The 460,332-nt window shown below is 39.4% G+C and overlaps 6 protein-coding genes, 1 long non-coding RNA gene and 1 pseudogene across 42 annotated transcripts; 2 read left to right on the plus strand and 6 right to left on the minus strand.

Annotated features, from left to right (window-relative positions):
• Positions 1-1,442: 1,442 nt before the first annotated feature.
• L2HGDH (L-2-hydroxyglutarate dehydrogenase) lies at positions 1,443-69,512 on the minus strand. 3 transcript variants are annotated; one of them, XM_054447631.2, is made up of 11 exons: positions 68,901-69,512; positions 59,764-59,879; positions 58,843-58,994; positions 50,916-51,047; positions 41,014-41,176; positions 35,666-35,700; positions 26,345-26,512; positions 24,949-25,106; positions 22,579-22,710; positions 4,353-4,565; positions 1,443-3,450 (listed from the first exon to the last, which is right to left on the minus strand). In XM_054447631.2, the coding sequence occupies exons 1-10, from the start codon at positions 69,038-69,040 to the stop codon at positions 4,370-4,372; spliced, it is 1,392 nt and encodes a 463-aa protein (XP_054303606.1). In that variant the 5' UTR covers positions 69,041-69,512; the 3' UTR covers positions 1,443-3,450; positions 4,353-4,369. The 3 variants fall into 3 exon arrangements, with proteins under 3 accessions (XP_054303606.1, XP_054303607.1, XP_054303608.1); XM_054447632.2 differs by lacking the exon at positions 68,901-69,512 and adding an exon at positions 68,187-68,331; XM_054447633.2 differs by lacking the exon at positions 22,579-22,710 and having other exon boundaries at positions 68,901-69,459.
• On the plus strand, positions 69,159-93,799 carry DMAC2L (distal membrane arm assembly component 2 like). 16 transcript variants are annotated; one of them, XM_054447642.2, is made up of 7 exons: positions 71,152-71,291; positions 71,492-71,527; positions 77,873-78,132; positions 78,239-78,350; positions 79,273-79,481; positions 80,706-80,877; positions 82,374-87,196. In XM_054447642.2, the coding sequence occupies exons 4-7, from the start codon at positions 78,244-78,246 to the stop codon at positions 82,486-82,488; spliced, it is 603 nt and encodes a 200-aa protein (XP_054303617.1). In that variant the 5' UTR covers positions 71,152-71,291; positions 71,492-71,527; positions 77,873-78,132; positions 78,239-78,243; the 3' UTR covers positions 82,489-87,196. The 16 variants fall into 16 exon arrangements, 15 of the variants coding, with proteins under 15 accessions (XP_054303618.1, XP_054303625.1, XP_063507287.1 ...); XM_054447646.2 differs by having other exon boundaries at positions 78,067-78,132; XM_054447639.2 differs by lacking the exons at positions 71,492-71,527; positions 77,873-78,132 and adding an exon at positions 69,206-69,274 and having other exon boundaries at positions 71,139-71,291.
• On the minus strand, positions 86,394-154,064 carry CDKL1 (cyclin dependent kinase like 1). Of its 10 annotated transcripts, none has more exons than XM_063651210.1 (10): positions 153,777-154,064; positions 152,079-152,670; positions 115,829-115,950; positions 101,807-101,879; positions 98,959-99,049; positions 97,861-98,115; positions 95,747-95,829; positions 91,390-91,446; positions 89,071-89,241; positions 86,394-86,986 (listed from the first exon to the last, which is right to left on the minus strand). In XM_063651210.1, exons 2-10 carry the CDS (start codon positions 152,247-152,249, stop codon positions 86,879-86,881), a joined length of 1,131 nt encoding a protein of 376 aa, XP_063507280.1. In that variant the 5' UTR covers positions 152,250-152,670; positions 153,777-154,064; the 3' UTR covers positions 86,394-86,878. The 10 variants fall into 10 exon arrangements, with proteins under 10 accessions (XP_063507280.1, XP_063507284.1, XP_054303613.1 ...); XM_063651214.1 differs by having other exon boundaries at positions 97,861-98,061; positions 153,777-154,059; XM_054447638.2 differs by having other exon boundaries at positions 97,861-98,061; positions 153,557-153,851.
• A 22,358-nt stretch (positions 154,065-176,422) lies between these two features.
• On the minus strand, positions 176,423-289,171 carry MAP4K5 (mitogen-activated protein kinase kinase kinase kinase 5). Of its 6 annotated transcripts, XM_063651201.1 has the most exons (34): positions 288,702-289,171; positions 288,244-288,460; positions 261,094-261,151; positions 260,920-260,979; positions 242,360-242,450; positions 241,831-241,895; positions 238,685-238,740; positions 232,689-232,736; positions 232,558-232,600; positions 231,518-231,590; positions 225,124-225,255; positions 223,053-223,115; positions 220,482-220,563; positions 219,108-219,224; positions 212,951-213,029; positions 205,192-205,250; positions 203,838-203,905; positions 202,500-202,542; positions 201,461-201,614; positions 200,353-200,450; positions 200,146-200,187; positions 199,143-199,227; positions 196,233-196,312; positions 195,884-195,944; positions 193,972-193,974; positions 193,774-193,888; positions 193,355-193,413; positions 190,980-191,083; positions 190,416-190,593; positions 187,145-187,213; positions 186,616-186,708; positions 183,850-183,920; positions 181,074-181,129; positions 176,423-178,054 (listed from the first exon to the last, which is right to left on the minus strand). In XM_063651201.1, exons 2-34 carry the CDS (start codon positions 288,349-288,351, stop codon positions 177,967-177,969), a joined length of 2,601 nt encoding a protein of 866 aa, XP_063507271.1. In that variant the 5' UTR covers positions 288,352-288,460; positions 288,702-289,171; the 3' UTR covers positions 176,423-177,966. The 6 variants fall into 6 exon arrangements, with proteins under 6 accessions (XP_063507271.1, XP_063507273.1, XP_063507272.1 ...); XM_063651203.1 differs by lacking the exon at positions 260,920-260,979 and having other exon boundaries at positions 288,702-289,030; XM_063651202.1 differs by lacking the exon at positions 260,920-260,979 and having other exon boundaries at positions 288,750-288,996.
• Positions 288,796-390,855, plus strand: ATL1 (atlastin GTPase 1). 5 transcript variants are annotated; one of them, XM_054447627.2, is made up of 15 exons: positions 288,867-289,171; positions 316,357-316,529; positions 344,013-344,260; positions 347,116-347,250; positions 347,708-347,812; positions 349,945-349,995; positions 351,622-351,678; positions 369,302-369,394; positions 370,418-370,556; positions 376,472-376,599; positions 377,702-377,758; positions 380,027-380,098; positions 384,861-385,292; positions 386,832-386,846; positions 389,053-390,855. In XM_054447627.2, exons 2-15 carry the CDS (start codon positions 316,496-316,498, stop codon positions 389,161-389,163), a joined length of 1,677 nt encoding a protein of 558 aa, XP_054303602.1. In that variant the 5' UTR covers positions 288,867-289,171; positions 316,357-316,495; the 3' UTR covers positions 389,164-390,855. The 5 variants fall into 5 exon arrangements, with proteins under 5 accessions (XP_054303604.1, XP_054303602.1, XP_054303603.1 ...); XM_054447629.2 differs by lacking the exon at positions 386,832-386,846 and having other exon boundaries at positions 288,796-289,171; XM_054447628.2 differs by lacking the exon at positions 386,832-386,846 and having other exon boundaries at positions 289,139-289,244.
• LOC129012202 (uncharacterized) lies at positions 314,297-317,362 on the minus strand. Its single transcript, XR_008493581.2, has 3 exons — positions 317,268-317,362; positions 315,426-315,533; positions 314,297-314,588 (listed from the first exon to the last, which is right to left on the minus strand). It is a non-coding gene; the product is annotated as an uncharacterized LOC129012202 (long non-coding RNA).
• On the minus strand, positions 328,115-328,339 carry LOC129012201 (small nuclear ribonucleoprotein G-like; annotated as a pseudogene).
• Positions 390,461-428,783, minus strand: SAV1 (salvador family WW domain containing protein 1). The gene is made up of 5 exons (XM_054447635.2): positions 424,682-428,783; positions 421,990-422,433; positions 401,560-401,830; positions 397,530-397,673; positions 390,461-392,208 (listed from the first exon to the last, which is right to left on the minus strand). Exons 1-5 carry the CDS (start codon positions 424,773-424,775, stop codon positions 392,007-392,009), a joined length of 1,155 nt encoding a protein of 384 aa, XP_054303610.2. The 5' UTR covers positions 424,776-428,783; the 3' UTR covers positions 390,461-392,006.
• Positions 428,784-460,332: the final 31,549 nt, after the last annotated feature.

Here is a 460,332-nt window from a genome sequence, read left to right on the forward strand (position 1 = left end):
GGGAGGCTGAGGCAGGAGAATCGCTTGAACCCAGGAGGCGGAGGTTGCAGTGAGCCAAGATGGTCCTACTGCACTCCAGCCTGGGCAACAGAGCAAGACCCCATCTCAAAAAAAGAAAAGAGAAAAATAAATAAAAGTTAAAAAATAAACCGATATCCCTAAAAAAAATCTCTTATATTCCCCGTGGACAAATTTACAGAAAATTAAACCTGAAAGGCGTAAAAGAAACAACCACTGCTGTAGCCATTTCATTCTGCTTCAGAGCAACAAAGTTAAAAGAGGTTTTTCTAAAGATACAGTTTTAAGCAGAAGTTGGCTGAAATTCAAGGTTCTCTAGTGAGAGAGGTCCCTCTGTTATCACTGTCCCTCAGGTCTTTCCTAATATTCAAAATTGGGCTTCTTGAGCAACCCAAGACCTGCCATCTCTTGCCATATCTAAAAGGTAAATTTTCTCATTTTATCCCAGGGACAAAAGAAACTTAAAATAAGATAACTTTAATGTGAGACCCTTCCCATAAGCAGAAAATAAAAGCAATTAACAACAACAACAACAAACTCACAATACTTTCTAGGATTTGAGGCCAGAAAAGTAGAGTTGGTTGGTATCAACACTGTTCTTCCCTTCAGGGCTTCAGGGTTTATTTCCATTCTTAAGCTCTTTAACGAGTACAAACTATTTGAAAACATCTCGAGGCAGCTTTTGCTTTCCCAACCATTTCACCCTGTCCTTCTACCTTAAGCCCTGATGAAGAGATTTCAAAAACTCCCTTTGAGTGTGTTAGAAAAGCTTAGTAACTGACTTTATGATTACAACTTAAAAATGTTTACAAGATCTTTAGATAATAGTGTATGCGCAGAAAGATGAGGAAACCTCTGACCAAGAAGTCTAGACACAGATCAAGGGCCCAGGAGGGCAGAGCCAGTCCTTAAGCAATATAGACACCATGTCTCCTGTGTTTACAGGGATAGCTCATAGGTACAGCCATCAGGGTTGGATTGCCTCCAAAAGTAGGCCCTACAAACTCCCATAGGCCAGGGCCTGGCAGTATACCCCACTCTTACCAACATCCTTTGAAGAAAGTTCTAAGAGTTAAGGTTATCCCACAGGCTACTAGGTAGATTTCCAAACGGCCTCATGGAAAGTGGAATTCTGCCAACAGAAAAGGCAACTCCCCAAACAGTGCTAACGCTGAGAGGATCAAGGGAAGGACTTTGATATACACATATATGTATGGATAAAAAGAGTTAAGCTACGTAACACGAAACACCAAAAATATACTTGCTGATACATCAAGAGTTCCTCACAAACGCTCTGAAGTTAAAATCTAAAATGCTCCACTTTTTACCCAAAATATAAACTACTCAACCTCATTTTGTATTATATACTAACAAAGAAATGAGTTTTTTAAAAAGGTTGGCTGCTATCTATCTAAAGCAAGCAGTTTATGTTTTACACATAAAAAAATTTATTTGCATAAAAGTTTTTATGGGACTAAAAAATTTGTTCTCTACAACACCAAGGCTCATTAAAATATTTTAAATATTAATATACATTTCTTCTGTCAGAAATACATAAAACTTTATTATGTCAGTATTAACAAAACCCTATTGACATACATATAAAATGTTTTACAAACAGAATAACCTACATATTCAAAACACTTTCAACAAATTTTTCATTTTTATTTTTCAGGGTATTGTACAGACTCGAATGGATTGAGGATTGCTTCAACTAGGACAATCTTTTTTGTAATTCAATGTTTACAACTTAGTATGTATGCAATCGTACTATTGACAAAATAGAGAATGATAATATTTTCCATCTCTTAGTAATCTTGTAATGGAACAGAAAAACATCCTGTGTTTGCATTTCTTGCAGGAATCAGCTGTTATAAAGAAACATTAGTGCTTGTTTCTTCTGTCACTGATATCTGAATGCTTTTAATATACTCATCCTAAGTGTTGAATAGTGGCCTATCTGTTTACCTGGGATGTGCTACTTCTTCAACATGAGCTGATGATGTGTAGCCTTTCAAATTAATGGATGAGGTAGCTCAATCAATGTAATCATCAATGCTTGAAGTGAGGGGAAAAGGAAGAAAACAGAAACATTTTTCCTATCAACCAAAATGCACATCCTTCTCACCCATCCATCATACAGCTTTGGAGAGCTAAGAGGAAAGACGACATACACAGTAGAAGATGAATCCTGAGAGAGCAAATCAGAGAGAATGGATGAAAATCCCTCACCTAAATGTGGTTCAGTACTCAAAGTTCTGCAGTCAGATCGCCACATTTTCATTTACATTTCTATTTTCTAACTTTCTAAATTATAAGAATAATTTCAACAGATACCACAAAACACATATATACAGGATATACCACAGCACTGGGCATCAACTTAAAATACTCATGAGGTACACATGAACGTAAGGCACTTTCGCGGTTTACAAAAGTGAATGCCTCAAAGTTAGATATTTATCAAAAATGGAAAAATATCCCTATACAAGTTGATAGGAGCCCTGAAAAATCAAGTACGTATGAATCATTACCAATCTTGGCCAACATTTTGAGAGCCTTAGTGTGACTAAAGATCAGAGATATAATAGATAAATAACTTTTTAAAATTAGAGTTCTATACATCAGTGTCAGGATTCTAAAACTGCTCTCATAAAAATCTGTCTCTTCTAAGTTATTTCAGTTCTCAGCCACAGAGATTGAAGAGCAGGACAACCACTCAGTGTACCACTGTTTAGATTTCATGATGATACCATACCACATCAGTTACAAAGAGACTGGAAATAATAAAGGTTTTGAGCTTGTTTTGTTATTTCCTACAAATATTATAATTAACATAGAAACTTATTCAAACTACTCAAAAATGTAAATTTTATGTATTTTCTTGAAATCATGAATTTTTAATTTCCAAATACAAATACTGTTGCTCTAAATAATGTGAGTTTTGTGACTCTTCAAAATTAAAAGAATGTAACCTACAATATAATGTATTTTCTTGTCTATGAGAGACCAAACAAGCTTAGGTAGCACAATGCTAAAAAATTGATTTAAGGAAATAATCCATTTTTATGCCATCTTTCTCCAAAATTCTTAAAAAGCCAAATCTTCTCTAGGTCATGGTTGGTAAGGACATGTCATTAACAAAGTCAGGGACTCAGGGCTGAGGCTCACACCTGTAATCCCAGCATTTTGGGACGCTGAGGCAGGTGGATCACCTGAGGTCAGGAATTCGAGACCAGCCTGGCCAACATGGCAAAACCCCGTCTCTACTAAAAATACAAAAAATTAGCCAGGCATGGTGATGGGCGCCTGTAATCCCAGCTACTCGGGAGGTTGAGGCAGGAGAATCGCTGGAACCCAGGAGGCAGAGGTTGCAGTGAGCCAAGGTCGCACCATTGCACTCAAGCCTGGGCAACAAGAGTGAAACTCCGTCTGAAAAAAAAAAAAAAAAAAGTCAGGGATTCGGACAGATAAAACTGTATCTTGCCTATTTATTCACAAAGTAAATAAGCATGGAATTTATTTTTTGTTGTTGTTTTTATTTTTTGAGTCAGGGACTCACTTTGTTGCCCAGGCTGGGGTATAGTGGCACGAACACAGCTCACTGTAGCCTTGACCTCCCAGGCTCAAGCGATCCTCCTGCCTCAGCCCCCCAAGTAGCTGGGACTACAGGCACACACCATCATGCCCAGCTAATTTTTGTATTTTTTGTAGAGATGGGGTTTCATTCACCACGTTGCCCAGGCTGGATTTTTTTTTTTTTTTTTTTGAGACAAGATCTTGCCCTATCATCCAGCCTGGAATGCAGTGTCATGAACATAAGCTCACTGCAGCCTGGACCTCCTGGGCTCAAGTGATCCTCTCACCTCAGCCTACTGAGGAGCTGGAACTACAGAGGCACCAGACCCAGCTAATTTTGTGTAGAAACAGGGTTTTGCCATGTTGCCCAGGCTGTTCTCAAACTCCTGGGCTACAATCTACCTGCCTTGGCTTCCCAAAGTGCTGGCCACGGCCCCCAGCCTAACATTTTGAAAATTATTATTATTTTTTTTCTTGCTCTGTCACCCAGGCTGGAGTGCAGTGGTGCAATCTCAGCTCTCAGCTCACCTCTGCCTCCTCGGTTCAATTGAGTCTCCTGCCTCAGCCTCCTGAGTAGCTGAGATTACAGGCATGAGCCACCATACCTGGCTAATTTTTGTAGAAAATTATTATTTCTATGTTACATCATTTTAACAATGCACTGGTTATCTTTGACCTAAAAATGAAAGTTTAAAAACCATTTTTTAAATTAATTAGTACATTCTTGTTGCTGACATGAAGATTACAGTGCATACCTAGCTCCTTTCATTATTTACAATTCAAATCTTTGTTGTACTTCATCTGCAATCATTCCAGAAATTGCAATGGAAGAAGTAGCAGCAGGAGAAGGTGCATTTCTCACATGAAGAATGCGATTTCCAATATCCCCAACTCCTGCATCAAATACAAAATCGTCTACCAGATTTCCATCTCTATCCAGGGCCTGGGCTCTTACTCCAGCTGGGCCCCTGCAAAAGTAAAAGATGGGAGTCAGCTGACTCAAAGACATAGGATACTTTACAAGTCAGTGTTTCCAAAGAGTCTTAAAGCAATAAAGTATTCTTCTAAATGCACAATTATATGGAAACCCAATGAGTTTATAGGCTGTCAGTTGTAGTCTGTCAAACCTATATTGTTAGCTTAGAGCCTAAAACCTATTACATAACAATAGTGTAATAAATGCTTATCAAAGAAATACATAAAAACAAGTAAGTTATTTATCAATGTCTGCTCTTTCCAAAGGTAGTAGGTAAATCCACACTTAATTAGAACAGGTATATTTTTATTTATAGAATGAATTTATTATAAAAATCAATCAATGGCAACAATAAGCCTCATCTGAGTAATACAAATCAATGAAAGCAGAGGTTATGTGTCAGTTGCATTCCTGTATCCTATTCTACTTATTTTTGTATTTTTAAAATTCACACAAAATTTATGGAGAGAAATATTTGCAAATGGCAACAAGTTCTTGTTTTTCAGTTTGTTTTTAAGAGTTTACCCTTCAATATCAGGATCATCTTCAATTTCAAAAGATGATAGGAAAAGCATAAAAATAAATTAATTTAGCAGCATGTTAATAAACTGAGAGTCTTTTTTTTTTTTTAATTGAGATAGAGTCTTGATCTGTTGCTCAGGTTGTGTACACAACCTCGCCTGGCTAATTAAAGAAAATTTTTTTTTGTAGAGACAAGGTCTCACTATGTTGCCCAGGCTGGTCTCAAACTCCTGGCCTCAAGTGATCCTCCCACCTTAGCCTCCCAAAATGCTGCGATTATAGGTGTGAACAACTGTAAAGACACTGATAATCTTTATTACTTAAAATTCTATTTTATAACATTTGAGCTCACAGATTTTTGTTGTTTTTTAAAACAGTTAAAATTTACAGATGAAATTTGAATCCAATGTTTTTGAACTACAAAAAAGCACCTCTTATGAAACTTGTCCAAGGAAGCCCAGTGTGAAAAATTCTATCTTATACACACCAGCAAGGCTCAAGAAATCAGAAAACAATATTAAACATTTTTTACTAATTCTGGGACAAATCAGATAAGTACTTGCAGAAGATACAAAGAACACTATGAGGGCACCGCCCTCTAAGACTTCACCTGGCTGAAGAGAGATAATAGTAATAGCTATTATTTAGTAAGTGCTTACTCTGTGCTAGGAATTACCTCACTTAATCCTCAAAACAACTCTTAAGAGGCTGACATAGTTTATATTTAACAGCAAAGAAACACAGAGAGATTAAGTAACTTGCCTGAAATCACAGAGCTATACTATTCATTCTTAGAGAGGTAAATAAGAATTATAACAGTAAGAGTGAAAGGTTGTATGATAAAGATAAGTGATCTTCCCTATAGAATCCTGCAGGGAATCTGGACAAGAGATTTTTTAGCTGTAAGAATTTCCAAGTAAGAATCCGATATGGGAGCGAGTGGAGCAAGACGGTGGAAAAGAAGCCTACAAACATTGGTTCCCCTGCTAGAACACCAAATTTTAACTATCTGCACACAGAAAAACACCGTCACAAGAACCAAAAATCAGGTGAGCAATCACAGTGGCTGGTTTTGACTTCATATCATTGAAAGAGGCATTGAGGAGGGCAGAAAAGATGGTCTTGCATCGCCAATGCCACCCCTCCCTCACCCCCTAGCAGCAGCCATGTGGTGTGGAGAGAGAACCTATGCACTTGGGAAAGGGAGGGTACAGTGGCTGGAGGCCTTTACATTGAACTCAGTGCTGCCCTGTCACACTGGAGAATAAAGCTGTGCTGGGCTCAGCCAGCGCCAGCACATGGAGGGAGCATTTGGACCTGCCCCAGCTAGACAGGAAGCATCCATCCCAGTGGTCAGAACTTGAGTTTCCCTACAAGGCCTCACCACCGTGGGCTGAAATGCTCTGGGGACCTAGATAAACTTGAAATACAGTCTAGCGCACAAGGACTCCAACTCCTAGGCTACTAGCACTAGGCTGGGCTTATAGTAAGTGGACTAGGGTGGCATGTGATCTAGGGAGATACCAGCTGGCATAGCTAAAGGAGTGCTTGCATCATCCATCCCCCAAACCAAGGCAGCTGCAATAGAAGTGACTCCTTTCTTCTGCTTAAGGAGCAAAGAGCAAAGAGTAAAGAGGACCGTCTTACATCTTGGATTCCAGCTCAGCCACAGTAGGATATGGCACTGGGCAGAGTTGTGAGGCCCGCATTATAGGCCCTAGCTCCTGAGCAACATTTCTAGACCCACCCCGGGCCAAAAGGGAACCTAATGCCTTGGAGGGAAAAACCCAGTCCTAGCAGGATACGTTACCTGCTGACTAAAGAGCCCTTGGGCCCTGAATAACCAGCAGCGATACCCAAGGAGTGCGTCATGGGCCTTGGATGAGACTCTGAGATGTGCTGCCTTCAGGTGTGACCCAGCACATTCCCAGCTGTGGTGGCTACAGTGAAAGACTCCTTCTGTTTGAGAAAAGCAGAGATAAAAGTAAAGGGGACTTTGTCTTACACCTTAGGTACCAGCTCAGCCACAGTGAGGTAGAGCAACAAGCAGTTCTTGGGGTCCCCAAGTCAAGGCTTACACTCCTTTTTTTTTTTGGTGAGACAGAGTCTCGCTCTGTTGCCCAGGCTGGAGTGAAGTGGCGTGACCTCGGCTCACTGCAACCTCCACCTCCTGGGCTCAAGCAATTCTCCTGCCTCAGCCTTCCAAGTAGCTGGGATTACAGGCGCACTCCACCACGCCCAGCTGATTTTTGTATTTTTAGTAGAGATAGGGTTTCACCATGTTGGCCAGGCTGGTCTCGAACTCCTGACCTCAGGTGATCCACCCGTCTTGGCCTTCCAAAGTGTTGGGATTACAGGCATGAGCCACCGCATCCAGCCCAGGCCAATACTCTTGAACAGCATTTCTAGAACTACCCTGGGCCAGAGGGGAGCCCACTGCCCTGAAGGGTAAGTCCCAGGCCAGGCAGCTTTCACCACAAGCTGATAGAAGAGCCCTTGGGCTTTAAGTGAATATTGGTGGTGGCCTGGCAGAAACCCTGTGGACCAAAGGTGGTGGTAGCCACAGGGAGTGGCCCCTCTGCCCGTGGAAAGGGGCGGGAAGAGTGAGAAGAACTTTGTTTTGTGGTGTGAGTGCTAGTTATCCGCAGTAGAACAGAACATCAGGTAAACTACTAGGGTATTTGACCCCAATCTGTGGCTTCCAGACAGCATCTCTGGACATGCCTGGGGCCTGAGGAAGCTTACTGCCCTGAAGGGAAGGGCCCTGGGCAAGACCCAGTGCTGGGCTGTCTTCAGGTCTGACCCAGTGCAGTCCCAGTGGTGGTGGCCACAGGAGTGCTTGCATCACCACACCCCCCCAGTTCCAGGGGGTTTAGCACAGAGAGAAAGAGACTCCATTTATTTGGGAGGAAGTAAGGGAAAAGAACAAGAGTCTCTGCCTGGTGATCCAGAGAATTCTTCTGGATCTTATCCAAGACCACTTAGGTGGTACCTCTACAAGTCTACAAAAAACACAATGTTATTGGGCTTGTGACCCAAGTCCCTTTGAATACCTGGAAAGTCTTCCCAAGAAGGACAGGCACAGACAAGCTCAGACTGTGAAGACTACAATAAATACCCAACTCTTCAATGCCCAGACACCAAAGAACATCTACTAGCATCAACGCCATCCAGGCATACATAACCTCCTCAAATAAACTAAATAAAGCACCAGAGACCAATCCTGGAGAAACAGAGATATATGACCTTTCTGACAGAGAATTCAAAATAGCTGTTTTGAAGAAACTCAAAGAAATTCAAGACAACACAGAAGGAATTCATAATTCTTTCAGATAAATTTAACAAAGGGATTGAAATAATTAAAAAGAATTAAACAGAAATTCTAGAAATGAAAAATGCAACTCACATGCTGAAGAATATATCAGAGTCTCAATAGCAAAACTGATCAGGCAGAAGAATTTGTGAGCTGAAAGACAGGCTATTTGAAAATACATAGTCAGATGAGATAAAAGAAAAAAGAATAAAAAACAATGAAGCATGCCCACAAGATCTAGAAAACATTCTCAAAAGGGTAAATCTAAGAGTTATTGGCCTAAAAGATGAGGTACAGAAACATATAGGGGTAAACAGTTTATTCAAAGGGATTATAACAGAGAACTTCCCAAACCTAGAGAAAGATATCAACATTTGAGTACAAGAAGATTATAGAACCCCAACAGCATTTAATCCAGAGACTAACTCAAGCCATTTAATAATCGAACTCCCAAAGGTCAAGGATAAAGAAAGAATTCTAAAAGCAGCAAGAAAAAAGAAACGAATAATATACAATGGCGCTCCAATATGTCTGGCAGCAGACTTTTCAGTGGAAACCTTACAGGCCAGGAGAGAGTGGCATGACATTTTTAAAGTGCTGAAGGAAAAAACCCTTTTACTCTAAAATAGTATATACAGTGAAAATATCCTTCAAGCATGAAGGAGAAATACTTTCCCAGACAAACAAAAGCTGAGGGATTTCATCAACACTAGATATGTCCTACAAGAAATACTAAAGAGAGTTCTTCAATCTGAAAGAAAAGGATGTTAATGAGCAAGAAGAAATCTTAAAGGTACAAAACTTCCTGATAACAGCAAGCACACACAAAAAACACAGAATAGTATAACATTATAATTGTGGTGTATATAAACTTCTCATCTTACACAGAAAGACTAAATGATGAACCAAACAAAAATAGTAACTACAACAACTTTTCAAGACACAGACAGTACAATAAGATATAAAGAGAAAAAAACAAAAAATTTAAAAGCCAAGGAACAAAGTTAAAGTGTAGAGTTTTTATTAGTTTTCTTTCTGTGTGTTTGTTTGCATATGCAATCAGTATTAAGTTGTCATCAGTTTAAAACAGTGGGTTATAAGATAGTATTTGCAAGCCTCATGGTAACCTCAAATAGAAAAACATACAATGGATACCAAAAAGTTAAATAAAAAGAAAGAAATTAAAACATACCATCAGAGAAAAATCACCTTCATTAAAAGGAAGACAGGAAGAAAGCAAAGAAGGAATTGCAAGACTGTAAAGCCACCAGAAAACAAATAACAAAATGGCAGGAGTAAGTCCTTACTTATCAATAATAACACTGAATGTAAATAGACTAAACTCTGCAGTCAAAAGACATAGAGTAGCTGAATGAATGAGAAAACAAGACCCAATGATCTGTTCCCTAAAAGAAACATACTTCACCTATAAAGATACAAAGAGACTAAAAATAAAGGGATGGAAAAAAAGATATTCCATGACAATGGAAATGAAAAAAGAGCAGGAATAGCTAGAATAGCTATATTGATATCAGACAAAATAGACTGCAAGACAAAAACTGTAAGAAGAGACAAAGAAGATTATTATATAATGATAAAGGAGTCAATTCAGCAAGAGGACATAATGATTGTAAATATATATGTACCCAACACTGGAGTACCCAGCTATACAAAGCAAATATTATTAGAGCTAAAGAGATAGACCCCAATACAATAATAGCTGGAGACTTAAACATCCCACTTTCAGTATTGACTAGATCTCCCAGGCAGAACCTCGACAAAGAAATGTCAGACTTAATCTGCACTACAGAACAAATAGACCTAATAGTTATTTACAGAACATTTCATCCAATGGCTGCAGAATACACATTTTTCTCCTCAGCACATGGATCATTCTCAGGGATAGACCATATGTTAGATCACAAAACAAGTCTTAAAACATTCAAAAAAGCTGGAATAATATCAAGCATCTTCTCTGACCACAATGGAATAAAACTACAAATCAATCACAAGAGGAATTTTGGAAACTATATAAACACATAGAAATTAAACAATATGATCCAGAATGGGATCACATCAAGTTAAAAAGCTTTTGCACAGCAAAAGAAACAATCAACAAAGTGAAGAGACGACCCACAGAATGGGAGAAAATATATGCAAACTACTCATCTGACAAGGGATTAATAACTAGAATATATAAGAAGCTCAAACAACTCTATAGGAAAAAAATTGAATAATCCAATTTTAAAAGGGGCAAAATATCTGAATAGACATTTCTCAAAAGAAGACATACCAGTGGCAAACAGGCATATGAAAAGGTGCTCAACATCACTGATCATCAGAGAAATGCAAATCAAAACTACAAAGAGATATCATCTCACCTCAGTTAAAATGGCTTTTATTCAAAAGACAGGCAATAACTAATGCTGGTGAAGATATGGAGAAATGGGAACCCTCATACACTGTTGATAGGAATGTAAATTAGCACAACCACTATGGCCAATAGTGTGGAGGCTCCTCAAAAAGCTAAAGATAGAGTTACATGATCCAGCAATCCCACTGCTGGATATATACCCAAAAGAAAAGAAATCAGTATATCAAAGAGATATCTGAATTTCCATGTTTACTGCAGCAGTATTCACAATAGCCAAGGTTTGGAAGCAACCTAGGTGTCCATCAACAGATGAATGAATAAATAAAATGTGGTATCTATACACAATGGAGTACTATTCAGCCATTAAAAAGAATGAGATGCTGTCATTTGCATCAACATGGAGGTCATTATGTTAAGTAAAATAATCCAGGCACAGAAAGACAAATATCATCCGTTCATACTTATTAGTGGGATCTAAAAATCAAAACAATTGAATGCATAGAGGTAAGAGAGCAGGATTGTTACCAGAGGCTGCAAAAGGTAGTGTGGAGTGGGGGTTTACAGGGGAGGTGGGGATGGTTAATGGATACCTCCTCCCAAAAATAGAAAGAAATGAATAAGACCTAGTATTTGATAGCACAACAGGGAGACCATAGTCAATAATAATTTAATTGTACATTTAAAAATAACTAAGAGTATAATTGAATTGTTTATAAGACAAAGGATAAATGCTTGAGGGTACGAATAACCAATTTTCCATGATGTGATTATTATGCATTACATGCCTGTAGCAAAATATCTCATGTACCCCAAAAATATATACACCTACTAGGCACCCATAAAAATTTAAAAAAAAAAAAAAACACCTTAAAGAATCAGATATACCACATAGAACACAAAAAGAAGGGACGGGACTGAAAGCTGAAACTTCTTGGGGTAGAGATGCATATGTTTATCAGCTGGTATGTGGCCTATTTTTGTATACTATTTATAGTTTATCTGAACTCATCAAAGTAGCATTTCTCCCCTCAACATCAGGACCACCCACTGATGTTGAGTGTCCAATGTAAAACTCTGCTGTATAGAGAGTCAGTCAGTACATTCCCTTTGCTCCTTCTAGGCACATAAAGGTTAAAATTGATTAACCACAGTTAAAAATGTCTACACTTGTTTATTTTTCTTACAAACAAAAATTATGTTCTCAATGTCCCCTATACTCTTGTCCACATATTGAAAACCCTACAATCGAAATTTTAAAATAATAATAATGTTTTTCTGGCCAGGCACAGAGGCTAATGCTTGTAATCCTAGAACTTTGGGAGGCCAAAGCAGGTAGATCACTTGAACTCAGGAGTTTGAGACCAGCCTGGGCAACATGGTGAAACCCCATATATACGAGAAAAAAAAAAATCAGTCAGGCGTGGTGGTGAGTGTCTGAGTGTCTGTAGTCCCAGCTACTTGGAAGGCAGAGGAGGGAGGATCCCTTGAGCTAACGGCGGTAGAGGCTGCAGTTGAGCTATGATCACACCATTGCACTCCAGCCTGGATGACAGAACCCTGTCTCAAATAAATAAATAATAATGATGTTTTTCTTAGGATTTCATTTTAGTTCAAACAAGTTTTTAACATGAAATATTTAAACTACCAAATTTTTCATTCCCTTTTCAAGCACTTAAGGCAACTTCAGGGTTTTTCTTTGTAGGATTACATATGCTTTCCCCTCAGAACACTTCAAATTGAAATAAGTATTATTATTTGAAATCTCAGCCAGGAGAGGTGGCTCCCGCCTGTAATCCCAGAACTTCGAGAGGCCAAAGTGGGTAAATCACCTGAGGTCAGGAGTTCGAGACCAGCCTGGCCAATATGACAAAACCTCGTCTCTACTAAAAATACAAAAATTAGCTGAGCGTGGCGGCAGGCACCTGTAATCCCAGCTACTCGGGAGGCTGAGGCAGGAAAATCGCTTGAACCCAGGAGGTGGAGGTTGCAGTGAGCCAAGATTGCGCCATTGCACTCCAGCCCGGGCAACAAGAGCGAAACTCCATCTCCAAAAAAAAAAAGAAAAAGAAAAAGAAAATCTCAGGTAACATAAACCATAAATGTCTTGAAGGCAAGTATGGTGTCAACACCCCTAAATCACCCACATGTGTGGATCTGTGTCTTCACATAGTAGGTATTCAATAAGGCTATAAACTTTAAGCTTTAAGTTAAATTTAAAATTTCTATTTTTTAATTTTTATTTTAAAATATATCCTGGGCAGGGTGGCTCAGACCCAATCCCACTTTGGGAGGCTCGAGGGGTGGATCGCTTGAGGTCAGGAGTTCGAGACCAGCCTGGCCAACATGGTGAAGCCTCATCTCTAACTAAAAACATAAAATTAGCCAGCCATCATGGCACATGCTTGTAATCCCAGCTACTTGGGAGGCTGAGGCAGGAGAATCACTTGAACCCAGGAGGCAGAAGTTACAGTGAGCTGAGATCGCGCCACTGCACTCCAGCCTGGGTGATAGACTGAGACTCCGTCTCAAAAAAAGAAAAAAAAATATGTCCAGAAACAAGAACAGGTGAATGTGTAACTAAATACATACATTCATGAGAAGTCTTATATTACATTATTGTCATATGTCAAGCATTACACTACAGGTTGGGAAAACAGCTATGAAAAGCTGTAACAGGCATCTTCAGCCAGTTCCAAATACGATGGGACAATCTAGTATTTTATAAAACTCCACTGCTAATCTAAATATATAAGTCCAGACCAGGCATAGTGGCTCATGCCTATAATCCCAATGCTTTTGGAGGATGAGGCAGGAGAATCACTCGAGCCCAGGAGTTCCAAACCAGCCTGGACAATATAGGGAGACTCTGTCTCTAGGAAAATAATAATAACTAGGCAGGTGTGGTGGCACACACCTGTTGTCCTAGCTATTTGGGAGGTTGAGGCAGGAGGATGGCTTGAACCCAGGAGTTCAAGGCTGCAGTGAGCTATGATCACATCACTGCACTCCACTCCAGCCTGGGTGACAGGGCAAGATCCTGTCCTACAAAAAAAAAAAAAAAATTAAAAGCATTTTTCTAGCATATAGACTTTTTAAAATCCAACCTGATAATCTGTCTTAACTATTAAATATATTTACATTTACTGTAATTACTGATATGCTTGATTTCTACCATATTATTTTATGCTATCTAACCTGATTTTCTAAGGTTTCTATCTCCTCTTTCTTCACTTATTGAGTTTTCTATATTCTTTTTTTCCTTCTCTACTAAATTGGAAATCTATTTCCATCTTGTATTTAGTTTTATTTACTCAGATGGGATGCACTGTACATCTTGAATTTGAGGTCTGTCAATTCTAGAAAATTTTTAACTATTCTCTCCTCAAAGGATTGCCTCTTCTCAATTTCTCTGTAACACCTATGAGAGATAGGCTGGAATCTTCTCAGTTTTCTTTTCCATGTCTTATTTTATTTTATTTTTGAGACGGAGTCTCACTCTGTCACTCAGGCTGGGGTACAATGGTGTCATCTCAGCTCACTGCAACCTCTGCCTCCCGGGTTCAAGTGATTCTCCTGCCTCAGCCTCCCAAGTAGCTGGGATTACAGGTGCCCACCAAAGCTAGTTTTTGTATTTTTAGTAAAGACGGGGTTTTGCCATGTTAGCTAGGCTGACCTTGAACTCCTAACCTCAGGTAATCCACCCTCCATGGCCTGGCAAAGTGCTGGGATTACAGGCATGAGCCACTGTGCCCAACCCCATGTCTTTTAACTTCTATGGATACATCTTTATCTTGCAGTATTGCTTTCTAAATTCTTCTGAGTTACCTTCCAATTTGATAATTTCCTCTTAAGGTAGGTCTAACCAGCTGTCTAACCTAGTCATCTGAGGTTTTTCCTTCAATTTTTTTTTTTTTGAGACAGGGTCTTGCTCTGTTGCCCAGGCTGGAGGGCAGTGGTGTGATTACAGCTCACTGCAGCCTTGACCTCTTAGGCTCAAGCCATCCTCCCTCCTCGGCCTCCAGAGTAGCTGGGACTACAGGTGTGTACCACCATACCTGGTTAATTTTTAAAACTTTTTGTAGAGACAGGATCTTACTATGTTGCCTAGGCTGGTCTTGAACTCCTGGACCCAAACAATCCTCCCACCTTGGCCTCCCAAAGTTCTGGGATTACAGAAGTGGGCCACCAAGCCTAGCCTGAGTTTTAAAATTTAAAAACTATATTGTTAGTTCCAGAAATTCTCATTAGGTAGTTTCCAACTAATTTGCCTAATTATTTCTTTGTTTTTTTTTTTCATGTTTTCATTACTTTGTTTTTGATTAACTGAAGCATATTTACTTTACAGTTTCTATTATTACTATTACCCATAGTTGTTGGAAGTCTAATTCTGCCACCTATTTTATCTGCTGACTCTCACTTATGGTGGTTTGTAACTTCTGATTGTGAGTTTCTGTTCAGTAGGACTTTATCTGTGGGAATCATCTGGGAGGGGTTGGATTCAGGGTGTGTCCCTCTGCAGTGGTTTTACATTTGCTTCTATTACTATCCTGAAAGCACTTTTTTTGTAATGGAAAATTTCAAACACGTCAAAAAGTTAAAAAAAAAAAAAAAGAAAGAAAAAGAAACAAAACCAACAGTATAATGAACTCCCATGTATGTATTACCCAGCTGCAACAATTATACACACACAGCCAATCTTGTTTCATCTATGTACCAATCCAACACCAATGTCTCTCCACTGGGTTATTTTATTTTTTTAGAGACAGGCCTCACTCTGTCACCCAGGCTAGAGTGCAGTGGCACAATCACAACTTACTGCAGCCCTGACCTCGCAGGCTCAAGCAATCCTCCCCTCTCAGCCTCCTGAATAGCTGGGACCACAGGTGGACACCACCACACCCAGCTAATTGTTTTTTAAAAATATTTTTTTAGAGACAAGGTCTCACTATATTGCCCAGGCTGGCCTCAAACTCTTGGGCCCAAGCAATTCTCCCATCTCAGTCTCCCAAAGTGCTGGGATTATAGGTGTCAGCCACCATGCCCAGTCTTATTTTTTGAGACAGGGTCTTGCTCTGTCACCCAGGCTGGAGTGCACTGGCATGATCATAGCTCACTACAGCCTTTAACTCCTGGGCTCAAGAAATCCTCCTGCCTCAGCATCCAGAGTAGGTGGGACTACAGGAACATGCCACCACACCCAGCTAGTTTTTAAATTTTTGGTATGGATGGGGTCTTGCTATGTTGTCCAGGCTGGTTTGGAACTCCTAGCCTCAAGAATCCTCCTGACTCAGCCTCCCAAAGTGTTAGGATTGCAGGCATGAGCCCACGGTGCCTGACCTATTTTAGTATTTTATAATTTTTTATTTTATTTTATTTATTTTTGAGACAGGGTCTCACTCTGTTGTCCAGACTGGAGTGCAGTGGTGTTATCATGGCTTACTGCTGCCTTGACCACTAGGCTCAAGCAATTCTCTTGCCTCAGCCTCCTGAGTAGTTGGGACTACAGGCATGCACCACCACGCCAGGCTCTTTTTTTTTTTTTTTTTTTTTTTAATTTTTACTAGAGACAAGGTCTCGTATTGCCCAGAATGGTCTTGAACTCCTCAGGTCAAACAATCCTGCCTCAGCCACCCAAAGTGCTAGGATTAAAGGCAGGAGCCACTGAGCCCAACCATATTTTATTATTTTTTAGACATGTTGTCTTGTTAGGCTGGATTAAAACTCCTGGGCTCAAGCAATCCTCCTACCTCAGCCTCCCAAGTAGCTAGGACTATATGCGTGAGCCACAACACCCCCACTGAATTATTTTAAAGCAAATCCCAGATGGCATACCACTTCACTTCAATGTGTATTTGTTTTCTTTTCTTTCTGTTTTTTTTTAGAAATGGGGTCTCACTATGTCACCCAGGCTGATCTCACTATGTTGCCAAGGCTGCCCAAGCAATCCACCCACCTTGGCCTCAATGTGTATTTCTTTTAGAAAGATTCTTAAAAATCATCCAGGCGCAGTGGCTCACACCTGTAATCTCAGCACTTTGGGAGGCCAAGGCAGGTAGATCACTTGAGGTCAGGAGTCCAGACCAGCATGGCCAACATAGTAAAATCCCATCTCTACTAAAAATAGGGAAAAAAAAATCAGCCAGCCATGGTGGCACATGCCTGTAATCCCAGCTACTCAGGAGGCTGAAGCAGGAGAGTCACCTGAACCTGGGAAGCAGAGGTTGCAGTGAGCTGAGATTGCGCCACTGCACTCCAGCCTGGGAGACACAGTGAGACTCTTAAAAAAAATTTTTAAATAATTATAAACCAGTAATTGCTTAGTGTCAGTAGTCACTTTGTGGTCAAATTATCTGATTTTTAGTCTCTCTAATTTACTTGAATTAGAGGGGGTGGGGAGGGGAGGCAGAGAGAAAGAAGGAGAGAGAAGAAGATAGAGAGACAGAGAGAGAGAGAGAGAGAGACTGATTGATTGAAGCAGGATCCAGAAATGTCTGGCTCCACTTTTTCAGTTAATTTGTTAGCTTACAGCTCCTAAACCAAGCTGGTGGTATACATTCAAAATCTAAGCGCTTTGAGGGATTCTCGATTTTTGGGAAGATTCCTCCCATTCCCCATCCCCAAGACCAAGATAGACAAAGTTCCTTAATACTTCCCAGTGCCAAGGGAAATTTTTTTTTTTCCAGACTTCCTTTCTTCTGAGTGTATAGCCTTTCAAAAGTCCCTAGGGGGCCTTACATTAGAGTCTCAGTTCCAACTTTCCACCTTGTATAGACCCAAGATTTCTTTTTCAGTACTTGAGTGGCAATTAAAATACAAGTTCCTAATGTCCTATATCTTGTTTTGTGTGGTGGATATGGTTTGTACAATTATCAAAATTTACTAAGCACTTAAGATCTACATATTTTATATGTGAGTCACATATAAATTAAAAATCTAACTCAAGCCCCTCAGTTATTAAAATTAGCAAACCATCCCCACCTCTCCAAGTCAGCATCAGCACCAACTGCTCTGAGTATGAATTTTAATTTTCTTTTTGTTTTTTGCTCTGGGATGCCCCTTACTTTCCCTTACTCTCAGCTATATGTATTTCAAGGATGTTTATCATATTTCCTCCAGACTCTGATTAGTATTTTTGTAGTGTGAAGGTTACCAAATTCTCTACACTAGTGGTTCTCAACCAAGGGAGATTGTGCCCCTACAGGACATCCGGCAATGTCGACATATTTTTGGTTGTCACAATTAGGAGAATGAACAGAGGCTAGGGATGCTGTTAAACATTCTACAATGGCTGGGCACGGTGGCTCACACCTGTAATCCTAGCACTTAGGGAGGCCAAGGCGGGTGGATCACCTGAGGTCAGGAGTTTGAGACCAGCCAGGCCAACATGGTGAAACCCTATCTCTACTAAAAATACAAAAAATTAGCCAGGCATGGTGGCAGGCACCTGTAATCCCAGCTGCTCAGAAGGCTAAGTCAGGAGAATCGCTTGAATCCAGGAGGCAGAGGTTGCAGTGAGCCGAGATGGCACCACTGCACTACAGCCCAAGTAACACTTTGAGACTCCGTCTAAAAAAAAAAAAATTATACAATGAACTGGACACTCCTCCACAATAAATAATTATTTGGCTCAATATGTCAATAGCATCAAGACTGAGAAACCCTAATCCTAGATCACCATAAGCCATTACAACTTTATTGTAGAAATGTTTGAGTTTTGCACCTTTGTGTTTCACACACTCTAGTTATCACTTGCTATGAAAACATCTTGCCTGAAAGTTTACTCTAGAATTCCCCACAGAAGACATTTTCCAAATTGAAAATGGGGAAATTGTGACATATATGTCTTCGTCTTTTACATCTTTACAGTGCTAACAGATACAAACTGCTGTTAGATTAACATGTCAAAATTAATCACAGAACAAATTTTTAAAGTTTATATATATATTTGAGACAGGGTCTTGTTCTCTCCCCCAGGCTGGAGGACAGTAGTGCAATAATGGCTAACTGTAGCTTCAGCATCTTGGGCTCAAGGGATCTTCCCACTTAAGCCTCTCTAGTAGCTACAACTACAGGCATGCACCACCTGCCCAGCTAATTAAAAAAAAAAATTGTAGAGATGGCATTTCACTATATTGCCCAGGCTGGTCTCAAACTCCTGGGCTCAAGCGATCCTCCCACCTCAGCCTCCCAAAGCACTAGGATTACACGCATGAGCCACTGTGCCTGTCCTAGAGCTAACATTAAGTGTCTTAGAGACCATCATTTAACAATGAGAAGTTTATCTAATGCAAATATTTAACAGATTGTAACTTTATATTCCAATCTCATGTTCACCAGTAAATTATTGCCCAAAATGCTCTGGCTAAGCAATGAGAAGTCAACCTGGGTGCCCTTCAGTGGTTACTGAAATTTAAGGACACCATCCTGGGAAACACACCCCACTGAAAGCATTGCTTCAACTATCTTTTACTATCTACTACTGCCTGATGTGCTTTCACTGCAATACTAAGGGCATTTATGGTTTAGTATACTGGTTGCAAGACAAAGGAGACAAGGCAGGACTTAGGCTTCAAGCTGTGGAAAAGTCTATTGATCTTGGCCAGGCGCATTGGCTCACCCCTGTAATCCCAGCACTTTGAGAGGCCGAGGCAGGAGGATCACGAAGTCAGGAGATCGAGACCATCCTGACTCTCGATAAAACCCTGTCTCTACTAAAAATACAAAAATTAGCTGGGCATGGTGGCACGTGCCTGTAATCCCAGCTACTCGGGAGGCTGAGGCAGGAGAATCGCCTGAACCAGGGAGTCAGAGGTTGCAGTAAGCCGAGATCGTACCACTGCACTCCAGCCTAGCAACAGAGTGAGACTCTGTCTCAAAAAAAAAAAAAAAAAAAAAGTCTGTTGATCTTATTTTTATTATTTAATATTTCAGGCTATAATAAGGAAAAGAGAATAACACAATGAATACCCATTTTCTTATCTAACAGCTTAAGAAATAAAGCATTACCAATATGATAGAAGCCTCTGTAAAACTCTCAAGATCCCATTCTCTTCCCTCCCCAGAGGTAACCACTCTCCTGAATTAGGTGTTTATCACTCCCCTGCTCGTTTTTATTTTCATACTACCTGTGTAATCCGTAAGCAATATATGGTTTTGCTATACTTGTTTTAAAACTTATACAAATGGTATCAAACATATCTTCCCTGAGAAACCCAAAAACATATCTTCTACAACTTCCTTTTTGTTATTAATAATTTCCTGCACTTAATAACTATAGGAATCAAGAGACGAAGCAAATGGAATAGCTTTTCTCTCTTTAAAGAGGAACTCATCTGTGATTGGGTTGAATTTGTCCCCAAATGCACCTGCCTGCAGTGCTGTGCCCTTTTCTACTACATGCCAATGAAACTGGTAAGTGAAATTCACACCCTTACACCCAGAGACAGGAGAGTTCACTAATAACCACAAGCCCGAAGTCCAGTTCTACCATATGAAATCCAGTGGTCTAAAAAGTTTTCCTCAGGCTTCTATGAAAGGGTGGTAACTGAATACAGGCAGTGAATTCACTGCAACTATTTTTATACAGAATTCACTATGCTCACCTCGTTTGTTTTCCAAGGAATATTAATAGCAGTAATAGAAACCAGATTTGACCAGTCTATTTTCAGATATAAAACATCACAAGTTTGCTAAAGCAGATCACTGAAAACATAAAAGCCCTTACTTATAAGTGAGTGAAAGAAAATAATGGCTAGATATTTTTATCCCTTCTATTTCAGAAAGTGAGTAGAGGAGTGAAAGAGATAACAGTAAAAACGTTAGCTGAGTTTTAATCTTCTAAGGATTCAAACATGCTGGTCTCAGAATGATACATTAGAGTCAGATTTAAATGAGGACGCTCCCCTAAGACAGACAGCTGACATGATTATTGCTCTCTTCACAGATACAGAGTCAAGCCTGCTGACATTTTTTACCAGGCTAGTTCAGCAGCTGTTACAGAGAAAGCAGATATCTAGTGCTCAGAAGATTCATGGAGGGATGGATTGTAAATGCAGGGTGAGAGTACCTCAAAGTACACTGCTGATTAGGCTTAATGAATGGCTTGCTCAGGAAAAAAGGTGAACACTAAAAACATTACCAAAGAGGGGAAAAAAATAGGTTTGGGTGGTATTAAGAATAATCTACAGATCAAGTCTAGAAAGCCTTTTATCTTTTTTTTTTTTTTTTTTTTTTTTTGTGAGACGGAGTTTTGCTCCTGTTGCCCAGGCTGGAGTGCAATGGCGTGATCTTGCCTCACTGCAACCTCCGCCTCCCAGGTTCAAGCCATTCTCCTGCTTCAGCCTCCCAAATAGCTGGGATTACAGGCATGTGCCACCATGCCCGGCTAATTTTGTATTTTTAATAGAGACAAGGTTTCTCCATTTTGGTCAGGCTGGTCTCGAACTCCTGACCTCAGGTGATCCACCCGCCTCAGCCTCCCAAGTGCTGGGATTACAGGTGTGAGCCGCCATGCGAAAGTCTTTTATCTTTAAGAATAAAAGATGTGGCCGGGTGCAGTGGCTCACACCTGTAATCCCAGCACTTTGGGAGGCTGAGGCATGTGGATCACCTGAGGTCGGGAGTTTGAGACCAGCCTGGCTAACAGGAGAAACCCTGTCTCTACTAAAAATACAAAATTGGCCAGGCGTGGTGGCACATGCCTGTAATCCCAGCTACTCAAGAGGCTGAGGCAGGGGAATTGCTTGAACCCAGGAGGCGGAGGTTGCAGTGAGCTGAGATGGTGCGATTGCACTCCAGCCTGGACAACAAGAGCGAAACTCCATTTCAAAAAATATATAAAAATAAAAGATGTAAGTTGTCCTTACTTTGCCCCACACCCCTGTAGCAAGGACTCTGATTGTTACCACACTGCTTTCCACTTCTATCCTGAAAGTAGAGTCCCTGAGTGCAATAAGGTCCAAGAAAGAACAAAAGAAGTAGAGAAGCAGCAAGGTGAGATGCCAGGTCTAGGAGTGTGTTTCTAACAGGTTTTAATGGAGCTGGAGGCTATCATCCTTAGCAAACTAACACAGGAACAGAAAACCAAATACCACATGTTCTCACTTGTAAGTGGGAACTAAATGATGAGAACACATGAACACAAAGAAGGAAACAACAGACACTGCAGTCTACTTAAGTTGGGAGGGAGGGAGGAGAGAGAGAAGCAGAAAAGATAACTATTGGGTACTGGGCTTAATATGTGGGTGATAAAATAATATGTACAATAAACCCCATGACATGTGTTTACCTATGTAGAAACCTTCACATGTACCCCCAAACCTAAAAGTTTTTAAGTTTTAAAAATCAATCAAAATGTTTTAATGTGCTTATTCCCTAATTAGTTAACATAGTGATCAATAATCTTATACAAAATTAAGGCCAAAAGGCTTTGGAATCACAAGAGTAACTGGCCAGAGAGATTTTTAAAAATTCAGGCAAGTTATTTTTATCAGGAGTGATAGTTAGACAAAAAGGCTAAGGTAGCATCACAATAAAGCTGTCATGGAGATTTCTGATTAGAGCTGTAAGGGAGTCTAGATAATTATAAATGGACAAGCACTAAGGGCCATGATGTAGCAATGCGCAATAAATGCACTGCAAAGGGAATTCAACAAATGTTGGGAAAGAGAGCAAACAAAAATTCAGTGCATATGAAGACTGACTCTGAAATGGTGCTTACTAATCACCAAGTCAGACACACCTCTCAAGTTCACATGGGTCAGGACTGTATTTACACTCCTTATCCCTTTTCCTTACCTAAATATATCATTGATAGTAATTTCAGGGATGAATTTTTGAAGATACTTCACTGTTGCACCAAGAAAACACGCTTTATACATTTCAGTAACTCCATAGGAAAAATTCTGGGATGCCAGTTTAATCAAGCCACTGAAAACAGAGAAAAAAAATCTTCATGAGAGAAAGGAATTCTTTATTACTGTAAAATACCTTATAATTATTAGATTCTTTTTTTATGTCATCACAAAAATCTAGGCAAAGTCAGAAAAACTACAGATTAAAAGAAAATCAAGGCCAGGAGTGGTGGCACACGCCTGTAATCCCAACACTTTGGGAGGTCAAGGCGGGCGGATCACTTGAGGTCATGAGTTTGAAACCAGCCTGGCCAACATGGCAAAACCCTGTCTCTACCAAAAATACAAAAATTAGACAGGTGTGGTGGTGCACGCCTGTAATCCCAGCTAATCAAGAGGCTGAGGCAGGAGAATTGCTTGAACCCAGGAGGCAGAGGTTGCAGTGAGCTGAGATCGTGCCACTGCACTCCAGCCTGGGCGACAGAGAGAGACCCTCTTTCAATCAACCAATCAATCAATGAATCAATGAAAATCAACTTTTGGCCAATATCAGAAGGAAACCTCATCAGCTCAGGAGGTAAACAGAGCTGGGCATGGTGGTGTGTGCCTGTAGTTCCAGCTACTAGGGAGGCTGAAGTGGGAGGCTCACTTCAGGAGTTTGAGGCTGCAGTAACCAATGATTGTGCCACTACACTTCAGCCTGGGCAACAGTGAAACTTTGACTCAAAAAAAAGATACAGAGGTAAACACCCTCTAAACTCAAATTCCCAAGGAGTGCTGGTTTCAAACTGGAACTCTAGAAAGCCTGCCAACATCAAGGCTTTCTAATGGAAATATTAGATGCCTTCAACACACCTAAAAGGCAGGGTATGAAAGAAATGGGACATCTACCCTAGTTTTCTTTAGTCAGCCAGAGGTAAAATACTTTAGTTGTTTAGGCAGGGTGTGGTGGCTCATGCCTGTAATCCCAGCACTTTGGGAGGCCAAGGCAGGTGGATTGCTTGAGCCCAGGAGTTCGAGACCAGCCTGTGTAACATGGCGAAACCCTGTCTCTACAGAAAACACAAAAATTATCTGGGCATGGTAGCATCTGCCTGTAGTTCCAGCTACTTGGAGGCTGAAGTGGGAGAACTGATTGATCCCAGGAGGTTGAGGCTGCAGTGAGTGACAAAGTGAGACCCTGTCTCAAAATTACAAAACAAAAAACCAAAAAAAACTTTAGTTGTGATTTTCAAGTAAGACTCTGCAAAGCCTAGATGTATATATTTTTATAAGTACACGTGCCAGGAAGCTCCATCCTAAACTTTCTGTTTCAGAATCCATAGAAGGTGAAACTCAAGTATAGCTTTAAATCTAGTGATTTAAACAGGAAAATCTAGTGATTTTCATGTGAAACCCTTTAGAGAGAAACATTGCTAAAAGGACCAAACAAAACACCTAATTCAGTTACTTCTTACAATAGTAAAGAATCTGCATCTTAGGTCAACACAATCGTATTGTTAGTTTCCTACACAAGGAAATTACTTTGGTCATCAGTAATTTCTCCAGTGGCTTACAAAATGATGGAGACTGGCTCGAAATGATTTTATTAAAATAGCCATCTACTGATTTTGAGAGAATCTATTCCCCACCCCCCAAATAAAACTGGAAAGTTAGCAATACAAGATTTGGATTGCCAGATATATGAATGACTCTTGGCCTTATCTTCTTTTTATTTATTTATTTATTATTTATTTATTTATTTATATTTTTTTTCATTTTTTGAGATGGAGTCTTGCTCTGTTGCCCAGGCTGGAGTGCAGTGGCGCTATCTTGGCTCACTGCAAGCTCTGCCTCCTGGGTTCATGCCATTCTCCTGCCTCAGCCTCCCAAGTAGCTGGGACTACAGGCGCCAGCCACCACGCCTAGCTAATTTTTTGTATTTTTAGTAGAGATGGGGTTTCATCGTGTTAGCCAGGATGGTCTTGATCTCCTGACCTCATGATCCACCTGCCTCGGCCTCCCAGAGTGCTGGGATTACAGGCATGAGGCACCGTGCCCAGCCGGCCTTTTCTTTTTAACCCTGGCTCATCAGAATTTTCTTGAAGTGGTTAAAATGTTATGCTTATTCCAAAAAGCGTTTTTTTGTTTTTGTTTTTGTTTTTTTTTTGCTACCCCATCCACTCCAAAGCTTTTAATTTGGATTAATACAAAATTCAATATACCAATCACAAATATGGGGATTTACCCAATAAGTAGAATATCAAGAAAGACAAAACTTCCCACATTGAAAATATAAGCACATAAAATCATTTTTAAAAATAAATAATGTTACCTATTGATAATTATATCCATAACATCTGTGGCACTGAAGTCAAAGGGTCTGTAACCCTCTCGTTTAAAGGCAAGAACTGCATTAGGACCTAGCCAAATACTGCCATCCATCCTTGGTGTGAAGTGAACTCCTAGGAAAGGAAATCGGCTATCTGGGACCTATAAATTTAAAATAGTAAATAACAGCCTCATTTCATATTCCATGTTATCAGAGACGCAAACATTCAATTGGTAACATAAAACACTTTCTTCCCATGCATTTAATTTGTATTGTGAGCTGTACTCAGATATACTTTTCCATTAACATGCTTCTGCTTAGAAATGCACACAAGAAACCCTGATGCTAGCCAGGCGCGGTGGCTCACACCTGTAATCCCAACACTTTGGGAGGCTGAGGCATGAGGATCACTTGAGATCTGGAGTTCAAAACCAGCCTGGCCAACATGGTGAAACCCCATCTCTACTAAAAATACAAAAATTTGCCTGGTGTGGTGGTGTGCAGCTGTGATCCCAGCTACTTGGGAGGCTGAGGCATGAGAATCGCTTAAACCCAGGAGATGGAGGTTGCAATGAGCCAAGATCATGTCACTGCACTCTAGCCTGGGCAACAGAGTGAGACTCTGTCTCAAAAAAAAAAAAAAAAAAGAAACTCTGATGCTATTAACACTAATACATTGTTCCATCTATGCATCTTTCTGGGTAAAGGAAAAAAAAAAGATGTACTGTCTTACTTCAGGCTATTCTTGGTCTTTCACAAGGGATGTCTATGACTGGCAAGTAAAATCACAGCTGCCAGAAAAAAATACACATTCATAGCACAGGCTTCTGCAAAATACAAATACATGAGGTTGAAGCAGATGAAATTCATGTTTTGGCAAGCTCAAAAATATCAAACAGCCGAATACTGACTATTTCATCTGGTTCGACCTAATATATTTCATTCATTTCCAGGGTAGTTCCAGACAGAAGAATGAACTCTTCATTTAAATACCTCTGTCTTCTACTCCCTGAAACTACAGAGTGGCCACATCCCTTTTCTGTACCTACAGATAGTGAACTGAGGAAAAGGGTTGGGTATCAGGGACTTCCATAAGGGAAAGTTTTCCCTTTCCCTCCACCAGAGAGAAGGTAGAATTCAGTTCCTCCTTGATAGCACTTCCCACAGTGCACTCATGCCTTCTGGAGACATGTACCTGCAGGCGATTAATTAAAATTTAATAACCATGATACCGGGATAAAGATTTAGGGATTTAACCACAAGAGAAACTGATTAAATGCTTACACAAACGGTCCTTCAAAATCTCTCTTATTTCTCACCCAAGTGAAAGTTGTTTTCGTCTCCTTTATGACCACTACCTGCTTGAAAAAAACGAGAAGTAGGAAGCATCATTACCTACCGGATAAATATTTCCTTTTACAAGATAACATTTTTCCGGCTTCAAGAGCAGGTAATCCCCCCGGAATGGTACAATTCGAGGATCAGGACTGCAGCCACTCAACTCTGAAATACGGTCTGAGTAAAGTCCTGCACATGTCACAACATACTGACATCGAATTTCCTCTCCCTAGTGCAAAATAAAAGAACAGTTATTTGTATAAAGTGGAGTAGAATAGGTCAAGAGGGAAAAAACAGGTGATAGAAAAGAAAAAAAGGTACAGAAATAGAATTTTTTCTAAAAGAGGATATTCAATACAGGTATCAGCAAAATATGTTCTTTAGCATTTAGGTGGCAGCTAGAAACTTAGGATAGTGGCATGTAAGAGGATGTCACCTTAAATTTTGTACTTTAAAGATAATAATGGTCAACCTAGCAAGGATACTTAGTAAAGTATACATGCATGCACACAAATACATACATACAAATACATACAAATCTGTTTATTAGGACCTAGCAGGGAGCTTCTTACCTATTTGTTGCATGAGGAAGCAAATGTCATTTAGATAGCCTCCACCAATTTTTTTTTGCTCCCCCACCCACCCCACAGCTTTTAATTTGGATTAATTAAAAATTCAATATACCAATCACAAATATGAGGATTTACCCAATCAGCAGAATATCAAGACAAAACTTCCTACATTAAAAATATAAGCACATAAAATCATTTTAAAAAATAAAGTTATTACCTATTGATAATTACATCCATAACATCTGTGGCACTGAAGTCAAAGGACCTGTAACCCTCTCATTTAAAGGCAACTTCTGTATTGCAACCAGCTTCTCCCGTATCTGAGCAATTACTGTGTTACTCTTCGGTTGCTTCACACTCAATAATCCTGCCCAGTTGCAACTGTAACCTACCCACCAAACAATTTCTCCTTCCTAATCCATATCTACTTTGCAAACTGAGGACACTTTAGAAATTTCATTCATTCAATGCACATTTACTGAGAGCACACACTACATTCAAGGTTTGCTTTAGTGACTAGCTTTAGACTGCTAATGTTAGGCTGTTATGATTTCCTATAAATTTTATTTTGTAATTATCATCTGCTTATTTTTAACTTTACTCACTAAGTTCAGCCAATTTGCCACCCTATTTCCTAAATGACTTCATTTATCTCGCATTCACCACCACACTTGAATTCCCATCTCTTTACTTCTTACAGAGTAAACACCTAGCAATTCTGTTCTTATTCTTAGATCTTCTTCCCAGATGACCTATTTTTGAAGCCTCAGAGTTCTCACCTGTCTCAACATTTTCTTTCTTTCCAGGCCTTACTGTTTTTTTCTTGTTGTTGTTGTTTTGAGACGGAGTCTCAGTCTGTCGCCCAGGCTGGAGTGCAGTGGCAGTGATCTCGGCTCACTGCAAGCTCCTGGGATCACGCCATTCTCCTGCCTCAGCCTTCCGAGTAGCTGGAACTACAGGCGCCCGCCACCACGCCCCGCTAATTTTTTGTATTTTTAGTAGAGACGGGGTTTCACCGTGTTAGCCAGGATGGTCTCGATCTCCTGACCTCGTGATCCACCCACCTTGGCCTCCCAAAGTGCTGGGATTACAGGCGTGAGCCACCACGCCCAGCCAGGCCTTACTGTTTAGCCTTACTCTATTGAGCTTAACTTTCACCTCTATATGTATCCTATTTTTGCCCTTGCTAGAAAGTTAAGCCTCTTTTCAGGAGTTATACATGTCACAGTTTTTATAAAAATTAGATGAAACTTCTCCATAATGAATTCAAATTAGCTAGACTAAGCCATGACTGTTTTAAGACCTTTGAAGTCAAAACGGCTGTCAAGGTCTTGCTCCATCACCCAGGCTGGAGTGTGATGGCGCGCAGTCCTGGCTCACTACAGCCTCAACCTCGTGGGTTCAAGTAATTCTCCTGCCTAAGCGAACAGCTGGGACTATAGGCGTGAGCCACCGCACCCAGCCAAAAATAACTTCTTCTAAATAGGTTAATATCTTTCCCGTTCATCTAGAGTTATATTCTAGAAATACAAGAAGTATTTTTGTGATATAAATCATCAGCTCCTACACAAAAGACTGGCAGTTCTTTCGTTCTTGGAACAAAAAAAATGCAGATAAGTCCTATGATAGATGTAAAGATAATAATAGAATTTATAAAATGGTACCAGCATGCAATAACCTAATAGTTCTCTTTCAAAACTCAAGCAACAGTTCCCAAGAAAGAAATTATCAAAAACTATCACAGGTCTCTGAAATCATTTTATGTTATATGTGAAACAATAATTAAATTCAGTAACATATTAATTTTACTTCCAAATTAAAATTTAGGTAATCATCAAATGATACATTAGTTCAACAAAAATTTCTTTTAGGCTTGGCACAGTGGCTCATGCCTGTAGTCCCAACACTTTGGGAGGCCAAAGTGGGAGGATCACTTGAGCCCAGGAGTTCAAGACCAGCCTGGGCGACACAGGGAGACCTTGTCTCCCCATGTTTTATTAGAGATAAAGTATCTAATTAAATAAATAAATAAATAAAAAGAAGACGAAGAAATAACCCATGCATGTCTGTTGCTTTTTCATAAGTGAAGCAGATTCCCCCCTCCCCATATCCAATGTACAAATCTTTAATTAGCAAATCCTACTTGCAAAAATTTATTTTAAAAATCCCTGGCCAGGTGCAGTGGCTCACACCTGTAATCCCAGCACTCTGGGAGGCTGAGGTGGGTGAATCACTTGAGGCCAGGAGTTCAAGACCAGCCTGGCCAACATGGTGAAACCCTGTCTCTACTAAAAATACAAAAATAAACCAGGCGTGGTGAGACACACCTGTAATCCCAGCTACTCATGTGGCTGAGGCACAACAATCACTTGAATCTGGGAGGCAGAGGTTACAGTGAGCCAAGATCGTGCCTCTGCACTTCAGCCTGGGTGACAGAGTGAAACTGTTTCAAAAAGAAAAAATTTCTTTAAACTTTTCATAAAACTATTTCAACCTGGTAAGTGGACCCCCCAATTTGAATTTGAACCCCAAAATTATACTTACTGAAAATGCCAAAATAAAGAGCGGCAACTCTGGGTAAAGTATATATCCACTGGTATGCCATAGGCCCCTGTATATATATTCTATCATATGATGCTATACTCTAGTGAAAATGTCCCTTAGATGAGGGCAGGCACAGAAACAGATTTTCAATTCTTCTTTGAATGGAAAGCCTGCCACTTGGGTCACATGACCCAGCAAATCTGATGGTAATCGAAGTGTCTGCAGCAGATAGTCATGCTTTATAGAGCCTTTGGAAGGCACCTGTAGGCAAATCACAGCACAGAACTTTAGGGTTTTTGGAGGAAAGTTATACCATCCTCTGCAGATAACTAACATCCTTTTGAGAAAGTGCTTCTGGCTTTGACCGAACACTTGACCACAGGTCACTAAGTTTACCATATGAGCTACCCATTATTAACTGGGTGGTGTTGTCTGACTCATCAAGCCACAAAATTGGGTGTATAAAGCAGCATTCCATCATTAAGAAAAATGATAAGCTAAGGGTTGTACAGGTCCTGCCGGCACGCATAAGTTGCAGAGGCAAGTGGTTCAAATTCCCATGGCCCCTACTCCTGCTGAATTGCCGCCTTCCTATCAGCCTGCCTCTATAGCCCCATGGGGAGTTCTCTATGACCAGGTGACCAAAGAAGAAAAAATATAGGCCAGGTTTAGAAATGGTTCTGCACAATATTCTGGTACCACACACAACTGAACAGCCACAGCACCAGAGCCCCACTCATGAGTGGCCCTGAAGGACTGTGGTGCAGAAAATATTCTCAGTGGGCAGATCTCTGAACACCACACCTAGCTGTTCATCTTACTTTAGAAGGACTGATGGCCAAAGGTATGGATCTACACTGTTGCATGTGCAACAACTAATGGTTTGGCTACATGGACGGGGAAAGGACCTCTGGAGAAAGGTATATGAATGGACCACTCCAAAACAGTTTCAGAGAGTAAAGATATTCAAGTTCCATATGAATGCTCACTGAAGAGAAATCTTGGCCAAGGACAATTTTAATAATCATTAGAAAAAGATGACCCGCCCTCTGGATGTTAGTTAGCCTCTTTCTCCAGGCACCCCTGTCTTTACCTGATGGCATCATGAACTACATGATTAGGTGTAAAGATAGTCTCCATAAATGGTGCTGGGAAAACTGGATAGCCCCATGCAAAAGAATGAAATTGGACTCCTATTTTACACCATTCACATAAATTAACTTGAACTGGATTAAATATTTAGAAAAGATTAAAGATTTTAGATTGAAAACTAAGACTCCTGGAAGAAAACATAGGGAAGACATTGGTCTTAGCAATGATTTTTTTTTAATATATAAGGCACCAAAAGCACAGTCAACAAAAGCAAAAATAAACAAGTGGGACTATATCAAACTAAAAAGCTTCTGCACAGCAAAAGAAATGACAATAAAGAGACAACCTACAGAATTGGAGAAAATATTTGCAAACTATACATCTGATAACAGGTTAATATCCAAAAAAATGTAAGAAACTCATATAATTCAATAGCAAAAGAACAAATGAGCCGATTAAAAAATGAGCAAAGAAAGGCCGGGCACGGGGGCTCACGCCTGTAACCCCAGCACTTTGGGAGGCCAAGGCGGATAGACCACCTGAGGTCGGGAGTTCAAAACCAGCCTGACCAACATGGAGAAACCCCATCTCTACTAAAAATACAAAATTAGCTGGGCATGGTGGCACATGCCTGTAATCCCAGCTACTCAGGAGGGTGAGACAGGAGAATCGCTTGAACCCAGGAGGCAGAGGTTGAGGTGAGCCAAGATCGCGCTATTGCACTCCAGCCTGGGCAACAAGAGTGAAACCCCATCTCAAAAAATAAATACATAAATAAAATAAAATAAATAAATAAAAATGGGCAAAGAAGCCAGGCATGGCAGCATGTGCCTATAATACCAGCTACTTGGGAGGCTGAGGCAAGAGGACAGCTTGAGCCCAGGAGTTTGAGGCTGCAGTGAGCCATGGTCGTGCCACTGGACTTCAGCCTGGGTGACAGAGACCTTGTCTCAAAAAAGAAGAGGGGGGGCCAAGGACCTGAATATGTATTTTTATGTATTTTTTCAAAGATATACACATAGCCAACAGATATATGTAAAGGCATTCAAATCACTAATCATCAGGAAAATCAAAACCACAATAAGATATCATCTCACATCTATTAGGATGGCTATTATCAAAAAGACAAAAGAAAACAAGCATTGGTGAAGATGTAGGATGCCCTATTGATGGGAATGTAAATTGGACAGCCATCACAGGAAATAGTATGGAAGTTTCTCAAAAAATTAAAAATAGAACTACCATATGATCCAAATTAAAAATAGAACTACCATATGATTTCCTCTGGGTATATACCCAAAGAAAACAAAATCAGTACCTCAAGGAGATATCTGCATTTTCATGTTCATTGCAGCATTATTCACAACAGCCAAGACATGAGAACAACGTTAAGTGTCCATTGACAGATGAATGGATAAAGAAAATGTGATATATATACACAATGCAATACTACTCAGCCATAAAAAGGAGGAAATTCTGCCATTTGTGACAACATGGGTGGGCATGGAAGATACTGTGCTAAGTGAAATAAGCCAGACAGTGAAAGACAAATACTGTATGATCTCACTTACATGTGGGATCTAAAAAAGTTGAACTCATAGAAAAAGAGAGTACAATGATGGTTGCTACAGACTGGGAGGGGGGTGGGCAGGAATGGGATGATATCAGTCAAAGGGTACAAACTTTCAATTATAGGATGAATAAGTTCTAGAAATCTAATATACAGCATGGTGACTACAGGTAATAATACTCTATGGTATACTTGAAATTTGCTAAGATAACAAATCTAAGTGTTCTCATCACATACACATAAATGGTAACTATGTGAGGGGGTAGATGTGATATCAAATAACTTGATTGTGATAATCATTTCACAATGTAAACATAAAACTGGAAAACATAGTTATGGTAGCAAGGATGGAGGTGATCAGCAACATGGACTTACTCACCAAGGCTGATCTGTCTACAGCTAACGCTGAGTGCTCAATCTGCCAATAGTAGATACCAACAGAGCCACTGATGTGGTCCCTGGACCACTTCCATCATAGAAAAGGCAGCACTTACTTCTCACTGGCATAGACACTTGCTCTGAATATAAATTTGTCTTCCCTGCCTATAATGCTTCTGCCAAAGCCACCATGTGTGAACTTATGAGATGTCTTATTCACCATCATGGTATTTTACAGAGAAGCATTACTTCTGATCAGTGAACTTATTCTGCAGCAAATGAAATGCAGCTATAGGCTCAGGCTCATGGAATTCACTGATTTTACCACTTTCCCCATCACCCTGAAGCCCCTGGGTGACAGAAACTGGAATGGGCTTTAGAAGTAATAGCACTAGCTGGCTGGCAACTCCTTGCAGGGCTGGGGCAATGTCCTCCAGGATGCTCCATGTGCTCTAAATCAGTGACTAATATATGGTATTGTTTCTCCCACAGCCAGAATTCACAGGTCTGGAAATTGAGGTAGACATGAGAGTGGTTCCTTACTATTACCCCAATCATCCACTACCTGAAATTTTTGCATTCTATCCCTACAACTTTGGTCTTATGATCTAGAGGTCTTAGTTCCCAAGGAAGAAGTACTTCCATTAGATAATAACAGTGGTTCCATTAAACTGGAGGTTGATACTGCAACACCTGGCCACTTTGGGTTCCCCTGCCAGTAAATCAAAGAGGGGATTGCTGTACTGAATTGGATAACTAATCCTGACTCTCAAGAAAATGAGTTGCTACCACAACTAGGCTTGGGGATGATAAAGAGGAATATGCCTGGAATACATATCTCCTGAAGCTTCTCTCAGTATTCCCATATACTGTTATAAAAGTTACTGGAAACTACCTCGACCCAAAACAGCCAGGGCTGCTAATGGCACAGACTTCAGGAATGAAAGTTTGAGCTACACCACCAAACTAGAAACCATGACCAGCTGAAATGCTTGCCAAAGGCAAAGAGAATATGAAATGCATAGTAGGGGAAGGAAATTATAAATATTGGCTATAGCCACATGACTAGTTACAGAAATGAGGGATGTTATAATCTGAGTACATCTTCTTTACTTTAAAATAATAAATACATTTCTCCATACATTACCTAATTCTTTTTTTATTCCCATTGCTATAGACTGAATTGTGACCCCCCCCCCCAATTCATATGTTGAAGCCCCAACCCTTAATGTGAACTGTATGTGGAGACAGGGCCTCTAGGGAGGTAACTAAGGTTAAATGAGGTCATAAGGGTAGGGGCTAATCCAATAGGACTGGTGTCCTTATAAGAGGAAGAGACACCCAAGATCATGCTCTTTCTTTCCGGGCACACACACACAAGAGGCCATGTGAGGACATAGTAAGAAGGCAGCCATTAACAAGCCAAAAATCAACCCTACCAGCACCTTAATCTTGGACTTTTAGCCTCTAGAACTGTGGGCTTTTTAGGCCACCCAGTTTGTGCTATTTTGTTATGGAAGTCTGAGAAGACTAATACACTCATCTCTACCATTCTCACATTATCTAACACAGGGTTTCTCAACCTCAGTACTACTGACTTTGGGGGCTAGACATTTCTTTGTTTTGAGGGCCTATTCCCCACACTGAAGGATGTTTAGCAACATTCCTGGTATCTACCCACCAAATCCCAGTAGCTGTGCCCCTCCCCCATCCCAGTTGTGACAATCAAAAATGTCTCCAAACATTGCCAAATGTTCCCCACGGAGTAAAATTGCCTCTAGTTGAGAACTACTAATCTAATATAAAATGCTTAAATAGTGGTTAACCTTATATCTTGGTATTTAAGTGACAGGATCTCAAAGGGGGAGTGTAACTCAGCTAGTAAAAATTAAACATAACCCAGGATGGATAAAGTAGACTGTTTTTTTTGTGTTTTTTTTTTTTTGAGAGTTAGTTAGCATGTCTTCAGTCCTATGAAGGACAGTTACACCTTGTTAGGTGGAAGCATACTTTTACTTCTGTCTTTATTTGGAAGCTAAATATCGTTATAAGGTTATAAGGGGCGTGGACAGATGTCAGGTCGACAAAGGGTGGACTGTAGGGGTTTGTACTGAGTTCATTTGGTTAAGATAGGAACTATGCTTGACAGAATCCCCTTCTCTTCATGGTTCCAACTTAAACTTGGTCAAAACAGGAGATGCATATAATCTGGTGGCAGAGGGCCAGGCGTGGTGGCTCACACCTGTAATCCCAGCAATTTGGGAGGCCGAGGCGGGTGGATCACGAGGTCAGCAGATCGAGACCATCCTGGTTAACATGGTGAAACCCCGTCTCTACTAAAAATACAAAAAAATTAGCCAGGCGTGGTGGCAGGTGCCTCTCCCAGCTATTCGGGAGGCTGAGGCAGGAGAATGGTGTGAACCCGGGAGGCGGAGCTTGCAGTGAGCCAAGATCGCACCACTGGACTCCAGCCTGGGCGACACAGCGACACTCCGTCTCAAAAAAAAAAAAAAACAAATTAATAATAATCTGGTGGCAGAAGTAAATCAGCAGGTATTATTCTCTGAAGGTCATCCTAGTCCAATGAGGTGACAGACAGATACCCACTGTCCAGTGAATTCCAGCTCCACATTCAGCTCTGTTTCCCAATTACTGATCCATTAACTCTCTTCTGAATCTATGCTTTCCCAGAAACTTCCACAATTGTGTAAGGTCTTATTCCTATAATAAATCCTATAGCACTCATTAATGACTCTGCTCCCTTGAGTACAACCTGATGCAGTGAACCTACAGGGAATCCACTGCTTCTATACCATTCAGTGGTTCTTGCTTTAGGTCTATGTGAAGATGAATAAAAGCAGTCCATCTCCCTCTGGACAACCTGCATACTCCCTCTTCTGAAGTCTTCTAATTTATAGAGAATTAATAAGTTAGTGGAGATCAGTAGAGTAATAAAATATCTATCAGTTTTGCCTTAAAATTAAACACTCCATATGCTTATAATCCTGTTCTTTGCCAGCACAGCCACTTAATTAGGACATTCCCAAGTTGAAACCCTCCTTAGAATAACAGCTGTTAAACTTCCCTAAAAGAAATTCTCTCAGAATTACTTCTACATTAGACAAATGTCATTCAATAACTTAAAATACAGCCCTGTGGGTTAATTTAATTTTTAATAAAGGGGAGGGAAAGAAAGTAGCCAGCAGTTTTGCTTAAGAATCTTTACCTTTATATTCTTTATAACAATCGGATATTGCATTCCTGAAAAAAAAGAATAAGTGAAAAATTTATTTTTAGCAAAAGGCCAACATTATTTGAAATATCATACTAGAAACAAACTTAAATAACCTTTTTCTGTCATTACTATGATTGCACCTTACAGTTCATTCTGAAACTTCTTACCAAATAACAAACTAGTTCATACTTAACAACATATAAAACTCCAGCATGTTTTTAGCTTGATTTTAACTCATCTAATCTATGCTTATAAACCATATGTCACCTGACCTCCAACATAGACATAGCTATTCTCTGAAGTATAATCCTGGAAACCACAATGTAAAATGGATAATCGTAAATCAGTATGTATTTTCCCACAGAACTAAAGCTATGATATGAGAAACCTTGTCATCCAAGTGTTGGTTACTGGATTCCTTGCAGGTTCTACGTTGTTTAGAGAAGCAAGAGTTCTCGCAACACAAAAACTTCTAATAAAAAATTGACCATTTTTAAAATTAGTTCCCACTCAGATACATGGGATCTCAAAGTTTTATAAAGCATATGTAGAGCAGATAAATACAATCTACTTGTATCATAAATTTGGTTTATTATGCCACCTACCTAAAACAACCTTAATTATTTAACAATTTTGCTCATCATCTTATAATTCAGAAAGACAGAATGATTCAGATGGCTTAGATCTCCTCAAAAACCTGTCAAGGAAGAAAGAACAGAACACTACTTTTTTTCTCCTTCAAATTTCTCAACAGCAAATAGAAGGTTCACAAATCTATCATTTGGACAAAAAAAATTAATGCCCTCAAAGCAAAACAAAACAAACTCTAAGTGCACTCTTAAACGGTGGGGGGCTGGGCATGAGGTCGGGGGAGTTCCAAATAGCCAGGTCATTTTATGACCTTAGGCTGTCATTCTGACATTCTGAAACTTGGATGTGTCTAAGAATCACTAAAGGCTTATTACTAGGTGCTATTCCCAGACAGTCTGATTCAGTAAGTCTGGGTGATGCTAACATTTGCATTTTGGGCCAGGCACAGTGGCTCATGCCTGTAATCCCAGCATTTTGGGAGGCCAAGGTGGCAGGTTGTTTGAGCTTAGGGGTTCAAGACAAGCATGGACAACATAGTGAGACCTCGTCTCTTTTTATAATTTAAATAAAAAAAAGAAGAAGAAGGAAGAAAGAAAAGAGGAAAAAGCATATTTAAAAAGATTGCTTGGATCCCTTTCATGGTTCTTGAAACATACAAGCAGGCTGAGCATGGTGGCTCACGCCTGTAACCCCAGAACTTTGGGAGGCTGAGGTGGGTGGATCACCTGAGGTCAGGAGTTTGAGATCAGGCTGACCAACATGATGAAACCCCATCTCTACTAAAAATATAAAATTAGCTGGGCATGGTGGTGCATGCCTGTAATCCCAGCTACTCAGGAGGCTGAGGCAGGAGAATTGCTTGAACCTGAGAGGCGGAGATTGGAGTGAGCCAAGATTGCACCATTGCACTCCAGCCTGGGCAATAGGGTGAGACTCCGTCTCAAAAGAAAAAAAGAAAAAGAAATATACAAGCAAAAGAGTTCTTTTGAAATTACTCCTTCGTGATCCTGACACCTCTCTAAGACTGAGCCACATGGGTCACTGCTTTTTTTTGAGACAGAGTCTTACTCTGTTGCCCAGGCTGGAGTGCAGTGCACTGGTGCAATCTCAGCTCACTGCAGCCTCTGCCCACCGGATTCCAGCGATTCTCCTGCTTCAGCCTCCTGAGTAGCTGGGATTATAGGCACGCATCACCACACCCAGCTAATTTTTGTATTTTTAGTAGAGACGGGGTTTTACCATGTTGGCCAAGCTGGTCTGGAACTCCTGACCTCAGGTGATCTGCCTGCCTTGGCCTCCCAAAGTGCGGGATTACAGGTGTGAGCCACCGTGCCTCCCAGGTCACTGCTTTATATAGACATATTTACAGCTATCAATAAAAAGGATCAGTTCAGTCCTGTACTCTTCACATAGACACCAGGTTTGCCAATTTTCCTACTGACTGCGTTTGCCATTTAGAGATACAGAACCTGAATAGTTACACCGGTAAGCTGGACATCTGAGTCCCATAGGATTTTGCAAATTAAAAAAAATTATTTTATTTAATTAAAAAAAATTTTTTATGTTTAGTAAAGATGGGGTCTCGCGATGTTTCCCAGGCTGGTCTTGAACTCCTGAGCTCAAGCGATCCACCCACCTTGGCCTCCCAAAGTGCTTAGATTACAGGTGCGAGCCACTGCGCCCAGCCCTAAAAAAAAATTTTTTTGAGACAAGGTCTCACTGTGTCAGCCTGGCTGCAGTGCAGTGATGCGATTATAATAGCTCACTGCAGCCTCAAACTCCTGTGCTCAAGCAATCCTCCTGCCTCAGCCTCCTAAGTAGCTGGAAGTACAGGTGTGTGCTACCATGCCCAGCAAATTTTTAAAAATTTTTTGTAGAGACAGGGTCTCGCTATGTTGCCCAGGCTGGTCTTAAACTCCTGGCCTCAAGTGATCCTCCTTCCTTGGCCTATCAAAGTACTTGTGCAAATTTTAACTTCACAATTAGATTTGCTGTCCAGACTTCTAAGGGAGAGAAAAAGGAAAAAAAAAATTCTCCAGAATGGTATGTGTTCCTTAGGAGTGGTAAAGTCTAGCACACTGGAAGACTAATTTACATGTTGATATATATAGACAAGCCGAAAAGGAGATGTCATGTCATGAAAATTTTTTTCTCTCCTTTCCAGGAGTATAATAAATTATCATTCAAGCTGGGTGCAGTAGCTCGCGCCTGTAATCCCAGCACTTTGGGAGGCTGAGGCAGGAAGATCACCTGAGGTCAAGCGTTTAAGACCAGCCTGGCCAACATGGTGAAACCACGTCTCTACTAAAAATACAAAATTAGCCAGATGGGGTGGCACATGTTTGTAATGCCAGTTACTTGGGAGGCTGAGGCAGGAGAATTGCCTAAACCCAGGAGGCAGAGTTTGCAGTGAGCCAAGATTATGCCATTGCACCCCAGCCTGGGCAACAAGAGTGAAACTCCATCTCAAAAAAAATAAAATAAGTAAAATAAAAATAAATTATCATTCATAGTTATAAAATTCTGGTTTTATAGGAACTTTCAAAATTCTTCAGTTCATGGTTCTTTGTCCTTTTTTCAGTCTACTGGTTTATCTCTATTCCTGGTTGTTCAAACTAGATTAGTTGTAAGTCTGGAGCAATGGTTCTCAACCAGGAGTGATTCCTTCACCCCCAACTCTAAGAGAACATTTGCCAACGTTTAGAGACACTTTTTATTATTTTGTGTGTGTGTGTGACAGAGTCTCGCTCTGTCGCCCAGGCTGGAGTGCAGTGGCGTGATCTCAGCTCACCGTAACCTCCACCTCCCGGGTTCAAGCTATTCTCCTGCCTCAGCCTCCTGAGTAGCTGGGATTACAGGCGTGAGCCACCATGCCCAGCTAATTTTTTGTATTTTTATTAGAGATGGGGTTTCACCATGTTGGCTAGGATGGTCTCGATCTCTTGACCTCATGATCCGCCCGCCTCAGCCTCCCAAAGTGCTGGGATTACAGGCGTGAGCCACTGCACCCAGCCTACAGACATTTTTAACTGTCATCACTTGGGGGCGTGATGGTACCGGCATCTAGTGGACAGAAGCCAGGGATACTGCAAAACATCCTACAGTGCACTGGATAGCCCCCTACAACAAAGAACGATCTGGCCTCAATATCAATAGTGTCAGGATTAAGAAACCCTTTCCTAGACATCCCCTCTGCAATTACCTTGGTGTCCTACTTTCCTAGTCCAGCCTCTTAGCTTCCACCTTCCTGTTGCGCTTCATAGCCAATCTTTTTCCTTCATTCTAATCACCAATTTCTCGAACTCTTCTGTCTTCATTAAACCAATGAAGCTTTCCACCTGACATCTTTGTTAATCTGAAACTCTTGCTCATTATTCAGCTTGTGGGGAACATGGTGTGGGTCCAGTATAGTTCAGTAATTAACTATGTGGGCTTTAGGTACAGACCATCTGAGTTGAAATCCAAACTCCACCACTTACTACTTGTACAACCATGGCCAAGTTTCTTACTCTCTCTGTGCCTCGGTTTTCTCACCCTAAAAAAATGTGAGTAATAATGGTACCCTGCCATGGAGAATTGTAAAAGTCAAATGAGTTAATACTTGGAAAGCACCAAGTGCTTAATAAATGTTAGCTATTGGCCAGGCACAGTGGCTCACGCCTGTAATTCTAGCACTTTGGGAGGTCAAGTGGGCAGATCACTTGAGTCCAGGAGTTCGAGAGCAGCATAGGGAACATGGTGGAACGCCATCTCTACAAAAAATACAAAAATTGGGACAGGCACGGTGGCTCACACCTGTAACCCTAGCACTTTGGGAGGCCAAGGAGGGAAAATCACTTGAGCTCAGAAGTTCGATACCAACCTGGCAACACAGTGAGCCCTTGTCTCTATAAAAATTAAAATTAAAAAAAAAGAAAAATACAAAAATTAGCCGGGTGTGGTGGCAAGCACCTGTAGTTTCAGCTACTTGGGCGGCTCAGGTGGGAGGATCACTTGAGCCTGGGAGGTGAAGGTTACAGTGAGCCGGGATCGTGCCACTGCACTCTAGCCTAGGCAACAGAGCAAGACCCTGCCCCAAGGGAAAAAAAATGCATTTTTAACAAGCAGTGTCAAGAGATTCTGACTCTAACCTACAGGGTAGGGAAGTGTTTGGAGACAAATTTTCCATAAACAGCCTTGGCAGTTCAGATTTTAGTGCCAGTCAGAATTGTCGGACCACGGTCTGGTTCTACCAGCATAAGACCCTCCAAGAGTCCCAGTTCTCTCACATTCAGTCTCATCCTTGTCCCTTCTGCATCTACCTCTGGTTCTGCACCATACTCTAGCCTAACTCCTTGTAGCCCTCCCACCAGCAATACCCCCTAAAATATCCCAATTAAAAAAAAAATCAATATAAGTACAGCTGTTCCTTAGTATCCAAGGAGGATTGGCTCCAGGAACCCCACAAATACCAAAATTCAAGGATACTTAAGTCCCTTATATAAAATGCATATAACATTTGCATATAACCTGTGCACATACTCTGGATATTTTAGATAATTTCTAGATTACTTACACCTAATGCAATGTAAATGCTATTTTTTGTTATACTATCTTTTTTATTTGTATTATGTATTGTTCTACTGTTATTTTTTATTGTTTTTTTTTTCCCAAATATTTTTCATCCTCGGTTGGTTAAAACCACAGATGCAGAACCCATGGATATGGAGGGCTGACTATATTCAATAGAAAAGACAAGGATGGCTTACCATCTATACTTCTTGAAAGACTTTCTTTAGCCATTTCAATATCTTTTACTTCAAAATTGGTCAAGACAGAGCCACCTGCGTCTTGGAAATCCTGGGCAAATGACAAAGCCACCTGCCGATAGTCCACAATGCCAGTATGTGGACAATCAATAGCCATTAGACCCTGAAACAGAATTACGAAAAGATAACAGATAAGAGAAATAATACTTGCTAAATAACAAAATCTCTATAATCAAGAAACAATTTTGTCCTTTAGAGGAGTTGATTTTGCCAAGCTTTTCTTGCTGCTACAATGAGTTTTTCCATTTATTATCCCTCACCATACCTGATTCTGATTTGATTCATATCTGATTCTGAGTGGAATTCCGTATCATCAAACAATTATGTTTTAAATAAGCTCTACTGAGATTTTTCCCAGTAGTATACACTATGTTGTCCATACTTAGTAAGAACTCAAGAGTTGTTCTAGCTACTCACAATGTTTTCAGAGCATTGCTTTGACTTGCTGCCCAGACCCTATCTTTGAGACTACAAATATGGAATGGAGATTTTTATGTGGTTAACTCAAACTTTTTCTTCAGGTAATACAAGAAATTAATAGCCTGGATTTTTTTGTTTGTTTGTTTCTGTTTTTGCCCCTAAAGACATGTCCAAACCGACGTTCATCAATCTGTACATGAATGACCTATATAACGCATGCTTATTTTATTTTATTAGAATAAATGTTGAACGTGTCACTGGCCTTTTCTAATTCTAAAGAAAAGGATAAGAGGAGAATTTCACACACTAAGTACTGACTACATTTTGGTGATCATTGTTAATAGCACCATTTTCTGTTGCCTTTTTTTGTATACGAGTATATCAGTTCTCTCAATCAATTTCCCCAAGAGGGTAGCCTGGTATCCAGGATAACATCCAGACGGCGAGTGCTATTAATAAATTCTGCCATCCTCTCATTTGGCCAGCAGAGCGCTATTCTTGTGGTTTTAAAATAATATCTGATATAATACTATTGTAAAGATCTTACTCTTGTATTCACCACCTGACCATCACCCCAACATATTCACCTGCTTGGCCCTTAGAAGATTTTCACTTTGCGGCCAGGCGCAGTGGCTCACGCCTATAATCCTAGCACTTTGGGAGGCTGAGGCAGGCGGATCACAAGGTCAGGAGTTCGAGACCAGCCTGGCCAATTATGGTGAAACCTCATCTCTACTAAAAATACAAAAATTAGCTGAACGTGGTGGCAGGCACCTGTAGACCCATCTACTCAGAAGGCTGAGGCAGGAGAATCGCTTGAACCCCAGAGGCGGAGGTTGCAGTGAGCCGAGATGATGCCACTGCGCTCCAGCCTGGGCAACAGAGTGAGACTTCGTCTTTAAAAAAAGATTTTCTCTTTGCTATCCCACTGGGACCAATGTTTCCTAATGACCAGGTCACACTGAGGGTAAAGACTCCCAAAACATCAACAGTCTCTTTTTTAACAAATTGAAAGCAATGTTTGGCAAATTTCATCATTTTCCTGACTGTCTCATTTCTAGAATATGAGAGTATTTGCCAAGCATAGGAAATCATTCCTTCTGTTTTGATACAGTCAGTAAACATAAGACCTAGTCATTGACTAAATTCACATGTCAGTAACTCAACTTCAATCTATAAACAATATTTTGGGTACAATAATCTTAGAAGCTCACTTAGGATAATACCAAGAGATTAGTCCATGAAAACTTCCTTACCTAGGATAAAATTATTTGACAAGTATAACAGAGGGATAAAAACATTCTGTAAAAGTGCTTAATTCTCAATCAATAGTTTTTGCAATTCCAAATAGCTTCCTTATTCATCTTATGCTATTACCCAGCACAACGTCTGACACACTGAAGACACTCAAACATTTACTGAAGGATTGAATTTGAGGGCTGTGTTTAAACATAGAAGATCCCCTTTACTCCATTCCAGACCTTCCCTAGAAGGTGTCCATTCTTTTCTTTCTCTTTCTAGTCTTGGCTTTTCCTCTCCTCCTAAGATGTTGGTGTGCCCCACCTATACATGTGTGTTGCAGAAAGGTGAAAAGAGTCATCATCACCAAGCAATCCAATGCTCTGGCCTGGGACTAGCTGCGAGGTAGAGGCTGCCAAGTTGGGGTGGTGTTGGTGGACAGGCTGGCTATGTCTGTCACCCAGGAGGCTGGGCATGAACTGTCCAGGTCAGCAGGTCAGAGATTGAAATCTGAGGCCTTGGCAGCTCAGAACCAGGCAAGAACCAGACAAGCAGGACACGGAAAGTTGAGAGTAGATCTCAGTCAGGATACAGAGGAACAGATGAACATATGATTGACCAATAGTGTTAACAAAATGGCAAAAGCAGACCAGAGGGCAGAGTAGCAGTGAGGATTTGCCCAGAGAGGGAGCAGTCAAGAGTTACCTTCGGCTACTCTGGGCATACCGCTTATGGGGTAGCCCTGCTCTGCAAGAAGTACTTTAAAAAAAAATAAAAAGAGTTATCCTCCCAAGTCAAAGTTTACAGAGGCAGTTTAAAATTTTCCAAGGGCCTCTCCCCGATGATACTTGGTTTTCTTAAAGGGACTTGGTCTAAGAAGCTCTTTAGAGCTGCCTTGGTAAACTTCTTTCTAGGTGACCTGGAAAAAAAAGAAGTGACCCTGTACCATGAGCATTTTACCCACTATTCCTATAGCAGTGGTAAGGCTGGCAGGGAAGGAAGGACTTTATTCAAAACATCTTTAGAAAATAATCAAACTACATGTTCTACTACATATTGCCATCCCTAAATACATGAAACACTAATGATTACAACTTGGAATCATATAAAGTATGTCACTCCTGTGGAGGCCTCAGAGAGAAGCAGAATATGCCTCTTTTGTAAGTTATTTTACTCATTCATCTTTCAAGTGCGGGTTTGTCTCTGAGGCTTTCTTAAACAATTGTACTAAGCTAAAAGCGTTCCCTTAACATTGGTATAAGAGAGAATACCAGCTCCATCAGAATACTTATCACTATATCTTCTTTTACACTATAACCTCCTTCAGGTTGACAGCCATGCCTTATTCATCTTCTTATCTATCTACAGTGCCTAACATAGTGTTTGGCACATAGTAATCAAAAAACCTTTGGATGAACCAAACAGAAAAAATACCAGTTCTGAGTCAGATCTTGGGGTGGGGAACTCTTTGGGAGCTGTGTGACCCTAGGAAAGTAACAGTTTCTTCATTTATAAGACACAAAAATATGTGTAATACATATAATTTCATTACCTATGCACACATATCTCACTGACCTCATTCCAAGGACCTGTGATGGTCACATCATCAGGTACAGAGAACAACATCCAGACTCATCCATAACTTTTACAACATCTGAAAAGTTTTGTTTTTTTCGGTAATGCATAATATAAAAAATCATGGGTTCCCGTTCCGATTTTTTCTATCTTTAAAGCCTTAACAAGGATACACAACAGGCAACAATCAGATAGACCAATTCTCCAAATTTCAGTACCATTAGGATACCAGTAATCCTGTTTTTCAAACTCTACAATTAAATTATTTTCATGACCAAATCTATAATGGGGCCAGCAGCTCAGATGTACTTTTTTTTTTCTTTTTGATACCCATCTTACATTTGAAAGACTTTTCATGAGCAAATAAAAATTAAAAGGTGTTAAAAATTGGCATGTCCTTTTGAAGGAGGTTATCAATTCTTTCATCAAGGTAATACTTGATAGGAGCAGATCAATGAAAGTTTTTTAAAAATTTTTGAAACTTTTATTTTTAGTTGACACATAATAATTATATATATATTTTTTTCCTTTTTTTTTTTTTGAGACAGAGTCTCACTCTGTTGCCCATGCTGGAGTGCAGTGGTGCGATCTCGGCTCACTGCAACCTCTGCCTCCCAGGTTCAAGTGATTCTCCTGCCTCAGCCTCCCAAGGAGCTGGGACTACAGGCACCCAAAAACACGCCTGGCTATTTTTTGTATTTTTAGTAGAGACGGGGTTTAACCATGTTTGCCAGGCTGATCTCGAACTTCTGACCTCAAATGATCCACCCACCTCAGCCTCCCAAAGTACTGGGATTACATGCATGAGCCACCACGCCCAGCCAATAGTCGCATATATTTATGGAACACAATGATATTTCAGTATGTGTCTACAATGTGTAATGATCAAATCAGTGTAATTAGTATATCAATCACTTCAAACATTTATAATTTCTTTGTGTTGTAAAAATTCAAAATCCTTTTTTCTATGTTTTTGAAAAAATGTGAGATTCTGATATATTAGTTTCACAATCGTATTCCATCAAAATCATATAAAGCTATGAAACAGCAATAGATTTAGTCTATTTTCGGGAAGGACATGTTTAATAACATGTAGAGGAAGCTGTTGTTTTGCATTGAGCTTCTGTATTAGACCTCTACAGACCAAACCAAAATGGAGTCACTCATGCTAAAATTCCTCCTCACCAGATGGAAACCAAGTTGTTTACATGACCTTCTAAGAAATCAGAAGAGATAACTAACAGCCAAGTTCACAAACAGGCTGGTTTTAGCCAGCTTGATAAGGAAGTCTCTGGTTTTTTTGGAGTCCAACGGCGTGATCTCAGCTCACGAAAACCTCCGCCTCCCTGGTTCAAGCGATTCTCCTGCCTCAGCCTCCTGAGTAGCTGGGATTACAGGCATGCGCCACCACACCTGGCTAATTCTTGTATTTTTAGTAGAGACGGGGTTTCACCATATTGGTCAGGCTGATCTCGAACTCCTGACCTCAGATGATCCGCCCACCTCGGCCTCCCAAAGTGCTGGGATTACAGGCGTGAGCCACTGTGCCTGGCCTCTGTTTTAACCTTATAGGAAAGTAACTTTGAAACAACCAATCTGCTTTTTGTTCTCTGTTTCTGCTTTCTTCAGCCCTTTTCTGTCTATAAAGCCAACCTCCTCTGGTCAGCTCATCAGAGTGCCTTTTCTAAATCTTTGAATGAGGTGCTCCTTGATTCATGAATCACTAAAAGAGCTAATTTGGTCTTTAAATCTGTTGTAATTTTGTCTTTTAACACACTCAATAGTTTTGTAATGCACTGTATAGATAAGAAACAGGAAGTGGGTTTAATCTAAATTTTTTAAGTAGACTTTTTTAAGAGCAGTTTTAAATTCATAGAAAAATTGAGCAAAAAGTTCAGAGATTTCCCATATACTCTCTGCTCCCACATATATAACAGCCTCCTAATTTCTTAATTTTAATACTAGCATTTTTTTTCCTTGAAGCATAACATCAGTCTAAACAACCAGCCCTTACACCAGTTATTCACAACCCTAGTTTTATAATATGCTAGGATCTCTCTCTATTGTTTTAAAATAGGCTATCTCACTCTAAAAAAGATTGATATGACTTAAAGAAAATAAACAGAATAAAATAATAAATTAAATGTAACACATCAGGAAAAGGGGAAATATAAACAGGCGGAAGAATACACATAATTAAATATTCTTAATTATCTTAACAGGATAATCTATTATCCTGTTTCTTATCTACACAGTGCGTTACAAAACCATTGAGTGTGTTAAAAGACAAAATTACAACAAATTTAGTTTAAAGATCTAATTAGCTTTATTAGCAATTCATGACTCAGGGAGCGCCTCATTCAAAGATTTAGAAAGAGCACTCTAATGAGCTTACCAGAGGAGGCTGGCTTTATAGGCAGAAAAAACCTGAAGAAAGCAGAAATGAAAAGTCCCCAAATATTTCAAACAAAACCAATCTGAATTTACTAGGATTGTTTAAATAAGCATATAATAATACCTACCATTTCTTAAGGGATTAACATAAGCTGAATGCCTTATACATAGTATTTCATTTAATTCTCAAAACAATCTCCATTTTACAAATGAGGAGTCTGAGGATTAGAAAGATTATAACCCACTCAATGTTAATAGCCATTAAAGAGGCAGATGTGAGAGTGGAGCTTATGTCTGTCTGACTTATCAACAGCTACATTATACTGCTCACCTCATGCTAGATGCAAGTTAATTTCAAAAAGTTGAAGGATACAGCAAGATAAACTAAAGGATAATATGTCAAAACTCCCTTAAGTTGGCTGGGCACGGTGGCTCACGACTGTAATCCTAGCACTTTGGGAGGCTGAGGTGGGCTGATCACGAGGTCAGGAGATCAAGACCATCCTGGCTAACATGGTGAAACCCCATCTCTACTAAAAATACAAAAAAATTAGCCAGACGTGGTGGCGGGCGCCTGTAGTCCCAGCTACTCTGGAGGCTGAGGCAGGAGAATGGGCATGAACCCAGGAGTCGGAGCTTGCAGTGAGTCGAGATCGCGCCACTGCACTCCAGCCTGGGCGACAGAGAGAGACTCCGTCTCAAAAAAAAAAACAAAACAAAAACAAAAACAAAAAAAAACTCCCTTAAGTCTGAGAATTACTGGAATCAGATAATTCAAAAATAACAATAAGTGGCTTTGGTTCTCCTCTCCCCATGTCCAGTTCCATCTTACGTATTCAAATTTGATTAACTTTCCTAAAGTAGTATCTTTTGCCTGTCAGTGTTCTGCTCAAGTCCTTCAGTAGCTACTTGCCATTTAGATCAAGGGTAGGCAACCTTTTTTATAAGAGACAGATAGTAAATATTTTTGACTATCTAGGCTTATGATCTCTGTTGCAACTACTCAATGAGGCTGTTTGGCATAAAAACAGCTACAGACAACACATAACTGAATATTTGAGGTTGTATTTCAATAAAACTTTATGGACACTGAAATTCAAATTTCATATATATATATTTTTTTGAGATGGAGTCTCGCTCTGTTGCCCAGGCTTGAGTGCAGTGGCACAATCTCCACTCACTGCAACCTCCGCTTCCGGGTTCAAGCAATTCTCCTGCCTCAGCCTTCCAAGCGGCTGGGACTACAGGCACACACCACCACGCCTGGCTGAATTTCATATAATTTTAATTCATCACAAAATAATGTTCTTCTTTTAATTTTTTTAACACACTTAAAATGTAAAAAACATTTTTAGCATGGCCGGGCACGGTGGCTCACGCCTATAATCCCAGCACTTTGAGAGGCCGAGGCGGGCGGATCAAAAGGTCAGGAGTTTGAGACCAGCCTGGCCAATATGGTGAAACACCGTTTCTACTAAAAATACAAAAATTAGCCAGGCATGGTGACATGTGCCTGTAATCCCAGCCACTTGGGAGCCTGAGGCAGGAGAATTGCTGAACCCAGGGAGGCGGAGGTTGCAGTGAGCCAAAATTATGCCACTGCACTCCAGCTTGGGTGACAGAGAGAGACTCCGTCTCAAAAAAAAAAACAAAACAAAAAACAAACAAAAAACATTTTTAGTTTTCAGGCCATACAAAAACAGGTGGCAGGATGAATTTGGCCCACAGGACAGAATTTGCCAACCTTGACTTTGACCATTTAGAATTTGCTCAGAGTATGAAATAAGCAGGTGGCCAAAATAAGATGGTCAATGAAAATATTCTACTTAAAAAAATCAGTCACTAATTCACTATCTCAGAGAGATAAGAAATATTTGAGGAGAGAAAAGGGAAGTAACAAGACCTAGTGTATCCCACAAGCAAAATAGTTTGATTATCCTGACTGGGTGCCAGGAAAGAATACGTGGCTTGCTGGAGATGAAGATGCTATAACCTCTGCAGGAAGAACTCATTCAACACTATTTAGACTCCTGGATACTATCAGCATCTTAGGAGCTTCACATGAATTCAGAAAATCTTGCATATTTTGACTCAACTTTAAGTTTACAACTAGAGATAAAGGGAAAAAATACATTTTTTGATGATATCTGAGAGTATCAGAAAACATCAAATACAAATTCTTTGTAGATATAAATATAAGAGACATGCCATGTAAGACTTCCATACTGAAAATTATAATACATTATATAATAAATTAAAACAGATCCAGACAAAGGGAGGGATATATGAAGTTCAAGGACTGGAAGACTCCATACTACAAAGATGTAAATTGTCTCCACATAGACATACAGATTCAGTGCAATCTCAGTCAAAATCACAACAGGTTATCTTGTGGAGTTTAGCAAATTAACTCCAGAATTTACGTAGAAATGTAAAGATCCAAGAATAGCCAAGACAATGTTGAAGAAAAAAACTGAAGGCCTTACTCTACCAGATATTCAGGCCTATTAAAAAGCTACTATAGGGCCAGGCGCTCACGCCTGTAATCCCAGAACTTTGGAAGGCCGAGACTGGAGGATCACCGGAGGTCGGGAGCTCAAGACCAGCCTGACCAACATGGAGAAACCCTGTCTATACTAAAAATACAAAATTAGCCAGGCATGGTGGTGCATGTCTGTAATCCCAGCTACTCGGGAGGCTGAGGCAGAAGAATCACTTGAACCCAGGAGGCAGAGGTTGCGGTGAGCTGAGATTGCGCCACTGCACTCCATTCTGGCAACAAGAGTGAAACTCCATCTCAAAAATAAATAAATAAATAAAAATACAAAAGTTAGCCAGGCATGGTGGCGGGTGCCTGTAATCCCAGCTACTGGAGAGGCCAAGGCAGGAGAATTGCTTGAACCCAGGAGATGGAGGTTGCAGTAAGCCGAGATGGTGGCACTGCACTCCAGCCTGGGTGACAAAGAGAGGCTGCGTCTCAAAAAAAAAAAAAAAGCTACTATAGTCCAAGCTACTATAGCTCATGCTTGTATTCCTTGCACTTTGGGAGGCCAAGGCAGGTGGATCACTTGAGCCCAGGAGTTCGAGATCAGCCTAGGCAATATGGTGAGACTCTGTCTCTTCAAACATTTTAAAATTAGCTGGTCATGGGGAGCTGTGATCACATCACTGCACTTTAGCCTGGGTGACAGAGTGAGAACCCATTTAAAAAAAAAATGGCTATTATAATTAAACATTATGGTAGTAGCACAGAAGAGGCAATGGAACAGAATGGAGTCCAGACATAGACCCGCCACATACCTGATATCATAAAGGCAATACTGCAGCACAGTGGGAAAATAATGGTTTTTTGATAAGTGATGCTGACTCAACTGGATATGTTTGGGGAAAAAATACACCTTGACCCCTAACTTATACCATATATAAAAATCAATTCCAAATGGACTGCAGATCTAAATGTGAAACATAAAACAATAAAACTTTTAGAAAAACACATAGAATATCTTCTAGACCTTGGGCTAGGCAAAGATTTCTTTTTTTTTCTATTTTATTTTATTTTTCTTACCAAGTCTTTGAATGCATCCAGAAAATTTAACTAGAGCGCAAAAAACACTAACCATAAAAAAACAAACATATGCATAAATTGGTAACATCAAGAATTTCTGTTAATCTGAAGACAATATTAAGAAAGTGAAATGCTGCAATCCCAGCACTTTGGGAGGTCGAGGCAGGAGGATCAAACTCATGTCAGCCTTATCTGCCTATCATATAGATCAGACACTACAGCTGCCCTCCTCCAAAAATGTTCAATGGCTCCCCATGCCTACTGGATAAACTTCAATGTTATTAGCATGAATGCCAAGCCCTTTATGTGGGCCTAACCCTACTTTTCAGTCTCATATCTTATATTTCCCTATATACCCAGTGCTCCCAACCACACCTCACTGCTCAGTGTTTTCCAAACATGCCATGTGGTCTCAGGCCTCCTCCTGTCTTCATGTTGGTCAGACTTGGTATTTTCTCACAGAGAAAGAAATCAGGTGTCCAGAGTTTGTGGCAATGCCCTCTTGTGTCTGTCACTTCACTACTTCTGTGACAGGATTATCTAACTGATTTTATATTATTCCTGCCTCCTATACACTCACCCTCAGCCTCCATGTCACAGGACTAAGCCCTAAATAAAAACATCCCTTTGAAGCTGGTTAATCACTTACCCTACAATATGGCTCCTTCTTTTTTATATCGTCCTGCTGGATCAGCCTCAGGCCCTGGACACCATTCTGGAGGCCTCTCTCATATAGGGCCTGAAGTCTGGGAATTTCTTCTTGTTCAACAGCTACTATAAGCTTCAAAAAAAAAAAAAAGGTAAGGAGCATGGATAGAGGTGAATGTATCATCAGCGATGAAAGATAAAGTCAATGGAAAATCATCAACTATTGTATGACCCAAAGGAGCTTAATTTTTTAAAATTATTTTTTCTTCACATATCTAATTCTTCCTTTCTTCATGACTGTTTTCTTCTTCCACCAAGAAAAGTTGTCTTAAGAAAATGTCATTAAAACAAAATTTCCCTAAAAATGAAATGTAGCCTCAATTTCCACTTCTGTTATCATAGTCTCTATGTGCATCTTGGCCATAAGCAACTCATCACTACCACATTCTCAATCCCAGAAGGGAGAGAAGCATAAGTTGCTTGGACTTTACTTTTTTTTTCCCCCCCCAAAACAGAATGGCCTTCTTATTTCTTCAGGAAAATGTAAAATATCAGCACATCAGAAAGACAACTGGTATTGAATGTGATGGAATATAACTGACAAAACAATCCCTTTTATTTTTGGAATATATTATAAAGTATTTACAAAACATTCTGTTGCAGGGGGAAAAACAGTAAATTCATCAACTTATTTATTTCTTTTCTATTTATTTATGGGATAAATATCTGTTTGAGGTACAGTTTCTTCCTTACTTAAGGAAAGGAGCAAAGGAAAACACAGGTGCATATTCGAAGGTATATTAGAATTCACAAGTCATTATTTCATACCAAAGAGGCAACAGAATTTCATGAGGTGACACTTTTAATCAAGGTATAAAGGCTATTTAAATCATTAAATAATTAACCTTAAAAACAGAAGTGGAATCAAAGGACTCTATCAAGTAAGTGAAAAGACAACCCACACAATGAGAAAAAATATTTGCAAGTCACATAGCTGATAAAGGTCTAGTATTTAGAATATGTAAAGAATTCTTACAACTCATAATAAAAACTGTAACTAGACTTTTATATCTTGCCTTTTTCACTATGTCAGGCCCATTTTACCGAATTGTTTTTTAAAATGTGGCCATGCACAGGGGCTCATGTCTATAATCCAAGCTACTTCAAAGGCTGAGGCAAGAAGACCACTTGAGACCAGGACAAGGCTGCAGTGAGCTGTGATTGTGCCACTGCACTCCAGCCTGGGCAACAGGACAAGACTCTGTCTCTTAAAAAAATTTCTATTTATTTTTAAAATTTCTATTTATTTATTTATTTGAGAAAAGGTCTCACTCCCATTGTCCAGGCTATAGTGCAGTGGCCCAGTCATGACTCCCTGCAGCCTCAATTTCCCGAGCTCAGTTGATTCTCCCACCTCAGCCTCCCTAGAAGCTGGGACTACAGGCATGTGCCACCACACTTGGCTAATTTTTTTGGGTTTTTTTTTTTAGTAGAGACAGCATTTTACCACATTGCCCCGACTGGTCTCAAACTCCTGGGCTCAAGCAATCTTCCCACCTCAGCCTCCCAAAGTGCTAGGATTACAGGCATAAGCCACTGAGTCCAGCCCTACAATTTTTTTTCATAGCATCTTTTTTTTTTTTTTTTAAGTTTCGCTCTTGTCACCCAGGCTGGAGTGCAATGGCAGGATCTCAGCTCACTGCAACCTCTGCGTCCCGGGTTCAAACGATTCTTCTGCCTCAGCCTCCCAAGTAGCTGAGATTACAGACGCCTGCCACCACGCCCAGCTAATTTTTGTATTTTCAGTAGAAACGGGGTTTCACCATGTTGGCCAGGCTGGTCTCAAACTCCTGACCTCAGGTGGTCCGCCCACTTTGGCCTCCCAAAGTGCTGGGATTACAGGCGTGAGCCACCACACCCAGCCTCATAGCATCTTTAATGGTGACAATGAGCTTTTATTCTTAAAAATTATAAGGGCCAGGCACGGTGGCTCATGCCTGTAATCCTAGCACTCTGGGAAGCTGAGGCTGGTGGATCACTTGAGCTCAGGAGTTTGAGAACAGCCTGGGCAACATAGCAAAACCTGTCTCTACAAAAAAATTAGCTGAGTGTGGTGCTGTGCACCTGTAGTCCCAGCTACTAGTGGGCTGAGGTGGGAGGATCACTTGAGCTCAGGAGGTCAAGGCTACAGAGAGCCGAGATTGCACCACTGCACTCCAAGCTGGGTGACAAAGTGAGACCCGGTCTCCAAAAAAAACAAAACAAAACAAAACACTTACATGAAGAAAGGACATGACTACCAACACGGCAGAAATAAAAGGACTTATAAAAGAATACTATGAACAACTGTATGACAATGAATTAGAAAATCTAGATGAAGTGAACAAATTATTAGAAAGACACAAACTTCTGAAACTGATTTAAGAAGAAAAACTTAATAAACTTATAACACATGAAGTGACTGAAAACTTCCCACATTAAAAAAAAAAAAAAAAAGCCCAGGCCCAGAGGCTTTATTCACGAATGCTACCAGATGTTAAACAAAAAAATTAATACTAATTCTTCATAAACTCTTCCAAAAAACAGAAGAGTAAGAATCACTTCCCAACTAATTCTGTGAGGCCAATATTAGTTTGATACTAAAACCAGTGCTCTGGTTTCTCTTCAGAAAGAAAAAAAATTTTGCCTTTTACCAAAACCAGATATCGTAAGAAATTGCAAACCAATATCCCTTAAAAATATTAATGCAAAACCCTGAACAAAATACTAATAAACTGAATGCAGCAACATATAGAGAGGATTTTACACCATGACCAAGAGGGATTTATCACAGGAATGTAAAATCAATTTAACATCCAAAAATGTATTAATACACTACATTAATAGAATAAAGGATAAAAACCACATGATCACCTTGATAGAAGCAGAAAAGGCATTTGAGAAAATTCAACACCTTTTCATGATAGAAAACACTCAACAAACTAGGAATAGAAAGGAACTTCCTTAATCTGATAAAGGGAATCCACAGCTAACATCATACTTAAGGGTAAAAGATTGAATGCTTTCTCTATTAGATCAAGAACAATTCAAGAAGGTCCACTTTTACTACTTCTGTTCAACACAGTATTGGAGCTTCCACTCAGGGAAATCGGGCAAGCAGAATAAGTAGTTAAAAGACATCTAAATTGGAAAAGAAGTAAAACTAACTTATTTGCAGATGACATGATCCTGCATATAGTAAAGCCTAAGGAATTCATAGACAGACACACACACACACACACACACACACACACACACACACACACAATTAGAACAAAATGAGTTCAGAAAGGTCACTGGATTAAAAAAAAATCAACATACAGAAATCAATCATATTCTATGCATTAGCAATGAATTATAAAAAATGTAATTAGGAAAACAATTCTCCTCACAAAAGCACCACAAAGAATAAACTACTGAGCACTACAGACCAAATGGACCTAATAGATATATATTTACAGAGTTTCATCCAACAGCTACAGAATATATATTCTTCTCCCCATCACATGGATCACTCTCAAGGATAGACCAATATGTTGGGCCACAAAACAGGTCTTTAAAATTTTTTTTAATTAAATTATATCAAGTATATTATCTGACCACAATGAAATGAAACTAGAAATCAATAACAAGAGGAATTTTGGAAACTATACAAACACACGGAAATTAAACAATATGCTGCTGGCCAGGCACGGTGGTTCACACCTGTAATCTCAACCCTTTGGGTGGCCAAGGTGAGAGGATCACTTGAGCACTTGAGCCCAGGAGTTTGAGACCAACTTGAGCAATGGAGGGAGATCCTAACTCAAAAAAAAAACCAAAAAGAACAACAACAACAAAAAAAACGATTGGGCATGGTGGCTCACGCCTGTAATCTCAGCAATTTGGGCGGGTGGATCACTTGAAGTCAGGAGTTTAAGACCAGCCTAGTTAACATGGTGAAACCACATCTCTACTAAAAATACAAAAATTAGCCAGGCATGGTGGCGTGCACCTGTAGTCCCAGCAACTTGGGAGGCTGAGGCTGGAGAATTGCTTGAACCCAGGAGGTGGAGGTTGCAGTGAGCTGAGATGGCACCACTGCACTCCAGGCTGGGTGACAGCAAGACTCCGTCTCAAAAAAAAAAAAAAAATTAGGCAGGTATGGTGGTGCACCTGTGATCCCCATTACTCCAGAGGTTGAGGTGGGAGGACTTTTTTTTTTGAGACAGAACTTCACTCTTGTTGCCCAGGCTGGAGTGCAATGGCGTGATCTCAGCTCACTACAACCTCTGCCTCCCAGGTTCTAGCAATTATCCTGCCCCTGCCTCCCAAGTAGCTGGAATTACAGGCATGCGCCACCACACCCAGCTAATTTTGTATTTTTAGTAGAGACGGGGTTTCTCCATGTTGGTCAGGCTGGTCTCGAATTCCTGACCTCAGGTGATCCCCCACCTCAGCCTCCCAAAGTGCTGGGGTTACGGGTGCGAGCCACCACGCCCGGCGGGTGGGATAAGTGTTTGAGCCTGGTAGGTCAAGGCTGCAGTGATCTGTGATAGTGCCACTATATTCCAGCCTGGGTGAGAGAGAGACTCTATCTCAAAAAAATAAACAAACAAGCAAACAAAACCAATACGCTCCTAAATGACCAGTGGGCCAATGAAGAAATTAAGAAGGAAATTTAAAAATCTGTTGAAACAAATGAAAATAGAAACATAACATACCAAAACCTACGGGAAACAGCGAAAGCCGTACTAAGAGGAAAGTTTATAGCTATAAGCACCTACATCAAAAAAGTAGAACTTCATATAATCTAACAATCCATCTTAAAAAACTAGATAAGCAAAAGCACACCAAATTCAGAATTAGTAGAAGAAAAGAAATAATAAAGATCAGAGCAGAAATAAATGAAATTGAAACAAAGAAAACAATACAAAAGATTAATGAAAGGTTGGTTTTTTGAAAAGATAAATAGAATTGACAAACCTTTAGCCAGAGTAAGAAAAAGAGAAGACTTGGATAAATAAAATCAGAGATGAAAAAACAGACATTACAACAAATACCACAGTAATTCAAAAAATTGTTAAAGGCTACTATGACCAACTATATATGTCAATAAATTAGAAAACTTGGAATAAATGAATAAATTCCTGGACACATACAACCTACCAAAATTGAACCATGAAGAAATCCAAAACCTGAACAAACCAATAACAAGCAATAAGATCGAAGCCATAATAAAAAGTCTCCCAGTAAAGAAAAGCCCAGAACCTGATGGCTTCACTGCTAAATTTTACCAAACATTTAAAGAAGAACTAATACCAAACCCTACTCAAATTATTCCATAAAATAGAGGAGGAAATATTTCCAAACACATTCCATGAGGCTGGTATTACCCTGATACCAAAACCAGACAAAGACACATCAAAAAAATGAAAACTATAGGCCAATATCCCTGATGAACACGATACAAAAATCCTTAACAAAATACTAGCAAACCAAATTCAACAACACATTAAAAAGATCATTCATCATGACCAAGTGGGATTTAACCCAGGGATGCAAAGGGTGGTTCAACATATGTAAATCAATCAATGTGACACATCGTATCAACAAGATGAAGGACAAAAACCATATGATCAGGCCAGGTGTGGTGGCTCACACCTGCAATCCCAACACTGTGGGAGGCCAGTTCAGGTGGATACATAACAAAACACCAGTCAGCCTTAAAAAAGGAGAAAATCTTTAAGATAATGAGAAATACTTACGATAATATCCTCCATGTTCATCTCTACTGTCACAAATGGTCCATGCCACAAATGACAACAGAGATGAACCTGGAGGACATTATCTTAGGTGAAATAAACCAAGCACAGAAAGATAAATACTGCATGATCTCATTTATATGTAGAATCTCAAAAAGTTGAACTCACAGAGGTAGAGAGTGGAATGGTGGTTACCAGGGGCTGGGGGTGGCAGGGAGGCAGGGGTGGTGTGGAAAGATATTTGTTAAAGGACACAAAATTTCAGTTAAGTAAGAGGAATAAGTTCAGGATGTCTATTACATAAAATGTTGACTATAGTTAATAATGTATTATATTCTTGACTGCTCAGAGAGTAGATTTAAGTGTTTGCGTCATAAAAAAAAATAAGTATGAAAGGTAATGCATATGTTGGTGAGTTTGATTTAGCCATTCCACAATGTACACATACTTCTTGAGACAGAGTCTCACTCTGTTGCCCAGGCTGGAATTCAGTGGTGTGGTCTTGGTTCACTGCAACCTCCGCCTCCCAGGGTCAAGCAATTCTCGTGCCTCAGCCTCCCGAGTAGCTGGCATTACAGGCGTGTGCCACCACACCCGGCTAATTTTTATATTTTTAGTAGAGATGGGGTTTCACCATGTTGGCTAGGCTGGTCTCGAACTCCTGACCTCAAGTGATCTGCCTGCCTCAGCCTCCCAAAGTGCTGGGATTACTGGCAGGCGTGAGCCACCCTGCCCAGCCCACAACGTATACGTACTTCAAAACATGTTGTACATGATAAATATATACAATTTTTGTCAATTAAAAAATAATTTTAGGCCAGGCACAGTGGCTCACATCTGTAATCCCAGCACTTTAGGAGGCCAAGGCAGGAGGAGTGCTTGAAGCCAGGAGTTTGAGACCAGCCTGGGCAACAAAGCAAGATCCTTTCTCAACTTTTAAATAAGAAATAAAGTTAAAAAATAATAATTTTAATTTTTTTGAGACAAGGTCTCACTCTGTCGCCCAGGCTGAAGTGCAGTGGCATAATCATGGATCATTGCAGCCTCGATCTCCCAGGCTCAAGCAGTCCTCCCACCTCAGCCTCCCAAGTAGCTGGGACTATAGTTGTGTACCACTGCACCCGGCTTTTTAAATTTTTTTGTAGAGATGGTGTCTCACTATGTTGCCCGAGCTGGTCTCAAACCCTTGAGCTCAAGAACTATTTTCTAAAAAGGAAAAAATAAAAGACACTCAACATCATTATCACTAGGGAACTGCAAATCAAAACTTCCACTAGGATGGCTAAAATAAAAAAGACAAACCAAAACAGATGTTGGCAAGGACATGGAAAATTGGAATCCTTATTAATTACTGGTGGGAACGTAAAATAGTACAGAGCTTTGGAAAACAATTTGGCAGTTCTTCAAAATGTTAAACATGGAGTTACCCTGACAACCCAGCAATTCCACTCCCAGGTATATACCCAATATAAATGAAAACATATGTTCACAAATAAACTTATACATGAATGTTCATAGCAGCATTATCCATAATAGCCAAAAGGTGGAAACAATCCATATGTCTATCAACTGATGAACAAATAAAATGTGGTATATCCATATAATGGAATATTGTTCAGTCATAAAAGGAATGAAGTACTGATTCATGCTACAACATGGATGAACTTTGACATTATGCTAAGTGAAAGAAACCAGTCACAAAAGACCACATAGTATATGAATCTATTTATATGAAAAGTGCAGAACATGCAAATCCACAAAGACAGAAAGTATACTAGTGGTTGCTAGGGCATCGGGGGAGGTAGAAATGGGGAGTGACTGCTAATGGGTATGGGGTTTCTTTTTGGGGTGATGAAAAAGCCTAAAATTAGATAGTGGTTATGATTGCTCAGCTCTGTAAACATACTAAAAATTGATCTGTGCACTTTAAAAGGGCGAATTGTATGGTGCATAAATTATATGTCAATAAAACTTTTATTTAGAAAATTACATAAAGTCACACCATCTTTTTTTAGTTATTCCCTAAGATTAGATTTGAAAAATTACATAGATACAAAGAAAAAAATACATTTTTTAAAAATGTATTAAACATCACTAAGAAAATGCTAGTTGGAAATTAGTCAAGGCTCTAGTAAAATGCCATACCTTGCCACACTGCTTGTAGGAAATTCCCTTTTGCTGACAGTACTCATAGAGGAGGGCTGCACCTTGTACACATAATTTGGCTTTCAGAGACTCAGGTTTATAATAAATTCCACTATGTATGACACCACTGTTATGTCCAGTCTGGTGAACAGCTACAGAACAAGAGAAACAGGGTAAGAGTAAGTACATGATTCACACAAAACATAAGAGGTAAGAGAACAAACTTATAGTTGAAGCTATTAGAGACCACATCATGTAAAATTTTGCCTGAATTTGTTCAGATCACTGGTAACTTCTTCTAACAGCCATCCCTGGTATCCATGTCACATCCCTCCAGCCCATCTCTGATTTCAACTACAACTTTGGTGCATAAACTCACCTCTCATTACCTGCAAACCACTTCAGGGGCCCCCTAGGGCTCTTTGCACTCTGCCTTGGGGCCTCTGGTAACTTTTTTAGAGAAGGGCACAGGGTGCTCAACATCACTAGCGGCAATCCTCAACCAATAGGGAGAGGAGCTGATGGATAAAGTGAGCACAATCCTGGGAAATATTTACATTGCTCCTCAGAGGTTCCGATGGAATCAAGCTCACAGCCGCAATCTTGATGTGGAAGCAAGCTCACGGCCACAATCTTGATGTGTTCTCATGTCTTTTCCTCCTTCCCTGTCTTACTTTCCTCACCCACTCACTCCTGTTTCCTGAGATAAGCTCTATAATAACCTATAGACACATCTTCTTTGTCCCACACTCTGCTTTAACCTCTCAAATAAATAACCTATAGCCATGTCCTTGTCCCACACTCTGCTTTTAGAACACAAACTAAGATACTAACACTGACATTCAGCATGAAAGATTCAGAACAGACAAAATGAGCAGATGCCCAAGTAAGCCCAAAGAACAACACTGATTATATACATACCTAAATCTCTCTCCTTTTCCAGAACACCAATAGAAAGTGATGGATGTCGCAGGATGAGTGCTCTGGCAGAGGCAAGCCCCACAATTCCGCCACCAACAATGACTATATCAAACGAGCTTCAAAAGAAAGTCATCTTTAAAGTAATGCATATTTACAGTAGACCTCGCCAAACTTCACATGCATAATTTTCATCATCAATGGACAATTAAATCATTAATTTGTAATCATTAAAATGTACTGGGCGGCCAGTTGCAGTGGCTCATGCCTGTAATCCCAGCATTTTGGGAGGCCGAGGTGGGCAGATCACGAGGTCAAGAGATCGAGACCATCCTGGCCAACATGGTGAAACGCCATCTCTACTAAAAATACAAAAATTAGCTGGGCATGGTGGCGCGCGCCTGTAGTCCCAGCTACTTGGGAGGCTGAGGCAGAAGAATCACTTGAACCTGGGAAGCAGAGGTTGCAGTGAGTGGAGATCACGCCACTGCACTCCAGCGTGGCGACAGAGCAAGTCTCCATCTCAAAAAAAAAAAAAAAAAAAAGTATTGGGCCCTGTGCTATTTGGTTTCACATGTATTAAAAAAAAAACACCCTTAAAAGTTATACTAATCAAGGCTGGGTGTGATGGCTCATGCCTGTAATCCCAGCACTTTGGGAGGCCAAGGCAGGTGGATCACTTGAGGTTAGGAGTTCAACACCAGCCTGGCCAACATGGTAAAACCCCATCTTTACTAAAAATACAAAAATTAGCTGGGTGTGGTGGCAGGCACCTGTAATCCCCACTACTCGGGAGGCTAAGGCTGGAGAATCGCTTGAACCTGGGAGGCAGAGGTTGCAATGAGCCGAGGTCATGCCACTGCACTCCAGCCTGAGAGACAGAGCCAGACTCTGTCTCAAAAAAAAAAAAAAAAAAAAAAAAAAGTTATACGCATTAAAAAAAAAAAAAAAAACCTCAAAAGTTATACGCATCGCTGGTCAGTGGTATAATCAACTACAGCTTACTGGCAGGCAGGATAGCTGGTTGCCTAATCTGCTCTTTATCCCCATAGCATGGCAGCCGGGCTGGTTACATAAGTGACTGCAGTCATGCGTTGCTTAACCATAGGGATAGGCTCTAAGAAATGCATTGCTAGGCGATTTCCTTGTGCAAACAGCATAGAATGTAGTTACATAAACCTAGATGACATAGCTTACTGTACACCTAGGCTATATGGGATAGCCTATTGCTACTAGACTACAAGCCTGGACAGCAGGTTACTATATTGAATACTGCAGGCAACTGTAACACAATGGTAAGTATCTGTGCAACTAAAAATGTGTAAATATAAAAAAGGTACAGAAAAAATATGGTATTATAATCTTTGGTATCACCACTGTACATGCAGTCTGCGGTTGACCAAAATGTTGTTACGCAGTGCATGACTATACTTTGTGTTAAGCATAGTCATGATTCTACTACCCACCCTTTTAAAATTCCAATGTAGTATTCTTGACAATGTGTTAACACATTAAAGCTTTAACACTTTGGTGTGCAAGAATTTTTACAAGTTTTTCTTTGAGAAGTAAACAACTTTGAGAAAATAAACCTTGGGGCAATAATTGGTCCAGAAATGGGCTTAGGAACCACAATCTTTGCCATGGCGAATCCTGATTATACAACCATTTACAAAATTAGGGCCGGGCATGGTGGCTCACGCCTGTAATCCCAACACTTTGGGAGGCCAAGGCTGGCAGATCACGAGGCCAGGAGATTGAGACCATCCTGACTAACACGGTGAAGCCCCATCTCTACTAAAAATACAAAAAATTAGCCAGGCGTGGTGGCGGGCACCTGTAGTCCCAGCTACTCGGGAGGCTGAGGCAGGAGAATGGCGTGAACCCAGGAGGCAGAGCTTGCAGTGAGCCAAGATTGCACCACTGCACTCCAGCCTGGGTGACAGAGCGAGACTCCGCCTCAAAAAAAAAAAAAAAATTTAGAACAAACATGTATAATTTATATAAATCTGCAATTCAAAGCTTAAAAGATTACCTTTAACACTGACCTGATAGCCAACAAATATGGATCTTATAGGAACAGTAGACAGAGGGAAATTTCAGAGATTAGGCCCTTTCTTTGAAAAGTGATCTAAGTTTCAATTTCAAAATCCTTAGCAAAGCACATCAATTTGATTAGAATTGTTACCACCTCTTTGGCTGTATCTGGAACCAGAAACAGATCCTAGACAACTAGGAACTAACACGTAAGCTTGATAAATCAAATCCTGCATCTTAAATTAATTTGGGGTTCATAAGTGGATAAAGTTCCCTCTGTCAGAGCATAAGCCTCATATTTGAACAGGGAGAACCTCCAGGTGATGCTCAGCAGGTGGTTCTCCTGCAGCAGCTTTAGATTAGATAAAATGGTTGTCAAGGATGGTGAATGATGCCCACTTCTAAAAAGAGAGGGTATAAAAAGAGCAGCACAAGTAAAATGGGATTCGGGGTCCACTACATTAATACTAGTTATTGGCAAATGCTTACAGTGGTCAACTAAAAAATTACTAATATGATCAGGGTGTATTTGGAAGTCCAAGCCTTTAAGCAGGTTTTTAAAAAACATAAGTTCAGTAGATAAAAGGTAAAGCATTCACATTCCACTAGTTACTTACACTGATTTACAGCCATTGACCCTTTACACAACTTTCACAATAAACAGATGTTTTATGGATTCTAAAATATCTTGGCTTTTAAGAATTCCAGAAGAATAACTATTGTTAAGATAGGCTTTTTATTTTTCAAAACCTCTATAATCTTCCACTAAGGTAGGTGTTCAAAACATTTACAAATACTTAAGATATTTGTATGTGTATTACTTAATCATATTTTATATACAGTCATCCCTCAATACCCACAGGGGATTGGTTTCAGGACTCCCATGGATACCAAAATCCACATATGTTCAAGTCCTGTATATGAAATGGCACAGTATTTGCATATAATCTACACACATTTTCCAATATACTTTAAGTCATCTCTGGATCACTTATAGTACACAGTACCATGTAAATGCTACGTGAATAGTTGTTATACTGTATTTTAAATTCTGTGTTATATTTACTGTTTTTTTCCAAATATTTTGATCCATAGTTGGTTGACTCTGCAGATGCAGAACCCACAAAAACGAGGACTGACTGTTTTGACCAACCGTTTTTTTTTTTTTTTTTTTGGTAAGACAGAGTCTGGCTCTGTCGCCAGGCTGGAGTGCAGTGGCATAATCTCGGCTCACTGCAACCTCCAGCTCCCGGGTTCAAGGGATTCTCCTGCCTCAGCCTCCCAAGTAGCTGGGACTACAGGTGTGCGCCACCACACCCAGCTAATTTTTGTATTTTTAGTAAAGACGGGGTTTCACCACGTTAGCCAGGATGGTCTCAATCTCTTGACCTCGTGATCCGCCCGCCTCAGCCTCCCAAAGTGCTGGGATTACAGGTGTGAACCACCGCACCCAGCTGTATTTTTTTAATTTATCAAGTTGATATCTATATCAATTACACGGCAGTGTGTGTATAAGAGAGATATCTTTCATACTGTTTTTCTTTCTTACTTTCAAGTTCAACTGTGATGCTATGTTTTGCCTTCAAGCCTCACTTTTCTGTAAAAGGTAGCATAACCTTGGCCCTTACAGGGGTGGTCTTGACTTCCATAATAATGTTTCTCATCCTTGCTGCCTTTTGTGTTTTTTTGTTTTTGTTTTTTGGGTTTTTTTTTTTTAGATGGAGACTAGTGATTAAATGTTGATGTTCTAAAAGCTGACTCTGGCTGCTGCATATTGGTGGATGCGGGGAGTAGAGTGGGATACCAGTAACAGTGATTGTGATTTGTTGTGGGGCATGTAGACAGTTCTTTTGGGAAGCTTTTCTTAAGGAAAGAAAAGCAGGGCTGGTGAAAGTTTTGTTTATACTGAAAATGTTTTTTTAAAAAAATTTTGGAGTCAGGGTCTCACTCTATTGCCCAGGCTGGAGTGTAGCAGCATGATCTCGGCTCACTGCAACTTCCCACTCCCAGGTTCAAGCGATTCTCCTGCCTCAGCCTCCCTAGTAGCTGATATTATAGGCGAACACCACCATGCTGGGCTAGTTTTTGTATTTTTACTAGAGACGAGGTTTCACCATGTTGGCCAGGCTGGTCTCAAACTCCTGACCTCAGGTGATCCACCCGCCTCGGCCTCCCAAAATGCTGGGAATACAGGCGTGAGCCACTGCGCCTGGCCCCTTGCTGCCTTTTGATAATTATAACACAAAAGCTTTTGGGGAGGTAGACCTTCCACTTAGAATTATTACCTTGGTACAGATTCCCAGCCAAGATATTGTCTTTGCAGATTATATTACAACCATCAATAAACCCTTCTTATTTTCAAACATAAAACTATCATACTGAATATGCTTTTTCTAACTACACGTGCCACCCTTCACTCCCCCTTCTCAAATCTGAAGAATCACTGTTTTATCCAGTGACACAAAATCATTGAAATGTGTTTCACAAACTAAAGCACAAATCTCCAAGCATCCACTATGGAGAAAGATGAACAGAACAATAGTCACAGATGAATACTGGAGGACAGTTGCAGGCCAAGCTAACCACGGAGGCTGAAAGGGACATCTTTCACTTAATCTCAAGTTAACACCAATGAATGGTTTAACAGATAATTTTCTTAAGCTTTTTATGGAAAAGTTCATACCTACACAAAGTTAGACAAAATAGTTCAATGAAGCCCCACTTATACATCACCCAGCTTCACTAATTATCAACTCACAGCAAATCTTGCTTCTTCTATACTCTATTTCATCCCCTCCTGTATTATATTATTTTGATGCAAATCTTAAACACCACATTATTTCATCTGTAAATATTTCAATGTTATTTCTAAAAGGGATCTCTAAAAACACACACTACCATTATAGTTAAAAAAACTAACACGAAATTTTTTACATCACCAAATATTCACTTTAAAACTTTTAGGAAAAAATAGGACAAAATCTTGGGACTTAGAGTTGACATCAAAAACATGATCCATAAAAGAAAAAAACTGATAAAATGGACTTCATCAAAATGTAAAACTTTTGCTCTGCAAAAAGACTCTGTTAAGAGGATAAAAAAACTAAGAAATTGGAAAAAAAAATACTAGCAACTGCATATCTCCCAAAGGACTCATACATAAAAGAACTCTCAAAACAAGCCATTTAGAACATAGGCAGGCCGGGCGCAATGGCTCACGCCTTTAATCCCAGCACTTTGGGAGGCCAAGGCAGGCGGATCACCTGAGGTCGGGAGTTTGAGACCAGCCATGCCAACATGGAGAAACCCCATCTCTACTAAAAAGACAAAATTGGCTGGGCATGGTGGGGCATGCCTGTAATCCCAGCTACTCAGGAGGCTGAGGCAGGAGAATTGCTTGAATCCAGGAGGCCTCCGCTGTGAGCCAAGACCGCGCCACTGCGCTCCAGCCTGGGTGACAAGGCGAAACTCCATCTCAAAAAAAAAAAAAAAAAAAAGTGGACAAAAGATATGAACAAACATTTCACCAAAGAGGACAGATACACAGATGGCAAAGAAGCACATGAAAAGATGTTCAACACCATTAGTCAATGCATTGTTCAAACACCATTGCATCAGAGAAATGTAAATAAAAACCACAATGAGATATCACTACATCTCTATCAGAATGGCTAAAATTTAAAAAGTGATAACCCCAAATGCTGGTGAGAATGAAGGGAAACTGGATTACTCACACATAGCTGGTGGGAATGTAAAATAGTACAGCCACTCTGGAAAAGAGTATGGCAGTTTCCTAAAAAGAAACTAAACATGGACTTACTACATGACTCAGCAACTGCATTCTTGGGCATTTATTCCAGAGAAATGAAAACTTATGTTCATACAAAAACCTGAACATGAATGTTCATAGTAGCTTTATTCATAATAGCCAAAAACTGGAAGCAGCTCGGATGTTCTTCAACCGATGACAAATGGTTAACAAATTGTGATGTATCCATACCATGGAATTCTATTCAACAATTTTGAAAAACCCACTATCAATACAGGCGATGCCTTGCATGGATCTTAAGGATATTATGCTGTGTGAAAAAAAGCCACTCTCCAAAGGCTTGTTTTGAGAGTTCTTTACGTATTTTATGTATTAGTCCTTTAGGAGATACGCAGTTACTGGTATTTTTTCCCATGTCTTGGTAGTTTTTTCACCCTCTTAACAGAGTCTTTTGCAAAGCAAAAGTTTTTCATTTTGATGACGTCCATTGTGTCAATTTTTTTCTTTTAGAGATCATGCTTTTGATGTCATCTCTAGGTCCAAAGATTTTGTCCTTTTTCTAAAAGTTTTATACTGAATATTTGGTGATATAAAAAATTTCAGGCCAGTTGCAGTGACTCACGCCTGTAATCCCAATACTTTGGGAGGCTGAGGCAGGTGGATCACCTGAGGTCAAGAGTTTGAGACCAGCCTAGCCAACACAGTGAAATCCTATCTCTACTCAAAACACAAAATCAGCTGGGCAAGGTGGCACATGCCTGTAATCCCAGCTACTCAGGAGGCTGAGGCAGGAGAATCACCTCAACCCAGGAGACAGAGGTTGCAGTGAGCCGAGATCATGCCATTGCACTCCAGCCTGGGTGACAAAGTGAGACTTCGCGTTAAAAAAAAAAAAAAAAAAAAATTTAGATTCACAGTTGCCAAGAGTTAGGAAGAATGGAGAAGAAGTTGTGAATATAAAGAGATAGGTAACACAACAGATAACCTTGTGGCAATAGAATATTTTTATACCACCTTTTTTTTTTTTTTTTTTTTTTTTAAGAGAGTCTTGCTCTGTTGTCCAGGCTTCAGTGCAGCGGTGTAATCACAGGTCACCACACCTTCAACCTCCTGGGCTCAGGAGATCCTCCTGCCTCAGCCCCACAAGTGGCTGGGACTACAGGAGCAAGCCACCACACCTGGCTAATTATTTTTTAATTTTTTTGTAGAGCAGGGGTTTTGCTGTCTCCCTTTGTTGCCCAGGCTGGTCTCCAACTCTTAGGCTCAACCTATCCTCCCACCTCGGCCTCCCAAAGTGCTGAGATTATAGGCATGAGCCAGCATGCCTGGCCACATTTTCATATCTTAATTGAGGTGGTAGTTACACAAATTAATACATATGATTAAACTGCATAGAACACACACACACACACACACACACACACACGAATATATGTAAAACTGATGAAAGCTGAACAATGTCCATGGATTTTGCCAATATCAATTTCCTAGTTTTGATATTGTACTATAGTTATGTGAGATGTTTTCATTGGGGTAAATGGGGTGAAGGGTACATGGGATCTCTTTGTACTGTTTATTTATTTTTATTTTTTATTTTGTAGAGAAGGGATCTTATATTTTGCCCAGGCTGGTCTCAAACTCCTGGGCTCAAGTGATCCTCCTGCCTCAGCCTCCCAAAGCACTGGGATTACAGGCCTGAGTCACCACGCTTGGCCCGTACTATTTTTGCAGTTTCAATGAATCTATAATTACTTCAAAATAAAACTATAGGCCAGGCACAGTGGCTCACACCTGTAATCTCAGCTCTTTGTGGGGCTGAAGAGGGAGGTTCACCTGAGGCCAGGGGTTCGAGACCACCCTGGGCAACGTCTCTACAAAAAAATAGGAAAATAATTAGCTGCCTGTGGTCCCAGCTCCCGGAGGGCAGGAAGCATTGGGGAGGGGGGCTGAGGAGGGAGGATCGCTTGAGTCCAAGAGGGTGGAGGCTGCAGTGAGCTATGATTGTGCAACTGCACTCCAGCCTTGGCAACACAGTGAGACCGTGACTCCAAAAATTAAAAAAAAAAAACATTTTAAGTATAAACTAAACTTTCACTAGCTCTACTTTTCTTTCCTTAAGAAAAGCTTCCCAAAAGAACTGTCTACGTGCCCCACAACAAATCACAATCGCTATTACTGGTATCCCACTCTACTCCCCCTATCCACCAACACGCAGCAGCCAGAGTCAACTTTTAGAACATCGACATTTAATCATTAGCCTCTTCTTTTTTTTTTTTTTTTTTTTTTTTGCGAGACAGAGTCTCGCTCTGTCGCCCAGGCTGGAGTACAATGGCGCGATCTCGGCTCACTGCAACCTCCGCCTCCCAGGTTCAAGCGACTCTCCTGTCTAAGGCTCCGGAGTAGTTGGGATTACAGGCGCCCACCACCACGCCAGGCTAATTTTTTTGTATTTTTAGTAGAGACGGGGTTTCGCCATGTTGGTTAGGCTGGTCTCGAACTTCTGACCTCAGGTGATCCGCCCGCCTCGGCCTCCTAAAGCGTAGCCTCTTCTTAAAACCCTTTTAAATAGCTTCCCGTGGCTCTTAGAATAAAAGTCAACGTGTGGTTAAAATAAAATAAAAACCTTGCTGTGATGTAGTCCTTCTCCCGGATCATTCCACACCATATGTCTTCCACTAAACTTCAGTCACACTCATGTGGCCCACCTTCTAGTCGTCAAAATAGCCAAAACCTCTCCAAGCCTTACAGCCTTCACACAAACTGTTTCTTCTACAGAGGGCAGAGAAAGACAGTGGTTTCGAATGTGACGTCCAAACTATAAATCACAGGACACTGAATTCTGCGGGCTTTGATTAGCATAAGAGCTGATTCCGACCGGGGCAACACTATGCGGGGTGTGCCAGGAACTGATTTAAGACTGTATTCATATCTTCCAAGCAACGCCAAAGACTCCAGCTTATAAACAGCATATTTGATTGCTTATACTGTGTGCTAGGTCCTTTTATCCTTCAAATGTCCACCTACAGGAGAGACTAAGGTCCCATTCACAACTAAGCCTTTAAGGAGGTTAACCCAGAGTTCAACAGAAAGTGGACGGGTTGTTCAAAGCCAGAGCTACTCCTGACCTCTACTCTATACACTGCCTTTCCTCCGGCCCTAAATACAACGAATGAACCTGCAGGTTGGTAGCTCCTGGGATCCGAGGTTGGAGTGCCACAAGACCCCAACCTGCTCTCACCCCGGGACAGGGAAATAGGAACAGGGGCGCAGGTCCACCACCAGGTGCCTCTGCGAGGGGCAGCAGCGCAGGAGGCGGGGAGGACCAGCGGCCACTCACCTGGTGCTGGCGCTGCGGCTACCTCCACACAGCGGTCTTGGCCTCCCAGACGCCAACCCGGACGCCCCAGGGAAGTCCCCGGCGAAACCCCCGCGGGCCCGTCCGCAGGCACCAACCAAATAACGCAGCGCTGGCACCATCACCTACACACGCTCCCCTCCCTCAGCGCTCAAAAGCCGCCACTCGACCCTCCACGGCCGAGGACCCGCGTTCTTTAGCCCCGCCCCTCACGCAGGGGCCAATGAAGTGCGCGCCTTCGCTCCATGTGGGAGGGGCTGCGGTGGCCAATAGGCGCGCGCGTCGGAGGGCGAAGGGCGGGCCAGGGTGCCGCAGATGCGGGGACGCTGGCTCGCTCCCTCCCTCCCTCCGACGCTGTGAGTAGAAAAGCTAGGCCCCGAGCCTGGCGGGACTAGGGTGGTGGTTGTGTTCCGCCCTAACCCGTCGCCAACGCTGGGCTGACTGAAAACCTGGCCCTTTAGGTCGCGCGTCTTCGACTTTCACCGCCATGCGGACCTGGGGCCGTGGGAGAAACTCTGGGCGGAATTACGGTGGAAATTCTTGTTTGGGCGGGCCCAGCGGCTTCTTTCTTCCGGCTCGGCTTCCGGCTTGGCTTCGGCCCCGCCCTCTCCCCGCCCCCTCCCCATCCCGCCCCGCTCCCGCCCCGTCCTCGCTCGGCCCAGCACGCGGCCCACGGTAGACGGAGGGCCTGGGCACGCACCGTCTCCATCCCGGCTCCAGCCGAGTCGAGCGTCCACTAGAAGGGCGCTCCCTGTCCGGCCCTAGTCCTCGCTCCTCACGGAGGCTCTGTGTCACAGCGAAGACTGACAGCCCGCAGTCTTCTGGACTTCTTTTATGGGGCTACTGGCGGTGCTATTCATTCAGTCATTGATTCGTCTTGTAACTATCGAGCGCCTGCTCTGTACTGGACCCGGCACTGGGTACCGGAAGAACCAGACAGCTCGGTTTTTGCCACCATTTATCAGTCTGTGTCCTTTTCTTGAGTACCGAACCGAGATACAGTTTTAAATGTGCTGTGCGGTCTCTGAGCAGCGACTCACCTGTGCAGGTCACTTCACCTGATTCCCTTTCTGTAAAAATGAGGGCGATGGGCTGTGTAATCTCTAAAGGACCTTCTAACTCTTTAAAATTATTACCGTGCCAGTGTTGCTAACACTCATTCTGTATGCTTGATGGCAGTTTTTAATTTTTAGGGTTAAGACAGCTGAACATAACAAATAGAATTATACAAATTTATTACCAGAAGGACTTCGTGTGCCTCTTAGAATCTTGGTTCCAGTCTTTGGTCAGGTAGCTCCAGGAAATCACCTCTTTGCCTCAGACCCTTCTCTGTGAACTGGGAATGATAGCAATGTCTCCCTAGTCTTAGGGCCGTTGAGCGGATTACACGAGATAAGGTCATCAGGTGTTTAGCACAGGGAAGCATTTGCTACGTGATGGCATTTATTATGGTTAAAGGGTTTTACCACCAGAACAGTGGTACATAGTTTGTTTTATTTGTTAAAACAATGTAGAATATTGCCTGCTTGTTCCATCACAGATGAAAAAAAGAGATGGTTATTCAACTTTGTGAGGTAATTGTGGATTCCCATGCAATTGTAAGAATAGGGATTCTATGTACCCTTTACCCAGTCTTCCCAGTGGTAGCATCTTGCAAAACTAGTACCATATCACAACCAGGTAATTGACATTCACACAATCCATTGATCTCATTCAGATTCCTCATTTTGTGTTAGTGTTCTCTGTGTATATTTAGTTCTATATGGTTATCAGGTGTGTAGATTCTTGTATCCACCACCACAGTCAAGGTACAGCCTAGGTCCATCACCACAAGGGTCCCTCCAGTTGCCCTTTTATAACCGCAACTTACCTTTGCAGCCCCACCCAATCTATAATCTGTTTCTAAAATTTTGTTATATCAAGAATGTTACATAAATGTAATTATTGTAATTATACAGTATGTAACTTTTATTGACTCTTTTTCATTCAGCATACTCCCTTGAGATACATCCAAACTGTTACATGTATCAGTAGTTCCTTCCTTTGTATTACTGAGTGGCATTCCATAATGTAGATGTACTATAGTATTGATATGGTTTGGCTGTGTCCCCACCCAAATCTCATCTTGAATTGTAACTCACAATTCCCATGTGTTGTGGGAGGAGCCGGGTGGGAGGTGATTGAATTATGGAGGCAGGTCCTTCCTGTGCTGTTTTCCAGATAGTGAATGAGCTTCACAAGATGTGATGGTTTTAAAAACGGGAGGTTTCCCTGCACAAGTTCTTTCTTTGCATGCTGCCATCCATGTAAGATGTGACTTGCTCCTCCTTGCCTTCCACCATGATTGTGAGGCCTCCCCAGCCATGTGGAACTGTAAGTCCATTAAACCTCTTTTTCTTCTCGGTCTCTGGTATGTCTTTATCAGCAGTGTGAAAATGGACTAATACAAGTATATTCAACTGTTCACTCACTGAAGGACATTTGAGTTGTTTCTAGTTTTTAGCTATTGTAAATCAAGCAGCTGTGAACATGAGTGTACAGCCTTTTGTGCAAACCTGTTTTTGTTTCTCTAGGATAAGTGCCCAAGAGTACAATTGCTGGGTCATATGGTAAGTACATGTTTATTTTTTATTTTTTATTTTTATTTTTGAGACAGGGTTATGCTCTGTTGCCCAGGCTGGAGTGCAGTGGTGCAATCTCAACTCACTGCGGCCTCTGCCTCCTGGTCTCAAGCAATTCTCCTGCCTCAGCCTCCTGAGTAGCTGGGACTATAGGCACATGCCACCACGCCCGGCAAACTCTCATATTTTTAGTAGAGATGCGGTTTTGCCATGTTGGCCGGGCTGGTCTTGAACTCCGACCTCAAGTGATCCGCCTGCCTCAGCCTCCCAGAGTGTTGGGATTACAGGCGTGAGCCACTGCACCCAGCCTATTGTGTCATTCTTTTTTATTTATTTGCTTATTTGTTTTTTTGAGACAGAGTCTCGCTCTGTCGCCCAGGCTGGAGTGCAGTGGCACGATCTTAGCTCACTGCAAGCTCTGCCTCCTGGGTTCACGCCATTCTCCTGCTTCAGCCTCCTGTGTAGCTGGGACTATAGGCGCCCGCCACTATGCCCGGCTAATTTTTTATATTTTTAGTAGAGACAGGGTTTCACTGTTGTTAGCCAGGATGGTCTCGATCTCCTGGCCTCGTGATCCACCTGCCTCGGCCTCCCAAAGTGCTGGGATTACAGGCATGAGCCACTGTGCCCAGCCTGTTATGTCATTCTTATGCCTTTGCATCCTCATAGCTTAGCTCCCACTTTTGAGTAAGAACATACGATGTTTGGTTTTCCATTCCTGAGTTACTTCACTCAGAATAATAAACTCCAGGCCAGGCACGGTGGTTCACACCTATAATCCCAGCAGTTTGGGAGGCCAAGGCAGGTGGATCACGAGGTCAGGACATTGAGACCATCTTTGTCAACATGGTGAAACCCCATCTCTACTAAAATGCAAAAAATTAGCCAGGCATGGTGGCACATGCCTGTAATCCCAGCTACTTGGGAGGCTGAGGCAGGGGAATCACTTGAACCTGGGAGGCGGAGGTTGCAGTGAGCTGACTAGTATTCCATCATATATATATACCACGGCTTCTTTAGCCACTCATTGATTGATGGGCATTTGGGTTGGTTCCACATTTTTGCAGTTGCAAATTGTGCTGCTATAAACATGCATGTGCAAGTATCTTTTTGTATAATGACTTCCTTTCCTCTGGGTAGCTACCCAGTAGTGGAATTGCTGGATCAAATGGTAGTTCTAATTTTAGTTATTTAAGGAATCTCCACACTGTTTTCCATAGTGGTTGTACTAGTTTACATTCCCACTAGCAGTGTAGAAGTGTTCCCTTTTCACCATATCCACGCCAATATCTATTTTTTTTTTTATTTTTTGATTATGGCCATTCTTGCGGGAGTAAGGTGGTATCACATTGTGGTTTTGATTTGCATTTTCCTGATCATTAGTGATGTTGAGCATTTTTTCGTATGTTTCTTGGCCATTCATATATCTTCTTTTGAGAATTGTTTTCATGTCCTTAGCCCACTTTTTGATGGAATTTTTTCTGCTAATTTGTTTGAGTTCATGTAGATTCTAGATATTAGTCTTCTGTCACATGTATAGATTGTGAAGATTTTCTCCCACTATGTGGGTTGTCTGTTTACTTTGCTGACTGTTCCTTTTGCCACGCAAAAGCTCTTTAGTTTAATTAAGTCCCAACTATTTATCTTTGTTTTTATTGCATTTGCTTTTGGGTTCTTGGTCATGAAACCCTTGCCTAAGCCAATGTCTAGAAGGGTTTTTCTGATGTTATCTTCTAGAATTTTTATAGTTTCAGGTCTTAGATTTAAGTCCCTGATCCATCTTGAGTTGATTTTTGTATAAGATGAGAGATGAGTATCCAGTTTCATTCTCCTACATGTGGCTTGCCAATTATCCCAGTACCATGTGTTGAATAGGGTGTCCTTTCCCCACTTTATATGTATGTTTGTTTTGTTGAAGATCAGTTGGCTATAAGTATTTGGGTTTCTTTCTAGGTTCTCTGTTCTGTTCCGTTGGTGTATGTGCCTATTTTTATACCAGTACCATGCTGTTTTGGTGACTATGGCCTTATAGTATAGCTTGAAATCAGGTAATGTCGTGCCTCCAGATTTATCTTTTTGCTTAGTCTTGCTTTGGCTATGTGGGCTCTTTTTTGGTTCTATACGAATTTTAGGATTGTTTTTTCTAGTTCTCTGAAGAATGATGGTATTTTTATGGGAATTATATTGATGGGAAGACTAATATCCAGAATCTGCAGTGAACTCGAAGCAATTTGTAGATTGCTTTTGGCAGTATGATCATTTTCACAATGTTGACTCTACCCATCCATGAGCATGGGATGTGTTTCCATTTGTTTGTGTCGTCTATTATTTCTTTCAGCAGTGTTTTGTAGTTTTCCTTTTAGAGGTCTTTCACCTCCTTGGTTAGGCATATTCCTAAGTATTTTTTTTTGCAGCTATTATAAAAGGGGTTGAGTTCTTGATTTGATTCTCAGCTTGGTCACTGTTGGTGTATAGGAAAGGTACTAATTTTTTCATTAATTTTGTATCCTAAAACTTTGCTGAATTCATTTATTGGTTCTAGGAGCTTTTTGGAGGAGTCTTCAGGGTTTTCTAGGTATACAATCATATCATTAGCAAATAGCAACAGTTTGACTTCCTCTTTACCGATTTGGATGCCTTTTATTTCTTTCTCTTGTCTGATTGCTCTGGCTAGGACTTCCAGTACTATGTTGAATAGAAGTGATGAGAGTGGGGCTGGGTGCTGCGGCTCACACCTGTAATCCCAGCACTTTGGGAGGCCAAGGCGGGTGGATCACCTGAGATCAGGAGTTCAAGACCAGCCTGGCCAACATGGTGAAACTCCATCTTAACTAAAAATACAAAAAATTAGCCGGACGTGGTGGTGGGCACCTGTAATCCCAGCTACTCGGAAGGCTGAGGCAGGACAATCGCTTGAACCCAGGAGGCAGAGGTTGCAGTGAGCTGAGGTCGTGCCATTGTACTCCAGTCTGGGCAACAAGAGTGAAACACTATCTCCAAAAAAAAAAAAAAGGGAGGGGGGTGGTGAGAGTTGGCATCCTTATCTTCTTCCAGTTCTTGGAGGGAATGCTTTAAACTTTCCCCATTCATATTATGTTGGCTGTGGGTTTGTCATAGATGGCATTTATTACTTTGAGGTATGTCCCTTTAATGCCAATTTTGCGGAGAGTTTTAATCACAAAGGGATGCTGGATTTTGTCAAATGCTTTTTCTGCATCTGTTGAGATGATCATGTGATTTTTGTTTTTAATTGTGTTTATGTGGTATATAACATTTATTGACTTGTGTATGTTAAGCCATTTGTGCATCCCTGGTATGAAACTCAATCATGGTGGATTATCTATGGCAGCAGTAATTTAGTAGTGATTATTTCCTAATTTGCGTTTAACTGGGTTCTTTTAATTTATTAGAGCTAGATTCACTAACTTACCAGTAGAGGTCTCCTCTTTCCCTATAGAAAGCGTTCCCAAAGGCAACTGTTTGGACTCAAGTAGGAATAATTTGCAAAATCATTAGCAAAGTTGCAGTTGAAATGTAAAAACCTACCAATTTTTGTTACCTCTATTGCCAAATATAAATTTAATTTTTATGTTTAAAACATTTTAAATCTAATATCTTGTGTTTTTAGAGATTACAGCCAAAGTAAATTTGGCCTTTCGTTTAAGCTAAATTATAAGATGGGCCAAAATGAATCAAGCAAAAATATTCAGTTTTCAAAGACCACTCTAATTCACCTGCTTAATAACAGTTTAACTGGTTTTACCTTTCTCCATGGAAACATGTCAACCATTGAAGACTATTAATAAACAAATATTTATTAAACTTTTGCATTATGCTGAGAAAAATGGAAATGAATAAGATGCCATCCTTGTTCTTTCTTTTACTTTGCATACTCTTTTTTCGTTCTAACGGGAATTTTTTTTTTCATATTCTGCTTCTGCTTCTAGACTAACTGAAAACTCTTAATCATTAAGACCCATTTCAAAAGACACCTCTAGTCTGAAGGCCTTCTTCTCACTCCCTTCTCTAGATTCTCATGGCATTTGTTCACACCTCTATTATCCAACCACGTTGGGTGTTATTTATCTCTTTATATGTTATCTGTCTTTATTAAATTATATGTTCTATGAGGTCAGGAACCTTGTCTTTCTGTGTGTCTCTTTCTCCTTTGTTCTTGTTTTTGTTTGTTTTGTCTTACCATTGTTGCCTTTGCACTAAGTATAGCAGACATTCAATAAACATTTTTTGAGTGAATGAATGAATGGACATGGCATTTGAGTAAAGTCTTGAGGTTGGGTGGGATTTCCACAGGTTGATGGTGATGGGGGAGGGAGGCTAAGAGAAAACAGCCTGAGTAGAAGCTGGGAAAGCCCATATTTGTAAATAAGATTGACAACTAACAGAGTTATTCGAGGTGGGCACAGGCAGAGAGAGCTTTAACAAAAAGCTGGAAGGGGTTGAGAACATGATAAGAGGTAGTGGAGCAGAGGCTTGCAGTAATGAAGACGGCTATGGTGGAAAAGGGATGAAAAGGGTAGTTGGTTCTGTCTTCAGTTCACATCTCTCACTGTTCCACGGCCTCAGCATCCTCAATCACTTCCTCAGCTCTAAGGTGTTTCCCTCTCAGGCATCTTTCTAGTCCTCTTCTTTCTCTTGAATTCCAGACCATGTAATGATTGAGGAAAGGACCCCGGGCTGGTAGAGAACTGGGTTCAGGTTTCAACACTACCACCAATTAGTCATGAAACATTGAGCAAGTCCCTTTAAACACATGCATTTATTAATACCCCACCTTGTTTCAGAAAGGATTTAGGGTGTCAGGAAGTTACTTAATATCAGGGCTTCAGTTTCCTCACCTCTAAATGAGAGATTTCATCCAGGTGATCTAAATTCCTTACAGCTTTAACATTTTGTGACCTCTGATTCCAGTGATTTGTTGGTCACTTGCACTTAGAAATCCTGCTAACACTTAGTATGTAGATTATGAAAAACTAAAAGAAAAAAATCTGAACCTATAACCCTGTTCTCCTGATGTGATTTCTTTTAGTGGCATCACCATCCTACTACCAGTGACCCAGGGCCAAAACTTGGTGTCATTTTCAACTCCTCTAGTCCTTGCCCCTACATCTCACTTAACTGAGTCATATGGAACTAACTGTAATGTCATTCCCATCCTTCCCCAACTAGGCCCTTTCGTATGGCCTCCTGTGATTGAAGCCCTTGCTGACTGGCTGTCCCATTCTGTTGACCCTGAATCTTGATGCTGCTGTGTAAATTTCTTGAAGCACAACTGTAATAGTGCTAATGCTTTGTTCTATTTTATTTATTTATTTATTTATTTTTGAGATGGAGTATCGCTCTGTTGCCCAGGCTGGAGTGCAGTGTGGTGCAATCTCAGCTCACTGCAATCTCTGCCTCCCGGGTTCAAGCGATTCTCCTGCCTCAGCCTCCCGAGTAGCTGGGACTACAGGCGCATGCCACCATGCCTGGCTAATTTTTTTTTGTATTTTTAGTAGAGACAGGATTTCACCGTGTTAGCCAGGATGGTCTCGATATCCTGACCTCGTGATCTGCCTGCCTCGGCCTCCCAGAGGCCAGTGGTTTGTTCAGAAACCTCGGTGACTCCCTGCCACCTACAGAATACAGCCCAAATTCCCTGGCTGAGCATGCAAAACACTTCATGACCTGACTGTGCAAGTTGCCTGCCTCTTCTCATGACTCACATGTGCTAGTGAAACTGAAAATAACATGCCTTAAATGTTTCTGCTTCAGCTAATAATCTGGCATAATTTTTCCTGGCACCTTTGTTTGTTGAAATCCTTTCTGTCCTTATTTTAACTCTTTTGAGGCATTTATCAAGTTCTGTCACTTATTTTAACTACTTGGTAACGTGTCTTAGCCCACTTCATCCTGCATTAAATTGTCAGATGCTCAAAGCAAACACCATGTTTCATTTATCTTTGTCTCCCCATCCCCACCTCCCTGCCACACCCAGTCCCCTGCACACACCTAGCACACTACTAGGGAAACTTGAATTGAGGTAAATCAAATCGAAACCTACTCCAGGAATCACTTTCTCAAATTATGGTTATACATTTTGACAGCTGGAAATTAAGCAAATCATCTCATTTTACAAATGAGAAAACCAGAGGTCAGAGAGGTGAAGTTACTTGCCCAGTCTTTCCCAGCTGCCCTTAAAACAGTTTTTTTGTTTACACTGCTCTGGTAACACCACTTGCAGCCTTGTCATAGGTAGATCTATTTTCATGTCTCCTCTTCTTTCCTGGATGCAAGCATCTTAACCTTGACACGTTGCTCTTTCGGTGATTTTAGTGTGTCATTTTGATGCTGGAAATATAGATGGGGAATAGAGCCAGCTTCAGCAAATTCATAGCTACAGCGCCTGAATGGACACTAGATGGCAGTACAACAGACAGACTCCAATTGAGGTTTCAACAGTGGAACTTAACGTTCAAGCCGGAAGGAACCTTAGACACCATCCAGTCCAACCCCTCATTTTTTTGCAGCAAACAAATAAAAAACCCCAAGAACAAGAAACAGGAGTGACTTGCTCAGTAATTGTTGAGTGACAAGTGAGTCATCAGCTTTATCAGTACAAGAGCATTGACTTTGAAGTAAGTTGCTATATGTATGGGACTCTGATGATGATCTAATGTAAGTACTGTTTTGTGTGTCTAGATCAAATGATGCTGTTTGGAAAAATTTCCCAGCAGTTGTGTGGCGTAAAGAAACTCCCATGGTCATGTGACTCCAGATACTTCTGGGGCTGGTTGAATGCAGTGTTTAATAAGTAAGTTACTCTAAATAAAGTGAAGAAATGTGGAGATGGTTACAGCTAAATAAGTTCCCAATAGCTCATTTGGCTATTTCTCATATTTCAAATGTTATTTTAACAATTTGTGCAGTGTGATCCTAATTTTGTTTACAAACAAAACCCACACAAACATGGAAAAAACACCAGAAAAATATATTACAAAATATTAATTGTGGCTGTTTCAGAATTTCAGTGATTTTTCTTACTTGTCCTTTTGATACATTTCAAGTTTTCTAAAATAAACATTTTATAATCAGAAAAACTTACTAAATATAATTTTAAAGTATTTTATTTTTATGGCTTTTTAAAGGAATGTAGTTAACCTTTTGAATTCTATCAAAGTAACTCGGGTTTTCAAAAAATTAGTGGGTGGAACACTTAGAAATGTCATTTTGAAACTGTTGAAACTAACCTTTTAATTACTTAATACAGCATTATGATCACTAGCTAGAGAAAAAAGCATATATAGAAATTAGTAAATATCACTTAATTAGATTAATTTGAACACAGATTCAGAATTATTTTCTCTTTAATCTTTTGTTATTAATACAAATTCTAACCAAGTATAGTCATTCATAGAATAGTTACTAAGTATCTCTGGTGTCAAGCACTCTACTATATGTGAATCAATGAAAAGTTGTGTCTGATAAATTCATATAAAAATAATACGCCTTGACAATGTTCACCTGGAAACAAAAACAAAACTAAAAACGTTAGTAGACTACAGTTTTTTTTTTTGTTTTGTTTTTTTTGCATGGATCTCACTAATACATTTATCTTCCTCCTCAGTCACTTGAAATGAAAATTTGTTGCATTCTGTATTGTTTATGTCAGTTAATATAGTTAACAAGCTAGTGATTATTGTAAAAGCAAACTGCTTTTTTTCTCTTGCCAACAGGGTGGATTATGATCGCATCAGGGATGTTGGCCCTGACAGGGCGGCATCCGAGTGGTTGCTGCGCTGTGGGGCCATGGTGCGCTACCATGGCCAGGAGAGGTGGCAGAAGGACTACAACCACCTTCCAACAGGCCCTCTGGACAAATACAAGATTCAGGCGATCGATGCCACCGACTCTTGTATCATGAGCATTGGATTTGATCACATGGGTAACTACCCTATCATTTTGCTAATAGAAAATGCAGATGATTCACAGTGACCATTTTGTTGCAGTTGACTCACAATTATAGTCATAGGTTTGTCCTTTTTGCCCATTTCAGTATAGTCAAGTTTGTTTCTTCCTGTGTTTGATATTTATTTTCAAAGTAAACTGAGGTTACAGACACCTTCCTCTCTTTCCTCCTCTCACTAAGCTTGTTTCTATATGTCTCTAGTCTTTGGTTTATTGACTTAAAATCCAGGGCCTTGTTTGTCAAACTATCTTTGTCAAACTTCTGTCATTGAGAAGCCCTCAATAATGCAGGAATAATTATATCCACACAGCTGCTGCTTACGTGGGCTTTTTTTTTTTTCTTTCTTTTTTTTTTTTTTTTGAGACAGAGTCTCGCTCTGTCGCCCAGGCTGGAGTGCAGTGGCGTAATCTCGGCTCACTGCCAGCTCTGCCTCCCGGGTTCACGCCATTCTCTTGCCTCAGCCTCCTGAGTAGCTGGGACTATAGGCGCCCGCCACCATGCCCGGTTAATTTTGTTTTTGTATTTTTAGTAGAGATGGGGTTTCACCGTGTTAGCCAGGATGGTCTCGATCTCCTGACCTCGTGATCTGCCTGCCAAAGTGCTGGGATTACAGGCGTGAGCCACTGTGCCTGGCATCTTTTTTTTTTTGGTTTTTTTTTTTTTTTTTGAGACAGAGTCTCACTCTGTCGCCAAGGCTAGAGTGCAGTGGCGCGATCTTGGCTCACTGCAACCTCTACCTCCTGGGTTCAACTGATTCTCCTGCCTCAGCCTCACAAGTAGCTGGGACTACAGGCGTGCACTACCACGTCAGGCTAATTTTTCTATTTTTAGTAGAGACAAGGTTTTGCCGTTTTGGCCAGGCTAGTCTTGAATTCCTGACCTCAGGTGATCCACCCGCCTCAGCCTCCCAAAGTGCTGGGATTACAGGTGTGAGCCACTGGGCCTGGCCCTATGTGGGCATTTCTTTCCTCCACTGTGTGGGCATCTGACTGTGGAATGGTCCTGTCCATCAGCACAAGCTCTATAGTGAATTCCTTATATGGTAAATAGGGTGAGCAGTCATTCCAGTTTTCATGGGACTAAGAGGTTTCCCAGGACATAGGACTTTCAGTCCTAAAACCAAGTCAGTCCTGGGCAAACCAGGACAGTTTGTCATCTTAGTGGTAAAGCAGATGCTTAATCTGTACTTTTTCTCCCCAGAGGGCCTAGAGCATGTTGAAAAAATAAGGCTGTGCAAGTGTCATTATATCGAGGATGACTGTTTGCTGAGACTTAGTCAACTTGAAAATTTACAAAAAACCATATTGGAAATGGAAATAATATCCTGTGGGAATATCACAGACAAAGGCATCATTGCTTTGCTTCATTTAAGGTAGATGATCAAAGCCAAAGTGGAAACTTGATAATGCTGTTAAGGTGAATAGTTAGAATTTAATTGACTGTGAGGGGTGGTGTCTTTTTTTCGTTCTGAAAAGTATAATTTTAAAAAATGACCTCACTTTCATCTGTAATACTTTAAAACAGCTAAAATGATCAACCTTAATACATTAATGTTTTATTGAATTTTTTATAGAGTATATTTTTAAAAATTAAATCTACATTAAGCACCTAGCATGGTGCCTGTCACAGTAAGCCCTCAGTAAGCATCAACGATTATGCTTTCTCTCCTTTTTTTTAAAAGCAATTTCTCCTATGGTTTTGATATTTTCAAGACATTTGGTGTATACCTATTAGCATTTTACCATGTAATTATTTTGCTTGAGGGGGAAAAAAACCTTGAAATAATTAACTTTCTGTCTCTAGAGCCTAGAACACTGCCTGACACTGTAATAATCATCAAAAGCATGCATCCACTGGTTAGGAAAGCTGTTCTACATCCTCTTGTGCCACCAACCAGACCCATGCCATGGCCTGGAGCAAGTCACCTAATCCCAAATGCAAAAACAGATAATACTAGCAAGGAATGTGTAATTCTAAAATTTGTAAGATTCTGAGTCTCATCAGCGTGATGAAAAAAGAATAGAAGTTTTTTTGTTTGTTTGTTTTTTTGAGATGGAGTCTTGCTTTTGTTGCCCAGGTTGGAGTGCAATGGCACAATCTTGGGTCACTACAACTTCCACTTCCTGGGTTCAAGCGATTCTCCTGCCTCAGCTTCCTGAGTAGCTGGGATTACAGGCGCCCACCACCACGCCCGGCTAATTTTTATATTTTCAGTAGAGACGGGGGTTTCACCATGTTGGCCAAGCTGGTCTCAAACTCCTGAACTCATGATCTGCCCGCCTCGGCCTCCCAAAGTGCTGGGATTACAGGCGTGAGCCACCGTGCCTGGCCTAGAAGTTTGTTTAATCAAATCCCTATGTTAGAGATCTCAACATTCAAATTATGAATCTAATTAATGTAGTTCTGCTTTAATATATAATGGATCTGCCAGTAACCTCAGTATCACAGGAAGTTTAAGAAATTTTAAACATTAGGACCAAAAGTACTAGACTGTTCATCTCTTACATTACTTGAAGCTTCAAAGCTTCATCTTTTAGTAGAAACTCTAATATCTTTAAGAATTTTCGCAGTTTTTCCCCTTTTGGGGTTGAGATTCACATTTCATGTTTCACATGCAAAGGATATCTACATCATTATAAATATACATTTTATTTAGAATGATTCAGCTAGAAATATTGACGTAACCCAAAGTCTGTGTTACTTCCTGGCATGAATTTCATCTCTAAGGCTACCGCTCTAAAAGTAATTTTGAAGGCATAGGGTGATATAGATTCATTTTCTACATAATTTTCTTTCTTTAAGTCAGTAAATTGAGTTTATTTTTAATGCTCTTGGCCAAATTGAAGTGACTTTTTTCTTTATTTGCAGAAACCTCAAATATTTGTTGTTAAGTGATCTTCCTGGAGTAAGAGAAAAAGAAAATCTTGTCCAAGCCTTTAAGACAGCACTGCCTTCTCTGGAACTAAAATTACAATTGAAGTAAAATAATGTGTCTTATTTCAGTATAAAGGATCATTTGAAACTGTTGATTCTGAACATCAACTAATATTATATAGTCATCAGTAGAATTATAAGGATGCCATAATATGACATTTTAGAAGTGGAGAGTGCATCATATGTAGAAAATAAATATCCAGACGTGACTCACTAATGTTACTAAGTTGAAAGTGAGAATTTATATACATTAATTCATTTTAAGAAAAGTGCAGCTGGGCACGGTGGCTCATGCCTGTAATCCTAGCACTTTGGGAGGCCAAAGCGGGCAGATCACCTGAGGTCAGGAGTTCGAGACCAACCATGGCCATCATGGTGAAACCCTATCTCTACTAAAAAAACAAAATTAGCTGGATGTGATGGTGCATGCCTTTAATCCCAGCTACTCTGGAGGCTGAGGCAGGAGAATCACTTGACTTGGGAGGTGGAGGTTGCAGGGACCCGAGATTGCGCCACTGCACTCCAGCCTGGGTGACAGAGCGAGACTGTCTCAAAAAAAAAAAAAGAAAAAAGAAAAAAATGTAAACTAGATAACATTTTAATTCTAATATATTTATTTAATATGTAAATCTATAGGTATCTCTTGATATAGATATTTATTTAGAATCCTTTAAAGTTATTTGTACAACAGATGTTTTTATTATAATAGTAATTTACATTTAACTTTAAAGTTAGTGAAGCATACTACCATAAATGCACAATTATGAAAAATTAGAAGCTAAATTACAGATTCATTGATGGAGTCAATTATGCAAAGTGGTCAGTGGTTGTTGAAGCATGCATTGCTTCAACAGGATTTGCATGCATTTCCCATGATCCTGCATCCTTGTGTTCTTGATAGCATACAGACTTTCTCAGAATCAACCGTTGCTGCTTAATTTGTCTATTTTGTAAGCTTAGGCTACTATTTTATTAAAACTGGACATAGATACTTGGCTGAATACAAATAGTTTTGCAGATTGCAATATAATAAAGGAAACAATAAAAACCAGTGGGCTATGCTTAGGTTTTTCTTAAAACCTAACATTGCTTTAGGCCTAACATTGCACAGGCCGTGGCTCATGCCTGTAATCCCAGTGCTTTGGGAGGCTGAGGTGGGAGGATCACTTGAGACCAGGAGTTTGAGACCAATTTGGGCAATACAGCGAGACCCCATCTCTATAAAAAATTTTAAAAATTAGGCAGGCATGGTGGCGCATACCTGTAATCTCAGATACTTGGGAGGTTGAGGTGGTAGGATTGCTTGAGCTCAGGAGTTTAAGGCTGCAGTAAGCTATGATCACGGCCACTGCACACCAGCCTGGTATAGCCTGGGTGAAAGAGGGAGATCCTGTCTCTTTAAAAAAAAAAAAAAAAAAAAAGGCTAGCCTGTAATCCCAGCACTTTTGAAGGCCAAGGCAGGCAGATCATTTGAGCCCAGGAGTTCAGGATGAGCCTGGGCAACATGGCAAAACCCTGTCTCTACCAAAAAATTAAAAAATAAAAAATAAATAGCTGGGTGTAGTGGCACATGCCTGTAGTCCCAACTACTCAGGAGTCTGAGGTAGGAGGATCAGTTGAGCCCGGGAAGTCGAGGCCGCAGTGAGCCATGTTGGCACCACTGCACTCCAGCCTGGGCAACAGATTAAGACCCTGTCTCAAAAAAAAGTCAAAAATAGATAAAACAGGTCTTCATTGTTACCTATGAGAAATGACCCTGATTCTATTACTCTTGTATGCCAGCTTGTTTATAGATTTCTGTGTGTTTGAACTTTTTTTTTTTTTGAGACAGACTCTCACTCTGTTGCCCAGGTTGGAGTGCAGTGGTGTGATCTCAGTTCATTGCAACCTCTGCCTCCCGGGTTCAAGCAGTTCTCTGCCTCAGCCTCCCAGGTAGCTGGGATTACAGGCGTCCACCACCACGCCCAGCTAATTTTTGTACTTCTAGTAGAGACAGGGTTTCACCCTCTTGGCCAGACTGGTCTTGAACTCCTAACCTCAGGATCCACCCGCCTCGGCCTCCCAAAGTGCTGGCAGCCACCGCGTCCAGCCTGGTGTGAACATTATTAAGCTGTTGAATATAAACTTGAAAATAATTTTCAAATAAACACCTTCTATGATACAGCTTTCAGGTAGAAAAATGAATTTTCGTTGTGTTTAACAACGTGTGTTTAACAGCTTATACAAATAACACATAGTATAAATGGTAATTGCCACTGTCATTTTAAAAATCAGAAAATAGTAAATAAAAGGATGTGGAAGAGTCTCATGTGATACAGTGGAGATTTCATACCGAATAAAAGCATTATAAATATGGTTAAATTGAACATAAGCATAAATTTAACGGAACTCATTAGAAAAAAATAAGCCTTTTTTCTCAGGTTTGTTTCATTACTGTATGGTGAGACAACTGATTCACCACGATTTAGTCTAGAGCTACTTTTCTATTCTGAATAGTTTTTGATAAAACTATTGGCTGAATTATTAGGCAGTTATAGTAATCTGCCTCCGTCAAGTGCATTTTCTTGGGTTAAGGAAAAAAAAATTTTTTTTAACTATTCACGGAAGCTGGATGTTCTTCCTTGTCATTTGAATCAAGGGCTGTCTAACAGGAATTGAATAATTCAGGGACTGGCATTTAACCCATATCAGGTCTAGGCAAGAAATGATATACATTAGGAAGCCTTAGGATATCATTAGATATCCTAGGGTAGTCAAAATTATTGAATAGACACCAGACCTCAGTGGATTACTTAAGTAAATGGGGTCAGATGTCATCATGAAGAAAATTAACAGGAAGAAAATGAGAGTACAGAAGAAATGTTTTGAAAATAGAGTGAAATACAACTTTGAAGACCATGGCTGAGAAGTGCTAGGAATAGTGGCAGCACATCAACCAGAAATGGTGTTGAGCTATAAGAAACAGACGTCAGGCTTCATATTGCCCTTGTGTCCAGGGGACAAGGATGAAAAAGCTTTTTGATTAAGAGCAGTAGACCAAATCAAAGCTAATTATGTCATTTTGGCCGGGCGCAGTGGCTCATGCCTGTAATGCCAGCACTTTGGAAGGCCAAGGCGCTCAGATCACGTGAACCCAGGAGTTCAAGACCAGCCTGGGGAACATGGCAAAACCCTGCCTCTACCAAAAAATACAAAAAAATTAGCCAGTATAGTGGCACATGCCTGTAGTTCCAGCTACTTGGGAGGCTGAGGTGGGAGTTTCAAGATAGATAGATAGATAGATAGATAGATAGATAGATAGATAGATAGATCGATCATCATTTTCAGTCTCACTGTGCAAAGCTGTGAGTCCTCAATACTTTGGACTATTTAGTGTAATATATTAGTTGTTAGAATAGCATATATATATATATACACACACACACACACACACATACATACACATACAAACATGGTGCAAAAAGATGTTTCAGGGAAAACATCAGTTTACAACATAATGTCTTTCATGACTCAAGTAAAAGCTCACAAGTAATTTCTTCTGAAACCCAGATCACTGAATTACAGGTTTGCGTATAGATGTACCAGGTCAAAGGCTGTGCCAGAGAGAATGAAATACTAATTATTTTCAGGCTGACAGGTTCAGTTCCTACAAAGCCTGTAGGTCTTGCTCTACCCTTTGACTGCGTTAATCAGCTGCCGAGCTTCATGCCATTGTTTACAAGGGGAATTGGGTGAATAAATGTAGACAGATTACAGTAAATCCACCTTGCCTGCAAAAGTGACTAAGGTGTATCCTTTACTGATAAAGTAACGATGAAATGTATAAACATATAATTAAATATATAAATTACCAAGTTTTTGTGATAATTTGTATGCTTTTAAATATTTTGAACCTAAGTGTTACCCTCAAAATGTTTTAAAATATAAAAATCAAGAAATAGAGCAAGCAGGAAATGGGATTTTAAACATTTGATTTCAAGAAATAGAACTATCTTAAATATGATGCTGAAACAATCTGAGAGGCAGGAGATAGGACTCAGGCAATAGAGATCCGAGGAAGTATATGTGGGCATTTTGTAGTCCATTTTTCTTGTGTGGCATGTGGTACAACTGAAGCATAAATCTTTTTGATACATCTGGTTTTGCCAGAGGTATGGGACAGTTCATATTCTGTCCATAAGTTCGGCTACTTACATAAACTGAAATGCAAGTGCAACTCCAAACAGGTTTTTTCTTTCTTTTCTGGACACCATCATCAAGCATGGAAGACGGGATCTGGCATTTCCCTTCATATCTTGCCAATTGGCCTCCCAGTTTCTTGCTTATGTTTTCTCCTGGTGTGTTTTCAACATTGTAATTGTTTTCAATCAACTGTATAAGTTTTATTTTCTTCAAAGCATCTATTGATTCCTTTTTTAAAATCATGTCTCCTAGCTCCTTTAAATGTTTGGAAAACGGTAGTTAAGTTTCTTGGTATTACAGTAGTACTTCTTATTATCCAAAGCTGGAAGGATGCTGCTGCCAGTTAGCTGGGGTAGGTACTGCAACTAAAAATGCAAAACACAGAATTAGGTTCAAAACTGTGCCATGCATTTTTTTTCATTATTTAGAATATATCACAAAAGAGGTAATTAAGCTTTTTAGTATAGAAATACTTTTTTTGCACACAATCCAGGACTTGAAAGAGGATTAAATGTTTCAATTTGGTCTTGGCTTTTCCTTTTAAATGTTTATATTAAAAAGGAAAAACATTCACATTAAAGAAGATTTAGAGAATATGAAAAGGGGAAAATCTACATGTTAACATTATTGGGAAGAAAACATAGATTTATAGGAGTTGAGAGCTTGCTGAGATCTTAGGGATCATTTAAGCCAATGCCTTGTCTTATAGCAGAGAAAACTGATAAACAGAGCACCTAGGCAATTTGCCTACTTACTCTCTTCCCTTAGTTAAAAATGCAAATCAAGCATGGCACAGTGTACACTTGTAGTTCCAGCTACAAGGGAGGCTGAGTGGGAGCATCCCTTGAGCCCAGGAGAGAGCCTGCGCAACATAGCAAGACCCCCATCTCTAAAGAAAAAGACAAAACTGCTTCCTTCAAGCTTTCTGAAAATGTTTAAATTTATTGTCAATGTCAAACGAAAGAACACACCTGTATTTTTTGTATTGCACTGTATGTCCTTCGGTATCCCTAAAAAGGGAACTTTTTAGTACTTTTACTTTCTAGAAAAAAGTTTTTCAGCCATTGGCCTCAGAAAAGTACTTTTTAGTACTTTTAAATCAGTTGATTCTTTCAGGATTTAAAAGCAGTACACCAGGCCGGGTGCGGTGGCTCACGCCTGTAATCCCAGCACTTTGGGAGGCCAAGGCGGATGGATCACCTGAGGTCAGGAGTCGAGACCAGCCTGCCAACATGGCGAAACCCTGTCTCTACTAAAAATATAGACATTAGTTGGGCATACTGGCGCGTGCCTGTAATCCCAGCTACTGGGGAGGCTGAGGCAGGAGACTCACTTGAACCCGGGAGGCAGAGGTTGCAGTGAGCCAAGATCACACCACTGCACTCTAGCCTGAGCGACAGAGTGAGACTCGGTCTCAAAAAAATGCAATACACCAAATAGTGGAGTTTCCCTATTTTTTCAAGTAGAAATATTTCCATCAAAACCTTTTGCTCTTGAATACAAACTAATACTGAGATAAGAAATAATTCTGGTGTGGGGGTGGAGGAGTCTGTTTCTGGCCTGTTTTGCTACCTGGGTCACATATGATGGAGAATAAAATTAAAACATTATTAATTTTCTAACTGTGATCTACATTAGGGCCCTGGAGTTCATGCTGTACTTGTTCCTCATGGAACTTTTTCACACTTTTCCCTCCTCCCAGCCTCACACACAACACCCTGGTACCATTCAGCATGCTGGGCAGTGGAAGCTGCAAAGGGAAAGACTAAGGCAAGATAATGTATAGCTTAAGGAGTACCTAGGTAGATCCCGAAGTTACCCAGGATCAGTTGTGGTTCCAACTACAGTTCATTCTAAATTATTACAGCTTTTGGCTTATCACAAGATGCTTAATGTAAGGCCATTTTATACCAATCGGGATTCTTCACAGGCTCCCAGTGTGCAGTTTGGATGCTGTTCTCTGGTTAAATGTATTCAGCTGATACCACCAAAAGCACCATCACTGTATTTGCCCTAGCCAACTCTGACAAAGGATCAGGGAGGAAAACAGCTCCTTTTTTGGACAAACCTAGAGTGTTAGTTTTAATACTGAAGGTGTACATGATGACACAGAACTGCCTGGGGAAAATCTGATTTCATTTCCCAAAGCCCAAGAAGTCTGCTCAGCTGGACTCATACTCATGTACCTTGTTGAGACCTGTGCTCATGCAGGCCGGAAACCCTGGCCCCTTTGTGGCATCAGGAAGCAGCAGGACAAGGGCACCTTTAGGATTCAGGGAGAGGGGGCTTCAGGAGACAGATGTCCCTGGGGCCCTGGTTGATAGACCCTATGACCAGTCTCCTAGTGCTGGAATGAGGATGCTGGAGCTGAAAGCCACAACTGCCATCCTCAAGTCTAGATTCCAACTCTGTACCAGGTAGCAGGTAGGAGATCATTTGAAATTATAACCTTGGATGTTTCTGTAAAGCAGTGGTGCTTTCGGCTCTTTCTTAGGGTCTTCCTTGTTGGTTTGTCATGTTCTTTTGCCAAATCCTCTATTTCTCTGATGTTTTCAAAATATGGGTGATGCAACAGCTGTTCACATGTCAGCCTCTCAGTAGGGTCCATGTGGAGACAGCCCTAAAAGAACAGAAAATTCCTTCTTACTTCTTTAAAATTGTATTAACTTACTAATGTCATTTTTTTTCTTCTTTGAAAGATGAAACTCTTCAGTTGCAATAAGAAGGGGGAAAAGGCAGGAAAACACACCAGTCATGATTTTAGTTCCTTCCAGTCATTCCTAAATGGCACTCACATATTAAATAAACAGTTTCTAGAAGTAGTAATGAAAAATCATTTTCTCTACCTTATTCTGTTCTTGAAGCAATTGGTACTCTGCCCTGGGAGAGTAAGATATACTTTTAGAGTTTACCTTAGTGGCTAAATGGGGTAATCCATTTAGCCAGTTTGGTCCCTTGCATGTACTTTGTAAAAACTAGTGTTTTTATTTTAAAAATGATATTTACACATGATAACAAATACAATTCATACAGCATACAGCAAAGTCTCCACCACTCGGTGTTCCATTCACCCTTCTAGAATCAGCTACTCTTTTTTTTGGGTGGGGGGTATCCCTCCAGGAATAGTTTATGCATTATAAGTATATGTGATCATGTATATAAGGAGAGGCATAATGTACATGCCTTTATATTACATCATTCTTAACTATTTTTGTTGCAACTAAGTAGGCCATGGAGCTCATTCTTGGATAGATTAAATTTCACAACTACATACTCCAAGGAATTGACTTAATTTTTGTTGGTTATGTCAGAGGTGTTGAAACCAGAGCAACTCCATCTTGAATAGGGGCTGGGTAAAATAAGGCTGAGACCTACTGGGCTGCATTCCCAGGAGGTTTGGCATTGTTACTCACAGGATGAGATAGCAGGTCGGCACAAAATACAGGTCACAATGACCCTGATGATAAAACAGGATGCAGTAAAGAAGCTGGCCAAAACCAAGATGTTGATGAAAGTGACGTCTGGTTGTCCTCACTGCTCATTATACACTAATTATAATGTGTTAGCATGCTAAAAGACACTTTCACCAGCACCATGACAGTCTACAAATACCATAGCAATGCCCAGAAGTTACCCTAAGTAGTCTAAAAAGGGGAGGAACCTTCAGTTCCAGAAAATCCCTGCTCCTCTCCTGGAAAACTCATGAATAATCCACCGCTTGTTTAGCATATAATCAAGAAATAACTATAAGTATACTCAGTTGAGCAGCCCACAGCGCTGCTGCCTATAGGGTAGCCATTCTCTTATTCCTTTACTTTGTTAATAAATTTGCTTCCACTTTACTCTGGACACGCCCTGAATTCTTTCTTGCACCCAAGAGAGGTCCAAGAACCCTCTCTTGGGTCTGGATTGGGACCCCTTTCAGGTAACAGTTACATTATCATTTATATTAACTCATTATTTAATACATCAGTAAATAAATAATTTTTAAACCATGTGGGACATTGACTGTAACTTGCAAACATTTTAGTTGATACCATACCTCATTTTACATAAGAGCTATATTTCTAAAATATATATATCTATATATATATATAGATATATATATATCAAGTTTTTTAATGTACTTCAAATGTACCAGGGAGTTAGCTATTTAAAAGGATCCTGCAGCTAAGGATTTTCTGAAGAAAAGGTTCTCTTTGTAAAACAATCACCACCCCCCTGAAATTTCTGTTTTGTGTAAATTTAGACTTCAAATATAATGTTAGGTTTATTTAAAGTGGAAAATACTTGCAAATGTTTTCACTTAATAGAATGTGATCCATTTTAAAATATTGAAAATATACTTTTCCAAGGAGAATTTTTTCTTTTTTTTTTTGAGATGGAGTCTTGCTCTGTCACCCAAGCTTGAGTGCAGTGGCACAATCTCAACTCACTGCAACCTCTGCCTCCCAGGCTCAAGCAATTCTTCTGCCTCACCCTCCCGAGTAGCTGGGATTACAGGCGAGTGCCACCACACCTGACTAATTTTTTTTTTAGTAGAGATGGTTTCACCATGTTGACCAGGCTGGTTTTGAACTCCTGACCTCAAGTGATCCGCCTGCCTCGGCCTCCCAAAGTGCTAGGATTACAGGTGTGAGCCACTGCCCAGCCAGGAGAATTCTAAAAGGAACACTTTTCATTGCATGGATAGACATAAGTAGTTCAGATTCCCCAATGATGACAACTGCTGTGTGCTTCCTGGTCTGTTGGAAGCCATGATTTTTACCTTTAGGAGCCCCAGGGCAGGATAAGAGATGTTTGGGAATTTTAATTCAAGTGGTTCCTGTTGAAAAGAAAAGAGGTTTTTAATTTACAGCATGTATTCAAATTAAGGTTTCCTCAAATTAAATCTTTTGATAGAAACATTTTCCTGGCACCTTCCTCATCTCCTCCACCCTTTGCCCACCCAACCTCCTGCCTAAAACAATCTCCCTTTGCCTTTTTCACAAGCTTTCTCTCCCCACCTCCCAATTGCTTTTCCAAATTTGCTTCCTAACCACTCCCTTAACTTCCTGCACTGATACAAACGAAGATAGCAAATTATAAATAAAAATACTAATGAAAAAAAACTTTCTGAGCAGGTTTTTTTTGGGGGGGGTGCTCAATTTATATAACTTGCCTTTCCTGAGAATCATTTTTGGCATTTATAGTGTCATTTATAAAAAGGTAGCTGACTGGGTGTGGTGGCTCATGCCTATAAATCCACTCAGGGAGGCCAAGTCTGATGGCTTGAGCCCAGGAATTTGAGACCAGCCTGGGCAACATGATGAAACCCTGTCTCTATAAAAAAAAAATACCAAAAAACTAGCCGGGGGTGGTGGTGTGCGCCTCTAGTACCAGCTACTTGGGAGGCTAAGGTGGGAGGATGGCGTGGGTTTGGGAGATTGAGGCTGCAGTAAGCCATAAATGTGCCACTGCACTCCAGCATGGGGGACAGAGCAAGACCCTGTCTCAAAAAAAAAAAAAAAAAAGGCAGCTCTAATTCTAATTATATAAAGGGAGCTGCAAAATAGATGTTTTCCCCCTACCCAGGTGAACAGATGCTTCTTGATTTTCTGGAATAAACACTGTTTTCTCCTCCCACTAGGGCCTGCTGCTTCCCTTCTCAGCCTGCTGTTTAAAAGAGTCTCCTGTGGGGCATTCATCAATCTCCTTTTGGCCATATAAGGCGATTTTGCTCCAGTCACGTGCTGGAGACAATCAGGAATAACACTATAAATGGGAGGAATGCCGAATGTCAGGCAGACAAACAGGCCAGTTAAAGAGACATACCACTGACAAAGGCTAATTGAGCAGAGAGGCTGAGAAAATAAGAGCCAGCCAAGCTGAGCAAAATAAATGACTGCAGTGCATTGTGTGTATAAAAGTGGCAGTGTGTGAGCTGCCGGCTGGAGTGACTGGCCAGGCTCATCTAATCAAACAGTCCTGGTGCTGTGGCCAGCTTTCACAGTACAGTATTATTTTGGACAGGCAACCAGCTCCCAGGAACCAATTCTGGATTGTACACATACTAATCATTGATAAGAGTAGGAGAGAAGAGCCTCTGTTTTAGAGTTCCCTCTGTTCAACAGGAGAAAAAAAATCCTAAAGTAGATTTGTATTAGCCTTTGACAGTAGCCCCTGTTGCACCCTCATACTTCCACTCATGCTCCATAGCTTCAAATATTTCTCATTCTTTCTGTCGGTTGAATCTGAGCATCACTGGGGTTTGACGTGCCATTGCTATATCATCGAGCTCTGCTGTCTCAGCAACAATGTCTGGATGAGGCCGACTGGTTGCTTGTGATACGCTGGAGCCCATCCTGTGAGCCAGTTTCACAGCCCCAGAAGCAAGCAGGCCTCCCTCTGTCAGGTTACTGACAGGCAGAGGGACTGGGGCACAGATGTTCAACCAGTGCAGCCCCCGCACTGCCTCTTCCTGTGTTTCTGTCAACAGGAAATCTGCAGGACAATCTCTGGGAAACCATGGGAAGCTTTTATGAAACCTGGGTTATTTCTGAGGCTTTACCAACAGACAAGTGAACAGGAAATCACCAGGGATATTTAGTGCAGAACTGGGAATGTCCAGATCACAAGGAAGCCAGATGGGTCACCTCCCATATGTCAGGTGTCATTCCTGCCCCTCCATCCCAGCAAGACCCACTTTGAATGCTAGTGCTGCAGGAGGAAGAGGCAGTGGAGAAGCAGAAACCTTCATTGTGGGACAAGCCAAGAGGTTAGGGAACAAACAAAACACAAGTGGTAGAGAGAGAACTTCCATCTGGAAACTGAAGGGTTTAGTGAGCAACTGGAGCGTTAGTTTCATTTTTAAGATACCTTCCTCAGACAGTAGAAACTCAAGATTTCACAAACCTTAATTATGCTCTGAAATGTTTGTGATTACAATACAGGCTCATTAGAAGATATTCAAAAATATAAAAAATCATAAAGTTACCCCAAAATCCCACCCAAAAGAGATATCCACTATTAGTATTTTGATATATATCTATGCAGCCATTTATTTCACAAATGTAAAAAAAAAGCTTTGTGATTTCCCAGATGTTGTCATATTATTTTGTATTTATATATGTAAATATATGTATATATGCATTATGTGCATATTACATTTTTATTAAAACTTCGTCAAATTATACATACTGGTTTTTTTGTTTGTTTTGTTTTTGTTTTTGTATTGAGACAGAATCTGGCCCTGTTGCCCAGGCTGGAGTGTAGTGACGTGATCTCAGCTCACTGCAACCTCCACCTCCCAAGGTCAAGTCGTCTTCCCACCTCAGCCTCCCAAGTAACTGGGACTACAGGTGTGTGCCACACCGTGCCTGGCTAATTTTTGTATTTTTAGTAGAGACGGGGTTTCATCATGTTGCCTAGGCTGGTCTCGAACTCCTGGGCTCAAGCGATCCACCTGCCTCGGCCTCCCAAAGTGCTGGGATTACAGGCGCGAGCCACCATGCCCAGCCTACACTGTTTTATAACCGTCTTTTTTTTTTTTTTTTTTTTTAACTACATGGTATTTCTTATTTTTAGAGACAGAGTTTTGCTCTGTCACCCAGGTTGGAGTGCAGTGGCATGATCATAGTTTACTATAACCTCAAACTCCTGGGCTCAAGTGATTCTCCTGCCTCAGCCTCCCAAGTAGCTGGAGCTATAGGCATGTGTCACCAACACCAGTTAGTTTTAAAAATATTTTGTAGAGACAGGGTCTTGCTATGTTGCCCAGGCTGGTCTTGACCTCCTGTGCTCAAGCAATATTTCACCTCAGTTGTCTCCTGAGTTGCTAGAATGATAGGTGTGGGCCACCGCACCTGGCTCTATATGGTATTTCTTTTTTCTTTTTTTTCTTTTTTTTTTGTTCAGAGACAGGGTCTTACTCCTGTCACCCAGGCTAGAGTGCAGAGATCTCAGGTCACTGCAGCCTCAACTTCCTGAGCTCAGGTGATCCTCTCACCTCAGTCTCCTGAGTAGCTGTGACTACAGGTGCGTGCCACCATGCTAGGCCAACTTTTTGTATTTTTAGTAGAGACAGAGTTTTGTCTTGTTGCCCATGCTGGTCTCGAGCCCCTGATCCACCTGCCTCAGCCTCCCAAAATGCTGGGATTACAGGCATGAGCACACCTGGCCCGATGAGGTATTTCTATTGTAAGGATGTACCATACTTAATCCCCTACTGATGGAATACTAAAGGAAATAATTTCTGTTAAATAATGCCACATCTTTATGCTCTTGGATAATGGTTTCACAGGAATAAATTGTTGGAAGTGGATTAGGGGTATAAACATTTCAAATTTTTCTGTTCTTAAAAAATGGGCTTCCCCTATTTGGGTTGGCCATAATAGAGGGCAAGCACCAGAGTAAGGCTGGCTAAGGAAGTTTTTTTTTTTGGAAAGAGTCTTGCTCTGTTGCCCACCCAGGCTGGAGTACAGTGGTGCAATATCGGCTCACTGCAACCTCCACCTCCTGGGCTCAAGCAATTCTCCTGCCTCAGCCTCCTGAGTAGCTGGGATTACAGGCATGTGCCACGATACCTGGCTAATTTTTGTAATTTTAGTAGAGACAGTGTTTCCCCATGTTGGCCAGGCTGGTCTGGAACTCCTGACCTCAGGTGAGGTCTCCTGCCCATCTCGGCCTCCCCAAAGTGCCAGGATTACAGCGTGAACCATTGCACCCAGCCCAAGGAAGTTCATTATGATTTTTCCCATGGTCTGGAGACCATGGGCATAGTAGAGTAGGGAATTTGGACAATGCTGGGGAAAAACTAGTTAACTTTACCTTGATAGGTCTAGGTCTAAAAGTTGGTTGGCTCTAAGCTACCTAGGTTCAACTGCTAAAAAATGATAAAGGACAGGTGTGGCTCCGGCAGGCAGGCAGCGCTGCATTCCTATGCAACAGGCTGGCTAGACTCTGTTATCAACAGCCTCTAAATTAGCATTAAGGCTAAAGTCTCACTAGCCAATTTGCTCCAATTTTCTTTTTCTCTATTAGACTGACCTCCAATGCAGCGTGAGCCATGGGGCTCAGGGAGGTGAATAACAACCAAAGCCTAGCTAGCCTGGCCTACACAACTCTCTCCAAAATGGGTCACTCACCATATCTTCAGGGTCTGGAATTTTCACTCCACTGAAGTACTGATTCGTGCTAAACACTTGCTGGTGCCTAGGAATGAGATCCCCTTTGGACAAGAAAAAAAAACGTAAGTGAAATTGGTTAGCAAACACTGATCTATGGTTTTCTTCCATCAATGCTGTGTTTGTCTGTGCCCGTATCTATGGACACTGCAGTGTTCTTGGGCAATCAGAAGGAGAGGCATTCAGGCAACCCACAGCAACTTGTATTGATCCCTACGGTGGACAGCACACTGTGTTAGGCACAGAGGAGATAAGCAACAGAAACTGAGGGCTACAAGCTTCTTGCTCTCAGGTTCTTGTTCTCAGAGCCTACAGTGTACTGAAGGAACCCAAACCAAACAACTCAGAAGCACATGCACACAAATAAAATAATGCATTTTAAAAAACAGCAAAAGGGCAACAACCACAAATCAAAATCATATTAACTGAATCCTGACAGGTGAAGATAAAATTTTATTGCCCTAGCACTTATAACAGTGTCTAACATAGAGCAAGCACTCAATAAATATCTGAAGAAGGAAGAGAGGGAAGGAAGGAAGATAGAAAGGAAGGGAGGGAGGGAGAGAGAGAGGGAGGGAGGGGAGGGGAGGGGAAGGGAAGGAAGGAAGAAATCACAGATTTTCTAGCTAGAAGGAATACATTTCCACATTGGGACCATCTTTTCTTATTTCACCAGTTAGCAATCACTTGGAAATCCCATTTAATCTACTGTTTAGAAGCACTTACAATATGACATAATGAAACAGAGTATTTCTATATTTCAGGGGACTCTAGGAAGCTCCTCCTGCTCACATTTCCATCACATCAGCTAAAATCGCCTTTATGTAAAATTCTGTATTACACTTGAAGAGGGATTTTGTTCAGAGAATATAGGGAGATACTCAAAGGTGTTCTCCTGGGGCACAACCAGGCCCATTTCCCAGAGCACTGTGGGAGTTCCTACTCCAGGGTATCAAATTATTACTGATGCATCCTAGAAATTTACCTCTCACTCAAATGCAAAAACTGCTGCCTCGCCTCATTTTGGGTGAGCAACCAAAATATACCCTCTAATGCCTTGCCCCAGATCTCAGTGAGCAGCATCATGAGCACAATTCCTTGTACCTTAATAACCTTCTTCCTCCAGTGCCAGAGGGGTGACATGGGGAAGCTGTTCTAAAATCACTAGAGGAAACACAGCCAAGAAAGGCTGAGTGCCCCTGGAAGGCCTACAAAGTGCCTTCCATGTCACTCGACAAAGTCAAGCTAGCAGCAAACATTTATTGCCTACAATGTGCAGACACTGGTGGAGGGTAAGTAGAAATATAAGACATGATCTCACCATCAGGAAGTTTACAGTATCTTTGGGAAGATAAGATTACAAGGGAAGACATGGCGATGGCAGTTGCTACAAAAGTTTAGAGGAGGAAAAGTTTACTTTAAACTGTGATACTCAGGCGAGTAGTGTCTAAACTCCCTGACTTTGGAAGAGGGCAATCACTACTGATGGTTTTTTTTTTTTCTCATCTTCCCTCCCTTCTCCCCTGCCCTTCCCCTCCGCCTCTGAGGGTAGAGAGAAAGGAAAGGGCACTGGGGTGGGAAAGCAAGACGGGCTGAGTGACATTACAACTAGCTTTCCTCCTGACACTTAGAAGGTTGGGAATCATTCTCCTTCTCCATAGAGTCTGAATAATCCAAACTAGTCAGGCAGGCTGGGATTAAGGACATCCAAATGAATTACCCCATTGTCATAAATGAGGTAAACCATGAAAGCATTCCGTAAACTGCTAAGCCCTTACAGAAATGTGAGTTTTTATTGTTGTTATTGTCATTATTAATGTTTTAACTTGATCCAAACTGCTCAAGAATCTTGGGTTGTTTTTGGACAATGAGTAAGTACTCAATAATTGTTAACTATTTTAATTAAAACAAATATGGCCACCTTTAATGGAGTCATTTAAATGAGGCTTTGAGTTTTCCTCTTTCCTAACTAATGCCTTAAAGAGCATTAGGTGAGACTGAGAACTTGGCTCTGCCCTTCCCCAACCTGGGGAAATATCCAGTTTTCCTAAAGGTGGGACAAAAACACCACTTACCCAAGGTCTTCCTAATCAGATACAGCTGATCCACATCCGATTTTCCTGGCCACAGAGGCACTCCTGACAGCAGCTCAGCAAAGACACAGCCAATTGCCCAAACATCCACCGGGGGGCCGTACTGCGTGTCCCCCACCAACAGCTCAGGGGAGCGGTACCACCTGGTAGCCACGTAGTCTGTATAGTAGTCACTCGGTCCAGCTGGCCAGTGATGGAACATGGAAAACAAAGAGCAGCGGAAGGCTGGAATCAAAACTGAGAGGGGGAGATCTCAGAAGTCAAGCCTGTGCCCAATTTTGTGGCCTTTCTATATCACTGGTTCTCAATTCTAGTTGCGCATTCAAATCACTTAAATAAATATTTTGTAAATTACTGATGCTCAAGCCACACTCCAGTCCTATTAAAACAGAATCCCTGGGGAGGGCCTGGGGGGGTTATTGGGCTTAGAATTTAAAGTTCCCTGGGCACGGCGGCTCACACTCGTAATCCCAGCACTTTGGGAGGCCGAGGTAGGTAGTTTGCTTGGGCCCAGGAGTTCGAGACCAGCCTGGGCAACGTGGTGAAACCCCGTCTCTACAAAAAAATACAAAACTTAGCCAGGTGTGGTGGCTCATGCCTGTAGTCCCAGCAATTCAGGAGGCTGAGGTGGGAGGATCACCTGAACTGGGGAGGTCGAGACTGTGGTGGCCTGTGACTGTGCCACTGCACTCCAGCCTGGGCAACAGAGTGAGACCCTGCCTCAAAAAAAAAAAAAAAAAAAAAAGTTCCCCAGGTGATTCTAATCTGCCTCCAAGGTTGAAAGCCACTATTCTAAAGTCACACTTCTGAAAAGTATTTTAGCAACAAATGGTAGAAATCAGGGAGGTAAGATACTTTTTAATAACCATTTTACTGTGGTATAATTTATGGATAGCATACATAGGTAAACCATTGTATGTATCTACACATTTTCAGTAATTACAAAATTATAATTTATAGCACACTTATGCCCTAAATATACAAGTACTAGCTTGTATACTTCTAGAGCATTTAGATCCTTTATTGTATCAAGAACTTTTCCGTTTTTCCTACTTAACAAAAGAAAATGTCAATACTCACTCAAAAGCCGAGCAAATCCAAAGTCACAAAGCTTAATCACGGAATGTTTTGTGATGAGGATATTTTCTGGCTTCACATCTCTATGTATGCACTAGTGTAACAAATCAAAACAAAAACAATATTAAGGCTGAACTATATATGGGATAAATGAAACACATGACTATTTAGCAAATATTGAATAAATCATTTAAATCTCTCCTTGGCCTGTTGGACAACAGCAAAAGAGCAGCCTAAAATAAATCTAGTACCATGCCTGTCAGAGCCTGAATCATCCCAAATTCCTAAAAGGCCCAAAAGAACCAAGAAGAGTGAAAGGAAAATGAAAGTAGGGTAGCCGGTCTTAGCGGAGAAAAATACAGGACACCCAGTTAAATTTGAATTTCAGATAAACAATTTTTTTAGGATAATACGTCCCATGAGGCACTTGGGATGTACTTATACTAAAAAGTTATGCTTGTTTATCTGAAATTCAAATTTAACTGGGTGTCCTGTATTTAATCTGACAGTTCTAGGTGAAAGGGAAGATGTTGAAAGGTCCGGGTGAGGCTGCAACATGGTTGCAGGAGCTGCGAATTGGTGCATAAGCAGAATTCACAATTCAGTTGTTTAACTGCGAACAGAATACAGTTGGCCTCGTAAACAGGACAAGCCGTGGGCCTGCTGAGATAAGCTGGGAAGAGAAGGGCGGCAACCACAGCTTGCCAAGAGATCTCCCTTCCAGCTCTGACATTCATCCCGACAAGATAAACAAGAGTAGGCAGCAGCCCTCATCCTCTGGGGAGAGTCGCTAGAGGTCAGCTCTGTCCCACACACAAGTGCTCTGAGAGCTGCAGCCACCCCTTGGGGGATGCGGCCCCCCCTCCAGAATTTAGACTCAAATCACCTGTGGTTTCCAGCCCACAGCCAACATTCTTTAACAGGGTGATCTTAGAGAAAAGAACGTTTGAGAATCTTCACATGATTTTCTCATTAAATGACAATTTCTTTGGCAAAGAACAAATCAACAACCTAATTAAGAGTTACTTTATTTTTTTTTGAGTTGGGTCAAAATACTGCTCAGGGTCCCTAATAATCTTCCTCTTTCCCAAGTGTTTTCCTCTTAGGAGGAGAATGCTACATCATTCTGCAACCTGAGAGACCCTCTTTGGCCTGCAGCCTGAAACCCTGGGGTTATTCTTAAGAATCTGGAGAGGACTTGGGTTCTTCTTGGGCATGACCAGTTCTCACTCCAAAGGACCTTCAGGTTGAGAGATCAATGTCAATGTTTCCCCATGGGTATTTATTATTCTGGAAAATTTGGGGGTGAAATAAAACAACTTTGGGATTTTATTACAATCTATCTGGTTCTTAGCAATTAACATCCCTGAGATCTCTATTCTTTTACCACTGGCTTCACATATTGCTATAAATGGGTACACCATGAATATCATGATGACATATGGTCAGAAGTACTTGTAAGCAAGTATGTGCTCCTATTCTGTTCTGGGAATTCTTTACAAGTTTCTGCACCCACCCCCATCAGCACATGGAGCCAAACAGGGTGTCTGGGGCTCTCCAGGGAACTGTGGTATGCATTATATTTGTTTTTAGCATCCCAGATCTGCCCTACCAGGGTCTTGGTGCAGTCTCTCTTGCTCCCCCATCCTAAAACCTGTTCTTGAGAGAGTGCGAAGTCATAGTAACTAACAATATGGGTGTCCACTCTCCCCTGTGTATTACAAGGATTATAGCCTTTAGCTAGTTGGAGGCTCCTCAGGGAGAAGTGCCGTCTACTCTCATACTTCCTCCTTCCGGGAATGCAGCATCAGGAAAAATCATTTGGAACAATATAAAGAAGGAGATTTAGCCCTACCACCTAAATTGACCCTGGCAGTTGAGTAGGATAAAACATTGCAGTGAAATTGCACTCATGGCCAAAACAAAGCTCTAACTTTGGAATCTGGTTTCTATGCACAGTAGGGAGTGTTGTATTGGATGGGGCAGCAGGCTTCCCAGCATCTGTGAAGTCACATCACCTGGGCAATAGTCAACTATGCCTCTACCAGCCGCCTGTGGCCAGGAGTGTCACAGGCTTTCAATGGGTTGCTTGGTTCGAGACTCGACACTCATATCTCACCAAAGCAGACACTGGCACTTTGCACTGGGTTTGGGTTCCACCTACTGCAACTGACATACTGCAGCTAAGCAGGCATGAATCACCTGGGGTTTTCCCCAATTTCATAGCCTTTTGGGAGTACAAGACCACATAGACTCCAAGTGAATGGGGTTCTACCTTAAATCTGAGTAGTTTCTAAGCAGTATAAATGTATGACTAATTTTTTGTTCTTTGTGGGTTTTTTTTTTTTTTTTTTGAGACAGGGTCTCATTCTGTCATCCAGGTGGGCGTACAGTGGCATGATCTTGACTCACTGCAGCCTCGACCTCCCCAGCACAAGTGATCCTTCTACCTCAGCCTCCTGAGTAGCCAGGACCACAGGCACACACCACCGCACCCAGTTAACTTTTTTTATTTTTTGTAGAGACAGGGTTTTGCCATGTTGTCCAGGCTGGTCTCGAACTCCTGGGCTCAAGTGATCTGCTTACCTTGGCCTCCCAAAGTGCTGGGATTACATGCAGGAGCCACTATGCCTGGCACTAGTTTCTTAAAATCATAAAAATGCATGTTTTATATAACCTGAGCAAGAAGGAATAGCTAGGTTGGCATTTTTAGCCTATACTTACCCAACCAGGCTTATGAAGATTTGGGTAAAAAATTTTACCCACAAAAGTGTGATATAAACTTTGTACAAGGCTCCACCTCAGCTTAAGGGGAGCCTTCTTGCTTTTCAAAAGAGATCATGAGACTTACATTGTGTTTATGGCAAAAATTTACAGCTTGCAGTGTCTGCCAAGTTATGCTCTTCACGAGATGTTCTGGTACCCTAATAAAAATAAAGCATCACAAACACATTCTTTAGTGTAGCCATGGAATTCAGCTCAAGAAAAGAAAAAATAAACCAAGATAGGCTTTAGTAGTGAAAAATTGTAGGTGACACATAGTCATCTTACTCATCAGTCATTCCATGAATCCAAAATGTAAAAATATGTGACCAGCACACCACTGAAGTCTAGAGACAACAGGTTAACAAAAATGCAAACATCTACTTCTTTGGTAAGGACATGAAAACCTACAGGGATTTCAACAGGTATTTATAACCACCTATCTCAAACATCTGTGACACCACTGGGAAACTGCCTGGTAACTTAAGCTCCATTTTCACAAGGAATTTTTTATTGATGTAAAGTTAGTTACTATTCAGCACAAAAGATGCTGTTTATTTTCTCAAGTTGCCCCAGACCGACAGCCTTGAAGCAGGACTCATCTTCGATGTGTGGGCATGTGGTCTCTCAGAGCAGCATTGCTGTTGTTTGTTTGGTTGGTTTTTTAGATAATGAAGACTTTACTGATTATAGCAAAGAGCTTTACATTGCAAACCATTCTATTTGTTTTTAGCGTCCCAGATCTGCCCTACCAGGGTCTTGATGCAGTCTCTCTTGCTCCCCCATTGTAAATTGTTATTAAATGTTAATAATAATTTAAAAACCTGAGACATCCTGGTTCTTTCCCTATGCTGCCATGGCAGCCAGCTGCACCCCAGTTACATCTTTCTACTCTCTCCTCCATCACCACAGCTAAACTTCAAGCCACTGCTCCCAGTACTTCTTCCCTGACTCACATCTTATATTACCAGGGCAACCAGTAGTTCCAGCAGGTACTTCATGTGAATTAGAAAGAGGCACCTCGCCTGGAAACATTTAAAACAACAACAAACCAAGGCAGGGAGTGTAAGAAATGAACCACAGAGAGTGCATTTATTTTCTGAGACCCCAACCCACCGGCTGGACTTACTGTTTTGATAAATCAAACATTCCACAATGCTGCTGTGGTCCTCAGCCAAAATGAATAAGTAAATCAGGGAGGAAACTCTTGAGTAGCTGTGTTAAGGGGACTACAAAAAGTCACTTCTAGCCTCTGAGAGAGGCTACAGGGCCGCTGTTGTCACAGGCCAGACGTTCAGGAAATCCTTTCAAGCATATCAGGGGGTGTTTGAACAGAGAGTGGGATCACATGAAGGAAAGGAAGAGGCCACTTCCAGGAAGGCTAGTTGGGACATTGCTGGACCAGGGCTATGTCCCTGTGTTTGAAGTTGCTTCTCTCCAAATTCTTTTTTCCTTGTTTGAGCAGCATATAGGCATAGACACTAGAAAAAGTCACTGTCGAGAAAAAAGGCTTAGAAAAATGCAACTAAGATGAGACATTAGGGGGAATGCTTTTCCCCAGCCTCCACTTTTAATTTTTTTTTAGGGTCAGGGTCTTGCTGTGCTGCCCAGGCTGGAGGCAGTGGTGCTATCATAGCTCATTGAACTTTGGACTCCCGGATTTAAGGGATCCTCTTGCCTCAGCCTTCCAAGTAGCCTCTACATTTTGTCCAGAAAAATGGAATATATTTTGATTATTCAACAAATTAAATTTTTGGGTTTTTTTGAGATGGAGTCTTGCTCTGTCACCCAGGCTGAAGTGCAGTGGTACAATCTCAGCTCACTGCAAACTCTGCCTCCCAGGTTCAAGCAATTCTCCTGCCTCAGCCTCCGAGTAGCTGGGATTACAGGTGTGTACCACCACACTCGGCTAATTTTTGTATTTTTAGTAGAGACAGAGTTTCACCATGTTGGCCAGGCTGGTCTCAAACCCCAGACCTCAAGTGATACGCCTGCCTTAGCCTCCCAAAGTGCTGGTATTACAGGTGTGAACCACCATGCCCGGCCTGCAAATTAAGTATTAATATAGGGTTACCAGTACCTGGCAACTTTAGTTCCTACAAACATTTCCCCAAATAAATTATATAAAAGGAGCATGTAAAAGTAAATTATAGTTGCATATCATTATTGCTCCTTTAATCCCCAGCACAGCTAATCCCCAGAATTACAAAATTCTCAAATGTAAATACTCTGTACAAACTACTTAGTGCCATCTTGAATTGGCTACTCACTTCACTTCTTTACTCAGTTTCTTTTCTGTAATGCAGAGGCCTCAGACTCTGAGATCCCTTTTAGCTGAAACACTCATAATAAGAGGGGCCACGTTTTCACTGTTGGAGAAGAGAGTTACAACTATAAAAAGGGGAAAAAATAGATAGAATATATTCTGTGGTGTTGGATTTAGAGAGAAAGAGAAAGAGAGAGAGAGAGACAGCGTGAGAGTGCTGTGCTAGAAGGGGTTGATCACCTTATATAGGATGGCCCAGGAAGCTTCTCTGGTTAAGGGAACATCTAAAATAGTGGTTAAGGTGGTGAGAAGTGGCCAGATTTGGGCTATATTTTTAAAATAGAGCTTCCAGGATTTTCTGAGGGATTGGATGTGGGAGAAAGAGAAGAATCAAGGAATGACATCAGGTTTTTAGCTTGAGTAACTGGTACACGGTGGTGCCTTTTACTCAGGAAAACACTGGAGGAGAAACTGGTTTGGGGGAAGGGAAAGGAAGACTCTGCGTCAGCGATACTACATTAGAAGGAAGGTCAGGCTGGAAATGTGAGTTTGAGAAGCATAGCATATGGGTGGTATTTGGGGCCTAGGACTGAATGAAGCCAATTAAGGAGTGAATCCAGCTAAAGAAGAGGAGCTCGGAAGGAAGCTGTGAGACCCTTCCCCACAGAGGGGCAGAAAGAGGAAGGGGACCCCACAAGGGCACCTGAGTTGAGAGCATCAAGTGAATAAGACAACACTCAGGAGAATACGGTGTCACAGAACCAACTGCAGAAAGTGTGTCAAAGGACTTCTGAATTAAGATGATGGATTAAGCAAGCCCAGCTAATTTCGTTCCCTCCCAAAACCTAACTAGAACTACGCTGAAGACTTCTAAAGACAAAACTTCACAAGTTCAGAGAGGACAGGAGAAGACATAACAGCAACACAATGTGGAATCCAGAAAGCAACTGAATGAAAGATAGTTAACTTAACAATCCTAGAAAGCGAAAATCTAAGCCAGGAGAGGGAAGGTGGAGAACCAACCAATTCATCCCGAAAGAATCCTCAAAAGGCTCGGGAGGTAGCAGCCAAGGTCTCTATGAACTAGGAGCTAAGGAGTGTGGAAAAAACTGTTTAGAAAATAATTAAATCCCTAGATCTCCTCCTCTATCATTTGCCCATAGGGAAACACTCTCCACTACCGGGCAGAAGGCTGGAGCTTCGTTTCTGGAGAGGATAAAGCAGAGGACATTTGGCATACGTGAGATTGTGGATACCGTTCTGAAAATGTGGGTACTGTTCTGAAAACAGGGGATTAAAGGACTGTACACATACAAAATGCTGAATGCTGGGATTCCCCACCCCTCTTCCCTCACTAGACTCTGAGAAACCCGTCAGGCAGACTTCACTCTCCAGGCACAATATTCAAAGACTTTTTTGGGAGAAGCTCAGAGAGAAAGCTCTGAAGATTCTGACACTGGGGTTCCACCAGCAAATGGCCCAGCTAGAAAACCATAGTGAAGCTCAGAGCTTCCAGTAGTTCCTTATTCTTAACTATAAGCATACAACCAGAGATGATATGATGCCCAAGAAAAGCCTCTAGTAAGAAAGTGGAAGACCAGAACAAACAGAAAAAAGCAACTTAAAAGAAACAGAAATTATGGAGGACGAAAAAAACATTTTTAAATACCATTAATATCCTCAGAGAGAAAAGGAAAGCTGTTGTATCCATGAAATAAGAACAGGATACTATAAGAAAATGAGAGGACCAGTTCAAGAGTTCACACCCCAATAATAGAGGGTAGAGAAAAAGAAAATAGGTAAAACAATGAACAGGAAGTCAATAACAAAACAATTCAAAACTTTTTTTCTGAGGCAGAAAAGGCCCAGCAAGTGCCAGGATAATGGATGAAAATCAAGACCCACTCATGAGTTTCATAATCAAAAACATTGAGCACAAAGAGAAGCTCCTACAAGTTTCTGGAAGAAGAAACAGGACTTCACAAGAGAGCAGAAAATAGAATGGCATCAGGCTTCTTGGCACTAGAAGATAGAAGACACTAAAATAATGACTTCAAACATTTGAAGGAATATTATCTTCAACCAAAAACCAACAAACAAGCCTATACCCAAACAAAATACCAATCCAGTGTGAGGATGGAATAAAGCCTGCGAGGGCAAGGTCTCAACCTCTTATTTGTTCCTGTACCTCTCATCTACTCTTTCTCAGGAAGCCCCTCGTGGATGCAGTCCACCAAAAAGGAGCAGCCCATTATCAAAGAAGATTATGTGGGCTGGAGACCCAACGCAGGAGGGAAGCAGCAGGAGTCTCTGGGAGGATGGCAGAGGGAGATGACGGGATAACTGCGCTCCAGGTGGCAAAAGCAACCCATCCAGACAGTACAGTGTGACACAAGAGCCAGGCACAGTAAGGGGTGTCATCGCAATGCCCTCTGCCTCATGCCATCTTAAATAAATATGAATATATTCAACAAACTTAACAGCTCCAGAAGAGTCTGGGTGACTGGCTGGACCCTTCAGGCTAAGGCAGATGTTTTGATGTTCTTTGTTCTTTTCTCTTGTCTTTTTGTTGTTGTTGTTGTTTGTTTTTTGTTTTGTTTTTTTGAGACGTTGTCTCCCTCTGTCACCCAGGCTGGAGTGCAGTGGTGCTATCTTGGCTCACTGCAACTTTCGCTTTCTGGGTTCAAGCAATTCTCCTGCCTCAGCCGTCCGAGTAGCTGGGATTACAGGCACATGCCACCACACCCAGCTAATTTTTGTATTTTTAGTAGAGATGGGGTTTCGCCATGTTGACCATGGTTGGCCAGGCTGGTCTCGAACTCCTGACCTCAGGTGATCTTCCTGCCTCGGCCTCCCAAAGTGCTGGGATTACAGGTGTGAGCCACTGCGATTGGCCAATACTATTTTTGCAGAGATAGGAGTCTTGCTGTGTTGCCCAGGCTGGTCTCGAACTCCTGGGTTCAAGTGATTCTCCTGCCTTGGCCTCCCAAAACACTGGGATTATAGACATGAGCCACTATGCCTGGCCTAAGGAAGATGTTCTTAAAATTGTAGCCTGTGCTAGCAAGGCTAGGGAACTCATTCTACCTTAAGGTATTTGTTTCCACATTGGTGGTAAATAGTGGTTGTGGCTGAGCTCTAGGGCAGAGTGGGGAAGGGCTAGAAGAGGTATGAAGAGAAGGGGCTCAATTCCTTCTCATTCTTTACTCCTTTTAATAGCTCTTCTAGCTCAAAAGCAAGCTCTCCTTTCAGAGCAATCATACATAAGCTCAACCTTAACCTATGAGAGAAGAAGGGGCTTGAGCTTTTCTCCTGGGCCTGGTTCTTCTCTGCCATGGGATTAGGTGATGGAACTTTAGACGAGCCATATATATCCCCAGCTTTTCTTCCTAGTAAATAGTGCTCCAAGGGAGCTGGACAGCATCCAACTCGGACCTTTTGGACTCCCAGCCAGCTGGGCCTGGTCTGGTGGGCTTTAAACTCCTGAAGATGTCAGCTCCCCTGACCTAGAAATCAGAGTCTGGGCAAGGTATGAGAAAATCAAGCAAGGATCCTCCCTTTCCTTTCTGTCCCACACCAAGATGGAAGGGGCTCAAGAAGGCACTTCCATAGGTAGTCAGGTGGTCTTCCTTGAGGCCTTCAGTTCAGTTGACTTGCTGAGAGCTCCAGTTGTTCCTCCAGAGCCCACTGGGCTGTTGCTCAGCTCCCCAGAGGCACTCCTTCTGGGGAGGGTGGAATGGAATCCATCTTTCGCTAGTGGGAAGATGTGGAGAACGGGCACACTGCTGAGCTCTCCACTGGTGTGACCTCATGGCATTCTTCCTGCCTGCTTTGGGAATTTTGTTTCACCCCCCAGGAACATAAAGGGCTCCCAACTGCTTGATTCTAAGGAAGGGTGTGGGCGGGAGAGGGGGGGGTGTCATTTGAAATCCCTGGAGTCTAGATTTCTGTGTGATTATATCATCTTTTTAACCAGTTAGAGATGGATGTACTTGGTCAAAATAAGCAAGTAAACCCAGAAAGAGGAAGACGAGAAATCCAGGAAGTAATGAATCTGACCACAGAGAAATGCAGTCTGAATTACAAGGATGATGGCAAAGGGAAATCCAAGGGACACAGCTGGACAGCAGGTCTTGAGTACAACAAGCCAGACAGAAGGAAAAGGAGGCTTAAAGGCCAGACATTACCAAGAAAAAAAATGGAACTGATGGATTACCTGATGTAACTATCCTGTGAAAATGTACGTTGAGAGGCTATTAAAATGAGTTGGGGTGGGGCGCAGTGAGTGGCTCATGCCTGCAATCCCGCACTTTGGGCAGCTGAGGTGGGCAGATTGCTTGAGCCCAAAAGTTTGAGACCAGCCTGGGCAACATGGTGATATCCCATCTCTACAAAAAAATACAAAAAATTAGCCAAGCATGGTGGCAGGCACCTGTAGTCCCAGCTACTTAGAAGGCTGAGGTGGGAGGACTGCTTGAGCCTGGGAGGCGGAGGTTGCAGTGAGCTATGATTGGGCCACTGCACTCCAGCCTGGGTGACAGAGTGAGGCCTTGTCTCAAAAAAAAAAAAAAAAAAAAGTGGAGGGAGGGAATTAGCAACAGGATTAAAGAATGTCAAGCAAATTTTAAAACAAGGCAAGTGTTAATTTGAGGAAAAAGTACAAAAGGAAGCCATAGTATGGTACAATGCTCAGCTATAAGTAATATTTACATAGGCACAATAATGGGAACAGTGAACATTAACGTAACTATTTTAGAGGATTAGAACAGGAAGCAGAGGAGATAGTGATTTCAGGGAGCCAAATTTTCATCTCTCACAATAGAAAGCCTTTGATGTCTAAAAATTGATATTTTGAGATATATTAATCACTCTTTTACATTACATTATACTGCTGGATTTGATTTGCTAGTAATTTTGCTAAGGATTTTTTACCTAAATTCTTGAGGAATATTCATCTGTCATTTTCTTTTCTAGAAATGTCTGTCTGGTTTTGGCATCAGCATATAGTGGCCTCATAAAATGATTTGGGAAATGTTCCTTTTCATATTTTCTGAAAGAGTTTGGGTAGGGTTACTATTATTTCTTCCTTATATGTTTGATAGAATTCATACACCAAATATTTTAATAATAGAACCTAAGGTAGCACGATTATAAGGAAATATATATATATATATATATATATATATCCATATCTTTGGTGAGAAAGTAAATTGGTTCCATTTGGCAAAATTTACAACTCAAGAGTACCAATTTGAGAACTTCTAAAGGAAAATTACAAAAGAAGAAAAATCTATTTGTAGGAAAATTTTATACCAGAATCATTATCAAACCAAACACTGAAAATGACCTCACTATTCAACCAGAGAGGAATGGTGAGACATAATAAACTTAACGTAATATTTTACAGTCATTGACAATAGATCTAAAAATTATAATGCAACATATACAGAAAATACATAGAAAAGAATATTAAGCGAAGAATAGAATTGAGGGGAAAAACAGCCATCTCATCACAGAACACAGAGAATGTGGTGCTTCATTTGGAAAAGCTTGGCTGCCTTTACCGTCTTCAGGCTTGCAGACACAGACACTCAATTTTGTCAGCACACCAAGACAGTATCCATTTCAAAGGGGCAAGTGAACATTAAACAAATTAACTAGCCTGTCATATAAAACCAGAGTGCCAACGTATTCACCCATACCCAAATTCTGAGTACTAGCTCATGCTTTCTTTGTAGACAATTTCATAAAGAAAGTCAAGTTATAATCAGAATGATGCGCAAAGAATTTGGATGAGGGAAAGTAGGCAATTTGACTCGTTATTGCTGTTAAACTGAGATCACTTAACTGCATCCATCTTGACATTAGGAATAATTTATCATTAGATAAAACATAGAGTCAGTCAAATCTAACAAGCCTAGCAGCCATTCTCTCTGTTTAAGGTTGCTTTGCATATCTCTGCCCTGATGCATTATGTGTTCGTTTCATAAAATATCTTTCAGAAAGCAATCTCTGTCTCTCCAAGTTTTTAGGGGAGGCTGTATTGTGACCCTGATGTCCTGATAACAAAATCGGACAGACAGAAATGTAAACAACTACCATATGAAAGTGAAGACATCAAACCAATTTTTAAAAATTCTTCAGAAATGTGAAATTCTTCAGAGATGATGAAGAAATAACATGTATCTCTTTCCAGCATTCTCAATTACAGAAGTCATCCTTTCCACTGCTGCTTGTCTAACATTTGTGACACAGATCATCAAACAGTTGGCATTCATTAAGACTTCATTTCTACACAAGGCTATCACAAAGATGGGAAGGGCTGGGGGTCTGGTCAAACTCTTGTTAAAAAAGAATATATTACAAAGAATTTATCCTAAAGAAATGTTTACGAAAATGGTTGTTCACTGTAGCATGGTCAGTAATAGAAAATAACTGGAAACAATCTAAATATTTATCAATAGGAGATTGAACTAAGAAATCATGGTATATTCATACAATGGAATTCTATACAGCCATTTTTAAAATATAAAGGTAGATATGTATAGATAAGGAGAAAGCTCCAGAGTACATTTAAAAAAAAATGCAGACTGGTGTGGTGGGGCACACCTGTAGTCCCAGCTACTCAGGAGGCTGGAACAGGAGGATCGCTTGAGCCCAGGAGTTCAAGTTTAGCCTGAGCAGCGTAGCAACAAGACCCTGTTTCTAAGATTAACTAATTTATTTAACTAAATAAAAACAAAATAAATGCAGAACAGTATGTAAAGCTATTGATTTTATTTATTTCAATTTTTTCTTTTTTTTTTTGAGATGGAGTTTTGCTCTTGTCACCCAGGCTGGACTACAGTGGCACTATCTCAGCTTACTGCCACCTCCGCCTCCCGGGTGCAAGTGATTCTCCTGCCTCAGCCTCCCGAGTAGCTGGGATTACAGGCGCCCACCACAATGCCCAGCTAATTTTTGTATTTTTAGTAGAGACGGGGTTTCACCATGTTGGCCAGGCTGGTCTTGAACTCCTGACCTTAAGTGATCCGCCTACCTCGGCCTCCGAAAGTGCTGGGATTGCAGGTGTGAGCAACCACCCCCAGCCCTTCATTTCAATGTCTGTGTTGCTTTAAAAATTTGCAACAAACAACACATCATTTTTAATCTAAAAAAGAGAGAGAAAATTTCTGGAATTTCATTGTCAGAAACTGAAAACTTGCAGTAATGTACATTACCCAGGAGATGTTCTTTGAACAAACTGTGTTATTCAGAGAAGGAAATGGTGGTAATTAAATCTGTTCAGGAAAGAATCAATGAAGTCTTATGTCTGGCTGAACATATAGGTAGGCAGAAAAATGAGGAGAAAACTTCCAAACCAGTTATTTGTAAAACTTTGACACAGGGAGACCAGTCATTTATAGAATAATAGATACAAAGCTTTTTAAGTTCTGTATAAGACAAGGAATGGTTGTGAATGGGGACAATTAGAAAAACATAAACCTAAGCACTGGGAATTATAATTGACATGTATTCATATTACTGTAACAGGATACATATCTTGTGGTATAAACTTGCTTGTGTTAGTAGCAACATGAAGTTGGATCTTCTCCAAAAGCTTTCCAAGGGAGTACCAGAAGTTACAAGCATGTTAATAAGAAGATGAATTAGTGTCCATTTCAGGTTCAAATGAGAAGTCTTTGAGTCTGATTTGGCAAGAATTATTTTTAATAATTAAACATTAAAACATTACTATAGTAATAAATTAAACATGAAAAATATAAAAGCACAAATAAAATGAAAAAATCAATAACAATCATAACTAATCACTAGTAATGTTCAGATTACTTGTCTTTTTTCCCATCTACATATAAATTCTATGAAAATGAAATAATATGTATTTTTATTATGGTATAATTTTTTTTCATTTGACAACCACTCATGAACTTTTTCCTATGTCAATATATATTTTATCTATTAACATAAGCATTATTCTTAATGGGTCCACTGTATTCAATCATAAAACTTTATTATAATTTACTTAACTAATTATCTATTGTTGGATATTTCAGTTGACTGCAATTTTTTCTTTCTAAACAATACTTAAAAATATCCCATAACAATAAATACTTTTGTAACTAAGTTTTTGCACTTATATTCAAATATTTTCTTATGGTAAATTATTCAAAGTAGACTTGCTGGGTTTAAGATAATGCCTCTAAGACTTTTAATACCATACATTGATTGCCAAATTGCCTTCTGGACAGGTTGCTCCAGCAGAGTACTTCATAATCTCTTTTGACAATATTAGGCTTTAGAAATTTTAAATCAAAGTAACTTTTAAATTGAAAATCCAAACCTTGTTATGATTATTCTTCTTTAAAATCATTTTGTAACTATCAATTTATTGGTTTGCTAATTCAGTCATTCTACAAGTACTGAGTATGTACCAAGTGCCAAACATGCAGCTAGAAGACACTGAGAATCCACAGGTGAGGAAGGCCCAGCTCTTGCCCTTGAGGGTTGTATATTTTACTGGGCAAATGGGATATGTAAATAAACAATCCCAGAAGATGTTATAGAGGCCAGGGTGCTGGCAGGCATCATAAAGGAGTCATATGTGAGATGTAGGAAGGACAGCAGGAGTCTTCCAGGTAGAATAGAGAAAGTAGGGAAACCCATGCTTGCTGAGCAAACAGCATGTCCTGAACCTAGAATGCAAGGAATTTGGTAGGATGGGTCATGTATTGTGGGCAAACTGGTGGGGAGTGGGGCAGTAGAGTGAGTAAGATCTTGCATCTCATGCTGGGGGGATTTCCCCATACCCGTAAGCTTTGGGGAGCTATTAAAGGATTCTATGTAGAGGGTGGCATGCTCAACTTTGTATTTTAGAAATCTGTACTTAGAAATATAAGAAGTGATCACAGGACATTCTGAGGGTAAGTATACTAACCTAAGAGGACCCTACCTGGTACCAAGCAGGCTGGTAACCCAACCTGGCAACACCAGCATCAGTAGCTTATGCTTTGTTGATATTGTCTAATAGATAAAATATGAAACTGAAAGATAACCCAAGTCTTCTGACCCCTAGGGTATTGATCATCAATTCATAGCATTATACAGCTAGAAGTCCCCTTAAACTTTACCTAGTCCTAAACTCTCATTTTTACAGGTGAAGACACCTGTAAGCAATTTGCCCAAGGTCACACAGATAATGCTAACTCACCTTTACTGTGAATGTGCTTACAAAATTTTATTTTATAGTATGATGTCTCTAAATTAAAAAGTTTTCATATGATAATAGACTGGATAAAGAAAATGTGGTACATACACGCCATGGAATACTATGCAGCCATAAAAAGGAATGAGATCATTTCCTTTGCAGGGACAGGATGGAGCTGGAAGCTGTTATCCTCAGCAATCTAATGCAGGAACAGAAAACCAAACACCACATGTTCTCACTGATAAGTGGGAGCTGAACAATGAGAACACATGGACACAGGGAGGGGAACACCACACACTGAGGCCTGTCGGGGGTTGATTTCCTTAAGTAAATCTTATATTTGATTTCCTTAAGATTTCCTTAAGTAAATCTTATATTTGGCAAACCATAGCATTTTACCATTTGGAAATGAGGTTGCTTGTAATTAATCACACATTTATCTACAGGTCTTTCTGTTTTCTCTGACTCCCATATTAAAGCATTTTCTGTTTCCTGGAACGTATATAACATATTTTAGCCAGTGGGGTTTTTAAAAATCTGCTTTCAAACTGTAATCACCCTTTTTATTCTGTTCAAACTATATGCCAAAAAAAGAGCTTTTATTGCTTTTGACTCCACAAATCAGTGTTCCCAAGCCACTCAACATGATTAATCAAATTCCCTGTAACATCCCTCTGGTACCACATATCCATGAGTAACTTATATTCATAAGTTTAATTGAAGTGTCACTTGCAAGCCATCAAAAGATCAAATATCAACATATAAAATGTTTTCTCCTTTGAAAACATAATTTCTCTGTATTGATGACTTTCTGAAGGGAGGTGTCTGTCCTCTTGGCTCTCTCTGGCTATGTAAATTAACATTCTGAAACATGAAAAGTCTGTGCTGTGGTCACTAACAAACCACAAGCCACTTCCATTCCATTTGCCTGGAGGTCACGGCAGATCATATATAACCATCACCACGTGGCAGAGCAAGCCCCTGGCAAAGACTTGAAAGAGTTGTTGGAGGAGCCTCAGCCTCCAGCCACTGAAGTGTGAATGGGAGCCATTCACAGTCCATGGGATGGGACACCATTCTGTGGCTCTAATCTATAATCCACTCTTCATATTGTCCCCAGACAAAGTTGGGCTCCCGGGAACACAGCCAAAAAAGGAAAGGATGGGATATTTTTCATCCCTGGTCAACTTATCTAAAGTCTCCTCCCCTTTCAACTCCAAGGCCACCTTCACCATGAAGCTCTCTTTGAATAATATCTCCCAGGACCTGCTAATCATTTCATCCTTTTCCTCTAGCCACAGTAATAGGCCCCAGGGATAGTTGCATCCCCTGAGCTGAGCCAATCAGAGTTCCACTAGACTTAATGTGCAGATGCTACCTTCTTCTAGAACTTCCTTTCTTCTAGAACAGCTATATAGATTGATATAAGCCTGTGGCCATGCTTTCTATTTTGTACTTTCCCCTTCCAAACTTCCAGCCCATGCCACCCACATGCCCTCCCAAATCCACCATATAAGGGAAGCTTATTTGCAAGGCACAATGAAGAAGAATTAGGGCTGGGAGAGAGTGAGAAAGAACAGCCACTACCTACGTTGCCCTGCCTGAAAACACCCAGCTGAGGAGTGGGTGGGAGCTGGAATCCAGTCCTCTCACCTTGCAAGAGTCTGCCCTCAACTGCAGGAAGGGACCCCTCCTCCTTTTTTCTTTTTCTTGGACAAGGCCTCTGTGTGCTCACCAAGTCTTCTTCCAATGCACGCAAAGATGTTGCATATGCTAGAGAGAGCTGTGTGGTAAGATCAGCGGAGCCCCCGGAGTCACTCCCACCCTTCCCAGTTACAGCTGCAACACAATTGTTTTTCACCTATGCTTGCTTCAGTTGGGTTTTTGTCACTTGAAACCAAAGAAATCCTGAGTAATACAGCGGAGTAGACACCCGGATTGCTTCCAATGAAATACCATGTTTGGTTTAGTCTCAAACTTCCTAGTAGCCATTGCCTTTGGAATCTTCCTTTCAATCTCCAAGCCCTTCTACCTCCCTGGTCAGGCACGGACTAATATCCTTCCTTTTCTTAGAGACTGAGATCACTTCTATGCAGAGATAAAGTACCAAAGAAATCAAGTTCAATCTAATGATGCTTCTGCTAGTTTCTTCACTAAAATGACTATTTTTTTAATCTTTTTGTAACATTTTTTGTAATCTTTCTGCTGTCCACCTCGGCAGCAGAGTATGTTGTACAAACACTGGCTGTTTTTAACTAGTCTTTTTTTTGAGACAGAGTCTCACCCTGTTGCCCAGGCTGGAGTGCAATGGTGCAATCTCGGCTCACTGCAACCTCCGCCTCCCAGGTTCAAGCGATTCTCCTGCCTCAGCCTCCCGACTGGCTGAGATTACAGGCACCCGCCACCACACCCAGCTAATTTTTGTATTTTTAGTAGAGATAGGGTTTCACTATGTTGGCCAGGCTGGTCTTGAACTCCTGACCTCAGATGATCCACCTGTCTCGGCCTCCCAAGGTGCTGGGATTACAGGCATGAGCCACTGCACCCAACCTTACCTGGTCTTAAAAAGAGTCATTGCCACTTTTTGCTCACAAATCCCAGTGTGTCTTTGTTTTGCTTGTAAGGGATGGATCACTCACCCTCTTTGGTATCTGTCCAACTCATGGAGAACTGTGTGGTCACAATATTCGAACACCAGATGAAGCCTCCGTTTCCTCCTGAAGACTTCCAGGAGGTTGACAAGGTTGGGATGCTTGAGTTGCTGAAAACACACAAAAAAACAAAGTACTAAACTTGACTTGTGAAAGACAGCTTTCTCTAATCTTGATCCAGTAAAAAGTAAGTTGTTTGTCCTTTAAGAATTTCATTCTTGGATTGAAGGAGGCTGTAAACAGTATCATCTTACTACTCTTTACAAGCTATTTGTCAGTAGCTTGTAAGTGAAAGATGATTATAATACAGGTGGTTAGTGAGGGCAAAGAGAGGTATAAGAAGGCAGGAAAATAAAAAAGAATGAAGAGAGAAGGGAGATGGTAATACAAACTCAGCTTTCAAGGTTCAGATCAAATGTCCCTTCCTAGGGTCTCCATTAATCTCCTCACACTGCTTCAGTGCCTTGTATGTCTAAAAGCCCCCCTGAAGTATGACTCTTTCAGAATTACTAAGTAATTAATAAATAATTAATATGTAATTCTTACTTAGTAATTATTGTTCAGTTAATTGTTTAATGTTCTCTGGTATCAATAGCTACAACAGATAAATTCAATAGAATATACGAACAACGGCATCAGGGTCTGTTCTTTTGTTCATCAAAATTGTGTTGTTGTACTTCCAGCACCAGGCCCTGTACATAACAGGCATTCCATCATTATTTACTCTCCAATCTGATGTGCCTGAAAATGTGTGTCTAGGGAAAAAAAAAAAAAAAAAGCCCAGAACTGAATGTTAGCTTTGGCAGAGATAAATCTTGTACTTAGCTTCTTGGCCCTTTCTGAACATAATGCCATCAGAAATACTACAATTAGGCATTGGTCTCTTTTTTTCTGCATAAGAAAATAAGAGACTTACACTAAGAAAGACAAAAAAAGTCACAGGAAAACATATCAATCATGGAGTCCCTTCTGCAGTGCCCATTCACTATCAGATCACAATTACAGTCCATTTTACCTACTGTTGTACAATTTAACACTTGGCAGATTGCTCCTCTTTTTCCAAATATTCTTTGATAGTGCCACCAGATAATTTTCCATAAGAATTTTACAATCAAATGTTGCTTTATCGCATTAACTTTCCCCCCTGATTTTTAGAACTGTGGTAAAATACATATAACACAAAATATATCATCTTAATCATTTTAAGTGTACAGCTCAGTGGTATTAAGTAAATTCACATTGTGCAACCATCACCACCACCTATCACAAGAACTCTTTTCACTTGCAAAACTGAAAGTCTATGCTCATTTACACATTAATTCCCCATTCCTTCCTCCCCCCAGTCCCTGCCAAACACCATTCCACTTTCTTTTTATTTATTTATTTATTTTATTTTTTGAGACAGAGTCTCACTCTGTTGCCCAGGCTGGAGTGCAGTGGTGAGATCTCAGCTCACTGCAACCTCCACCTCCCAGATTCAAGTGATTCTCTTGCCTCAGCTTCTTGAATAGCTGGGACTACAGGTGCACACCACCATGCCCAGCTAATTTTCATACTCTGAGTAGAGACAGGGTTTTGCCATGTTGGTCAGGCTGGTCTCGAACTCCTGACCTCAGGTGATCCACCTGCCTCTGCCTCCCAAAGTGCTGGAATTATAGGCTTGAGCCATCGAGCCCGGCCATGAGCCACCGCGCCCAGCCTCCACTTTCTGATTTTTGACTAGGTACCTCCTACAGGTGGAATGATAGAGTAGTATATGTGTGTGTGTGTGTGTGATTGGCTTATTTCACTTAACGTTATGTCCTCAAGGCTCACCCAAGTGGTAGCAAGGTTGAGCATGAATAATATCCCATTGTATGAATATACCACATTTTGTTTATCCATTCATCTTTTGATCTATGGACATGGCTTGTTTCCACCTTTTAGCTATTGTGAATAATGCTGCTGTGAGCATGAACGTACAAATACGTTTTTGAGACTCTACTTTCAATTCTTTTGGTTGTAGGAATGAGCCAGGCATATGTTTTGTTTTGTTTCACCTGCATTCCCCAGGTGATTCACTGTGTATCCAGAGGTATTAATCATAGACAAGCAGGCTACTCCATAAGTGATAAAAGGTAGAAGGAAGAAAATTGAAGTTCTTGAACTGCATGCTACAGCACATTTGACAATAAAAGCAGTGGGCAGTGACAATAAAAGCAGCCCACAAGGAGATACTAAAGAAGAAAGTTCTTTTTTCTTTTCTCATTTTCTCTATAAAATCCCTCTGTATTTTCAAGATGTGAAATTCCTGCTCAGGATATTATACTTGATGTACAAGTATAAAAAATTCAAGATATTTCTAAAGCTCATATCTTATTAGTCCATTTGTGCTGCTATAATAAAATACCTGAGACTGGGTAATTTATGAAGAACAGAATTTTTTTTGTTACAGTTCCGCATGCTGGGAAATCCAAGATCAAGGTGCTGGCATTGGTGTCTGCCAAGGGATGCTCTCTGCTTCCAAAATGGCACCTTGTTGCTGTGTCTTCACATGGCAAAAAGCAGAAAGGCAAGCGAGCACCCCCCTCAACCTTGAGCTCTTTATAGGGGTGCTAATCTCATTCATGAGGGCTCTGCCTCCCAGCGGCCACAACTCTTAATACAGTTGCACTGGGGGTGAAGTTTCAACATGAATTTTGGAGGACGCACCACCACCATTGAAACAGAGCAGCCCATTAATCACCTTTGTGAGAGGTGATAGCGTGCTGGCAGCCCTGGCAGTCCTCGCTCGCTCTCGGTGCCTCCTCTGCCTGGGCTCCCACTTTCGCGGCACTTGAGGAGCCCTAAAGCCCGCCGCTGCACTGTGGGAGCCCCTTTCTGGGCTGGCCAAGGCCGGAGCCGGCTCCCTCAGCTTGCAGGGAGGTGTGGAAGGAGAGGCGCAGGCGGGAATCGGCGAGTTCCGGGTGGGCGTGGGCTTGGCGGCCCGCACTCAGAGTGGCCCCCTGGCCCGCAAGCCCCGGGCAGTGAGGGGCTTAGCACCTGGGCCAGCCCCTGCTGTGCTCGACTTCTGGCCGGGCTTTGGCTGCCTCCCCGCAGGGCAGGGCTCGGGACCTGCAGCCCGCCATGCCTGAGCCTCCCCTCCCCTCCCCCCGCTGTGGGCTCCTGCGTGGCCGAGCCTCCGTGACCAGCACCGCCCCTGCTCCACGGCGCCCAGTCCCATCGACCACCCAAGGACTGAGGAGTGCCCGCGCACGGCATGGGACTGGCAGGCAGCTCCACCTGCGGCCTGGTGTGGGATCCACTGGGTGAGGCCAGCTGGGCTGCTGAGTCTGGTGGGGACTTGGGGAACCTCTATGTCTAGCTAAGGGATTGTAAATACACCAATCAGCACTCTGTATCTAGTTCAAGGTTTGTAAACACACCAATCAGCACCCTGTGTCTAGCTCAGGGTTTGTGAATGCACCAACTGGCACTCTGTATCTAGTTACTCTGGTGGGGACTTGGAGAACCTTTATGTCTAGCTAAGGGATTGCAAATACACCAATCAGCACCCTGTGTCTAGCTCAGGGTTTGTGAATGCACCAATCGACACTCTGTATCTAGCTACTCTGGTGAGGACTTAGAGAACCTTTGCGTCCACACTCTGTATCTAGCTAATCTGGTGGGGACCTGGAGAACTTTTGTATCTAGCTCAGGGATTGTAAAGGCACCAATCAGCACCCTGTCAAAACAGACTAATCAGCTATCTGTAAAACTGACCAATCGGCTCTCTGTAAAATGGACCAATCAGCAGGATGTGGGTGGGGCCACATAGAATAAAAGCAGGCTGCCCCAGCCAGCAGTGGCAACCCGCTGGGGGCCCCTTCCACACTGTGGAAGCTTTGTACTTTCACTCTTTGCAATAAATCTTGCTGGTGCTCCCTGTTTGGGTCCACACTGCCTTTATGGGCTGTAAGACTCACCAGGAAGGTCTGCAGCTTCACTGCTGAGCCAGCAAGACCACAAACCCACCAGAAGGAAGAAACTCCAAACACATCTGAACGTCAGAAGGAAGAAACTCTGGACACGCCTCTGTGTTACAGTTCTTAAGAACTATAACACTCACCGCGAGGGTCCGCGGCTTCATTCTTGAAGTCATTGAGACCAAGAACCCACCAATTCCGGACACATTTGGATCTTAGAACTGAGGGCACTCCAAGCTATAAAATGCCACATTTGTTATCATACCTGAAAACCCTTAGCCTGAACTAACATTCTCCAAACATAGTAGGATAGAACTGACTACTGTCTTAAACCTCTGAATTGGATTGACTAAGACATTTCAAACAGAGAGCAAACAACCAGGTTAAAAGAGGCTAAATACTAACTTTATGACAGAATTTGCAGAAAGCAGAGGTTTTCTTTCAGACTGAAAAATAATCATCCTTAGGCTTTACTTTCATTTTCACACTATTTGCTCCCTTGACAGGATGTGATATTGAGGCCAAGACTTTGAATCTTAGAATTCTCTTTCCATTTTCCACATTCCATATTTAGTCCTCATGTCTCCAGCTGGCTCTTCTAACAAAAGTAGAAATGCATCAATTCTACCCAAAGAAATCCCCTGACCTTCTCTGGATGCCAAGGCTGGTGCCTCCCACTTGCCATGTCCAAACGTGCAGTGATCACAGCAGGACACTGCTGCCCCAAGACAAGGCCCAAAGGTCCTCTCCATTTGGCCTCTGGTTACCTCTCCACCCCACCACTTATAACTTCCTTCTGGACCCACTGAATTTCTCTCACTTCCTAGAAGGCTCACACTCCCTTTCATTTCAGGACGTGTTCAGTTTCCTGTCTCTAAAGCACTCCCCACCTCCAGATGTTACTTTCTCTGTTCAGCTTCCTCCGCCCCACCCTGACACAGCTGGTATGTACCGCAAGAGCTATGACCTTGGCACCCAAGCAAGGAGTAGCACTGTTCCAGTAAAGGACACTCTCACAGCCATATTCATTTGTCTGAATGGGACCAGTAACTATTATATTGCACCCATCTTGCTATGTTACTATAAATCTTTTGAAAACCAAAGTTCTTAGCCGGGCATGGTGACTCATGCCTGTAATCCCAGCACTTTGGGAGGCCAAGGCAGGCGGATGCCTGAGTTTAGGAGTTCAAGACCAGCCTGGGCAACATTGTGAAACTCTGTCTCTACTAAAACTACAAAAATTAGCCAGGCGTGGCGGCACGCACCTGTAATCCCAGCTACTCGGGAGACTCAGGCATGAGAATCACTTGAACCCAGGAGGCAGAGGTTGCAGGGAGCCCAGATTGTGCCACTGCACTCCAGCCTGGGCAACAGAGCAAAACTCTGTCTCGAAATAAATAAATAAATAAATCTGTCTATTTAAAAAAGGAAAGAAAACTGAGGTTCTGATAACTGCATGTATTAAATATTCAAATAACATGTAGGTTCTTTCCAATTTTTCGCTATTATAAATAAGGTTTTGATAAACAACTTACTAGCTGGTTGCCTCACTTGGACCAAGTTAGTTAAGTTCTCTAGGCCTCAGTTTTCCATCTGTAAGAGTAAGAAGTGCAAGGGCTGTACTGCCAATTACACACAGGCACATACAACAGGGTCAGGTAAATGTTAACCTCTCTATAAAGGTTAATTATTGATATTGTTAATTTAGATTTGAGTTAAATCTATTTTTATTTAGAATGATTTTTCTCTATTCATTGTATTCAACAATTATTTATATATCTTAAGGTGCATATGGCACTGTGTTAGCCCTAAGGATATAGAGACAAATAAAGCAAGTACTGCCCCTACCCGCCTGGGGCTTAGAACCTAGGAAAGGAGACAGATGTTGGAGAAGTAATTATAGATATGATAAATGTTATAAAAATGAGGTAAAGAGTATCTGGTTTGAGGGTGAGGTGTGGTTCAGGGAAAATCTCTTTGAGGAAGTGGCCATTAAGTTAATGATTCATTAACTGAGAATGACCTGAAGTTAACTGGGCACCATCTAGAGCCCCAGAAATATGGCTCTAACTAGATAGAGTCAAATTGCTTTCCAAAAGGATTGTGCATATTTACCCCTTGGCCAGGAGTATCACAGTATTTTTACCATATTATGGCCAGCTTTAAGGAGCATATAGACAATTTAAGGCTTGTGATATATATTGCCAAATTGCTTCCTTTGAGGGCTTACAGTGCCTCTGGCAACCCAGGAAGGTGTAACTTGTCTCTCCCATCTTCCTCCATGAGATAATCTTCAAATTATTGCAAGTAGCTGACAACTTATCTCTCAACCTGTTTTTAGAATAATTTTAATATAGAAAGCTGATCATTAATACTAAATCCTAATTAGGGGTTATAAATATTAAATTATCAATATTTTAAAATAAATTATTAACTTTCACTGGGTTGCCAGGATTCCAGGTGACCTGAAAATACTCCAGAGCAGCAGATATGTGGTCTGGCATAGCACCCTTATGAACCCAGTCCCCGTCTGGCTGTGTTCATATATTCAACAAATATCCCTAGAGCCCTGTGATAGTTAATATTGAATGCCAACTTGATTGGATTGAAGGATGCAAAGTACTGTTTCTGGCTGTGTCTGTGAGGGTGTTGCCAAAGGAGATTAACATTTGAGTCAGAGGACTAGGAGAGACAGACCCATCCTCAATCTGGATGGGCACCATCTAATCAGCTGCCAGCACAGCTAGAATAATGCAGGCACTTATTTGCTGAGTCTTCCGGGCTTCATCTTTCTCCCATGCTGGATGCTTCCTGCCCTCGAACATTAGACTCCAAGTTCTTCAGCTTTTGGACTCTTAGACTTATACAGTGGTTTGCCACGGGCTCTCCGGTCTTCGGCCACAGACAGAAGGCTACACTGATGGCTTCCTTACTTTTGAGGTTTTGGGACTCAGCTTGCAGACGGCCTGTTGTGGGACTTCATCTTGTGATCGTGTGAGCCAATTCTCCTAATAAGCTCCCCTTCATATATACATCTATCCTATTAGTTCTGTCCCTCTAGAGAACCCTGACTAATATAAGCACCTACTCTGCATCAGGCATTGGTGAATGAGACAGAGGACTCAGGCATTAAACAAAGAAGTGCCATAAATAATCTATGAAATTAGGCTGTCTCAGAGAAACTGGCCCTGAGGAAGTGACCTTGAGCTGAGTCTAGAGGATAAAGGTCTGACCAGACCAAGGGCAGGGGTGGTGGTAAAGGCACAGATGGCAGCTTTCCAGGCAGTGACTGGCCCTGAGCCAGGAGAGAACTTGGGTCACTTCAGCAACTGAAAGACAGTGTGGCTGGTGGAATCAAGGCTCATGGAATCAAGGCCAGCCAGTCAGAAGGCAGATCCTACAGGGCCTTGCAGGCCACGCTAAGCAATTCACTCTATCCTAGTGCAATGGGAAGCCACTGGAAGGAATTTCAGCAAGACATGATATGATACCATGGGGCCCTTAAAAGCTCACTACGGCAGCAGAATATAGAATGGCTTGGAGGAGGCAAAATGGATGAAGTGGCTGTTGATAGCTGACACTGTGGTGTCTTGGAGCAGAGCAGAGGCAGGGTAGTCGGTGAGAAGCATTGTCTTGAGATGTATTTTGTTATCAGAATAGTCAGGATGTGGTGATTGGCTGCAGGTGAGGGACAGGGGAGAAGGAAGTGTCAAAAATGACACAAAGGTTTACACACTGGGGCAGATGGTGATGCCATCCCAGAGAGGGGGAGTAAGACTGGGAGAAAGAAGTCACTAGCTTTGTCTCATTGAATTGGTGGGGATCTGAGACACCAAAGTGGAGTTGTTATGTCAGCCAGCATCTGAGCTGAAGATAAAAGCCAGGGAGTCCGCATGTGTGTAAGCGAAGCCATAGACAGAGAGAGGAGGTTGCCCCGGAGGAGCGAGAGTGAGATGAGAAAGCCCTCTAAAGAACCCTCCCACCCAGATGTGTGGTTGATGAGGAGGAAACACGAAAGGGGAAAGGGAAGAAGGCCCCTTAAGATAAGAGAGAAGACAGCAGAGCAGGCGCCATGGGGACATCATGGGAGGAGGAAGTGGTCAGTGTTGACAGATGCTGCTGAAAGGTCAGATGGAAACAGAGGGCTGAGAGATGGCTGGTGGGCTTCCCTGGGTTGGGGTCGAGTGACCTTATTGGAAACGGTATTGGTGCAGTGGTGAGACCAGAAGCCAGATTATGTGGACTTAACATCTCAAACTACCTTACTCCTCTCTATTGACCCCACTGACCTTAGGGGTAGAACTCAAAGGGACACCTCCGATCCTCAAACCAGTCTGCAGCGAATAGCTGGAGGTGTCCATCATAGCCCCAACATTGTGAATGTTTGCATTCACAAGGGTTTGGATGTTTCTGCTTCAATGCTGAATGGAGTTCTTTCGGGACATACAAAGGAATTAGATGAGAAGAACTAAGCAACATGATAGACAAACTGTTACAGGCTTACCCAACATGTTCATGGTACATACAAGTGAACTTAATAGACAGAACAGATTAAATTACCATATATACCACAAAGATGTTTGGGGCTCATTTAATGACAATTCCTTCCTATACACAAGTCTGTGAAGCCAAAGCCTCAGGCCTGGGGCATCTGTGCTGGGCTAATCTTGAAGCTCTTGGTGCTCCTTACCAGGCCAGTATCACTGTCCTTCAGTTAATGCTCTATCTAGAAGCACAGGCCTGCTCGGACTCAGATTTACTTTCCCATGTACAAAAGTTTCCACTTTTGCTGCTGCTATTTTATTTTAGTCTTCCTTTTCTCTTTGTGTTTTTTAAAATTTTCATTTTTAAATTATTATTACTTTTTTGAAACAGGGTCTCACTCTGTCACCCAGGTGGGAATGCAGTGGTGCAATCACAGCTCATGGCAGCCTCAAACTCCCAGGCTCAAGTGATCCTCCTGCCTCAGCCTCCCAAGTAGCTGGGACTACAGATGTGTACAACCATGCCCAGCTAATTTTTAAAATTTTGTGTAGTGACAGGGTTTCGCTACGTTGCCCTGTCCGATCTCGAAATCCTGGGCTCAAGCCAACCGCCCACCTCCTCCTCCCAAAATGCTGGGATTACAGGCGTGAGCCACTGTGCCCAGTCTATTTTTTATTTTTTGAGACAGGGTCTTTCTCTGTTACCCAGGCTGGAGTGCAGTGGCATGATCATGGCTCACTGCAGCCTCAAACTCCAGGCTCAAGTGATCCTCTTCCCTCAGCCTCCTGAGTAGCTGGGACTGCAGGTGCACACCATCATAACAAGCTTTTTTTTTTTTTTAATTTTTTTAGAGACACTGTCTCATTATGTTGCCCAGGCTGATCTCACACTCCTGGGCTCAAGCAATCCTCTCACCCTAGCCGCCCAAAGTGCTGGGATTATGAGCGTGAGCCACTGTACCCAGCCTTCTCTCTGTGTTTCAAATACTGATGTTCCATATTATGTTGCCAAGTCAAGTATTTTCTGTGACATTAAAAGAAGGACTTCATTTTTCTGAGGTTGAATTTAGCCAGAGCCCTACCTGGTTTCGCTGCAGAGCTGAGAATGCTATGTATCCTATGTGGGCAGCTGCCTCTCTGTGTCATCAGTCCTCTGTCTTCATTGGGCACCCATCTGCTCTGATAAGCTCAGACCCTCCATCTTCTAAGATCAATTGCTTGGCCTGTTTAGCCCATAAGATTTTGAAGAATTTTGTGCTAGTTGCCAACCTTTTTTTTTTTTTTTTTTTTTTTTTAGATGGCGTCTCACTCTGTCACCCAGGCTGGAGTGCAGTGGCACAATCTCGGCTCACCACAACCTCCACCTCCCGGGCTCAAGCAATTCGCATGCCTCAGCCTCCCAAGCAGCTGGGATTACAGGTGTGCACCATCGTGCCTGGCTAATTTTTGTATTTTCAGTAGAGACGGGGTTTCACCATGTTGGCCAGGCTGATCTCAAACTCTTGACCTCAAGTTGTCCGCCCACCTCGGCCTCCCAAGGTGCTGAGACTATAGGTGTGAGCCACCACACCCGGCCGCTACTCTTAACCAGGAAATGTTACTTTAAAATCCTGGTTATCAGGAGTCTCTTGCAAATGCTGGGGATCAGCAGGTCTAGGCCTGTAGACTCTGTGGCACTAATGAGCTAGGGCTGAGAGCAGCTGTTCACTTTAGACAAGGCTTGTATGCTTTAGTTCACCACAGTCCCCACCACTCCCTATTGCTCCCTGATCATGATGCCAAGTGAGAGTTGCTCTTTATCATCACTCTTGCATTACTGAATTTCTTATACTAGAGTTAAAAGTGAAATATTTAATATGTCCGTGTTTCTATCAAAAGTAGAAAAATGTACAAGCAATAGACGTATAATTTTTTGTTGTTCTTTTAAAGTGTTATTGTAAATTGTAAACTTATTATAAATATACAATTTATAATTATATATACATATATTACATATAATACACACACACACACACACACACACACACACACACACACACACACACACACACATATAGTTGCTCTATTGCCCAGGCTGGAGTGCAGTGGCACGATCTCAGCTCACTGCAATCTCAGCCTCCTGGGTTCAAGCGATTCTCCTGCCTCAGCCTCCTGAGTAGCTGGGATTACAGGCACCAGCCACCACCCCCAACTAATTTCTGTATTTTTAGTAGAGACAGGGTTTCACCATGTTGGCCAGGCTAGTCTCAGACTCCTGACCTCAAGTGATCTGCCCACCCCAGCCTCCCAAAGTGCTGGGATTATAGGCATGAGCCACTATGCCTGGCTAATTATATATGTTTATGGGGTTCAAATTAATGTTAGAATTTATGACTATAATATGGAATAATTAAACCTAGCTAATTAACATATATCCACACTTCAAATACTTACCATTTTTTTGTGGTAAGAACATTTGAAATCTACTCTTTTAGCAATTTTTTTTTTTCTTTGAGACAGAGTCTTGCTCTGTCACCCAGGCTGGAGTGCAGTGGCACGATCTTGGCTCACTCCAACCTCTGCCTCCTGGGTTCAAGTGATTTTCCTGCCTCAGCCTCCCAAGTAGTTGGGATTACAGGTGCCTGCCACCATGCCTGGCTAGTTTTTGTATTTTTAGTAAAGACGAAGTTTCACTACGTTGGCCAGGTTGGCCTCAAGCTCCTGACCTCAGGTGAGCCACCTGCCTCAGCTTCCCACAGTGCTAGGATTATAGGTGTGAGCCCCTGCACTCAGCCTGTCTCAGCAATTTTGAAGTGTACAATACATAATTAACAACTACATTCACCATGCTGTGCAACAGATCTTGGAAATGCAACTAATTCCTCTTGTCTAAGATTTTGTACCCTTCGACCATCATCTCTCCATTCTCCTCATCCCCTAGCCTCTGTAACCACCATTCTTAGAAGCACTCTCTGCTTCTAAGAATGTATTAGGCTATTCTCACATTGCTATAAATACCTGAGACTGGGTAATTTATAGAGAAAAGAGGTTTAATTAGCTCATGGTTCTGCAGGCTTTACAGGAAACACGGGGCTGGCATCTGCTTAGCTTCTAGGGAGGCCTCAGGAAGCTTACAATCATGGCAAAAGGTGAAGGAGGGCAGGCATGTCACATGGCAAAACCAAGAACAAGGGAGAGAGAGGGAATTGGCAGTGGGGCATACCTGTTTAAATGACCAGATCTCACAAGAACTCACTATCACGAAGACAACACCAAGTAATGAGGGATCTGCCCCCAAGATCTAAACACCTTCCACGGGATCCCATCTCCAGCACTGGGGATTATAATTCAACATGAGATTTGGGTGGAGACAAATATCCAAACTATATCAATGAGTTCACTTGTTTCAGATTCCACATATAAGTGAGAACATGTGCATTTATCTTTCTGTGCCTGGCTTACTCAGCAGCAAAATGTTCCCCAATTTCACCCATGTTGTCACAAATGTCAGAATTTCCTCCTTTTTTAAGGCTAAATAGTACTGTATTGTGTATATATACTACATTTTCTTTATATATTCATCCACTGATGGCCACTCAGGTTAATTTTATTACTTTGGCTATTGTGAACAGTATTGCAATGAACATAGGAATGCAGACATTTCTAATTTCACTCTTTTGGGCAAATACTCAGAAGTGGGATTGCTGGATCATATGGTAATTCTATTTTTCATTTTGTGAGGAATCTCCATACATTTTTCCACAATTTACATTCCCATCCACAACTTTAAGGGTTTCTTTTTCTCCACATCCTCGCCAACATTTATCTTACATCTTTTTTATCACAGCCATCCTGACAGGTGTGTGATGATATATCATTGTGGTTTAAATTTGCATTTCCCTAATGATTAGAAATGTTGAGCATTTTTCCATATATCTGTTGGCCATTTGTATGTCCTCTTTTCAGAAATGTCCATTCAGATCCCAGGCTTATTTTTTTCCCCCTTTTTTAGAGACAGTGATGGCACCACTGGCCCATCTGGAGCAGCTGCTGCCATGATGCCGGCTGCAGTGGGGGAGGCACAGCCATGGCTGTGTGCTCCCTGGAGCTGGCAGGAGCTGGGAACAGATGGGAGCCTCAGGTTGGAGGGGCAGGAGCCCCACCCTCCCAGGCAGCTGCAGCCACCCAGTCATGGCTGCAGACCTGGGCATCTCTGCACACTTGGGACCTGGGAGGTCCCCCTGCCCCTGCAGGCTCAGACGTGCCGTGCCTGCTCCTACTGCCTGACCTCTCCCCACTCCTGGTGCCCGCTCCGATTTCAGAGCAAAGTTATGGCCAAGCCCAGGGACTGTCATGACCCGCCCAGGTGTGCGCATGCTCAGGGACATGCTAACACGCCAGCCCCCTGCTGCCTCGGACCCCTCTGGACTTTGGGCACCACCGAGCACAGGAGGGAGGCCAGGCGAGGCCAAGGGAGGGGAACATCTAGTTTTTGAGCTGTTTGAGTGTATTGTATGTTTTGGGTATTTTGGTTTTGTTTTGTTTTTGAGACGGAGTCTCACTCTGTTGCTCAGGCTGGAGTGCAGTGGAGAGATCTCGGCTCACTGCAACCCTTGCCTCCTGGCTGGGTTCAAACAATTCTTATGCCTCAGCCTCCTGAATATTTGGGATTACAGGCGTGCACCACCACACCTGGCTAATTTCTGTATTTTTAGTAGAGACAGAGTCTTGCCATGTTGGCCAGGCTTGTCTCAAACTCCTGACCTCAGGTGATCTGCCTGCCTCAGCCTCCCAAAGCACTGGGATTACAGGCGTGAGCCACCACACCTGGCCCGAGTTCATTATATATTTTGGATACATATAACCCCTTATCAGGAGTAGGGCTTGCAAATAGTTTCTCCTAATCCATAGGTTGTTTCTTCACAGTGTTGTTTTCTTTACTGTGCAGAAACTTTTTAGTTTCATGTAATCCCAATTGTCCATGTTTGCTTTTGTTGCCTATGCTTTTGGTGTCAAATTTAAAAAAATCACTGCCCAGACCAATGCTGTGTAATTTTCCCCCTATGTTTTCTTCTAGAAGTTTTACAGTTTAAGTCTTTAATCTATTGGGTTGATTTTTGTATATGGTGTGAGATAAGGGTCCAATTTCATTGTTCTGCATGTGAACATCCAGTTTTCCCAACATCTTTTATTGAAGAGACTATGCTTTTCCCATTGTGTATTCTTGATGCTTCTATCAAAGATCAATTGACCATTCAGGTGTGGGTTCATTTCTGGGCTCTCCATTCTGTTCCACTGGTCAATGTGTCTAATTTTTTTTTTTTTTTTTTTTTTTGCCAGTACCATACTGTTCTAATTGCTATATTTTTATAAAATAGTTTGAAATCAGGTAGTGTGATGGCTCCAGCTTTGTTCATTTTTCTCATGATAGCTTTAGCTATATGGGACATTTTGTGGTTACACATGAATATTAGCATTGTTTTTTCTATTTCAATGGAAAATAACATTGGAATTTTGATCAAGATTGCATTCAACCTGTAGATTGCTTTGGGTAGTATGGACATTTTAACAATATTAATTCACTATGTTAAAAAAAAACAGTATAAACAATGCCAAAAGACAAATAATTGTCTGGGAAATACGGGTTAAAGTTACAACAAAGGGTTATATTCCTAATATTACAAAGAAGTCTTATTTATGTATTGTTAAGAAAAAGACAACCCAGTGGGAAAATGGGCAAAATATATTAATAGGTAATACACAGAAGAGGAAATATAAATGATAAAGGGACATATGAAAAGATGCTCAGCCTCACTGGTTGTAAGAGAAAGTCAAATTAGAGAAACAACGTGATGCCACTTATTTCCTAACCAGCAGGCAAACACGCAAGATTGGCAGCATCCAGTGCTGACAAGGGCGTAGGGAAAGGGGTGTTCTCACACATGGCCAATTAGAGTGCAAACTGCTATAACTTTTTGGGAAAGTTACTGGCAATATTTATCACATTAAAACCAAATGCACCAAAAAAATGAGCAAAAGATCTGAGCAGATACCTCATTGAAGAAGATATAATACAGATGGGAAATTTTAAACACATGAAAAGATGATCAACATCTTTTGTCATTAGGAAATTCCAAATTACAACCACAATGAGATACCATTACACACCTATTAGAACGGCTAAAATCCCCCAAAAAGCTGATAATACCAAATGTTGGTGAGGATACTGAGCAACAGGACCTCTCATTCACTGCTGTTGGGTGTGCTAAATCAGACAGCCACTTTGGAAAACAGTTTGGCAGTTTCTTACAAAGCTAAACATAGCTATACCATATGAGCCAGTAATCACACTCCTAGGTATTTACCCAAATGGTTGAAAACTATGTCCATATGAAAACCTACAAGCAAATGTTTTTAACAGCTTTATTCACAATCACCAAAAACTAGAAGCAACCAAGTTGTCTTCCTATAGGAAAAAGGATGAAAAAATTGTGCTACATTCATATAATGCAATATCATCCAGCGATAAAATAAGCTAGCAAGCCAGAAAAGACATGTATAAAGTTTAAATGCATATTGTTAAGTGACAGAAGCCAGTCTGAAAAGGCTACATATTGTACTATTCCAATTCTATGACATTCTGGAAAGGCAAAGCTACAGAGACAGTAAAAAGAATAACAGGTGCCAGGGGTTCAGAGGATGTGGGGAGGGTTGAGTAGGTGAAACACACAGGATTTATTAGGGCAGTGAAACTATTCTATATGATACTGTAATAGTGAATGTATGACATTATGCATTGGGCAAAATGCATAGAACTTTACAACACAACGTGTGAACCTTAAGATACGCAGTGTTAAAAAATCATGTAGGAGGTTGGGGAATCCTAGGTTAGAATGAAGACTGTGACAAAAAGAATCTAACTATATTACAAATGTATGAAACAACCTCACCAAAGAGGGTAGAGGAAAAGCTGATACAAGTTTCCAGATAAGCAAGGAGATGAGGCCAGAATGACCCATTAGATTTGTGAGCTAATCCCATCTCATTTGTCCACAGATTATAGTTGAAGACATCAGTATGAACTCTTGTTTAGCTTAATAAAGATACAGATGATTACATATAGAAATAACTCTAGATATGTGTATGTACACAGGTTGGTATACACACATATATTACCTTGCTCGGTCAGCTGAAAGGGCCTAGAACCAACCACATCCCAGTAGCAATATGTATACCAAGTGCTTAGATCTCGTTTTTTGATACTAGTCTCTAATAGAAGGAACCAGGGATCCATGGAGAAATACTCAACTTGAACAATGGGAACATATGGACACAGGGAGGGGAACATCACACACTGGGGCCTGTTGGGGATTCGAGGACAAGAGGAGGGAGAGCATTAGGACAAATACCTAATGTGTGTGGGGCTTAAAACCTAGATGATGGGTTGATAGGTGCAGCAAACCACTGTGGCACATGTATACCTATGGAACAAACCCGCACATTCTGCGCATGTATCCCAGAACTTAAAGTAAAATTTAAAAAAATTTAAAAAAGAAATACCCAATTCTAGAACTTGGGCAGGAAATATATAAGATGAACATGGAGCATCTTGTAGTGCCAGAAAATAATAAAGTACTAAAACCCAAACCAAAGCAAACCCTACATTGATGGAAGTATATCAAAGGGATACAATATCCACAAATCCATACTGATATAAATAAATGATTGACTGGATGAATGAATAAACAAATAAATAAAAGATAAGTCAGTGGGAGAGTAGATACATCTCCTATATTGGAGAATTCCAAATAATTTATGTTGATACTCCACCTTCAAGGACTGGAGCCTAACTTCTCCCTCTGTAGGAGTGGGCTGCACGTAGTGACTTCCTTCCAAACAGCATAGAATAGAATGGCAGAAGAAAAGTCACTTTACAGTGGAGAAACCTGACGACACTACCTTAGCCAGGTGATCAAGGTCAACATCAATAGTGGTAAGTCGCTGAGGTGGGCAGATCACAAGGTCAGGCATTTGAGACCAGCCTGGCCAACATGGTGAAACCCCGTCTCTACTAAAAATACAAAAATTAGCCGGGTGTGGTGGCAGGCGCCTGTAATCCCAGCTACTTGGGAGGCTGAGGCAGGAGAATCGCTTGAATCCGGGAGGCGGAGGTTGTAGTGAGCCGAGATGGTGCCACTGCGCTCCAGCCTGGGCAACAGAGCGAGACTCCATCTCAAAAAAAAAAAAAAAAAAAAATAGCGGTAAGTCACGTTGATAGTATGTACACTTGATGGGATGGGACGTGGTCTTCTAGCCCATAACCCTGGTCTAATCATGAGAAAAACAACAGACAAATTCCAATAGAGGGACATTCTACAAAATATGTGACCAGTACTCCTGAAAACTACCAGAGTCATCAAAAACATGGAAAGTCTAAGAAACTGTCACAGCCAAGAGGAGCTGGCGGACACATGATTACTAAATGTAATGTAGTTTCCTAGAAGGGATTCTGGAACAGAAACAGGAAATTCAACAAAAAATTAAAGAAATGCGAATAAAGTATGGATAGACTTTAGTTAATGATAATGCATCAGCATTGGTTCATTAATTATAGTAACTATACCATGCTGATATAAGATGTTACTAAAAGATAAAACTGAGAGCAGGGTATATGGAAACTCTACTATCTTCTAGTTTTTCTGTAATCTAAAACTATTCTAAAAATAAAATTTATTGAAAACACACACAGACACATCCTCTTACTAGCACTCCACTTCTGAGAATATACTTTCCATAAATAAAAGCATCACTGCATAAAAATATCCATACCAGGATTCCAGCACTGCTTGTGGAGGCAAAAAATATGAAACAACATGAACATCCTGTACCAGAGGACGATGGCTGAATACATTGTGCTATATTCAGACCAGAAAATAATAAATATTATGCAGGTGAAAATAGGAAGTATATGAAAAAATATTTTAAAATCCTTCCATTTTCATATATTCACTTGTCATATATTATTGTTAAGAACAGTATATTGAGCCCTCTGCTCTGCTGGACACTACTGTAAGATCTGGGATTATATACTTAACAAAACTGACAAAAATCTCTGCTCTCGTGAGCTTATATTCAAGCACCCAGACGTTGGTAAGTCTTATGGAAAGAAACAAGGTGGACAGGGGCATAGCGTGGTGGAATGGTGAAATGAGGGAAGCCCTCACTGAGAAGATGATAAATGAAAAAAGATCTGAAGAAGGTAAAGGTCATAAAGATGTTTGGGAAAATGTTCCAAGCAGTAGGAGCAATCATTCCAATGGCTTTTATGAGGGATTCTGCCTGGAGTGTTTCTAGAACAGCAAGGAGGTCAGTGTTTTAGTCGCCTCTTTTGTCTTGTTTCCCATTCTTTCAGCCCATCTTTTAATTGAAGATTTGCTGAAACCACTGCAGCAGCTAGCTTTGTGCGCCTGTAGCCTGACAGAGCCTCACCCCAGCTGTGCTCGGTTTTTGCTTTCTGCCCAGGCCTTATGCGATGCTGAGGTGTGGGATGCTGCTGGGATTCGGTACTTGCAGGAGTTAACACTCCATAGGGGAGCCTTGGACCAATGGGGGACAGAGTGCTTCAGTGTCCTCTCTTCCGTTCCTTGGGCTCCTTAAAGAGGCCTGGCAGGATGAGTCCCCGTTCCCGGTTACATTGGGTTTCCTCCTTCCTTGTTTTCTCTCCTGTTCCCTACTCCTGCTCTCTGGTATCATTTCCCAAAATAAACTCCTAACACACAGTTCCTGTCTCAGACTTTACTTTCTGGGAGGTGCACAGGCTAAGACCATTGGTACCAGAAGTGGCCTTAGCTAGCAGACCTTCAGAATGGAATTCTGGAACTGGATCAATCATGGAGCAGATGGCAACAAGGACCCCACTGCTGATGATAAGTGGGGTGGGAGGAAGCCCGGGGAGCTGTAGCAACACAGTCACTAAGCCTTTTGTCAGGGCTGGTTTTGAATGGGGTGTAAGCTTGCTTGGGCACTGCAGTGGCATATGAGTGGTATGCGGCAATGGTCATTATGGGGAGTATTGAATAAGCTGGCTCTTGTTAACATCTATAAATCACTGAAAAAAGAAAAAAGAAAATGACAGGGTCAGGTTAGCCACAAACAGTCAACTATGGGAGTCAGAAGGCCTTGCTGGCAGTATTCAGAGACATTTATCTCCTACAGACAGGAAAGACTGTGCCAAAAAATCAATCTCAGGACTTAAAGAGCAGCAGAGCTACAAAGGGGACAATATCCAGCCTCAACAGGTCTCTCATGTCTAAGTCAGGGCTATGGTGAGAAAAGAAAATAATCCTGAGATCTAAGATAGGGACATCTACGAGAAAGAGCCTGAGAATCTGAAATTCTCAAATTTCCCTGAACCTTCAGGGCTAGGAAAAGTGACTCAGTTCCATTGCTGTAGGTTAGCTGCTTCCTTTACCTGCAGACCCTAAAAATCCCTCACATGATGCAGGTGCCTCCTTAGGAGGGGGATGCCTGTCCTCCTTAGACTCTACCCCACCTCCTTCTAGGGCCCACGGACCTATAATAGGATGAGGTTGTTGCAGTGCCTGAGTAGGGCAATAAGGTTCTTGCTCTGTGAGGAAATAACTGCACTCAAGAATGACGAGACCTGCCTCATAGGTACCAGCAGCAGTCTCCAAGAGGCTGGGCCATGACCAGTAGTAAAATGTAAGGCTGGAGAAGGGGAAATTCATTAATATGAGAGCACTACACTGTCCCATAACTTGGGACTTAATTCTTGACAAGGACACCTGCAGACAGCTCTTTTTTAAATTTTACTTTTTTTTTTTATAGAGACAGGGTCATAATCTGTCATCCAGGCTGAAGTGCAGTGGCATGATCATCGCTCCCTGCAGCCTTGAACTCCTAGGCTCAAGTGTGCCTGCTGCCTCAGCCTCCCCAGTGGCTTGGACCACAGGCACACATGACCATGGCTGGATAATTTAAAAAAAATTTTTTGTAGAGACAGGGTCTTACCATCTTGCCCAGGTTGGTCTCAAACTCCTGGCCTCAAGCGATTCTGCCATCTCGGCATCCCAAAGTGTTGGGATTACAGATGTGGGATACTGTGAGACAATGTGCCTGTCAAGACAATCTTTTTTTTTTTTTTTTTTTTGAGACAGAGTTTCACTCTGTCACCCAGGCTGGAGTGTAGTGGTGCAATCTTGGCTCACTGCAACCTCTGCCTTCTGGGCTTAAGAGATTCTGTCTCCTCAGCCAACCGAGTAGCTGGGACTACAGGTGCGCACCATCACACCCAGCTAATTTTTGCATTTTTGGTAGACACAGCGTTTCGCCATGTTGGCCAGGCTGGTAACAAACTCCTGACCTCAAGTGATCTGCCCGCCTCAGTCTCCAAAAGTGCTGGGATTACAGGTGTGAGCCACAGCACACAGCAGACAGTCTTAAATGTGCTGCTGGCATAGCCCTTTGAAGGTTGGGCTTTTAGTAGGTAAGGTAGACATGCTGGAAGTGCCTTGGCAGAGTATTGAGGAAGGCGCCTGGGGACTCAAGGAGAGGGAAATATTAGAAAGGATGCGTGATGTGGGACTGCAGGACCTACCACCTGATTATGTTTCCTTGGAAGGCCCAGAGGATACTCTCTCCACTAAAGCAGTAAGGAGCAGAAAGGAGCCCAGTGGCATCTTCAAGAGCTCATCACTGCTGTCCTCTGTGGGTGGGGTAGACAGACTTGTCCTCAGTAGGCTGGAGATGCTACCACAGAACTAGGCTTTCTGGTTCTGATGAAAGTGATAAGACTCCAGAGTGGCAGAGACCAGGTGCTTACAGTGGCAAGGTACATAAAATTACCATAATGGGAAGCAAGCCAGAACACCTTATTTCACAGAAATCTGTTCTAATAATGCACAGGAGCGCCATGGAGTTCCTATAGGTGAGATAGAAGGACAGCCTGGCTCGTGTGTCACCCGACATGCATTGCCAGAAGAAACTGAGCAAGCAGAAGGTTGGTGTCAACTGCTAGAGTGGAAAACTGCAGCTCCTCGCCCAGTTTCTAGATCTAAGTCAGTTCCAGTCCAAAGTGTTACTTACTGAGTCACCTTCAAGGAGGATCCTGCAATGCCACTGTGAATATTCCTCACTTTTCAAAGGGATCTGTGGCCATTTACCAGAGTAACTGGGAAAGGAAAATACTCAGACCTTTCAAGGGCTGTGGCTACAAGGTCTGAGCTGGCACTGATATGTGGGGACCCCAAATGTTACCATGGCCTCAGGTTAGAGCACCGTTTCATAGTGGGCTTAACAGGTCCATGAATCCATTCTTGAGATAATTTCCTCCACTTGAGAAGTGCAAAATTGGGATAGGTATGCTTAGCAGTCGGCTAAGCATACGCTCACATTGGTTCTATGACCCGTGAAGTAAGAGCCAATATGGCAGAAAGGGCCAAATACAAGCTCCTGAAACTGCTCTTCCTCCCTGCAACACCCCTGGTCAAAATAGTAAATCCGAAGAAAAACTGCATCCCAGGAGAAAATGCAGTGATGAGTACCACCATCAAAGACTTAGGAATGCAGAGGTGGTGATGCTCATGCTAACCCCCTCAACTCACCTGGTAGACTCCTATAAACTCAACCCAACTGTACTTCCAATTGCAGCAGCTGGGCCAGATACGATATCTTTCCTGGAACTGATATACACAGGCTCTGGCACTTGACATGCAACTATTGACTTGAATGTATTCTTTCCAATACCAATCAGTAAGTTAGATCAAAAGCAGTTCACCTTGTGTGGGATGGACAGCAGTTCACACTCACTGTCTTGCCTGAAGCCTAAGTTAACTCTCCAGCACTCTGTCACCATATAATCCACAAGGACCTTAATTGTCCTGACATCCCACTGAATATCATGCAGCTCCACTGTATTGATGACATCATGTTAACTGGATCTCCTGGTGAACAGAAATGGCAAGTACTCTGGATGTCCAGTTAAGATATGTGTGTACCAGAGAGCAGAAGAAAACCCTCTGGGGAATGGCATATAAGTGGTATTCTAGGAGTCCAATGGCCTGGGGCATGCTGTGACTTCTTTTTTTTTTTTTGAGACAGGGCCTTGTTCTGTCCTCAAGGCTAGAGTGCAGTGGCATGATCATAGCTCTCTGTAGCCTTCAACTCCTGAGCTCAAGTGATCCTCCCACCTCAGCCTCCCAAATAGCTGTGACTACAGGTGGGCACCACCATGCCCAGCTGCATCCTCTTTAAAGGACAAATTGTTGCACCTTGTATCCCCTACCATTTAAAAAAGGGCATTGCTCCTGGTGGGTCTCTTTGGATTTTGGAGGCAGCATATACAGCCCTTGGGCACTGCTCTGCCTAATTTACCAAGTGATTTAGAAGGCTGCTAACACTGAGTAGGACCCAGGACAAGAGGGAACTTTGCACAGCAGGTCAAAGCTGCCCTACTATTCAGGCCATATGACTTGGCATACCCAGTTGTGTAGACGTGTCCAGTTCCTGGCATGTCACTGGGACTTGGTAGAGTGAGCACATGAATGTAGGACATCAAGTGACTGAGTAACCCAAAGCTGCCCACTGTGAGCTGGATAATAGAGATCTACTGACCACTGTCCTAAGAAAACATCTGGAATCAGGCTCGATCAGGTCTGGAGGGAACAAGCAAGTGACAAAGAGGTAGCCCCTTTTCCCAAGTCATCTGTGTTGCTGCCCTGTTGCCTCTCCTTCAGCTTACATGTATGAGGAAAAAAGCCTCACACCTGGCTCACAGGTCTCTTCTGGATTCCTCTCAAGACCCAGCACAGGCCAGTGATGTGCACCGTGGATGCTTGACCTGTTTTACTGACTAACACAGTACGTGGAAAGTACTATGAGAGAAGGAATAGTACAATTGTGACAAAAATGAAAAATGGTACTGACACAGCCAAGAATTAATGCAGCAACCCTGTGATAGTTATAAAGTCAATTATTTCATTGGTTTTTATGTGTGGCTGATAACATCTGTTGGTTTAGAAATTCTGTGTGGTTGTTTGTTTGTTTGTTTAGAGAAAGAGTCTCAGTCTGTCACCCTGGCTAAAGGGCAGTGGTGTGATCATAGCTCACTGCAGCCTGGAACTCCTGGGCTCAAGCTATCCTTTTGCTTCAGCCTCCCAAAGCGCTGGAATCACAGGAGTGAGCCACTGTGCCTGGCCAGTTTAGAAATTCTTAAACTTTCATTATTCCAGCAACAACAAAAAAATAGATGGAGTTCAAAGATTTTCAACCAGGCAATTTTACTCAAGAGTATTTTTACTAGAGGGACTTTAAGGTTAATAAGCAATAAAGAAAGTTAATAATTTCCAAGAAAATATGCTTGTTGACAGGAAATTTGTGGCCTAAAACATCAATTCTGCCAAGTAAAAAGGTGGATTAAAACATTTTTCAAGGCCGGGCACGGTGGCTGACGCCTGTAATCCCAGCACTTTGGGAGGCCGAGGCGGGCGGATCACCAGGTCAGGAGATGGAGACTATCCTGGCTAACGCAGTGAAACCCCGTCTCTACTGAAAATACAAAAAAATTAGCCGGGCGTGGTAGCGGGCGCCTGTAGTCCCAGCTACTCGGGAGGCTGAGGTAGGAATTGCGTGAACCTGGGAGGCGGAGCTTGCAATGAGCTGAGATCGTGCCACTGCACTCCAGCCTGGGCAACAGAGCAAGACTCCATCTCAAAAAAAAAAAAAATTTTTTTTTCAAAAATTTAAAGTGAAAGACACAAGCCTTGCCCCTTTAAGAATGTTTCCATTCATTCCGTATAAAAATTACTCCTTCCTTCCTTCCTTCATTCCCTCCCTCCCTCCCTTCCTTCCTTCCTCTCTTTCTCTCACTCTCTCTTTTCTTTTTTATTTTTGGCCAGGGTCTCACTCTGTCACCCAGGTGGGAGTGTAGTGACTCAATCACACTCACGGCAGCCTTGACCTCCCAGGCTTAGGTGATCCTCCCATCTCAGCCTCCTGAATAACTGGGACCACTGGTGCACACCACCACACCTGGGTAATTTTCATATTTTTTGTAGAGATAGTTTCACTTGTTGCCCAGGCTGGTCTTGAACTCCTGAGCTCAAGCGATTTGCCTGCTTCGGCCTCCCAAAGCGTTAGGATTACAGGCATAAGCCACCATGCCCAGCCAATAATTACTACCTTTTAGTGTGGTTTACAGTCTTTTTTTTTTTTTTTTTTTTTTTGAGACGGAGTCTCACTCTGTTGCCCAGGCTGGAGTGCAGTGGCGCAATCTCTGCTCACTGCAAGCTCCGCCTCCCAGGTTCACGCCATTCTCCTGCCTCAGCCTCCAGAGTAGCTGGGACTACAGGGGTGTGCCACCACGCCTGGCTAATTTTTTGTATTTTTTAGTAGAGGCGGGGTTTCACCCTGTTAGCCAGGATGGTCTCGATCTCCTGACCTCGTGATCCACCCGCCTCGGCCTCCCAAAGTTCTGGAATTACAGGTGTGAGCCACCGTGTCCGGCCGGTTTGGAGTCTTATAATAACAATATGTAACACACACTGTCGGCTGGGCGTGGTGGCTCATGCCTATAATCTCAGCACTTTGGGAGGCCAAGGTGGGCGGATCACTTGAGGTCAGGAGTTCGAGACCAGCCGGGCCAATATGGTGAAACCCTACCTCCACTAAAAATACAAAAATTAGCTGGACATAGTGACGTGTGCCTGTAATCCCAGCTACTCAGGAGGCTGAGACAGGAGAATTGCTTGAACCTGGGGGGAGGAGGAGGTTGCAGTGAGCTGAGATGATGCCACTGCACTCCAGCCTGAGCAACATAGTGAGACTGTCTCAAAAAAAAAAAAACAACAACAACAACAACAACAAAAACATGCTGTCCACCTAGAAATTTTACAGGTTAGAAATAAAAATAATTTAAGTGGCAAAAAAGCAATAGCGTAAATTATGTCTTTTATCAATGTGAATTACAAAAATCACTTATCCTGCCTCCTCCTGCTCTGTGACATTTTGTTTTCTAGAGTCTACGGTGTGTTGTGTGGCAGGGTGTGTATAGCGGCAGCAGAACACTGACAGATGGTGGTATGTGCTTAATCTCCTTGCAAACTGGGAGTCTTTAAGAAGGTAACGAGCCAGCTTGTTGGTTTCTGCTTCTGTTGTTCTGAAAGTATTTGTGTGGCAGCTTTATCACTTAGGAGTTCACTACACAGCAGGAATATAATCTTTCTAGATAAACACATCAAGAGCTAAACCAAAAAATCTTCTAATAAACAAACAAAACAGCCTGTTACTATTTGCAGTTAGTATATTATCTTGTAAAAATAAAATTAAACAGGTCCCCACTTGTTGAACTAATAGGGAGAGATAATGATAAGAGGATTGTTTGGTTTCTATCATTGTGGGCAAGGGAATGCTCTGTTTTGTCTCCTATGCTACTGACAACCAGTTTACATAAACTCCCAGCATCGATCTATACATTAGTAATGAACATCAATGGGCCAGATCTCTGTGAGTCTCTTATGAGAACATCTGCAGAGAATGAAAACTGTCCAATCCTTAAGGCCCCAAACTGGCAGCTTATATGGCAAACAGTATCTGCAGATGTGTTTTACTTGGCCTGAATGATGTTTAAAATTTTAAAAAATTATTTGTCAACATTTTAAGGTCAAGAGATCTCATTCTCACTAAAAGGAACCAGGGGTCTCTGGAGAAATGGCTGATACAGGGCTGGAGCAGGATAAGCCTGGGACATTTGGCTGTGCCACACAGTAAACAAATGCTCAAAGAAGGATGGACATCTGTCAGGACACAGGAGTTAGATGGAAGGATCCGCAAATGCTAAATGTGTGCCAATTCAGAGTCAAAAAGAATACTGACAGTGATGGTGTGTAACATATTGAATTTTTAAAAATCCATGAATCCACAGTGATACGAAAAGGAGGGGTGGGGGCAGAGGGGAAGAAAATCTTTTTTTTTTTTTTACAGAAAAATGATAACTAATGAGTGTAGAAAGAATTGTAGAAAAATAACTATTTTACAATAACTGTTTTACATCACCATTGGTTGATGCCGGCTACGGTGGCTCGGTTCACACCTGTAATCCCAGCACTTTAGGAGGCCGAGATAGGTGGATCACTTGAGGCCAAGAGTTTGAAACCAGTTTGGCCACCATGATGAAATCCCGTCTCTACTAAAAATGCAAAAATTAGCCAGGCATGATGGTGGGCACCTGTAATTCCAGCCACTCAGGAGACTGACGCAGGAGAATTGCTTCAACCCAGGAGGTGGAGGTTGCAGTGAGCCAAGATCGCACCACTGCACTTGAGCCTGGGTGACAAAGCGAGACTCTGTCTCAAAAAAAAAAAAAAAAAAAAGAACCATTGGGTGAAAGTTGTTGGGGAAGGGGAACAAGGTCGTCACAGTTTCAAAATATCACCCCACAGATTATTAATTATAAAGGAGAAAATCATTTTTACAATTGAGAAATATGGCAGACCCATCTTAACTAAGGAATTAAAACTGACAGTACCAATTAGGGGATAAAAATGACATCATACACTTCCTGATGGGAGCTAGTGTGAAGAACACAGCTTCACCCATGCAGTGTTCTTACTGAAAACATTTAACCTGTATCAAATCATTTGGAAACACCCAGTTAGTCTAAGTCAAGGCACATTCCGCAAAATAGATGGTCTGGACTTTTCAAAAATGTCAGTTTCATGAAAGATGAAATAAGAGAATAAAGAAGGTGGAAAACTCTTTCAGATTAAAGGAGACTAAAGAGTCATGGCAATGGGCCAGGCATGGTGGCTCACACCTGTAATCCCAGCACTTTGGGAGGCCAAGGCGGGTAGATCAGAAGGTCAGGAGTTCAAGACCAGCCCAGCCAAGATGGTGAAACCCCATCTCTACTAAAAATACAAAAATTAGCCGGGTGCGGTGGCAGGTGCCTGTAATCCCAGCTACTTGGGAGGCTGAAACAGGAGAATCGCTTGAGCCCAAGGAGTGGAGTTTGCAGTGAGTTGAGATTGCGCCACTGCACTCCAACCTAGGCAATAGAGCAAGACTCTGCCTCAAAAAAAAAAAAAAAAAAGTCATGGCAACGTACAGTCACTGAATAGATCCTGGATTTAAAAATAACTCTACATATTTATATATATAGTTATTTCATTATATATATAGTTATATAACCATTATTAGAACAATATGAGAAATTTGAACATAGACTATATATTAGATAATAGTATTGAGTCAATGATAAATTTATTGAGTATGAAAATCATAATGTGATTATACAGAAGAACATCTTTGTTTCAGGAGATTATGCTACATATTTAGGTAGATGGCTCAGCCAAAAAAGTGTGTGTGAGACAGGGAGAAAGAAACAGAGAGAGAGGAGAAACAGAGATAAAGGAAGTGCAGGCACAGTGGCTCATACATGTAATCCCAGGGCTTTAGCAGGCTGAGGTGGGAGGATTGCTTGAGGCTGGGAGTTTGACACCAGCCTGGGCAACATAATAAAATCCTATCTCTACAAAAAATAAATAAATTAGCCAGGCACTATAAGCTCACACGCCTGTCATACCAGCAACTCAGGAGGCTGAGGCAAAAGGATCACTTGAGCCCAGGATTTCAAGAATACAGTGAGCCATGACTGTGCCACTGCACTGCAGCCTGGGCAACAGAGTGAGACTCTGTCGCTAAAAAGAATGAAAAAAAGACAGAAAGGAAATGCAGCAAAATTCTAACAGTTGATGAACTAATCTAGCTAAGGGTATGCAGGTATTTATTGCACTATTCTCTCCATTTCTGTATATTTTGATTTTTTTCTCAGAATAAAAGGTTGTAGGAAAAATCCCAGGACACTTTACATAAAATTCTGATTTCTGGCTTTTTAAAAAAGACTCTGGCTGGACATGGGGGGGATCATGCCTGTAAACCCAGCACCTTGGGAGACCAAGGCAGGAGGATTGCTTGAGCACAGGAGTTTGAGACCAGCCTGGGCAACATGGAGAAACCCCATCTCTACAAAGAATACAAAGAATTGGCTGGGCGCAGTGGCTCATGTCCGTAATCCCAGCACTTTGGGAGGCCGAGGTCAGGAGTTTGAGACCAGCCTGGCCATGTCTACTGAAAGCACAAAAACCAGCCAGGTGTGGTGGCATGCACCTATAATCCCAGCTACTCGAGAGACTGAGGCAGGAGAATCACTTGAATCTGGGAGGTGGAGGTTGCAGTAAGCCAAGATCGCGCCACTGTATTCCAGCCTGGAAGACAGAGCGAGACTCTGTCTCAAAAAAAAAAAAAAAAAAAAAAAAGAATACAAAGAATTAGCCTGGTGTGGTGATGCATGCCTGTAGTCCCAGCTATTCAGGAGGCTGAGGTGGGAGGATCACCTGAGCCCTGGAGATTGAGGCTGCGGTGAGCCATCATTGCCCCACTGCACTCCAGCCTGGGCAACAGAGTGAGACCCTATCTTAAAAAAAAAAAATGGGGGGGGCGGTGGGCCTGATGCAGTGGCTCATGTCTGTAATCCCAGCACTTTGGGAGGCCGAGGCAGGTGGATCACCTGAAGTCAAGAGTTCACAACCAGCCTGTCCAACATGGTGAAACCCCGTCTCTACTAAAAATACAAGAAATTAGTTAGGTGTGGTAGTGGGTGCCTGTAATCCCAGCTACTCAGGAGGCTGAGGCAGGAGAAGCGCTTGAGCCTGGGAGGCAGAGATTGCAGTGAGCCCGGATCACATCATTACACTCCAGCCTGGGTGACAAGACCAAGACTCCATCTCAAAAAAAAAAAAAAAAAAAAAAAAGACTGAAAACCCAGCACCTTAGGCTTGCAGTCTGTGGCACTGAGCAGTAGCTGTCCCCTTTAGATCAGACATGAGAACCCCAGTTTGCCCCAGTCTCCACCTCTCCATCTTGCCCTATATTCAGGCTGCTTCCCTCATTTATGTTAACAGTGTGATTCCACAGACATTTGGGTTTGTTAATCCATAATCCATAACAGAAAATGCTGAACTCAGCTAAAACAATTAATAGACATATGTTATTAATCCACCTCAACAAGCCAATTACATAATTTGAAGAGAGGGAGCCTAGAATGACCCCTATTAGCAACAGCAGGATGAAATTCTTAAAGATGTCACAGGATTTTCCACTGAGGTGTTTGTTTGTTTGCTTTGTTTTGTTTTGTTTTGTTTTTTTGAGACAGAGTCTTGCCCTGTCACCCAGGCTGGAGAGCAATGGCTCTATCTCGACTCACCTCCACCTCCACCTCCCGGGTTCAAGCAATTCTCCTGCCTCAGCCTCCCGAGTAGCTGTGGTTACAGGCACCCGCCACCACACCCGGCTAATTTTTTGTATCTTTAGTAGAGACGGGGATGTTGGCCAGGCTTGTCTCAAACTCCTGACCTCATGATCCACCTGCCTCAGCCTTCCAAAGTGCTGGGATCACAGGCATGAGCCACTGCAGCTGGCTGAGGTTTTTATTGAGTGAGGAAACACTCCTTCAACTAATATTTGAGGAGCAGAAGCCCTTCCAACTGTGAAAGTTCTAATTAGATTCTAATGCTAGGGAGAATTTACATGGTACTCTTAGCATTTAGTGGATGTGGCCCTGGCACAGAGCACATTCAGTTAAGCACTTAATAAATGCTTTGGATAACAGGCAACCTTGACAGTCCTACTTCTTAAAGCATGTGCCTGTCACCATGATGGTAATGTGCCCAGCAGGACTTCTGGTCTGCTCTTTGAAGACAGTGAGTCTCTTGGGGGGGGACTGTGTGAAGAGCTTTTGCCTCCAGCGCCTCCGTTGGCCGTTGGCCGCAGCACTATGTTAAAATCCCACCTTCTGCCTTTCTGTCTGTGCTTTCCTCTTCTATGCTATTACTCCCTTTGACCCTCTACTTTCCTGCTCTTGCATCCTTGAGGCTGCTTGACCGCTGTTAGATGTTTGGCCCAAGAGCCCTCTGCTCTCCTCAGCAAAAAATCAGCAAAGCAATGCCAAACAGGGACATAAATCATAGTGATAAGGTGCGCCAGGCTCCAGGAAGCACCAGAGCTTGCCCAAGGTCACTCCACAGCTTCGAGCATGATCAGAAACTGAAGTTCCATAGCTGGGTGTGGTGGCTCATGCCTGTAATCCCAGTATTTTGGGAGGCCGAGGGAGGCGGATCATGAGATCAGGACTTTGAGACCAGCCTGGCCAACACAGTGAAACCCTGTCTCTACTGAAAATACAAAAATTAGCTGGCTGTGGTGGCGCGCCCCTGTAGTCCTATCTACTGGGGGAGGCTAAGGCAGGATAATCGCCTGAACCCAGGAGGTGGAGGTTGCAGTGAGTCGAGATTGCTCTATTGCACTCCAGCCTGGGCGGCAGAGTGAGACTGTCTCCAAAAAAAAAAAAAAAAAAAAAAAGAGAGAGAGAGAAAAGGAAACTGAAGTCTCTAACTGTAGCCCCTGTCCCTTCTAGAAGGCCACTGATGAAAGGAGACAGCAGGGAAAAAAGGGATGCTCTGGACATTCTGCAGGTTATTACTATTCACGACGAATTAAAATCAAATGAGAGCCTACTGCTGGCACCTAGGATACACTCAACAGTCCCCCTCACCCACACCCCGTGCACCTTTTTTCATTTCTCTCCCTCAAAGAGTCATTTTACACATTTTTTCTAATCACTTACCAATGAAATTTTAATATCACAAATATACTATATATTTATACATGAACCATATGTATATCTGTGCTTTAAACAATAAAAAAGTTAGATTTTTTTGCCACCTGCCAAGAACCAATTTTCACCCTTTAGGAGTGGCAGTGTTCTCATTATGAATCTCTGCATTACGTTGATATTTATAATTAATTTTCAAATGGACATTTCCCCTCACACTTATTCTCATCTTTGTAGGTGGCAAATCATAACTTTTAGCCTTCTAAAATAGTCCATAGTATGGAATGAGATATGGAAAGAACTGCTGCTCCAGCTAGAATCTGCACTCAGGCCTCCACAGAAGCCACAAATCTCACAGCTAAGGCCTTGCTGGAGAACGGGCAGTAAAAATTCTGAGGACCAGTCATTGGGAGACTTCAGAGTATGGTGTTTGGTATAAAGTGATGGATGGTTCTGGTACGGGCAAACCACATGGCATGAACTTGGGGACAGAGAGAACTGTGTCTGCATTCCAGCTTACTGACCGGGAGCCCTCGGCAAATCATTAACCATACTGAATCCATTTGTAAAATGGGATAACAATATCTACCTTCTAAGGTTGTTATTAGTGTAATTTGTGCATCCTAGGTAACAACGATACTTGGCAGCTTGTCCAAATTTACTAGGTCCCTTGCCCCTACCTGCCACATAGCAGTAGATGATTCCTTCTCCTTGTCTCACTTGTTTTTCTTGTTTTCTGGAGGGAGACCTGTCACAGACAATGTCCCAGCTGCTGCTTTCAGCCCTTGACCAATGCTGGTCTAATATATTTTAACGCCCCCATACCACCTGCCATAGGTAGAACGTCTGCCCAGAGATCCCACAGTGACACTGTCCTGCCCTTGACCTCCAACTCCACTAGGAGCATCTACTTTTTCTGCCACTGCTGGCAGAAATTCTTTCCTCTTCCTAGCATTTTCATTCCACAGAGAGGAAGTTCAGCAGCATAGGGGTTTGGGGCCTTAGTAATACAATTATTCTATTGTATTACTTTGTATTTGTATGGTTTGTATTTGTTTTGGTTTGTATTATTTTGTATTTGTAAGGTTTGTCTTTGTTTTGTATTGGTTTTGGTTTGTATTACTTTGTATTTGTATGGTTTGTATTTGTTTTGAACCACATAGCCCTTTCCTTGCCCCTTGGCTGGACACACAGATATTCCCCTAAGGGGCTGCATGGAGTTCAAGTGCATCCAACTGCTTTATGCAGAACCACTGCCCGCTTTCCACCACAGGGCCTGTGATGCTCCAGCCCATCGTGCCTGACTTTTTGATTTTTTTTTTTTTTTTGAGACAGTGTCTTACTCTGTTGCCCAGGCAGGAGTGTAGCGACACAAATCACGGCTCACTGCAGCCTTGACTCCCAGAACTCAGGTGATCCTCCCACCTCAGCTTCCCGAGTAGCTGGGACTACAGGTGCATGCTACCACGCCCAGCTAATTTTTCTATTTTTTGTAGAGATGGGGTTTCACCACGTTGCCCCTGCTGGTCTTGAACTCATGGGCTCAAGAGATCAGCACGTTGGCCTCCCAAAACACTGGGATTACAGGCATGAGCCACCACACCCAGCTCCTGACTTCTTAAGGTGATTTTCTTCCTGTTACCTTGTCTTTCTCTGTAATCTCACTTCTGTTATGACCACCCTACCTCTCATCCAATAAATCTTTACTATGTTTAAACCTGAGTTATGGAAAGGAGTTGAATTCAGGTAGGGTCCATGTGTCATATGCAAATCAGAAGACGGTGAATACCCTGGTGGAAGAAGTTCCACCCCATAGCTTGGAGCCAGCTGTGGATCCTGTTACAGAAAGATTAAGGAGAGTGTATGTAAAGAATCTAGCAGTCTTGCTCTGTCGCCCAGGCAGGAGCACAGGGGCACGATCTCGGTTCACTGGAGCCTCTGCCTCCCGGGTTCAAGCAATTCTCCTGTCTCAGACTCCCGAGTAGCTGGGATTACAAGTGCCTGGCACCACGCTTGGCTAGTTTTTGTATTTTTAATACAGATGGGGTTTCACCATGTTGGCCATGTTGGCCTCAAGCTCCCGACCTCAAGTGATCCGCCCATCTCGGCCTCCCAAAGTGCTGGGATTACAGGCGTGAGCCACCGTGCCTGGCCTAAATTGTCTTTTTTTATGCAATGATATTTATGTTTGGTATGGTTCAGGGCAGTAACTCAAGGTCATGGGTCCAGCAATTCTCTCCCTCCTCCAACATCAAGTTTTTTCTCTACTGGATTTATTTACACCATTAGCAAACAAATGTACTTCTCACTCGTATATTAAAAACAACCACAAAAAAAACCTCTCTTCAGCCCACATCTTTACGAACACCTCTGCCCCATTTTTGTCTTCCTTTTATAACAAAACTCTTCAAAACAGTTGCCCATATCACTATCTCCACTTTGTTCCTCTCGTCTCTCTTAATCCCATGCTGATGAAGGTTTCATTCCTGCCTCTCCACTCACACAGCTCTTGTCAAGGTTGCCAAAGACCCTCACATGATCAAAGCCAATGGCTAATCCTAAATCTACTAATGGAGACCTCTGACACCACAGAGCATCCCCTCACTTTTGAACAATCTTCTTCACTAAGCTTTTAAGAACACTGTGGCCAGGCGCGGGGGTTCACGCCCATAATCCTAGCACTTTGGGAAGCCAAGGCGGGCAGATCATTTGAGGTCAGGAGTTTGAGACCAGCCTGACCAACACGGTGAAACCCCATCTCTACTAAAAATACAAAAAGTGGCCAGGTGTGGTGGCAGGCACCTCTCATCCCAGCTACTTGGGAGGCTGAGGCAGTAGAATCTCTTGAACCTGGGAGGCGGAGGTTGCATTGAGCTGAGATTGTGCCACTGCACTCCAGCCTGGGTAGCAGAGCGAGACTGTCTCCAAAAAAGAAATAATAATAAAGAAAGAACATTGTTCTATGGGGTTTCCTACCATGCAGATCGCCTCTTCTTGCCTCCCTTCCTGGTTCCTTTTCATCTTCCTGACCCCCAAAGGCTGGGTACACCGAGCTTCCACCTTCAGTACCTGTCCCTCCATCCCACATGTGACCTCCTCCAGTCCCACAGCTTTAAATACCATACATATGCTTATGTCCCCCACCTTTGTCTCCAACCCGGACTTCCCCTAAATGCCAGACTTGTGTAGTCAACTGCCTACTTTACAAGTCTCCTTGGGTTCACAACTCAAACTTAACCTGTCCAAAACAGAGCTCTTTATTTCCTTTCCCCCAAATCTGCACCTGGGTCTCTCTATCACAGTGAACAGTCTCCTCATTCTTCCAGTCAATTAGTCAAAAACCTTGAAATTGTTCTTGATTTCTCATCCAATCATTTGATTCCTATGTGCTCTTCTTTCAGAAGAAATCTAGAATATGACCTGATCCTACCAGACCCTGGCTTCCCCCTTCCTTCTCTCCCTGGCCTGTTAGCACCCACTGGGCATCTTGGCTAAGACACTGGGTTATTACCTGTGTTCCCTCAATATAGGGTGCTTTCTACTTATGCACCTTTTCCTAGGATAGAGTGTCTGCCTGGAATGCCTTATCTCTCATTCCACGTTTCCCTAAACATTTCAAAGTTCAGCTCAAACATGCCTCCAATCACTTTATTTTCACCATTCAACAAGCACCTAAAGAGTTCTTACCAGGCAAGGGTACACATGCCCTGCTCACTGGGAACCCAGTCTACAAAGGGTGAGAGCCAAAGGGCAATTCATCTTACCTCTCTCCCAAGAGCTGAGCTTCTGAAAGAGAGGGTGTACAACTTTGCATTAAACATCGTTTTAGGCACAACTGGGGCTCTATGAGTATTTACTGAATCCATAAATGGAGAAAATAAAATGTTCATTTACCATACCCTCAATTCACCTACTCAACAAATATTTATTAAGTATCTTTATTTTATAAGAGACAGGGTCTCACTCTGTCACCCAGGCTAGATAGAGTACAGTGGCCTAATCATAGCTCACCGTAGCCTTGAACTACTGGGCTTAAGCCATCCTCTTGCCTTGGCCTCCTTCCTTAGTAGCTAGGACCACAGGCATGCACCACCATGCCCAGGCTAGTACGTATTATGTGTTAGGAATATCACACAACTCTGAAAAGTTACAGCTTTAAAGAACAGACTCTACCTATAATCTAGTCCCACCACTTCATAGAGATCAGTGGTGTCTACATCTGTGCACTTAATCTGGAGAGTGGGGTGCTGCATGCTTTGAAATCAGGCTCATGTGTACACAACCCCATCCTTTGGAGAATATCAATATTCAGTTAAGAGAACACATTTGACTTCTCCATTTATTGGCAACATCCACCTTTTTTAAGAGTTTATTTTGTTAACTTTTTTTTCCAATCCAACAATAACATTTTTTGGAGGCCTAGATGTGCCAACTAGTATGCTTTGGGGATACAGACCTACAGAGGCAAGGTCTCCATCCCGGAAGAACTCAATTAATTTGGGGAGCTATCACTGTTAATGTAGTATTGATAAAGTGTAGTGAGAGATTTGAAAGGAGCATTCACAAAAGTAATCTTCAGAATCAGAAAAAGAGTATCTTTCTGCAAGAAACAGATTTTCTTTCAGGTAAATGAACCTTTGAAATGTAATGATCACCTCCTCCCCTGGGAAAGCCTGAGGAAGTGAAAATGCCCAACAGCCTCTCCCTGTGTACAGAGAGGGTAAGGGTAGAGTGACCCAGGCAGAGGGATGGTCAAAACACTGCAGGTCTCACCCCTGCCTATGGGAGCACTCCCCTGGGGGTCTTTGGAAACATCTCCTCTCAATAGACAATATCCTGTTGGTTAAGAACATTCCAAACCTAAATAGAGAAGTCGCCCTGTTACCCACCCATTTCAATTTATCCAAAGCTTGCTACTTTCCATTTAGGTTCCTTATCTAGAAGTGACCCCACACACTTATCCATGGGCGCAAGATTTGTAGAGTGATCTGGAGAAAATGGAGAAGCAAGAATAATAGTAAATCCCCTGGAAGTTTCATTCATCTGTCTCTCACCAAGTAGCTCTTCCCTTGTCATGTAGTTAGTTATACAGGTCAGAACAGAGAGGCCATAACTGAAACAAAGTTGACCTCCACCATATTCATTACGTCACCTTTCACATTGCGATTTGGATTTCACCTTCACAGAAGTTCTGTAGTCTCTCCATTAGAGGAAAACACACTTTCAGCTTGTAATAAATACCTTTCCCCCCTCTGATATCATGTTATTTTTAGGGTTAACTAATAAACATTTGAAAAGTGATCAGGCCAGGCTTGATGGATCACGCCTGTAATCCCACCACTTTAGGAGTCCAAGGTGGGAGGATCGCTTGAGACCAGGAGCTCGAGACCAGCCTGGCCAACATAGCGAGATCCCATCTCTAAAAAATGTTAAAAAAATTAGAAAGTGATCATTTCACTTCTTTAAGAAGAACGCTTCTTTTTAGAAATGGGACATGATAATGCTCAGCAGTAAATACATATGAGGTGTAATGAGAATCTGTGAGCTTCCTAGCAGTTTGAAAACAGGTAAATGGTTAATTCTCTTAATAGATTGAGTATACCAATAGGAAATACCTTAGAAGTTTAAAAATCAACAATGCCAGCAAAATTGAATTGTCTTACATTCCTATACTATCAAATTGTGATGGTCCTTGAAAACCCAGGTCTACAGGTAGGAGAGAAACTATTGGGAAGAAAAATAAAATATCCCACAGCATCTCTAAAAGCGAATGCCACCTTACCTAGCACTTTTGTCTCTGCTTTCTAGTTCATTATATAATTAGTGACTTGTGCAGATATCCCATTTGTGTCACTGAAGTCAAAAGGCTATGAAGTAAGATATAACCATGTCCCATGACATTCTTTTAACATAAATGACTCACTTTATTTCTTTCATCCCTAAAAATTCACTTTAAAGAAAAAGTGGATCCCAGAGCAGTGGCTAGAACCTGTAATCCCAGCTACTCAGGAGGCTGAGGCAGAAGCATGGCTTGAGTCCAGGAGTTCCAGGCTGCTGTGAGCTATGATCACATCGCTGCACTCCAACCTGGGAGACAGAGTGAGACCCTGTCTCGAAAAAGAAAAAAGGAAAAGTGAATCAATTACCTTGAGCATTCGGATTTCCCGAAGGGCGATTTTCTTTATGACAGGGTCATCTTCTGATTCCAGAAACTTCTTGATGGCCACAATCTGACCCGTGTCCCTGTTTCTGCATTTGAAAACAACTCCATAGGATCCTTCTCCAATTTTCCCAATTTTTTCATACTTCTCCATCATAGAGGAATAAATCTTCTTAAAATGGATCTTCAGCCGAGAGTGGTGGCTCACGCCTGTAATCCCAGCACTTTGGGAGGCTGAGGCAGGCAGATCACCTGAGGTCAGGAGTTCGAGACCAGTCTGGCCAACATAGTGAAACCCCGTCTCTACTAAAGATACAAAAAATTAGCCGGGTGTGGTGATGGGCGCCCGTAGTCTCAGCTACTCAGGAGACTGAGGCAGAAGAATCGCATGAACCTGGGAGGCGCGGTTGCAGTGAGCCGAGATCGCACCACTGCACTCCAGCCCGGGCGACAGAGCGAGCCTCCGTCTCAAAAGAAAAGAAAAGGATCTTCACATAGTTTGAAAACGTCGCTTATAAAATATTGGCACCAACGGACTGCACTAGAGCCCCACCCAACGATGAGTGTTTGTCACGGTCCTAGAACAGAACAGCACATGTTAAGGAATGAAGAGTATACCCGTGTCGGCAATGGCAACGCGATCAGGAGTAACAGCCTAGAGTTAGCTGCCTCCAGTAACCCGATTTTAATCGCCCGTTAAATACCCTGTAAGTTAAAATGTAACTTGCCATCCCAAAACGAGCCGAGCTGTAAGATAATCTATCTTTTTAACGTTATCGTTCATCCGATCTAAGACACCTGAGCTGGCTGGAGCACGGGGAGGGCTAAGGGCTTCCCCGGTTCTAATTTCGGGTCTCATTTCCCTGCGGCAAGAAGACACCTCCCGGCTCCCCGCGGAGGCGGCGGCGAGGCTTGGCCGCAGGAGACCAACCCGCGCCCCGCGCCCCGCGCCCCCGGGACCAGGAAAACCCTCCCGCGCCCGGACGTGCACCCCAGCCGCGCCGCGCAGCATGGAGCGGTGCCACGTGTTGGCCCGGGACGGCCCGCGCCTCCTTGCCCGCCCGGGACTCACGGCGCCGCGGCGGTCTGGGCCGGGCCTGGCTCCCGCCTCGCCTTCTTCCGCCCAGCTCGGCTCGGCGTGGCTCGGCCCGCGATCCCTATGGGAACCGGCCCCCGCCCCGGGTCTGCCTGGGCGGGGCCGCCGCGCCCCAGCTTCCCACCCCCGGCCCGGCCCAGCCGGCCGCCGTCCCGGCTGCAGGGAAGGGCCCCGAGGGCCACCCGCCGTCCACGGGAGCTGTCCTGACCGCGGGCCGAGTCCTACTGCCGGGAGAGCAGACCTGCTAGATTTGCAAACTTCCGCAGGCCGTGCAAAGCGCAGCTGTAACCGCGTCTGCGGGGGAAGACGCCTGCGCTAGGAGCCCCTCCTGAGCGGTCCACATTTCCCTGCAACAGCCGTCCCCACACCTCAGAACCGCGGTTATTCCCTTTGGTCCCTTGGAGGCATCTTCTGCGTCTGTGCAGATCAGTGCTGCGGCGTCAGTGAATGAATGAGAGGGAGAAAGGAAAGAAGAGGAAGGCGTGACCGCAGAAATTGGTTAAAGTCAGCACTTTCCTCTACAGCAGGGAAGGTTCCACTGCAGTCTTCTGCTGTGGGAGTTTTCTGGTGTGGGAGGTGGAAGCTTACAGAGCCTGCCTTAATTGTTTTCGGTTCCTGTCCCCCATCCTTCTTCCAACGGACTCCTACTGCTCAAATCTGAGCACACTGGCGGGAAGCGGATGGACCTGGGGAAATTATGAAATCATGTCAGTTGCCACTGGGCAGACTGCCTCACACTTTATCATCCGTCCCGTTCCCAGTGCCAGCATCAATGCGGGTACTTGCCCTGGAAGCAGTACCTGAGGAGAGAAAATTAACACAGTGTCTATGAAACAGGGGCCAATCCCGTGTCAAGCAGCATGCTACTAAATGTAAACCCAGGAAGCGTTCAGAAAGGAGCCTGGAGCTGAGGAGAGAGGGCTGGTGGCTGCCCTGGAAACCCAGTACAAGGATGGTCTAGAGGTGGTCTGTGAACAGAAATTGTTTGCAAATGGCAACCATTGATATGTTTTCTGTCTCTATAGTTTTGCTTTTTCCAGAATGTCGTGAAAATGGAATCAGACCGTATGTAGCCTTTTGAGGATAGAGGATCTCCTCCACCACCCCAACTCCAGTGAGCTTTCAGATGAGATTGTAGCCCCAGATGACAATATAAGTTCAATCTTGTGAGAGACCTTGAGCCAGGGGCACCCAGCTAAGCCATACCTGGGTTCCTGACCTCTAGAAACTGAAATATGTTTGCTGTTATGTTTTGGGGTAATTTGTTATGCAACCATATGTATCTAACACAGAAGCCTTTTATTAATAGGAGGCTGAGAAAGTTCACTTTCATTCCTAGTTTGCTTAGTGTTTTTGTTTGCTTTTTAAAATTATGAATGGATGTTGAATTTTATCAAATGCGTTTCTTCATCTAGAGGTGATCATTTACTTTTCCTTTCTTTTCTTTTTTTTTTTTAATTGAGAGGGAGTCTCACTCTGTCACCCAGGCTGGAGTTAAGTAGTGTTATCACTGCTCACTGTACCCTTGAACTCCTGGGCCTAAGCAATCTTCCCACTTCTGCCAGGCCTGAGTAGCTAGAATTATAGGTGTGCACCACCTAATTGGTTTTATGTAGTCTGTTGATACAGTGAATTATATTGATTTTTAGATGTTGAACCAAGCTTTTGTTCCTGGGATAAACCCAACTTATTTATGATTTTATCATTTTAATATATTGCTGGATTTGATCAGTAATGTTTTATTGGAAATTTTTACATTCATGTTTTCAGAGATATTGATGTATAGTTTTCTTGTAATATCTGCTAATTTTGGCATCAGGATAATGCTGATCTCAGAAAATGAGTTGGGAAGTGTTTCTCTTCCCTTTTATTTTCTAGAGATGTTTACATTAAATTGGTATTATTAATTCCTTAAATGTTTGGAAGAATTTTTTTTTTTTTTGAGACAGTCTTGCTCTGTCATCCAGGCTGGAGTGCAGTGGCGCGATCTTGGCTCACTGCAACCTCTGCCTCCCGGGTTCAAGCGATTCTCCTGCCTTGACCACCCAGACAGCTGGGATTACAGGCACTTGTCATCACTCCCGGATATATATATATATATATATATATTTTTTTTTTTTGTATTTTTAGTAGAGACGAGGTTTCACCACGTTGGCCAGGCTGGTCTCGAACTCCTGAACTCAGATGATCTGCCCGCCTTGGCCTCCCAAAGTTCTGGGATTGTAGGTGTGAGCCACTGTGCCTGGCATTTGGAAGAATTTGCCAGTAAAGCCACTTAGATCTAGAGTTTTCTTTGTTGAAATTGTTTTAATTACAAATTCTATTTTTAAAATAAAATATTCAAAATGTCTACTTCTTTTTGAGAAAGCTTTGGTAGTTTGTGTCTTTCAAGGTGTCTGTTCCACCTAAAGAATTAAATGTATAGGCATTAAGTTGTTCAATATAATAATATTACATTATTATTATTTTAATGTCCGTAAGATCTATAGTAGTGTTCTAGATTTTATTCTTGATACTGGTAAATTTTGTCTCCTTTTTCCTCACCAGTTTGGCTAAGGCCTATCAATCTTATTGATCTTTTAAGGAAACCCAAGCTTTTGATTTAATTGATTTCCTCTATTGTTTTTCAATTTTATTAATTTCATCTCTTTATTATTTTCTTCCTTCTGCTTGCTTGCTTTTAGCTTTACTTTTTTTTTTTTTTTCTTTTGAGACGGAGTCTCCTTCTGTTGCCCAGGCTAGAGTGCAGTGCCAAGATCAAGATCTTGGCTCACTGCAGCCTCTGCCTCCAGGATTCCAGCAATTCTCCTGCCCTAGCCGCCCGGGTAGCTGGGATTACAGGCGTGTGCCACCACACCCAGCTAATTTTTGTATTTTTTAGTAGAGAAGGGGTTTCACCATGTTGGCCAGGCTGGTCTCAAACTCCTGACCTCAGGTGATCTACCCACCTTGGCCTCCCAAAGTGCCAGGATTACAGCTGTGAGCCACCGCACCTGGCCTAGATACTTTTTCTAGGTTTTTTGTTTTGTTTGTTTGTTTTTAAGATGTAAGCTTAAATCATTGATTTTTAGGGGTGTGTGTGTGTGTGTGTGTGTGTGTGTGTGTGTGTGTGTGTGTGTGTGTGTGTGTGTGTGTGTGTGTGTGTGTGTGTGTGTGTGTGTGTGTGTGTGTGTGTGTGTGTGTGTGTGTGTGTGTGTGTGTGTGTGTGTGTGTGTGTGTGTGTGTGTAGAGGTCTCACTCTGTTGCCCAGGCTGGAGTGCAGTGGCCTAATCACAGCAACCTTAAACTCTTGGGTTCAGGCTCTCCTGTAGCTAGAACTACAGGCTCACACCACCCCACTCAGCTAATGTTTTAACATTTTTGTAGAGATGGGGGTATCTCTATGTTGCCCAGGCTGGTCTTAAACTCCTGCCTCAAGCAGTCTTCCCATCTCGGCCTCCCAGAATGCTGAGATTATTACAGGCATGAGCCACCATGACTTACCCGTTTTCTTTTCTAATGTAAGCCTTTTTTTTTTTTTAGACAGTCTTGCTCTGCCACCCAGGCTGGAGTTCAGTGGTGCAATCTCGGCTCACTGCAACCTCTGCCTCCCAGGCTCAGGCGATCCTCTTGCCTCAGCCTCCCAAGTAGGTGTGCCACCATGCCTGGCTAATTTTTGTGTTTTTTGTAGAGACAGGGTTTCACCATATTGCCTAGACTGGTCTCCAACTACTGAGCTCAGATAATCTGCCTGCCTCAGCCTCCCAAAGTGCTGGGATTACAGGCATGAGCCACTGCACCCCGCCTTCTAATATAAGCATTTAATGCCATAATTTTTCCTGTAAGCACCACTTTAAATACATCACAGAAATCTTGATATGTTGTAGCATCATTTTCATTCAGTTCAAAATATTTTCTTTTTTTTTTTTTGAGATGGAGTCTCACTCTGTCACCCAGGCTAGAGTGCAATAGCGCAATCTCGGCTCACTGCAACCTCCGCCTTCCAGGTTCAAGTGATTCTCCCACCTCAGCCTCCCAAGTAGCTGGAACTACAGGCACGCACCACCACGCCCAGCTAATTTTTGTATTTTTAGTACAGACAGGGTTTCATCATGTTGGCCAGGCTGGTCTCGAACTCCTGATCTCAAATGATCCTCCCGCCTTGGCCTCCGAAAGTGCTAGGATTATAGACGTGAGCCACCGTGCCTGGCCCAGAAATATTTTCCTTATGACTTCCTTTTTGACTCATGGGTTATTTTTGTAGTGTGTTAATTTCCAACTATTTGGTGATTTTTAAAGATATCTTTCGTTATTGATTTCTAGTTTAATTCCATTATTTTCAGAGAACTCAGTTTATATGACTTAAATTCTTTGAAATGTTTTATTTTGTTTTATGACCCAGAAAGAATATGGTCTATGTTCATGAATGGTTCTTTTTGACAATTAAAAAAAATATTTTGAAATGAAGTGAGAAAGTCAGTGTGAATTTCCCCAGAGCTGCATCGTCTGAAGTTCATATCAGGTTAAATCAAGTTTGTCTGGAAAATTAACTTTATGGACTCCACAAGGTTCAGTACCCAAAGAGCCTGGAACTGTGCCAGGCCTAGTGGTAGTTAAAGTAGGAGCCAGTGTACTGGTTATTTATGCCCAAGTAGGCAGTGAACCAGAAAGCTAGCATGACTTGCAGCTGCAAGTTGTTTTGTTTGGAGGAATTTGAAATAAAATATTAGAGAACAACTTTAAAAGGGAGATAAACAGTTGGCTGTCACCACTTAGCACAAAAGAGAGAAGGTAATGTGCCCTCTAGACTAGTCAAACTGACAGTCCTTTCCGTTGGCAGGTGCGACACTGGTTTTGGTATCAAAGAAGTATAACTCCTGGAAAGTATAGCTCTTGGGAATCTCAGAAATGGTTTGTTATGTGGGGGCTTTTTCTCAAGCCAGTGCAAAGTGAAACAGCATTATATTCTGCTAATAGTGATCTTTTCTTTGCAGTTTGTATAATTAGCGAGAATACTTCAGTGTTCTTAGAACAGCACAAACCGTACTATGGTATTTTAATCGTTTAAGGAAAAATAAACATTCAATAGAGTAACACATGGTCACAGAAAAAGCCTGGAATTTGGAGTCAGAAGACCAGGATTTCTACCTACTCACTGGTGTTTGATCTTGTGCAAGATAATTACTATTGCCTATACAACAACATTATTTAATGAGTGCTTACTTTGTGGCAGACATTATGCTAAGAATATTTGACCCATGAGCCTCACAATAACCCCAGGAGATAGGCATTAAATATCATCCTGAGCTTTCAGATGACTCTCATTGAGTAGGAGAGGATAAGTAGTAGCCTAAGGACACCCAGCTAGTGAACTGTGAAGTCAGTATTGGAATACAGGCGGTTTGACTCCAGAATCTTTTCTCCTAACCATTTTGCTAATACTACCTAATGCATTGGGGTGGTTGTCAGGATTATTGAGTTAATGTGTAGGACATTGAGAGCTGGCGCAAAGCACTTAAAATGATGCACAGTGTAGCACCTTCCTTCTTTTTTTTAGGCCACTGGGAACACTCATCTTGTCTATATGCTCCCTTCTCATGGTAGCTCAGCAACTTCATATGTGTGCAGCTCCAGCACCAGGAGAATGAACTCCCATGAGATTGGGCAGAACACTGAAGCCTCATCTGAGTGCAGAACCCAGGGCCAATGCTTGAAGCTTTTTTTTTTTTTTTTTGAGATGGAGTCTCGCTTTGTTGCCCAGGCTGGAGTGCAATGGTGCGATCTCGGCTGACTGCAAACTCTGCATCCCAGGTTCAAGCCATTCTCCTGCCTCAGCCTCCCGAGTAGCTGGGACTACAGGCCCCTGCCACCACACCTGGCTACTTTTTTGTATTTTTAGTAGAGATGGGGTTTCACTATGTCGGCCAGGCTGGTCTCGAGCTCCTGACCTCGTGATCCGCCTGCCTCGGCCTCCCAAAGTGCTGGGATTACAGGCATGAGCCACCGTGCCCAGTCAGCTTTTTTTTTTTTTTTTTTTTTTTTCCAATTATGTTGTAAGGAAAGGGGAATTGAGTCAATGTTATCTTAAAATGACACTCTACAGCAGCTTGAGGAAATACTTGAATTTACTGTCTCTGTTTTAAGTGGAATTGGGAAAGAAATTGATTCCAGAGTCCATACAGACAAAAGCTAGTAAATACCATTTAGGGACGCATTTCAGGCTCAGTATCCACATTATCTCTGATCTTTGTGACAATCTTATATGGATTTGTTAACTGACTGGGATTATTAACTGGCCTATTTTATGAAAGAAGAAGCTGAGGCTCTGAGAGATTGATCAATAGAGACAAAGCCACCCTGCTATCAAGGGCTGAACACAGGTTTCAAGCCCAACTCTGCCTATTTCCAAAGCCCATGCTCTTGCAGTGGTGAATGGAGTTAGAACAACTAAGAATGCCTTGAGAATGATCCTGTCCTCGGATGCCCTAGAGAGCTAACAGAGGGGCAGACCTGCTGGTCCAATCCGAATTCACAACATCCTGAAGAGAAGCCAGGTGTCAGCCGCATTCTTCTTGACCAGTCACTGCTAGAATGTTACAAAGCCAGGCATGCAAATAACTTTCCCCTTACCTGGAGATAGAAAAGAATGCTAAGTCAGCCGGGCATGGTGGTTCATGCCTGTAATCCCAGAACTTTGGGAGGCCGAGGCAGGCAGATCACATGAGGTCAGGAGTTCGAGACCAGCCTGGCCAACATGGTGAAACCCCGTCTGTATTAAAATACAAAATTAGCTAGGCATGGTGGTGCATGCCTGTAGTCCCAGCTACCCGGGAGGCTGAGGGAGGAGAATCACTGGAACCCAGGAGGCAGAGGTTGCAGTGAGCCGAGATTGTGCCACTGTACTCCAGCCTGGGTGACAGAGCGAGACTCCATCTCCAAAAAAAAAAAAAAAAAAAAGACTGCTGAATCAATATAAATACATGGGAAAATCAATTTTAAGAGGAGCCTATCATTTCTGATTTTATATATAGGCTCAGCCAATAGTAAAGTAAAATGTCTTCATTCTCTAATTAACCTTATTCTGTATGTATTTTTTCCTTTTAAATATTTATTGTACTTTTTAATTAATTAATTTATTTATTTTGAGATGGAGTCTCTCTCTGTCACCCAGGCTGGAGTGCAGTGGCTCAATCTTGGCTCACTGCAACCTCTGCCTCCCAGAGTAGCTGGGATTATAGGCATGCACCACCACGCCTGGCTAATTTTTATATTTTTAGTAGACATGGGGTTTCACCATGTTGGCAAAGCTGGTCTCAAACTCCTGACCTCAAGTGGTCCACCCACCTCAGCTTTCCATAGTGCTCAGATTACAGGCATGAGCCACTGTGCCCGGCCTTTATTGTACTTTATATATGATGAGCTAGTCCTTTTAAAGTACCTTTTCTTCTAAAATCTTTTGTTTCTGAGTCTTTTTTTCTTTTCTTTTCTTTTTTTTTTGAGACAGGGTCTCACTCTGTCACCCAGGGTGGAGTGCAGTGGTGTAAGTAGCTGGGACTACAGGCGTGTGCCACCATACCCAGCTAATTTTTGTGTTTTTTATGGAGACAAGGTTTCACCATGTTGGCCAGGCTGGTCTTGAACTCCTGACCTCAAGTGATCTACCCGCCTCGACCTCCCAACAGTGGTGGGATTACAGGTGTAAGCCACCACACCTGGCCTCTTTTCTGAGTCTTAACACTGTTTTTGCATTTCCAGGTTTTCAAAGAACCACCCAGTACTTTCATCAACAAACCAACATGCCAGGAGAGCTCAGCAATATCAACACTAAAACCCTGGAAGGTTTATGTGGCTAGCCCTGGGCTACCAGTGCGTGAGCCAATGAATATGATCCTCTCCAGGAAATAAGTCTCAAAACCTCAAGTTATACATCTATGTGCCACTTTGGACAGTTGGTTGCTAAACATACTTAATCATAAGGCCATCTATGAACATTTCTGCACTATCATGACTTTGGCATCATTATATTCTAGAGAAAAGCCCTGCAAAGGGTAAATTTTTGAGATAGAATAAATAGGAAAGAACATTAATTACTTTCTGAATTTAGCTTAAAGCTGTAACAGAATCAGCAGTTTGGAAAGCCAACTTTTCCTGCTGACATGTGTCAGACACTATGCTGGGCACTGGAGACTCAGAAGCCACTTTGTCAAGATGAAACACTGTGTTTCCTTGCAGAGCAAACTCTCCTGCCTCCCCCCAAGAGGGGTTCCTCCATGGACGAAACTAGATAGGAGGACTTGGAGGGCTGGTGTTTACATTGTACTTTTTGTTTTTCAGAACACTTCACAAGGGTCTGTGAAGGAGAGAAGGCACATCTGGCATTTGAGGAAACAGACACAGAAAATTTAAATGACTAATTCAGAGTCCAAAAGCAAATTTGTGACAACAAACAGGCCTAGAACCTGGGTCTCAATTTCAAGTTGTATTCTTCTCACACTACTGTACTGTTTTCAAATTAGGTAGCTCTAATTATGGTTAAAGAAATATAAATCTACCTTATGGGAACCCAATGTTAAAACAGACATAAAATAAAGTATGACAAAATGGGGAAGAAGAGAGGAAAGGGCAAGAAGTATGAACTATTTGCATTTAAAAATATTTCTCACTTTACATAAAATAGATTTATTTTCATACAGATTATCTTAGAAATGCATCCATTTCTTTTTTTTTCTTTGAAATACTTTCATTATATTTTCTTGTGGTAAAAAACACGTAACATTAAATGTACTACCTTTTTTTTTTTAAGACATGAAGCCTCACTGTGTTGCCCAGGCTGAAGTGCAGTGGCTATTCACAGGCATGATCATAGTTCACTACAGTATTTTTTTTTTTTTTTTTTTTTGAGACAGAGTCTCGCTCTGTTGCCCAGGCTAGAGGGCAGTGACGTGATCTCGGCTCACTGCAACCTTCACCCCCAGGGTTCAAGCGATTCTCCTGCCTCAGCCTCGTGAGTAACTGGGATTACAGGCACCCTCAACCACCGCCCAGCTAATTTTTTGTATTTTTAGTAGAGACGGGGTTTCACCATGTTGGCCAGGCTGGTCTCACACTCCTGACCTCAGGTGATCCACCTGCCTCAGCCTCTCAAAGTGCTGGGATTACAGGTGTGAGCCACTGTGCCTGGCTTACAGTCTTGAACTCCTAGGATCAAGTGATCCTCCCATCTCAGCCCCCTGAATAGTTGGGACTATAGGCACGTGCCACTGCACCAGCCTCAAAATGTACCGTCTTAACCATTTTTAAGTGTATAGTTTCATAGTTTAAGTACATTCACATTGTTGTACACAGATCTCTAGAACTTTTTCATCTCGCAAGAGTGGAACTCTATACCCACTAAACAGGAATTCCCTCTCCCCTTAGCTCTTGGTTACTCTAACCCTAACCTTCATACTTTCTGTTTCTATGATTTTCATGACTTTAGATACTTCATGTGAATGGAATCCTATGGTACTTGTCCTTTGGTGACCGGCTTAATTCTCTTAGCATAATGTCCTCAAGGTTCATTCATGTTGCAGCATGTGACAGGATTTCCTTCTTTTTAAGGCTGCTTAATATTCCATTGTGTGTAGACACTGCATTTTCTATTTTTTTTTTTTTTTTGAGATGGAGTCTCGCTCTGTCGCCCAGGCTGGAGTACAGTGGCGTGATCTCGGCTCGCTGCAAACTCTGCCCTCTGCCTCCCAGGTTCACACCATTCTCCTGCCTCAGCCTCCCGAGTAGCTGGGACTACAGGTGCCCGCCACCATGCCCGGCTAACTTCTTGTATTTTTAGTAGAGATGGGGTTTCACCGCGTTAGCCAGGATGGTCTTGATCTCCTGACCTCATGATCCGCCCGCCTCAGCCTCCCAAAGTGCTGGGATTACAGGTGTGAGCCACCGCACTCGGCCACATTTTCTTTATCCATTCATCTGTGGATGGACATTTGGGTTGCTTCCACCTCTGCAAGGTTTGGCTTTGAATTCTTCTGGGCATATACCCAGAAGTGGACTTGTTGTATGATATGGTGAACATATTTTAAATGTTCTAAGGAACTGCCATACTGTTTTCCACTGTGACTGCACCATTTCACTTTCCCACCAACAGTATACAAGGGTTCTAACTTTGCATCCTTGCCACCACTTGTTATTTTCGGTTCTCCTGATAGTGGCCATCCTGATGGATGTGAGGTGATAGTCTATTGAGGTTGTGATTTGCATTTTCCTAATGATTAGTAATGTTGAACATTTTTTCATGTGCTTATTGGCCATTCATATATCTTCTTTGGAGAAATGTCTATTCAAGTTTGTTGCCCATTTCTTCACTGGGTTATTTGGTTATGTTTTTGTTGTTATTGAGTTGTAGAAGTTCCTAATATACCCTGCACATTAATCTCTTATCAGATATATGGTTTACAATTACTTTCTCCTGTAGGCTGCCTTTTCATTCAGTTGACTGATTCCTTTGACTCACAGATGTTTTTAAGTTTGATGTCCCATTTGTCTATTTTTTCTTTCATTGCCTATGCCTTTGGTATCATATCCAAGAAATCATGGCCAAATCCAATGTCCTGAAGCTTTTCTCCTATGTTTTCTTCTGGAAGTTTAATAATTGAAGATCTTACATTAGGTCTTTGATAACTGAAGATCTTGCATTTAGGTCTTTAGATCTTACATGAAGGGCTTACATGTTGGCCATTTTGGCTTACTTTCTGTATATGATGTAAGATAATGTTCCAACTTTTGCATGTGGATATCCAGTTTTCTTAACACTAGTTGTTGAAGAGAATGTTCTTTCCCCATTTTGTAGTCTTGGCATTATTGTCAAAAATTATTTGTCCAGATGCAAGGGTTTATTTCTGGCTCTCTCTTCTGCTCGCTTGGTCTATTGATGTGGTTTGGCTCTGTGTCTCCACCCAAATCTCATCTTGAATTGTAATCCCCACATGTCGAGGGAGGGACCTGTAATCTCCACGTGTCAAGGGAGGGAGGTGATTGGGTTCATGGGGGTGATTCCCCCATGCTGTTCCTCTGATAGTGAGTTCTCACAAAATCTGATGGTTTTATAAGGGGCTCTTCCCCCTTCTCTCTCTTCTGTCTCCTGCCACCTTGTGAAGAAGGTCCCTGCTTCCCCTTTGCCTTCCACCATGATTGTGAGTTTCCTGAGGCCTCGCCAGCCATGTGGAACTGTAAGTCAATTAAATGTTCTTTGTTTATAAAGAAAGCCTATACCCAGTCTTGGGTGGTTTTTTGTTTGTTTGTTTTTGTTTTTTTTTTTTTTTGAGACGGAGTCTCGCTCACTCTGTTGCCAGGCTGGAGTGCAATGGTGCGATCTTGGCTCACTGCAACCTCTGCCTCCCGGGTTCAAGCGATTCTCCTGCCTCAGCCTCCCGAGTAGCTGGGATTACAGGCGCCCGCCACCACGCCCGGCTAATTTTTGTATTTTTAGTAGAGACGGAGTTTCACCATGTTGGCCAGCCTGGTCTTGAACTCCTGACTTTAGGTGATCCACCCACCTCAGCCTCCCAAAGTGCTGGGATTACAGGCGTGAGCCACTGTGCCCAGCCTTGGGTAGTTTATATTTAATCTCAGGTAGTATCTTTATAGCAGTGTGAGAATGAACTAATGCATCTATCTTTATGCCAGTACCACACCTTCTTAATTACTGTTCTTTGTAGTTATAAAATCAGGAAGTGTGGGGCTTCCAACTTTGTTCTTCTTTTTCAAGATTGTTTTGGCTACTTAGGGCCCCTGGAGACTCCCTGGGAATTTTAGGATGATTTTTTTTCTAAGAAATGCATCTGTTTTTTAAATGGAGTTAATACTGTAAGTCCTATCACCTTTCTCCTCCCTTTCAGAAACTCTGTGATGCTTATTCATTAGTGTCTATATAGCTAGTTGTACAAACAAAAACCTCTGGCACCCAAGATACATTTTCCATGACAACCATGGAATTTTTAGTCATGTATTGATCAAAAAAATTTACATAGTTCCATAAGATTATCTCTAAACTGCATGCATGCCAAGGATTGTGTGAAGAGCATAGTTAAAACCACATGTGAAAGTTCTATTATGGTAAATAGCTTTCACAGGAATGGCTCATTGTCAAATATTAGTGGTGAGATATTTATTGTGAGGCTTCTAAAGTGAATCCACATGTAGGTCCTTGTAAAAAATATGTATTTAAACAGTATTCCTCCAAAATAATAAAATAAATCCTTCACCTTAAACAACAACCTATTAATTTTTCTACAATATCATCTGACCTGATTTCCCCAATAAGAGTGTGAACTCTGGAGCCAGACTGTCTGGGATCAAATCCAGCTCTGCTAGTAACTATGAGAACTTGGGCAAGTTCCTTAACCTCCTGATGTTTCATATGTGTCGTCTGCAACATTGAAATGAGCTACCTTTTCACGTTGTGAGGATTGAGTGCTAAATCCATGCTAGCTTTTTTTTTTTTTTTTTTTTTTTTTTGAGATGGAGTCTTGCCCTGTTGCCCAGGCTGGAGTGCAGTGGTGCCATCTCGGCTCACTGCAACCTCCGCCTCCCAGGTTCAAGCGATTCTCCTGCCTCACCCTCCCGAGTAGCTGGGATTACAGGTATATGCCACCACGCCCAACTAATTTTTGTATCTTTAGTAGAGACGGGGTTTCACATATTGACCAGGCTGGTCTCGAACTCCTGAGCTCAGGTGATCCGCCCACCTCTGCCTCCCAAAGTGCTGGGATTACAGGCATGAGCCACCGCGCCCGGCCCCATGTTAGCTTTTATCATCATGACGATGATAATCCCTGTGTATTATTTTTTGTTCAGATGAGAAATTTATTTACTACTAAAATGTATTCCCTATTCCACTGAAAACAATTTAAATTTTAAGTTTAGGGATTCATTTCAGGCTTAGCAATCAAGGGAAACCATTTATTTAGTCATTCAGAGTCCTAATCTACACTCCCAGGGTTTCTAGTGGAGAAACCCAATGTTTCCCACTGCCAGACCAGCACTCTTGCCACCACATCGTGCATCTGCTCACAGGGGAATCTCTAGAAAGGAGACAGCACGTGGTGGAGGAGCAAGGGCCAGAGAGCCCGCCAGACCCGGGCTCATATCTGGGTTCTACCCTTTCTTGGCTGAGTAAAACCAGGAAAGTTACTTTGTGTGTTGGTCAAGAATATGTCTAAAATTTTGTTGTTTTTTAGAGATAGGATCTTGCTGTGGTTGCCCAGGCTGGAGTACAGTGACGCGATCACAGCTCACTGCTGCCTTGAATTCCTTGGGCTCAAACAATCCTCCCATCTCAGCCTCCCAAATAGCTAGTACTACATGTGTGTGCTGCCACACCTGGCTTTTAAGGTTTTTGTTTTTGTTTTTAATTAAACTTTTATTTTGAGATAATTGTAAACATCCAGTTGTAAGTAATCACACACAGAGGGCCAGGCATAGTCTCATGCCTGTAATTGCAGCATTTTGGGAGGCTGAGGCAGGCAGATCATCTGAGGTCAGGAATTTGAGACCAGCCTGGCCAACATGGTGAATGGTGAGACTCTGTCTCTACTAAAGACACAAAAATTAGTCAGGTGTGGTGACGTGCCTCTGTAGTCCCAGCTACTAGGGAGGCTGAGGCAGGAGATTGCTTGAACCTGGGAGGCAGAGGTTGCTGTGAGCTGAGATCACACCACTGCACTCCAGCCTGGGGTACAGTCAGAGACTTTGTTTCGAAAAACAAAAAACAACAACAAAAAAGGAAATCACACATAGAGATCTTGTATACTATTTACCCAGTTTCCCCTAGTAATAACATCTTGCAAGACTGGAGTACAGTATTATACCTGGATATTCACATTGATAAAGTCAAGATATAGAACCATTCCCTCACAAGCATACCACATGGTGCCCTGTCCCCCATCCCTGACCCCTGGCTATTGAAGAAGTCTTTCTGTAGGTATGTGTGTTTTTTCTCTTGGGTAAATACCAAGAATTGAAATGGCTAGATTGTATGGTGAATAGATACTTAACTTTCTAAGGTACTGCTATATGCTTTTTCAAAATTGCTGTGTCATTTAGCATTCCCATCAACAACATATGAGAGTTTCAGTTGCTCCACATCCTTGCAAGCACTTGGTACTGTCAACCTTTATTTTAAAAAAAAATATGGTAAATACACATAATATGAAATTTGCCATCTTTACCATTTTTAAGTGTATGGTTCAGTGGTATTAAATGCTTTCGCATTATTGTGCAACCAATGCTATCCATCTCCAGATCTCTTATCACCTTGCAAAACTAAGTCTCTGTACCCATTAAAGAAAATTCTCCATTCTCCTGACCCCTGGGAACCAGCATTCTATTTTCTGTGTCTATGAATTTGACTACTATAGGCACCTCTTGTAAGTAGCATCATACAGTATTTGTCCTTTTGTCACTGGCTTATTTCATTTAGCCTAATGTCCTCTAGGTCAACTGTGTTAGTCTAAGGTGTACACAGGTAGCATATGATTTCCTTATTTTTTAAGAGTGCAAAATATTCCATTGCATTTACATACAACATTTTCTTTATCCATTCATTTTCCATTGGACACTTGGGTTGCTTCCACCCAAGCTTCTACCCATTTTGATTAATGCTGCTATAAACACAAGTGTACAAATGTCTTTGCAACCCTGCTTTCAATTCTTTTGGGTATATACCTGAAGTAGGATTGCTGGATCATATGGTAATTCCATTTTTAATTTTTAAAGGAACTGCTGCTGTTTTATGCAGCAGCTGCACCATTTTGCATTCCCACCAAAAGTGTATACAAGGATTCTAATTCCCGCACATCTTCACCAACATTTGTTTTCTGTTTGTTTTGATAGTAGCCATCCTAGTGGGTGTGAATTGGTATCTCAATGTGGTTTTCATTTGTATTCTGGGATCTTAGTTGACAACTGCAGAAGTCTCTTCAGCTTGTTTAAGCAGAAAGGGATTTATTCAAGGATATTAAATAGCTTGAGGAATCTCCAGAAGGGTCAGAAAGCCAGATCTGGAGACTACACAGCTAGAAACAATAACAAAACTGTTCTGCAGGACTGCCTCAGCCAGACTTTAGAGCTGCCACTGCTGCTGCTGGCACTATACTTGGCTCTGCTAATGCTGGATGGTATACACACGACTCTGCATCATTCCTACCCACAAAGGCCAGACTCCTCTCCACCATCCAAGCCAGAACAATGGTTCAGGACAGCACGTGCTTCCTTGTGCTGCTCGCTTTCAGACTGAGACTTGCGTGCGTAAGTCTGGTTGGAGGAACCTGCACCCTAGCGCTGCTAGGTGCTGGGAAAGGGAGTTGGGCTTCTTCTTTGGAGATACGAGTCACAAGGTGGGAAATTACTCTAATATTGGAAGGGTCTTCAAAGACAAACATAAAGCATGAGAAAAATCTGCTGTATTTTTCTATTCTACTTATAAATGGGGATAATTATAGCTGCCTCACTGACTCATTTTGAAGATGAGATGAGAGCTGTCATGTAAAATGTTTAACACAGTGCCTGGCCCAGAGCAGGTGCCAATAATGTTGTTTTTCTCTTTTCTCTCAATAAAATGTAAGCATCACTTCCTGATGTGACATAGGCTATTAGTGTAGGCAGCTGTATAATACAATTTTAGGAACCTCAAGGAAGCTCTATGACCCCCCTAATACTCTATCTAACACAAAATTCCATGTTATTACTTTAGCTTCTGATCTTTAGAAGTTGCAAAGCCACAATTCACAATTCAAGATGAGATCTGGTTGGGGATACAGCCAAACCATATCAAGGTTGTGAAATCCTGGAGGAGATCTGGACTTTAAGGAATTTAAATGGACATTGTTATTCACTGTGGGTTTTCAGAAACCACAAACTGAGAAGTAATTATGGACTTGAAAGTTTGACCCAGAGTCAGTGCTCTATGTAGATCATTTACATGTCAAATGGCCAGGATGCCCTGGCACCCTGGCAGGTGCTCCATGATCAACAGAAATCTCTGGATTCTCTTGTGTCTTTTATTCATTGCAAGATAATCATGGTGAGGTAACTAATCCAGGAAGACTTAGCTTTAAGTAACATGACCAGGATAAAGTCAGATACCCAAAACCAAATGTCACATTTACAGTGTGCTAAATCTTACACTTAGCAAAATTACTGAGGAAAGAACATGTAGTTGAATATCATGATGATTTAATGAACCATTTCACTCAAATGCGGTGAGTGGTTTTGCTTTTTTTAAGCTTCACCAAGTGGTTGTTTATGGTATACAGGACATCTGGTGTTTTTAGCAGTCCAGCATCCATTTGAAGGGAGCATTTATCTGATAACCAGTTAAGCTGAATACATTTTCACATATTTATTGATTATTTGGATGCTATCTTTTGTGGACTGCCTGCTTGAAATCTTTTGCTCCTTTTCCTACCAGGTTGTCCACCTTTTTCTTATTGATTGTAGCTTTTAATGTCTTCTGAGAGATCTTTTGTGGCTATATGTAATACAAGTCTCTTTTTCCATTCTGTGGCTTGTCTTCATTTTTATAAAATGGAAGATTTTCTCTACTCATCTTGAGTACAGAATCTTAATTTTAATGATGATGCCTATTTTACCAACTTTTTTTTTTTTTTTTTTTTTTTTTGAGATGGAGTCTCACTCTTGTTGCCCAGGCTGGAGTGCAGTGGCGCGATCTTGGCTCACTGCAACCTCCGCCTCCCAGGTTCAAGCAATTCTCCTGCCTCAGCCTCCTGAATAGCTGGGATTACCGGTGCCCACCACCATGCCCAGCTAATTTTTGTAGTTTTAGTAGAGACGGGGTTTCACCATGTTGGCCAGGCTGGTCTTGAACTCCTGACCTCAAGTGATCTGCCCACCTCGGCCTCCCAAAGTGCTGGGATTACAGGTGTGAGCCGCCATACCAACATTTTTATAGTCAAAACTTAATGTTCTGTTCAAAAAAATCTTTGCAGACCTCAAGTTCATGAAGATATTTTCTTTTAAAAATGCTATAATTGGTATCTCAATGTGGTTTTGATTTGCATTTCTCTAATGACCAGTGATGATGAGCTTTTTTTCATGTTTGTTGGCTGCATAAATGTCTTTTTTGAGAACTGTCTGTTCCTATCCTTTGCCCACTTTTTAATGGGGTTGTTTTTTTCTTGTTAATTTAACTTCTTTGTAGATTCTGGATATTAGCCCTTTGTCAGATGGATAGATTGCAATAATTTTCTCCCATTCTGTAGATTGCGTGTTCACTCTGATGGTAGTTTCTTTTGCTGTGCAGAAGCTCTTTAGTTTAATTGGATCCCGTTTGTCAGTTTTGGCTTCTGTTGCCATTGCCCTTGGTGTTTTAGTCATGAAGTCTTTGCCCACTCCTATGTCCTGAATGGTAATGCCTAGGTTTTCTTCTAGGGTTTTTATGGTTTTAGGTCTTACATTTAAGTCTTTAATCCATCTTCAGTTAATTTTTGTATAAGGTGTAAGGAAGGGATCCACTTTCAGCTCTCTGCATATGGCTAGCCAGTTTTCCTAACACCATTTATTAAATAGGGAATGCTTTCCCCATCTCACACCAGTTAGAATGGCAATCATTAAAAAATCAGGAAACAACAGATGCTGGAGAGGATGTGGAGAAAAAGGAACACTTTTACACTGTTGGTGGGAGTGTAAATTAGTTCAACCGTTGTGGAAGTCAGTGTGGTGAATCCTCAAGGATCTAGAACCAGAAATACCATTTGACCCAGCAATCCCATTACTGAATATATACCCAAAAGAATCAGAAAAGAAATTTAAAAGCCCCATGCTACGTCCACCAATATGTGACATACTGAAAGGACAGTTAAAGAATGAAAACATACCTATGCCCTTAGTGAACTTCTTGGTGAAAAATAAATAAGTCAACTTTTTTTGTTTTTCTTGAGTTACTGCTATGAGCAGGAAACTAATCCACATTATGTCCTTTAATCCTCCTAACAACCAATGAAGGGGCCATTATTTCCAATCAACAGATAAAAAGATGGAGGCCTAGATAGGTCGAATAAGTTGTCTAAGGTAAGTGCTAAGTGGTTTGGCTAGTAAGTAACAATTGAATGTTACACTGAAATGTACAATCCATATGTACTATAGAAATTCTGAGAGACAGAAAACGATTTGGATTTGGATTAAGTGGTCAGAGCTGTCATAGAAAAGTTATGGCTTGAACTGAGTATCATTAAGGTAAAGGATTTAAGGTTTGATAAAATAAATCAGAACTGTAGGATGGAAGAGCCATTATGAGCCCAGCAGTGAAACTGGAGTGATCACGGCCTGTATGTGCCAGTATCCCAGGGTGCTTGGCAGAATAGTGGGAGAGAAGGCTGTAGAGGAGGCTTAGCCAAAGAAAAGAAGTTTGATGAAACTGCTTTTTCTCACAAGACCTTAAGGGATTTACTTCACCTAGCTTTTTGTCCCCAGCTACTTTTGCCTCCTTCCACATGATGCATACATTAGCTACACTCAATTGGTATTTATTGAATGCCTACTGTGTACAAAGTACAGTGTAAGAAACTGGCTTTGTCACACTGTTCTGGTCATGCAGGGGTTCATGCTTTTATTTAAAGTTACGTTTTTCTTTAACATGAAAAAAATCAAATGTATGCATGCACATAAAGAATCAAATAGACCTGTAAAAGTTTGTTATCACAAAGCATGCCCTTCCATCTCTCTCCCCAAAAACAACTTTTCATTATTTTGGCAGATTATATTATCCCCACGCCACGAAATAATGTTCTTGTTTAAAAAACCCTCCTGGCCACGCGCAGTGGCTCACACCTGTAATCCCAGCACTTTGGGAGGCTGAGGCGGGTGGATCACAAAGTCAGGAGATCGAGACCATCCTGGCTAACATGGTGAAACCCCATCTCTACTAAAAATACAAAAAAATTAGCTGGGCATGGTGGCGGGTGCCTGTAGTCCCAGCTACTCAGGAGGCTGAGGCAGGAGAATGGCGTGAACCTAGGAGGCGGAGCTTGCAGTGAGCCGAGATCATGCCACTACACTCCAGCCTGGGCGACAGAGCAAGACTCCCGTCTCAAAAAAAAAACAAAAAACAAACAAACAAAAAAAACCCAAACCCTCCTAAGTGAAATTTTGTATCCTTTAACCAACATCTCCCCATCCCCAAACTAAGATCCCCCAGCACAGCTCCAGGCCCTGGTAACCACACTTCTACTCTCTACTTCCATGAGTTCTGCTTTTTCGGATTCCACATGTCAGTGAAATCATGTGGTATTTGTTGGTCAGTGCCTTGCTTATTTCACTTAACATGATGTCCTCTAGGTTTATCCATGTAGTCACAAATGATAGGATTTCCTTCTCTTTTTCAAGGCTGAATGGTATTCCATTGTGTATGTATACCACATTTTTTTTTTTTATCTGTTCATCCACTGATGGACACTTAGGTTGATTTATTTGGTTACTGTGAATAATGCCGTGATGAACTTGGGTGCGCAGGTAACTCTTCAACATACTAATTTCATTTCCTTTGGACACATACCCAGTAGTGGGATTACTGGATCACAGAGTTCTATTTTTAATTTTTTTTGAGGAACCTCCATACTGTTTTCCTTAATTGCTGCACTAATTTATATTCCTACCAACAGTGTGCAAGGGTTTCCTTCTCCAGCATTTATTTTTTTTAGACAGTGCCTTGATCTGGTGTCTAAGCAGGAGTACAGTGGTGCAATCATAGCTCACTGCAGCCTCTAACTCCCAGGCTCAAAGGATCCTCCCACTTCAGCCCCCCAAGTAGCTGGGACTGCAGGCATGCCCACCACACCCAGGTAATTTTTCTTAATTTTTTTTTTTTTTTTTTAAATAGAGACAGGGTCTTGCTATGTTTGCCCAGGCTGGTCTCGAATTCCTGGCCTCAAGCGATCCTCCCGCCTCAGCCCCACAAAGTGCTGGGATTACAGGCATATGCCACCACAGATAGCCTCTTTGATCTTTTTGATAATAACAGTGTGAGGTGATATCTCATTAATTTCCCTGATTAGTGACACTGAGTATTTTTTCGTATATCTGTTGGCCATTTGTTTTTTTTTTTAGATGGAGTCTTGCTCTGTTGCAAGGCTGGAGTGCAGTGGCACAATCTTGGCTTACTGTAACCTCTGCCTCCCAGGTTGAAGCGATCCTCCTGCCTCAGCCTCCCGAGTAGCTGGGACTACAGGCGTGTGGCCATCACACCCAGCTAATTTGTTTGTATTTTTAGTAGAGACGGCGTTTCACCATGTTGGCCACGATGGTCTCAATCTCTTGATGTCGTGATCCACCCGCCTCGGCCTCCCAAAGTGCTGGGATTACAGGCGTGAGCCACAGCGCCTGGCCCTGTTGGCTATTTGTATGTCTTCTTTTGAGAAATGTCTATTCAGGTCCTTTGCTTTTTTTTTTTTTTTTTTTTTTGGAGACAGGGTCTTCATGCTCTATTGCCCAGGCTTCAGTGCAGTGGCACAGTCAGAGCTCACTGAACCTCGAACTCCTGGGCTCAAGTGATTCTCCTACCTCAGACTCCTGGGTAGCTAGGACTGCATGTGTGCACCATCTCACCCAACTAATTAAAAAATTTTCTGTAGAGATGGGGTATTGCTATGTTGCCCAGGCTGGTCTCAACAGATCCTTCTGCCTTGGCCTTCCAAAGTGTTGTGATTACATGTGTGAGCCATGCAACCTGGCCTTGCCATTTTAAAATTGGGATGTTTCCTTGCTATGAGTTATTTCACTATGTATTTTGGATGTTAACCCCTTAAGAGATGTATGGTTTGCAAATATTTTCTCCCACTCTGTTGATTGTTTCCTTTGCTGTGCAGATTGCAGATTTTTAGTTTGATGTAATCCCTTGATTTTCAATTTCTAGGTATTATCCACTGATTTCCTACTGTGGAAAATGAGAATTTGATAACTTTTCTAACTTCCACAATACCATGTCCTCTCCCAATATAGTTGCTGTAATTTTGATTAGATGAATATTTTGTTAACATTATTATGCCATTCATCCACTGGTCATAATTTTTCTTTTTTGCCCATTTTGCTTTCCTGGAGTTAACTGCCAGTTTTTTGTTTGGCTTGGTTAGTTTTTCTCCAGAATCACTGTCATCTCTGATTGAACCCTGGAGCCTTGAAAAGCATCTCCTCCACCCACCTTCTGATTCCAGCCAGTATCAGTGGACAGTCCCATGGGAACTGAAGACCCATTTCCTACTCTTTCAGCTTTCTGTCTCAGGGTCTTGACACTTAAGGAGCCTACTGTGCCCATGTGCAAACTGCCCCATGTGCAAGGAGATAATGCCCTTGGCAGCAACTTGATGAGTGAAAAATGACAGTGTAGAGTTAAATGCTCCAGCCACTTGTCTTTCAGGAGGCAATTCGGGGAGCTATATCACATAGCTTCTTTGACGACCTGGTGGAATCAAGCTCCCACTGTCTACACAGAAATGACCTCAATAATACACCATGTTTTATATTGACTTTCCCCTTTCTCCTTCGCCATATCACAAGTCCCTCACTCCTAGTTTCTGGGATCTCTAAAATAAACTAACCCACGTTCTTGACTCACGCTTTGTTTCAGGAGGAATCTCTTACTTTGCTGGTTGTCTCACTCTTAAGATACTGAGATACATTGGATATTTTATTAATCTTTCTAAAAACATGTGGCCAGGATCTTCTGATATGCTTCAATATACTCTCTATGCCTGGTGTAGTGGTCATCCTTGGATATTCCATCCTCATCATCTGGGGATTTCTTTCATTTCTCTCCTGTGCTAAATCCCATTTCCTGCATCCTATGTCATTTTGTTTGGTTTATGCCCTTTTTATGAAGCACATCCTTTAGTAGCTTCTTGAGAAAGGATATATAGGAGGCAAATTTTTTTATACTCTTCATTTGACTTTTATGTTACATTTAGTCAGATACAGAATTTTAGGTTGGAAATTTCTTTCAGAAGTTTGAAGGCATTGCTTCTGTTGAAATTTAAAGCTATTCAGGGCTGGATGCAGTGGCTCACGCCTGCAATCCGAGCACTTTGGGAGACTGAGGTGGGCAGACTGCTTCAGCTCAGGAGTTTGAGACCAGCCTGGGCAACATGGTGAAACCCTATAAAAAATACAAAAAAAATGTAGCTGGGCATGGTGGTGGGTGCCTGTAGTCCCAGCTAATCAGGAGGTTGAGGCAGGAGGATGGCTTGAGCCTGGGAGGCAGAGGTTGTAGTGAGTTGAGACTGTGCCACTGCACTCCAGCTTGGGTGACAGAGCAAGACCCTGTCTCAAAAAATAAAAATAAAGGTATCCTGAGTCTTATTCCTTGCTATCTGACCTGACCTTTTTCTCTGGAAATGTAGATCTTCTTTTTGACTCCAGTGTCCTTGAAATTTCATAATGATGTGCTTTGGTAAAGGTCTTTTTCATCCACTGTGTTCTTTCAATCTAGAATCTGATATTCTTTAATACTGGAAAAATTATTGAAACACTCTAATGGTTTCTTCTGTTTTCTTTTTGGAACTCTGGGAGATTACATATTAGACCTCCTGGGCTGTCAATTTTCTTAACTTTTTTCAACATTTCCATTTAAAAAAATTTTTTGAGAAATTTCAACTTTATATTCTAAGCCATCTAGTTGAATTATTCAGCTATGCTATCATATTATTTTCTAAGAGCTCTTTTTGTTTTTTTTGAAACCCAATTTTTTAAAAGTACGCTCCCCTTGACTCATGGTTGCAACATCCTTCTGAAAATAGTTTTTCTTTTGATGTTCTCCTTACCCTTCATAGCCTGTTTCCTCTGTTTTCCCCAGACTGTTTTTTCTTTTTCATTTATTTGTAATCCTTGGTTGTTTGCTCATTTTTAAGAGCACAGGACTAAAAGACTAACTGCAAGGTCTAGACACAATGCGTGGGATGGTGGGGTTGCCAACTATGATTTTCACTGTAGTGTTATCTAGCTGGGCAGTTTAGCCGGGACATGTCTGACATCAAGATCTTAATGAGGTCTTTTCACTTGCATTGGGCAGATTTCACAGAGAAGATCTTCAGTATTCCACTGTGGGATGGTAAAGATCTGGCTGCCAGGATTCAGTAAGAAAAGGAGGGTGCTGGCTTTCTTATCCATCATGTAAATGTCCCCTGTTTTGAGGATGGTCCCCCTGTCATCTACCGTATCCCGTATTCTTAACATAGCCAAAATAAACAGCCACACGCTTACTGAAATCATATCATATGTGCATTTTTAAAGAATAAATAACTTTATATTCCATTTGTATAACATTTTATTGTTTGCGTATTGCACAGTGAAAAGAACAGAGTCAGAAGACTCATGGTCAGGCTCAACTACTAACCTGCTGTGTAAATTGGGTAGGTCTCTTAACCTTGCTAAACCCTTATTTCCTCATCTGAAAAATAGAGATAATACTTATTTTACAGAATTGCTAAATACTGAATGAGATACTTATACTGTTTTCCTCTTAAGTAATTAGTCAAAATAATTATAGAGTTTGCTATTGCTAACCCCTTGTTCATCATCTCAATGCTGTTCTCAATAAATGCATTAAGACAACAGGTACCAATGTAACACTTTAATTTTGAATATTAACAATAGCAAAAGAAAAACAAACTCAAAAATAACCCTACCCTTTATTATTTTTAGAATACTGGCTTTTAAATACTTATTGATACTATCCCATCAGGAATTCAATTCATTTAAAGATTTTTTTTTTCTTAAACTACTCAAAATGAATACCTACATATGTGAAAAACCCAAGATTACATGTGTAATTACTTTATAGTTTCCTCTCTGGCATAGTATAAGTAAAATACATATGGGCAATTAAATACTTCCCCCTGCTACATTAGGGATGATAATATATATGAAGATTAATTCTTTATGCATTATCCCTAATGTAAAGAAAAATCACAGGTATTTTATACTGCTTGTCAAGAATACATACACATGGTAGACACACCTAGACATACACACCCCTTCTAAGAATATTTCAACTATCATCAATATCTTCTGTATGATCCCTTACAACTATCTGTAGTTGAAAACATAAGACTCCCTTTTAAGGTAATTCTGTATGAAACTGTATTATAAAATACTTTTGTTAAGCAAAATTGCATGTGTGTGTTGAACCCCCAACACTCAAAGTACTTCACTACTCTTAAAAGATAAACAAAATTCTTATACATTATAAAAAAATTTAAGCTGCTCTGCAACCCTCCTTTGCTAAAAGTTAGATACATTACACCACTCCAGCAAGAGATTAATAAATAAGGATTAAATATTCTATTTTACAAAAACATACAGAATGGCCAATATAAAAGTGAAAACCTTGCTTGAGAATTTATCAAATTATGTTCATTAAGAAGGAATAAGACATGGTATAAAATGATCACTAAATTTACCTCTCTTAAGATAATCACGAGTTATCTAAAAACACCATGGCACCCTTGTTACAAACATTATTTTTTTTTTTAAAAAAAGACTGTGTTTCCTGGAACTAGAGGACTATTTGTCTCATAGCTTTTATTAAGCAAACTTGATATAACCACCACACAGTGGCAAGAGATAGACTAGCTGTTTCCAGCTGCAGAAAATATTGAATTCTACCCTAAAGTACAGATCATTTGCAATATAACCCATAACAGTTAAAGCAAATCATAGTGCAGTTTGTATTGAATTTCCTTATTTTTCCTTTCAATGGAGTATATTCATTTTCCTGTCATTTGAGATCAGTTTCTGTTGCTTAGTAACTATTTTCATGTCCAGCCAAGATGTAGAGATTGCTGTGTGCAGTAGGATTTTCTGTTGGCCTACTTTCCAAAACGACAACCCTGTAATTAAACCAAAACAAAGGGCTTAAGAGTAACTACAGATTTCATACATCAAATACTAACATCAAACTAGGAAAGAATATCATTGTTCACATTTCAGTAAGATTACATAAGGATCACAGATGCACAATCAAATTCAGCTTTACATTTTACAGCTTTAAAACACAGTAAGAATTGATGAATATAAAATATTGAAGACATTTTGGGATAGTCTCATTATCTTATTCCAACTAAAAAATCTGGGCTAGGTGTGGTGGCTCACACCTGTAATCCCAGAACTTTGGGAGTCTGAGGCAGGGGGATCGCTTGAGCCCAGGAGTTTGAGACCAGCTTGAGCAAGATGGCAAGACCCCAACTCTACAAAAAAATAAAATAATTAGCTGGGTGTGGAAGCCTGCGCCTGTAGTCCCAGCTACTCGGGACGCTGAGGTGGGAGGGTCCCTTGAGCCAGGGAGTTTGAGGATGCAGGAAACTGTGATTGTGCTACTGCACTTCAGCCTGGGTGAGAGAGCGAGACCCCTCCTCAAACAAAAAACAACGAACAAAATTTGCTTACTCATTTATGCCAACAAAAGGTATAATATAATACTTTAGGGATTTACACTAACAGGAAGAGGATGGAGGAAGAGCCAAGAGAATAAAATAGGACTCTAAGAGACACTCGTCCAAACTGTTCTTCAAGGTATTTGAAATAGCTTTTTAAAAATAGTATGAAATGGGGCCCCTCTCCCTAGTTGCTGGAACAAAAGTGGAGAAGGAGTTCAATCCAAGGACTGATAGGGAAAAAAAAAAAAAAAAAAATCAAGTGCTATTCCAAACATTTTAGTTGTGGGGAAGAGAGTTTGAGAACAAAATAAAAAATAATATACCCACACAGAGAAAAAAGTTTCTAGAGGAGGAATGGGAGAAAAAAAACTGCACATAACACTTATTTTTCTAGTGTATGAATTTTCTATAATTAGCATGTTATTACTTTAATAATGAAAACATTTTTAAAAAATCATAGATACTTTATATTACGCATTACAGAAAAGTAGAAAGGGAAAATATAATTACTTATAATCCAACTGCCCAGAGTTAACCGCTATTAAAATTTTGACATGCTTAGTTTTTTTTTCCTAGACACAAATATCTATACTTAAGCAACAAAATATTTTTTTTATTTTTTTTATTTTTAGATGGAGTTTTGCTCTTGTCGCCCAGGCTGGAGTGCAATGGCGTGATCTCGGCACACTGCAACCTCCGCAACCTGGGTTCAAGCAATTCTCCTGCCTCAGCCTCCCGAGTAGCTGGGATTAAAGGCATGCACCATCAAGCCTGGCTTATTTTTTTGTATTTTTAGCAGAGACGGGGTTTCTGCATGTTGGTCAGGCTGGTCTCGAACTCCTGACCTCAGGTGATCCGCCTGCCTCGGCCTTCCGAAGTCCTGGGATTACAGGCATGAGTTACCGCACCCGGCAACAAAATAAATTTTTAACCACTTGTAAAGATAAAACAAAAACTCTGTTTAGATATGTATCTTAAAATCAAGGAGATGCCCATGTAAGAAGACAAGCAGAGCAAGGCAATAGTCTGAAGGAAGTAGTTTTTTAGAGTAAATAGTGATAGAGTGGACAGAGAATACAAACAGGGAAGGGAAAAGTGATGGACAAAGCTCTGGGCAGAGTAGGTAGAAAGAAACAAGGAACCGAGAGAAACGGCCTCTGATGCCAACCCTCTACCAAGCTGAATTCTCTCACACTTGGTCTCATTAAAGGATTATCTATACCAGGATCAATGGATGATCCACAATTCTTTCTTTTTTTTTTTAGACAGAGTCTTGCTCTGTCGCCCAGGCTGAAGTGCAGTGGTGCGATCTTGGCTCACTGCAACCTCTGCCTCCTGGGTTCAAGCAATTCTCCTGCTTCAACCTTCCGAGTAGCTGGGATTACAGGGACACACCACCACACCTGGCTACTTTTTGTATTTTTAGTAGAGACAGCTGATTCACCTGCCTCGGCCTCCCAAAGTGCTGGAATTACGGGCGTGAGCCACCGCGCCCGGCCCACAATTCTTTTCTCAGCCCTTCCTGGAGAAGCAAAGAGCCTCTCATTTTAGTTCTAGAGTCATTTACCAGATGATCCTCAAATTCTCATTTTGTTGGCTGGACGACTTACTAAGTTGCCATGCTTTGTGGGCTTACCTTTTCTATTCACTAAGGTAGTCATCATTTTTTGAAAATTCCTGTTCGCCTATAAAACTCTCTTCAAAATTTTTATGGAGTTATAACTCCATTTCCCCCTCCTTCCTCAAGTATCTAAAACTTAAGCAATGTGAACCCGAAGACCAGAGGTTCCCAATCCTTGTCTCAGGACTAATGCATACCACTATAGCCAATTTTGCTTTAGTAACAACTTTTGGTGGGAAAAGAGGAAGGAATGGGTATTTTATTAGTTATAGAGGTAGGCAGTTGAGCGACAGAGTGAGACCGTCTTAAAAAAAAAAAGAAAAAAAGAAGTAGGCAGTAGATTTTGGAAATCAAAAGCTACAGCTACTACATTTTTTTCATAAGAAGACAGTTTTGCAACTTGTCTTTTATTTGGGGTATAAAGAGACCACATAATTCTTTTTAACTTAGATTAACTTTAGCAACTGAATCAGGCATTTCCTAATATAAAAGCAAATATCATCAAGAGGTACATATCCCTAATAGTTAATGGAAGGCAGCACACCATGAAGAAATGAAGACAAACGGGCCTGAAATAGCTCTCATGGTACTAGGGACATCAACATCTGTATCAACACATTTTGTCTCAGTTGAATATAACTGTCTCTAGAATAACAATCATCACACTGACAAAAGATTGCTTAGTTAACTTATTAAAATATTACTAATTCTCTCAGTAAAGACACAGAGAAATTTATCTAAGTCAATGAGCTTCTAAGAGTTTTGTTTGAAACAATTACAGACTGACAGTATAATTAAGAGTACGATCTTTGAACTCCTTTGGTAATTACATTAATACAACCAAACTATTACCTGTCTGATCCTAATAAGCGGAAAACTCTTGTTTCATCTGAAATCTCCTGGGTAACCTAGGAAAGAAAAATACCTATCAGCAACATCTTACTCCCCATATTGCCTTAATATAATTTAAAATTAATTTAGAGCAATTATTAACACAATAAATATTTTTTGGTAGACTTAATTCCTCAAATAAAAGAAATTTTAGTAAGTTTTTTGATTGCATATTATTAGAAATGAACCCACATTTATGGACCATCTAGTATGGGTCAGGCACTCTACTTAGAACTCTTTGTGATATGCATTATAATTCTCTTATCACTGAAGAAGAAACTAAGACTCCAAGAGGTTAAATAAGTTGTTCAATCTCATATAATGCGTAGACTCAAGCCTTGAATACAGGTTTGTTGGACTGCAGAGCTCCTTTGGGGGCCAAGGCTTGAGGTCAGGAGTTGAGACCAGCCTGGGAAACACAGTGAGACCCTGTCTCTACAAAAATATTAAAAAATTTTAGCTGGGCACAGTGGTGGATGCCTGTAGTCCTAGCTGCTCAGAAAGCTGAAGTAGGAGGATCGCTTGAGCCCAGGAGTTCAAGGATACAGTGAACTATGATTGCACCACTGCATTCCAGCTTGGGCAACAGAGCAAGACCCTGTATACTCTGTTTTCCACAAAGCTGCAGAGGGTGCTCAGCCATGTGCAGGTACTATCCCAAAGTGCCCGCAGTTTGTATACCTGCGGGCAGGCCTTAAACAACATGGGATAGCAGTTGCTGCATAAATGCTCAAGCCTTGTCATCTACAAATGAGTCAATTCTGAGGTGTATTTTATCCCATTCCTCAGTGGTCCCTACTGGATTAAGCCCCAGTTGCTCTTAGTGGGAACTAGCTTATTAATGTGTTCTTTATTGGCTTTTTGCCCCTCTTTATTCTCCATTCCTCATTCCATCACTTGTCTTCTGGAATCTATTCCCAAATACACTATCTGTATCTGAGTCCTTGTCTTAGGGTCTACTTTTAGAGGAACCCACACTAAGATAGTGTAGATATAAAATAAGTTAAAAAAAAAAAAGTCTGGTATCAAGGAGTTTGCAGTCTACCTGGGAAAACAGAATTAATAAGCTTGAATCAGAAAATACATTAGGTGTTATACTAGTTGGAGCTGATTTTTCAGAGTATTAAGTTCAGAGATGTTCTAATCATTGTGCCTGGAATGACTATTACTTTATGAAAGAGGTCAAGACTTTAGCTAGGCCCAAGTTGAAGGAGAAGAACATAAGCTGAAAAAAAGATAATCAAGATGAGTTAAAAATAGGCCGGGTGTGGGGCTCACACCTGTAATCCCGGCACTTTGGGAGGCCAAGGCAGGTGGATCATGTGAGGTCAGAAGTTCAAGACCAGCCTGGCCAACACAGTGAAATCCCGTCTCTACTAAAAATACAAAAATTAGCTGGGTGTGTTGGTGCATGCCTGTAATCCCAGCTACTCAGGAGGCTGAGGCAGGAGAATCGCTTGAACCCAGGAGGTGGAGGTTGCACTGAGCTGAGATTGTGCCACTGCACTCCAGCCTGGGCGACAGTGTGAGACTCCATCTCAAAAAAAAAAAAAAAAAAGAGTTAAAAATAGATATTTAGGAAATGGAATCAATATTTGATACAGTAAGAAACAAGGACCTTCTGTAGATTTCTAACCATAGGAGTGACAAAATGAAAATAGCATTTAAGAATAATTAACCACATGATAATACGTAGGCCTGTAGGTTTCATCACGTGCAAGGACTTGGTGACATTTGGTGACATGTGTCAGTAACTAGATAAACTTATATATTCAAAGACAGCTGATTTATGTTATTTCCTCCTGGAAGCATTCTAATTCTGCACTCATATAAGAGGTAGGAATATTCATTTATATATAAGTAAGAGTGTGGATAAAACTAAAGGTAAATGCAAACAGAAGAAGTTTTTGAGCTTTAAGTAAGTTCACAAATTTGTTAGGCCATAGTTAGAAGAATCACACAAGTATTCACATAAATGTGAAATGTCTCTGTTAGTATTATCTTAGCTAGTAGGACTCATTCCTCAAGTTGGAGGCCCAAATCCCATCTCCTGCATGAAATGTAATTATCTCAGCTAGAAGTGATTTAAAGAGACCCTTCAAATCCAGACTCTTCCACTTCACTAGTTATATAACTCTGGGCAAGTTACTTAACCACTCTGTAGCTGTAAAAATGGCAATATGAATAGTATCTACCTCTACTGGATTATTTTGAGCCTGAAATAAGCAAATATTTGTAAAGTGCCTGGAACACAGTAGGTATTATTTAGAGTTCGATATTATTTACAATAATAGTGTCTTGAACATAGTTGGTACTCAATAGTTACTAAACGAGTCAATTTTCTTAGATTTCCCTTATTCTTATGCTCCACTATGTATTAATTTAGATTTTAAAATATATTTAAAAAGAAGCCAGATATTTATAGATTATGGAAAACACTTATCAAATTTAGAAAAGTTTTACAAGCTTAGCAACCATATTTACAAATTACAAATTAGATAAATGAAATTGTGTGAACTTATATTTCGCAATTCCTGGTGGCCACTGAGAATTTTGAACTATGATACAAAAGTGAACATAGTTGAAGGGAAAATACTGGCTTTTTTGTTCTACCAGTTCATAGCATTAAAAGCACTAAACACCGTAATGTAGGTTCAGAGAGGAAATGCATAAAATGAGTGCTTTGACATTTAAAATTGTTAGTGGGAGTCAGTGGAGGTAATCTGAGAAGGCTTACCTCATCTGACTTGAAGCTTTTACCCTGCATCCCATGTTTCCAGAAAGCCAACACACTGTCTTGAAGGCATACTAAAAATGATAAGGGAGAAGTGAAACTAATATAAACCACAGAGCATTTCACTATAAATTTTCTCTACTTTTAATAAATAATATAAGCCTATTCAAGTGTCTAGTGCAAGATTCCACTGTCTAGACCACGATTTCCCAACATTTTTGTGGCTAAGACATACCTAAGTTCAAGTAATTTACTGAGGTAGGGTTATGCAAGTCTTCAAAGATACATATATATAAAAGCCATTCATTTAAACATGAACTAACTTCTGATAAGGTGGATGTTGGCATATTCGTTTCTTTCATACAGTGTATCTCTTGTCGTAAATGAATAAAATCATAAAAACATATATAACTGGGTTTTTGCATTAAAAGCATTGTTGTTTAAATAATGTTACATATTCAGAAGTAGCTTTAAACAAGCATTTTTTATTTATGTTCACATTTTCCCTGTAACAAAAGAAATTTTAAAAAACAAACCTGGCTGGGCGCAGTGGCTCATCCCTGTAATCTCAGCACTTTGGGAGGCCGAGGTGGGTGGATCACCTGAGGTCAGGAGATGGAGACCAGCCTGACCAGTATGGTGAAACCCCGTCTCTACAAAAATGCAAAAATTAGCCAGGTGTGGTGGCCTGCGCCTGTAGCCCCAGCTACTCAGGACGCTGAAACAGGAGAATTGCTTGAACCCCAGAGGTGGAGGCTGCAGTGAGCCGAGATCACGTCACTTCACTCCAGCTTGGGTGACAGAGCGAGACTCCGTCTCAAACAAAATAAATAAATAAAAAATAAAATAAAATAAACCTGCCCCACAATCCAACATTTAACCACACATTGAATATTTAGGATCTGTGAGTCAATTCTTACATAAAATTCTTAGTATTTAACCATTATAAGTAAGTATTAGAGATAGAGTTAGAAAAGCATAATTAAAAGTGATGGAGGAAAGTAACTGAAAATTAATTGTTTTTATTAGACTATTAACTTTTTGTAAAAAGTTAATGTAAGAATGTTCTGGGAACATAATTAAGCTCAATAAAAATAAAAGTATTTGACAATGACAAATCACACGTGTTTCACTAACTGTGACAAATAAAAAACCTAGTTACTGATTTTATTTTTAAGAGGTGTTGTAAAGGCATTTTTTTTTCCCCAGGAGGATTCTTGTAATTATTCCAAGATTTACTGGCAAGAAAAGACGGTAGCCTAGGAGGAACAAACTTTTGTGTAACAATTAAAATTATGAAGATAATTTGGCACATCTGAAAAAGTTGAGGTATCAGTGTGTTTCAATGAAAGTGAAGAGGAATTAAGGATTCCTATGTCAGAATCTCTCTCAAAAATATTAAATCCAAATTGGCATGTAATATAAGGAGTAAAAGAACAAACTAGTTTCCAAAATTTCTTTTGTCCTGATATTTACAGAAAGTTTAGGTTTTCTGCTTTAATAAATTAAATTTCCCAATCATAAACAAACTATTTTCATGTAAAATGTCACACAGAGGCACAAACATATTTTGTGGGTAAAACTCCAATTGAGAAATACATATTAAAATGTTTTTTAAAAATAAAAAACTGTCTAAGTAATGAAAATCGTGTTTTTAAAAATATGTAATTATAAAGTACATGTTATTTTTTATGGCCCAAATAAAAATTGCCAACTTCATTTTAGTGCCTTTGATTTATGGTAGAATCATATCATGAAATGTTTAAAAATGTTTCCACTCATCATTTTTTTCACAAGTTCTGTCACTCCTGGGGAAAATAATGACATATGATCAATGAGCATGCAAACAATAATAAACTGTAATAATTTTCATCATAAAACCAAAGAGTATTAGAGAGTAAAACATTCATTGACAAGGAAGCAAATTAAATGGCATAAAAGTTTATAAGTCCTGTGAGAACTAGCTATTTATATAAAAATAGATCCAAAAGCAGTAATATCAACACACACCACCCAGAATCTTACATGGCAAAGAATCATGGCATATCTAACACTGTTATCACATCACACAAATACCTTCCTGACTGGGAAAGAATTGGGGGAAGTATAATTCACTTAATGCAGCAAAGGGAATAATGAACAGAAATGTTAAAAATGATTATAAGTTTTAAATATTCAGGAAACAATAAAAGATTTATGATGGTCTGAACCTGCACTGTGCAATATGAGAGCAAGAAGCCACATGTTGTTATTTACATTAAAATTTGAATTAAAATCTAAAAAAATGAAAATGTAGCACTAATCATGTTTCAGGTGCTTAATAGCCATATATGTTTAATCACTACTGTATTTAAGAGCACAGATAGAGAACATTTCTATCTTTTTTTTTTTTTCTTGCTCTTGTTGCCCAGGCTGGAGTGCAATGGCATGATCTCAGCTCACTGCAACCTCCGCCTCCCAGGTTCAAGCGATTCTCCTGCCTCAGCCTCCCAAGTAGTTGGGATTACAGGTACCCGCCAGCACGCCTGGCTAATTTTAGTATTTTTAGTAGAGACGGGGTTTCTCCATGTTGGCCAGGCTGGTCTCGAACTCCTGACCTTGTGATCCACCCACCTTGGCCTCCCAAAGTGCTGAGATTACAGGCGTAGAACATTTCTACCTTTACAGAAATTTCTGTGAGACAGTGCTGGTCTAGACAACCCTAAGTACAGAATGAATTTTAATAATCGTAAGTATCGCAAACTGATTTATGAAAAAAAGGAGACTTACCTACAGATTCAATGCGAAAATCAAAACTTAACTCAGAGGCCAGTTTCTTACTTGATTTTAATTTTCCTTGTAGATTTACAATTTTTACAAATTCTTAAAAAAAAAAAAAACAAGTCAAGACTGGACATGCAAATCTGCTAAAATAAATGTAACTTGATATATGTGGATTTTACATGGATATCAAATAATATTCTTAATAAAGTTCAACTATTTATCTTGAGTCAAGTATGCCAAATGGCAAAAAATACTGTAAGAATGCCTCCATCGGTAAATGGCAATTCTGCTATTATTTTTTATATAGTATATACTGAATATTTACACTCTCATTTTTAAAAATGCATGCTTCTTTAAAAATGGCTACCTTGGTGCTCAACTATTTAGCCATAAGAGGTGATTTTTTTTCCTTACAAATTACACATAAGTAACATTTTTAGTTAAAATAATAAAAATCTTGAATTATGGTTTAACAGAATAAAAAAATTGCTTTATCAAGTAGTATACTCAAAATAAAATTAAAAATAGTACTTACTGTCTAAACACACTAAAACGGTATCTCTCTCCAACTGTGTTACATGAATGGAATCTAACTGCTGGCTGCCTTAGGGAGTAAAAAACAAGGTTACAATTATACTTTTAAAACCTAGAGCCTAGAAAATAAACATAAATTCTGACTTTTGCTGTGACTTAAAATTGATCTTTGAAATTAACACAGAATTTATATTTTGTGATGTTATCTTTCAAAAAATGCATGTAAATCAATTTAAGAGGACAAATATGTCCTAAGCATGGCTAACTCAGCTGAAAAAAACCTCAGTATTGCCTTTAATTAATGCCTCAGCTAGATCTACAAAGGTGAGTTACAAAAATAAAATGAAGCAAAGGTAAAATATGAGGAGGAAAAGTAACATGCATGCTATATACAACGACTAGATTTTGCTCTACATTTTATATAGCCAATGGGAGATAGAAACAAGATCAGTTGGGTGAATCACAGCAAAACTAAATTAAAAATACGCCAGTGATTCAAAAGGGCACAGGATTAATGAATCTATAATAAGACAGAAATTTTCCTGGTATAGGTATGTGTTTACAGGTGGGTGGGAGTTCTTTTACAAAGAGGACACTGAGTAACATAATGAACAATATTGTCAAGAACATCTTTGCAGGATACAACTCTGATATTTAAAGGGCTGCCTCTAACATCTGCTGATAGATGTAATAACATTAAAAAATTTTTGATAAAACAACGCATTTTAAGCACTCAGATTGTTTGAATGGTCTAGCTGAATCTAAGAAAAGATTTTAGATTATTTAGAGCAGTCCTTCTTAACTATACCTCTTTGGGAAGCCTATGCATTGTCTCCCTTGAACACTGCACATTCAAACATAAACACAGAATTTTATATAATATTTTGGGGTGTTTGTGGACCTTCTAAAGCTTATACATGGTGAAGAATCCAGATCTACAGAATCGATAAACTGTCCCTCAGGTAACACTTCAAAAATAGTTTTTCTTAGCTACTCTATGTTCAGGCATTCATTCAACAGATATTTACTGAGTGCTGACCATATGCTAAGCACCATCCTTGGAGATAAGGATACAGCAATAATAAATCAGACTGAGCCTAAAAGAGTCTTGAATAGGAGTTTATTTTAATGTTATAACTTGCCAGTTCAAGGCATAGCCTGTTTGTTCAACAATGAACACAGCTGGGAGTTGGATTAACAAATCACTTGTAAAAATGGGGAAACCTAATGAGGACAAAGTGCTGGACTAGAAAGATTGCCTCACCTCTGCCTGAAGGTGACCTCAATGATTACCCTCAGGCAGTAATTTGGGTCTTTACTCCCTCAGGAAGTAATCTGGGTCTTTAAACAGCCTTGACCCCAGGCTAGACAGTAGTTGGGGGTCTGCTTTAATTTTAGCCAAGACAACGTTAAAAGTAGGTAGAATAGCATACCTCAGGCATTAAAAAACAAAGCGAACAACAAAACTCTCAAAAAACAAAACAAAACAAAACAAAAAAACGCAAACTCAAACATACCCCAAAACTCAAAAACAGGACTCACTGAACTCTTGCCTTGAACAATATAACCTTCTAATATATCATCCAGAAGAAAGCGGTCGCAAATATACATTAGATAGTTGTATTAAATGACCTGCTTTATACCATGCTAATGAGCAAAAAAAAAAAAAGTTGGGCTGTCAGCCAAAACTTGTCTTTAAATAAATTGATCCATAACCTTTCCTTTGAGCAATAAGAACAGGGAAATATTTCTTTCTTTCTTTTTTTTTTTTGAGATGGAGTTTCGTTCTTGTTGCCCAGGCTGGAGTGCAATGGTGCAATCTCGGCTCACTGCAACCTCTGCCTTCCAGGTTCATGCGATTCTCCTGCCTCAGCCTCCCGAGTAGCTGGGATTACAGACATGCACCACCACGCCCGGCTAAATTTGTATTTTTAGTAGAGATGGGGTTTTACCATGTTGGTCAGGCTGGTCTCGAACTCCTGACCTCAGGTGATCCACCCACTTTGGCCTCCCAAAGTGCTGGGATTATAGGTGTGAGCCACTGTGCCCAGCCTGGGGAAATATTTCTATTTGGGCAGTTTATATCTCACGATAAACTCATTTGTACCTTTCTGTTAGCTGTAACAGCAGGCATACACCCAACTCAACCTAAAGCATTGATCAATAGACTTAAAAGGCAGAGTGCAGGTGGAGGTAGAAGGCTACATAATGTGACCTCTTCCATAAAGAGTACGTTTTATAGACCAGTGCATGCTGGAGCTGGCTTGTACTGAGTTAAACTTTCAGGAATTTTGTGAGCCAAATGACATCAGGTTGGTAGTTTGAAATTGGCCATGGGTGGAGTATTTGTACCACAAAAATAGGCAACTCTAATAAATGGTTGCACCTCAAGAGCCTGTTGTTAGACATTTACCAGGGTATCACTGGTTCATACTGATTCTTATGTTGAAAGTGAATTTAGTGTAGGTTCTATATTATAATGAGTTCTTGTAGCTTAGCCTACAAATGATCAAACGCCAAAGGTTATTTAATAAGAAGCATTAAAGCATCAAACTTATAATATATGTAACAGACTTCTTCAAAAGGCGGTAAGAATACAACAGTGGTGAGTAATGAAATAGCCGTAACTAAAACTTGCTTGGCATATGTAAAAATGGCCTAATAAACCTGGATTATAAATGACCAAATACACCAGCACAACAAACAGGAAACTAGCAAAATGGAGGCCCCACCCCACCCACTTCACATATTACGCAGATTTAAAAAATGATTTATTGAATGATTTGTTCTAATTTTAAAGTCTAGGAATAAACTTCCCATTTTTTTCAGATCTTTCACTGAGATATGTCTGATTTAAAAGGAAAGGCTCGGAAGCAACACCTAAGAAGCTTCTATTCAGGTCTGAAAGCCACATTCACTGATTCTAAGAAGTGAGCGGGGAAGACAGGATAAAACAGGATAAGTGAAGCTCTTTGCTTGAGAAGTTGATACAATTTTAAGAACTGCTTAGAAAATGTATTTACTTAGCAAGTCCAAAGATTCACTGGTGAGAACTAAGACTTTTCACTGTCAGGAATCATTAAAAATTTCCTTTGTTTAAATAATTTGTATCAAACTACCTCTGGCAAATAGAGATCATAAATATATGTACACGATTCTATGGGCTTACTTGGGAAACTATGTTTTGAATATTTAAAAGAGCCCACACTGGTGTTTTGCTTCTTTTATAGGCAAAAATGTCAATATTCTAACGTAAGGTAAAAAATACTTACCTGCACCAATTTCTGTAAACCATGAAGATGCAGAGTTCAAATTGATTGTCTCAAACTGAACTACCTGATTCAATTCAGTGCCTTTGCTAATAGCTACACAGACCATAGGGTATTCCTGTTCTGGTATCACCAGCATTTCAAAAACATTCAAAGGACTTGGCAAAGGAAAATCAAAGTGCTGCAAAAAAATAAACAATAGAGCCATAATTCAGAAACAAACTCCCCATTCATACCACTGTTGAATAAAGTCAAAAGAAAGACTCCCATCTTCTTCATTTATCTAGTTCTAAAAAGGATTACCTCTAAGATGATAAGAAGGATGAATGTTCTATAAAAATGTGTTTTAGATAATTAGCCATATTAATCTTTATGACTTCTGGAAGTTTGTTAATATCAGTTAAAGAGTAAATCCTAAGAACACAAAAACCCCTAAATCAAATAAACAACTACAAATAACTATAAATGTTCTGACCCTAGATAGTAGTATTGGGATCTGCTCATTTTAGCTTCAGTTATACACTAGTGTTTTCTAAAGGAGAAAAATGTGAACACAATAATATATACCTTTATCAACATGAATTTCTGCATTGGCTCATACCACTGAAGTAAAACAATTCCAGACTGTAAAGCTCCACAGAGGTATTTATGTCCCGTGTAAGGGTTTCTGACTGGAAAGAAATAAACAAACAAAAAACCCAGACACACTCAAAATACTGAATACTTTCATTGTATCTGTTAACCAGGATGACAAGAGTGGGCAGAAAATAAAAAAAGACTGTGTCTTTTCTTTTGGCTTCATTGCCTTTTCCGTTTTACTTTCTTATCTCAATTTTAAATTATATATGTTTACTTCTAAACAACTTTCATATACTAGGTTCTTAAATATAAGAACTTTTTACAAGCACAATAACAACCTAATATGCAACCTAAAAAGCTGTTTTTTTCCCTTCCTCACTCCCTCCCATCCTCCTTCTTTCTTTTTAAAGAGACAGGATCTTGCTCTGTCATTCAGGCTAGAATGCAGTGGCACAGTAATAGCTAACTGCAGCCTCAACCTCCCAGGCTCAAGCAATCCTCCCACATCAGCCTCCTGAGTAGCAGAGACTATAGGTGTATGCCACCATGCCCAGCTAATTTTTCAATTTTTTTTTTAATAGATGGGGGTCTCACTATGTTGCCCAGGCTGGTCTTGAACTCCTGGACTCAACCGATCTTCCCATCTTGGCCTCCCCAAAAAGCTGTTTCTTAGTAAACTCAATTAAAGAATAAGTTCTGACAAGGTCTAGGAGGCAACTAAAATGCACCTCGTTTTGGTAGAGCAGTGTACAGATGTCTACTTAAGATGAAAATAATTCATCTTGTATGTATTAATTTACCATGATGTAATCTCCTTGACTCAAATCTATAAAAATTCATATTGCTCTTTCCTTCTCCCAAATTTGATTTCCATTAATAATTAAAATCACTGATTATAAGAATAGTTATTTGCATTACACTCTAAAGTAGTATTTATGAGTTTTTATCTTAGATTGTAAGCTTCTAGGCCTTTTGTGCATCACAGATCTTGGGAATCTGATAATAGATATTGACATGATTCTCCCTAGAAAAATAATCATACAGTATGCTTATATTTATAGCACATTTGTGGTTAAACATTTTTGTTTTACAGTATGGACTATGCTGTGAAACTATTATGTGGCATAAAGATCAATGTGTAAATTCATTGATCAAACAAAAGAATAAATAGGAAGTTAGGAACTTAAGATCTGAAGTCATTGAACCTGAATCTGATTCCTAAGTTCTGTTACTTACTAGTGACACAATCAGTATTATGGAGTTGTTTAAGGGTTAAATGAGATAATTATGTAGTAAAGAACTTAACCTCACCCAAAAAGAGGTCTGGTCTCTGTCCTGCTTCTGGGAGGTAATTGCTAAGCCTTTGGAATGTCATGCTTGACAGGACTGTCTTTGTCTGGGGGACTCTGGTCACTGGATAATATAACAATAATGATTCAGGGTGGGGACTGGCCACACTAGATAGTCTTAATGTGAGGGCTGGTCATGCCAGAAATACAAAAAATGTGATTTTGGGTGGGGGCTTTGGGTCATGTAACATCAGATGACCTCTAGCGGGGCTGCATACTGAGATCAGCAAGGTGGTCAATCAATCATGCCTTTGTGATGAAGCCCCAATAAAAACTCTGGACATTGAGGCTCGAATAAGCTTGTGGTTGGCAATGGTTGTGTGTACTGCCACATACCAATGCTGGAAAAGTAACGCCATCCATTAACCACAGGGAGAGGACAACAGAAGCTCCATGTTTGGTATTTTTCCTGGACTCTGCCCTATGTACTTCTTCCCTTGGCTGATTTTAATCTATATTCTTTCCCTGTTCTAAACGGTAATGATTTTAATCTATATTCTTTCCCTGTTCTAAATTGTAATTGTAACTATGAGTATAACTGCTTCCAGTTCCGTGATACCTTCTAGTGAATTTTTTTATTCTGGGGGTAGTTTTGGGAATCCCCTAACTTGCAACTGGTATCATAAGTGAGGGTGTCCTTGCGTGAACTGTTCCCTCTAACTGCATAGTTGGCTCAACTCCTGTAAACATGTTCATAAAACATGGGTGGTAACTGGTAGATGGCAAATATTAAATAAATGAAAGTTAGAATATTAGCAAAGATACAGCCTCAGGGACTATGGTTAAAAAACTCTAGGAACACTATGCTCTGAGAAAACGCTAAGGTTATTATCTCTAAGCATTTCTATGCCATGTCTGTCTATATTCTTGTACTTCAATGGCAGCTTAACTTCTTACTAAAAACAAATTTTAAAAACCTATCCTCCTTCCTATTTGATTCCATACGACTCTTCAGATAATTTTAAAGATGTTAAAAGTTCTAACCATTCAGTTTGAGAAATACCATTTACTCACCTATGCAACATTTGTGGCAGCCCTTTGTATCAGGAATCTTTGTTGTTAAAGCGAATTTTCTGAAAACATAAGACAATATAAATGCACTCTACAGTAGTGGTTACAACACAATGATTTGTAAATCAGTTGCATCAGAATCAGACAGAAAGGAGTTTAAAAAACTGTCTTGGATCCTAACTCCACACTATTTCATCTTATAGGACTGAGGAAGGGCCTGACAGTCTGTATTACAAAACTTCCACAGTTGATTCTCATGGTCAAGTTCAGAAAACATTCAGCTTTTCCAGATATAATACACTTTAGTGTAAACTACCTTTGAAAATTTAAGACATAGTTTTTTACTGGGCAAGAAATACGGGCTATTTTAAAAATAAACACTAATTCCCCTCATTCAGTAGAATCAAAATGATATTTTGTACCTTGGTAGTATTCGGTCTGGAAACCTGTGAGTTTGAATATGGGCAGCTAATCCTGGTTTTTTGGCATGTTCAAACAAAGCTATAAGATTGTGAGAGTAGAGCTGAAAGGTTTTTCCTATAAAAGAAAAATAAGTTACCTTTTTAAGAATCATTTACAGCAGAGAAATACAATTTTCGAGAAAAAGAAAACATAATTACCTTCTAAAACGAGGAGTCCAGTAATGTTCAAAAAGCCAAGCAAAACAGAAAAACACACACAAAAAAACCCTCAGTTAATACTATTTTGAAAAACAATAGATAAAATGTTTTTTAAATTAACAGATAATTTTAATTCAGAATATATAAATTAGGTACTAATAGGTGATCTGGGCAGACTAAACCTTAATGATGCCAGCACATAAAAAGAAATTGTTGTACAAAATCTTATGGTATGGACTGAGTTACAATGACGTCCATGTGATTATTTTAATACAAGATGGAAAATTCTATAAAGCTATATTATTATTTCTCTGGGACAGACCTATTTATCAATAACTTAGCAAATTACCTTAGATTAAAAATCATTGTGAATGAAGTCTTAAATTTAACAGATTGAAATACTTAAAAAAGTAAAACCAACCAATATTATAAGCCATGATACAAGGATAACAGGGCTACAATTCCATATAATAAAAAATATGTCTGTATTAAGTAAGAGGGATGGATATGGTAAACATCATCTGATTTCTTATTATATACGGTATAATATAACAATACAAAACAATATTTATCTTTTTATTATTAGAAAACATACATATACACACACACATATACACAGTTTTATCCTCAACAAAATTCTCTGTATTTTCTCAGAACAGAAATATTCTGCCTAAACATTAAACACCCTTCCTTTCTCCATTTCCCCAATCTACATAGTTTGCTACCCAGCTAGCCAGGCAGCTAAACACACATGTACATGCCTCCTATTGGGCGTTGCTATCTAAGATGTAACCTGTGTAATTTTTAAGCTTATTTCCAAAGACAAGTATGAGTAGGGATAAGCAGTAAGAGAGTTAGAGAAAAGTTAAGTTTATATGTATACAATTCATAATTGTCAACTCAAACAGAATTGGCTTTATTTTCATAACAGTAATATAAAATATTAACATATTAATATTTTACCAAACAAAAGTAAAAAAGATTTTGGGGAAGCATAATTAAAAGATATTAAATGTTCTTTTGAGGACTCCAGCTTTTTAGAAGCCATTTAACACACAATCAAATAATATGCTCTCCATAAACAGTGTTATTAGCTCAAATATACAGATTCTTACAAAATCTCTACTAGAGAGAAATAATAATTAACTATCTTGTACTCTACTACCAAAATGAAAGCAATCAGCAAACTTCTTGGTAGTCATTTAAATCTAAAATATAAGAAAATACTTTTTTCATAGGTAAGAATTAAAAAAAAAAAAAGCCTAAAACACCACCTACCCACCCATTCACCCCTAATAATAACCAAGAAAGAATAAAATTAGATTACCCTGGAATCTTGTTCAGAAGACCTTAAAGAATCAGTCCAAGATAGTTAATATGTGTCCAGAACAACATGAATTTCACCAGCAAACACCTGTATAAGACTCTACAGTTTACTAAGCACTCCTCATTTAACTCTCACAACCTCATAAGGCTGTACTGTTACCCCATCATCCTCATTTTATAATTAAGATAAATGAGGCTGAGAGACAGTGACTTGCTCAGGATCGCAGAGAAAGAAAATAGTGTGATCCTCTGCTTCTTTCCTGTTAATTCCCAAAGGAGGCCAGGAGTGGTGACAGTGATAGTGGAGGAGGCTGAGTGGAAGGGAACTGCCTCTAGCGATAAGCACTGTGATACCCTTCAGGTGTTTACATGCTGGGTGGGTTTGGAAAGTGCAGCCCTAACTGAAGACAGGATCCCTTCCCAAAGTTTCTTCCCATTCTAGGTGGGTAACAAATATCCACAAGTCCCAGGGTTACTATATTAGATTATAGTCATCCATAATTACAAATAACATTGAAAAATGGTGTATATTAAAATTACATTTCTCTGCTTATCTATGGTTTATTTTTCATCATCACGTACATACCTGATAATGACATTAAAGTATTATTGATAACATACAGCCAAGTACACTTCCGTGGAAATAACTAAGAAAAAGAAGATAATTTAGATTCTCTCATTGTCATTATTTTAATCTTTTAAATTCCAACATTCTGAAATCGTATAAAAATAACTATTTTCTAACTTTCAGGTAATTACCAAACCCTTAGGAAAAAAAATCTTTTGACATGAACATGTAAAGAGTACAATTTTATCCCTTTAAATATTTAAATCATAAAAATTAAAATTGGGGCCTACACAGATTGATGTAAAATTAAGACACTTCTTTATTCAATTTGTTTAAATTAATTTCTTGAGTTAAAATGCCTAATTACCTGTTCCATCGTTGCCTCATGTAGCTCATTGAGATTCAGTGTGTAAATACCATCTTCAGTTCCAAAAATAATGTACTGATCTAAAATAGTTGAGATAAATCACCAGAATTTACCATCATCTTCTGAAATCATTCACTAAAATAATGACTTTACATTGTAATGGCATTAAGAATTAGCCACCTATCCATCTAAAATAAAATTATTTTCTTAAATTTGTATCACCTTCTTTACCTCTTTCCCCAATTCCTTTCTTATTTTTTAAAAGCAGATATATTCTATGTTAGACTAACTCACTCTGACTTTATCTTACCATATAACCCTGCCTTTCAACATAATTTTTGTATTTTAAGATTTTTAAATTATAGTTACACATTTTTGCAAGACACCTCAAATATTCTTTTGACCAAGGAAACAAAAAATTAATATAAATTATAAACCATGACACACCAGAAATAATGAGCAAACCTAGTATCCAGATGTTGGTTTCTAAATATTACTTTCCACTAAAAAGAACCAGGGCTTCTTAGAGAACGACTGCTTCCAATTCTGGGGCAATAAAAGTAGATGCCGAGCCTAGAAATCTTGCTGTGCCAGAAAGTAAAGAAGTGCTAAAAAAATGATGAGAACATTTCAAACAAAAGAACACAGGCATTCCCACTGCTCAAAAATTCTGGGACAATTTAAGTGTGAAAATAAATAACAGAAATAGATCATATCTCATGGAATAAAATAAGAATTCATAAGTTTAAACTGATATAAATAAACAAATGAATAAGTGGGAAAGAAGATAAACTGTCAATGGATATCAACGGATTGTCAATGGATGCTAAACTGAGTGAGTGAAATTCTGAATGGCAATAGTATATTTATAAACATAATCTCAGTGCATCTCCATATTAATTACCTATAAATCAGAAAGGAAAAAATAGTAACCTGAGAATGGAGAAGGCTAGTGAACACTGCCTTAACCAACAGATCAATATTAACATCACTAGTATTTAGACAAGCTGATACCATGTATCTCCTGATATGATGTACTGAGAAGATGCACAGTAACATTTCTGTGTTACTCCCATCAAAAATGCATAACCTGATTCAAGCATGAGGACTCATTATACAAACCCCAATTAAGGGACATTCTACAAAATAAGTGGCCTCAAAAAAGTTGATATCAGAAGTTGAGGAATTGTTTTACACTAAAAGAGACCCCCCAAAGAGATATGGAAGCTAAATGCAACATATGATCTTGAATTGGATGCTAGACTGGAAAAATACAAATGGGATGGAGACCATAAAAAATATTATTGGGACAATTAATAAAATCCAACTATGGACTTTGGATTAGAAAGTAGTATATCAATGATAAATTTCCTGATATTTATAATTGTACTGCAGTTATATGATTCTTGTTCCTAGAAAATACACATTGAAGTATAAAGAGTAGAGGAGAGGAACATATTTCCAACTTATTCTCAAGTATTAAAAGAAAAGTATATATAGATAGAAAGTGGCAAAACAAATGGGGCAAAATTTGATGATTTTTGCCTGATGATTGCATATATAGGAGTTTCTTATGCTATTTGTATAATTTTTCTGTAAGTTTGAAATTATATCAATTAAAAGGTTATGAACAATAAGAACAACAACAAATTCCTTAATAAAAATATTTTTTTTCAGGCTAGGCACAGGCTCATGCCTGTAATCCCAGCACTTTGGGAGGCCAAGGCAGGAGGATTGTTTGAGCCCAGCCTGGGCAACATAATGAGACCTTGTCTCTATAAATAAAATAAAAAATCAGCTGGGAGAGGTGATACACACCTGTGGTCACAGCTATTTGGGAGGCTGAGGCACAAGGATTGCCCAAGACCAGGAGTTTGAGCTGCACTGAACTATGACTGCACCACTGCAGTCCAGCCTGGGCAGCAGAACAAGACTCTGTCTCTAAAAGAAAATTATTTTATACACACACACACACATATATATATATACCCCCTCTGTCACACTTTTTAATAGTGGCATTTAAAGCCAATCATTATAACCTGTCTTATTAAGTAGAAACACACATTTCCTGAAATCCTCTACTGCCTAATAGCTTCTGTTTGCTAATTGCTAGACACTGGGGTAGGCTTGTTCCTTCCTTGAAATAAAGTAAATATCGGGAGTGATTCATGTTTCAAACAATCACACTGAAAAGCAGAGGTGTTATGTTTGTTTTCAAAGTCACATGGTAATGACAGAGTGGGAATCCAAACCCAGATCTATTTGATTCCAAATTTTTGCCTCTAAAAATGTTTCCTCACTTCAGAAACATAGTCTAAATTTTAAAAAAGTTATTTTAACATCATTTCAGACGTACAGAAAAGTTGTAATAGTACAAATAATTCCTAAATACCTGTAACGCAAATTCCACAAATGTTCAACATTTACTACTTCTGCTTGATCCTTCTCTCTTCCTTATGTAAATGTTTGTTTTCTGAGCTGTTTAAGATAACTTATGAGCATGATGCCTCTCTACTTTGAAATATTTGTGTACATTAAGGAAAAAAAAGTCATATAACCACAAGTCATTAATACTTAAACAATAAAAAATGTTATCTATAATCCTTACTAATTGAGATTATAAATTGTCCCAATAATGTCCTTTTACAGTAAAAGAAAATTCTAAATTAAGGATGCAATCAGTTGTGATTTCTCTTTAGTCCTTTAATCAAGAATAGCTCCTATACACTCCTAAATTTTAATGCCTTTAAACCAAAACCCTATTGACCTGTTTAGGTTGTTGCAGGTTCCTATACCATTAGGTCTCTAAAGTCGTATTTTTAAAATAAACAACTTCAAGTCACTGATCATAAAGATCTTTCCCATAATAAATATTTTATTGGAGATGTATATAAAATTCAAACACTTTACCTTTTGTATCAGGATGTATCCAGGATGTTGCACAATTAATTTTCAAAGGACAGCCATCAAAAACTTTTGAAAAGCATGCTCCCATCTTATTTATAAAGAAAGAAATGTTAACTTATTTGACTAGAAAATTTTATATATTCTTGGAAAATAACTAACATCATTGAAATACCAAATTTACTCTTATTTGTGTATGCTTGTTGTTTCATTCCAAAACAAAATTCATATTTTCACATCATTAAACCCCTACTACCAAGAGAGTCTCATATTCTTTCCTTTTGTAATCCACTATTTTACGGCAAAAATATCAAATTTACCAAAAGATCTACATACATCAATAATATAGTCTAGGAATTTTAAGTTACTACTATTTTTTAGGACTGACAATTATTAATGTGAAACAATGGATAATTTTATTCAGTAACATTATAGTGATTACAATTGCAGTATAACTCTTTAATAGTCATAAGGGACAAAAAGGTTGATATTTATATTATACATTAGACTTTCACTGAATAAAAAAGGAAAATGTATAAAGCATCCCATTCATACGATTGGTTCCCATCCCATTCATGGGATCATGGGGTTCCCATTCACAGATAAGTTCCAACTGACTGGCCAGGAAAAATGCATTAATATAAGCTTCCCTGGCTCCTTTTAATTGTATATAGTCCAATGTGAAAATCACTTTAGAGGTAGAAAGATATTTAATCCACATCAAGAAGAGGACACAGTACTATTAATATTATCACATTAAAATTAAATAGGCCTTTGTAGGCTAATCTGATGACTCAACTGCCAGTATTTACAAAAAGTGAAACACTGTCAATTCCAATTCACACACTCAAATTAGAATACATGATATGATTTGGGATATCCAAATGCATTCAATATCTTTGTATTTTATATCTTAACTTTCAAAGGCTCAAGGATATTGATAGCCAATATATTGCTGCTTCTAAAGAGAGAAAAAACGGCAAATAGTTCACATAAAAATATTCCTTACCAGAACTTTTGGGGTGGGTGGAAGGCCATTGATGGCTGGTTTCTATGGGAAAAATAAAATTTACTAGTGTAAGACCTCCTAAGTCTTAAAAAAAACTTGAGACATTTAGAACTTGTTACTTGAATTACTGAATTAAACAGAATATGCCCCTTGCATGATAAATACAGTATTATTTACAACTAATTGCTAAATGCCTATTATACCTACAGGGAAGTCTCGTTTGTCCTTTTTTCGTGGTAACTGTGGTGCTTGTGCTGATCCTTCTGTATTTTCACTCATCAGTTTTGAAATACCATCACCATTTCCTAAAGAAAATCATGTTAAAAGTTGAATGACCACACAAATAAGCACTTTCCTTGAAAAATTATTTCCCCTTTCTCCCACTACTTGTCTCTCACTTGGATGATCCTTTATTGGGGAATATTCTCTACTCTCAGGTAAGTTAATTTATCTTTGGTGCCTTTCTCTAGATTCTATAGAGGTAGCATTGCATCTTTAACAGTGGTCTTAATCCATGTTTTTCCGTATCATGAAGAAAAAAAATCTGACCTACTGATGCTGATATGCAAGGCTTTTTATAATTGAACTTCAATCCACCTTTTCAGTTGTATCTTCCAGTATATACCCTTTAAAAGCTCACATTTCTATTATAATAGACTGCATAATTCAGATTTCCCAGCTTCAGTGCATATGATCTACCTACTGAAGGCTCACCAAGCCCTTTAACATCCTGCAGGAAGGACCAGGTGCGGTCACTCATGCCTGTAATCCCAGCACTTTCGGAGGCCGGGGCAGGCGGATCACTTGAGCCCAGGGGTTTGAGAGCAGCCTGGGCAACATGACGAAACCCCGTCTCTACAGAAAAAAAAAATCCTGCAAGAGCTTACTTTCCTTATTCCCCATCTTTATCTCCCTCAGAAATCTCTGGTCTTCTGTTACATCCAGGTAATTATTTCAGAAGACACATACATAAACTGTCTTTCCTAATGTTATGTGTATGTGGGTATACCTTCTGCTATAGACCCTGAAGTTCTGGGGGGCAGAAACATGCATTCACCCTTCTAGATCCTATAATAAATGTTTAGTAAGGATTCAAATTAGGATTGAAGTGAACTGAAATCTATTTATAGCCCATCCATGCAGAATTAAAGAGACTTTACAAAGCTTTAAGCTATAATAAGATTGACTAAATAAAAAAGATATTTTTTGAAATAGGAACAAATGACTCTCATTTCAGTTTTCACTTTGATTTAATCACCCAGATAACAATATCTAGCCATATGTACTCCATGGCTGCTGATAATGCTAGCCATACCAATAGAGGAAGTCTCTGCCACAGGCCCACAACTTGGGCTACTCTGTCTTCTGAGAATTTGGGGAGCTCTGTTCTCTGAATCAGGACAATGTTTTATGGTTGATGCTTTTTCTTCATCCGGAAAGTTGTCTTCAGGGTAACTGCTTATCCTTGGCTAGTGGTACAAAGACAAAAAAGTACTTTAACAGTTATCATTAGGCATCAGAGTCTTTAGGGAAAGGGAAATGAACCTTTTTTCTTTCTTCTATACAGTTCAATTCACTGGGCTAAGTGAACAAAGTAAGAGGTGAGTTACTGCCCAACACAACTATCAACTTGCCATGTGATTTTTAATCAGCCTTAACTCAAAACTGATAAAATTTTTATAACTAATTACATAAAAATCCACAAACTAGAAACAATCAAGAAAAATGACTCCACTAACATGTCAAATTGTAGTCATAAGAATGATAAACAATGAACTCTGTTTCCCCTCCATGTAGTCAAGTATTTTCTTCAATAAGCAATAACCTATTTTTGCCTTTTTCTTTCTTTCTTTTTTTACTGAGATGGAGTCTCGCTCTGTCACCCCGGCTGGAGTGCAGTGGCAGGATCTCAGCTCACTGCAACCTCCGCCTCCTGGGTTCAAGCGATTCTCATGCCTCAGCTTCCCAAGTAGCTGGGATTACAAGCACACGCCACCATGCCCAGCTAATTTTTGTATTTTTAGTGGAGACAGGGTTTCACCATGTTGGCCAGGCTGGTCTCAAACTCCTGATCTGAAGTGATCCACTTGCCTTGGCCTCCCGAAGTGCTGGGATTACATGCGTGAGCCACCAACCACGCCTGGCCGCCTTTTTCTAATAGCTATTAAAAATATTGTATTCCTCATGAAATCTTCTTTACTATATATTTTTCACCATCATACACTTCTTTTGAAGAAAACTCTATTCATCTAAAATACATTTAAGAAAATTTTGAAAAAACTCAAAATTATTTTAAAAATTTAACTATATTATTTAAATAAGGATTTAGTGTTCAAAATCATTAAGTAGCTCACCTTAGGTGGCAGGGGAGGTGGTATTGCACGTTTTGAGGTTGATCTAGTACAAAGAAGAAATGCAATTTAGATGATGATAAATGACCATAACCAAAAACACAGATACTATTAAATATGTATTAAAATCAGTTTCTATACAGAGGATGTAAAAGACAGATCATGATGCAGAGTATAAAATCTTTAGGAAGATCTAAGACCTCACTCCTATTGTCAAATTGTATTGTCTATAAAATAAAGATTTTAAAAGGTGGACACAAAGTCTTATTTTACTTTTATGGTTATGCTTTGCTATATTTCATATGTAATAAAAACTAAATTAACTTCTTGGTTAAAAAACTGATTCAGAATTTTAGAGCTGGGACCCATAGATTCAAGTGGGTATATCATCAAACCTTTTGTTACTCAAAGTAGGTCCTCAAACCAGCAGAATTGGCATCATCTGGGAACTTTTCTAAATGCACAGAATTTTCCTTTTAATAAGCTCTCCAGGTCAATAAGTTTGAGAAGCACTTATCTAGTCCACTGGTCCCACACACTTATCCACAGTCATTGCAATCAATTAGGCGGCTTTCAGGATTCTTAGATCCAGTCCCAAAGACTGTATTCTATACCAGAGGTTGGCAAACTTTTTCGATGAAGGGCCAGAGAGTAAATATTGCAGGTTTTGCAAGGCATACAGTGGTTGTAACTATGGAACTCTGCTGTTATAGTGTGAAAGCAGCCATGTACGATACATAAACTAATAAGCATAGTTATATTCTAACAAACTTATTTATGGACACTGAAATTTGAATTTCATGTAATTTTCATGTGTAATAAAATATAACTATTCTTTTGATTTCTTTTCAACCATTAAAAATGTACTTACTATTCTTAGTTTGTGGGCTGCCATAGTTTGTTAACGCCAAATGTATAGGCCTAATGTGGGAACCTAGGAATCTGCATTTCTAAAGAGCTCTGTAGGCAACTGCAGTACACAGACAGGTTAGGAACAACTCATGAAGGCCAGCCCCCTCACTTAATTGTAGAGGTAACTATATTGGAGAGATGAAACTGGGGCTTTTTAACTCTGTTACAGTATTTTTTCCCATGACATCATGTGACTCACCTTTCAGTATATTATCATTACATAGCATATTCTGATTAAAAACAAAAACAAATAAAAAACCTTAATGATCAATACATGATGCTTTTTGGTAAAAGTCAAAAGCTTTACCTTCATTAATGGCATAACTTTTTCAAGAATGCAAATTAAAGCTTATTAGAATAAATAACATGCCCCATACTGTTCTTATGTAATCAAATAAAATACAGTTATTAAATTAGAAAACAACTTACTTGCCAGTATTTGCACCATCAACAAAAGGATTCCACTGTAACATGAAATTTGGGTCTGATGACAATCCCTGTAAAGATAAAAATATAGTTTAAAATGTTACTTTGTAACAGGTATTAACCATTTTATTTGATTCAAGAAAACATTCCAGTGTCATGATTATTAATCATCTTGGCATTCAATCATTTAATCTCTAGCTAGATTTGCTTTGTCATTTGACAAATTTAGGTCAATGACGCATCATCAGTCGACCTGAACTTAAGAAATTCCATAAACATACTAAACGTAGCTTCAAATGTGACAAACCTTCTTTATCAGTATGTGAGTATATTCCAAAGCAAACAATAAAAGAAAACAACTGAATTATCTACATCATCACTCCATTAGCATGGAAAACTAAATATCATATTACTAAACTGTCATGAATTTATTGGTGCTACTACTTTTTCCTCTTAGCATGGAAACTGGGGTTTTATCATACAGCAACATTTACAGTAAGAAGAGCACTACTTCCAAACATAAAGGATGAACTCAATAGGCTAGGTTAGGCTAACTCTAATAATATCTTGCTTCATTACTTTTTTCTTTTTATTTATTTATTTATATTTGAGACAGAGTCTCACTCTGTCGCCCAGGCTGGATGGAGTGCAGTAGCTTGATCTTGGCTCACTGCAACCTCTACCTCCTGGGTTCAAGCAATTCTCCCTGCCTCAGCCTCCTGAGTAGCTGGGATTATAGGCACATGCCACCACGCCTGGCTGATTTTTGTATTTTTAGTAAAGACAGGGTTCTGCCATGTTGGCCAGGCTGGTCTGGAACTCCTGACCTCAGGTGATCTGTCCACCTCAGCCTCCCGTAGTACTGAGATTACAGGAGTTGGCCACTGCGCCCGGCCACTTTTTTCATTTTAGATAAGGAAAGAGGTAACTAAACAGTAAATTCAAAATAGGAGCAATGGTTAAAAAAGAAACTATATTAACAAATAAAATACACTTAAAAAATAGTAAGGCAATACAGAATGTAGAATTTACTATAAAACAAACAGAATCAGTTAAAAAAAAAAAAGGTCCTAAGAGCTTAAAGCTGAGAATCAAATTCTGTGTATTTAATAACATCACGTAAAACCTTCAAAAGACTAAGGAGGTTAAAATGAATGATTGAAATAGTGTATTACATTGTACCCTAGTAAAAATACAACTAACTATAACTTTTAAAAACTTTAATATGGGAAAAATTGTCAAAATTAATGCTTAAAAGAGTATATTACTCTGTTTTCTAATCAAAGTACAACTAACTCAAAAAAAAAGTTTTCTCAAATCTTAATGTGAAAATAATGCTTTAAAAATTAATTCTTACCATTTCATCTCGTGCTTCTGTTTCTTTTCTCAGAGGAGGTTCAAATTGTAATTTGTCAACTGCAAAATATATAACAGGTATGTACAAACTCAACATCTCAAAGGGTTGATCTCAGAAATGTAATGACAAGTTTGAATATGAGACGGGGGAGGGAGAAAGAAGAGGGGAAAGAAGACAAAAAATGTTATTTTTTGACTACAAGAGTACCCCTTTGTTATGCTTACCAAAAGTAAATAACAAACTGGGATCTTCCTAACATCTCTACTTAATTCTTGTTTGGAATCAGGAAATTAAGCAGTTCTTTTTGTATAAAAGAGATTTTAAAAAATTCATCAAAAATAATTGACTAAGTAAAACCTTTAACAATTTTCTCTACGCTGTAGACTCTGTTTTGAGACAGTTTAAGCTACAGCTTCACGGCAGAGATGAACTAAGAAAAACTACCTAAAAATTATCTAAAAAGAACAAATGACTTCTGTTCAATTAAATGTCACAATGGCGTTCAGTAATCTGATATATTTTGCTAAATATGTATTTTATTTGGCCTAGTCATACTGACTTCAGTTATTCAAAATATCCAAAGAGTAACTTCTTTTCTATAAAATATTCTCAAACATAGAAAAGGAGGGTTTATTACTTCCTCATAAAGTATTTAAAATTAAAAAATTCTAAAATCTAATGTGATTAAAAGCCCCCCAAATTTTTTTAAACACTCATACTTGCATCATAGAGATGCAAAATTCCTAAATACAATCTTAGCAAACAAAATATTTTTAAAAAGCACTTTCACATAGGATCCTGTTGTCCTTATTCCTAAAAACAAGATTTGTAAAAAGCAAATACAAAGTACTGACATAATTCATCACATTAAACAAAAACAGTATGTCATAAATTTTTCAATAAAAGTTTAGAAGACATTCCATAAAATATAGTATCTACTTTAAAAAATAATCTAAAATAAAAAGTCCTTGGTCATTAATGACTTACTTAACATAATTAAAAAACATCTGAATTCAAGAACTACTACTATAACTCATAAAGAACCTCTTTAGTCTTTTGAAACAGAGATGAGCTAAAGTTTGTTTTTGTGACAACCAGAAACACTGGCAAGCAGGTCTAGAGCTGCATTTCACATTACATAAAATGTGAAAATAATATATTATTATTATTTTTTTTTTTTGAGATGGAGTCTCACACTCTGTCACCCAGGCTGGAGTGCAGTGGCGCAATCTCAGCTCACTACAACCTCCACCTCCAGAGTCAAGCTATTCTCTTGCCTCAGCCTCCCGAGTAGCTGGGACTACAGGTGCCTGCCACCACGCCTGGCTAATTCTTCTATTTTCAGTAGAGATGGGGTTTCACCATCTCATGAGGTTTCCTGACATCAGGAGTTCCTGACCCCAGGTGATCTGCCCGCCTAAGCCTCCCAAGGTGCTAGGATTACAGATGTGAGCCACTACACCTGGCCATTTTTAAATAACAGAAATTGGACTTACCCTTCTGTATAAACAACTATCTACATGTAAACATATATATGTCTGCATGTTTGTCTGTGTACAAACTAAAGCAACTGTTTGGAGGCAATGCACCACAGACACCATAAGTCTGTGATTCTTAAAAGAAGGAAAATACATGGTGGTAAGAGCTATATTTACCCTGACTTTCTGCCTGGGGGCACTTTCCAAACTAGGACACGAGAAAATGGAGCCCACAGAGAAAGTTAACAGTCTCAACGGGTGAAGAGAACAAGGATTTGAATTTAGTGCTGCTTACGTAGAGGGCACAGTCCCAACAATAAGCTGTATGAAGGATGAACTCCAAAAATATGCAAAGAAGTTTTCTTAAGTCTTTGGCTGAATACTAAGAGCAAAGCAAGAGTATGCAAGTTATCTCAGAAAACGGCTAACAGAGCGCTGTGAGCTTCTGGAGATCCCACCGTACCAGGAAAAATTTGGCTTTCTACCAGAGGAAAGACCTTGCTGAATACTCTACTAAAACCTGACACAAGCCTTGAAAGGATTAAGTAGACATACCAGGTAATTAACTCTTTAAAGAAAGAGGATAAAATCCAGATGCTCAACATTGTATTACATTGTCCAAGATACAATAAAAAAGACAACCAAACAAGCTAGAAAATAAGAACCATAACCAGTTGAAAACAAATTAGTAAAAACAGACCCAGAGGTGACAGAGATGTTAAAATCAGCAGACAAGAATTTCGAAACAGCTATAAATATGTTCAAGGATTTAAGAGAAAAGATAGACTCAGTAAGTGAGCAGATAGAATAGCTCAGTAGAAAAACAGAAATTATATATATGGATGTGTGTGTATATACAGGTATAGTACATATATGACATATAGTACATATAGTACATATATGACAAAAAATGCTTGCCTGAAATAAAATTCACTGAACAGTAGACTCAATACTGTAAAAAAGATCAATAAGCTTCAAGTCAGGGCAACAGAAACAAAACTGAAGTACAGTGAAGAAAAAAAAAAAAACTCATGGAGAAGAGTAGAGTGGGAGTACGAAGCCTCCATGACCTGTAGACAACATTCAGTGTTCTTACATAGATAACTGGAGTCCCAGAAGCAGAGGAGAGAGACTAGGGCAGAAATTTTGAATAAATAGTGGCCAAGCACTTTCCAAATTTGATGAAAAATATTAACCTACAGATCTAAGAGGCTCAATGAGCCCAAGATAGAATACAAAGAAAAAATGCAGACACATCACAAATTGCTTAAAAACAAAACAAAACCCACAAAAGTTTCATACTGCAGTACCTCATATCTTTTTTAAAAAACTGAGTTGATGTCATGAATTTGGGTTATAATTGGCAGCTTTAAAAAATACTCATGTAGAAGAACATACAGGTATGTTACAGTTCTTTTTTTTTTCAAAAATAGTTATTCTGTCAATATAGGCTTTTATTTGGTAATGATATGTCTATTTTTAGGATGAATATAGCTTGTCAAAAAGCCTCAACTATACCAATGGTTTAAAAAAAAAAAAATGTGTCTTGAGTTTGTGCTTCCTACTTGGGAAATCTGTGATCACTTCTCTGGAGACAGAAACACTTACCTCCCTAGAACTGTTACTAAAGAGATTTGTAAGACAATATAGATGCTTCCTAACTGATGAAGGCTTGACTTACAAGTTTTCTGACTTTCTCATGGTACAAAAGTGATATGCATTCAGTAGAAACTGTACTTTGAATTTTGATCTTTTCCCAGTCTAGGGATATACGGTATGATACTCTCTTGAGATGCTGGACAGCAACAGCAAGCTGCAGCTCCCACTCAGCTACCCTAACATTAAGTATTCTGAGCATGTTTAAGCTGGCTGGGCTAAGTTATGATGTTTGGTAGGTTAGGTATATTAAATGTTTTTTTGACTTATGATATTTTCAACTTAAATGGGTTTATTAGGATGTAACCCCATCATAAATCGGGGAGCATCTGTACATCTTACTCAAAATCTCTATTGCCTTTGTCACTCTTAGCCTTCAGGTAAGATAAAAAGGACAAATAGAAATCTCAAACTGAAGTTGGTTAAACTTTCAGAAATCCTGAGACTTCCTTAGCCTAAAGGGTTTTTTGTTGTTGTTTTTCTCCTTTGCCTGAATGACAAGTGACGGCAGATCCCCTGGAGCTCATCAACTCTATGAACCAAAATCTGGGCATCCTATACATCCGGGAATACTGCCATCATCTCAAGTTACTATGTTTATTACATTTCCAGTTATTAACTGGAACTCAGAGTACACAGAGTTTTCCATTCAAACAGGTCCAGGAAGCATTTCCTCTGAAATAACCTTTACATTAAAATTCAGAGACTGTCTTCTGGAAAACTGCCCTCTAAACTCAATAAATAGAATTTTGCCAGGTACTGTTAATAACTAATGCGACGGTAAAATAGGGTGTTGATCCCTGTATTCATGTCTCTCAAACATAGAGACATACGCCAATCTTAAATTGCTGGAAGACTGTCCCAGCAGGACACCTCAAAAAGAGGTGACAAGGAATCCTTCTGAAGCAGATGACTACAAAAAGAAGAGGGCTTCCACCCAAGTCAGTTGGACCAAACTGATAACTACATGAAGTGGAAAGTCTGCCCAAGACCCATGGAAAGATAACTGGAGCCACTGGTTGTTTTACTTTAACCAGCAACAACAGTACTTTATTTTCTTAGTCACATTTCCCCCCACTTTTTGCTAGCTGGAGGTTTTGGACTGTTGACAGATGCTTGTTACTTCTTTATTATGATACCTGTAGAGTCCGTATTCTTACTATTGCCCTTTGCAGCCTTAGTCAGTCTGGAGTATGAGTCTAACACCTGGCTGAAATTTACTCGCAAGTCAGCTAAAACTATACAATTAAAGTAACTGTTAGACTTATACTCTTCGTGAATACCTCCTATCTTCCCTTGGTGCCAATTCCTTGTAATCAGCTGGTTTCCTAGGTAACGACTCAACCACCAATACACTCTTCAGATGACAAACAAAAAAAAAAAAGAAAAAAAATTAGGTAATTTAGCTAATACACTCATATCTGAATCACACTGAGAAAGGAGGAAATGTCTTGCCATTCATGAGGCTGAAAGGACAGACACAAATCCAAATGCAAAGTCAACAAGAAACAATGTTTCTCCCAAGGATATTTTGTACATGTAAAGTTTCATATAATGACCCCCTCTGAGTTATTCTGCTTTCTAACTGAGAAATCTCTCTCTCTAAAATCACTGACTGCCAGAAACATTGCTATATGAAATCACATTTAGAATGAATCATCCTATTCTTGCCTGGACTAAATCACTGACACAGAGAAACAGACTCAATTTCCAGTCCAGATGCAGAGCTTCAAATAAAGGCATTTCTGAACACAACACTTCAAAAAGTTTCCAAGGAAACATACTCCCAGGTTTACTTTAACAGCAGAGACCTGATGTTCACCCTTTCATATACATCCCTACTTTGCATTAAGTCATCATTTAAAATTCACCTGAACTCTACTCTTTCCAAAATCCTGTATTTCTTTTTCCTTGTTTGATGAAATCTTGAATGGTTTGGTTCCTCTGGTGTGTGTTCTCTCTCACTGCAAGGAGTCAGTAAACCTGACTTTGTTGGACTACACATTTGTCCCTGGTGGTCTTAGACTGATTGGGTGTGATTCATAATAATCATTTATGTCCACTAAAAATACACTGTAAAAATGCTTACAGTAGTCATAATAGCCCCAAACCAGAAATAAATCAAATGCTCATCAACAGAAGAATGGATAAATTGTGGTATGGTCATACAATGGAATACTAACAGTATAGTGAAAACTGAACTATTACTACACATGACTCTAACAGACATCAAGTTGAGTAAAAGAAGCCAGGAACAAAAGGTGCTTTTTGTATAATTCCATTTACCTGAAGGTCAAGATCAGGTAAAAGCCAGTTTATGTGACAGAGATCAGAACAGTAATTTGCCTGGGCAGAGGGAGGGCAGGCAAGTATAGAATTTAAGAAAACTGATTGTGAAGGCTCTCGTGAGGGAACCTTCTGAGATTCTGCTAATGTTCTAACTAATATTTTTAGCAGGGTGGTAGTTATATGAGTGTATATATTTAAAAATATACCCTGGAGTATTCTTAAGATTTGAGCATTTTACTGTATATAAGTTACCACTTCAATTTAAAACACTGAAACAAAAAACAGAGTAGAAATAAATAGTATAAAATCTATCGAACAAACAAAAGCAAAGTGGTAAAACATTCCTGATAAATACAAAAGAAGTTTCACAAAAATTTAAAGACAAGTCATTAATAAAGTGACCTTCTACTCCACCACTTTGTCTGGTGCTTTAAGCACACAGAACTTACTCTATGAGGATATTAGTATTTTGGGCTAATATCATGGAATATAAAAGAACTAAATCTTGATCTTATCTCTGAAAAAGACTATTTTGATTAAGAAGACTGAATATCATAAATATGTCAACTCTCCCAAAGTAATAAGATCTCTGTAAAAACAACGAGTTTTTCTTTTCTTTTTTTTTTTTAACCACATAAGCTGATTCTTAAGTTTATGTGGGGAAGAAGGCACAATAGCCAAATGTCATAATGAAAAAGAAGTATGACAAGGTACATATGTGTATGTTGTGGGGAGGGGCAGAGAGTAGGAGTAGGATTAGTTCTAACAGATATTATCAAGATATAATAATCAAAAGTATGCTACTGGCACAAAAACAGACGTGCAACAGAATAGAATTTCCAGAACAGAACAGAATTTCCAGAAACAACCCTAAAATATGCATGCCAATTCGGTATATAATAAAGATGGCATATCAAATCCATGAGTAGAAAGATTTCATTTTCAATAAATAATGAAACAAATGAGTAGTCATCTAGAAAGAAACTCAAGTTGAATCCATACTTCATACCTTCTACCAAATAATTTATATCAGATTTTTAAATATTAAAAAAAGAAACTAAAAACACAAGAAGAAACAATAGGAAAATTATTTGATAACTTTGGAATCGAGAAAGCCTTCTAAATATGACACAAAACCCCAAAACTGTATGAGAAAAGACAGATAAAATAGACTACATTAATGGAATACTACAGAACTGCATAAAATAAAGAATATGATGTTACAATGGAATATCAACTTTGCTACTTTTCTCTTTAGTATTTGAGGCCCACAGACTTCATCTCAGATTATAAAAGGAGAGAACAGCGTAAGAAGATATCATCAATCTAGGCACTAACAAAGACACTAAATCTTGAATTACTGGCTTAATTATGAAAACGCCTGATTGAAACAACTGAGAAGGGAAACATACTCTAACTCTCTAGTGACTAAGAGTTTTAAAGCTGTGTCCAGAAAGCTAGAAATGTTTGGGTTTATGAAAACTCAGGCTTAAACAAAATGCACACTGGCAATAATTCTAATTAGCTCAAATATTTAATGAATTATCTTCCTCTAGTATGGTTTACAATTTTATTTTGTTAGTCATAAACCTTATTTTAATATAAACTACTTTAAATCTCTCAGAACAAGTATTCATTTAAGGCAATAAACCAGAGAAGAACTAAAACTTCTTTACGAATCTGTAGTTCTAAATTAATTTAGCTAAGGTGACAAATATTGATAGGAAATTTTCAACTGTCAATGATTATTAAATTAAAAACCAATCTCTCTTTTGAAATATTTCCTTTAGAAAAGATTCATCTTAGTGCTAATCTGATTTTTAAAACCTGAAACCAACCCAAATGTACAGTGAGAGTAAACTGGCTAACTACAATATATCAATTAATGAAACAGAATGCAATTGCTAAACAGAATGGTTATAAAGTCTATGCTAATATATGGAAATTAATTCTATTATTAAGTGAAATTTTATGCACAGCATAAATTCATCTATGTAAAAATACACATGGAAAATGAAAGAAATGTGGCAAAATATTAACTATGGGTTGGCTCTGGGTGATGTGATTGTATGCAATGTTAATTCTCTATTTTTTTTTCTTGCAGATTTTCATCAATGGGCATGATTTTGTCCATAATTGGAAAATAAAAATTATTCAAAAATTACAAACCAGGGGAATTCCATCGAAACCAGAAAAGCAACCCCTATTTTAAAAGTATTCTGATAATGTTGAAGTATGTAGCCTTAGTCTGAAATTTTATTATTCTACAAAACATACAAGAACACGCAGCACAACCCTCCAAAACCACCAATGGAAAATGTAAACCAAACACATACAATTTATTTCTGAAGCTGTCCGTTCAGCTCTGGCATTCCTGTTTGTAGATCTAATGGTATGACGAATGATTGCATGGGGCTGTGAATATAAGCATAATATATATATTTTAACAAATTTCAATGAGAAAGTTAAAAGGTCAAATTTTCTTATCATTTATTGATAAATATGAATATCTACTAGTAAATTATAGGATAAACATAAAACAAATACAATGAACGCTAAAATACTTTGGAAGTTTTTTCACTTGTTCCATGTTTATACTGTATAAAATACTGAAGAGATTCAAAGACAGACACAAATCTTGTCCTCAAAGAGCTTACAGTCTAGGAAGATAAGACACACAAATACTCACAGATAAGAAAATGGCAAGTGCCTTTCATTAACAGGATAAATGGACTACTATTAAAGCCCAGTGAAGGGAGAAATGACTTTGACCTGAAGGGGTATAGTTCTTCATGAAAGCTGCAATCTCATCTGGGGCTCTGAAGTACCAGTATGTACTGAATATGCAGCAATGTGGGAAAAGCATTTTAGACAGCAGAAAGAATAAGAAGAAAGTGATATAAGAAATAAAAGGAAATTGTGGAGTGTTTGTAGGCAGTGGGGGTTGGTTATTATTTGTTTGCAGTGAAGATTAGGTGATGAGATGACAAAGATGGAAAGACAGACCACGAGGGTGAGCCCAATCATCAAAGGCTCTGAATGTTAGCCTGGGGCTCTTCACCTCAGTTTCTTGGCAAAAGGAATTTTTTGGAGACTTTACAGCAAGGAAGTGGCATTGCCAGTGTCAGCTTTAAGAGTTATCTATTAAGTATGTATGAGACTATGGAGGGGAGAAATATTGGATACAAGGAGATTGAGTAAGAATATTGTAGTAAGCCACGTGAGAAGCATAATACTTCTACCCACCGCGCAGAACCTCCTGCCCCTTAGGCCTTCAGCTCAACCCCTATTTACCAAATTTCTGATGACTCACTGTCATTCACTGATGACTCTGAAAGTGGCTCATTTGTTCGCCCCTTACTTCAATACCCAACACACCAAATAATAAATTCAAAGCTCCAGGAGGATCCATTGTTCTAGACTTATTTTCTGAGCCCATCTTTAAAGACACTCTCATATATTTCAATGTACTCTCAACTCCTAAAAATCACATCTTGGACCCTGTCATCAACTCTGATGCATGAATTTCCTCTATATTACAAATCTCTGATCTGTTGAGCTTACTCTTTCACTTATTCCCATAACACTTGTTCAATGTTCCCATTGGAATATCAAGTCCATTGATTCATTATTTTCTCACTCTCCATCAACATCTCTCCTTATCCAGTTTATGTCTGGTAGCACATAATTTCAAGTAATTTCTTGCAAAAATCCTAAATTCCCTTTGCCCCACTGTCTTTTAGTACACTGGGACAGCAAAATGCCAATCCTGGATACACTCAACTGGTTACCTTTGCGTTTATACATCTAGGGTATCAATCATGCTGGAGGAAAATTACACAGCAGAACACACTGAAAATTCATCTAATCTGAGCTCCGACTTTGCCCACAAACACTCCTCTAGTCATCTAACCCTCCATTCCCCTCAATTACTATTCTGTACCTTCTTCACATTCTTCAAACCTACCCATTTTCCTTCACCCGTACAGATGACCTCACCACTTACTTCACAGAGAAAATAGAAGTCACCAGCTACACTGCATTATCAACCATCCCTTTCTCTAATGGAAAAGCAGTGTTGCTTCTCCCTGCTTCCTTCTCATGGACTCTGCCTTTCCATCTTGCTTCCCTTGACTCTTCTATCTATTGGACAGTATTTATGAGCATTTAATACTGTTCAAGCAATGCCCCCCCCACACACAAAAAAATCCTTCTCTCTTCCAGCTACTGTTCTATCCTATCCCTCCCTTCACAACTCAATTTCATAAATGAATTGCAATACATATCTTTCAAATCACTCAATCTAGCTCCCCCTCCTCTATTATTAGAAAATTATAGATAATTACAGATAATTAGAAAATTATCTCTGTTAAACTCATCAAATGCTAACCACCTAAAGCCAAAAACTAGTTTAACTTAATTTCTATGTTCTCATTGAAACTCTCCTTTCTTCTTTCAATGTTCCTTATCAATCTCCTTTGCTATTGCTCTTTGCCTACTTGATCCTTAAATTTTGGGAGAAATCTCAGGTTTTGTGCTAGGCTCTCTTCTCATTCTACATGCTTCCCTTGGGTGATCGATCACATTTACTCCTAAGGCATCAACTACATGTGTATCTAATGACTCTCAAATTTATATTTTTATTATTTTATTTACTTTTATTTTTTTGAGACAGGGTCTTGCTCTGTCACCCAGGCTGGAGTGCAGTAGCACAATCATGGCTCACTGCAGCCTCGACCTCCTGCACTAAAGTGATCTTCCCACCTTGGTCTCCCAGGTAGTTGTGACTACAGGCACCCACCACCAAGCCTTGCTAATTTTAAAACATTTTTTGTAGAGGCAGGGTCTCACTGTGTTGCCCAGGTTGGTCTCCAACTCCTTGGCTCAAGTGATCCTCCCACCTTGGCCCCTCCTAAACTTCTGGGATTACAGGCATTAGCCATCCTACCTAGCCTCAAACCTGTTATGTTTAGTCCAAACTTTTCTCTCCAAGCTACAATGACATATCTAGCTCCTTACTAGACTTTTCCATTTGGAAGTTCTACGCAACATCTTCTTCAGTATAAAACTTAATTCATCTTTCTTTCCAAACCTGATTTTACCATAGTGTTCCTATCTTAGTAAATAGTAAATATATCCATCCAACTGCTCAAGTCAAAATCTGGTAGTAATTCTTCTCTTATTCCTTACCTTCATGTCTTCATCCAATCATTAACTCTCTAATTCTTAAATTAATACACTTTTCTCCATCCTTGCTCTACCATCCTAGTTTACCATTATTTTTATCTTGTATAATTTCGTCTTTTAACAGGTTTTCAGTAATGAACTCACCATTCTGAAGTCACTGAGATCTTTAAAAAATGCACATTTTGATTATATCACTCCCTTACCCTTTAATGGCTTTCTACTACCCTTAGACTAAAGCCCAACATTTTAAATACGGTTTGATAGATGGTATCTAGCTCTGTATCGTTATCTTCTACCACTTCCTTCTTCTTTGTTTTCTGCCCTAGTCAGACTGACTTTTCTATCTCTCTTTCTTTTTTTATTTTTTTCCTGAGACAGGGTCTCATTCTGTCACCCAGGTTGGAGTGCAGTGGCGTGATCTTGGCTCACTGTAACCTTCGCTTCCCAGACTCAAGCGATTTTCCAGACTCAGCCTCCTGAGTAGGTGGGACTACAGGCGTGTGCCACCATGCCCAGCTAATTTTTTGGTATTTTCTGTAGAAATGGGGTTTCGCTATGTTGCCCAGGGTGGTCTTGAACTCCTGAATTCAAAGTGATCCAGCCGCCTCAGCCTCCCACAGTGCTGAGATTACAGACGTGAGCCACCGCGTCCGACCCAGACTGACTTTTCTTTAGTTCCTTATGTACACTGCCTTTTCCCTTATCACCAGGCTTTCGAAGATGTTATTAACACCTCTGCTCAGGCCACTTACATTTATTCTCTTCCTCTAATTCTGATTTATCCTTCAGGTTTTCAGCTTAAATGTCACTTCTACAGTAGTGAGTTTTTTCCAGCCCCTATGATATCCCTCCATGGCACCTTTTATCTCCCATTCCATCACATGTGTAAATTATTCGTTGGTATTTCTGAATTTCCTTTGAGACTATACTATGAGCGCTATAAAAGCAGGGATAATGTTAGTCTCATATACCATTGTGCCCCCAACTGCCTGGCACGTGGTTTTGCATTTCAAGAACTGAAAAGTATGGTGACATCATTAAACAGAAATAGAGAATTCACAAAGTAGAGTGGATTTGGGAAGCCCAGCAAAATGAGATACAAAATAAGAGGTGTTTGGTTATTTACATAACCAGTGAAAGGCAAATTGGAGAATTGAGTAATATCTAATTCTACATTTATGCAAGAATAACTTTACTAAGTTTTGGATCTTTAAACAATTAAAATATTTACTAATCCCAAGTTGCAAACAGTGGTTCAAGTAGAAAACAATTTTGTTTGGCTGGTTTATTTATTATTTCCACTTCAAGTTCATTTAATGTTCAACTAAATATTCACTGGGTACTCACGACATGACAGAATTATGCTATATACCAGACAATGGGGAAATAAAGACTGGAGTTTAAAGATTGTTTAATGACTATTTCTATTAAATACATACATAGATATGATGGTGTATTAACTAAGAGAGTAGGCTCTGGAGTTTGCCTGGATCTAAATCCTGGTTCCATTTCCTATTGGCAATATGATGCTGGGCAAATTACTTTCATTTTTTGTCCCTCATTTCCTCATTTCTAAAACAGTATAAAGGACTGTTTTGATATTAGATGAGTTAACACAGAAATTATTTGGCCTAATACTTGGCACACATTGAGTACCCAAAGAGTGCTAGTAGTTACTATAATATTTATTTATTTAAAGACAAAGTCTTACTCTGTTGCCTGGGTTGGAGTGCAGTGGCACAATCTCAGCTCACTGCAACCTCTGCCTCCTGGGTTCAAGAGATCCTCCTGCCTCAGCCTCCCAAGTATCTGGGACTACAGGCGCCTGCCATCACATCCAGCTAATTTTTGTATTTTTTTCAAGTAGAGACAGGGTTTCACCATGTTGGCCAGCTGGTCTTGAACTCCTGACCTCAAGTGACCTGCCCATCTTGGCCTCCCAAAGTGCTGGGATTACAGGTGTGAGCCACCGTGTCTGGCCCACAGTATGATATTTATAGGAAATAATTTAAAGCTGAAAAACAGGAAATAGAAAATTCCCTTTAGTGAAGGTAGAGATATAAGGGAAATAAGGCCAAAAAGGACATGAAGAGACAGATTCAGAAAAACTTAGAAATAAAATGGAATCATAAAAGGAGAAGAAGGAACATAAGGAGAGAAAGAGACTGGTGAAAAAATATAGCTGTGCTATATATAGTCATAAATAGATACCTGTCAATGAAGAGGAAGTCTCCCATTCCTGATTTCCTGACAAATTGTGTTGTCATAGAAAATACATTACAGGCCAAGCACGGTGGCTCACACCTGTAATCCCAACACTTTGGGAGGCTGAGGCGGGTGGATCATGATGTCAAGAGATCGAGACAATCCTGGCCAACTTAGTGAAACCCTGTCTCTACTAAAAATACAAAAATTAGCCAAGCATTGTAGCAGGTGCCTGCAGTCCCAGCTACTCAGGAGGCTGAGGCAGGAGAATCACTTGAACCCAGGAAGCGGAGGTTGCAGTGAGCCGAGATTGCGCTACTGCACTCCAACCTGGCGACAGAGCGAGACTCCATCTCAAAAAAAAAAGAAAATACATTAAAAATAATTCTATAATGTTTTCAGAGAAGGTAAGCATAGTTATGAATAGCCCTACAACTAATTATATAAGAAATAATAGTTTTGAAATACTGAAAAGGATAACATTTTCCAACAGGAACTTCAGCTTCATTCTTTAAAATTATTTGTATTCTGTTAATACAAATTCAACTACAAAAATGAGCAGCTGGATTTCAAAGAAGTCCTTTTCATGAAAAATAATATGCATCGGTGTTGTGGCTACACTTTTGTTTTCTTAGTTGAAAGCAAGGCTCTTAAAACCTTTATTTCCTTGGAAACAGATGTTCTTTATATATATCCCATAGAATGATCAAACTCACTACAGAAGCTGAGGTCTAGAGAGAAGGGCAATCACTAAAAGGGAAAGCACCTCTGCATTTCTGCAGAGGGATACCTGAGTTCAATCTCAGCTACCAAAACTTCAGGCTAACCAAACTAAGAACATAAAAAGAGACAGTGTTAAGAACTAATCCTAGTTCTAAGGAGAACTAGGATAAAAAAAGTATCAACTGGTTATACCACAATAAAAAAAATCAACTGATAATTATGTGCAGGAAAAGTGCACATAATTACATTATTAATCTCTGTAGCTAAACCTGTTTTAACTAAGTTAAAAGATAGACTCAGAAAACAAAGAAAAAAAGCAAACTTTAAGGCCTTATAAAACATTTATTTTCAACTATGAGACTGCAAACACTTCCTTACCTCAAAGTCATCGTCGTCTGCTTCAGTGTAATGTGCATGGTTATCTGGATTGTTCACTTTGTCTAACAGTTCAACTGCTAGGGCTCTAGAGAGACCTGGCTGTGCAACAAAAGTGTGCTAAAAGAAAACAAAGTGAAATTTCATGAGTATGCCTTTACATCTATGGCTTAAAGAAAATGCTATCTTCATTTTTTCATTCAGTAACTAGCAGAGACAAGTATATGGGAGTCTGCTAATATGAATAAACTGTGTTAGTAAAAATATTAATCAGAGAATCCATAATTACACCTTATATAAAACTGAAGAGCCTTTGTAGGGTAAATTTAGAAAGCAATTTCTTTTTGTAAAGTTATCTAATCCATATTAAGTTCTAAAATTAATATAGATTAGATATGGCTATACCAATGACATTCATTACTCATATCACAATACTGATGCAAATGAATACTGTGGTATGGTACATAATCACAATAAGAAAAAAGCATGTATATCATATATCTGCATACATTTAATTCTGTAAAATTATGTTAATGTACAAAGACATATATAAGTAAATATTGGCATGTCAGTAAAGCTTCTTAGGTTGTTGTAATCACTGACTATTTCTAATATAAAAGTGTTTTATACACACACATGCAGAGTATTCTATAAATTTACATTAGAAGACAAGAAAAGCAATTCGTTTTAACTGACAGCAACATTTTAAAGTTTTCTCTAAGGCAGGGGTCAGCAAACTATAGCCCATGGGGAAAATCTAGTGCACTGACTGCCTCTTTTTGTAAATAAAGTTTTATTGAGTATTAAAACTATACCCACGTGTATACACAGTTTATGGCTGCTTCTGGGCTATAATGGCAGAACTCAGTAGTTGTGGCAGAGGCTGTATGGCCCACAAAGTTTAAAATATTTACTATGTGACCCGCCTATAGAAAATTTGCTGGCCAGGCATGGTGGCTCATGCCTGTAATCCCAGCACTTTGGGAGGCTGAGGCGGGTGGATCATTTGAGGTCAGGAGTTCAAGACCAGCTTGGCCAACACGGTGAAACCCTGTCTCTACTAAAAATACAAAAATTAGCCAGGTGGTAGTGGCACACGCCTGTAATACCAGCTACACGGGAGGCTAAGGCAGGAGAATGGCTTGATCCCGGGGGGTGGTGGTGGAGGTTCCACTGAGCTGAGATCACGCCACTGCACTGCACTCCAGTCTGGGTGACAGAGTGAGACCCTGTTTCCAAAAAAAAAAAAAAAAAGTTTGCTGACCCCTGCTGTAAGAGATCACTAACATTTTTATCTTAAAAACATAAATACTTTTGTTCTACTGATATGTCTAATTTATGACTATAGGAAAACCCCTTGTAATTTCAATGACTTACAGTCAGAAGTCTTTCAGCAGTTGGTCTTTTTTTTGGGTTTTTGGTTAGTGCTATTTTGACAAAATTATGGAATGTTGATGACCTTAAAATAAAAAGAGACGTACAAAAATATTTCACTACTATTACGTTTCGGTGTTAGTAAATAACATTAACTTAGGAACAGTTAGTCTAAAACACCATGATTTTTTATTGGGCCACTTAGTTAAAGTACAATATATTCCTTGGAAACATCTGTGTCAGTTTTGTCTTTTAAATAAAATACAATTAAGTAACAGAGCAGTAATATACAACCACAAAAATTACACTAACAATCAGAAATAGGCTGTGTCATTTATATATGACCTTCTTTTCTAGGTACTACTTAGGAGTCAAAATGTCCCTTTCTCATTGCATAATTTACCTAGTATGTAAACGTTGTGCTATACCAAAAGAGTTGGACGGCACGAAAGGCGTTATATAAGAGACTATTTAAATCCCAAAGAGGCTAATGAATTTCTTAGAAAAAAAGGCAAAGAGGAGGGAGCAATTTTAGCAACCAGAAGGGTTTTCTGCCACCTTCACTGATGAAGTGGGGAAAGAGAGAAAACATAAATTAAAGGTATCACATTTTGATTATTAATAAATGTGATAGTATTTGGCAAAGGTACCTTGGCAAAGGTATTTCTACCATTGCCAAGGTTCCACTGCAGGGAATGGACAAGAACTAAAGGTATGAAATAACCGTATTTATCAGCAATGACAACCACCACACAGCAGTTCTCTGCAGATAAATCACATCACTGCATCACATTTGGTGGCTTGCGATAGAGATAACATGGAGTCAGACAGTATCGGGACTGGCAAAGGTTCTCCAATGGTAATAACTGCTCTGAAATCTGACTGTGAATTTAGCATTTACAGCTAACCGTCATTCATTCCTGAATGAATATCAGTCATTCCTGCCGTAAAACCGTTCAGTTCCAGATGTCTAGGAACTTAGAGCAATAGGGAATAGGAAGGACCCAGTGTCAATACAAAGGAATATAATTAGCAGCGGAATATAAACTCCTTTCTTTCCACAGTGTGATTTGCGATTCTTTCCTGTCATCATCCCCAGAATGGCTTGAGTCCTAAATAAAACTATGCTAAGACAGACTACTGAAACATAAAGCAGTGGTTGAGAACCTGTTTGTGGGGAAGGGCCTCTTAGAATCTGAAATAAGCAATGGACTGTCTTCTCAGAAAAATGGATACACATACAGAATTTTGGGGGCTCACAGATCCTCAAAGATCCATGTAATCTAGATAAGGAATTCTAGAATTTAAGAACTCAGAAACTTATTTGCACAGCTTCTTTTATTAAATGTATGGGGAAGATATTACCAGAAAAATAATCTTTAATTTTTATTAACCAATTGATGACATCTTTTTGGACTATAAAGATAGGTAAACTGCTTTACTTTGTAAGAGAAAGAAGGGATCAAGATGAAAATAAGTAATAATCTTTTTGAGTATTACATAAGGAAGAGAGGGAAAAACCAACAGAGATTGATTTTAAGTGTCATGGTATCTGGGAACCCTTTTCATATCATCTTCCATGAAAGTCAATGTGTAATTAATGGAAGTAAAGGAAGATAGGGCAAAAATAGATGATTCTTCAAAATCTTCATGAATTCACTTCTAATTCTTTCCTCACCACACTTCTTACCCAATCTGCCAAAAACCTAAGAAAATTATTGAGTTTTATGAGAACACTGGATTATAAAGAACACTGGGCCGGGTGAGGTGGCTCATGCCTGTAATCCCAGCACTTTGGGAGGCCAAAGTGGGCAGATTACGGGGTCAAGAGATTGAGACCATCCTGGCCAACATGGTGAAACCCCATCTCTACTAAAAATACAAAAATTAGCTGGGCGTGGTGGCATGTGCCTGTAGTCCCAGCTACTCGGGAGGCCGAGACAGGAGAATCACTTGAACCTGGGAGGCGGAGGATGCATTGAGCCGAGATTGCGCCACTGTACTACAGCCTGGCAACAGAGCAAGACTCCGTCTCCAAAAAAAAGAAAGAAACACTGGGCTGGGCACAGTAGCTTACACCTGTAATCCCAGTACTTTGGAAGGCTGAAGTGGGAGGATCCCTTGAGGCCAGGAGTTTGAGACCAGCCTGGGCAACATAGTGAGACCCTGTCTCTACAACAAACAAACAAACAAACAAAACTTAGCCAGTTGTGGTGGCACATCCTATAGTCCCAGCTACTCAGGAGGCTGAGGAGGGAGGATCTCTTGAGCCCAGGAGTTTGAGGCTGCAGTGAGCTATGATCATGACACTGCACTCCAGCCTGGATAACACAGCAAAATCCTGTCTCAAAAAAAAAAAAAAAAAAAAAAAAAAAAAAAAAAAAAAAAAAAAAAAGAATACCAGAAAATAAATCTAGATCCTTGCCATAGGTCTGCAAGCAAATCAGCTGTGTAACTTTGAGAAAACTGCTTAATGTCTATGGACTACTGTTTAATCATCTGCAAAATATGGGAACTGAATCTATGCTCCTTTCGATTGTAAAATTCTATAAAACTATATATTCTTTAACTCACCATTTTGTTTTGTCCTTTAGTTTTGGAGGCTGAAAATTACTTTTTGACATTAAGAAGAGAGCCCTGAAATAAAAATTATAGTTAAAGAACAATATCAAAATTACAACATCTAACAATTAGAAAGAATATTCTGTAATGAATTTATACAAGACTACCACATAAGTGGACAATGATGAAAACTACTATGGGATATAGAAATTAAATTTTTAATATTTTAGATAGCCTACAAAAAATTTCTCTTGACAACAGAGAAGATTTTTAAATTTCCAACAAGTCCTTATTCACAAAGCAAACCTACCAAATATTGGAAAAGAGTTTTCTTACTATACTGTTACATATGTAACTAGTATTATATCTTAAGCACATGTCTATATAATTGTATATAATTCTCTAATACATAGAGATGACATGTTACTCTAACATTAGGTTGCATATTTAACCGAAGACTGGCTCCATATTTACTTTTAGTGTATAGGCAAATTACATCCATTTCCTGATTGTTTTCCTTTTTTGGACAATGATTTCCCATATTCTCTTAGTATATTAAATACATAAACCAATCTACAAGAGAACTTTGTCTATAAATTTACGTGTGACCCATTTTCTTGTGGGCTATGGGGGTAGTATGATAGAGGATTTAAGAAGGAAGTTCTAAAATGCTCTATTTCAGCATTTCCTACAAAAATCTCAGGTTTCTAAGCAAATTCCTGATTCTTTTTTAGCATAATAAATACATTTTTCCTTTTTAAAAATTAAATGATTCAAAGGAAAAATAAAAAAAACTATATTCCCACCATTCTATTATTTAAAATTTTCTAATCTTTTAAAAAATTTTTCTAATCTTTTTAGTCTTTATCTAAATGCTTACCAATTACATTATATTTACATTAGTATTTATAATTTTTTTCACTAATAATCAATTTTCCATTTTGCTTTGGTTCATACATATGTAATGGCTGCCCTTAACTGCTAAATAATTTGCTTAACAATTCACCAACTACCACATATTTAGATTTTTTCCCTTGTTATCCTGAAATGCATAATTCTTAGCATTTTCTTTTCTTAGATTATTTCTGAATTATAATCCCCTAAATGGTGGAATCACTAAAACATTTGTATTGCCCTTAACAAATAACATCAAAGTATTTTTCCAAAAGGTCTGTACTTATCAGCATTCTAGCTAAAAGTAGGTATCTTTTAATATATATTATCTTTGGCTGCTTATGAGGTCAAATAGATTCCCATATCTGGTACTTGCTCATAAACCTTAATCTATCTTTTGCTTGTAGTCTCTGAATGATTTCCTTATATAGTATATATCAATCTATTGCCAATCATGTTAGCAAAACACTTTCACCATTCTGTTAATTTTCTTTTTAGCTTCATACCATTTAAAGTGTCAATTTTAGCCTAATCTATCTTTTCCTTCAAAGTATCAAAAAACTTTTCAGATGCCCTCAAATATTTTTTTCTGAGATAATACATCCTAGAATGTAAATGACAATTATATTCAGCATAGATACCTCTTCATTATTCCTGGACAAAATAAAAAGAAAATCAAATATAACTAGAAAAGTTTCATCTGCATTCTATCATTTACTTATAATTCCACACAGGACAAAAAAAAAAAAAAGATCAATTGATAAAAGAATGAACATGAAGACTCAAAAAGTCTTAAAATAATGTTAACTGTCATATCCCAGTGTGATTATGAAGGGAAATTTGTTTTATGGAAAAGCTTCAAACAGTACAGACAATTTACTCTTATGTTGTTTTAGGAACAGCAATACAAGACAGGTTTTATTTATTTATTTTAAAGACTAGTCAAGTACAGTAGTGAGAAGGAGAAGAAGAGCAGAACAAGGAGCTTGATTTGTAATTGTGAAAAATGAATTGAGGTAACTACCTTCGGACTAGCCCACAATAGGTTTTGGATGAGACTACTCCTAAATCCCTTACAATACCTTTACTATTTTTCATTCTTAAAAATGAACTTGATGCTGAGTTATCAGCATTTCACTTTCCCCATAGACTTGATCAATAACTGGATAATTATAAATAATGAGAACACCTCATTGGGTGGAGATCAAACATAGGTGGTTGAAGTTCTCCAAGTTCAATTGCTGTTATTCCTACTGCCCAGATATCACAGAGTTGGTTGTAGCCACCATTCTTCTCTACTGCTGCAACTTCTGGGGCCATCCTAGAAGGAATCAATGAATACAACATTTTTGTTGTTAAATATTGATCTGAATCTGTTACTTCCTGTTATAATCACTAGACTTGTTGGAGGGAAGGAAGCTGAGAGGTGTTTACTAGGAAAGAAGAAACATGACTAAGTAAAGGCTTAAATCTCTATTTCACATACATACATACTTTTAAAATTAATTCAGAATCTTGAATGCCCTCCTCTAAGAAAAAATCTTGTTTTAGTTTAGTTTCTATTTTTGTGAATCTTGTTATATAATATGCAAAAAGAAAAAGAATACCTAAATCCCTGTGAAGGTCAAAGAAAAGTTCCTAAAGGAGGTGAGACTTCTAAGTAGGGTGGGGAGCCTGGACATTTCAGTGAGAGGAAATGAGTACAAATTCAGGGAGACCAGGAAAGCTGCCAGGACAGTGCTCAATGTATCACCTGCAAACTGATAAGGGGCCATACATTGCTGGCTACCAGTCTGTGATAAATACAGAAATGGAGAGTAAGCATTTATGCTTGTCCAAATGCATAAATTCATTTTTATCTTATTTTACAAATAAGTCTGTAATGGACAGGAAATAACACATGGTTTGAGAAAGTCTAGAAAGTGTTTGGGAAATCAACCTCAGAAGTAGAGGCTAGATTATAAATGATCTACTGATTATACAAAAAAAGTTAGACTTTATCATGAAAATGATGGGGACCCAATGAAAGATTTAATTATGAGGTCAAACAATCTAAAACTGCATGGCAAGATGAAGCATAGTGTGAAATCAGGTGAAATCAGTCAGGCAGATATGTTAGAAAACTTTTCAAAGGCAGTAGCAGAGGGAACAGAATGAAAGGGGTTAACTGAAGATATAGATCTGAGGAGGAAATGCTTGTGGATACTGAAATAGAGCTATTATTGAACAACTGTTGAATATACAGAAGACTGAAGTTGGAGTTACAAGTTTGGGAATCAGCACTGTAGAAAGCCTTTGAAGTTATAAAGTATAGATGATACTGTTCAGGGGAAATATTCTTTTATCTTTTCAAATGTTTACCAACTTAACTTCAATTAATTTGAATTGAATATCCACAAGGTACAAGTTGCTTTTATATGTACTTAGGCTACAAAAAGTTATATTAACACACTGTCTCTCAAGTGTGGTTAGGATATAAAGTATGTATACTAAAAATGTGAACATGTAGATGTGTACTATATGCAAGTGCTACATACATAACAATGGATATAGGAGTAAGGAGAAGTAAACAATCACCATGGAGCAAGATAATTGAAGGCAAGTTTCACAGAGGAAAAGAGGCTGAGGTGGAGCCCAGAGAAAGCAAACAGGATTCGTCTCCTCTACCCACTGGAATCAGTTAGTGGTGGCTAACTAGAATGTCAAGTTGACTATGACTGTTGCACTTCCTGGCTCAGTGGGAAACTGTATTCAATCAGTTGGCCATAGGTATAGAAAGGTAGAGAGTGTGGCCCTCTTAAGAATGGGGAGGGCTTAAGATAAACACAGAAAAAGGGTATCTTAGGGAAGTTGTAAAGAAAGCTAAAGTAGTAGTATTTCACCTGATATAGTCAGGATACAAAAAATAGACAATTTAGACTAGAAGAGTATTCACAAAAAGGACAGTCATAGAGAGTGAGGGACTCTGATGTGACGAAGGCAATCCTATAGGTTATCTAACTCACCTATACCTTCATTTAACTTTTATTTAACTGATACTTATTGAGGCTTTTTTTCTGTTAAAGTGATATGTGTTGACTGAAAACAATTTGGAATATATGAAAAAATATGGAAGAAAACAAGCTAAGCATGATCCCACTCAAAGAGAGTTCCTGTTTCACATATTTTCATCCATTTTTACACACACACACACACACACACACACACCTTTTATAAAATGGTATCATATTGCATATACTACTTGGAATCTTGCTTTTTAAAATTAACAACATATCATGAGCAGTAGCATATTATTCCACTGAATTGAATAAGTGTAATTCTCTTCCTGTTGCGTATTATTTTCCCTCAATTTTTATCATTAAAATAGTGTGATAAAGCTTATCATATATAAATCTGTATGCCTCTCTAATAAATTACTAGATGTGGAATTACTGAAAATAAAGAAGATAAATATTGCTTAAAGTTTTTGATAAACATTACCAACAAATTATGCTTCAAAATTGTTCTACCAATTTCTTTTTTTTTTTCCTTCAACTTTTATTTTAAGTTCCAGGGTATATGTGCAGGATGTACAGGTTTTTTACACAGGTAAATGTGTGCCATGGTGGTTTGCTGCACAGATCAATCCATCACCTTGGTATTAATATGAAGCCCAGCATCCATTAGCTATTCTTTCTGATGCTCTCCCTCCCTAACCCCTGTTGTACCAATTTCTACTCTCACCGGCAAATATTTAGTGATAGTAAGTATGCCCATAATTCCAAATATTTTCCAATTTGATAAAAAAAAGTCATTTAATTTGTTCATCAAGGGAAACATTATTCAGAATATTTTTTTTTTTAAGTTAGTCAAGTGAAGCAGTGAGAGTAAAGAAGGAACAAAGAAGTCTGTAGGGGTTGCATGCCCCTAGCCATGACCTGCAGGCCATTACATAATGTCAGAAACATGAGAAAACATTTAAATTTCCCTATTTACTTCAAAGACATAAAGTAATTCACATTGGAGAAAAACCCCATGAATGGAAGAAATTTGGTAAATCCTTGAGATTCTGTAGTTCTTTTCAAAAACATAACTAACAGTGGAGAAAAACCTCATAAATGTAAGAAATGTTATAAAGCCCTTGGATATTCCAGTTACCTTCATAACCACAAAAGTGCTCACGCTGGAGAGAAACGCTATGAATGTAGGGAATATGCGAAAGAATTAAGTTGTCTTAGTTACTTTCAAAGGGCTCATACTGGTGAAAAATCTTTTACATGTAAGAAATATGGTAAGGGAGTTATTCTTTCTAGTTCCCTTCAGAAACATGAAAGAAATAATACTAGACAGAAACCCTATAAATGTAAGAAATGTGGTAAAGTCTTCCGTCATTTCTGCTCCATGTGAAGACATGAAAGAACACATAGAAATCCTGTGACTATAAAAAATGTGGTAAAGCCTTCAATCAATACAGTTCCCTTAGAAGACATGAAAGCTCATACCGGAGAGAAACCCTATGAACGTCAAAAATGTGGTAAATCCTCCAGTCGTTTCAGTTACCTTCAAACACATGAGAGAACTCATACTGGTGATAAACTTTATGAATGTGAAAAATGTGGTAAAACCTTCAGACATTTCAGTTCCCTTCGAACACTGAAAAAACTCACACTGGAGAGAAACTCTATGAAGGTAAAAAAAAAAAATGTGGTAAAGCCTTTAATTGTTTCAATTACCTTGAAACACATGACAGAATTCATACTGGAGAGAAACCTTATGATTGTAAGACATGCGATAAAGCCTTCAGATATTCTAGTTCTGTATGTAAACATGAAATAACTTATACTTCATAGAAATCCTAGGAATGTAAGGAATGTGGGAAAACATTCAATTATCTGAGTTATCTTTGAAAATATGAAAAAAATTATACTGGAGAATAACCATATGTATATGAGAAATGTTGTAAAGCCTTTGTATGTTCCAGTTCCCTTTGAACACATAAAAAAAACTCATACTGAAGAAAAGCCTATGAATGTAAGGAATATGGGAAGGCATGTAATTTTGCCACTTCCCTTTTAAAATATAAAACTCATACTGGGGGGAAAATATGCATGTAAACTGTGGTAATGTCCTCAGTGTTTCCAGTTCTAGTTGAAGACATGAAAGAAGTCATTTCTGAAAATCCCTGTAAACATACGGAATGTGGGGATGCCTTTGTTTCTCTCAGGTACATTCAAAGACACATGACATGTGCACATTGGAGATGAATCTTATAAGAATGTACTCTGTATCTAAATCCCAGTACTTGGCAAAACAGGTAAGTTTCCATTTTAATAATTATTTCAAAAGTCATCTGAGAATGCCTATTGAAAAGAAATCTTATAAATTTAATTTGAAAAGCCTGATGCAAATTAAACATTGACTAATGCTCAAAACATGCACATGAATGAAATATTACACAAATTATAAATATATTGTGTTTATCAGTGGCTCATTCTTAATGAGGATCTCTGATCTATTGATTTCCACTTATTTTCCATGAAAATATTGAGGTGAGAATTCTGTAGACACCCTTTAAATGATAGTAAATGAATTCAATACATAGTGTTCTTTTGTTAGTTAATAATTTTTCTTTTTATGTCTAAAAGGTTGTTGGATCTATGAATGAATTAAAAATGTATTTCTAATATGTAGGTAAGATTTTTATGTAGTTTTTTAATTGGTCTGTGATTAACGTGTCATTGAAAACTGAGTCTTTGTTAATTTTGGGGGTTTTCTTACTGGTCTCATGTAAAAAGTTTTGGTTACCCCTCACCTATTAGATATATTCTACCTTTCTTTTTTATGGAAAAAGTATTCTCTTTTGGCACAAATAAGTCTATGCCATTGTTTTTGCTAATAGAGTTGGTATTAGAAAAAAAAAGAAATCCGTAACTTCTTGTGATCCATTATCATACGTTATGATACCTAATATGCCTTATTTTATTAATTGTTTCTAATGAGACATTCTTTTTATCAACTTATAAGAACTTACATATGAAAAATATTAAACCTAGTTTGGCATATTTTAGACAATATTTCCTGTTTTTTTACTTGTCTTTTAATTTTGTTTAAGCTGGTGGACATACATAAGTTTTAAATTTTCACGCAGTTAAATCTATCAACATTTCCTTTTAAGGTTTTATTCTTTATGTTCAGAAAGCCTTCCTCTGCTCTTAAAGCAGTTAGTTACTGATGGCTCTTTTGGTTTCACTTTTTTTTTTTTTTTTTTTGGAGATGGAGTCTCGCTCTGTCGCCCAGGCTGGAGTGCAGTGGTGCGCACTCAGCTCGCTGTAAGCTCTGACTCCTGGGTTCACGCCCTTCTCCTGCCTCAGCCTCCCGAGGAGCTGGGACTACAGGCGCCTGCCACGACGCCTGGCTAATTTTTTCTATTTTTAGTAGAGATGGGGTTTCACCGTGTTAGCCAGGATGGTCTTGATCTCCTGACCTCTTGATCCGCCCGCCTCGGCCTCTCAAAGTGCTGGGATTACAGGTGTGAACTTGACTATTTCCACATACGATTTTTTGACATCAGGTATGAGGTACGGAGCTACTTAAATTTCTTTTCAAATAATAAATTATCCAAACACTGCACATTAAAGAATCCAAATTGGCTAAGCACAGTGGCTCAAGTCTGTAATCTCAGCACTTTGGGAGGTAGATCACTTGAGTTTTAGACCAGCCCAGGAGTTTTAGATGAAACCCTGTCTCTAGAAAAAAAATTACAAAAAATTAGCTGGCTGTGATGTTTTATGCCTGTAGTCTCAGCTATTTCGGGGGCTGAAATGGGAGGATCATCTGGCTCTGGGAGGTCAATGATGCAGTGAGCTGTGATTGTGCCACCGCACTCCAGCCAGGGTGACAGAATGAAACCCTGTCTCAGACAAAAAAAAAAAAAAAGAATCCAACCTTTCACACAAACTGCAAATGTCACCTTTTATAACATTCACTATTTTAAATATTAAGGTTTTGTTATGAGGCTTTTTATTTCTATCATCTATCAATAATGAAAGCAGTGTTTTAGAAAGATTATTTTGTCAGTAATCAGTGGAATGCACTAAGAGTGGGGTGACTGGTGAGAGTAATGGTAGGTAGGATGTAGGAGTTTTAACAACCAGGAAGAAGAATCCTAGATTAAACTTAGGTGATGGGTTAATAGGTGCAGCAAACCCACCATGGCACATGTTTACCTATGTAACAAACCTGAACATCCTGCACATGTACCCCGGAACTTAAAATAAAGTGGAAAAGTCCTAGATTAAAAGAGAATGCCAGAAGAAAGGGTAAGAAAATTACATGAGGCAAATCTTTTGAAAATTTCATACCTAAGAGCCCTCTCAGTATAAAATCACAGGGATAGTAAAAATTATTAGCACTTCAACAGACGGAAGGCTGAACCATGAATATGAGCATCAAAGTTCCCTAACCCAACCAGAACTTATGATAGTATCAAGGAGCACGCAAATCTCCCTACTTTTAATTATTACTTCTATTACCAAGTATCGAGGTTGATCACAAAACCATGAAGAAATGAAAATGGATCAAATTCAATCACAGTAATGTCTTACCAGTAAGGGGTGCCAATGAAAGACTTTCGTTTTGCAATGGTAGCTGTTATTTTTGCAGCCACACCAAAGTCAGCTAGTGAGGAAAAAAACAGAAAATTTTAGTTCTTTACAATACACCAAACAACATTTTTACTTTCACCCGTAGGCATGGCAGTATTAATAATTCAAATATTAATGTTAGAAAAATGTGCATAAATTGAATACCTAAATCTCTTCTTGCTTAGTTCACAACATACTTATTAAAAAAATTTATTGGCACTTTACTAGAATGAAAATGTACTTTATTAAGAACAAAGTTAACAAAAAATATTTTTACTATATACACAATGAAGTTAATTTGGGAAAAAGAAAAAAAAAGCACAAAAAATAAAACACATGGGAAAAACACACACCTGTATTCCTTTTATCCTAATATAACAAGGATAGCATTCTGGTATTTTTTTTTTACAGTCATTTTTTTCTATGTATACACTTTTTAAGTGTTGTAGTTAAACATGATTGTATTGTAATCCCTGCTACTTGGGAGGATTAGGTGGGAGGATCTCCTGAGGCCAGGAGTCCAAGTACACAGTGAGCTATGACTGAATCACTGCACTCCAGCCTGGATGACAGAGTGAGACCATCTCCTTCTAAACAAACAAAATAACACACAGAAACACGTGGTTGTAAAATACTAAATAAATATACAGTCCATTTTTGTCATTTAACATACCAGATGTTACTCTTACACATTCATAGATATCAATGATTAAATAGATTTATCACAGTTTAACAGTTTTTCTATTGCTAGACTTAACGTTTGCATTTTTTCTACCACAAGTAATATTATGGTTAATGCTTCAGTGAATATGGATTTTCCATCTTTAGGTTTAATTTCCTTAAAATGAGTTTTGGGAGTAAAATTACTGGATCAAAAGTTAAACATTACTGCGACTCTTGATATGAAAATGAAATCTGTATAATGTTAATTCTCATTTAAAAATTTTATTAAAATGTCATTAAATTTTTGGAAAAAATTTTAGGAATTTGAAATAACATACCTAATTTTACATCGCCATGGTCTGTCAATAAAATATTAGCACCCTAGAACAAAAATACAAATACAATTAAATTAGCATCATAAAATTTCTTCCAATAGAATTGGCAATTTAAATGTATTAAATGAACTTACTTTTATATCTCTATGCATTTTGCCTTTAGTATGCAAATAGGCAAGACCCTAAAAGTTAAAAAAAAAAAAAGAATGTATCAGCAAAACTGTAAATGTGCCTCCTAAATTTTCTACTTAAATTCTTATTGAATAAGAAAAACTAGAATGTCTTTTTTTGGGGAGAAAAAAACCTAGATAAGTAAATCAATGTTTACTATATTTTAAAGATTTGTTTTTGTTTTTGAGACAGAGTCTCACTGCCCAGGCTGGAGTGCAGTGACAGTGATTTTGGCTCACTGCAGCCTCCATCTCCTGGGTTCAAGCGATTCACTTGCCTCAGCCTCCCAAGTAGCTGGGATTACAGGCATGCGCCACTGTGCCCAGCTAATTTTTGTATTTTTTAGTAGAGAAGGGGCTTCACCATGTTGGCCAGACTGGTCTTGAACTCCTGACCTCAAGTGATCCACCCGCCTTGGCCTCCCAAAGTGCTGGGATTACAAGCGTAAGCCACCACACCCAGCCTGAAGATTTCTAATTTATTTTCTGATAAAAATCAGAAATATTTCACTAAACACAATCAAGATATCGAATATATTCATTACTCCTAAAAGTTTCCTTATGTGGTGCTCCTTTATAATTTTCCCATTCTTCCCCACAACCCTCACAAACACTGATGTGCTTTCTGGCACTATAGATCAGGTTTTCAAAGTTGTCTGACTATTCTAGGTGTTTTACATTTCCACAGCAATTTTAGAATCAGCATGTCAACTTCTTTAATAAAAAGCCTCCTCAAATTGTGATTGGGGTTGCACTGAATCTACAGATCAATTTGTGAAGAATTATCATCTCAACAGTATTGAGGCTTCTGGTTTGTGAACACGGTATAGTTCTCCATTTATTTGGGTTTTTAATTTCTCTCAGCAGTTTTGTAGTTTTCTGTATGCAGGTGTTTATGCATCTTTTGTCATATTTATCCCTAAGAATGTCATATTCTTTATGTTATTATATGTTGTATTATTTTAACTTCTGATTGTCCGTTGCTAGTATATATAAATCTGATTGATTTTTGTATATTGATAGTGAATATTACAATCTTTCTAGCCTAATTTATTAGTTCTAGTAGCTACTTTGTAGATTTTGTTCCATTTTCTATACAGATGATTATGTGGTCTGTGAATAAAGAGAGTTGTACTTCCTACTTTCTAATCCAGATGCCTTTTATTTCATTATTTTCTCTTTTTGCACTGGCTGAAACCTCTAGGACAATGTTGAAAAGTAGCAGTAAAGGCAGACTTCATCACCCTGTTTGGGTGAGCTTGGAGGAAAAAACATCCCGTCTTTTACCATTAAGTATGATTTAGTCATAGGTTTTTCACAGGTACGCTTTATCAAGTTGACCAAGTTCCTTTCTATTCCTAGCATGTTCAGAACTTTATTAGGAATGAATGTTGGATTTTGCTAAATGCCCTTTCTGTGTGTATTTAGATGATAATGTGGTTTTTCTTTTTTAGTTGTTAAGTTGAAATGATTTTTGGATGTTAAACTAACACTGCATTCTAGAATAAACTCCACTTGTTTATGACGTATTAACTTTTAAAATATATTACTGGATTACCTTTGCTAAACCTTTTATTTTTAATGTTTGCACCTAGGTTTATGAAGAACATTAGTCTGTAGTTTTGTTCTCCTGTAAGATTGTTGTCTAATTTTGGTGTCAGAAAAATGCTGACTCAAAATGATTCGGGAATTATTCCTCATTCTTCAATTTTCTAGACAGGTATATATAGGATTGGCATTATTTCTTTCTTATATGTTTGGTAGAATTTACTGTATGGCATCATCTGGCCTGGAGTTTTCTTTGTGAGAATACATATAGGATTATTCAGGTTATTTATAATTGAGTGAGCTTTGGTAGTTTGTATCTCTTGTTGAAACTGCCCATTTTATTGGCATAATACTGTTCAAAATACTGTCTTGTTATCTAATATTTGTAAATTCTGTCTTGATATCTCATCATTCATTTCTGATGCTTATCACTTGTTTCTTCTCTTTTTACTTTTTTTCCTGATCAATCTGTCTAGATGTTTATCATTTTTATTGCTCATCCCAAAGAATCAGATTTTTATTTCACTGACATTCTCTATTACTATTTTTCTCCTTTCCATTTCATTTATTTCTACACTGATCTTTATTTCCTTTCTCCGCTTACTTTGCATTATATTTGCTCATCTTTTTCTAGCTTCTTAGGTGGAAGCTGAGGATACCGATTTTGAGAGCTTCTGTTTAGTGCTATAAATTTCCTTATAAGTACAGGCTGAATATCCCTATCTAAAATGCTTGGGACCAGAAATATTTCAGATTTCAGATTTTTTAGTACTTGCAGAATATATACTGGTTAAACATCCCTAATCAGAAAATAGAAAATACAAAATGCTCCAATGAGTATTTTCTTTGAGCATAATGTTAGACTTTCTTAAACATTTCTTGTAGGATAGGTCTGCTGGTGACTTGTTCTTTCAGTGTTTATAAGTTTGAAGAACTCTATTTTGCCTTTGTTTTTGAAAGAGATTTTCTCTAGGAATAGAATTTTAGGTTGACAATTTCTTTTCAGTACTTTAAAGATTTTCCACTGTCTTCTCACTTATTTCTAACAATAAATCTTCCTTGTCTTTGTTCTTTTGTGTATCATGAGTCCTGTTCTGAATGCTTCTAAGATGTTCTAATCAAATAAGCAATTTGATTCATGTGTCTTAGTGTAGTTTTTTTCGTTTTTTTTTTTTTTTTTTTGTGCTCAGGGTTTGTTGAGCACTGGATGTGTGGGTTCATATTAATAGTTATCATCAAATATGGACAATTTTCAGCCATCTCCCCTTTTCAGTTTGTCTCCCTTTTCTCTTTCGTTTCCCTTTTTTCTCTTTGTCTCTTTGTTCTCTTTTTTTTTTTTTTTTCTCATTTTTGTCCCTTTTTCTTCTGTTGTCCCTTCAAGGACACCAATTATATCCATATTAGGCCACTTGAAATTGTCCTACAGCTTAATGATACTCTTCATTTATAAAAAATTATTTTTTCTTTCCATGTTTCATTTTGAATATTTTCCATCTCTATGCCCTCAAATTCAAATATACGTTTTTTGCAATATTTAATCATCTGTTAATTTCATCCTTTGTTAATTCCATCAGACACTGTGGTTTTCATCTCTAGAAGTTTGACTTGGGCCTTTTTTATACCTTCCATATTTCAACTTGTTAAGCATCTTAAACAGTTATTATAACTGTTTTAATGTTTTTGTCTGCTAATTCTGGCATCTCTGTCAGTGTGGGTTAGTTTTACTGATTTTCATCTTATTATGCTTCTTTGCTTGTCTGGTAATCTTTGAGTAGATGCCCAACATTGTGAATTTTACTTTGTTGGGTGCTGTATATTTTTGAATTTTCAAAAATACTCCAATACTCTGAAGTACTCTCCAATATTCTACCTTAAATACTCTAACTGGCTTGGGACCCCACCTGGGTTCCTTCTCCCTGTACTGTGGCCTGAAAACTTTCCCAAGGCCATAAGCTGGGGCAATTTTATGGCTTCCTTGGTTTGTTTCCTATTTTTCAGGCCTCACTGTCCTTCATTACCTGATGTTCAGTTTCTTAAAAATCGCTGTTTCATATATTTTGCCTACTTTATTTGATTGTTTTGGGTAGCACGGTAAATCTACTTCTTGTTACTTGATTTTGACCAGATGTGGAAGTTTACCTGCATAATAGAATTTTAAAATTGGAAATAATCTTGGAGGTATTCCCTTCCTAAGCTTCATATATATTTTTTTTAATTTTAATTTTTGTCGGTACATAGTAGGTATATATTTATGGTGAATTTATTTGGTACAGGCGGCAATGTGAAATAAACACATCATGGAGAAAGCGGTATCCATCCCCTCAAACATTTATCCTTTGAGTTACAAGCAATTCAATGACACTCTGTTATCTTAAAATATAAAATTCAGTTATTACTGACTATAGTCACCCTGTTGTGTTATCAAATACTAGAACTTACTCATTCTTTCTTTTTTTTTTTTGGTACCCATTAACCATTCCCACTCCCCACCGACCATATCAAATCCCTTCTCAGCCTCTGGTAACCATCCTTCTACTTCCTATGTCTGTGAGTTAATTGTTTTGATTTTTAGATCCCACAAATAAGTAAGAACATGTGATGTTTGTCTTTCTGTCCCTGGCTTATTTCACTTAACATAAGGATCTCCAGCTCCATCCTTGTTCTTGAAAATAAGCCTCATTTTATATACTCATGCTCACATAACAATAGGAATGCATACATTCTGAGAAATGCATTGTTAGGCAATTTTGTTGTGCAAGTATCATAAAGGGTACCTGCATAAACATGGATGGTATATACACATAGCCTACTAAACACCTAGGGTATATGTATAGCCCTACTGTTCCTAAGCTACAAACCTGCACAGCATATTACTGTACTGATATTGTAGGAACTGTAACACAATGGCAATTACTGTGTATCTAAACATATCTAAGCACAGAAAAGGTACAGTAAAAATACAGTATTATAACCTTATGGGACCACTGTTGTATATGTAGCCCATTGTTGACTGAAATGTTATGCAGTACAGGATTGTATTTTGGGAACTAGAACTATATAAAAGATTACGGTCATATACCAGCGCCAGAGTGCAAATCCGACTTTGTTTTTTTTTTTTTTTAATTTTTTCACCTCTACTCAGTACTTTGTTTAATACTTAGGGAAACGATGAACTTTGGAAATTAAAATACAAAGAAAATGAATTTGTCAATAATTCTCTGCTATGAGTGTATGACTAAGTTTGTATTTTATGTAGATACAATGAAGTAGGTTTCTATGTTATGTAAACATAACAGGAATATACACACACATACATACATACATATATATTACACATCTCTCTCTCTATATATATATAAATATATATATGTTAGATAAACTAATCTGATTTATCTCTCAGTAAGATTGGCAGTGGTTATGTCTTTTAAAGCATGTGGGAACCAACTCTTCAAAACTGACTAGAACTTTTTCCTAGATCAGCCAAATCTCCCATTTTGAAAAATATTAGAGAACAACACATAGAGTATCAATTTCTTTCTAAATTGAAACTACACAATCTAGGAAATTTAGGGATAGAAGCATTAATTAACAATTATCAGTTGTAAATTACAAAAATACAAACCACAATCACTGCTACTTATTCCCTCCTCCAAATTTAAATGCCTTAAAGTATACGAACAAAATTGTTAATTCCTAATTTTCTCAGTGAGTAGTCTTTCAGGGCACTGAAAAAAATAAATAAATTGGGAGAAATACCACATACTCTATATCTTTACTGAATATTCATAACCCATTTTAGCATACTAAAAGTTCTCACAGGCCCTGAAGTAAAGAAACCTGTTTAATGCAATGTTAACCAAACTTACAAAAAGAGATTCTGCTATCAATAACACTTAATACCACATAGGACTAGGGTTTTCAGATAACGCCTTGAGTTAATGCTGTGCTAATTTATTTTATTTCAAGAGAAATAGTAAAAGCCCCTATGTCTCATGGAAGAGATTCCTTTTACTGCCATAAACTTGAAGGGAACGCTTAGACAACATGTTACAATTGAGAGGTTTGGTGATTCATTCTTGAAAACCAATTTACACAACTGAGGGCCAAGTGCTATAAAGCAGAATACCTCACATGACCACGGTGTGCACCAGCACCAAAGTGGAATTCCACATATGATCACTGTATATGTCGGCATCAGCTTAAATGAATTCATGTGATTCATTCATGAAAGAAAAATAACTAGTTTTACAGAATTATAAGAGATTAACAGAAAAATCATTTTGTTTTACCCTTTCTCTTTAAGGTAGACTATCATTTTATAGTTATCAATTGTCAGGCAATTGCCTTTCTAACTACATTAAGAAAATATTGCCTAGAATTGCCTTTCTAACTCCATTAAGAAAATATAGTACCTGTAAGGTTTCTCTGCATACATAGGCTATTTGCAATTCTGATAATGGTCCAGTAACTAGAAAGAAAAAGAGACCACATTGTTATACATTTAAACCTAACATTAGAAACGGTCTACTTAAAAAAATGACAAACTAGGCCAAGCGCAGTGGTTCACACCTGTAATCCCAGCACTTTGGGAGGCCAAGGCAGGCGGATCACGAGGTCAAGAGCTCGAGACCATCCTGGCCAACATGGTGAAACCCCGTCTCTACTAAAAATACAAAAATTGGCTGGGCATGGTGGTGTGCACCTGTAGTCCCAGCTACTCAGAAGGCTGAGGCAGGAGAATTGCTTGAACCTGGGAGGCAGGGGTTGCAGTGAGGTGAGATCACACCACTGCACTCCAGCCTGGCGGCAGAACGAGACACGGTCTCGGAAAAAAACAAAAAAAAAAACAAAACAAAACAAAAAACAGACGAACTATTATAAAACAATTTCTATTTATACAGTTGAGTGACTTCTCTTCTGATTGTGAGCATATATTATTTCTGTCATCAAGAAACAAAAACAAGAAGTAACACTGAGAATTTTTTCAAATGTACTTTAAAAGATTTAACTCCATAACAACTGTGGTCCTTGAAAATATTAAGCACTCACGTGCAAAGCACAGTGGTATGCATTATAGAAAGGTCTACACAATGCAATCCTGAACAATTTTTCAAAAATAAAGAAATACATGTAACTAGTTATACAGAGAAATAGAGAATCATAAAGAGATTGACTGTCTAATATATTAAAAGGCATCATATACTTTTTTATAGATCAAGATGCTATTTCTTTAGTATAATTCTTTACCACACCTATCAAAAGAGACGCTTGATCCAGTACCTTATCTAAGAATTTAAAAAATAACCGTGTCACTTTTGGCAACCAGATCTCTCCCTAATATGAAATATAAAATTCTTCTTATTTCAAGAACTCAACCAGAGGCTTTGGGACTATGCCTTTCAGTATCATGAGAGTAACTCTGGGGTGGTATCTGCTGACAGTGAAACCAAATCAGGTAGTCATGTGTATTCTTCACCTAGAGAAATTTCTACCGTGTATTTTAATCACTGGCTCTCTCTACCCATTCAGGAACATAAATTTTTGATTCTTAGTAACATGATAAATAGTAGTAAAAGAAAAAAAGTCACTTTATTAACAACATCTAATTATAAGTGTAGATTTTATTGATTATTATGCTATCTAGTATACTAACTACCGGGATGGGTACTACTTAGGTTCAATTTAATTCAACAAATATCAGGTTTAATAAGAGAAAGTCAGAATTTCATGAAAAAATAAAATTAATGTTTCAAAGCTATTCTTTAAACTCAAAAGTTGCAAAAAAAAAAAAAAAAAGCCAGCTATCTTGAGTGCTCTCATTTTATAAAAATGTAAATGGATATTTATTTATTTATTTATTGAGACAGTCTTGCTCTCTCACCCAGGCTGGAGTGCAGTGGCGTGATCTTGGTTCACTGCAACCACCACCTCCTGGGTGCAAGTGAGTCTCCTGCCTCAGTCTCCCAAGTAGCTGGGATTACAGGCGCCTGCCACCACACTTCGCTAATCTTTGTATTTTTAGTAGAGATGGGGTTTTACCATGTTGGCAAGGCTGGTCTCAAACTCCCGACCTCGGCCTCCCAAAGTGCTGGAATTACAGGCATGAGAAGATAGCAATTCTTTATAAAATCATAGAAAAAAATTAAATCCAGTGGCACAGAGAATTTTAAATCCACATGCCTAAGAGATAGCCTAAATCATAGTAATTTGTGTATTTGTAACATTTATGTGACGTTAAAACACTTTTGTTAATAAAGAGGTAGTGATCAGTGTTTAGACATCAGTCAGAATTTTTGCTGTTATGGATTATTTGTTGTGACAAAATTAGATAATTATGACATTTTAAAATTGATAATTAAGTACTATATTGATAAGTTTTTATTGTAATTTAAAAGTTTACTTCTGAGCTTTGCTTTCCCTCTCCTCTGGTAATGACTTAGTCAACTGGTAGGTATTCTTTCATTTTGCTATACATTTATGTTCTATATTTATACTTATAAAAATATAATTTTTAAAAGCCTAAGTATGACCAAGTATGTTATACATATTCTTTCACAATTCACTTTTTCCCTTTAAAAACAAGCCTTAGGGATATATACCCAGGTCAATAATTATGAAGTAACTTCATCGTTTTAAGTGCCACACAGTATTCCATATTACAGGTTGAAGAGTAGTTTATTTAACCACTGCTCTATTGACTGACATTTTAAAACTGAGCTCTGTAGTTACAACCTATTATTTGAAGTGAAACAGCACTTCTGTTTTTATATCTACTGTGGCTGCATTTGTAAACTGCATGACTAAAATTTGATAAGGTTTCCAACATAAAGATTTCAGCATAGAAACGTTTAAAAATATTTCACGTAATTCTTCAAAACAAATTATAAAATGAGTAGCTGCAATGGGAGTTTTACTATCCCATATCCATGTTAAACAAGGAGAAGAAAAATTATAAGGATCTATGTTTAGTCTCATAAATTCTAGAAATTCAAGAAATTGCCAGCAACAACAAAACAAATTAAAAGCTAAACAGTAGAGCCAAAACAAAACTTTCTAAACAGTATTAGAAGGTAATGTCAAATTCAACTCAGAAAACTGCCTAAATTAATAGAATACTAAATAAAATACTCGAAACTTTAAAACATACATATTAATACAAAAATATTACAGTAACAAGCAAATTGCTTTTCTGGTTAGCAGGTTAAGTTACTAAGACAGACACGTAACTTCCCTTCTGTGAGTTACCCCTTGCATTTCAATTTTTTTTTTACAAGGAAATTTAGGAAGTTTCATTTGTAGATAAAACACTTTCCTAGAGATATCTAAAGAGTAAAATTTGGATTATATAAATACTTTTGCATTTGTCAGTTCAGGCTCAGGCAAGTTTAATTGACTAACCAATAAAAAATAAATATAGATTTCCGTTATGCAGTGCTCCGGGAACAGAAGAATGCAAAATAGTAAGTCTACCTGTTAATTTCCGTGGTTAATTGGAAATATCAAACAACAATCATTAAAACCAAAGTCTGTTTAAAATGTAAAGTCAAATTAACAGTACCATGGTAAATATCTTGAAGTGATCCGCCACCACAGTATTCCATACAAATCCATAGTTTTTCCCGACTAATACAAAAAAGAAAGAAAATTATATTAGCTAGTAATTTTCAATCACTGAAATACTCTAAGGCTCTCACTCTTTAGCACACCAAAGTTCAGAATGGACTGTGAAGTGCAACAGGAAACTGCTATGTAATCTTGCTACAATACACAGAAAAGTACATTAATTTCAGCTTTGTTCCCATCTTCAGTGGTTTAGAATATGATCAGTTTTGTAAGTTAAAACACTTACTTGTAATCACTTACAATGTTTCATTAAAATTGCCAGATGAGGTATAACTATAAAAATGGGAGTACCATTATTAATATATAATAGGGGAAAACCGTAGAAATAGGAAGACCCTAAAAAATTTGGAACTTTGCAGTGTTTAAAAACATACATATATAGTAGCACTTACATAGAAGGGAGAGAGTGCAGTAGCAAAGAATATATAAAATACAGAGAGAGATGATGCTTTTTTTTCTCTTACCTAAGATAACTCCCAAAGTAGGCAACGATGTTACAATGTTTACATTCTTTAACCATAAATATTTCTTGTTGAATCAAAGAAAAATCATCTCCTGGAAAACAAAATAAGTTGTTTATTATATTACTCAAAATCTCTACATATGAAAAGAAGGAAGGAAAACTTTACAATAAATATTAGAGATGAGGAATGAGGCATTCTTAATACTTCAATGAAAATGTAAACTGGTAGAATCTTTCTATAAAGTCAGAAGTCTTTAAAATATACAGAATCTTTGAACCCACAATTTCACTTACAAATTTCTTTTTCTTAAGGAGATATGTACAGTATGTAGTACAGATATGTAGTACATAAGGAGATATGTACTACAGTATGGTTTAATAATGCAAGGATGGTTAAATAAATTACAGTACAGTGTGTTGTGACATGAAAATAGGTTTATATTATGTGAAAAAGGAGATTATACATTATTTAAGTATATAGAAAAAGTATTGCAAAAGTAATTTTGCTTTCTTCCTTTTTGGTCTGTATTTTACAATCAAACCCATATGAGTTAATTAGAAAAAGCTACATTAGGCCAGGCAGGGTGGCTCACGCCTGTAATTCCAGCACCTTGGGAGGCCGAGGCGGGCAGATCACTTGAAGTCAGGAGTTCAAGACCAGCTTGGCCAACATGGTGAAACCCCGTTTCTACTAAAAACACAAAAATTAGATGGGTGTGGTGGTGGCATCTGTAATCTTTAAACTTGAAATGGAACTTCAAGTTTAAAATCAGTGGGCAACATAGTGAGCCTCCCTCTCCCCCCGCTAAAAAAAAGTTCAGTGGTGTCCAGACAGACTCTGGCTCTAACTCAAAGTCATCTTAGAAAAACATACAAGGCCAAGAAGGAAAAACTCAGCAATTAGGTCTTAGATAAATAAACAACATCTTCACACAAGTCAGAGATATTTTTTCCCTTTATACTTTCAACTTTTTCAGTTCAAAACCAAAACTGAGCTTTAAATATTCTTGTCATGCCATTAAAAGCTTTTAAAGAACCTATCACTACTGATGTGGTTTAAACATATATTTAGTTTCATACAAAAATTAGCTGAGCATAGTGGCAGGTGCCTGTGGTCCCAGCTACTGGGGAGGCTAAGGCAGGAGAATCGCTTGAACCTGGGAGGCAGAGGTCGCAGTGAGCTGAGAGCACACCACTGCACTCCAGCCTGGCGACAGAGCGAGACTCCACCTCGAAAACAAAACAAAACAAAAACCCATAAATACATTTAGTTTAACTATTAATATGCCACATTTATTTATAATCATTGGAACTTTTTTTAACAGTCAATTCATGTTAACATTAACTGATAGTTCAGTTACAGAATTTCATGTTAGCAATTTTAAAGAGTTAGGGGAGCCAAACGATGGTACAATCTTCTAACTGATATGAACATCTGAGAGAAAACCTTTAAAGATAACCTACCTTTTATTTGTAACCTGGGAAAACATGTATTACATAAATGGTTACAAATACCTTAAACATAAGTGTGCGAATGGCTACTTGTTAAAATTGAAAATGTACTTCTTAATGGTTTTACAATAAAAGAGGATCAAAGGAGATAATCCAAAATAGAAGATGATCTCCTGTTCCTCATTATCAGTTTAGGCAGAAGCTGTGAGTAAGCCCTGAAGGTGACAGTAGAAAGTCTGCCTACCTAGGTGCAGAGGAAAGGCCCTGCTTTCTGTGTTCACTCACGGGCACCAGAATACTTTCTTCTTTTATATCACTCCTCCATCTGAGCCTTTTCCATCATAGCATTAAAACTTCTTCTTTACGCATGCTAATTTCCCTCAAACTGGCTAAATTCTAGCCCATCTTTCATGTTTGAAAAAATATGAATTATAAAGGAGAGCAAAGCAGCACATAATTTTGTTAATATATGTGTATATATATATTAACACATATATATATAGTCCATTCTCACACTGCTATACAGAACTGCCCAAGACTGGGTAATTTATAAAGAAAAGAGGTTTAATTGACTTACATTTCTGCATGGCTTGGGAGGTCTCGGGAAACTTACAATCATGGCAGAAGGGGAAGCAGGCAAGTCTTACATTGTGGCAGGTGAGAGAGTGTGTGTGTGTTAGAGGAACTGTCAGACACTTATAAAACCACCAGATCTCATGAGAACTCACTATCATGAGAACTCATTATCATGAGAATAGCATGGGGGAAACCACCTCCATGATCCAATCACCTCCCACCAGGCCTCTCCTTCGACGCCTGAGAATTACAATTCAAGATGAGATTTGGGTGGGGACACAAAGCCTAACCATATCAATATGTTATTCTTTGGATTCCCACCTACTCACTTTTAAATGTGCACAGAAGCCTTATATCTGAGCTGTGCTGAGAAATTCTTCAGTTAAGTCTGGGATTTAGAACAGATTTTCTCACAGGAGTAGCTTCACATAATATGGTGCCTAACTTCTCAATTGTGTGTAAATTCTTAAACTGACCCATAAAAGTCAATAATATGGCTGAATTAATACTACTAGTAACAAACTACCACCTCTTGGTAGTAGTTTGAGTTCTGGGTTCCACCCCGCAACTGTGTTTCCAGCAGCAGCTAAGTGAGGTTTCTATCAGGGAAGGTGAGGTCTTGGCGAGAGGGAGTGACAACTTTTTACAGCTGTAGCTGGAAGCAAGAATTCCCAAGCACAGGTTATTAATAACTCAGATGTTTGAACTCCAGCTTCAGATATATTCTTCATATATCTGCTTCACTATTATATTATTTGAAACTTTAATGCAAAGAGAGTAACATCTTCTGTGAACTGAAATTGTACCATGGAAGAGACTTACATAAAGCTAGTATTTTTGTAGTTTATCCTGAGAGGTAAGTAAGCTAAATATGGTTATCACAGATGTAGCTATTCTTTGATGGCCTATATCAGCCTCATAAAAATAATCTGAAATTCGGATAGTTGATTTTATTCTTTTAACTGGGTGATATGCCAAATTAATATTCCTTTCCACTGAGATGTGGCATAAAATCCACTAGGTTCAGAGAACTTAGGCTTGTAGGTTCCAGCCCTGTTGCTCACCAGTCTGGGCAACGTAGAGAGATCTCGTCTTTACAAAGTAATAAGCTAGGCATGGTGGCATGCATCTGTAGTCCCAGCTACTCAGGAGGCTGAGGTAGGAGGACTGCTTGAGCCCAAGAGTTTGAGGTTGCAGTGAGCTATAATCACGCCACTGCACTTCAGACTGGGGAACAGAGTGAGAGCCTGTCTCCAAAGAAAAAGGTACTTGCTTAAAGAAGAGAAATTTTATTCTTCACACCCTGACAATGTAAAGATGAGACTAGTTGAGAACCACAGAGCCCCTTATCTTATCTTCAGTTTTGACTATATACCTATTATTTCCATCTGAATGTCTTGCTAGTACCTTACATTTAATATATGCCCTGAAGTACCAATATCTTCTCTTAAAAACCAATTTTTCTTCCTGACTTTACAGTTTGTGTTAATGACACTTTATTCTAAAGGATTAATCACTACCAGTCTGTTCATAGCCCTCCTAACAAAATCTCCATCCATGGCACTGTTTGTGTCATGTGACCTTCTACTAGCCGAAGGAACCAGGGTGAACAACTGACTTGAAAAGAACTAATCCATAGCCTGGCAAGAGCTAATCACATTTGATCTCTTGAAAATGTGAACCATGGAGACTCGGTCAGTTGTCAGTTACCAGCAGAATCATAATAAAAGTGAAATATTAGAATAAGAGGCCATGAATGACTATAGCTAAGATTCCTAGAGATGTCCTACTGGAAACCTGGCTGCTGAGTACATCCTTACACAGGAAAGGGAGAAATACCAGAGACTGAAAGTACAGGTTGTTTTTTTTCTCCTCTTTTCTGTAAGGGCAGTTGCAGGTTCTACCAAACCACAGACAGAGATGGGAATCACTGAAAACAGATATTTATTTCCTTGGGCTCCTCAAGAATGCATGAGTGTGTGTGTGTGTGTGTGTGAGAGAGAGAGAGAGACAGAGAGAGAGAGAGACAGTGAGTGTGTGTGTGTGTGTGTAAGAGAACTCAGCCTGATACTCCTAGAAAAAATAAAAATTACCCCCTTCAGCCAGAAAGGGGAAATATGTAGAGCCAAAAGGGATGGTAGTTCTGTATCTGAGACAGTAGACACTGGAACTAGTCCTAATTAAAATGATAAATTATTAAAAGCTCCTAAAACTGGCCTGAGCCCTGGGAGGTAGCTATAAAAATTAACTAAGAAATGTAGATATTAGTTATAGCATGCTGGGTTCTAAATGATGTTAACATTGGGGGCTTGTGTTTCAAAGTTGTTTGAAAAACCACTGTATTACTGTTTAAATTAAGCATGTTCAGTAACCACTAGAGCAATGATCACAGCCTCCAACATAGTGTTTCAAGGCTGACATTAAGAGACAGATTTGCTAAAAAGTGTAGCAAGTACAAGATCCTGAAGGCCAAGTTTTCTGCCCCTTGTTTCTAAGCCACCTTCTGCCTAGCAGGCACACTGCAACTCTAAACTACAATTTTTAACTGGAGTGGGCAGCCAACCCCCTAAAACAAGTTACACTACGAAGATACAGCCTTAGTATCTGGGGTCACCTTGAGGGGTTGGTCTTTGCTCCCAGTTTCACAGCTTTGAATACAATTAGCCAATGCCAGTGTTAGCTACCACTTGCTTCTGCTACCATCAGTGCATCAAAATAGGATCAAGTTACACATTATTAATGCCACACTCAAAACACTTGTAAAAACATAGTAAGAAAAAAGTAGAAATCTTGGGAAGCAAAAGACTAGAAGTTCAGAGCTTCCTAATACTATCTGCAGGTCGACATAAAGCAGTTAAGCCTTCATACTCTGGGGATGAACTGGAGTAAGTCGGTTGCACCCCTCATGTATAAGGGTCCTCTGCATTACATTTGGATTCAATACCCTCTTAAAACTTTCTTGCCATCAAATGAGTCCTAACAAATAGTACCTGGGAAGTGATTAAAAGCAGGAGACCCTCAGATTTTTTTCAAAAAAAGGTACTCAGCATGAAAACCTGGTTGTGCCAAGATAAAAGGCAGTAAGATTCATCACACCCCTCCCTCCAAACATATGACAGTAGATCATAGATTTAATACTGAGGTAATTAATTCAACCAATGTCTATAATTATGTGGATAGCTATGTTTCCTGAGCACAAAGTCTATTATCTCTCTTTTTTTTTTTTTTGAGATGGAGTCTTGCTCTGTCGCCCAGGCTAAAGTGCGGTGGTGTGATCTCAGCTCATTGCAACCTCTACCTCCTGGGTTCAAGTGATTCTCCTGCCCCAGCTTCCAGAGTAGCTGGGATTACTTTTTGTATTTTTAATAGAGACGGGGTTTCACCATGTTGGCCAGGATGGTCTCAAACTCCCGACTTCAGGTGATCCACCAGCCTTGGTCTCCCAAACCACTGGTATTACAGGCAAGAGCCACAGCACCCAGCTTATTATCTCTTAAACTCCTAAAATTGTGTTCCAAGCTATAAGCTTGAACTAATACCAAAAACTATCCTCTAATATTACATACTGAACTTTTTTTTTTTTCTTTCGAGACAGGGTTTCACTCTATTGCCCAGGCTAGAGTGAGTACAGTGGCACAATCTTGGCTCACTGCAGCCTCAACCTCCTGGGCTCAAGCAATTCTCCCACCTCAGCCCCCTAACTAGCTGGGTTTACAGGCACATGTCATGACACCTAGCTAATTTTTGTATTCTTTGTAGAGCCTGGGTTTTGCCATGTTGCCCAGGCTGGTCTCGAACTTCTGAGCTCAAGCGATCTGCCTGACTCAGCCTTCCAAAGTGCTAGGATTACAGGTGTGAGCCACCATACCTGGCCTGAGCTTTCAAAAAGTTAGCACATTATAATAATTCTACAAAAAGCATATTAGTGAGCATTTTCCATTTGTTATTTCATCAAATAGCAACTGGTTTACGCTTTTTATGTCTACTGTATTTCTACTTCATTGTTCATGTTAAAATTATTAACATGATGCTTCTGAGTTGTATTTCCTATTTTAATCCTCTAATTTTTAATTAATCTCACAGAATTATTAATAAATCCATGACACTGGATTTGGTAGTGATTTCCTAGATACAACACCAAAAGCACACGTAACAAAAGCAAAAACAGAGAGATGAAACTGCATCAAATTTCAAAATTTTGGCTGGGTGCAGAGGCTCATGTATAATCCCAACACTTTAAAAGGCCAAAGTAGGAAGATCATATGAGCCCAGGAGTTCAAGACCAGCCTGGGCAACATAGCAAGACTCTGTCTCCACAAAAAAAAACACAAAAATTAGCCAGATGTGGTGGCGTGTGCCTGTAGCCCCACCTACTCGGGAGGCTGAGCTGGGAGGATCACTTGAGCCCAGGAGTTCAAGGCTGCAGTGAGCTATGACCACCACTGCACTCCAGCCTGGGTAACACAGCAAGACCCTGTCTCAAAAAAAAAAAAAAATTTTGTTCACGAAAGGACACAATCAACAAAGTGAAAAAGCAACCTATAGGAGAAAATATTTGCAAATCCTATATCTGGTAAGATATATCTGGTAGAGAAGTTAATATCCAGAATATGTAAAGAAAACTATCAGACTCATGCCTATCCTATATAGGTATCAATAATGGAAACTACCATTTCTTAAACTAAAAATAATTGTTTTATTCCATATTATTGTATCCACATTAATATACTTATCTTAGAAAAGTAAGCCAATGTAGAAAAATATAAAGAATGTAAGCCACATACAGCAGCTCATGCCTGAAATCCCCACTATTCAGGAGGCTGGGGTGGGAGGACTGCTTGAGCCCATGAGTTTGAGGCTGCACTGAGCTATGACTGCACCACTGCACTCCAGCCTGAGACTCTGTCTCAAAAAAAAGAAAAAAAAGGAAAAAAAAAAAAGAGAATGAAATAAAAATCACCCATAAATGTACCAGAGACACCCACTGTTAGCTTTCTGTTTGTTCAAGAGACAAGGTCTTGCTGTCACCCAGGCTGAAATGCAGGGACATGATCATTGCTCACTGCAGCCTCAAACTCCTGGGCTCAGGCAGTCCTTCTGCCTCAGCCTCCCAGGTAGCTGGGACTACAGGTATATGCTGCCATATCTGGCTAATATTTTCAAAAATTTTTAGTAGAGACGTGATCTCCATTATGTTGCTCAGGCTGACACCATGAGCATTTTGATTTTTTTTCCAGTCCTGTAAGTACTATACTTATGAAGTTCTGCATATCACATACACAATTTGGACCATACTCCAGAGTTTCACAGACTATTTTCACTAATCAATATTTTGCAAGCATTGCTCATGTCATTAAAAATCACATAAAAGTTACCCAAACTGGAAAGAAATAAGTTAAAAAATCTCTGTTCACAGATGACATGATCATGTATATATAGAAAATCTTAAAGTCCATTAAAAAAACTATTAGAACAAATAAATTCAGCAAAATTGTAAGATACAAAATCAAAACAGAAAAATCAGTTGTGTTTCTATACATAGTGAACAATCAGACAAGGAAATTAAGAAAACAATTTATTTACAATAGCATCAGAAAGAACAATTAGGCCGGGTGCAGTGGCTCACGCCTGTAATTCCAGCACGGGCAGATCACTTGAGGTCAGGAGTTAGAGATCAGCCTGGCCAACATGGTGAAACCCTGTCTCTACTAAAAATACAAAAATTAGCTGGGCGTGGTGGTGGGCGCCTGTACTCCCAGCTGCTTGGGAGGCTGAAGAATGAGAATCACTTGAATCTGGGAGGTGGAGGTTGCAGTGAGCTGAGATCATGCCACCGCACTCCAGCCTGGGCGACAAAGTGAGAATCCATCTCAAAAAAACAAAAAACAAAAAACAAAAGAACAATTAGAAATAAACTGAACTAAGGAACTGAAAGACTTGTGCACTAAAAACTATAAAACACTGCTGAAAGATATTAAAGATGACACAAGTAAGTGGAAAGACATCCCATGCTCATGGATTGAAAATTTTAATATTATTATTATTATTTTTGTTTGTTTGTTTTGAGACAGAGTCTTGCCTGTCACCCAGGCTGGAGTGCAGTGGCACAATCTCAACTCGCTGCAACCTCCGCCTCCTGGGGTTCAAGTGATTCTTCTGCCTCAGCCTCCCGAGTAGCTGGGACTACAGGCACATGCCACCACACCGGGCTAATTTTTGTATTTTTAGTAGAGACGGGTTTCACCATATTGGCGAGGCTGGTCTCGAACTCCTGACCTCGTGATCCGCCCACCTGAGCCTCCCAAAGTGCTGGGATTACAAGCATGAGCCACCGTGCCCAACCCAACTTAACACTACTAAGATGTCAATACTACCCAAAGTCATATAAATAGCTACACAATCCCTATGAAAAATTCTGGTAACATTTTTTTTTGCAGAAATAAAAAAGAATCATTCTAAAATTTGTATAAAATTTTAAGAGACTCTCCATAGCCAAAACAATTTTGAAAAAGAAGAACAAAGTTGGAAGACTCATGCTTCCTGATTTCAAAACTTACTAAAAGCTACCATAATCAAAACAGTAGGGTACTGGCATAAAGACAGATATATTAAAGACCAATGGAATAGAACCGACAGCCCAGAAACAAACCCTCATGTAGTATATATGGTCAAATGATCTTCAACAAGGGTATCAGCACTACTTGACGGGGAGAGGGCAGTCTCTTCAACAAATGGTGTTGGGGAAACTGGATATTCACATGCAAAAGAATGAAGTTGGACCCCTGCCTTAAACCATACACAAAACTTAAAATGATTTAAAGATACAAATGTAAGACCCCAAACTATCAAACTCCTAGAAGAAATCACAGAAGAAAAGCTTCATGATATCAGATTTGGCAGTTATTTCTGGTATATGATACCAAAAGCACAGGTAACACAAAACAGATGAGACTGCACATGAAATTAAAAAAATTTTGTTCACCAAAGGACAAAATCAACAGAGTTGAAAAGGCAACCTATAGAACAGGAGAAAATATTTTCAAATCCTGTATCTAAGAAAGGTTTAATATCCAGAATATATAAAGAACTCCTACGACTCACAAGAAAAAAATCAAATGACCTAATTTTAAAAATGGGAAAGGACTTGAATAGATATTTATCCAAAGACGACCTGCAAACAGCCAATAAGCACATGAAAACATGCTCAACATCATTAATCAGAGAAACTCAAATAAAACCACAATGAGATGTCACTTCACATCCATTAGGATGGCTACAATTTAAAAAAAAAAGCAGAAAATAAAACTGGTTAGAGGTGATGTGGAGAAGCTAGAACCCTCGTATACTGTTATTGACATTGCGAACTGGTGAGACTGCTACAGAAAACAGTATAACAGTTTCTCAACAAATTAAAGGTGCAACTATCATATGACCAATAATCATGCTTTTAGGTTTATATCCAAAAGAACTGAAAATAGGATCTCAAAGAGAGATTTGTACACCCATGTTCATAGCAGCACTATTTACAATAGCCAAGAGGTAGAGGCAACCCAGTTTGACAGAATGCCTATTGACAGATGAATGAATAAAACTGTAGTATATGAAAAACATGCAGACTTAAAAAGGAAGGAAATCCTGTCATATGCTATAACACAGATGAACCTTGAGAACATTATGCTAAGTGAAACAGCCTAGTCAGAAAAGGACAAATACTGCATGATTCCACTTATATAAAGTATCTAAAGGAGCCAAATTCATAGATACCAACAGTAGAATGGTGGTTACTAGTGGCTGTGGGGAGGCAGCAAAGAGGAGTTGTTGTTTAATGAATATAGAGTTTTAGTTTTGCAAGATGAAAAATTCTAGACAACTGTTTCACAACAATGCAAATATACTTAAAACTACTAAAAGATGCACTTAAAAATGGTAAAGACAGCTGGGCATGGTGGCTCACGTCTGTAATCCCAGCACTTTTGGAGGCCGAGGCAGGTGGATCATCGGAGGTCAGGAGTTCAAGACCAACCTGGCCAACATGGTGAAACCCCGTCTCTACCAAAAATATAAAAAATTAAGTCGGGTGTCGTGGTGGGACTAATCCCAGCTACTCGAGAGGCTGAGGCAGGAGAATGGCTTGATCCCGGGAGGTGGAGGTTGCAGTGAGCCGAGATTGTGCCATTCATTGCACTCCAGCCTGGGTGCCAAGAGCAAGACTCCAACTCAAAAAAAAAAAAAAAACGAAACAAAGAGCAAAAAACCAAAAATGGTTAAGATGATGAAGTTTATGTGTTTTTTACTGAAATTTTAAAAATATTAAAATGATGTGAGCATAGCCTAATTTAATCATTTCACTACAGCTGGATGTTTAAATGAATATATAAATATACACACACATATATATATATTATATATACATTTATTTCTTTCTTTTTTGAGACAGGATTTCATTCTGCTGCTCATGGTGCAACGCAGTGATGTGAACATGGTTCATTGAAGCCTCGACCTCCTGGGCTCAAGTGATCCTCCTGCCTCAGTGTCCTCAGTAGCTGGGACTACAGAAGCAGGCTGCCATGCTCTGCTAATTTTTAAAAATTTTTGTAGAGACGGGGTCTTACCACGTTGCCCAGGCTGGTCTTGAACTCCTGGGCTCAAAAGATCCTCCCACCTCAGCCTCCCAAAGTGCTGAGACTACAACAGGTGTGAACCACTGCTCCCAGACCAAAAAAATAAAAATAAAAATAAAAACTTTTAAAACAAGTATTTAAAATAAATATGCAGTAACCTAAAAATTTGTATATCATTTAGAGCAAAATTACAAGGTAAAAATTAGATCTCTTAATTAATATTTACAATGGCAAAAGTTTTCTGTACTAGTAAATACTAGATACATTTCTGAAGTTTATGAAATAATGTTAAAGATAGTTATCAAAATGAAAACTAATTTTAGCGGTAGTTCATTGTACAGTGAATAAATTAGCAGTACTTCTCCAGAAAATCAATTAATCCAATGCTAAATATTCAATCAGCTAATTTTTAAACAACTATGAAAAATACAGTGACACAATGGTGGCAATCTTGTGAATATGGTTGTTTTGGTTCATAATGAGTAAATACGGTTTTTTTCCATTGAGCGTAATCAATGTACAATGTTAAACAGAAGACATTAGTAAACAACACTAACCTTTATTCATTTTCTGTATCTATTATTTAAAACCAATAAAATGACATTTGGGGCATGTATTTGTGCCTTCAAATTAACATTTTCCATTAATTCAGACTTGAACTGTCCAAACAGTGAAGACAGGGTACAAATATTTTACTTTACAGAATATTTTTAAAAATCAAGATTGTTAGGTTTTTGAATAGAAAGTCTGAAAAGAACATACCACCTAACCAGAATAGATGACACTTGTCCTATTTGGCCAACAGCCTACCTTGGGATTTCTTTCAAGAACTTTGCCAAGTTCTTTCAAGAACAAGGCAAACTAATGGCTGGTTTAAACCTCCGTATACTTCCTGACTTTTTAAGATTTACACTACCTTCTCTGCTTATACTTTCAGGAAACAGGATAAAGTATTCTCTGCAAGTCCAAGGAAAGCTTTAAACATCTATTCAAAGATATTTAAAGACTCCTATTTATTTCAAAAACTGTCTAAAGGAACACATTTAACTTATTTTATTAAAAAATACTATTTTATAAGTATTTCCAATTTACCATTTTAAAAGACAAGCAAGGGAACAAACCAAAAGGGTATTGCCTTAATCATCCTGGGTAGTGATGCATTAAATTCCATCCCTGTAAGCAAGGCTGACAATATTTAAACAAACTGTAATTTTCACAAGCTTAAAATATTATTTTGTAGTTTTGCCATAAAAGAGGGGTCATGGAAGGAGGAGAGAGGGAAGGGAAAGCAGGATTCTGATGGTAAGTTTTCCCACAAACTTTGTTCCTGCTCTGGCTGTTGGCCACCACTAGCTACAGACTTGTTGAGCAAACTGAGCATCTGTAAAATGAGTTAGATGGTAGGCTGAAATTCAGACAAAAGACAGGAAAACATGGTGGCATGAACCATCACAGTATCTGCCTGGGCTTATAGGGCACTCTGGATGTCCAACCAAAGAGATGAAAAATGCAACTAAAACTCACAATGGTATCACTGGTGGTATTATTTTCAATGCTAATCACCAGTAAGTCAAACTCTATTTAATGTTACCATTTGTAAGGTGATGACTTTAGTAAGTATCTACTATAAAAATGAGATAGAAATGGTTAAATCATTCCTGAAAATAATCATTTTGCCTGTATATACAAAAAGCAACAAGAACATACAAACATAGGAAGGAATGCTGACTTCATTTTCTTTTACAAATATTTTTGTGGATAATTAATAAACGCGATTTTCTGTGCTAACCTATTTTCAACTCTAAGGCTTACTGTAGCATTTTTTTGACTATTAGGAAGACCTTCAAAAGCAATCTGTTTCAGCAAAATTTTGAATATAGCATTATAAAATTAAATTGCCAGGGGCAAGTCAGTAAATACAATTTAGGACTCTAAAATTACTATAAACTTTAATATCCTATTTTTCACCATGGAGAAAAGCATGTTAAGTTTACAGCTGGAATTTCATTTACTTAAAAAAATTTTTGTTTATGTATTACCAGACATAAGTTTTTTTCTAAGTCATACTGGCGAATAATTATCTTTTCATGTCTAAATACAATTTTAAACTAGTTCATCTGTTAAATCAATACAAGAAAGCACTTTTGTATTATGCTGGCTTTAGTGCAAGTTTTTGAAAGCTGCTAAATACAGTTGAGAATTCACTTTTGAAATACAGCAGTCTCCAAAATTATTTGAAGTATCTGAACTGAATGTTGGGAAAATTCATTAGCATACCATCATATTTTTAACCTAAAGATACCCTTAAGTCTGTTCCAAAAATGTGAAAAATACCATCTACTTTGGCTTTACTGACAATGCTAAAAGTCCACTGATTTTCCACAAAAATTCCACAGCAAAAAGAAAGACACATACAGGATGCTGAAGATACGAAGAATTTGTTTTGAAAGAAAATTTAAGACAATAGTGCTTCAAACTCTCAGGGATATGAAAGGGGGAAAAAAAAGAGTACAGGTAAATTAAGGCAACAAAATGAAACGGAAAGAATGCTGGTAGAGTTAAGGGGGGAAAGCCATGTAAAAACAATACTTGTATAGAACTAATAAAAGCATTGGAACCAACAAGGAATAGAAGCAGTATTGGGGGCCAGGTGTGGTGGTTCACATCTGTAATCCCAGCACTTTGGGAGGCCTAGACGGGCAGATCACTTGAGGCCAGGAGTCCAAGACCAACCTGGACAACATGGCGAAACTCTGTCTCTACTAAAAATACAAAAATTAGCCGGGTGTGGTGGCACGCGCCTGTAATTCCAGCTACTCAGGAGGCTGAGGCACGAGAATCACTTGAATCTGGTTGGCGGAGGTTGCAGTGAGCCCAGATCATGCCACTGCACTCCAGCCTGGGCAACAGAAAGAGACCCTGTTTAAAAAAAAAAAGTCACTGATAGGGAAGACTTTAAAAATTCATTACTTTCCAAAGTAATGAAATAAAAAAATTCAAGAATCTTAAAACAAAGTTTCTTGAAATAGAGAAAAAATCAAAACTGCAGATGAAAAAAGCAGCTCATTGTGTCTCAGGGAGAAAAATCTGTAGAAAATTATTGAGACCAAGTTATATTCTGTTGAGATTACTAATTTTGAAGACAAAGAAAGAAATGCCAGCTTTTGCTACAAACAATCAGGTAGTAACAGCAAGTTACCTACTAGGGGAAAAATATCAGTTAGGCCTTACAGTTCTTTCCAACAATATTCAAGGGAAAAAAATGTCTATAGAGTTTTTTAAGGGTAGAGGGAGAAGAACGTGTGATGCAATCATTTTATACCTAGTCAAAGGTATAGAATGAGGTATACCTCATTCAAAGGCAACAGAAAGACGTCTGTAATACTCTTTTATAGGAGGAATATTTATTGCAGTGTCCGTTACATGCTTACACTGTCCCAAGTGGTGAAATACAGCAGTGAGGATAGATAATCGCTATTCTCATGGATCTTACATTCTAGGAGAGAGACAAACACAATATACACATGTATACATATAAACAAACAAGAAAAGTAGCAGGCACTCACGTGTCCTATGCAGTGAACTAAAATAACAAGGGGATTGGCCTCTCTGAGGATATGATATTTATTTAAGCTGAGGTCTGAATGACCAGGAGCCTTCAGAGCAAAGATCTTGAAAAACAGTTACCTCAGGCAAAAGGGAAGAATTGCTTTAATCTTGGACTGTTTAAATAAAAAGAAAACAGAGGCATAGTAGAGTAGGCAGAAACATATGCGATGAGCTCAGAGAGGTGGACAGAACAGATCGTGTAGGGTTTTATAAACAAGGCTAAAAATCTGAGTATTTTTCTAAGTTGATATGAAAGCTTCAGGGAAGTGTTAAGCAGAAGTGATGATACGATTTATGTTTTAAAAAGTTCACTCCAGAGGCTTTCTGGAAAATAGATGGTGGGGAATGGGAGGTGTGGGCAAGGCAACAGGCACTAGAAGGGTGGAGATGGGTAACAAAGACAAGTAGATGGATTCAGGATGTGTTCTTGAGGTAGAGCTGAGGGAACTTGCTGACAGACTGATTCTTGAGCACAAATAAAAGAGAGAAATCGAGGTTAATGCCTACATTTGAGGATGGGTTAACTGCTTAGCAAAATGGGGGAAAAAAGCAGGTTTGAGAAGAATAATCAATTTATGGATTTAAATTATAATATTCCTAATACTGGAAAATCTTTTTGATAATATGACTTAGCCTACTGATAGTTGATACTAAGTAGGTGAGAATGGAAAGGAAATGGCATAAAAAGACCAATGGTGGGTAGTAAATCTATTAAATATAAAACTAAGTCTAAATAATGGTCATGGCATTTATAAATTATAAATGTTATATTTCTTAAAAGAAGGTACACATACTAATACATACTCATACCCCAGTGCAATCAGAAAGTTTCTGGGCTAAAATCCCCAAATAAACCAACGAACAGTTGAAAATTGGGGGGATGATGAGGCAGGAAGAGTATAAATATGCAAATTTCAAAATCTGTAAACCCAAGAATTCAATAGATGACTGTTTTATTTCTTAAACTGATAAACTAAAACACCCACAAATTTAAGTATATTATTCAAGGTCTTACAGACCATTCTCTGACAAAACTACAGAATTGTATCTTACAAATTAACAGCAGTAAAAATAAAAGAAACCCCAAGCTATAATTTTTTTAAAAATTTAAGAAAATACTAAAAACAAAAACAACAGAAGTAAAATTAAACATCTCTCTAAACAATATAATAGTGGACAGATTCACATATTAAAAAAAAGAAAGATTCAGATTGGGTTATAAAACAAAAGTCAAATATAATTTTTTACAAGAGAAACATCAACAACCCAGAAAGGATTAAAGTATAATGATAGGCCCAAGTACACCAGTTCTATCCATTTGTTGTATGCCACATAAATATAAACAAAAAGAAAGGAGGGTTGGCAATATCAATGTCAGATGAAGTTATAATCAAGGTAAAAAGGGTATCAAAGATCATTAAGGGAGTGAATGATTAAAGATGGAGGATGCAAGTCACAATAGTAAGGGAAAGACTGAAACCATTGACCAATATGAGTGACTAATGCATTATACATTTATTCCATTATTCTAACTCCCCCACTGGAATTCAAGTCCCGTGAGAACAACGTCTTTGCCTTTTTGTTCTCTTCTACATTCCTACCCTCTAGAACAGAGCTTGGCATATATTAGGTATTCAATCAATATTTATTAAGAAATGAAAATATAACATGAATTTTATGGGTCAACTGACACACATATAATACATTAAGCAGAAGGAGAAATGGACAAAATCACTCTAGTGGAAGATGATCAACACTTCTGTCAGAACCCATTTATGCCAACTGTTCCATTATTGGAACGCTAAGCACGTGGGAGTTTTTTATATCCTACTGCTCAAGGTCATCACCAAGGTCTGATTTTTCACACATGTCTGCAATTCAAAAAACTGCAAACTCCGGCATAAATGGGTTAATAACGCTGGAAGCACTATCCTACAATGTGAAAGTCTGGGCCAAAATAACATTCTATATAAGTCTGTACAGTTGCAAAAACAATGAAAAACATTTGAAAACTGCCAGGAAAATATGAATTCTGTAAGACTGCCAGAGACAAAATATAACCAATAAAATCAATGTCTGAAGTAAATATCTATAATAACTAATTAGACAGTATAAGAGGGAAAAAGGAAGCCATTCCCAATAGCGAGAAATACCATAAATATGAAGATGTGGCAAAAACTTTCCTGAAGACCTGAAAAAGAAAAAATCTTTACTATTGTCAAAATGCCAAATATCCTACATTAATCTATGTGCCTTTTTTCTCCTTGATAAAAATGATTTTAAAGTTCTCCTGAAGAAAAAAATTTTACAAACAGGAAATATCTGAAAAATAAAAAGAATGAAGATTATAATACGCAACAAAAGTTATAGTAATCAAAACCAGGATAGTGTTGAAGTAGGAATAGAAAAAAGAAAGTCACTGGAACAGAACACAAAATCTATGCTTACATGGAAATTTAGTTTATGACAACCAAGGCACTTCAAATCTGTGGATAAGAGACTGAATCTATAGTAATGGCTTTGGGAAACTAGCCATTTGAAAAAATATATAGAGAGAGTTCTCTTTCATCCCTTAGAACAAACTTGTTCCTGATTGAGCAAATATTTAAATTTTGGAAGAAAAAAAGGAAAAACTGGAAGAAATTACAGTTTAAAATTGTTATAATTATCTAGGAGAAAAGGCCTAAGTACAAGGAAATGGGGAATAGAGAAAGGAGGACTGACAAATTTGTCTGAGAGAAAAAAGCACACTCCCACCTGGAAAAAAAAAAAAGTATAAGCAGAGTGCAAAGACAGAAGACAAATTGTGGGAAGTGTAAAATACATGATGAAGAGTCACTATCCTCAAAATGCAAACAGCATCTAAAAACCAATAATAAAATACAAATAACCTGATAGGACTGGGGCAAGGCATTAAGAATAGGCAACCAACAACATTTTTAAATGGCCAAATACTAAGATCGCATCATCAATATTTACTGAACTTCCATGTTATTCTTTTTTGGGGGACAAGTTGAAATAGTACTCAATCTTAATACATGGGTCACATCTAACATAAAATAATCAGTAGCTTTTACAAAACAAGGCAGTGAGAAATTCCAGCCTTTCAAGAGTCTTAACTTATGATCCTTGCATTTAATCCTTACATTTTAAGTAATCATACACATATTTTTCTTTTTTTACTCAATTGCCTTCTTATGTTAGTTCTAATATATGGCTTACTGAGAATTCAGAATTGCAGGATTTAAAAAATATCTCATTAATTATTATAATGAACTATAATATTAGGTTGGCAAAAGCTGCAATTACTTATGCATCAACCTAATAAAAAATAAGCCATACCCTCAAGTCAAGTAAGTGAAACTGTGCTGTAACAAGCCCACTGCACTCGCTTAAGACAGAAAAGGGATACATATCTTTGTTTTCTCTGAGAGCACACGCCAGTACCTGGACACAACTTGAATAACCATCCTTGAACATAATTTGAATATTTGCTCTAGTGACTTTTCCAGGACAGGCAAAGGCTTGTATAGTTCTGTTATATTCCCTATGTGTGTTAGTGACATTTTGGAGATAATTTTAAACTTATTAGGTGGCACTTAATAAGGGGATCCTAAAAGAGTATTATTATAAAAATTTCTATTTGCCAGGAAAAAAAGATACTGGGACATATCTGAAAGCTTATTTTTAAAGTGTTCCAGCATATGCTACCTCAGTACTATTATCTCTCTAATGAATCACATGTATAATGATTCAAATACTGTGTTTGAAATGCAAAGTCATTTTAACTGCTCAAACTAGGAAACTGGCATAATTATGGTCATAAACTTACCCTACATGCCTAAGCTTATGAACCAGCAAATGAACATACCACCAAATATTCACTTACCTGGTCAAAAACTACTACTGCACTCATTAGAAACTTTTAGGATATCAAAATCATAAAACTGTTTCAGGACTATAGTTTGATTTTCAAAGCAAATTATTCAGTGTGTTTTGAAACAAGCAGTCTTCTGACACACAGAAGTGTTAATAAAATAAGCATTCAGCTAAGACCAGAATTAACAAACCTAAATCAATCAAAGGGAATAGCTGATAAACAAATATCATTATCCCAAATATTCACCCCAAAAAATCACTGAATACTTTCCTAATCAAATTCTCATAAAAGCTAAACCTGCAGTTCAAATACTTCACTATCATCTTAAAAGAAAATTACTTTAACAATGTCAACGTGTCTTCCAATTTTGAATGTGTACATGTCAAATTTTATTTGGCAACAAAACTGTCACATCAAACTCACCTTTAACACCTTCAGGGTAATTTAATTGAAGATATTCTACTGACCTGATCATAAAGACTTCTTTTGGGAAGAAAGGAAACAAGGAAAGAAATATGGAAAATACTTTTAAGACCTATATTTATGAACTGCACAAGAAAATTGTTCAAAAATTGTCTTGAGGGTTTTAACACATACCAGGCTCCAATTTAATGATTTTTACTGCAGCCAACTCTCCTGTGTGTACATTTCTGGCCTAAAAATAAAATAAAAACAAAAATCTTGTTAATTAAAAAGCTTGTTAATTACATTAAAATTACTTGGTACTATGTTAGTTGCTTATCTAAATTGCTTGGTACTATGTTAGTTGCTTACCATACTTTTATCAAAACTAAAAAACAAAATATTTCCAATAAAATAAGCAAACTCATTTTCCCATTAAAGAAAAAATATAGATAAGACACATAAGTGTTTAAAAAATTACCATTAGTCCCACCACTCAAAAACAGCTCCTGTTTAAAATTTGGTCTACTTCCTCCAAGGCTTTTCTTCAGCCTTGGGTTAGTTAATATTTTTAATTTTAAAAATCTCATGGGTTTTATTTATATCAGAAAACATAATCACAGGTCATTAAAATTTTTTTTTAATCATCTGTATCTAACTACCTAGAGAAAAACAGTGAACATTTCAGTGTACATGCATCTCTTTCCTGGTACACATATGTATATGCATGTGCATTATGGAAGATGACCCTATCATAGTCTTCTACGACATGATTACAAATGCTGTCTGATTTTCCACTGACAGGATACATAATTTAACCAACCCTCTATTGTTGGGCATTTACAATTTTAATATTATTTTCAAGTTATAAAAATAGGGATATATATATATTAGCTTTGTATCTATCCACAGCCTTATTTCCTTCAGTTAAATATCTAGAAGAGAAACTATTTACTATTTAACAAAATATCAACAAACTTACTATAATTAGCACTGCAATGAATATCATTACCAATATTTTACCATAGATCAGCTTATAAGGAAGGCAACCTAGACATACAATTGTGAGATCAAAAGGTATGTGGACTTATAATGGGTATGTTGCCATAGTGCTCTAAAACACTGTGCAAATTTATACTGTCATTGACCTTGGATGTTAAAACCATGTCTGCCAAAACTTATTGTAGGTAAAAATTAAATGATTATAACATAGTCCATATAATAATCCTCTTTATTACTGGACATAAAGGATGTTACACATAGTCTTTTCATTATTTAAGACATACTTGTTTTAAATGGATTCTAAGATACGATATTACTAGGTCAAAGGTTGTGAATATGAACACATATCATCAAATAGTCTAAAAACATTTTACCACTATATTCTCTTTGTTAATATGAGTGCTCATTTTCATCGTACCCAGTGGTATATCATATGTGGAAATGGAATTTACTAATTTATGACCTTTTTCATTTACTATATTAGATTTGAATATCAACTTTCAAATGGCAGAAAAAAAACAAGAAAAAGACATGATAAAATAGAAAAGTATAGTTATACTTATCTGCCAAATTAAATAAGTCAAATTACCTGAGGAAAGAAGAGAAAAAGGGAAACGAATAGAAGAATGATAAAGTAGGGAAGAGTGCCTTCAAAGAGATCCTTTTAAAAATGACATACAGAGGGTGAGAAAAAGAATAGAATGGGGGAGAGATATACAGAGGAAAAGACACAAACAGAAAGAAAAATAATTTGTCTTTTGTGTGTTTGTTTTTTGTTGTTTTGAGACAGGGTCTCACTTCTGTCACCCAGGATGGAGTGCAGCAGCTGGATCTCGGCTCACTGCAACCTCTGCCTCCTGGGCTCAAGTGATCCTCCCATCTCAGCCTCCCAAGTGGCTGAGACTACAGACACCTGCCACTACACTCAGCTAACTGTTGTACTTTTTGTAGAGACGGGTTTCGCCATGTTGCCCAGGCCAGTCTCAAACTCCTGGGTTCAAGTAATTCGCCCACCTTGGCCTCCTGAAGTGCTGGGATTACAGTGAACCACCAGGCCTGGCAAGAAAATAATTTTCAACAGCAGAAGTTGCAACTACTTTGTGATAAGTTCACATTTTCCTCACTAAATCTACTGAATAGGGTAAAAAAAGGTCTCAGGAAAGAAGAGCAGGCGTTTTAACTCCTCTCTTTCATAGTTATAGTTACTTCTCTCCTAACTACGAACACATTTACAAAAAGGGGAGCAATGGTCACCCAGAAGCCTCACACCATTCCTACCCTCTCCTCTTTCTGCCATTGGACATAAGAATTGTCTGTTAGCCTCAGGTCTTCTTCTAATTCCTAAAATCTCCCTTGGGTCATAAAAGGATATGTGCACATAGATTTAGCCTGTCCACCTCTCAGCCAATTCACATGCCAGTGAGACTCAGGTATAAAAAATATGGCCAGAACAAGCAGTGATAATTGACTTCCTGGGCATATTGTTCAGTAAATCATAAAATGTGTTAGAAGATGAATTCCGTAATAATGACAGCAATTATGTTTGTAATGCTTTACAGTTTGCAAGAACTTTCATATACATTACTTAATTCTATTTATTTAAACACAAAAAGACTTAGTTTAGTAAAGCAGACTTGCCCAAGGCCATCCTGCTGGCAGGGGTGAGTCAAGAGTTAGAATCCAATTTTGCTGATCTTGTCAAAAAACCAGCTCCTGGATTCATTGATTTTTTGAAGGGTTTTTTGTGTCTCTATCTCCTTCAGTTCTGCTCTGATCTTAGTTATTTCTTGCCTTCTGCTAGCTTTTGAATGTTTTTGCTCTTGCTTCTCTAGATCTTTTAATTGTGATGTTAGGGTGTCAATTTTAGATCTTTCCTGCTTTCTTTTGTGGGCATTTAGTGCTAAAATTTCCCTCTATACACTGCTTTAAATGTGTCCCAGAGATTCTGGTATGTTGTGTCTTTGCTCTCATTGGTTTCAAAGAACATCTTTATTTCTGCCTTCATTTCGTTATGTACCCAGTAGTCATTCAGGAGCAGGTTGTTCAGTTTCCATGTAGTTGAGCAGTTTTGAGTGAGTTTCTTAATCATCCTGAGTTCTAGTTTGATTGCACTGTGGTCTGAGAGACAGTGTGTTATAATTTCTGTACTTTGACATTTGCTGAGGAGTGCTTTACTTCCAACTATGTGGTCAATTTTGGAATAAGTGCAATGTGGTGCTAAGAAGAATGTATATTCTGTTGATTTGGGGTGGAGAGTTCTGTAGATGTCTATTGGGTCTGCTTGGTGCAGAGCTGAGTTCAAGTCCTGGATATCCTTGTTAACTTTCTGTCTCGTTGATCTGTCTAATGTTGACAGTGGGGTGTTAAAGTCTCCCACTATTATTGTGTGGGAGTTTAAGTCTCTTTGTAGGTTTCTAAGGACTTGCTTTATGAATCTGGGTGCTCCTGTATTGGGTGCATATATATTTAGGATAGTTAGCTCTTCTTGTTGAATTGATCCCTTTACCATTATGTAATGCCCTTCTTTGTCTCTTCTGATTTTTGTTGGTTGAAAGTCTGTTTTATCAGAGACTAGGATTGCAATCCCTGCTTTTTTTTGTTTTCCATTTCCTTGGTAGATTTTCCTCCATCCCTCCATTCCAAAGGATTATAAATCATGCTGCTATAAAGACACATGCACACGTATGTTTACTGTGGCACTATTCACAATAGCAAAGACTTGGAACCAACCCAAATGTCCATCAATGGTAGACTGGACTAAGAAAATGTGGCACATATACACCATGGAATACCATGCAGCCATAAAAAGGATGAGTTCATGTCCTTTGTAGGGACATGGATGAAGCTGGAAACCATCATTCTGAGCAAACTATCACAAGGACAGAAAACCAAACACCACACGTTCTCACTCATAGGTGGGAATTGAACAATGAGAACACTTGGACACAGCGTGAGGAACATCATACACCGGGGCCTGTCGTGGGGTGGGGGGAGAGGGGAGGGATAGCATTCGGAGATATACCTAATGTAAATGATCAGTTAATGGGTGCAGCACACCAACATGGCACATGTATACATATGTAACAAATCTGCACATACATATGTAACAAATCTGCACGTTGTGCATATGTACCCTAGAACTTAAAGTATAAAAAAAAAAAGGCAACAACAGATGCTGGAGAGGATGTGGAGAAATAGGAACACTTTTACATTGTTGGTGGGAGTGTAAACTAGTTCAACCATTGTGGAAGACAGTGTGGTGATTCCTCAAGGATTTAGAACTAGCAATACCATTTGACCCAGTGATCCCATTACTGAGTATATACCCAAAGGATTATAAGTCATGCTACTATAAAGACACAAGCACACGTATGTTTATTGTGGCACTATTCACAATAGTAAAGACTTGGAACCAACCGAAATGTCCATCAATGATAGACTGGATTAAGAAAATGCGACACATATACACCATGGAATACTATGCAGCCATAAAAAAGGAAGAGTTCATGTCCTTTGCAGGGACACGGATGAAGCTGGAAACCATCATTCTGAGCAAACTATCACAAGGACAGAAAACCAAACACCGCATATTCTCACCCATATGTGGGAATCAAACAACAAGAACACTTGGACACAGGGCAGGGAACATCACACACGGGGGCCTGTCATGGGGTGGGGGGCAGGGGGAGGGATAGCATTAGGAGAAATACCTAATGTATTCTGATGACAGTATTTCGCTGCCCCTTTTCAGAATTCGAGAATTCTTTTTCTTTTTTAAATGCAACAGATACTAGAGAAAAGTATTAATTGTGTAATATTTAACAGACCAGCAACAGTGGTAACTTTTGTTGAAATAGAGTAACAAAATAATCTACTGAAAACAGATTAACAAAGCAATATACTAATCCTCTTTCACATTAAATTTCTCCGTGATAATTTTCAATGTAACAGAAGGTGAACTATTACACATTTAATGTCTTAAAGAAATAATCTTAGAGTTGAATTTGATCCAAAGAAAACAGTAGTATTTTAAACATTCTGAAAAAAATTATTGAATAAAAGTTAGTAACCTTCTAATATGTTTAAAATCCATCTAAAGAACTGGAATTAAAAAAAAAAAAAAAACAGATTCAATGAACTCTTATTTTAACTCACTTACGTCATCATCTAGCAAACATAATAGCCACTTCTATGCCTAAATGTCAGTACCCTGGTTTTCCCTCTTTCTCTATCCACCTAAGTGATCATTTAAATTGTTTTTTCATTTTTTTCATTTAAAATTTTCACTGGAATCCTATAGAAAACAGAAAAACATCTTTGAACATACAGTATAAGTTTACAAATTGAGAAGAAAGATTTAAGTGTAAGTGCCATAAAGGCACAAGAAAGTTACAAAAGTACACTCACAAATTGTGACGGTTGAAAAATTCAAGATTATACATTTCAGGTAAGGAATACAATGTTCAACTTATATGACAATGACTGATGCTAACACATTTTCAACAACAAAATATCTTCAGGCAATTCATTATGCCAAGCAAAAACGGGCATTTGGGCAATGCATTCTGTCATTCACTGCCACTTACTTTCAGGAACCATAAGAAAATGACTCCATTCTTCTCGGTTACCAATTATTAAACAAGAGTTAACAACATGAAAAGATCTAATATGCTTCTCTGAGAGTTTGGAACAATTAATTCTGATTTTAGTCAGATTAATCAGAAGTGAATAGCTCGGTCTCTGGTCTGAAAACTGTCCTTATTCTGGTACGTTCTCCTTTCCCCGCCTCCCTCCCCGTTTGGCCTGGTTAACTCAGACTTGTCCTTCAGGATTCAGTTTAGTTATCACCTCCTCCAGGAAGTCTCCCTGGTATCCTAAGGCTGGATTAAGTGTGTTGTCATCTTAGCTCTAGGCATGATCCTTTGAAAGGCCGTGCCACATGGTAGATGCTCTACAAATTTGTTGAATAGACAATCATGGTTGTAGGAAGGTTATTGCTCTCTTAAAAAAATTAAAACCTTCCACAACTAGAAAATGCTATGAAACTGACAATATATTATTTTAAAGTCTTACTTTTTTCATTTATGTTGAGTCATATTATGATGAATTAAAGTATTTTGAAGAAAATTATTTGAAAAAAATTACTACAAAAGTAAGATTTTGTGGTAGAAAAATTAAAATAATACAAATCAGTGAAAGATGACAGTCCCCCTCCATCCCAATCTTATCTTCCAAAATAACTATTATTAATGGTTTAGAGTATATCCTTCCAAACTTTTAATTAGGTTGAGTCCTAAGAACACATATGGACAGAACACAAACCTTGATACTTTGGCAGTTTCTCACAAAGCTAAACATAGTCTTACCTTATGAGCCAGCCAGCAACCCCACTCCTTGGCATGTACCCAACTGAGCTAAAAAGTTATGTCCACATAAAAACCTATACATAACTGTTTAAAGCAGTCTTTATTCACAGTCACCCAAAATTGGAAGTAATCAAGATGTCCTCTAATAGGTGAATACATAAACAAACTGTAGTAAATCCATACAGTGGAATGTTTATTGCAGCACTATTCACGTCAGCCAAGACACAGAATGAACCTGGGTCTCCAACAATGATAAATAAAGAAAATCTGATTATATATACTCAAAATGGAATACTATTCAGCCATAAAAAAGAATGAAATGCTGTCATTTGAGGAAACATGGATGGAATGGAGGATATTCTGTTAAGTGAAATTAGCCAGGAACAGAAAGTTCTCACTCACATGTGGAAGCTAAAAAAAGTTAATCTCATAAAAGTAAAAAGTAGAACAGAGAATATTAGAGGCTGAGAAGGGTAGGGAGAAGGGAGGAATAGGGAGAAATTTGTTAAAGGATACAAAACGATAGCTAGATAGGAAGAATAAATTTTAGTGTTCTATACTACTACTACAGGATAGCTATAGTTAACAATAACATATTACATAGTTTCAAATAGCCACGAAAATACCAAATGTTCCCAACACAAAGAAAGGATAAAGTTTGAGATTATAGATTTGCTAATTTTCCTGATCACTACAAATTTTATGTATTGAAACATCACTATGAGTCCCTATGAATCTTACCCATATGTACAATTGTCAATTTTTTTAAATTAAATTTAATAATAAAAGAAATGGAAACCACAAAAAGATACGGAAGAATCCTAAATGTATACTGTTAAGTGAAAGAAGCCAGTCTAAGAAGGCTTACAAAGAGTATGATTCCAACTCTATGACATTCCGAAAAAGGCAAAACTAGAGAGACAGTAAAAAGCAATGGTTGTCAGAGGTTTAGGGGAGGAAGGAAAGAGATAAATAGGTGAAGCACAGGGGATTTTTAGGAGAGTGAAAGTATTCTGTATGAAATGGTAATGATAAACACATCTCATTACTTATTTGTCAAAACCCATAGAACTATACAACACAAAGTGTGAATCTTTATGTAAACTATGAACTATAGTTAATAATATATCAATATTGGTTCAATAATTATAACAAATTTACCACACTAACGCAAAATGTTAATAAAAGACAAAACTATGCAGGAATCCAGGGGTTGGCTAAATGTAATTCTATGTACTATGTGCTCTATTACTCTGTAAATCTGAAACTGCATTAAAAAATTAAGTCTATTAATTTAAAGATAAATTATTTTTGAAAAGAATACACATTTTCAGACACATTTATGAGCCAATTTTTATTATTAGAATCAACCATTTATGTTTCAATTTAATAGAGCCAAAAAGAAAACGCAAGGATACCTTGATTTTTCTAGAGATTCTGAGGGGCTCAGAAACAGATCATTGGAGGGTTTGAACAACAATCACAAAATGACATAAAATAAAGATGGTGTTTTACAGCTACACCACGCAGAGGCCAAGATATATTATATGTAGTTACAGAAGTAAAATGCAAAAAATACAAACTACAGCTCCCGCTGATAGGAATAAATACTTAAATGTCAGCCTCCATTTTGAAGACATATTTCTGTTTTCTCCAAATGAAGAACCGATGGGCAAATGTTTGTGCTCTGTAATTTTCCAGCTGGATTTTTAAAACAGAAAGCAGTACCAGGCTCTTTTATAATGAAAGGCAAAGAGGCTTTCAGAAAAAGAGATCTTCTAAACAGAGACCTTACAGATTCGATTTACTAAAGAGATCTTTCAGAAATTTAACTATACAAATTCGCGCTATAATCCAAAAGAGTTTTGGAGTACCAGTTTTTGAAATCCACCATTTCTTTCCAACAAGTTAAATGTGATACTCTCAATTCTTTTTGTTTTTAACTTTAATACACAAGAATTGAAAGATCCTGCATTATGTTTATAAAAGGAACTAACTGGAGTGCAACAGCAACTACACAAAAAAGATCTAACTATATTTCTGATTCCTATTCATGTTAGTAGGGTTTTGGTATACACTAATACTCAGACTTAAGATATACTAAATACCTAGAAATCTAATAAAACAGTAGAGTTACAGGTCTTATTTAACTCTTATTAATCAGGAACTGAAATTATTATGTGGAAAAGATAAACTCATAATAAATGGAATCAATATCACTATAAAATCCACAATAGAATCATTTCGATTAAATTAATTTTGTATTCGCATTGCTAATGCAATTCCTTTTCATCTCTTAATTCATATTTCCAAGTCAATTTACTACTAAGGAAGTATTTCAACTCAAGCCCTCCAGTCTTCAATCTTATTAATAGTAAAAAGTTACCTATGGATTTCCACTTAAACAAACAAAAAAAATTGAAAGATGTTAATTAAGCCATTTCTACTTCAGTAATATTATACAATTGCCAGTTTTGAAAACTATGAACTTTTCTACATGCTGTAAAATTTTTAATGAAAACTAAAAATTAACAAGGAAAAGTCTAAACATTTTCCTACAAGGTTTCAACACAGAATTGGAAGATACGACTCAATACATAGTAATATATCCTAGTATTCATGAAGTTGAAAGATAATTTTTTATAAACTGGGGCTAAAAAAAAAACTGGCAAGTAAGGACAGCCATCTAAAAGCTATGGCAACCAAGACCATCACCCATGAAGAAAAATGAAAAAGCTCCTGTATTTCCCTGTTCTTCACATTGGGTCTCTCATCCTACCCCAGACAACTTTCTCCCAGCATATTCTTAGGGTCACAAAACTTTTCCATTAAGCCAACTGTGGGCTTCAGTTTTAAATATGCCCCTTTTTTCTATAACATAACATCAGAAAATCCAGACATCTCAATATTTTTAACAAGCTATCTCCAGTGGCCAGTGACTGCTTCTCAGGGTCATAATTATGTATTCCAGATTCAAGAACATGATCTACAATACAAAAGAAGCAACGCAGCACCCATAAGGTTTGAAAAATACAAAGTAGCTGATTAATCCACAATAAAAGTGAAAAGTCAACTATGTCATAGGCTGTAAAACCTCTATACTCAATACTTTATGGAACATTGCTTTTTCTGTTATTGTTTTGTTTTGTTTTCGTTTTTTTGAGGCCGAGTCTTGCTCTGTCACCCAAGCTGGAGTGCAGTGGTGTGATCTCAGCTCACTGCTGCCTCCACCTCCGAGGCTCAAGCAATTCTCGTGCCTCAGCCTCCTGAGTAGCTGAGACTAAGGCAGGCACCACCAGGCCCGGCTAATTTTTTTTTTGTATTTTTAGTAGAGACAGGGTATCATTACATTGGCCAGGATGGTCTCAAATTCCTTACCTCAAGTAATCTACCCACCTCATCCTCCCAAAGTGCTGGGATTACAGGCGTGAGCCACTAGTCCCGGCTGAAACACTGTTTTTAACTGGTTCATTTTTTCAACAAACATTACTCAATACTTACTATGTGCCAGGTACTATGTTAATACTAGGAATGTAATGAAACAAAAACGGTTCCTGTCTTCCGAAAACTTTTATCAGTTAGAAAGACACAGAAGGGAACAGTAAATACTATATAGTGTGAAAAATGCTCTCAAAGATGACACAAGTCAACATTGGAGGATTCTGAGCCCAGTCAAACTAGATTGAAGAAAAAGCTTCCAGGAGAAAGTAAATTTAAACTGAGACCTAATAGAAGACTTTCCTGGGAGGAGTGGTGGGTGAGAGATTATGGATGGCAAAATTCCAGGCAAAGGTGTAAAGACAAGAGAAAACATGGGCAGTTTAAAGGAGCAAAACTACCTTGTATTAAGGGAATATAAAGGTATAAAGAGGGGAATGGTGAAAGTTAAGATTCCTTTGACGCTCAGGACAGAATGTATCACCACCTATCTTCCTGTAGCTATCATATACTAACTTCTCGGTCATCCTTATTCTTTTTTTTTTTTTTTTTTTGAGATGGAGTCTCGCTCTGTTGCCCAGGCTAGAGTGCAGTGGCGTAATCTTGGCTCACTGCAGCCTCTGCCTCCCAGGTCCAAGCAATTCTCTCGCTTCAGACTCCTGAGTAGCTGGGACTACAGGCACTCGCCGCCATGCCAGGCTAATTTTTGTATTTTTAGTAGAGACGAGGTTTCACCATGTTGGCCAGGATGGTCTCGATCTCCTGACCTTGTGATCTGCCCGCCTCGGCCTCCCAAAGTGCTGGGATTACAGGCGTGAGCCATTGTGCCTAGCCAGTCATCCTTATTCTTTTAAGATTTTACGACCCCTGGTTCACAGTTTCCTCTCTATCCCTTCTCTTGCCTCCACCACTCTTAGGGACTTCAATATCCGGAACTACTCTGACTTTTCATTCTCTGACCTAATTAATATTGTACTTCCTTCCTAATCACTACCTCCTATCCTTTCAGCTCACTTATTCTAGTCCTCCCCTTCCAGCCATTCTCACACCTCATCAATTTGCCAGTGCATTTCTCCATGACCACCAATGATTTCTCTCAACTCCATACATCCTCCCTTACCTATCAGGATTAAACTTCCTCTTCCCTCTATTGTACTAGCCTGGCAAAATCCTAATCTTGATTAATTCCAATTATCCACTAATCCCACACTGGCATCAAATAGCTAAGAGTTACTAGGAAAAAAATGACAAAATCATGCTAACTGGTCTTACTTTCAAATCAACACAAATCCCAAACTACAACTTCTCCTATAAGTTTTATTTTCCACTTTTCATAAGAACCATTCCACTCCTCTTGCTTCCAACTTTCAATAATCCCTCAGCCTCTTTGTTACCCCCTCTTCTCTCACCTATCCTAACTGATCATGGAACTGCATCTTTTCTTTATCTAACATTCACCTATGCAGCCAACCATCAATTTCTAGGGCACATCTCTCTCCTCACTTTGCTCCAGACTCCTACATCCATGGAAACCTGACAGGCAACTTAACATTAATGTGTCTAACACAGAACACTCGATTATCCCTCTCCCACAAACTTTTTCATTCCCACATCTTCCCAATCTAAATCAAATTTACTGCATCCACCACACTCACTTAAGCCCAAAATCCAGGTCATTCTTTATTTCTTTCCTTCACACTCTTCACATCTGATATATCAGCAAATCCTGACAGCTTAAACATATAAGCCAAATCCACACACTTCCATTTCCAGTGCCATACTGTAATCCAAGCTTGTCTCCATTAGGAACTGGTAAACTATCTGTGAAACATAAAGAAATAGCAAGTCAAGAATAATTCCTGTTCTGGCTTGCACAGTTGGGTAGACAGTGGTCCCATTTACTGAGATGGCAAACATAGGAGGAAGCACACATTCTGTGGCGGGGAGAGGGATATAGATGGGGGCTCAGTTTTGGACATACTTAAAATTTTAACTTGCTATGGAAAACCAATCTAGTGATATCCTATAAGCTGCTTAACAAGAGCTAACCTGGACTGAAAACAGAGTTGGGCATCATCAACATTACTGAATGCAGGCAGGTGGATGAGATTACTTAGAATAAGTAGTCAGAAGAAAAGAGGATCAAGAACAGAATCCTAAAAAATCAGCCACACTTAAGGAATAGTGAAAATAGACAAAGTTAAAATGAAACTATTACAGAGATACTATTCTCTGGAATCTCAGTTTGCAGGAATTTTTTTAAAGTCATCCAATCCAATCTCTCTTTTAAAGAGCAAATCTCTTCTACTTAATCTATGGTGGTCTAATACATTCATTTTTAGTATAACTGTAGTTGTATAAAGGCTTTTCTGTGATAAGCAAATATATTCTCCAATAATTTCTCTTCAGTGGTCCCAGTTTTGGTTTGTAAGATAACACTGACTTAACCTACTCCTTCTACTATGTGACAAATTCAGATCTCTAAATTCATTAATTTATTCAATAAGTATTGAGTCCCTATGAAAGTCAGGAGGCCTAAGCTCTAATTCTAACTCTGCTCAGATAAAATATAAGTTTGCTTCTACCTACAGACAAAACACAAATTTTTCAATATGCCATGCCATATAAATTCTAGACCCTTCCCACCAGTCTGGTTATTATTTACTTTGACTATGTGCTCAAAGTTTGATGTCCAACAAAAATGATAGTAGTTATAACATTAGATTCATGAAAACAAAGGCAACATTTCTTTTTTTCAGGTTTCTACAAAATTACAATACTTTTTTTTTTTTTTTTTTTTTTAAGACAGAGTCTCACTCTGTCACCCAGGCTGCAGTACGGTGGCGTGATCTCCGCCCACTGCAACTTCTGCCTCCTGGGTTGAAGCAATTCTCCTGCCTCAGCCCCCCGAAGTAGCTAGGAGTACAGGCACGTGCCACCACGCCCAGCTAATTTTTGTATTTTTAGTGGATATGGGGTTTCACCATGTTGGCCAGGCTGGTCTCGAACTCCTGACCTCAGGTGATTCGCCCACCTCGGCCTCCCAAAGTGCTGGGATTACAGGAATGAGCCACCGCCCCCAGCCTACAATATTTTTAAGTTTTAAAAATAAATGTTGAGACTGGGCATGGTGGCTTACACTTGTAATCTCAGCACTTTGGAAGGCCGAGGTGGGTGGATAACTTGAGGTCGGGAGTTCGAGACCATCCTGGCCAACATGGTGAAATCCTGTCTCTACTAAAAATACAAAAATTAGCAGGGCATGGTGGGTGGGCACCTGTAGTTCCAGTTACGCGGGAGGCTGTAGCAGGAGAATTGCTTCAACCCGGGAGGCGGAGGTTGCAGTGGTTGCAGTGAGCCAAGATACCGCCACTGCACTCCAGCCTGGGCGACAGTGAAACTCCGTCTCAAAAAATAAAACAAAAAATAAATGTTGAAAGTGTTCGATTCAAAACAGAATGCAATATTTTATCCTCTGACAAGAGTAAAGAAAGTGCTTCATTTTACTTTTATTATAAATCATTTTGGGAAAAAGAAAGGCTTTAATCACTACATATATTAGTCATCCATCAATTTAACATTTATTCACTGAGCAACTCTGAGGCATCAGGTACCTCAGGTACAAGGATAATATTAGTAGAGTGACAGCAAGGAATTACTAAGATGAATAAAAATATCTGTACCTGCCCTGAGTTTCAATGGGGCAGATTTTAGATCCATATAAGAAAGTTTTCTCTAGCAATTAAAACTGTCCAAAAAAAAGACCAACTATTTCCAAACACAGTATATCCTTATTATTTAAATAAGAAGTTATAAATGACCATTTGTAAAGGGCAAGATACGGGTTATATGCACTATGTGCCAGCCACAGGTTCCTTGCTAGCTCCCAAACTCATTAATTTTTTTTTTTTTTAATTTTTACTTTAAGTTACAGGATACCTGTGCAGAAGAATGTGAAGGTTTGTTACACAGGAATATGTGTGCCATGGTGGTTTGCTGCACTTATCGACCTGTCCTCTAAGTTCCTTCTCCTCGCCCCCCACCACCAACAAGCCCTGATGTGTATTATTCCCCTCCCTGTGTCCCTGTGTTCTCACTGTTCAGCTCCCACTTATGAGTGAGAACATGCGGTGCAAAACTCCTTAATTTTTGTGGAGCAAGTTACTTCCAGGCTGGCTTCCACACAGTTATACAGGTCTGGACAGGTGCTTCCTATCCCATAGAAGGAGGCTATACTGCACAATTTCCCCACTCCCAGGCAGACAGATTCAGAGCCTAAAGCCTTCCCTTAGAATAACTCAAAATCTGTTCACATGACTTCGATCTCAGGTCTTCCGCCCAATCTATTAGGATACTCATCTGTCTCTGAAAAGGTTTCTCCCAATTCTTTTCTAACACAGACTGATTTTATTAAAAGGAGAATTACTTACAGAGGATTACTTAAATTGAACTAGTTATCTGGAGATCTTAATGGCAAAGGAAAGGGAGGAAAGAGCTTGAGTGTCAGGGTAGGGAAGATGTGAACTCTCAATTATTGTTGATGGGTGCAAATTTTTTTGGAGAATAATTGGTCAAAATTCACCAAAACCTTTAAGACAATTTAGGAAATTTAGCTCTAGAAATGGATTTAAAGAAATAATTAAGATTGTGTGAAAAAAATCTGTTCAAGGATACTGATCCCAGCATTATTTACAATAAAGAAATATTGGAGACAATTGCTTGTATGTTTGTATATGATGAATTAAAAATTATATAACTATACAAGAAAATAATACACAAGTATTAAATATGTATATTTACTGACAAAAAGTTGTTATATATTGTTAAATTTAAAAGCACGTTATCAAATATACATCTATATAATATATATTGTATATTATTATACATATGTATTCTATGATTTATACGTATGTCCTTAATATGAATTTTTAAAAGTTGGGAATGTTTATGTCTTGGTAAAGGAGACATAAGTAATTTCTCATTCTTATATAGTTTTAAAAATGAACACATATCACCAGGTACAGTGGCTCACGCCTGTAATCCCAGCACTTTGGGAGGCCAAGAAGGGCAGATCACCTGAGGTCAGGAGTTTGAGACAAGCCTGGCCAACACGGTGAAACCCTGTCTCTATAAAAATACAAAAATTAGTCGGGTGTGGTGGCACGCACCTGTAGTCCCAGCTACTCGGGAGACTGAAGCAGGAGAATTGCTTGAACCTGGGAGGCGGAGGTTGTAATGAGTCGAGATTGTGCCACTGCACTCCAGCCTGGGAGACAAAGTGAGACTCCATCTCAAAAAATAAATTAAAAAAATAAAAATAAAAAAAAAATGAACATGTATCACTTAAAATGTATTTTGAAAATAAAAAGGTAGGTAAAAGAAGGCTATCTATGCCGAGGCAAGGAAGGGAGAGACAAACATATAGGAAGGTGAGTCCTACCTGTAGATCTTTACTACTACATTAAAAATAACAGGAAACAATTCCTGGAAAAAACTGGTAAAGGACCCAAATATCTCTAGCATGTATTACAATGAAGAACCAAAGCTGAAAATGCAAAACTAGTTCATTAAAAGATGTCTTTAAAAATATATTAAGTTACACATGATTCTTTCTGATTTGGATACATGAAGAGTTAATAAGGGGGTCAAGAAGGCATGGGGCACCAACAAAGGGATGCATGCATGTGAGAAATAACACATTGGTTCATAAGACAAAGCTGGAGCTGGGCGTAGTGGCTCACAGCTGTAATCCTAGGACTTTGGGAGGCCAAGGCGGGTGGATCACGAGGTCAGGAGTTCAAGACCAGCTTGGCCAACATAGTGAAACCCCATCTCTATTAAAAATACAAAAATTCGGCCAGGTGTGGTGGCTCACGCCTGTAATCCTAGCACTTTAGGAGGTCAAGGTGGGCAGATCACCTGAGGTCGGTAGTTCGAGACCAGCCTGGGCAACACGGTGAAACCCCGTCTCTACTAAAATAAAAAAGAAATTAGTCGGGCATGGCAGCGTTCGCCTGTAGTCCCATCTACTCAGGAGGCTGTGGCAGGAGAATTGCTCGAACCCGGGAGGCGAAGGTTGTAGTGAGCTCAGATCGTGGCACTGCACTCCAGCCTGGGCGACAGAGCAAGACTCTGTCTCAAAAAAAGACAAAGCTGGAAGTCACAATCCTTCTCAGGCAGTCCTAATTATCCTAAATCAGAGAGAAGCAAACAAAACTAGCTAATGCTACTTAAGGCAGGTTATTCTATCTGCCTGAAATAATTCACATTTTATAATTTATAACAGCATTACAGAGCCTAGTTTATAGGACTCAATTAACAATAAACATAAATATAAAGTTCCAACAAAATGAGGACAAGAGAAGGCACAGCAGGAAGAATATGCAGCAACCAAAAACGGGACCATTTCTGGTTTTAGTTAGTTGTATTGTAAGGTGGCTATCAGCAAAGTCATCTTTTTTTTTTTTTTGAGATGGAGTTTCACTCTTGTTGCCCAGGCTGGAGTGCAGTGGCGCGATCTTTGCCCACCACAACCTCCACCTCCCAGTTCAAGTGATTCTCCCACTTCCACCCTCCCAAGTAGCTGGGATTACAGGCTTCCACCACCACACCCAGCTAATTTTTGTATTTTTAGTAGACAGGGTTTCAACATGTTGGCCAGGCTGGTCTCAAACTCCTGACCTCAGGTGATCCACCCACCTTGGCCTTCCAAAGTGCTGGGATTATAGGTGTGAGCCACCACACCCGGCCAAAGTCATCTTGATAGTAAAGGTAAATCAAGCCTGGGCTCTGAATGGAAACATGAGGGTCAGAGTAATGACCAAGTGATAACCAGGAAGAAGTGCATCTGAAAACTGGTGCTGAGACCTAAAGTTTTATGTATTGAAATCAGTCCATAAATCCCTCATTTCTCAGCAGAGGGGTGAGGCTGCTAAGCCTCATCTGACCATACTATGTATAGTGCCTACAGCATGGCAGACAATGTGTTAAGGACTACGTGTAGAGTAGTGAATTTAAAGATGCAGTCCTAAGGTGGCTTGGAATAATGGAAAGAGCAGAGACTGGAATCAGAAGATCTAGATTCAAGTCCTTACAGTACCATCTACTAACAGTAAGATTGAGGGTAACAGTTAAGTTTCTTCTTGGGTAAAATAGGGATGATAGCACATCTGTTCCACCTACCTCACTAGATTATCGTGTGAAAGAAATCACACACTGATCATGAGAGTGTTATACAAACATTAGTCATTCTTAGTCATTTTAATCCGATTTCATTTTCATAAAAATGTTGGAAGGTGGGGGCCAGTATGACTCACTAGCCCAAACACCTCCAAGGACAGATCTGATTATCAGCTGGGCTTCCCACATCATCATCTCAAAATCTCCATGAGAGATTATATTTAACAGAAATAAAATTATATTAGGCCTAAATTCATCTTGTCCTTCTCAGAGAGTCATCTACCCTCTTGAACTTGACTAGTACTTCACGTCACTGGAAAGCAATAGCCTTCCAATAACACTCTCCATATACAAATACTCAAAATAGTCCAATACCACCAAGTGACTTCATTTATCTTAGTCAAAGTTCTCAAATTGACAACAAAGCCCCAAAAACACAAGTATCGCTTGTTAATAGAGTTCATGTTTCTCTTTCTGTGTTCTTGGTCTGAAACCACAATGTTAGTTTACAAGTGAAACCCTTTTAAATTTTGAAAGCAAAACTAAAACAAGAAATCTAAGTCAATCTGTACTCTATCCCATTTGTCTTCATAAAATACACTGGAAATGATGGTCAAAGTGAAAATGCTAAACCTGTGTAAACAAATAACTAGAATACTAGATGAATAAGCCCAAGGTTGCAGCTGTATCCACAAGTCAATTTTGGGACTATACTAGTGATGCATCTCTATACTTGCACTAGTGACGGCACTGTTTTATGTCTATCTTCAAGTTGAAAGTACTTTTTACTTCTGTTACAGTTTTCATAACATGTATTTTGCTCCCAGGTATGGTTCAGAGCTTCACATTCACCATTAGAACCATATTCTCTCTTTAGGCAGTCACAAAATAAGCCTACCTCTGAACAGTAAGAAAAATAAATAATATTTTACCCAGATGACTTTTAAAATAGTAAATATCCACAACAGTAGCACATCATCACAATAAAACATGTTTTATTTTTGCAGTGACCTTATACAACATTTAACATAACATTTATTTAATAAGAAATATAATTTAAAGTTTTTGAAGGACAATCCTTCATATCTTATTTTCTACTGTTAAGCTATTTTTCCAAGTTATTCACTCTCTCACTCAAATATGAAAACCAAGAGTCTCTCATAATCAGACACAGGACACAAAAAGGACAGTATGTTCATATAGTTCAGCTGTGTTACTATCAAAAAATAAGAAAGTGGGCGATATTTTGATATCAAATGTCAGAGAAATAACATCACATACATCTATTTTCTATTACCTTCAGATTTTTAGGCATCGGACTAGACTCTTTATATTTAAAGATCAAAGTATACTGGTGGAGAGAAGACGTAAGAAACAGCTACATTTTCCTTGCTTACAAATTCATGCTTAAAAAAATAACACAAGACTTGGTAACCTACAACCAACTGCTGAACTTAATTAAAAATCACAATGGGCCGGGCGCAGTGGCTCACACCTGTAATCCCAGCACTTTGGGAGGCCAAGGCGGGTGGATCACCTGAGGTCGGGAGTTCGAGACCAGCCTGACCAACATGGAGAAACCCCATCTCTACTAAAAATACAAAATTAGCTGGGCGTGGTGGCCCATGCCTGTAATCCCAGCTACTAGGGAGGCTGAGGCAGGAGAATCGCTTGAACCTGGGAGGTGGAGGTTGCGGTGAGCTGAGATCACACCATTGCACTCCAGCCTGGGCAACAAGAGTGAAACTCTGTCTCAAAAAAAAAATTATAAATAAATAAAAATCACAATGACCTGTGGTCCTGCACCAGTCAATAAGGCACGAGGATGGCAATGCTTGTGTCTTAGATAATATGCCTGCCCCTAAGCTTAGAATTCAGCTGCAGACACAGGTTCAGGTGACTCAATAAGAGAGAGATTGAAGACTTCCTCTGATCACCCAGATATCCACTTGGTTAACTCTCTAATGCCCTTCAAGTCTGTTCAAATCTAACCGTCTCAATGAGGCCTACCCTGACCATCCTTATATAATTCCCCAACCTGCCTTCTTCACTCCATTCAGGCATTCCTGATCCCCCTTAACCATTCAACCTTTTCTTCTTTCCATACCTTTAATCTCCTTGTAACATATTATACAATGTGTTTATTATGTTTGTTGTCTCTCTCCCCCCACTAAAATGTGAGTTCCATAAGGGGAGGAATCTTTGTCCACTTTGTTCACTAGATGTATCACAAGGCCCCACAACAGTGTCTGCCCCATAGGAGGCCTTCTATAAGTATTTGTTGAATGTTAAATACTCCTTTGCATCCTGTCCTCCCAGTTCTCCATCCCAGCTCCCATTCATTAATGTGCCTCACTCTAACCATGCTCGCAGTGGAACAACTAGGACTGGGAATAAACAAACAAGGCTCCAGATCATAAAGAGAGGGAGGTTTTTACATTTATCCCCTACTCTAGTCCCTAAAAATCCATCCTATGTTTTTTCCTTTTATCTCCTTTCTGAATTCTCAATTCCTCCCAAATTCTTTGTCTTGATTTCCTTCTCTGTACAATTCCATCTCTAAACTCAACAATCCTCTTGGACACTTGGGTGATACGACAAACTTAAAGAATGGTAACTGAATGCTGTAATCACTCAGTCTTGATGAAAGTAAAACCCTGAAACAAGAAGAAACATTTGTGTGCCTCATTTCTTTTTCCTGTCATAGCTAAGCTGCTTCAGAGAGCAGGCTACATTCCCTCTACTTCCTCACTTACCAATCATACCTCAACTCCTCTGCTCTTAATGAACCCTTCCAACTCCTTACTTACATGACCACTATGCTGCTTACTCCTTGAAGGCATATTTATTGACCACATACTATATACTAGGCAATATACTAGTATAGGTGTTTCAACAGTAAACATAAGATCTCTGTTCTTACGCAGTTTGAGTCTACCAGGAAGACAAGCAAAAATGAGAAGTGATAAATGATGAGTATCATGATAAAAATGTACATGGAGCTTTGAAAACATACAGCTGCTAGATGTGACCTACTCCAAGGGACAGAAAAGCCCCCCCACCGAGAAATGTAATGTTTAAAAAGAAACCCAAAGAGTAGGCAATAAGATGGAAGAGAAAGAGTGTTCTAAAGGAATACCTCCAAAAATCTGAAAGACAGAGAGTAGAGTGTATATAAAGAACTGAAAGTTCAGTATGGATATGGTATTGGGATAAGCAGGGCCTTAATAGGCATATTATTCTAAGACTTCATTCTACGGACAAGGAAATAAAGGAGAAATGACACAAAACTTCAGATTTATATTTTTTAGAGAATGAATTCATTTTCCTCATTGTAGTTAGAGCAGACAGGAACAAGAACGGAGGCAGGAGATGACAGAGATGATCTCTTGAAACTTTTGGTTCCTATGAAAAGAACTTCCTCATACCGCTCTGTTTCTTCTCAGACACCTTCAATATATTATTTTCTCTGCCACCCCTCTAAGGCTACAGCCTTTCCTCAGCTCTCCTATAAACTCTCCTGGGTGACCCCACCTATGTTTCACAGGTACCACCCCATAAAGTGATGATGACTCCCAAACCTGTATCCCCAGTCCAGAACTCTCAAGGCCAGAGTTGCATTTCCTACCACCTACCAGACACATTCACCTATGCAATGCCTTATGTTCAAAACCAAACACAAAATCCAGACTCCACATATCTGGTATTTCCTAACTCTGTTGATAGCATCAATGTAGTCACTCAAGCCAGAAATTCTAAATGCCATCAATTACCCTTCTCCTCCTTCCCCTCACCGATTACCAGGAGTTTTTGATCATCTTCTAAATATGACTCAAATCCATCCCTTCCTTTCATCTTCTATACCAGCGCCTAAATTTAGTCTTGCATAAACGCTCATCTGGATTATTCAGGAACTGGTCTCTACATTTCTAGCCACTTTGTAAAATCCTTACACTACACTGTAAGATATTTCCTCCTAAAAAGTGTTTCTCTAGTCCGGGTACAGTGTACTCACACCTAAAATCCCAGCACTTTGGGAGGCAGAGGTGGATGGATTGCTTGAGCCCCCGAGTTCAAGACCAGCCTGCGCAACATGGCAAAACCCCACCTTTACAAAAAAATAAAATAAAATACAGAAATTAGCTGGGCATGGCAGTGTGTGCCAGTCCCAGCTACTCAGGAGGCCGAAGCGGGAGGATCACTTGAGCCTGGGAGGCGGAGGGTCTAGTGAGCTGAGATCATGCCACTACACTACAGCCTAAGTGACAGAGTAAGACCCTGTCTCAAAAAAATAAAAATAATTGAAAAGGTCCAAATTCTTTGATATGACACATGGAGGCCATTAACTGGTGTTTCCTGCCAGAAAATAGCCTCTATTCTCCATCTATAAAATAACAAAAATAAATAACTGCAATGACATCTCTGCCAGATGTCACACTGAACCTGGAATGAATACAGATGCAGATCTCTCAAAACTCATCACGGTTTCTCAAGCCTCCAGGTGTTTGCACATACCATACCCAAAGCCTGGAATATCTTTTCCTATCTTCTCTACCTAGAAACCACTGGTCTCCTTTTAAAAGTCCAGTTAACACCCCTTCCTCTGTCAATCTTCCTTGGTTCACACTCCTCTCTCTCCCTTCCTTCATCCCCAATAAAGGCAGAGTTGGGCATTTCTTCCACTTCTCTTCTATGGCACATAATTTTCTACCAAATTATGACTGCTTACATGTCTGTTTTCTTTCTTTTTTTTTTTTTTGAGACAGAGTTTTGCTTTTGTTGCCCAGGCTGGAGTGAAGTGGCGCAATCTCAGCTCACTGTAACCTCTGCCCCCCGGGTTCAAGCAATTCTCTTGCCTCTCCCAAGTAGCTGGGATTACAGGCGCCTGCCACCATGCCCGGCTAATTTTTGTATTTTTAATAGAGATGGGGTTTTGCCATGTTGGCCAGGCTGGTCTCAAACTGCTGACCTCAGGTGATCCACCAGCCTTGGCCTCCCAAAGTGCTAGGATTACAAGCGTGAGCCACTGCGCCTGGCCACGTCTGTTTTCTTGACTAAACCATATGTTCCTTATTGATAGTGTACTTACTTTATCTCATGTGTGCATCCCCATATCCTAACACATTGTCAGCACTCAATAAATACTTCTTTAATGAATGAATGCTTCTAGAAGTGTGAGAATACATTAAGCTTTGTCTCTATAAAATGGGATCTTGGGATATGTTTCAAAGTGCCTAAAGCCATTCCAGAATGGTGACTCTTGGATGGAGGAAAAGAAAGTGAAGGCATACATAAAGGAGATTCCCCATAGCAGACCTAATTCATCTAGCATCCAGAGGAACCCACGATAAGACTACATGACAAAGACTTCTACGCAAATTATAACATCATTTATAATTGCAAAAAAAAAGTTTAAAAACTAGAAATAACAAATATGCAACTTAGAATGATTAACTAAATGAAGGTTCATTCAATGGATCCTTTAAAAATAGTACTTTTGACCAGGTGCGGTGGCTCACCCTGTAATTCCAGCACTTTGGGAGGCCGAGGTGGGCAGATCACGAGGTCAGGAGATCGAGACCATCCTAGCCAACATGGTGAAACCCCATCTCTACTAGAAATACAAAAATTAGCTGGGTGTGGTGGCGCATGCCTGTAATCCCAGCTACTCAGGAGGCTGAGGCAGGAGAATCGCCTGAACCAGGGAGTCAGGAGGTTGCAGTAAGCTGAGATTGCGCCACTGCACTCCAGCCTGGCGACACTGCGAGACTCCGTCTCAAAAAAAAAGAGTACTTTTGTGTGATTACACCACTGCACTCTAGCCTGGGCAACAGAGCAAGACCCTGTCACCGAAAAAAAAAAAAAAAATTGTACTTTTGTAGAATATTTAACGACTAGGGAAAATGCTGGTCATTTCAATCAAGCAGAAAAAAGAGCTATATCATATTCCCAATCATAAATTAAATATAAAAGCCATTTTGGAAATTTTGATTTAAAAACATTTAGGAAAAAAGCCTGAAATAAACTGTATTAAATTATTAGCAGTACCTATCTCTGAGTAATTTTCTACAACTAATTTGTTCAACAAATATTTATTGAGCATTTGTTTGTTACATTACAAAGATGTGCAAGAGACATCTGTTTCTGTCCTCTGGGAACTAAACATGTTATTCTTCCATAATCAATCAGATAAAGCAATAAAGGTTAGAAAAAAATTCATGGGATTGCCCAGTCTAAATTGATATTCTATGAAAGGTAAAAAAAAAAAATAATAATAATAAATAAAAATAAAAAGCCAGATTCCCAGAACTTCTCTGAAATCTAGGCTGGAAGCAATTTCGATACAAATATTTGGATAAGGACTACCCAAATGGCTTGTACTACTGATTATGAACTGTATCATGATGCTGTAGTTCTTCTAGATCCTTGTGGTCTGAAGGTAGTTGAGAATCTAAATCTCCAGATTTATCCTTCCTGTTGGCAAATCTACATTTTTACAGTAATTACAAATAAAAGCTGCTCAGTTGAAATTTAATCCTTCATCCACCATCCACCAAATTCCTTTTCTCTTCAGTGTTTCCTTCCCCTCTACCATTTCCTGCTCTTGCCCTCTATGATTCACTCCATTTATCTAAAAGAATCTTTATGTTCCTCCTCTTCTTTCAACCAAGGAACAGCCAATACAAGATTGAACTCTCCCATTTGGGGATTCTCAGGAAAGATGGAAGCTTCAGAGGGGATCTGTGGTATTGATGAACATAAAAGTAAATTATGAAGAATCTCAAAGCCAGAGTCCTTTTAAAGCTTCTGCTTCAAAAGATACCTCAGGTGTTTAAAAAAAAAAAAAAAAAGCGGGGATAAGTCCAGGCTTGGTGGCTCACACCTATTAATCCCAGCCCTTTGGGAGACTGAGGCAGAAGGATCACATGAGGTCAACAATTTGAGACTAGCTTGGGCAACATAGGAAGACCCTGTCTTTACATTAAAAAAAAAAAAAAAAAAAAAAAATTAGCCAGGCATGTTGCCACACACACTTGTAGTCCCAGCTACTGAGGAGGCTGAGGAGAGAGAATCCCTTAAGCCCAGGAGTTCAAGGCTGCAGTGAGCTGATCGTGCCACTGGACTCCAGCCTAAAGCACAAGACCCTCTCTCAAAAACACAGGGAGATATTATCTGAGTAGAACAGTGGCTAATTTACCTTCATTATTCTTTACTGCAGGTATTTCACTAGTTTATATCCTACATTGAAAATACTTCTAAAACGTCCTAGGATTTTCAGCTCATCAGAAACATAGTGATAAATAGTAAAATTACTCTAATTGCAGAGAGCTTAAAAAATCCAGCACTATAGTTTCAGGTTACATGTTTTTAGGCATACTAAGGAGTAAATTTAAACTGACAAAATTCTATAGGACTTAGATCACTGATAGTGGACACACCATAAAATAGTTTTTCAGAAATACTTCCCCAGAGAACTCAAATAGTTGAAATTTGTAATAAAAACACATGCAGGGTATAATTAGACAGCATCATAGGGCCAGATGTGGTGGCTCATGCCTGTAATTTCAATACTTAGGGAGGCCGATGCAGGCAGATCATTTAAGCTCAGGAGTTCGAGACCACTCTGGGAAACATGGCAAGACCCCCCTCTCTACTAAAAAAAATACAAAAATTAGCCAGACATGGTGGCACACACCTGTAGTGCCAGCTACTTGGGGGGCTGAGGTGGGAGGATCACTTCAGCCCGGGAGGTTGAGGCTTCAATGAACCAAGATCACGCTACTGCCCTCTAGCCTGGGGGACACAGAGACATCCTGTATCCAAACAAACAGACAAACAGAAGGCATTACAGGAATACATAGAGTATTAAATGCTAACTTAGTGCTATGATATCAAAAGCATATGCTCAGAGAACCAGGTGACAGAGTCTGATATTCATTCATTCATCAAATTTTTAGGAAGTACTAACTCTGTGGCAGGCATAATCAGAGACAGAGCAGTGAAGAGATTAAAATCCCTGCCATCATGGAGTATTTTAGTGAATCAAGATAGATAATAAACAAGAAAAAAATAAGTAAAACATTATGTTGGTGATAAGTACAAAGCAAAAAATAAAGTAGGAAAAAAAGATCGGGAGGATGTGAAAAAGAGGAGGAAGGGAGCAAGCCATATAGTGGGGGGGTGGTGGTGAAGGGGAGACATCACGAAGAGAGGAAATAGCAAGAACAAGGGCCCAAAGATGGGGAGATGCTTATTATGTTTAAGGAGCAGCAGGCAGGCCAGTGTGACTAGAGCAGAATGACTAAGGAGAGTGGTAGATGAGGCTGAGAAATAAGAGGGAAGGGCTGTCTTGCCCAGGAGCATTTGGGTAAGGCTTTCATGGACAGGTATTATAGCAACAGGTGGAAATGGAGGGGTGGAAGGTGATTCCAAGTAATTAGAACAAAGGAAAACAAAAGACAAGGAGCTATGAATGCCTTAAGGATGTTTAGAATCAGAGGCTGGCCTAGTGTGCAATGAATATACATGTAAGTGTGAGGAAGCAACATTGTGGGGGTAGAGGAAGCAACATTGTGAGGGTAGGGGACCATGTGTTAAGGGGTGAAGGTAGAGAATGATGAATATTCGGTTTTTGATTCTCTGTTTGGGAACTGCAGAAGAGAGACTAGGGCAGGAAGGCACCAGGGTAAAAGGCAGGCATTAGCTGCCCCTTAAATATAATCTTTGCTTTTTCCCGGGCATGAATAAAATCCTGCTCCAGAGAGTTGCTTTAGTTACTATTATCTATGAAGAAAAAGGGTGGAGGTCTTAAGATCTTTATGGGAAAAACACTCCTAAAACTTTATTGCAGTAGAGAGAAGAGAATATATACAAGTAGAATTTATACTACTGTAAATTAACATGAACTAAATTGAACTGGTCTAATGCACAGTGAATCATAAGACAAAGATGACTAAAAAATGAGACTGAGAAAGGAAATAGGAATTTCAATTTTCTAAAGAGCATTCCACAAAGTGGGTAATCCCTGGATAAACAACTAAGTTAACTACCTCTAATTTTACATAAAGAAGAAGAGGATTGTTACAAACATACACTTTGAGTTCAAAGGTATTCACAAGGTAAGAGCCAGAACCTTGCTCACAATTCATCACCTCAGTACCAGTGCCTGGTACAGAAGACTCAAATGCTTGCTTAAGGAATAAAAAGCCTACCCATTACAGTGTATCTCAGTAGAATCAAACAGTGCTAGGGCTATAATACCACCACCTTGAAATGCTAATATTAATTGGGAGGAAATTAAAAGTAGAAAGAGGAGAACCACCTGTGCAAAACAACAACCTAACCCCAGAGGAATCTACTGGTTAATTACCCAAATAACACAAAACCACTTCAGCGATATGCGGAAGTGTTGTTTGGCACAATGTGATATATACCATGATCAAATCCAATAAACAACGCTGTTGCAAAAAGCAAAGGAATTTGCCCTTAATATTCATAGGCTGCACTAATGCTCCCTTTTTGGAACACGCAACAAAAAGCATAAGGCAATCTCAATCTCTTTCCTCTGAACCATTCAAGAACTCAGCGGATTTGGGGAATTGGGTTTGCTTCTCTACAATGTTTTTTAAAATCCTAAATTAGGTGTAACTTACTCTCATCGTTTGTCTTAAGTAATACAAAAGAGCACAATACAAAGACAGCAGCTCATATCCACTCATGGTTGTGGGATGTTATAAATCTCTGAAAGGAACCGATAAAGTAAAACAAAACCCAGCAAGTTAATATCACATTTTTATCGCCAACCAAAAACAAACGATCAAACTTCTACCAGGAAAAGCATCGTTTTATATGGGATAATGTTTGCATACATGTCACCAATATTAGTTTGCTTACAGTTAAAGCTCAGAGACAGGGTTTCATATGGCTTTTTTAGTCAAACTCATCCATTAAAACAAATTTTTTTTAAAAAATGCAAATGTCTGAATGTCAATATTCTTTCCTGTCTATCTTCCATGAAGCATTTTTCCATGCTAACACTAGAGCATCCTTCGGTGTAATTCCACAAGCAGATTCAAATTCCCTTCAATACCATAAATAAGCCCTATTAAAAAGCCTTTAAAACACAAAAAAAGTACAACAGCGGTTTGCAACTGTGTAGTTAGTTCTGCCTGTTGGTAGCGATTAGAACAAGCTATGAGTCGAGGGTGCTCAGAACCGAGTAAAAGGGACCCCCGGCCGCTTTCTCCCCAAGAGGCAACAATAAAAGCATCCTCCTCTCGCCCCAATACTTAGCCGGAAAGTGGCCCCATTCCCGGGACCCAGTCGACCGCAGGAAAATAGCACGGCCAGCCTCACTTACCTTGTAGACGTCCCCGTAGGTGCCGCTGCCGACCCTCTGGACGAGCTCGTAGTCCTGCTGCGGGTTCCGCCTCAGGATGTCCGCGGCAGGCCGCAGCGGGGCCTCCATCTTCACTTAGGGCCCGGCCCCCGCCAGCTCACCCCGCGGATCCCGGATTCCCGCTAACGAGCACGGACGGCGCCGCTTCCCAACATGGAGCCTCCGCCCGCAGCTCCGCCTGCACGAGGGACAAGCAAAGGCTGGTCGGCGTCGCGGGCTACGACCTCTCGCGGCCCGCGCCCTCGCGGCCCGGCCCCTTCCCTTCCGTCCCGCCAGGGGCTGTGGAAGAGAAACGGGCCTGGAAGGGCCCCCGGCGCCCCGTATCCCCGTTCGGGCTGCGGCCCTTCCCCCTCCCCGGCAGCCCGCGAACTGCCCGACGAGGCCTCCCCGCCAGCCGGGGCCCAGGGCCGGCTCGGTACCTGATGGGGGCGGCCCCGTCTTTGTTGAGCGCGGAGCCCGGGACCTACTTCCTAGACCGCACCCGCGTCCTCCTCCCCGGCGCCGGCTGGCAGCGCCGAGATTGCCGTCGCCGCCGCCGCCACTCAGCCGCTGCACCGCGCGTCCTCTCGGGGACAGCGGAGGCGCGTACAGTCGCCGCCGCCGCCGCCGCACCACGTTCCCCACCCGGGGCTGCGTCACCGGGAGACACGTTCCCAGCCAGCATGGGTCGGCACCCAGCGGCCCGCCTGAGCACTCCGGCCGCGGAACCAGAGTGCCGCCCTGAGGCCTGCTGAGAACACAACACCCTCCGGACCGCGCCACCGCGCCCCCCTAGCCCGGCGCGTCCTTGCAGGGCTTGGGCTGTCTCCCTCCCACTCTCAGAAATAAGGGACATCCCTGGGCATTCGTGGGCCAACGGCCTTGGCTAAACCGTCCCCACATTTGTCAGGTAGGCCTGTAGGGTGACGGGTAGAGGAAGAAGGGCGATGGGAACGTAGCCCTCCAAGTTAAACACGGAAAAGGTACGTTAAAGGGCACCGGGCCAGAAGTAACCTGGCAGCGGGGCGCCGGGGAAGGAGGTGGGGGAGTGCCAGGTTAACTACGTCCCGGCACACCCTACTGCACCTTCCTGTTTTGCAAACCATTCCCGGTGGTACCAGTTTGAGGCTGCACTGCACACCTGCACAACCTGCCTTCTACTTAGTTCTTCTGAGACATTTCTGAAAGTCTGAATTCCTAGGACTGCTCAATGACCTTTGTCCCTGTTGGGCACACGCAGTGTCTCATCGCTGGTATTGCACCTTTAATGAGATCAGGAGTTCCGCAAAAGTAAAACAAAGTCAGGGGTCACAGGCTGGTTCTGGTTCTACCACTTCCTCAATATGTGCTCTGGGACAAAACAGCATATTTGGCAACATCTCAGTGTCCTTATCTGCAGCTTGAAGAGGGTAAGATTTTGCATCTGACACCCAGGAAAGTGTTTATAAAGCGTTTTACAGGATTGTAAAGAGGGTTATCGAATATAAGAGGTCTTAAAATACTTAACAATGCACAGCATATATGGAACAGGAGTTCGGGGAAGTAATTTGGCTGATATTTCACAAGCTGTTTTGCAGTTTCAGTTCCAGTCTTGCTCTGAAGGTAGAAATTAAGTTGCCAGTGTTACGTTATACTGGCTAAGTTATTTCTAGAGCCTCATAGAGAATTTGAACAGAAAAGTCAGATAACACTCAGCCACTGCATTTAGTGACTGAAACATCACAAAAGAGCAAGTTGGAGATGTTGGCATGTGGCTTTGAACATCCAATTTTTAATTCTGTTCTTGAGAAATATACTCTTTATTGTTGATAATTGTATAATGTAGAAATTAAATTCGTACCTTAACAGGACAGGGCATATATGTATTTTCTTGTGCTCCACACACAAAGGGCACTTATTTGGGGAACATAAGTAAGGCCAGACTTACATGCTCCATGGACAAAGCCTATGTGTTTGCTGCATTGAAAAAATTGTTGAAGAACAGTTCCTTCTTTCAAAGATTCTTGGCACTTGTTTTGGTGGGCACATACTTTTGGCTTTGATGACTCAAAATCTCTTCGAATGTTCTATTGGTATCTTAGTACTTGTTTACTGTCATAGATTCATTTGAGATTTTTTCCTCTGGCCATATAAGTATTGATCCTTTATCTAGTCTGAAATATATTTATTCTTACATATTTACACTTGCCTTACTCCAGGGAATTTCAGGCAGCCTACAGAAAACACATACTATAAAACAAGATAAAAATAAGTGGGCAAACTAGTATGAAGTTAAAGAGAAGGAAAATACGAAACCAGAACAGTGCGACAAATTGGCCAACCAGAGGATTTTATAGTGTTTTTGAGATCAAGAGTAACCAATTGATCAAGAAAGAGGCATATATTTTCCTAATGCAAAGACTTCCAAAAATTTTATTTAATGAGCCTTCTTCATAAAGTAGAAACTGAATGCCCAGTTTGAGACAAGGACAAATATCCTGACAATCCTTTAAGCATATTATTCTTGAAATACAGCATTTAAAATGAATTAGGCAATGAAATGTTTGAGGTCATAGGCTTCAACAAGACCCTGGAGTGCAGATATTTTATGTTGCCAGTAATGGCGGATCCATATGCTTTGACCATCAACCTAGAGGCAGATAGCATGGAAAAAGTCAAGACTCTATGTGCTGGTTAAAAAATGTGTCTGCTATAATCATTATTTTACTTGTACCGCAATTCATGCAAAGAGGAAAACATTTGTTTTATACTAACTCCAAAAGAATCTTAAGGATTTTTAAAATACTGGTTGAGTTAATTTTAACAAGATCAGTGAAGTGGGTTGCTTTGTAAAGAAATGCAAATTCAATTTACTTAAATATACACTGAGAAAATTTAATTTTACATCCTAGACAATTAAGCAAACAATTTCAAGGTTGAAGTTTATGTAATAATATGTTAGTTATGTCATGGTAACTGACCAGAGAGTTTCTTACAAACCACCCAATTTCATATGACAAGGTATGGAATAAGAATAAATATGGCTTGATATGTCCTTCATTCCAACCTAATTGTCATGCATTCTTTGTGTCTTCATGCTGACACGTAAATATTTTTCAGCTTTTACCTTATCAGTATAATATATGATAATGGTTTGCCACATGCTTTGTAATGTACTTCCCTTCTTTGAAAGTTCTTCAGTAAAATACTGACTGTAATCTGTGGCCTCTAATTTCAGCTCTAACTTTAGCCAAGGCTGAATAAAAAAGAATTGGGGGACATAAAATGCTTTATCTTATATAAAGCTAAGGTTCACAATTTATTATCCAAGACAAAATGGCTAATTAAACCTTCAAGTGTGATAGGACAGAGCATAAGGACAATAACTTTAGTCTATTGAACATACAGATTTAAGCAATATAGTAATCTCCTGATTAATCTGCCAACATAAACTAATTTCAACATGTAACTCTGTGATTCAGTTGACTGCTCTATAGATCTGTTAAACAGAAATCAATTAAATGTTGGAAGACATTGCCACAATTATGATTTGGATTTTTAAATAATTATTATTAAACTATTGTTTTACTAATTAGGGCCACTTGTCTTTTGAGGCATAAACCATGTTTTCCAAATATAGGACAATTTTTATGTATTTTGTTCTGGATGGCAATAGAACATGTATCTCATTCAGGATCAGTATCAGGTCATTAGGATGAGAGTTTTAAAAAGAAGAGGTGAGGAAGGCAGTCGATATCCCTTTCATCCAGTTTGAATTGATCATCAGATATGTTACTGATATTGTTTGTCTGTGTCCCCACCCAGATCGCATCTTGAACTCCCACATGTTGTGGGAGGGACCTGGTAGGAGGTAATGAATCATGAGGGCAAGTCTTTCTCATGCTGTTTTCATGATAGTGAATAACTCTCATGAGATCTGATGGTTTTAAAAAGAGGAGTTCCCCTGCACAAGCTCCCTCTCTTTGCCTGCCGCAAAGAGACATGACTTGCTCTTCCTTGCCTTCTGCCATGATTGTGAGGCTTCCCAGCCACATGAAACTGTAAGTCCAATTAAACCTCTTTCTTTTGTAAATTGCCCGGTCTCAGGTTTGTCTTTATCAGCAGCATGAAAACAGACTAATACATTAAATTGAGGTCTGGCGCAGTGGCCCATGCCTGTAATCCCAGCACTTTGGGAGACCAAGGTGGGCTGATCATCTGAGGTCGGGAATTTGAGACCAGCCTGACCAACATGGAGAAACCCTGTCTCTGCTAAAACTACAAAATTAGCCAGGCATGGTGGTGCATGCCTGTAATCCCAGCTACTCAGGAGGCTGAGGCAGGAGAATTGCTTGAACCCAGGAAGTGGAGGTTGTGGTGAGCCAAGATTGCACCATTGCACTCCAGCCTGGGCAACAAGAGCGAAACTCTGTCTCAAAAAAAAAAAAAAAAAAAAAAATTGGTACCAGTAGAGTGAGATGTTGCTGAAAAGTTACCTGAAAATATGGAAGCAACTTTGGAACTGGGTAACAGACAGAGGTTGGAACAGTTTGGAGAGCTCAGAAGAAGACAAGAAGATGTGGGAAAGTTTGGAACTTCCTAGAGACTTGTTGAATGGCTTTGACAAAAATGCTAATAGTGATATAACAATAAGGTCCAGGCTGAGGTAGTCTCAAATGGAGATGAGGAACTTGTTGGAACTGGAGCAAAGGTGACTCTTGTTACGTTTTAGCAAAGACACTGGTGGCATTTTGCCCCTGCTAGAGGTTTGTGGAACTTTGAACTTGAGAGAGAAGATTTAGGGTATCTGGCAGAAGAAATTTCTAAGCAGCAAAGCATTCAAGAGGTGGCTAGGGTGTTGTTGAAAGCATTCAGTCTTATAAGGGAAGCAGAGCATAAAAGTTTGGAAAATTTGCAGCCTGACAATACAATGGAAAAGAAAATCCCATTTTCTGAGGAAAAATTCAAGTGGGCTGCAGAAATTTGCATAAGTAATGAAGAGCTGAATATTAATTCCCAAGACAATGGGGAAAATGCCTCCAGGGCGTGTCAGAAGTCTTCATGGAAGACCTTCCCATCACAGGCCCGGAGACCTAGGAGGAAAAAGTGGTTTTGTTGGCTAGGCCCAGAGTCCCTGTGCTGTGTGCAGCCTAGAGACTTGGTGCCCTGCATTCCAGCTGCTCCAGCCACAGCTGAAAGGGGCCAACATAGAGCTAGGGCCGTGGCTTCAGAGGGTGCAAGCCTCAAGCCTTGGCAGCTTCCACCTGGTGTTGAGCCTGCTAGTACACAGAAGTCAAGAATTGAGGTTTGGGAACCTTTGCCTAGATTTCAGACGATGTATGGAAATGCCTGGATATCCAGGCAGAAGTTTTGTGCAGGGGTAGGGCCCTCATGGAGAACCTCTGCTAGGGCAGTGTGAAAGGGAAATGTGGGGTCAGAGCCCCCAGACAGAGTTCCTACTGAGGTACTGCCAAGTGGAGCTGTGAGAAGAGGGCCACTGTCCTCCAGATCACAGAATGGTAGATCCACTGACAGCTTGCACCGTGCACCTGGAAAAGCTGCAGACACTCAACACCATCCCATGAAAGCAGCCAGAGGAGGCTGTACCCTGCAAAGCCACGGGGCGGAGCTGCTCAAGACCATGGGAACCAACCTCTTGCATCAGCATGACTTAGATGTGAGACATGGGGTCAAAGGAGATCATTTTTGGAGCTTTAAGATTTGACTGCCCCGCTTGATTTCAGACTTGCAGGGGGCCTGTAGCCCCTTTGTTTTGGCCCATTTCTCCCATTTTGAATGGCTGTATTTACCCAATGCCTGTACTCCCACTGTATCTAGGAAGTAACTAACCTGCTTTTGATTTTACAGGCTCATTGGTGGAAGGGACTTGCCTTATCTCAGATGAGACGTTGGACTGTGGACTTTTGAGTTAATGCTGAAATGAGTTAATAATTTGGGGGACTGTTGGGAAGGCATGATTGGTTTTGAAATGTGAGGACATGAGATTTGGGAGGGGCGAGGGGCAGAATGATATGGTTTGGCTGTGTGCCCACCCACATCTCATCTTGAATTCCCATGTGAGAGAGGGACCTGGTGGGAGGTAATTGAATCATGGGGGCACATCTTTCCTGTCATGTTCTCGTGATAGTGAATAAGTCTCATGAGATCTGATGGTTTTAAAAAGGGGTGTTCCCCTGCATGAGCCCTCCCTTTGCCTGTTGCCATCCATGTAGGATGTGACTTGCTCCTCCTTGCCTTCTGCCACAATTGTGAGGCTTCCCCTGCCACGTGGAATTGTAAATCCAATTAAACCTCTTTCTTTTGTAAATTGCCCAGTCTTGGGTATGTCTTTATCAGCAGTGTGAAAACAGACTAATACAGTTAAAAAGCTGTTTCTATTAACCTTTATTGTCAGAGTGGTTTTAAGATTTATGTGAAAATTGGTAGAAGGATTTCTATATTCAACTCACAAATTGATTTTGTCTGCAAATTCCATAGCTAAGAAAAAGATAGCAGATTACACATAATCTTATGCTGTTCCTTATTGGTTTCCTCACACAATAACAGGTATGTTCAAAAGGGTGCCCAAAGTTTGCCCACACCTCATGTAGACTAGTGTTATGAGCAGAAAAAGCTACAATGCTTGGCTGGGATCCTATCCTACAGCTGCATAGCTCTTGCAGGATTCCAGTAAGTTCTCCTTTTCTTTGTCTCTGCAGAGCAAGGATAATAATGGCTTTCCACTGTTGCTAATCTCAGGATTCCTCGCTATCTATTGGTGATTCGCTTAACACTCTGTCCTCTAATCATTTATTTATTTATTAGAGATGGGGTTTTGCTCTGTTGCCCAGGCTAGAATGCAGTGGCTATTAACAAGTGCTATCATACTGTACCACAGCCTCAAACTCCTGGCCTCAAGCAATCCACCTACCTCAGCCTCCCAAGTAGGTGGGACTATGGGTGCATACCACTGTGCCCAGCTTTGATTTTTATAAATGGTCCTTTTATTATATTCTCTTTCTGTGCTTTTTCTTCCCAAAAACCCGATTGATAAAGTTATAGGGATTAGAATTAGTCTCAGAAAAGAGACTCTCAAAATGGCTTTCTAGGATGATATCACTCACATATCTGATGATTACTTGTATAAACTACTTGCCAAGGAAAATGAAACACTGGTATTCTATAGCATGGAGTGGCATCACAATTACTCAAACTATCAGTAGTGGCATGAAATGGAGTGTCAGTGTAGGGCACAACATTGAAAGATCAATCTCTAGCACTTAGCTGCTATAACAGTGAGGTTTACTAAAATTGTTGTGTCATTTGGCTCTTCTGACTGCTTCTGTGAGAGGACATAAAAAAAAAAAAACAAATAGCTTTGGGTTCCAAATACCAGGCATGAATAGAAAATCAGAAAACTTCCTTGACAGCTTTGAAGAAATCCATTATCTCTTATAGCTAAGGGGAAGATATGGCTGAGGATCAAGTCCAGGGCCTGACTATAAAGGCTTTGGAGTTGCAATGTTAATTAAACGTGAGACCTAGTTCTGTTATGCTAAGGTAAGGGCACTGGTGGAGATGGCCTAGGACCTATGACATGGGATGGGGGCATTTGAGCGGATATGAATGAGGCTTAGAACTTTAAACATGAGTTAGAAGAGAGAGTTTCAGTATAGCCCTAATGGGGAAGTACACGGAATGCTCTTGGAGGAGAGCTTATACAATGAAGAATTTGTAGGATCTTGCTAAATACTTACCTGGGATTCAGATTTGCTGTGTTGACTTGAGCATCTGGAAGTCCTTCTAAGTGGGTTACTAGAAGCTTGTCTCAATAATAGCTTACAATCTATATGCTGAGATGCCAGAATTTCCCTGGCATACTGTAGAAGAAAGAATATCAAGGTTTAGGGAGATGGGATGTTGGATTTGCTCTATTATAGTCATTCTGCTTAGTCAAACTCTATTCATACCATGCCCAGGAGGGCCCATACAATTTACTCTTTTCAAGGCATTGAATGAGGGAGAACAGATATCCTTGAAAAATTCTTCTGTGGCTGCCCTCAGTAGATTAGAGATGATGATTGGGAGCCCACATTGAAACTGGGATCCATGATTTTATATCCTGGTAGAGGCCAGGTGGCTCAACTGTCAAAGACATGTTTAGCACAGTTACTATAATAACCTTCAGGAAGAAGTGAAATCAGGATGTTTTGATTGCAAGGATAGGTGGTGGTATCCTATTGATCCCTGAGTCTCTAGGAATGAATAAAACCATCAGCCTACTTAAGTGCTATTTGACATACGTAGGTGGAAAAATCCTGGGACTGATTGGTAGAAACCTAACTGAAATCTCTGTAATAGAGATTCAAGACATATTACCTGAATCTTAGACATAAACCAATTCACAAACCTGGAGTCCCTTAATTAAGGGTGAGGGCAGATGTCTTTGAGGGAGAGGCCCATAGTGCAGCCAGGTATAAACAGTGACTTTTCCCTAAGGCCATTTCCAGAGGTACTTGTAGCCTTTTACCAGGGTGATTGTAAACTAAGGAATGGGTGATTCTCATACATTCTGGAGGTTAATTGATATTAGCTGTAAATACTAATCTCTGCAGTCTCAAAATACCACCAAAATTCCAGTGATTAAAGTAGAGATTTAAGAAAGTCAAGTGGGACTAAAGATCCACTCTGGAGTTATTTTTCCAGTCCCAAAATATATGTGAGTGTAGATATATTGAGTAGCAGAATTCCTACATTAGGTTTATAGGGAGCTATTATGATAGGTAGGAACAAGTGTAACCTCCCTAGCTAACTTCTTACCCATGCCAAAGTAGAATACCAAAATTAAATCTGATCTCTGGGGAAATTACAGAGATTAGTGCCACCATTAAAGATATGAAAGATACAAGTCTTCCTTTTAACTCCTCTTGGCTCATGCAATAGCCAAACTAGTTTTGGAGAATGTCTGTGGATTATTAAAAATTTAATCAAATGTTGATGCCAGTCATAGTTGTGGTTCCACATATAGGGGATCTTTACTAGAGCAAATCAGAACAGCTCTTGGCACCTAGAAGGTAGCTATTGACTTGAAAACTAGAAAGTAGCTTTCTTTTCAATTCCCATCAGCAAAAAATAATCAGAAGCAGTTTGGTTTCACATGATTGCAACAGCACTGTCATTGTATTACCTCAGGGATATTTAAAGACTTCTGTTCTATGATAGAGTATCATTCCAGAGGGACCTTTGTTTCCTTGATATCCAGTACAATGTCATGGTAGTCTTTTATCTTGATAACATTATGCAAATTGCACCTTGTGAGCAGGAAGTAGCAACCACCCTACATACTTTAAAAAATACCACTAATACCAGAGAACGAGCAATAAACCCAGTTCAGGAACCTGACACATTAGTGAAATTTCTAAAAAAGAAGTAGTGCTCTACCTTGTATCATCCACGTTAAAGATGCACAGTGTTTGTTTGGCCTGTTTGTATTTTGAGACAATGTACTGCATTTGCTACTCTTTGACCCATGTAACCTGTATGACAGCCACCTTGTTCATATCACTTGAAACTACATAATGTACTACAGAAGGTCCAGGCTATGATGCAAGCTGCCCTGACACTTAGGCTTTAGGATTCAGCAGACCCAATGGTAAACAGGAAACTGTATGGAGTCTCTTGCAAGCCCAGTAGGAGAATCCCAATGCAGACCCCTAGGATTTTGGTATAAGAATATGCTGTTGGCCGGGCGCGGTGGCTCACACCTGTAATCCCAGCACTTAGGGAGGCCGAGGCAGGCGGATCGCGAGGTCAGGAGATCAAGACCATGGTGAAACCCCGTCTCTCTAAAAATACAAAAAATTAGCTGGGTGCGGTGGCAGGTGCCTGTAGTCCCAGCTACTTGGGAGGCTGAGGCAGGAGAATGGCGTGAACCCGGGAGGCAGAGCTTGTAGTGAGCCGAGATCACACCACTGCACTCCAGCCTGGGCGACAGAGCAAGACTCCGTCCCAAAAAAAAAAAAAAAAGAAAAGAATATGCTGTTATCTGCTGACGGCTATTGTCTGTTTGAAAGGCAACTCTTGATTTACTTCTAGACCTTAGTAGAGGCTAGACTCCTGACCATAGGATACTAAGTAACTATGTGACATGAACCGCTCTTTAGAAATTGGGAGTTACCCTGCATGTTCTCACTCATAAGTGAGAGTTGAACAGTGAGAACACGTGGACACAGGGAGGGGAACATCACACACGGGGGGCCTGTGGTGTCAGTGGGAGGGGTTTGGGGGCAAGGGGAGAGAGAGCACTAGGACAAATACCTAATGCATACGGGGCTTAAAACCTAGATGACGGGTTGATAGGTGCAGCAAACTACCATGGCATATGTATACCTATGTAACAAACCTGCACATTCTGTACAGGTATCCCAGAACTTAAAGTAAAATTTAAAAAAGAAAAGAAAAGAAAAGAAATTGGGTGTTACCTAATTTACTGGATCGTAAGTTGAACATGGGCAGCAGAATTCCATTGTCAAATGGAAGAGTATACACTGAGGTGGCCTGAGATGATCTGGAAGACACAAGTAAATCACATGGAACAAATGTCCATTGGACCTGCCCTTACTTCTTTGCCACCTGTTTTTTATCTATAGGCTCATAGCCATTTAGCAGGGGAAGAAAAAGTTTAGGCTTGGTTTATTAATGGTCTGCATAATATGCTAGCATCAACTTGAAGCAGCCAGCCACAGAATTCTGTGCCCACACCATAATGGGGCAGCCCTGAAAGATAGTGAGGAGGAGAAGTTCTCCTAGTGGATATAACTTGGAACAATACATCTGGTTGTCCTCTTTTTTAGGAAGAAGAGTTGATCTGAGGTATGGATCTGTACTGATTTATGCACAGTAGCTAATAGGCTGGTCAATTACTTGGAAGGAAGAGGATTTGAGATAAGGAAGTCAGTGGGAGAAGTATTATGGATGGATTCTTAAAATTGCCCACATTGTGAAAATATCTGTGAACTACAATACTGCCCAGCAGAGGGCATCCATCTCGATAGTTACACAAGAAGATCTGTTCTACAGGTGTCAATCAGCCTCTTTACACAGTCACTCTAGTGCTTGCTCAGTGGGCCTACGTGACCATAGTAATGTAGGCTAACATTAGATTCAACAATGTGGATTTCTACTTGCCAAGGATAGTTCAGTTACTGCCACTATGGAGTGATTAATCTGCTTATAGCAGAGGCCATTGCAGAGATCCCAGTATGATACTGTTCCCTTGACAGATTAGTCAACCATCTGGTGGCCGTTTAATTTCACTAGATTCCGTTCATTATAGAGGGAAGAGTGATCTGTCATCACGGGAATAGATACATATTCTAGGTAGAGGTTTACCTTCGCTGCTTGGAAAGCTTCTATTAGTGCCACAATTCATGGGCTTATGGAATGTCTTGTTTTATCACCATGTATCACAAATATCTTTGAGCAAGAAAGTAATTTTATTATGAGGGAAGTGTGGCAGCAGAGTCATGCCCATGGAATGAACTGATCTTACCCATCACTCAGGAACAGCTAGTTTGATAGGATGGAGGAAAGTATGCAGAAGGATCAATCGTGGTGCTGGCTGAGAGAAAACCCCTGTAAGGATGTAGTATAGGACTCAACCCAGTCACCATTATATGTTGTCATCTATTCAATATTCAGAATGCATGGGCCTGTGAACCAAGAGGCAGAGGTAGGAGTGGCTCTTCTATTATTCCTAATAACTCTCTTGAAATTTTTTTTCTCTACAACTTTGTCTTTATTGTATTGTCCCTATAGCATTGGACTTGGTGGGTTTGGAGGCCCTAGTGCCCAAGGGATTGATGCTTTCCCCAGATGACATGTTCACAATTCTATTTAACGGGAAGCTGAAACTGCCATCTGGCTATTTTGGAGTCTTCAGATCACTAAATCAACAGTTAGAGAAGGGGGTCATTGTACTGGTTGGGGTGATTGATTCTAACTACCATGGGGAAATTGGTTATTGCTCCACAAAGGGAACAAGGAAGACTATGTCTGGAATCCCAGGTATTCACTAGGGTGTCTCTTAGTATTCACATCTCTAATATTACTGGACAGTGGGAAACTAAAGCAACCCAATGAAGATGAGAGCACTAAGGACTTGAATCCTCTGAGACTAAGGTTGGGTGACCCCACCAGATGAGGTATGAGTCAAGGGTTATGGGAAAGTGGAAGCCATGATGATCACTTTGGCCCTTGGGCCCAATAACTACCCTCTTTTCTCTGTGCTTACTATCAGAACCACAATTTTGTTGACCTTTTCCAAGTGGCTATGTCCATCAGGGGAGACTGAGACACTCCCCCGTCTTAGGGAATAAATCTTGATTGGTCTAGCCTTATTTTTCTTATTAAAGGAATGGTTTAGGCTTGGACAATTCTGGACAATGACACAGGAGGAAAAGTCTGCTGGAGTGCTTCTAGGAAGGTTTTCCTTGCTATTAACAGGGTACACAAGACACAGGCATGACTTATTCTGTCTTTAGGCATGGGTGTCTTCTTCTGATGTGACTAGAATGGCAACTGCCATTTTGAAAACATAAGAGGAGCCAGCATTAGAAAATAAGGTGGCTGGGCAGTGGTGGCTCACACTTGTAATCTCAGAGCTTTGGGAGGCTGAGGTGGGAGGATTGCTTGAGCTCGGGAGTTTGAGACCAGCCTGGGGAACATAGTGAGACCTCATCTCTACTAAAAGTTGGGAAAAAATTAGCCAGGCATGGTGGCGTGATGCTATAAATGCAGCTACTCGGAAGGCTGAAGCAGGAGGATTGCATGAGCCCAGGAGATGGATGCTGCAATGAGCTATGATTGTACCACTGCACTCCAGCCTGAGTGACAGAGTGAGACCCACTCTCAAAAAAAAAAAAAAAAAAAAGGAAGCCAACTATAATGTAACAGGTCCCTCACCAGATTACTGAAGGGTGTGTGTCCACTGCTTGAACTTGGAAGGCCAGGCTGTGAGCCAAGGCCATGATGCCCAGCCAAGGAACAGGTGTTTCTGAGAACCCAAACATCACAGAGAGTATCTGGGAACCTACCAAGAAAAACAGTCTCATTGCTCAAACACAGTAGGCAAAGAGCCAGAAAATTAAAGGCAGTTTAGAGATGGAAAGTAGCACAGATCTCTAGAGCTGTCCTGCTGCTGCTCAGGAGCGCCCTGTATGTAAGTCCTAATAAACTCATCTACTTGCCAAACTGAACTGTCTGAGTCACTTTTTGGTCTCAGCTCCCTCCCAGTTTGGGAGGCCATTTTTCTATAAAATCCTGGGCTTTTCTTGTAACAATTGGCATCACAAACAGGATCTAAGAGACCAAAGGAAGATTCAGGAAGGGGTGTCTGCAGTGGGAATCCCAGGGTGGTCGACGGCATCCATGTGGGGTGAAATTGTCCAACTGCTCGACCTTTGTGGGCTGCTGCTTGAGTACAAGGATGCTTAGAAAATTCCAGTGGGGAGTAAGCATGTAGTGCAAGGACCTAAGATGTTAAAGTACAATAAGGATAGCAGATGTGCTGTTGCTGTGGTAAGACTGGCTGCTGAGAAATTGTTAAAGCAGGAAAAATAGATACAAAAGTTAAGGGAGGAGCTGCAGTTAGAAAGGCACATGCGAGTATCCATGTCGGCCCTGGTTGGGGATTTGGTGGAGAAGGTAGATAAAAGGGAGGAAGGGTTGGAACTCCTGTAGCTTATGTTTCCAGAAACGGGAAAGTTCAAAGGCGTGCCAGGTTTTCTAGGACTCCAGCTGGTTACATATTATGACTCATCCTTGTGCACCTTTTTAAACTGATGGCCAAATTACAGCAAGAAAAATCCAGAGCTCAAATGTTTCACCTTCAACTATAGTTCATCAGATCTTCTGAAGCTCTCTATTTCTCTCTTTTCTTTTCTGCCTGCTTTGAATCTGTTGTTATTAAACTACTGGTGTTGAAATAAAACTCACTGTTTATGGTACTGCTAATTCAAAGCCACTTGGGGATTTTGTTTTTCTTACACAGTTCAGACAATTCTAACTAAAATGTAAATGTTAGAAACTCATTTGAAACTGAAGAAAAAAAAAGAGGGTAAAAGAAGTTTTTTAAAAAATCAACCTGCTATGAAAACTACTTTACCCAAAATTTTTGTCCACAGCTTTCACTGGATTACCTATTAGGCAAATAAAGTTTAGCCACGTGAAGGGGTCCCAATTTTGTCAAAAATAATTTGGATCCAGTTATCCTTTATACTCTGATGAGTTTATAATACTGTTTCATAGCTAGAGTTCTGAAGTAAAAGGTACTGGGGGTGTGTGTGTGTGCATGTGTGTGTGAGAGCATACATGTTTAAATATGTTTATATGTATGTACATGTGTTATATGTTATGCCTGACATGCTACCAACTTGGCTTATAAGTAAATGAGTACTCATACATTAAGGTAAAGTCAAGTACTTTTAAAGTTTATGTAAATTTAGTAATCTTTAATAAGCTGGATTTAAAATTATTGGTAAAATAAAATAGAAATGTCTTCAGAATTGTCAGCATACATTTTTGTCTGGGTTTACTGATTAGGTAAGTTTTATATTTGCCTCTGCTAGATATTTTAAGATGTCAGAGTTTGACATGAAAGTTATAAGACTGTAAACCCAGCCAAAACCAGAATGATCTTTGTTTGTGTGTTTTTTTGACAAATAAGACTAATTTAATATAGTTGGTTCAATGAAAGTAGCAAAATCTTCTGAATTATCAGCAAAATGCCCATGTGTTTAAGGTTTTTTTTATTATTATACTTTAAATTCTGGGGTACATGTGCAGAACATGCAGGTTTGTTACGTAGGCATACACGTGCCATAGTGGTTTGCGGCACCCATCAACCCGTCATCTACATTAGGTATTTCTCCTAATGCTATCCGTCCCCTAGCCCCCTACCCCCTGACCGGCCCCGGTGTTTCTCACTCATAAGTGGGAGTTGAACAAAGAGAACACATGGACACAGGGGGAGGGGGGATCTTTAAGGTTTTTACTTAGGTGAACATCTTATATTTACAGGCTATTAAAATGGTTAACAGGAAAATAAGTTAGAAAAGTGATTAGATTTGTCTAATATCTCAGTTCTCATGAGTCATCCAGATAAACTGCTAAAAATGAATGGATTGAATAGATGTGAATGAGATAAATGCTTATAGGTGAACTCTTGTGTAATTTAAAATCTTAAAATTATTTTATGTACTCAGTGACTGTCTGAGTGATTTCCAGTTGAAAAAAAAATGTTATAATAGAGGGCATTGATTGTACTTCTGTACCCGTTAATGGGAAATGAAATCTGTTATGTGGGGGAAGCATTGGTGGACCTCTGTGAGCTGAATAAAAACAAGGACAGAGTCTGAAAATAAATCAAGGAACAAAAAGGGGATGGGCCAAATGGGTGCCTGTACACTTGCCCTAGCCCAGGCAGGCAACGAAGATGAAATAATACTGCCTACCAGGGGAAGATTCTGAGATCACCCAAACAATCCAGAAGTTACATAAGGTACAGATAGGCCAGAACCCCTATAACAGCCCTGTGTGGCCTGTAAAAAAGCCAAATGGCACCTGGAGAATGATGGTAGACTACCATGAGCTAAATGAGGTGGTGCCGCTTGTATCTGCTGCTGTACCCAATATTACTCAACTGCAGTAGTCCTCAAGCTGGGACGTGTCCATGCTATGATTGACTTGGATTATGCCTTTTCCAGTATTCCTTTAGCTGAAGATTTACAAGACCAGTTTGCCTTCACTTGGGAGGGCCAATAATGGACTTTCCAGGTACTACCAAAAGGATACCTGCACAACCCCACCGTCTATCACAGTATAGTTGCATAGTACCTATCTAGACTCTCTTTGCCTGCCTCAGTCTCTGTGTTTCACTGTATTAATGATATCATGCTAACCTCAGAGTCTCTTGCAGATCTGGAGACTACCCTACAAACCACCTTGGATGGCCTAAAGAACAGGGGATGGGAAGCCAACCCCAAAAAGATACAGGGGCCCAGCATAGGGGCCCAAATTCCTGGGAGTTACCTGGTCAACTAAGACATGAAACATACCTGGAGCTATCACTGATAAGATAGTACAGCAGCTTGTTCCCCAGACAGTAAAGCAACTGTAGGTTTTCCTAGGTTTACTGGGCTACTGGAGGATATTCATTCCTCATTTGGCACAAACCCTCAGCCCATTGTACACCCTAATAAAGAAGAGTAAAAAACAAAGAAGAGTAAAAAATGGGACTGGGCACACATAGAGCAAGAGCCATTTGACAAAGCAAAAATATTGGTGAAACAAGCCCAAGCACTAGAGGTCCCACTACCACAGGATCCTTTTGTATTAGAAGTCACTAGAGATGCCACAAGGATGACTCAGGGTTTGTGGCAAAAGCAGCCAATGGGAATGGTAACTGTAGGGTTTTGGTCTCAATTATGTTTCTTTGTTTGTTTGTTTTGAGAAGGAGTCTTGCTCTGTCACCCAGGCTGGAGTGCAGTGGCGCGATCTCGGCTCACTGCAAGCTCCACCTCCCAGGTTCATGCCATTCTCCTGCCTCAGCCTCCCCAGCAGCTGGGACTACAGGTGCACGCTGCCACGCCCAGCTAATTTTTTTGTATTTTTAGTAGAGACAGGGTTTCACTGTGTTAGCCAGGATGGTCTCGATCTCCTGACCTTGTGATCTGCCTGCCTCAGCCTCCCAAAGTGCTGGGATTACAGGCGTGAGCCACCACACCTGGCCTGGTCTCAATTATGAAAGGGGGCAGAATCCCACTATACAGTCCTAGAGCAACAGCTGTTAGCTGTGTATAGGGCATTGCAACAAGCAGAGGCCATCACCACCAGAAAGCAGACCACACAATAAAAACTGCCTACCCCATAAAAGGTGGGTGGAAGGCTTTCTAACCAAGCCCGTCTCTGGGGTGGCACAATTACACACCCTGCAGAAATGGCATGCCTGTCTACAACAAAGAGGTGTCCTGTCTACTAGTCCTTTAAGTCAGCTTCTACAGGAGGTGCTTGGACTCATCCACTTTGAACAAGTGGAGGGAGCCAAGATGGCAATGGAACCACCTACCAGGCCAACCATTGTACATAAGGGGACCCCCACCAATACCCACTAGGGCCTGGTACATTGATGGGTCTAGCAAAGGCACCCAACACCAATAGTCAGTGGTCATGGTACAAATGGATACCAACACCACATAACCATATAGGTACATCATAAGAGCAGCCACAGGGTGGGCTACAGCAAAGGCAGCAGGCATCTCCATCTTCTATGCAGATATTCTAGCAGCTGTTCAGAACTGTGAGACCTACTCACAGCTGAGACCTAGAAGGGTTCCCTCTGCACCAAGTCACATACATAAAGCCATACAACCTCCACAGGACTGACAAGTCAATTGTATTGGTCCTCTGCCCTGGAATGGTGGGGAAAGGCATACCTTAACCTATGTGGACACAACAATGGGTCTACTACTACACAACAATTGGGGCCTTCCCAATAAAACATGCCACCCAGCTGGAGACCATCAAGTGTCTTCACTGCTCTTAGTGTCATATATGGCGTGCTACAAAGAATATATAATGATCAGAGCTCCCATTCATGGGCCACGATATCCAACACTGAGCATCAGAACAAAACATAGACTGGAGGTTCCACTACCATATAACCCAACAGGGGCAGGACTCAGAAAAAAAAGAATGGCCTGTTAAAAATCCAATTACACGCACTGTCCCAGAATGGCTAAGTTCCCTGGACTAAGAATCTCCCTGAAGCCATACAAATTTTAAATGAGTTACCCACTAACACACTTGGCATCATTCCGTATGAATAGGCCTGTAAAATATGCCCCGCAAACTCTCAGCATTACCTCTGAGACACTGAGCCATGCTTCTGAAGCAGAAGCCATACTGTGCCCCTAAGAACACCAGTGGATCTGCCAAGTGGCGATGGCTACATGGACCTTCAGGTTTTATGATGCTGGAGGGTGAATGAAGACTGCCGGAGGATAGGTGATCCCAGCTGTACCCTTTGAGGGAGGTCTGAGAGCCTTACGATATCAACATCAGCAGCACTGATACCTGCTGCAGTGGTCATAGTGCAGATTGCATAAGCAAGGCTGGAAGCTTACCAATTGGCTACTATGCCCACTCCTAGAGAGCGAAGCCATGTGTGGTACTGTAAGCCAGAACTGAAGCCTGTGGCAGGCAGCCTCATTAATAGGGCCAATGGGAGAAAATATAGCAGTAATAATGTTACAAGGAGTGGATATACCCATGAGGGTCTCTACTGAACATCTGTGTTTGCCTTGTTTCTGCTACCCATGGCAGCTGGTAATGTCTTCTGAACTAGGCTGTGACTACAGCAGCGGTCAGCAACCAGTCCTATTGTGGGGTATGTGGATACCTCCCCTTGTTAAGTCCTAATGGTATGCCTTGGGATATTCTGCTTTTTGCCTGACAGAACTGGAGTGACTGGTTCAACAGCACCAATAAGGCAACCCAAGCTCACTACGGATTGTTTCTGCATGGTGGCCTGATTGCCAGTGCAATGGAGACTAAAAGATATGTGCCCTTAGGCCACAAAACAAGTCTCAATAAACTTAAGAAAATCAAAATCATATCAAGTATCTTCTCAGACCACAGTGAAATAAAACTGGAAAATAACTCCAAAAGGAATCCTCAAAACTATACAAATACATAGAAATCAAATAATCTGCTCTTGAATAATCTTTGGGTTAACAATGAAATCAAGATGGAAATTTACAAAGTCTTTGAACTGAATGATAGTGACACAACTTATCAAAACCTCTGGGATACAGCAAAAATGGTGCTAAGAGGGAAGGTCATAGCATTAAATGCTTACATCAAAGAGTCTGAAAGAGCACAAATAGACAACGTAATATCATACCTCAAGGAACTACAGAAAAAAGGACCAAACCCAAACCCAGCAGAAAAAAAAAATTAACAAAGATCACAGCAGAAACTAAATGAAATTGAAACAAAAAAAATACAAAAGACAGAGGAAACAAAAAGCTGTTTCTTTGAAAAGATAAACAAAATTGATAGACCATTAGTGAGATTAACTAAGAAAAGAAGAAAGAAGATCCAAATAAGCTCAATTAGAAACAAAATGGAAGATGTTATAACTGATACTACAGAAATACAAAAGATCATTCAAGGCTACTATGAACACCTTTATGTGCACAAACTAGAAAGTCTAAAAAGGAGATGGATAAATTCCTGGAAATGTACAACCCTCCTGATTAAATCAGGAAGAAATAGAAACTCTGAACAGACCAATAACAAGCAGTGAGATTGAATCAGTGATTTAAAAATTGCCAAAAAAAAATATTTCAGGATCAGATGGAGTCACAGCCGAATTATATCAGACATTCAAAGAAGAATTGTTACCAATTCTACTGAAACTATTTCAAAAGATAAAGGAAGATGGAATCCTCCCTAAATCATTCTATGAAGGCAGTATTACCCTAATACCAAAACCAGGAAAGGCCATAACAAAAAAAGAAAACTACAGACCATTATCTCTGATGAACATAGATGCAAAAAATCATAACAAAATACTAGCTTTCCGAATCTAATAGCCTATGAAAAAGATAATATACGTGATGAAGTGGATTTCATACCAGGGATTCAGGGATGGTTTAACATAGGCAAATCAATAAATGTAATACATCACATAAACAAAAATTATATGATAATCTCAGTAGGCCCAGGAAAAGCATTTGATAAAATCTAGCATCCTTTCATGATCAAAACCCTCAAAAAATTGTCATAGAAGGGACATACCTCAAAGTAATAAAAGCCATCTATGACACACCAACAGGCAACATAATAACGAACAAGGAAAAGTTGAAAGCATTCCCCCAGAGAACTAGAACAAGACAAGAATACCCACTTTCAGCACTTCTACTCAACATAGTACTGGAAATCCTAGCCAGAGCAGTCAGACAAAAGAAAGAAATAAAGGGTATTCAAATTGGAAAAGAGGAAGTCAAACTGTTGCTGTTCGCCAATAATATGATCATGTACCTGGAAAACCCTAAAGACTCATCCAAAAATCTCCTAGACCTGATAAATGAGTTCAGTAAGGTTTCAGGATACAAAATCAATGTACACAAATCAGTAGCACTGCTATATACCAACAATGACAAAGCTGAGAATCAAATCAAGCACTCAATCCCTTTTACAACAGCTGCAAAAAAAAATTAATTAAATAAAATACTTAGGAATATGCTTAACCAAGGAGGTGAGAGATCTCTACAAGGAAAATTACAAAACACTGAAAGAAATCATAGATGACACAAACAAATGGAAACACATCCCATGCTCATGAATAGGTAGAATCAATATTGTGAACATGACCGTACTGCCAAAAGCAATCTACAGATTCAACGCAATTCCCATCCAAATACCACCATCATTCTTCACAGAACTAGAAAAATATCCTAAAATTTGTACGGAACCAAAAAAGAGCCCACATAGCCAAAGCAGTAATAAGAAAAAGAACAAATCTGGAGGCATCACATTACCTGACTTCAAATTTTACTATGAGGCTATAGTTACCAAAACAACGTGGCACTGCTATAAAAATAGGCATGTAGACCAATGGAACAGAATAGAGAACCCAGAAATAAAGCCAAATACTTACAGCTAACTGGTCTTCGACAAAGCAAACAAAAACATAAAGTGGGGAAAGGATACTCTATTCAATAAATGGTGCTGGGATAACTGGCAAGCCACATGTAGAATGAAACTGGATCCTCATCTCTCACCTTATACAAAAGTCAACTCAAGATGGATCAAAGACTTAAACCTAAGAACTGAAACCATAAAGATTCTAGAAGATAACATCAGAAAAACTCTTGTAGACATTGGCTTAGGCAAAGAATTCATGACTAAGAATCTGAAAGCAAATGCGACAAAAACAAAAATAAATAAATGGGGCCAGGCATGGTGGCTCACGCCTGTAATCTCAGCACTTTGGGAGGCTGAGGCGGGTAGATTACTTGAGGTCAGGAGTTCAAGACCAGCCTGGCCAACATGGTGAAACCCTGTCTCTACTAAAAATACAAAAAATTAGCCATGCATGGTGGCGTGTGCCTGTGGTCACAGCTACTCAGGAGGCTGAAGCAGGAGAATGCAGTGAGCCGAGATCGTGCCACTGCACTCCAGCCTGGGTGACAAAGCAAGACTCTGTCTCAAAAAAAAAAAAAAGGTGGATCAAGGACATGAATAGACAATTCTTGAAAAAATATATACAGACAGCCAATAAACATATGAAAAAATGCTCAAAATCACTATAAGGGAAATGCAAATCAAAACCACAATGAGATACAACCTCATTCCTGCAAGAATGGCCATAATTTAAAAATTAAAAAAAAATAGATGTTGGCATGGATGTGGTGAAAAGGGAGCTCTTTTATGCTGCTGGTGGGAATGTAAACTAGTACAACCACTACGGAAAACAGTATGGATACCCCTTAAAGAACTAAAAGTAGAACTACCATTTGACCCAGCAATCCCACTACTGGGTGTTTACCCAAAGGAAAATAAGTCATTATATGAAAAAGATGAATGCACATGCATGTTTATAGCAGCACAATTCACAATTACAAAGATATGGAACCAAGCTAAATGCCCGTCAACCAATGAGTGGATAAAGGAAATGTGGTATATATACACCATGGAATATTACTCAGCCGTAAAACAGAACGAAATAATGGCCTTTGCAGCAACTTGGATGGAGTTGGAGGCCATTATTCTAAGTGAAGTAACTCAGGAATGGAAAACCAAATATTGTATGTTCTCACTTAAAAGTGAGAGTTAAGCTATGAGGATGCAAAGGCATAAGAATGATATAATGGACTTTGGGGACTCCGGGCAAAGGGTCGGGAGGGTGAGCAATGAAAGACTACATATTTGGTACAGTGTACTCTGCTCCAGTGACAGGTGCAGCAGAATCTCAGAAATCACCACTAAAGAACTTATTAATGTAACAAAATACCATCTGTTCCCCAAAAACTATTGAAATTTTTAAAAAGTTTTTTTTTAATCCACAAAAACCAATATGTACCCTTATAGGCACTACCTGTTGTGCCTATATGCCTGATGAAGAGAACAGTGTCACAAAAGTTTTAAATCATTTGTCAACTCAAATCCATTATATAACCCGATTAAGCTTCTTTGACTCATTCTCAAATTGGTTACACACCTTACCTACTCATTGGAGTTACGTTTTGCTAACAGGCATCATAATTGTAGTTAGCTTCAGGTTTTTATGATGTTTTGTATACTGTAGATGTGGCTTGTACGCACAAGTCATGGCTATACATTATAGGTCTGTATAGTTCTTCCCCTCATACCCCACTCAAGGACTTTCATGAAAGATTGGTGGGAAGAATATAAGAGCTGGGGAATGGGGTGGATTGTAGTGTGATGTGTCCCCACTAGGTTATTTAAGGTGTACATCCACTGCTTGAATGGGGAAGGCTGGGCAGTGAGCCAAGACCATGATGCCCACTGGAGAAGCAGGTGTCCCTGAGAACCTAAACATCTCAGATGGTATCTGAGAACTTACCAAGGAAAACAATCTCATTGCTCAAACGCAGTAGGCAAAGAAGTTACAGAAAATTTGTTTAAAAGCAGTTTAGAGATGGGAGGTGGCATGGATCTCTAGAGCTGTCCTGCTGCTGCCCAGAAGTGTCCTGTATAAGTCCTCACAAACTCATCCACTCACCGGGCTGGACTTGTCTGAGTCATTCTTTGGTCTCTTGGTTCCCTCCCAGCTTGGGAGAACATTTTTCTGTACAATCCTGGATTTTTCTCATAACACCAACACATTGAAGATGGTAGAGTGCACCTTTGTCTTTTTGGCAAAGTCTTGTGGTTATTTTCCAAAGTCTATTTCCCTTCTTTGTTTAGTATTAGACCCCAAAATTTTTGTTGCATATACGGTATATTTATCAATGAGGTGGGACATGGTAGGTCAATGGTATTTGAGTGGAGATGATGTGTGCACCTTCTGGGTTGTACCCTAAGAGAGAATGGATATATTCACTTCTTCCCTTTTACCCTTCTGTATGGCTAGAATGAAAATGTGAATGCCCACACTAGAGCAGCCATCATGGAACGTATGATGGAAGCCCCAAGTGAAAGATGGAAGAAGGCATGAAGAACTTTAGTTCTTTCATTTTTGTTTTGTTTTGTTTGTTTGTTTGTTTTTGAAACAGTCTCGCTCTGTCACCCAGGCTGGAGTGCAGTGGTGTGATCTTGGCTCACTGCAACCTCTGCCTCCCAGGTTCAAGCAATTCTCCTGCCTCAGCCTCCTGAGTAGCTGGGACTACAGGTGCATGCCACCCAGCCCGGCTAATTTTTTGTATTTTTTAGTAGAGACGGGGTTTCACAGTGTTGCCCAGGCTGGTCTCACACTCCTGAGCTCAGGCAATCTGCCCGCCTTGGCCTCTCAAAGTGCTGAGATTACAGGCGTGAGCCACCGTGGCCAGCCAGTTCCTTCATATTTTGAAGCCACAGTATTATCCCAGGATGGCTTATGCTCAGATTATTTCATAAGACCAAAATAAATATTTGTCTTATTTCAGCCATTGTAATTTTTATAGTAGCCAAAGCTATATCCTAACTAATATAGTCCATGATACCACTGAGCTGATGAATTGACCACCATAGAACCAGTCTATCTTTAAACAAATTGTTGTATGAAAGTAAATGTCATTTTTTGGTTAAGCCATTTTGAGTTACCGCCAAAAGCATTCTAATTGACAAATACTATTCTAAGATTGCTATTTATAGAGGGAAGGAGCAAATTGAACCATCAACTATTGAGAAACTTCTGATTGAGGGAGCCCTTTACTTATGATGGAGGAAAATGAGCATGGTGAAAGAACCAATGGAAGAAAAAATAATTGAGGACACGGGGGAAGAGAATAGTTTGTGGAGTAACATCCCAGAAGAGTCAGGAAGAGAGGATTTAAAGTACTAAAGTTCAAATGGAGTAATACCTTTTCTTCTTTTATTCTGATTTAAAATGAACTTGACCTTTGACTTTTTAAAAACATTTGTATTTTAAAAACATAATTCACATACCATACAATTCACCAACTTAGATTGTACAATTCAGTGGAGTTTTTTGTTTTGTTTCATTTTTTGAGACAGGGTCTTGCTCTGTCATCCAGGCTGAAGTGCAGTGGCCTGAATCCTTGAACTCCTGGGCTCAAGGGATCCTCCCATCTCAGCCTCTTGAGTAGCTGGGACTACAGGTGCACATCACTGCACCCGGCTAGTTTTTCTATTTTTTTTATAGAGATGGGGGTCTTTCTATGTTGTACAGGCTGGTCTCGAACTCCTGGCCTCAAGTGATCCTCCCACCTCAACTTCCCAAAGTGCTGGGATTACAGGCATGAGCCACTGCACCCAGCCTAATCCAGTGGCTTTAGTTTACCTAAGAGTTGTGCAAAGTTGATTTCATGATGAATTCTAAAACATTTTCATTGCCCCCAAAAGAAACCTCATACTCATTAGCAGTCACTCTCCAATTTCTCCCCAACCCCCCACTCCTTTCCTCCATCCCTAAGCAACAATTAATCTACTTTCTGCCTCTTTAGATTTCCCTATTCTATACATTTCATATAAGTGGAATCATATAATATGTGGTCTTTGTGGCTGGCTACTTTCATTTACTATAACGTTTTCAAGGTCCCTCCATGTTGTAGCATATATCGGTACTCAATAACTTTTTGTGACCAAATAATGTTCTATTATATGGATATACTACATTTTGTTTATCCATTCACTAGTTATTTGGCACTGGGATTGTTTCCACCTTTTGGCTATTATGAATAATGCTGTTATGGATATTCCTGTACAAGTTTTTTTGTCGACATGTATTGTAATTTCTTTAGGGTATATATCTAGGACTGCTAATGTATATGGCAATTCTATGTTTAACTTTTTGAGGAACTGCTAGACTTTTTCCCAAAGTAGCTGCACCATTTTATATTTCCATCAGCAGTTTATGAGGGTGGCAATTTCTCCACATCCTCACCAACACTTTTTATTATCTTTTTGATTATAGTCATCATAGTAAGCATTTTAAAACTTATTCTGGAGAATGTGAAACATTACTGTTCTAAGACTCAGAGTTATATAAAAGCATTACACTTAGAGAAATATCAGTCCCCTTAATCCCTACTACCCTCTTCCCATTCTTCCATTATTTCTACCCTATTCCCACCCATCTCCCGTAGGTGACCAATCTCATTGGTTTCTGGTTTATTCTTGCTGTATTTATTTTTTACAGATGAATGGATACTTTTTTCATATCCTTTTCTTTTTCCAGGAATGGTATACTATTTGCACTTTTTCCTCCTCATTTAACATTGTATTCTGGAAATCACTCTGTATTAGCTTATAAAGATCTTCTGTATTCTTTTTCACACCTACATAACATTTTATTGCATATATGTATTACAATGTATTCAACCACTCATCTATATGTGGGCATTCAGATTGTTTCCAGCATTTTACAATAACAAAAAGTAATGTAATACATAACCATGTATGTTTATATTTTCATACTATTGAAGGTATTTCTTCAGAGTAGATTAAACTTATGATTAAAAAAATGGGTTCTAGCAATGTCCACTGAAAGGGTCTAGAAACAGTGATCTTCACCCAGCAATGAGCACAACTAACACCCACGTCTTGGTTTCTAAACACCTTTTCTCATTAAAAGGAGCCAGAGCATCTTGGAGAAATGGCTATTCTAGTTCTAAGACAGGGAAAATACAAAGGAACCTGAAACATTTTCTTGTACCAGAATACAGGGAACTGCTCAAAGACAAAAAGGGACAATGTTAAAAGGACACACGAGCTGACCCTCGGCCAAATTAGGGCAATTTAGGCATTAAAAAGAATGGTGATGCATAACACAATTTTTTTTAAAAGCTTCCATTAATTTATAGTGGGACTCAACATAGAAAAGTGGGAGAGGGAATGCCAGCTACTTAATTTAAAAGACATGACATCAAGAGGCTGAGGTGGGCAGATCACTTGAGCTCATGAGTTTGAGACCAGCCTGGGCAACGTGGAGACACCCCGTTTCTACATACAAAAACCGCCAGGCGTGCTGGTGACTGCCAGTAATCCCAGCTATTTGAGAGGCTGAGGCATGAGAATCGCTTGAACCTGGGAGGTGGAGGTTGTAGTGACCTGAGATCACGCCACTGCACTCCAGCCTGGGCGACAGAGGGAGACTGTGTCTGGAAAACAAACAAACAAACAAAAGACAATTATTTTAAAGTCTCCATTTAAAAATCACTAATATGAAATTGTTTCAGGCAAGGATCAATGGATGCTAAAATCAGTGGATGAAAAGTTATTGGCCAATAGTACAAAAAGTCATATACAGAGAGCTATTTATTTAAGCATTTTTTTGTGATTCACACAGTCTCAAAGTATTCACCTGCAGATTACTTACTAATTATAAACACAACAGATTTTTAAAAAATTAATTTCTTTTTCAATTAGGCATAGGTGTTGAATTATATAAATTTTTCCTTTTTTGTGTGTAATCTATTGTACTCTTAAAAATGGGATTCATATGAAAGGGATTTTCAGACTGGAATGTAAGCTGAGAATGATAGTAAAGGAATATAAGAAGAAAAGCAGGCCACACTTCTCTTTTGTTCTATGAACTTGGTTTACAGGTACAAGGATGAGATAATGTCTGTCTTCCTATGTTGTTTCATTAATGTCATTTCAACTCTGTTGAGCACAGACCTCTTTAAAACCATGTTGTCAACTTGGTTACAGTGTTCACAGCTCTGCAGTCACTAGAACCAGTAACTGAAATATAATGCATAAGATTTGGCGGTGGTGGGGGAATTTGTTTTCAGATATGTTGATGTTCAAATGTCAGTAGGAAAACAACGTGAGGATAACCTTAGGCAGTTATAAACACACCTCTGGTCTAATGTCCTCTCTTCTAGAGGGCAGAAGACTGGAAGTATAGATTTGGGAATCATCAGCATGGAGGTCCTGTCTGAAGCCATCATAGTAAATTACATTGAGAGAGTGTAGCGTGAGGAGTTGCCTACCATGAGGAATTAGCAGAGATCATGGATCTGGTAATTAAGAGGCTGGCAGTGATCTCCTAAGAACCGATCAGTAGAGAGTGTGGATAACAACCAAATGGCAGGAGGAAACTGTAAGGGACGGCATGATGGTATCTTGAGGTTGAGGTAGTATAAAGGGACAGTGTTTCCAGATTACTGAAAACAACTAAGTTTGTAGCAGAGAGAAAGAAGCAGTGAAAAGGGAAAGATTGAAAATATTTTTATTTTTTTTCTTTTCCTTTCAAAATTGTCTGCAACCTTTATGGCTTCCAGGGCCCACTCGGACTATGTAGTATGATTTCAGCTCAAATAATTGCTATTGGACTACAAGTCTGGACCTTATCTTTGCAAATCTAGTGGGAAATTTTACCCAGTGGATATTGAGTTACAGATTATAATGAATCTACAGCTTTCATTTATCTTGATCTTCTTGATATAAATTTTGCTATTCTAATTTTAAGACAAGCCACTCAGTATACATATACAAAAATGCATGATACCCTCTTTACTAACATGACCTTGCTTTTAAAATGGAAAAAAATTGGGTGTAATAAATGCACATTATTTTAGCTACTTTGGCTATATAAATGTTGCCAGCTTGTTTGTACTAATGTATAACCAACCGTGCTTGAAACAGGTATTTGAACATCCAGAATCATGCAGTATATCGGTTTGTGTATTTCTGATAACGCTGTTAAATTCTTTGAGAATGTGTGCGAGGGGGGTGCTGTTTATTTGTGTATGTTTTCCGTTGAAAATGTTGCAGTACGTGGTCTATCACTGTCTTCACGCTCTGGGGGTGGGCTGAGGTAGGGAGGGTGTGACGCTGGTATTTGTGTGAACTCGGGCTTGTGATGCTGAGCTTGGTTCATCTGCTTTCTCCTCCCTTTTCCTCCCCACTCCTTCCCACCAGCGCCACAGCAACATCCTCAGAGTCTGAGCGAACTGCGCCCAGCGCGGGCACGGAGCCTCCCACCGCCAGCAACCTGCGGCCCCGGAGAAGGCAGCGAGCGCAGTGACAGCGCCTCACCGCCACCAGCTCCTGGACCACCATGGCCAAGAACCGCAGGGACAGAAACAGTTGGGGTGAGTAGCAAATGAGAACTTCTGCAGCCTGCACGGGGTCTTTTGGCCCTCCGCTTTCTGCTTCTGGAGATAGGGAGGGCCAAGGGCTGCTCGGTGCCTGCGTCCACGGCTGGGAGACGGGCCGTAGCCGAGCTGCTCCCTGTTTGGGCGGAGGAACCATGGCCGAGCGGTACCCGCGTCACCGAATCGCGCTGTCGGGGCGAGGGCTGCAGCTTCGCGCAGGCCGGGCCTCCAGCTCCTTCTTCCCCACCCCCCTCCCGCCTCCTCCCAGCATTTGGACAGCACCCACCAGGCGCCTCCGGGGACTTGTGGGTTCCGCCTTAGCGATCGGTTGGGAGGAAGGCTATGGGGGTGGGCAGGGGGCTGTTGTTACTCGGCCCCAGAGGGGCGAGGGGTCGGGGATCTAGAGCAGGCCAAGCCCCAACCCCCCTCCCCGGGAGCCGCCAACTCGCTGGCCCTGCAGGGCGCGGGCTCCCGGCGGCGGGCGGCGGGCGGCGCGCTGGAACAATGAGGCGGAGCGCGCCGGGTCCCGGACGGACCGTAGCAGACCGAGCAACGGGGAGAAGGGCCACCCTCTTGGGAATTCCTGAGCACTGCAGTACTCCTCTTCATTTGGGGGTTGGGTGGAGGAATTGGGGAAGAAGGGGAGCAAAGTTGTGATTTCCAGCCTTCTGCCCCACCCCGACGTGGTACCCCATTCAGACCAGCCCCAAGGGTGGCTTTGTTCTTTGATTTTACCTTTTGGAGACATTGGGCTCATGATTCAGCACCAGGCCGAGGGGAGGGGAAAGGAGAGGCGAGACCCAGTATGTTCACACCGCGAGTGGGTGGGCGGTGCTCACGCAGGCGGAGAAGAACGGGCGCAGCGATGCGGGAGAAATCGCGGCCCCGCCCGCTTTGCTGCTCCAGACCTAGTTCTGGACGGTTAGTGTGGGCAGGCTGGGCGTCTTTTTGTCGTGGGTTCCTGATTTCTTGCAGTCACAGTGCTAAACTCACCAGCATCTTAGGAACGAAAGCCCTCTAAGGCATTTATTTTATTATCTGAACCAGAGAGTGTCTCAGGCTACTGTGGCTTGGTGGGTAAAGAAATATTTTGTTCATCAGCTTGTTATTTAGAAATTGTTATTTGGAAATAACAATTGTTATTATTTGAAAAGTTCAGAGCTGCTTGATTCTGTTCCACATCTCAGTGACAGCTCTTCTATAACTGTTTATTTGAGCGAGAGGCACAAATGTAAATTTTAATTGGTTATTTCAGTTTACTTTAATCAAAAGACCGTGTATCTCCTTGCCTCTGATTGTTCTAATGGTCACAGGATACGGTAGGCAAGGTTTACATTTGGGAGATTATCCAAGGTTTGTGGTAGGCATGGAGAGTTGGAGCGGGGAGATCTGTCATGACTTAGCTGAGTTTAAGAGAAAGTGGTTCCATTTTCTGAGATCATGAAACTTCAGTTTTAACAGACCTGACTATTGCAATAAGTTTTATTTCCTTCTTCTGAAATTTAAGTAAGCATTTGCAGTGTATCCCCTTTCCACCCGTTCTCTTGGCCTCTAGAATAGGAATTTATTGAACACACACAATTAGGGTGCGTATATTCAAGTCACTTTTGGTCTCAGTCTCCATGAATTGTTGTCTCCACCCTGTTAACAGAGGCATGTGAAAATGTATTCTGAGGATTAAAATTTTTCTCCTTCATGAAGCTTTGGATCATTATTGCGCAGAATTTCCTTTGATTATAAACTTTTTTTTTTTATTATTTGAGATGGAGTCTCGCTCTGTCGCCTAGGCTGGAGTGCAGTGGTGCCACCTCGGCTCACTGCAAGCTCCGCCTCCTGGGTTCACGCCATTCTCCTGCCTCGACCTCCCGAGCAGCTGGGACTACAGGCGCCTGCCACCATGCCCGGCTAATTTTTTGTATTTTTAGTAGAGACAGAGTTTCACGATGTTAGCCAGGATGGTTTCGATTTCCTGACCTCATGATCCACCCGCCTCGGCCTCCCAAAGTGCTGGGATTACAGGAGCGAGCCACTGCGCCCGGCCTTATAAACTTCTTATGTAGTGGAAGCTTTTCCTCTTGGGAACATGGTTCTCACATCGGGTTTTCATAAAAATCACACAGGGACTTATTAGAAATGCAGACTCTCCCGTCTTCTAGCCAGAGCTTTTGAATCAATAGATCTGAAAGAGGGCCTAGAAATCTACCTTTTAATTAGCATTTTAGGTGATTGGGAAGCAGATGGTCTTTAGGTGTTACTTTGAGAAATACTACCTTAGATTATTTACATTTGATAGAAATATCCCAGATAGTTTACCCAGAAGTCATCAGGAAAGTTTCAATTCAAGTGATGGATTAGGAAAAGAAATACTAGAATCACTATAGTGTTCACTAGATATTATTATAGAAAAGAAATAGTGGAATTCTGGACTCTTATCTTGATGTTCTATGGAAATGCTTTGCTACTCAGATTTTTCTTTGCTGTAAAGTATATATGACATAAATGACTTAGAAAATGTAGTAGATGGAGTAGGAGATAGAGGTTTTGGCACAGATATTAGCCCTGTCAGTCTTAATTCCATTTTATTACCAGTATCTAGTAGAATGCCTAACACACAGTAGGCATTTAGTAACAGCAATAGTAGCCAACATCATTGAGCTAATGTCATATGAAATAGGTGCTGTAATACTCATTTTACATATTAAAAGGTAAAGCTAGTAGATGATTGACTCAGGATTCCTGCTCTGGCAGTTTGAATTCAGATTCCTTTATCTTCTATTCTATCTCTTTGTTGAACGGTTAATACCTTCTGTATTATATTATAGAACTACAGGTTCAATGCATATTCATCTGCATTATTGCATTTGATCTTCAACCTCTTAAGTAATTATGTGTCTTAGGGCATATCACTATTTTGCAGATAAAAAAACTAACTCAGAGGTGAGTTAAATGATTTGGTGAAAGTCATGTATTTGGTAAGTAAAAGGACTGAAATTAGAACCTGGGTTTTTTTCCTAATTTATTTTCTATAACATGATATTGTGGAATGTTTTCATGGAGAGAATGAGGTGGGGTGTGAAGATAATAGAGAAAACAGATCCTCGTAGTAGACAGAGGTCTCTCATGAGAAAAATCTTATGAGAGCTTAAAAAAGAAGACAGTGAACTGACCTTATCTAGCTAAGTAAGTATTTTTCAGACAAGTTAGAAAGAAAAAGGCATCAAGGTAGACAATCCAGAATGGGAAAATACAGTGATTTCCAAGAAAAGGGCAAGAAAGATAGTTGCAAAATCAGCATGAGAGCTAAAATTTAGATAAGGAACCTAAGGACCATATAACAGGTATTTTTATCTTAGTAGCTAGAGACCTGTAGGTCTTACAGGGACCATGAAAGCTATACAGCAGAAAAGCATCTCTGCTGACTACTAGAATTGAGGGTGATGTTTGAAGACCATACCCAGAGATAAAACTGGGAAGCGAGTCTGAGTAGAACTGAGCATCCTACCATCTGTACCTAAATCTACCCTTAAGATGTTTGAATAAATTTTAGCATATAAAAGTCAATTCTTCCAAAATAGGCATTATTATTATTAACCATTTGAATATATAAGAGATCTGAGATTCAGAGAGCATAAGTGACTAGCCAGAGGTACCATAGTTTCTAGGTTATAGATCTAGTATTCAAATTCAGGGTTGTTTGCTTCTACAGTCCATGCGATGAGGACAAGGAATAGTATGCCAAAAGGTACCACAACAAGCTTATCTAGGATTAAGCTGATATAAGAAATCAATGCTGTATAAACCTGATCACTTGGACTAGAGAAGTAGGCAAAGAATGTGCTAGTGTGAAAAATAAAGGGGACAGATAAATATCAGAAACAGTAGCCCAGAAAGCAGTCTTGCACTGCTGGGTCAGAGCTTAAGTGCTACCAGAAACAAAACAGAAATGCATACTTTGTTTGTTTTTGTCAAAGTTGCTTAAAAACTTGGGATACCACCTGGGAATTTGAGTTTTCTACAATGTAACAGAAACAGATAGTGCAAAACTGCTTTAGAAAAATAGTATTCGCACTAGGCTGGGCGCGGTGGCTCATGCCTGTAATCCCAGCACTTTGGGAAGCTGAGGCGGGCAGATCACGAGGTCAGGAGATGGAGACCATCCTGGCTGACACGGTGAAACCCGTCTCTACTAAAAATACAAAAAATTAGCCGGGCATGGTGGCATGCACTTGTAATCCCAGCTACTCGGGAGGCTGAGGCAGGAGAATCACTTGAACCCGGGAGGCGGAGGTTGCAGTGAGCCAAGATTGTGCCGCTGCACTCCAGCCTGGGTGACAGCGAGATTCCGTCTCAAAAAAAAAAGAAAAAGAAAAGAACAATAGTATTTGCACTAAAGTATTAGCTTTGACTACCTTTAAAATAACTATCTTAGCTTCACAGTAAGTGTAGGAAATGCCTATTTGTTGAAAAGGCATTTGTGGAAAATTAATTTTTAGGTTTCTGGTTTTGAGGAAAGATTTAAAACAATCTTGAGTGTACTATAGTTACCTCATGATCTTCTTTCTTTTCCAGTTGGCTATATTCTATTTTTCTTGAAATGAGACTGTTTGTCCCTTTTTACGTACCTCATCTTCTATATACCTAATTCTCCTAAAACAATATAAAATTTCTACTTGGTCTTGGCTGGACACGGTGGCTTATGCCTATAATCCCAGAACTTTGGGAGGCCGAGGTGGGTGGATTACCTGAGGTCAGGAGTTTGAGACCAGCCTGGCTAACACGATGAAACCCCCTCTCTACTGGAAATGTAAAAAAATTAGCCGGGTGTGGTGGCGGGCACCTGTAGTCCCAGCTACTCGGGAGGCTAAGGCAGGAGAATGGTGTGAACCTGGGAGGAAGAGGTTGCAGTGAGCCGAGATTACACCACTGCACTCCAGCCTGGGCCACAGAGTGAGACTCCATCTCAAAATAAATAAATAAATAAATAAAAAACAAAAAAAAACCACCCCAAATTAGCTGGGCGTGGTGGTGCATGCTTGTAATCCCAGCTGCTAGGGAAGCTGAGGCAGGAGGATCACTTGAACCCAGGAGGCAGAGGTTGCAGTGAGCTGAGATCACACCACTGTACTCCAGCCTGGGTGACAGAATGAGACTTCATCTCAAAAAAAAAAAAAAATTCTACTGGGTCATACATGTACTGTATGATATGTACTATATATAAGACATGTACTGTAGATTTTCCTTCCCTACATTTTTTAACTTAAGTTGCCTTCCCTGCATCTTTTCAAATATACTTTTCCTATATTTTTTTTATGCTTAACATCTGCTTACCTTGTCTTGATGACTCAAGGGTTACACCTTTGCTCCATTTCAGACTCTGCAGACTTTATTATCTTTAGAATCAGTGGCTACACTGTAGGCAGAACCTGTGATCACCAGGGAAATAATCCACTGTGTGGTACTTCCAGTAATAAAAAACGATTTTAGATTTGGAGAGTCTTCCTCTTTTACATAAAAATTTCTTATGAAACATATATGTATACAAAAGAACATATAAAAACGTTTGTTCAGTTTTAAAAAAGGAATGAGCACCTGTGCCCCCCAGCCAAAGAAATAGAACATTATCAATATTTTGTCACTCCTTGTGTGCCTCTCCTTAAGGACAACCTGTTTTGTTTTGTTTTGTTTTTGAGACAGAGTCTCTCTCTGTCACCCAGGCTGGAGTGCAATGGTGCAATCTCAGCTCACTGCAACCTTCGCCTCCCAGGTACAAGCAATTCTGCCTCAGCCTCCTGAGTAGCTGGGATTACAGGCACCCACCACCACGCCCAGCTAATTTTTGTATTTTAAGTAGAGATGGGATTTCCCCAGGTTGGTCAGGCTGGTCTCAAACTCCTGACCTCAGGTGATCCACTCACCTCAGCCCCCCACAGTGCTGGGATTACAGGCGTGAGCCACCGCACCCGGCCAGGACAACCTGTTCTTACCCTCTCCAAAGGTAAACACTTTCATTAATTTGAAGTTTCTAATTCCCTTGATAATTTTTACAGTTTAGCTATAAATAAATGTATATATCCCTAAATAATATACTATTTAGTTTTACATTTGAAGAGCCTAATATAAAGGGAATCTAGAGTGTGCATTTTTCCACAAGATATTTTGTTCACTCCACATCCTTACCCATAGTTGGTAATATGATAGGTCTGAAATGGTATCTCATTGTAGTTTCAATCTGCATTTTACTGATTACCAGTGAGATGTGAGCATATATTTATTGTCCATTCATATTTCCTCCTCAGTGCCTGTTTGCCCTTTGCCCATTTTAAAATTAGGTTATCTTTTTCTTCTTGCTTTGTAGGAGTTTTATACATATTTTTTAATAAGTCCTTTGCTGATTGTCTTATAGATCTCTTTTACCACTTTGTGCATGACTTTGATCTCTATGGTGTATTTTAATAAATAGACATTATGTATTTAAATGTAGTCCATTTAAACAATATTTTTCTTTATGGCTTGTACTTTTTATATTTTAAAAAAATCTTCTCTTACCTCAAAGTTATAAAATCGCCTTCTTATTATCTGGTTTAAAAATTTTACACTTCATTTTTTTTCAGTTTTTAAAATTTGTGGTAAAATACATATAACATAAATTTTACCATCATAACCATTTTTAAGTGTACAGTTCCATGATACTAGTACACAAGTAAAATATTGTTGTGTAGCTGTCACCACTGTCTATCTCCCGAACTCTTCATCTTGCAAAACTGAAACTCTGTGCCCATTAAACAGTAACTCCTCATCCCTCCTTCTCACGGCTACTAGCAGCCACCATTCTACTTTCTTTCACTATGACTTTGACTACTCTGTGTACCTCACGTTAGTGGAATGATACAGTTTTCTTTTTGTGACTGGCTTATTTCACATAGCAAAATGTCCTCAAGATTCATCCATGTTGTGGAATATATCACAACTTCCTTCTTTTTTAAGGCTGAATAGCATTCCATTGTAAGTATACACCACATTTTTTTATCCATTCATCTGTTGACAGACACTGGGTTGCTTTCACATTTTAGCTATTGTGAATAACGCTTCTATGAACATGGTGTACAAGCATCCCTTTGAGACCCTGCTTTCAATTCTTTTGGGTATGTACCCAGAAGTGGAATTGCTGGATCTTATGGTAATTCTATTTTTAATGTTTTAAGGAACTGCTATACTGTTTTCCACAGAGGCTGTACCATTTTATGTTCTCATCAACAGTGCACACAGGTTTAAATTTTTTCATATCTTCGCCAACACTTGTTATGTTCTGTTTTTTAAAAAACAGTTGTCATTCTAATGGATGTGATGTGATGTGACATCTCATTGTAGTTTTGATTTGCAATTAATATTATGATTTCTCTTGTGATTTTTTCTTTGATCCTTTGTTGTTTAAGAGTGTGTTGTTTAATTGCCACGAATTTGTGAATTTTCCAGTTTTCATTCTGTTACTGATTCCCAACTTCATCCCATTGTGGCTGAAGAAAATATTTAGTATTATATCTATCTTTTTAAAATGTATTGAGACTTAATATGTGGACTCCCTTGTAGTCTGTCTGGAGAATGTTCCAGGTACACATGAGAAAAATGTGTATTATATTGTTGTTGGCTAGAATGTCTGTATTTGTCTGTTAGGTCTAGTTGCCACATTGTGTTGTTCAAGTTCTCTATTTCTTTGCACGTCTTTATTTCCTTTTTGTTTGTTTGTTTTATCCATTATTGAGAATAGGATATTGAAGTCTCCAGCTATTAGTATAGAACTATTTCTCTTTCAATTCTGTCAACTTTTGCTTCATATATTTTGATACGGTGTTCCTAGGTACATAGATTTTGTCATTGTTATATATTCAAATGCTGTATTAAAACTTTTATTAGTATATGATGTCCTAGCCAGGTATGGTGGTATGCGCCTGTAGTCCCAGCTATTCCAGAGGCTGAGGCAGGAGGATCGCTTGAGCCCAGGAGTTTGAGGCTGTAATGTGCTATGATTTGGCCTGTGACTAGCCACTGTACTCCAGCCTGGACAACATAACAAGATATTGTCTCTAAAAAAAACCCAGTTCTTTGGTTTCTGTTAACTTTTTTGGTTTTTTAAAGGCTATCTTTTCTGATATTAGTATTGCCACCTCTACTCTCTTTTGGTTTATATTTACATGGAATATCTTTTTCCACCCTACCACTTTCAATCTGCTTGTGTCTTTGGATCTAAAGCAAAAGCTCTTATAGACAGTGTATAGTTGGATCATGTTTTTAAATCCATTCTGCCAATCTCTGTCTTTTGATTGGAGGGTTTATATCTGTTTACATTTAAAGTAATTACTGATAAGGTGTGACTTCTTTTGTTTGTTTTGCTGTTTGTTTTCTATGTGTCTTACAGCTTTTTTGTCTCTCATTTCCTGCATTACTGTGCATTACTCTCTGTTGTGTTCAGTTGATTTTTATACTGCAATGTTTTATTCCCTCATCATTTCCCTTTGTGTACATTTTTCTACCTTTTTTTTGTGGTTACCATGGAGATTACACTTAACATTCTAAAGTTGTAACACTCTAATTTGAATTTATACTAGTTTAATTTTAATAACATACAAAAATTCTTCTCCTTTACATGTCCGTCCTCACCCCTTTCAGTTATTGGTATCATAAAATTATACATATTATGTGTCCAAAAAACATAAACTAGTAACTGTTTTTTAAAATGCACTAGCTTCTCAGCTGGGCATGGTGGCTCATGGCTATAATCCCAGCACTTTGGGAGGATGAGGTGGGAGGACTGCTCGAGCCCTGGAGTTCAAGACCAGGAATTCGGGTCAACATGGCAAAACCCTTTCTCCACAAAAAAAAAATGCAAAAATTATCCAGGTGTGGTGGTGCATGCCTGTAGCCCCAGCTGCTCAGGAGGCTGAAGTAGGAGAATCACTTTGGCCCAGGAAGTTGAGGCTGCATTGAGCCATGATCATGCCACTGCATTCTAGCTTGGGCAACAGAGAAAGACTCTGTCTCATTGAGCTGTGATCATGCTACTGCATTCTAGCTTGGGCAACAGAGAAAGACTCTGTCTTAAAAAAAAACACACATTACTTTCTTAAATTATATAGAAAACAAAATGTGGAATTACAGACCAAAATTACAATTATTATTATATTAGCTTTTAGACTTATAGTTATTTTTTTAAAAGCATTAGTCTTTTAAACCATATAGAATACCAAAGATGAAGCTACAAACTGTTGTTAAAATAATACTACCTTTAATAATTGCCCATGTATTTACCTTTACTGAGATTTTTATTTCTTCATATGGCTTTAAGTTACTGTGTAGCATCCTTTCATTTCAACATGCAGGACTGATTACTGCTAGCATTTCTTGAAAGGCAGGTCTAGTGGTAACAAACTCCAGCTTTTGTTTATCTGGGGATGTCTTAATTTCTTCCTCATTTTTGAGGGACAGGGCTGCTGGATATAGGGTTTTTAGTTGGCAGGGTTTTTTTCTTTCAGCGCTTAGACTATGTCTGCCCACTGCTTTTTTGCTTCCAAAGTTTCTGATGCAAAATTTGCTGACAATCTTGTTAATAATCCCTTATATGTGATATGTCACTTCTCTCTTGTTGTTTTCAAATTTTTCTCTTTGTCTTTGGCCTTTGACAGTTTGATTATAATGTGTCTCAATGTGGGTCTCTTTGAGTTCATCCTACTTGGAATTTGTTAAACTTCTTAGATGTTTATCTTTCATCAAACTTGGAAAGTTTTCAGCTATTATTCTACAAATAATCTCTCTGCCGCTTTCTGTTTGTTTTCTTCTTCTGTAACTATTACAATGTGTATGTTAGTTCATTTGATGGTGTCCGACAGGTTTGTTAAGCTCTATTCAGTTTTCTTCAATCTTTTTTCTTTCTATTCTTCAATGACTTGATAATTTCTATTTTCCTAATCTTCAAGTTTGCTGATTTTTTTTGTCTGCTCAAATCTGTCTTTGACTACCTCTAGTGAATTTTTTATTTCAATTATTATATTTTTAAGCTTCTTTTTTCTTCTTTTAAAGATAGGGTCTCACTCTGTTGCCCAGGCTCGAGTATAGTGGTATGATCAGAACTCACTGCAGCCTCAAAATCCTGGCCACAAGTGATCCTCTCACTTCACCTTCCCAAAGTGCTTAAGTTACAGGCATGAACCACCTTGCTCAGTGTGGAATTTCTTTTTGGTTTATTTTTAGGTTTCCTATCTTTTCACTGAAATTTGTATTTTGTTTGTATGTCATTTTCTTGACTTTTTCCATGTCTTCTGCTGGTTCTTTGAGTATTTATAAGACAGTGGTTTTAAAGTAATTGTTGAGTAGGGTTGCCATGTTGTCTTTCTCTAGGACAGTTTCTGTTTTATTTTTTTCCCTTACATGGCCAGTGCTTTCTTATTTCTTTGTATACTTTGTGATTTGTTGAAAACTGGACATTTGAAACTAATAATGTGGTAACTCTGGAAGTCAGAATTTCTCTCTTTCCCAGGGTTTGCTATTTTTTCTTTTTGTTTTAATTGTTGTAGGATGTCTCCATGTCAAGGATCAGCCTGAAATGTAAACTTAAGATCTTCACAGTCTTTTCTGAGCCTATGCCTTTCCCTGGGCAGTAACTAATTTCCTCTGTGTATGCAGTTGCTTTTGAATGTCCTAGTCTTTAGTGTCTGGTTTTCAAAAGGTGGGGGAAAGAAAAATGAAGGGGTAGTTAAAGGAACCTGCCCTTTAAGTCCCCTGGAAGTCACTTGAACTAGAGTGGGAGGGGATTCCAACAATGAGAGGTGGGGTGTGCAACAAGGACAGCTCACCTGTATCTGCACCTCCATGATCAGAAGCAGCAATTGTCAACCAGAATACAGATCTCCAAATTTTGAGGACAGGGGTTCTTATTCCCACTTTGGCTCCCACAACCTGCATTCAAGCTGCTCCAGGAACACATGCATGGCTGCCTGCCATGGGACTGGGAGATACGGGCTCTGTAGCTCCTGCTAAGCTAAGAGCTAAAATTGAATGAAATTAACTGCAATTTACTGTCCAAGCTTATCCCTGGAAGTTTCAAGTCTTTAATGGATTCCAGAGTTCTTCTCAGAACTCTTTCCAGTCTCACTTCATCAGATTAAGACTTCATCAGATTTCTCCTTTATTCATAATTATTAATTTTTAAAAATCATCACTGGATATTGAATTTTAACAAATGCCCTTCCTGCATTCATTCAAATAATTATATGGTTTTTCTTTTCTAGTTTGTTAATATGTTTAATTAGATTAATAGATTTTTTATGTTAAGCTGATCTTGCATTTCTAGAATAAATCCAGGCTAGTCATGCTGTATTTCCTTTTTTAATACATTACTGGGTTTGTTAATCTTTAGATTACAATATTTGCAAGCATGTTTACGACTAAATTTCTTTTTTTGACTATTACAAAAGTTTATTTAACAAAAAGTCTAATATGAAAATGTACATGACCTAATTTTTACATCATAGTAAAACAGGCCCTTTGTAGAGGCGACATGGATTTTTCTGCTGAACCGTCATTATTTATACTCATTCCAAGGCTTCTAACATGATGGTACTATTTCCTCATATTACCACCATTCCAATATTGTTCTGTTGCCCACTAGTTGCCATCTCCACACATTTATCTATCACGAGATTCATAAAGGGATCAAATCCCCACAATATTCCTTGGACATGTCTGTCACCATTTAATTTCAGTTATAACTTCTTGTCCATAAATTTTTTCAACTCCAGAGGGTGAGCTTTGCTCATGGTGTCTTTTCCGTGGGCTCACAGATCACTGAGTTTCCTTTCTTGCACTTTCTTTGTCTGACTTTGATATCAGGATATCAAGGTTATACTAATTTTATAAAATGAGTAGGGGACATTTCCTTTTGAAAAAAAATTCTCTGTAAGAATTCATGTAAGATTAGGATGATCTAGTTTGAGAAAACTAGTCTATTAAACCTCCTGGACCTGCCATATAAGATTTTGAACTGTTCATTCAATTTCTTTTGGTTATAGAATAATTAGTTTTCTATTTCTTCTTGAATCAGTTTTAGTAATTTACATTTTTCTTGAAATCTATCCGTTTCGTCAAGCTGGCATAAGATTGTTCTAAGTTTTGTTTTATTTTCTCTACTTAATTTTGTTTATGTGTACCTTCCTTAGTATATCTTTTATCATGTGATTTCTCCTTTTTTCTTTTCTATTTATTTAATTTCTGTGTATCTCTATTATTATACTTTCTTTTGGTTTATTCTATATTTTATTCTTTGTAATTTAAGAAGTTGGATACTGAGCTCATACATTTTCAGCTTTTCTTCTTTTTCTGATCTATGCATTTAAGGCTATAAGTTTTTTCTACATAACAATTTTGCTGTATCCTATATATGTTGATATGTAGTAGATTTATTATTGTTCAGTTTTAAGTATTTTAATGTGTCATATTAGTCCATTCTCATGCTGTTATAAGGACATACCCTAGACTAGGTAATTTATACAGGAAAGAGGTTTAATTGACTCACAGTTCTGCATGGCTGGGGAGGCCTCAGAAAACTTACAATCATGGCATAAGGGGAAGCAAACACATCCTTCTTCACATGTTTGCAGGAGAGAGAAGCGCAGAGCTAATGGGGTAAAAGCCCCTTACAAAACCATCAGATCTCATGAGAACTCACTCACTATCATGAGAACAGCAGGGGGGCACCACCCCCATGATCTAATCACCTCCCACGAGGTCCCTCCCCCACCATATGGAAATTACAATTTGGATTACAATTCAAGATGACATTTGGGTGGGGACACAGAGCAAGACCATATCAGTGTCCATAATATTTTTTTTTACCCATGAATGTAGAAAAAGTATGGATTTTTCTAAATTAATGTTTGGTATCGATTTCATGCTTAATTTTATTATAGTCAGAATATATGTTGTATAGCACCACTTTCTATGGTGATGGAAATGTTTTGTGTCTGCACTGTCCAGTATGGTAGCCACTAGTCATATGTGGCTATTGAGCACTTGAAATGTGGCTAGTGAGAATGAGGACCAAATACTTAATTTTTGATTGATTTAAATAGTCACATATGGCTACTGGCTACAATACTGAGCAGTTCATGTTCATAGAACACCCACGCTTTGAACTTGGTTGAAATTTGATGTATGTACTAATGCATTTTTAATTTTTAGAAATATCTCATGTACATTTGAAAAGCATTTCATGTTTTCTGATTTTTGATGTGGTATGCAATATATGTACATTAGTTCAAACCTACTAAATGTATTGTTCATATCTTCTATACTCTGATTTTGTACTGCTTTATCTACCAAATACTGATATCTGTTAGATACTTTAAAGTTCTCAGATATGTTTTTTAAAAAAACATGAAGTGGATTTGTCAATTTCCTCTTCTGTTCTGTTATTTTGCTCATAGACCTTTGAGCTATGTTAAGTGCACACAAATGTGGAATTGTTATATCTTCCTAATGAGTTTAACCTTTTATTTTTATGCCACAAACCTCTTTATCTCTCATGATACTTTTTGCCCTGAAGTCTATTTTATCTGATATTAATGTAGATGCTTTATGTTTCTTTTGCTGGTTTAGTTTCTGGTGCTACTGAGCTGGGGTAGCTGGGGAAGGAGACTGACAGATATCTGTAAAATGAGTCACCTTGTGTACCTAATTATATAGAGGCTCCTCAGCAGTGAATGCGCTTTGGAGGACATTCACCTGGGACTGAATATCCTTATACTCTGCCTGTTCCAAAGCTCTATCACATATTTCTTCCAAGTGCCTGATTATCTGGTGGAAGTGTTAGCTACTGTCCACAAATTGGTGTAGTTCTGTGCCTTTGCCATGTGCTGCAAGTCTCATGGGCTGCTGTCAGTTCACATATCTATTCTTTCTGTTAGAAGGCAATAATGGCTTTTCCTTCACCCTGTCTTCCAAAAGTCATGAATGCTTTTCACTGGCAAAATCTAAACAAGAGCTCTCCCAAGAAAGGATTGCAAGAATTGTAGTGCTGTAGTTTCAGTCTCTGCAATGTATTTCCAATCTCTGCAATGTAGAGAACAGCTTAGAATGATTCAGCATGACACAGATAAAAGTCAGCACAAAGAGTAATCATCCATTTTCAATATAGCTGACTCAAAGATGATTAAAGGACCAGGTAATTTTTTAGAAAACAACTGTGTCTAAAACTGACTTTTTTCAGTGACTACAAAGGCATATGTATTTGTTTTTCTTAGTGGGAATTGTGCCTTCCATCTGTTTTTCTTAAAACATGTGAACATATTTTCTTATGATTAGGTTTTTTTCTATACCATGATTTTGAATGGCTCCATATCTTGTATAATAGAGCTGTGAAATAATTTATTTACAGTATCCTACAGTTAGACATTTAGATTGTTTCCAATTTGTCACTATGTAAATAATGTTGTCATGAACCTCTATGTAAATAAATACACATGGAATTGTTTTATTAAAAGGTATGTGTATTTTTAAATGTTTTTCATTGTTTTCAATACTGAGTGTGTGTGTGTGTATATATATATATATATATATAAGCTTTTACTAATTATGATAGCCAAAAAGACTATCTCTTTTTTCCCCTCTCTCTGGTCCTTGATTTAGGAAGGCTATCTATTTTAATTAGTTTGTCTTTAATTACTAGAAAGACTTAGCTTTCCCCCCATGTCTATTAGCCATTTATATTTCTATTTTTATTAGTGACTTACTTTTCTACACACACACATACACACACACGCACACTGCCCTCATCATCATGTCATTGTTCTTCTAGAGACATCCATTGAATGGTTTATGGAATTCTTCTGTGTCCAATATAAATAAATAACTTGTTATATAAATGACTGACTTAACTTCTTCCAACGCCTTCATGTTGCAGGATCTGCATTAATCCTTTTAACCCTCTTCTTCAAGGCTATCATTAACAGCAGAGCTATCTGAGAGTCTGTACGGAAGTGTTTTGAGATCTATTACATATAATCCTATATCTCTACTGTTGCTCTAACATTCTTAAGATTCACATTTATGAGTTAGTATTTTGTTTTTGTTTCCTTATCTCTGTTTGTCTCTGTATAAACTCTTTTGCTGTTACTTTGGAAGTCATTCTCAGTTTTTCATTCACACAATGTTTTTTATGTCATTCTCTTTAAGTTCTACTGCTAGGAAGAGACATAAATAGTTTAAGAAAAAGTAACAGTTCTTTTTAATTTTAGTTGCCAAGAGATAGTTTCCTTGGTGGTATGTTTTTTTCTCTATAATGGCTGCAATATACCCAGAGTTTGTCATCTTACTTAGTTTATGCTGGAAAGATAGGTTTTTTTTTTTACAAAGTTTATAATTAAGAAAATTAGAAATACACTTCCACAGCATTTCTAGTATATGAATATGATTATTCTCCACATTTGACATTTTTGAAGATTCCCCTTCTACATGGCTAAATTCAGTAGCTGAGTGCCAGCTTCCAGTAACTCAGAACACCACATAGAATGAAAAAGTCCCCAGAGTCCCTATAGTGATTGAATATAAGACCAAGTATATAAAAAGGTGAAATGATATACAGACTATCCTCAACTTATGATGGTTTGACCTATGGGTTTTCAATTTTACAATGGTTTGAAAGCGATACCTATTTAGTAGAAATCATACTTCAAGTACCCATATAACCATTCTTTTTTCACTTTCAATACAGTATTTGATAAATTACATAAGATAGTCAACACTTTATTATAAAATAGGCTTTGTGTTAGATTATCTCACCCAATTGTAGGCTAACATAAGTGTTTTGAGGATGTTTAAGGTAGGGTAGATTAAGCTGTAATGTTCAGGAGGTTAGGTGTATCAAATGCATTTTCAACATATATTTTCAACTTACGATGGGTTTATCAGGATGTAACCCTATTGTAAGTTGAGGAGCATCTGTATAGTTGGTTCTTTCCTTCCTTGTGAGCTGTACATTTGTATTATTCATAGTAAAGTGCTAGTTTCCATCTGGTTTACTTCTGACCTGTTTCCTGCCCCTTCTCTTTTTAGGATTTGCATAGTATTCTGGGAATTGAAACTGAGTTTAATTTAGCAAAACATATTTAAGAAAAAAGAAATCTGGTGCTGAGGAAACTTGTTATGCATTCCAAAGGATTTCTGAATGCAAAAAAAATTTTAGAGACAGGGTCTCATTCTGTTGCCCAGGTTGAAGTACAGTTGCATGATCATAGATCACTGTAATCTGATATTTCTGGACCCAAGTGATCCTTCTGCCTCAGCCTCCTGAGTAACTAGGACTACAGGCATGTGCCTCCATGCTTGGCTAATATTTTAATTTTTTTGTAGAGATGGCACCTTGCTGTGTTGCCTAGGCTTGTCTCAAACTCCAGAGCTCAACCGATCTTCCTGCCTCACCTTCCCAAAGTGCTGGGATTACAGATATGAGCCACCATGCCCAGCCTATTTTAGATTAACAAGGATAATATTTATTGTGTAGATAATATATCATTATGAATAATGAGTCGAGTACATAATATTTGTTCTTAGTAATACCCTGAAGTCCAATATTTTTCAGTTATTTGTATTAAATTTATGTAAATATTTATTTAGCACCTACTGTGTGTAAACTTCTGTTGTAAGTTTTTATTTGTTTGTTTTTGTTTTTGAGACGGAGTCTTGCTCTGTCGCCCCGGCTGGAATGCAGTGGTGCAATCTCAGCTCACTGCAACCTCCACCTCCCAGGTTCAAGCAATTCTCCTGCCTTAGCCTCCCAAGTGGCTGGGACTACAAGCGTGTGCCACCATGCCCAGCTAATTTTTTGTATTTTTAGTAGAGACAGGGTTTCACCGTGTTAGCCAGGATGATCTCGATCTCCTGACTTCGTGATCTGCCCCGCCTTGGCCTCCCAAAGTGCTGGGGTTATAGGCCTGAGCCACTGTGCCCGGGCTATACGTTTTTAAGAAATACAAAGATGAATAAGGCAGTCTCTGCTCTCTAAATATTTTTAGTCTAGTTTTTCAGTTTTCTTATTTTACAGAAACTGAAGTTTTTCTAAATAGTTTAACAGCTTTATTGAAATATAATTTATATTCCACATAATTCACCCATTTAAAGTGTAGAATTCACTGGTTTTAGTATATTCAGAGTATATTTAGTATATATAATTCTGAAATTATTATACTTTTAGAACATTTTCATTAGCTCCCAAAAGAAACCTTATATCTGTTAGCCATCACCCTCCATACCCTTCCTACTCCCCAGCTCTGGGTAACCACTAATCTACTTTCTGTTTCTATAAATTTGCCTAATTCTATACATTTCTGTGTAAACAGAATTATACAATATGTGGTCCTTGGTACTGGCTTCTTAACATAGTGTTTTCAGGATTCATCCTATTATAGCATGTATTGGTACTGCATTTCTTTTTATTGCTGAATAATATTTCGTTGTATGGATATACCACATTTTATCTGTCCATTTATTAGTTGATAGACATTTAGATTGTAGCTTTTCTAAACACTTTTATATGTAAATGTTGATTACCATAATTATATGTATGGGCTGATGTTAATGATAGGTTTCTTTCTTAACTTTAAGTGACATACAAACTAATGGCTATATATTTATAAATATTCCACAAATTCATTCTATTCTATTATTTATTCTCTCATTTAATAACAAATGATTTCTGTATTTTTAAAAGTCTCTATACCAAGAAGTAATATTTAACATGGTATTTTGCTTGCATAGACAGAATGAGACTTCTTTGTATAAAGCATCTCAGTATTTGATACTGAGTGATAAACAAATATCACAACTCAGGTATTTGTTTTATTTTGTAGCCTACATAAGTCATGGTTAATAGACAATCTCCCTCCTCTTCATTAATTCCATGAGTAACTCTTCAAGAGCCTTGAACATATAAATGTAAAGTTCAGAGTTATCTACCTAACCCACACCTAGTATACAAAGGCAGAGAAGGAAAGGATAATCAGATACCAACATCCACTGAAGTGTTTTCCATTACTCTCACCCATAATATCCACTCTGTTCCAAATCCTTTCATATTTGTGCTCTGTCTTACTCTTCCTGACCTGGCCCCTCATAACCTTTTCAACCTGCTCCATGCATATTGTACTACTTGCTATTCTTAAACATGCCAAACACACTCTCCCACACACTTTTTTTTCAGAGTTATACCATGTTGTACACACTGTATTATATTGAGTTATTTCTTATGATATATGTTGGGCAATTGTTCCAAATGAACTTCCTCATTCTTTACAATTATATTTCACAAGAGGATGAACCATAATTTGTTAATCAGTCCTTCATTGATGGACATTTACATTGTTTCTGGTGTTTTGCATATGTATGAGTATATCTGCAAATGAATTCTTTGAAATAGCATTGCTGGGTCAGGAATACATATATTTGTGTTTTTCATAGTTATTTGCCAAATTGCAGCCCAAAGATGCTGTATCCATTTTAATTCCCACCTGTAGTATCTGTGAGTACAAGTTTACATCTGAACTAATGAAAAGAATTATTACACTTTTGATCTTTGTAAATCCAATATGTGAAAAAGTTATCAATATATTTTTTCATTTTTATTTGCATGACGGTGAATATCTTTTTATATGTATGGAGTTATTTAATATCGTGGGTTTTGTCAGTTGCTTATTTGTGTCTTTTGTCCACTTCTCCTCCACCAGGTGTAGGTCTGTGATTTATTTGGAACTGGTTTTTGTGTATGGTGAGAGCTAAGGGTGATGGCTCATTTTCCCCACACATGAATATTCAATTGATTTAGCATCATTTATTGAAAAGATCTCCTTTTCTCATTTATTGCAGTGGCACCTTTGTTGTAAATCAGATGATTGTATATGTGTGGGTCTGTAGTCTTTTCTGTCGGTCTGTTTGTTTATACTTGTGATAATATCACTCTGTCTTAATTACTGTAGATTTTAATTATCTATTGGTGTCTGTTAGTGTAAGTCCCCCAATTTTGTTCCTCTTCAAGGTTGTCTTTGTTATTCTTGGCTTTTTGCCTTTCCATACAAGCTTATTAATTTGCATAATAAAGATCTATGCAACAGAGAAATAAGCTTATTAATTTGTACAAGAAAGATTGCTGAGAATTTGATTTGGGTTATAATCAATCTATTGATCAATGGGAAGCATCGACACATTCACAATATAGAGTTTTCTAATCTGAGAACATGTATCTCCCTCTTTCAGTAATGTTTTATATTTTTCTGCAGAGGTCTTAAATGTCTTTCATTAGATTTCAGTGGCATGGTGGAGCCAGCTCCTACTAGTTCATGAGCGCTGATCGGACACATCTCTTCCTGGCTCCACATTCAGTAAATCACATTGTGAGACTAAAGTGGGGGTGGTAGTATTTATATCACAGAAATTGGCAAATGTCACAAATCAGGACTTTTCCCCACCTACCCACTGCTAAGAGCTGGTTATTAAACATTTGCCAACACATCACTTAGATTGATTACTAGATGATCAGGTTTTATAATGCTATGTAAATATTTTTTCTCACTAAAAATAATTAAGTTATAATCTACATACAGTAAAATTCACTTTTTTAATCTACTGCTCTGTGACTTGTGAGAAATTTATACAGTCACATTATGACTACCACAATCAATATTTAGAACTGTTCCATTACCCCAGATAATTTTCTGTATGTCTTTAGAGTCAGCTCTAAAGTTGAATGTATCATGGTTATTTATCCATTCCCTAGTTAAAGGAAATTTGAGTTGTTCACAGTTTTTAGCAAATATGAATAAAACTGCTATAAACATATTTGTGCAGGTTTGTGTCTGAACATGGGTTTTCACTGACTTCGGGAGAAACCTTTCAGTATTTTAACAGTAAATGTAACATTAGCTATATTTGTAGATACCATTTATTAGATTAAGGAATTTTTCTTCTATTCCTACTTTGGTGTGAGGTTTTTTTGGTTTTGTTTTCTTTCTTTAATCAGGAATGACTATTACATTTCCATATCTACTTTTATGCATCTACTGAAATAATCATATGTCTGTCTCTGTTATGCAATGTGGTGAATTATGTTAATTGTCTCTGAATGTTAAATTAACCTTGAATTCCTATAATAGATACCATGTGTTTGTGATATTTAAAAAATTTATGTCTGGATTTTATTTGCTGTATTTTGTTTAGAACTTTTGAGTTTATCTTGATGACAGATACTGGCTTATGATTTTCCTTTTTTATAATGTCCTTGTCAGTTATTGGTATCAGAGTTGGTCTGACATAAAATAAGTTGAGAATGGTCTCTTATTTTCTGTTTCTTAGAAGTTTGTGTAAGATTGCTGTTCGTTGTTTTCTAAATGTTTAGAAGAGTTCACCAGGGAAGCTGAGCCTGGAGTTTCCTTTGCATGAAGGTTTTAAATTATGAATTTAATTTTTTCTAGGTGTAACAGTATTCATAGTTATTTGTCTTATGTGTTTTTTTATAAGTGATACTTTTAATTTGTTCATTTCATCAGTTATCAAATTTATTGTCATAAAATTACTCATAATATCCCCATATTATTTTAAAAATATCTGTAGGATCTATAGTATCTTTTGTTATATCTAATATGAGTAATTTGTGGGTTTTTTCTCTTATTTTCTTTGATCAGTCTTATATTATTAAGTTAATCTCACTGATCTCGATTTCTAGTTCATTTATTTTTGACCATTATTTCCTATCTTTTCTTGTCTTTGAATCTCATTAGATATTCTTTTTACTGTTTCTTGACATAGATATTAGCTTATGATTTTTTTCAAACATCTTTACTACTTTATGCATTTCAAAGTGTAAGTTTCCTCTAAGCAAGTTTTTTATATGTCATATTTTAAATATTTCAGTATAAATAAGATACTACGACCTAACATATTGATTCAATATTTATATGAAAAGGGTCAAAATAGCCAAGACTGATAGTAGTTAGAAGATAAGAGGGCTTGTCCTATTGATATATAACGGCTTTTCATAAAGCTATTTTGATGAATATAGTATAGTATTGGTGCTGTCAAAGACAAATTGACAAATAGATCAGACCATTCATCAGATCATTTAGTTCACAGTATTTTCTAGTTTTCATTATACTTTCTTCTTTATTCCATAGGTTATTTAGATTTATTGCTTAATTTCCAAACATTTAGAGATTTTCTTAATATCTTCTTGTTACTGATTTCTAGTTTAATTCCTTTATGATGAGATAACATATTCTTTATTATTGTAATTCTTTGAAGTTTATTGAGATCTGATTTATAAACCAGTACATAGGCTATTTGGTAAATGTTCCATATGAACTTAAAAAGAATGTGTGGTTTTATAATTACTAGATGTCAGATAGGTAAGGCTGGCTAATGATGCTGTTCAAATCTGCATATTTACTGATTTTTGTCTGAATTTTAAGACAGTGAAAAGAAAATTCCTAGAAAGAGAGAATGAACTAGAAGTATCTCAAGAACTGTCAAGCTTTATTGGTACTAATATCACAATAGCAATCATAACTATTAAAGAAACTGAAATGGCCAGGCGCGGTGGCTCACGACGGTAATCCCAGCACTTTGGGAGGCCGAGGTGGGCAGATCACTTGAGGTCAGGAGTTTGAGACCAGCCTGGCCAACATGGTGAAACCCCATCTCTACTAAAAATACAAAAAATTAGCCGGGTGTGGTGGCATGTGCCTGTAGTTCCAGATACTTGGGAGGCTGAGGCAGGAGAATTGCTTGAACCCGGGGGGCGGAGGTTGCAGTGAGCCGAGATCGCACCACTGCACTCCAGCCTGGGTGACAGAGTGAGACTCCATCTCAACAAAAGAAATTGAAGTGACAGTTAAAAATCATCTCACAAAGAAAACACCAGGTTCACAAAGTTTTACAGGTGAGTTCTATCAAAATTTCAAAGAACTGTTGACTCCAATCTTTTATTACAAACTTTTCTCTTTTTTTTTTTTCGTAAGATGGAGTCTCACTCTGTCACCCAGGCTGGAGTGCAGTGGTGTGATCTCGGCTCACTGCAACCTCTGCCTCCTGGGTTCAAGTGATTCTCCTGCCTCAGCCTCCCAAGTAGTTGGGACTACAGGCACGCACCACCATGGCCAGATAATTTTTGTGTTTTTGTTTGTTTTTAGTAGAGACAGGGTTTCACCATCTTGGCCAGGTTGGTCTCAAACTCTTGACCTCAAATGATCCGCCCACCTCGGCCTCCCAAAGTGCTGAGATTACAAGCATGAGCCACCATGCCCAGCTGCTAATTCATTTTATAAAGCTTGCATAACTTATATAATAAAACCACCCAAGGACAAAATAGGAAAGGAAAGTCATAGGCAACTCATTTATGAATATATATGCACAATTCCTAAACAAAATCTTAGCAAACTGAATCCAACATTATACTATACCCTGAGACTATTAGGTTTATATAAAAAGTGCAAATATATATTATTTGCTACATTGGTATGTTGGACGTGAAAAGCTATATGATCACCTCAATAGATGCAGAAGAGATTATTTGATAAAATCCATTATTTGTTTGTGATTTTTAGAAACTCTTAGTAAACTACACATAGAATTTCCTTCATCTGATATGATAAAATGTATCTACCAAACCAAGCCCAACAAAACTGTAACAGAAGTAACCCCAATAGGCAAATATTGGAGACATTCCCTTTAAAATCAGGAAGTTATGCCTACTGAAATCAAAAGTTATGCCTGTTATCACCCCTTCTATTCAACATTGCATTGAATGTCTAATAAGTTAAGAAAAAGAAAAGACAGACATAAAGATTGAAAAGTTGGAAACTGTCATTATTTGAAAATTGTATTTCTGTTTCTACATTTAAAAAACCCAAAAGTATCTACATAAATTTTACAGGAAATAATAAAGTTTAGTAAATGCTTCAATATGAGACGAATGCATTAAAGCTAATTGTAGTTCTTTATCCAAACAACAACTAGAAAGTATAACTAAAACAACAACAAATAAACCAGTCATAGTTAGCAACAAAAACTACAGTGCACCTGGGACTAAATGTAATAAACCTCTTCCTACTCCCCCAAATTATAAAAACATTACCAAAGGGAATTAAAGACCAAACATAGATGGAGAGCTAGATCATGTTAATGTATTGGAAGACTTAATCGCATGAAGGTATTGATTCATTTCAAACTGATCTATAAATGTAACTTCAGTAAAGAGTTCAACTAACAGATTGATTTTAATATTTATATGGAAAGGGTTAAAATAGCCAAGACCAATAATAATTAGAAGGATAAGAGGTGCTTGCCATACTACATATGATAACTTTCTATGAAGCTATTTTGATTAGGATAGTGTAATAATATTGGTGCTGGTGTAGAGAGAAATTGATGAATGGATCAGAATTGAGAGCTCAGAAATGAGTCAGTGTGTATGTGTGTGTATGTGTGCGTGTGTGTGTATGTAAAACTCTTACTTATGACAAAGATCTCATGGCAGACCACTTGAGGAAAGAAGGGGCTTTGACAGAGCTCTGAAAAAATTTGTTTCTCATATTAAAAAAAAAATGGCTTTTATCTTCCACCCTACAAATAACAACTTCTGATGGATTAGGAACTTAAGTATCAAAAGCAAACTTTAAAACTTAGAAAAGGCTGGGCACCGTGGTTCATGCCTGTAATGCCAGCACTTTGGGAGGCCAAGGCAGGTGGATCACTTGAGTCCAGGAATTTGAGACCAGCCTGAGCAACATGGTGAGACCCCATCTCTACAAAAAATACAGAAATTAGTGGGACTTGGTGGTGGTGTGTGCCTATAGTCCCATCTACTCGGGAGGTTGAGGTGGGAGGATCGATTGAGCTCAGGAAGCAGAGGTTGCAGTGAGCTGAGATCACACCACTGCACTCTGCCTGGGTAACAGAGTGAGACCCTGTCTCAAAAAACAAAAAACAAACTTAGAAGAATATATGTGACTATTGGCCGGGCGCGGTGGCTCACGCCTGTAATCCCAGCACTTTGGGAGGCCAAGGCGGGCGGATCACGAGGTCAGGAGATCAAGACCATCCTGGCTAACACGGTGAAACCCTGTCTGTACTAAAAATACCAAAAAAAAAAAAAAAAAAAAAAAAAAATGCGTGCTGGCGGGCGCCTGTAGTCCCAGCTATTCAGGAGGCTGAAGCAAGAGAATGGCGTGAACCCGGGAGGCGGAGCTTGCAGTGAGCCGAGATCGCGCCAGTGCACTCCAGCCTGGGCGACACAGCGAGACTCTGTCTCAAATAAATAAATAAATAAATAAATAAATAAATAAATAAATAAATAAATATAAAATAAAATAAAATAGAATATATGTGACTATCTTTCAGATCTTGTATGTGGAGTCATTTCTTAAACATGGTATACAAAATGTTAACCATAAAAGAAAATATTAGTAAAATCAATTACATTAAAATTAAGAATGCCTTTTCATCAATTATAGCTTAAGGAAAATGAAAAGGCAAACTCTTAGAAACTAGAAGGCTCTTGCTATGCATGTAACTAACAAAGGGATAGCATTCAAAATACATAAAGAACTACAAATCAGTAAGAAAAAGTTAAACTACCTAATAGAAAAACGGATAAAAGGAGATGCTTATCTTATTAGCAATTAGAGAAATGTATATCAAGACCACAGTGAGATACCATTTTATACCTCTGCAACTGACAAAAACAAAGTCAGATAAAACCAAGTGTTAGAAAGGATATGGATCAATAGGATGTTAAATTGCTGGCGGAAGTGAAACATTTATATAGCCACTTAGAAAAAGACAATTTTGCTCCATGTTTTAAAGTTGAATATTTGAAAAACTTACAACCCAGAAATTCCATTTCCATGTGCATTCTCCAGTACCTTTTGCGTGTGTGTAGTTTGTTACAAACAGTTATTTCAGTCTATAGAAAGTTATGATCTAGTTTTCTGCCCCAAAGCTGTTTCTCTATCCAAAATATTATGTCTAGCTTGGGTCTGTGATTCACATTTGTGTGCTCAGATCATAATTAAATCATAGGCAAGGAGCGTCATCAAATAAAATGTGTATTTGCTATTCTCAAAAAGGGCCTTTGTACTGAGACTGAAATTAGGTGGTAGGTAGGACTGTAATCAGACATGAATAGATAATAGTATTAATAACAGTCACCATTCATTAAGCATGTACTATTTGTCAGTTTCTTCAATCTTTATTTAATGGAAATTACTTTGTTTAGTCTTCACAAAGGCTTTCTGATATGGGTACCATTATTAATCTTTTTAAAATGGAGCATAGTGAGCCATTGGGAAGCTAAATAATTTCCACAACTTTATGTTGTAAATTGTAAGGCTGGGGTTTAAACAAAGGCTCTCTGACTCCGGCACCTGTGAAATGGCAATATAGAAGCTATTATCTTTCAGATAAAAAGTCAACTTTTCTTAACTTTGCAGAGAGAACAACTCTGATTCGTGGCTATAGGCAATGGTCGGTTGTCTCTAGATGCTTTGTACAATTGTTCAGAAAGTAGTGGTGTATGTTTATCTCTACTCATGCAAAACTAAAATTATATATTTTCAGTATTTCAATAGCATTATTTTATAGATGAACAGCAATAAAGTTATCAATGTGATATATATATATCAATGTGATCTGAAGACTTATTTAAAATTATGCCAAGAGATGATTGCCTTGCTTTTATCTAGTTATAAAACTTCTTATCAAATAGACATCATGAAGAATGTCTACCTAAAGATATTTTCAAAAATTTAGATAAAAGATTATTTAAGAGTCCAGTTTGTTTCAAAATTATTATCATTGTCTTAGTCACTTTGGGCTGCTGTAACAGAAAATCATAGACTGGGGTGGCTTAAACAACAAACATTTATTTCTCTCAGTTCTGGCAGCTGGATGAGATGAGAGTGCCTGCAGGACTGGGTTTTTTTGTAAGGGTCTTCCTCCTGGTTCATAGACTGCTTTCTTCATGTAGCCTCATAATTCAGAGAAAAGAGGCTCTGGTTCCTTAATTGCCTTATAAGGGAACTAACTCTATGATGGGAGACCCTCATGACTTAATCTAAGCCTAATCTAAGGCCTCCCAAAGGCCTCATCTCTAACATTGGGGATTAAGGTTTCTACAATAGCAATTATTGAGGGTTTCTTTGAGGCTAGGTCATGTATCTGATCTGAGGAATTAATTGGTGTATGTATAGACTTTCTGTTCTTATGATACAAAGCAAACGCGCCTATGTATGTATTGTCCAAAAGTTAATTGATTGCTGCCAAAGAGGCAGAATTTTTTTTTTATTGTAGTAGAAAGATCTGGGATGAAAGTCTTGACTCTTGCAATCTAATCCCAGGTTGGCAGTTACTGTCCATGTGAACTTGGACCTGTAATCTGTCACTTTCTAATAGTTGTGCTCTTGGGAAATTTAATTAGATTCTTAATTTTCTCATGTGTCAAAAATACAGATAATAATAAATACCATACTGGAACATTACAAAGATTAAATAAATAACATGAGAAAGATATAGAAATTCTATATGAGGAAGTCTACCATTTCCTTCCTTCTAAATTCCATTTCCATCTCTTGGGCAAGGTCAGTTACATCTTTGGCTTTAATTTCCTCATCTATAATAATATCAATAGCATGCTTGAGAATCTGTGATTCTGAGCCCTTCTATGTATTTCTTCCTATATATGTTCAGCTTTAAAAAGTATTGCAAGGATCCTTTATGTAAATAAGCTATTTCTAGGGGATAAAGAAAGTGTGAACTACAACCATTTTATTCCTCTGCTCCAAAAGTAGAGTGCTTTGCTTTGATTTTCTTTCTGACTCAGCAGACAGAGACATCTGCACTGACTTAGAGTTTTCTTGAAAAATTTTTTTGATTCAGTCATATGATCAGAAAGAACAAATGTAAGTCCTTCTGGAATGTAGTGTGAATGACATTAAAATATGTCATTAAAACAAACATTTCTTTTCTTTCTTTCTTTTTTAATTTTTCTTTTTTGAGACAGGGTCTCCCTCTGTTGCCCAGGCTGGAGTGCAGTGGCACAATCATATCTCACTGTAGCCTTGACCTCCTGGGCTCAACTGATCCTCCCACCCCCACCTCCTGAGAGCTGGGACCACAGGCACGTGCTACCACACCTGGCGAATTTTAAAATTTTTTGTATAGACAGGATCTCACTATGTTGCCCAGGGTACTCTTGACTCCTGGGCTCAAGCGATCCTCCCACCTCAGCCTCCCAAGGTGCTAGGATTACAGGCATGAGCCACTGCACCCAGCATAAAATGAGCATTTCTAATTCCAGTATGTTCCTGTGTCAGATGTTTGAGAGTTAAGAGGTGCATATACATTTCTTGGCACTTTGAGATGATTAGCTGAACCAGTCACTGCTCTGTTTAACAGGTGGATTTTCGGAAAAGACATATGAATGGAGCTCAGAAGAGGAGGAGCCAGTGAAAAAGGCAGGACCAGTCCAAGTCCTCATTGTCAAAGATGACCATTCCTTTGAGTTAGATGAAACTGCATTAAATCGGATCCTTCTCTCGGAGGCTGTCAGAGACAAGGAGGTTGTTGCTGTATCTGTTGCTGGAGCATTTAGAAAAGGAAAATCATTCCTGATGGACTTCATGTTGAGATACATGTACAACCAGGTATGCAGGAAGTACTTTAAAAAGTTTTCTTTCTTCTGTGCTTCTGTCACTTCGTGTTTTTATTTCATGGTGTTCAAAATTTTCATTTCTATTATTATGTACCCTATATACGAACCAGCTAAAGAAATGCTGTGGTGTAACCATTCCAACCTCAGTGCTTTGGGGACCAAACTACACAGACCAATTTTCTCTGAAGCTGCTTTGCTGCATTTCCCTTAGAATATAACTTATATTTTTATTCTTTTAAAAATAGGCATAGAATATTCTGATTATAAACTTAAATGTTATAGTGTTTAAAATGTCACATAACTTTTGTATTGTAATCACTTTTTTCCAACATTTAGTATGAAATATTTCAAGCATATAGCAAAGTTAAAAAAATTTTATACTAAACATCTTGGTATCCACTACCCAGATTCTACCATTAACATTAGTATTCCTGCTTTATCACTTATGACTCCATCTATTCATCCCTCTTTCCAGCCATCACTCCAAGTTATTCTTTGATGCATTTGAAAATAAATTGCTGGCTGGGCACTGTGGCTCACGCCTGTAATCCCAGCACTTTGGGAGGCCGAGGCGGGTGGATCACGAAGTCAAGAGATCAATACCATCCTGGCCAACACGGTGAAACCCCGTCTCTACTAAAAAAAAACACAAAAATTAGCTGCACATGTTTTCCTTGTCCTTCAAGGTTATTTTTCAGGCTTAGGGTTTTTATGAATATCTCAATGTAGATCATTGACCCAGAGTTAATGTTATGGAAATGTTATTATGCTAATTAATAATAATCACAATTTATTCATCGAAGTATGCATCCCAAGACATTTTTCCAGGTGATACCTTATTGGAAAAATTTCAATTTCTACCTCAATAGTAATTATTTATTGACTACCCGCTAAATGTCCTAGATTGTGCTAGGCACTATGGTGGATACCAAAGAAAACATACCATAGATTTTGCACTTAGGCATCTCATGGTTTGGCCAAGGAGACAGAATAACGATAGGTAAAATATTTAGAGCATCATTACATGGTGATATGGTGATCGATATATTTTTTTCTTTTCTTTCTTTTTTTTTGAGACGGAGTTTCACTCTTGTTACCCAGGCTGGAATGCAGTGGTGCAATCTTGGTTCACTGCACCTCTGCCTCCCGGGTTCAAGGATTCTCCTGCCTCAGCCTCCCAAGTAGCTGGGATTACAAGCATGCGCCACCACACCTGGCTAATTTTTTGTATTTTTAGTAGAGACAGGGTTTCACTATGTTGACCAGGCTGGTCTCAAACTGCTAACCTTGTGATCCACCTGCCTTGGCCTCCCAAAGTGCTCAGTTTACAGACATGAGCCACCATGCCCAGCCTGATCGATTTATTTCTAAGTGTAGTTCAGGGAAGGGCATATTATAGGCAAAAGTAACTGGAGAAAGCTTCATAGAGATATTGGGAGTTAGAATAGATTTTGAAGATGTGTGGATCTGGACCAGAAAAGGAAGAATGGACATTCTGGACCATGAGGAATAAGTATGATATATGTATTAAACAGAGTGTATACCTTCTTCCCTAGAGCGGAAATTAAGTATTGGAGATGAAGAAGAAATAAGATTGAATAGGTTATTGAGCCAGATAATAGAACAAATTCACAGAAGAACCAAAGCTCTTGATAAGGGTCTAAAATGCCTTTTAGAACAACATAGGATATAATTAAATACGTTTTTCTTTAAATTAGTTTATGTAGATTTTTTATCAGTCCAAGTAGTCCTCTCCCAAATTCCTCTGCATTTGTTAATGTAAGGTTTTATATTGGAGAATTATCTAATGAGATCTTCCAAAAACTAATAACTTATTCTCTGTAACAAATATCAAAATGGGGATAACTACTATCAACCAAGGTCACCAATTACTGACTTACTAAATCTATGGGATATTTTCCATGCCTTATCCAACTTGATCTTCAGCCTTTAAACAATTGATAAATTATTTAAATTTTTCCTATTCTCTCTTCCTTTGGCTTCTCAAACCCCACTTGTATCAGTACTTGTCTATTCCTTCCTGCTGTCCTGGCCCTGGTCAGGCCTCCAATCATATTTTTGACCTTTATTATAGCACCCTCACCTTTATCTTTCCTAGCTATCATTTCCCTTCCCTGCTAACTAGCCCTACCTACTTCTAGAATAGTATCTTTTCTACCACAACTATGATGATAATTCATCTCTGCTTCTTCATAACTTTCCGTTGCCTGCAGGATAAAATCTGACTCCCTTAAGCACCTTACAAGGCCTTTCAGAATCTGGCCATCTGTCCAGCGTCTTCCTGCTACTTGCTTCCTCCTCCCCCAAAACCAAAGCATAATATGCTCCCCACTTCCTTCCTTTCTGCCTCCCTGCCTGCCTGCCTTCCTTTCTGGAATGCCTTCTCCAAATTTGCTTCCCTGGAAAATTCCTAAATATTTTTCAAGTCTTAGCGCAAACATCCTATGTGGTCTTGCCTGACCAATGGTTAGTTATTTCTTTTCTATGCTACCATTTATGCATTATATATACTTCCATTTTGGCATGCATTTATTGCATCATAATGGTTTGTTTGCACGTCTGTCTCGCTGTTAGGCTGTGAATTTCCTCTGGTCTGCAATGATATCTTTTCATTTTTATATCCCCAGGACATATCAAAAATGTGGCAGATGGTTGCTCCTCTGTAATTATGTTTTGGATGAATAAAGTGATTGTATCAATGCAATAGATGTGCATATGTTGTTTCCTTTTAACTAGAATCGGAGAGGGATAAGAATCAGAATGAATGAATGGAAAAAACTATATACACATATCAAGTTCCATATCATAGACTTTATTATTTTATAGGAATCAGTTGATTGGGTTGGAGATTACAATGAACCATTGACTGGTTTTTCATGGAGAGGTGGATCTGAACGAGAGACCACAGGAATTCAGATATGGAGTGAAATCTTCCTTATCAATAAACCTGATGGTAAAAAGGTATGATGCTAACTTCCTAAATAAAATTGAGTTTTCACTTATAACAGTTACTAGTTTTTAGGATCCTTGAAGTTGCACTTTTGAAAATTAATTTTGACCATTTGACATGAAGCTTAAAGTAGGGTAGCATCCTATAGCATGATCTTGTTTCCCTTTCTTGTGATCAGGGTAGGCAAAATTATAACGATGACAGAACAGCAGATCAGCAAGTAACATCTGTATTTTGTTTCACTGCTATATAAAGTTTCTGTTATGTTGGATTACTAGTAAAAATTATAATAGTAATCAGCAGTTAATATTTTTATTTTCTGTGGCATTCATGGCATGTGTAAGAAATTATCTAAAATAGTATTCATTAATAATGGTTTGTTTTAGCTCTTATGATATTAATATTATGGTAACTCTAATGACCTAGATGTTCTATAAAATATCGATAATGTACTCTTCTTGCCTGTAGGTTGCAGTGTTATTGATGGATACTCAGGGAACCTTTGATAGTCAGTCAACTTTGAGAGATTCAGCCACAGTATTTGCCCTTAGCACAATGATCAGCTCAATACAGGTATGAAATAAACCCATTTTGATGATGTTTCTTTAACTAAAAATTGTGAGTATATGTGTTTCTACATACATGTGATAATGAGATAAACAACAGAAATTGGGAATCATATATATTGTTTGACTCAATTAGCATACCAGTTCTTGTGATTTCTATAAGAGTGGAATTGTTTTTGTTACTGTAGTCTAATTACTGACAAACTTTCAAATTGACTGCTTTGGTTAGAAAAGGTCATATTATCATATTGGGATTTTTGTTGTTGTTGTTTAAAGCCTACAATAAACTCAGTAACATAAATCTTATATGCGTATACATTGAGACCATCTATTATAAGTTATGTTTAATGAAACAGTATTTATAAATTTTGTTCTACATAGCCAGTAGAAACATTTCTAAATGTAAAAACATTTACATGTGTTCATAGCTTTTAAAAGCACCTTAATGTACATTTAGGAAAGTAAATATCTTGTATATAAAATTTATCTTTCTTTCCTTTCCTTTTTTCTTTCACTTTTTTAAAAGTCTTATTTTTGAGGTTATTGTGGGCTTTCTAAATTGTCCTGAAAATCCTTGTAGAGTTTTATTAGAACCATAGAACCCATAGCATAAAAGATTTTAAGACTATTTTTAGATATTTTCTATCCACTGGCAAAAGCAAAAAGAGAGAGTGGCCAAGGAACAGAGCAGATCAATAAAAAAAGGTAAGATAGCTTAAAAAGGCAGAAAAGGCAAAGGAGTTAGGATGAGTGAGTCAAGGCTGAAATTATAAGCAAGCATAGAGAATGGAGCTAGTGAACCAGCAACGAGGGCGTCATATGTGGTTAGGACAACCAAGACAGGGTAAACAGAAGGAGGAAGGAAAGACTGAATTTATTAAATAAAGGACTTTAAAAGTCATAAAAAAAGTCATGGTTATAACCTATTTAATCAACTTTTTAAAATTAACTTTTCTTTCAGTTGACAAATAAAAATGATATATATTGGCCAGTCATGGTGGCTCACGCCTGTAATCCCAGCACTTTGGGAGGCCGAGGCGGGCGGATCATGAGGTCAGGAGATCGAGACCATCCTGGCCAACACGGTGAAACACCATCTCTACTAAAAATACAAAAAATTAGCCGGGCGTGGTGGCGGGCGCCTGTAGTCCCAGCTACTCGGGGGGCTGAGGCAGGAGAATGGCGTAAAGCCTGGAGGCGGAGCTTGCAGTGAGCCGAGATTGCGCCACTGCACTCCAACCTGGGCGACAAGGCGAGACTCCCGTCTCAAAAAAATATATATATATATATTTATTATGTACAATATGATATTTTGAATACACACATTGTATAAGCCTTTAAAATACCAACTTAATTAATCTAATTTTTTATAATTCACAGTGTAAGCCATATTTATACAAGCCTACTTAAACCAGATTGACTTTGCCTTTTCAGTATTACTCATTATTTATATTTGACCTGAATACATTGAATATTTTCATAGAAAAATCTGCTAACTCCTTAGTAATGACTATTTTTTTATTATGTGAGAAATGATGATCTGTTATTTAAATAAATATACAAAGTATTCTTTTTATATCGGTACATAAACATATAAGCCTCCTTAACTTTTCTTTGAAGTTAATGATATTTATTCCCCTCAAAAAATGTCATCTTAATGCTGTTATCGCATATGTATAAGGATGTGAGCATGATATTCAAAACCTAACTTCCATGTGATGAAACTCTGTATAGACATAAATAAAATGATTAATTGTGAAGAAGTCAACATGATTTTTCAAAACAAAATTTTCCATACAGCTTGCTGAGATTTAGATTGTTATTATTTTTGTCTTGGTTGGAAGAATGAGTTTTTTTGACTAATTGCGTAAATTAGGTTCATAAAATAATTTTAATATTCCGTCTCCAGAGCAGGTGACTACTGTATTTCTGGAATCATTTTATAATCATTGTACATTCCTTATTGTCTTTCAAGCTTATTTTACTTCTCTCTCAAGGTCTACAAATATCATCATGTAAGCATGTATGTAAGAGAGTTCATTTTTGTGGTAACTGATATTTTTAAAAGTAGGGATGATGAAGTAAGTGCTTAGGATGATGCCAATTATCTTATCATTGTGATTTTATTTCTTTATCAAGGTATATAACTTATCCCAAAATGTCCAGGAGGATGATCTTCAGCACCTCCAGGTAACAATATTTATTTTCTTTTTTGTGTATCTGGTAGTCTTTGGAACATGTATAGCTGAACTTTGGGGAATGATTTCAAAACATAATCAGAATCTGATTCTGCTGTTTAAACAGGAACTATTGGCCTAATTAGCTGCCTGGTAATTACTGCCTGAGACTGGTTAATTTATAAAGGAAAGAGGTTTAATTGACTCACAGTTCAGCATGGCTGGAAAGGCCTCAGGAAATTTACAGTCATGGCCGAAGGCAAAGGGGAAGAAGGCACCTTCTTCACAAGGCAGCAGGAGGAGCCCCTTATAAAACCATGAGAACTGTGAGAACTCACTCACTATGGCGAGAACAGCGAGAACAGCGTGGGGGAAACAACCTCCATGATTCAATTACCTTCACCTGGTCTCTCGCTTGACACGTGGGGATTATGGGGATTACAATTTAAGATGAGATTTGGGTGGGGACACAAAGCCTCACCATATCAATAAGTAACTACCTTTCTCCCTAATTTGACATCAAATTTAATCTATTTTTTAGAAAAAGAGTCACATTGCAAGTCACAGACATTAAAAAAAACACAACTGAGGTGATAACGTTCAATCTAGCCTCAGGAAAACTACAGAGCAATCACCGCTCCGAAAGGAGCAGAAACAAAGAAGCAGAGTTTCGGTTTACAACTGGCGACAGTACTGAGAAAGTTCCCAGGACTAAGGAGCACAACTCTCTAGGTTTATTATGCTCTGGGCACAGCATATGTTTCTTCTCCTCTTTCAAATTCATTTCAAGATTCTCCAGGGCCGGGTGCAGTGGCTCATGCCTGTAATCCCAGCAGTTTAGGAGGCTGAGGCAGGTAGATTGCTTGAGCCCAGGAGTTTGAGACCAGCCTGGGCAACATGGTGAAACCCTATCTCTACCAAAAATACAAAAATTAGCCAGGCAGGCGTGGTGGTGCATACCTGTGGTCCCAGCTACTCAGTAGGCTGAGGTAGGAGGATTACTTGAGCCGGGGAGGTCAAGGCTGCAGTGAGCAGAGATCATGCCACTGCACTCCAGCCTGGGTGACAGAGTGAAACCCTGTCTCAAAAAAAAAAAAAAAGAAAGAAAGAAAAAGACGAAGAAAAGGAAAAGGACTCTCCATTTCTTTAGCTAAATGCCTAATGCTTTTGTAGTAATCCAAGCCATTGTGCCATTAAATTTCCTCAGGCAACAGCTTTTGTAAATATATCCTACATAGTTTACAGCTCTCTGGTCTAATTTATGCAAGTTCTGCTTCTAAAGGTCATTTAGCATGTTCCCTTCTTCCGTTTTGTCCCCCACAAAAAAATTAACCCACATTCTAGATATAAAAAGTGTTCATTTTAAAATATAAAAGTGTTAATTTTAAAAATAAAATGAAAATTTTATTCTTAAATATACTTTATGTCTTTCATTCTTAAATATCTAATTACCGTGGCTCTGCTTTACCTATCCAATGCTTATTTCCTGAAAATTATTATTAGAATCTTCTTAATATAATATTCTGTTATACCTAGAGGGAAAAGTAAATGAAAGAAAGCCAAGAGTTAAAACTTTGCAGGTGCTAAAGTTCTCTCTCTCTCTCTCTGTGTATGTGTGTGTGTGTAATTTTTTTTCTAGCTTTTCACTGAGTATGGCAGACTGGCAATGGAGGAAACATTCCTGAAGCCATTTCAGGTAAGTGAGTGTTAAATGATGGTAAATTCTTACTAGATTTTCCTGAAGACTGTAACCAGGTATGTTAATTAGGGTCATGTTTCCTTCTCTTTTTATTTCATTGAGGAAACATTTTTGACCTATTTTATGCTATTTGATGCAATATAGAATGAGATAGAAATGAGGAAATAGAATTTTTAAGAATTATTTTTTAAAAAAGAAATGTGGAAATGAAAGATGAATTAGGCATTCTGGTTCCAGGCAAAATGTCAGCTTTTTTTTTCCTGAACTCAAAGTGACTCTCAAAGTGCTGGGATTACAGGTGTGAGCCCCTGGGCCTAGCCTCATTTATGTACAAAAGTTAAACATCCAGCCATATCTTATGAGATGTATTAAAACATAAGAATGTGTTCATTTGAAAATAAAAGGATGGAAAAAGATATATCAGCCACATACTAAGTGAAGGAAAACAAGTGTCTATATTTTTGTGAGACTTCAAGTCTGTAAGAATTATTTAGAATAGAGAAGTTCATAATAATAAAAGGTTATTTCACCAGGAAAATACAAGAATTCTAGTCAGGCATGGTAGCACATTCCTGTAATCCCAGCTACTCAGATAGCTGTGGTGGGAGGATCACTTGACCCCAGGAGTTTGAGTCCAGCCTGGGCAACATAGTGAGAGACTCTATCTCTTGAAAAAAAAAATTCTATGACAAATAGCCTCAAAATATATAAAGATCAATAGAACCATAAGAAGAAATGAGTAAATCCACTGGAACACAGCTCTCCTAACTATTGATAAGTCAAGTAAACAGAAAATGAGTAACAATAGAGAAGATGTGAAACCTAGGGCTAACAAGCTTGCTTTATGGTACATGCATAGAATAGTGTAAGTAACAAAGAAAACACATTACTCTTAAGCATGCAAGGTGTATGTACAAAAATTTACCACATATTAAGCCACAAAGCAGGTGTCCACAAATTTCGAAGGATTGAATTCATACTGATCTCATTCTGTCATCACAGGACAATTTAGTTAAAAGTTAGTAAGAAAGTGCTAATTTTAAGAAGCATATTTTGGAAATTTAAGCACACACTTCAAAAATAATTCATGGGTTAAGTTAAACTCATAATAGTTATATGAAAATACTGCAAATTGAGTGCTTGAAAGAAAACATACATATTGAACATTAAATGCTATCATGAAAATGGTACTTAGAGGGAAAAAATATAGCCATAAAAGTTTTATATTAGAAAAGAAGAAAGGCAGAAAATTAGCGATAAGTACAAATTAAGAAGAAAAAATAGGCTGGGCGCATTGGCTCACGCCTGTAATCCCAGCACTTTGGGAGGCTGAGGCAGGTGGATTGCTTGAGGTCAGGAGTTCAAGACCAGCCTGACCAATATGGTGAAACCCCGTCTCTACTAAAAATACAAAATTTAGCTGGGCATGGTGGTGGGCACCTGTAATTCCAGCTACTCTGGAGGCTGAGGCAGGAGAATCACTTGAACCTGGGAGTGGAGGTTGCAGTGAGCCAAGATTGCACCATTGCACTCCAGCCTGGGCGGCAGAGTAAGACTCTGTCTCAAAAAAAGAAAAAATAATAACAGACAAAACCTAATGAAAATAAGAAAGAACATTTATAAAAGCTGTATGTCTCAGGATGGATCAATTTTAACAACATAATGTGGACTGGAAAAAAGCTAGTTGCCAAAGACTATTTACAGTAGGATAGCATTTTTTATAAAGGTCCAAAATGAGCAAAACTAAACAATATGTTAAGAATATAAACACGTGTGATAAAACTATTTAAAAAGCAAAATTAAAGTAGTATTTACTACCGGAGAGGAGAAATGGAGATGTATCAGGAAGGGACGCACAGGAAGCTTCAATGTTATTGGCATTTTCAATTATTTAAGCTGGTTTGTGGGTTCACAAGTATTTATTTTATTAATCTGCTTAATAGCATACATATATGTTACATGCATTCTTTTGTAGGTATCATATTATGTGATAACATTTTTAAATTTTAAAAAATCAATAGTGTTTATTTTTTTTTTGAGACGGAGTCTCACTCTGTCGCCCAGGCTGGAGTGGTGCGATCTCGGCTCACTGCAAGCTCAACTTCCCGGATTCACGCCATTCTCCTGCCTCAGCCTCCCGAGTAGCTGAGACTACAGGTGCCCGCCACCACACCCAGCTAATTTTTTTGTATTTTTAGTAGAGACAGGGTTTCACCATGTTAACCAGGATGGTCTTGATCTCCTGACCTCATGATCCGTCCATCTCGGCCTCCCAAAGTGCTGGGATTACAGGCGTGAGCCACCGCACCCGGCCAATAACGTTTCTTAAAACCAGCAATTACAACTAGCAAATATAAGTTTTAAAATATATATACCATTCACAATAGCAAAACAAAACAAAAATCTTTAGTAATTAGTCACCAAAATATAAAGACATTTCTGGAGAAAAATTCAAAGGTCTATTAAAGACCATAAAGAAAAAAATTGTATAAACCAAAGAGGTATAATATGATCACAGATGGTATGATTTAATGTTGTGGAGAATTTAATTCTCAACAAATTAGTCAAACTCAGTGCAATTATAATTGAAATTACAATAGGATTTTTGTATATTTTCTACAACTCATATGGAAGAATTAAGTCTTGTTTTGATTTAAGAGTCAGGTTTTTTTTTTTTTTTTTTTTTGAGACGGAGTTTTGCTGTTGTTGTCCGGGCTGGAATGCATGCAATGGCTTGATCTCGGCTCACTGCAACCTCTGCCTCCCGGGTTCAAGTGATTCTCCTGCCTCAGCCTCCCAAGTAGCTGGGATTACAGGTGCCCACCGTCATGCCCGGCTAATTTTTTTGTGTTTTTGGTAGAGATGGGGTTTCACCATGTTAGCCAGGATGGTCTCGAACTCCTGACCTCAGGTTATCTGCCCACCTCGGCCTCCGAAAGTGCTGGGATTACAGGTGTGAGCCACTGCACCCGGCCTTAAGTCAGTTTTTAAGAAGACGATCTAAATTAGAGGGCTCAATACACACTAAAAAGCCATAGCAATGAAACTGGTGAAGTCCTACACAGATACAAGAGCAAAGCTCAGTGGAACTAAACAGTTTAAATACACTCATATATATATGGGAGCCTGGTAGTCAATAGAGGTGGCATCATAAACTGGTGGGAAATAAATGGGTTACTAGTTGGGTTTGGAAAAACAAGTTCACTATTTGGAGAAAGAGCTGGATTTTTACTAAATACTGTAATAGAAGTAATCTCCAGATGGATCAAAGAACTAAATATGAAAGTTAAAACTATAAAGCTAATAAAAGAAAGTGCTAGAGAATATTTTTCTGAACTGAGGTGAAGAAGCATTTGTTAGACCCTCCAAAATAAACCATGTAGTAAAAAATGGATGCATATTACTACATCAAAATTAAGTATTTCTACTTATCAAAGGACTTTATAATCAAAATGAACAGATTGGTAGAAGATATTGACAATGTCAAAGTCAACAAAAGATTACTAAGCAGAACATACGGGAAACTTTTGCAAGTAACCAAAACCTGGTTCCCAATCAGAAAACAGGCAAAGAATATTAATAGACAAGGCATAGAAAGGAAACCTGAATGGCTAATACATTTTTGAAGGGATGTCAAGTCTCACTGATAATGAGATAAATATTAAAACAATAATGAAATACCACTTTACACTCATTAAATAGGCAAAAAGTCGAACATGGAGACAATACCAAATGAAAGCTAGGATTTGGGTAAATGGGAACACTCAGGCCCTATTGTTGAAAGTGCAGATTGGAGCAGCCATTCCATGGAGCAGAGGAAATATATAAGGATATTTATTGATAGAGTAATAGTAGCAGGAATTTGGAGACAACTTAGGTGTCCATCACTAGAAGAACGGATACATAAAAATATGGGGAAAAGCATACTCTGGAGTACTTTGCAACATCTAAAGGCAATGAACCAAAAGTACATAGAGTAGCATGAATAGAATGTTAAAATTTGTACAGAAGTAGGCAGAAAAAAGTATGAGATTTATAACATGATACTATTTATGCATATTTAAAATGCTGTACATACACAAAATAATATATATTAAAGTGAGTGTGGGTGGGAATGAATAGTTGAGGAATGGGAGTGAGGATCTGGGAAAAATATGATGAAGTAAAGTAGCATGGAGAGATGATGTATGCTGTGATGAAGGGGTATGAATTCTCCCGAGGGCTCAGGAACCTGGTGTGGGGAGGAGGTGAGGTAGAATAAAACCAGTCTTGCTTGCAGTCTTCTATATGATTTACAATATCTACTAGACTCTGTTGTCTTTTTTTTTTTTTATCATTTGTTAGGTTGATCGTTGAAGTGTTATATGGTAATTAGGCTATTGTTTTGATTTTCTTCTTCTCTAACTTGTTACTCAGAACCACTGGCAAACCAGAGTAGGGGACTCCACTGTAAATTACAGAAAGGGACTTTAGGTCTTACCAGCAGATGTCACTGCTCCTTACATTTTGCCAGAAACATTAAAACTGGAAAAGACTAATCAATGCTCTAATAAAATAGATGAGAGATAAAGATTGATAGAGTTGCGGCTTTTGGTTAAAAAAAAAAAAAAAGAGTTGAAAACAAACACTGGAAAAAAACTTTAAGAGATTACCCTAGTTAGTAAACTGTTGACATTATGAAATGTCAGTGAAAAAAGTTTTCACTGACTGAGTCAACAATGACTCCTAAACATGTTTGGACTTGTAACTCTAACTATCTGAAATTGAAATGCGAAGCTCATTAAGTAGTAAAGGTGGCATCCAAAGCCATTTTATAGTATTTTAGATTAAAGCAACCAAATCCAAAACAAAAAATACTATACATTATAAAATCAAAAGATAAAATGCAAATACATTCAAATTTCAAAACATATATGAGTTAAATAATTCACATTTCAATTAGAAAAAGCATAGTGAAAAATTGCAAAGTAAAATAACTTTTAAATGAAATTTCAATTCAGCAATCTTTTTTAGCAGGTCACTTCTATCCTCTTCTCTCTGATAAGTTAACAGCTTTATTCATTTGGGTAAAAGTGTGGGGAAATTTTAAACATTGCCTGAGAAAGTAAGGTGAGGGATAATGAAATTTTAAAAATAATTTTATATTAAAATTAAACTAAGGCCAGGTGCGGTGGCTTATGCCTGCAATTCCAGTACTTTGGGAAGAGGAGGCAGGAAAATTGCTTGGAGACCAGAAGTTTGAGATGAGCCTGAGCAACATAGTGAGACTCTATCTCTACAAAAAGTGTAAGAAAAAAAAATCCACAAACAACTACAGCACCTGTAGTCCCAGCTATTTGGAGGGGGGCTGAAGTGGGAGGATCACTTGAGCCCCGGGGTTTGAGGCTGCAGTGAGCTATGATTGCACCGCTGTACTCCAGCCTGGGCAACAGAGTGAGACTGTGTCTCAAAAAATAAATAAATAGACAAAATTAACTTAAACAAATTTAAAATAGAAGAATTCTTAACTCTGAAATACAGTACAATTATGAATAATAAACAGACCTATAATAAACAACAAATATGAAGACAATTAGCCGGGAAAATGAATAGCTGAATTAACATATTAACTTGATTCTTTAAAAAACCAATTTATATCAAGCTGTAATCAAGCAAACAAAAATATGTTCGTGTATTTAAAAACCATGGTTTAAAAGAGAGAATTAAAAGCTAAATGAATTCAGTTTAAAAGCAATACTGAAGTGCAAGTTTAACCAGTGGTGTGCTGGTAAAATGTTTAAAACTGGCTGGGGAGGAGGGAGGAGGTGAGCCTGATATATATTATTTGCTGATTTTTATGGTATAAATACTTTTACCATGGCCAATTTCAAGCTACCATGACATCAACCAACTTGCAAAAATTCCTCAAAATTTAACAACTGTTTTTTGCAAGCTCTAATGAGCCAGCCCTAAACTATGTAGCATGCCCAGGAAGTATAATTCATATTAAGACATAGTATAGAGTTCTCTAAGTGACATTAGTTGTTTTCTCACCTGTATTGCTCACTATGAGCATTTGAATTTAAAGTATAAAAATCTGGCAGGAGCTACTTTATTAACATATCTATCTATAAAATAACTAGGTTCTTTATATTTGCTTCTTTACCTTAGGACTTCCAGTTTTTGTTGAGAATGACAATATTTTTCCATTAATTTAAACAAGGCTGTATGTAATAACTATGCAAGTTTTATTTGAGTAATAGCACCCAGTTTGCTCTAAGAACCTAGTGAAAATATCTTGTCACATGCGATAGATTTGTGTCTATATTGGTATGTTATGAGTTTTTCTTTCTTGGTCATTTAGACTTGCGTAAGCCACACCTGGCCCCATGTTGCTCTGTATTGGGATGATCACATCCTTGGGTCAGGATCCCTACTACTAATTCTGGATATTTTTCATGTTGTCAGACATCATTTGAAGTTCACTCTAAATGCAGGCTGCTTATCAACACCAAGCAAGGCTGCCTTCCTCTAATGCTCTGCTAAATGACCAACCGCCAGTTACTTGTTTCCCCAGGAAAGGCTCATTTTCCACTTGTATGACTCTGTGGTGCTCTGTGTGTGTGCTTGTCACTTTTGTCCTCTCAGTTCTGCTGGGCTGTGGTGGTGGAGAGGGTTTCCACTCCATCATGTGGTAATACAGTAAGCTTGTTATGGGGTCTATGCTAAAAACAGATCCCCCTTACTAAGAAGACCCTGTATTATACCTTTAAATGTACCCTTTGGCAATAGCAGCCCAGGAGTTTATGATTTAATCACTTCATGCCTTCTAATTATGTAGGCTATAAAGAAATAGAAACATTCCCCATTTACCAAAGTGTATTATAGTCTCAAGATTCACTTCAGTTCATGTTTTAGATGTCAATACGTTTCTCAGTGGCATTTCTACATGGTGGGTCTGTTTCTAGTAGGCCAGTCTGCAAAAGCCTGTTTAATCTACAGCAAATTTAAATGGTGGCCACGATGTTCCTGAGCCTTGGTTCCTTTAAGGCAGAGTCCTGAATATATCTGATGATTTCTGGATCTTTTTGAGGCCCAGAGCCCTAAGGTAGTTGGGAATTTTAGCAGGATTTAGGCTGTATGGCTCACAGAGAAGAGATGGGGCTGCAGCATATCTGTAGCCTTGGTGATTGATGCAGAAGCAGGTTTTTTAGGCACCTGGGTTAGAATCATTTCTGAGCCATACCACAGTTCTGCTGAATTGGAATCCCTGTGGTTAGACCAGGGAATCTGCACTCTCTATGTCATTCTTAAGCACATATTTGAGGACAGATTTAGCCACTGGGCACACTCCAGCAGACAGCATCTATGGCAGAAGGTTCTGGTAGCAGAGAGATAGGGCACCATTTCTATGTACATTTCTGTGTACAGATAGTTAGTAGATTAAGGTTGGCCTGTAATAGGAAAGTAGGAAGCATAAACCCGAAAAAAAAACTCCTTCACACAAACTTGACTTCTCTTAGAAGGCTTATTTCTTTCTTGAGCATATATTTTAGGACTATTTACATTTATTATCTTCTCTTCCATGTCCTCAGTGTCAAGTACTTCACTTTCTGGAGTTAATTCAGCCCAGTTTTCACCCATAGCATGTTTATTAACCATTTTCATACACTTAAAAGCCCAGCAAGACCTTAGACCTTAGACAGAGATTCAAATTCTCTTTGTGAGATAAAGGTAAAAACTCAATTCTTCACATTCCTTTCAGTGGAGATGTAATTATTAGTGAGCACATCAGTCTGTGCCAGTTTTAAGTTAAACTGAAGGTTGCTGAAAAATAATAGAAGGAGAAGCATATAATAATACTCTATTACATTAGGACAAGTACTCTGTTTCTCACAATTTCTTATTCAACTTGGGCCTACACAGGACAATTAGGGATTATTTTACTCTAGTTTGCTTAATTATGTTTGAGGACCCTTTATTCCCATGATTTGAGAATGTCCATTTGCACAAAACAATTCTTTGATAGTGATTTAAGCTACTTTGAAACAAAACATCTTTGGTCAAATATCTGTGATGATTATAACTGCCAAGTCATACCTGATAAATGCATGACCTCACTGAGAAAATGAAAGGCTGATGTCTGTCTGCTTGGGCTGAAAATTAAAGGAAATGATATGGAAAAAGACAGCTGAGGAAGTTATCTACCCTATCCCATGTTCTGTCGAGAGAGCAATTTAGGTGATCTGAGAGCTGTATGGATTAGAAGAAATGCTTATCTGGCTACATAGAACTAGGTCAGTGGTGTATACTAGGATTCTCCCAATTTCTACATTTAGGTACCTGAAATGTCCAGAAGAGCAATAACAGCAATTTATTGCATGCTTATTTTGTGCCATGCACTGTGCTAAGCATTTTTCTTACATTATTCAAATTACTGATCATTACAGTTCTATAAAACAACTAATGTTACCACTCCTTCTTTATTCTTGTCTTTAATTTTTCTATCCAGTGAGAAGTACTGAGGCTGGGAGTAGTTGAGAAACTTACTCTTGGTCACATATATCTTTAAATTATAGAGCTGACCTCAACCTAGGCCACAGCTCAGAGCCCTTGCACTTAACTACCATCTTTTAGTGCTTCTCTTTGCTATCTTAATCTGAGCCACTTATTAAGCTGTATTTTATTGTCTTACATTTTAATGTGCCTATCCCCTCTCACTAATTAAATTATAAATGACTTATGAGCAAGAACTTTGTCATTTACTTTTTGAAGTCTAGAGCACCTACCATGCTGTTCATAAAGCATGTGTACAATAAATGTTCGCTAAGGGGGTAGTATATACATATTTGGGATTGTAAATAGTTTGCATATACAACTCGAAATTGGAAGACCCGGATTCAAGATCTGGAGCAACTATTAGATATCCAGTATTGTCTCTTTATACTTTTAAGGTAAGAACTATATCCTTTATACTTTTAAGGTAAGAACTATATCCAAACAATATTAAGTTATAAGTTGATGTGAGAGTGTCCAAAATATTTGTACTGGGCATGGCCCCTTCTTGAACTGGAGAAACACAATCATGAAATTCTCCTTCAATGGGTAAGGGTAGTAGAGTTGCTGCATTGAAAGTGTCACACTGATGGGTGGTGATACAAAAAGAAAATACCATATTTCGTTGGTTAAGACTAAGAGAAAATTGTTGGGTGTTTTCAGTTAGCAATAGTGATTATACTCTATGTGGTACCATCAAATTTAAAGGTGATCCTAGAGCATGGTCTGTAGATACTTCAAGTAATTAGATGAGGCTGTAACTGCTCTGAGGCAAGGAAGATAAGCCTTGGTTACTGGATCAAGCAATGGGCCACAAAAGGCATTGAGTCTTTGATGTTGTTGATTTAATACTTAGCATGGATTTTCTTTTTAATAAAAAAGAAAGATTTATGATAATTTGGAAGGATTGATCTGCCCTCCTATTAGCTTGTCTCTAATTTTTCTGCCCATATCCTTGGAGAGTTTGTGCAAAGATTCTTCATTTTTTTTTTTTGTGAATCATACGTATTATAGGTATTCTTAGCTGCTTTGGGACACTGGTTCTTCCAGTGGATTTTCTGCCTGCAATATCCATAGACTTCCCTATCTATAGGTTCCTGATTCATAGAGAACAGAGGATATTTTGGTCTTGTTTTTATCTGAAGGGCCACAAATTTGTCTTGATTTCTGTTTTGCTAATTACCCAAGCCCTATGAAAAGTCAGTGATATACTAGAGATTTCTAAATTGACAATTTCTCATTCAACCTTTTTATTCTGAGTCTATATTTTATATCTGAGCCTCATATGTTTTTTCTTCCATATTCATATTTTATGTCTGAAAGTTTCCTGAAGTCAATTTTTAAAGTTTCCTGTTGATTCATCTCTATTTTATTTATAATTTAGAATCTTTGTCCAATTGATATTTAAGAGAAAGTCTTCCGAAATAGCCTTCGGTAATGTTTTTTATTTTTCTTGCCCCCTAAAGGCCACTAAATTGTTAAAATGTATTATCATTATGTTTTAATGAACAGCTGGATTATTTAAGTATTCTCTTGGTCTTTCTTATCCCACTGTTTTTAACCACTTTTTTTTCCCACCTGAAGGTCTAACAATTAAGTGAACTAGTTGGAACAGAACTGATAGTTCAGGACAGTAAATATCTAACAAGTCTGCAACAAATTTTTAGCTTTCTGGGTTAAAAGAATTCCTTAACACTCAGCTCAAGACCAGGGTTTAAATTCAACTTCTGTAGAATAGCCTTCTGATCTAGCAGTTTTAAGTAGATTTCGGCAGTGTGCCCACTCCTTTCCTGTGAAAATTCCTGAGGAAAAAGTAGCTTGTTTAGAAGGTCAGGGGAAGGAGCAGAAGGAATTGAAGGCATGTATTGAGTGGTAAAAATAAAACTGAATGAAAAGAAATGCAAGGAGGGCAGGTTTCAGAAGGTTACAGTGTCAAATGTAGAGACTGCATTTTGGAGTCAGCATTTTATTTTGAGGCCTCAGTTTATTATTTAAAGAAGCTAACTAATGAGTGTTTGGTATTTGTCTCAATATTTAAAGAGCTCCTCTTAACTGTATTGTTTATTCTTACATGTTGAAAGTTCACCATAATGGCCATAGTTATTCTCATTTTTTAAAAGTATATTTATTATTATTGATACAAAAATTAGTGTTGTTGTTTAATAGAAATAGGAAGCAGAAATTCTTCCAGGAGGAGCTTGCAGTTTTGATATAGAGAAACCTGTAACATAAAAGTTAATCAATAGTATGTGCTCATGAGAAGTGTTTTGGGTTCTTTAAGCAAGCAGAAGCTAGGACAGAGTTGTATGATCAATAATCTGACAATTACTGATTTTGTATTATGTACTATACAAAGTGACTCACGTATTGAAAAGACAGAGAGTGTCCTCTTGAAGGTTTTGTAGGGAACCTAAGGCAGAATTTGATTAATTGCTTTTGGATAAATTGGTTGCCAGCCTACCAGACTTCCAACCATTAGTCTTTGGGGCAGTGTGAATGGGACTGAAGACTTCTTAGGCCTATGCTTCCATCTGTTCTTTATAGAGGACTTTAGTATTCATTCAGTGATATAAAACAATTCAAGACAAAACAAAAACACATGAGACAAGACTTTGTACAAATTGTCAAATAAAAGAAAGCAAAGCAAGCAGCAAAAGAATAAGCAGGCTAATGGCAAAAATATTCACTGAATGGTGTGCCCCCAACCCAAAAGTTCTAAGAACTTTATACAAAAATTAGGTCTTATTATTTATCAAGTGAATGTACTTCCAAAACTAAAATTTGAATTACTCTATGCAAAGACTTAGGACTAATGACCCTATATAAAGACCTATACGGTTACAAAATCCTAGGATAACAAATTAATTTAGCAACAACAGCTCAATGAAGCAAATCAGAACTCAGATTGTTGTTGAGAGAGATTCACCTGGAAGCAAATTGAAGGACAAATGGAATTTGGGAATAAGGTAGAAAGAGAATGCACCTGTAAGTCTAAGAGTCACAGAGGATGCTGCCAAGTGAAGGCATTCAAAAATGGTACAATGAGTCGTCCAGAATTGGCAAAGGATAAGACCATCTCTCAAAATATGACTTAAAAAAACAAAGCTAAACTTATTGCTTAGTGAAGTATAGAGCTCTGCTGGTGAGGCATAGTCTCATTGAGGAAAGCAAACTGATGACCACATGTAGGTGTCAGGGGCGTGTTTTGGAGTTTTGTGGGTTATGGAAGCAAGATGGGTTGACATCAGTCTCAGAATATGTCTTTTGTTAATTGTGTTGGATGTAGAGGTGAAAACAGTAAGTTTTCTGGAGTGAGTCTTTGACTACTTGACTGACTTTTAAAGCAATGAGGCTCTCTGTTGGCTTTTTGTGTGGGTTGTTGATTGAAGTAAGTGTTACTTACTTTGGGTTTAAAACCAGTTCTAGTGTTTACTTTTACCTGAAACTGAAATTAGAAACTGATTAAATGTATTAAAAACCAGTTCAGATATTTACTGGCTGTATGGTTTTAGAACATGTAATCTTTTTTGGTGAGTGTAGGAATAATTTCATGTATTTATAATGGATGTGCACATAAATTTACTGTTATTTTTCAAATAACATTTATTTCATATAAGCTTTTTATACTGACATAGTCAACTCATGTGTTGATATATTCTACATACTTATTAATAGCTATGTGTTACATTAATGCACCATAGTTTGTATAGCTATTTCTCAATTGTTGAGCATTTGGATGTATTTCAGTTTTTCACTGTTACCAAGTCATGCTGTAATACTCCTTTTGAATAATTTCCTGAAAGATATAGTCTCCAAAGGGAAGCTAATAAAATTTGTTATGATTTTAAAAAGTTAGATGATTATTTCATTTGTAAGCTAAGTATAGTATAGGTCCATCATTTGACCCAGTTGCCTGACTGAATTTAATTTAAAAAAGTATTTGTGGCTTCATATGTTTTTATCTGAGCAAATTAGGCTAATTTGTATTCTTGGTTTTTATCTCTACCTATATTCATACATGAGCAAATCAAGATTCTGCAGTGTAGAAAAACTGATGGATTTTGACATAAAGACTGAATTTCATAGAAATCCATACATGATGAATGGAAAGCATATAAATTATCTAGGGAGGGGTGGGGGACAGTAGGCATTGCTCATCCCCATTCATGAGAACCAATTATTAAATATTCAGGAATTATATAAACCAGTTATTAAACGTTTAATAGCTTGGAATCAGCCATGATGGGTATATTTACACCACAGAAATTGGCAAATGCTACAAATCAAGGCTTTTGTTTTTTTGTCAGAGAGCCAATTTATCAGCACATCACTGGATGAGAGCATCAGGCAGGAAACCTGGGAGTTGGAACATTGCCATTAATTTCATGATTACTTTATATATTGCTAATTTTAAAAAATGAAACTTTATATTTGCTTCTATACCGCACATGGTCCTCATTATTTTGAATTGGGAAGATGCCCAGTGAAAAAGACCAAGAAATGAGACTAAAAGCTCCCAAGAAAAATGCAAAATACAGCCAAATCCACATACTTGGTTTCATTTATCCTGGTTCATGAACCTCTATTTTGAAAAAATTACTTCCCAGCTATCATTTATTTTCAAAATACATGTTTTAAGAAGGAATGTTCAAAATACAAATTATTATATTTTGACAAAAATTGTGGCAAAAATGGACATCTATTTAAAGTTAGCAGACTACTTAAAGAGGGTGGATGTGGGTATTTTTAATTCTTTTCTCTACAAGAATCCCTCCTCTCCCCACAAGAATCTACAAAACAAAATAAGAGGGAGGAGAGGCTCCATCTTATGGAAACAAGAAAGATCCATAATCACACACCACTTAGAAGTGACCCTGTTTAAGGAAAAAAGATGTGATTCAAGGATTTTACATTCAGCAAAATTGACTTTCAGGTATAAAGGGCCACAATTATTATCAACATGTAAAAATCCAAGGAATATTGTTTCCATGACCCTTAATGTGAAATCTACTAAAGAATGAATTTCAGATCAGCAAAGATGACATAAGGACTAGGAGTGATCATTAAATGTATATTTGTTTGTGGAACTTAGACTAAATGCGGGACAAAAGGGAGAGAACATCATATGTAATGTCTATTTTCTTTAAATAAATGAATGAATAGATAAACTAAAAAGTAGGAGAATGAGGAGAGCATGTGCCAAATTAAAAAAAAAAACTTTCATTAAGTATTCATAGTAGTTGATGGTGGTATTGGTACTGCTACTCTGCGGCTGTTGTGTATGTATTAGAGCATTGAAAAAATGAGTAATTATGGGATATCATAATTCAGCCATCCCTGATGCATTAAGAATCAAGATTCTTGATTCAAGATTCTTGGACAAGGAGCTATGGATATAATATAGACATTCAGTGGAAACTCTATAGTCCTGAATTTGAATTGGGAATGTCAATATGAATTTATGAGGTATTTTATCATACACACACACCACACACAATTTTATTCTACCTCTGCCCACTGAAAGGTCTGGAAACACTGACCAACGCAGCAGCACATTGAGCATTATAATCTTGAAGTACCATATTCTACTAAAAGAAACCAGTGCTTCTTAGAAAAATGCCCGATTCTAGGTCTAAGGCAGGAAGTGAACTTGGAACACATTTGGGGGAAAGAAAACTGTTATAAAGTTATGTTAGTTATTTTTCTGGATTTTTTTTGTTTGTGATACTAGCCAGTTTTTTGAATTTGTAATTTATATTCCTCATTCTAAATAAATATTCACTTTCAAGCCTAATTCTGCATTCTTTTTCTTACAGAGGCTTTCCTCTGCCCCACTCTGCCCCACAGATTATGTAAGCTTCAGGCCCCATAAAACCTGGATTCCCACCTGCCTCTCTACCGCATATGCATAATGAGAGCCCCTGAAGAAGAAAAGGAAACAAATGAGGAAACAATAAATGTAATAGAGGAAAAATATTTAAAGAGATGATAGAAAAAACTTTTCTCGAATAAAACTTGAATCTTCATACTATTTCCCTAGGGAAAACTGATACATTCCAGTCAATATGAGAATATACTTAGTAAAGTTATTGAACTTTTAAGAACGAAGGGGCCACACAGAGTTTTCCATAGCAATATTCCATGGAAAAAGACAGATAAATGATAATTGACAAGGTTTTGAAAGAATCACCCTAAGAATTTTTATATCCTGCCAATTTGTTAATTAACTATGAAAGCAACAGAAGATATGCTCAAGAATGTGAGTACTCAGGAAATACAGCAATCCTAATACTGCTTCTTGGAAAACCATATGGCAAAATTTGGCCCACTTTTGTTTTATTCAAAATAAGAGCTCAGGTATGGAGAAGTTGACAGTGAAAGGATTTTCGATGCAGTGGATCCAATTAAATATAACACTAAAGCCAAACAACTTTGAATATTGTGAGTACAGAGCAGAGTGTAAATATTTTAAACCCTGACGTTGTGAAATTGATAATTAAAAAATGAGAAAATGATTTATTCAACAAATCTGTATTAAGTACTGATTCTGTGCCAAGCACTGTACTAGGTGTTAAGGATACTATAATGAGCAAGAAAGAGATTCAATTTTTGCCTCTAGAAGGCTTACAGTCTATAAATAATGCACCATAACATTATGATTTAGAGTTATCTATTTCTTTTTCTGTCTAGTTCCCCTTCTAGCAATAGAAACTCTCTTTCCAATTCCCTTTGGTGCAGGTGAACCTGATGACATTCACCCCTTACATACAGGTGACAATTCAGACCATCCCATCCCTCTGACCATAGTGATTATTTCTGGACTGGGCATATGATCAAACTGGGCCCATTCCTGGAGATTTCCTGACATAGCTGTCTGGAAAAACTGACTTGCACTGGTGTTGCTAGGCTAGCAGGATGTGAATCTGGATCTCAGTGGTCATCTCGGCCATCATGTAGAGAGGACTGTTCAGAGAGAGAAAGAGCCTTGATGTCACTTAAGTGTCCCAAATCCTTCTGAAATCACCTACACCACTGATCTTTCCAGTTACAGAACCAATTATCTACTTTTTTTGCTTAAACTTGTTGGAATTGGATTTCATTACTTACAACTGAAAGAAGTCCACCAAATTCTAGTAGGAGTGTTATAATAGGGGAGGTTCAGGATGATATGGGAACACATAGCAATAGTACATATATAAATTGTCTTGTAATTTCCATATGCGTTTGTGGTATCTTTCAATGTTTATTATATTTTGAACATTTTTACTCAAACTGCTTTTGGTTTTATTTCAAGGTTATGACATGTAAAACGTAGAAGGAAGGGAGGAGTGGTAAGAGGAAATCTGAGAATGGTGATTTTCTTATGGCAGGGAGTTAAAGGTGAAACATATATTTAAAAAGCATGACTCCAAACCAATAAGTAAAGACAAAAGACCTGATCAGCCTCTTCACAAAAGAGAATAAACACAAAGGGCCAACAAACATATGACAATGTGCTTAATTTCATTCATCATCAGGGAAATGCATATCGAACACAACGGGCTAGGCTACTAAACCACACCCTCCAGAATGTTTAAAATTAAAAAGACAGAGAATATCAAGCATTGGTGAGGACGTGTAGCATCAGGAACCCTCTAAGACTGCTGGTAAGGTTATAAATTGGTACTTTGGAAAACGAACAATATCAACCAATCCTGAACATGTGCACACTCTCTACCCAGTAATTCTGCTTTAGTTATAAACGCAAAAGAAAGAAGACACAGAAAGAAGACCAGAAGACACATGAATGTTCATAGCAGCACTATTCTTGCCAGACAAGAACTAGAGACACTGAAATGCCCATCTACAGAATGAATTAATCATTATTCACATAATGGGAAATTGCGCAGTAATGACTATGAATTATGAACAATTATGCAATAATATAATTAATCTCACAAATATAATGTTGAGTGACAGAAGCTAGACCAAAAGAATATATCATGTATCATGTATGATTCCACTTACACAAATTATAAAAACAAGCAAAACGAACTGATGCTGTTAAAAGTCAGGCCCATGGTTACCCTTGAGCAAGGGGTCATGACTGGAGGGTGGCAGGAGGAGGGGCTTGTGGAGTGCTGGACATTCTCTGTTTCTTGATCTAGGTGCTACTTACACAATGTGTTCCGTTTGTGAAAATTCATTAAGTTATATACTTAATGTGCAGTTTTCTGTATGTGGACTGTATTCCATTCAAAGGTATAAAAAGTTAAACACATGACTCCCAGCTCAATGTTTTCCAAAATCTTTGTTCTTAACTTCAAGTGAATTTACTAGAACTTCTAATGGTAAAAAAAAATCATTTACTTGAAATTCAGCAGTATTTCAAATGTCATCTCATCTTCCTTTTAGTCAGTTAATTTCAAGTGCATTTTAATACTTTTTATTTAAAATGCCACATACAAAGCAGTTCCACCTTTTATAAAACTGTTTTTCTCCTTTTTCTTCCTTTTAGCCCTCTTCCATTTGTGTATGTACCTAGGGAGATGACTGGATGATGTTCACCAAATGTTAACTATCGTTAAGTCCAGGAGGTGGGATTTGGGGTGCATTTTTAAATTTTCTCTCTGGACTTTGCTATCTAGTTTGAACTTTTTATGATGAGCATACATATGTATCATTTCTATAAAAACATTAAAACAATTTCTTTATAAAAGAAAAGCTGATCTTATATCTTATGCTTGTATTCAGCCATAGCTATCAGAAAGGAAGATTCCTAGGAACATATTCTACACAAAATCTGATTATAGTGACATAGCTCCATTCAGGCAGTTTGGGAGTCGTCTCTGTCATCTCTCAGTGGGGTGCATTCATGCTGGCATTTTGTACGCAGCCTTCTGTTCACATTTAATGGAAATATGTAGGATGATCTCATAGGGGAGAGACTGCCCAGACACTTTCAAAGGTTTTATGTTTGATTTTTAATTCAGCAATGTGGGAAAGAACGATATTCAAATGACAATGATATTATAACTGGTTTCCGTATAAAGCAAAGGGAGACACCTTAAAGTCCTTGTATCAATCCTTTCTTATTATTTTTTAGAGTCTGATATTTCTTGTTCGAGACTGGAGTTTCCCATACGAATTTTCATATGGAGCCGATGGTGGTGCCAAATTCTTGGAAAAACGCCTCAAGGTTTGTTAGATATTTAGGTGCATAAAATTTCACTGATAATAATCTGGAATTATTTTTGTTGGATCATTTGGTGAATAGATACTCAGTAGCCACTAGCCACAATCTCATTTGTTATCGATATTAATGACACAGGTGAAGAATTATTTGTATATATCTATAAAACAATAAGTTACTCCTAAAGATAAAACTTTTACTTTGAAGAATTAAATCACTTCAAGACTGAGAGTGCAAATATCAAGAGTCAGGTTTTAGTAGAGGTTTCAAAGCCAATGTAACAAATATCTAATTTTGAAATTCCTGGAGTCAATCTTAGAACACAGAATGTAAAATTATAAGGCCTTCCACTTTCTGTGTCGTGCTAGTTCAATACTGTATAAATTGTTACACTGAGCAGATATCACCAAAAGTGCCTACTGGGAAATCAGGGAGAAAGATCAAAATTTACAAAAATGTTCCTTGAAAATTGGGATCTCTGAACTTATTAGGTTTACAGTCATAATAGTTTATCTATATTAAAAACTATCAAATATGTATTTACATAAAGTGGGAGGTGAGGGTGATTTAGCTTGTAAGTAAACACCCAAGTATTCAGATTCCATTCTAGAATTTAAATGTACACTTACCAGGTGATAGGAGGCTGTCTTGAATATCTACTAAAAAGAAAGTAGAAATATCCTACTTTCCCTTTGTGGCTCCTATGAGTGCTTTGAATTAAAATTTGAATTTGTAGAAACTAGCCAGATTAAAACCCCACTAATTTGTATTAAAAAATGGGAAGGTCCATTTGAGTTAGCATAAGGGTAGACACTTGTTAATTACAACTATGCCATGTGTTTTCTATACTTAGACACGGCTCTATGTGGGCAAACCCACCCAAGACTTTCTTCTTTCTTTAGTAGCAGCCTTGTCGTGTCATTTTTATCATTGTGGGACCAAACAGACATAGCAAATATAAGATGCCACAGAATTCCTTTGCATAATTTATGATGAAAGTAGTTTAAACTTCAGAATGATCTACTGCAGGTCTCAGGGAACCAGCATGAAGAACTACAGAATGTCAGAAAACACATCCATTCCTGTTTCACCAACATTTCCTGTTTTCTGCTACCTCATCCTGGCTTAAAAGTAGCTACCAATCCAAACTTTGATGGAAAATTGAAAGGTTTGTGTCTTTTAACGAATATGTTTGCATCACTTAGTCTGATTATAAAAATGTCATTTTATCTATTGGGCTTATGGCTGATAGTTTAGTTTATCCACTAATAGGAGGCTGATGATTAGAAATTGTCAGGAGAATAGGGCATCCTGGGCTGGTGCTCGTCCTTGGTGAACTGTGGGATTCTATGGGTGCTGAATGTATACACTGCCTGCAAAAATAGGCCGGATCCTGAGTTCACCTAGAAGGCAGTAACCCTCATCTTCTTATCTCTGTGCACTGAGAAGTGCTCCTTAATGTTTTTATGGTTAATTTTCCTTATCTACATGAAAAAGGAAAACAGATATCTATAGTATTGGAATTCTGTATTAAGTTATATAATTAGAGATTGAAAGAAATGCTCTTTAAAACTGCTCCTAAATAATTTAATTATAAATTATTAAAAACTTCACTAAAAATGAAATCTTGTGTGGAAGAGGAAGAGGACCAGTGTCTTAAAAAATAAAGCACTAGAGTGTTTTTCAAATAGTGTATACTTCTAGGATGTAATTATGTCTTTAATAGAGGACTGATTGTTACATGATTCCAAAGCAGCTTGACTTGTTAAACAAACAAACAAACAAGAGCAGGAGGGGAGGTAGGAGTCTGAGGAAATGGAAGTTAATCTTTCCCAAAAGGTATCCCCCAGGTCTGTAGACATATGCTTTGTAGTTAATATGACATAGTTCAAAGACCTGACTTTTTAACTTGAAAGCATAGTGTTGAATATACCACTGAATTGAGACATTTGTTTAATTTACTGCGGACTTTGTGCATCGTGCCAGGAGTGAGACAGTGACATTACAAGCTTTTCAGCACAATTGTTGTCAGAGGGATTTAAAATTACTTTAAAGAAAGGATAATATAACTTGTATCCAGTTTTATGAAACTGGCAGATTTGAAAAGCAAATGAATTATTTTTGTCCCTGCACCCATGACATTTACTCTCAGATACCTTATATTTAACTTTGGCGGTTAGTACCATAAATACAATACCAAATTTCTCAATCATTAATCAGCATGTTATAATATGCTGTATAAAAGTAAGCATGTATAAAAGTAAGATACATTTTATCTTACTTTTATACCACAGACTAGATAGCAGTAAGCATATGGTACATATGGATGACAGGCTCCTATAATTTCACTGTCACACTTATGAATTCCAACCCACTAGTGGATGCGCAGATCTCAGTATTGTGCAATTACCTAACGGCTTTAATGTGTTTTGAATAAATTACATAAAGAAAGGCTTCTTACATAAAGAGAAAGCTTCTCTTTCTTCTCTGGAGTTGGGAGACATAAACAGGCAGAGGAGGGGTGCGCCTTCAACAACAGTCCTTTATTGGAACTAAAAATTACTGTGGCTTGTTCCATTACTGAAGTATACAGCTACAGCTCTTAGATTAACTGATACGTTTTGCAATGAAAGAGCTCAGGGAGAGAGTTTAAGACAAATCATGCAAATACAGAATCCTACTTATTATTTTTATTTTTTATTTTTAGAGACAGGGTCTCACTCTGTGGCCCAGGCTGGAGTGCAGTGGTGCGATCCTAGCTCACTGCAACCTTGAACTCCTGGGCTCCAGCCATCCTTTTGCCTCAGCCTCCCAAGTAGCTAGAACTAAAGGCACACACCACCATGTGCAGCTAATTTATTTTTAAAATTTTTTGAAGAGATGAGGTCTTGCTATGCTTCCAGGGCTGGTCTCAAACTTCTGGGTTCAATCAATCCTCCTATCTTGTCCTCCCAAAGTGTTGGGATTACAGGTGTGAGCCACTGCACCCAGCCAATTATTCAGATGGGGTCTTGCTCTGTCTCTCAGGCTGGAGTGCAGCAGTGTGATCATAGCTCACTGCAGCGTTGAACTATTGAGCTCACACAATCCTCCTGCTTCAGCCTCCCAAATAGGACTACAGGAGTGTGCCACCATGCCCGGTTATTTATTTATTTATTTATTTTGCAGAGATGAGGGTTTCACTATGCTGCCCAGGCTGGTCTTGAACTCCTGGCCTCAAGTGATGAATTACAGGCATGAGCCACCATGCTTGGCCAGAATCCCACTTTTTAAGACATTTGTTCTCCATCAAATTTTATTCACTTCTATGCATATATTGACCTACACAACTGGTTTACAGCTAACTATAAGTTATGAGTTTACCAAAGTGGCTCGCCTAGGAAAAAGAGAAGTGAAAGGCAGCTTCAATTTCCATAAAAGTTCCATTTCAATGAGACTTTTATATCTTACAAGACTGCTGCTAAAGCCCTCTTGTGTGCAGAAATGTCGTACTTTGCCTCCATGTTTTCTTGGGCGGTTTTGAAAGTCTGCTATCTACATTATTTTTCTGTCCCACCCTGAATCTTATAATTTGGTGTGATTTCTATCCAGGATGTCTTGTCAGCTGACTGTGATGTTCTCCAGAGGGCTGGCATCTCAGTGGTTGCCTCTGGTGAAGAAAAGTCTCCGAATAAACAATTATGCAAAAGTTGTTATTTGATAATAGTTTCTCATATACTCTTTCACACACAGAAATAACTTTCTAGCTCATTATCAATAGTAATCATTGTTATAATAACTATTTGTTCATGGTCCCTCAAAGTATTGCAATTATTATTGTCTTACCTATTTCTAGTGTTATTAAAAACTGATAATACTATGATTAAATTTAACTACTATTAATTTAAGAACTTCCCAAAAGGAAATAAAAAAGATTAAAGGCACTGAATCACATTCATTTATGCTACATTCAACCAGCTTTTATTGGGTGCTTACTGAATACCTACCCTAGCATAGCAAATACAATTTTTTCAATAACAAGGAGTTATCCTTTTTTTTTTTGAGGTTGCTCTGCGTTATAGTACCATATGTAGAATGGCAGGTAGCCACATTATAAGATGTGGAGCTGCTTCCTTAGCAGCTGCAGTTAGACTTGAGAATGCATAGTCAAATGGATGTTTCCAATCACTTATCAGAATCAGGAAATCCTGAGAAAATATCTTTCTTTGTTAATTTATACAGCAATACTATACTAGTGCATTTGCCCTGTGGAGTTCTTATAAAGCATACATCATATTCTCAATTATTGTGTCAGGTAACCACCACTTTGACCAAGCCCCTAAAGTCCTTGGAAGATTTTACCCTTGTGGAAAAAATTACTGAAGAAAATTACTGAACATAATTCTGAATCAGCTATTCATATATATTAATTGAACACTTGCAAGGCCAAAGCTTATTAATGCCCCTCTGCAAATCAATTTGAACTGGTTTGCAGATTTTCTGGTTCATATCTTTACTGTGTTCAACTAACATTAGCAAGAGCTCACCACCTACGTATGTTATGAATATATTGTTCTTATTTTCTGAATCCAAAATTGGAATACCTAGCATTGGTTCCAGTGAGAACAAAGAGGGCTACTGCCATCTTCAGACACATTTTTAATCCAAATGTGTGGTTAGATGCTGGTTACTTTAATAATAATTAATTACCACACTTGCTGGTGCATTAACACACAGTTGCATCTTATTCCATTCCAATTGTATAAGGAATGTTTGGGGGCAGAAATTTATATACAAGTTTTGAAAGTGATTTTAAAGTGGTTTTATAAGAAGAAAACTTTGTTTTATTCAGAAACTGAAGAATTCATACATTCTAGATGTATAGTAATATTCTACTAAAGATGAAAAAACGTAAAATCATATAGCAAAAAAGAAACTTATTAGTGTCAGTGGATACAGATACATGGCAGGCAATAAAACACAAAACAGGAACGTGGTAACATAAATACAAATATCAGTATTGTATTCCAGTGAATACTAGTAACTAAAAAGCAAACCACAATAATAAATCTATATATAGTACAAAGCAAAATTATCAGTGAAAATTGGTACAGTGCAAACAGCAAAATAAGTTTGAATAAACTCCACTATAAGTACCTATAAATCGTGGTCACTAGAATTTCAAAGTGGCACAAAACATGAAACAAAATAACTTTGAAAGATATCCAGCATCATGCTTGTGTGTGTTATAAAAGAAGTAAAGAAAACAAATTCTCACATAAAATAGTATTTCAATGTAGCCCCAATGTTATAACTGGGGCTATAATAACAGGGAAAATGCAAACACAGTCTTAAGGTTTGAATCTTTAAGGCCTTCAAAATCACCAACCCCAAAGCCTGAAAACTCAGTAACTCTGCTAAAATTTAGACTTTTAAAAATTACAGGCAGTTACTGAATTTACTTAGAAACCAAGCAAGTCACTGGACAGATCTTGCTTTTTTACATAGTATGTGTATTTTTCCATATATATATAATGTATATGTGTGTGTGTGTGTATATATATATATATATATTTTTTTTTTTGAGACAGGGTCTTGCTCTGTTGCACAGGCTGGAGTGCAGTGGCACAATCTCAGCTCACTGCAACCTCCACCTCCCGGGTTCAAGCGATTCCCCTGCCTCAGCCTCCGAAGTAGCTGGGACTACAGGCATGTGCCACCACGCCTGGCTAATTTTTTTTATTTTTATTTTTAGTAGAGGTGGGGTTTCACCATGTTAGCCAGGATGGTGTCGATCTCCTGACCTCATGATCCACCCGCCTCAGCCTCCCAAAGTGCTGGGATTACAGGCGTGAGCCACTGCACCCGGCTGTGTACAGCTAATTTTTATATCTTAATAGAGACAGGATTTCACCACATTGGCCAGGCTGGTCTCGAACTCCTGACCTCAAATGATCCACCTGCCTCGGCCTCCCAAAGTGCTGGGATTACAGGCGGGAGCCACTGCACCCGGCCCCAATTTTTCCATGTATTTGAAATAACAATTTAAGAAATTATCCCCGTGTTCAGAAGACTTCTCTGGTGATCTGTTTTCTATATTACTTTGCTAAGTCTGTAATGTTAAGCTTTAACCTACTGCTACAGGTTGGGTTATGTGTAATCAATTATATCAAACATGACAGCTGCATACTCATACTACCTCTTATCTGCTTAAGTGGCCTTTTCTTGCTATTTTATTTTGCGTTGCTGAGTTCCACCACTAGAGGTAGCATCATTGTCACTATCTTTTTGAACTCTGCAGTCCAGTTACACAGCTTACCCAGTTTTGTACAGTTCTTAGAAGGTGGGCACGCTATGCACGGAGCAATTTTTGGATACATTTTCTAGAGGGAATGCATTATAATAAGCCAGTAAAAATCTGGTCTCTTCCCCATTTATGAGCCTATGTATATAAAACCACAAACAAGACTTAAAACATGAACTGGTTATGGCTGGGCGTGGTGGCTCATGCCTGTAATCCCAGCACTTTGGGAGGCCGAGGCGAGCGGATCATGAGGTCAAGAGATCAAGACCATCCTGCCCAACATGGTGAAACCCCACCTCTACTAAAAATACAAAAATTAGCTGGGCATAGTGGTGTGTGCCTGTAGTCCCAGCTACTCAGGAGGCTGAGGCAGGAGAATTGCTTGAACCCAGGAGGCAGAGGTTGCAGTGAGCTGAGATTGCACCACTGCACTCCAGCCTGGGCGACAGAGCAAGACTCCATTTCAAAACAAACAAAAAAGCAAAAACAAAACTTGAACTGGTTATATGAATGGGCTACATACAAAGCATACATGTAAAATCAAGCAAGCTAACTTATAATATCAAGAAAGCTGACTTATAAGTGGAAGACAAGATACATATGAAACGGGAGTGGAAATCTGGGCAAGGAGAATCATTCACTGAGAAGAGCAGGTTTCAGGAGTTACTTAAGTGATGGGGAAGTGAGTGATGGCATTATCACTGGGGAGGAAATGGGGGAGATCAAAGGATGTTTTATTCTGTGGCATGGAGGACTGGGAAGGATTCCAAAAATAATAATGGATTTGCTTTTACTTGTAGAAATAGATGATGAATTCATCAAAAACTTGAAAATACTGATTCCTTGGCTACTTAGTCCCGAGAGCCTAGATATTAAAGAGATCAATGGGAATAAAATCACCTGCCGGGGTCTGGTGGAGTACTTCAAGGTATCACTCTCATTTCTAGAGCATTTGTGAGTACTTAGATTTGACATACATTGGATCGTAATTCCTATAAACAAAAATTATAGACCCGATAATATGGGAGCAAAGGTACGAGGAATCTATAAAAAGGATTTTAAAAATCCTTTCTAAAAAGCTTTTTCAAAACCTTTCAGAAAGCTTACTTTCTGAAATTATTCTTTTGAGGAAACCACATATAGGTAACTTTATTGTCCCCTTTTATCTTGAGGGAACTGTATTTTGAAATATGAATGTAAGAGTTGGAAAAGTCTTTTGGGGGGATGGGGTGTTTCCCAGGGTCCATGATCTATTCTGAATTTTACCTTCATAATTCTGAAGATTTTCCCCAAGAGGATACCTTCCTACTGAAGAATATACTTCCTCATTTCTTACTCTCTGCACCAAGGACCAATATGAAGTGGAATTATTTTAAATTTGCATTTACCTGTTTACCTTCCTTAGATAGCACTGAATACTTTTTACCAACCCATATATATCCTGGAGAATTTCAGTTACCAAACCAATTGTGGACTGATGCTCCAAGGACTAAAATATCAATTTTTAAAATTCGTGTTTTGTTATTTAATATGCTATCATGTAGGTTCTGTGTGATCTGTTTACCTTCATGATTGTCAGCAAAAAATGCCATGTTATTAATCTAAAATATGAATTTTTACTGCGTATAACACTGTGGAGGTGCTTACAATTTGGTAGGAGATTCAGGACCTTCATAAGGGTCTGTTCCATAAAGCTTGGGACATCCGCAGGGTACAGATTCCTGCGGGTAACTGAAAAGGGCCGGTTACTCCTGGCAGAGGGGTCTGAGAACATTTTAAAGGGAGTGGCATTGAGTTGAGCCTTTAAGAAGGGCCAGATTGGCAGACAGAGATGTTTGAAAAAGGCATTTCAGGAAAGGGAAACAACATGAACTAAGAAAAAAGGGAATTTAAGTATGAGAAAGATAAAATAGTTGTAAGTTCCTGAAAGTATTTTTTGAAATGTTAAGAGCTTAGAATGCAATTTCATAGAATTAGAGGCAATATTGAATGGGATTGCTTGAACATGAATCTTTTTCCTTTTTTTTTAGGCTTATATAAAGATCTATCAAGGTGAAGAATTACCGCATCCCAAATCCATGTTACAGGTATTTATTAATGAGGAGGCATGTTTTTTTTTTCTCTGTTCTGAATATCTTTTTTTTTTTATTAAGTATTTATTGATCATTCTTGGGAGTTTCTCGGAGAGGGGGATATGGCAGGGTCATAGGATAATAGTGGAGAAAAGGTCAGGAGATAAACACATGAACAAAGGTCTCTGGTTTTCCTAGGCAGAGGTCCCCGCGGCCTTCCGCAGTGTTTGTGCCCCTGGGTACTTGAGATTAGGGAGTGGTGATGACTCTTAAAGAGCATGCTGCCTTCAAGCATCTGTTTAACAAAGTACATCTTGCACCGCCCTTAATCCATTTAACCCTGAGTTGACACAGCACATGTTTCAGAGAGCAGGGGGCTGGGGGAAAGGCCATAGATCAACAGCACCCCAAGGCAGAGGAATTTCTCCTAGTCAGAACAAAATGGAGTCTCCTATGCCCACCTCTTTCTACACAGACACAGCAACAATCTGATCTCTCCTTCCTTTCCCCACACTTCCCCCCCTTCTTTTCAACAAAACCGCCATCGTCCTCATGGCCTGCTCCCCATGGTCGCTGTCTCTTCGGAGCTGTTGGGTACACCTCCCAGACAGGGCTGCCGGGCAGAGGCGCTCCTCACCTCCCAGACGGGGCGGCCGGGCAGAGGCGCTCCTCACCTCCCAGACGGGGCCGCCGGGCAGAGGCGCTCCTCACTTCCCAGACGGGGCGGCGGGGCAGAGGCGCTCCTCACTTCCCAGACGGGGCCGCCGGGCAGAGGTGCTCCTCACTTCCTAGACGGGGCGGCCGGGCAGAGACGCTCCTCACTTCCTCCCAGCCGGGGTGGCAGCCAGGCAGAGGCGCTCCTCACCTCCCAGACGATGGGTGGCCGGGTAGAGGCGCTCCTCACCTCCCAGACGGGGCGGCCGGGCAGAGGCACTCCTCACATCCCAGACGGGGCGGCTGGGCAGAGGTCCTCCTCACTTCCCCGACGGGGCGGCCGGGCAGAGGCGCTCCTCACCGAGGAGGCATGTTTTAAGACACGTGACTAAGGCTAAGATTTCTGGCTGTCAGAAATTACCAAATAACAATATTAGACAGAATAATTTATTGGAAGATTATTTGCCTAATAACTTTACCTATTTGTTCATCTAAACATGTTTCACATAAACATATTGCAGCCTCACTTGTGTTGAGACACAAACACTTTATACCAAAGGGTTTTCATTCTCTTTACACTAAATTTGTTTAGAACAGTCTTATATTATGATTTAGATTCACACATGTAACACACAGTAGAAAAGCAGGTTCAAATTTTAAACAACTGGTTTCCACAAACATTTTTTTAAAATGAGCCAGGCACGGTGGCATGTGCCTGTGGGACCAGCTACTCAGGAGGCTGAGGCAGGAGGATCACTTGAGCCCAGGAGTTTGAGTCCAGCCTGGGCAACATAGTGAGACCTCGTATCTAAAAAGTAAGTCAATAAATTTTGGCCGGGGGTGGTGGCTCACGCCTGTAATCCCAGCACTTTGGGAGGCTGAGGCGGGCAGATCACGAGGTCAAGAGATCGAGACCAGCCTAGCCAACATGATGAAACCCTGTCTCTACTAAAAATACAAAAATTAGCTGGGCATGGTGGCGCAAGCCTGTATGTAGTCCCAGCTACTTGGGAGGCTGAGGCAGAAGAATTGCTTGAACCCAGGAGGTGGAGGTTGCAGTGAGCCAAGATCGTGCCATTGCACTCCAGCCTGGGCAACAGAGCAAGACTCAGTCTCAAAAAAAAATAAGAATAATAAATAAATAAATAAATAAATTTTTAAAAGGGAGAAACTAGTTTCCTTATATATTTTTAAAATGTAAGTTCTTAATAGTTCCTTTTTGTTATCAGTGATACACTCGTCTATCAGCAGCAGTCCTTAGATATATTTGTGTATATTAGTATTTATAAAATGTACTATGTATTATTCCCCATGAGTTTGGGTTTATAGATGTTTTTTCTTCCCAGCATTTAATGACAGGCTAAAAAATATTTTTTGAGAGGAAAACTCTTCCAAATGAAAATTCATTTTAGAAGTATTGTGTATTGAGTAAAAATCTGTTTATGCGTTTTTGAAACTTTTTTACTAGTTTTTAAAATGTAGTAGAAATATTGTAACAGTTTTAAATTATTTTGAGGACTTTGGTTTATTGCACATTTCTTGCACATGATGCTCTGAAATGTGAACTGCCTGTGGAAGTTTAATCAATATGAACTGCATTTTACATCATATTTTGTACTTTGTCCAAAGGCCACAGCAGAAGCTAACAATTTAGCAGCCGTGGCAACTGCCAAGGACACATACAATAAAAAAATGGAAGAGGTAAGAGTTAAATATTTTAAATTCTGTCTTAAACAAAACCAGTATTCTTCATGCAACTCATTCTCTTTTTTCTTCCATGTTACACTGTACACACATGCAATGAGGTGGCTTTGACTTTTTCCTCAGCCTGTATCACATGTGTATTTATTATATTCCTGAAATATTTTTAAAAACATTGTGTGTGCAATTTTAAAGGCATTTTAAATGAATTGCCTCTCTCTGTAATATATCCCTATTCACATATCTGGGGGGAGTGCCAGGTCTTTCCACTATTTATAAAATCTAGTAGCCAAAATAGCATGTGGTACCCTCGCCACTACACCTCCTTATATTCCACAATTTTGGTATTTCTCTTAAAGATGAAACCTTTTAGGAAAAAAAAAACCTAAGGGCCAATATTTCTATTTATTACATTTCCTGATTTTAACACTCCAAATTAGGATGGATCTAATAATTATTGTGTATATGTACTACTGTGATAGATATTATTTTCTCTTGAAAATGTTATGAAATTAGGCTGGGTGCAGTGGCTCATGCCTGTAATCCCAGTACTTAGGGAGGCCGAGGCAGGTGGATTGCCTGAGGTCAGGAGTTCAAGACCAGTCTGGCCAACATGGTGAAACCCTGTCTCTACTAAAAATACAAAAAAAAATTAGCCAGGCATGGTGGCACGCGCCTGTAATCCCAGCTATTTGGGAGGCTGAGGCAGGGTAATTGCTTGAACCAGGGAAGTGGAGGTTGCAGTGAGCCGAGATTGTGCCACTGCACTCCAGCCTGGGCAACAGAACAAGAATCTGTCTCAAAAAACAAAATGTTATGAAATTAAAATTGCATTCAAATTGAAATCTTAGAATGAAGGAAAATGTAGTATATGGAGTGGCATTGTTTATAAGGACAATCAGAATGAAAGAATTCTCGATATAGTTAAATCTCAAATGCAGGCATACATACCTCATTTTATTGAGCTTCACTTTCTTGCACTTTTTACAAATTGAAGTTTGCTGGCAACCCTATGTGAAGCAAGTCTATTGATGCCCTTTCTCCAACAGCATGTGCTCACTTCATGTCTGTGTCACATTTTGGTAATTCTCACAATTTTTCAAACTTTTTCATTATTATTATATCTGTTATGGTGACCTGTGATCAGTGATTGCTGATGTTACTATTGTAATTGTTTTGGAGTGCCATTAACTGTGCTGTTATAAGATGGTGAACTTAATCGATAAATGTGTTTTCTGACTGCTCCATCAACCAGCAGTTCCCCCATCCCTCCCTCTCTGCAGTCCTTTCTTTTACCTGAGGCACAACAATATTGAAATTAGGCCAATTAATAACCCTACAATGGCCTCTAAGTGTTGAAGTTCAAAGAGACACATCTCTCACTTTAAATCAAAAGCTAGAAATGACTAAGCTTAGTGAGGAAAGCATATGAAAAGCTGACATAGGCCAAAAGCTAGGCCTTTGCATCAAATAGTTAGCCAGGCTGTTGGATGCAAAGGAAGAGTTCTTAAAAGAAATTAAAAATGCTACTCCAGGCTGGGTCCAGTGGCTTACACCTGTAATCCCAGCACTTTGGGAGGCTGAGGCAGGTGGATCACTTGAGGTCAGGAGTTTGAGACCAGCCTGGCCAACATGGTGAAACCCTGTCTCTACTAAAAATACAAAAATCAGCCAGGCATGGTGGCACACACCCATAGTCCCAGTTACTCGGGAGGCCGAGGCAGGAGAATCGCTTGAATCCAGGAGGCAGAGGTTGCAATGAGCCAAGATCGCACCACTGCACTGCACTCCAGCCTGGGCGACTGAGTGAGACTCGGTCTGAAAAAAAGAAGAAAAAAAAAGTGCTACTCCAGTGAACACACAGATTACAAAAAAGTGAAACAGCTTTTTTGCTGACACAGAGAAAGCTTTAGTTTGGATAGAAAATCAAAACAGCCACAACATGCCCTTAAGCCAAAGCCTAATCCAGAGCAAGGCCCTAACTCTGTTCAATTCTATGAATGCTGAAAGAGTTGGTAAAGATGCAGAAGAAAAGTTGCAAGCTAGCAGAGGTTTTTGGTTCATGAGGTTTAAGAAGCCGTCTCCGTAACATAAAGTGCAAGGTGAAGCAGCAAATCTTAATGTAGAAGCTACAGCAAGTTATCCAGAAGATCTACCTGAGATCATTGATGAAGGTGGCCACGCTAAACAGAGATTTTCAATGTGGATGAAATAGTCTTCTATTGGAAGATGCCATCCAGGACTTTCCCAGCTAGAGAGGAGAGGTCCATGCCTGGCTTCAAAGCTTGGATGAACATGCTGACTTTCTTGTAGCTGGTGACTTTAAGTCGAACCCAGTGTTCATTTACCATTCCCCAAATTCTAGGCACTTAAGAATCATGCTATGCCGGGCACGATGGCTCATACCTGCACTTTGGGAGGCTGAGGTGGGTGGATCACGAGGTCAGACAGAGACCACGGTAAAACCCCGTCTCTACTAAAAATACAAAAAATTAGCCAGGCACAGTGGCGGGCGCCTGTAGTCCCAGGTACTCAGCAGGCTGAGGCAGGAGAATGGCGTGAACCCAGGAGGCGGAGTTTGCAGTGAGCCGAGATCACACCACCAGCCTGGGCGACAGAGCAAGACCCGTCTCAAAAAAAAAAAAAAAAAATCATGCTAAATCTACTCTTGTTTGTGCTCTATTAATGTTAACAACAAAGCCTATGTAACAGTACAGCTGTTTACAGCATGGTTTACTGAATACTTTAAGCCCACTGTTCAGACCTACAAAGAAAAAGATTCCTTTCAAAATATTACTGCTCATTGGCAATGAACTTATTCACCAAAGAGCGCTGATGGAGATATAGTTAAGGAAATTAATGTTTTCATGCCTGCTAACACAATATCCATTCTGTAGCCCAGGATCAAGGAGTAATTTTGACTTTCAAAAGTTAATAAGAAATACATTTTGTAAGGCTATAGCTGCCATAGATAGTGATTCTTCTGATGGATCTGTGCAAAGTACATTGAAAACCTTCCAGGAGAAATTCACCATTCTAGATGCCATGAAGAGAATGTGGTTTATAGGAGGCAAAAATATCAACATCAACAAGAATGTGGAAAAAGTTGATACCAACCCTTCTGGATGACTTTGAGGGGTGTTCAAGACTTCAGTGGAGGAAGGAAGTGCAGGTGTGGTGGAAACAGCAAGAGAACTTAAAAGTGGAGCCTGAAGATGTGACACAATTTTGTAATCTCTTAACGGATAAGGAGTTGCTTCCTATGGATAAGCAAAGACAGTGGTTTCTGGAGATGGAATCTACTCCTAGTGAAGATGCTGTGAACAGTGTTGAAATGACAACAAAGGGTTTAGAATATTTTTTATTGATACATAATAGATGTACATATTTTTGGAGTACATATGATAAATTGATACATCCATATAATGTGTAAAGATCAAATCAGGGTAAGTGGGATATTTATCTCCTTAATATTTCTTTATGTTAGGAACATTTGAATTATTCTCTTCTGGCTACTTTGAAATGTACAATAGGTTATTACTAATTACAGTCAACCTACTGAGCTATTGAACACTGTCTTATTTCTTCTAACTGCCTATTTGTACCCATTAATCAACCTCTCTTCATCCCCTTCCCCCTACTCTTTCCCTTTCCAGGGCTTTAAAATATGAAATAAAGTTAGTTGATAAAGCATTGGCAGGGTTGGAGAGGATTGACTCCAATTTTTAAAGAAGTTCTACTATGAGTAAAATGCTGTCAAATGGCATCCCAGGCTACAGAGAAATCTTTCATGAAAGGAAGTCTATCAATATGGCAAACTTTACTGTTGTCATATTTTAAGAAATTACCACAGCCACCTCAACCTTCAGCAACACCACCCTGATCAGTCAGCAGCCATCGACATCAAGGCAAGAGCCTCCACCAGCAAAAAGATTGATGTGCTGAAGGCTCAGATGATCCTTAGCATTTTTTTGCAATAAAGTGTTTTTAAATTATGTACATGGTTTTTAGACATGCTATTGCACACTTTACTAGACTGCTATATAATGTAAACATAACTTTTATATGAATCTGGAAATAAAAAAATCATGTGACTTGCTTATTGCAGTGGTCTGGAACCAAACACATATTATCTCTGAGGCATGCCTGTAACCAAAGTGAATGGTATGGTTAACTGAGATTACCCTTGTAACTTTTCAAAAAATTGAAAATGTGATTCAAGAACATTTAATATACTCCTAACTTAGTTTCTGGAAGAAAATACTCAATTGGCTCCATTCAAACAAAAATCAGTAAAACTGCTAAAGAATGTATTTCACAGTTTACTTTGAGAGCTTTATAGCATTGATCGTTGTTTATTAAACTTCATTGGTTAAAACGACTTCAGTGTAGTTAGATTTCCTAGAATTTGCATATATGTAGTTTTCTTAGATTTGGATTCATTCTGTGAATGAACTCAGTTTGCACTTCATGTTGTGTCACACATCTTTTCATCTTGAAGGACTTGGATTAAGTGATAAATATTTTCCAAGTCAAAAAGAGAAAAATTTAAGATGACTTTAAGCCACCTATAAAATACCAGTCCCATGTATAGTCATGCCTCGTGGATAAAGGGTGGAAAGATGTCGGCTGACAAAACATATATGCAGTCTCCTGATTATTAATGTATTCTAACAAACTCAACTAGCTAAGTGAAAAATTTTGATACAGTTGCCAATTTTACTCTGCATTGCATAAACAAATACTTCTCTATCTGATACAGATTTGTGGTGGTGACAAACCATTTCTGGCCCCAAATGACTTGCAGACCAAACACCTGCAACTTAAGGAAGAATCTGTGAAGCTATTCCGAGGGGTGAAGAAGATGGGTGGGGAAGAATTTAGCCGGCGTTACCTGCAGCAGTTGGAGAGTGAAATAGATGAACTTTACATCCAATATATCAAGCACAATGATAGCAAAAATATCTTCCATGCAGCTCGTACCCCAGCCACACTGTTTGTAGTCATCTTTATCACATATGTGATTGCTGGTGTGACTGGATTCATTGGTTTGGACATCATAGCTAGCCTATGCAATATGATAATGGGACTGACGCTTATCACCCTGTGCACCTGGGCATATATCCGGTACTCTGGAGAATACCGAGAGCTGGGAGCTGTAATAGACCAGGTGGCTGCAGCTCTGTGGGACCAGGTAAGAACACCTTTAATTCACAACTAAATTCAGCACACATTTGAACGTCATCCATGTGCCAGCCACTGCATTAGATGTTGGAAATAACACAGATCAACAGGAATTGGGCCCCAGTCATCAAGAATGTTATGACCTGCCCAGATACAAGCAACTAACTATGTAATACTGTGTAAAATGTGAAGTCCTACCCAACTATTTTCCAGTTAACATTTCAGCATTAAAAAAAAAAAAACATCAATTTAGTAGTATATATACACTTTTTTTCTTTTTTTGGGTTGGGGGGCAGTCTTGCTCTGTCGTCTAGGCTGGAGTGCAGTGGCGTGATCTCAGTTCACTGCAACCTCCGCCTCCCGGGCTCAAGCAATTCTTGTGCCTCAGCCTCTCGAGTAGATGGGACTACAGGTGCACACCACCATCCCCAGCTAATTTTTTGTATTTTTTGTAGAAACGGGGTTTCACCATGTTGGCCAGGCTGGTCTCGAACTCCTGACCTCAAGCAATCTGCCCGCCTCAGCCTTCCAAAGCGTTGGGATTATAGGCGTGAGCCACCCAGCCTACTTTTTATTATTCTAAAAATGTTAAATCTATTAAAAGTTGTAAGAGAAAACAGCTTTTATTTAGCTAATTATGACTTGTGTTAACATTATCTCATATTTACAACCTATGATTTGATTAGCATTAGCTTTGTTAGGAGCTATATGAACCACTATCATAAGTTGTCGTATCATTCTCTTTTTTAGTTAAAAACTTCCAAAAGCAGTATCAGATTACTTCAGATTGTCTCTGTACCTGTAGGCAGCAGGTAATAGCTACAATTCTTCCAGCATTAAGAACATACTTATGGCCGGGTGCAGTGGCTCACGACTGTAATCTCAGCACTTTCGGAGGCCAAGGTGGGCGGATCACCTGAGGTCGGGAGTTCGAGACCAGCCTGGTCAACATGGAGAAACCCCGTCTCTACTAAAAATACAAAAATAGCCAGTCGTAGTGGCGCATGCCTGTAATCCCAGCTACTCAGGAGGCTGAGGCAGGAGAATTGCTTGAACCCAGGAGGCGGAGGTTGCACTGAGCCGAGATGGCACCATAGCACTGCAGCCTGGGCAACAAGAGTGAAGCTCCATCTCAAAAAAAAAAAAAAAAAAAAAGAACATACTTATATATACTTTATAATTGTAACGTGCCTTTGAAGGATCTAGCTGAGATAAACTAGTGGTAGCACAATGGAAAATGAATGAAGTAAAAGCTGGATCCTCTGAGCCACTGTCTCAAATAGTCCCTCAACCATAAAAGATTTAAGAGGGGTTGAGGTCAGTGTCAAAACCCTCCTACACTATGTTATGCTAAAACCTATGAGGAATACAGAATTGAGTTCTTCAAAGATTCTGATAAAATATGTAATCTAAACTGAAAAATCTGCAGGAGTATCTGTTCTGTTCTTAAATGCTCACAAATATTGTAAGCAAAGTTGAATATTATAATGCTGTTAATAAAGCAGGATATATACTTTTCTTTTTTCTTTTTAATCTGCCTTTGCCACAGGGAAGTACAAATGAGGTAAGTTAAATTTTTTAAAATTCAGAGCTATATATTTGTAAACATTATGATATTCTCATTTTATAAACTGACTAGCCATTAAAAGATGTCTTTATGTAGATTAGAACAATGGTGACTTCTAACATTTAAATTTATGAATTTTTAACATGGTCTTAAAATATTTAACTTTTTCTAGACATCATGTATGATTTGATCTACACACACACAAAAACTGTAAGAATTGAATATCATCAGTATTTGTTTCATAAATGTGTAGAAAATTTCAAAATTCTTAAGCTCTGAAATGGTGGACTCTGCTCTACTGCAGAGTAAAGCAAGCAGTTATGAAACTTGAGGAAATGTAACTACTGGGGGGGCTATTTAAATGTAGCTACAACCTTTAGAAGTTGTTTTTAACTTTGGATTTTGACTGACAGTAATACATACCACTTTAAGCAGGGCCCAGGCCAGTATGTATTCTTTCTTGGCAGACCTCAGGCCTGACCTGTAAATTAGTGTTCATTTCTCCTACTGCACATGTGCAACAACCCTACATATCTCAGAAAAGACTCTAGGCATCCACGAAGGAATCATCTGTTACACTAAGAAAAATTACCACTCTGGAATTATTTAGGTCATTATCTTCAGGAAGCAAAGCTGATCTTGAACAACTATAGAGATAATTCTTTCCTCAGTTTCTACTGTGGCATATAATTGGATTGTGTCCTTCAATCAAATACCATTTAATATTTACAAGTCAAGAAGTTATTTTATGCAAAATTCAGTAAGCAAGTTCATTTAAAAAGCAAAAGCAAATTTCAACTTTGTAAATCAAAGCTTAAGAAAAAAATATGAGAATTAAATTGAATGCCTTAGAATCAGAATATAATGGAAGACAATACTATGTTGCACCAATATACATTCATAGATCTGAAGATGGTACCATTCAGATGTAATGCCATAAGAAAATCAAGGCCGGGCGCAGTGGCTCACGCCTGTAATCCCAGCACGTTGGGAGACTGAGGTGGGCGGATCACTTGAGGTCAGGAGTTTAAGACTAGCCTGGCCAACATGGTGAAGCCCCATCTCTACTAGAAATACAAAAAATTAGCCAGGTGTGGTGGCGGGCACCTGTAGTCCCAGCCACTGGGGAGGCTGAGGCAAGAGAATAGCTTGAACCTGGGCGGAGGTTGCAGTGAGCCAAGATCGTGCCACTGCACTCCAGCCTGAGCGACAGAGTGAGACTCCGACTCAAAAAGTTAAAAAAAAAAAAAAAGAAAAAAACAAACCAGATAAACAGATCCAAAGAAAATAGGTATACAGACTCACAAATGATAAAAATTAATGGAATTTCCTGGGAACAGATTACTATTTAAAGGATCTCAAGCTTTTATGCGGCTTTAAAAATATTCAAAGACTCTTTACAAACTCCAGAACTAAATCAGACAAGTCATTTGTAATTGACTGTCAAGTATGTGAAAGTCAGAGGAGGGGAAGAAATCTTAGACACTAGCTGAGGGGGCCAGGAAACAAAGATATTTATGAACACTTATATAAAGCAATATACAATACACAGAAATTCCTATGATTCAAACATCATTAAAAGCCCACAGAGAACAATAAGAGGTAGTTTTAAATGAGGAAATCTTGCTGAGGTAATGTTTTTGGATAAGGTTTGTAAGGTATTAGCTAAGTCATGGAAACAAGACAAGAGCGTGTAAAGTGAAGGATCCTACTGTGCTGGGGGAAGGACACCATATGTGCTTAGCTGCAGGACTGTTATCAGTAAATGATGGAGAATAAAATAGGCCCTACTCAGGAAAACACTGGAAGCCCAGAAAGCAAGTAGCCTAGCTATGCATAATAGTTACTGCCAATCAGAAGTTATGAGGTCTTACAATTCATCTAAAACTGCTAATATTCACAATTTGAATTTTCAGCACACCCCGGGGCAAAGTAGAAGCTCACTGCTCCAAGAGGTATGCAAGGTAAAAGGAAACACAGTTTGAGAATAAAACATTTACCACAAAGGTCAACACACAAAAGTGTTAATGCATACATTGAGGAGCTGAAAATACTTTTGAATTTTAAGATATTTATATATCGATTAAAAAAGATTTCAAATTCAACATGCTAAATTTTATACAGTATGATAAGCTAAAAAGGAAAAAATTTTACATCTGTGTGTTCAATAAAATGTTTTATAATCTTGATGCTTTTATTCTAGGCTTTGTACAAGCTTTACAGTGCAGCAGCAACCCACAGACATCTGTATCATCAAGCTTTCCCTACACCAAAGTCGGAATCTACTGAACAATCAGAAAAGAAAAAAATGTAATCCAAATTTTAAGAAATACAGGTGCATGACCAATTGTCAATTAAATATTCAGTTTTGTGTCTCCATGCAAACATTCAAAGTGCTTCCATCAGAACAGAGTAAAATACTAAACACCTCTGAAGACTGCAAACTGGATTAGTTCTTTTACTTCAGTGTTTAATAAGCAGATGTATGTATGCATGGTTATACTATTTTGTTAACATGTACAATTTCCTGATTTTTCTTCAAAAATGCTGTTATAAAGTATTTGTCTATTTATGATAACAGTACACGTGTTCTGCTTGAATTTACTAAATTCTACTACTGGGTTATAATTAAATCATGTGATATTCCACGTTTGGATATGCTCATTTAATTTCTACAGAAAAAATTTTAAATTATTTCACATAGCCATTTGTTAAAACATAGCATCATAACTCAGCAGGCTTGATTTAATCTGTATCATCTTATATATATCACAATCTTATTTTTAAGCACATTTAAGAGTTCTTCAGTTGCTTTATCAAAAACTATATATTGCTTTTACATGGTTTAATAGAATATAAACCTCTTGATAAAAAATGCACAAAAAATCACTTTGTATATGTGAGTTTCACTGCATTGTATATTTTTTCATTTGGTACACAAAGAATGTATTCTTCATAGGTTTATTCTTTTAATATGTGAACTATTATTAAAGTTTACTCTGGTTCCTAAGATTAAAAACAAATGCTTACTGAATTTGAAAATGAGAGGTGCTGATATAGAATGATGAAGGTTTATCTCTTTTTTTAGACTCAAGATGCATTTTATTTAATGTTGACATCAGTACAAACTTAAGTTTCTATTTTACAAAACATGCTAATTCCTTTAGGTAACTTCTAGTTCTTAATGACTAAAATCTCTAGTGGAGTTTCACTGAACAGACTTCTTAGAGGAAGAAGGAAAGTGTGTTAATGAAAAAATAATACTTATCTAGGAGGTCCAAAACAGAGTAACTTCTAAAGACTGTCACAGAAATGGCTACACCATAATTAAGTAGTGATATAAAGTAAGAAGTGACAGGAAAGAACAATTAAGATACAGGAGTGTGGGAGTTCATAAGATATATAAACTTACATCTTAGAAAAGTCTGATCACAAGTTCAGCAAATTATCTTTTCCTGGTGATAAAATTCCACCAGCCATACTTTCATTTTTCAATACCCGTTTTCATTACCCCTTTCAATTATATTGATTCCTTTGTCTATGGCCTTTTGAACAGAAAAATGAAATACAGCACTATGTCTAAAACATGGACTCAAAAACCACACGCTTAGTTTCCACAAAAATATATTTAATAAGCTTGTTATATAAAATCAAACACTTAACATTGTCAACATTTCTTCAGTTATTCAAACTCACTGATATCTAACTGGGAGTAGTTTGTATTTTGGAAGACTTCCTAAGCTAAAAGTATATTTACATATTTACAACACATGTAAATATAACTGAAGAACTACTTCAAATAATGATGAAATTCACAGAATTCTAGAGATTTATAGTTATAGTTTAGAAGTATCACCAATTTGTTTGCAATCAAATGTACAGCACTAATTATGAAAAATGTTTTAACTATTAAACCAAAAGGGGAGAAAAACTGGGAGGGAAATGTATGGTGTTAAAGTCCTGTGATAAATACTTAGAAGATTAAAAAGTAATAATATACAATCGATTTAATGATCAAAAATTTTTTTTGAATCCCTGATTGTCATTTTTGGTAGCTTAACCCAGTCTGTCAGAAGGCAGTATGCTATGCTGTCAGGAACTCTCCACTGTCTCATCAGAGCCATGCTAAATGCAGTAACAGCACTGGCTGACAATAAGGAAGATGATGTTAGCAACTTTGAGTTTCACGCACCTTCCCAATACAGGCTAAGTACTTATGCTTACATGTATTCCTGAAAGATTAAAAGGCCCGTCACCCATTCATACCAAAAAATACTTTCTCAACATGCTTTAAAAGGATTCCTTACTTTGTTTTTATTTTTTTATTTTTTATTTTTTGAGACAAGGTCTGGCTCTCTCTTTCAGGCTGCAGTGCAAGTGGTGCGACCTTGACCCTGCAACCTCTGCCTCTCGGGCTCAAGCCATCCTCTGACCTCAGCCTCCCAAGTAGCTGGGACTAGAGGCACACACCATCATACCCGGCTAATTTTTTTGTATTTTTTGTAGAGATGGGGCTTCACCATGTTGCCCAGGCTGGTCTTAAACTCGTGAACTCAAGCAATCCACCCACCTCGGCCTCCCAAAATGCTGGGATTACAGGAGTGAGCCACCACGCCCAGCTGGGATCCTTACTTTGGAGAGGTGAGACAAACATACATCATATATAAATATTTATCACAATAAGGTTCCAAATCCTATTTTATATTTCAACTACATCATGGTAATATTTAAACCATCCCTTTCCAGACAACATTTCACACTACAGCAGTAAACATTTTTTTTTAAAAATACCGCAGATTCTTTTTTCTTTTTAAAGAAGGTACTACTGCTGTAAGAAGTTAACAAGTAATAATTTCCTATTTAACATCTGTTCATAATGACATTTCCGCTGCATTTTTTTCCATCAAGAATACCAAAACAGTTTCCTAATATACAGTATTTGAAAGTGGTTGCCATACTGCCTCTTAAAATGATAGACTAATTTTTCTTGTTCAATAAAAGAAAATTTCTAATAACAAAATACATGTAAAGTTAGAATTTTATAATTTCCACAAAGGAAGCAGCATTTATTAACCAGAGTACTTGTTTGCAATTTTTTATCTGTGAAAATATTTTAAAGCTCTTATAAAACTTAAATTTTATTTTTAAAAAATCAGTTCAAAAATTTTTTCCATGTTGTTGGGCATACCACTGCTGTCTCTGCTTTCGGTTTTCCAACTCTGTAAGAAGGGCTTGTCTGTATGCTTCATACATTTTAACAATCTGCTCCAATTCTTTCATGAAGAGCAACTTCAGCATTCCCTGGTATGTATCCAGGTCAGCCAGCTGGAAGAGTTCCCACTTCAGAATGTGGTCATATCTGTTTTAAAACACAATCATATATATGTTCACAACACATACATAAATATGTATTTCTAGCAAGAAACTAGTCTGTTTTTTAAAATGTCAACTTTATTTATAACTAAACAAACCATAAGTTTTAATTAAAAATAACTGGGCACAGTGGTGGCGCCTATAGTCCCAGCTACTTGGGAGGCTGAGGTGGGAGGACTGCTTGTGCCCAAGAGTTTGAGGCCAGCCTGGGCAACATAGCAAGACCCTGTTTCTAAAAATAAATAAATCAGTTTTTTAAAAATCTGAGTTATTAACTGCTATTTACATATAATTCTTTGTTGGTTTGTTTTTTTGAGACGGAGTCTTGCTATATCGCCAGGCTGGAGTGCAGTAGCATGATCTCAGCTCACTGCAACCTCCGCCTCCCGGATTCAAGCAATTCTCCTGCCTCAGCCTCCCGAGTAGCTGGGATTACAGGCATGCGCCACCATGCCCAGCTAATTTTTGTATTTTTAGTAGAGACAGAGTTTCACCATGTTGCCCAGGATGGTCTCAATCTCCTGACCTCGTCATCACCCACCTCAGCCTCCCAAAGTGCTGGGATTACAGGTGTGAGCCACTGCGCCCGGCCTACATGTAATTCTTCTAGGGAAAGGAGAAAACTGCTAATATTACTTCATTTCAATTTAAGTTAAAGAATACCTATTTCTTTAAATTACCCATTATTCTAATATTAACACCAGACAACCTTGAACACAGATTTCAAACTACAGTGGTTCTATAATTTCTGAAGAAAATATTTTGTGCTACTTATAAGTTCATCAAAAGTTAACTGTCGGGAACTTAAGAATACTTTAGACCATATTGTGCTTGCAAATGATAATGCACAAAAATGGACAGTCATTTGCATCATTCATGTTGATGGATCTTTTTGAGGAATGCTATTCACAACAGCAAACAAGGAACCAAACAGAAGGAGAAATGAAGAGGAACCCTCAATTCGTGGCTCTAAGTATTCTGGAGGCTGAGTACACAGCATCTAAAAAAACAAACAGGAAAACTAAAGAAGGAAAGAATAAACTTTTTAAAATGAGAGAATAAGTAGACTATAGAAAGCTTCAGTGTGGTAAAGGATTCACAAAAGATTCTCTTTACATATATCATGGAAGACCATTAGTAGTCTTTCAGTGGTAAGTAGATTCCTGCTTAGCAGTAGTACCTTTAGTAGTTGGCTACATAGTTCCATTTCAGTATGTGATGAAGACAGCACTCTAATTAATATTCTCATTTTAAAGATGAAAAACACTAAAACCTAATTTGAGGCTCTTTACCTCTTGCAAAAGTGCTTAGTGACTAAAAGTTCAAAAAGGAAGAGAACTATGGACCAAAATGCTTCAAAATAGTGGTTTTGAATGTTAATATCCACTAAGACTAGATAAAGAACTTGAATTAGGGAAACGCATGTTATACCTGAAATTATACCTCTCAAATCATACTGCAGAGCAGACATAATAGGAAGCTTTGATTGCAAACTCTAGTATTATTTTTAATGATCGTTTATAGTATTTCCTACCCAGTGGTTCTTTGATATTATACCATTTTCTTTCAAAAGGACTGTCTAATATTTTAAAATGAGATTTAAAAAAAGGGAGATAGAAAACATACCGAGCAGTTAGTGTGAGCCACTATACTTGACATTTTGACATGTTTCTATTCAACTTGAGTATGTGTAACAGAAATTTCAGTAATACAACATGCAAAAACTGGAAGGTAAATATATTTAATTGGACTCCCAATTTTACTCAGTTACTTGAGAGCTGCAAATTTATTAATAGTTGTAGATTTCTTTGGTAGGAAGCTCTGTTCTTTTTAATGGGAAACTCCAACTACTTGTGAACATAAATTAGAGTGATACTGTAAAAAATACACAATGAGCCTCCATGAAGAAACAGTTATAAGGTATTTCTTAGAACGTCCACCATTCTTGTAACTTAAGATTTTATGTGTTTCTTGGAAACAAATTCATAATTCCTAACAAAAAATCTTAATCTCTCAGAGTTAGCTAAGAGGCAATTCAGCAATGTCTACTAATTCAAGATGGTTACCATTTATACCAGGTGAACTACAACAATGTTAAACTAATCTATCATCTGTGTACTACTTTCTAGCAAGGAAAACAAACAACAAAAATAAGCTGGTAAATATTATACTTATTTTTAAGACACGAATATCATTCTGTACAAGTATTTGAGTTTTGTCTAAAGGAAGAAAAAACCTTCTAACAATTTTGCCTTTTTTTTTTTTTAAGAGATGAAGATCTCCTATGTTTCCCAGGCTGAAGTGCAGTGGCTAATCAAAAGCACAATACCACTACTGATCAGCACAGTAGTATTAACCTGCTCCATTTCCAACCTGGGCCAGTTCGTCCCTCCTTAGGCAACCTGGTGGTCCCTGCTCCTGGGAGGTCACCATACTGATGCCAAAGAGTACAGACATCCAACTGGCATAGTGCACCACAGCCCAGAACTCCTAGGCTCAAGCAATCCTGATTCTGCCTCTCAAGTAGCTTGGATTACAGGTGCACCACCATGCCTGGCCACGTTTCTGACTTGCCTATCAGCATTGAGCATCAAGAGTACGATTATGGGTAGAAGCAACAAAATCAGATTAGAGAAAATCCTTTTGGGGGAAGAAAGTGCACTCCAAGAAGGGCACAGATGTGAAAAAACTGCAAAGCATGGAATGGAAATCCTATTCCAAATTCTTTCCTCTGTTGCTTCTACATAGTTACTACCCTTCTGCCTATAATCACCTAAGTGTTCCTTCTTCTTCTGAAAAGTATAAACTCCCATTCTTTCCTTCTTAACTAGCCAAGAAATTTGCTTCCACAAGTTTAACTTTTAGTCATTTATACTGTATATACACAGGTAAATCATTCCGAAAATTGGGTGTAAAACACTCCAGTAGTCCATGCTTCTAGCATCTCTTTTGCTGTTTTTCCTAGGGCAGTATTCTATTCAAATACTACTTATAAATAACCCACATATACAAATGCCAGTTGCTATAATGCTACCAAAAATAACCTGTCCACACTGCATGCTGACTTCAAGATCAACAGTGCCGCTATCCTCAGCTCCAGGTTATCACCACGTAGCCTAAGTCCCCGCACCCACCCACCGTAACACTGTGCCCACTCTTCCCTCTTTTTCACCTGATCCAGAGCAGGGTCAATGGTGACCCTGCAGGATTGCCAAGCCACTGGAATAAAAAATACCCCTGCCACACACTGCTGAGGACTAGCGTTTTGGTGTGTGTGTGAAAAATAACAGAAAGTAAATATGTTCTTGACATTGTTTTTGCTGTCAAAGATTATATATTTTATTTTGAGATGGAGTCTCGCTCTGTCACCCAGGCTGGAGTGCAGTGGCGCGATCTTGGCTCACTGCAACCTCCGCCTCCCGGGTTCAAACGATTCTCCTGCCTCAGCCTCCCGAGTAGCTGGGACTACAGGCGCGTGCCACCATACCCAGCTAATTTTTTGTATTTGTAGTAGATACAGAGTTTCACTGTGTTAGCCAAGATGGTCTCGATCTCCCGACCTTGTGATCCACTCGCCTAGGCCTCCCAAAGTGCTGGGATTACAGGCGTGAACCACCGTGCCCGGCCTAACTTTTAAAATTTTATCCTATAGTTCAGCTTGAGTACAGTTATACCAAGCATTATAGACTTCTGTGAGCAGACACAGGAACATTAACTTTACAAAAATTAAATAAAAATTTAAAACACAGTCTGTTTCTAAATCAAGTTTTAGAAGTATATGCAAAAATTGTGTTGGTAAATTACTGCGAGAGATAGGATTAAAGAATTTCAGGATTAAAGAATTTCAGATTCTCAATTGTCTGAAAAACAAAAGGAAGAAACATGCAATTTTTTTTTTTGCAAAAATGTCTCTTTTTGTTGTGGTAATTGATTCTTCATTATCTAATTCATAGATAACCACTCACCCTTTGTTGATAGAATATTAACCATTTCCATCCTCTTCAGAAACATTAATTAGAATCAACTAGAAAGCAACAGGCTTCTAGACCTCTTGTTTAAGTTTTTAAGCAGTAAAGAAGTATAGTACTTGCTCTCTTTTTGTCAGTCTGGCCCATTGGAAGAGTTACAACCTATTTGCTAGTTTCCTTAAGTTTATAGTTAGCTCACAGAACCACAGAATTCAGAAAGACTATAATCTTCAGGAATCTGTTTCTTTCCGTAAGAAACCAGGAATTCCATTTAAGTACTATCTCTTCCCCCCAAAAGGAAAGATTATGCTATTTCTTATTAAACATGACTATAGAGTAGAAATAACATACAACAGAAAGAATAACTCTCCTCAACCATATCCACCCCCAGAAATACTAAGGTTAACAGTTAGGCACATATTCTTCCAGATTTAAGGAAAATAACGCATACAGATATTACGTATGATTTAGAATCAGCATACAAACATACAGTTGTAGGTCAGGTGGTATCAAGGGAGAAAGAAAAGAGGAAAATAGGAAAGAAAATGTCATCTGCTATCATTCCTTTTTTTTGGCACTAGTAGGGGAGCAGTCAGGGTCTCTCACGCTCTGTCACCCAGGCTGGAGTGCAGTGGCACAAGCATAGCTCACTGCAGCCTCGAACTCCTGGGCTCAAGCAGTCCTCCCACCTTAGCCTCCCAAGTAGCTGAGATCACAGGCATACACCACAGCATGCTGCTAATTTTTAAATTTTTTATAGAGACAGAGTCCTGCCATGTTGCTCAGGCTGAACTTGAACTCCTCAGATCAAGCTATCCTCCCACCTCAGCCTCCCAAGTACTTGGGACTACAGACCATGCAAAAAGCCTGGCTAATTTTTAAAATTTTTTTGTGGAAATGGGGCTCTCGTTATGTTGCCTAGACGGTCTTGAACTCCTGGACTTAAGAGATCCTCCTGCCTCAGCCTCCCGAAGTGCTGGGATTACAGGTGTGAGCCACTGTGCCAAGCCCAGGTCCTTACTTTTATCACAAATACTGTATCACTTATTTACAAATTAATCTTCTCCTATGAGAATGTCAGTTTCTTACTTGTATCCCTAATAGCAGAGGTCTGCACACAAAGAAATGAAGATTCTATAAATGTCTGAAGAACTAATATTTCTAATTAATGATTTTCACACATTATAAACTATGACATCCTTTATTCAAGTGAAGTATTACTTAGAAGCCCAATATTATGAAGAGTAAAATATGGCACACTACTTGGATTGAGCAGCCCAGAGACTCCATTCAGCCCTTCACTCACTCCCCAAACAATTTGTGCTGTAAATGTACTTACTTCACAGGGGCTCGTGCGTAAACTTGAAGCCAGTCAGGAATTTCTGCAGTATGATATGGATTTGCAGGTACCAGAAAGGACTGATTTCTTTCAGTTTGCTGTGGCTGGTATGTGACAGGAGGTGGTTGATCATACCGAGGTACACTAAGAAGAAAGGAGTGACATTCTTTAGGATAAAGGTCTTAAAATCTAAACAAGAAATTATAAAGAACAAATAATACTTAAGCATTTTTCAGTGTGCCTTCTGTCCAAACTGACTTACACCACCTAAAAGATAATGTATTTTTAAGATATTTCTTCTGGCTGGTATTTAAGTCTTTTCAAAAATAGGTTCAAAGAAGGATATGAAAAAGCTGGAACTAAGTTTCAACCTTTATACAAAGGCTTAAAACTAGAATAGTAAATTCCCACAAGAAATAGTCATCAGCTGTAAATTCATATCAGAAAGGTTGACAGTTTCTAAGAAAGGATGTTTTCTTCCTCCTGTAGGCTGAAAATGGGGGTTAGGATATGTAGTGAGGCAGCAGTGAGTATTGTGTTTGAAATATCTCTATCCAATGCAGATAACTTTTCAACTTTTACCAACTCAAGAGAACATATGGGAGTCAGAGTTGATCAGAACCTATTTTAAGTCACAGAGATTAAAAAAAAAAAAAGACCATACTTTAGTTCTAACAGCCTGTGTATGCTGTGGGGAGTGGAGATATTATACGGGAAAGTGTAAGGAAAGCACTGAACCACCTGAAGGTTAATAGCTGAACTCGAAGAGGCCAAAAGGGTCTATTTCAGACTGAAAGGGGTCTGCACCTTCAAACATAAAGATTTATGTGTATATGTGGCCAACAAGCATATGAAAAAATGCTCAACATCACTGCTTATTAGAGAAATGCAAATCAAAACCACAATGAAATAAACACCATTCCACATCAGTCAGAATGGCTATTATTAAAAAATCAAAAAATAACAGATGCTGGTATGGTTGCAAAGAAAAGTGAATGCTTATACACTGCTGGTGGGAATATAAATTAGTTCAGTCACAGTGGAAAGCAGTTGGGAGATTTCTCAAAGAACTTAGAACTACCATTCAATCCAGCAGTCCCATTACTGGGACTATTTCTACAAAGGAATAGAAATCATTCTACCATAAAGAAATATGTGTGCACATGTTAATTGCAGCACTATTCACAACAGCAAAGATACGGTATCAACCTAAATGCCCATCAATGGTGGGCTGAATAAAGAAAATGTGGTATGCAGACACCATGGAATACTACCCAGCCATAAAAAAGAACAGGAGCATGTCCTCTGCAGCAACACTGATGGAACGGAGGCCATTATCCTAAGTGAATTAATGCAGGAAGAGAAAACTAATACCACATGTTGATAGGAGCTAAACATTGAGTACACATGGACACAAAGAAGGGAACAATAAACATAGGCCTACTTGTGGGCAGAGGATAGGAGAAGCATGAGGATTGAAAAACTACCTACGGGCGTGGTGGCTCACACCTGTAATCCTAGCACTTTGGGAGGCCGAGGCAGGCGAAGCACCTGAGGTCGGGAGTTCGAGACCAGCCTGGCCAGCATGGAGAAACCCCGTCTCTACTAAAAATACAAAACTTAGCCAGGCTTCATGACGCATGCCTGTAATCCCAGCTACTCGGGAGGTTGAGGCAGGAGAATTGCTTGAACCTGGCAGGCGGAGGTTGAGGTGAGCTGAGATCGCGCCACTGCACTCCAGCCTTGGCAACAAAAGCGAAAACTCCGTCTCAGGAAAAAAAAAAAAAAAAAGAAAGAAAAGAAAAACTACCTATCAGATACTATGCTTATTACCCGGGTGATAAAATAATCTGTACCAAATCCCCAAGCCATGCAATTTACCCATGTAACAAACTTGCACATGTACCCCTGAATCTAAAATAAAAGTTAGGGAGAAAAAAAAGAAAATGTGGTGTATATATAACAATGGGGAGAAAAACATGCATGTGTATATTAGAAAAGGTCACTGTTTACTAAACTGGGATTAAAATAAGGTTAGATTATGCTGTGGTTAACAATTTTAAAAGATCAATATGCAAATGGAACTGAATTCTATCTTCAACTCTTCTTTCCTAAATAGGTTCAAAGGAAAATGTTCTTTGATAGTACAACTGGGGGTGAAGAAGAATTGGGACTTTGAAGTCAGGTACGCCTGGATTTGAACCTCAGCTTTAATACTTACAAACTATGTAAATGTAAGCAAAACTCCTCCTATCCCTAAGCCTCAGCCTCCATACTTGTAAAAGTGGAATAATAAATTCATACCACAGGTGGTTGTTCTCAGGATTAAATGACCTAATGTAAGTCAAGAATTCTGTATAAGGATTGGCCTAAGATAGACAACCAGACAACTATTAATACTACATATGTGAGCTTAAGGGCAGCGTTTATTCTCTCTTGTTCAAATTCTACCAAGTTGCTGAGAGAAGTAAATTAATTAATTATGAAATTGCTTTTAAAAACTATTAAAATTCTGTAATAACATAAGGTTAATGATGATTGCATTAGTTTATTTTCACAATGCTATAAAGAATTACCTGAAACTGGGTAATTTATAAAGAAAAGAGGTTTAATCGACCCACAGTTCCATAATTGGGAGGCCTCAGGAAACTTAAATCATGGCAGAAGGTGAAGGGGAAGCAAGGCTCATCTTACATGGTGGCAGGAGAGAGACAGAGAAGGGGGAACTGCCACACACTTTTAAACCATCAGATCTCGTGAGAACTCACTACCAGAACAACATGGGGGAAATGGCCCCCATGATTCAATCACCTCCCACCAGGTTCCTCCCTTGACACATGGGGATTACGATTTGAGATGAGATTTGGGTGAGGACACAGAGCCAAACCGTCAATGAACAGAAAAGTAAACTCTCAAATCTGGTTATCTGGACTGCAACAATCACTGCCACCTGATGACCACACCACAGGTTTGATTCTTTCAAAGGACCTCAGTAGTTGAATAAACACTGATTGGGTGCCACTACATGGAATCATGGGAAAAAACAGATTTTCAAAGTTGAATTAATTAATCCAAATATGTAAAATAACTAAAACACCACAATAATGATAAAGCTTAGTTTTCCAGTTGATAATACTAAAACACATTTTCATAACTATTTTAATGGTTCTAAGAAAATACAAATGTCCACTATAACCAAAAAACTGTATTATGCCAGATGACACTAAGCAACATTTATCAAAATGCAGAGGATATTTTACTCATTTTTAATCTTGTGGCTCAGCTTTTGAAGCTCAAATGTGGTTAATTTGAAATATTTGCAACTTCATTACTAAACTAATACTAGCTTTTATGTACTTTGAAATCCAGTGTGTATTTACACTTACAACACATCTCAATCTATATTAATCACATTCAAGTGCTCAACAGCCACACGTGACAACTGGCTATCAGGCAGCACAGGGCTAAAAGTCTGGCAACAAAGCAGATCTACCCAGCCCAGTATCAATCAAAATAGCACAAAGAATTACTGGCTATATTTATTAAACAGAAATGGGATGTTTTGTTCAGTCCCAATTTTCACTTTCTTGTCTAGTAATAGCAAGAAACAGAACATACAATCATGTCTGAAACATAATAAACAGCAAAATGTTATATTTCAATTGTACATTCTGACTTAGGGGGTAGGTCTGTATTACTTGTAAAAATTTAAGTGTAAGAAGGCAGAAGCTTTAATTATTTAATTTTCTGGACACCTATAACAAAAACATTCTGGCATTACTACAGCAGAATCTGATCATAAGAACAATGATCTTGTTTTTGAGGTTTTTTTTAAAGAGAAAAGTTTTTTTTTAACTTATTAAAGTCATTTATTACTAAATGTATGTCCAGAGAAAAATGTAAATTTTGAAATATAAGGCTTTCAAATCTCAAGCTTTAGGATGCTTTTCTCTTAGATGAAAATATGAGTTCAAAATCTAACATTAGACAATCCCAAAACAAAAAGTTGAAAATAAAGTTGATACTGTACCTAGGAGCACAGGGATGCCTGTATTGGGCCTTCTTATTTGTGTGATCTACATAATAGGTTCCAAATTCGGATGACTCAACTCGTTCCCATCCAGGAGGAAGTCCTTCTCGCTCAAGAGGATGGCTCCAGTGAGTTGTATTTGTGTTATGATCTATATAATATTTTCTCCCTCTCATTGTCCAGTCCACAGACCAGCCAGGAGGAAGGGGTAAATCTTCAGAACCATGGTTAGTCAAATTTCCTAAAGATGTAGCAGCAACTCTCCCAATACCTATGGGGAAAGAGAAAATGATAAGAAACAGAACAATTATTCAATGCAAAAAATGTGCCAGCTAGCAAAGTCACAACATTAACTATCCTGATTGTACTCTTCTATTTAAATTCATGATTATGTCCATTATGATGGTTTTCATAAAACTAGTCAGTATTACTATTAAGGAATTATAAAAAGGGGGAGGAACTAGACTTTGAAATTAGTGGAGGGTTTTTTGGCTGATGCTTCCATCAACAGGCCAAACACTTAACAACGGGTTGAGCATCCCTAATCCAAAAATCTGAAATTTGAAATGCTCCGAAATCCAAAACTTCGAGAGCTGACATGTTGCCACAAGTAGAAAATTCCACACCTGACCTTATGTGATGAGTCATAGTCAAAATTCAGTCAAAACTTTGTTTTATGCATAAAACTATTTAAAATATTATGTAAAATTACCTTCAGGCTATGTGTAGAAGGTATATATGAAATATAAATGAATTCCATGTTCAGATTTGAGATCTCTTCCCAAGATATCTTATTATGTATATACAAATATTCCAAAATAAAAAAAAATCCAAAATCTCAAACACTTCTGGTCCTAAGCATTTTGGGGTAAGGGATAATCAACCTGTAGCAGTAAAGCTACTTAAGTATGTATACTGCCAAAAGAAAAGTGGGAAAAAGAAAATTTCCCCTGATTAAAGATTTGACATTTCATCTTTAAAAAAAATGCAAAAATGAACTTGTAAAACCATTCCCAGTTATAAATTCTTAAAGGTAATCTGGCTGTGCCCTAGAATTATTAAGTAAGCTTAAGGTAGCAGGGTTAAGGTCAACATACAAAAATTAATTAAATATTTATATATTAACAAATAATAATTGGAAACAAAAGTTATTGAGATAATATCATTTATAATAGCTCCAAAAAATTGTGCAGGATCCATATGCTAAAAACTACAAAACACTGATGAAAGAAATAAAAAACCTATCACATTAATGGACTGGAAGATTCAACATAAAGTTAAGATGTCAATTCTCCTGAAATGATCTTTATAGGAGTCCCCCCTTATCCATGGGGGGATCCATTCCAAAACCCCCCGTAGATGCCTGAAACTGCAGATAGTACCTAACCCTGTGTATGCTGTGTGTTTTCCTATACATACGTATCTATGATGAAGTTTAACTTATAAATTAGGCACAGTAAGGGATTAACAACAATAAAATTGAACAATTATAACATTATAATAAAAACCGGGTGAATGTGATCTCTCTCTCTCAAAAGATCTTGTACCATATTCATCAATTTTCAGACTGCAGTTGCAGAGGTAACTGAAACTGTGGAAAGCAAAACCATGGATAAAGCGAGACTACTGTCATTCCAATAAAAATTTCGGCCGGGCACGGTGGCTCATGCCTGTAATCTCAGCACTTTGGGAGGCCGAGGTGAGCGGATCACCTGAGGTCCGGAGTTTGAGACCACCCTGACCAACATGGTGAAACCCCGTCTCTACTAAAAATACAAAAATTAGCCGGGCGTGGTGGCAGACGCCTGTAATCCCAGCTACTCAGGAGGCTGAGGCAGGAGAATTGCTTGAACCTGAGAGCAGAGGTTGCAGTGAGCCGAGAACACGCCATTACACTCCATCTTGGGCGACAAGAGTGAAACTCCGTCTCAAAAAAAAAAAAAAAAACTCCATGGAGTTTTTGTAGATACAGATATCAAACAGATTTTAAAATGTATACTGAAAGGCAAAAGAACTAGAGTAGCCAAAACAATTTTTTTGAAAAAGGGATAAAGTTGAAGGACTCACACTACCTGATTTTTAAGGCTTACTATAAAGCTACAGTAATCAAGACAGTATGGTATTGTCAGAAGAACAGACAAATAGATAAATGGAACCGAACAGAGAATCCAGAAGCACACCCACACAGACATGGCCAACTGATTTTTTTTATAAAGGTGAAAGGGCAATAGTGGGGAAAGGTTAGTTTTTCCAACAAATGACGTTGCAACAACTGGACATCCATATGCAAAGAACCTAATCACAACCTATACCTCCCACCTTATATACTCAAAATAGATCATATATCTAAATTTAAAACTATAACGCTTTTACAAGAAAAAAGTAGAATAAATTTTCATGAGTTTAGTTTAGACAAAGAGTACTTTTTTTTACCATGATGCTGAAAGTTCAACTCATAAAGAAAAAATACTGATTAAATTGAACTCTGTCAAGATTAAAAACACTTGTGAAGGACACTAAGCGAAAGAAAATCAAGCTGTAAATGGGGAGAAAATGTTTGCAAATCACATTATTAGCCAAAGAACTTTGACCTAGAATATACAAAGAACTCTCAAAACTCAACATTAAGAAAACAACCTTGAGCCTGGTGCAGTGACACGCACCTGTAGTTCAACCTACTCAGGAAGCTGAGTAAGAGGGCTACTTGAGCCCAAGATTTCAGGTCTGTAGCACACTATCATCATGCCTGTGAACAGCTACTGCACTCCGGTCTGTGCAACAGAGTGAAACTCCTTCTCTCAAAACAAAAACAGAAGAAGAAAACAAAACGACCCAGTTAAAAAAAAAGGGGGTAAGAATTTTTAACAGGCACTTCACTGAAGACAACATATTGATGGTAAATAGCACAAGAAAAAATGCTCAGGATCGTAATTAGCCGTGGGAGAAATGCAAATTAAAGCCATAATGAAATGACAATACACGTCTATGAAAATGGCCAAAAAAACACAAACAAAACCTGACAATACAAGTTCTTACGTGGATACAGAACAATTGGAATGCCCATACACTGCTGGTGTGAATGCAAAATGCTACAGTCACTCTGGAGAACAGCTTAGCAATTTGTTATAAAGTTAAACATATGTGTTTCATATGCTACATCAATCCCATTCCCAAATATTTACCCTAGAGAAATGAGAAGTCATCTTCACACAAAATCCTATTTGTGGATATTTACAATGACTGTATTCATATTTGCCCCAAAGTGGAAACAACACACATGTCCTTTAACAGAATGGATAAACAAACTGTGGTGCAATTGTACAGTGAAATCTACTCAGGAATAAAATGGAACTAATTATTGGTACATGCAAGAATCTCAAAGATGAATCTCAGAAGTATCATGCTGAGGGAAAGCAGCCAGTCTCAAGTGGCTACAAATTGTATAGTTCCATTTTTATGAGATTCTTCCAAACGTAAAACTACTAGGACAGAAAACAGTGATTGCTAGGAACTGGAGGTGAGGGACAGGAGTTGACTATAAGAGGACAACCTAATGGAATTTTGAAGGGTGTTTGAAATGTTCTATATTCTCATTATGCAGGCATTACATGAAATCTATACATATGTTAATACTCAGAACTGTGTAACTTGAAAAAAGTTAAATTTACAATATTTTTAAAAATAATAATCTGGCTGCATAATTTTATTCTCACACAAGAATACTAATAGTTGTCCAGGTACGGTGGCTCATGCCTGTAATCCCAGCACTTTGGGAGGCCGAGGTGGGCAGACCATGAGGTCAGGAGATAGAGACCATCCTGGCTAACACAGTGAAACCCCATCTCTACTAAAAATACAAAAATTAGCCAGGCGTGGTGGCGGGCGCCTGTAGTCCCAGCTACTCGGGAGGCTGAGACAGGAGAATGGCATGAATCCGGGAGGTGGAGGTTGCAGTGAGCTGAGATTGCGCCACTGCACTCCAGCCTGGGCGACGGAGCGAGACTCCGTCTCAGAAAAAAAAAAAAAAAAAAGAATACTAATAGCATATGTATAACAAATCACCCCAAAACTCAGTGGCTTAAAACAGGAAGTATTTATTTGGTTCACTACAGGTTGGTGATACTGGCTGAGCTCAGTAAGTTTTTTCCTTCATATTTGGTACAAGTTAACTTTACTGTCTCATTACTTGATGAAAGTTATCTCTTGTATAACTTTCAATATGAAGCCCTACTGATGATCAGACCTCCATTTCTTCTCTGACTTAAGCTGCTATTTTTTTTTTACCCCTAGTTCACTCTGTTCCAGCTACACTCACCTCCTGGATGCTGTTCTCAAACATGGCAGGTACTGGCTGTTTATTCTCCCTAGAACATTCTTCCTTCAGATATTCTCTTGGCTCACTCTCACCCTCTTCAAGCCTCTTCTCAAATGTCTCAATGAAGCTTATTCTTACTATGGCAATCTACATCTGCTGAGCTTCTACTTACCGCTTTACTTTTTTAAAAAGCACTTTAACCTTTCAACTTATTATATAATTTTAGTTTGTTTATTTACCTACAAGAATCCCACAAAGAAGATTCTTAGGACAGGAATCTTTGTTTTGTTCACAGATACATCTCCAGTCTCTAGAACAGTGTCTACAGAATAAAGCACATAGTAAGTGTTAAAATAAATAAGCTGCAGTAATAAAGACAGTGTGGTATTAGTGGAGGAGATACACACATCAATGAGACAGAAACTGCATAAATATTTTCCTTGATTTTTGGACTTACTTTGCCTCTTTCACTCCCACATTTTACTAGTTCTGAAACGAAGGTGTTTATTACAATCAAGAGAGTAAATTTGTTAGCCACTAGGCAGCAAATACAGATGTATTATCATTGCTGGTGCATGTTCTAACACAGTCCTAGGAAGACAGTATGTGGTTCATACTATTATTAATCCTCATTATTTGTAACAGTTGCACCCCAGACAAAATTTTAACATAAATTTGAATCCCTGTCCCCGAAAGGTACAAGAATACAGCATTTAAATGAAAAGTTAGTGTGTTAACAGAAGACTGCCAGTCAACCCAAGGCCCTAACTGACAAATTTAGAATATCTCAGAATGGTCAAAATAAGAAAGACTGGGTGACCATTGAGGTGTGAAGGAGTACCATGCCAGAGCAAAACATTTACTAGTCAAAAGTTCCCAGCTGACTTTGAAGAGCTTTTGAAATTACAGTTGGCTGGAAACTAAGGCAAAATGAAAACATCAAGTTTACCTTTAAAGAAAGGCAAATGAAACAGACCCCAGTGACAAAAGGTAATTTAGAAGAAACTTTAAAATTAAGGTAAATGCTTCAATTCAAACTCAGATTCTAAAGAAGGATATGTAAGTGTATGGATAAATACAGGTTATTGGCATGTGGTTTAAGAAACTGTTTTTATTTAAATACAACATACAATGCATATGCATAAGGCTAGCCACTGCAGCAACACCTATAGTTGCAAAAGGCTAGAAATCAACCAAATGTCCAATAGCAGCAAACTGGATGATTACACTATTACACGCACAGAACAGAGTACTATATTATATAGCTGTAAACATGAGTGAAGATGATTTCTATTTATTGCCCTGGAATAATATTCGGGATGTATTACATGAAAAAAGAGTCTGGACAGTACACCACCATATATACATATATGTAGTAGCCAGCCAGTAAGGTGACCCTGGGCCCCAATTATCCCTGTCCTCCTGGGATTCACACCCTTGTCTGTGTGACCAATAGTTCATGGCAGAAAGGATGGTGTGTGACTTCTGAGATTAGGATATAAAAGACCGTGCAGCTGCTGCCTTGGTCAAGTGTACTTACTTGCTCACTCATCACTAACTCTGGGGGAAACCAGATACCATATCATGAGACGCCCATGAGTGAGGAATTGAGGCCTTCAGCCAGAACTGAAGCCTCCTGCTAACAGCCTTGTGAGTGAACTTAGAAGTGGATCTTTTGGCCGGGCGCAGTGGCTCACACCTGTAATTCCGGCACTTTGGGAGGCCAAGGTGGATGGACCACCTGATGTCAGAAGTTTGAGACCAGCCTGGCCAAGATGACAAAACCCTATCTCTACTAAAATTACAAATAATTAGCTGGGCGTGGCGGCACATGCCTGTAGTCCCAGCTACTCAGGAGGCTGAGGCAGGAGAATGCTTGAACCTGGGAGATGGAGGTTGCAGTGAGCCGAGAGCGCGCCACTGCACTCAAGCCTGAGCGACAGAGAGAGACTATGTTTCCAAAAAAAAAGAAAGAAAGAAATGGATCTTTCAGCCCGAGCGAAGCCTTCAGATAACTGCAGCCCCAGCTGACATGTGTGTGAACTGCAACTTCATGAGAGATCCTGAGTCAGAATGACCCGGCTAAGCCGCTTCCAAAATCCTGACCCACAGAAACTGAGATAATACATGTTTATTGTTTTATGCCAATGAGTTTGGGAGTAATGTGTTTTACAGCTACAGAAACCTAACACAATATATATGAAAGAGAAGAATATGAATCCATATTTTACATATATATGTATTTGTATCTTTTCATAAAGTGTTGCAATGAAGTATGTAACAAAAATTAATAAAATTGGGTATTTACAGGGGGAGAAAGGAAATGGGGTGGAAAAGGACAAGGGTAGAATTAATTTTCTAAATGTATTCTGTTTTATCGTTTTGATTTTGCAACCTTTTAAATATCCTATATAACTTCCAAACAAAATTAAATCAAAATTTAGAAAAAGCAATCCCTAAAAAGTGAAAACAAAATGAAGTAAACAAATCTAAGAGTACATGAAGCAGCTAAAGCATACTTCAGAAAAAATAATTCAAAGTGAATTTTATTTATTACTTATTTATTGTTATTTATTTTTGAGACAGGGTCTCACTCTGTCACCCAGGCTGGAGTGCAGTGGCACAATTACGGCTCACTGCAGCCTCAAACTCCTGGACTCAAGCAATCCTCCCACCTCAGCCTCCCGAGTAGGTGTGACTATGGGCATGCACCACCAAGCCTGGCTAATTTATTATTTTTTGTAAAGACAAGGTCTCACTATGTTGCCCAGGCTGGTCTCAAAACCCTTAGACTCAAGCATTCCTCCCATCACGGCCTCCCAGTGTGCTAGGATTACAGGCATGCGCCCCTGTGCCCGGCCCAAAGAGAATTTTCAACACAATAAATTGTACTTTCTCATCAGGAAATATCCTAAATTTAAAAAATAAACTACAAAGAAATCTTCTGTTTTATTCAGTAATCATATTGTCGATCATAGTATTTTTAAAGCATTTGCTATAGATAAAGCAAATGAACAGTTATATAATTGTCAACAGGAACCAAGATTTTCAGTATGAGAAAAAAATAAAAACCTAAGGCAAAAAGAAGGTAGCTCAATGTGAATGTACTTACTGCCAACAAACTGTACACTTAAAAATGGTTAAGATGGTAAATTTTGTTATGTGTATTTTATCACAATTAAACTTTTTTTAAAAAAGCTAAAAGTAAAAACTTGGAAATTTTAAACTGCCAACAGTATGAACTCATAATGAATTTCTATTTCCAGAAAGCAACAAAACATATTTCCTATATATGTCCATTGAAAAGGTCTACAAGCATTAATCCACCAAATAGCAATGAGTACAAGCGTGCAATCCCTGTACTTCCCCATCGAAAGGAACCAGGGATCCTTAGATAAATGGTTGAGTACAGGACTGAGGCAGAAAATGCCCAATATGAGCCTGGAACATCTAGTCACATTAGAAAGCAAAGAGAAATAAAAAGGAACCAACACTGAAGGGGGGCTCCTGCCACCAAAGAAGCAGCAATTTAAACATCAAAAGGAATTACCACACCAATAATTAAAACTAAGTATAAAAATCTCAAAATCTACCAGTTCATCTTGGAGAAATGGCTTCTGGGTCAGGGAAAATACATAATATGGAACATGAGAAAAATATCAGACTTTTGAAATTGAAAAAAAAAGGCCAGGCACAGTGGCTCACGCTTATAATCCCAACACTTTGGGAGGCCAAGGCGGGTGTATCACCTGAGGTCAAGAGTTCAAGACCAGCCTGGCCAACATGGCAAAACTCCATCTCTACTGAATATACAAAAATTAGCCACGCGTGGTGGCACGTGGCGGTGATCCCAGCTATTCAGGAGGCTGAGGCAGGAGAATTGCTTGAACCTGGGAGGTAGAGGTTGCAATGAGCCAAGATTGCACCACTGCACTCCAGCCTGGGTGACAGAGGGAGACGTCTAAAAAAAAAGAAATTGAAAAAAAAAATGAATTGAAATTGAGGTACAATCTACAAAACATTCTGTACACCTCAAAACTGTCAAGGTCATAAAAAACAAAAGACTGAGAAACTAGCATAGATTAAATAAGACTAAAGACATACAACAATGAAATGCAATGCAGTACACTCTGGAATGAATCCTAGAACAGAAAATGAACATTAATTAAAAAATGATAAAATCCAAATACAGCTTGGCATTAAAAATCCATGAGCTCATGGTTACTTTTGTAGGTGGCTAGGGTATCAATTCATCATTCTGAAATAAATGATTTTTATTTATTATTATTATTATTTATTATTATTATTTCATTCTGAAATAAATGATTCTGAAATAAATGATTCCTTTGTTTGTTGAAAAACAAAGGAAAAGATCTAGCATTTAACCCTTCTTTCCTACATGAACAGCAACCAAATAATTGATAAAGTCCTTAATTATAATATTCCAACTAATAAAGAAGAAATGACAGAATTCAAGTATCAAAATTTGCAACACTTAGACATACTTTGGAGTATTTCAGGTTTGGTTCCAGATTACTGCAATAATGTGAATATTGCAATAAAGTGAGTTATGTGAATTTTTTTGTTTCCCAGTGAATATAAATCTTATCTTTACGGCCGGCCATGGTGGCTCACACCTGTAATCCCAGCACTTTGGGAGGCCAAGGCAGGTGTATCATGAGGTCAAGAGATCGAGACCATCCTGGCCAACATGGTGAAACCCTGTCTCTACTAAAAATACAAAAATTAGCTGGGCCTGGTGGCGCATACTTGTAGTCCCAGCTACTCGGGAGGCTGATGCAGCAGAATCGCTTGAACCTGGGAAGTGGGGGTGGCAGTGAGCCGAGATAGCACCACTGCACTCCAACCTGGCAACAGAGTGAGACTCCATCTCAAAAAAAAAAAAAATTATATTTTACAATATACTGTAGTCTATTAAGTGTGCAATAACATTATATCTTTAAAAAATTACAAGTCTTAATAAAAAAAATTTTATTGCTAAAAAAATGCTAATGATTATCTGAGCCTTTAGTGAGTTCACAGCATCTTTTTGCTAGTGGAGGATCCCATCTCCATATTGATGGCTGCTGACTGATCAGGCTGGTGGTGTTTGAAGGCTGGGGTAGCTGTGGCAATTTCTTAAAAACGACAATGAAGTTTGCTCCATCAATGGACTTTTACTTTCATGAAAGATTTTTCTGTAGCATGTGATGCTGTTTGACAGCATTTTACCCACAGTAGCATTTCTTTCAAATTGGCGTCAATCCTCTCAAATTCCACTGCTACTTTATCAACTAAATTTATTTAATATCCTAAATCATTAGTCATTTCAACAATATTTACAGCTTCTTCACCAAGAGTATATTACTATCTCAAGAAACCACTTTCTTTGCTCATCCATAAAAAGCAACTCATCTGTTCAAGTTTTATCATGAGACCAGCAGCAATGTAGTCACATCATCAGGCTCCACTTCTTATTTTAGTTTAGTTTGCACACAAGTGCAATTCCTTGTGATGCTCCAAAGCAATTACAATAGTAACATGAGCAATCACTGATCACAGATCACCATAACAGGCAGAAATGAAAAAAGTTTGAAATATTGCAAGAATTACCAAGATGTGACACAGAGACATGAAATGAGCATGTGCTGTTGGACTGCCACAAACCTTCAATTTGTAAAAAACACAGTATCTGTGAAACACAAGAGCAAAGCACAATAAAATGAGGTATGCCTGTAATAGTGCTAGCCAATGATCATTAATGGCTGCCAAAAACTAATAATAGATAAAAGGCTTATGGAGAACTTCATGATGGATGAATTAAGCTGACATCTGTACCCATGGCTGCATCTTAACATCACAGACAAATCAGTCATTACATGTCACTGGAACCTATGTGATAGAAAGTATACAACATTATCTATGAAGTATTCTGGCAAAAAGGATGCAAGAACAAAAACAAAAATAGACTAAAGATCACCCTGGTTTGGTACCCTTTCAAAAGAAAGCTAACATATAATTTTTTAAAAGATGGTGACAATAAAACAGAACAAAATAAGCGTTTTGGAGAAACTGACCTTAGGCTTCTATTAAACTGCAATTGAAAGTTTAATATGTATAGTTTAAGCAACTTCAGTACTTAAAGAGAAAATATTTAAACAGAAAAGAAGCCAAAGTATGAAACACATGTACACAGCAAATGACTTTAATATCACATTGTAGAAACAAAAAATTACTTTACACTCTAATATGTTCATTATGTTAAAAATGCTTTACAGCCAAAACCAAGCATAACAATATAACAATTTTTTCTAATGTATAGTCAATTCAGTGTCTTTATACTGAGTTACTTATAAAAGCCATAATATTTTGGCTAATAGAGCTTCCCTCAGGAAATATATAACAGAAATAAATTTCTAAATACTGCATTATTAAAAACAAAAGCTGCCTTTTTTTTTTTTTTTTGAGATGGAGTCTAGCCTCGTCCCCCACACTAAAGTGCAGTGGTGCAATCTCGGCTCACTGCAACCTCCATCTCCCAGGTTCAAGCGATTCTCCTGCCTCAGCCTCCCGAGTAGGTGAGATTACAGGAAACTGCCACCATGCCTGGCTACTTTTTGTATTTTTAGTAGAGATGGGGTTTCACCGTGTTGGTGAGGCTGGTCTCCAACTCCTGACGTTAGGTGATCCGGCTGTCTTGGCCTCCCAAAGTGCTAGGATTACAGGCGTGAGCCACTGCACCCTGCCTAAAAACAAAAGCCTTTATAGTAATTAAAAACAATACAAGGGCCAGGTGCGGTGGCTCATGCCTGTGATCCCAGCACTGGGGGGCCGAGGTGGGTGGATCACCTGAGGTTGGGAGTTTGAGACCAGCCTGACCAACATGGAGAAACCCCATCTATATTAAAAATACAAAATTAGCCGGGCATGGTGGCACATGCCTGTAATTCCAGCTACTTGGGAGGCTAAGGCAGAAGAATCACTTGAACCCAGGAGGCGGAGGTTGCGGTGAGCCAAGATCGTGCCATTGCACTACAGCCTGGGCAACAAAAGCGAAACTCCGTCTCAAAAACAAAAACAAACACTATACAGGTTTAGAGAGTATTAAAAGTCTGTGGCAATTTCATCTATTAAGAAAACCCATATTTCCATATATGTACTGAACTTGCCTAAATCTAGAACCACATGTACTTTTACATTTAAACAACATTAGGTACCAAAAGCCATATCTGACTATAAATTTGCAATTCATATTTAAAGGAAGCACAAAGACCTCTCTGTAAAAACTCTCATTTTTAAAGCCTGACAATTTGATAAAGGAGCCATGAAGTACCCAAAAAGTTGCAAATAGGCACATCAGCTTTACCAATGCTATTAAAAAACCCCAATGCCCTGTAAAGCCATAATTTCAAAACATACCCCAATTGTACTTTTTTTTTTTTTTTTCTTTTTTTTGAGACGGAGTCTCGCTCTGTCACCCAGGCTGGAGTGCAGTGGTGCGATCTCGGCTCACTGCAAGCTCCGCCTCCCGGATTCATGCCATTCTCCTGCCTCAGCCTCCCGAGTAGCTGGGACTACAGGCGCCCGCCACCACGCCCGGCTAATTTTTTGTATTTTTAGTAGAGACAGGGTTTCACCATGTTAGCCAGGATGGTCTCCATCTCCTGACCTTGTGATCCACCGCCTCAGCCTCCCAAAGTGCTGGGATTACAGGCGTGAGCCACCACGCCGGGCCCCAGCTGTACTTTCTGAAAGCACAATGTGTGATATATTTTTCTCAAATTATTATTTGGGAAAATTTTACAAAATCTATTGTGATAAATGTACAGTACAAAACAATGCAAACCACTGGTCTAAAGTATAAAGCATTACCAAAACAGATCCAGAAGATTAAAAAATAAAAAAGCTATATCAAGCTCTAATACATCATTCCTCCAGTATGAGTTCAGCCAGAAAGCTCAAACTTCAATAACCAACATCCTAAGTATGTGGGAAAAGCACAGAACACAAAACACTCACTTTTTTTTTTTTTTTTTTGAGATGGAGTCTCGCTCTGTCACCCATGCTGGAGTGCAGTGGCGCAATCTTGGCTCACTGCACCCTCCACTCCGCGGGTTCCTGGGTTCAAGCGATTCTCCTGCCTCAGCCTCCTGAGTGGCTGGGATTACAGGCACATGCCACCATGCCCAGCTAATTTTTGTATTTTTAGTAGAGACGGGGTTTCACCATGTTGGTCAGGCAGGTCTCGAACTCCTGACCTTGTGATCCTCCTGCCTCGGCCTCCCAAAGTGCTGGGAAACACTCACTCTTACAAAGGACATGTGCAAACAGTTATGGATGTGTGTTCTATCCCCAGCCCTTTCCATATGTCTTATTTCATAGCCAAAACTGCTCTAGGAGGTAGTATTACCACCAATTTACAGATGAGAAAAGAGGTTCAAGTGAATTATTTTACCAGGGGTCACACAAGTGGTATAAGGTCAAATGACAAACCTGTTACTAACCATGTAATCTCAGCAACAAAAGATCAATTGTTATTTATTCTTCAAAGAAAAATATGACTACCGCTAGTAAGCAAGCCACCAATTTTGAACCAAATCAGTGGGAAAAAATGATAACTTCAGTTTCTGAGTGACAAGAACAAAATTAGCTTTCCGTAATTTCAAGTAGTCCTTGAAAGTAATAAACTGGATTCATAATTAATCCTCAAAACAGCTTCTATTTGCAGGAATTAACTGCACAAACACCTTCTATTAATACAAAGTAAAACATTCATACACTAAACATATGACTTAGTCGAAGACACAGATAAAGTATTATTTTCTCTCTCAGCTATCAGTAGATGTGCCAAAAATTTAATCTCATACAACCAGGCAGATATTTATGAGATCTACCATTATGAATAAAACTCAAATAGGCCGATTTCCAAATTTTGTAGTGGCTACAGAGAATAAAATGGATCTAGAGCTCTAATACAGTTCCACAGGGTCCCTAGTAATGGATACTACACATTATTAGCGTGTGTTATAATCAAGACATTGATAAAAAGATCTAAGTATTAAACCCAACCAAATGCTTTCTCTCTTCCTCTGCAAAATAAATACAGAAAAGGTGGTGTCTCTAAAGATTATCAATCCCTCCTCAAAAGATTCTGGTTACACAAATATTTACACATTACCCGAGTAATTGCAAATCCAGTATTTCTTGATAAAGCCCACACTTTTCAGTTTGATTTTTGTATCCTGATTTCTTTAGTCATCTTTAAACATTTAAAAATGTTTTCAAGACAGAACTAAAATTTAAGCACAAAACAAAGGAATTCAATCTGCCTTTAGTATTCCAACTAAAGACTTCCTGTTAACAGCAGGATTCCTTCCTTTGGCACATACAGTAAGTGCGTGACTGGTATGTGGCCAAGAACATTAAAGGTCAAATTTTCTAATCTGAAAGTTCTACAGCTAAACGTAGAACTTTCTAGGCTCTAAAACTTTCTGAGATTATACAACTTGTTTTTGTGCTTCTACTAAATACAATAAGCTGAATTTAACCCTTGACACAAGGTGTTTCCTGAAAATCTAGTAACTAATTGACAGGAATTACTATTGCCATTAAGTCATTACAAAACAAATTTTCCAACCTTTTTATGCTTATGACAATCAAAATTGAATGTTTCTGAAAATAAATCTATCGCACATCCCTATCCTATCCTCCTACAAACTTACTTTCTCCTTTCTATTCATTCAAATTCCTTGAACCTTATTCAGCATAAATCCTAAAAATATGTTTTAAGTCTTCTCAAGGTGAATTCAAGAAACTTTCAGCTACTGTCTCATATTCAGATTTTTCCCTTCTGGAAAAGGCAGTTATTACGCTTTTCTGTTTGGCATGTAATTGGTTATTAATCTTTCCGTGCAACTTTAGAGATTCCTTCAAAACAAGTACTACTTTTTTCTACAAGGTAAAACATTAAATCTATATTGTCCTGATAAAAATTAATCTTATCAAATGAAGTCTCTCAAGCTCTCAAGCAGTGTATCAACTGCTGTAAAGAATTTCTTTTTTTTTTTGGTTGGGAGAGATACCTTATTACCCGAGATTCTTCAACTACCTGCAACCTTCTTTAAACGTAACGCAATCTGATATAAGAGCCTGGGATAAGATTTCGAAGGCAGAAGTCTACTGTATCATTAAAACAAGGTCTTGGCTATTCCATGAAATCAAATCTTATTTCAGTGTATGTGTGTTCCAATAAAACTATTTTATTGCAGGAGGCAAGTCTATCTGGCCTATGGGTGTAGCTTGCTGACTCCTGCTGAAACCTCCCTCATAAAATTAAAAACACCCTCAAGATTAAAATTACAGTAGGGGCCTGAATTTTGATAAAATATTTTCCTTCTCTCTTTTTCCACCTCCATGTATGATTGCTTGCAAACTCATTTCAACAAATGGCAGTCACTAATAATTATCTTCCTGTGGCAGTCCCTGGGCAGGCTGCCCATAAGATTAACGAACTTGTTTCTTTTAAAGAACAATAATCCAGACTAGGTGCTGTGGCACATGCCTGTAATTCCAGCACTTTGGGAGGCAAAGGCAGGCAGATTGCTTGAGCTTGGGAGTTTGACCAGCCTGGGCTACACTGTGAAATTCAGTCTCTACTAAAAATACAGCCAGGTATGGTGGTGCATGCCTGTAGTCCCAGCTACTCAGGAGGCTGAGGTGGGAGGATGGCTTGAGCCCGAGAGGTCGAGGCTGCAGTGAGCTGTGATCACGCTACTGCACTACAGCCTGGGCAACAGAGCAAGATTCTGTCTCAAAACAGAAAATAGAAGAACAAGAAAACAATGATCCTAGATCACACAGACCCCCTTGATGGTTTCCAGAATTTGGACTGGCCAAACAGGCCAGGCCACTTTGATCACTGGTGATCTCACCTCCTGCAAACTTTTCTGCTAAGCTATAGGTTTAAACAGTAACCTGCCATTTTTTCCCAGCTTTCTTTCCATAGTAACTGGCAGTCACAAACACTACTGTAAAACCTAAGACTGGTCTTCGAAATATTTTTCAGACTTTGCCTACAAGTGGACCAATTGACACCAAATGGACCAGTGTTCCATGAACTCAACCAAGGAACTAACCTGGTCCTGTGACTCCCCAATTTCCCAGCAACTGAGTCAGCACATGAAGACAGCATTGACAACCCTATGATCTCATCCCAGTCCAATCACCAGCACCCATCCCCCAGCCCCCTGCCTGCCAAATCATCTTTAAAAATCTTAGCTTCTCAAGTCTTGCGGTGATGACTCTGAGAAACATTTCCCATCCTCCTTACTCAGCTGCCTTGCAATAATTAAACTCTTTCTTCTTTACAGTATCTGCTGTCTCAGTGTTCTGTTCTATCTGGACAGCAGACAAGAGCCCAGTCAGGTGGTAACACTGTTTTATAGCATTTTTTGGATACATAATATTTGCACACATGTTTATGGGGTACATGTGATATTTTGATACATGTACGGAGTATGAAATAATCAAGTCAGGGTATTTAGGGTATCCATCACCTTGAGTATTTATCATTTCTATGTGCTGGGAACATTTCAAGTCCTCTCTTTTAGCTATTTCAAAATGTTAACTGTAATCACCCTACTCTGCTATCAAACCTTAGAACTTATTCCATCTAACTGTATGTTTGGACCCATTAACCCACCTCTCTTTACCTCCCCTCCCATCCTTCCCAACCTCTGCTATCATTCTACTTTCTATCTCCATGAAATCAATGTGTTTCGCTCCCACATGTGAGTAAGAACATGAGACACTTGTCTTTCTGTGCCTGATTTCCCTTAACGTAATGACCTCCAGTTCCATTCAAGCTGCTGCAAATGACATGATAAACATGGAGTGCAGGTATTTCTTTGATATACTGATTTCTTTTCCTTTAGATAGATACCAAGTAGTGGAACTGCTGGATCATATGGTAGTTCTGTTTTCGGTTTTCTGAGAAATTTCCAAACTGTTTTTCATAGTGCCTGTCATAATTATTGTAACATTCCCACCAACAGTCTGTAACAGTTGCCTTTTCTTCACACTCTCACCAGTAACATATTTTTTTCTTTTTAACAATAGCCATTCTGACTGGGGTAAGACACCTCACTGTGGTTTTCACTTACCTTTCCTTGATGATTAGTGATGTTGCACATTTTTTCACATACCTTTTGGCCATTTGTATGTCTTCTTTTCAGAAACGTCTATTCACGTCCTTTGCCCACTTGTTAATGGGGTTGTTTTTCTTACTGTTGGCTTCCTTGCATATTCTGGATATTAATTAGTCCCTTGCTGGCTGAATCTTTTGCAAACACTTTCTCCTATTCAATACGTTGTTTCTTCATTCTGTTGTTTCGTTTACTGTGCAGAGGCCTTTTGGTTTAATACAGTCCCATATGTCTATTTCTGTTTTCGTTGCCTGTGCTTTTGAGGTCTTAGCCATAAAATCTTTGTTAGATCGATGTCCTGAAGTGCTTCCCCTACATTTTCTTCTAGTAGTTTTATAATTTCAGGTCTTAAGTATTTAATCCATCTCGAGTTGAATTTGCATATGGTGAGACAAGGGTCAGATTTCATTCTTCTGCATGTGGATATCCAATTTTCCCAGCATCATTTGTTGAAGAAAGTGTCCTTTTCCCAATGTACGTTCTTGGTGCTTTTGTAAAAAATCAGTTGGCTGCAAATATGTGGATTTATTTCTGCATTATTTATTTTGTTCCACTGGTCTATGTGTGTCTTTCTTTACCAATACCATGTTATTGTGGTTACTATAGCCTTATAAAGCCTTATAATATGTTTCAAAGACAGGTAGTGTGATGCTTCTAGCTTTGTTCCGTTTGCTCAGGATTACTTTGGGTATTTGGGCTCCTTGTTGGTTCTGTGGAAATTTTAGGATTGTTTTCTTTTATTTCTGTGAAAAATGACTGGTATTTTAATAGGGATAGCATTGAATCTGTAGATTACTTTGAGCAATATGGTCATTTTAATGATGTTAATTCTTCTGACCCATGAGCATGGGATGTCGTTCCATTTGTTTTCGTGCTCTTCAATTTCTTTCATCAGTGTTTTGAAGTCTTGTTTTTTATTTATTTATTTATTTTTTTTTTGAGACGGAGTCTCACTCTGTCGCCCAGGCTGGAGTGCAGTGGTGCGATCTCAGCTCACTGCAAGCTCCGCCTCCCGGGTTCATGCCATTGTCCAGCCTCAGCCGCCCGAGTAGCTGGGACTACAGGCACCCGCCAACACGCCCGGCTAATTTTTTGTATTTTTAGTAGAGACAAGGTTTCACCGTGTTAGCCAGGATGGCCTCAATCTCCTGACCTTGTGATCCACCCGCCTTGGCCTCCCAAAGTGCTGGGATTACAGGCGTAAGCCACTGTGCCCAGCCTGAAATCTTATTTTTTTAATGACATACTTGAATCTGAAAATGTATGCAATTAACTTGTACTTTATTTTGAAGTTGTGACTGGAAAGTTGTTATAAAGTCTGTCTTTAAACTTACAAAAATTATGTCAAATTGCTCCTAAGAGAGGATCAGTAGAGATTTAGTTCTTATAGTATTTCCTCAATTATATTTTGCAAATTAGATTTTCAAAACAAGAGTTTAACTTGTTATTAATTCTTCATATTTACATACTTAAACCTCAGGTAGAAAAGTATTACAAGCTATCAGTGACGTCTGCAATATAGGTGGGAAAGGTGAATGCAAAAAATAACACATATTCTATATTAACAGTAAACATAGCTATTTCTGTTCTCCCTCAGGTACCAAAAACTGTCTTAAGCCTCCAGATTTAAAACCGCTGGGTTCATTCACTCATTCAGCCATTTATTTTTGTGAGCATCTCTTAGGCAGTCATGTGCTGTGCTAATCCTATCTGACTCTTCCCTCTCCTTTGTCCTTCAAACCCCGTTAGTGGCCAAGTCCCATTAATTTGGGCATGTCCCACTTCTCTTTCCAAATTTCTGAAGTATAGGTCAAGTCTTCATTAACCACTGAATATGCACCAAATGGAAGATTATGCAGTCATTAACCACTCATAAAAAGTATACAACATGAAGAAAATCGTTCAAGTAAAAAGAACAGAAAACTGTACAAAATATTATATAATCACATCCATGTAAAAAAAGGATTTGACATGGAAAAAGATGAAGAAAATAACATACTAAGAGGATCTCTGGTAGACAGGTACTTTGCCTTTACGTTTCTGCATTTTGCAAATATCCTGTAATAAGCAGTTATTATTCTAGAAGAAAATATAAATCAGCTTTATTTTTAAAACTTACTATTTTAGTTAGATAACAAATTATTCCTGAGGTTCAGAACTGCATATCAGAAATAACCAAAATAAACACTCAAGCATGCAGCTAATTCTTTAACCTAATTCTTTAAAAACTAAAAGGTGCTTTTACCCATGCCTCTTACTGCATTTCCACATGCCTAGAAAAACCTCTCCTCTTCAATGTTCCAGTGAGACTGATGTCAGCTTTCATAAAATAAGTTGTTCTTACCAAATATGCCACATTATTTTTTAAAACTTAAGTGATCTGCTTTCTCCTGAACTCTAATTCTCATGTTTCCTTCAAAAGCGTCCTAGATTTGCCTTTTCCTATTGCCACTGGTACCCACTGGTACCTGCAATCCTCTTTTCTCTAGCAATCTACCCTTAATTCTAGTACAAAACTAATCTTTAAACACTGCTTTCATAAAATCACTGTCTTTCCGAAATGTGCAAGAGCTTCCACTCGACTCAAATCTAAGCCTATTGTTAAACCACAAATCTCCACTCGACCTTACATCTTATTTCTTCAAACCAGGCAGAACTACACTGTTCCTTATATTTAAACCATGCCTACTCTGTTTTCATTGTGCTATTCCCAATTTTCCACGTAAAATGTCCTTCTTCTGGCCCCTGTTAATCCAAAGGCCAAGCTCAAGGCTCACTCCAAGTCCTACCTCTTCCATGAATCATCTCTTTTAAGTATTCCAGCCTATACTCACCTCTCTTCTGATTCCCTTGTTGCACTTACAGTTAGTATCACAAAGTGTATCAATTGTTCTGTGACCATTGTGTATAGATTGGTTTTGTTCTCACAAATAAGGTACCAGAAAGCAGAGACCAACAGACCCAAGGAAAACGCTAGACACATAAACAGTTAATACTAAATGAATAAATTTTTTCTACAGTCAAAATACTAATGCTCCAACCATTTTTAAGTCGCCTTATTTGAAGTTATGTGAGCCAAAAAGTAAATCTGTCTCACATTTTATTTTTATCCTGCCAAAATTTAAAGTCTATAACTTGGTAGAAAAAAACAATCGGACAAGAAAGTTGAATTTTCATCTCACTTCATTTTATCTGGTAAAACCAGGACTTCAGGAATAAAGTAGAACTGTACATTTCTCCAATCTCTTCTGCTCCTTTCAGAAGTATCTCCAACTCAGGAGATACGGAAATTACCTTCTTTTCTTAAATTATATGGTAATATTTTTTGTCTGTTACAAAAATAATAAAAAGACATGCTCAACACACAATTAACCATATGACAATAAGTCTTTTTGATCAACTCAGGAAATAATTCTTGAACTACTTTTTGTTCAGAGAAAAAGTGCAGGATCTAGCGAAGTAATGCGGTTGCTCAGGGTATCACTGAGCATGCCCAGTTGTTCCTATTCTTCTTTCCTTTCCCAAGTTTGTCAAGTGTCTGAAGACTCAGTCAAGTGTCTCTGAAGACTTACCCTTCCCACTATTCTACCAAACCTAAACCTAAATTCAGCCCAACTGGAGACATTAAATTCTCTAGGTTTTCAAGGGTCACAGCATTAAGAGTCTAGACAGCCTTGGGATAAGTACCAAGATTATATAATATGAGTTAATAAAATAAATGGTCACAAGGACTCTTCCATTCAGTGTAGATTAACAACTATTTGCACACAGGCTTAAAGCAGGACGAGCAAAGTGGAAAAATATTTCGCTAGTAGTATTTGTTCATGTCCCAAGAAAATCTAGAAAAGAACATCTTTTTAATTGACATGTCAACAAATACAAACTACTACATTATTTATAATGTTAAGCTACCTGAAGCATGCCTCCCCTGATTCTGTGGCATTCTTTGGAAGAGATCATGGTTGTATTCATAATATCTGTAGTCTTCACGTGCACGATCTCCAAGTGGCCGCTTTCTCTGACCATCAAAAAAATTGTCTGAATAATAATATCGGGAACCAGAGTCTCCATTTTCAACAGCAAAACTAACTTCCGTTACAAATGACTGAGAAGAACCATACTCTCTAGGGACATCTGCTAGACTTCTGGCAAGATAAGAAGGTGCAGATAATCTGTTGCTTTCTCTTCTCATTATTTCATGAGGTGTTCTTTGAATTGGAGTTCTAAGGAAACTCTGGTTTCTTGAAACTACTCCATCTCCAGAAGTTGAAAAGGCATTAGGGCTTGAATCTGGAAGACAGATATCAGTTCGTCTTGGAATTGTTGGACCATGCCGGATGAATGAAGGCATAAGATCTACAATACAACAAAGGATAAAATTACCCTTTCATCAGTAAGTAACAAAAGTTTCGAAAGTTGTTCATTTATGTCTACCACCCCAAAATCAAAATGTCAGTCAACTTAAGAAAACACAATTTTAAATTTTGGTTTAGGATGGTACTTGGGCATTTTAAATTGAAGAAGATTAATATTTTCCCAATCAAATGAATTTATATAACTTACATTAATGTGCTATGCGTAAAAGCTCAGCTAGAATGAAATGTATTCTGCATACTACCATACATAATATGATAAAATGACAATAATCTTAACTATGAACTACACATTAATGAAATGCTCATGAATTAATGTATAAAAATAGGAAACAATCTAACAAATTGATAGTTTCTAGTTAATTAAGCCAGTAGTTTATTTTGTTGTTCTGACTTCATTTTAGAAACTGCCAAAAATCCTTTTTGAAGCAAACACAATTTCAAAAATAAAACAGAACTTAATGCTACTCACAAATATGTAAAAGTGGATTCCTTTAAAAATTAAAAAATTAGTAGCTCTTTCTTCTCTTGGAATTACCTAGCACTAGCACAGTAATCAAAAGCTAGAAAGCCAAAAATTTATGTATGAAAATTGAAAATAAAAAGCTCTCATTTCAAAGAAGCACACAAATGTAGAACTGGCTCAAAAAAACCAAGCCTGAAACTATGTAATTATAATTCAAAATAGTAGATAATAGAACAGTAGCTTTTAGGATACAGTACTTTTAAACACGAAACTTGAAAACAGCTTAAGACATTCCTAGTTAGAAAGCAAATACCTTTAAAACAAGAAAAAACCTGAATGTGGAGACCCTCTTATTATTCATCAAGTAAACAATATTGGAGACACTCATATTAATAAGCTTCAGAAACTAACACTGGACAGAAACAAATATCTGAATAAATAAGGCTCAACACTTGATGTAACGACAACAAAACAAAGTAGATCAAAAGTTATTTGCTTAACTGTGACAAACATTAACAAAACTGCACGTTCTACACATGTGCCCCAGAACTTAAAGTATAATAAAAAAAGTGTGACAAACATAATTCACGATTTCAAGTAATGTCTGATAAACTTTATTTGTAGCGAACAGCAAGCTATCACTTAAAAACAGCCAAAAACCTAACAGCATGTGTAACTGAAAACCAAGTTGCTAAAACAAAAAGCAAAAAACAAAAAAAACTTAAAAATCAAGTTTCGAGTTAGTGATGTGCTCAACTGACATATATTTTGTTGAAAGTATTGCTAGTACCACCATAAATCTGGAAGGCTGACAATGTGGTTATAATGGAAAAACATGCTCTCCCATCTGTGTGATCTTGGGCAAATGCTAGAAACCTAGCTTTCCCAATTACAATATGAGGTAATACTTAAGTCACAAGGTTACTACCAGCTTCCAAGAAGGAAACTTACGCAAAGGGTCCGGGGCGCAATAAGAGCACCAAAATACCAGCTCCATGCCTCACAAATGTCCTTGAACACACAAGAATTAAAAATTCAAGAGATTCAACTCAAAAATCAAATACTTACATTAAGAAGAAAAGCAGCGGGGGACCGAAGGTGGGGGTTGGGAGTGGGATCTACCCTATTAAAAAATAACTTTTCGTGGGGGGGTTCTCTAGCACGATAGAAATTATTTAGAGTTGCCTTTTTAGAATCTCACGAATATAGCCAAATACAAAGGCTTTTGGCTCTCTGCTCTGGTGTGTAAGAGTGATGAGGCTTTGGGTGGCGGCTACAAGAACGACGGTGTGCTTTTCACCTTCTCAAGTCTGCATCCGGCAGCAGGACTAAGGAATTCTGCCCCGGAGTTTGCACAACTTGCAGCACAGTCGAGAGACACCCGCAATGTTTGCAAACATGAGGCACATCTCGACGCATCTAGAAGAGTAAAAAGTGTCCCTAATTACTTTTACTCCTATAGCATTAGGTGATAAGCAATTGAAGTGTTTCCTACTCTCTCTTCCAGTACTCAAAACCAACAACTCTGCCTGGTGGGGCGAGGAAGTCTGTTATTTTCAGGGGGTGCTCTTGGCAGGGTTAGGCGCGGGGGAGACTAACCCAAGTTTCTTACTCTTATGGGCTTTCAATCAACGAATACCTACTTCAGACACAAGAAAATCTCAAAACCAGTATTTCACAGCGACCAAGGACGAAGGAGAAGCCCTGGAGACCCGCCGGCGCCCCCGCCTGGGCCAGGTGTGGGCACGCCCCGCCTGACACTTACTCCGAAGCAGAGGCGACGTCTCCTTCTTCACGTACTTCCCCTGCACCTCGGCCGGCTTGGACACTTCGTTTTTGGTTTTCTTTCGGGACAGCATCCTTCTCGACGAGGCCCGAGGCCGCGCTGAACTGCCTCCCTAGGGCTCCGCGCCGGGCGCCAGCCGTCTCCGCCGCCACCTCCGCCGGCGCCGCCGCCTCCTTCCCTCCGGAGCCGCCGCCTCCGCCGCCGCCTCCGCCGCCGCCTGTCCGGAGCCCGGGGTCGCCCGCAGGGACTGCCGCATGTTCAGGGCGCTAAGCGCGCCGGCCGCCGCTCAGTCGCTGGTCAGTTCCTTCCCGGAAGTCGGCCCGCTCTGCGACGCTGCTCGGGGACGCCGTGAGGAAAGCCCAGCGACGCCGGGCCAGGGCCATAGTCCGCCGCGGGCCGCCGGGTAACCGCTACCACTACCACCGCCGCCGCCGCCGCCGCCTACATCCCGTAAACTTTCCCCGCGGCCGCTGGGAATTCTGGGAAGCTCGACGCAGCGCGGGCCGCCGCCGCCCCTCCCCCACCGCGGCTCCAGGCGCGGCTCCGGCGGCCGGACTCGGGTGCCGGCGCTCTAGGCTAACGGGCCGGCCCCGCCGAGCTGCGGCGGTCCTCACTCATCCTCAGCGAGAAGCAGGTCCTGCCGACCGAGAAGATGAAGGACGAAATCTGCCGCGCTGAGTGCGGGAGCTCATCACATGCGCATGTCGTGGGGCCCACTCTCCACGACAGTTTTTTTTTTGTTTTTGCACCCTCTGGAGATCTCTATCGGAGGCAGTGATTCCCTTCCCGCAAGACGTTGTTCCTTGTTTGAAGGTGTTCTTCCTAGTGTTTCCTAGATTGGTGAATTCAGTTCCCTAAAAAATGCGGAATGGTAACCATGATCTCCAGGCAAGTGCTTACACAAAAGCATCTATTCTGCTAGAAACGTTCATGCTGATTAACTAGAAATAAGTTGATCCTCTACTGAGTATCAGGGAGTGCGTTTTTCTATAATAGGAAAAAACGGAAGAATGCAAGGTGGAATTTCCAGTACCTCTTTTTAAGATACAATTGGTGTTAGCATATTACAATTATTTTATTGCATCACCACTATCATTAGTATGATTAATAGCCACATATTTCCTCCTGACGTTATATGTTATGATCTTAGAATTTTGAGGACTTTGACCACTACAAGTCGGGACGGGAAATTTTCTATCTAAAATAATAGACTCTACTTCTATATAACTTAGCAAGACTGCCAAATGTACAGGATAACATTTGGAAAATAAGATTGGATTCATCCTCTAGTGACCCAAATTAATGCTTTAATAATGAGGAATGCTTTCCCTGAGATCTAAAACAACTCACAAGAGATCTAAGACATATGTCACAATTAACAAAAAACATGGAATTTTTTACCACATAAGATTAAGAAGATGGTCAAACGTTTTACCATGAGCAAACAAAGGAGACATTTGATCTAGTGTCTGTCTCCATATGTTCCTTTGGTGCAGATCTCCCACAATTCATTCATTCACCAATAAATACTCATTACCCACTGTGCTAGGCGTTTGTGATATAGCAATAAGCAAAACAGACAAAAATCCCTACTGTCATGGGAAAGAGAAAAAAAATGACAAAAAATAAGCAAAACATACTATGTTAGATAGTGATAAGTGATGAAGTGAAAATAAGAGAGGACTCGCAATTTTAGAGAGGGTAATAGGGGGACCAGAGAAGGCTCATGAGGAGGTGACATTGGAGTTAAGTGACAGAGTGAGGAAATTGGCCATGCAGCTATCTGGAGGAACAGTATTCCAGGCAGAAAGAACAGCAAGTGCAAAGTCGCTGCAAGTGGCCATGTTCCTGGCAGATTGGAGGAACAGTAAGAGGGTTTATGTACTGGAAAAGAGGGGGAGACGAATGGGGAATGCAGTTAGAGAGTAAAAATAGCTACAGCACTTAGGGCTTTGTAGGCCATTGTAAGGAATGTTACTTTGAGCAGAGGAGTGACATGATCTGAGTTAATGTTTTCATAGGACTGCTTTGGATGCTGTGTGGAGAGCAGACAATGGAGATAAGGGCAAAAGGGAGATCAGTCAGAAGTTATTGCTGGCTTGGACCCAGGCAATAATAGGTGGAGATAAGTGGACATATTTTAGACATATTTTGAAGAAAGCTAACCAAATTTGCTGACATTGATATGGAGTGTGGGAGTATCAATCACTCCCATGGGTATGAAAATCTTAATAGACAGAATTGGAACTCACTAGAAGTAGAGTGTACTCTGAGAGAAACATTAGAAAAACAGTTACTTGTTCCTGTGGTTCAGAAATAAGGACGAGTCCTAAAGCATTGATAGTGTGCAGGGAGAAGAAAGAGTGATGAAACTTAAGTGAAAACACAATGGGGTTTTGTTACACATCAGGGTATGAAGGCGGGAGCTGAAGGAGGAAGGAGGAGCCAAAGAAGTGCCAGGTTTCTGCCCAAGGCTTACCTCAGAGAAGGACAAAAGGATATCAGCATCTTGTTAATAAAGGCAACTCTTCACACCTGGAGTTTTCCCAGAGCCTGAAGTACGGGACACCTTTCACATGTGCGGAGGAAAGAATCCTAGAATTTTATAGTTGAAAAAGAATTCTGAGATTGCCTAGGCTCACCTCATCAACATCAAAAAGAAACGAGAAAAATTAAGTGTTTTGCCTCAGATTACATTCCTGGTTAATGACAGAATAGCATCATAATGGGAGTTTTCAATTTCCTTTTTTTCCCCCCCTGAGGCAGAGTCTTACTCTATCCCTCAGGCAGGAGTGCAGTGGCACTATCTCAGCTCACTGCAACCGCTGCCTCTCAGGTTCAAGCGATCCTCCTACCTTGGCCTCCTGAGTAGCTAGGATTACAGGCGCCTGCTATCACACCTGGCTATTTTTTGTATTTTTAGTAGAAACGGTTTCATCATGTTGGCCAGGCTGGTCCCGAACTCGTGGCCTCAAATAATCTGCCCGCCTTGGCCTCCCAAAGTGCTGCAATTATAGGCGTGAGCCACCATGCCAGCCTCAATTTCTGTTTGGGGCTCTTTTCTGCTATGGAACATTCAAAGAATCCCACTAATGTGAGTCCAGACTGTTTCTAACACAATTGTTTTGAAAGCCGTCTATGTTCCTTAGAGAGTACTCCCTTTTACAATGCTATTTAATTTCTGTGAATTATAGCAGAGAGAAAGCCTTAATTAGGTGCTCTATTTAAGACACCTAATTTGCCTTTTTATCAAGGAGGGTACATTCCAGAATCAACAATCTGCAGTATTAGCTATAGCAATGCACAACAAATATGTGAACTTTGAATTTGAATCCTTAAATCTAAAAGCTTTGAATTCATGTCTGTTTTCTAGAAATTCCTTGACTTCTGAGAATTTTTATTAAGGAATTCAGATTTGCTATAGTTCTACGGAGCTGTAATTCTCCAGACATTGCCTTCAACAATGCTAATACTGTATTCCATAATAGAGATTTTTTTTTCCCCTTACAGTTACATTCTTAGTGGAGAAAACTGGCAATTAGGGAGCTTGTCATGTTTTAACAACTTTTTAAAAAATTAATTTAGCATTAACATTTATTTTAGTGGAGCCTATAGGGTATGACCCTGGGCTAACCTCATAGCATTCTGAGTTCTTGGTTGTCTCATCTGAAAATGAAGAAAGTGAACCATTTGTTTTCTTTTTTTGTTTCTGAGACGAAGTCTCGCTCTGTCGCCCAGGCTGGAGTGTAGTGGCATGATCTCGGCTCACTGCAAGCTCCGCCTGCCGGGTTCACGCCATTCTCCTGCCTCAGCCTCCTGAGTAGCTGGGACTACAGGCGCCCGCCACCACACTCGGCTAATTTTTTGTATTTTTAGTGGAGACGGGGTTTCACCGTGTTAGCCAGGATGGCCTCAATCTCCTGACCTCGTGATCCACCCGCCTTGGCCTCCCAAAGTGCTGGGATTACCGGCGTGAGCCACTGTGCCCGGCCAAACCATTTGATTTCTGGAGTGTCTTTCAGTCCTGGAGTTTTCTGACATGTAGGCAGAAGGGAATATGCAAAAATAAAAACTTACCTTCATAGGATAAGAGAAATGTTGGTGATTTTCTTTCTTTAAAAAGTTTGTTCTTTATTCAACTATTAAAGAAAATATTAAAATACCAGCATTATATAAAATCATCATTAGCATAAAAATAAAATTTCGTGCCAGATTGTTACTTTCAAAGACAGCTAAGGTCTTTATGCTATGTTGACTTCCTCTGTTAGAAGCATGTAAAATTTTAAAGGGTGAACTATTCAGTGAAAGATTATCCAAGAAAAACAACCAAAATGGAAATAAGCCCTACATATGGAGCCGCAGAAAAAAAAAAAAAAGAAAACGGAAAAAAGGAGAGGAACTTCTAGTCTACTCTCCAACTCACTCTTCTTGTTCACATAACAAGATAAACTTAATCTGTCTCAGGAAGATGTAATAATTATGCCAATTATAGCTCTTCAAGTCTCCAAAATTTTGCTATTAAAATATGGGAGGGAGCTGGGCGCGATGGCTCGCATCTATAATCCCAGCACTTTGGGAGAGGCCAAGGCAGGTGGATCACCTGAGGTCAGGAGTTTGAGACCAGCCTGGCCAACATGGTGAAACCCCGTCTCTACTAAAAATACAAAAATTACCGGGGTGTGGTGATGTGCGCCTGTAATCCCAGCTACTCTGGAGGCTGAGGCAGGAGAATCGCTTGAACTAGGGAGGCAGAGGTTGCAGTGGGCTGAGATCGCACCACTGCACTCCAGCCTGAGCAACAGAGTGAGACTGTGTCTCAAAAAAATAAAAAATAAAATATGGGAGGGTAAATTCCTAAGTGTCCTTTAGGCAGAAATTTTGGTTGTTTCCTATGAAGGATAAGGGTGTGTAATGTCTACACAGATCTGAAGATATTATATAATTGCTTAATATTAGCAACTTAGTAGGGTTCCTAAACTCCTGTTATGTAAGATGAATCATCCCCCCAGTAACATAAAGAATTAGTCTCACAATTCTTTTTTTTTTTTTTTTTTTGAGACAGAGTCTCGCTCTTTTGTCCAGGCTGGAGTGCAGTGACGCGATCTCGGCTCACTGCAAGCTCCACCTCCCGGGTTCATGCCATTCTCCTGCCTCAGCCTCTTGAGTAGCTGGGACTACAGGTGCCCGCCACTGCGCCCGGCTAATTTTTTTTTTTTTTTTTTTTTTGTATTTTTAGTAGAGGTGGGGTTTCACCATGTTAGCAAGATGGTCTCGATCTCCTGACCTCATGATCCACCCGCCTCGGCCTCTCAAAGTGCTGGGATTACAGGTGTGAGCCACTGCGCCCGGCTTAGTATCACAATTCTAATGAAAAGGAGTCAAGCTGGGAGATTCGGTGTCTCTGAGCTTAGCTTTTGTTCTTATGTACTGTTATTGCCTAGACTCAGAGGTCCTCTGAAACCTTGACAGAAAGCGAAAATGAGTCTTTTATTCCTGGCAACACTGGCCTCGGACTTCAGTTGTCTGTCCTTCTGGTTCTTTCTGTATCTTGACTTCTCTGACCCTAGAAACTTTTATTTTCCTTCCAGAATTGGGCCTTATCTTCAGCCACTTTCAACTTTATTTTTAAACTATTCTTTGCAATTGTCAGTTTTTACTTGGCTTCATGATGTTGTGAAATATATATTTGATCTTCATCTCTGTTTTCTGACATAGAGTTCTTAAACCCTTGTAATCTCTAGAAGAGTGTCTTCTGTATGCTAATGAGATGACTGGTGGCTAGATAGCTTCAGAATAAGGGCTGGTCACCCAAGAAAGACCAAAGTAAGATTAGAGCGTGGGGACTTTCAGCCCCACCACCAACCTTCTGGGACGGGAGAGGGGCTGAAGGTTAAGTTGACCACCAATAGCCAATGATGTACTAAGTCATTTCTACATAATGGAGCTTCCATAAAACCACAGATGACTGGCTTTTGAGAGTTTCTGGATGGCTAAACACACAGGTTCCTGGAAGCTGCCATTCCTAGGGAGGTCATGGAAGCTCCATGCCCCTTTTCCCATACCTCTCCCTATGTGTCCCTTCCATCTCGGTGTTCACAGGTATCCTTTATTCTATTCTTTTTAGTAAACTGGTAAACACAGTTTTTCCCTGAGTTCTGTGAGCTGCTCTAATAAATTAATAAAACCCAAGAAGGGAGTTGCAGGAACACCAATTTATAGTTGATGGGTCAGAAACACAGGTCACAATGTGGGGCTTGTGATTGGTATCTGAAGTGGGGCAATCTTGTGGGACTAAGCCCTTAATCGATGGGATCCTATCAGGTAGATTGTGTTAAAAATTGAATTTAATACATCTGTTTGAAATAGTTTCAAGGAAGAAGTTTAAACAGAACTTCTTCAGTAGAGCCAGAATGTAAAAAATTAAGAAAAAAATGGAAATGTCCCATTCCATGTGGAGACTGGCTACATAAATATATTTCCTCTCCCTCCTGGAACCCCAGTTAATTGACAGTGAAAGAATATAGAGGGAATAAACTTAGAATTATTATGAGAACACACAATAGGCCATCAGATCAGTAGATGTGACATTAATAAATGTCTAGAAGATGAAGAGTGATAGGGTTGCAAGAGGTGGGGAGGAGATCGAGAGACAGTGAAGCAGGATGAAGTATTTTAGTTCACAGCCTAAGATGCTCATGGAAGCGCATATTGCCAGAGGCCGAGGCGAGGCTTGGGATCACGGGCACCTGGTTTAATTAAGGAAGATAGGAAACTAATGTGGAGCTGAGAAGAGCCATTAATTGAAAGTTAGACGTCCACCTCCATAGAATTTCAGGTGTTAGGCACCTATTCCCTCGAAAAGGGATCTTCAGGTTCTGTTTTTGGATAAATTAAATGGCCCTATTATAAAGATTTTAGCATTCTGACATTTGTATATCTTACAAACCAAAGAACTAAATTTCATAGAGCAGTGTCCGGGTAGTAGGCCCTGATCCCTCAAATAGCACACTCACAAGTGTTTGCTTTTTTGTTTTGTTTTGTTTTTGTTTTGAGACAGGGTCTCACTCTGTCACCCATGCTGGAGTGCAGTGGCACAATCACGGCTCACTGCAGTCTCGACTTCAACCTCCTGGGCTCAATCCATCATCCTACCTCAGCCTCCCAAGTAGCTGGGACTACAGGTGCATGCCACCACACCTGGCTAATCTTTCCGTTTTTGTAGAGACCAGATATCACCATGTTGCCCAGACTGGTGCCAAACTGCTGGGCTCAAGCGATCCTCCCACCTCAACTTCCCAAAGTGCTGGGATTATTATAGGCATGAGCCACCGTGCCTGTCTGTGTTTGCTTTTTTAATGTATCATTTTAAAATATAAGTATGCAATCAAGGATCACCAGAAATTTCCGGAAAACTTGCAACATGAGTGATAGCAACATAAACAAACAGAAAAATAGACTACAAATAAAACAGGTAATTCAATGTATAAATGAGTACTTTAAGCAGCAATGCTTATTACTACCAACAGGATGATTTGCAAGAAGATATTGCACTCATAAAACAATAGGAAGCTATGAAAAAGAAATCAGAACAATAAAGAGCTGTTGGAAATTAAAGATAGGGGTTGCCAAAGTAGAATTTTCAGAACAAAGTTAGGAAGATAAAGTTGAGCAAGGCTCCCAGAAAACAGAACAAAAAGACTGAGATGGGAAATCTCAAAAGAACAGAAAAGAGAAATAGGCTTTATACAAAAGGCCCAATATCCTGAAAACGTAAGTTCCAGAAAGAGTTAACAGAGAAAATGGAGAAGTGTATGGCAGACTCACTTCACAGCAATAGCTTAAACATACCCTGAGAATGACCCTATGATCTCAGAAGAATGTGTGTTCGAAATTCCAAGCTAAGAAATTTGGGAGTAGCCAACCCAGAGATTCATTCCTTATCTATGAGGAACATCTGAATCCCCAGCCCATCCCATGGAAGACAGGCCTTCCAGGAGGATTGAGGTCCTTTGTTTTGGGTTACATGAAGGTTGTCAGATGGAGGTTGTTAGGAGGAGGGTGCTAAGGGAAAATGCTACATAAACTGCGCGCTTTTTACAAACGGCAGTGGTTCTCTTGTCCAGCGCACTGCCACTGGACTACCCTGTATATGAGTCCCCTCAATAAGTCCTATGTCTTGTTTGCTGGCTCCAGTTTCTTCTTCGGCCTCTCAAACATGGTGCCATTCCTACTGAAATCAGTAGAGGTCTGGTGACAAGATGCCATCATCAAAAATGAACACAAAATAATTTTTCAGAAAGGGAGGAATTTCCCAGTTGATAGGGTATCCCAAGTGCCCTTCGAAATAAAAAAGATCCATGTCTCAATGTGTTGAGAAATTTCAGAACATTAAGGGTAAAAGGAAGACCGTGAAAGATTCCAGTGAAAAGATCTTAGCATTCTGACATTTGTATATCCTGCAAACAAAAGACAAAAGTATCAATTATGAAGGAATGAGAATCACACTAATGTCAGATTTTTCATCAGTAACAAGGATTTCTATAAGACTATGGAACAATGCCCTCAAATGAGGGAAAATCAGTTTACAATTTTATATCCATCAAAAAAGGTGAATCAAAATCCAAATGTCAATCAAAAACGAAAGAATAAAGACATTTTTTGGAAATAAAGGGACTCAGAAAGTATACTTTTCATATATCCTATTCTAGTAAGTTACTTTAGAAGATAAGTTCTAAAAAAATGAGAGAATAAACTCACACAAAGGACAAAACAAAAACAGAAAAATAGGGACTCAAGAAGTAGTGAATCTAATTCAGGAAAGTAATTTTAGTTTCAGTATCATGGTTGTATAGCAAGCCTGGAAGCCAATCAATCCAGAGTGAAATTGGCCTTTAGAGGACTCTAAAAGGAAGCTACCTAGGGAAAGATGAGATTTAAGAAATCTGTGTAATTTAGAACAAATTACGAAGGTGATAAAGGCAGAAGATTCAACGGAAAAAGAAAAGCAATGAGACATGAAAATACAGGGAAATACAGCATTTTGGGCCCTTCTGAAAAGACCTACTTGGAGAACAAAGAGATTAGATTTGATTTTGACAAACCAAGAGATTAGTCAAAATTTGAAACTCAGGATTGGAGAAGTAGCTGTAAGTGAACAGGTGGTAATCATTGAATACATTTAACTATAGGAAAGCCTAAACAATGGTGAGAAATAGGGTTTTTAAAGAAACCAGGCCAGGCACAGTGGCTCATGCCAGTAATCCCAGCACTTTGGGAAGCTGAGGCATGAGGATCCCTTGAGCCCAGGAGTTTGAGGCCAGCCTGGGCAACATAGGGAGACCTTCTGTCTTTACAAAAAAAAATGCAAAAATTAGCCAAGTGTGGTGGAACATGCCTGTAGCCCCAGCTACTCAGGAGGCTGAGGTAGGAGTATCAATTGAGCCCAGGAGGTTGAGGCTGTGATGAGCTGTGATTGTGTCACACACTCCAGGCTGGGTGACAGAGTGAGCCCCTGTTTCAAAAATAAAAAATAAGGAAACCAAACTTTGTCATGCATTTTCTCATGTTACCGCATCTTAAACAATTTCAGTTTAAAGAGCTCGGTATCTTTAAAAACAACCAAAATTATACATTGAGTCAAGACAGGTCTAAACAGGACATTGAATATCAAAATCCTGTGCCTTTGGCTGGCAATGCTGTTTATTTCGTGCTGATCAGGATTGAGGAACTAGAAATAACAATGTAGACAAAGAGCAGATTCAGTGGCGTAAGGAAATGGGAGGGGATGAACAGGAGGTTGTGATCAGAGGGGAATTTCAGAGTTTTAAATAGCTATCAGGTGTGACCAAATTAGCTAGTAGTTGGAGTAGAGGTGGAAGTAATGAAATTGAGAAAGGAATGTAAAGGTCGCATGTTAGAAAACATGGAATATGGTAAAACAAACAACAAACTGAGTCATTGAAACAGGATGAAGGGACTGTCCTGCAAGTAGTAGAGAAGGAAGAGGAAAGGCAGCATAAATAAAAGGCACAAAAATAGATTTCTTTCTTATGATTCATGTATTACTCAGAGGCTTCTGAATTCCTAGAACTTCTGTTGAGATTTCCAAATCAGTTAGTAATAATATTCAAATATTGTATTTCACTGATGTGCTTTACTGTTAATTTCGCAGTGCTATTAGAGGCCTAATGTCTTCAGATAAATTGATGTTCAGAACTTCCACAATAGTCTCTTGTGAATTTAGAGTATGGGTAGCCTTGCATGTTAGGGCCGAATGATCTCAGATGTAATTAGTTAATAGAACTGTGGGTGATCAGAAGTTAAGGATCTTGAGATGGAGAGAATGAGCTTGAAGTATCCAGGTGGGCCCAATGCCCAAAGTAATCACAAGAGTCCTTATAAAAGGGAGTCAGGAAACTGGTGATAGGAGACGTGAGAATGGAAGCAGAAGGTTGATGAGGTGAGCCAAGCAGGCAGCTAGCCAGCCTGCCTGCCAGCCTCTGGAGGCTGAAGTCAGGGAAACAGATTCTGCAGAGTCCCCAGAGGCAGCCACCCTGCCAACACCACCTGGGCTTTAGCGTCCTGAGACTGATTTTGGACTTCTCATCTCCAGAAGCGTAAGATAATGAACTGGTGTTGTTTTGTGCCAGTAAGTTTGTGGTAGTTTTTACAGTAGCAGGAAACTAATACAAAAAGTTTGCAAATGGTTTCAGGGTTTTGATTGCCAAATTTTATCAGCAGTGTATGCATGCCTGTCCTTTTAAAATTTTTTTTTTTTCCGCCCTTAATCCATTTAACCCTGAGTTGACACAGCACATGTTTCAGAGAGCACAGGGCTGGGGGAAAGGCCGTAGATTAACAGCATCCCAAGGCAGAAGAATTTCTCCTAGTCAGAACAAAATGGAGTCTCCTATGCCTACCTCTTTCTACACAGACACGGCAACAATCTGATCTCTCCTTCCTTTCCCCACACTTCCCCACTTTTCAACAAAACCGCCTTCGTCCTCATGGCCCGCTCCCAATGGTCGCTGTCTCTTTGGAGCTGTTGGGTACACCTCCCAGACACGGCGGCCGGGCAGAGGCGCTCCTCACCTCCCAGACACGGCGGCCGGGCAGAGGCGCTCCTCACCTCCCAGACGGGGTGGCTGGGCAGAGGCGCTCCTCACTTCCCAGATGGGGAAGCCGGGCAGAGGCGCTCCTCACTTCCTCCCAGACGGGGTGGTGGCCAGGCAGAGGCACTCCTCACTTCCCAGACGGGGCGGCCGGGCAGAGGCGCTCCTCACCTCCCAGACGGGGCGGCCGGGTAGAGGCGCTCCTCACCTCCCAGATAGGGTGGCTGGGCAGAGGCGCTCCTCACTTCCCAGATGGGGCAGCCAGGCAGAGGGGCTCCTCACTTCCTCCCAGACGGGGTGGTGGCCAGGCAGAGGCTCTCCTCACCTCCCAGATGGGGCGGCTGGGCAGAGGTGCTCCTCATCTCCCAGATGGGGCAGCCGGGCAGAGGTGCTCCTCACTTCCTCCCAGACGGGGTGGCGGCCGGGCAGAGGCGCTCCTCACCTCCCAGACAGGGTGGCCACGCAGAGGCACTCCTCACTTCCCATACGGGGTGGCGGACGGGCAGAAGTGCTCCTCACTTCCCAGATGGGGCAGCCGGGCAGAGGCGCTCCTCACTTCCTCCCAGACGGGGTGGCGGCCAGGCAGAGGCGCTCCTCACCTCCCAGACGGGGCGGCCGGGCAGAGGTGCTCCTCATCTCCCAGACAGGGCAGCCGGGCAGACGTGCTCCTCACTTCCTCCCAGACGGGGTGGCGGCCGGGCAGAGGTGCTCCTCATCTCCCAGACAGGGCAGCCGGGCAGAGGTGCTCCTCACTTCCTCCCAGACGGGGTGGTGGCCGGGCAGAGGTGCTCCTCATCTCCCAGACGGGGCAGCCGGGCAGAGGTGCTCCTCACTTCCTCCCAGACGGGGTGGTGGCCGGGCAGAGGTACTCCTTATCTCCCAGATGGGGCAGCCGGGCAGAGGTGCTCCTCATCTCCCAGATGGGGCAGCCGGGCAGAGGTGCTCCTCACTTCCTCCCAGACAGGGTGGCGGCCGGGCAGAGGCACTCCTCACCTCCCAGACGGGGTGGCCGGGCAGAGGCGCTCCTCACCTCCCAGACAGGGTGGCCAGGCAGAGGCACTCCTTACTTCCCATACGGGGTGGCGGCCGGGCAGAAGTGCTCCTCACTTCCCAGATGGGGCAGCCGGGCAGAGGCGCTCCTCACTTCCTCCCAGACGGGGTGGCGGCCAGGCAGAGGTGCTCCTCACCTCCCAGACGGGGCGGCCGGGCAGAGGTGCTCCTCATCTCCCAGATGGGGCAGCCGGGCAGACGTGCTCCTCACTTCCTCCCAGACGGGGTGGCGGCCGGGCAGAGGTGCTCCTCATCTCCCAGACGGGGCAGCCGGGCAGAGGTGCTCCTCACTTCCTCCCAGACGGGGTGGTGGCCGGGCAGAGGTGCTTCTCACTTCCTCCCAGACGGGGTGGCAGCCGGGCAGAGGCACTCCTCACCTCCCAGACGGGGTGGCCGGGCAGAGATGCTCCTCACTTCCCAGACGTTGGTCGACTGGGCAGAGGCGCTCCTCACTTCCCAGACAGGGCAGCCGGGCAGAGGCGCTCCTCACATCTCAGACGATGGGCGGCCGGGCAGAGACGTTCCTCACTTCCTATAAGGGATGGCAGCCGAGCAGAGGCGCTCCTCACTTCCCAGACGGGGCAGCCGGGCAGAGGGGCTCCTCACATCCCAGACGATGGGCGGCCAGGCAGACACTCCTCACTTCCTAGACGGGGTGGCGGCAGGGCAGAGGCTGTAATCTTAGCACTTTAAGAGGCCAAGGCAGGAGGCTGGTAGGTGGAGGTTGTAGCGAGCCGAGATCACGCCACTGCACTCCAGCCTGAGCACCGTTGAGCATTGAGTGAGCGAGACTCCGTCTGCAATCCCAGCACCTCGGGAGGCCGAGGCAGGCAGATCACTCGAGGCCAGGAGCTGGAGACCAGCCCGGTCAACACGGCGAAACCCCGTCTCCACCAAAAATACAAAAACCATTCAGGCGTGGCGGCGCGCGCCTGCAATCCCAGGCACTCGGCAGGCCAAGGCAGGAGAGTCACAGGAGCCCGAGGCAGGGAGGTTGCAGCGAGCCGAGATCACGGCAGTACAGCCCAGCTTCGGCAACAGAGGGAGACCGAAGAAAGGAGGGAGAGGGAGAGCCCTTTTAAATTTTTAGCTGACACATACGTATTATGGAGTACAGAGTGATATCTTGATGTGTGTGTACAATATGTAATGATCAAATCAGGGTAATTAGCATTATCTGTAACCTCAAATATTTATAATTGCTTTGTGGTGGGAACATTCAAAGTCCTCTCTTCTAGCTATATGAAAATATACAATAAACCACTAACTATAGTCGCTCTACAGTGTCATAGAACACTGCAATTTGTTTTGCATCCATTAACCAGCCTCTCCCTATCTTCCCCTCTCCCCTACCCTTCCCACCCTCTAGTAATCACTATACTTTTTTAGTGTCCACATATGAGTGAGAACATGCGTTACTTATTTTTCCGTGCCTAGCTTATTTCACTTAATATAATGTCCTCTGATTCCATCCATGTTGTTGTAAATGATATTTAATTCGTTTTATGGCCAAATAGTATTCCATTGTATATATATACACCACATTTTCCTTAGCCATTCATCTGTTGGTAGATTTCATGCGCATCCGTGTGAAGAGACCACCAAACAGGCTTTGTGTGAGCAACAAGGCTGTTTATTTCACCTGGGTGCAGGCGGTCTGAGTCCGAAAAGAGAGTCAGCAAAGGGTGGTGGATTATCATTAGTTCTTATAGGTTTTGGGATAGGCGGTGAAGTTAAGGGCAATGTTTTGCTGGCAGGGGGTGGATCTCACAAAGTACATTCTCAAGGGTGGGGGAGATGACAAAGTACCTTCTTAAGGGTGGGGGAGATTACAAAGTACATTGATCAGTTAGGGTGGGGAAGAAACAAATCACAATGGTGGAATGTCATCAGTTAAGGTTATTTTTACTTCTTTTGTGGATCTTCAGTTACTTCAGGCCATCTGGATGTATACGTGCAAGTCACAGGGGATGCGATGGCTTGGCTTGGGCTCAGAGGCCTGACAGTGGACATTTAGGTTGATGCCGTATTTTGGCTATTGGAACTAGCACTGCAATCAACTTGGGGGCGCAGATGTCTCTTTGATATACTGACTTCCTTTTCTTTGGATAAATACCCAGTAGTGAGATTGCTGGATCATATAACAGTTCTATATTTAGTTTTTGAGGAACTTCCATGTTGTTTACCATAATGGCTATATTAATTTACATTCCCACCCACAGGGTATAAGAGTTCCCTTTCCTCCATATCCTCACCAGCATTTGTTATGTTTGTTTTTGATAATAACCATTCTAACTGGAGTGATATGATATCTCATTGTGGGTTTTATTAGCATTTCCCTGATGATTGAATGTCTCCTTAATCTTTACCTTTTTTTAATGGGTATGTCCTCATTTAAATAGCTTGTAAACTTTTCTAGGGTATGAAACATGTCCAATACTTCTCTTTTTCATCTCATACAGGTATCCTGAACCTGATAGATCCACAAAAGTTTCAGTAGTGTTGATAAACTTCAAAAGAAACTTGACCTGAGTTTTTAAAAAGGAATTGCATGAATTCTACTTTGAGTCTTCTGAGTTAGGTTGAGTATGATACTGCATGTGTTAGAGTTTAAAAAAAAAAAAAAAGTTCCTTCAATAGGATAGGATGTCAATAAACAAAAAAAGTTTTTGAAAGTAAGCTTAGTGGTGCCATTTTGTTACCAAAATGAGAGAAGCAATTTGAAAAAAAGAAAGAAATAGAAATATACAATACAGATTAATATGTAGAAATCGAACATAGATCATGCTTAACCTTTTACAATTGTAGATTTTTTTCCTCATTCTTTTTCCACCTATGTTGTTCTAACACATTATCAGATCTAAGAGTTTTTGGGAGTATCTTTAGTTTTTAAAAATATGATTATGTCATCTGCAAAGAATAAGTTGATTTCCTCTTTTCCAACTTGGATGCCTTTTATTTATTTCTCTTGCCTGGTTGCTCAGGCTAGGATTTCCTGTACCATGTTTAATAGGAGTGGTGAAAGTGGGCATCCTTTTCTTGTTCCAGTTATAGAGGAAAGGCTTTCAGCTTTTCTCAGTTCAGTATGCTTTTGGCTATGGGTAGTCATATATGACCTTTATTCTGTTGAAATATGTTCTTTTTATGCCTAGTTTGTTGAGAATTCTTAAGGCATGTGGAATTTTATCAAATGCTCTTTCTACATCTATTAAGATGATCAGATCGTTTTTGTCCTTTATTCTGTTGATGTGACGTACCATGTTTGATTTGTGTATGCTGAACCGTACTTCCATTCCTGGGATAAATCCCATTTGATCATGGTGTATTATGTGCTGGGGTTTGGTTTGCTAGTATTTTGAGGATCATTGAATCTATGTTCCTCAAGGATACTAGCCTACGGTTTTCTTTGTTGTTGTATCTTTTTTTTGTGCTGGGGCAATGTTGGCTTTGTAAAATGAGTTGGGGAGAATTCCCTCTTCAATCTTTTGGAATAGTTTGAGAAGAATTAGTATTGGTTTTTTGTAAGTTTGGTAGAATTTGGTAGTGAAGACATCTAGTCCTAGACTTTTCTCTGTTGAGAGACTTTTTATTACTGTTCCAATCTTGGTTGGTTGTGTGTGTCCAGGAATTCATTTCTTGTAGGTTTTCCAGTTTGTTGGTATATAGCTGTTCATCACAGTGTCTGATCTTTTTCATATGTGTGGTATCAGTTTTTTTCTACAAGTATATTTAAGACAGCTGGCCAGGCGTGGTGGCTCACACCTGTAATCCCAGCACTTTGGGAGGCCAAGGCGGGCGGATCACAAGGTCAGGAGATCGAGACCATCCTGACTAACATGGTGAAAAAAATACAAAAAAAAAAAAAAAAATTACCAGGCGTGGCAGCGGGCACCTGTAGTCCCAGCTACTTGGGAGGCTGAGGCAGAAGAATGACGTGAACCCAGGAAGTGGAGCTTGCACTGAGCTGAGATCATGCCACTGCACTCCAGCCTGGGCAACAGAGCGAGACTCCGTCTCAAAAAAACAAAACAAAACAAAAAACAGCTTTATTCTAGTTTTAGGATAAAACTTGAAGCGGATATTTCTGTTAGGATAAATTGTGCAATGTTTACAGATGAGTGAATAGCCATTACAATGAGTAAACAATATCTTGATGCAAACAATATGGATTAATCTTATAATCATCATGTTACATAAAAAAAGCAATGCAAAATAATACATTTCACAGTTGCTAACATGATGAAAAATCAAGGAATTATAAAAGCTAGGCTAATTACTTTCATTTTTAAAAATCTATTTTATTTTTATTTTTGTAGGCACATAGATATATTTATGGGGCACATAAGATATTTTGATATAGGCATGCAATGTGAAATAAGTATAGCATGGAGAATGGGGTATCTATCCCCTCAAGCATTTATCTTTTGAGTTAAAAGAAATCCAACTACACTCTTTAAGTTTTCTTAAAATGTACAATTAAGTTATTGGCTATAGTCACCCCATTGTGCTATCAAATAGTAGGTCTTATTCTTTCTTTCAATGTTTTTGTACCTATTAACCATCCCTACCTTACCCCTCAGGCCCCCACCACCCTCCCAGCCTCTGGTAACCATCCTTCTCCTCTCTATCTCCATGAGTTCAATTGTTTTGATTGTTAGATCCCACAAATAAACGAGTACATGCAATATTTGTCTTTCTGTGCCTGGTTTATTTCACTAAACATAATGATCTCCAGTTCCATCCATGTTGTGGCAAATGACAGGGTATCATTCTTTTTAAGACATATATATTGTGTATATGTACTACATTTTCTTTATCTGTTTATTGATGGATGCTGAGGTTGCTTCTAAATCTTGGCTATTGTAAACAGTGCTGCAACAAACATGGGAGTGCAGTTATCTATTCGATATACTGATCTCCTTTCTTTTGGGTATGTATCAAAGAGTGAGATTGCTGGATCATACAGCAGGTATATTCGTTTTTTTTTTAGTTGTTTTTTTTTTTTGAGACGGAGTCTCACTCTGTCGCCCAGGCTGGAGTGCAGTACGATCTCGGCCCACTGCAAGCTCTGCCTCCCGGGTTCATGCCATTTTCCTACCTCAGCCTCCCGACTAGCTGGGACTACAAGTGCCCGCCACCACGCCAGGCTAATTTTTTGTATTTTTAGTAGAGATGGGGTTTCACCATGTTAGCTAGGATGGTCTCAATCTCCTGACCTCGTGATCCACCCACCTTGGCCTCCCAAAGTGCTGGGATTACAGCCCTAAGCCACCGCGCCCGGCCTATTATTAGTTTTTTGAGGAACCTCCAAACTGTTCTCCATAGTGACATTATTAATTTACATTCCTACCAACAGTGTATGAGGGTTTCCTTTTCTTTACATCCCGGTTAGCATTTGTTATTGCCTCTCTCTTGGATATAAGCCATTTTAACTGGGATGAGATGATATCACATCGTAGTTTTGATTTGCATTTCTCTGATCAGTGATGTTGAGCACCTTTTATATGCCTGTTTCCCATTTGTATATCTTTTTTTTTTTTTGAGATGGAGTTTTGCTCTTGTCGCCCAGGCTGGAGTGCAATTATGTGATTTCGGCTCACTGCAACCTCTGCCTTCCAGGTTCAAGCGATCCTCCTGCCTCAGCCTCCCAAGTAGCTGGGATTACAGGCGCCCACCACAACGCCCAGCTAATTTTTTTTATTTTTTATTTTATTTTATTTTATTTTATTTATTTATTTATTTATTTTTAGAGATAGGGTTTCACCATGTTGGCCCCGCTGGTCTTGAACTCCTGACCTCAGGTGATCCACCTGCCTTGGCCAAGTGCTGGAATTACAGTGAGCCACTGCCCCAGCCACTATTTGTATATCTTTAGAGAAATGTCTATCCAAATCTTTTGCCCATCTTTTGATTGGATTATTAGATTTTTTTTCCCTATAGAGTTGTTTGAGCTTCTTATGTATTCTGGTTATTAATAGCTTGTCAGCTAGGTAGTTTGCAAATATTTTCTCCCATTCTGTGGGTTGTCTCTTCAGTTTGATAGTATCCTTTGCTGTGCAGAAGCTTTTGAACTTGATATGATCCCATTTGTCTATTTTTGCTTTGGTTGCCTGTACCTGTGGGGTATTATTCAATAAATTTTTGCCCAGATCAATGTCCTAGAGATTTTCCCTAATGTTTTCTTGTAGGAGTTTCATAGTTTGAGGTCTTAGATTTAAGTCTTTGATCCATTTTGATTTGACTTTTTGTATATGGTGAGATATAGGGATCTAGTTTGATTATTCTGCATATGGATAATCAGTTTTTCCAGCACCATTTATTGAAGAGGCTGCCTTTTCCCTAATGTATGTTCTTAGCATGTTTGTCAAAAATGAGTTCACTGTACTTGTATGGATCTGTTTCTGGTTTCTCTATGCTGTTCCATTGGTCTATGTCTCTCTCTCTCTTTTTTCTTTTTTTTTTTTTTTTTTGAGATGGAGTCTTGCTCTGTTGCCCAGGATGGAGTGCAGTGGCACAGTCTCAGCTCACTGCAACCTCTGCCTCCCAGGTTCAAGCAATTCTTCTGCTTCAGCCTCCCTAGTTGCTGGGACTACAGGTGCCTGCCACCATGCCTGGCTAATTTTTTGTATTTTTAGTAGAGATGGGGTTTCACTGTGTTAGCCAGGGTGGTGGTCTCAATCTCCTGACCTCATGATCCCACCTGCCTCTGCCTCCCAAAGTGCGGGGATTACAGGCGTGAGCCACCATGTCCGGCTGGTTTATGTATCTGTTTTTATGCCAGTACCATGCCGTTTTAGTTACTATATCTCTGTAGTACAATTTGAAGTTGGGTAATGTTGTTCCTCCAGTTCCCCGCCCCCTTCCATCTTAGGATAGGGATTGCATTAAATCTGTAGCTTGCTTTGGGTAGTATGGACATTTCAACAATATTGATTATTCTAATCCACGAACATGAAACATTTCTTCATTTTTTTGGTGTCCTCTTCAATTTCTTTCATCAATGTTTTATAGTTTTCATTAGAGATCTTTCACTTCTTTTACTTAATTCCTAGGTATTTAATTTTATGTGTAGCTATTGTAAATAGGGTTTCTTTCTTGATTTCTTTTTCACATTGTTTGCTGTTGTCATATAGAAATGCTACTGACTTTTGTATCCTGTAACTTTACTGAATTTATCAGTTCTAATAGTTTTCTTGTTTCTACTAGTTTTTTCTAAATATAAGATAATATCTGCAAACAAGGATAATTTGATTTCTTCCTTTTCAATTTGGATGCCCTTTATATTGTTCTCTTGTCTGATTGCTCTAGCTATGACTTCCAGTACTATGTTAAATAACAGTGATGGCAGTGGGCATCCATGTCATGTTCCAGATATTAAAGGAAAGGCTTTCAGTTTTTCCCCATTCAGTATGATACTAGCTGTAGATCTGTCATATATGGCTTTTATTATGTTGAGCTATGTTCTTTCCTCAGCTTTTTGGCAGTTCTTATGAAGGGATGTTGAATTTTATCAAATGCTCTTTCAGCATCAATGAGATGATCATATATGGTTTTTATCCTTCATTCTGTTATGATGTATCACATTGATTTGCATATGTCAAACCATCCTTGCATCCCAGGGATAAATCCCTATGCCGTGATGAATAATGTAATATATCATTGATTTTTGGTTTGCTAGTATTTTGTTGAAGATTTTTGCCTCAATATTCAGAGATATTGGTTTGTAGTTTTTCTCTTTTTGATGTGTCTTCATCTGGTTTTGGCATCAGGGTAATACTGGCCATGCAGTACTCCATTTTTTTGGAATTGAGTAGGACTGGTATTAGTTCATCTTTAAATGTTTGATAGAATGCAGCAGTGAAGCTGTCGGGTCCCAGGTTTTCTTTGCTGGGAGACTTTTTATTATGGCTTCAAACTTGTTACTTGTTACTGGTCTGTTCAGGTTTTGGGTTTCTTCATGATTCAATCTAGGTGGGTTGTATGTGTCTAGGAATTTGTCTGTTTCTTATAGATTTTCCAATTTATTGGCATATAGTTGCTCACAGTAGCCACTAATGATCCTTTGGATTTCTGCAGTATCAGTCTGAATGTCTCCATTTTCATTTCTGACTTTATTTGTATCTTCCTTTTTTTTTCAGTCTGGCTAAGGTTTGTTGATGTTGTTTAACTTTTCAAAAACCAGCTTTTGTTGTGTTTATCTTTTGTATTGTTTCATTTCAATTTTATTTCTGCTTGATCTTTATTTTTCAAATTTTGGGTTTGGTTTGCTCTTGCTTTTCTATTTCTTTAAGATACATTGTTAGATCATTTGTTTGAAGTTTTTCCTCTTTTTTGATGTAGCACTTACAGCTATAAACTTCCCTCTTAGTACCGCTTTTGCTGTATCCCATAGCTTTCGGTACGTTGTTTCCATTATCATTTGTTTCAAAATCTTTTTCAATTTCCTTCTTAATTTCTTCATTGACCCACTGGTCATTTAAGATGATATTGTTTAATTTCCATATATTTGTATACTTTGCAAAATTCTTCTTGTTCTAGTTTTATTCCATTGTGGTCAGAGAAGATGCTTGATATTTCAATTTTTTGAATGTTTTCAGACTTGTGACCTAATAAATATATGGTCTATCCATGAGAATGATCCATATGCTGAGGAAAAGAATGTATATTCTGCAGCCATTGGATGAGATGTTCTATAAAGATCTATTGGATCTATTTAGTCTATAGTGCAGATTAAGACTGTTTCTTTTGACTTTTCTGTCTGGATGATCTGTCCAAGGCTGAAAGTGTGGTGTTGATCTCCAACTATTACTATATTGGGGCCTATCTTTCTCTAGCTTAAAATTATTATATCCTCTTGTTGAATTGACCCCTCTATCATTATCCAGTGACCTTCTTTGTCTGTTCTTGTAGTTTTAGTCCTTGTCAGGAAAAAAAAAAAAAAAAAAAAAAAAAACTCGCTCCGTCGCCCAGGCTGGAGTGCAGTGGCACGATCTTGGCTCACTGCAAGCTCCGCCTCCTGAGTTCATGCCATTCTCCTGCCTCAGCCTACCGAGTAGCTGGGACTACAGGTGCCCACCACTGCGCCCGGCTAATTTTTTGTATTTTTAGTAGAGATCGGCTTTCACTGTGTTAGCCAGGATGATCTCGATCTCCTGACCTTGTGATCTACCCTCCTTGGCCTCCCAGCCTCCCAAAGTGCTGGGATTACAGGCATGAGCCACCGCGCCCAGCCCTAGTTTTGGTCTTAAAATCTACTTTGTCTGATAAGTATAGCAACTCCTGCTCTTTTTTAGGTTCCATTAACATGGAATATCTTTCTCCATCCCATTATTTTCAGTCTATGTGTATTTTTATAGGTGAAGTGTTGCCTGTAGGCAACAGATTTGTTTTTTCATCCATTCAGCTATTCTACATATTTTGATTGGAGCGTTTAATCCATTTGCATTCAATGCTACTATTGATAAGTAAAAACTCACTCCTGCCATTTTGTTATTTGTTTTCTGGTTATTTTGTGGTTTTATTTTCCTTCTTTCTTTCCTTTCTTCCTTTATTAAAGGGGACTTTCTCTGGTGATATGATTTAGTTTCTTGCTTTATTTTCCTTTTTTAATTTATTTAAAAATATATATCTATATAGCTTATTGCTTTCTGCTCCTGTCAGACATGCCTTACCTGAAGTTTCTTGCTTTTTATATTTTGTGTATCCATTATATATTTTTTGTTTTGAGATTACCATGAGGCTTACAAATAGTATCTTATAACCCATTATTTTAACCTGATAACAACACTGTTCGCATAAACAAACATGCAAAAATAAAACTAATAGAAATTCTACACCTTAACTCCATTCCCTGCTTCTTAGCTTTTTGTTTCTGTGTATCTTATTGTACTGACTATGTCCTGAAGAGTTGTTCTACTTATTATTTTCAGTTGGTTCCTTGTTTAGTCTTTCTACTTAGGATAAAAGTAGTTTACATAACAGTTACAATATTATAATATTCTGTGTGTTTTTCTGTCTACTTACTATTATGAGTGAGTTTTATGCCTTCAGGTGATTACTTATTGCTCATTAATATCCTTTACTTTCTGGTTGAAGTACTCCCTTTAGCATTTCTTGTAGGGCAGTTCTGGTGTTGATGAAATCCCTCGGCTTTTGTTTGTCTGTGAAAGTCTTTTTTTCTTCATGTTTGAAAGATGTTTTCACTGGATATAGTATTCCAGGGTAAAAGTTTTTTTCTTTCAGCACTTTAGATGTCATGCCACACTCTCCTGGCCTGTAATGTTTCCACTGAAGACTCTGCTGCCAGATGTACTGGAGCGCCATTGTATGTTACTTGTTTCTTTTCTCTCACTGCTTTTAGGATCCTTTCTTTATCCTTGACCTTTGGGAGTTTGATTATTACATACCTTGAGGTAGTCGTCTTTAGATTAAGTCTGCTTGGTGTTCTATAACCTTCTTGTACTTGGATATTGATATCTTCAGGTTTGGGAAGTTCTCTGTTATTATCACTTTGAATCAATTTTCTACCTATATATTTTTCTCTACATCTTTCAGGGCAATAACTTGGGATTTGCCCTTTTTAAGACTGTTTTCTAGATCCTGTAGGCATGCTTCATTGTTTTTTATTCTTACTTTTGTCTCCTGTATATTTTCAAATAGCCTGTATTCAAGCTTATTAATTTTTTCTTCTGCTTAATCAATTCTGCAATTAAAGGACTCCAGGCTGGGAGTGGTGGCTCACGCCTGTAATCCCAGCACTTTGGGAGTCCAAGGCAGGTGGATCACCTGAGGTCAGGAGTTCGAGACCAGCCTGGCCAACATGGTAAAACCCCGTCTCTACTAAAAATACAAAAGTTAGCTGGGTGTGGTGGTGCACGCCTGTAGTCCCAGCTACTTGGGAGGCTGAGGAGGGAGAATCGCTTGAACCTCAAAGTAGAGGTTGCAGTGAGCCGAGATCACACCACAGCATTTCAGCCTGGGCAACACAGCAAGACTCCGTCTTAAAAAACAAAAAACAAAACTCTAATGTATTCTTCAGTATGTCAATTGCATTTTTCAGCTCCAGAATTTCTGCTTTTCTTTTGAATTATTTCAATCTCTTTATTAAATTTATCTGAGAATTCTGTATTCCTCCTGTGTTGTGTTGTCTTGAATTTGTTTCCTCAACACAGCTATTTTGAATTCTGTTTGAAAGGTCACATATCCCCTTCTCCAGGATTGGTTCCTGGTGCCTTATTTAGCTCATTTGGTAAGGTGATGTTTTCCTGAATGGTATTGCTACCTAGTAGATGTTCTTTGGCAGCCAGGCATTGAAGAGTTCAGTGTGTATTGTAGTCTTTATGGTCTAGGCTTATTTGTACCTGCCCTTCTTGGGAAGGCTTTCCAGATATTTGAAAGGACTTGGGTGTTGTGGTCTAAGCTGTATCTGCTTTAAAGGGCACCCCAAGCCCAGTAACACTGTGATTCTTGAAGACTTACAGAAATACCACCTTTATGGTCTTGGACAAGATTCAGGAGAATTCTCTGGATTACCAGGCAGAGGCTCTTGTTCTCTTCCTTTACTTTTTCCCAACCAGAGTCTCTGTCTGTTCTGAACCACCTTAATCTGAAGGTAGAATGACGCAAGCACCCCTGTGGCCACCACCACTTTGACTGTGCCAGGTCAGACCCGAAGCAAAGATAGCACTAGGTCTTGCCCAAGGCCTGCTGTAACACACTCCCTGCCTACTGCCTATGTTTGCTCAAGGCCCTGGGGCTCTATAATCAGCCAGTGGTAAAGCCAGCCAGGCCTGTGTCCTTCCCTTCAGGGAAACAAGGTTGCCCGGGGCCTGAGTGGGTCCAGTGATACCATCTGGGAGTTGGGGACTAGAGTCAAAAAACTTAGTCTACCTGGTGTTCTATTGCACTGCGACTTAGCTGGATAACAGTCTTTCCCACTCTTTCTTCCCCTTTCAAACGTAGAGGAGCCTCTCCCCGTGGCCCCCACCACAGACCCATGAGGAATGTTGCCAGACTGTAGCTAGGACTCTTCAGTTAGCTTGTGGTGAATGCTGCCTGGCCTGGGACTCACCCATCAGGGCAGTGGGCTCCCTTCTGGCCCAGGGCAGGTCCAGAAATGCTGTCTAAGAGTCAAGTTCTAGAATTGGGGGACCCCAAGAGCCTACTTGGTGCTCTGTGCCTCTGTGGCCGTGCTGGTATTTAAGGTATAAAACCAAGTCCCTTTTACTTTTCCCTCTGCTTTTCTCAAGCAGAAGTTTTGTCCCATAGCCACCATAGCTGGGAATGTGCTGAGTTTCATCTCAAGCCAGAGAGTCTTAGGGGTTCACCCAAGGCCTCATCATAGTACCTGGGTATTGCTGCTGGTTATTCAGGCCCAAGGGCTCTTCAGTTAGTAGGCGATGAATGCTGTCAGGACTGGGTCCTTTTATTCAAGGCAGTGTGTTCCCTTCTTGCCCAGGTTGTGTCTAGAAATGTCCTCTAGGAGCTAGAGCCTGGAACGGGGGCCTCACAACTCTGACCAGTGCCTTATCCTGCTGTGGTTGAGCTGGTATCCAAGATGTAAGACAAAGTTCTCCCCCACTTTTCCATCTCCTATCCTTAAGTGGAAGGAAGGGGACCTCTTTTGGAGCCACAAGCTGTGTAGCCTGGGGTTTTGAGAGGGGGTGATGCCAGCATTCCATTAGCCACCCTAGTTGGTCTCTTAATATGTCACATGTCCTCCCAGTCCACTGTCTCTGGGCCTAGTTAATCACTAGGACTCACCTAAGAGTTGCAGTCCTTATGTGCTCAACTGCCATTCAAGTTCACCTGGAGACAGAGCACTATAGCCCTCAGTGGCAAGGTTTGCAGGAACTCAAGTTCCTACCACTGGGATCAGTGATTCCCCCCTCTGGCTAGGGCTGGTTTAAATGTTCCCTCTGTGGCCAGGTGTCAGCTGAGTTTGGTCCTTTCTGCTCTAACAGGACAGCACTGAGTTGAGTGCCTCACAATTGCTGTGTTCTCCTTCCCCCATGCCCAGAGATGTTCTCCGTACCACACCAGCTGCCAGGGGTGGAGGAGGGGTGGCATCAGCTATTTGGGACTGTTTTTTCTATCTCTTCAGAGCCTCTTGCAGTGATATGAAGTTAGAACTAGGTATTATGAGGGCTCACCTGATTTTTGGTTCTTATGAAGGTGTTTTTTTCCTGTGTAGATAGTTGTTAAATTGGTGTCTTTGTTGGGGAATGATTGGAGCATCTTGTTGGAGGTGTGAATAGAGTACTTAGGGCCTTTGCGCCTTTGTTAGTCTGAGGATAGCAAGGGCAGTTCCACTACAGAGGCAGTGGCAGAGAGGCTTTCAGTTGTCTCTGGAGGCTCTGTTCAGGGAGTTGCCAAGTTGCCACTGGCTTGATAGCTATAGTGGAGGTTGACTGGAGGCCCAGGCCTGGAGGACCTGCCCAGTGAGGAGATATGGGAATGGGTACCCATGTAACAGTCTGTCCACTTTTCCGTAGGGCTGCTGTGGTATGCTGGGGGCCTGCTCAATCCCTAGTTGTCCTGGATTTTCCAGTACCTGGGGGTATCACCAGTGAAGGCTGCGATACAGCAAAGATGGTAGCCTGCCCTTCCCTCTGAAAGTTCTGCTCCAGGGAGTTATAGACCTGTTGCCAGCCCAAGCAGACCTGTAGGAGGTAGCTGGAGACCCTGGTTGGGAAGTTCCTCCCGGTGAGGAGGAATGGGATCTGAGACTCAGTTAAAGCAGTCTGGGCTGGACACAATGGCTCATGCCTGTAATCCCAGCACTTTGGGAGGCTGAGGCAGGCAGATCACTTGAGCCCAGGAGTTTGACACCAGCCTAGGCAACATGGTGAAACCCCGCCTCTACAACAAAAAATGCAAAAATTAGACAGCCATGGTGGTGTGTCTATAGTTTAGCTGCTTGGGAGGCTACGACAGGAGAATCGCTTGAGCCCGAGAGGCAGAGGTTGCAGTGAGCTGAGATAGAGCCATTGCTCAGTTTGGGCAGTGGGAGTGAAACCCTGTTTCAGAGGCAGTCTGGCTACATTTTGGTAGAGCAGTTGTGCTGTGCTGGGGATCCGCTTCAGCCCTGGACACTCCAAAGCTCAAAGGCCAGAATAGCTAAGTGACCCAAACAGCGAAGATGATGGCCTTCCCCTCCATCTGGGAGCTCCAGCCTGGGGAGGCTTGAAACTTCTCTCAGCTGAAGAACACTGTGGGGATAGCTGCAGACCCCTCCTGGTGGTGAGGAGTAGGATCAGGGACCTGCTTGAAAAAGCAGTCTGGCTGTGTTTGGTAGGGTAGCTGTGCTGTGCTGGGGATCCACTTCAGCCCCTGGCCATCTTGGACTCTCGAAAGTCCAAAGGCTAGAATAGCTAAGTTTCCCAAACAGTAAAGATGGTGGCCCACCCTTTCCTCTGGGATTTCTGTCCCAGGAAGTTTTCAAATCTGTGTTTGCCAGACAGCATTGGAGGGGGTGGCTGGAAGCCCCAGTTGAGAATTCCTGCCCAGTGAGGAGGAACAGAATTGGGGACCGGCTTAAAAAAGCAGTCTGGCCATGTTTCACAGGGCAGCTGTACCATGCCGGGGTACTGCTTCTGCCTGGTCAGAGGTTGGCTTGGACTCTCCAAAGCCTGAAAACTAGAAGTGCTATCACCCAAACAGCAAAGATAGCAGCCCACTCCTCCCGCTGGGAGCTCCATCCCAGGGAGGCTCCAAATCTCTGTTGGCTGGAGAACATGGGCGCAGGTGGCTGGAGGCTCTGGTGATCTTGCCCAGTGAGGAGGGATTGGGGACCTGCTTAAAAGAGCAGTCTGACCACATTTTATAAAGCAGCTGTGCTGGGGCATCCCTTCCGCCCCTGGTCAGCTTAGACTCTCCAAAGCTTGGAGGCTGGAACGGCTAAGTTGCCCAAACAGCAAAGATGGCAGCCCACCCTTCCCTGCTGGAGTTTTATTCCAGGGAGGTGTGACGCTGCTACCAGTGGCTGTCTGGAGTTCTAAGCCAGTGGGTCTTTATCTTGTGAGATTTGTGGAAGTGGGGCCTGCAGACTGTCACTGCTCAGCCCCCTGGATTCAGCCTTTTTCCTAAGGATATGTACAGAGGTCTAACCTTCCGCTTTGCTGGAGTTGAAACTACTTTTGCTGGGAAGTCTGGAAAGCCCGAGTATTGAGGCTCTCCTGGGTCTCCACATGTGCCTGAGTGGCTGTTCTGTTGAGACTCCGTGTAGCTGTGTGTGTCAGACAGAAGGCCCTGGTGGAGTGGGTTCACAAGGAGATCTCCTGACCCAAGGATTGCAAAGATCCATGGGAGAAGCATGGGTTCCTGGGGTTGCACATTCATGCGCCACTTCCCAGGGTCGGGGGAGGTTCCCTTGGCTCCGTGTTGCTCCTGGATGGGCCATCATCCTGCCTTGCTTTTGTCCATCCTCCGTGGGTCAAGTTGCTTCCTTGATTAGTCCCAATGTGAGTAACTAGATGTTTCAGTTGAAGGTGCTATATTTACTCACCCTTTCTGTTCCTCTCCATGAGAGCTACATATATTATCTGCTTCTAGTCAACCATCTTGGCCACCTCCAGCACCTAAAATCCTTTAAAATGTATTGAAACTTGTTTTATAGCCCCGAACATGGCTGATCTTTGTTAATTTTCCATGTGTTCTTAAAAAGAATGTGTATTCTGCTGCTGCTGTTGAGTGGAATGTTTTATAACTATCAAGTTTGTTGTTAGTGTTCAATTCTTCTACATCTGTGGTAGGCAAATTAAATATCACACAAAGATTTCCATGACTGAATCTTTAGAACTTGTGAGTATGTTATTTCAGTTGACAAAAGGGATTTTGCAGACATGATTCAGGTTAAGGAAACTTAGATGGATACTTAGATGAAGCCTAGGTTGTCCAGGTGGGTCTTATACAATATTCATAAATATCACCACTTATTTAACCTGAAAGTCTTTAAATATTGGAAAACTGTCAAGGCCACAGTGGCAGACACACTATTTCAAAATTCAAATTTTTTTTTTTTTTTTTTTTGAGATGAAGTCTCACTCTGTTGCCCAGGCTGGAATGCAATGGCATGATCTTGGCTCATTGCAACCTCTGCCTCCTGGGTTCAAGTGAGTCTCCTGTCTCAGCCTCCCGAGTAGCTGGGGTTACAGGCGTGCACCACCACGCCCAGCTAATTTTTTTGTATTTTTGTAGAGACGGGGTTTCTCCACATTGGCCAGGCAGGTCTCGAACTCCTGACCTCAAGTGATCCACCCACCTCAGCCTCCCAAAGTGCTGGAATTACAGGCGTGAGCCACCGTGCCTGGCCTCAAAATTCTATTTTTTTTCTTGAACGCTTTGAGCATGTAGTCAGTCATCTTTGAAATTATAGACTCATTTCATTCAGTTTCAAGAAAATGCTATCTGGATATTAAAATCTGAATAACTAGGGTTTGTCTCTTCGTCACTCTTTCATGTAAAAATGGTGTTCCATGAAAACAGCAGCTAGTTTAGCCCACTCAATGAATCACATAAGTGCTTTTCCTTGAGACAACCATATACTTTGGTATGGAGCTAAAGTGCTTTAAGTGTACTCCCTACTTCGTTGCATAGAATATTAAAAATATGTGTATGGAAGGGTCAAGATTGTATAAAATTAACTTTTTTTTTTTTTTTTTTTTTTTTTACTGCTTAATCAAGAAAATTCTTCATTTTTGTTTTTTTGAGATGAAGTCTCGCTGTGTCTCCAGGCTGGAGTGCAGTGGCGCAATCTCGACTCACTGCAACCTCCGCCTCCTGGGTTCAAGTGATTCTCTTGCCTCAGCCTCCCAAGTAGCTGGAAATACAGGCGCACGCTGCCACTCTCAGCTAATTTTTGTATTTTTAGTAGAGACGGGGTTTCACCATGTTGGCCGGTATGATCTTGATCTCTTGACCTCAGGTGATCCGCCCACGTTGGCCTCTCAAAGTGCTGGGATTACAGGCGTGAGCCACCGTGCCCGGCTGCATCGAGAAAATTCTTAAGTGAAACTGGCTTCCTTTCCCCTACTCCCTGCTGCCTCAATCAAGATGTGTGGTGGAGGAAAATACCATGACTGCCATTGTTTTGATGCATGCTAAGATACCACCAGTTTTACCCACTATTGTTCTTGCACAATCAGTGCAAATGTCAGCATAGTGAAAAAGGCAAATAATGCATTTTTTTAATCTTTAGTTTTATTTTTTTCTTAGTGGCAGTATCTTGCTCTCACCCAGGCTAGAATGCAGTGGTGTGATCATAGCTTGCTATGAGACAGAAAAAATCCTCCTGTCTCGGCCTCTTGAATAGCTGGGACCACAGGAGTGTGCCACCACACCCAGCTAATTTTTTAAAATATCTTTTTGGTAGAGACAGGGTCTCCCTATGTTTCCCAGGCTGGTCTTGAGCTCCTGGCCTCAAGTGATCTTCCTGCTTTGGCCTCCCAAAGTGCTGGGATTACAGGCTTGAACCACAGTGCCTGGCTAAATAATGCATTCTAATGAAATTAATCTTATGGACCCACTGAAATGGGTCTTAGATTCCTGGGTTCCATGGACTACACTTTGAGAACTACTGGCATATATTTACTATGACCTCACAAGTCCCACAAGATTAGCATTATCATCCTTGTCTTACAAATGCAGTAAATCAAAGCCAGGGGTTGAATATTAAGTTTTTTGTTTGTTTTGTTTTCAAATCTATACAGTTAGTAGGTAGCACAGTCAGAATTCGAACTGAACTCTTTCTCTGACTTTATACTCTTAACCACTATGCTACTTATAGTTGTCCCTGTAAATCCTCTCATACTAAAAAGCTGAATATTGATAAATTATTGACTTGGTCTATAGTATGGTAAAGCTTTCTGCTGCTTTTATTCTGGTCATTATGTTCCTCTCTCCAATGTGCTTTTAGTTTGTTTCTTACCTGTCTGAATCATTAAAGTTTTGGTAGATTTCTATTGTCTTGTCAGGTGGCATGAATTTGTCTGATAAATATATTCTAATATTATGGGGAGCACCCATCTTCAACTCTCACTACATTCAGTTCTGGTGAAGCTAACTTCTTTGCTAGTTCATCTGCCTCTCCCATAGTATTGAAAGCTCCCTGAAACAAGGACTTTGTCTATTTCCAGTTTCTAGTATTATACATTGTATATGAGATGATCAAGTAAGTTACAAATTAAGTTATTTTTATCTCTTTGAATCTCCATTTCTTCATAGGAAAAATATATAAATACTTATACCACAATGTTCTCTGAATTTTAATAATATAATGGTACTGATATGCTTGGTCCATGTGAAATGACCAAAATAAATGTTCACCAAGTGTTAACATGTTTATTTACTGTCTTGATAGGTTTATCTCCTGGAAGACAGAAGCAACAAATAGGGAACTGCTACTCTACTTAATTCTAACAAAGAGGAATTGTTGGCAAAAGTTAGTGATGGGAAGCTTGGGAAAATTGACCCAAATTAGAGTTAGAATCCTAAAAGGGAGAGAAAAAAAATAGACATGGTTAACTGGTTGACCAAGACTATAAGAAGTATATCTCACAAAATTCAAAGAAAAGACACTATTATATTGTCATGAGACCTACAGAGGGAAAGATGAGCCAAAAGGAATCACAAACTATCAAAATCTGGAAGTGCAAATGCTCTCGAAGTAAGAGAGGAATTATTTAAATCCTGTGTGGTTGGACAAACAGCTCTCCATTAAGCTCAAATGTTAACTTGCACAAAAGATAAAAAGATAGGAATATATATTCAAAAAAGAATACACAAATGTGGCAGGCCTGGAGCAATAGTACCAAGAATTCATACACATCAACCACCTGCCCACATCAAACTCGGGTTCTTGCTGCCTTCTTTGCCGAGCTTAGTCTGTGCTCCTCCCCTAAACCTCTACCCAATGTACCCCCAATCCTCTTGGCATTTTTGCCAAAAATGAGCTGACTTGCAAAAATGCTACAGACAGCTAGAGAACTTCTTAAATTTATGATCTGATGTTTGAGGCCAGGAGTTTGAGACCAGCCTGGACAACACAGTGAGGCTGCATCTCTACAAAAAAAAAAAAAAAAAAAAAAAAATTAGCCAAGCATGGTGGCGCATGCCTGTAGTCCCAGCTACTCAGGAGGCTGAGGTGGGAGGATTGCTTGAGCCCAGGAGTTTGAAGCTACAGTAAGCTATGATTGTGCCACTGCATTCCAGCCTGGGTAACAGAGCAAGACCCCCTCTAGGAAAAAATATGAGAAATAGCCACCTGAAGATAAGAAATAGATATACTGTAAATGATGTCATGTTTACAGATGAAGAACTTCTATTCCTATTTTGCTTGTATCTTCTTTGTCAAGAAATGATTTTTTTGTACCGGGGGTGGGGGGGGGGTGGGCGGGGAAAGTAGAATGGTGTGGGATCCTGAAATATAATTATATAATTAATGAAGACATTTTAATAGCTGGTCCTGTCCTGTCCAAGACAAATTTCAAGACAATAGAACTCATGAGTAAAATTGCTCAACTTCTGCTAGGGACCTTTGAAACACTCTGAAGAAAACGAGAGTTACTATTGGGAACAATGGAGAAAGGAAAGCTAATAATGTTAAGATACTAGTTGTAAGAAAACATCCTGAGAAAGTGAGAACGGACAGGATCTAGTTCACAAAGGCATTTGGCCTAGGGAGTAAGGGCAGTTTATTAATTACAAATTATTAAGAGATGCGGGAAGTGGGTAGAGTTGGTAGTGGTTAAATGAGTAGTTCTCTTATGAGAATCAACTTACTGAGAGTAAAGATGAATTGGAGGTATTGGAGATTTGAATACGACATATGAAACCATTATCTTGGATAGTGAGAAACTTTTCTTTTTTCTTTTCTCTTTTTTCTTTTGTTTTCTGACAGTTTTGCTCTTTTGCTCAAGCTGAAATGCACTGGTGTGATCTTGGCTCACTGCAACCTCTGCCTCCTGGGTTCAAGCAGTTCTTCTGCCTCAGCCTCCTGTGTAGCTGGGATTACAGGCACCCGCCACCACACCCAGCTAACTTGTTTTTTTTCTTTTTGAGATGGAGTCTCACTCTGTTGCCCAGGCTGGACCCAGTGGCATGATCTCTGCTCACTGCAACCTCTGCCTCCCAGGTTCAAGTGATTCTCCTGCCTCAGCCTCCCAAAGTAGCTGAGACTACAGGCGTGTGCCACCACACCACACTACACTAAAAATTTTAGTATTTTTAGTAGAGACAGGGCTTCACCATATTGGCCAGGCTGGTCTCAAACTCCTGACTTTGTGATCTGCCTGCCTCGGCCTCCCAAAGTGCTGGGATTACACGGGTGAGCTATCGCTCCCAGCCAATAGTGAGAAACTTTCTAAAAGCTGGGTGTCATGGCACATACCTGTAATCCCAGCTACTGGGGAGGCTGAGGCAAGAAAATCCCTTGAGCCCAGGAGTTTGAGGCTGTAGTGAGCTAACATTGTTCCATTGCACTCCAGTCTGGGTGACTATGAAATCCTATCTCTTAAAAAAAAAAAAAAAAAAAAAGTAATGGAATTGTTAAGCAATGTTGAAATCAGTGTTCATGAACTTAAAGTGAGGCCAGTTGGAGCAGCTGACTGTCTGTCTCTGGCCATTTTCAGTTGCTTTGGTGTAACTGCAGAATAGGAAAAGAGTTGTGTTTAACCAGGGTTGGGAAGTTGGGATTGCCATAGGTAAATGTCATGAAGGTAGATAGGGGCAAGCAAAGTGATTGTGTTTCAGGGGAAGTGGCTCTAGTGATGGATCATGGAACATAAGCTGAGTAAAGAGATCATGAGGACATGAGGTGTAGGTATAAGTCTTAGTGATGGACAGTGGAAAAGTGGTGGGATCAATGGATAGAGGAAACGAATTTTAGAAGTAAAGAAGAAAGATGGATGTTCAAAGGCTTGGATGCATGAAATAAAGACCAGAGATGGTGAAATTATTGACAAGGTAGAGTGTGGTCTCATCTTTCTCTCCACGATTCAAATATATCAAATATGAGATATTGAAAGCACTAAGAGTAGTGATAGAGGTAGTAGTGAGAAAAAGACAGTGGCCCAAGTTCTAAAATAATCAGTGAGGGAGATGGCCAGGAGGTAGGTAGATGACTGCAACAAGGAATGTCTAATCTGTTTCTAATTATAGCCTACTGCTCGAGATGATCTCTTGGAAAATCAGTAGTAATAAGGCTTGAATTTGTATATTATATACAAATATATAATATGCAAATGTGTATCTTATACTATAATATACAAATGTATATATTCTCTCTTCATATATATTATATATCTCCCTGTCAGTGGTATCATAGCCATGAGAGGAATGGCCTGAGCAAAGCACACAGCAATCTTGGCTCATTTACAGATTACAGTGGACAATTTACCAGCCAGTGAAGTGATCACCTTGTGGGCTAAGGTGGAGAAGAGATGTCTAACTAGGGGAAGGGAGTAGAATAAAAACCCTGTAGTTAATTTTGTACTTTGTATTTCTAGAAAGTATAAAGAAGGTTAAATAACCTTTTCAAAGGAAATCTTCAAAGCTGTACTCATCTGTAGTCTACTACTTGTTTGGGGGTTCCTCCTACAGGTTCCACTGTGAATGACTATTCCTAAGTAGATGGGAAAATCTGTAGAAAACTCTTTGTGCCTATGTCCAGATCATACTGTTCCGTGGACAAAAAAACCTCATGGTTTCTTTTCTAAAGCCCCTATTTTCAGACACCTATTGCAAATCTTAGGAGCAGTAATGTCAATTTCTTCTCCCCAATACCACATGTTTACTTCTCCAGTTATCTCTGGTCAATGAAGACAAGCACAGTCTTAGTTCAGGGTCAAAGTACAGCCAATTTAGTACTGCTTGAAAAGTGGAATCCAAGGGCTGTCACCCTGGACATCAATATAAAAATAAAATTGCTGCATTTAATTAGCTTCCACCACTGCAGGCTACTGCTGCTGCTTTCTCTCCCCCCCAAGATTGTACCACTTTTTCTTTCCCCAGGTGGATGTATCATGTTTAAACATGAAAATTGCCCTGTTCTCTCCAGGGAACCAACTGTAGAACTAAACTCTACCTTTCTTGGACTTCATCTTTTCTACAGTTGCATACATCTTGTATCTTCTCTAGGGTCTGGCTGGAAAATGAAGACCACTTTATCCTTCCCTGATATCCAAACAAATCTAGGTCTCAATTAGGATAAGGTTTGGCTGCATATAACAAGAAAATCCAAAATAACAGTTACTTAAACAACTAAAAGTTTATTCCTTTTTCATAAAGTCCAGAAGGAATTAATTGAGGCCTCACATGATAGCTAAATGAATTTGTCAGAGATATAAGCTCTTTCCAGCTCTCTACACTGCCATCTATAGGATGAGGCCCTCATCTTTATGGTCCAACATAGTTGCCAGATCTTCAATCATCATCTTCACTCTAGGCAGTAGGAACAAAAAATGGTGTGCCCCCCTCTTTATTTTTGGAGATGGGGTCTTGCTCTGTTGCCCAGGCAGGAGTGCAGTGTAGTAATCATAGCTACTGCAGCCTCAAACTCCTGAGCTTAAGGGATCCTCCCACCTTAGCTTCCTGAGTAGCTAGGACTGCAGGCACTGTGTCTGGCTAAATTAAAAAAAAAAAAAAAAAAAATTTAGAGACAAGATCTCACTATACTGCCCAGGCTGGTCTCACACTCCTAGGCTTAAGTAACATTCCTGCCTCAGTCTCCCTAGTAGCTGGGACTATAGGATTATGCTATCATGCCAGCTTATCCCCTCTTTTAAGAAGTCTTCCCAGACCTCCTACATATCAGTGGCCAAAACCTAGTCACATGGTCACATCTAGCTGCAAAAGAGGCTAGAGAATATAGTCTTGCAGCTGGGTAATAACATGCATGGTCAAATTTCAGCCTTCTTTTTTTTAAGGAGGAAGGGGAGGATGGTTAACTGGAAGCAACTATTTGTCCTGCATCTTCCTCCTACTCAATACACAGACAACATAGCAAGAGATACTGTTGCCCTTTGAGAAGTCAGAGTTTAGTATGGCGAAATTCACTAATTATTACTTTATGAATTAATCAGAAGGTATTCTTAAGAATTTAAAATCTTAAGTATTCTCACCACAAAAGTGATAAGAATGTGAGGTTATATATGTTAATTAGCTCAGTTTAGCCATTTCACAATGTATATGTATTATCTTTTTTTTTTTTTTTTTTGAGATGTAGTCTTGCTCTGTCGCCCAGGCTGGAGTGCAGTGGCGCGATCTTGACTCACTGCAAGCTCCGCCTCCCGGGTTCACGCCATTCTCCTGCCTCAGCCTCCTGAGTAGCTGGGACTACAGGTGCCTGCCACCACGCCCGGCTAATTTTTTTTTTGTATTTTTAGTAGAGACGGGGTTTCGCCATGTTAGCCAGAATGGTCTCAATCTCCTGACCTCGTGATCCGCCCACCTCGGCCTCCCAAAGTGCTGGGA

The sequence above is a fragment of the Pongo pygmaeus genome, chromosome 15 (assembly GCF_028885625.2).
Source record: "Pongo pygmaeus isolate AG05252 chromosome 15, NHGRI_mPonPyg2-v2.0_pri, whole genome shotgun sequence".
Taxonomy (NCBI): domain Eukaryota; kingdom Metazoa; phylum Chordata; class Mammalia; order Primates; family Hominidae; genus Pongo; species Pongo pygmaeus.

Bases quoted from the DNA above. Each gene is read 5' to 3' on its own strand.
- SAV1 (XM_054447635.2), bottom strand. From the start codon at position 424,775: ATGCTGTCCCGAAAGAAAACCAAAAACGAAGTGTCCAAGCCGGCCGAG. The intron at 397,674-401,559 runs GTACAGTATCAA...CTTTCTTCTTAG, and splicing joins AGGCATCCCTGTGCTCCTAG to TGTACCTCGGTATGATCAAC. The intron at 392,209-397,529 runs GTAAGTACATTT...GTTTTAAAACAG, and splicing joins TACGCACGAGCCCCTGTGAA to ATATGACCACATTCTGAAGT.
- CDKL1 (XM_063651210.1), bottom strand. From the start codon at position 152,249: ATGATGGAGAAGTATGAAAAAATTGGGAAAATTGGAGAAGGATCCTAT. The intron at 99,050-101,806 runs GTAAGTCTCATG...TTGTTACACTAG, and splicing joins ATTTTTGCCATAAACACAAT to TGCATACATAGAGATGTGAA. The intron at 98,116-98,958 runs GTGAGTATTGAC...TCCCCCTCTCAG, and splicing joins TGGATTTGCTCGGCTTTTGA to TTTTGATTCCAGCCTTCCGC.
- MAP4K5 (XM_063651201.1), bottom strand. From the start codon at position 288,351: ATGGAGGCCCCGCTGCGGCCTGCCGCGGACATCCTGAGGCGGAACCCG. The intron at 225,256-231,517 runs GTAAGACATTAC...GATTCCTTCTAG, and splicing joins TTCATTGGCACCCCTTACTG to GATGGCCCCAGAAGTTGCAG. The intron at 200,188-200,352 runs GTAGGTATAATA...TTTTTCCCATAG, and splicing joins AGGACAAACGAGACTTCCCT to AAACCAGCCATCAATGGCCT.
- DMAC2L (XM_054447639.2), top strand. From the start codon at position 71,165: ATGGTTTTAAAAACGGGAGGTTTCCCTGCACAAGTTCTTTCTTTGCAT. The intron at 71,292-78,238 runs GTAAGTCCATTA...TTGTGTGTCTAG, and splicing joins CTCCCCAGCCATGTGGAACT to ATCAAATGATGCTGTTTGGA. The intron at 78,351-79,272 runs GTAAGTTACTCT...TCTTGCCAACAG, and splicing joins TTGAATGCAGTGTTTAATAA to GGTGGATTATGATCGCATCA.
- ATL1 (XM_054447627.2), top strand. From the start codon at position 316,496: ATGGCCAAGAACCGCAGGGACAGAAACAGTTGGG. The intron at 316,530-344,012 runs GTGAGTAGCAAA...TCTGTTTAACAG, and splicing joins CAGGGACAGAAACAGTTGGG to GTGGATTTTCGGAAAAGACA. The intron at 347,251-347,707 runs GTATGATGCTAA...TCTTGCCTGTAG, and splicing joins ATAAACCTGATGGTAAAAAG to GTTGCAGTGTTATTGATGGA.
- L2HGDH (XM_054447631.2), bottom strand. From the start codon at position 69,040: ATGGTGCCAGCGCTGCGTTATTTGGTTGGTGCCTGCGGACGGGCCCGC. The intron at 51,048-58,842 runs GTATGGCATTTT...TTTTTTTTGAAG, and splicing joins CCTACAAGCAGTGTGGCAAG to CTTATAGTAGCTGTTGAACA. The intron at 35,701-41,013 runs GTAAGCCATCCT...CTTTTTTTTCAG, and splicing joins TCTTTCAAGAAGTATAGATG to GAATGCAATATCCGATTGTT.